General features: G+C 41.0%; 15 protein-coding genes and 1 pseudogene across 45 annotated transcripts; 6 read left to right on the top strand and 10 right to left on the bottom strand.

Annotated features, from left to right (window-relative positions):
• Positions 1-488: 488 nt before the first annotated feature.
• ppfibp2b (PPFIA binding protein 2b) lies at positions 489-68049 on the top strand. 20 transcript variants are annotated; one of them, XM_088297767.1, is made up of 32 exons: positions 489-688; positions 13078-13177; positions 13509-13717; positions 24862-24948; positions 26945-27058; positions 37331-37477; positions 43055-43282; positions 44120-44212; positions 45809-45937; positions 47514-47625; positions 47877-47909; positions 49098-49159; positions 49248-49323; positions 49408-49478; positions 50495-50562; positions 50637-50699; positions 50793-50853; positions 51020-51067; positions 53081-53243; positions 53485-53517; positions 54294-54326; positions 54774-54909; positions 55049-55156; positions 57837-57987; positions 58487-58598; positions 58677-58765; positions 58849-58971; positions 59172-59297; positions 59373-59561; positions 60988-61191; positions 65477-65542; positions 66786-68048. In XM_088297767.1, exons 2-32 carry the CDS (start codon positions 13096-13098, stop codon positions 66846-66848), a joined length of 3279 nt encoding a protein of 1092 aa, XP_088153893.1. In that variant the 5' UTR covers positions 489-688; positions 13078-13095; the 3' UTR covers positions 66849-68048. The 20 variants fall into 20 exon arrangements, with proteins under 20 accessions (XP_088153893.1, XP_088153895.1, XP_088153897.1 ...); XM_088297769.1 differs by having other exon boundaries at positions 45845-45937; positions 66786-68047; XM_088297771.1 differs by lacking the exon at positions 50637-50699.
• Positions 68050-68476: 427 nt separating this feature from the next.
• Positions 68477-74287, bottom strand: LOC148335545 (uncharacterized; annotated as a pseudogene).
• A 507-nt stretch (positions 74288-74794) lies between these two features.
• Positions 74795-79619, top strand: rep15 (RAB15 effector protein). The gene is made up of 3 exons (XM_088298811.1): positions 74795-75056; positions 75513-75831; positions 78924-79619. The coding sequence occupies exons 2-3, from the start codon at positions 75556-75558 to the stop codon at positions 79467-79469; spliced, it is 822 nt and encodes a 273-aa protein (XP_088154937.1). The 5' UTR covers positions 74795-75056; positions 75513-75555; the 3' UTR covers positions 79470-79619.
• A 2522-nt stretch (positions 79620-82141) lies between these two features.
• On the bottom strand, positions 82142-87796 carry poglut3 (protein O-glucosyltransferase 3). 3 transcript variants are annotated; one of them, XM_088299627.1, is made up of 7 exons: positions 87487-87796; positions 87155-87255; positions 87058-87076; positions 85870-86153; positions 85542-85752; positions 82806-83002; positions 82142-82730 (listed from the first exon to the last, which is right to left on the bottom strand). In XM_088299627.1, exons 1-7 carry the CDS (start codon positions 87719-87721, stop codon positions 82290-82292), a joined length of 1488 nt encoding a protein of 495 aa, XP_088155753.1. In that variant the 5' UTR covers positions 87722-87796; the 3' UTR covers positions 82142-82289. The 3 variants fall into 3 exon arrangements, with proteins under 3 accessions (XP_088155753.1, XP_088155752.1, XP_088155754.1); XM_088299626.1 differs by having other exon boundaries at positions 87058-87255; XM_088299628.1 differs by lacking the exons at positions 87058-87076; positions 87155-87255.
• Positions 87797-88898: 1102 nt separating this feature from the next.
• Positions 88899-94314, bottom strand: cyb5r2 (cytochrome b5 reductase 2). Its single transcript, XM_088298656.1, has 9 exons — positions 94170-94314; positions 93853-93996; positions 93692-93764; positions 93491-93597; positions 92762-92891; positions 91343-91426; positions 91069-91154; positions 90880-90979; positions 88899-89152 (listed from the first exon to the last, which is right to left on the bottom strand). The coding sequence occupies exons 1-9, from the start codon at positions 94182-94184 to the stop codon at positions 88980-88982; spliced, it is 912 nt and encodes a 303-aa protein (XP_088154782.1). The 5' UTR covers positions 94185-94314; the 3' UTR covers positions 88899-88979.
• A 9785-nt stretch (positions 94315-104099) lies between these two features.
• far1 (fatty acyl CoA reductase 1) lies at positions 104100-130802 on the bottom strand. Its single transcript, XM_088299440.1, has 13 exons — positions 130647-130802; positions 126097-126209; positions 121122-121238; positions 119927-120102; positions 119263-119442; positions 117629-117806; positions 117464-117508; positions 116994-117121; positions 115767-115834; positions 114530-114701; positions 110277-110406; positions 105965-106092; positions 104100-105707 (listed from the first exon to the last, which is right to left on the bottom strand). Exons 2-13 carry the CDS (start codon positions 126196-126198, stop codon positions 105548-105550), a joined length of 1584 nt encoding a protein of 527 aa, XP_088155566.1. The 5' UTR covers positions 126199-126209; positions 130647-130802; the 3' UTR covers positions 104100-105547.
• Positions 130803-132534: 1732 nt separating this feature from the next.
• Positions 132535-137448, bottom strand: dkk3b (dickkopf WNT signaling pathway inhibitor 3b). Its single transcript, XM_088299157.1, has 7 exons — positions 137168-137448; positions 136636-136734; positions 136462-136542; positions 134053-134145; positions 133454-133598; positions 132887-133037; positions 132535-132746 (listed from the first exon to the last, which is right to left on the bottom strand). Exons 1-7 carry the CDS (start codon positions 137360-137362, stop codon positions 132710-132712), a joined length of 801 nt encoding a protein of 266 aa, XP_088155283.1. The 5' UTR covers positions 137363-137448; the 3' UTR covers positions 132535-132709.
• An 11567-nt stretch (positions 137449-149015) lies between these two features.
• On the bottom strand, positions 149016-202153 carry cmip (c-Maf inducing protein). 3 transcript variants are annotated; one of them, XM_088298680.1, is made up of 22 exons: positions 201667-202153; positions 201204-201507; positions 172773-172898; positions 172240-172290; positions 170380-170541; positions 168013-168054; positions 167223-167285; positions 166985-167065; positions 166761-166864; positions 166450-166554; positions 164465-164908; positions 163036-163101; positions 159338-159364; positions 159219-159267; positions 159034-159141; positions 158825-158941; positions 158387-158527; positions 155554-155601; positions 155309-155455; positions 153662-153767; positions 153500-153570; positions 149016-151765 (listed from the first exon to the last, which is right to left on the bottom strand). In XM_088298680.1, exons 2-22 carry the CDS (start codon positions 201432-201434, stop codon positions 151712-151714), a joined length of 2343 nt encoding a protein of 780 aa, XP_088154806.1. In that variant the 5' UTR covers positions 201435-201507; positions 201667-202153; the 3' UTR covers positions 149016-151711. The 3 variants fall into 3 exon arrangements, with proteins under 3 accessions (XP_088154806.1, XP_088154805.1, XP_088154807.1); XM_088298679.1 differs by having other exon boundaries at positions 201204-201609; positions 201671-202153; XM_088298681.1 differs by having other exon boundaries at positions 201671-202153.
• A 6856-nt stretch (positions 202154-209009) lies between these two features.
• On the bottom strand, positions 209010-224395 carry gan (gigaxonin). The gene is made up of 13 exons (XM_088297683.1): positions 224270-224395; positions 222894-223124; positions 222646-222760; positions 222216-222566; positions 220269-220337; positions 219968-220119; positions 219244-219365; positions 218652-218764; positions 216731-216880; positions 213939-214075; positions 212168-212302; positions 210588-210697; positions 209010-210499 (listed from the first exon to the last, which is right to left on the bottom strand). Exons 2-13 carry the CDS (start codon positions 223076-223078, stop codon positions 210327-210329), a joined length of 1812 nt encoding a protein of 603 aa, XP_088153809.1. The 5' UTR covers positions 223079-223124; positions 224270-224395; the 3' UTR covers positions 209010-210326.
• A 368-nt stretch (positions 224396-224763) lies between these two features.
• On the top strand, positions 224764-226976 carry acd (ACD shelterin complex subunit and telomerase recruitment factor). 2 transcript variants are annotated; one of them, XM_088297684.1, is made up of 2 exons: positions 224764-225019; positions 225105-226976. In XM_088297684.1, exon 2 carries the CDS (start codon positions 225172-225174, stop codon positions 226831-226833), a length of 1662 nt encoding a protein of 553 aa, XP_088153810.1. In that variant the 5' UTR covers positions 224764-225019; positions 225105-225171; the 3' UTR covers positions 226834-226976. The 2 variants fall into 2 exon arrangements, with proteins under 2 accessions (XP_088153810.1, XP_088153811.1); XM_088297685.1 differs by having other exon boundaries at positions 224835-224893.
• On the bottom strand, positions 225273-266922 carry kiaa0513 (KIAA0513 ortholog). Of its 4 annotated transcripts, XM_088297686.1 has the most exons (13): positions 266789-266922; positions 262367-262903; positions 261848-261947; positions 261546-261619; positions 258386-258456; positions 257992-258199; positions 257859-257899; positions 257658-257730; positions 256563-256640; positions 256306-256335; positions 251150-251230; positions 249068-249162; positions 246614-248975 (listed from the first exon to the last, which is right to left on the bottom strand). In XM_088297686.1, exons 2-13 carry the CDS (start codon positions 262738-262740, stop codon positions 248926-248928), a joined length of 1275 nt encoding a protein of 424 aa, XP_088153812.1. In that variant the 5' UTR covers positions 262741-262903; positions 266789-266922; the 3' UTR covers positions 246614-248925. The 4 variants fall into 4 exon arrangements, with proteins under 4 accessions (XP_088153815.1, XP_088153816.1, XP_088153812.1 ...); XM_088297689.1 differs by lacking the exons at positions 246614-248975; positions 249068-249162 and adding an exon at positions 225273-225411; XM_088297688.1 differs by lacking the exon at positions 256306-256335.
• On the top strand, positions 231843-233157 carry foxl1 (forkhead box L1). The gene has a single exon (XM_088298808.1). The coding sequence runs from the start codon at positions 231947-231949 to the stop codon at positions 232916-232918; it is 972 nt and encodes a 323-aa protein (XP_088154934.1). The 5' UTR covers positions 231843-231946; the 3' UTR covers positions 232919-233157.
• Positions 266923-268553: 1631 nt separating the features above from the next.
• ces3 (carboxylesterase 3) lies at positions 268554-279388 on the bottom strand. Its single transcript, XM_088298723.1, has 13 exons — positions 279256-279388; positions 277029-277230; positions 276799-276937; positions 275984-276117; positions 275210-275363; positions 274884-274988; positions 273422-273523; positions 273205-273345; positions 273020-273100; positions 271831-271972; positions 270207-270356; positions 269646-269718; positions 268554-268995 (listed from the first exon to the last, which is right to left on the bottom strand). Exons 1-13 carry the CDS (start codon positions 279320-279322, stop codon positions 268812-268814), a joined length of 1674 nt encoding a protein of 557 aa, XP_088154849.1. The 5' UTR covers positions 279323-279388; the 3' UTR covers positions 268554-268811.
• A 4096-nt stretch (positions 279389-283484) lies between these two features.
• On the top strand, positions 283485-378047 carry zfpm1 (zinc finger protein, FOG family member 1). Its single transcript, XM_088299477.1, has 9 exons — positions 283485-283932; positions 326022-326168; positions 333149-333286; positions 353112-353245; positions 368670-368772; positions 368981-369220; positions 369642-369875; positions 369952-370194; positions 372182-378047. Exons 1-9 carry the CDS (start codon positions 283893-283895, stop codon positions 374791-374793), a joined length of 3891 nt encoding a protein of 1296 aa, XP_088155603.1. The 5' UTR covers positions 283485-283892; the 3' UTR covers positions 374794-378047.
• A 40605-nt stretch (positions 378048-418652) lies between these two features.
• trhr2 (thyrotropin releasing hormone receptor 2) lies at positions 418653-436995 on the bottom strand. The gene is made up of 6 exons (XM_088299312.1): positions 436828-436995; positions 433056-433751; positions 430796-430928; positions 430271-430422; positions 427927-428050; positions 418653-420721 (listed from the first exon to the last, which is right to left on the bottom strand). Exons 2-6 carry the CDS (start codon positions 433499-433501, stop codon positions 420146-420148), a joined length of 1431 nt encoding a protein of 476 aa, XP_088155438.1. The 5' UTR covers positions 433502-433751; positions 436828-436995; the 3' UTR covers positions 418653-420145.
• A 4482-nt stretch (positions 436996-441477) lies between these two features.
• Positions 441478-473159, top strand: zc3h18 (zinc finger CCCH-type containing 18). Of its 4 annotated transcripts, none has more exons than XM_088298590.1 (20): positions 441478-441696; positions 442552-443504; positions 443759-443843; positions 446921-447069; positions 451057-451152; positions 452042-452184; positions 453041-453070; positions 453225-453339; positions 454051-454316; positions 458550-458735; positions 458934-459059; positions 461222-461314; positions 461631-461936; positions 462784-462900; positions 467184-467192; positions 467400-467608; positions 467702-467916; positions 468403-468499; positions 470474-470570; positions 472040-473159. In XM_088298590.1, exons 2-20 carry the CDS (start codon positions 442566-442568, stop codon positions 472245-472247), a joined length of 3486 nt encoding a protein of 1161 aa, XP_088154716.1. In that variant the 5' UTR covers positions 441478-441696; positions 442552-442565; the 3' UTR covers positions 472248-473159. The 4 variants fall into 4 exon arrangements, with proteins under 4 accessions (XP_088154716.1, XP_088154714.1, XP_088154717.1 ...); XM_088298588.1 differs by having other exon boundaries at positions 468400-468499; XM_088298589.1 differs by having other exon boundaries at positions 441479-441696; positions 468400-468499; positions 472043-473159.
• Positions 473160-473943: the final 784 nt, after the last annotated feature.

Here is a 473943-nt window from a genome sequence, read left to right as displayed (position 1 = left end):
GATGCCAGGTATTCATTTGTTCGATCGGAGATGAAAAAGAAACATAACCTATGTGTTATGAGTTGCCAAAGAAGTTACTACCACTAGATGACAGCATTGACTCGGAAAAATCCAAATGAGTCGTTTTTGTCATTGAACCTGAAAGTGTATGCTGTATATCACAGCTACTAACAAAAGAGACAACTATAAACTGTACAATACATAGGTATAACATCTGTTATTGATCACACGAGGTGGCTATTTTCAAGCACGTACACGCGTATTACTTAAATAACTATAAAAAGATGACTCCAAACAAATAACAAATAACAGCATTGACGTATGAAAATACATTTTGTCAAATCTAAAAATTTACATTTTTAAGAGTTTTGATGATAATTCCCAGTCAATTGCATGTATTTCCGTGTAGCATGCGAAGTGGCGACGTTTATACAAATTTCGAGGTGTTCTTGAATGCACCATGGCTGTCACATGGCAGGTGGAGTTGATGGAGCTCGCGCTACAGTTGAGCGACTCGTCTGCGGGCACGATAAGCCAAGTGTACTCTTCGGCTCACCTTGCATGCGAAACCCTGTTGTGTCACTTAGGGAATGTTTGTGTTTCCGGGTGCACTCTTTTCATTGGGTGGTCTCTTCAAAAGAAAACATTTATGGATTTAGTTATAGAACCGCCAAGAAGTGACGCCTATGTAAGTAAAACGACGCTATCCCTTAGTAACGTTTGCCTTATTTTTGTCTATTTGTTGTGGGATCATGTTGTGAAGCTGATGTAGAATTCCATGAAAATGATCGAGTGCAACCGTCTCCGTAGTAAAAACAAGCCTGTCCTCGGTGAACGCTTTAAAAGTACAAAATGATAACAATGAGTGTTGCAAAAAGGGAAGATAGTTCCTAGAAATAGAAGATAATATTGCAACTTCAGGTGACTTATAGGATGTTGACTTATAGGAGTAAGTGTCCAATGCATTACCGTACTGACTGATGAGTTGTTTGTACAGTAAACCTTCTGTTATATTCAGTGTAGTTCACTTTATTCTCGCATATAATTTGGACATTGCGCTATATTTGGAATACATCCGCTCTAAATAATTTCTTTCCAACACTGTAACTTCATCCTTCAGCGAGATAGGCATCTTTATTTTTCAGGGTACATTGAAATACTCTGTTTATTTCTATTCCCAAATTCTTTTTGTCAGTGTTGGACTTCATAGCAACTACACTTCCACTCTTCAAGTTTCAAAGACACTGTCCTTTGTGACACGTGGTTTCAGACGTAAATATACTTTGTAATTACAACCACTTAATGACACAAACTTTTTTTTTCAAAGTAGAAAACGAAAGCATGTATTAAAATTGGAACAATTATTGAAGTGGTGATTATTTGGGGGTACGACCATCCTTTAGAGTGTAGGCCACTTATGTGAATGAAATATGTTATATTACATTATAAGTCTCTGATTAAAAATCTCACAGCATGCCATTTAGCAAAACAATCCAAAAAAGTGGATACACTGGTTAATTATGTCATCTAGTTGTAGTGCATGTGATTGTTGGCATAGACCAAAAACCAGTCTTTTTTAATCGAAAATGAATACATTTTTGTGAAAATAATTGTCAAAGGATATTTTCCAGCGGCAAATCTGATGAGCTCCCACAGTACACTGTTTGTGAATCACTGCTCAGGAATACACATATAATCCATCCATTATTTGAGCCGCTTCTCCTCGGGGAGGGTCGCGGGGGTGCTGGAGCCTATCCCAGCTGTCTTCAGCAGTAGGCGGGGTACAGCCTGAATGGGTTTCCAGCCAATCGCAGGGCACACAGACAACCATCGGCGCTCACACTCATACCTAGGGGCAATTTAGAGTGTCCAATCAACCTGCCGTGCATGTTTTTGGAATGTGGGAGGAAACCGGAGTCAGGAATACACAAAATACGTAATATATTTTGTTGCATTGTCCTGTTTATTTTTATGTGTTGTACGCTAGTTCGTGTTTGCAACCATTTGGATAAAGAATTAAAAAAAAAAAAATCTTTATTGTAATAAATGCTTATCCCAGTTTGCTCTTTAATGCACTGTCAGCCTTGCGATTATAAATAATGTGTCGTTGCCCTGACTCATGCTGTGTAATTGCACATCAGTTTCTGACAGAGAAAGCCTTTACACTTTGGGGAATAATAGGAGGTAGTGCAGATCAAAACCAATGAGTGGCTCCCCTCAGCTGAAGCATCTGCTACATTTAACACTGGATGCATACACACCACAACATCGAGGACTTGAGAGGACATCTCTTCTGTCGCAAAGCTCATTTAAAAGCAAACAAGTTGAAAGGCATCACAAGCTCAGTGAATTGATTACAGCTCCATCAGCATTTAAAAACAGCAGATGATAAAATGGCTCTTCACATTTAGTGGTACAAGATAAAAGCCTAAAAGTTCAATGCAGTGTACCGAATAACTGTTATAAAATATGTTTTCTTCTTTCAATAGAGAATAGATGAAAGGATGGCTGGATTGATATTTATCACCTGTTGTCTTCAGCATATGATGTGCATGACACTGTAGCCATGCGGACATGTAAAGTGGACTAGGGGATTATGGGAAGCTCACTGCGGTCAAAGCAGTCCATGTGATACCAACAGCAGTGTTGTTGCTGCAGATAGGGAGGAGAAAGAGGAATGGTGAAAAGGGGAGTTGGGTTGTTGCTACCATGAAAACAAAGTCTTGGTGCTAATCTGCACAAAATAATCCTCTGCTGACTGCAGGGATGGCGGGTAAAAAGTGAAAGAGAGAGAAGAAGCAGCAAAATATGAAATGACTGCAGTTTCTTAGCGGTTATCTGCTCTGCTGTCAGCAGAGGGGAAAGTGGGAAGCAAATGTGAAAATGGGGAAAGCGAGGCTGAGGGGGAAAAAAGTTGAGGATAGGGGAAACTGCAAGACCTGAAAAACATTAGTGATATCACCACTTATACTTGCCTGGAACAAAATCTGCTCCCACAAGCTGCTCAACCTCCAATATGTCCATATTCCGTTCCGTGTTTCCCATAATAGATAATGGCATCAGAAAGCAGTAGAAATAGAAATGTCTGAAATCTCTTTCAGGGTCAAAATGTGCCAACATAAAAGTGCAGACAGGCAGGTTTATAACATAACATTTGACTTGATTAGCATTATGTACTCGTCATCTAGAAAAGTGTGACCTGTTTTAGGCTTATTTTCGAGAAAAGCTTGCTTTTCTAATTGTACAAGCTCAGGGGCAGTCGCATTTTGATATCCCGCTGTACTTTGTTTGGTCCGGCTCTCTGCTGTATTGCAGCATGTTTGAGAGCTTTCTTCATGCAGATTTCTTTTATCATTATAAGCTGTTTGTAAGCGCTATCAGTTTCATGATGTTAAGTTGGGGGCGATCTTGGGAAATGGGTTCTTGAAAATCAATTGCACAAGGAATGGAGATAACGCTAACACAATTATTTACCTTAATTCCTTGTTTTACTGTTTATTTTCTCAATCTTGTTTTTATAGTTGCAAAGAAATTGAAGAGAACAAAAAACTGCAACTATTTGAAAGTCTGTCTAGCGAACGTCCCGGTTCGTAGGTCGGAGCCGGAGTGCGATGAAGGTCCGCCAGGCGCTTATTCTTTTGAGCAGACCGAGCGAGGGCTGCCTTGACCTCCTTCCATACTCCCCTGACCTGCCGGAGGTGTGCCTTCACAGATGGCACCGCTACGGCATGCTCCTGGTCTGCAAAAAGTGGGGGTTGGTAGCCAAGACAAGCCATAAATGGCGACATACCTGTTGCTGAACGAGAGAGTGAGTTGTGGGCGTACTCGATCCAGGGAAGGACTGAACTCCAGGACACAGGGTTACGAGACACCACACAGCGGAGAGCGGCCTCGAGATCTTGATTAGCCCGCTCTGTCTGGCCATTCGTTTGGGGATGGTAACCGGAGGATAGACTGGAAGCTGCGCCCACCGCCTTACAGAACTCCTTCCAGACTTGAGATGTGAACCGGGGGCCTCTGTCGGATACTATATCTACAGGGATGCCATGGAGTCTAAACACGTGGTTCACTAAGAGATTGGCCGTTTCCAGAGCCGAGGGTAATTTGGGAAGGGGCGCGTAGTGAACGCATGTAGAAAAACGATCCACCATGGTGAGTATGACCGTGTTACCATCAGAGGGAGGAAGTCCTGTGATTAAATCCACGGCGATGTGGGACCAGGGGCGGCTAGGGATGGGAAGAGGACGCAGTAGCCCAGCCGCGGTGATGTGAGAGGCTTTTCCCCAGGCACAAACAGAGCAGGCTAACACAAATTCCCTCGTATCCCGGGGGGCCATGTTGGACCACCAAAAATGATCTTGGATGAATCGCAGGGTCCGAGACACGCCGGGGTGACAGGCAAGTTTGGAGGAATGCCCCCACTGAAGGACTTGGAACTGTGCTGTGTCGGGGACGTAGAGGCGGTTAGGAGGTCCGGTCAGGGGGCCGGCTGGGCCTCATTCACCACCCGCTCTATCTCCCATGAGGCAGCACCAACAAGACATGAGGCAGGCAGTATGGGTTCTGGGGTGTCAGAGCTATCAGAAGGAGAATGGAGTCGGGAAGAGCATCCGGTTTGGTGTTGCGAGATCCGGGCCGGTAGGAGAGTGTGAAGTTAAAGCGACCGAGGAAGAAAATTAACCATGAATGCCATTTTAGCTCGGTCGGAGGGGTAGCTGGTTGGTTGTAGATGGAAAACCAGGGAACAATTTAATATAGACTACAGGAGCCGAGATCCCCGACAAATGGCTCAGGAGTAGGAACAAAAGGTTCCTTGCTTCCGTAAACTGGCAACCCAGAGGCAGAGGGCACTGGGGAAGTGTTTATGGGGGGGGGGGGTCTGGAGAGCAGGAGAGGGAATCCGGGAGGAGAGCGCGCGAGCTGCTGGTGTAAACTCTGTGCGCTCTCCATAAGTTCATGAAGTATCTGTTCATGGCGACCGAGCTGCCTACCTTGAAGGGATAGCGCTTCTCTGAGGGGATCCGGAGTTGCTGGGTCCATTGTGGCCAGATTATTCTGTTACGGCTGTGTTGAAGCCGTGGAGGTGAAAAGTGGACCCAAGAGCAACGGAGTCAGCAGTGGCAAAGAATAGGGATTCATTGTGGAGAAGGTCGGCACAGGCGGGTGGTCCAGTGGAAAGCAGGCCCGGTGAGAGGACGATGCAGCTTCAGGAGGTTCCAGGTGTTAGCGCGGGACGTGGGCAGACGGGCTGGAGGCACTGTAGAAGACAGAAACAGGAAATTGAGTCAGTTGGCAGAAGTTCACTTGAGCAGGGTTGCATAAACGCAGGTGGGAGCCTGAGTACCGCAGTTGACGCAGGATAATCTGGCACCTGACTCCTGGCTGCACTGAGCTTTTATCTGCTAGATGATTGTCAGTGATGAGCTGCAGGTGCGCCGGATCAGGAGGGCGATGAGAGGGATCCGCCCAAGCCCTGTAGGGAAACACAGAGGCTCCAAAAAGCAGGACACCACACAAAAAACGGACATTTTTGAGAAGGATGGTACCAGAGCACAAGCTGTGCGTGTAGGCAAGCTCAACTATAAAGAGTCGCAACTTGCAGGCCTCACACATCAACTTGGGCTCCTTCCTTGCCAGAGATGTGACATTCCATGTCCCGAGAGCCAGCATCTGTAGGAAGAGATTGAAATGCCAAGGCCCCTGCCTTTGGCCACCGCCCACCTCACACCGCATTTGACCCCTTTGGCCCCTCCCACAGATGCTGACCCCATCGGAAAGTTATGCAGTTATTTCGTTGCTGTTGTTGCAAGTTCTATTTTACAGTTGATGGTCTTAAAATCAGTTTAAAAAAACAGCAGATATTGCCTTTCCAAATATTTAAAATGAGGACTATTATCTTTGATTTTTCCCCCATGAACAATAGATACAAAGGTTGAATAAAGATAGCATTTTTCATGGAAAGCATTTGGTCATTTCACCTCAAACATATAATTTTCAGAATGTCATGATTTTCAAAGTGGTCAACATGCAATCGTGTGAGGTGTTGGAGCTTAAATGGCGTCAGTAACTGAAGCCAGGGATGAACATGGTATTTCTAACCATTAAATTAAATCGCACAATCACAGACAGAGTATGAATTTTCTTAGTTCTGTAAAAAAGTTAAATAAAGTGAGTTCAAGTACAACATGGGCTGAGTTGATACATTTACAAAGATGTTTTTGTTTTCCAAGCCTATAACGTAATAAGCAGCCAGGAATTTAACAAGTTATTACGTTATTGGACAAACGTTATTCCATTGACATTTTACTTTTTTTTAATTATTGTGTTATGCATAAATTGGTATGCCCAGCCCACATGTGCTTGCAAGAAACCAAACAACCAGGATGACCCGGCACCAGGACTGAAAACACAGAAAACAACAACAACAGTAACAGAAATTGATGTCAACAACTTTAGCTTTTGATACAAAATTTGCAATTGTGAAAACATCAAACTCAAAAAGCCATTTATTTTTTTTCCTCATCAGGCTTATGTGATACCCTAACCCAATGACCATACACTCTCTTAGTTCATCAAAAAGTAGGGATGTAACGATTTTGATTTTCCGTGCCCGATATGGATTAGATTTTTTTTTTTAAATTGCTGCACTACGCTGAGTTGCACTAATTCTGTGAAACTAACTATAAATCAAAACATATTTCCCTTTACTTGGACACCAATCCATTTTTTAAATGTTGACTGGATTGAAATCATATGAAGGTTTAGGGAAATGGACTGTGTGAAATAAAAAAATAAACACTTGAATTGTTTTTTTAATTTTCATTTTATATAACCTCAATATAAGATGTTTTGTTTTACTACACTTATATGCAAAATATTAACTACGCATACAGATAACAGAGAAAACCTAACCCCTTACCAATATATATATTTTTAACAGTGTACTTTAGTATATTCTAATGACCTAGGTAGGTTGTTATAGGCATTGCCATTATTGGCTAGTGGCAAATTGGTTGTCATGTTGTGTCCCGTCAGTCACTGATGGTGTAGTGGTTCATCCGGCTGACTTGTGTGCGGGCACCGTGGGATCGGTTCCCACTCGGTGACGGTGTCTGTCTGCCCTGTGACTGGCTGGCGACCTGGTCAGGTTGTGGTGCGCCTTTCGCCCGTAGTTAGCTGGGAGACGCTCTAGGATAATCGGTGTGGATAATGACATGACATGTTGTGCCCCTTTACGTGCTGAGATTTTTGAGTTAATAAATGCATTACGTGGTACGTGGTCGCCAAGTACCCGTAATCGCATCATAGAACATCTGCTATTGCTATTCGATGAACACGGGTATACAAAAACTGTGTTTTGGTTTTAATAAATGTGAGTTCGCTTACTAATGCCGCCGTAATCCACAGTTGACACTACAAAACCCAAATACAAACATTTAGATTGTTATTGAAAAAAAAAATGGACCATCCCGGTTATATGATCCCTTTAACTTAAACCAGTCATTGCAGAACCAGAACCAGCAACCTTGTTTGTCTAAGTTGAGTAGACCGGACTGTCAAAGTTAAAAAAAATGTTGGGGTCAGAGGACTCCTTCCACAAAAACCGAATAAGTGAATTAATTGTTAATTTAAAAAATGCAAACATGTTTTTTAATGTTTGGTGAACGATTCCAAACTGTTAATAAAGTCTGTTACGTATAACGTTCGAGGAGAATTGATTGTTTTTTGATATTTTAAAATCCACTTTTTAATACAAGGTCTTCATCTCAATTGACATCATAAGTCTGCAATAACTCCATCAAAATAGCATAGGTATTTTGTTTTGTTTGGTAAGTAAGGATGGGACTGCTGAGAAAAACTGCATCGTCACCTCTTTTTTGCATAACATGTTAACCATGTTTAGCCACCTGTCAAACATCAACAGTGATTTGGTAAAAGGGAGCCAATCACCTTTGAGATTTCAGTTTCACCAGATCCTTCACAAAGGGCAATTTGTGAGTTTCAGGATAATCAGTATGCGTGTGACCCTGTGTGATGGACAGGAACTGTTAAATATTACCACCAAACAGTCACATCTACACACAAGGAGTATATGTGTGAGCCATTCCTCCTCATTTGACGTAGCCTGTTTGGATTAGTGTCACCAGCTACAGGCCAAACCTAAGCCTCAGGCCCAAAATACAACAGTGTGTGTGTCTGTGCGTAGTCGAGCCAACAGGAGACACCAGATTCTTTATCAGTTAACATCAACACGACAGCACCTCTGACATTTAATATTTTTATGTTCTCTTATATCCTTGAGTTCAACTCAAAATCATCTCTTTTGCCATAAGCCACTGAGTGGCAAAAATTTGCGAGTGTTTGCAAATGTAGTGCATGTTTCGTTCTCGTCAGGGTTCGTTCAAGGGCCTAGACATTCGGCAGACATTCACCTGTGCCTTTTTTGGAACATGAACATTTGGCGGACGTTTTGCGAAAATTAGCGACTTTGAGCGAACGTTGACAAACCTATCAAGTCAAAAATTGAAGAACTGATGACTGAAAATAAATGTAAAAATGGAGATATTGCAGAATTTTAGTTATTGCTATCAAACTTCTCGAACAACTCAATTTTGAAATGAGAAGCTTGGAAGAAAGATCTCAAATTCAATTTAACAATGGAAGAATGGGAATTAGTTTGTAAAAAAGCCCATAAGCAGACTATTAACTCTCAGCTAAGGTTGTTACCGTATAAATGGATTATGCATGTTTATATTGCACCAGTAAAGCAAAACCAGGATAATTCAAACTTCCCCGACGTTTGTATAAAATGTGGGGAAGGAAAGGGGTACTCTCTTCCAGTGTAGCTGGGAATGTAGGGAAATCAAGCATTTTTGGATGGTTGTGAAACATGCTGTACAAGTTGTTATTTCGAAAGATTTACCACTGGAACCTTCATTCATGATTTTGGGACTATATCCTGAGTGCCCAAGATTTAGAAAGAGTGAACGAATTATCATTGATATGTGTTTATTACAATAAAACAAGACTGATTGCGATGCATTGGAAAAACGTAAGGAGACCAACCTTCGTACAATGGACTAAACAAATGTTGGTGACACTTCCATTGGAGTGTATCACTTATCTGCTCAAAGGGAAAACGGACCTGTTTGAAAGAATATGGAGACTATTCATGTTGTGTTCAGGAGATTGACTTGACTGATAATGAAGAGGTGAATGCCTATGAACATTTTTTTTTCTTTTTCTCTTTTCTCTATTTTTATATTTGAGAATTTGATCTCTTTGAAGGGGGTGGTAAAGCCTCTGTGTAATAGTGTGTCATTATTTGTTTTGCTAATACTATACTATGTGTCTGAGAGGTTGTTTTATTCTGTTAAATGTTTGTGTGTAAGTTTTGAATTCTAACGTAAAATAGATAAATATAATGGTGGAAAATGAAAAAAAAGATACTGACCCAGTGACGTCATGCGCGCACTGCGTCAAACTAGCCGGGCGACCAGTGGGCGTTTCTGGCTCACAAAACTTTTTCATCGCATTTTTACCAAAGTAATCGTTGGAATTGTGTCATTTGGACTTGTAATCTCTTGAAAAAAGCTTTTAGGCTAACTTCTGTTTCCTGTCCCTGAGACTTTAATTAATATTATGTACAACAAAGTGCTACATACAGTATAGTGCGGGGTAATGTGGGGTTAGGGAATAAGAGTGGACATTTGGCCGCAGCCATTATATAGGTTATGCAATATGGCAGACAACAGAAATGAATGTTGCTCACAGCAGTTTGTCCTGTCAGCTCAGTTTTCACCAGGGAGTCATGTATCAGCACAAACACGTTTGGTTAGTCAGAAGAAGCAAACACACGCATAATTGTTTGAAAGACACCATTTTCTTTTTTTACATTTATTGCAGTGACACTATCCTATGCACACACAAAGATAACCCATGAGCAGCTGTTATCATTAGTGGACTTGACAACAAAAATGATGGATTCACGCTTTTCATAGCACGTGACTGTACATTGACTGTGTGCAGATTGTCAGTGTGAACTGTTATAGTAAATTGTCGCTAATGTTGATGAGCATTAGGATGATCCGTAGGGGGCTTGATTTCCCCAATGCAAGATTACATCACATCCTCCCCCTTGGGTCCTTCATGGTCATGTATTTCTAAGTTGACATGACAGTATGACAGAATGGTAAGCCTTAAAGGAGGAGATGGAAAAAAATGGCAGGGCAAAGACAGTGAAGGAAAATGGCTTAATAGTGTATGGAAACAAAGCCAATAGCCGCGTTTACATGTAGACTTCTTTCCTTTTTTGTGACTGAAATTATTCCGAATGATGACATCTAGATGATTTCAACCATTCTGAACATGCAAAATGCATAAATTCTTAAAGTTTTATATTGTCTCGGTATATTGAAGCTTTATAGATCGCTTCTATATATGTGTGTAAGAGGGAAAAGGCGTGCATTTTTGACTGAGCACTTTCCCCATCGACTTAAAGGGACAGTGCATCGAATATAGTGCCTTTTAGTGGTCAACTAATAGAATGCAATGACCTGAGTTCGAAGTGTTACGATGCCTGAGAGAGACCGTACTTCGCAGGCCTACCACCAATTTGTAGAGGTGAATGCAAAATGTTACATAACATACAAACAACTTCTAATATTTCCTCAAGAGACAAAGTAAGTGCATTGCATTTGTTACACATGCGGTAGTCATTGATTCAGCAAATTTCTGGTTGGGTGATCGGTTCTTCGTAGCAGAAAGATGGCGGCAAGACATGTCAGCATCCTGTACAGCGCCACCCATGTATTATTATTAGCGATTACTCGACCTATGATTATATTAAAAAAAATGTATGTTGATTTGAAAGAACATTTTTTTTTGCATATTAATGAAACTAATAGTTAGAAAAAAACATTCTACACACTGGCACTTTAAAGGGACGCTTTATTGACGTTAACGTTGGCACTCATATAATAGGTTTGCATGTAAAATTACATCAATGCTGAAAGATACCCCCCCACACACAAAAAAAAAAGAGTCTGTTGAGATTTAAGTTATCTTTGTGATGAGATTTACGACAAATAGGCACGCCTCCTTTGGGTGCTCGGCCTGTTCTTTTTTTCCGGGCTCTGTGACTACATCACAGCAGTGAGGCAAACGTGGTAATATTGCTTGCTTTGTCAATTCTGTTGTCTAAAACGGCGACCGATCGCCACCAAAATGCAAATGCACATTAATACTCTTGGTCACTCAAAAATACCGTGCGATCGCTTCTCCACTTACACACGCAGAAGCAGACAAGAGCAAAAATGTGCACACAAACTCCAACTGATTATATTTCGGACATTTTGCTAAGCTAATCTTTTTTTAAGTGTGTGGAGGCAGACAGCCATCGATGTTTACACCTCCCACACACCACAGGTAACAACAGCTTTTGGTCACTAAATAGTCAACTTTAGCTCTACAAAATTTTGTTATTTCCGGTGATTTGGTGCCGGAAATGCCTGGCTGTTGCCACTCATGCCCGTTGACGTCCACCACCGCTTGCAGCCAATTCATGTCAGTGTCGCGGCGTGAGATGGCGTCGATTTTGGATAAACTCCTCATCAATGAACCCTGGATGTGGTGTTCTTGAACAGTGCACATCGCTGGGCTGCTTTCGGAGCGTCAATGTTCAGCGAACAAAAAGTTCCAGCGAGGACGCCGACTCCACAGCTGAGTGTGGCCGTTTTGGAACGTTACATTGAGTGGTGTGCGCGCAGCCCAGAGCACTTGTGTTCCAAAGAATAAGAAGGCGTGTTGTAGTTGAGTTGCCTCAGTCGAAAAACTGGAACCAGTCCTCATCCAAATAAATGTGCATGTCTACTCATTCCCACTTCATTCTCTGTAAATATCCCGACTCATGCTTTTATGTCATGCATCCTCAGCATGATCAGCAAAGAAGCATTGTGCGAGTGTCAAAACACCACAATCTATGTACCACTGCTCACATCCACAGTTCCTCATTCTCATATAAATCGAGAAGGTTAATCCTTTTGGTATGTTGAAGTGGTCATAGGTAGGGATGTCTACATGAATTTTGGTGCCAATTGTACATTGTTTTTGGATGTTATAAGCAATGAAAGTGCAATGATTTCCAATGGAGAATTTGTATTTGGCCCCTGACTCTTGCAGTAACATGGAGAGAGCAGAGGGGGGTGCGGCCATAATCTAAAAAAGGTATCATTTTTCAAGTCGTTACTTATTTCCTAATTCCTCCAAAAAGAATAGATAACGAAACAAAATGGTAACTAATTTATGTTTCCAGGTAAAAATGATATAAATTGAGCTTATTAGTGAAAAATGGGCCATCTTGGGTTTTGTTCTCCTTTAAGTGTCATTCATGCGGGTTTTGTCCTCCTTTAAGTGTCATTCATGCACCTTCGTGCCAAGTACACTCTCTGGGTGGAGCAACCCTAGAAAGAAATACTGTGTCAAATCTGGCTTTTGGAGTATTCATCCATCAACATCAGTACTTTTCCCTCTTGTGTGCTTCAGAGGCTTTTGGAAGTTAATCGCCAGGAAGATGCAACATGCTATTGCACTCGAAATTTGGACGCAGTTAAATTAACACTGTAAAAGAGACTTCCAGAAAGTTACAAAACATAACTTATTTAAGATGGCCAAAAAAATCATTACTGTATCACACTGTTATTGATTGAAATGGTTAGGGTACATCATCAGCCAACCCGTCTGCACTCATGCTAAGTTCCTTACCATACAAAAAGCCTTTTCTACTTCACAAATGCAAACAACTTTGTTGCATCATCTCAAACTTTTTTTCCCTTCCCAAATGTCTCAGAGCCATGGGCGATGCAATAAATAAAACAATGGTGTGACTGCGACCAACCCTTGAATTAACCAGATAATGATCTGCTACTTATGTGGCTCACAGGCTTATTTTTTTCAGTTTCTGGATTTAATTTTCTTTGTTAAAGAGTGAAATGACTAAACAGCAACCATATTACAGTGTACCAAAATCTTGTGGAAAGCAATTTTCACAAATAACTGTAAATCTTGTCTCTCCTGCAGATGCAAATCTGAATTCTCATGCTACCCACCATTACAATGGAAACTGAGGCTAGTCACATGCTCGAAGCAGCTCTGGAGAAGATGGATGACATCATCGCAGGTCTGGAAATACCTAGTCTTCTTTTTGTTTAGTGTTTGTGGAAAATCCAGATCATAAAATATTTTTTACTCTAACATTGAGCCATGCCGCTCCCCTAAAAATATTGTTCAATTTCGAATTAGCGGCGCAAAAAAGAAAGACTTCAGCTTCCACTTTATTGTATGTCGCTACCAGTGCTAACCATGCTATCCCCGCTTGCTGCGCGAGCAAGGCTAGCAGCGCTCAAGTTAATAGACTGAAATGACTCTGCACACTTTGATGACTTTTATTTCTGTTGTACCTTTGTGTTAATTTTTTTTCTCCTCTTGTTCTCTACCGCTTACACCTTCAGGTTCAAAAGCAGCAGCGCTGGAACTCACTAATGGCGTTTATGACCTTGGTTCCGTGGTCAACTCCAGCCCTCTGCAGGTCATTCAGTTAGCTGTAGACCTCAAAAATGCTTTGGAGCTTCAACCTAACCAGGAAGACAGAGAACGCCTTAGAGCGCGGTTGCCCAAAGAAACAGCAGAGGCTCTCAATAACTGGCTGCAGAGTGGAGATGTGAGTACTTGAATATCTCATCCTTTTCAATTATCATTATTCCGTATGGGGAGTGCAGAGGGTGGGGTCACAGCAGTTCCTTTCAAAACACTCAAAAAAAAAAAAAGAAAATTAGGAAAGGAACAGCGTGCATGCAGTTATTCTCATGCCACATTTGCTTTCTCCAAAATATGAACACAATGCATTCCAAGAGGTGGTTCGAAAATTGAATTGTTCATAGGTCATTTTAAATGAAATTCCAATCTAGAAGGGTTAGCTTGATTTATAGTCCACTTGTAGGGGGTACGCCAGGGACCACGTCTCCCAAAATGAGGCGCCCTACACAGCCACACTCAGCTCCTTGCTGGATGTGTGGTGTTCCGAATTTTCCAGTCTATCCATTTTCTGCAAGCATATCTTCAGGAGGGTTTCACGCGGAAGTGCTGGATTTGAAGTCCAAATGTGAAACTTCGTCAAGCCATCCTTCGAGCCTTGTCGAGCAGCTCCATATTTGAATTTTACGCACTCAAACGGGCTACTTTCACCACAATGCAGAGTTGCTTCTCTGACCGGACAGAATCGTGTCTGCAACACGTGCCGCACACATGACAGAAATTGTTGCTGATCTTAGAATGACATGTGCATCATCCCTTGTGATTGGTCCATTCAGTCAAGACTGCTATTCAAAAGTATCAGCGCGTTAAGTGCTCTGGGTCACTTTTTATTTATGCAATTTCATATTTATTATCTATTTAATTATTTAATCTTTAATTAATCTAATTAATATATTTAATTTAATTATTATTGTATTGCACTGGAGAGGACAGCACTCTAATCTCGTTGCACACTGAGTGCAATGACAACAAAGGGCTTTCTAATTATGATTCTGATTAAAATGTGACACGGTTTATTTCTGAATTTTTACTGACACGCTTCAAGTCATCAATAGATTGACCCAAAGTCATCTCACATCTGACCAGTGAAATGACCAAAAGTGTCAGAGTGGACCAATGAGTGAATATTCATCAGCCATTTGCAGTTAGCATGCACACGCGGGCTGCCTGAAATGTGGAGCTCTGTGTTTAGCACTACGCGGCTGTGTCAGAGCAACTACAGAGGATATAGTAGTCAAAATAAGCAACTCGAGTTGAGTTTAATGTGCATAGGGAACAAGTGCCATAAAGACAGCCATCTCTGCAGTGGGAAATTATGATCTATCCTTTTTGAGCAAATACTCAAAAATATTGAACATTAAATAAGGAAATCTTTGATAAATTAAAAAATAAAAATTGCATCCCCGTAAATATTATATATTTGGTACAAAGGTATTGAGAGTCAATAATACCTTTCTGATCTTGTGAACTTCACATGACCAAATTCAGAAAACAGGTGAGCTGTGATTGGTCATGACCTGAGCCCTGAGCAACTGTGATGTCAAGTTCATTCGACAGCAGACAAAATGGCCGATCCATGAGATGGATAAGAAAGGGTACATTTTACTCCTTGACTCATTCCATAAACGCAACATTAATCAGAATGCTGTGTTTAACCTTATTGAACATATTGCAAAGGAAATTTGGGGCTTGACTTCACATTTAAGATTCTAATATTACGTCTACCCTTAATGTGTGTATAATAAGGAAAAATAGATGAATTCTTTTGTGTCTCAATTTTGTGTTTAAGCCGAAGGACAAAAATGGCTATTGTACAAAGCACCTATACAGTTACCTGATCATCTGCAGGCATGTTAGGTAGCCTACTTGTTTTTCCACATTTGGGTAGCAAACTTGTTTGGATGTCTCTTTGAATAAGAGATTTGTTCAGTTTCACATGGGAAAAGCTGACTTGTCTAGTGACGCATGACTTAGATAAGTATTTAATCTGGATGTTTTTTAGAGAGATGATCTTTGAGAAATGAACCCAGCTGTTGTTAACAAGTAAATGGATAAAAGCTCTTTTATACTCTTGACAAATCTGATCATTCATGCTTTACTTGTGTATTTATTTGTACTTTTACATACATTTACTTTTTGTGATAAAAGTGTAGTTGGAAATAAAAGTTCTGAGTCAAGGAACAAGCCATGTGGATTATCTAGAAATCAATCATTTAGTGTTTTCACAGTCCAAAGTCAGTCAGTTGCAGTCCGGTTAGACAGGGTCACCTGGAAGGTCAGAGGGAGGTGAGGAATGTTGCTACTGTCCTACAGAAAGACAATTTCTTTTTAGGACTATGCATGCTTTTTGTTCCTGATCAATGTGCTATTTTTTATTTTGGCAATAAATCTTGGGGCAAGTGGTTGGCAAATCCGCCTCACAGTTCTGAGGTTGGGGGTTCAAATCTGAACTCTGGCCTTTCAGTGTGGCATTTGCATGTTCTCCCCAACTTCCTCCTATATTCAGAAAACCTGGATTTTAGGTTTACTTGACTAGTCTAAAATGTCCAAAGTTCATGAATGTGAGTGCAAATGCAAGGTTTGAAATAACCTGGTCAATCACAGCGACCTGAAGCAAGGCTTTTGTTCAACAATAAAAATATATAATGTGGGGCTGTAGGTATCGAATCAAGTAGCTTACTGAAAATTCCATAGAATAATCTCGAAACTGGATAAACTATATAGTATTTTAAGGAAATTCTTTTCATCTAATAACAAACAACTAATTGTTTACCTTTTTAATAAATGCAACATTTTGTAGTTCTTAAATTCACATTGTGCATAACAGCAAACTGTATTTGATTGACTAGAAAGGAGGAGACGTGGTATAGATAATGGATGGCTATTCAAAACATTCACAACAAGTTACAGGCGTAACACGTTAGCGTTCAGTAACATTTGGCAGCTTTACATTTTGCCATAAAACGTCATTCGCAGTTTTCCATTGTGTTCCAAAGTGTTTGATGGAAAGAATTTTAACTCTAAAACTAAAACTTTGCATCAGCTGAGAGTCGTAGATGAGTTGAGGAATAAAATTCTTTCTAAACTTTTTGGAGAAACGTTTAAGCATTTTGGAACCAGGATTGTGCTGTGTCGGGCAGATTTTGTGGACGGTGGCATCCTAAATGATAGCTTTCACATGCTACAATTACATTTGAAAGTTTTAAGCAACCCACATACACTGTCACACACACATTGATCAGTCCCCTCTGCCGGCTGCAATGTGGCACAGTGTCATTATGCATGTCAAGTAGGTAAATTTATCAAAAATAAAAATTGTGCATGACAGTCATAATGAAGAATGCAAACAAAGATTTATGTAAATGCATGTATAATATACATTGAGACCCGCTCAATCATTTGCATCACGAAGTCCCCCTCACTGTGCCTGCAATGCGGGCGTGAGGTCGTTAAGCATCACCAAGGACGTGGAAGAAATTTCCTCCAGCAGGATTGGGCTGTCTCCCTGCTGTGGCCTCCTCACGGTGCATTTTTTCCCAATAAAAGTCGGCAGACGGCTCGCTGAATTTCATCAAAGCCGACTCAATAAAGAAACAATTTCCAAACCAAATTATCTTGCAAACCCAATGAAAGGATATCAAAGATTATGAAAAATTAATACCAAAAGGTGACCTTTAATTCTAATTTCAATGGATGTTTGTAAGCACCAACAATTTATTTCCTCAACAATATCTACTGTTGCAATTGTAAATATTGTAAAAGACCAGCTCTTGCCATGTCCCCATTGTATTCTTTTGAATTTGGGGTTTCCTGAACTTTCATTTGTTTTTTGTCTGCTCGAGTTTTGCGTTGTCCTGCAGAGGCTGCTGTTGTCTTCCTCGAAAGCAGCTTGACAAGATGTTTAAGATATGTGTGTTAACTGAAAAGGATCTTGAAACCAGTTTAGCAGCTTTTAAAGTTCTGCATTGTTTCAAACAGGAGTCGTCTTAAAGAGTGCGCAACGCACACCCCACCCCGCTGTCTTTGGTTTCCAGGTTTGTGTTTTGACACAAATGAGAATGAATTCATGATACAGTGGACTATCCCCTCACTTTTTGTGGCGGATAGCTCCCGGGCCGGGGTAAGCTGAGGGTGGTGGGTGTGGTAGGTATTATTTATCCCAAAACATTTTTCAACAAAATAATAATAAACCCCCTCTATGCTTTTCCAATTAGAGTTGGAAAAAAAAAAAAAATATTGGAAGAAAAATCTACAAATAGGTGAATTCATTGTTGTTAACCTCTGAGTATGCGGCGGTCTACTGTATATTAGTACAGCGGTAACGAAATGCATCATCTTTGGAATTTTGATATTAATTTTTAATATACAGTAATTTGTATTTTTGGAATACATTTCAACATTTCCAGCAGACTTAACCTGTCAATTTTTGCACTAGTGATGTCATTTCACTTTGAATTAGTTCAATAGAAAAAAGTTAAAAGCCTAAAATATGAATAATTTAGTTTTAACTAGAGCGTTTTTCATATTTAATATTTTTTGTAGCACTACTATTGTAGCACTATCTAAGCAACAAAAAATCTAAAAACAGAAAGGGACGCTGGTTCTCCAACAAGAGCGGGGATCCCCATCACTGTTTTGCACTTTATTGCCACTTATCCTGCAGCCAATAAAATTCCTATGTAGCTCTTTAACTCCCACCACTGTAATGCCCAACATAAGAAATTAAAATACAGTATTGGAGTGTTCATATAAAATGAGACATGTTTATGTACTTCGATAGTGAGTCTTTTGCATACCACGAGAGGGAGATCGCATACCACTCGTGATGCTGAATCCACACTTTGCGAATCATGCTCTCTCCTTTTACTTGTTGATATTTCAACAATGTAACCAGCACATTTAGCTTGCCACAAATATTTCACACCTTCTTGTCAGTATGCATGGTGGATCACTATATTTCACGTAATATTCTGGGCTTTGAAAGCTTTGCAGCTTGACACGGTATGAGGAAATGAAAACCTTGCTGAGTTCCCAAAACTTATGTGTGGTGTATGAATTACAATTTAGCATCTTTGTGGCGTTATAAAAAGTCCAGCACAAAGTTGTACTGCAGTTGCCACCCTTTTTCCTCTGACTGATGTTACCAAACATACGAGGTACAGTTTCAGTATTCAGCATGAGCTTATTTACAGTGGATAGCCTACACAACCTGTTCAAATGGCATGTTTTTGTGATCCCCCTCCCCCACCATTAATGTGACCTTTAACCTGAATAGTTGAATTGGGGAAATTGTTCAGGAGGGGAAGTTAAAATAAACAAGCTTCCAAAGTGTGCCGCGTGCTCTCCAAAAACTGAGGATGTGAATCTTTTCAGAAGCTCTGGCTGTTATTTTCTACGCAATTAACTTAGAACTATAAGTTATAGGTCACAACAGTGGAGGAAAAGGTTCTAAAATAATTTATTATGGTTCTTTTTATTTTTTATATTGCATTAATTTTTGAACAGTGTGTGTGTTTACTTTTTATATCCAGTATACAATATGTTTTAGTATTCCCTAAAATCTTTGTACTGGTACTTAATTTGTCCACTTCCTTTTCCTTCTGGCTAGACTAGTGGAACAGGCTTAAAGATGTGAGTACTCTACAATTAGTTTGACCCCTGAGGGCTTCTGTCCGCTGGATACTCCATGGTGAAGCACAAAAACATCTAAAGACCGGAAGTGTATTCGCAGGAATGTGTGACGGCTGCTGCTTGTACAGTAATTGCTCAGAGCATCACAGGCGCTTCAGCCTTAAAATCTAAGTTTGTGCGCAAAACAAAACTTGTCTTTCAGCAATGTTATAATTGCCATTGTATTGACAAGTCCCATAAGTTAACTCACACCTCTGCCAAGGTTGAGCTGGGAAAAAATAGTCCAGCACCATATTTCTGTTTTGTCTTTCCAATAGTTAAATACAACTTACTGGTTTACAGAGGATTCCGATCAGTGGCACCGATATGATTCCGATGATAAGTCCTTTCATCACCTCAGCGTAAAGTTTATTGCAGAGAGATTTTTAGGTATTTTCTTAAGATCCAGCTCAATGCAACTTTACGACTAGTTACTGGTTTGTACAGCGAAATGCTGTTGCAAAAATGTTCATTAAAACAACAAAGCTACTGCACTCATTTTTTGTCACATCATGAACAATTCATTGCCAAAGTGTGGCTGGCCTGGTCCTTATTCCCCCAGAATTGCTGGTGCTCGCCGTGTGGAATTGTCTTCATTTTTACACATTTTTTTGCAGAATAAAACTAATTCTTTTGTTGTTTTACCATACTTTTGTGTAGCACCACAATATATTAAATACTTTACACGTCATAGAAATGCCTATCATTGGGTCCTCGACTGTACAATTAAGATTTGAAAGCGAAATATTAGTATTACCTTCATCAAATATTATTAAGTGTAATACAGCAGTTTCATTTAACATACAGTGCCAAGGTTTTTGTAAGATCTTGACATGGATGTTAAGGAAGAAAACATGTGTTTCTCCACATAATCTTTTATGGGCGGAATTTATGAATGCAGGTCTCCTCCCTTGTTGATGTCATGAGATGAATAGCTGACAGTTACTCCATAGGACAAGCGCAGAATGGAAACCAAATGATGTCATGCAGAGACAAGAGAATTGCAGGATCGAAAAAATGAAACATTGTTCTCACGCTTACACTCAGCTCAACTTTATTCATGCTGCACTTTCACGATAGCTGCACACAAAGTGCTTTACGTGACGTCAAAATCAGACTTAAAAACATCCATTAATTTTTCCGAAACAAAAACTATTAAAAAAATACATTTATAACGTAGAGAAAATAAATACAATTTATGCCTCGTCTCATCCTTGGTCAAAAGACAAAGAACAAACTTGTTGATGAATACACACGATACTAAATTAAAATAGCCTTTTATTAACATGTTCGGACAGACTGACTTTGGGCTAAGATGGACACAAACAGATGACAAAACAGGCAAATTTTTTGGACCACCCCCTTTTTCTGGGCTTGGCCATTTGGCTGCAAGACAGACAACTGCAGCGGGGGAACAAGAGGGCTGAGAAAATAGAGCATGAAAGGAGAGAAAGCAAGCAAGGAAGGTCGATTTGTTGATAAAAGGCTTCAAATCAAACACAAACAGGGGTGATATATTGCAGACAATAAGACATTAGTTGTACGAAAAGCAAATAAGCAATGCGAGCAACAGTTGGAAGGGGCAAAACACTGGGAGGGAGTTTTCTGCTCAGACAGCCAGAGATCGTAAAAAAAAAAATACAGCTGTGAACGATTGAAGTCACGGATTTTCACACTTGACAGTACTTTCTGCAAACTCAAGACTAACTTGATGTGGGCTTGGTCTAAATACACACAGAGGGAGGGTGTGTGACACACACAGCCTCCCATTCTGAGCAGCGGAGATAAAATCCTCGAGGAAATAGTCAGGGCAGAAATGGGCTGGGAGCATGGAGACTGCCATTGATGTCTACAAGCACTTCTCGTGGCTCAAAAAGGTAAGACTATTTCAAGTGATGCTGTAATTTCCTTTTAACTTAGAGGAGTTGTCAGGGCATTTTGCAAGGATGCATCACCAGGGCCGTGCTATCAGGTTAGGCAAATTATCCATCAGCTGATTCCTGTTGACAAAGCGGCATCTGATACTGCTAGATTCAATCGCTGAGAGACAGAAGCAACATCTGTGTCCTCGTAGCTTGAGAGTCACATTTTTATTTTTATTTCTTTACAGCACAACAATGTCTGGTAACTGCATTTCGGGCTTTATTGTTCAAGTTGAACACAATTCATTGTTCATTGTTTTTGTCATTTTACATCCAATCTTAGTATTTTAGCAAGTATTTGGTGACCCTTTGAACTGATGCAGCAAGTAAGTAGAAATTAATGATGGTCATTGATGGTGTATGTTATGTGCCTGAAATAGACAAGCACAGTTAAAGATAAATCCGAGGGATATGACTAAGAAACTCGTGATAATTCAGTATTGAATATGCAAAATGCAATCTGCAATTTAATGAGGTTTCAAGGGTCTGTGCCTGGAAAGTTTGGGGTTGGTGTTAGAATCGTTTTAGAAGAATTTGCAGCATGTATCATCATTCATGACACGAGTCTTCAGATTAGCATGCACCCAAGTATCAATTTTCTTTTGCTTGGGCTGCTTATGGCTTTTTAACAACACAAGGAAAAAGTTGTGCTGCCGCTACCATGACGGATGACGTCTACGTTAGGCTATATTCACATTGCAGGGTAAGCACAAAACTCCACGTCATGTGACACCATGTTTACGGAAATAACGATTGCAACTCATATAGGTCTCATTCATAACGTTTTTGTGGCAATTTCAAGAATGTTGTGCTTTTACAGAAAGCTCCCCCCATATGTTTATCAATACAATACAATACAACTTTACTTGTATAGCACATTTCATAGCAGTTGCAGCTGTAACAAAGCACTTTACACCGAACACAAAGTAACAATAATTCAATAATAAAGACAGTGAAAGCAGCAACTAAGGTGCACTTGAGCCAGGACGTTCACCCAAAAAATAATTCAATGTTTTTTTTCTCCTTTTTTAGAGAAAGCAATGTTGGAGATGATCGGATCATTATGTTTGATATTTGTAATCACTCGCTATCTGCAGTACATCCAACCATCCATTTGTTATCCAAATTATCCGCTTGAACTCACGAGAGTTATGGCCGTGCTGGAACTCATTTTAGCTGTCTTTGTGCTGTAGGTGGCGTACACTCTTAACTGGTTGCCTGCCAATCGCACGGCGATCTACAGTATACTGTATGTAAAGGTTTGGACTGTACTTTAAGTGAATTGAAATGTACTGTAGAGTCACTGGGACTGTAAGTTCATCAAGCTGTGCAGACATTAAATTCAATTGAATTAAAATTCCTCACGGAGTCTACTCAAAACAAACAACGGTGGTCGCATTGCAGAGATGGCTGTATTTATGGCACTCGTTTCCTATGCACATTAAAGTGAACTCAAGATGCCTATTTTTGCTCAACTATATACTATATCCGCTATATTCGCTCCAACACCTATGTACATTTACACAACCACAACACCTCCGTAATTGCCCACTCCAACCACAAATGGCTGACAAATATTCAGTACGAGGGCGGACTCAGTGTCTTTGGTCCACTGTGACGTGTTTGGTAAGTTCATTGGATAAATGTGTCACCACAATGCGTGAATTTATCAAAGACTTGAAGTAAAAATTCTTAAATAAACCACATCACAATAAAGGCTTCAGGCGTCAAAAAGTGGGAAATAGGTAGTGGTTCATAGTCCGGAAAATACAAAATACATTCAAATGAATTGATAATTATTTTTAGTAATCAATTAGTCATTTACATAACTATTTTAATTTGAAATTATACAAATGCAATGAATTTCCCCTTCTAAACAGTACATCTTATTTGATTTCTGTAGTCCTCCATGAAGGCAGACTGACTCAAAATAAAACAATTTATTAGCTTTATTTTGGAAAACCATGAGCAACACAATGATTTTCTGACATTTTACAGAATAAACCAGCAAGTGGATCATATCTGTTAGGCCAACCGAGAAGGCCTTGACCGTCCACCACTGCCTATGATGACAACAAATCCAAAATATTGCTTTTATACTTTGACAGGTTGAAGTGGACAAGAGTAGTAATGTACATGTTACGGCTGTGTTGAAGCCGTGGAGGTGAAAAGTGGACCCAAGAGCAAACGGAGTCAGAAGCGGCATGAATCAGGGGTTTATTGTGGAGAAGGTAGTTAAAGCTGGGGGTCCAGCGGAAGGCAGGTCAGGTGAGAGGACATGGCGAGGTCGATGCAGCTTCAGGGGGTCCGAGGTGATGACGCGGGGCTTGGGCAGACAGGCAGGAAGCACTCTAGACAGCACACGAGAGAAACAAGGAATTAAGTCAGTTGGCAGAAGTTCAACTTGAGCAAGATCACTTAAACCCAGGTGGGAGCCTGCGTACCACGATTGATGCAGGATAATCTGGCGCATGACTCCCGGCTGCACGGAGCTTTTATTTGGTGGTTGATTGCGAGTGACGAGCTGCAGGTGCGCCGGATCAGGAGGGTGACGAGAGGGATCCGCCCAAGACCTGTAGGGAGAAGCAGAGGCTCCAAAAAGCAACCCATAAACAGGACACCACAGTGCATTTGGATTTTGGTGGCTATTGGTCGATGTTTTAGACAAAGCAAGGAATTTTACAATTCTCGCCTCCCTGCTGTGACGCAGACAGCTGAGACGATTCTTATAGGGCCGTGAATTTTACTACTGGTGTAATTTTTTACAGGCATACCTATTATATAAGTACCAATGTTGAGTTGGATCAAGCTTCCCTTTAAGTGTCAAACATATAGGTATGTGACAAAACAGTGAAACGACTCACTGAATGCCATTTGCTAGCAGATTGTAGACATTATTTACTCAGAAAAAAGACTGAAATATGTTGCTCCTTTTTTAATTCAAACATTTTTCACCTGTTCTGCTAATCCTCCATTCTCGCTATATACTTTGCTCAATTCCCTTTAAACTACATTTGTAGTTGCGACATGAACTATATAGCTACTATTTTTCTATTTTTCCGAAATTTTGGGATGAGCCAAACGCATACTGGTTGAAGCTTGGCACTACAGGTTTTTGAGATTATGTGCTCTCAATCTGTACCGATATTCATCAAATTGAATAACTATAATGTTTCTGGTTATACAACAACAATTCCTGTGTATGCGGCCGTATGACACGCTATTTCTGAATGAAAAGTACCTCATAATATGTTTCATAACTCAGTATCAGTGCTTTTACGTGAGTAAACCTTGCAGCTTGTCCTCAGAAGCATCTTGCACTCTAGACACATTGGTGGCTTTGACATTAAAACAAAAATAAACTATGCACCTTGTGACCCAGATGCATCCAATTTGCCCTTGTGGTAGCGCATTCTTTCTTTCAAGTCTAAAATGCCAAACATTAAACAAAAAAAGGCACCGCTCTGTATATACCTCCATCCCCATTGGAATGGTTTACACGTTGAACCTGAAACTCATTCAGAGACATTTTTCCATACGGCTAAAATTAATGGGTAATAAATGATTGAATTATTGTAATACATTTTTGATTTATTTTTTTAAACATTTCAACAGAGGTGATGGCGCAATCATCCAGCTCTCAACTGACAAATTGAAAAGTATATTTTTGCTTGTCCAGGTGAACCTGTGTCCTCCTGCCAATAATGAAACCTACCAAGAGAGACTGCTCCGCCTAGAAGGTGACAAGGAATCCTTGGTTTTACAGGTGAACCATTTGCGTGTACGTGTGTGTGCATGCGTGCATGCACAAATTTCCTCGTAATTGTAAGTAACTCTAAAAACAAGAGTTCAGTTTTGTTTGTGTTGATGTCATCAATGTAAGCGTAAATGAGATTAGTCTGGAAGCGTTGGTGCCGCACTTGATAAGCATCTCAGTTGCTGGTTCTAAAGATAATCCAAATAAAACATGCCTGAACATCTTTGACCCATTCAAGTATGTACGGTACTTGCATTCACTGGCAACGGTTGCTGTAACAGCACAAGATGATCTCATCTACAGGCTCTTTCTACTTCACCTTAATACCTACTTCATGAAACTGACAATTACTATGTTCCCCCCTAAATTTACGTGTCTGCACTTCTCCTAAGGGTCTTTAATCCTGTGTCAGTGAGTTTGTTTTGCTCCCCCTGTGAATGAATCATCTTGGCTTACACTGGAGGCATTTGGATTTTTTGCGAAATTCGATCTTTTTATGTACTCGTTCAATTACATAAACAAGGGTGATTTCTAATGTGAATGTAACGTGCCCGTAATTCGACACTCATGGATATAAAGCCCGATATTGAGTGGCATACCCCCCCCCCCCAAAAAAAAAAACAACGTCATGTGGAAGTAAATATTGCGCCGCGTGCAGAGGCTCATTTTGTCATTCCATATCGCCAGAGTAGCGAGGAGGTAGAAATATTTTGAAGATAATGAGGCAACGCTCCCCAATCACCTCATATAATGGAAACGTCTTCTAAAGATGACGTCACGTCATTGTCACGCATCATACATTGAACCATTTGCAGGGCTGAATTAGTACTCATGCAAATGTTCAGTTTATGCTTCATGTTGCAAGTGTGATTAATTTCGAATCAAATGTAAAAACAACAACAGTAACGCAAGACAACTTGGCAGATTCACGGATGACGTCAGTAGTCTCCTGCCTGGAGGGAATGCAGATACTGAATTTTGATGTCCTGTAGGTCAAATCAGTACAGATGAGCGCTCATACTGCAGACGCATCACTTAAATATCTGATTCATATCCTAATTACAAAAAAATCACGGCTCAGATTTGAAAAAGTTGGAATTGTACTGTTCACGCTGCAAGAAAGAAATCTGAAATATGTCCCATTTGGACATAAAAATATGAATTGAGCTGCAGTGTGAAACTATCCATAGTTCATTTACTGTCTGTGCACTAACCATTCACAAAAGTGAAACTAAAAAATGGAATTGTTTTGTTGTGTTTACGGTTGCTGGTACCCAAGGTTAACAGAGAGAGGAGTTTCCAGAGAGGAAATTGTCTGTATCCAATTTGGCCCTTTGACTGTTCTCAGTTCAGCTTTCACCTGCCTCTTTTTCATCCCTATTTGTTTGTGTTTGTGCAATTGTGTTGGCACTTCTAAACACAAAGTTCTCACTAAAGGACTTTCCTGTCTCTTAGAGGGCAAAATTTCTCTTAATTTCTGCTGTCTCCTTCACTTTTCTTTGTTATGTTTAGCACTAACAATGTTTCATTTCTGACATTGGCAGCAAATTGTTTTAAAGAAAAAAAACAAAAAAGTGAGATTTTACATGTACTGTACATGGAGCTTCGCTTTAACGAGAGTGCTTTAGGTTCGAAAATGGCTGCGGGGGTGAACATAATGGGAGTTGAAGTGATGCTGAATCAGCTACTGTCAGAGAAATTCTCCATAATTTTGTTGGAAAGAGTGTGTTTCTGTCTGAGTATATGTCTGTACTTTGTAGGGTTGGCAGGAGGTGAGTGTCATGTCAAGAGGATTATTGTAAATGTCTAGCCCAGATTCCTGGCTGACAGACTTGCTGAGTAATTGAACGGTGTTGTTAAGTTGAGGAATGTCATGTGTGATGTTTGCTTATTTGTTGACTGATGAAACACAAGGAGTGAATTCTGTTGCGTTGGCTGTATGAAGACATGATCTGTTCATTCACTAACCGTGTGTGCATGTAGTAATGAGTGTGTCAACCACTAGGTAAGTGTTCTGACTGACCAAGTGGAGGCCCAAGGGGAGAAGATCAGAGATCTAGAAAGCTCCCTTGAGGAACACAGACGGAAACTAGCCTCCACTGAGGAGATGCTGAAACAGGTAACACTCACACTGGAAATCTGCTACATCTGAAAACTTTTTTGGGTGGATACAAAGCTATGAATGACTATATTTACAATTGCAGAATAAGATCCTTTAAGATTTTAATAAATTATTGAGGAGTCATTAAGCCATAATAAATATCGGCCTAACATTCATAAACAATAAATTGTCAAATTATTTGTAATTTATTGGCAGTTTCAATAATAGAAGAGTTCAAGATTTTTGATTTGTTCCATTTTGTCTTTCCATGGATACAAATGTTATTTTTGACCTCAGCATTGAGGCAGACTTTTGAGCACAGCCAACCTACGCTCAACAATACCACAACTGAGTGTACCAGTGAATGTATTCTCTGTCCAAACGTCTCAACAGACCCTTTGTCTTCTGTATTGTCTACAGTAAAAGCAAAACCCCACAGCTGGATAAATATTCCACTGAAGCATGTTTATGATCTGTATTTAGCAAGTTGTTATAACCCACATAATTAAACATAAAAAAGATTAAGCGATACCACTCCGACAGTTTCTTTTTTCTATTCGATTCACTTCAGATGAAGGGAAAAGTTTTTTCCTTCATAACACAATCTAGAGTTTTATTCAAGAGTACCTTGTTGTTGGAAATTCATGGTTTTATTGAACGACTTTGATGGCACCTCCAGTATGTATGACCGGCCACAGCATTATGAGTGCATACACCCTCTAATGATAACTAATGCAAGATGATCAGTATCTAAAGATATCGAAGTAAGTGTGTGCAACTGTTCGGCATCATAATGACGGCCAGGCAAAAATTTGCGACTCTCATGCAACTTTAGAGGTAATCCAAATATTAGACACAGCAGAGATCTCATTGTACTACTCATTATAATGTTTTGACATACATAATATATCGAGTAGGGATGTTCGCCGGTCTTAACTAAGAGGGAAAGAGACAGCATCGGGCGTGGGTTCAATCCCGGCTCCGGCCGTCCTGGGTGGAGTTTGCCTGTTCTCCCCGTGCCTGCGTGGGTTTCCTCCGGGTACTCCGGTATCCTCCCACATTCCAAAAACATGCATGGCAGGCCGATTGAACACTCTAAATTAAAGATAAAGATAAAGATAAAGATGTCCTTTATTAGTCCCACAATGGGGAAATTTGAAGTGTTACAGCAGCAAAGATATAGATCACACAGAGTCGGCGGCGTAATGTAGCCGTTAATGTGTAACATTAGCAGCAGACATTCATAAAAAGCATGCAAATATACACAGTATAAACGTATCTAGTGTAAGGAAACACTCCTAATGCCTGTCCATTATACAGAGGGGGAAACACTGTAATGATAAAATCTACTGAATGATTGAAAATACTGCAATGATAAAGATATTACACTGATAAAAGTACTGTAATGGTGAGAGTACTGAAATGACAGGAAAGTACTGCAATGATAGAAAATACTGCAATGATAAAAGTACTGTAATGGTAAAAGTACTGCAATGATAAAATATACTGCAATGATAAAAGTACTATAATGGTAGAAGTACTGCAACGATGGAAAAATACTGCAATGATGAATTATTGTAATAGTAAAAGTACCGCAATGATAGGAAATACCGTAATTATAAAAGTACTGCAATGATAAAAGTACTGTAATAGTGAACATCCTGCAGTGGTAGAAATACTACAGTGATAGAAGTATTGTAATAAGAATACTGTAATGGTAAACAAAATACATCATTGGTAGATGTTTAAGTACACCCTTGGCTGAAAGTAAAGTAGTAGTGTATATTGCATTCTAGGACTGCACAATTGCACTAATGCCCTCCCGTTTGTAGGCCTGACCCAATGTTCTTGTTAAAAAGTCTGACAGCAGTCGGCAGGAAGGCGCGGCGAAATCTCTCTTTGGTACAGCGAGGGTGTAAAAGTCTGTCACTGAAGGAGCTGTAAAGTGTTCTCAGAGTGTCATTGAATGGGTGGGCTGGTTTGTCCAGCATTGATGACAGTTTTGCCGTCATCCTTCTGCCCCCCACTGAGTCCACAGAGTCCAGGGAGCAGCCCAGGACAGAGCTGGCCCTCCTCACTAGTTTGTTCAGTCTCTTTTTGTCCCGGCCCGAGATGCCTCCTGCCCAGGAGACCACTCCATAGAAGATGACCGGTGAAAACCACCGAGTCATAGAAGTTCCTGAGGAGTGTTCCCCGAACGCCAAAGGACCTCAGCCGCCTGAGTAGGAAGAGTCTGCTCTGACCCTTCCTATAGAGAGCGTCTGTGTTGTCGCTCCAGTCCAGTTTATTGTTCAGATGAACACCCAGGTACTTGTAAGTTGAGACCCTCTCAACGTCTGTTCCCTGGATATTCACTGGTGCAGGTGGAGAGTGCCGACGCTTGCGGAAATCCACCACCAGCTCTTTGGATTTCCCAGCGTTGATTTGGAGGCGGTTCTGCTGACACCAGTCCACGAACCCCTGCGTAACCCCTCTGTACTCCCGATCGTCATCGTCAGTGATGAGGCCGACAATCGCAGAGTCATCAGCGAACTTCTGCAGGTGACAGGTTGTGGAATTGTATTTGTAGTCCGAGGTGTAGAGGGTGAACAGGAAGGGAGCCAGCACAGTTCCCTGCGGCGCTCCCGTGCTGCAGAGGAGCACGTCAGACACACAGTCCTGTGTTCTCACGTACTGTGGCCGGTTTGTGAGGTAGTTGTGAATCCATGTGATGAGGTGGTGGGCCACTCCCGCCTGCTCCAGCTTGTCTCCCAATAAGGCGGGCTGGATGGTGTTGAAAGCACTTGAGAAATCAAAGAACATGATCCTCACCGTGCCCCCCGCCTTCTCCAGGTGGAAGAGTGAAGTGTGGAGCAGGTAGATGATGGCATCATCCACACTGATGCCAGGCTGGTATGCAAACTGGAGTGGGTCCATTGAGGAGCTGACCAGGGGGCGCAGATGGACGAGGACCAGTCTCTCCAGGGTCTTCATCAGATGAGACGTCAGCGCCACTGGTCTGAAGTTGTTGAGCTCCTTCGGATGGGGTGTCTTTGGAACCGGAACCAGGCAGGATGTTTTCCACAGCTGGGGGACTCTGCCCAGCTTCAAGCTCAGGTTGAACATGTGCTGGACGATTCCACACAGCTGGTCTGCGCAGGATTTGAGGAGCTGGGAGCTGATCCCATCTGGGCCTGCCGCCTTCCTCGCCTTCATCTTCCTCAGCTGGTTCTTCACCTGAGATGTTGTGAGGAACAAGGCTGAGCAGGAGGAAGTGGTGGTTGTCTGATGAGGCTGGGAACTGGAGCCTGTGGAGAGAGAGAGGGGCGAGAGAGGGGGAGAGAGGGTCTTGTTCGCAGTGGCAGGAGGGGTGGGTGGGGGCTGCATCAGGGAAGCCTGAGCGGGGTCAGACATTTGATCAAACCTATTGAAAAATAGGTTCAACTCATTTGCCCACTGAAGCCCCCCCTAGGTTTGAGTTGTTCGTCTCTGTGTCCCCCGCCTCCTGCCTGAAGATAGCCGGGATAGGCTCCAGCCGGGATAGGCTCCAGCACCTCGCGACCCTAGTGAGGAGAGCGGTACAGAAAATGGATGGATGGATGGATGGATATATATATATATTGTTGGTTGGCTGGAACACACCAAATACTATAAAGAGCTGGTCCCCAACACCCCAAAACTAACTAAATAAACACATTTGACAAATGGTTGCCCGTCTGCAAAATATTAGTCCAGAAACCGGTCGCAGGTGGAAATAAGGCTGGGCGCCATTGCTATAGAGCGTGCACGGTCAAAAATGTGCACGTAGTATATTAATAATAATAATAGTAATCGTGAAAGTGCCTAATAATCTAATAATTCCTCTAACTAAGCATTATTTTTATGAAATTAAATGTGGCAATATTTTCTCCAAAAATGAACTCTTTTCTCTTTAACTTTTGTTTTGTTTTCATTTTTTCAAACCACAAATCCTAAAACTCACCCACCAGCAAATTTTAATCAAACAAGCCTATGTGTCCCTATGCATATATTTGATGTTGATTTCAGAGAGGTTTTTGAGGTCTTTTCATTTTTTGTTTTTAAGTTTGACCTATAAAAAAAGCTTGCACAATGAGTATTTTACCACGTGTTGCAATTTAATTTATAGCTATGACATTTGATTTATTCCTCTTATTATTATTAGCAGTATTAGTAGTAGTAGTAGTAGTAGCCACCGGCAATGTCAAACCACACATTTCAAACAATATAGCTCCACCTGCCACTACCAGAGCACTCCGAAACAATCTTCCACGAGTTGTGTTTGTTGAGTTTAGAGGTTTCATTGGATTTAGTTGCATTAAGCCACAGCTGTTGTCCTGCTTAGCTGTGCTGTTGGGGAGTAACATATTTGTATTTGACAGATAATGAGTGCTGATATAATACTGACCAACTAATGTGAGCTGTTTTCAAAGTGAAATGAAGGAAATATTCTTTTGTCATTCTGTGTCATCATTTTTTCGAGTGAATGCTCAAATCAATGGATGCTGTGATCTTTTATGTTTAAGAACTTGTGAACAAATATTTTTTTGGGCTGGATCTATAAATGCTTGTTGCATGGTTGTCCTCGTTGCGGCATAGCGAATATCTGGCAGCCATGACCACAGCTATCTTATAAATGATCTCTTAAGACTGCTGCTCATCCTGCTGTAATTGAGACTGGTGTTAAATTGCAAACTAACAGCCAGCTGTCATTACTACGAAAATACTATGTGTATGTTCGTGCGTGTGTGCGTGTTGCTCAGGCGCTGTGATAAAATGCAGCTGCTGTGTTTCATGTAGACATCTGCATGAATTTGAAATTTGGTTAGCACGATGGCCTCGCAGTTCAGCGGTGCAGGGCTTGATTCCTGTTCCAGCCTTCCTGTGTGGAGTTTGCATGTTCTCCCTGCGCCTGCGTGGGTATTCTCCAAGCGCGGATGGTTGTTTGTCTTTGTGTGCCCTGCGAGTGGCTGGCAACCAGTTTAGGGTGTATGTACCCCACCTACTGCTCGAAGACAGCTGGAATAGGCTCTAGCACCCCCCGCGACCTTAGTGAGGACAAGCGGTTCCGGTAATGCATAGCTAGACAGAGAACGTTTGTTTTGCGCTCCCATTAAGGTTAGGTAAGCCATGAGTGAGATGGAGTGGTAAGGTAACATGTGGCCAAGAATGGCACAGTCGGAAACACATTTTGGCATTCACGCTGCATGCAAATGTGACCCAGATCAGAAATTTGCCGTTATGCGACCTGTATCTTTTTCTAATTTATTTTTTATTATTATTGTCTGAACGGCTCAATTATGATTGTTTTTTTTTTGTTTTTTTTTTTTTTGTGACCTGGGTCATTTTCATATGTAATCTTAGATCAGATACTTATCCGATTTTTTGGAAAAATGCAACCTCTGTCTGAAGGGCCAGGTCGGATACATTATCCCACCTATACATCATCCAAAGCCCAAAATTGCGCTCCTCGCGGTCGGGAGACAGTGCTTTGGGGAAGTTATTTTGAGTAACAGCATTGACTTTTATTTGACTTTGATTTAATTCCACTGAAGCATAAAGTGGACATTTATGGTGATCGTAGTATTCAGCCACACAGATGGTTGGTTCTTTTATTACGCGCAGCAATGGAGTGACGTTATCTTTTGTAGCCGTCTGCGGAGATGGAAAAGCCTCGCCTTATTACTCCAAAATGTTTACAACCTCCTCTCACATTGCTCCTCTGCAGATCATGAAATGCTAAAAGGATGAGCCCCGTTCGTTGACTTCGTCTCTTGCGGGTCACTTTGGGGATGCAGTTGGTTCACAAATCAAAAGAACTGAGGTCGCATTTAACACATAATGTGAATGCTAACACACAAAAGAAAATCAGATTTCAACTATAAATCTTAAGTGACTGTTAAGACCTGCAGCGTGAACATAGCCTCTGTATCTAGTCTCGTATTCGCCAAAACAGCGCAAAATATTATGTACAGATTCAAACGTATATTAGGTCAATTCTGGAAATTACTGCCAATGATTGTTTTTTTTAACTCGTTCTTGAGACATCCATACGCTTTGCATTCTATCATGATAGCTTTTTCATAGACCAGAATCCTGTGCAATCAGTCACTGCCTGCGGCAGCCAATGGCGGTCCACGCTCGCCTTTCGACGACGCTCCGTCACGGCTCTGCTCCCAGAAGCCAAGAAAGAGCAAATATGTCTGCGCGCGTTAGCATCTTGGACAGAAAGGTCCTGCGAGTTATTATAAGCTAGCTTTAATACAAGCAGTATAACCAAAACACATTTGGATTCTTTTTTTCTTGATAAAACATATACTTTATTTATTTATTTATTTAAATATATTTCCTTTTGACCACCACAGATACACACTGACTACCTCATTTGAGCCAACCAAGCTTAAATGTCCCTCTTACCCTTTCATCTGAAATGTTCCTTTGTTCGTTTGCGCTGTCAGTCTTTCAATAAAACAGCTATTTACAAAGATCTCTGCAAAGCATGCTGGTAAGTGTTCAGTTTCACCATTGCTACAGTATAAATGTTTTTCTGATGATATGGTTGCCTCCAAGTGTCAGCTCTGGTATTAGTGATGTATCCATGGTGTACCGCTCCTGTTTCTGCTGTGGTAAGCTCCTTATGCTTGCACCGCTGCACTGGTTAAGTTCTTTGATAGCTTGTTATAATCAGAAGTGTAGCGAGAAAGTCTGGGAGATTGTTCCATAGAAAAAAAAATTCCCTCTCCTCCCACTGGGCAAATTGTATTACTGATTTTCATTGTGGGAAAGCCCCTGGCAGTCAAGGCCTGTCTGCTCTTTTAATGCAAAATGTAAGTAAAGAAGAGTTTAAAATTCTTGAAGACCTGCTACAAGTATCTGGACAAGGGAAAGGGGAGGAAACCGCTAGTAAATATCTCAGGTGGCGCTTGAGTTATTGTAATTTTACTACATAATATATGCTGAAATGAACTTATTAACTTCTGACTGTGTTACTTTAATTCAAGCAGCTATTAAGTATTTTTCTCAAGATAAATGTTGAATGGGGCGGCACGGTGGCCGACTGGTTAGCACGATGGCCTCAGAGTGAGAGACAGCATCGGTCGTGGGTTCAATCCCGGCTCCGGCCATCCTGTGTGGAGTTTGCATGTTCTCCCCGTGCCTTCGTGGGTTTCCTCCGGGTGCGCCAGTTTCCTCCCACATTCCAAAAACATGCATGGCATGCCGATTGAACACTCTAAATTGCCCCTAGGTATGAGTGTGAGCGCGGATGGTTGTTCGTCTCTGTGTGCCCTGCAATTGGCTGGCAACCAGTTCAGGGTGTCCCCCGCCTACTGCCCGAATATTGCTGGGGTAGGCTCCAGCACCCCCGCGACCCTAGTGAGGAGAAGCGGTACAGATGATGGATGGATGGATAAATATTGAATGTTACAAAGCTTAAAAACAAACCACAACATAGTATATTTCCAATGCTATTAGATGATGATCAATGTTTCATGTCGGAGTCAAACAGCGTTACTGTATCCTGATGAACAATGAATGTGAAGTTCCTGTTCTGGCCATTTTTAATCACAATTCGGTACACGTTAAAACACATTTCCCATGGGAAATACATGTCATTTAGATTTATAGGCTTTACAGGCAGTCTTTTGATTAAAATGTTATCATTCAATTCATAGTGCTCAAAAATGTTAACTGCTGTGAGTAATAAGACAGTAGACCTATCATACTCATTGTGCATTGTACTTTGTGCATTATTGTTTTGAAACCATACAATTTATTTCTGAAAGAATTGGAAAATTAAGGCCAATTCCTTAAAGTCAACATGCATTTAAATCTGCACCTGCCACACAATTTGGAGTGTAGCATAGCATGGATTGGAAAACAGCAGCAAATCTTTTGTTGTCATGATGCTTGTCGTTGTAAATTTTGCTGGTCCGTCATTCACCAGCGACTGGGCCACCTGTCCATTATCTTCAATCAGTCCTTATTTCCCGCTCGTCATTCAGTCAGTTATTTTGACCGAACTTCATTCGTCGCTAAATTTCAGTTCATTACCACTACTTTAGCACAGTCAGATCTTCCTCTTATTCTTCTTGTTCTTCTTCAGTAGTCGATACATCAAAGATAATAAAAGTCCATTACGTGACGTGATGTGCTCTTTTTTTTTTAATCCACGCAAATAAGAGTGGCAACCGAACTCACGTTGGCCGCACACAAGTCAGGAGGATGTACCACAACACCATCAGTTTCACAATTATTTATAATTTTCAGAGCCCTTATGTTACTAGAGTCATATATTCACCCCCGCAAACAAACACGAGACACACGGCGCATGTTTCTTACAGTCATCAGTGAAATGGGAGTTTGTTAGTGACTGACTGAGAAGGTACATCGGTACCAATCTGGTTTGTGACAATGTCAGTGACGGACAAAAACTTGTTTTTGTTGGTGCCTAGGCCATCAGGTTTTCCATCATTCGTCAGCAATACAGATGTCCGTCACTGACGGATTGATGGACCTTCCATCAGACCTACGCAATGGCTCCAATTCAGGGGTGCACAAGTGCAGTACTCGAAAGCCCCTCTCCAGCCTGTTTTGGTGTGTCCCTCCTGCAAACTGGTCATCGTTATCAGGCTTCCGCAGCGCGTGCTGATGAGCTGAACATTTGAATTAGGCGTTTTGGAGGAGGGAAACATCTAAAACAGGCTGGGTAGGTGCTCTCGAGGATCGGACTTGGGCACTCCTGGTCTCATTGATTTTGCATCTCATCTCAACTTCACAATTTCTAGTTTTTCTCAAAAACAGCTCTCTGATTTTTACGTTGATTACACCCGTTAACAAGTAGGAATGGAGTTTTCACGGGCGTAACCGAAATCTGAAATAGAGCATAGCCATTAAGGTCAGTGTTTCGATCATCAATGCAATGGGAAACAAAACAGTCAGTCACATGTGGCTTTTCACTTCTATGGCACTTTTTTACTTCTCATTCACCTACTGTTGACGCAGCATCAAGAGCAACTGAAAGTTCACTCAGTATGGCAAAAGGACAGAGAGCCAAACCCACGACCTTTGTGTTGGGAGACGGCCTCTCTTCCAGCTGAGCCATGCCCCAAAACGTTTGCTCAAATGACAAACAGGTGGTTTATAACAAAATGTTGATAATCTTCTCGGTGCATCAAATCCTGATGTTTTGTCAATACTTGGAAATAAACGCTTAAATGATGTATGTAAATCTCTTGTCTCATAATGTACTATTCGGTCCATCCTGAGGTGCCTGGACAATTGTGCAAAAGAGAGGTAGCATATCAGAGGTCAGTTATGCCTGGCAACCTGTGCTGGGGTCTGATTTAACGGGCAGTTGCCTAAGCATTTTATTGTAAACTTTGTCAGACTTGCCACGTAAGCAAGTCAGTCCTGCCCACAGCAGTAGGACTATTCAATGACAGAAAATGTTACAGCGCGCGCGCGCATGCCCACCCACCTACATTTCTGTTTATAAAAAACATTTTTCTCCTCTCATCTGTTTCGTTTTGATAATGGTTGTTCTTTTAATGCTCTTGTATATGTGGCAGTACAAAACCCAGTCTCATTTCACCCAATCTCCAAGGCAGTGCCGCGTGGTCTGTTGCCTCAACTGTGAGCAGGATTTCACACTGCTTAGGTTTTGGCTGGCATCATCATAATATGCTGTTTCCGCCGTGTTGTTTTCGTCACGACAGTCTTTCAGACTGAAACTGACAATGCGCTTTTGGACCATTTTTGGCTCGAAATCTTGGGTAGCCAAATTCTTGTAACCAATAGTAAAAAGCTTTGTTAGACTCGTGAGAAAACAGTGGCTGGAATTTTTCGTTTGTCTAAAATACTTCCTTCTCAAGCAGCTGGAGCCGAGTCTTGAACAAAATCATCCTTGGCCATTTAAATTTGATTTTAAAAAGAGGAATTAGTACTTGTTTGGAAGAGGAAATGAAAGCAGCACTCGTGGTTAGCAAGTGTGAAGAGAAGACAAACCATCATCAATTTTAGTTTTTACGCACTTTTGGTTTTTTTTCTGCCATACCACAGAGGCATTGAGTTTTATTAATAGAGCCCTTGACTTGCCTGTGTGTGAGAGTGTGTATATTTAGCTTCATTGGGTCTGCGTCCCCAGTCTAGCCTGATCTGTCAGCGTGGGAAGAACACTGAACCCGGGAAAGGACACTAAATTCTCTTCGATGTGGTATATTGTGTTTGGACATTTACTCTTTTCGCTTTTCTTTTACGGTTATCTTATTGATTCCATGTTTTTGTTTTTCTCAGGAGTTAGTGAGCAGGACATCTCTGGAAACTCAGAAGTTAGAGCTGATGGATGAGGTTTCATATCTGAAACTAAAGTTGGTTAGCATTGAGGAAACACAAAGCACACATCTACAAGAACCAATGGACACGAACCAGAATAAAGCAGAGGTAGGGAAAATTCCCAAGATTTGTTTGTGTGTAGGTGTGTGTGTGTGGGGCGGGGGGTGTGCGGGGGTGTGTGTGTGCGTGTGAGTGTGTTTTCTCCACTTAAATCAAATATGCCATATCATGTTGCTGTAAATGTAACAAAATAATCTGAATATTATACGATGAAGCGGTACAAGATAATGGCATTGAATGTAAGTCACAGCATTTCGATCCTGCTTAGGGTAACTTGCGTTCCAACTTAATGCTCCATACTGTATTTATATACACGTTCATATCATTCCTGTTTTTTTCCATTTTCGGAGTGAACCCGCTGTTTTTATTCTGCGGTGGACTAAAAACTTTCTGCAGCACACCAGAAGTCTTAATGGGCGCCATATGGCTTTGATCTATTAGAGCGCTTGCCACAAATTCCGCTTAACTCATGTTTCCTTGGAGTCAACTGTTGTATGATGACAGATAAACCCTGTTGCTAATTTGGCGTAAAAAAAAACCATGTTAATCTCCGCCCTAAAAAAAATGCTCATGAAATGTCCTCAGCCTTTTTATCTTTAGAATGCACTTCCTGAAAATCCCCAAAGTATGGTTGTACCAATCTGAAACATAATGCCCCTCATCTCATTTGCATAATGTTCTCCCTTAGTCATGGTTGGCGTTAGCCTCCATTCACCTGATGAATGGTTGTCCCAAACACACATTTATAGGAAGCCAAATGCGTCAGCCAAATTCTGAACGCACAAGCAGTGAGCCGGTGGCCCCCACCCTGCTGTACTCCCCCATTCATAGGCCCTGTCATCACAGTCAAAGGTAACAATAAAAGGTCTGTGGACGCATGGTTTAGTGTTGGCGCTCTGAAACCAGCTCAATCAACCAGCTTCTACAGACATTCAGCTGTACTCTTCAGCAATGTTTGGCCCTAGTCATCAATCCTACATTTTTTTTAACTCAAGATTGTTCACAGGTAATTAAAGATTTGAAATATTTTTGGAGCAGAATACAGTTAACTGGACATAATCTAATCTACTGTACTACCCCAATAAGAGGTTTGCATTGGTGGGAAGTCAAGGCCTTCAAAGCCTTTTCTGCTGGCCTAACATAATCAAGAAATCATAATCATATTCTCCACATTGATGTCATATTATATCCTAGTGTTGAATTTTTAGGTTAGAGGTTATCCAATCAGAATTCAGCTAGCTCGTGTTGCCAGGCAGATTTCATCATTCTGTGTGCGGGCGTTTATTCTGTGTGAGCTTTTACAGTTGAAAGACAGTTGCGATAGCCAATCAGATCACGTGTTTGTGACCAAAGGCCTTCTCGCTGGCCTTACGTTGTAGTTGATGAACGCGTCTTGTGATTGGATACTCACTCGTGAGGTGGCAGCGCTATGCAGAATCAACACACCGAAAGTCGGAACTGGCAAGCATTTGAAAATCTAAAATACATTTTTGCTTTTTTTTAAACCACGATGGCCAAAGGAGGGAAAAGTGTAGATTTAATTGCAGATACACTTGAGAGGCCATTTTCAAAATGAACCTTTCAAGAGAAGCTCGGTAGTCCAACACGCAGTAATGTGTAAGTGTCTTTCTCTATATAATTTCTCCAGCTGTGTGTCATAAATGATGGTAATATGAGGGGGATTTATTCAAGTCAGACGAAGTAGAACTTTACTGAAGGCCTCGGTGTCAAATGCACGGCCCACCACTAGACGTTTGTGATGTCACTTTCTAAGGAAACACTACTGTCATGGGCATCAGCTGCTTATCCTCCCAGGTTTTAGCTGAAACTTTTGAATACTGTTTATCTTTTAAAATATACCAGTGACAATAGCAGTGCAGAGACATCCGCTGCTGTAAATCTTAAGAAGCATAAATTCTAGCGTAGTGTCCTTGTATGCCCTTTGTTTTTTTTTTGTTTTTCAGGAAATCTTGCACACCCTACACTTACAACCAATATGCAGGTCCCCTGTTGTCCCAAACGACTGTTTTCAAATTTGTGTGTTTTAGGCACCAAATTGTGAAGGCCAAAATGATCAGTTTTCAGTTTTTTAATGGCATTTTTCATTGTTCAAACTATTTCAAAGGATTTCAAACCAAAATTGTTCCAAAGTCAAGTTTCTTTGGAGTGAGCTACTCACGTCTAAATTTCTTACCGTCTTAAAAACCTTTCAACACCGACAATGTTGAGCAGGCGTGCTGGAGCCTATCCCAGCCCAGCTATCTTTGGGCAGTAGGCGGTGTATGTTGGTAAGAAGTTTTAAAATGTCAAATGCGCCTAATCCATGTAATTTGTATCGGAATCGATCTGATTGGAATACCACCAGTTGTTACGTTTGTATAATTTCTATAATACACCCCATTAGACAATAATATAATAAAGTCAGCTAATGGGTGTGATGGGAAAATCTGAAAAAGTTATTCCAGGTGAGCTAATAGTGTGCATACCACTGGATTGCCTGAAGCAATGGTCACTTGCACAAGAATGAATTTTGTGAACGATGACTTTGGTGGAGGTTTCCCATGCCCATCGATGCAGCGATCATATAGAGAATCACGCTTTTATGCTACACGTTTACCCTAGATTTTTCTCTAGATATGACACTCAATAAAAATTGATTTGACTTTTTGAAATCGTTGGTTCTTTTATCACAGACAGATTAGGTTGTCATTTACCTGATATGTTTCAGCGTCAGTCTTTGTCCTTCTTCAAAGTGTCACATGATGGTGTCTTGTGACTTGTCTTATACAAACATGCTCTCTATGACCTGGAGTAGCATCCTGAAGGGGACAAACACACAACGGAGGCCGTTCTGACTGGTGGGTCACGCCTTCATTGAACATCAACTGATAGACAAGTCACAAGACAGCATCATGTGACACTCTCAAGGCGAAAGACTGTCGCCAAAACATGTCAGGTAAATGGCAATCTGACTTCAAGCTGAATGTGCGTGAGATTGCGTGTGCGTCATGAGAAAAAGATTGACGCTCTAAATGGTCATGCTTTTTGTGTCAACTGTCTTTGATCGTCCAATTCTGTTGAGTCGTGACAAGAATTAAATAATGATTCAAATTAAATTATAGGTATAATATGGGTCTAGCGAGGGATGCATTTATAAAAGGTCATTTTTAATAAAACATGGTTCTTCACACCGGCAGTTTTAATATGCCATCTGTATATGACAAAAAGTGTTAATGTTTTTAAACTGCAAACTTCACCTTTTAAAAGCCACCACTCCATTAAAAACTAAAATGAATTTAGCTAAATGTATGTAAAAGTAAATTGTCTCTAATCCAGATGGAACTTGTTGCACTTCAATTGTCATTATAAAAAGAGTACATTTGATTGTATTAGCTACGGCCAATTAGAAAATGATAGTAGAGGTGGCCGACTGGTCCGCACGTCTGCTTCACAGTACAGAGTTGCAGTGTTTGATACCAACTTGTTTTATGCGTTATGTAACACACAAATTCTGACTAACATGTGCCTTAACCAATACTGTTTAGCTGTTTCGCTTGTCATGTGTGGTGTTTCCTCATCATGACAACCAGCTGCTTTTCCACTCTGCCACAAAGCCCCACTTGTAGTGTGGATGTGTGTGAAACGTTAAAACATCACATGGCATCCAGAGCCATTGCCAGAGGATTTGTCAAATTTGCGTTGCCGACTACGTGGCCACCAAATAATGAAGTGGTGAACAATATGGGGGTTGTGCAGTATTATTAAACATCCCTTGAATGTGTGTACTTATTTATATCTATAGCATAAGTTTCACTTTGACGCCCACCTGTTTGATCATTCTGCAAAATGAAACAATTGCTCATCATACACTCATTCGGGAATTGCAAACATATAAACTTAACTCTGATCGCAACTATCAGTTTGTACTTGAACATTTTGGCTTTTTGCACATTCGATATTACGTTGACTTAATCTATTGATACATTTTCTAATTGAACAATGAACATACTGGTCACCAGCGACGGGCTGTGAATTTCTCACCTAGGGTTTCAGAGAAGTCCTACTTAGTCCGACTTGAATAAATACCCCTCATAATACTATCATTTATGACAGCACGGCTGGACAAATAATATAGAGACAGACACTAAACTTGGACCACTCGTGAAAGAGCTTCTGTTGAAAGGTAAATCCACACTTTTCCCTCATTTGTCCAATGTGGGTTAAAAAAGCAAGAATATATTTTAGATTTCCGAACAGTCGCCAGTTACGACTTTCTGGTGTGTTGATTCCACATAGCGCTCTCCCTCACAAGTGAGTACCCAATCTCCTGACGCGTTCATCACGTTCAACATAAGGCCTGCAAGCAGGCTCACTGGAACCAACTCGAAATCTGATTGGCTATCGCAATTGTCTATCAACTGTGAGCCCCTTCACTGACACAGCACAGACACCCATACAGTTGTATCTGAAGGCCCAAGACGAATTGTCTGTGCCCCTACTACGATGAAATCTGCCTGGCAACAAGCTTGCTGAATTCTGATTGTGAGTGTGTGATTGGTCACATTCACACATTCACTAAAAGGCAGCTGCTATTCTTTCACTGAGTAAACTGGTTACATGCTTTCTAAGCTTAGAGGTTCCAAACGCAGAAATAAGTAGCATGTAACAATGCTAATGAAGCCTTTCTGACATGCATTTGACATTTGAAAAAGCATGCTTCACGTGTCAATAGAAAAAGAAACAAGAGGGCATTGGAGATGGTGTCGCAGCTTCATTTTCTGTCCTGCAATTGTCTCGCGCAATAGATTCTCTTGGTATTATATAAGGATTCTATTTGTGATTTTGAACACATCATTGAAGCATCCTTAAATGACTTATTGAAACAACATTATCCAGAAGTTGAAGTTTTCTTACATTCTCTTGCATTTTATGTTTGTGGAACGTACCCTATACCATGCACCACTTTATTACTTTTTCCTCTTGAAACTAATCTTTGAAATTATTATTTCTCAGCTATGGTTTCCAGGTAATGCCCTCACTCACAGTCTAGCATATCAAACATAAAATCACACTATTGGAGAAATACTTGATAATTCCAAAGTTGCTTCTGTAACTTCGGTCCTTGAATCCCCAATGACCGCCAGGGCATCTGTCACACGGAATCAATGTGTTCATGCGAGAAGATTCCGTAGGAAACAAACCTCTGGTGACACCAGAATTTATCCCCGTCGAGGGTCATTCTGGGGTCACAATTGACTAATTTAGTAAGGTCATTATTCTGCCACTATTCAGTGCTTTAAGCACCGCCCATGGCAGTCAGAAGAAATGAAATTGAACTTGTTTTCGCACTTCAAAGAAACTTGTATAGCATTCAGTTATGCAACAAACCTGTTACAATTTTTATGATACATTGTCACAGTGTTGTTTTTACATCTCGAAGTTTGTTTTTCTTGTCTTTCTTGACACATTTCCATGGTTTGCTCGGGTAGCAAAAAAATCCAATATTCACGTTTTATGGCCGTGCGACTGACTGCTTCATTTGTATTTTTCCTCATCGCGACAATTTCCTGCTCTACCACCACACTTAACTTGTCTGCCACGGTTCATGTGCTGCCCCCCTCCCAGTGTGTGGTAAATCTCATCAGTGAGCTCCAGGAACAGATGTGCAGGTTTCAGGAGGAAATCAGCACTCGCATTCAGGAGAAGCGAGCCCTGGAAGATGGCGACGGCCAGTGTGGAGAGCCACGTGCCGACCAAGCTCGGGGTCACAGCCCTGTGGTCATGCTAAGCGGCACAAACCTGAGCCTATGCTGCTCCGATGCTTGCAAGCACAACGGAGGACTGACTGCAAATGTAGGGAGACTTCATGGATGACTGTGTCTTAGCCCCAGCTGCACCCTGCAAATCTCCTTCCATCTTCGCCTCTCCCCCTTTAACCAGTCCACACCGCACCTGGTATTTAAACATGTCCAGAAAATCAAACTAACAACTTTAGTCAGTATGTGTGCAGTGTTCATTTGTGTAGTATTTTTGGGGTTGAGATGTGCTCTGGTTCTTGCAGCAATTCCACATGTTTCCATTCCATTCTTTGAGGTGATGGCAAATGGCCATAGCAACTCCAAATTGTATCACTAACTAATCACGTATTATACGCATTTGTGTTTCAGGTCACCATCCCATATAAAATATCAACATATATTGATACCTTAATTTTTTTATGTATTAGTTGCATGACAGAATTTTCATATTAACCAGGTTCATTGGGAAGGTGCTTGTCCAACACAAAGATTGCCAAATTAATATATTTTGATCTATAAATAGCATGGTCGACGCGTAAATTAGACATTGCCCTTGGTGTTTAAGCTGTGCAGCATCTTCATCTTCATACCTGTGACCACTTGTAGGGTTCAAACTTCCCCCTCTTCCTGATAACTGCACGTGTTGGTGGCTCTTTCCGGGAGATCACGGTTCCTATATTAACCACTGTTTCTGGCTGGGGAGACCTCCACAATTGCATTGAGTGTAAACCTGCTGTTCGGTTTCCCTACCATCTTGGCATGTGAACCATTTGGCAAGAAATTTACCCATCTAATTTGACTGTTTTTTACCCCTCTTGCAATCATTTTGTAGGTGAAAGGCCCTATTACATTTTTTTACTAAAAGTGTTTACTTTCTATGTTTTCACTGCAGGATCTATTGCAAGAAGTAAAGCAGCTTAAGAATAAAGTGGAGGAGCTGGAGGGGGAGAAGGGACAGTACGAGAGGCAACTTCGAGTCACCAAGGTACAGTACTAAAGACTGTATCAATGCTTTAATTGTGTTTGAAACTACAACGCAACCAGTTATTAAAGGAGAATTCAAGTCAAAAGTGTTCTTTACAATAATATGTTCCGTGCTCCCCCACTATCAAAACACAATATTTTGATTAAAGTTGCGCTTGTGAAATATTTTTTCATTTTTTAAACCCCAAAATGTTTTACATGTTCTTTGTACATCAACGTAAACATATATGTGAATAAAAAATAAGCTAAATTGATTACATTTAGAATTATGAGACCTATTTATTTTTTATTATTGTTTCATTTTCATTTTTTATGATTGAACTTCAAATGTACAAAACATTGGCGTTGTACATTGTTAACGTAAGACAAAAGGTAACAGGCAAGCCTCTCAACTATAACAAAACTATACAAAAGATAAATAAAATAAATTCATATGAATAACCATAAAAAAACGTACAAAATTAAATGAAAGAAGAAAAAAGGGGGCTCACTTGGGGCTTTCTCTACTAATCTATGTAATTTCACAGAATTTTATGTTGAGACCTATTATTGTGTAGATCTCAAAACTATACTTTGTTCTGCAAAATAGAGCAAATAACATCTAAATAACGTAACACGCAAATAATATCGAAGCCTTTTACTTGTCCTCGTCTTAGAGCACCTGTTAAATAAAATTTAAGAAAAGAGCATCTGCTCAAGTGCTAATGTAGCTGTCATCTTATTTTATATGTAGATTACTATTGATTGAAATACATTTCTGTTCATAGCTTTCATGGTTCTGGTCAAACTTTTGTTATGGCTCTCCACCCTAACGTGGTTCTAGACAAACGTTTGTCAAAAGTCAAGAGTACATCAAAGCACTTATGTTGGGTCTTTGACGACTCTGCATTTCGCTTTAGCAACTAGCCCCTCCTTGTTCTTCTCTGTGAAAACACTACTTGTAAGTGGGTTTGTTTATTTTTCACCACAGAGGAGAAAATATGCATCACATAGCTTGTTGCTGCTTCTGTGCACAGACTTACGTATAGTACAAATAAAGTCCACGCTGCTGTGGCGCAAGATAGCTTGTCGTCTAGCATTAAAGTAGCCACAAATACTTCCGGGAGTACAGGTGGCAGCCTTTTTTAGCTTGCGCGGCGCTCGTTAGTGTGACTGGTTTACTGTAATATGCCGCTGATTCGTGAGCGTGGGAGGAGCCTTTGAAAAGACCGCAGCTTTGACGATCTAAAAATCGCATCGTCTGAGTGGGATTAAAGAATGCATGGGCGGGTCATTCGGCGCATTCGTATTGCATCTATGATCATCATCTTTTGTAATGAGCTTTTAGAATTATAAGTTACGCCAACAAAAGTTAACTGCATGTGCAATCAGCCCCCTCCCACTTAACAAATGTTTTGAGTGCCGTTGCATCCTCTGTGCTCACATTGCTTCCTTCTCCCCCTTCTCTCTTCTTCCCTATCTACTATCTTTTCTATAAACCCCTCCATGCTGCCTGCTGTCACATTTTCTGCTCCACTATTCTCTCCATCTTGAAATCTCCCCCATCATTACCCTCTTCCTGTGTGTGTGTGTGGGCGCGTCTCTCTCTCCCTTCTAGCTCTCTATCTCTTACTCTCTCCATGTGTGTTACCAGTCGCTCATGACTCAGCTCTCCAGTCTCAAGCTGACTGTGGGGCACACACAGCTGGAGAAGCAACAGTGGGAAGAGCGATGGCGCAGCGCACAGGTGCCTCCTCTTCCTCTTTTTCCAGCTTTCGCTTTCCTGGCTCTTTGTCTCTCTTCTCATTTCGACCACACCCTTTGCTCTCGTATGCGCTTTTTCTAATCAATAAAAGGTTATCTTTGTTTATCGCTTTACCACATAAATCTTTTCAAACTGCTTTTTCATCGAGCTGTGGTAAGTAATTTTTATCGGTGGTACTTGGTGTACCAATTTTAAGAAACATTCCATGTTACGCAACCTTTTCTAACGTGATTGCCACGGGACAGGGACTTTCTGCGAAAAGAAGTGTAACCAGCATACAAATGGCATGGTTGTTCGAGCAAACCTGTTACACATGCTTGCTCATGAAGTAACACAGCAAACCCACAAGAGTACATTGTAAAGCCCACATACTCAGATATGAAGTGCTACATGTCCTGTGTGAAGGAAACATCCCACAATGTTCATTTAAAGATAGAGAGGAATGCAGAAGTTTTGGAGAGTGAGTTACAGAACCAGCGCGACTCTGCATCATTATACCAAATGTTTGCTGTGCAACAATAAGACGGAGGAGCTAGAGACTCTTTTATATGAAGCCAGAAAGTAGCTTCTATGTTTGATTGAGACGTGGCTTATGGGAAACGTCCTCGACTGCCTGACAATTCATGCGCAGCAGGACACCGCTGGGAGTGGAAAGCAGAGGGGAGGGCGCTTGATGCTCCTTGTCAACAACAAATGGTGTAACCCTAAGCACGGAATCATCAAAGAGCAAATTTACTTTTAGTGGTGTGCATAACATCATATTTCCTGCCAAGGGAGTTCATTGTGGTGACTTTAGAGACAGTTTAAGGTCAGACAAATACTGAGGTAATTGAAGCTAGAGATGAGGGAGGGTAAAAAAAATGAATCGTGCCTGAAATTAAATATTAAAATATTATGCAACATCAATTGATTAAAGTCCTTACGACTTGCATATCCATGGCTCTCAGTAGGGCTGGACGATAATTATATATCAATTTAATCATGTATCGCGATAGACACGTGATATCATTAGAAAATGTCTTGTTCAATCCAAAAAATTCAGAAAGCAAATCCGACCACGACATTGTGCGCACACACAGAAGAAGCTAAACCAACGATTTGACGTGGCATAGTGACGTGGAACAAGAGTGGCGAAACTTCAACCAAAGAAATGACCAGTCGACTCTTATATTAAATTTTTTTTACAAATTACAAAAGAATTTAAAACATTACAAAAGGAAAGCATTCATCATGAAACTTAAAAAAGACCTGAAATGTGGACTAGCATGTTCAACAACAACTGCAAGATCCATTTAGAAACGCTCAAATAAAATCTAACAAGCTACTTTCTATTGGCACATTTTCCTGATTGGAGGTCTCATTGTCTGCAGTGGACATGGCACCACAGCCTCTATTTTTTTCTTTTTGTTTTTAATTTTTTTGTCCGCACAGAGCAGATGATATGAGTTATTTTCTTTCTGCAATGAAAGCGTTCTAACAATTTTGCCAATGTGTGTATCCAAAGATGTGGAAGAGTGACTGACTTGATGAATTTGTTTCTGCTCATCTGCTCCCACAGGCCGAAATCTCAGACCTGCAGCAGCTCCTTGCCTCCAAAGATGCTGAGATTGAATGCCTGCAGACCCAACTTCTGGCCAGAGGCAGCACAGCCAATGACAACGCCGAGAGAGGTACATGCTGATGTCAGCCTGACTGTCATATCAGATCTACAGTGGAGGGAGAATGTTGTGAATGCGAATGTGTGTGTGTGTGTGCGTGGGTGGGGGTGGTGTGCGGGTGTGTGTGTGTGTGTGTGTGTGTGTATATGCACATCTGTCAACTTGAATTACTTGTGTTTCAACTAACTGAACATCTTAACAATTTTTCCCTCCACTGCTGTGTGTTTGACTTGCTCTTGACTGTATGCTGCCCTCTGGTGTAGAGGAGGTGTATATCAAACACCTGATAAACAAATGTAAGGCACAAGGAGTCCTTTTGTCGTTGATCTCATTTCCATTCTGCTCATCTGCCTGCTAGACCAACAGAATGTCTGTGTTTCCTGTTGTTGATTCTGAATGTTACTCTGCCACTGTAAACTGTTTCACTGACTGTTTCGCACTACTTGAGTCTCGATTTCTGAATGACTCATTCTCCCTGAAACCTCATCGTAATTATCAACTAAAGTCACAGTTCCATGATTATGATACCAGAATATTAGTTACGTAAGTGGGTGTTGGGTTGATATTAGGTCTCAGCAAAATTTCTTGTCAGTAGTCATAAACTTGTCAATAACAAAACCTGTGTTCGCTGTGAGAAATGTTGCTCCTTTTATTGCAAGGATTATGCTCAGTCTTAAAAGACTCTGTAAGAGAAGTGTTACTTCAACAATATATTTCCAGTGTTGTAATACTTAACTATGCTGTACTGCATCATAATGAGAGCCGTGTCCAGTATTTTTGCTAAACTCAATTAGCTTCAGTTGAGGGTAAAAAAAAGTTTAGGAACAGCTCTCCGTATGATGCAGTACAATTTTACCCCATTTCACGCTACCTCCTCAATAATGAACACCTCCCTGACAACATTATTTACTTGTTTAGAGGTATAATATTTCATACAGCTTTTTTGTAGGACATATGATACAGGGTTGGGCAACTTACATTTTGCATGTGTGCACATATTTGATACATATTTTGAATGTCATTTTTCTCATGCATTTGCTTTAATGTGCCCCGCCGCCAACAGTAGCACTGATGAAAAATTGGGGGTGCCATCCAGCATATAACTTTCCCATCCCTGATATAGTGGTCATGATGCTGTGGCTGGTCATTAGCGGTCAATATATTAAAACCATTAGTTGATTCCCATCTCCACCCTTTATCGCTTGCATGACACCATATAACACAGTTGACTTGTGTGTTTTTTTTTCTCGTAAGCACGTGAGCGCCGCCCTCGTCATGAAAGTAATTTCACAGTTCATTTTTGTCTCAGATGACAGGTAGTTGTGCTTCCTGTCAGCATGCACTTGTTTTGCTTGTTGCATCATATTAGCGTGGTTGTCATGTCTGCCACAAACATCATCCATGCAGGCACTCATCAGACGCTTTAAATGAACATGACACGACCTTGGATGTACGAAATAAAGTTGCACGGCTTATATTTTCAGATCAGGAATACCAGAGACTGAAGGTGGGGATGGAATCGCTTTTAGCTTCAAATGATGAAAAGGTAATAAAACATGTTCACGGTTTGAGAGATGAATGACAGTAACTATTGGCATATTTTGAGATTTCAAAATCGCACCTGCTTTGAACAGACGCGCCGTATAGAAGAGCTGACAATTCTGCTTGGCCAGTATCGAAAGATTAGTGAGCTTATGGCGCTCACGCATGGTAAGAAGGTCACCCATCAAATTGCTGAATACAACATACTGTACATAACTTACCATCTTCTCTCTTCATTTTTCTGCCATCTAGGAAGTAGTGAAGAGGAGCTGAGTGGCAGTTTGAAAGTGAGAGCCATCACACACAAAGCCCACTGGTCAGAGGTAAGGTCACCCAGCATCCATTAGAACCTCGAAAAAAAAAGGTTTATATTGCTTTTGTATTTCATTATACAGAATATTTTTTTTTTATACAATGATGTTTTTCGAGGGGGACAATGTTGTTTAAGTGGACATGGTTGCGCGTGTAATTGTTCATATAGCTGGCTTTAGTGCAGCAGTTCCTACTTGAATGCCCTTTTCCTAATCGCGCCCGAATTGACTGAAAACTGGTACACAGCAGGGCTGACTCGCTGGACGCTATGGGCGCCAGGGGGCGCTAAAACAGGTATGGGCGAAATAAATCACCTTGAATATTGATTACATGAATTTCTATCCAGTCTTAAAATGAAGCGATAGAGAAAATAAAAATTGGCCTAATGTACTCTTTTATTATTTGTTGTTTACGTCTGACCGGCTGATGTTCTTTTTTCCTGCTATTAATCATCTGATGCAATTTACATTTTCGGGTTTCTAATCCTAGTTGGATGATGTGCTTGATAAAATAGTCAATAGCATGTTAATTGCGATAAACTTGCATCACATGTTGCTATGAATTAGTATGATCATCAGAGACATGCTGGGACCAAAATTCTACCCAGGAATATTCTGCGATTAATATTCATTGAAAAGTATTTGACGTTAACGTTGACAGGTTGCGACGGACAACAGCTGGCAGCAGCGATGGCCATTTTAATTAGCTGATCAATATTCAAGTGTCCAATCTAATATGTACTTGAAAAATATAAAAATGTATGTTAGTGAATATTGTGCGTGCATAACAGACAATATTCATCAACTTTTTTTTATCTATTTATTTTCTGTGTGTGTATAATCACAGACAGAGGGGGGTGACATAGAAGAATCTTTTACCTTGGACGCCACAGGTGCACAGTGTTGCTCTTTCGCCTTTAGTCAGCTGGGGAAGACTCCGGTTCCGGTTGTAACTCTGTCGAAGAAAGTGGCTTAGAAATTGAATGGCTGTTTTAGGAATAGTGACAAATTATTTTGTTTTTCCATAGATGTCATCAAGAGGATCTTCGCCGCTTATGTTATCCTCATCACCTTACCAGAGAGAGCTGGATTCATGGTATACTATTAACGTATAACACATTCATTGGGATTCTGCGTAACCTCTCGTATGTTGTGTGCAATTTATTTTAGTTTTCAGAACTCTATGGACGTATCACTTTCTACTGGCGATACGAGCTTCTTTAGTGGATTATGGTGAAGATTCACGACTTGCCTTTCATTGATGGCATGTACAAAAAAAGAAAAGAGTGATAAGGTTGAATGGCTAATACTTACCTTTTTCTTCAGGCATCAGCGCAGGTTGCAGTCAAGCAGTCTTGAGGAATTGCAGAGCAGATCTTTACAAAAGGTTCTCCTAATTTATTTCTGCTTCTGTTTGACTGCCATTCTGCTATTAATCTAATGACACTAATCAATACAAAGCATTGATAGTGTGCTTATAGATGTGCTTCTCTTTAACATGCTAACTGAATTTGTCCTTTATGCTTGCATGTGTGCATTTGCGTTGGCGATAGCCTGTAGAGATCCTGCCAGATGAAAGTGAATCAGACGTAGGGGGAGAGGTACTGGTCTACTGCATGGCATAACACAATCTAACATGCTGCTTTATAAAAATGTAATGTACATTTGTTGATGACGTAAATCATAAAGCTCTATTTGCAGTGTTTTGGTTTCCTTAAAATAAATAAAACATAAAAACAGACACACTCCTCAGTGATCTGTGAGGGAAGGCAACTAATGCCTGCATTTGTGGTGCAAGAATGCTCCGGGACACACATATAAGGTCACTTAGGTTTCACATTTGTATTTCTTGAGCTTGTGGTCCAGAATGTAATGTTTGATTATTATGGTATATTTTTGCTACCGAAAGAAATGTTAGGACACAATTGCAACGTCTCATGCAAGAATTTGTTAGCACTGCTTACTAACTGACTGCTGCAGTTGCAAATAAAATGCTCAAGTACCAATATAAATATTATATAACTAGATGCCCAGTGGCCTTCTTTTCCCCAGTCACAGTTTCTGAAAAATAACACTGGTCAACTGCAAATTTTAATCAGAGATGGCTTCATGTGCGCCTTTCGACGCACATGAAAAAAAAATAAATAAATAAATATATATATATATATATATATATATATATATATATATATATACACATTTTCCTGCCATATCAGGTTTTTGTTTTTAAGTCAGGGTGGAACGGTAGGCGACGGGTTGGCACGATGGCTTCACAGTGCAGATCGATTCCGGCATTCCTGTGTGGAATTGGCATCTTCTCCAAAATTCCTGTATGGGTTTCCTCCAGATACTCCGGTTTCCTCTCATATCCAAGACATGCGAGTTGGGTTGATTGGACATTCTAAATTGTCCCCATGTGTTATTTTGAGTGTGAATGGTTGTTTGGCTCTGTGTGGCCTGCGATTGGCTGGCAACCAGTTCAGGATGTACCCCGCCTACTTCCGCAAGCCAGCTGGGATAGGCTCCAAGCTCACTGGCGACCCTCTTAAAGATAAAGCGGCTGGGATAATGGATGCATGGATGGTGTTTAAGTTTGCGCTATAAAAAAGCTTGCACAATACGTCTTTCGCCATGCGTTATCATTTATAGCTCTGATGTTTAAGAAAAAAAATCCCACCTGTTGCCAAACCCAACCAAAATCTAACCCTTAAATCATGAATACTACTAAATATATGCCGTATTAAATTATTATATCATCATCATTGTTATCATTACAAAAACCTGATGTGCTGGAGAAAAAAAAAACAAGGGCAAATCCCGAAAAGTTTACTCGCATCTCTGATTGAAAAAAACGGTTCACATTTATTGACCAGTGTTATAATACTATGTGACTAACTAGGACAAAAAGTATTACAACAGCTAGAAATGACACCTCCAGGAGGTTCTTCCACACCAGACTCAACTAATCATCTTACCATTAAACCTTGTGTGCTATGAAAAGGTTGTTCTGCCATGTTTGAAAGCAAATCGGTGAATACAATTTGGTTAAGAATTAGGCTGAACTAATGGAGCTTTCTCATTCCTTGACTAAGCAATTATTTACACCCTTCTTATGTACTGCATTAATGTATATTTTAAGTATTTTTTTTTCAAATTTAACACACCATGGGGTGTGAATCGCCTTTACATAATGATACAGTGTATGATCTTGTTTATGATGTATGTTCTCACACACACACACACACACACCGTGACGGGTTCCACATGAAGTAGCTGTCACAAGTGTTTAACTTCATGGCTGCCTCGCAGCTCTTTTTTTCTGTTGGCCTTTCTCCTGTTATTTCCTCATAGCCCCCAATGACTTTGATGCAGCACCCCACATGCACCCTCCTGTTATGCAACCGGACGACTTCAAATTGTCGTCACGATCAAATGGGATGTGTTGCGCTGACCAAAGGCAAACACTTGACATATATTTGCAGCCGTCACAATTAGCATCGGAGCATGTTAACCCTAAATTAGCATCTATAAAACAATATAGATTGAATATTGATTGACAAAATGTTGAGCCTCCCATACCCCCAAAAACTCCCAAAAACATTTGTCTTTGACAGAATGCTCACATGGATCTGAACAAGTACCAGACGCTGCCCGGGAAGCTGTGTCGAAAAGGTGAGCGAAGGACCAAGCTGAATGGTGACAGAGAAAGAGAAGAAGAGTATTTATCTCCTGTAAGGCTCTCACCTGTCCATAGCCACGACACCGACTACAGTCTAAGTGAGTTTCTACATCTTTGGTGTTAAGATTCTGTCTTGAGCTGCTTTCAACATTTACATTTTACAACCAAGGTGTATGTCAATTCCTATTTATTGACTATATCTTCTGACTTCATGTAACATCTGACTGAGCATTTTTTTCACGTAGATGTGGCTTCAACTCTTTTCCTCTTGTGCTCTTTCTCACCCTCCTGCCTGCTTTGCTGTTGGATTTTTCCATTTTCTTGTTTATCTGGCTACAGTTCGCTTCAGGAGTGCCAGTGCTCCAGTTTTAGGTACTGTACGCTCAATTCGCAATACCAGAAAGCTGACTTCATAAAAAGGAAATTCCATACAGACATTTCATAAGCAAAATCTAGTTTGCACTGTATCTACTATTTGTGGGTGATGCATTCATAGCTCAGCACCAGAGCTTTTTATTAATGTCATTCCCCTGCAAGGCAGCGTCTTCCAATGCCAAAGCAACACTCTCAGATGGTTCATTACACAAAATATCAGAATTTCCTCTAAGAAGGCTGAGCTCAGAGCTGGCGGGGATGAGGGCTCCGTATTTTTTTCTGCGTACTCTCATGTCGTGTGCACTTCATTTGAGGTTAAGTATCTGAAGTCAACAAACAAGCATGCGAGCTGACATCACACTTGCTCTGTGGCGCTCTGTCATATGGTATGATCAATGTAGGGCAGGATCATGTTGAAGAATAAAAAGCAACACAAACACCATGCCAACATGTACACACAAGTTAGGAGCTCGTAAGACAATTGAAGCTGCTGGAATTTGTTTGTGCACCCGCCTTGTTAAACTCCTGTTTTCAACCGTGAAGAAAATGAAGCAGACAAATTAAGGACAAACATTGCATGGTTGTTGCAGGTGTTAATTAGTGTCTGCTATATCAACATGGATAACAAACATTATGAGTTTATCAAGGTAGCAACATTCCACCAGCCGGAGGCTCATTGATTTTGCTTGTTTCCACAATCGACATATGAGGTCTTTTGGGGTGTGACTAATACCTGTTTTCTTTTCTTTTCACCTTTTACTAACCTGGCTCAGGATCTCCGGGAAAGTATGATCTTTATTATACTGGTAGGTATTGCATAATCCATATAGGCCCTGCAATTACGCAAGTAAACCCTTGCTTTTCTTTTCATCATCAACTCGCAATTGTGTACTTTTATATCCATCAGTAGTGCATGTTGTCAATATGATTCCAAAAAGAGTCCATAGAATTTCAGATATTCATGCAGCCAACATGAGACCTATTCTTGCCCAATGACTATAGTGGTGCCTGCCGTGCATGGGAAATTCTTGTCTGTTGCAATGTGCCCTGCGATTCAATGGTAAGAAGTCCAGAGTGCAGGCTGCCTTCCGCCCGTGGTCATCTGGGTAATTCTCCAGCTACCCTGAACAAAATATGTGGTAGAAATGATATGATGGCAATGGAGAAAGCACTCAGAGGAGTCACTGTGCAGGTGATATGCCGTAACACATGCGGCCTAATTAATGGTCTTCTTGTACGTTCTTGTCTTATAGAATGTTCAGAGCAACTAGATGAGCGTATCATGTCAGACCAGTCCCCTCTGTCCTCGGGACTGGAGTCTGGACAGCACTCTCCTATGTCGCCTGAAAACAGGAAAAGTCAAAGAGGCATAAAGAAGCTCTGGGGCTTGTAAGTAATCACAATCAAATTAGCATTTGCACAATTGTGCCTCATTTTTTTCTACATGGCTTTGACTGCTTTCAGTCCTACCTTGCTCATCATGTGAACATCATTTTTCAAGTTTTTTGCGTGGTTATGCTTTTTGCAGGATTCGCCGTAGTCAGTCAGGTAGTCCAGTTCAGATACATGACTCAGAGCTCTGCGATGTCAAGAGGGGAGGCCCCAGAACAAGACTGGCACGTTCAGGGAACATACGGTACGAAAGACATTCACTTACTTTGATTTGAAGGGATGTATACTGACACACGCGCATATTTAGACTTTACCCAATCCATTTTCTTGGAGTCGAAAGTCCTGCCGGAAGTCCTGGTGCCCACAGTCTGCAATGATTAATTCATCCTACCTTGTTTGTCCATTTTTACAGAGCATGTATGCTGTACAGCAGGGGTCTTCAATCCTGTTCTTCGAGGGCCGGTGTCCTGCCCGTTTTCCACCTCTCCCTGGTGTAACACACCTGAGCAATCGTTATCTAGCTTCTGCAGACCTTGCTGATTATCTGATCATTTGAATCAGCTGTGTTGTAGCATGGAGAGATGGAAAACCTGCAGGACACCGGCCCTCGAGGAACAGGATTGAGGAGCCCTGCTGTACAGACTCTGCCCTATCTGCACAAACTGGGTGTCAATTCAGATTTCCAAAAGCAATTTGATTCACAAGGGCCCAATTCAGTTCGTTTTATGATTGAATTGGATTTTTGAGTCATTGAAAGAATTATTTCACGCAGCACCGATTTTATGTTCATACGGAAGACATTCGCCAAACAAGTAATGCTGCAATTAGTATAAACTTCTTGCTCTAACTGCGTGCATTAGTAAAAATGTGAATATTTATATAAAGAATTTAACCCATGTATGTTATAGTTTACATGACCTGATCAAAACAAATAATTTAAATCAACTGCATCCACAGGCCAGGCCATTTAAATAAAGTTATAGAGACAGACATAGTGTTCCGTCTATGTTAAGTTTAAATTTAGGTATGAAATGTCCATCCACCCATTTTCTAAGCCACTTCTCCTCATGAGGGTCGCAAGGGGTGCTGGTGCCTATCCCAGCCGTCTTTGGGCACTAGGCGGGGTACACACTGAACTGGTTGCCAGCCAATCACAGGGCACACATAAACGAACAACCATCCGCACTCACAATCACACCTAGGGACAATTTAGAGTTTTCAATCAACCTATCATGGATGTTTTTGGAATGTGCGGAAACCTGGAGAAAACCAACGCAGGCACGGGAAGAACATGCAAACCCCACACAGGAACACCGGAGCTGGAATAGATCCCATGGCATATGAAATATTTCTAGTACATCTAAAAATGAAAACCAGTTCAGTTATTAAGTGGAAATGTGGTTTTTAATTATTTTTTTTTTTTATCCAAATACCCTATTATTCAATTGAATTTTTATTAGGATAGCAGCAGACCTAAGCGATTACAGTGAACCCTCGCTACTTCGCGGTTCACCTTTCGCGGGTTCAGTGCTTCGCGGGTCTAAAAAATATTCGGGGGCATTGTAGTTTCGGCGAGCGGCACGACGGGGCGCTGGAGCGGTTAGACGGCCGGCGTGCGCCGAAGAAGAGCGTGGGCGAAGAGGAGAGTGGACGAAGAAGAGCACGTTCCCCCTGGCACGATCGGGGGCAACGTTTCGCGCGGTTCGGACCGTACCAGAGCTCCAGAGGAGGCCGGCCGGCGTGCGTGGCAGTTAAACCGAATAGGAGCACCTTCCCCGGGCACGGGCGGTGCCAAGCGGCCCCTAAGTTTAACCGAATGGAAGCTCCGGGGGAGGAGGGCGGGCGTGTGTCACAGTTAGAATTAAAATTAGAATTAGAAATCCCTTTATTGTCATTGTACTCAAGTGTGCAACGAGATTAGAGGGCTCCCCTACCCGTATATATATATATATATATATATATATATATATATATATATATACATATATATATATATATTTTTTTTAAGCATTTTTGAAGGTGCGCCGCTACTTGGCGGATTTTCAGTTTTCGCGGGTGGTCTCGGTCCCCATTAACCGCGATAACCGAGGGTTCACTGTATTGCGCTTGTCTTTCCGCTTTACGTTGTTGAAACAACAATAAAAGCCCAAAATGCACCACAAAGCTCGCACTATATGATGACATGATCACACTTGATTACGACGTGCCCATTTTATACAAAAATTGCAATTGTTCTCTGAACTGGCTATCATGACCTTGCACATTGGAAACAGTCAACAGTGGTCCTTCTGGTCCTTTAGTTAGTTCTGATGCATGTTCCAAAGTTATTCTGCTCTGCCAAACAACTGAAAAAGATGCCATAGCTGTTTGTGTTTTGTAGATTACATGTTTCACAATGAGAAATTAACAAAAGATCTCCAATCACAAAAATGTATTGCTTTCTTTCCAATTCTCGATCTTTGTGAGAATTGTCGTGCCTGACTGAGGAAATGCTTCCTCCCCCCGTTCCGTGTAGCTTTTTAACCCTGAGAGGGTAACGCAAATACTGCATTTGTCAACTCTTGTACTATCAACATCTTGCACACTGATCACCGTGCACCTTCTGACATTCAGACTGCAATGGAATTACGACTTTGCCGTTTATTACCGGTGTTGCATTTTTCATATCTTGAATACTTTTTGCGATTTGAAATGCCTGTTTTGCCTTGTGTTGTTTTCATTAGAGAGACAACTGCAACCTTGAGTTTTTTCCCATTTATTCATGAATGTGACAGTGAATAAAGTATGAATTTTCAGTGTCTTTCTAAAGGTCTGTTTATTGTAGCTATCTCTTGTCGCAGATTCTTTAAGAGCCTGTAAATAATTCAATAGCCCCCATGGTAGCCTATCCAAATCAAATCAATTTTCTTCAATTTGAATCTTAGAGACCTGAAGATGCCTTTTTCTAAGTGGAGCACAGAGCAGGTGTGTGAATGGCTGGAGGACATTGGACTCGGCCAGTATGCGGCCATGGCTCACCAGTGGGTCGGCAGTGGTCAAACTCTGCTGTCTGCCACCGCACAAGACCTAGAAAAGGTACACGAGCACACACATGTGCACACACAGCTAAAGGACAAAATGAGTTGGCCTGTGACATGATGTCTGGAGAAAGTCCCCTTCAAACTACAGACAGAACTGTGAATTTTTCATTCATTCACAGTGAGGTGCCAGCAATTCTTTTGTCCACGTTTACGCACAGCAACAACAATCTCCAGTCTTCTGAATCATCTGCTCATGTGGCTGTCAGGCTTATCTTCTGCACAGCATGTTAATTGTTCTTTGTCGTCCCCGTCTCTTCGCTGTTGCTGTTTGTCTGTTGACTTGACAGTTAGTAACACCTGTCTCTGATTTTCAGCCTGCACTTTAGTTCCGCCTTCACCAATGTCACGTCATCTTCCTCACACCTTATGCTTCATCTATTCTGTCTCTTTCCTCAAAATGTTCCGGCGTTTTTATCTTTTGCAGGTGCATTTTCATATGTTGACTGTCAAACAAAATGTGACAAAAAATGAATTGCACTTTTTCTTATCTCCAGGAAATGGGAATGAAAAATCCCTTGCATAGGAAGAAACTCCATTTAGCCATCAAGACGTTTAATAGCAAGCAGCATGAGAAGTGTGCCGAGCTGGATTACCTCTGGGTCACTCGTACGTACAAAACACCAGAAGTGTATTTATTGTAACAACAAAAATAGATTCAACTTAACATGACCCGATGTTCCGAAGGCTGGCTAGATGACATCGGCCTTCCTCAGTATAAAGACCAATTTAATGAAGGAAGAGTAGATGGGCAGATGTTGCAGTACCTGACTGTGGTAAGTTCTATGCAAGGCTAAACGGCATTAAAAGCAAAATAACATTGTTGTAAAACCACCGATGTTTCCATCTCTCTCCTCAGAATGACTTGTTGGTGCTAAAAGTGACCAGCCAGCTGCATCATCTCAGCATCAAGTGTGCTATTCATGTTCTACATGTTAACAAGTTCAACCCTTACTGCCTCAAGCGTCGGCCTGGCACTGAGGTCAGTAACAAATATGTGCACAACCAATCATGGATGACATGCAATGTCCACTTTACTCTTCTGCATATTCTTATTGCATGGTTTGTCTTTCTCAAGGGCACCTCGACAGTGCTCAAAAAGCAGACTTGTGTCCCTCAAATAAACTGCAGAACTGCGTGATGACAAAATACAGTATCCACGTATGTTTGTGTGTGCTTCAGAACCAGTTTTCTCCCAGCGAGGTGGTCCAGTGGTCCAATCATCGAGTCATGGAGTGGCTGAGATCCGTGGACCTGGCAGAGTACGCCCCAAACTTGAGAGGCAGTGGAGTTCACGGGGGACTAATAGTGCGTATGCTCACGCGTGGTGCTGTGACACAAGTTGGACGAATGAACTGAAACGTCTCGGGCCTTTTGTCATAGATGCTGGAGCCTCGGTTTAATTCCGACTCGCTGGCCATGCTACTTAACATCCCTCCTCAGAAAACGTTGCTGCGGCGCCACTTAACAACCAATTTCAGCAACCTGGTGGGAGCACAAGCACAGCAGGAAAAGAGAGAGTACACTGAAGCAGTGAGCTACACGCCGCTCAGCATCACCGCCAAAGTCAAGGTGAGACTGTTAGCTAGCACTAGCACAACTGTTACAGAATTGGGGGGGGGGGCAAAATAGTTATGTAAGAGGAACCCACTCCTTGCTCCTGTTACGTGGGGGAGAAAGCACCTTCATCTGCGTGAGTCCTCTTTGTGTCAGCTCAGTTTAAGCTCCACAGTGTGATGATAAAGCGAGGCGGGAACGTCTCTGCTCCTCCTCACAGCTTCAAGGCTCAGCCACAATCCTCTGCGCTGTTCCTCCAAGAAACAGGCACACGCAACTGGAACTTGTGCTTGTCCCTTACATGACTTTGAACACTTTGTTCCTAACCTTTAATGCTGCGTTTATAAAAACATCTATTTGAATAGACTACCCCATAGTTTTAATTTGCATTACAACAAGCAGGACTTCAGATTCTTCAAAAAAGTGCACTCAAGCTGGTTAATGCTACTACCAGGAGAAGTTTACTGTCAAACCTAACTTAAATTAGAATTAGAAATCCCTTTATTGTCATTGTACTCAAGTGTGCAACGAGATTAGAGGGCTCCCCTCTCCAGTGCAAAACAACAATAATACAGACAAATATATAAATTAGATAAATAAATAAGAGAGTGCAAAGGAATTCAGTACTGAATAGGGTATATAAAAACACATCACAATGCTGTTCTGCAAGGTAAGGGTGTTCTCGTGTGTGTGTGAGAGTTCAGAATGGAGATGGCTCTCGGAAAGAAACTGTTTCTCAGTCTATTGGTCCTCGATTTGATGCATCTGTAGCGCCTGCCAGAGGGCAACAGGTCGAACAGGTGTGAGTTTGGGTGGGTATTGTCTTTGACGATGTTGAGAGCCCTTCTGAGGCACCGGGCGGTGTAGATGTCCGACAGTGGGGGGAGAGGGCAGCCAATAATCCTTTGCGCTGTTTTGACTGTCCTCTGGAGCCTCACTCTGTCCGCCTCAGTGCAGCCGCTGTACCAGGTGGAGACACAGCAAAGAGAATTGCACATGGTGGATAAATAACTACCATAAATCCAAATGATAGCATTTCTGTGACAGTGTTATTACAGTTAAAGCAACAGATGTTGAAACTTAAAGGGTGCAGCAACACACATGGAAAGACAATATGACAATAGTCACGGGCGCGTGTTCTTTATCCTCAGGGTAAAATGACTAAGACTGCAGTTTCTGATTCTCTTATATTAATAGTAAAAGTCTCCTTCGATTTTACAATTTTATAAATTATAATTATAATAAATATATATAAATGTTTTGTTGTTGTTTTTTGTGAGGGAGGCTGCAGCAGAATAATAGCATACCCATTTATTTCTATGGGGAAGAGAGGTTTTGCGTTACAAAAGTGTTCTAATGGAACGGATGAAACTCTTTATCTTCAGGTATCCCTAGATCACGATATTAATCTGCCTCACTGTCTTTTGTCTTTTTGTTGCAGCCCAAAAAGTTGGGCTTCCCTCACTTGACGCATTTGCGGAGGAGACGGCCAGATGAATCCACAGACTACGTGTGCCCCGTTGAGTCAGCCGGGCCTCCTGAGGGACATTCAAGTGTGAACGGCACCCAATTGCATCACTACAACAACAACTTCAGAGGCCTGAGCCCCATCGGGGACAGAAAGCCCGAGCACTCCAGCCACCAAGTAGGCCCCAACGGCACACCTTGACACTTGTTGACATGACATTACACGTGTCTAAAAGGCAGCACTTGTCATGATTATCCATCAGCCAATCAGTACCTCTGTTCCTTCCTTTGCTTGCAGCCCTCAATACCTCAGCACGCATCCCACCCCCATCCCGCGCTCCTCAACCCAGCCCATCAGTGTGACCCAGTGCCTTGACAAGTGAAGGGATCTCTGTGATGTTCCGATAAAACTGCCTGATGGCTCAACAATCACAGCAGCCTGTCATGATGGATTTAGTCCGCTTCATCTTATTGTTGGTCAGGTGCTTATTAACAAACCCAACCTCAACCTCTTTTCCCCGGTGACAGTGTAAAGGCACTATTCAGAGTATTACGCACTTCTTCTAACCGTTGTGCACCAACAAGTGATGATTTTATATTTGTGTGAATTCACTCGGGCACAATTTGTACTTCTTATTTTCCAGCTTGAGTGCAGTTCTACCACATGCTTGAAATAAACTTGTGACATATTGCTTTTATTCTTGGGGAATTGTATTTATTATTTATGTAATTGCAGAGCCAAACATGAAACAGAGGTGTAGTTTTGGAAACAGAGGAGTTGATTTTGTACAATGTTCTAACTTTACACTTAGTAGTATATGACTTTTTCTACTCAGTTGATTCATTTTTCTTTGAACGCTACATCTCATGTAATTAAATTGAAAATGGCCTCACGGTGCAGGGTTCAATTCTGGCTCTGGCCTTCCTTTGTGGAGTTTGGATGTTCTCCCCGTGCCTGCGCGGTTTTCCTCCCGCTTTCCAGAAACATACTCAGTAGGTTGATTGGACACCCTGAATTGACTCTAGGTGCGAGTGTGAGTATGGATGGTTGTTTTGTGTGGGTGGGTGTGGGCGTGTGTGTGTGGGGGGTGTGTGTGTGTGTGTGTGCGCCCTGTGATTGGCTGGCAACAAGTTCAGGGTGTACCCCCAAGACAGCTGGGATAGGCTCCAGCACCCCTGCAACCCTTGTGAGGAAAATCGGTTCAGATCCAATATCATCTCTGCATGTGTGTGCGTGTTACATTTTATCCCGTTGTTAGAATTGTAACTATTTCAGCTTTAGGCTCCAAAATAACATTGTAGGACTTTTTTTTAAGTCAGAATGCTTTCTAAATGTCAATTACACTCATTAAAATACTTCCAATACCTATGGTTTTATGATTCGGTTTTATTGGAAATTATTCTGTCCCTTATTTATATTTGAAATCGTTGGTTCTTTTATCTCAGAGTATTAGGTTGTCATTTACCTGACATGTTTTGGCGATTTCACATATTTATTGGAAATTATTTTACAATGTATATCTATAAACAATATACTGTAAATGAACACATTAGTCAAAAGTCCATTCTTAATGTTTCCTCAACAGTACCATACTGTACACACCAGACCCACTCACTGGGTCGGGTTGCTGTTGATTAAGGTACTTCAAAATAAACCAATTTTTTTTGACCCAGCAAATTGGGTTGAGGATTGGATTTGGTTGAGATGAGCCTTTTTTTTTTCTTTTTTTGACTAAATTTAAGTACATTTTAAGTAGGAAACATTGATGGAGGCTGGAGAGCTTAGTGACCAAATCCGGTCCTTCGGGGGTCCGGCATGTTTTAAATATTTCCCTCGTCCACCATCTGATTCAAGCGAGCTCTGCAGAAGCCTGATAACAATCCTCATTATTTGAATCATGTTTGTTGAAGGTGGGAGACATCGTTAACATCTAAATTGTGCCAGACAGTGGCCCTCAAGGACTGGATTTGGACCTCCCTGGCTTAGTGGATAACACCACTAACCCTGGACACAGCGTTCTGGTTTCAAATCTTCGTCGGAGCTGACGGCCCGCCCTTTGAAGATGGCTGGATTGTGTCAGGAAGGGCATCCGGTAACATGACATGTGATGACCCCTCACAGGGAAAGTTGCTGCTTGTTCTTAAAAAATGTTGGTAGTAAAATTTCATTTATTTATCCGCAGCTGTGCTGAAACCTTGGCTGGGTAGTTTTTTAATCTTGACCCAATGTGCTTTTTGGTAGTGCATTTCATTTGCTCTGCTGATGACTTGCAATTTTATATGCGGGGAAGGCTCTGCTGTTGACAAACTCACATCTTGTTTTGCTGCCGTGAGGGTTATGGCTGCCTGGCTATCGTCTAATTAACTACTTGGAAATTATTGCTGTTGACCCGTTAAAACAGAGTTTTACCATGTTTATTGGTGACTGTAGGATTGATTGCAAGTATAAGGTGACAAAATCTTTGGGTTTTATTTGATCAGACTATCTCATTTGCAGTCCATAAAAACGAGGTAATGCATGGCTTGTTTTCACATTAAGAAAATCGCATAAATCATGCTTTTGTGACTAGATTGGACTACTGCAATGCTCTATTATCTAGATTACAAAAAAGCCAGTTTTTCCAAAATGCATCATTTGTCATTCTTATTTTTTTTTTTATCTGTTTTTGTTATTTTTTTTATAGTGGTTGGTACAGGTCTTTGAAAGTGACCTATCAAAAATTTTTGCATTTTTATTTTGATAAACGTGAAATGAATCTTCAATCTGTGACAAAGAGCAATTTTAGTGGAGTCCAACCTTCACTCAAAATGAATCTGACTAAAATCTGGCAATGCGAACCAAACTCTGGCATCAGCGGTACAGGGACCGAACAACCTGTATCAGGGGACTTGTTACCTCATTCTCCATTAACAGCCCTCACGGAACCCCCTGAGGGACATGGTTGTGAACACCTTCTCCAAGTCCACAGCACGCGTGGACTGCATAGGGGGAACTCCCAGACACTTTTGAGGACCCTGCTGAGGATGTAGAGCTGGTCCAATGATCCACAGCTGGGGCGTAAGCCTCACTGCTCCTCCTGAATCTGAGATTGGATTTTGAGATGGATCCTTCCTTCCAGCATCCAGGAATATACCTTATCAGGGCGGCTGATTATTGTGATCCCTCATGAGTTGAAACACCTTAAAAAGAAGGACCACCACCCCGGTCTGACAAATCCAGAGGCACTGACCCCGATGTGATGTTGTGGAGGCGACAACATGACAGAAAACAAACAGGACAGCCCCACAACATTCGAAGCCTTTAGAGCGGATCTCATCCAACGGCTCACAATGTTGCGAGTCGAGGTCAGCAGTCTCCCAGTGTTTATGGTGCACTGCTTCCCCCTCCTGAGACAATTGATGATAGACTAAAATTTCCAGATGTAAGATTTAAATTGCCTTCTGACAATGGATGTTCTGAGCAGTCTTCCACAATACTTTTGGGCTTGCCATGTCTTACAGGCTAATGATACCCACAATTGGAGCCACCATACCACAAATTGGTGATCAGTTGACAGCTTCGCACCTCGTTTCACCCGAATGTCCAAAACATGTGACCTGATGTTAAATGACACGACCACATCCTTGATCATTGAACTGTATTTTCTTCTTTGTATTAATGTGTTTCACTGTTAGTTTTATTATATATTTTTCAAAATTGTGACTATTATTCCAATTATATCATACCACATATCATACCCTGCCACGTCGTTCCCTGGCCTTCACCCCATCACCTACATTGATTGCTATGTACCGGACCGAAACCCCTCACGCCCACCCACACACACACATTCACACATTTATGTTGGTTTATTTGTCAGTCTCACTTTAGCTAATCTGTTATTGTTTCACAGAAAATTCAAAACAACTATGGATTGACAAGACTATTCCGCTAAAAAAATATTATAATAATAATAATAAAGTTTTAACTGTATTAGCAATACCAACAATTATGACTTCAATATGTGAATAGAACATGCAGAGCTGCAACTTTGTTTTTTTTAGAATTTCTTTTTATTGGTTTTTAACAAGGACATAACCAAGTAGACAAAATCAACTTGATTACAATACAATCATATGTCATATACCCTAGTATCCTTCTTCCCTCCTCAACCCAACTTTGTTAATATAGCATAAAATGAATGCACTTTCATATTGGAAGAGGGATATGTAAACCTGAGCTTTTCAAAAATATATTTCCGTCAGTAAAAATACATCAATCAATATTGCATTAAATCATTGATGTGGAGCTCAGCCACTCGCATCATCCCTTAATCCTCCATTCTAAATCAGCCTCTACATCATATAAACTGACCAGGCTGCTTATTTAGACACAATTTGAAAAGCTGAAAAAAAAATCCAATACAATCACAATTGATCGTAATTCACCACTGTTCGTGCACGCGTGTGCGTGTGTGTTGCAGATGGGGACCACAAGGGGCACTATGTTGCAAATCGAAGCGCTTTCTCAAAGAATCAACAACATGACAGTAAGTTTGTGTACAGCGAAATTGCCAAACACACACTAAGGAGAAAAAAAAATCTGCACTTAATGTCAAGTAAGTCTTGTACAGAACAGTCATGCATGCTGCTGTCACGTGCAACCTCAGTTTATCAAACTAGAGCTCAGTTTAGTGGACATCAATGGAATTGGCTTTTGTTTGCTTTGGACTGAGCTCTTGGTAAGTGAATGTGAGAAGAGAAGAATACGTATGCGACTGAAATTATATTACTTAGCATATTCACATTCAAAGTGTTTTATATATATATATATATATATATATATATATAGAGAGAGAGAGAGAGAGAGAGATTTGAAAGTGATCATCTACAAGTGGTGGTGGTGTAAGTGGTCAACTTTACATGTGTGACAATTGACCACCTTCACCTTTGTTGTTTTGCATCACAGGTTAGACAAAGTTTGATATTGTTATGTTTCATTGTACTTTTTTCAAAATTCTATTTCCATTATTTGCTTATGTCAATAAATATGAAGTCAACCAGTGTTTCAGAATGAATTGTGCCAAACCCCATAGATTAGATTGGATGAGGATTGCATGAGACAGCCATATTTACCCTTGTTTTATTTTTATTTTTGTTTGCCGTGGAATCTATCACCTAGAGCAGGTGTTGGCCAACTACAGCCCGGGGGTCACATGCGGCCCATTAAACGTTTTAATCCGGCCGCCGAACTTGAAAAAAATTAAATAAATAAGCGTTGTTAATGTTTTATTTTCTAAATACTGTGGTTTTTCAAAGACATATATATAGTTGTAATGCTTTTGTTCACTTTCATTTAAAATTAAATATATTTTTTTTCTCTGATGAGGTGAGGTTACCAAAACACTCCAACCATCTGCTCCTGGTCCGGCCCCTCTGTCAAATTTTAGAACCCATTTTGGCCCGCCAATCAAAAAGTTTCCCCACCCCTGCCCTAGAGTAAGAGCTATGGAAAGTTGTGGTGATTTACATAAGCATCTTCGTGTTAGGTATTAATGTAAACACACATCCCACATCGGTGTGTTTCTTTTAGAAGTTTCTCCACAACTTGAGCCTCAACCCACCCTCAAATTGTTAATACTAACATCAAATCTCATTTCACTTGTTTGAAGATGAATAACTAGTTTTCAAATTGACAGCACACAAGTAAGAATCAAAATTGGTCATTTCTTCTTTCAATATGGGCCAACTTTTGAGATCTCTGAACCATCTCCCACCTTGCTTTGCCTCCAGTACCTGCTCAGCCGAGATGAGGCGCAGAAGGAGCTGAGGCAGTCTCAGACGGCGCTGGTTTGAAGCAACTTCATGTGACGCGGAATACAGCTCTGGCCTAACAACCGCTTCGACTTCAACAAGATCCTGCAGTCAACGGAAAGAGCAGTACTACAACGTGGCTCGAAAAAAACAAAAAAAACGACTGAACCATCAATGTGGTCCCAGTTTTTCACTGTACAATAAGATTGGCCAGTGAACATGATTAGACATCGAATGGAAAATAAGTTGGAGCCATCATATATTTTGTGGAATGACAAAGTGACCCTACTTGAGTTCCGGAATGGTGCCAATCGTTTGTGCTACGTTTTTGCTGGCAAAATTTTCGTTTGGACTGCAGCGGTTTGATTGATATTCCAATTTTTAATTTTGAAACCTCACAAGTCCAAATTTGGTCATTTTCTTATCATATAGCACCTTTTCACCTATTATGGCCTTCAAAGCGCTTCACACTGCTGTGGCATCTACCTACTAATGACATAAAATCGAGTTCAGCATCTTGGTCAAGGATGCTTCGCCGTGGTCACAAAACGACCACTCTACCACTGAGGTAGTTCAGTCTCCTCTTGGATATATTATTTTTTTTAAACATTGACCAATCAAAGTGTTGGAATTGACTTGCTTTATTTGCCGATGCAATGATAACGTTTTGGGGGGGTTTCCTGAAAAGTGATGATCTTGACACCAGCAATATGGTGAATACATTTTGTGAGAGTTAAATATGTGTTGCGGGTAGAATATTTGGTTTAAAATTGTATAGCAATAACTTACCACTGGCTAGACACATCAGTCTTATTGTGTGTTTAATGTAATGTGAGTGTGTAGGTTTGGATCTAATGCGGTTAAAAAAAAAAAAAAGAAAAACAAGCAATAAAATACATGAATACCTCATTTGTTTTAACAGAATAACATGTGAGATATATATCATGGAAACATTTCTGATCTCCTTTTAATTCAATTCACACCCTATCTCATGTATTTTTTAACCACTTCTTATTTGCCAGACCACACAGGGAGTGCAGGCGCCCAACACTTTGCCACTCTCCAGTTGAGCCAGCAAAGATGAATCAGCAATTAAGGATGTGAAAACTGCCAAACAAGTCATGATGATGGGAGGTGTGGTGCTGAAAGGCAACTACATTTTGTGCTGGCCCCACCCGTGCTGCCCTACAACAGCAGCATTGTGTACTGTGGACAGACAGTGAAAAGTACTTCACAAAATGATCTCTTTCTATTACAACGATGGATGCTTTCTGTAAAACAATTCTTTTAGGGTTTACTGACCCATTTGTCTAACGTGTTGCAAGGTTTCTGTTAACCGAAATTCATTTGCAAATGTTTAGTCAATTTTTGTCTGTTTTCTTAAGGTGGACTCGGTTTTAATTTTTAACACTTTCTTGTCAATTCTATCCAGAAAAAAAACCCAAGATATCACAATTACTTTAAAAAGTCACAGTGGCTATTTACCCGTGTCAACATCCTGTTTAAGTGCTACACATTTGACAAAAAGCTTTTTTTTTAATATGCATTATGCTCTTCAATTCTTTCACATTCATTGGGCATCTTAATAATAATAATACATTTTATTAGTGGGCGCCTTTCTGAGCACTCAAGGACACCTTACAACATGCAGTTAAAAATATAAATACAATGTTAAAAACAACATCAAAATAAAACAAGATAAAATAAAAAAAAATGGAAAATTAATTTATGTTCAGAGTGAATAAGCTTGTTTAAACAGATGTGTTTTGAGGTTGGATTTGAAATGTGTTAATGAGTCTGAGTTACGGAGGTCAGCTGGGAGTGTGTTCCAGAGCTGGGGAGCAGAGCGACTGAAGGCTCTGCTTCCCATGGTGACGAGGCGAGCAGGGGGGACAGTGAGGAGGATAGAGGAGGAAGAACGGAGAGAACGGACAGGTGTCGGAATATGGATGAGGTCAGCTAGGTATGGAGGGGCAAGGTTATAGATAGCTTTGAAAGTGAGGAGCAGGATTTTATATTGAATACGGTGTGTAATGGAGGACAGGTGTAATATGGTTTCTGTATGGAGTGAGCGTGATAATGCGAGCGGCTGAATTTTGGACCAGCTGAAGCTTATGGAGGGTTTTTTTGAGGGAGACCAAGCAGGAGGGAGTTACAGTAGTCAAGTCGGAAGGTGACGGGGGTATGAATGAGTATAGCAGCGGAGTGAGGGGTGAGAGAGGAGCGAAGCCGGTGGATGTTTCTGATATGATAATATGCAGAGCGAGTGATGTGGTTGATGTGTGAGGTGAAGGAGAGAGTGCTATCAAGGATGACACCCAGACTCTTGACCTGAGGGGAGGGGGAGATGGATGAGCTGTCAAAGGGAATAGAGAAATTGTTTATTTTGTTTCGGGTGCATTTGGTGCCAATGAGGAGGAGTTCAGTTTTATTGCTGTTCAGTTTGAGGAAGTTTGCGGTGAACCATGATTTTAATTCCTGCAGACAGTTGGTTAGGGAGGATGGTGGACGTGTGGTGTTTGGTTTGGTAGAGATGTAGAGCTGGATGTCATCCACGTAGCAGTGAAAATGGATGTGATGTTTGATATTACCAAGAGGGAGAAGATAGATGATAAACAGCAAGGGGCCAAGTACAGAACCCTGAGGAATACCTGAAGTGAGGGGAAAGGGGTGGGATCTAAAACATTTGAGCTGGATAAACTGGGTGCGGTCAGAAAGATAGGAGCGGAACCAGGAGAGGGGGGTGCTGGTGATACTGATGGAAGAAAGTCTGTCAAGGAGAATGGAGTGAGAAATGGTATCAAAGGCTGCACTGAGGTCAAGCAGAAGGAGAATGGCGATTGAACCGGAGTCAGCAGAGAGGAGAAGGTCATTGGATATTTTGAGGAGGGCAGTTTTAGTACTATGAATGGAACGAAAGCCAGACTGAAATTGTTCATAGAGATTATTGGAGGAGAGATGGGTGTGAAGTTGAGCAGCCACTGTTTTTTCTAGAAGTTTGGAAATGAAGGGGAGATTCGATATGGGACGAAAGTTGTTCAGGTCGGAGGGGTCAGAAACAGGTTTCTTAAGTATGGGAGTGACAACAGCAGTTTTGAGATGGGAGGGTAAATTGCCAGTCGAGAGAGAAGTTTGAATAATGTTCGTGATGAGACGGGAGAGGGCTGGGATAGAGACTTTGATGAGGACAGTTGGGAGAGGGTCGAGTTGACAAGTAGATGTCTTGGACTTCTGAATTAAGTGGGAAATTTGGTGGACAGATGGGGAGGTGAATGTAGAAAACAGGTGGGAAGGAGCCAGGGAGAATGGAGAAGGAAGGTTAGGGGCAGAAGGCTGGGTGAGTTGCTGGTGGATAAGTTGGACTTTGGATGTAAAGAATGAGGCCAGAGTATTACAGAAATCGGTGGAATAGAGATGTGATAGAAGAGTGTCAGCAGGTTTAGTGAATTTAGAAATGAGAGAAAATAGTGTTTTGGGGTTACCTTCATTGGAACTGATTAGACTGGAGTAATAGATAGATTTGGCTTTGGAAATTGAGTCCTTGTAATGGAGGAAGTGGGTAGTGTACATTTCTTTATGAATAGTGAGTCCAGTTTTTCTGTAAAGTCTTTCGAGTTGACGGCCTTTTGATTTAAGTTGTCTGAGGGTGGGGGTAAACCAGGGTGCTGTTTGGTTGAAGGAGACAGTTCGGGTTTTGAGTGGGGCCAGGGTATTGAGAATGTTATGGAGGTTTGAGTTGCAGTGTGTCAAAAACTCATCTGTTGTAGAAAGACAATCAGTGCTGGGCATGTTGTTGATAAGTGATACTAAATTGTCCAGGTTAATGTCCTTGATTTTACGGAAATGTATAATGCGTTGTGGGTTGAATTAGAAAAAGAACAGATTAACACTGAATGAAAGCAATAGATGATCTGTGTATGGCAGAAGATCGGTTTTACAGTTTGTTGGTGATAATCCTAAACAGCAAATTAAATCCAGAATGTGTCCATTACTGTGTGTGGGAAAGTTGACAAACTGTTGAAAACCAAAACTGTCCAGAGAGGAGGTAAAGTCTTTGGTGAGTGAGTTATTGATATTCTCCATGTGGATATTAAAAAAAGAGAATCACATTAGGGGATAGTGTATAAAGATGAGTGAGGAATGCAGTGATGTCAGTGATAAACTCCTTGTTTGGTTTTGGTGGTCGGTAAATAGTGGCAATCAATGTGGGAGTTGATCCAGATAGCTGTATAACTGTAGCTTCAAACGATAAAAAGGTTGGCACATTTACGGGCGCAAATTTAAAATCCTCGTGCAGAATCATCGCGAGGCCACCTCCTCTCCCGGTAATGCGAGGTACAGCATGATAAACAAAGCCCGGTGGGGTAGCTTCGTTGAGAGTACCATAATCATTCGGTTGCTGCCATGTCTCAGTTAGACATAAAATGTCAAACTCACGGTCTGTCAGGAGGTCGTGAACAAAATGGCCCTTACGCGTAAGGGAGCGGATGTTCAGCAGGCCAATGTTGACAGCAGTGCAGTTGCTCGCGGCCGCGATGCTTTCCGATCTCGAGACGCAGGTCAGCACAGAGGGATCCGCACGGCGTCCGGTGTTCTTCCGTGGGCGGCGAGTGTTGGACCAGAACGACCTGATGGAGCTGGAGTTGTCGTATTGGTAGTTTCGGCGTGAGCCCTAGTGAGTGCATCTTCGCCGGGGCACGTAAAGGATGTCCGGGTGTTGAAGCAGAGCAGGCGGTGGTAAACCGTGTGGACGGCAGAAAGCAAGCCAATCACAGCTGATCCACATAGCTGGGCTGGGTAGTGAAGCCGGGAAGCAGCAACCGGTAGCAGGTAAGCTAGCCGCTAGCCGCGTTTTCTTGCTGGATTTTCTGGTTCGGGGTTTGCTGGCACGGACGACCTTCAGAGCGTTTTGCTGATATCTGTCTTGCGAGGCCGACGAGTGGACGCTGTGGAGCGGCACCCTGCCCGTCGTCCGGCGGCTCCACGCGTTGACTTTGGGTGGCGGAGCCTCGACGACTTTCTTAGCAGTCGCGTCGGCGTCGAGGCTCGGCTCGCAGTCGCCTTCACGCGAGTAGGTGTTTTTCTCGCTCGTTGACGATGTTCGTGATGAGACGGGAGAGGGCTGGGATAGATGCGCTCTGTCCTCTCGCTCCTCTTCTCGCTCGCTCTCCTCAGCATCACTGACCGACCCACTGACGCACTGCTTCCCTACTGTTCAATCTTAATGATGATAGTTTCACATACCCCGAAGATGTGCATATACAATATATCAGGGGAGTCCAAATGAACATCTTAATAACAAGTTAACATAAAGGCAACAGCACTTTTTAATGCACGCCTCTTATACGGAAAGCCCTGGATTTGGGGAATTTCAGTCACCATACAGCAGACACGTGTGTGTGAATAACTAGAATTTCACTTCAATGCACTGCACTAAACAATGATTAAAGAGGAGAAGCTACATTGGAGGAACTATTTGGACTTGAAACACCACCACATCTTCCCTGTTTCAAGAGGGGAACATTCTTGGTAGATTTCTGACATTTTATAGCAGTTAGCAGCAAGCTGGTGGCTACAGCACTCCAAGGAAGCAGCATATGCACTCCTAGACCCCTTTGAGAGCCAATAGCCGAGTGGATGCCCAAGTCACTTTTTCTTTAGACCCGAGGCACTTGCTGTAATTTTCATTATAAAAATGGGCAGGAGTCCACGAGTTGCTTCATGTTCTAATTAACTTACTCTTAATTTGAAAAGAAAAATGTACTGTTACTGTCATTAACGTCCAACATGAGACACTATGCCACCTAGTGGCGGAAAAATTACCAGAGCACAAAACTATGACTCCATGTTTTGCACCCCTTTAAACTGTAGTCACTTTAAATTCAAAGAACTTAATGAATTACTCGCACATTATTTGGGCGGCCAAATTTTGACTCCAGTTCACCGTCTCCTCATTACACAGAGGTGTACAGAAATATCATTAATAATTTTGGACTTATTGTATATCTTAGGCTGATCACTGCAAGTATGTCTGGACTAGTAACCGAAATCCACAATCTTTTTTTGTTTACCTTTTAACCAAGTTTGAATGGGTTAGTAATTGTACTTTTGCAGAAAAACATGTTATCGTCCAAAAAAACCCAAAACAATTTTATCATATTCAATGAAGTGCATTTTTATAGTGCTTTATCTACAGTGCGCCATATGTCGTCCAGAGCGCTTTAAAAAATAAAAATAAAAAAAGATTCCACCACACTAACCACAATGCAGCACAAACCTGTCATTTGTTTTATTTCAACACAGCATCCACTCAGCGTGAAGGCTCTATACATCAATATCAATATTCCATTTGTTGTTGGCATTTGAACAAACAAACCAAAAAAAGATGTCAACTTGCAGGTGTTACATTTCTTTGAGGGATTCGTAAGAAGCGTGACGGCCATCTTGGGCGCGCCAAGCGTGCACAGACTCACAACGACCATTCGGGAATGCTCAAATTTGTCGTTTGGTTATACAAAGTACAAAAATTCCAGTGCACGCTCAAGGTGCTCCAACTAAAGAAATAGTGTGCCAGTGCTGAAAAAGAACGGAGCGCACTCCATTGCTCCAAAAATAACAAATCTCATCAGAGTAGTGCTCAAGCTTCAGAGTAAATTTCCGAATTTTGCCCCTCGTCTCTTGATCTTATGGGCTGTCAAGTGACTAATACATTGTCAATCCCCGTGCAGTTCCAAGAAACATTATAGCCAAGTACTGCGATATTAGTTTAGTTTACGATAATTATTTCAAATGTCCAGCTGTCAACAGACCTCTCCAAAGACCTGGGCCTCAAAGTTCCATCCCTGGTCCCTGTGCAGCTCCTCTGGTGCATCAAACCGACTGAAACTCTTCTGAGACTGGGAAAAGGAATAAGATGTCAACTGAAAAAATGATGCCTCCGTGGGTAACCCTAACTGGTATTGCGGTAAGTGGGCATGGTAGTGCCAGATTGGTCCTTTTTGGGAAGTGCAGAGGTCACAACAGCGGACAAAGATCTCAACGTCTTGACGACAGCAAGGGCAGTAGAACGGGGAGTGGAACAACTGAAGGGTCTTGACTGCACCAAAGTGTCCAGCTCCTACTTAAACAGGGACCATAAGAAACACCCGTGGCCTCAGCTTGCGAAGGATGAGGAGTTTGAAGGCAGCCCGTTTTCCCACCAGGTTCCTCCAGTAGCGATGGAGAAGATTTCCTGGGGTGATAAGGCTGGATCATTGGGAATACAGGGACTTTGTCACCAAGCCCTGCATGGAGTCAGATGACCTTGTGGGATGTCGGCCATCTTCTATCCATTGTTGGATATGGCAGAGGATGGTGATGACGTCCTCCATGCTTGGGTAACACGGTTGGGCTGTCAGCAGTTCATGCTCTCTGTGGCTGGGAGCATCCAGAGGGCTGATATAATTGGCATCCATGGTTTTCTCCTTTCCAGACATCTGCATTGTCTACAATCTTTGCAAATCCACCATTTAAAACTAAATTGGAGATTTATTTGCGTTAGCGCTGTCAGTTATTTCCATTAGTTGGATAATCATTAATATTAAAGTGGGTAAACAATGAAAAATACTTTTTGCAACTATGTATCTAAGTAGGTATTTGTATATCTATCTACATGGTGTTTTACATGAGAAGCGGGAGTCGCCGGCTTTCCGCTGCACGGTTTATGAAGAATATTTCCTGTTTTTAAAAAATTAAGAAAAAGAAGGGGAATAAATGAGGCAATGGATAGTGTTTTAATTAAATAATGTATTCTATCCCTTCTGCCAGTTTGGATGTTCACTTTCCCAAGCTTTGAAAATCCCCATCTCCTGTTTATCGCTCTTACTTTTGCTCCACTTTTTAAAACCTTCCTCATTCGAGCCTCCCTTGAAAAACAGAGAAAGGAAACTTGTTTACTTGTCAAACCCTTCAGGACAAGCACAGTCCACAAAATGCTTCTTTGAGTTTAGAACTGGTAAGATAGCTTTTTATTGACTTAAGTAAAATGGGTTAAATGGAAGAAAAAAAAACCCACCCATGCTAAAACTGTTACCTCCCATTTGAAGCTGGGATGGAAAGTCCTGAGCTGTAGAGAAGGTGCTGTACCTGCCCAAAAAACTGAACACACACATGCACACGCACGCACATCTTGTGTACATGAGCAGGTCAGTGAAGAGGAGCAGAGGGTAGGAACTGGACTTGGAACTGCAAAAACCATCCAGGCCCATCCTGGTGAGTACTGCGCATACATTTTTTTTTTGGAGTTGGGGGGGAGCATATATTTGTTACAATGACTGTAATTAAAGTAGCAGAACCATCACGCCATATGGGAGTTCAGTTAAATATGGTGAATCCACCATTCAAAAACATATCTCCATTTGTTGTTTACATTCATTTTTTCTTTTATTTCTTTAATTTTTTCTTTGTTACAGCTCCAGTTGTTGTGAAATGCGCTATATAAGTAAAGTTGTATTGTATTGTCTTCAAAGATATTTATTTAGTAGGAACCACCGTTAGGAAAAAGAAAAGAACACATGCTCAAATGCAAAACATACTGTTATTATTTTTAAAAAAAATAAAAAAAGCACCTCGATGGCATTTAAGTCGAGGCCTTCATAGGGCAGGGTACTCTTGGATGTTGTTACTGGTAGCAGCTTTCCCTCAACTCAGTCCTGCTCTTCTCCCCAGTGTATTGGTGAGCCAATCTTCTGATCTCCACTGTCTGCATAGCATGGGAGAGAACATGAGTAAACCTTCAGCAAAGCCCTTTCAGGATGTCACCATCTTCACCTCTTTCAAGCCCTACAACCCTCCCGCCAGCAATAACCACACACCCCCTCGACCAAGCATCTTCTCCACGCTGAGACGGCCCCCGGTCGCCAAGCCCAATGATTTCATCCCTCTCTTCAATGACTGCATCACTGCCGCCTCATCCCGAACTCAGGAGTATCTGCTCTTCAAGGACCCCGAGGACAAGTTCCATCCCAGTCCAGATGCACTCACTCAGGTAATATGCAGGGATGGCACTACACTGTGGCTAGGGGGGAGGGGGCGGAAATCTGTTTAGCTCTGATAAAGCTCCTCCAGCAATGTAGTTTATGTTTGGAAATATTTGTTAATAATTTAATCAAGTTGAAAAACATTAAGTTCACACGTATCCATTCTTTTCCAATTCAATCCCCGCTTCTGGCTTTGTGCAGCACAAGTACACTGTTTGTGTTTGGCAGGAGAGGGTGAGTTTACGTGTGCGTTTGGTTAGTTTGCCAGTAGTCACTTGCATATTTTATTTTTATTGAGGATTTTTTGGCTAGGCGGCACGTTGAATGACTGGTTTGCAGGATGGCCTCACAGTGCAGAGGTCATGGGTTCGATTCCAGCTCCGGCGTTCCTGTGTGGAGTTTGCATGTTGTCCCCGTGCCTGCGTGGGTTTCCTCCGGGTACTCCGGTTTCCTCCCCAAATACCAAAAACATGCTTGGCAGGTTGATTGGACACTCTAAATTGTCCCTAAGCGTGCGTGTGTGCACGAATGGTTGTCAGTCAAAGTGTGCCCTGCGATTGGCTGGCAACCAGTTCCGGGTGTCCCCCGCCTATTCCCCAAAGACCGCTGGGATGGGCTCCAGCACCCCCCCAACCCTAGTGAGGAGAAATGGCTCAGATAATGGATGGATGGTTCTTTGCCCAAACTCCTTTTATATTGTAGATGCTCGTGGAATGTATCTTTTTTTGACTGAAAAGACAATAATGGGTTTACAAAGTGAAGTGATGAAAATTTATTATTTTCTTAGCTCCCTCACATATTGGTCAAGCCCCTCCTAAGGCCCAGGAGAGAAAAAAATACCGTCACCATTCCTGGTGATATGCACCTTGATTACATCCAGAGGTGGCAAAAGTACTCACATTGTGTAGAAAAGTAGAAGTACTCATTTAACTACTTGTGAAAAAGTAAAACAGTAGAGACACTAAAATAACAGACCATGTACGGTGAAATCAGAGATTTTTTTCTACATATGTGATACTGTTCATGAAACCCTGAAAAGCCTGAAAATGATGAAATACTCACTTCTGGAGAGAAAACCACTTAAATTTTCCAGATTTTTGTGGGGCGTAAAAAAAAAAAAAAACACCGCCAAGCATTTTGGAATCCAGCATGAGTCACCAATATCAGAGATGGGCATTCTGTCCCTGGGACAGATTGCTAGCCCATTTTGGGGACTGAGTGGCAAGGTTTTAGAAACAGGAGGGACCAAGCAAGGGCGAAAGTGGATTTTCGTCCGACCCTATAATGCGCGTGGGCAACGTTATTTGTGTGTTTTTGACGTTGAAACGAGGCGGCCAAAAGCTCATTTCAACCTACTCAGCGAAATTATCTTAGGACAAAATTTGTCTTTGAACCTTTCGATTGCGCCACTGCAACGGCGCGTACTGCATCAGAAACACGCCGCTGGGAATGTTTGGTCGGCACGAAGAAGAGAAGAAGAAAAAATAGAAAAAGGAGGAAAAGAAGGAAAAAGAAGAAGGCCAAATTGGCAAAGAGACAGTGTGTGTTGGTCAACGATGATGATCATCTTTTTTTTTTGGGGTCCGGGTCGGGGCTCGAAATATAAGGACGGAGTCGCATTAAAGCGAAATAAACGGACGGGGGTGCAGGATAATTACTTTATGAATAAGGACAAAAGTGTAAGGGCGGAAGGGTGCCCACGTGGAGGGTGGGGGCTGGAGGACGGACCAGCAAAATGGGATAAAGTGTCCATCTATGCCCAATATACTTCATTCGAATCAGCGGTTATCTGGCTTAATTGTGATGTTCAGTTACTTTGGTATGGGTACATCCCCAAAAATGCATCTCCCTTTCAGATTGCATGCAGGTATGGCTGCTTTGGAGTGGCTTGTTTTCGGCCTCACACATCACAGAGAGGAAGCACAAGAGTGATTTAAAAAAAACAAAAAACTGAGAGGCAGGTGCTTTGCGACGGCATAGTCTAGCTTTACTTTTTCCACATTTTATGTTACAGACTTATTCAAAAGTCAAATACATTAGTTTTCCCCTTTCAAAATTCAAAACACAACACCACATAATAACAAGAAAAGTTGGTTTGGAAATTTTGCGAATTTATTTAAAAAAAATAAAATAAGATAGTGCTCAGGGTGTCAGACTATGCGAAAGGTTTACCTTCCAACAGGACAACGACCCAAAGCACACAGCCAAAACATCCAACGAGTGTCTTCAGAACAACTCTTTTAATGCCCTTCTCTAGGCCAGCCAGTGCCCAGACTGAATCCAATCAAAAATCTGTGCAGAGAAGCAAAATGGCTTTGCAACGACACGCCAGATCCAACCTGATGGAAATTGAGAAGGGCTGCAAAGCAGAATGGGTTATTTTTATTTCATTTATTTTGGGAAAATTAGCAAAATTATGGAGTGATGTACAAAGAATTTTGAAGGGGAAGAACATAATTTATTCCATTTTGGCATGAGGCTGTAACGTGACAAAATATATAAAAAAATGAAACACTATGAATACTTTTGGATGCACTGCTGTTAGGTAAAGGCATAAGAAAGGTCTTTTACAAAGTAGCTTCCAATTTTTCCATGTCATAAAAGTGGCTTTTGATTGACGGCTGAGCAAGGTGTGGCTTCAGCATTTTTGGTGGTCCCCAGCATTTCAGAGAGAAGAGAAAGGCTTGATTTTTCACAAATCTGAAGCCTCATGTACATCTAATTTGGCTGGTTTAGAAACATTTCTTTTTGGTGTGTGAAATTTCTGAGACTTAATTTCACTTTTTACTTTCACTTGAAGTACCACAGTAAGTAATGATTACAAAAGATTGGATAAGATACTTGCCAATGTTAATTGAATCAGTCTTTTATGCTAACAAAAACAAAACAGGTTCCTATAGCTTTGCTAACAGAGTGAACAAACTAATATCCACGAGCTGGGCACTTGACCCTTTTTTTTTTTTTTTTAATGCCAGAAAATTGTGGTTTTTCGGCTGGCACAATTCAATGCCTTTGCCACACATCATTCACAGGCCCACGGTTTGACTTTACCCCTCATTTCCATCTTTTTCATGTCAAGTTGACTGTGTGTCTCTTGCAGATCTTCCTAATGACCTACATCACCCAGAGCGTAAACCTCAATTTGACCAACGTCTTTAACTGCACGGCCATGACCCCCGAGCAACGCATCCTGCTGGGGGCTGACTGGGTGTGGGCTGTGTTGGAGAAGTCCACCAAGAACCCCCGCATCCAAATTGCTGTGCAAGTTCTCCACCTGTCCGACAAGGAGGGCGGCGAGGAGGACGCCGTTCGATCAGAGTCGTGCAGCGAAAGCGTCCAAATGGCCCAAAGGGAGTCCAGCGACAGGAACATGTACGAGAAGATGGTGGACTTCTGCAGCTCCGTCGGCAAGGACTGCTACGCTCTGTTCTTGCTCTTCGGCAGGAAAAGCGACAAGAGCAATATCTACGGAGTTCTCAGCAACAACTTTGAGGCGGCCATCGGCAAGTGCAACAAAATCGACAGAGCTCTTCTCGAGAACTTCTTCAAGGGCTCGCGGTACCTGCACACACCCTCCGGAATGATGCAGTCCGTCGTCACTCGGAACGAGGGAGAGCCGCTCACCCTCATGATTAAATTCAGCTGATACCAAGATTTAGAGTTGAACATAATCACATTATAATATATAAGCAACTGTTTAAACATTTCAATGACACATAAATGAATATCATTAATTATTAATAATAATTTACAGCCAAATACTGTAACATAAATAAAGGTCATTTGGGCAAATGTGTTATTTCAGAAGTGTGAATAATCAGTACCCAAGAAGTAGTTCTCGTTCTCAAAAAGGTTGGTGACAAGAAATAGATATGTCCATGCAATGGCCGACAGCACGACATTCTCGGTCGGTATCCCCTTTGGTCACTGGATGTTACGTTTAAAAAAACTATATTAAAATATGTTTGACATTTGTACAGACCCGACCTCACAGTAAAACAAACGTTAATATTACGCAGGCAACGATAACCAAAGTTATTGTGACTAAAGTTAAAAGCTTTAACAGTCATTTGATAATTTGCTGAATTCAAAAGAAATGACAGTTATAACTGTTGAAATTTGTTGATTTTCGCAGAAACGAAGTGTCACTTAACGTTCTTGCAAGACATAGCAAAAACTCAGTTTCATTGAACATTTTTAACGCCTTGCTCCAAAATAGGAGAAGGGCTGGGGGTGCTCGGACTCATTACAAATTTATGGGGGGCACGTCCCCACCATCTCCAGTCCTACCTCCATCCATGGCTATCATGCTGTTCTTAAGAGTTGAGACTGATATTGATATGCGGCTAATTTGCATAAGAGACCAAATCTATTGGTCTGCCTTTTTTGTTAGTTGTACTTGAGCAGCCAAGCCACAGATTCATACTTTACACTAGTTTCCGACACAATGTGTCAATTTCCAGTTCTCTTCCTTGCTGCCACTTGTGCCATTATGTGGTCTAATAGAAACAAAAAATAAAATAAATGACATCAGGGTCATATGAAGTTGTGCAAGACATTCAACAATGTTTCTTTAAGCATCCATGCAACTTTAGAGACAAATTTAGTTAAAGATTCATATTTTAAAAAATCCCACTGTTATGTATGACATTTTGCAAAAAATAATGTGTTATTTGAGTTACCAATTAGCCATATATATATAAATATATATATATATATATACATATTAATGCTGTCAAGTGATTAATTTTTTTAGCTAATTAATCACAAAAATTCCATGATTAATCAAGATTAATCACATTTTTCAACTACTATTTTTTGCGAAGCTCATATTTACTAATATCTTGGAATTGATGCAAAATCACCAAATATGAAGTATATTTAATTCAAAGACTGTTCTCATAGCTTTCTTGGATTCTTGAATACGATCTAAATGGAGACATCTTTGCAGACATTTATTTTCGAAACATTTCTCAAAACTGCCCACAAGCGCCACACTCCAGCAGTGTTGGTTTGCAAGGCCCAGTTGTAACTTAAACACAGAGTTTTTTTTCTGAGACATGCTGAAGACATCTAATATCGCACAATATTTGCAAAGTATGCAAATTATAATTTAAGTAAATCAAACTGAGTTAAAGGTTTTGGGATTAATCACCTGAGTTAATGCTTGACAGCCCTAATATATATATATATATATATATGTAGGATTTAAGGCTGAAGACCTTAATTTCCGAATAAAATCCCAAATGTTTTAAAGTAATCGTTTCTTCCAATTCCTCCGCATTCTTTATTAACTATCGACACATTTTCTATGAAATCAGACCCATTAATGTGGTGTTTAATTGTATATAACTTGTCATAATCTTCTGTTATTTGAATTGACTAGAATTCACTAAAAGTTTGATTAAGTCCTCAGTGGTACACATTTCAAACATAAGCAACTGAAAAGCGACCGTGAGTTTGATTGCAACTCCTGTATAAGTAAATAGCTTGACAAGGGCTGCAGTTTAGTTGTCATTGCATAGAGGTGTCGAGACTACCTTTGAGTTCAATTGGGAACATATTAAAAACAATTTTGCAATGTATCATCACCCGACACAAGGCAGAAAAGTGAGAAAATGTTTACTTAGTTCGAGCATATACTAATGAAAGTAAAGGGTGTGACCAAAGCATTGCTAATATTTGCACTGTGAGACGGAACCTAAAAGCATGTGACAAGCAATGAACAGTTTAGTTTTAGTAGTGAGCTTATTTTAGGCTTCACTCTAAAATTGTGGTTGAATATTTTTATCTCATAAAGGCCTTTTTTCTTCACACTGTTTTTAGACAGCATACAAGTACATGGCCATCCTTGTGTCTGGAATTTGATGTTAGTTTTAATTTTTTTCATTTTGTATCATATTTAAAAAAAAATAATTTCCAGTAGCCTATGAATCTTGGGAAACATTTTGAGCAAAGTTTAACAAAAGTTCAGAGGGAATTTCATCTGAAAACATGGGGAGTAGTGAGCTAAAAATAATCAGTAACGGTAATAAAATGAAGCACAGTAAATTCTACATTGTCTTATTTTTATTTTATCCATTTCACAGAACGGTTTCATTGAGTTCTGAATTTTATAAAAGTGTTCAGCATGTTGACAATGAGGTAGAGTTACTTTAAACACATTGTATCCAAAATGTGATCAATTTAACAGCAAACAAGTATGACTTCAAATATAAGAAAAATATGATTTATTTAAAAATCAATTGCTTAAAAATGACACAAAATGCAGGACTTCAGTCAAACAAATGCAAACACAAAGTTACAAAACATTAAAAAAAATATATGTAGATACTGGATATAAGTTGTCTGGAAAAGTGTCATACTTTTCAAAGTTGATCTGTCCTAATTATGCAATGTTAGTATATAAACATTTTTCTCAACCTTCCTGATATACGGTTGCGGAACTGTCACTGATGAATGTGTGTCATAGTTCATCTTTGGAACTCTTTTCTTCTGTCTGGCTCTCACGGTGACACTTACACAAATTTGTGTGTTCATCCGACTGAGGCACCAGCTCCATGTCAGCGTGGCGGCTCGGCCGGCCCGACTGCCGCCGAGCGTACGTCAGCAGCACTCGGTAGTAGTAACAGTAGAGTCTGCTGGGCTGCAGCAGCTCGCGGGCCGCAACCTGGCCAGCCTTGGCGATACTTTGGGCCTCGGCATCATTCTCTTTCGCCCATTTGATTTTTTCCAACAGGTCTGACAGGTTTCTTTTGAAGGGGACATAGTGGGTGCCAGCTTTCAGACTACTATAAAAGTGTTCATAGTAGTGTGAGTCCTGCTTCAGAACCAAACTGTTACCAAGCATGAGGTAGGGGAAACGATACGCCGCCACTGTGCCATCCACACTCACCTGATACTTGTACTGAAGAGAATAAAACAGGATAAATAAAAAAAATTCACATGCTTTCGCACTTGGCTCGAATGAACGAACCCTCACCTTAAAGAAATCGAAGAATCCAACAAGCGGTGCTTTGCCAACATGTTTCTCTCGGTCTCTGAAAAAGAACCATCCTGTGATGCCGGCATCCACAAGCTCTGGATGTTGCTTGGACAGAGATACCAGCTGGAGACGTTCCTCTCTGCTATCACGGCCACGGAAAAATGCCAGATTGCTTTTGTTTGCCCATGAGGGACCTGAAAGAGATTGTCCAGAGTCTCAGCTTTTAACACATATGTAAATATGCATAAATAAATCAATAAAATGCTTTGTGTGAATACTCAAGAACAGTGGCAGTCTTGATTCGATATAAAGGACATAGGCAGTGAAACACCAATTCATTTTCTTTTCTTGACATATATACAAGTAACAATACTTTTGTTGTTTTTATGCCGAGAGCCATTTATCAATGTAATTTAGTTACATTTAGTGATTTTAATAAATGAATTATATGATTATATGTTATATAAATTACCATCATCTCAAACAGTAAACTTGTCATGATAAATACTTTTCCAAGTAATCATATTCGCAGAGTCAGAGAGGGAGACGGACGGACATGCAGAGAGCATTGGAATAGAGCCGCGACAAAAGTCTAATCACAACATATACATGACAGCACTTGACACAATCGTGAGTACTAAATTGCACAGATGTATAAGACATCATCATCCTTATTTGTAGGCATATTTAGTCTGCATCACTGGATGTTATGAAGAGGCAATAAAAATGCTTAAATAATAAATATTTACATCAATTTTAATTGTTGCCTTTGAAATCAATCAGTGGAAATATCCTATTTATTTTTTGACACCAAGAAGATGCAAACATTCATCTTTTTTGACTGCATAGCTACTTTAGATCCCTCTGTATATTTACAGTGGCTCTATTCCAATAATATCAAGAAAAAGAAAATGTCATGGGGTATGCTGAACAGGTATGTTGATTATATTGCTAGTGCTGGGCTGATTTGCTCAGAAAATGTAGACGCTACAAAAGAAAAAGAACAAAGCTGGTTCAACCAGTGTTATATGATCTCACGTATGCATTGGAAATAAATGGCTCACGGAATCCTACTGCACTGCTAACAGATTCCTTAATGGTACAGACACCGGCCCAGAATGAAATATTGACAAATCATTATCAGATTTTATCATTGGAATCTCATTATTTGTAACTTTTTCCCAATGTCCCTTATACTTCAAAAGACTGCAAATGAAAGTGTTCAGTAAGTTCTCAGCACTAACCTCAGTAAATGAGTCAACCGATTTTCACATGAATTTATGCTTCTCTGCTTTTATTTTAACACAAGCCTAGATATTAAGCGCTTTGTTACAGCTGCAGATGTTGTGAAATGCGCTATACAAATAAAGTATTGTATTGTACAGGGTCAGGCAAAAATGATCGGACACGTTTGTAGGTTAAATAAAAGGCAAATAAAGTAAAGAAACAAAAAAGGGGTTTTATTTTCGAAAAGTACATATAATGCCATTTTGCGTCGTTTCTTTCTAATGCCATTGTTTTTCGTTTCTTTTTCAGTTGCTGCCACGAATTGGACTGGTGAACATGGTGCTTTCAATGTGAAAATGTTTACAAAAAGAAACAAAATGTGTGACTGCTACACAATGAGCGTTCCGTTTGCACTTCAATTTTGGTAGACGCGATCCTGTACCAGCACGTAACATGATCTTGTTATGAGTTGTCAACTTCAGAGGAACTGGGTCGGCATTGAGTGTGTGGACAATAATGGATCCCATTTGACTGCTTTAACTTCTAAAACAAAATGAAACTGAATGGCATTATATGTACTTTTTGAAAATAAAAACACTTTTTTGTGTCTTTACTTTATTTGCCTTTTATTGAACCAACAAACGCGTCAGATCATTTTGCCTGACCCTGTACAATACCAAAACATTTCATTATAAATCTGCTACTTTGTTGTAACATCAATTAATCTCCTGCTGGGGTTAGTCGGTACATGTGGGAAATCGAAATATAATCACATTAAATGGCAATACACAAGAAAAACAAAAGCTCAAAATTAGATTGTTTTTCAAAATCAGTCTTACCCGTGAGTATAGTTTATATTATTCTAAACCACGCCACTTATAAACCAAGAAACTTAAACAAACCAAAAAAAAAGTGAGTTAAAGAAACGGAGCGGCAAACCACTTAAGAACAAATACAAATGTATTTTGATATCTACACTTTGCAAAGCAGGAAGACATTTGGAACAACAAGAGAAAAAGCATCGTGACGTTCTACAAAACACGAACACTGCATGAACTCAACACGTCTCCGTTATCCAAGCTGAACTTTGGCGTGACTCGGCAGCACAGAGGTTATTAGGGAGATTTATTCTGCACAGCAAGTCTGCTTTGGAGTTGTGACAAATTTCATGTCCAATTTCATTGGTGGAATAATGTCAAAAACACTTTCAATATGTGTTCAGTCAGGCGTAGTAATAAATCTCATAAAACGTCTGCCTTTTTATTTTCCTCCTGATCTTTAATGATGTGGACACATGAATTCCGATCTGATGACTCAGACTGGCAGCAAATGGCCTGTGTCAAATGCAATACAAAATGTGAAAATGGACCAAATTCAAATAAAGAAGTCAAATTAATTTCATTTCAACTGGACACAGGCAGTGCTAAGCCGAAAATCAAAATTCCAAACTATAAGGCAGACGGTCATATTCTCATCAAATCTACCTGAGACTCACAAAGGTGTTACCTGTGTTGCCTTGAATGGAGAGCAGGTCATTGGTGACGCCTCTCATGCTCTCCAGAGTGGAATGAGTGACTTCGTAGGTGGGGAGGACGATATCCCGTGAGTCTGTAGAACCACACCAGGACAAGACTGGGACAGGACCCGCATCAGCCGGCCTCGTCTCCAACGGCCAGTCGCCAACATTGATGTAAAACTCGACATCAGGTACCCTTACCTTCACAGGTGTAGATTAATGAACGAGTCATTTTTTCAAGCAATTGTCATTCGATTCCAATCAAAAGATGCTCAAACATTATCTTGAATGATGCTTAAAAGATTTTGAAACCCTTACCTTCCTTGTCAGGGACAGAAGCATTTCATCCGAAAACATCTTGAAGTCGGTGTATTTTCCCAACGTTCGGCGGAACAGACGATTGTTGATAATGGCGTAGTGAATGATACCTCCCCTGTTTGCAAATCTTTGAGGACCCCGCTCCCTGAGATGCTGCAGGTTGATCGTCGGGAATGATTTAAAGTCCGCTTCGATCTGAGGCTCGTCAAGTGGACACTGCATGATGCTCTGCCAGGTGGAGGCGTCAGGTTCAGGACAGTCACAGTATTCATGATAGACTGGACCTACACATTGAAAATAGATATATGTTTAGACATTTGAAGTGGTTACCTTTTTGTGTTACATGTAAGAACTTTTAAAAATGACTTGAGGTGCATCTCCAATACAATCATATTTGCAACACGCTAATATTCTTCAAAGTTAAGACTTATGTGTCTTATTGTCTTTACCGCTTATAATTAATAATAATGTTTAATTTCCAAGTTAAGTTCCTCAAAGCATTGTAGCGTGAAATGTAGTAAGGTAACTGTTCAGAACATATGGCAAGGAATATTACAGGGGAACCTTCGTCATGTGAAGAACAGAATTTGGACCCAGAAGCAGGCAGGACATAGAAGCGGAAAAACAGCTAAACTTGGAAAAGCAACAAAAGAGAGCAGGGCTGGATGTAGAAGGCATGGAAGAAAGCATGACGTTCTGACAATGTCTCACTGGATAAGCTTAAATACTGAGAGACATGAGGCAATGCCCATCGACAAAAAAAGGACCATAACAACGGACAACTTGAAGGATAGAACCCAAAACATAGACACAACAGTATCCTCCCCTCTCAAGGGGAAGCACCCAGTGCCCTACATGAAATGTGAAGTGACTACCGGTAGAAGTCCCGTGTGGAGGGAAGGATCGAGGGTGAAGGACCCAGAAATGTTCCTTGAGTGAGACGTAAGAATATCAAGCTTTTCTTCAAAAGCCACCAAAAGTCCACACCTGATAGTGGGGCACAGCTAATTAATACTAGGATAAAAGTGGTCTGGTGACGCCACTGGTGGGTGGCAACGTATGATGGCCGCCAGCGAGTAAGGTGGCATTAGCAGTCCAGGTTATCATAAAAATTCGTGCTGAAATAATAACAGCAGTACGACTGACGTGACCATCACTTTGCGTTTACGTTGAGCATGCCACACAAACCTTGGACGATGTAGGGTGACTTGGCAACAGCAGTTTCATGATGGAAGATGTCAACCTTGAAGCCCGTTGGTGCTGTATTGTACAATCGGTACCTCACCATAAAGGATCCATCTCCTCTGTCCAAAGGTGGGGGGACGTGGATGCGGACGTGCTCCTTCTTCTGAAGCGACGTTATCTTTACTTTAAACGTGTCTTTGCCTATACAAAACAGTGAATGTGATCCTTCACTTTCGAGAAAAGGGTTAGTATTTTTTAAATAAAAATGAGACGTCAATAACTAAATGAAGAAGCTATTTTTTTCATTAAAAAAAAAAGAGTTTATGTATTAATGAGACCTGGATGAAAGGCAGAGTAGCCAATATTGTCCGTTCAAGCAGCATATCAGTGATAGCGCGCTAACATTTCCATTGAACATTAATAAAGTTGTACCTGGAGATGAACTCAGATTTTCTCCTTTGAAATTGACTGCCTGAATGAAGAAGTGACGGACAGGTAAAACTACATCAGAGTGAAGTCCTGGACCCCAGATGAGACAACTCCCAGGGTCGATACTTTCGCAGTCAACAACTGTGATTTGTAAGCTGATAAAAAAAGCGATGACCAAATGAACACACGATAACGCATGATGAAAAGACTTGAGTGAGTCTACGTTATGTTTAAACATCGTATTGCGTGGTAGCCAGAGAGCTAAAAGATTGATAGACAACTTTTACTTCTCAGGCGACATGTTGGCTCAGATGGACACGCCCATTAAGCGGCGATGCATTCAAGTTACGTCGAACATTTCATAATCCAATTGGAAAACGTTACATGACCAAACTTCTACCGTTTTACTTTTTGACGAGTTTGATCTTCAAAAGCAAATCCAGATTTATTTCTCGTGGTGTACATTGGCCGACTAATTGCAATTCTATATTACAACATGTCGCTCTAACAACACAACAGCAACAACAAACAAATTACAATAAGATTTCTATTTGCTAGTCTTCACTGCTTCAGGTGATGGCTGGTCGTCAAAGGTAAGCAGTTATGTATTAAGTATTGTAGCTACAAAAGTGTATAAGCAAAGTTACGGTAGTGTATGTGGCACTAAGCATTAAGAAGGATTGTTAGAAGTTAGTATCAATATATAGATACTGTACGGTCTACACAGCATAGGTGTTAAACTCAGGCACCTCATTTTATATGGCCTGCGAAGGGCAAATCATCTATGTCAACTTTCTGTTTCTAGCACATTTTCTTCACTTTTAACATTATTGGGATAAGAGATATTTCCATTTATTTGTTACCAATCCTCCCCTTATAAAATCTACCCATCCATTATCGATACCGCTTCTCCTCACAAGGGTCGCGGGGGTGCTGGAGCCTATCCCAGCTGTCTTCGGGCAGTAGGCGGGTTACACCCTGAACTGGTTGCCAGCCAATTGCAGGGCACACATAGACAAACAACCATCTGCGCTCACACTCATACCTAAGGGCAATTTAGAGTGTCCAATCAACCTGCCATGCATGTTTTTGGAATGTGGGAGGAAACACACGCAGGCATGGGGAGAACATGCAAACTCCACACAGGAAGGCCGGAGCTGAAATCAACCCACAACCGCTGCACTGTGAGGCCATCATGCTAACCAGTCGGCCACCGCGTCGCCCAAGGTTGTAAATAATGAATTGAAAAATTGTTGAACAAACAATTGGCTTCTGATTTCAAAAGTGGTTTCAATTTGTTGTGAGGGTTCACACTCATAACAGCCCTCTGAGGGAAACCATAACTGCGATGTGGCCCGATCACAAAAAATAAGTTTGACACCCCGGCCTACAGTATAACTGACTACACATTCAAATTTTAGAACATGGAGGAAAAAAACTTTATTGTGTTTTGAAAGTGTTAAACAACAACCAGCACTAACTTGCTAATCTCTACACTAGTATGCAAAAATATGATCAGTTTTGTATCCCAGTTTGTCCAGATTTGGCAGACACGCGTACTGGATCATTGGTGGAGGACCGCACAGAACAATAAGAACATCTGATGACGGAGGAGGGAGGTGAGCCTTGATCATAGTCGAGGTCACAAACCCGGAACTGTACTTCCAACCTAGAGAATGGACAGAGGGTGAGGAGTGGTATGTTAGATTTTGGGGAGGTTGCAGATATTGACACAAAACATTGAAAGGGCAAGAAACACAAGATTTTACACTTGTCAGATCAATGCAGACTTAAAGCCGATCGAGCATGCAATTTTCCAGATCAAGAGAAGACTGGAGAGAATAACCCCCCAAAACAAACAACTGAGATAAATTGTGATGAAAGGAAAAAGACAAATGAAGAATACCAATATCTGCTGATGTCTGTGGTTTAGGTGAAGTGCAGTTATTTCAAACAATATTCAGAATTTTATGACAATCCAAATGGCTGAAGTCCACAGAAAAAAATGAACAAATTAGACTCACTGTTCCAATAGTAGGAGGGCCGTGCACTCCCCTTAACAGTGGAACAGCACTTACTGTTCCTGTTTGTCACCAATAGTGTTTACTTTCGGTGTAATGCATGTAAATGTATTCATCGTGGCAATAAGAGTCACAATTTTATAATTTAAAATGGAAAACAGCTGTTGTGAGAATCTTAGATGGTAGTCCAGTGCAAAAGCATTTAAAATGTGTGAGTGATGGTTGAAGACAGTGATTGATGCTCTTAGTCTCTCTCAATCGCTCTAAAAAAACAACAATCTGGACAAATATGGTCTGAATAAATAAAGAAAATTGTTACATTTGCAAGTAATCAGACTCTGCTGTGAAATTAGGAACAATTAAGCTTTTGCCGACATCCATGGCAACCAAGCATACACACCAAAGCGTGAGAGCAATACGACATAATGATCACGGGTCTGTTGAACAAATAAAGAGGCAGAGTAGGAACATCTTTCAAGGATTTTTACAACATAGCTTATGTAAAATATTTTTCTCATTATTTTCTTCTCGCTTTAAGGATTATGCAAATGAACGTTTTTCCGAGCTACTTTAACACTGTCATAACTAGAGCTCCCTGCTTGCACTGCTGGGATTTTCCCTCAGCAGACAAGTCTTTGTTAGCTTCTTCACTTGAAAAATTCAACATGGCAACCAAAGGACTTAAGCTTAGAGACTTTCAGCAATACTCTTTTTGCCCATGTCTTGTATCGATATATGATCTAACTTTTGAATAGAAGTGTTTCCAGCATATCATTAATGTATCAGAATTCAGGGTTTCCAAGTACTTTCATGTTTTACTCTATAATTTGTTTCGGCTGTATTCTGCTTAGTATTGCAAAGCTTGACTCAGTGTGTGGTGAAAATCTGTGTGAAAGCAGAAGCTACGTACTGCTCACCAAATGTAAGTTCGGGTTGTATTGCATTTTCAATTCCATTCATGATAAAATGCTGTAGTAATGAATCAATTTAAATACTGTGAAAGTCAAAAACCCCCAAAGTTGGAGATATAAAGGTCAAACTCAATTTTCAGGAAAATTCCGTCAAAATCGCAAAACCTTACTTCAGTGCTATGTCAGGCATCACCCAATGAGTGAGTCGTTCAACCTTTGGTTTAGTTTTTTCTTATAATCCATAAATTGTCTTATTTTTGTACATACATTACAGTTATTACGGTTTACATTCCCTATAAATAAAGTTGTATTGTATTGTATGATAACAATGGAAATGTGTTTTGAAACGTAAAGAAATAAGAGCACCACAGAACTGTATTATATATTTCCAGCGGCAAAGATACTCAGTCATAGTCAGTCAGCATTTTTGAGACATCGAGAGTTGAGGGAAAAAATGTCATTACCTTCACTAGGTTTGTCCAGTGTAAACCAGAGCTTCAGTTTATCAGGATGGCTTTTCTCTACCTCGTGAAGCTCCTCCCTGAGTAGAATGTCTTTCTCTGTCTGGAGTACAACAAATCGAGAGACACATAAAAATAAATAAATAAAATATTTTTTAACTGTATAAAGAACAACACTGTACACAAGCTGACCTGGTTGGCAAAAATGAGATGGCACGTCGTGTTGTCATTGGGGTCAGCTGTGATTGTCCGAATTAACTGCAACATTGGTGTGATACCTGCAATGGTAAAAGACTTCATTCGTTTTATTTATTCATGACCCTTGTTTTGAAAATAATGGGAAGGATAATGTAATCTTCACACACACACACACACGCACGCACACACCCACGCACACGCCCACGTTTATTTATCCACAGCAAACAAGTACAACTCATTAACAAACATTAATATAACCTAAACAAACCTGTTCCTCCAGCGATCATGCCAATGTGTTGGAACTTCAAATTTCTTGGTTCCGACTTCTTGTCTGGTCGGATGGAAAACTGACCTGATCAGAGAAAAGGAAAGCCTGTATTTTATATTACCTTGTACAACAGTGACACCTGCTGTTGGAATCATGCACATACAGCACACTGCAAGTAGGTTAACCCAAAGTACCATCTGTATTGTATCCCGGATGTACTCACAGAGCTTCACTTTTTACACGTCTCGCTGTTACGGCCTCATTCCAAGATAAAAACGTTTTTATTGCCTCAAGATTTTACACATAAAGTAAAACCGAGTGAGGAATTGTCTGAAGACCTCTAAATTGAATTGTCTCGAGGCACAAATCAAGAGAAACCTACAGAAAAATATTCTGTTGCTTTGAATGTTCCACTGAACACGTGCCCTCCATCATCCGTAAATTTAAAAAGGTCCGAACCACCAGGACTCTTCCTAAAGCTGACCACCTGTCGAAATTGAACAATCCGGGGTGAAGGGCCTTCGTTAGTCTGGTGACCAAGAAGCTGATGCTCGCTCTGTCGGAGCTCCAGCAGTGCTCTGTTGAGAGAGGAGACCCTGCCAGAAAGGACAACCATCTCTGCAGCACTGCTCCAATCAGAACTGTATGTTAGCGTGGCCAGACAGAAGCCACGCCTGCATAAAAGACAGCTTCCCTGGAGTTTGCCAAAACGTACTTGAAGGACTCTCAGACCATGAAAAAGAAACCTTTCTGGTCTGATGAAGTCTTTGGTGTGACTGCCAGGCATCATGTTTGGAGGAAACCAAGCACTGCTCATCCCTACAGTGAAGCATTATAGTGGCAGCATCGTGCTGTGGGGATGTTTTTCAGTTGTAGGAACTGGGAGATTCTTCAGGATTGACGAAATGATGAATGTAACAATGTACAGAGACATCCCGGATGAAAATCTGCTCCAGGGTGCTCAGGTCCTCAGACTATGGCAAAGGGTTTGTTTACCTTCCAATAACCCAAAAGCACACAGCCAAGACAATGTAGGAGTGGCTTTAGGACTGCTCTGTGAATGTTCTTGAGTGGCCCAGCCAGAGCCCAGACTTGAATCGGATCGGAAATTTCTAGAGAGATCGGGAAAAAAATGGCTGTGCACTGACACTCCCCATTCAACCTGATGGATATGGAGCCCTGCTACCAAATTTATGACATCATATCCAAAAAGGCTTGAGGTTGTAATTACTGCCAAAGGTGCGGCAACAAAGTATTGCACATAGAGCAAAGGACTTATGTACCATTGGGTGTTGTGTGTAGAATTCTTGAGGGGAAACAAAAAACTATCTTTCAATTTAGGGATGAGGCTGTAACATAACAAAATATGAAAAAAGTGAAACGATGTGATTACTTTTCAAATGTAGTGTACAAACATACCCTTGCCCTTATACACCAGTAGTCCACTCGGTCCCCTGAAGTCAATCGCGTCTCCAATAGCCATGTTGTCCAAGTACTGTGACATTTTCCCTCCCTCTGGGAATGAGGTGTGAGTGTTCTTATAATACACCTGGCAACAAGAAAGGTTGTCTTAAAGAATTTAAATCAAGGACATTGTGGACTCAAATGTGGGCTTAAGCTTTTGGTTTGGGGCATTTCATGTCCAATCAATATTTAGTAGAGTCAGCCCCACAGGCAAAAAACAAATTCAGTCAATCAAGATACTCACCAGAAATAGTTTAACTTGCACTCCGGCCTCATCAATTACATAGTGTCCATTAAAGGATGTCACATCTGCTTCTCAAATTTTCATTAAATGTTGATTGTACTTATGGGAGGAGCCATTATCTCGCCATGCCGTTTCTCACAAAAGTGAGTATTCCAATTACATTTTTGTAACTATTCTATATCTTTACATGGGACAAAACTCTGCTACAATGAAAAGTAGTCAGTGTAAAGCTTGAAACTGAAAATTTACTGCCCCCATAAAATAACGCAACACCTACACATTAGTGTTGCATAATGGTTCTTTTGTGTCAGATTAAAACATTATCTTTTCTATATTAAAGGTTTTGAATCAACTTCTGAAGAACAGCTTTCTTGAGGGCCACAAAAAAAAAGATCATCAGGAGCATATGTTCTCATGTAATACAACAAGTTGTTAAATACTTTGATAACGAGGTCGACATATCCTTGCTGGTCATCGCTGGAGACTGGCGTGTAGGCTCTGACCACCAGGTTGCCGTTCACCTTGCCTGAGAGATACACGTGCTGACCTGGTGAAAAGAACGCCGCCAGAGGATTGAATACACCAAGTATAAATGTACTAATGCGCTCATAGATGAGAAGGACAGATGGGAGTTTTAGTACCTACTGGCAGTCCAAGGATATGATCTGAAGAGGCAAGGCCAAACCGAAATTTCTTTGTGTCATGACTAATTTCCTGCAAGGGGACAAAGCCAAAAAGATAAACGCGAGGCTTATTCAAAAATTGCTTTGATTGCTTGACTGTGTGTTTGCATTCAGCATACCTTTTTGTCGATGAGCTTTAGAGGATATTTAACCGTAGGATCAAGCAGGGTGACGGGCAGTTTCTTCTTGTTTGCAGAGCCGCTCATTAAGAAATACAGCACACTTCCAATCACTACGCACACAGGCACCACCGCAGACAGGAGCTGCAACGTACATGCTATGTTGCAGTACATTATGCAGCTTCAGTTACACGCATTAGCAGATTTGTAGCTGTGGCATGCACCTTACTGCAGTCAATTAATCATTTTACATGTGTTAGGATTTTCAGTGCAACAAAATCTGAATTAGCAAACTGGGAAATGAAGATAATTCTCACCATATTTGGATCCATAGCTCTGACAAGTTATACAGAGTTGGAAAGTTGTTCTTCCTTGTTGTTCATGCAGTCCGAAAGACCAGAGTCCACGCAGTCATAGTGCCTTTCACTTCCAACACATGCGCTGGGGGGGAGTTGCCCATTCTGGAACTAGAACGTTAACTGCTGGAAGCACCAATTGGAAGACGGATTTCAGCATGACACTACATAGCATGACATCACACTTCGACAGAGAAAGGAAAGGGATTCAACAAAGAGAGAAGAAAGAGTGGTTGGCAGTAGAAATATTTCACTTAATCATTTAGAAAGTATTTACAGCATAAACCTGGGTCTAAATGCACAAAATACATTATCATGACATGATTTTATTTCTCAACAGTCATAAACAACAACCATAAATATTACTAAAGTTGGATTTGTGGACTTATTATACAAGTTGAATTACAGTCATAAAAATATAAGTATGTATGATAAAGCAAGTCACGTCTTTTATCCATATTAAAGCACAAACAGAAACAACCTTCAGTTGGACAACACTAGAATAATGGTTAATGGGAGATTGAAACTAATAAACCGTTACAGTTGATACATTAAATGTTACTCTTACCTAAATTAAATGTCACAGCCAGCCCACCCAGTCCACATTCATCTACATCTACTTGCACCATCTTGAGCAGTGAATGAGTTTGCCCTCAACAACAACACAACACAACCTTCAACTCAGTGAGATTCCGATTCGATTCGATATGGTACGACTCAGTTCAAGAGGGTATGATTTGTTGTATCATTTCAATCAAGTTGTCAGTTCTGTAATCATGTCATTTCCTTCGACGCTAGACAATTAAAGATCATTTGATGCATATCTCGATACATTTCATAATAGAACGATTTGACGTGGTTCGATTCAATGCACTTGCATCTTTTAATTAGAAAATGATTTTTCCAATTTTCGTTACGTCCCTAATTCAGTTACTTCTCTCTCCCTGATGATTTTCATCATCAAGCTTCTCTCCTTCACATCTTGTATGGCGGGGATTCCTTTTTATGGCGGCGCGTATAGACGCAGCGGTTAACGGCTCTCCCCCATCGAGAGCCTGCTGACGTACTGTGTCTCCACCTGGTACAGCGGCTGCACTGAGGCGGACAGAGTGAGGCTCCAGAGGACGGTCAAAACAGCGCAGAGGATTATTGGCTGCTCTCTCCCCTCCCTGTCGGACATCTACACCGCCCGGTGCCTCAAAACGGCTCTCAACATCGTCAAAGACAATACCCACCCAAACTCCCACCTGTTCGACCTGATGCCCTCTGGCAGGCGCTACAGGTGCATCAAATCAAGGACCAATAGACTGAAAAACAGTTTCTTTCCAAGAGCCATCTCCATTCTAAACTCTCCCACACACACACGACCACCCTTACCTTGCAGAACAGCAACGTGATGTGTTTTTATATATCCTATTCAGTATTATTTTCCATTGCACTAACTATTCTCTTATTTATCTAATTTATATATTTGTCTGTATTATTGTTGTATTGCACTGGAGAGGGGAGCTCTCTAATCTCGTTGCACACTTGAGTACAATGACAATAAAGGGATTTCTGATTCTGATCAAAGTTTTCTAACAATAAGGATAAAAGAGAGTGGTTAGTCACGGCGGCATGTTGATCAACTGGTTAGCACGTCCGCCTCACAGTGCAGAGGTCATGGGTTTGAATCCGGCTCTGCCCTTCCTGTGTGGAGTTTTCTCTGGGTACTCTGGTTTCCCTCCACATTCCAAAAACATGCATTGCAGGTTGATTGAACCATCTAAATGGTCCCTTGGTATGGTTGTGAGTGTAATTGTTTGTTTGTCCTTGTCTTCCCTGTGATTGGCTGGCAACCAGTTCGGGGTGTACCCCACCTACTTCCAAAAGACAGCTGGGATAGGCTCCAGCATGCCTGCGACCCTCGTGAGGAGAAGCGGTACAGATAATGGATGGTTAGACACTACACGTTAATTAGAATTAGAATTAGAATTAGAATTAGAAATCCCTTTATTGTCATTGTACTCAAGTGTGCAACGAGATTAGAGGGCTCCCCTCTCCAGTGCAATACAACAATAATACAGACAAATATATAAATTAGATAAATAAATAAGAGAGTGCAATGGAATTTAGTACTGAATAGTGTATATAAAAACACATCACAATGCTGTTCTGCAAGCTAAGGGTGGTCGTGTGTGTGTGGGAGAGTAAGAATGGAGATGGCTCTTGGAAAGAAACTGTTTTTCAGTCTATTGGTCCTCGATTTGATGCATCTGTAGCGCCTGCCAGAGGGCATCAGGTCGAACAGGTGTGAGTTTGGGTGGGTATTGTCTTTGACGATGTTGAGAGCCCTTCTGAGGCACCGGGCGGTGTAGATGTCCGACAGTGAGGGGAGAGGGCAGCCAATAATCCTTTGCGCTGTTTTGACTGTCCTCTGGAGCCTCACTCTGTCCGCCTCAGTGCAGCCGCTGTACCAGGTGGAGACACAGTACGTCAGCAGGCTCTCGATGGACGAGTGGTAGAAGGCTAGCAGCAGCTTCCTGTCCAGGTTGAATTTCCTGAGGACTCTCAGGAAGTGCAGACGCTGGCGGACCTTCTTTACCACTGCTGTGGTGTTGTGAGTCCAAGAAAGGTCGTCGGAGATCTGTACTCCCAGGAACTTGAACGTGTGGACCCTCTCCACACACACGCCTTCGATGCAGAGGGGGGGCGGCACCGTCTTGTTCCTCCTGAAGTCGACGACAATCTCCTTTGTTTTTGCAGTGTTAAGGTGCAGTCTGTTGTCCTTGCACCAAGCTGTCAGTCTCTTTACCTCCTCTCTGTAGGCTGTCTCGTCACCTTCAGAGATCAGACCGACCACTGTCGTGTCGTCAGCAAACTTGACGATGGTGTTGTTGCCGTGGGCCGGGCTGCAGTCGTAGGTGTAGAGGGCGTACAGGAGAGGGCTCAGCACGCATCCTTGAGGGGAACCGGTGCTCAGCATGCGGGTGCAGGACGTGTAGGGGCCGAGCAACACAGTCTGGGGTCTGTTGGTCAGAAAGTCCCTAATCCAGATGCGTGTGAGGGCAGGGAGGCCGAGAATGTCCAGTTTGGCGACGAGGATGTCTGGGATGATCGTGTTGAATGCCGAGCTGTAGTCCACAAAGAGCATCCTTGCATAGCTCTGCTGTCGTTCCAGGTGGCCCAGCACAACATGCAGAGCAGTGTCGATGGCGTCATCAGTGGATCTGTTAGCCCGGTATGCAAACTGGTAGGGGTCCAGAGTGGGAGGAAGGCAGTCCCTGATGTGCTGGAGAACCAGCCTCTCGAAGCACTTCATGATGACTGGTGTGAGAGCAACATTTTTTCAGTAAATAAATTCATACTATTTGACAAAACAATAGAAACATCTGGGTAAGAACAGCATCCTGTGATGTTTTATATCTCATATACACCCCACCCCATTTTATGTACAGTATAAAAAAAAAGTATTTACCTTTGTCATACTGAAATGATTGCTATGGAGACATATGTTCATAACCAACATTCAGAAAAGATCATCACATTTCTGAGCAGAGCAAATGTGCCTTTGAGCACACTAAACGAAATCACTCCAACCACATTGGAACAGGTTTTTCTCATGTGTACCTGTATATTTACTGCATGCTCTACAAAATAGGATACCTCCACAAATGTGTGTACACATATGTTCGCCACTCCATTTGTGTAATGTAGAAATGTAATGTAGAAGAAAGAAAAACGTCCGCATTACATTACTTACAACCATTATTTGAGGCGACCAGGGGCGAGAATTTTCTTACAGCATCTCTTCTTACATATGCAGTAGGAGTAATTGTGTGCATGTATGCATATATTGCGGCATATGGAGAGCACTTTATTACAGCTCCAGCTGTTGTGAAATGCGCTACATAAATACAACTGTACTGTATGGTATTGTAGCAAACGCATTCCTTGCAGAGCAGTGGATGTGGAAGATGAGGCCGCTGCAACCATTGTGGAAGATGTCTCTGGTCTGACAGTAGTGTCAGTGCAGCCCCTGGGTTCTCCAGTAATGTTGGAGTGGCCTCTGTGTGCAGACCTGGTACGGCCCATCGGTGCTGCAGAACAGTTACTGAGGTCTCTGGATGCTCCAGCAGAAATTGACCTTGACCATGATCTCTAAACTGTGAGGCCATCATGCTAACCAGTCGGCCACCATTGACTTTTATTATTATTATTATTGTAATTTGTAGTAGTATTAATATTATTATTATATTAGAATTTATGTATTAATTATAAATTTTTACTTTGAGGGCATTTACACCTCTATTACCCCCCTCCCATTCCGAGTCAATTTGTCAATAAAATTGTATTGTATTAGCTCTTTCAAACAACGCATCTTTAAATTGATCTTTTTTTTGGGGAATATTTTGGAGAAACACAGGAAGCACTTAAGTAGCAAAAGATGAACACAAAGTGCCGAGGAATACTGTATTCTTTACCTACTGCACTAATTTATTAATTTACTTTCTGAAATCAAAATCCTTTCTTTATCACTGATCTTTTTGTCATGTCATGTTGAGTTTGGTTTAATATTTAGTTTCATGTTATTCCTTGTGTTCCTTTGGTGTGTCTTTCGTTAAAGTTGATTGTGTCCACTTGAGCTTGTAGTCAGGTTCCCGAGTGTTAGCCAATCAGCTCCCACTACCCCTTTGCGTCTTGTCCAAGCGTTCCATGTTGTCTTGTCAATTTGTATGCATTTAGTTCCTTGGTTACTTTCAGTCTCGTCGGTCTATTGTTGGTGAGATGTAATGACGTGTCCTCTGTGTCGAGACTCCGATGCGTGTACTGACTAAACTGGGAGCGAATATTTGAAGCGCGCACCGAAAAAAAAAATGCTCGAGTGACGTAGGTGATGACGCACGAAGCCTACGAACCGGCCGTACCACGTGACCAGTTCAGGAAGCGCATCAAGCGGCTCATTTTTTTAAACAACACTCACTGTTGTGAAAAAAAATATATACTCTATATATTTTTTGCAACTGTTTTGTGGTTCCGTCTGTTGCTTTTTGTTTCATATCCACCCATACATACCTGTCTGGTATGGTAGGGAGAACTGTAGGGTTAAAGCCAACAAAAAGTTTACTGAACGTCTTGTCCTCTGCAATAGAGAAGGGCAGGGAATCCGAGATGTCAACCAAAGCAGTAACTACACAGCTCCATGTAATAATTATGTGTTGGAAAAATACACATTGCTTATTACATACTAGCTCCTGTGCGACTCAAACCCACAACTCTGTGGACGGCTAACAAAGCCCTACATCACTGTACCACCACTAGCAAGATACGCACAAGTGTAATGTTGATTCCTTGTTGTAATTGGACAGAATATAATTTTAAGACGGGGTCCGCGCTGGCTTTTATTGAAGCAGATGTAACTGGCAGTGCAACATTTGATATTACAAAAATGAACGAGACAAAACTTTTTGTGAGTGCATTTTTTATCCACAACAATAAAAACTCAATTGCTGCATTTTCCTTCACCCTTTCCGTGTCAATTTTATGTCATGAGTGCAATTCTAATCAAAACTATGCACGGGATTCTTGTATTTCAAGTTTTCTGACAAGATTGTGCACTTGTGTTATTTAAAATAAAAGATTTCTGGACTGTGTGATGATCTTGGTGTTTTTGGGCTGTGAGGCCCCCTAAGGTGACTAGAAACACCCCTGCACATACACACAAAATACGCACTATCCTGACGACCACACTTGGGGCTGAGGTGGCCGTGCTGCTGGACACTGAGATGAGAGGGAGTTTCTCTCCCTGACTGGTGACGAGCACGTAAGAGCTCCACTTGCTGGATGTTCATACAACGGTCAAGCAGCACCAGTAAATCAACCTGAGAGTCTCTAAATTTAAAGTGCAACATTGCTAATTAGTTCTATCAACTATTTTAATAGCCACAAGCGCCGTGTGAAAGGACATCACAACATGTTCCGACGTGTGATTTGAGCAAAACTACACAGAGGCATGTGAACGTGAGTATATTTTCTGCATCACAGGTCCCATTCTAAGCCATGTAAGCTCCTGGTTCCTGTTTATGCAGCACAGTTGGCCAGCCCAGGTCCCAGTGGGAGATCGACCGTTTACTGGGACCTGCTTTCCAGGCAGCAGTCGATTGGTGCTGCATAAATGAGCACAGAATGCATGTCATGTTTTCTTTCATGTACTAAATACGACAAACCAAATTAACTGTGCTTTGGCCCACACACAACCTAAACAAAATTGTCTAGTAAGCAGTTAATGTCTCTTTTTTTATGGTCCTAATAAGTACCTAAATGAACAAATGGTGAACAAAATGTCTTGCCTTGCAATGATCTTTTGTCAACATGTATGGAGCCAGAGGCTAATAAAACAGGCTTGTCAAATTCTAAAACAATCAAGGTGCAATTCTATATCCAGCACCCTGCACCTATTTTGGGGCAAAATAAGGAAGACTAAATTAACCCGACACAAAGAAAGAAAACATATTTAAATTATCCACAATAAAATCTGGACCATTAGTATAATAGTAGTTGACATATCGCACTAACACGAAGGAATGAGTTTGACAGATGTGAAGCGTTTTTAAATTGTAGCCAAATCATTTCCCCCCCACCCATGTGGATCATTACCTGGCTTTATATGCATGTAAAAGTAACACGTTACGTCGAGTTGAGTGTTTGACATACAGCCCTTAAACGCTCATGTGATTTAACCCACGCAATCTATTGCTCAGATATTAAACACACTGCATGCAATACAAGGGTATTCACAGAGTAGAGGAATTTAATCCCGCTGACAGCATAAAATCTTAATGTGGTTGCTCAAGAGCCTGTCTAAATCTGACCTCTGCAAAGTGCACAAGTAAAAGTGGAGGAATGATCTCTAGCGCACTGACGGGAATAGGTCATTGATGTACAGATGGAGATTTATGGTTTAATGCTATCGTGCTATCGCTTTATCCTTGACTAAAACTATGGAGTTGCAAATTACACACATGAATGCACGAATGTCAGCATATCAAACAACCTTTATTTCTTATTTTTTGGTTCTCAAACCAAGGAAAACAAAACAGGCACCAATTGATGTATTCTGTTTTAAAGTGAATACACAAATACAGTAGCTGTGACTGAGTTAAGAGCGACAAATCGATCGGTCAGCTTTCAACAAAAATGACATATGAAATACGAACCATCTTTTCATCCTGCTTAACGTTTAAAATTCTGAGAAACAGCATATACATTCTGTGTTTGCCACATCAGTAGAAGGAATGTCGAAAACTAAACACCACACACAGCGGTTGGATGTACCAGACCAAGATGGAACAGAGCATAAGGAACTCAAAGTTGCTGAAAAACCCAGTGGCTCTTAGCATTTGATTAGCCAGAGGATACATAACTAAGACAACATTATTCAAAAGAAATGGTGTGAAAAGGTCCTGAAACTGATGTGAATGGTCAGGTCAGTTGAGATCAAAATAAGACCACGTGTGTAGTCTCTGGATCACACGGGATTCACCAACACTTGGCAATCAATCCAATATCTTCAGGATGCAAACTCCCAAATTAAAATGTTGATTTCTGAATGTGGATGTATTTCTTTGAATTTGAGCAAAACAGTTCCTAAAACATGATTGATGGCTGTCCAAAGTTCTTAAATGTTGGACCTATGCTATGATCATCTCATCAGATTTGGATCATAACATATCCCAAAAAGTTCAGATGAGGCTTTGGTGACTTGCATTGCCATTTAACGAACATTTTTGGCATGATTCAATAAATCTGTCTCACCAAGTACAACACCAAACAAAAAAGCCAGAGGAGAAATGCAAATTCTGATTTCCTCAGGAAAAAAAAAAAAAAATCATACAAAACTGGCCTACTCACACATTTACATTAAGAACGCTCCTCAATAGGATTTATTAGACATTTCTCCCAAATTCCATGTGGTTAGATTAGACTCAACTAAAAATGAGACTGTTAGGAGCAGACAGGAGGCTAGGCTATCATATTCAATTACATTCATATGAAAGAAAAACAAAGATATTATAGTCAAATACAAATCAACAGGAGGTACAAATGCAAAACGGTTCACCACTTAAAGCAGATAATGATAGTTGAGTAGGCTTTGGGGAGTTCGAAGACTCACAAGAAATTACAAAAATATGTCTTCATTTGAAATCTACCTAAACAGAGCTACCATCCTCAAAAAGTTTGAAAACATAGCTCACCTCTGTTTTCTAATTGTTCCAACTGTTTAGGCACTGACCACTAAAGTGTGGAAGTTACAAAGCCAACTAATTACGTTTTTTTTTTTTACTCCAAGATATTCATAGGACAAGACATGAACACATGTGAAGTTGTCACCTAAGCCATGGAGAAGACAAGAACAAACCTCAGCAAGGTCACACCCAGATTATTCAAACATTGTAGTGTTCTTAAGAAAACAAGACGGACACGGACACACACGCGCACACACACACTGAGATACTACTTCTGAAAGGTCAAGTGTTCAGTAAAACCGAATGAAGTCAACAGGTGGTATACAAAAGTTTAGTGTGACAGTGCCTTATTGGAGCCAAATGCATCCTTAAAATGATTGACAAAGAGCTTTATGTTTTAAAACGTCAACAAAAAAAATGCGACACAAGCACTTATTGAAATTACAAAATGGGTTTGGCAAAAAACAACAACAACAAAAAAAACAACCCTCCCAAAAAACGAACAATAAAAACAAAATTTGTCACAAATGACCAACATCGAAAATGAGTTTAATTAGCAAGCAATAGGCTCTGGTAACTACTGTACATTGTACATGATCTAACTTGCATTGCAACTAGCAATAAACAGCAAAGGGATGACCTTTGGCCAAGAAGGGATCAAAATGGAAAGTTTTATTCAAGGACAGCTCTAATTTGCAGCAGTTGTATATTTGTGGTCAATGTGAACCACATGGCTTTAGTTTTGACAGGTTTGATGGAGGCTGTGGCCTGACCAAACACTGGCTCTGAAAATGACTACATTCACATTGAAATGTGCAACTTCAGCTACCTTGTACACAGGTAGACTTTTTCTGCTTTTATGGGCTAACTGTTAAGGCATCTCAAGTCAATATGTATACACACATATATGGAAAATGTGTATAAACACATGTTTACAATATACATATGTATGTTGTATACAAAGCTATATTTACAGTATACAAATATAGAGGACCACCGCTACTACTCGCGCAAATCTGAATAATTGAAACGGAATGGATATTATCATATATATTATATATATATATATATATATATATATATATGCATGTATGTATGCATGTATGTATGCATGTATGTATGCATGTATGCATGCATGTATGTATGTATGCATGTATGCATGCATGTATGTATGCATGCATGTATGCATGCATGTATGCATGCATGTATGCATGCATGTATGCATGCATGTATGCATGCATGTATGCATGCATGTATGCATGCATGTATGCATGCATGTATGTATGCATGTATGTATGCATGTATGTATGCATGTATGTATGCATATATGTATGCATATATGTATGCATATATGTATGCATATATGTATGCATATATGTATGCATATATGTATGCATATATGTATGCATATATATATATATATATATATATATATATATATATATATATATACACACACATGTATATATATATATATATTTATATATATATATATATACATACATATATACATGTATATATATATACATACATATATACATACATGCATACATATATATATATATATATATATATATATATATATATATATATATATATATATATATATATATATATATATATATATATATATATATATATATATATATATATATAGTATAGAAGTATGTGGTTTTGTAATGCCGATTACAATACCGATCATCCATGGTGAGCTCGGCTGATACAGATTCTGATAGCGATCACATGGATAAGCTGCATATTTTTCAATTTAAGAGCTGCTCACTAACAATTATTCTAATAATTGGTTACTGGTAATTTGTCTATTTTTTTCAGTTAATTGGTGACTCATATTTTAAGAAAAGACATTCCAAGCAAATTTCCATCCCTCTATTATTTCTTTTTAATTTATTTAACACATTTATCGTTTATTAACAGGAGGACAAATTGATGGTGCAGAAAATGCATAAACAAAGTCAACCCCAAAAAATCTCAACAAGAATAGGTTCTATGCAGGCCACTAGTTCAGACACAACATTCTGATTAATATTGTATTTGTGCAATATCAGCAATTAAGTAGTAAAATCCACCCATTTTTGTACAGCTCCGCAGTCGGCCAGTTTGTCTCTTGCTGTCCACTGAAAATAACATCACAGTTGCTCAGGGCTCAGCTAACGACTAATCCTAGCTCAGCTTCAGAAACCAGGTGAGCTGCGTTTAGCCTTTGTGATGTAATTTTCAGTGGACAGCAAGAGACAAAATGAATGAGATTACTAAAAAGAAATGAATTTTGCTGCCTAACTCTTATTCCATAACCGATATTAATCAGAAAGATTAGGCATGTTTAGGCTAGTGAAGGCACATATAATTTATTATCGCGAAGAATTTTTGGGTGGTTAACTTCCCCTTTAAGGTTCAGTTACTGGTCAGGTCAATCACGTGCAGTGTTAAGGAGGCTACAATGCACACATGCGTTTCTCCAGTTGCTGTATAGGCTGCGGGTGATCAGATTTTGAGATGGACAACGAAAGGCATTGGTCGACATGACGATCATGTGCTTTGCTACAGAAATTGGCTGATCACGAAAGGTGGATGATCTATTGGGGCACCATTTGTATACAATATACATAGCAAATGTATACTTATACACTTACACATACACATTGCGCGCACACACAATGCTTAGGTAAAAAAAAAAAAGATAGTATAGTAGGTCTGACTGAGTGTGTTTCTTTGTTGGTTTGCAGTCTGGCAAGTACACAGAAACATGAAGGGAGCGGTTGCCAAAGAAAAAATAAAAACTCAAAAAAATGAGGTCCTTTTAATCCAGGTTCTTTCTTAAAGCTAATATCTAATGGGAATTGAAGAGACTAACAGATATCAGAATATAAAAATCAAAGATTTGCAACTTTGAAATTGGGGTTTCCACACGCTACTTGTGCATCACCTTGACCATTGAGTATAACTGCTTTGAAGGCTTCACTCTTTTTCCTAGTGCCTATGGCACACATGAAACCAATGGAATAGATTTGCATGTCTCTTGAAACACACAGAGCCAGGATATTTTTCATTTCTGTGTTTTTCCACCTTGCCTTCCTCTACCGGGTCTCTGGATCATTATTTCATGGTGGAAGAAGCTCGGAAGTAGGAAAGAAACTTAAAGCAGAGGCTCACTACAAAGTACCAGATGTTTCTAGCCATTTGAGACCGGGCAATGAAAATGCGCCAGATGAACACCATTAGGATGGTGTTGAAGGTGTAGCGAATATTCCTCAGTCTAGAAAAGAAGACAAATAGTTCAGTTTTAGTATGCGTGTCAAGAAAAAAGAAAGAAATAATCATTTGATATCCCAATGCTGTTAGAAGTTGCTTGCGTAAGCTACTGAAATATATTTTCCAGAAGACGCACACACTTGTTGAGTAGGTTTCAATAAACTCTAAATGTAAATGCACCAACAAGTAAAGCCAGCGTACTCATCAGTCATCCATTTTCTGTTTGTTGGCAGAAATGCATGTTTAATACAAAACACTTACTTGTTGAGGTGCTTGCGTGCAGCAGGCAGGCCTGACAGCTCTTCATTCAGGACATATTTCTTAGTGCCCATGCAGTAATTTTCCATGTATTCTGCCCAGTTCAGCTGACGCACGTCGAAATTGAACAACTGAAGCAACATATGGAGAAAAATAGTTGGCAACTGTACTGTATATGTATTATCTCAGTAGAAGAAGCAACATTGAAAAATGTGAGGTCAACTTGGCTAACCGAAAATATAGTCTTCTCAAGCGGTCATTTTCTCAGATATGGATATGTGGGCTGTGTTGCAGTTTTAAGCAAAGATTTATCATAGGACATTCATCTCTGCCTGCTGCAACACACCTGAATCAAATGATCAGATAATCAGCAAGGTCTGCAGAAGCTAGAGAACAATCCAGATCATTTGAAACGGGTGGGTTGCAGCACGGAGAGATAGAAAACTGACAGGACAGCTGACCTCGAGGGACAGGATTGAAGACCCCCGTCCGACGAGAAGCATTATCTACTTATTGTCAAATTCACAGGACCAAGTGAGTCTACATAGTTACTTTAGTTCTTTCAAAAAGACTCCATTGACTCGATGTAGTGGCTTTCACATCAAATTATCTGCAATGCTGAATATGTATGACAAGTAAGATTGCCAACTGATTCAGGGAGTAACTTCTGACAGGAGTAACTCTTCATTTCTGAAAGTCCCTGTAAAGTAAAAATTAATCTTTTACTTGGTTAACCAAAATTAATTATTGCCAGCCCATTTAACAAGGATGTAAAATGAGGCTTCAAATTTATGGGGGAAAAAAAAAAAAAAAAAAATCAAGCCATTGTCACCACTCTCAAATGATGTGGGTGTTTCCACTGAAGCTGATGCTACTTCATCTCGCAACTTTATGCTTACATTTCACTACCGTTTGAGCTACAAAATTAAATCCGCTTAAAGTTGCCCAAGGCTCGAAATAACCGGTCTTGCATCGCTGTTTGCGATGTAATTTGTGTATTCAATCACAACCATGGAGAAGTTGGAACGAGGGGTCACGGGGTACATGAAAAAATGGCTCAGAGTTCCATGATGCCTTACCACCATAGGTCTCTACGGAGACGGTGTCCTCTAGCCCATCACCAGTCTCATAGAGGAGTTCAAGTGTGCAAAAACAAGACTCCAAATGACACTGAAGGAATATAAAGACTTAGGAGTAAGCAACAATGCACCAACTTTGGCAAGAGGGCGCAAATGGAGACCAGCCAAAGGCCACAGTACCCGAACGGAGGAAGAAGAATGTGAGGAAGCTGCAAGATGGGCCAAGGCAGTCTCTCTGGGCAAACGGGGTCAGTGGAGGAGATGGGATGGCGTGGAGAGGAGGAAGATCAGCTGGAAGGACATGTGGGCCATGGAAGCAAGACAGTTGGGCTTTGTTATCAGAGCCACAGACGACGTCCTTCCAACACCAGTTAATCTTCACCAGTGGTTCGGTGAAGATCCAGTGTGTGCCCTTTGCCCCATGCCAGCCACCCTCAGACACATTCTCACAGGGTGCAAAACAAGTCTCACCCAAGGGCGTTATATGTGGCATCACAACCAAGTCCTAAAGACCCTTGCGTCCACCCTGGAGGACAAACCAGCAGCCACTGACTCCCTACCACCACCAGGAGGCAATTACCTTTGTCCATGAAGGTCTAAGCTAAGGTAGCCAAGAGCAGCTCTCTACCGACTGAGCAAGGCCAGCTACGCTTCACCCGCAACTCGAGGATACTGGCTGATCTTGTGTTTCCTCTAGAGATCGCCATAACTGCCCCGAAACCGGACTTGGTGCTCTGGTCCCCTTCACAGTAAAATGTATTCATCATTGAACTCCAGTACCTTGGGAGAACTCAGTGCACGAGGCTTACGAGCGAAAATACCTATGCTACGCCGAGATTGCAGCTGAAGCTCAACATCGTGGCTAGAACATTGAGGTCTGCCCAGTGGAGGTGGGCTGCAGAGGCTTTGTGGCGCGATCTACCACCAAATTGCTGGTAGACCTGGGAGTCCGAGGCCAAAGACTGCGCAGAGCTATCAAAGCTGCATCGGAGCGAGCTGAAAGAGACAGCCAGTGGCTGTTCATGAGTAGGAAAGACCCCTGCTGGGGCCCCAAGTAGCAAACCGGGAAGTATGAAGTCACCTTGGGCTTGACCCCAGGAAAAGGACGGCCCTGTGTGCTGCCCAAAACCAAGCAACTCTCATGACTAATTACATCTCTCTTTACTTTGGAATGAAAGATACTCCTGAGATTACTCCGTCTACGGTGGGAGGCATTCACAGCCTAGATTAGAGTTACTTTGATCTTGTTTGAAGAATCAAAGTAAAAAAAGAGACGTGGCTATATTAAAGGATTTGGAAGAACAAATTAAAGTAGTGGATAATGAAAACGTTCAATCCCCATCTATAGCTGCAGCTAGACTAGCAACACAAGTGTGCGAATAAAATGAAATTATGTCAGAGAAAATAGGCAAAGCATTCTTGTATACCAAAAATAAGTTCTTTGAATTCAGTGATATTTCACAAACTGCTGGCACGGAAACTTTGAAATATGTAAAATAATAGAACAAGAAATAGAATAACCCACCTGAAACAGTAGATAATGGATGGATGAATAGAATTCAAATGACTCAAATTAGACTAATAATAGAAGAACAATAGCTGCTAAAAAGCTTCTTTGAGGTAGGGCTGAACACGTTTGAAAAAAATCTAATTGACATTTAAGTTGCCTCTATATTACAATGTATTATTCAATTATTGTAGGTCCCCTTCCAAATGTATTTTTCAACAAACACAAGCAATAAATGAATATGTATTACAATAACCAATATTGGCTACGGCAGCACAATATTGGAAAAACATGCCAGATGGAGATTGGCTGGCAACCAGTTCAGGGTGTCCCCCGCCTACTGCCCGAAGATAGCTGGGAAAGGCTCCAGCACCCCCTGCGACCCTATTGAAAATGGATGGATGGATGCCAGATGGATGTTAACTATAGCAACATTAATATTAATGCAATATTTAATACGTACCAAAAGAAAAGCCATCTAATGAAAGAAGTACTGTACATTTTGCTCAGGCACAAAATAAGCAAACTTAATGTGTTTTTCGCTAATTAACTAACGCACCTACATAATGTCCAGCTATTGGGTTTGCATCCGACTGGTCAAATTCAAGTGAAACCATACAAGAAAATGATTGCATGTCTTTGCAATATTGCATTATTGCCATATCAATACTTTTTTGGTATATTGTGCAGCTAAAATAAAGGCCAATTCACCATGAATTGATTTGAAAGATCTACTTTGATTAGAGTTGTTTACCAACTAAATACTCGGGGCAGGGTGGGGCTAGAATTTTTTATCAGTGGGGTGCGCAGTGACATAGCATCTCACTGAGTGGTGGCCATAAGGGCGCACACATTCACATTTTCCATATAGTGATTGACGGCACATTCATTCAAATCATATCTAAGGGACAGTGACAAAAAAATTAAATAAAATCTCTTAATTCTTCACAATTATAAACTCAGCTTTTAACCCAAGTTCCTTTATAGAGCACTTTAATACAACCATTGTTGCATACAAAGTGTCGAGTCAAAAGCCATCGAATAAAAATGTCTTTTAAGACGGGTTTTAAAAATGGAAAGAGCGGGTGCTTGCCTAACATTAAACAGAAGGTCATTCCAAAGACCCGATCCCCTCCGAGGCTCCGGTCAGTCCTCCGTACCTACAGGAGACCTGAACACCGGACAGGTGCGTCGAGATGGAGGAACTCAGAAAGGTAAGATGGGGCGAGAGCAATTAAAGATTTAAAAAGTTTTACTTTGGTTTCTTCCCATTTGTCTTATGAATGTTTTAAGCAACACTGGTTTCTGCGTGCATTTCATGAAACCATGACTGACTGGTATAATAAACAATGACTTGTCAGCCATGTTTGCTTGCTATACTGTGAAAGCAATTATTTGGATTGGTAAATTCAAATAAATTGCGGACTTTGCGATTTGAAAATTGCATTCTATTACATTGCGATGTCAATTTAAATTTGATTAATTCTTCTGCCCTAAATTGAGGGCATCAAGTATGCATCCAAGAAATTAAGATTCCAACATAATTTCTCTTCAAGAACAGATTCTCTACAACTGGGAAGCCGTTATAAATGATTAACTCAACTGTACCTGACCTACGACAACACATTAACACACTGAAGTTAACTGTCTGCCGAGCATACTTTGTTCCCAGACTGGTGTTCGCACATGTGTGACAATGGGAGGGCATCTAACTATGCGACTGTCTTACCTTTTTATCCTCAGGGGTCATGTGGGCCATCAACATGGTAACGTTGTCTGTGCTCCACACCCAGGAGTGACTCGTAAAATATTCCAGCACCATCATGGCTTTATGAAGACGGGTGATCGTCTTCATCATCCTTTGATAAGGTAAAAAAGTGTGGTAAGGCAGACAGAATGAAGATTAAAAAGGATTATGGGATTGAGCCAGAGCATACTGTAGACGTAATTCAGTTAGAGGTCGCAGAGGCAAAGCGAAGCAAAGTGAACATCGGCAGCATGCTGTGCAATAAGGCGTTGTGAGTGTCAACAAAAGTGTGATCATGACAAAAGGAACATGACGGGATGCCAGGTGTTGCCAGTGACAAGCAGAAAAGTGTTTTAGTAGGATTGCTGTCATTTATACCTGAGATCTAGTTGACCGATTGAGGGTCATGTGTACATATTACATCATTTACTTGGCATACAAAGGCAATTATTTCCAGAATGTAATAAATGATTTGTTTTTAAAGAAGGCAAATTTAGCTAGACAGTGGTATGCATGTGCACGCCCCAAATGGCCTCAAGCTACTTTGCATAGACACCTTAGAATTCTCCCCAATCCTGTTTGATACCTCATACAACCCAATTGGTTCATTGCTAAAAGCTTGCCTGACAAATTAGAACATAGTTGCAAATAAATGCAGTTTAAGAAGTTAGTCATTTTGAACCTGTCATGACATTCCGGGCATAGTTTTTATGTATACCACTTGCTAATTAACTTAAGTTATATAAAGTAAAATGTTTTAAATAACGATGGTCAAATGTTCTCTTACTGAAGTTGAATAACATATAAATACAGATGTGCATATTTTCCAGGTCTAGACAATGTCATCCATGAAGACAATCCAGTTCATGTAAAAGATATTTGATAAGGTGATATGGTGTGTTTGTGTAGTTTAGTTTTATTTTATTATTTTTCTTTTTAAGTATTAATGTTTCAATAAATCACAATGTTTAAAATGTAACAGCAAAACTTCTTGTGGGAAAAGATTTAATGATCTTCAAATCACTTTGGAAGAAATTACGGTTCAAAATTAGCATTAAAATAACTCAGATTCCATCTGGCAAAGCAAAGAGGGTCAAATAAAATGAGCTGTTTGCATTTTCAAGCAGCACACAGAGGCAAAGGTTGCTGCTGACAAGCCTCAACCTGCAACATTTTAACCAGATTTGTTCTGTGCAGCTCAACCCAATGTAATAGTTTGCCAAAAACACACTTATAATAATAGCAAAATACACACCACATTTTGGATTATTCATGTTCTGTTGCAAGCTTACATCAAAATAATCTGTGTGACGATCAGCAATAGTGACAAAAGTCGGAAGAGGCTTGGTGAGATAATTAACCAAGAAGTCACAGTGAGATGCTCTGTTGAGATTGGAGAAAGGTCCAGAACCAGATTGGGCAAGTGGAGCTTGCGTCTACTGTGTTACACCGTCGAAGTGAGGCTAAAGAGTGTTAGGTGGCTCGGACACGAAGCCCCGGTAGGTTAACGGTTGCACTCTTTGCTGGTCCTTCGGAAACTTTCATTTTCATCAACCAGCCTCTAACTCCCCTACATGCTCAATTTGTCTAGCTGGCTCACGCAAAACTGTGAGTCTCTGTTATTCCATACTTCGTTTATAATTAGAAGCCACTGTTTACTTGGGATAATTTGTGCTTTTTTTTTTATTTTTTTTTTTTTTAAGTTTGGTCATTAGTTATTAGTCAATGGGTTCTTTTGAAGTCATTATTACTCTGATATGCTTTGTTAGCTCTGGTGCCTGATTAGGTTAGGCATTTTTTGCCTTTTTAACACCAATGTTTATTGCAAGGGACACAGATATTTTCCCATCCTTAATCCCCGAGTAGCAGGCGGTGAATATGCGTCTCCTACCACCATCGCATTGTTATAACCAATCTTTAATGAAATGAAAAAATACATAGAAAAGATTATATGATATTAATACAATTTGTTATTATTTTTAATGTAATAAACTAGCATTCTCTCACTTATGTACCTAATTATAGTACGCTTCCCTGAAAGAAAAAAAACATGGTCTGACAAACTGACTAGTAAAACTGAGCAAACTGCATTATGTCGGCTGCATTTTTCAATGTCTCAGATCATTTCGTAGATAGTTTAATGGAATTTACAAACATAATACAACACATTAGTTTTGCCTGTATTATTTAGGGTCGTGATTTTGTGGGAGGACATGTGACCTGCGGCAAAGACCACACTTGCTGACACTGGGCCACACAATTCACTCCACAGTGCAAAAACTGTTTCAGAAAAGCAGTCGCAAGACGACAACCTCCTGTTTCATCGCTTTTTTTCTTTGTATGCTTCATTTGTGCATCTGTTAACATGATGCAACAAGCCAATATGTTTTGATTCAACCGTTCAAGGCACACACACCTACAAGATGAGGCTTTTCATCGTGTTTTACCAACTTACGGTTTCAAATTTGTTCCTTGACCATATGTTTTTTGTTTAGTTTTTTTTAGGGGGGGAGGGAAGAGGCCTCCAATTTTGGATTTACTTTACAAGTGAATAATGCTTCAATTCATTTCGGAGTATATTCTCCCATGTGCTTAAGTCAGAAAGGGAGTGTTAGACTGAAGCATCTTTTGTCTTCCGCGCTTAAGAGGCTGTACGAAGGTCGAGTGCCTCCCGTCATAGTTTCGTTTTGAGTCAATTCACAGACGCTGACAGTGATGACTGTTACCGGCTGACTTGAGCCGATGTGCCAAAGGGCCTCACATACGCTCACCGACTGCGCAGCGGCTATATAGGTGTCTCTAATACTTTACAATGACAGCCCAGCATGGAGATTATATCATATTAGTCGGCATATACTGACGGGACTTGGAGTTGAAGTGACAATCACAAACAATATACTAGTCATTGTGTTCAGTTATGAGCACGGTATTCAGATGAAATTGCCCATATTAGATTTATTAAGACGTGACTGCAAAAACACATGCCCCAAAGTAGCATGTAGATGAGCCACACACGTCACTGGCAATCATTTCACAACTAAAAGTGTGAGATGTGTTCGCAATGGATCACTATGGGATTCATATGTCTCATGAAATCACCACAATCTGAAAATTTGGGCCATCCCAGGCGTTACTGAATCATGCCTATTCGGTGACTGCGCAAACACATTTCCGGTTTGCGCACGGTGGGTGTGTCAGAAGTCCGGACCATTTTCAATAACTCATCTTGTACTCCAAATAAAAGGAATTATTTTAGCGTAAGCTTGCAACATAACAAATGTTTAAAAAAAGTTAAGATGACTTGAATACATACTCTCTGAAAACACTGTATGGGTATTGGCCAAGGGACAAACTGCACCAAGACTATCTGACAAAATGTGAGGCACGCTTTGTGTGCAAAAACTGGGCCAGACTATCAGGGAGAAGAAAAAGTGGACACACACCCTTACCGAGGCTTTTGGCCTTTCAGCCCGAGATAGAAGTCATAGAGGAGAGCTGGCAGCGTGTGGCTGACAATTGTCCAGTACTGATTAGTAAAGGGGTTGGAGCGGAGATTGACATTGGGCCTTCTGAAGGCTTGCTCTAAAGGATTGGTCTTGAAGGTCATGTTTATACAGTTCTCTGTAGGAGAAAGACATGACAAACAAGGAGGAGAAAAATAGGAGGCAATTTATAATCTGCAATGCCTCCTCTTGTGGTTATTTAAGGATACACCTATTGCGTCATGCTATTAGCAGTGTTAGCTTGATAATAGCATCATGCAGTGAATATCTGAAGATCTCTAAAACAAATAAAGTGGGTGAACTCAATGCCCTAAAGTCATTGTTAAAAATTCAGCGGCAAGGCAAAGCAGTTTAAAAAGCATCAAAACCTCGGTTGGGTTTCCAAAGACATTTTCACATTGAGGCCCGCTTTCATTCAGTCTGTTAGGCTGAACTGTGATGACCTACGTAGGTGTCCATTTGAATCGGAAACCCAACCGGGACTCAACCATTGCTAGTGGCAGAATGTAAAGCGTGCATAAACCAATGATGCACAGGACCATCTGGTTTATACATTCTTTCACCGACAAGCATTGCATTATACATGAGCAGCACAGCTTTAAGACGTTACTACACCGACAAAGAAGTGGCAGGAGTTAAGCAGCAGAAAAGTCTGTGTGTGGGGGGGATTTTGTGCATTTTGGAAAATGGGAGTGGGCCAGGAAGGCCGATACGGCGACAGTATGAGGTTACCTGGGTTCTCGTCCAATCAGCCTGAGGTACACATCATACAAGAAGGCTGGAGCCTTGTGGCTCACAGCGATCCAGTACTGATTGATTAGGTGATTGGTAGTGAGATTAACATTGGGCCGACGGAAAGCCTGCTCGAGAGGGTTCCTCTTGAAAGTAGATATTACATGGTATTCTAAAAAACAAAAGTAATCGACAAGGAGTATAAGATGTGCATTATTTTTAGAGTTTTGTCTGGAGATGTGCCATACATTGTGTTAATGCATTTTCAACTTTTCCTTTCAATTATAAAATGTCTTAAACACTAAGCTGTGTTAACATTTGACCTTTTTTCATTAACGAGTTGTATCATCAATGGCTAGATGGTTTTGTTACAATTATCATTTCAAGTCCAGGTGTTCTCATGTGATCCCCTCTAGTTTAAATGGGAACAGTACTTTTAAAAATAATGTGCATGTACAGCGCTAAAACCACATGGCCCTTTAAATACGATTTTCCAAACCCCTTCATGCTTTGCTGACTGACATGATCATCAAAATCATCACACTAACAGGTGCAGCTAAGATTCCACACTGCATTTGCAAGGCCAAGCATTTCAGTACTTTGTGTTTTATTCCAGTTTCAATTTAAATATTCCCGTTTCAGTTGTGGATTCCACTGTTATTTAAAATCAACAAGTGGCAGCTTGGTCAAAATATAATGTGACACATTGTTACTACCGCACGGACCTGATTTTGCCACAGGGCAACTTTTCCTTAACAATATAGCATTTTGAGTAGTTTCAATGAAACTCAAGCATGTATTCCTACTTTGAATAATTGCTTTTACTGTTAGGAAGCTTCATCGAATAATTTGTACAAATTCTTCATTAAGACTAAATAGACTAAATAAAACACTGCATACACTCAGGTGTGTAGTGCGTAATTCATGCATCCAGATGGGGCAGGACAGTTTAAAGACACCATTAACTGCTTCGTGTAAAATACAACAATTTTAGTGTAATATTTAAAGTGAAACATGTGACACTCTTGAGACTGAGATAACATTTAACAATGACCAGTTAATAGAGAGAATCCACAGGAAACAGGCAAACAAATGTTCCCAGGTTGGATGTGGTAGGTGGATGAGACGTTGTGCACAATTTGTAATTAGATGACAGGTTTCACTTGAGGTTTAGAACTGCAACTCCGCTGTCCGAGGCAGTTTTAGGTTGAGTTTAAATAACACTAGAGAGACATACCAACTTCTCCCCAGCGAAATGGGTTGATGCCACCAGTCGTGCAGTTGTAAACCAGGATGGATTTGGGCCTACAATGAGATTAAAATCACTGTATGAACAACATTTTTTTGTACACCTTTATAAAGATCTGAATATATGAGCAGGATCACAAAGGGCGTGATTTACTACAATCCCAAGTACAGTAGTGAGTACAAAATTGTGTATTCATTTCAACAGACTGCATGTGCTATCGGTGCACATGTTGCGCGTGCTTTATTAAGATAGCATTCTTTTGCAAAGACCCGATGCAGTGAGAGTTAAATAGCTTTAAAAATGCATTTTAAGTAGCTCTGATGATTTTCACAATGGGCATTTGGGAGAGCACAGCAAGTGGAAAATTAACTTTGAAGTAATGGAATCAGAAGTGATAGTGGAAGGGGCAAAAAAAAACAAACAAAACCAAACCAAGATACACGCCCCAAAAAAAAGAAAAAAGAAAAAAAGCAATATTTTATTTGATTAAACTAGCCCTGTGTCTTGAAAACACTAGAAAAAAAGTTCATCAAGTGGAGAGGCCAGCACCAATCCACTACACACAGAACTTGGGCTAGACGATGACTTGAACTTTGAACTTTAAAACGATAATACTCGCAGAAAGATTATTAGTATATATTATACAAAGTTTTGAAATAAATGAATAATCATTTTAATAGTAGGTCTTTTAATCCCAATCAAAACAATTGTGATTATTAATTTGTTTTTTCCCATAATCGTCCAACCCTGCACGGAAAATCAAGTCATCCAACACGGAAAACGTGATCTTTGGCTTGCTTTTTATGCCGACATAACCAGCAAGAAATGGCTTGACAACATGATCGTTTGAAGCCGACATGGCTAACCACCCCAGCCCAACAAATATTCATGACTGGTGTCTCTGCCATGTTTCATTTACTTATACAAATATGATTCATGTAAAGACGAACGAAGCCTAAACATCGGCCATTGTCATTTCATCTCAGGCCTGATAAATCACATTGTGTGTGCCTAATTAATCAAAACATACAAAATAATTAATCAAAGCATACAAAATGAACACAGCAGCAATTTTACTTGTTTGGCAAACTCATTTGTTGACACGCCCGGTAAGTGCATTTGCTACCACAACTGATCGGGAGAGCAATCAAGTTTACTGCTGTTTTTGCCCACGCAATCCTTTAGTAAACCAAGCCTAATAGTTGAGTTTCCAACCTGTTCTTTTGTTGTGATCCGGAATACCAAGCTGCAGCCAGTGTCGCATTGATGACTACATCTACAGGCACCAAGTCAGCTACTGCGTCATTCGATGCTCTCATTGTACGGAGGATCCCTTTACCTGCCTAAACAGCGATAAAACCTGATGTTAATTATGTAGCTGAAAATTCAAATACATAAAGCTCTCAAATGTTCTCTCAACTGCCAAAGCATTTAGTTTCAAAATACAAAGTAAGTAAACACCAGTAGTAGGTGCTATGAATAGTACCTTTTTTTCCTCCTAATTCTTGTGACAAATGATTTCATAATCAATTTTAACATCTCACAATTTTCCATTTTATAAAAGATGAAACCCCAGTACAGTCTTTGTTACCATTTAAAGCACATTATCCAAAATATGCAATGTTTGTTTTGCTGCTGGCAGTTTGATTAATGACAAAGCGTTGAACAAATTTCCCTTTACTTACTGCAATAAATATTCCACTAGGTCCATTGAAATTATCAATCCAACCCTGAAACAGCACATGGAAGTAAAACATTATTATTCATAGTAATACTAAATTACAGGTGTACACATAAGTGTATTGAGTATTCTAATTTGGGTCGGCGGGGATACTGAAGCAGAAACTCACGGGAAAAGGTTCTTTCCAGCTGGCACCAACTATGGAGGGTCGTACAATAGCAACGTTGAGGTCACCGGCCTCCTGCTGCACCAGATACTCAGCTAATGCTTTTGTGTAAGTGTAAGTGTTGGGTCGTTGACCAATCAGCTTGGGAGTCAGTGCAGACACCAGCTCGTCGTCCATCCACCTGGGGACAAAATTAAGACATGATTGGATTTACAGGTACCATCAGAGGTTAACATGGCCACGAATAGCATAACTTTGGCTTGTAATGTCTTAATTGAACTTTTTTTTTTCTTGTGTTGAATGACTACAAAGTAAACACTGTCATTAAGTTTAGAATCAAATTTTAAAATACAGGTTCAAACGCATACATACACCACATGGGATGGGCACTTTAAAAGTTACTTGTGGATATCCCCGACCTAGATAAGTTTAGCTGCACTTTGCAATAAAGGAATCTGTTTGAGTTTCCAACTTTGTGCAAGCCAAACTCAACACGCCGGAAGTTCAAACATTAAAACAGTACACACAGAAAGCAAGTGTACATGACTCAATTAGTGTGTTGCACATGATCAAACAATATAGTGTTCCCTCATTTTCCGCGGTTGACATGTTCATGAGATATGTGAATTTTCCATTTCGTAGAGGTTGACTATCTTTTTTTCCCGTCTTTTATGGCATTACTATAACTGTATGGCCGCATCTCCTCACTGTTTTCCGCAGTTTTTTATTGCACACAACTTGAGGCCTCTGCCACCGCACAGAGTAGAATGCTTCTGAACCAGACTTGGACTGGACTGTCGCAAAAAATAACAGATGGCCACTCACTCCCGCACAGGTAAGGCGATGTGTAGACTCCCTGCGATGTGAAATGTGCCAACCTGTATTGCGTTTTGAGGCTCCCTTACAATATTTTGCAATGCATCACATTTTTTTAATCCACAAGATAGTGTCAGTAAGGGAACACACGTTGCTACAGAAATAGGACGTGGGTGATAATAAGAAGAAAAGAGACATTTTGAATGGGCCTGGCGAGGCGTGCACCGCTCACACATTTTTACAAGAAGCTTCGCTAATTTAGTCACTTTCATATGAAGTTATAAATGTACTGTTTAGACTGCATTTCTATGACATGACGGCTCAAAGCCGTCTCTCACTTGCTTATATGCCAGAAATGGATTTCTCACGTGTGTGCTGTGTATCTACGTTTCTGTATGTGTGTACGCCTCCCTCCCTCCGTCCATCCGTATGATCATTGTCATTGGCTGGTTTTAGCTGTCACTCATCAGTAAACTGGAAAGAAGGTTGGTTGGCATGTGCGGTACATTATGAAATACGATTCACTACAATCTTATTTACAGTGAGTGTTATTTCACGCTAATCTCACCTGTTACTTAGAAACACTTGCCAAACACTTCAAAAGCCTTTTCACCCAGCTGCTGACACTGGCAGCCTCTACAATGCACACCACGAGAGCCACCATTTAGCAACTATTTGACGCAAAATAAATAAAATCACTCGAAACCCTACTTGTTGGGCGGTTTAATCAGGTGCCTCAGCAATCAAAAAACATACAAGTCATCGGATAACCTTATGGAGATGGTTGCTACTGTATTTGGTAGAAGTCAAAATGAACTTACTCCAGAGCGTCAATGAGTTTGACGTACTCTACTGGGGGAGGATAGACCATTTCCTCGATGAGCTCTCGATCACAGTTGGCGTAGGCTGTGGATACATGAATGAAGATTTCTAGATGCTCCATCTTATGGGCCAGAGCGAGCATCTTCTGAGTAGCCAAGACATTTAACTGCATTGCATCTCTAAGAGGAAAGTTTTAGAATGATAAAAAAAGACTATTAGAACAAGTTCACAGCAGCTCAGAACAAAACTTTTACAATGAAATTGACTACTGCTTAAAGGCATGCAGCATAATTCAAAGTGATATTAGTAATCAAAAGTCACTGTCCCACTTTGTCCAGGAGAAATGCAGGGGGGAAAAAAAACTACTATTCGTGAGGCAAGTGAGTAAGGTGTCAAATATCTCTGTGTACTGTAAACAACTTTGGCGCATACCGACATGCCTTGCTTAATGACAAATTGAGCAAACATCCATAATATTTATGCATTCACAAGCTGTACAATCATTCTACTTTTTATCGAAATAGCGCTTTTTAAAATACTCAATAGACAATCATTCATTTGATTGAAACGGTTTTACAAGCGTATTTAATACTCATGGGTCAGTCCCTCCAAGTTAGAAAGCTCCACCAAGAAAGAAATGCTGTTTGCAATGAAAATACTCACTTCAGTGGCTCATTGAAGCGGATGGTGGCGGCACAGTGGAAGACAATGTTGATGGTTTCAGCTAGTAAAGTCTGATTATCCTTACTCAGATCCAGTTCTGGCTTTGTGAGGTCACTGCTCACTGCAATGATCTTCTCTGCAAAGCATGGCTGTTCGGCTTGTAACCTTTCAAACAACTAAAAACATGAGACATTTTAATTCAAATTAAAACTAATCACAAATTATCTTTGAGGTGAGACATTCTGAGTAAGTGGCATTAAAGAAGGACATTGCTCCAAATTAACTTTTTGGACAGGTTGCACTGGTGCGCCCAACTTTTTTTCTTAGTTGCACCAACATTTCTGACCGCATTACATTGACAGAGCTGCCAACCAAAAGAAAATCTGAATTGTCAGATTTTTTAAATTCTGTCAGGAACATTACATTGGTTCTGCATGTGAGAATGTGTTTACCGCACATGTTTAAATTAATGTTTCAAAGAATAAATCACAAAATTATTGACTGAGCAGTTTTTCCAACTATGCACACACACATAGACGTGCCCACACATTTTTAAAGAAGGTAGGACCCCAAACGTTTTCATGTGGAGACATTTTCAAGGACCAAAATAAAAACTAATGATTAAATAAATCACTCACTGTAGCTACATTTCACACAGTCATCGCCGTTTGGAATCCAACACGTATTAATTACTATTATAACAATAGGACAAAGTGAAGTGCCGAAGCATTTATTATCCATCCATCTATTTTCGGAATCACCCACAAAAGGTCACGAGGGTGCAATAAAGCAGTTGTTAGTTGCTGTCAGCGCATTATTGGACATAATAATCTGACAATGAAACTTCCGTTTGTGCCGTTGTCTGTTTCTCGTTGCTCAGAAGTGTGGGGAAACTGTGAGTGTAGCCCGGTTTCCGTGATTAATAAAACGCAAAAGTACCAAACACAGCGATTTTCCGCAAGTTTTATTATACCCAGATTAGCTAACACGCAAAGAAACCAGACCCTGGATTGAAACCCTCAACCTCAAACTCAAACCCTGCACCCTCTGCACTGAGAGGCCATCATGACATAACCAGACGTCCAACGTGGCGCCCGAATAATCCATCAGTTTTTCAATCCATTTGTTTTTCCTCCTATGCTCCCATAATAGCACACTCCTGTCCCCCCAAAGTAATTGATGGTATCACTCTTACCTTGCTGCTGATCATGTCAGTAATTCGGGCCTGAGGGCTCTGGCCAGCTTTTGGCCTGACCATCACATAGACAGCATTAACTGCTGGGCACGACCTTAGCAGCTTCTCCAGCATTACCTGCAAAAGCCATAGGGCAAGAGATAGAAATGTTTTGTTCTTAACGCTACATCAGTCAATAATGCAGACAATAAAATAGAACAAGAAGCTGATCGGACAATAGATGGGTGGATACGTTTCTTGTCTCGGCATTGGGAGAGTTTATTATTTTGGGAGCACTAAATTCCTAGATTATTTAAAAATCACTTATCACTTACTAACTTAGAGAAACAATTTACTACTTACTGCTACTTAAAATATGTACTTTATTTCACTTTGATTTAATCTGACTTGTTGGTCTTTTTCTTATGTTTGAGATAAAGAATTCCATCAATCAAGCTACCACAATATTTGTTAACATTTTTGACAACATAAAATTAAATAAAAAACCAAAGTAAAATGCATCTGTCATACAAATTCAAAAATGATCGACTCTTATCTATCAAGAAGATGCATAGGGGTTGAGTGCAGGAACACCTGCCCTTGATGCTCAAGAAGCGCTTTTGCTGATGCTGTTTTTTTTTTGTTTGTTTTTTTGTGCGTGCATGTGAAAGCCTTTCTGTGGCTTTTCAAAAATGGAACATAACCAACAAATAATAATTTATAAATGGGTAAACTGACATCGCTACCCTTGTCCACATAGACGTGGCCTGACATCATGCTCAGTGGCTTGGTGCTGCACCTACCTAGGATTTGTTGGTTAAACGCTCACTCTATTTTATCACAATGCATATTGTACAATTCAAGTAGTCTTACAGTGCACAAAAACTAACCATGAACTGTAGTAATGTTTAACGCAGAAATTTATACAAATCTTCCATTGTAATTTGATCACGCTTGAAGACATATCACCGATTGTGTTAAAATGCAAACTAGCTTAAATTAAAAATGTATTGCAAGGATGTGTTTTGAACAACCTTTTGTTTTATCTATCTTGAGTGTTGCCTTCAGGGACAGTTTGAAAACAGCCAATGTTTCGCAAGGCCTTCAATCCATCCATCCCTACATGCATTCATGCAGCATGGAGCCCAATTTGTTTGCACATGGGTGTCCAAAGTCCAGCCTGGGCGCCATTTGTGACCCGCAACATGTATTTCATTGGCCCACTGCATATTCAAATAATTCATCAAAACATGGCCCCCATTAGAAGGTTAAATGGAAAAAAAGTTACAATGTAATAATGATTAAGATAATCATTTTTATTTATTTATTTTTTAATTCCCACCTATCTCTGTCAATAGGCGGGGAACACCCTCAACTGGTTGCCTGCCAATCGCAGGGCACACACACTGTAGACAACCATTCGCTCTCACGCTCACATCTCGGGGCATTTTAGATTGTTCAATTAACTGACTCTGCATGTCTTTGAAATTTGGGAGGAAACCAGAACATGAAACTTCACACAGGAAGGCGGGAGCCAGGAATGGAACACATGACCTACGCACTGTGACACGGACGCGCTAATCCGTCAACCACCGTGCCGCCATGTTACAACAGATCACACCATTATAAATAAAAAAAATAAATAAAAAATAAAAAGAAAGAAAAGGACCTGTCACAATTGTTCAATTGGAAAATTACGCCCTATTTTTAATTTTTAGGAACGCGCAATACCATTTTTTTCATTAACAGTCCTAGTGGTCACTCTTAACTCAGCGATATGTCCTATGAAATCAAATGTTTCATATCACAGAATAACGAAAAATTGTGAACAAAACCTCTCTTTCTGACAACATGTCAAACTGCCGCAGTATAGTGCCAACTACTACCAAGGAGGACCTACTCAATGTCAGATTTTTGGGTTCGCTAGTCTCTACCTCCTTTAAAGGAACTGGCCAGCCAAGATGGCCTATTTTACACTAACAAGCTCAGTTATATATTTTTTTTAAATTAGCTAATTTCTTTTTTATCTGTTCATTTTGGAGAAAATTAGGAATTAGGGGACGACTTGACAAACTTTTAATGAGGAATATGGAACCCACCGCTCTCTCCATAGTTCGGAGAATGTCAGTAAAGGGACCGAATTCAAACTCCCCATTGGATATCATTGTACTTTCACGGCTTAAAACGTACAAAAACAGTGATCAATTGGCACCAAAATTCATGTGGATCCTCCAACATGCAAAAAAAAAAGACCATGGCTACTTTAATCTGGTGACGAGTGATTGTGTTATTATTTTGACTAATGCCAAAGGCTATCTTGATTGACAGTTCAACAGGTGTAAGCCATTCAACGCACTGACCATTATCCAACCTTTTTTGCTTTTTCCCGGCAGGTATTGAATTGGCATTGGTATTGGATGCCGGCTGTGTCGCTTAACTTGTGCCGATCCGGTTCCACATTGAAACATTGGAAATATGCGACCAGAAAACCTCACCTTAGGTTGGCTCTAATTGCCGTCTACTAACATTAAGCTGTTAGACACAAAAGCAGGAACTAGTTGCTCTGGAATGACAAAAACATATGCCTACTGGTGATTAGATGAGGGTGAGAATAAAAATGGCGGCATGGTGGTCAACATGTCAATTGCACAGGCAGACGTCGTGGGTATAAATCTGGCCCCGGCCTTCCTCTGCAGAGTTTGGATGTTCTCCCCATGCCCGCATTGGTTTTCTTCCTCCCACATTCAAAAAACATAGATGGTAGGTTAATTAAACATTCTAAATTGTCTCTAGTTATGAATGCAAGTGGCTGGCAACCAATTTATGGCGTACCCTGCCTAAGGCCCGAAGAGAGCTGGATAGGCTCCAGCATGCCCACGAACCTCGTGAGGCGAAGTGGTTTGGACAATGGCTGGATGAGAATGTTACCGAAGAAATGACCGCAAGGTAAATAGGAAGGAATTTACGGACCTCAATAACATTTTAACATTGGAAACTACCACCAGAAATAGCTCGCATTATAAGACTAAATTTCCCATAATTCGTACACAGAAGCAGGAAGTAGTCCCAGTTCTGGTCGGACAAAAAACAAGTATCTCATTTTATCTGGATAAATAAAGTTTAGCTATAGGACTTGTTGTTATAATCCCAAAAAAATCAGCACTTTCCTGGTGTTTAGAGTGGGGAAGAAGAAGCAACTCAATTTGACCTGCATGAGGACCAGAGGCTTCACTGGGGTCATCAGGTGGGTGCCCTCCTTCATCGATGTTTCGTTGATAAACCCACAACACCTCAGGATGGGTTCAACAGCGACACCTGTGCGCCTCAGGTGTGCCCCCCTCTGCCTCTGCTCCTTCTGCCTGTTGTCAAAAATGGAAGGGAGAAGAGTCCTTTACTTGGTCTTTGAAGTCTCCTGTGGTTCTTTGAGGGTGTTCCTCCTCCACTTTTCCTCACATTTGACATCTAACAGCCCAAGTGGGGTCCTTCCTCTTCATCCAGAGCCAATTGCTGCCTCTCTCCGCAGCCTCCGACAGCAATTTCACAGCTTGTCGTTGGGCCTGGCCTCGGATCCCCATGCTTCTCAGGAGCCTTGTTGTTGATGTGGCTACAAATCCTCTACAACCGACCTCCACAGGGAGCACCTGTGTACGCCAGCCACGCTGCTCCGCCTCTGCTGCGATGTCCATGTATTTCAGGCTTTTGCGATTATAGGCTTCATCCACTGCAGACTCCCATTGGACTGTTAGTTCCACGATGTACAGGAGTTTCTGTGAGGTTGACCACAAGATCAGGTCTGGCCTGAGATTAGTGGTAATGATCTCCGGTGGAAAGATGAGTTTCTGATCCAGGTCAACTTTCATTTTCCAGTATTGGGCTGTGTCCAGGAGGGTTGTTTCCACTCTTACAGATGGTCTCCCTGGAAGTTGTCCTGCTTTCACAAAGGCGATTGTGCTTGGGAGTCCAGGCACGTGGGGAGGGAGGGCATTGTTGGTAGTTCTCCTTTCCTCTAGTATGATCGCCAGTTGCCGTAGGACCTGATTGTGCCTCCAGGTGTATCGGCCCTGAGACAAGCTGGTTTTGCAGCCAGTGAGGATGTGTCTCAATGATGCTGGAGTTTGGCAGAGGGCACATGAGGGATCTTCTCCAATCCATTGGTTGAGGTTCGTGGGTGTAGGAAGAACATCGTAGGTGGCTCTGATGATGAAGCTGATTCGGCTTCCTTCCATCCCCCACAGATCCCTCCATGTGAGTTTGCGATGCTCCAGATTCTCCCAGGTGGTCCACTGACCCTGTTTGGCCTGTGAGACTGCCTTTGCGCATCGGTCTGCTTCCTCCTGCTGGCGGACCTCATCAACCACCAGTCTTCTTCTCTGATTGGGTGTTGCTTTGTGCCATGCTGGTCTACTTGTCCCAAGTCCAAACCCGCCTCTCCCCTGCTGAACCTGCCCTACTATGTCTCGATGCCTGAGAGCGGATTTAGCCTAAATAATTGTTACATATTTATCAGTTTAACACAATGTATTTAAATTTACCACAGTGGGCGCAAGAGCAATAAGTAAGGAGCATAGTGAACAAGAAAAATAACATTCGGGATTCTTTGCTTCTACGCTAACATTCAATTGCACAAACTGTATTCGGTAACTTAAATGGTTGCAGAGGCAATAGAACAAAGTCAGAATGATTATTAAGATTTCTGCTTCATATTTAACAAAATGATATTAAAATATATATATGATATTTTCATATGGACACACCTACAGGGGAGAAAACATTTGTGTATTTTAACTTTTTAATCAAGTGACCGCTGTGTGTGCAACTAGTTCTGAATGACGTCATGTAATTCCCCCCCCCAAAATATCACTTATTTAAAAAGGAAGAAAAGCATTTCATAAAGTATACAATAATACCACGCTGACACGGAAATCAGCTTATGCTTGATGCACACGTTGGTTGAGTCAGACCTATTAACTCCCTGCCAACTTGATTACTATTGTACCTTTCCCATGAAGCCAGTTGCTCCAGTGATCAGCACATTTTTGCCGGCATAGTATTCTGGTATGTTCATCGTGTCTGCAAATGTGTTTGCTGAACTCCTCATCACCACTCCTCCTGTTCAAAAAGAACAAAAATGTATTAGAGATAAGAAAAGGTCTCTAGAAACTTTGCTCGTGTGAAGAAGTTACAGTGTAGATGGCCTTCCGTTTTAGCACTACCAGACTCATCAGCACTTTGAAACATACGTTTGTCTCGTTCCCCGTCGAAACTTGGCACATGCAGTATAGCCAGAGGGTAGCCTGACTGCCAGCAGTTGGGTTAATAAAGTTCATGTCCTCAACACAAGTGCTAATTAGCATTTGTTTGGTTATGAAGGATAACTTTCAAAAGGGATAGAATACATTAGGTTTTTGCAGGGTAATTCTTATCAGTGAAATGATGTTGGATTATCAAAAAGACAGACACTGACCAGCTGATAAGAGGCCATTTAGATACCTTAAATCAATATTGACACAGCGTTCTCTTTTCTGCACGAATCTCTTCATATTCACTACTGAAAGGATGTAGACAAACGTGAGTGCTATTAATACATAATCACTTTTAAATTAAAAAAATAAAAAATAAATTATATCATCCATATCATATCAAATTTTATTGTAACCAGTTTAAAACAGGGAACCATACTTTATACTGCACTTAACGTTGAGTCAAAATGGACACCATACGGTCAATAAATGTTCCAGCAAAAGTATATGTCATTATTTATATTTAAACACAATGAAATACAATGTAAAGTGAACAAAAACCCAATTTTGAATTTTGTGTGTACTTTAATTTTATTTTGAAATGGTTAACTGGTTGGTTAAATATCTGTTCACATTAGACGTTACATAAGGAATATAATATATTCAATATGCATATTATTATAATTATTATTATTACAATTATTCTTATTATTAGCTCTGCAGGGGCACCCAGGGATATAAATATATTGCCAAAGGTCTGGTACATTTTTAGTCGTGACACCATACTGCAAGGCAATTTTAAAGGATAGTCCAGTATGACAGTTCACATTATAATCACACAAATTTCTCTGTATTTCACACTGGACCGAGTCGGTCTTTATTCAAAATGTATTTGTAGAAATCGGTTGTTATTGCGAAAGGCAATCTGCGTGGATATGAAAAAGGGGAAGGCACGTTTTAAGTTCCGTTTGTATGTTAGTGAGAGCTGAGACAAGAGAGTGGTGCATGTAACAGTACAAACATATTCAACAAAACACAACATTACAATCACTGTCATCATTGCTTTTTTTGCAGTATAAATGAAACACGGCTTTACAGTCATTTGATTAACTATAGTAGCTCATCTTTGGCTGTGCAGGCTCGCTGTCCCGTGTGGGAGTCATTAACATTTCTGTGACAACTAACGACGGGTTGACATGAGGCAGATAGTAAACGTGACCTTTGCGGATCCCAGCAAGGCTGGAGCCAAGGAAACATTTAAATACTATCTACAACTAAAGGGAACAGCAATGTTGCCAATTGGAATGAGAAAAGTAATCTGAATTATACCACAAGATTTTAGGTGAATTAAAAAAAAAAAATTACAACAATTGCTGTGATACGCTGCATTATTTGTGCAATCTGAAAAGAAATTCTGTAAACGTGAGTTTAACGGCACCAGCAGGCGCCCTTCGTTATTCAGCACATAATAGACTTTCACAAGGAAACTGTCAGTTATGATAAAAAAAAAAAAAGAAAAATTGTCCACCGAAGACCAAGTCATGTCTAGCTAGTGTACAGGCTAAAAACAAACCAGAGGTGTCATCAAAAGCAGGGTAATCTTAGGTCTGAACTACTGTGACCTTTAATGGGGTGTCTATTCTCGAGCTGATGTATCTTACGGTTAGACAGACAGGCAGCAAGCTGATCCTTGATGCCACATTCACACAATCAATAATTCAACGCTTCGATTATATATTCATCTATCCAGGCGTAACGGCACAGATCACAGACAGAGGAAAGTTTTGGTCTCAGAGGCACATTGCTGTGCTTGGGTGAGAACAAGAAGGCTCAAGTTTCATTGGGGTGTTTATGCGCTTACAAATCAGCTCACTTATTTAAGTCTGCCATGGCGAAAACTATGAAGACAACACTCAAGAGTTGGCTCAATATATTCGAGAAATGCAACGGTGCCAGAGCGTACATTCTCATGAAGTGCAAACTCAATATCCCACTCAGGGCACAAGTCCATCACAATGTGTCTATTTAGATACGGTATTGTCACAAGGCTCAAATTGCACGTGGCTTGTCCAGACTTGTGTTATATGTCAAATTAGCTTGTCTAGTTTAACAAAGACAAGCAGCAAGAAATTAAAGTCCACTTCTCAGTCATAAAAGAGACCACTTACAGTATGTGGATACTGTAGTAAAATATGTGCTGATAACGTGCAAACATTACCATTTGAACCATTTTGAAAAATAATTCATCTGTGAATCCTCAATACAGGGATCATGACTTTTGAATAATTTTCTCATTTTTTTTAACAAACAAACAATCTGTATTCCAGTAAACAATATGAGAGTTATATATAAATGTTTTGGTCTTATAGCAGGAGCTACGTTAATCATTTTTGGGTGGTTGTTGATACAATATTACAAGTTTCGATGACTTCTGCATATTAAGCATCTTTACACCGCTTTATTTAAGCCTTTATGAAAATATTGCTTTGTGTACTTTTTTGCATGCATTTTATTTTTGCTCTATAAAATAAAATCAAAGTAAGTATTTAACATTTGACATTTTCTAGGCTTTATATCTTGCTCAAGTCAGACTTATGGAAGGATTTAACCTGACACACAAAAAAAGGTGTGCAGCAGGGTAAAAAACATCAATGATGATTGATCATTCTAAGTGGATAAAAGTCAAAATAGTAAATATTAAAAATTGTAATAACATCATGATTTCAAATATTTATTCATTAAATTTGTAGCGGCACAATCGGGCCAGCATCCGTTAACTTTGGGTGGCCAGACACAGTCGCGTAGTGGCCACAGGCTACCCAATAATGTAGGTTATGCTTACGCTAAAATTAAGGCAAATGAACCATGAATTCAAAAGAATGACGGTTTATCTCCATTTACTTCAATTAGAGTTGTTAAGTTACTAAACACTTAGCCTAACAATCTATAAAGTGGACACTATGAAAACTTAACAATATTCTACCAGACAAATGTGACATAAGCATAAATCAGTAAAACGTTAATCAGATTACAGATTAATCCAAACAAATCTGTGGATTTATCACTTTATCACCTGGCTCTACAACTTTTTATTGCTATATATATAGAAATATATATATATATATATATATATATATATATATATATATATATAAGTAGTTTGCACTTCTTCAGGTCTGAAATCATCTAGACACAAATAAATATATCGAATATATATATAAGATTGCTGACTGAACAAAATGAAGCAGAGATTACGTTCTACTACATCGCGATGTCGATTTGAATTCGATTATGTCACAGGTGTAAAAATTTGAGGCCCGGGGGCCGGATCCGGTCTGCCAGATCATTTTGTGTGGCCCATGATGGCAAACCATGTGTGGACTGCATGTTTCTTGCTATACTGCCCAAACTGCTAATTGACTGTACTTGTAATAAAAGAGGTATTCAAGCATGTTTTGTTATCAACACACTTTTATTTTAATAAATTGAACAATAGTTTAACAAACTATTTTCACTGGCTTCAGTTGCGTTTGTTTGCTAATATGACGGCAATCATATATTTATTTGGGTTGACGGTCATCATGGCACCCAGAGGGAAACCACAACTACCTGTCCAATATGGCCCACGAAAAAATATATAATTCATTGTTCATTCCTAACAAACACGTTTCTTTGTGCATTACTTTGAGGTCACGGGAACGATCGTTGAGTTTTTTTTACACCCATATAGAAAGACGAAACACCAAAACAGACAGCATTTGCAATGCATGCGTTAGCAGTGAAAATGCAGACCCCAGCAGGCAAAAGTGAAGCCGCTGGATCCCGTGATTCCATTTCCTCACTGATGTCTCGCTCGCATCATTAACACACCACCACCATTAAGGTTGTGGAGTTCCACTTTCACAACAGGCATATTTGCAAGCATTCCCACCAAGACCCAAAGATAAACGCGCTTCCCACAAACGCTTCATGTATTTACTGCCTTCCCGGAGAAAGTTCAATAGCTGGCTGGCCACCAAGAAGAATCCAAATTACTGCTGAACACAACGAGCCCGGCGGCGGTGGCTGAGAGAAAGTGGCTTGGAGATTGCTAATGACATTTAGGTCTCGGTGTTCGGCAAGGGAAGCGAACGCGAAAGAGAGGGAGAGAGTAGAGAGGAGGGGGAGAAAAAGAAAAAAAATGGTTAACGCGTTTTTAAGCATCCCGAGCCGCATGACGCACAAGTTGTCGCTCGGAAAGCCACCGTCGAAAAGGAACCCTTGAGAAAATATCGTTTCACGGATTTTGTGCGACGGTTCTACGTACCAAAACGGGGACGTTTCCGGGCTTCCGAACTTGTTAGCCTGTTGCACAGGGTCCTGATAACAGGGAAGCGATCGGTTGATAGGTTTCACCAAATTCAACAGAGTGGCCACTCGCTCACGAGGAAGCTGGTCGTGGGGCGGATAATGTGACGTCACGACCGTCATAGGAACGGGAGCAAAGGAAAAAAAAGAAGTCCTTTTTGCCCACGAAAAACTCATTCGCGTCAACACGTTGACTCATTTTAATATATAATACAAATGCTCACATGTACAAAATCACCTCGTGAGATTTATTCCGCCCCCCAATGGGTGTTTTTGATAGCCTGTCAACTATAAACAGCAATAAGCAGGCATCGCCGAGAGAGATAATTTTCTACACAAAGTGCATTTGAGAACATTTTGTTGCATGTTTTTGTTAGACACAGGTGAAAACAATTATTGTCAGTCCATACTAGATGCACACCAATGTACAAACAATAAATAGATAATACTAAACAGTAATGGGATCGGATCAACATCGTTAATAGTTAAAAGTTTGAAACTTGTCCAAATTTACCTCAAAAAGTGTAGCTCAGTGTTCATTTCTTAGCTAAATGCGTTGCATACAGATAAAATGTACTTTGGAAGTGGGCCCCCTAGTGTTCAGTTGTTTCTTGACAATTTCAGAGGAAAAAAAACAAGAATCTAAATACAATCTAAATCTACATACACCATGAAATGTTTGGTTAAAATTGTAATTAATTGTGACATTCATCAATTAATTAAACATGGAAATAAATCAATGTGTCATTAATTAATTAAATCACTAATGATTATATGGATGGCATGGTGGGCGACAAATTAGCACGATGGCCTCACAGTGAGACACAGCAGAGGTCGTGCGTTCGAATCCGGGTCCGGCCTTCCTGTGTCGAGTTTGCATGTTCTCCCCGTGCCTGCGTGGGTTTCCTCCCACATTCCCAAGACATGCATGGCAGGCTGAATGGACCATCTAAATTACCCCAAGGTATGAGTGTGATCGCGAATGATTGTTTGTCTTTGCATGCCTTGCGTTTGGCAGGTAACCAGATCAGGGTGTCCCCCGCCTATTGCCCGAAGATAGCTGGGATAGGCTCCAGCACCCCCCGCGACGTTAGTGAGGAGATGTGGTATATATATATTATTTCTGTACTTAATTAATTATTTCATGGCACCGCGTTGCAGTGTTTCATGAATTCATTTTATCTGTCAAACTCACGCATCAAGTTTGGATGACAGTTCCAACCACATGATTGGTTGCGATGCTTATCAAGTCAAGGCAAATCAATTCTAGAATAATGGATTAAGGCCAATAGAGGGTCTAGTGAAACTATTCATACGACGCTATTCAATTCTACATTGGTTTGAACACTCAAGCAAAACAACTAAATACAAGCCTCGATCGCTCAATCAAGGTAGCTCATGAAGGTCCTACATGAACGTTGCCGCCATGCTTCCAACCACTTCAGGTCAAAGCAATGGTTTAGACAAGATTCGAGTTTGTCCGCGTTTAGCCACGCCCACTAACTTTGACGTGCGAGTTTGACAGATAAAATATATGAATGAAACCCTACAACACACGCCACCATGAAATGATTAATTAAATACAAAAAGAGTTATATATATGTACTTTTTTAATATAATCATTGGTATTTGAATTAATTAATGACACATCGATTTATTTAACTAATAAATATAATCAATAATAATCTATGACACTTTTATTTAAATATTTAATGGTGCATTTGTTTATTTATCTGATTTATTTAATTCCAAATTTTATGAATGAATTAAACAATTAGTTAATTGATGGCAATTTTAGCTAACCATTTCATGGTGTGTTTATTTCTTTAATTTTGACACTTCCAGTCCGCCATACTTATCAGGAGTCATTGCATTTTTTTTATTGAAAATAATACATTCATTAAGAAACAGTGCAACTCTTTCCAATTTTGAATAGCTGACAGTTGCAGCAGGTCAACCATCAATCACGACTTAAAAGTAGCTTCAGGCAAACTCGTGTATTTTAGTTTCTGCACTCAGCTCCTATTTCTGGTCCCACAGCCCACAAACAGATCCACGTCTGTAACAGAAAAAATTATAAGTAATGCAGTAAAGAAGGGAGTTAAGTAATAGCAACTGCTTGCTGCGCCTCCCAAAAACTGCAAGCATAATTTAGGACATCTATCATCATATTTATTGTGTACTAATGTTTGCTCTGACCCTTGAGCTTGGCACTGAAGGTCATTGGCACAGGGGCAGTAGTCGCGAGGACCCTCCTGGTCCCAGGCGAGCATGTCCATCAAGAGATTGGGTTGGTTCAGACAGGCCTCCCCCTCTCCCGGTTTGGGGTTGCACACAGGAAATAAAAGCTCTGGAGAGAATAAAGGAGAGGGCAGCTTTAATAGAGTCAGGCTCGACAAGCACATGGATTTCAAAACACTTATTGTAATAAAAGCAGCACATCCAGAAAGCACGCCTGCCTTACAGTCAAAGGTTGTCTTTGACTCTGTGAGGAGTTTGTATGCGCTCCTTGTGTATGAACTTTTCTCCGTTCAATCCGAAAACATGTAGGCTAGATTGTTGGAAAGCTCTAAACTGCCCAGAGCTTTGAATATGAGTATGAATGGTTGTCTTTCTGTGGCGCACCCGCCTCTTGCCCAGTGTCAGCTGGGAAAAGTTCCAGCACACCCGTGACCCCGAACAAAATATGTGGAAGAAAGTGTACAAATACAACCGGTTGAATCCTTCATGATGGTCTTGGAGTAAGTCTTACAGAAAAGAGGTTACCTCGTTGGAAGGCACAGCAGAGGTCCAGGTTGCAGTCATTCTGCCCCTGACAGATTGTTCCCTCTGTTCCCTCAGTGGCATTGAGCGTACACTGGCCCCAAACACACAACTGACTTGAGCAGCACTCCTCATTCTTTGTGCAGGGCTAAGAAGGGAAACACATTCAGATTTGCAAAGTGTAATGCAAGTAAGTATTTTACAGAGCCCAACTCAGTACAAATAATAGCCACAGACAGATTTTACTGATAACGCAAAGAATTGACAAAGTGCAGGCAATTGCGTTTTGAAAGTACAAACGGAGTAAAGATAAACAAAATTGGACTTTTACAGACTAATTTTCCAAGATGGCCGGGAAAATGTAATTAATTTGAAGTTCTGACATTACAAGTTCATCTCGCTGTAACCAGACTTTTCTTTTTTGATTTGATCCCGTGTAAATATGTGCACATTAAAATCAAAATGCTTTTGATTCTTATTTTTGTCAGTATAAAGCACAGCATTCACTACACCAGCAGTCATTTGTTTCATTGGTCACATAAAAATAGACTTGTTTAACAGAACAAAGAAATAGGATAACGAAAACAACACGGACTTCGCACCATATCTGTTGGTATGCAGGGGAGGCACTTGGAGCTGTCAATCCGATACAGGCAATACTTGAGTTCACCACAGTCCTCGTCCACCAGGCACTCCTGTGGTGTGAGATACACGTGACGGATAATCATTGATGGGGCAAAGAAATTGAGCATGAATGTTGCAAAACTAGACTGACTGTCTCAATAAAGATTTTTATGGGTCTCAAATCTGCTGCCGTCTCCTCTTCTTCTTCCCTTTTTTGTACTCCCGCCTTTCCTTTTGTGTCTGTCTGGTCTACTGTTGTTGTTTATGCTTCAGGGTCTCCCTTTAAAAACTTAAAATTTCCAAATTGTTCTGATGATAGTTTATATTTTCCTTCTAAATTTCATAACCCAAAACTACACCATTCCTGGGGCAACGTACTTGCGGTGAGAGTCCAAGCAATCTGCCAGAAGTTCAAAACTGAAGGGGCTTCTTTCTTTAATATTTTAGGTTGTCATTTTATTATTATTTTCTTTTATTAGAAACTCAAACTTCATTGGTTACTTCATTTTCTGACATCATGTTTTGTGCCCCCTTCTCACCACACAAGATAAGCAGTGTGCTGTAATTCACCATTTCATCACATGCATCTGATTTTGTAGTGACATATCCACCGACACTTGTACATAAAACACATTGGCAGCTGACAGCGCCACTTCCGAATTACTGGATAATACAGTGAACAATTCTGCGTCGTAAAAAAACACTTCTGAACCCTGCTCTGGCTTTTGGGGTAAAAATTACTAATATCTGTACACCATCATATACTGTAAAAACATTAAAAAAAATTGCAACTAGTTATTGTATAATTTATTTACAGGTATTTAGAGGCAACAAGTTGCCAGGTAAGTATGTACTGTAATTTATTAGTTGATCAGAAAAAGATAACAATAAATTGCTGCCCCCCCCCAAAAAATACAGTAACATCTAAAACATCTATGTTGTAATAGATTTTTACAGAAATTAAATTTGTGTTTTTGAACAATTTTTGCTGGCAACATTTTTGCCTGTAATTTACTGGAAATTCTATTGTGATTTTTTGTTTAAGGTGAATGAAACAACTGATAATTGTGTGCTGTGTATTACACAACTGTAAATGTGCAGTAAATAAAGCTCACTTGAATAAACCCCTATATTTTTGCACAAAACAGTACTAGTTCATGACGCTCTAGTGTTATCTTTTCTCATCCCGTACATGTACTGAGTGTGCTTGCAGTGTAAATCTAACTAAACAAAATTAAAACAATCTCTACTGTCATGTCATTTGGGAAGTATAAAATGCGGGAGTCTGGACCTAAAGATCACCAGAGAACATTAAACCTCCCATGTAAAATGATAGACGAGCCCAACAGTGGACTGGCCAAATGGAGCTCATGAGTTTGGTCATTCCAGAAGATTATTTTCTTGAAAAAATAAATCCACATTTGGCCCACCGCAAATTTTGCACCAATTGAAAAATCAACCAAAAAAAGTGTGGTGTTAAAACAGGACCTCACACTCTCTTGGTAACTGTCAGCAGGGGGCACACAAAAGTAGATAATTATCTGCTCTCAATAGACCAGGTCAGTTTTCAAGAATCAGCCAATCCACTCTTCATATCCTGACAGAGTTTCTCTGGGATTTTTTTTTCTGCAGTCTTTGCAATGAGGTCTTCTTGAAGTAATAAAAAAAAAAACACTGGAAACTATAAGTTGGGGCCAGACAACCCCGTAATTACCTCAATAGGGTCCAGAAAAATACTGCTGCAGTTAGTCATATGCCCAGTAGCACTTATCAGTCTAGTCTCGTAAATATTGCCCAAAAAGGACTTTCTGATAACTCATTATAAGTGAATAAGACAAACAAAGAGCTCAGCTCAGCATAATCATCACCGCTCTCTTTGCCACAATATATACCCCAAGTGTGTCACTCTTGCATTCCTGCATGTGTGTGATCTTGTTCTCTATAAGGAGTGCTACATCAAATATGCAGCAGTGTGTGAGTTCAATTTGCCCTGGGGGGATTTTATTGCATGTAATGAAAAACAGACAGTCAACACCTGGCCTCAACCATGCTTGCTGCCTGATGACAAATGATGAGAAATGAAAAACATACGGTGCGTTAGCTGCATGCTGCAACTGTATGTAAAAACAAGTCTTTAGGATGAGTTTGTAAACCATGAAACCCTCCCAGGAGATGACATTTTGGATTTTTAAATTATCATTAAAAAAACAAAGTTTCTAGTGTTTGCTCTAAAGGCTGTGTCTTTCAGAACAAAAAAAAACGGGATTCCTGACCACTTAGTCAGAGACCATTAGCTGTACTCCATTGCACTGCTATCTCACTATTCCTTATGCTTTTGTTTCTTGACTACATTTCTGAGATAGAGGACAGGAAAGCTGAACACTTACATGATACACATTGTTCCACTCGCCTGAAATCTCCACATGAACATGTGATGATTCTGTCTCTCCTGATGTGCTGTTAATCATCTTTAAAAGACAAAAAACAAAAAGGGTGGGAAAAAAAATGTTTTCCAAAGGACGCAGCTATTTATTGCTTTTAATATGTAAGCATGTAAGTACCTTGTCAGTTTGAATGGTCACCCCTCCATCTTTCACAGTCTTGGTGCCACTGTGGTGATGATGGTGATTTTCCAGTGACTTGGCACTCTCGGTTGTTATCTGAGAGTTAGAATTCACTTGAAAATTGCATATAACAAAAGGGCCAGACAAAGTTTAGGGTTGCAACAATGATAGCAAAAGGAGGGGCCCAGGGACATCCTTCACTTGATTTATTGTCTCACAAGGCTGTACATTTAACAGTGTGTTTATTATTCTTGGAATTCATTTTCATTGTTGGAATAATTTCTATGCGATCATACTAAATAATTGGTTTAGTCCCTTTAATAATGGAACAAATAGGAAATGTCTCTGAATTATATTTCACAACGTGCACAAATACAACAAGAAAAAAAGTTGATAACTAATGAAACTGCCAGTCCTGAACAAAAGTTGCTCAGCATTAATGTTCAGGTTTGTTCTTTACTCATTGCACAATAATCACATCGAGATTGGTCTAAAGTAAAGAATAGTGGCAATCATTATGAAATCCGACCTGGTCAACGGCATCCTCGAGTAGGCTTTGTGTATCTTCCATCAACTCTTCCACTTCACGGAACATGTCGTTTAAGGTGACAAAGCCTTGCTCCTGGCTGTCCACAATGATCATTGCCCGGCTCGGCACGACTCCGACAGCTGCCCACAACAAACAGAGATTGAAAGAAAGAGAGAATAGCGCATGAGCAGACATTTCTGCCTCTGCTCTTCCTTTGTCGTGTGTCCACGGAGTGCTCAGCGACGGATGACGCACAGAGCACCACAGCACACAGCTGGATCGGTTTTATTTGGAAAGTTTGAGGAGTACAAATTTGCTTTAATGACGATGGAACTCTTTTTTTTCCATGGAAGAGCTGCGCACACGGCTACTTTGAGACTACTATGTATATTTACACAAAGAGTGAAGTTTACAGTGAGTAGAATGAACGGATGATCCGCAAAATATTCATTTAGTTATCCCACACATTTTGTGCTCACATACGTAATTGCTTATGTTACATTTCCAGTGGATGCATTGGAGACACATCTCTATGATATCCAGCAGATGGCGCTGACTAATTCCCTTTCTTTTATAAATATCCCAGCATGCTTTGCAGTGGTCTTTTTAAATAGTTGTTACTCTTTCTTTACGTTGTTCTGAGTGCACATGTGGTCTTGATGTAATTTAAATTTTTCACAGATAAACGGACAAATGACAACAAAGGACGGTATTTAATTTGAATTCATGGACCGTAGTGGGAGCCGACATACTGATTTCTATTTGGCGATGGACAAACCTTGGGACTAGACCCTTTTTTGCCGGTCAGTCCCCCGTCCTACAGCTGCAATCTCTGTACCGTTGTATCTGTTGTATCTGTACTGACCTCAACCCTGCAAGCATTAGTCATAAAAATTGTCGGCCCCTGAGCCGGTTACGCCACAAAAAAATAGCGTTCGTGCATGAGGCCGCCGCAGGACAGTTGCTCATGGCAGAGGTATATTTAAACATCATTCGCTGGGTAATTTACTATTGAAATCCGCTTATTATGGTCTTGTTAGTCTCCTCCATTTTTCTTCTTCTCCATGAACGTGCCCAATGCAAGTAAGTACGCACTGTTTGTCTGATAGGGATTGTGGTATTGCCCCCCTCTTGCAATGGTACACCCCAGTAGCAGATAGGAGGCGTGGGTTACATGATGTCAGAGTAAGGAAATGTAGGCACAACATGCACTGCTGTCTCACATCTCGTCATACACAAACAGTTGGTAGTGGCGCTTTTCAGAGGCCGGACTATAATCACTCTCCGACCTTTGTTAATCAAACCCTCTTTTAACATTTGTCACCTTCGGCCCCATGCCCCAGAAATGGGCGTCCGGTCGGGCAGCAGGGCCGTACAGTTCTGCACCCGGCACGGACTGCCCTGCTCTGTTGACGGCATAGATGGATGCCGACATGCGGTCGACCGGCCTGGAAATTGACTCACCGTTCGGGAAACTCCTGAAACTCCAAATGGCCACCACGACCATGCTTTTGTTCCCACTTACAGGATATAACTTTCCATTCTTGTTTCTTTATTTTATTTTCAATTTAAGAAATAAGACAAGCGGTACGGATAATGGATGGATGGATGTTAAGGACACTGTAGGTCGATGACATAAACATCCTGCTATACTATATAGTTACTACTCACTTACACGCATGGACAATTTTGTTGGAAAACAACTTTTAATGATCGAAGAATATACAATGATCTCTGAAATAACTTGAAATTCACAATGGCTGGGAAGCGGTCCTGACAGAATAATCCGACCATGGATTCCGCTGACTCAGAGAAGGTATTTAAGGCCTTGGCCAGTCAAGGACGCATGGTAGGCCAGCAGGCGTCCGAACTCGCGACGCTCCGCGATGCGGTCGGCCAGCTGGCGCACAAACTAACGAGCCTCGATGCTCATTTGAGCACCTTGGCGGCCCCTGTCGCTCCGGCCCCCCACCCCGTCGCAGCCCCGACCGGGCAACCGGTTGTGGGCTACCCATTCAAAGAACCCAGTTTGCCCCATCCCAACCGCCACGGCGGCCCCTTTATCCACCACTGCCGGCTGATCTTCGATCAGCAACCCCTGACCTATGCTCACGATAGTGCTATGGTAGCGTTCATGATGAGCCTCCTGACTGGTCAAGCAAGTGCATGGGCACCGTCACGGACTTAGACCGGTCCGAAAAGCTGTGCGATCTCGACGGTCACCTACTAGCCGACATCCGCCGCTTAACCGAGCCCCTGACGTTGAAACTCTCCGGTAACCACATCGAAAAACGCTCCTTTTTCGTAATGCCGTCTAGAGCAGCCCCGGTCGTCCTGGGGATTCCGTGGCTGAAAGCGCATAACCCGGATATCGACTGGGGGCGACTAGCGATCCAGAGCTGGAGCCCCTTCTGTTACGCTCACTGCTTACGTTCCGTCGAAGAGGGTCGGCAGGTCAGTGTAGTCCCGGTGAGAGACGTAAACCTCAATAACGTCCCGGCTATTTACCACGACCTCCGCGCCGTGTTTAGCAAGGAGCGCGCCAAGTCCTTGCCCCCACACCGTCCGTACGACTGCGCGATCGACCTGCTGCCAAATCCGGTGCTCCCGTCAGTCCGCCTCTACAAGGTCTCGCTGCCCGAGCAAGGTGCCATGAAGGACTACATCACCGAGTCGCTGGCCGCGGGCCTGATTCGCCCCTCCACGTCCCCGGTCGGGGCGGGCTTGTTCTTCGTCGAGAAGAAGGATAAGAGCTTGCGCCCGTGCGTAGATTACAAGGAGCTAAACGCGATAACAATAAACAACCGATACCCACTGCCGTTGCTGGACTCCGCATTCGCGCCGTTACAATCCGCGACTATCTTCTCCAAGTTGGACCTGCGAAGTGCTTACCACTTGGTCCGGATCAGGGAGGGCGACGAGTGGAAGACAGCGTTTAAAACCCCCCTCTGGCATTTCGAGTACCTAGTCATGCCTTTCGGCTTATCCAACGCGCCGGCCGTGTTCCAAGCTCTCATAAACGACGTACTGAGGGACATGTTGAACGTCTGCTGTTTTGTCGATCTGGATTACATTTTTATATTCTCCCGCACCGTTGGCGAACACCAGCGGCACATTCGCGCCATTTTGCAGCGGCTTCTCGAAAACAAACTTTTTGTCAAAGCCGAAAAATGCGAGTTTCATAAAACCTCAGTGCCCTTCCTAGGGTTCATAGTCGAAAATGGACAACTCAAGGCCGACCCGGCCAAGACCCGCGCGGTGGTGGATTGGCAGGTGCCAACCACCCGCAAACAGCTCCAACGCTTCCTAGGCTTCGCGAACTTTTATAGGAGGTTCATTAAGGACTATAGCCGCCGGGCCCTGCCACTCACCCGCCTCACGTCCACAAAGACTCGCTTCGTTTGGGACAGCAACGCCGAAGCAGCATTCACGAGCCTGAAAGGGGCTTTCACGAACCCGCCTGTGCTTCACCACCCTAACTCTGATCTTCCCTTTGTTGTAGAGGTGGACGCCTCTGATTCGGGAGTGGGGGCCGTCCTTTCCCAGCGGTCTCCGGTCGACCAGCGACTCCACCCCTGCGCCTTCTTCTCCCGCCGACTCACGCCAGCAGAAGCCAACTACGACGTGGGAAACCGGGAACTCTTGGCTTTGGTCCTGGCTCTTCAGGAGTGGCGGCACTGGCTGGAGGGCACCAAGGAACCGTTCACCATCTTCACTGATCACAAGAACTTGTCATATATCCGGTTCATGAAAAGACTCAACCCCCGACTAGCGTGCTGGGCGCTACTCCTCAGCCGCTTCAACTATACCATGACTTACCGCCCCGGCGCCCGAAACACCAAACCCGACGCGCTGTCCCGCATCCACGACCCCTGGGAGGAAGAGGAAGGACCTCCGAGCGTGGTGCCGGGTCACCGATTGGTGGGGGGCGTGCAGTGGGAGATGGAGCAGAGGATCCGGGAGGCGCAGGAGAACGACGGCGCCCCAGCAGGATGCCCGCCGGGGCGACTGTACGTGCCCACGCAGCACCGGGCGGAGGTGATCGAGTGGGGACACGCCTCCAAGCTGGCCTGCCATCCGGGCGTCCGTCGCACCCTAGGCCTGATCGGGCAGCGTTTCTGGTGGCCGTCCCTCAAGACCGACGTCACCAAATACATCCAGGCTTGTCCCGCGTGCGCTGCCAGCAAGGCGTCTCACCAGCCCCCAGCGGGACTGCTCCAGCCGCTCCCCGTTCCGGCGCGCCCATGGTCTAACATCGCGCTGGATTTCGTCACGGGACTGCCCGTCTCCAAGGGTCACACAGTCATCCTCACAGTGGTGGACCGCTTTTCCAAGGCAGCCCACTTCATCGCCCTGCCCAAGCTCCCGTCCGCCCTGGAGACGGCTCACCTCCTGGTCCAGCACGTGGTTCGCCTACACGGGATTCCGGACGATCTGGTGTCCGACCGCGGGCCGCAGTTCATTTCCCGTGTCTGGAAGCGCTTCTGCCAGTCCCTGGGGGCCACACCGAGCCTGTCCTCTGGCTACCACCCGCAAACCAACGGCCAGTCAGAATGGGCAAACCAAGACCTGGAGTCAGCCCTCCGGTGCGTGTGCCTCAATCAGCCGGCATCCTGGGTCAACCACCTTCCCTGGATCGAGTACGCCCACAACACCTTGGTGTCGTCAGCCACGGGTAGGTCACCGTTCATGACCGCATACGGTTACCAACCCCCACTATTCCCGACGCAGGCCGGCACTGAAGAGGTCCCCTCGGTCCAGCGCCACCTCAAGCGGGCCCACCAGGTCTGGAAGGAGGCTCGGGCGGCCCTGTCCCGCACGGCGGAGCGGAACCAACGGATCGCAGATCGCCGCCGGCGCCCGGCCCCGACATACCAGGTCGGTGACCAAGTGTGGCTGTCCACCCGCGATCTGAACCTGGCAGGGGCGTCTCGCAAGCTGGGTCCGCGCTTCGTGGGACCTTTCGAGGTCGACAAGGTCATCAACCCAGTCTCCGTCCAGCTGAGGCTGCCTCCCACCATGAGGATACACCCGGTGTTCCACGTCTCGCTCATCAAACCTGCACCTACCTGCCCTCTTGTGCCGCCCTCCGCCCCGCCACCACCTCCAAGGATCATCGACAGCGACTCGGTCTACACGGTTCGAGAGATCTTGGACTCCAGGCGCAGGGGTAGGGGAGTCCAGTACCTGGTTGACTGGGAAGGCTACCGTCCAGAAGAGCGGCAGTGGATCCCCCGCTCCTGGATCATGTGTCCATCTCTGCTCCGCGACTACCACAACGCCAACCCGTCAAAACCAGGTGGTCCGCCAAGGGGCGTCCTTTGAGGGGGGGGTACTGTCACGATCCGTCTGTTGTGGTTTCAGAGAGTGGGCGTGGCCCGGCGGCTCCGCTCCGGGAAGCGGCCACGAGCGGGACGCGCTCACGATCGCCACAGCTGCGTCTCATCAGGACACTGATTAATGACTATTTAAGCAGCCGACGCGGACAGACCCGCGTCGGATTATTATCCTGCGTTGCTCATGTTTGCGCTTGCTCATGTTCACAGCTTTGTTCTTGTCGCAATTGATCCCGTGTGTTGTTCCTGCGTACCTTGTGTTTATTGTTTGTTCTCAGCAACTTTTCGGCTCGCTTTAAGTTTTTCGTCGTATTTGGATTTTCCTTCACCCTTTGTGGTAAGCATTACTTGTTTTTCGGTTCCTTGCGTTGCAAGCATTTTTTGTTACCTCGTTATTTATTTCCTGGTGAGACTCGGTCCTACAGCGTTTTTCGTTTCGCCCTCCCGGCGTTTGTAATTATAGAACCCTTGCGGTTAACAAATTGATAAGAGAATATCCCATAGTGATTATTGTATGCTGCTTGACGGTCTAAAATAAATACCTTGTCTACACCACCTCCTGAGTCTGCGCTTAAGAGTCCACCTTACACCGCTTTCCAGCCCCGGCTGGGAAGCGGTCCTGACAGACTGGCTCAATACACTTTCTATATTGAGCTCTGCCAGAGTTGTCTTGGAATGACGTCACACTGGTTTTTCGCGCGGCAGAATCTCACTTTGGGAAAACCATTATTTTGTCAAATCTACCAAATAAAAAATATTTTTTCATCCTTTATTATTTGTATTATGTCGAATTACTATACTTGTGACACACAAAAATGTGACGGTTTCTGAACTTACTTAACACTTTAAAGAGCACTTTTCATGCCAACTATATACCAAATGGCTGCTTCTCATGCACACAGTATGCTGTGTGACATATTATGTAGCCAGAAGAGTACAGTATATTTTTGTTCTCAAGTTGCTGTTCTGAACTGTCTCTGAACCTTGTGTTTTCATATTTAAAGTGGTCTACAGGATGGAGAGGTTTGGCAACATCCCCAAGAGGAGCAAATAAATAACACTGGTGTTTTTTTTCCTTCCATGCCAATGTTATGAAAGTTGTTGTTTCTCAGCTGAAGAACGATCTCCTCTATCTCCATGGCATTCGGAGCTCTGCACGGCTTTTGAACCACATCCACATGTGGTTTTGGACCCACCTTGCAGAAATCGGATTTCATATGATTTTTGTTGTTCAAAATCAAGACATCTATAAGCTGGATATAATTTCAGTAGAACTAAAGAAAAGTGTTTCTGGTCTGAAAACATGTGCAAATGTTAAAGGTGGTATGCAGCAGTCTGCATGCAGCCGTCAACCCATCAAGCAACTCGTTTACATCTTGGGAACGTGAAGTAGACAGCTTTTCAAGTCCTTCTTTTACCGCTTGGCGGTTAAATAACCGACCAACAAACTATAATAGGCTCCTTTAGAAGAGTCTTTGTATGTCCCCACGAGCCTTTGCAGTGTGCATGACCAAATGATTAATGCATCCCTCGCTCCTTCCTTCGGACCCTGATTGGCTCGTTGTAGTCACACCATGATAAGTTCATGAAATAATATTCTTCTGTCACATTTTACAGATAGTTTGAACAAATGACAAAATGACTTCTTTATTCCTTCGTAATGCCTGCAAACTCTGCCTTGAAGTACAGTAAAATATTTGGTTTCTATCATTGGGTATATGAAGACCTGATGTCAGCAGAACTCAAAGCACATCTGGCTGACCTCGTGAGGAGAAATGATGTCATTTTTACATTTCCCCAGTAGCAACAGCTGTCAAACAATGGAAAGTTTTGAGGTTCAGAGGTGGTGAGGAAGAAGGAATATCTTACATACATATTGTGTCAGGAATATACTGACTGAAAAGACATTTATGGAAAATGGTAGCGAGAATGTTGAATAGGGTGAGAAGGAGTCGCAAAAGACGCACAATTCTTTACGAGTGTGACATGCTGCGGAGCTCGGGCCATACAAGGACTTTTCAGTAATAAAAATTTCTGGTGAAATTTGTAACATTCTTGTCCAAATGAACTTTGAATCTTCTTGCACATTGAGAATTTCTTTCTGCTCTTGTGGATTATATACAAGCCATTACTCTCCATGGTGAGCAGAGAAAGCTTTTCAATGAGAGTACTGCAATCTCTTTAAAGACAGTTGCTTTTCCATTTCCAATTCAGAACACAAGCCCAGAAATATTTTCGCAATGAGATTGGTCATGTTGGCACTGAAAGTGTGCTTTATCTTGAATGACAAAACTCCTGCTGGTCTTCATTGTAAAATAAACTGAATGTACGACAAAAGAAAACTATTTCACTTGGAAACATGCTCAAGCAGGCGTGGGCAAACTACAGCTCAGGGGCCACATGCAGCCCGTTAAACGTTTTAATATGGCCCGCCGAACTTGAAAAAAATTTAATGAATACACTTTTTAATTAAAATTATTAAATGAATCAATTAATATTTTATTTTCTAAATACTGTGGTTTTTCAAAGACATGTATATTGTTGTCATGCTTTTTTTCACTTTCATTTGAAATTAAATGTATTTTCTTTTCTGGTGAGGTTACCAAAACACTCCACCCATCTGCTCCTCGTCTGGCCCCTTTGTTAAATTTTAGAATCTGTTGTGGCCCGCCAATCAAAAAGTTTGCCCACCCCTGTGCTAAAGCAATGAAACCTGCAAACCCTCTCTGTGACAAAATTGGTAGCTTCACATCCAGCTTTAGAACTTGCCTTTATTTACTACCAGATGGATCCAGAATCTTATCATTCTAACGTTTCCACAACTGGTTTTGCTTTCGTGGCCAATGCTTTTATTGCCACACTGACTCAATGTACATCATTGTCATATACACGAAAACACTTTTATTTTATTACATCAATTTCAGACAACTCATAAAAACAGCACAATGTCTGCTATTTCCTTATTTTCGTGGGATAACTGCCCCCCAAGACAATAGTAAGATCAGGTCAGACTCACCAGTCACAGTGAACAAATCCTCCTCAAATGTAATTGTATTCAGGTAATCATTAAAACCCAGAGTAACATTTCTGGTCAAAAGAAATGCCTTATCGTCAGGATGATGTTAATTTTTCTGGAAGAAAGACTGGTCATCACATTCTGTATTTCACAAGACCCTTACACCTGAAATGGATTGTTGTGCGTCTCTGTGCGTGAACATTGCCTCCATTTTGACAACTGGCTGATTGGTCAAACATTTCATCATGGAGATGCATTCCTCAGCTGATGGCTCTTCAGACGTTGAGTAGTCTTGGAGAGTCTTTGGGCCACTTTCAACATCACATGGCAGCAAAACGGACAGAAGACTACGGACACAAAACAATTAACATGACATCCTCAAGTCCATTTCCCGTAGGCCTCCATGGACCAATGAGAACAACCTCGTTATATTTAAGCACATCAATGCAATCAAATTCCTTAAAGGACTCCTGGCGTTTTATATGATCTCATTTATATGTTACATTTTGGAGAAGTGGCATGTTGTTTGTCAAGCAGCTGACAAATGGCGCTCATTAGACTGAATGGAGTCAGCTGCGCTACTCACCAGTCCAAAAAAAGTCACGCGCAGCTTGCCACTCTAGCTGCTACACCTGCTTCAACCAAAGAATTTTAAATACCATGTTCATGGTGGCCCATGTGACGTGGTGTCACATGAAACTATAGACCAAACTGTTTTAAAAAATATGAACAAAAAACTCAAGTGTAAACGTATGCATCAAGCAATTTTTTTTTTTTTTTTATCAAATCCCATCATGTATCATACAACTTCATACCAAAGTTTTGCCTCCCTTAGGGACGTTTGCGTCGCTGCAGGCCAGCACGAAAATGATTCTAATGAAAATTGTCTTAACTGTAGTCAACTTCAATCATTATGCTTTTAAATTTCAAAGAGAAAGTTTTAGAAACCAATCAGGGTTGAATTGGGGTGACACCCCATTTTAAGAATGTACCAATTCTCCATCCTAAAATACACGGGCAATTTTATTCCTAAATGCTGAAAATGCAACTGTTTTGAACATTGTCCCTGAACCTTTGACACTGGCCTGTGTGCAGTGTAATAAATACTAATAAGTAGAAAGATGAAGTGCTTTATATTCTCCTTTAAAACTTTTGCTGGAGGCCAAATAATATCAATGGATAAATGTGGTAATCTGCTGGATCCTGTCAGTCAGTACATTGCAAAAATGAACACCATATGATGTTGACTAAACACCAGCAGATTTGCAGGGTAACCTAACAAGTATTGGTGGGTCAACAGCACAATTTCACTTGACAGAAAGAGGTGGGCCATGTTTGAGTGGTGTGGGGGAACGGGGTCGAGAACAAAGACCACGACAGTAATGGCAAAGAATCTTCAATGAGATTAGAGCAATGGTTGTAGATTACGGTATGTCACCTATCATGGCATGACAATGATTGAGGAAGTGAGAATGAAACAATCAAGATCAATCGTGGCCTCAATCATGAGAAGTCTGCAATGAGAACTGAATGTGCTACAGTAAACATTACAGTATTGTCGGCTACTATGACTTTCACACTGCATGCCTATGTGCAGCACAATCGAGAGTTACATTATCTGACTATGAAAATGTGTTCTACAGTTTGATGACCGTTGTGTCAACCCCTACACAATTGAGACTAGTCCCAGCAGTGGAGGCGGGGACAGACTCCTCATTGAGGAACAGGAACAGACTGTGGAAAAACAAATTGACATTCGGCTTTGAGAAATCAGGCAAAACATCGTGGAAGCTCTCTTCGGGAATCTCAAAGCCATAAGCTTGACGATCATTGTGCACATTCTGAAAGGGAACCAGGTGTCCCTCAAACTGTTGCCCCGTGTGCCTTTTTAAAGAAATGCCGACAGTGACGCAACTGAGGATTGAGCATGGTCAGTTTCATGATGATTGTTTGCGGAAAAGTCCATCATCATCAATATTGCGCAGAAATCATCTTTCCATCATGTCTTCGTGAACGTATTGGCCGTGAGCCCTGGATTCAGATGAAAATCATCACAAATTTGTTTTTGTAGATGAGGCAGACTTCTTACTGTGCAGTAGACATGTGAGGAACATCATTCAACAATCGTTGCTTATATTCAACCTATGTCGTTATTTTGTTTATATCCGTCAATAAATTCCAGCTTTGTTCAATAATTCCACTGTCTGTGGTATTCTCTCAACTAATCCTTTTACAGTGACATTGTTTGCAGCACAGGATCATGGTTGCACAAACACTGAAATAATGAAACTACGTGTATGTTGTGTGAGGGTGATCCAAAGAAATGTCTCAATGGTATTTCATGATAAATAAGTTTTTTGAATCAATGATTCTCCGAGTGCAAGCCTTTCTTTAAAGATATATGTACACAATGTAATGGTTCGAACACTGAACAGCCAGATACAAGGGGTGACCGTTTTGGATCCACAGTTGTGAAATATGACATCAAGGTTCTGAAACCAGTGTCAAATTCATTGACAAGACTGCAATTGTTTACTGCAAAAATGAAAATTTCTTATATGTTGCTTTATAGTCATCCAGTAACCATCTTGAAGGATGACAGACATGATGTGGGAACAGCAAATGCTGCAGTGTTGCTTCCCTTCCTTCTCCTGTGGATTCATCTGAGAATTATGTCCCCGAAATTGGACACAGGTTCATCAACAGGATTTGTCTTATCATGGCGGTTTAATAAGTTACATTCACCTTTTATATATCTATGTAATAAAATGTTATGTGCATGTCCATGTTCTTTCTGTGAAAAGCCAATCATTACGAGGAAATTGACTTCTGTATGCAATAGAAAAACATCTCCAACTTAAACATACTCACAGACAATTTATTTTTGTTTAAAATTATTTTACATCATGTTAAAGATCTTTTGTTTTATTACAGCCACTGAACAGTAGCAGCAATAATAATGATAAGAATGATAATAATAACAATAATAGCAAGAACAACAACCCAATAGAAGCAGATTGATGCTGAGAAAGACTAAAAAATTAAAAATAAGATGGGCACCCTTTCCAGCTGCTCCCTCCCCCAAAATACAAGCAATTATGCAAAATCAAATTCTTGAGTGTTCAGTCAGATTTGCCTAATGTCTTGACTGCAGAGGATTTAAAAATAGTAGAAACTTGCCATTAGTTGGGAATTAAAAAAAAAAAAAAGACATCTGTAAGGAACAAACTTCGAGGTGAACATTTAACAAAACGAGGGCAGCCTCACATTTATTTACAAACAGGACAAAAAAATAGTAGCCTCTATTTAGCCACGGAGAATGTGCTGTTTGATGTCTTTCGGAGGAAGAGAGGGTCATTTAATGCAAGGCGGCAGTCTGAAATACAAGTAGCTTGATATAATTCAAATAAACAGCACTTGTAAAATTCAGTGATTATCATAAAAACAAATTCTAATTAAAACAATAAATAAAACTGACAGAATAGTAGGGACCACCGTGATTTTGGCTGTACTTTATTCATTCATCACACAACCAGTAGATGTATCCACAGCAGTATGTTTTCAAACGCGAGAGTGGTTATCTAATGCTTTGCAATCAAAAAAGCAATCGAGAGATTTAAAAAAAAATAAATAAAAAATTTAGATATTAACTGCAATATTGGCCAATGTGGTGCTCCTGAAATGGTCAGGTCATGAGGTTACAGTAATCTTTGGGAGAATTCTTATTTTTTAAATTGTATTTATTTATTATTGAAGTGGTTGTTGAGTTTTGTAAATTGTTATCTTGGGACATTTATACACCAATAACGGTACTGTATTAGAAGGTTTTGTAAATAATAATGACAACAATAATTAGAGTATATGACAAAATCTGCTGAAGAAAGGATGAAGTAAAAAATAAAACTGATTGCGCTAGTTCAGCACTTAACCTCAGATAGTGATCAAACCCTTTATCACAATTTCAAACCTTATATAAAACAACTAAGAGAAAATATCCGATGATGTAGAGACACGTACATGCATAACAACAAGACCAACAAAACATCAGATCATCAAATCAGTAAAGGTTGAAACTAAAAAATATGGTGCAATGAAAACAATGATTTTGATTACAGTGCACTTTGTGTCAAACAACAAAACAACCACTCAAGATTGTTAAATGAAGGCAACACCAGCCCACCGGAAAAGGAAGGCCAAGATTAATGCAGAAAAGAAGAAAAATGAGAAGGGTTTAAAAACGATTCCAATACAAGAAAGAAAGACTATATACAATTGTATGTACATTATACAGGATATGAAAGTCAATTAATTAGCAAGGATGCGGATGGCCCAAAATCTACTGACTAAACCGAAAACTGCATTTCAGCAAATAAATAGTAAAGAAAAGAACTCGCAGTGGACGGCATCCTATTCTCGGCTGTAACTTTTGATGTTTAATCAACAGCCTGGAGCAATCGGCAGGTGGCACATAGAAAGAAAATATATGCATTTGGAGCAAAACGGCCCGAAAAAAAAAGTCAAAATGTCTTATTTTGTCTCAATGTGTAGCCACGTGCACGAGACAAAACTGGCTGACTTGCAGTGAGGCAGGGCAATTACCACATACTGGCTAATGTAATGTTGCCACAATACACAGGCAACACCTTTAAGGGAATGTTGAGGGACAATTGTGGCCAAAAGTTGTCTTCACCCCCCCCCCCCCAAAAAAAAGACTTTACAGTCCAAATCGAGACTATATACACATGATTTGTGTCTCAACATATTGTTGACAAATAAACTTAAGAATACCACCACTTGAAATACAGCAGAAAAGAAGAATCTGCAGTGTGACCTTGGCAAGGGAGGTCAGACTGCACTTTTGCACAGGTAGCTCACCACAAAATCTGCTCCACCAGCCTGGTGGAAGAAGCTCGCGTTGGCTTGATGCAACAAGACAAAAACTAATTTGTTTGGCAAGTGTCCTTTTCGCCATGTCCAATAGTCAATAACGGGGGCCAAAAGACAGAGCATTATGAAAATACGCAAACTCTTAGCTGGTGATGGGTCTCGTGTACAGGTGAACATTAACAGATCTATATGACCCCCATGGCATAGTACAGAGAGATCCATGTACGGGTACGCTCTCGGTTGGCTTCCTGGATTATGTGCCAATAACAAGCACTCAAACAACTAAAAAGAACAGAGTTTGTGTACATCTAAACTGCCAGGATCAAATCCCAGAGAGTAAAAGAGGCTTATAAATAACAGGCAATCCCAGACCGCCCGGCTACTGCTACACAAAAGTCCTATTAAATAGTCATGAGAATTGATCAGTACACTGACGAATTAAAAAGGGACATAATTTTGCTAGCAGTGTTAAATTCTCCTAAAGAGACTCCAAACTGTTTCTCAAATATCACTCTTGACATTCATCTCCATATAAACACACAGTATATGAAATTGCAGATGCCTGGAAAAATATGTCTATTTAAAACCATTTTGTCTTGCCTTTGTGTACGTTTGTAAATATGGAGCAGGCACAGTCTTACAACTCACCGAGACAGCTCCGTTCGCAACCATAGTCTTGGAAAACAGGGACCCGGAAATCAATCTGGACAATGCAAAGGGAGGACGGAGGTGATTATGAGTCATATAAATCCGTTTGAAGAGCTACATCGTGGATTAGGGCAGAGAAGAGCGGGAATGTAAGCACTTCATCATATGAGCTAGAGGAGCGATTCAAAATAAAAAGAGTGGAAGGTTCATAGTGGGCATCACTCTTTCCCACAAAACATAAGTGCTGGACCGGTTGAGAAACAGATGACAGATCTGACAACATATTACAAGGATAGAGGGAGAAAAATAATTATCCGTTTTGTTTCAGTATAGCAGGTCCTTGAAGATCCTCTGATCACATTTGCAAAAAAGGGTCCACTAAACATTGACAGCAGTAGCAAGGAGAGCAACAAGGTCCATAAAGCTTTCTTTGTTGGAGAAAATTGAAACTTTCCTTCCTGGTCATGGCATTGTTGTATCCTCTCCTCACACGCACGTTAAAGTACGACGATCCTGATGACTGCCATCTGACATCCTGGTCTAATGATGGAAATATCAGATGATGCAACTAAAAACTTGTTTGTGAAGTGTTTTCCGAGTGGCTATGCTTTCTTCTGGCAGTCTGGCTCCCCGTACAGATTGCGTGAGCACAGCCCATCACCAGGCTTCTGTGTACCGAACATCCACATCTTTCAGGTTGGGCAGTTTGGCCTGGATGGAAAATAGCACAAAAGATGTTACAATTACGGCAGCGGCGCGTCTAAGTTTCAATTAACAAGTAAATGAAAGATTTTAGGTTTGAATAAGAAAGTTGCAAAACCGACATTAAAATCATCTTAAGTGGGAACTCCACTCAGGGAGCACCAACACAGTGATGAGCAAGCAACAGTTCGATCCTGATCCTCGAGGGCCGCTGTGGTGCCTGTCGCGGCTACAACACACCTGATTCAAATGATCAGACAATCAGCAAGGTCTGCAGAAGCTAGATAACGATGCTGATCATTCGACTCAGGTGTGTTGCAGCAGGGAGAGGATGAAAATAACTAGGGATACCGGCCCTCAGGATTAAAGACGCCTTTTATAAAGTAAAGTGTTGAAAAAAAACCTTGACAACGAATCCAATCTAACAATCTCTTGGACTATTTAACACGTCTTGTAAAACACTGCGTCTTCATGGGAGCCGTGCAGCATTGCCTCAGGATAGGATATTTTTGGACAATAATGAGTGAAAGTTGTTTGGTAAGATATTGCAGTAAGCCTGTTGTGTGAAAAATGGATAGATGTAAAGATTTGGTGCGGAAGGAAGCACGTCAGCAAAGTGCGTACAAATTCATTTCCGCCTATTACAATGCAGAGTCATCTTATGGTTTCATTTATTGCATCACTCATGTCGCTAAGACTGTTGAAAATTAGTTTGGGAGGATGATGCAACCACAATCGTTTGCTTTTCAGATGTATCTGAGACATTTTGTCAGTGTTTAATTGTTTGAACCAGTTACAATAAACCGTTTAGCTTATTTTTGTAAGTCAGTTAAAACAAATTAAATGTAAAATAAAGTTGTTTTTTAATACCAATAGTTTGACAGGATTATTTTTCTTATTTCAAACCAACAAGCATTTTCTTGTAACGATCAAACATATCAGTCAATATAAACTGACAAAAAGTGAATTATTTTGTCTAGAATTAAATTGATAACAGAATTATTTTCCATGCACATCTAATGATTATAAAAACATTTTTTAAATAATATAGCTGGCTGCTATATAAATTAAACACCATGATGTAACCCAGGACGCACAGATCCACCCTCTGCAAAGTAAAATCTCCCGCCTGTGGCTTGTAAAAATTACTCGGCACAGCATTGTTTTTTATTTTTAATGCCGCCTGTGTGGTGCGTCCCCCTTCCAACTCCAAACAACTCATCCTCGCTGAAAGGTTCACTGCACACGGGCGTGTGCCTGCCTCTCTTTGTGCACACCGGGGGCTTGACAAAACTTGCACATGTATACTTTTTGTAACAATCGTGTAATAACATGCCAGTGTGCACCTTGTTTGCTGTCTCGGTGTATGTGTGTCTGTTCCTTGCAAATTATTGCGATGCATTGCAGCATTGTTTTTCTTTGTGTCCGCATCCTTAACCAATATGTATCTATTGTCCAGCAGTAAACTGTACGCGTTACATCTCGTTGGACCCAACATGGATCTGTATCCGTGTGTTGAAAATGTTGCCTAAAAAGTAAAATATATCAACATAGTGGTGGAGTTCTCAGCTCTTGTGTGTTTTTCCAATTTCAGCTAATTAATGAATACCAATCATGCCACACATGCAAAACTAATTAAACCTTCCTTTAAGTTTTTCTCATGCCAAATGACCAAAAATGCACGTAATTAAAGCATTTAAACCAGAATGACACGCTAAGTCAAACTTTTTGTCGTTTATTTACCTTGAGGTCCTCATATGTGTCAGCTGTAAGCTTGGTGCTGTTCATGTTCAGACTACACAAGCTCTTCATGGCTGAAACAATCATACGGACACAATTTGGTGAATGCTTATATAAACACACACGCACATTCTCATTGACTTCTTGAGACATGCGTTTTCTTACAGCTCAGAGCCAGTAGTCCAGCATCAGTGACGGGAGTCTCACACAGATTCAACACCTGAAGGCAGGCCAGGTGCTCCGACAACAACCGCAGTCCTGCATCCCCAAACTGTAAAAAGATATTAAATACATACATATTGTTGAATCTCAATTCTATTCTCAGCAAAAACACTAACATAACTTAATTACCTTGACCCATGCTTACTGTGAAAAAAAAGTCTGTAATAATTAGGATGTGCAGTAAATATGTGAAGTGCATTTGGCAGCGTAAAAAAAAGTTTCAATAGCTCCACCGAGGGAGGAGTCAGAGAATATTAAGTCGGGTGGCCAGTGTAAGTCCAGAAGTTTGAGGTGGCACAATGCTCAACGTACATAAAATAGTCAACTATAAAATAAGGGAATAATTAATCATTAACTCTATGTTGTTTACTATAAAGGCTGTAGTGCAAATATTAAATCGACATTCAATGTAACTTTGGTCTAATGTGGAGCTCGTTGGTGAGCACTCAGCCCCGAAAGGAGAACGTGGATACCCCTTCCCATGGGCTCACCACCTGTGGGCGGGGCCAAAGCGGCTGGGTGCTCTGTGATATGAGCGGCAGCCAAAGGTGGGGGACCTTAGCGGATTGATTAGCAGCTACTGAAGCTAGTTCTTGGGACATGGAACGTCACCTCTCTGGTAGGGAAGGACCCCGAGTTGGTGTACGAGGCACAGATGTTCTGACTAGACGTAGTCGGATTCGTCTGGCAGTGTTTGGTCAACATTGCTGGCAGTAAGTCTGATTTATTTCCAGTGTCGTGAGGGAGGGATCAATTTATTTTCTATAAGTAATTAAGATGCTTGTTTGTCTTCCTCTACATTACAGTACAACTTCATGTTTTCAATTTGTTATTGCTATAATCAAAGATATGCTGTGACTCGGCAGCATGTTGCAGCATCTGTGTTCATTTATACTCCTCCAAATACGTGTCCTGCTTCCCATGTTTGTCTCTTTGTGAAGTTGTGAGATTCTAAGGCTGTGTGTACGTGCGTGTGTTTGTGTGTGGACCAAGGTTATTTTAGTTAACGAAAACTAACAAAATAACTAAAACTAAAATTGAAATAATATTTTTTTTTAAAAAATAAAAACGAAAAATATTTTAAAAAAAAAAGAAAGTAAACTAACTAAAAGTAAAATTTATGAAAACTTCTCAGGATGAATTCAAGCCCACAAATCCACTTTAGAAGTTGGCAACTTGGCAAACAAGGCATTAAAATCTAGGCCTTCATTAAAATGAGGTTGCATGCATGCATGCCTGCATCTAACTTTAGAAAAGGTATGGACTGCACTCATTGTATATTCAAAGTCTGTGGATTGTCAAAACTGTAAACTGCACACTGTATTATCAAAATTTTTAAAATATTTTTTTGGGTTGAATTAGTACTACACAATACTTGCCATGTTCTTTTTTTAATATTTCACACAAGTTAAGTTTTTTTCTAAAACAAAACGAATACTAAAACAAAATGTTTGTGAAAAAAAACTAAAAGTTATAAAAACTAACAAAGTGGCCCTTGAAAACTAATTAAAATTAAAAAAACAGAACTCAAAACTAAATAATAACTAACTGTAAATAAAATTCTGAAACTATAAGAACGCTGGTCTGTACCTGAGTGGACCACAGGTTAAGTTGTTTGAGCGATGGCAGCTTGATGAGCTGCTCGGCACAGGCACTGGTGACATTGGTGAAGGCCAGGCTGAGATTCTCCAAGTTCCCAAAAGAACCTGAACTCAACAGGCGAGCCAAGTCTGCATCCTAAAACATAACAAAAGACATATTAATTGAGCTTTCAGCATATATAAGGACAGAGCGGTGAAGAAGAAAGACACCGGAGTTCATCACTGTTTTCTCACCGTGGACTTGGAGGGAAGAGTCAGGCGGGTGGGGCCTCCTTTTCTTTGCTGTGATGACAAGAAAAGAATAAGATGGCGTCAGATCACATGACCTTGCTGGAACTTTTAAATACAGCAGATGGCATGTGTGAGTAGCTTTATCCATCCAATACGGAAGTAATGAATTTGAGACTTTTGAGTAACGGGGTGTATTTTTCTCAAAAGTGGTGGTGCTAAATCACGGCTCTTTTAGCAATCAGTCACAAACATGCAAAGTATAGCCAATGTTTGAAACATTTGTCATTACTGTAACTGCTTCAAAAGACAGTCAGCAATAGTATGAATGCTTATCAGTGTCTTTGACTCACATGCGTAAGCCTAAGTGACCTGAACTTGCAGCCATGCACATTCAGCCAATCGCCGATGCAACCAGCAGGCAGGCATGTTGTTTGAAAATAGCTCCATTGTTGAAAAGACACGCAAAATATTTGCTAAAAAAAAGCATCTAAGATATACTACGGTACGCCGAATGAGAGTTGAGCTATTCTTGAGATGCAATTACATATGAAGTCAATACAGTTGGCGTAGATAGGGCTGAATCTGTACAGCTACACCAGAGAAGAATGGCTTGAATAATGTGCTTACTACGTCATGTACACGTCAAGCAAAAAGTGGACAAACAATATAGGACAAAAGAATCATTGCAGTCTGTGGGCACAAAACAGCCAGCTTCCAATATGAGCCAAAAAGGAGCAGACGCAGGCTACCAAGTGAGCCAAAGTTTGAGCACGAGCATCTAAAAAGGAGGCAAGTTGGAGCGAATGTCTGATTACATTTCAAGAAGAGGGGCAGTGTTTTATGTAAAGTTATAACAGTGAATAGAAAATTTGTAGCTACTGAGGATGGCGCAGGTAGATGCTGGGAGGGGGGCATATTATATACATGTTTTTTAAGATGATGCTGAACGATGATGATTAGAATCCATTCAAATGATTTCTACAAAAATTCTGTGGGATTATTCCCATGCTGGTGTCATATTTGTGACTGAAATACCATGTCAGCCATGCACATCCACGAAGCGTCGAATTAGTCTGCCTGCGCCTCAATAAAATACACCAAAGTAGCGCTAGACCATCGCCGTTACAAAATAGACCTCCTTTTAGCCCGTCTAAAATTTTGGCGACTCTTTCTAACGAAATTTGCCGATTCCGAAGGAGCGAGGCAGGAATGCTCGGTGAGGTGAAGTGCATCTCCCAAATTCACAAACACACGCTGAACTAGATCATTGCTCAGGCACGAGAATTCCAATGCAGCCGTTTTTACGCAGAGTGCAGACTACTTTCTTTTACCAAATTGTCAGATGACTTTGTGTGCCCAGGTGGGCGCAACACGGCCCCAAACATGCTGGATTACACTTGCGATGGGGCAAAAATTAAGTTACGCACGTCGACTAAATGTTCATTTCAATCTTCTTCTATATTCACTCATCTGTTTGACTGTCTTCAGCATATTGAACAATGATCCATGCCTGAGAAGAGTGAAATATTTAAGTATTCCTTTTTGTATTTAGAGATAGTCACACAGTATTCAGAAGCCAATTTTTCATTGTGCATCGATTTTAGTTCCCTTTAAAAATCCACTAATCATGTACAGCTGAAACTGTTTAGGCCAGAGTCAACTGAACTTGCACCATGATTTACAAACATGTCAGGAATGCTAGTACAAGCTGCAAAGTTTAATCAAAGTTGAATGTAGCAACATCTTGTCTTTATTTGTAGTTTGTAAATATCTTGAAGAACTCAAGCTGTAATCAGCTCAACCCTCAACTCAACTATATTTATAAAGCACTTTAAGACAACCACCGCTTTATGCAAAGTGCTGTAGATAGCGCCAAAGTAAGTCACACAGCAACAAACAATAAGACATATTAATAATGAACACAGTAAAAAGTAAAAAAAAATACATAAACCAATCTCATGCAGATTCAAATGCCCAAAAAATATAAATGAGTTTTTAGATGAGTTTTAAAGTTGGGAAGCGAGGGGGCTTGCCTAACATTTAGCGGGAGGTCATTCTAAAGAGTGGGGCCGACAACGGAAAAGGCTTGAACCCATCTGAGCCTCGCTTAGTCCTTGGTACCTCTAATAGCGTCTGGTCCGCAGTAATGGAGGAGAAGCTCAGAGAGGTGAGGTGGGGCAAGACCATTTAAAGATTCGAAAGCAAATAATAGAATCTTAAAAAGAACTTTATAATGTACAGGGAGCCAGTGACGGCAGAGTAGCAGTTATGTGCTCCTCTTATCAATACCAGTCAAGCAGCAGCATTTTGGACCAACTGGAGATGCTTTATGGAGTATTGACTGACTCCAAAATAAAGTGCATTACAGTAATCCAGCCGCGATGTGATGAACATTAATTACTGTTTCAAAGTGCTGTTCAGAAAAGAGATGTATGCCTACCAAACTTTTGTTTTTACCAATTCCGGCAATGGATGAAAATCTCATCACAGGCATGTGCCTTGTTTTGACCTGTTATCGCGATGATGGATCAGATGGCATCCTTTTTTAAATATGCGGATAAATTATGTTTTTGAAACAAGCCAAATGTCAACCGAGAAAAGTTTTCATTAACCCCAAATACACAGTTGCGTTGTGATTGCTCAGAGCAAGTCAGCGGGCTCCGGACAAGATGGATTCTCAGGCCTTGGTTCTCATTTCTATAAAACTTTACTTGAAATCCAGCAGCTAAGATTTCAGCTCAGAAATTGATGCTGTAAGTTTAGCATTGCGCCAAAAGTGTTACTTGAGAACACTGAAGTACCTTATATGACCTGTGCATGAGTAAAAGAAACTCACCAGTTCTTTGAGTTCCCGCTGTCGGTCGCAGAGCTGTTCGTACATGCGCAGGCCCACCTGGGTGCTCTCGAGGGTGGAGATGATCTGTAGCTGGGTGTCCTTGTTCTCGATAATGTTGTACTCCAACATCAGACACAAAATCTGGCCACGCACAATCAAACGTTAAACTAAATGACGCTCACGAGTGCAGACTAGAAGAGTGTAGAGTGGAACTGTTATTGGAAGTGAAAATATTGTCAAAGTACTCTAGTTGTGTTTGTTCCCCAGGCAAAACGATCCTAAACAGATTTCTGGCGTGTATTGAAACAAGCAGTTTGGTGCAGTAATTCAAGAGTGACTTAGCATTAAAAAGTGTCAATTAAATATTTATCTGCACGTTTGCACCTTGTGAATATAGACTTGGAGAAATGCATTTGAATTGAATACAAAATGTCATACCTCAACCATCGTCTGGTTCCCACGCAAGGCCAATAGCATGCAGGGGCCGAGCTTGTTCTCAGCCAAAGAGAAGAGGAACTTCTTAGTCTTATAACAGGAACCCATCAAGATGTGGACCTGATATTGAAGAAGAGCAAGAGAGATGGGACAGTTAATGCAATTCACAACTAATTCAAGTTAAGGGTGTTATTGAGAGTAGGCCGACCCACCATACTGGCAAAAAGTTCGCCATCATCATCACAGGCCACCCCTCCTGGACTATAGAGCTGAAACCAGCCATCTTTTCCGGAACGCACACTGAGTAGGCAGGAATGGACCTAAGGTACAAAGGAGGCGTTCAGAAGTGTTCTCTAGAGCCTCGAGCGGGTTGACACTGGTTTTATCAAAGACTCACCTCTTGCCTTGGATCCTCTGCAAACCTCTGGATAACATATTTCAGTTCCCTATGCAGACGAAACCATACTGTTGGTAAACTAAAATCAATATTTTGAAAAACAGTCATGTGATACTTACTTTGTGAATTTGGCATGTGCAAGGGCCCTGCAGAAGAGAACAAATTACATGTCACTGTCTTAATGCAAACATTGTTGAACATTTGCAATTGTTTAGAGTATGTCCATACATCATTTGGTCACTATTTGGTTTGAGCTGAACAGAACTGCTGATGACACAGCTCTTCTTTGTTATTTTATCTCGAAGGAACCAGTCAACACAATGTCAGACGATGTGTTCTACTGGTTATGACCATGTGTTACCCTGTGAACAAATGTTCATCCTTCTTTATTTACATTACTTATTAGTGTGCAAAGCAAACTTTCTTCTTGTTTACATCACGGTGACCAATAAGAACAAAAACAACGCCATAAGGTACGGTGATTGGAGATGAAGCAATTTGGGCAGACTTTTACTGTGTGAACACAAAATGAACGAGCAGGGTAGAAACAATGGGCCTCATTCACTAATTGTGCGTAGGCACACAATGTGTGACTCATCAATATCTCCAATTTGTGTGTATTCTGTGAACAGGTTTGCAATATTCTCAGACCGTGCGTCCGCACAAATGATGCCAAACACATTGCAGTGGTTTGTAAAATCAAGAATAATCATCACTTCAAGGCTAACTTAAATCTCTCATTTACTCATGAGTGTGTCTCACACACATATGGCGGCCTCCAAGTGCCAACTTTACAGCAGAGATCTGTGATCATCCCTAAGTGGAGATCTTTTTGCCGTTCCTTATAATTGTAGTGTACGTTCATGCTCCTCTTCTGCGCTGAATTTGAAGAGAATGAAAAAAGCCACTTCCATTGGCCGTGAAGCAAGTCGGCTGTGTTCACGTAAACAACGCCACAAAGACCCATTTGTAATCGCGCTGTGCCCAGATCTGCAAAAATACCAAAATAAAGAAAACTCCACCCATGGGCACGATTAGACCATGCTTTGTGCTAGACCTTTGCTGGGCACGAAAATAGTGACTCAGATGTGAAAGCACCCACAGTCCATATTGACAAAGCAAACGCGAAACACAAGTTGTGTCCTTACGGAGCATGCTGACACGCACACTTATTTCGGCAATAGCTTTAAAATAGCACAGGATGAAGGTATTGCTCAACTAAAACGTCCTGCCTGTTTTACTTTGTTAGAAAAGCGATTTGATTCTGAATACCTTGAATATGTTTGAAGTGTTGAAAACATGCGCAAAGACTGAGAACAATTATCTGCTGAATTGTTCAGTGATAGTGTTTAGCTCTTTTTCCCCTTTTCAGTTGTCCAAATTTTCCCAGCGGGACTAAAACATAGCCCGAGAGCGTAGCTGTGCTTGGTTCCCCTTTCTGATCCGAGTCAACCATCACACTAAATAAGTACTGAGGGCCATCAATCCATCAGTGGCTGTCTGGTGCCAGTATCTTTTTAATAATAAGAAGAAAAATGATAATAACCCATTTCTATCATTGCAGAATGAAGTTAGCAAGTGAGCCATGCCTTAGGTTGTAAGATGAAAAATGAAGAGCTTGGTGTTTTGATTCAAATTCCCAAAAGTTATATCTTCTGTCAGTTAAAAAGCTAAAGCCTAAATAAAGTGTGCCGCTGTTTAATAAATGGCTACTGTTCCCTTAATTGTATCCGTTATGTGAATTCACAAACTGACATAACACCAAGTTTAAAACGACTCGGACATGGGTACCCATAGTTCGGAAGATGGTTAGCCTGTTAGCTAGCTAGCGGCTAATGTAGCAGTGTTTGCAAGCATTTGATTGAAAGGCCAAGGGGGCATGATTTTGGAGCCCGATTTCTTAAAGTATACCATTTTTAAAATCATTCAAATTTGGCAGACATGTTAGACACACTCTGCATTCATTTTAGTTTCCTTTTAAAATGCTTTAAAATGTTACACTTATTACACTTATTGAGTTTATGAAGCGACAAGATCTGATTAAATCACTTAACAAATCCCATGTGGCATATGGGAAACGTTGTTTTGAGATTAAAACAAAGTGGCATTCTGAATATTTATTGTATTTGACTTACGATCCACTGTCCTTGCTCGTTTTCAGAAATGTTGTTTATCGCAATAATGTCAGCGTGTGCGTTGATGTGACTAATTGCATCCTGAGATACAGGTTACTGGGGAGTGTTTTTTTTCTTTCCTAATGACGCCTTTAAGTCACCAACGAGGCAACAATAGTGCAGAGGAGTTACAGGTGAGTTTGAGTGTTGCAGACATCACAGTTTAATGAACCTGTCAATCTGACACCTCATGAGCTACTTCCAGAAATGGCTTGGGGCAGCTTCAAGCACATTATAACAGGCTCTCTTGGCAACAAGGCATGAACTCTCCAGTTCACAACCCCTGGGACAGGAGGCTGTCGTTGAGGGACTTCAACCCACGTCAGCATTCAACTACCCAAAGGAACCAACGGTCTCACCTTCCCAAGGTATAGCGACAAAGTAATATACAGCAGCTCTGTGTTGTCGGTTAGAGTCTGTAATTATGTTACTGGACTGGAACCAAAGGGGCTTATTTTACAAAGAAGAATGTTAAATTGTTAAACATTGAAAATGTTAGTTTTATTAATTATTATGACAACAGGGCTATTTTCCAAAGTTGTGCACTTATTTTCCCATTTATTTCTGTGGAAGTTGATGAAACAAATCTTGCTGAAAAAAAATTGTGTTATAGGTTGAGATCAGAGTTCAATTTGTTCCATGACCATACTCGGGACTCAAAATATTCACATCTGAATTCATATTTTCCCATGAAACAAATGGTAATGCCATTATTCCCCCACCCCAAAAAACCCACAAAATTTTTGTAATATGTTTTTAACAAATAAAATATAATTCTTTAATATTGTCGGACCCCTTCATAAAAGCAGAGTGAGAACATAGAATGTGAAGAATTAGTTTGTATCATGATTGAATACGATAATTGTGGCACTCCTTCTGCTTTGGCCACCAGGGGGCAGTATAATAATGATTGACGTTTTCCATTATGTGTTCTTAAACTGACAAAGGCATTCTTAAGGGAACATTGTTTGGTTGTTTTAAATACACAACACATAATTTTCTTTGTTTTATGTTCAGTTTGACGGTAAATTTCAAACGGGAGTGACAAACACCGTGAAGACTCATTTTTAAAGAATTGCTTACCGTCAGCAAGACCGCTGCTTAATGTGAAGAGAGTAATTTTTGAATCATCTCTAAGGGATATTAAATTAAAGAAATTAATGAATTAATCTATTGTTATTTCTTTTTAAATATGATAAGGTGGCCATGACGTCTGCGTGTTCCCCTTGTGCATGGGGTTTTGTCTGCATTTCTGCCACATTTAAAAAACAAGCATATTAGGTTAATTAAAGATTGTAAATCGCCCTTAAGTGTGAATGCAAGTGTGAATGGTTGCCTGTTGAGATAAGCCCTGTGATTGACTTCCATCCACTCCAGGGTGTACGCTGCAAATCACCTGGGATAGGCTCCAGCTCACCATCTCACCATAAATACTGATTACCATGAAGCAGCACACTCCATTTTTGCCTCAGTTTGTACAACATGCAATTCACAGCATGGTCAGAATTCTCAATGATCAGCTAATAAAGTTATGTATTAATTGTGGCACATCAATAACTGTAAAAATGAACTTTAGTACTTGGCTAAATTCATTATCACAACAATCTGATGACGTGTCAGTTTGAATGTGGATGACGACTCACTCTTTTGGAAAAGGGATGGGCTGCAACAGGCTGGCCAACGCAGGTCTCCAGTCGTCATAATCCGACCTAACACACGTACACACACACATATACACACAAACGGGACACACACAGACAGTCATTAGAGGAACAAAGATAAAATGAGTTCCGTGGGTTGGACGCTGAATAAGTAAGGCTCCAGGACAAAAGGTGCGGTTGAACATGAACCGCTGAGATGACGCAAACTGACAGTGCTGACTTAACAGAAGGTGTATCACATTACTGGGAGTGAAGTAACACCAGAATCTTTTAGTGAACAAATTATAAAGGCGAGTTTAAGGCCAACCTCTTCAAGACACTCCCAATCCGTTAGTCCAACATAGTTATTTTGACTGTACTTTCTTCTTTGCTAAATTACAGTTCATCAAGGTTATTTTAGGGCTGTCAGTCAGTCCGTCATTGTTAATTTAACAACAATTCCGGCATTGATAAATTTTGTATTTATTTTTTAAAATGCTTTATTAAATAAATTCTTACAGTTCGTCATCACAATTTTAGGACTGTCGGATCATTGTCTGCCGCTTCAGGAACATACATACAGCGTCACGCGCATGTGGGACAATATTATTGTAGTCTGTGGCACCAAGAGGTATACAACACAGACAGCTTCCTTCAACGGCAAGGACGAGAAAAAAACAGGAGCAGGCTTGGAGAATGGGGAGAGAGAAAAGTCGATGTACCATTGGTGCTCGCTAATTTTCGCAGTTAGCGCCCTTGCTTGAGCACACACAGTGAGGCACAGGTCTATGACCATCTGCTCTGTATGTCAGTGCGATCGACCGACAACCCCTTTGCGAGTTACTGATCGTTTGCATTCGACGCAATTCAGTCTCTGATGTGTGGGTTGACTTGTTTATAACTGTTGAGCTGTCAACCAAAATTTAGAACATTTAGCAGCCAACACAATCACCAGTCACCAGATTGACTAGTGAAGGTAAAATGTTTTTTTTTTTTCGTTCTAAGCAACCCGCTTAGTGATGATTTTTTAAGTCTCCCGTCATTTTCAAGCAGATCAAGCATCTGACGGATTGAGGGACCTTCCTTCCGTACACCTCTGCTGATAACCTAATAGAGCCGTTGACAGTCACGGAGCAGAGGGGCGCCTATCAGTGACGTGCCTCTATTAGTATTAGTGATTACATCAAACCATAGCCATAAACAAACAGCTGTTTAATACATAAAATGTCCACTCAAAAATGATTTTCCTCTCATTGCTTTGGTGCCCCCTTTAGTGTGGCGCTACTATGCGCCGCATACATACTTTTTGCGCCACTGGTCATCCATCGAGAACCTACTGTGACAACTTATGATAGCATTGGACTTTGTGATAATTGATTAACGAATCAGTGAGACCAATCATGTGGTTTTCAACTTTCAGTGTATGACTCACAGCATCTTTAGGATGAGAGCAAAGCACCCAAGCACACGGTCCGCCTGAGCTGGCAGCTGGATGGACAGAGTGTTGACGGCTGGGCTGACCAGTAGACAGTCAATGAGGTTGGGTTCACTGTCATGCTCGGACTTCCGCTTTGTGTTGGTGCAGTTGTTGTTGCGCTCTAACTCAACCAGGATCTCACTGGAGTTGACAACAGACGGAGGAGGAGAGAGGGGCAGGCTAGGTGTTGGGGTGCATATGGGGATTGACGGTGGAGGGTTTGGAGGAGCAGTAGACGCTGGCTGAGGAGGACTGAGGTTGGAGGAGAGGGGGAGCAGGGTGGCGGAAGGTGGCGTTGGAGGCTCTGGGCGCAGCAGGCGGAGAGGCATCGGAGGCTTGCGGTCATTCTGCTGCTGGCAACCATTTCTGATCTCCTTCAGACTTGGAGAGTTGTCTCGACTAGAAGGTAGGATGGCACCGTTAAAAATTAAAGGCACCAGCGATGAACAGATGCGCATAAACTGTATTAACATAATAGATGAGACCATTGAGCCTGGAGACTGGGTGTCATAAGCACTGTAACCTTGGAGAGTTGGTGTTACGGGAAAAAAAAAAAGAAGAAATCAACAAAGATGTGTTCTCTGGGGTGAATGATGCTGACGACGGCCAGGCCACTGATTGATGATGTATATTTTAGTGAACACAATTCCTCATGGAACATACTCGAGTGACACCATTTGGGGCCTGGTTACTAAGGGTATATAGTACATGTGTAATAGCACAGGATTAGGATTTTCCATTTTGCACTACATGTTGAGGGGGAAGTTCAATTTTCAAATAGTTTAATTTAGCATGCTTAAAGTAATGCAAGCAAAATGACAATGAAAATGACAAAACAAACTAATACTACTGGGACAGATTGGATATTCGGCAATACAATTTTGAAGCTTCCGGCTGGGCTAGGGGCTGACTAAATAAACCAATGAGTTTTAAGTAAAGAACATTTAATTCTTACAGTCAACGTCAAGCAAAATCATTACTTTCACTCCATAGCTAGCCACAGTCATAGTTTCATGAAATAAAGGTATACCAATTTTGCCCAGTAAACTCAGAACGCAAGCGGCGACAAAACATAGTAAAAAGCAACATTTACAATTGTGTAGTAAGACATTTTTGTGTCATTATGCTTTTTAGATATCATTTGAATGAATGAACCATTGATGGCAGTATGCAAAATGGCATTGGCCGACGGTGACAATTGATCACTGTGATTAGCTGTTAGCAAGTGAAACGGTGCATGTGATCGAAGCAACGCAACAACACAAGAACATTGCATTATCTAGTAAATAAAGCCCAGCAAAATATTTTTTTTTTTACTAAAAACTTGTTTTTAGTCAATTATAACTGTAATAGGTATTGTCCTGGATGTGTATGAATTTTACTTCACGACACCCGGACTGCGGATGGTATGATAAAGAATGACTTATTGTGTCACCCTCACCACTCCCCTGAATAATTTCTGGCTATTATTGTTATATTATTATGATGAACACCTGCTGTGATAGAGAAAAAACTAGGGCAGATTTGGAATCTGAAAAAAGAAAAAAATTAAGAGTTAAGTTGACTAGCGTCTTTGATTAAAAAATATTGGTAAAAAATTGTGGATGAGCGTTTATTAAAAAATAAATATGCAAACTAAACTAAAACTAAAACTAAAAAGTAATTCTAGTCTAAATTATTACAAGTCAATCATGTAAATATGTACGATGAGAAAATATTTTTTAATTTCCACAGGTTGTTGTGCTGACTTGATGGGCGAAATAAAGGTGCTCAAAAGTATGAACTGTAGGCTATTGATCTTTTATGATGCTGATGTTCAGAATCAACATATCTGAACAGCTCAAAAGACAGACCCATAAAATGAGTGAAGGAAGCGAGGCAATTAACCATGCAGAGCAGAACTGCTAAAAACTGACAGTGTGTGTGCACGTGTTTCTAACCTGTTGATGAATTCCTCATAACACGAGTAAATGGCAGCAAGACATACTGCAACCAGATTTGGCAGGACACGTGGGTGAGGGCACTGCCCTGTTGGCCCGTGCATGCTGCAACAACGTGTAGGTTAGACACATGGTCATTATCTACTCAAAGTTCAGGTGAATCAGATGAAGACACTGGAACCTCTAAAATTTAAAAATAAATTAAAAATTTAAAACATTTTTGAACAATCAGGGGCGGTGGAAATTGTCCGCCCTCTAAATTATATTACGGTTTCATGTAGATTGTTGTATTAGGATCTCATATTTCTCACCTGTGAACAAACTTCTTGACAACTTCCATTCCTGCATTCAGTTCATTCAGTGCAAGAATGTACTCCTGAGTGAAGAGGCGCAGTCGAGGGCACTTTCCAAAATCCTGCGAAACACACAGAACAGAAAAATTGGGTAATCCGATTGAACAGCACTCACCTGGTCAGTGAGGGATGAGAAATTCATCACTGTCATTCCAGCAGTTTGTGAGGGGTTCGTTTCTCACCATGTTGTGTTTGAGGATTCTCTGGACCACAGGAGTGAACACTTCTATAACAACCATGGATCGCGGTCGCTCACGACAATGCTGCGAAAAGTCAAGTCCATTTGAATTCATATAGCGCCAAATGGTAACAGAGATTATCCCAACTGGGATTACAAATGACACATCAGAATGGACATTCATGTCTTTAATAAAACCAATACGGTATGTCGAGTTCACCGGGGTAAATTCATCACCTCACCTTACAGAAGAATTCACAAAGATCTGGCGGTGGGTGGTTGTTTTCCAGAAGAGGTGCAATTGCCTGGAGAGATACAAACAATGAGATATAGGCACAAGTAAATACAATATTCTATGTCAGGCCATGCACCATAGTATTTTACAAGATGTTAGGCAAAGAAAACTTTTCTTGCGGATGTGCATGAGAACTTGTGGCCTAATCCACAAGACAAGGTTGATGGGGATGACGAGTGCTGATTAGGGTTTTTCAAAATCCTTTGTTTAGCTTTTTTTGTTCTTTCTGCACAGTGGCCAGGTGAGGAACACTAGTTTTGCAGAGGTTTTCTGATATTACTAGGCATGTAAAGATTCATTGAAAATCCATGTAATATCGATATAAACGTCTTAAAATATGCATTAGTGGTAATCCGGGTCATCAGTGATGTAAAACAGAAGAACCTAACAATACGATACAATTGACAATTCAATGCAATTTTGTTTGTAGTAATTTAGGTGCATACCGCATTTTGCAAAAACTAAATTAAAAATAAATGTAATTGCTTATTTTAGTTTAGTTTCTTGAGCACAATACATTTGCATACATTTATTCATGTGATTTCAGTCTCGTGTACAATAAAAAAAAATGGTGAATATCTATATATATATATATATATATATGTATATATATATATATAAAATATTCAACACTCATACTGCATAGTGCATGTTTTTCCAATATCAAGCAGCTCTAATTTTCACTGAAGCAAAATAAAAAGTTAAATCAAGCAAAAATGTGTGACCTTCATTCTTACCACAATGATGTTCTCGTGATCCTGTGTGCTGAGATTAGAGTTCTGAGGGCAAAAAGATCACAAGATATAAATGAATGATAAAAATTAAGGAAGAGAGAAAGATAGCATGAAAGAAAAAGACAGAAAAAGTCAAATAAAAGCAAGAAGGAAAGAGAAAGAAAGACAGAACGAAAGAAAGAAAGAAAAAAAAATTGTGGTGACTGTGCCGAGGCTTAAATAGTCCGCCTCAGAGGAAATGACAACTAGACAGACAGACCAATATGAAGAAAATTGGAAACATTCAAATTACACAATAAGAGACACATCATATATAGTTTTGATAAAGGCTAAGTAATTTTGAGGAAATTATGATTTTAATCAGTAATACTTGAAATAACATTTACACATTGTCTACAATGGAAAAATTGGATAAAAAGAAACAATATTTGTACACAGTAGGGTGGCCTAATCTTCTCTCTCTCTAACCTTCGTCCAACTTCTTCTTGGGGATGCTGGGGCATCCCTAATCCAGCTGGGAGACATAGTCTCTCCAGGGTGTACTGGGATGCCCTACTCACAGTGGGACGGCCCGGAGTCCAGGTGGCATACGAACAAGATGCCCAAGCCACCTCATTTGGCTCCTCTCTATGCGGAGGAGCAGCGGCTTGACTCTGAGCCCCTCGCAGATGACCGAGCTTCTCACCCTATCTCTAAGGGGAGAGAACAGACATCCTGCGCTTGAAACTCATTTTGGCTGCTTGTATCTGGGGGTCTTATTCTTTCAGTCACAGCCCACAGCTCATGACCACAGGTGAGGGTAGGAACGTCCGATAAATCGAAAGCAGAGTTGAAATGAGCCCCTTCTTCACCATGACAGACCAATAAACAGTCCGCATCATCGCAGATGTTGCACCTATCTAGCTGTCGAATTACCGCTCCACCCTCCTACACTCGTGAACAAGACTCCAAGCCTTGCTGAACATTTAATGGAAGGTCATTCCAGAGTCCAGGACCAGGAACCGAAAATGCTCGATCCCCTCTGAGGATCCGCTTAGTCCTCTGTACCTCCAGTAGCGTCTGGTCTGCAGACCTGAGGCTCTAGGCAGGTGTGTCGGGGTGGAGAAGCTCAAAGAGACACGCTGGGGTGCAGCTATTTAATGGTTTTAAGACAAACAGAAGTATTTTAATATGAACTCTAAAATGCACTGGGAGCCACTGAAAATAGGTCAAAATTGTAGCGCATGCCAATAATCTATCTGAGATGTAGCAAAGGCATTGATTATTGTTTCTAAGTGCTGTTGAAGATAAAGAAGCTGCATCTAACAATGGCACTGATTTGCCGGTCCAATTTAAAAACACTGTCTACTTTAAAACCCAAGTTCAAGACTGTTGGCTGTAGATAAGATGCCAGGGGTCAAGGTCAACGGGGTTGAAAGTAGAAGGGCTGCTGGGCCCGAACACTGGGCAACAAGAAGAGCAGTCTTGCGAATCAATTACTTTACTTAATTTATGAAGCGACTTTTTTACTTTGTGCAACTATTTTTCTTGCTTAAATTCACATAGTGTAGAGCAGGAAATATTTTTTGCCTAGAAGCGAAGCAAATTGAAGACTCGAAAAAGAAAAAAAAGAAGCTCTGCTCTAAATGTAATTTATTATGCAAACCTCAAAAGTCCGAGTCAAAATTCGCGATTATTGTGAAAGCAAACAAATAACATTACTGATAAATTATGAGCATTTTATACTCTCCTCACCATCTTGGAGACCTCATCCCCAGAGATAAGCGATCCCATCTCAAAGACCCCAGACTGTGCTTCCTCATGGTAAGGCATGTGGGTGGAATTGAGCAAGTCCCAAGTGCCGCATCCCGACTATAAACAGTGCTTTGCTCCCTCCACCTGAGACGCTGGATGGTCGACGGGAATTTCTTTAACCGCCTCAACAATGGAGGCATGGAACATAGACCACTGTGTCAGTTTGGCTAGAGGACTGGTCCCTGAGCCCAAGCCATGCGTCGAGGTGAGCCCGACGATATTTAGTCGGAACTTCTCAACCTCACCCACCAGCTTGGTGTCCTTCCTGGGCAGAGAGGTGACATTTCACGTCTCTAGAGTGAGCTTCTGTAGCCAGGGATTGGACCGCTAAGGTACCACCTTCGGACAGTACTAAGCTCTCCTGACCCCTCCTATAGGTGGTGAGGCCTTTAGGCACTTACAAAATAAGAATATCAAAATGTTGTTTAAAAATATCATCACTCTACCCTGAAACAGTGTTTAACCTGTGGTGGCTGTTTCGTCTTCCAAAATGATTTAAAATAAAGAGGAAAGAGGGAAAATGTAGATGAAGAGGAAGCCCCTGAGAATTTACACATGATGTTTTGTTTGTGTTACCTCAGCCAGCAAAGTAGAGATGATATGTAGAGGGGCCTGATGGATGGACTCGTCCTGCAGCGGTGAGGTTAAAGCCATGTCCACCAGCGCTCTGATCTCCTTCAGCACGACATCCCAGCGGCTTGGATTGTTCAACACCTTACGGTATTTGTAGATCTTTTTCTATGTGGAAAGTAAGTCATGAAAGAAAACATTTTGGTTTGTATCATACAGAACACCACCAGCTATAAGGTTTATGTCAAAAGTTGCATTGGTGAAGACCAAAATTGTTATTTTGGGGTTTTTAAATATACAAATATGTAGAGTACGGGTATGTTGATTGTGATTGATCGGTCTATCACCAAGTGAGGGTCGGTAAAAAAAAGGAGACGTCAGAGTATCATCATCATCTATTAGGAAATTTGTCACTTGATTAGGGCTGCCATGATATTTCAGAATCATATTGCAGGGTATTGCAAAACCATTTTCACTGATATCATTTATTTGCTATAGTTTAGTGACTAAAAAAAACAACAACTGAACAACTAAGCAATATCACGCGAGAGGGACTGATATTGTACTCAATTTTTTTAAACTGATTCAGTTCCTGGTTCAGTCATTTCTGTCCAAAGTAAAAGCAACAGGTTGCAAATCTATCTTTTTGATTAAACACACATGAAAATCAGTTAGCTTTCAAGAAAGACTATGGAAATCAGTGAATAATTACTCTTGACGCTGAAATTAGAGGATTTGGACAATTTTAAGTAAAGCAATGGCTTACGCAACAACATTGTTTCTTGATTATTAAAAGTGTTGTTGATTAATATGATAATCAGATTTTTATTAATCTAACAAATGAATTGCTGAGTGCATCTGGGAGAGGATGGGCTGCGCCACAGTGGGAGTGGTTATCAGAATCAGAATCATTTTTATTGGCCATGTAAACAACACAAGGAATTTGTCTACGGCAGTATGAACTACCCTAGTATAGGAAATCTTTCCGTAATGTAGGCGTCCCCATTGCAGTAGTTGCACCCAATGACAACTGCGCAACAATTTGGACAGTCTAAAGCGCAGAAATAAGTGATCAGTGGTGCAATTCTTAGAATACTACAACAGATAATTGTTGCCGCATCAATCATGGCCAATCAAAGCAGCTCCATTTATTCCCTTTAAATAGAACTAGTTAGAACAAGACGGAATCACATCGGCACTGTGAAGTGGGAACTTTGAGACCGCTCCCCCACCTTGATCATTCGTTTGGCAGGGGTACACCTCAAAAAATTAATTATCCACTAGCATCCATTCCTTAAATTGACATTTGCTGGAGATATGTTCTGAACTGGACACATAAAGTCTCAAGGACCCAAACCTCAACTTGAACAAAGTCAGCCAGGTTAAGACGGTGAACAAATCTTTTGAACAATACTTTTTGATGAACTGATCCTAATGATTCAGTTGACTTAAAATAACCAACATGCCCAGCACTAATCGGTCTTACATAAGAAACACCACAAATCATCGAAACATACAATTCATCGAAAACCGTCTACATTTACAATTTTAGTAGTTACTAGATATTCCATTTGGTTTATCTGGCAAGACTGCCAATGGCAAATTGTGGTGATGCAATTTAGCTGATTTGTTATCAATTTTCATTTTTATCCGTTTGAATTTGAAGGAATAAGTATATAGAGAGAAACAACCCTGAACTCCTTCAAGCACACTTCCCAGTCAAGCTACTTCAAGCACAACATCGCACCGTCACGTGTACAGTATGAGAATCTGCAGTGGGAATTTGATCTCACATTACAGTCCAATGTCAGGTGGCTTTAGCAGGATGTTTTAGCGTCATCAATGAAACAAAAAGCAGATGCTTACCTTCCATTGTAAGGAGTGAAACCACTGGTCCCTTAAGTAGCTGTTAGCAGCCTGCAGGATCACACACATAGCAAAGACAAAGATAAGACGAGGGCAAAGCAAACCAATAGACTAGTAGGTTTTCGGCGGGTAATCGTGGAATGTATGTTAGATTCATAAAAGAAGTTCATATCATTCCTTCATTCTACTTTTACATCATTCTTTATTCTTTACATATAAAAGTAAGCAAGGACTGAGAACTCTATTTCCAGAAACAATTTGATGTGCATTATAAAAATAGCTGTTATAGCCTGTAATCAAGTTACTTCCTTGAAATCATGATTTTCAAATATCACATTTTTACCATGGCTGTTTAATGTGTTCGGTGTTTATGTGTGTATACGGTGGACCACATTCTGGCAATTAGAGCAAATTGTGGTTAACTTCTATTTGTTCTTCAAAGCGCCACGTAATCAATAATTCTGGCATGAATATGAATAACCAACCTTGCGAATGATGCCACAACCCACACACATTCCAAAGACAAGTTTTACCTGCAGCAGGACCGTGCCACCAGGGAAGCTGAGCTGGACACAGTATTTTGGTGCATTGTCCCATGAAAGCAGCTGCAAGTCCTCTATGGAGCTGTAGGACAACGAAGTCTCCATGTAACCCGTGGGCTGTGGACAAGAGTAAAATGGACACTTTATAACAATTTTAGAGCTGGATGACAATGCAGGATTTATTTTTACTGGCTTTCATCTGGAAGGAAAACAACAAATATACCCATGAGCTTACTTGCTCTGACTAGACACAAACAAAACATCACAATGCGGTTTTGTCTTCGTCAGCCGTGATGACGTAAAACGTAATGAGTAATTAAACGCTGAAATATCTCACGCAGGAAGAAATGTAGCAAGACAGTTCGTCCCACAAATACGCTAACATTATTATGAAGCCTTTGTTCGTGTTGCTTTGTAGTCCAACCAGCTGTAAGCGGTGGCTGTTTACCACTGGAGTTTCCAAATTCTTACAGAGACAGCGAGAAATTCTCGCAAGTTTCCTAACTCTGAACCGGAGGACTCGTTACAGAGCAGGCGTGGGTGAGGAAAATCTGATTCCAATAAATACTCTACAGACAGAGAGACACTACATTAGAAAATGAGCTTGTTCATCTTGTGAGCCTAAAGAGAGGTTTGAAGAAAAATGTTGAATGCCACAGAGGCTCTATAATAAGGCATGTGTCTCTCGGAGATGCAGAAAACGCAATACATGAATCATTTGATTTCCCAGACGTGAGCGTCACTGTGTGAAGGGAGAATTACTGTACGGTCACAAGAATGGGGCCTGCAAACGTCATTGGCACTCTAATTAACTACCAGTGCAGAACATTATGGCATTTATAAAATATTTTTTTCCCCCCAAAAAAGTGAAACAATAGAGAATGCATGTCACTAAATGATAAATTACAAAATGACGCACCACTTAAAATTGCCCAGGAAGAATTCAATTACCAGAATATAATTTGATACAGTGGATCAAAATCCGATAACAGATTCGGTTCAGCAGTTGACGCCAGAGCCAAGCCGTCTTGATTTAATCCCATTTGACTATTGTGAAATCTGTTTAAACTAAGTCACAGTAAATAATCAACAGCTCACTTCAGTCAGGCGAGCTTCCAAAACCTCAGAAAGTAGCCGCTGTCAAGCCCCTTCTAAAAAAGAGAATGCTGGATGACTCCTTAGCAAATTATAGACCCGTCTCAAACCTTCCCTTTTTAACCACGATTGTTGAAAAAGCGGTTTTAAATCAACTCAGCAAATTCTTGAAGTCAAACAGACATTTTAAAAAAAAAAGTCTCCAAACTCATCACAGTAGAGAAACTGCCCTTAAAAAAGTACTAAGTGACGTAAGCTTGAACACTGATGGAGGGAATGTGTCGGTGCTAGTCTTATTGGATCTCAGTGCAGCATTTGATACAATTGTTCATAACATACTGTTGAACAGGTTGGAAACTTTGGTGCGATTCAACTGAAAACTAAAATGTTTCAGATTCTATTTGCACGAAAGCAGTTATTTGTTACCATTGGAAGTTTTGATGTCTGGCCATAAAATGCGGGGTCCCTCAAGGGTCAATCATTGGACCCTTTTGTTCAGTCTGTATATGTTAACTTTGGGACGAATGCTTGAGAACGCCAATGTTGGCAATCATGGTTATGCAGATGACACACAGCTATATCAATCGATGGCCCCAAATGACAACAGTCCAAAATCCTGGCATGCTGATAGACTCAGAACTAACCATATCGAATTAATGACAGAAACAGCCTTTTACAGCTGAAAAACATATCCAGACTTAAGGACTGCATGCTCCAAGCTTACCAGGAGAAACTTCGCCATGCTTTTATCTCCTGTGGATTTGATTATTCTCACATTCTTTGTACCGGACTCTTTCAAAAGCGCATCAAACATGTAACTGATTTTTATCAGGTTTGCAAGAGAAAAAAAAATGTAAGAGAAAGAATTAGACGGCTCGGTTTCTCATTAATATTCAATACATTACTTGGCTTTGCTCTGATTGGATAGCTGTTCTCCTCAATTTGAATATGGAGAATGACCGAAAGAGTGTGTGAGTGTGCGTGCATGCACGCGGGAGTACTGTGTGTACTATTGTTAGCAATGGTCAAGGTGTAGTGTAGGCCACAACTGAGCAGTAAACTAGTAGCACTTCCCAGATGAACCAATTTCAGGTAAGCTCACCATTCCAGGCTGGCTCTCGAGAAGCTATCGAAAAGTTCCCAGTGCTCACAATCAGCGACGATCATTTCTCCACCATTGCGGTCGTATTTTGTGGAGACACAGAATATTATCGATGCCAATTGATTGTCGCGATGCAGCGTTACATGTATTTGATTTTAGTGGCTGGGTAAATTAATACTGATTTTCCAAACTACGGCATAATGATGCCGAACTCTGACTTGCCCGTTTTTACCAACATTTGCCTTTCAAAGGCTATTGTATGCAAATAACAAGCCACATAGTTGTCAAAACACATCACAGACTCATTTTGACCAAATGTATGTTGTGAATAAAACAGTAGCAACATATTTATTTTGATGGCACCGGACCTTTAAACATTGTGTGACATGAAATATGACCAAGAAAGAAGAAAAGCTAAATCATCAAGCACAATCCGATCCGGAGAAGAATAACTTTAAGCATGATCCTGGTGAATAAATGTAACACATGGATACAATAATTATGCACTCTGATAACTTGAATGAACATAACTATAGTCATTTTTTAAGTTAGACAGACCTCAATGGGTTGTTTTGGTATCACTCTACTACCTCCATGTTTCTTCTCTAAACAAGACTGTCTTTGACCTCCTTCCGCGCACATACACATGCATGCACGCAAGCACATGCATACAAAAAGCCAAAGCTCCAATCAACACAGGCCCATTTGGAAGAAGCAGCTAGTGCCTTTTTGTTGGCCTGCCACACTACTGGCGTGTCAGGCAGACAGGTGGTTCTCTTCATTTGCACCAGTCTTACTTTCTATGGCGAAAATACACACAAGTCAAGCACAAGCAGCTTTTCCTTCACGCAATGTCTGCAAAAAGTCAGCACACGGCCACACACATTCAAACAAAAACTTCCACAAGTGCAACTGCATAGAACATCAGTTATAAGCAACTATTGAATACTCAAGAACGGTAAACAAATTTCTTTGTATGTATGTACAGCAAAAAACTATATTATTCACTTTTCTTTGAAAAATTCAAATTTAATGCTCATGCTTTTGAAAACATTAAAAAATACATTTAGTATTTTTTTTTTGCCACTTTAGAACAATTGAACATGAAAAACTTACATTTGCTACACACGACTAATACTTATAATCTATATGCAGGACTTTCCAAAAGTGTTAGGGGACCAAAACATTTGTTGTTTATTATTTGAGCCTTTGGGGAGTATAAAATATCATTGGATATTTAATGTTTGACATCCCAACTACTACAATGAATGATGGAAGCACTGATTGCAATTCAGTAAAATAGTGAAGTGATTTGACCCCATCATTTTTATTGATATCGGCATATCTCAACTTTTATAGAATAATAAAAAGGCTACGTTTAGATATGTTTGAAATGTCCGACTGTATTTGAATGCACCGCGCTTCTCAACACACGCGAGAGATGTCCTTAAAAACAGACAGACACACATTGGAGCGCCATTGCTGAATTAACCCCGCATTAAAGCGTGCATGACATATTTCCAGCTCATACTAAAAAGTTGGCAACATTTGGTACGAGCATAATGGTCGCAGTGTCGAATCCTAACTGGATAATCTCCGTGCCGTCTGCTTCTGTGAATTATTTTTTTTAATTCTGTCCCGTCCCAATCATGCGATAAAAGGCAAATCAATCCCGCGGGATTCCTGAAAAAAAAAAGTCTTTAGCACAAAGAAGATAATATTAGGCTAATCTCGATTCAGACTATAAAACATTTGGAGAATCTTTATGATGATTAAAGATTATTATTAATGGAAAATATAGCAAATTCCATGTCATCGTTGCTTATTATTTTCGATTTATTTAGATTGAGTGAGGTTTCAGGATTACTGTAATCAGCAAAAATCAACATTGCTTCCACTGCCATTAAATAAAACAGGGAGCAGTTTTCCCATTTCAGTCACTAATGAAAAGTTCCTACCCACGTTAATTTAGTAAATTCCATTTGTCAGGGAACATGGAACATAATGAAAAAAATTTACTTCCGCTTCAATGCTTTGTTCTTCTCTTCGCATTACTTTTGCTTTCATAATTGTAAGTATTTGAAAAAGCATTACTTTTTTTCCAAAAAGCTAAGTAAACAGCTTGAGTTGATACTTTCTTTTTAAATCCCAATAGCCATACTTCTACTTAAATATCCATTAGGGCGGAATGATTTTAGGGAAAAAATGGTATTGCGATTTTTCTGATCGATATTGCAATTTTGATTTAATTTTTGATTTTCTTCGGAATGTAGAGTGACATTAACCAATATTGACAAAAATGCTATGATGGAAAACAATAAAAGTAATTACTCTAATAATGCAGAGACACTTAAGAGGTTTTCTCAAGCTTTTAAAAAACACTTTCTCCATCCAACCAATATTTATTTTTTATTTTGGATTCATGCGTATTTGTGTATATAATTATGTCAATAAAAGCTATAGCTAAATTGATTAAAATATATGATTTTGAGACATATTATGGCGTAGCGCTCAAAACTCAATACTCTCTGGTGCAAAATAGTGCAAATATTATTTATGAGATGATAAATATTTAATACACATTTGACATCGTCAGCTGTTTACGTGCTCCGGTCAGTGAGCGTCCGCTAAATTGCTATAGTAGCCATTGTCTCTTTATATCGAGATACGTTTTGATTGAATTACAATATTTATGATCCCAGCTGTTGGCAATCCACCCTAACGCGGTTCGAGCCAGACTTCAGTTAAAAGTCGACTGTACACCTAAGCACTTATTTTGCGTCCTTCCTGACGTGTTCAGCTCCAGCTGTTGTGAAATGCTCTATAAGAATACAGTTGTATTGTATTGTATTGGATTAGATTTCACTTCAGCTATTAGCACATTTAGCGACCCCTCGTTTAAAACACTGCTTGTTCGTGGGGTCGTTTATTTGTCGTCACGCAGTTGGTTGCTGCTGCTGTGTACGGACATGCATATAGAACAAATAAAGTCCATACTGCAGCGCCGCAAGATAGCTTGGCTCCAAGCACTCAAGCAGCAGCGAAATAAATTACTTTCGGGACCACGGGCGACAGCGTTCCACTACCCCCCCTCAATCAGTACGCCGTGACCTGCTTCATGAACGTGGGGCACAAACCAAAGCTTTGACGATCCCGGAATCGCATCGTCCGAGATCACGATTTCTGTCCCAAAACGATAAATCATTCAGTCCTAATATGCATCCATCCATTCTCAAAACCGCTTCTCCTAACAAAGGTTGCGGGGGTGCTGGAGCCCATCCCAGCTGTCTTCGGGCAACTGGGTACCAGCCAATCATAGGCTACTTGAGAATGTGAATACTTTTGAGCCCTTATCGTGAACTGAAATACGATATTCAAATATCAAGGAAATGGAATGTTTAATTGTAAACTAAAGTTAGCGTGGAATCAGAAAACTGCTGGGGTTTCAATTTTCTAATAATCAGTGGCGGTTACCATAGATACCCCATGTTGCGCAAGAACAAGTGGCGATTGTCTGCCTATATTTCCTCCTCTAAGTCTCTAGATTTCAACCTTTACAATGTACTTCCTTCCCCCTTTTTCTTCAAGAAACAGCTTTTGTTTTTCATCCATTTCTCAAAATATTGTTGGCTTTCCATCAAAGAAGAGGCAACATAATCTTACTGCCTGCTCCTCTCACTGATGTGTTTCCATAGAAACAAGATGGAGATGTGTGTATGTTTTTTTTTTGTTTCCAGGGAGAAAATCAGTCAAGATGGAAAATGAAAAAAGAAAAACACACACATGAGCAGAGAAGCGCTGATGTGATAAAGGAAGAATACTAGATTTCCAGACCAGTGTGTTCATGTCACTTTAGAAAGGCCTTGGATTGTCTAGCACTCATTTGAGACATTTTTTAAAGAGGTCAACTAAAACAATGGCTGTTACTTGACTGTATTAGTGGATTTGGAGACGTCATTACAAAACAAAGATATGCAATTAATCTCAATTAACTGCATTTTAATTGCATTTCAACTCATAAGATCGACAAATAGACATGCACAAACTTGAAAACCATGAAAATCTATCAACAATGTTTATTTGCCAGCAGGCTACCAAAGAGTGTTTACAAATGAAGTGCAATTATAGTAATGGGATTGCTGAGGTTACAATAATCACGCAATTTCAACTGTTAAATTCAAATTCACAATAGTCGATGTATTGTTTAGTACATTCTCCAACAGCTGCCAATATGTGGACCAAATGTGCATCATCAAGGCGTTTGGCCACGCCTTCATCTATAGCATAACAAATTATCAGTATAAATTCATTTATATCCACATTTCCTTTTATTTCTTACCATTTGCTTTGGTTGGCGTTTAGAATACAAGACAGATAATATTAACTATGTACGTTCTGATAAACTGAGAAGACAAAGCAAGTGAGAATACAAAAATCAAAGCGGAACAGGGTTTGATAGAGGAAGCCTGATAAGAGAGGCAGCTGAAGGAGGGTTTAAGAGACTCTTGGGAGCTGGGACTATGTTGCTTCTGTTCTGTGCCATGAAAATGGATCATATTAGTATGTTGACGTGGATGGCGATAAATAAACGGTCAATTTCTAATAACTAAATTAAAAAAAAAAGATTTTTAAATCAAAACCTTTTTATAGTTATACAAAACTATCGGGAACAAGAATGCCAAGATTAACCAAGGACAGAAACGAGTGCTGGTCACTCACGGTTCTAATAGTTAAGTCATCGCAGCATTGTTGTCAGTGTTGGGCAAGTTTCATCCAAAATGTAATATATTACATATTACAAGTTATTTGCAAGTGAAAGTAATGCTTATTAACAATCTTACAGTCTTTGTGGAGTAATGAGTGATTCAAGTTTGCTACTTTTAAATTAATTTTTTCTGATTGGGATTCAATTTATTCAGTAATGATTTTGACACTAAAAGGAAAAATTTGCAACCATATCGTAGCTGGTAAAGTTAACTTCTAATGATGATATTTAAATATATAATGTGGGCTATAATATTAAATGTTTCGACTTTATGATAGATATCACTACCTTTGAACCATATTTGTATCAACATCATTTTATTTTATGAAAACAAGACAGATATTGGTGTCACAAACAATGACTTTGCAGCCATGAAAATTACTGATGAGCATTGAAAAAAGAATGAAAGGCTTGGAAGACCAACAAACTTGGCAATTTATTCAACTATGCGCAGTTATGTTCCCCAAAAGAATTCTGCTTGTGGTGATTGGCTTAACGTGTAAGTGAAGTAATAGACTGCTTTCCAGTTTGAATAATGTAATTAAATGTGTGTTGTGTTTGCGAATTTGTACCGCATTACGAGACTCAGTAACTGTATTAACGTAACAAAGATAGTGTCATGATCCGCGTCAGGCATGACAAGGGTTTTGTATTGTTTTCGTGTCATGCGGTTTTGTTATTGTTTTCGTCACCTCCCTGCCATGTGCACTTTGTTTTTGTTTTGGTCAGCTGTGATAGCGCCTCCCCTCAGCACTCGTCCTCACCAGCCACGCACCTGTTCCCCGTTACCCTCATCACGCACCTGTTTCCCATCTGCTCCCCTGATCACTCGGACTATTTAAGCTTCCCATACCGACAACGCAGTGTCGGGTCATTGCCGATTGCCGCACTTTCCGGACTTCCACGACCACGTCTGTTCCTGTCAAGTTCATGCTCTTGTTCACGTCCTCGTTCCCGTTACGTCCCTCAGCGTTTTGCCCCGGCTTCTGTTTCTCGTCCTCCTTTTCTGTTAGTCACGTTTTGGTTGCCCTTGTTCCCTAGCCCCATGCCACGTTGTTTGTCCTTGTTTGTTTCAGTTAATAAATTCCCTTCACGTTACTCACCTCTCTGCCTCCTCGCCTTTTGGGTCCACCTCCTCCTCGCCGTAAGGCGAACCGTGACAGAATGACCCGACCGAGAAAGAAGGACCCAGCGAGGGGCTCGCGGCGGCGTCATGGACACCACCGCACGGACAACCTCCCTCAACCTGCCGATCACCTCAGCGCCACGTCTACTACACTCCCCTCGTCGCCAGGTTACGTCATCGATGGTTTACCCGTCATTCCACCCCATCTGATCATCGACTCGGATCACGAGGACGATCTCGAGTATTTCTACCGTCTTCCAGACGCCCAGCGCAACCCGGACTCAATCAGTGACCAGATTTCTGAACTTCAGGCCCACCTTGCTAAACTGGAAGCTCGCATGGCCCAGAAAGAGGAGGAGCTGCTGACTGTACTGGCAAGGAGGGAGGAGGAGAACCTCGCCCAGAAGAGGACCCGGGAACTGGAAGCTCAGATCTCGGAGCTGCAGGAGGATCTGGAAGCGGAGAGACAGGCTCGCAACAAGGCAGATGAGGGGCGCAGAGACCTTGGAGAGGAGCTGGAATCTCTCAAGACTGAGTTGGAGGACGCTTTAGACTGCAGCACAGCGAGAGCTACAGGTCAAATTTGGAGAGAGCGAACAGCAGAGGCGGGAGATGGCTGACAAGTTGGCCAAGATGCAGTCGGAGCTGGACAATACCAACAGTCTGCTGACTGAAGCCGAGGGCAGAAACATCAAAGTCAGCCAAGACCTGTCTTCAATGGAGTCGCAGCTGCAGGATGCATAGGAATTGCTCCAAGAGGAGACCCGCCAAAAGCTGAGCCTCTCCACTCGCTTGCGGCAGCAGGAGGATGAGCGGAACGCTCTGCGGAAGATGCTGGCTGAGGCAGAGGAGGGCAAGAGGAACGCGGAGAAGCAGGTCTCCTCACTTCAAGCCCAGCTGATCGACATGAAGAGGGCTGACGCTGATCAGGTCCCCCGTCGCGGCTGCGCCCGGCCCGAATGCTGCACCCGGCCCGCAATCACCTCCACGTCAGCTGCGCAGACCATGCCGCCTCCACGTCAGCTGCAGCAATCTACGCCGCTTCCTCGTCGGCTGCAGCCTCCAGTGCCGGTTCCTCACCAGCTGCAACCTCCAGAGTCCTGTACCGGTTCCTCACCAGCGGCCGAGCCCCCTTCCGGCGCCTCGGCCGCGTCCCAAGTTCACGTCCCGGCGGAGCACGTCCTGCGTCCGCCTCAAGCTCATGTCCCGGCGGAGCACGTCCTGCGTCCGTCTCAAGGTCAAGTCCACGTTCAGGCGGAGCACGTCCTGCGTCCGTCTCAAGGTCAAGTCCACGTTCAGGCGGAGCACGTCCTGCGTCCGTCTCAAGGTCAAGTCCACGTTCAGGCGGAGCACTCCCTGCGTCCGTCCCAAGTTCACGTCCCGGCGGAGCACGTCCTGCGTCCGCCTCAAGCTCATGTCCCGGCGGAGCACGTCCTGCGTCCGTCTCAAGGTCAAGTCCACGTTCAGGCGGAGCACGTCCTGCGTCCGTCTCAAGGTCAAGTCCACGTTCAGGCGGAGCACTCACTGCTTCCGTCCCAAGTTCACGTCCCGGCGGAGCACGTCCTGCGTCCGCCTCAAGCTCATGTCCAGGCGGAGCACGTCCTGCGTCCGCCTCAAGCTCATGTCCCGGCGGAGCACGTCCTGCGTCCGCCTCAAGCTCATGTCCCGGCGGAGCACGTCCTGCGTCCGCCTCAAGCTCATGTCCCGGCGGAGCACGTCCTGCGTCCGCCTCAAGCTCATGTCCCGGCGGAGCACGTCCTGCGTCCGCCTCAAGCTCATGTCCCGGCGGAGCACGTCCTGCGTCCGCCTCAAGTCCACGTTCAGGCGGAGCACGAATTGCGTCCGTCCCAAGTCCACGTTCAGGCGGAGCACGAATTGCGTCCGTCCCAAGTCCACGTTCAGGCGGAGCACGAATTGCGTCCGTCCCAAGTCCTTGTTCAGGCGGAGCACGAATTGCGTCCGTCCCAAGTCCTTGTTCAGGCGGAGCACGAATTGCGTCCGTCCCAAGTCCTTGTTCTGGCGGAGCACGAATTGCGTCCGTCCCAAGTCCTTGTTCTGGCGGAGCACGTCCCGCAACCACCTCAGGGTTTCGATCCGACGGCGCTCATCAGGCACCCGTCGCAAGTTCCCGCCTCGACGGCGGCCGACAATTCCCCGCCGTCCCAAGTCACGTTCGCGACAGCGTCTGACGAACCGCCGCCGTTTCCCGCCTCCGTCTCGGCGGTCCTCGACGACGCACCGGCGCCCTTCGTCTCTGCCTCGGCGGCATCTGAACTGTCGCCGCCTCTCGCCTCTGCCCCGGCGGTGGCAGATGAACCGCCGCCACTCCTCGCCTCTGTCTCGGCGAATGATCCGCCACTGCTTTCGGTTCCTGCCTCGGCGGTGGACGATGACCAGCCGCCGCCTGTCGTATCTGCCTCAGCGGCGCCCGACGAAGCGCCGCCGCTCCCGGTTCCGGTGCCCGCGATGGACGACGGTCCGCCGCCGCGTCACGCCTCAGCCTCGGCGACACACGACGACCCACCATCACGCCCCGCTCTGGCCTCGGCAGCATCCGACGACCCGTCGCCACTGCTCGCCTTGATTCCGGCCGCGCTCGACGACCCACGGTCGCTCCTGGTTCCTGCCTCGGCGGTGGACGACGACCCACCGTCGCTCCACGTTCCGGTCTCATCGACGCTCGACGACCAGCCGCCGATCCACGTTCCGGTCTCATCGACGCTCGACAACCAGCCGCCGCTCCACGTTTCTGTCTCGGCAACGCTCGACGACCTGCCGCCGATCCACGTTCCTGTCTCGTCGACGCTCGACGACCTGCCGCCGATCCATGTTCCTGTCTCGTCGACGCTCGACGACCAGCCGCCAATCCACGTTCCGGTCTCATCGACGCTCGACGACCAGCCGCCAATCCACGTTCCGGTCTCATCGACGCTCGACGACCAGCCGCCGATCCACGTTCCGGTCTCATCGACGCTCGACAACCAGCCGCCGCTCCACGTTCCTGACTCGGCGGGGCTGGACGACCAGCCGTCGCTCCAAGTTCCTGTCTCGGCTGCGCCCGGCCCGCCACCGCTCCAAGCCTCTGCCTCGGCTGAGCCCCTCGACCCGCCGCCGCTTCTCGTCTCAGCCTCGGCGGCGCACTCGATGTGGCGATCTGGGCCTCCCGGACGCCCGCCTGAATGGCCACAGTCGGACTCCCTGGTTTGGCCTCCCGGACGCCCGCCCGAATGGCCACGACTGGACTTGCGGGTTCGGCCACCCGGACGGCCGCCTGAATGGCCACGAAAGGACTCGCTGGTCTGGCCTCCCGGACATCCGCCAGACCGGCTTCGATCACGGGTCGTTGACCCACCGCCCGACCCCTTCCGCCCACCCTCGTTTTTGGACATGGTTTTTCTTTTTGTTCTTTTTGTGGGACGTCTGGAATCCGTCCCTTGAGGGGGGGGTACTGTCATGATCCGCGTCAGGCATGACAAGGGTTTTGTATTGTTTTCGTGTCATGCGGTTTTGTTATTGTTTTCGTCACCTCCCTGCCATGTGCACTTTGTTTTTGTTTTGGTCAGCTGTGATAGCGCCTCCCCTCAGCACTCGTCCTCACCAGCCACGCACCTGTTCCCCGTTACCCTCATCACACACCTGTTTCCCATCTGCTCCCCTGATCACTCGGACTATTTAAGCTTCCCATACCGACAACGCAGTGTCGGGTCATTGCCGCACTTTCCGGACTTCCACGACCACGTCTGTTCCTGTCAAGTTCATGCTCTTGTTCACGTCCTCGTCCTCGTTCCCGTTGCGTCCCTCAGCGTTTTGCCCCGGCTTCTGTTCCTCGTCCTCCTTTTCTGTTGGTCACGTTTTGGTTGCCCTTGTCCCTAGCCCCATGCCACGTTGTTTGTCCTTGTTTGTTTCAGTTAATAAATTCCCTTCACGTTACTCACCTCTCTGCCTCCTCGCCTTTTGGGTCCACCTCCTCCTCGCCGTAAGGCGAACCATGACAGATAGAGTGACTCGTTATATTAGGTGAGATTTACTAAATGTAATACATGACTGTACCGCAATAATTTTGTTAAGCGTTACTCCCAACTCTGATCATTGTACTATTTGAGAAATTAAGGCTAGTAATGACAATGAATGCAGCGGTTCCATTTTCATGCTGGCTTCATTCTTCGGTCGAATCAAATTAGTCTCCATACTGTCACAGCCACGTACTGAAGTAAACAAAGAAGACCTTCAATGACCTCCGTTTTTGTTGGTGGTGTGTCTTGCGCTAAATCATGCATTCAAGGTCATTTATTTTTTTAAGTAACCCCTGGAACTCCAAACTGAGCAAGTGGCTTTTATGGGAGTTTTACAGTTTATTTTATAATGTCACAGATCATAAACAAAATTAGACAAGCTAATTTGCAGCTGGGGTTTCGCATTATGGATAAAATTAATTTTACGGCCAAAGTTGAATCTCTTCATGGTAAAGGTATACTGTATATCGCTATATCAACTTGTTAAATAGTATTAAAAAAAGTATTTCTGAATTGGTGATAAAGCCCCTTCCTAAGGCTAAACTGATTTCAAAAAATCTTCAAATATATTGTAATTTTTACAACTTTTATTGTGCAGCTCTTAAAACTCAAAAAATTAAAACTCAACAAAATAACGTAAAGGAAAACAAATAACACTGCTGATATTATAAACATTTACCATACAAATATACTTTTGACCTTATAGGTGACATATGCCGCAACGTTCATTTACAATTTTCGGAGAATGCGTACTTACAGTGTCGCTGTTGTCGTTTTCCCGCTAGCCAATTTTTTTTTACCGTTTGTTAATTTACCTTTCGGTTAATTTTTTTGTTCATAGTTGGTCCAGACAGACTATTGTCAAAAGTATAGTAGACCCCTACTACAACATAAGCAAGCGTGCATGCCAGCGTATATTTTTAAAATGGCACATCAACTTCAGAGTCAAACCAAAACTATCACCCAACATCAACTGAACAGCATATAGAAAAACAATGCAACAACCAAAACAAGGAACAAACACATACAATTAATACGACAAACACGTACATACGTGTAACTGGTCCGTTGTCAACTGACATCTCAAACTGTCACCAACAGAGCATGGTAACAGTTTAATACAATAGTCGTGAAAATACGGCACGCATCGTTTTGATGGACTGTCATAGAACATTTTCCGTCGGTCTTACTTACATTTTAAAATGATGATCTCATCCCTTTAAACCCAGATTTAATGTATGCTGAGGGATATGTTGCAAACGAGGACATTTCTTTGTTAGATGCTAGCAAGCTAAGCGCTGGCTTGAAAGGCTTTGACAACATAAATCGATGCGAAGGTTATCCAGACAAAGGCTTGACGCCATTAAAGTAGTGATTGACAAACTGTGTCAACCAAAATCAACATACCTTTTCGGTCATGCGACAAAGATCGAAATTGACATTATTTGATCATATGATTTTGGAAGTACAAATGGATCTTATACGCATAAACGAAGCATTGTGTGGAAATTTACGTCAGAAAAAAGGGTTTATGCCAACACGCAGTGGTGTCGCCAGACACCTTTTACTGGGGCACATGTTAATTAGATCTGACGCTTGAGTAAAATCTGCGATTGGCTGGGAACCCGTCGAGGGTGTCCCCGCCTACTGCCCGAAGACAGCTTGCATCGGCTCCAGGATCCCTGCAACCCTTGCGAGGAGAAACTGATCAGTTAATGGATGGATGGAATTTGAAGAAAATATATCGGAAACTACTGTGGAAAGATCATTGTGCTATTATTGCAACAATTTGTGTATGTGATTCTTGTGTTGCATCCCTGCTGGGAGCTGCACACGTCTCTACTGTGAAATTATCCAACATGGTTTATTTATTTGTTAAATGGTACAAAAAACAAAGTAAGATGTTTATTTTCAGCATTGTTACATTCGATTGTTTAGACACAGTTTGAATCATTAGCTCATTGCGATTCATGCTTGACGGAGCCAATGGAAACAGAAATGGAATTCAGACCAACTGGAGTCGAGTGAGAGCTCAGGATTTCATGACACTATGCACTGGCGCTCATGAGAAATGGGGTCAACTTCAGGCACAACACTACCGCTTTTGTCTAAATGGCCGCCATAACCGAACTAGGCCTGCCAAGATTCGTCAACTAATGACGACAACGTCAACGATCCAAATCCTTGACAATTAATTTAAGTAGCCGTCGAGTCGTCTATATTTATTTATTTGCCTTACTGCTTTCCTCTTGAAAAAGCCTCGTCTCGCGCCTTTCCCGCTGGCTAGCATTCCTGTCTAGATCGCACATGCACTGTAATGTTAATCAGGGAGATCCGCGACGTGAAAATAAGCATTGTGGGTAAGGAGTGTCATAGGTACCTGGTGTTACCAACAGAGTCCTAAAATTACAACACATTTCAGCCTCAGCCTCAGCCTCTTTCATGGCACCACGACGGGAGTCACGATAAAGCACGTTGTGGCTGATGCCTGATTTCAGTTCTGACAGGTAGCCTACAGTTGTGTCGGGAAGCTTGCTGGAGTTAGGACACACCGGTTATGGTGTGTTTGATGTAACTTTGGAACACTAACACAACGTCCTTTACGGGACGCTAACATATTGTAGCGTCTACTATGGATTAAGGAGGCATTAGTCAGAGAAGTCACGTTTATTAACAACCAAAACAGTGTGTGTTTGTCCATATTTGACATCGAAGGAGAAAGAGTTCACACGCTCTCTCTCACAAACAGTGTTGCGTTTATGAACGGGGGAACACCATTACTCAAAGTGACAACATATTTGCCACAAGCCCTCATTTGCCTCACATAAAAATAAAACGCATGATTAAGGTTGTTGCAATATACTACGTTATGCTGCTAAAAAAAAAAAGTATGTTCCTCCTAATTATATTCACATAAGGATTTTTTTTGTACAATGTGCATTGATTTTTTTAAAATCAATTAACTGCTATTAAATTATACATACTCGATCAGGAAAGCAAAACATTTTGGATAAAGGTTGAATGAAAACAAAATTAAAAACCAATGGAAGTGTTTATTTTAATTTTCTTTAGCGCAGTGCATTTTCCTAAATTTCAAGTGAACACTGATTTTACAAAATCTTAGATTAGAAAAAAGGCTTGGTACCCAAGAAGAGGGAACTTTGTTTTCAAGTATTTAATTTTGTATTCTTAGAAAAGTTTCACAGTATTGGTGGAACTCTTCATAGTGTATAGTTTTGGTTTGGTTGGTTTTAAAATGCACTAGAAAAAGATTATTATATACACAGTAATGCCTTCTGATTATACTGCATCATTTCTAAACATCTCAGAAATATTTAATCAAAGTTTGGGCGTCCATCCAGGATGGACAGAGGGGAGCTTTCTGTCCCAGGGGCGAAATGCCCATCTCTGGTATATATGTCGCTCAAGTATATTTTTACCACAAAATTGGCCATTTCATCTACCGGTACATAGGAAATTATAAACAGGGGTCGCATAAACGGTGTACATGAAGACGTGAAACTGAATTTATGCAATTGAATATATCGCTCCAGTTCAAGTCTGTCATTGCGCTTTTGTGCACTAAGCATATTAGAGCTCTGTCAGTCAGCTGGACTGCAGTCAGGCCAGCCTCAATTCAAAAAACAAGTCAGCCGCCACAACCATTGCTTCTGGGTAGTGCTGGGTTTAAAATAACCCAATGAATCCGATTAGCCCGATATAGATGCATCAAACCAGAAATTCATCATTTGAATGCGTAGTTTTCCCATAAATTAATGTGACTTCTCACATCACGCGAGATCGCATCACGGGGCCAGAGGAGCATATCAAAACAACATGGCGGAAGCACAGAAATCAGCGCAGACAAGCTTGAAAGCAGAAAAAAAATGAAGACAGCAATGAACTGAAACAGTTACAGGAATGTGAATGTCATGAGTTTACAGTATGTTTTTGCCACTTTATTTACACAGCCTGCCCTTTGGTTGGAATTTATTTGAATTATTATTTATTGTTTTGATCAGATCATGTTGACTAAAACACGATTAATGCATTGGGTTCAATTTATAATGTAAATATTCATATTTTACTAATGCTACTAGTTGCAGTATTGCTCCATCTGAGAATGTCTTAACATAAAGTAAAATTGCAGCACAAATTCATTAACTAAATCCAAAATCAATCAAACTGAATCGTGAACCGTAAATCGAATCAATGTAAATGGATACATTTTCTCCCTAGTCCTTATAACACTCATCTCACTTTAACATTGTTTTAACCTGTGTTCTACTCTATTTATATACTTCTTTGTTTTCTTTGGGCAAAGGTTACATATGTCACATGTATTGACACATAAAACACACAAGCGGGTCTGCAGCCACTTTGTTTGCAACACACACAAACACATACACACAAAGAAAACCACGAACCTTCTAATGGGTAAAGTTCTTCCTGTTCCTGTTCTCAGGCAAGTGTTATGATTCCACACCTTGGCTGCCTTATTTTCATATTTTCAAATAATCACAAGAGCAACGCGCTCAACTCAATAGCATGGTCTTGACTTGTTAAAACACTCATTGTGACACATGTTGAGCAGACTTCATCCTGACGTTATATTAAGATATTGGAGATATGTTTAAGGACGTGATCAAACATTGATAAATGTGCGTGGCTGCTGAACTCCTTAGGATGACGTCCATGTGGCATTTAAGTGTCACTTCCCTGAATGATACTTCTGCATTGGATGAGGAACTAAATTGGAACTAAACTACTGCTCATGAACGAGAAAGAAAACACGCCGGTGACCTACAATAGCCAAACACAAGAAAACAGTTTCTGAGCTGCGAGTTTGTGGAATGTGGTCTGAGATTTTGTGACGCTTGCGTCTGTCAAGAAAGCTCCAAGCCAACAATGTTCAGTTCTTGAGTAATTCACGTCAAAGTGTTTCCAATATCCACATTCAAAGCCATAAAGTCATTTTAAACACTTGACCAGATGAAAAAAAGTAATAAAACAAGAACAGTAAGAGTACTTCTGAAAATGTCACTCCCAAGTTTTTAGTTTTTCATGCATCATGTCACATTCCCGCATTTAGACGCTTACCAGTGTAAACGGTGTGATCCAATAGCTCCTTCAATTCAAATTATTTTTAAAAAACATGCAATTTTAGAAATAACAACAACGGAAAAAAAAACAAAAACCAAAAATGGGCCAGCAGTAATAATCCGCTCCCGGAAACTCAGTTTACTTGTGTAAGTGCTTGAAAATGTGATTAAAACATGATTGTTTCACATACTTAAGATGACAAATTAAACTTTACCGGATATCCACTAAGATTTGTTTTCTTTCATCAGAAATTAGATCTGATCGGTCGTGAGTCAGTGATTCTTTGAGCTTGGCTGGATGTTGCGCCATCGATTGTACTGGTCCTTACTACTACGTCACACGGAATAACTTCCGACTCAAAGATGAATGCTGCATAGTTGACGTAAATGCATTTTGTTATGTATAAACTGTGGATTTGTAAATGTTTATTAATCAAAGTTTCAAGAAAGATTCTGCAAAAAAAAATACAAATGTTCATTTTTAGTTTGTGTTATAATTGTTTATTTCTTTTTGTGATTTTGGATTTGATGTTTTGTTTGATTTTGCCTATATTTGTCTAATTATTTGGCTTTGTAATTTGCGCTTCAGAACCACCAAATGTACGTAAGAATGGATGGATTATTGTCAAGCTGGCAGCATCAGTCACACCTTCCAGCCATCCATTTTCTTTCCCTCATCACAGTCCCAGCTGAGCTGAAGTCTATGCCGGCTGACTTTGGGCACGAGGCAGGGTACACCTTTCACCGGTCACAAGCCATCACATGGCATATACTGTATGGACAAATATGCTGCCCTTTTAAGTCACTTAAACCTGCAAAGTGTTATCATATCTGATAAAAGAATTGAATCTCAAAATACATGTTCATTCATTCACTCCTGGATTTCAAGTGATTTGTTTTTTTTTTTATTGTTGCCAAAAAGCCCAAATTTGAGGCATTTGCAGCTTTGTGATAAAGGTCCAATGTTTTTGTGCAGACTTTTTTTTTTATCTGTAGTTAACTACATCATGAACACACATTGAGTTACATGGCACAACCACGACAAAGGCTGCAGATTGCCTGAAAAAATAAGGCTGAAATGTGATCGAAAGCAATTGTTTTTTTGGTTTGTTTTTTCATTTTGTTTAAACTGGCAAAACATTGACAAAAATGTCCGTGATGACTGTGAAAGACCAAAGTAACGTTCCCACAACGAGCCCCTTAAGCAGATGGCGCACCCTGTTTCCTTTCATTTCATACCTTATGCGAGCCACTTGCAACACAGGAAGTGTGTGCTCGCTCTATCACTCTGACGCAAATGTGATGCAGGTTTGGTTTTTGATGGCGGACTTGACAAGCTTTTCACATGCACAACTTTCACTGCGTTTGGTTTGGTGACTAGCTAGAGGTGGAAGGCTGAAAACTTTAGATGATCTGAAAGCTTCTTTGATTTTAGATGACTGTTGCTATGACTTGAGATGCAAATTTGTAAACTCACCTTGCTTGGAATATAGAGTGCAACCTCCAACCAACCAAGACAACACAGCAAATAGGTCAGCATTGTTTTTCTGCACACATTAACTTCGCTCAAGAAACGCACATTCATTGCGTCTCAATTCGACTCAACACAATAAATACAATCATCTGACACAGAACGCAGCCTTTGCTGACCCAAGAATATGTGACGCCGCTAACGCAAAGGCACATGGTCACTGTGTGCAGACTAGTTGACGCAAAATACACACACAAAGAAACATGCGAGTAAATAGCACACAGACAAACACACACCCACACGCACGCACACACACACACACACACAGGAATTTTAGGTTAAATGCTCGTGACCCAATCAAAATAAGCAAATCAATACAGCAATTCAATGCACCAAAACGATATTCAGCATTGTAAAAGCTGAAACTCAACATTGGACTACTAGTACTTAACATAATAAATCCACATGAATTTGAATATCAACTTAACCTGGAAATGTGCGGGTACAGTTTTCATGTGAAACGTGCAAACATTTCAGGCTTGAGTTAGTTGCGTGTAAAAGCTGTGTGTTCAATTACTAAAACTACGTGCGAGGAAGAGGCGACACAAGACATTTCCAACCACTGGATGTTGACCCTGTCGAGGATCAATTAAAACAAGAATACAGATTAAAAAAAAACAAAAAAAAACGACAATAAGCAGCACATTTGCAGACAATTTCATTTTGAAGGATGTCCACTTTCACCTGCGCTTGCTTCCTGTACGTCCCTTGCTTCTGTTTTTTTATGCCCCAGTCAGTCAAAAATATTCCGCTAAAATACAAAAAGTTTTGGATAGACTGGTTGTATTAAAGCAAGCTTATCATAGCTCACGGGACCTTTCCATCAAAGATCCATTGCAGCTCTTTCTTGGCTCCTAGAAACGAAGCCGTGACGTTGTGTCGTTTGAAGGACAGTCTGGATCGCTATTGGCTGCCGCAGGCAACACCTGTTCGCACAGGATTCTAGTCTATGAAAAAGCAATTAAAAATAAGATGTCTGTTAAAAACAAATTCCGAATGAGTATTCCCAGATTGGAGTCACATCACGCGCACACAGAACACGTCTCATGTCTATGTATGACGTATCTAAGTGGGAGAAGCGAATGCTTCTTATGATACCCCAGTGCACTCAGGAACAGAACTGAAGCGTTGGCGAGCATTAAATTCAACCGTTAAGCAGTCGTTGAAGCCCAGCGAGAACGCTTATCAATGCCTTTGTCTTCGTTCATTGCCTCACGCTGTCACAGTCCAAATGAATAAACGTTTCAGAAAATGAATGAATGGATGTTTGGAAGGACCTTGTGGGTTTTGCCCTTCGACACGTTACGGCGGGGAATCCTGGTGGTCGAAATAAGTAACTGATTGATTCTGCGTTGCTGATACCACGTATGTAGACTCCGTATGCTTTGGACAACATACGTTGTAGATTCGTGGTTCTCAACCTTTTTTCAGTAATGTCCCCCTTGTGAAATTATTTTTCAGCTAAGTAACCCTTAACCAGCGCTAAGCATTTTGGTGTAAAAAACAAACAAAACAAAAACAAAAGAAAAACAAGACTTAAAACAAGCAATCAGTGTCTGATTTATTTAACTTTCAAACTAAATTTGTATTGGTCCACAAAGAATAATCATCATAAAGTGTCTTCTTTACATCACAGAAGAGGTCGGCCACATGTGGGCATAGCTTTACCATACAACCGAAATTTTGCCGACTCTGGTTCAGCCTATATCTGCATTTTTTTTTTCATAGGACCTACGCTTCAACCAGGAATCCATTTTTTGCGTCTTCAAGTGATTTGCAGGTAACGAGAGATGGCATGTGACAAGTTGGGTCGAAGCATTCTCGTATGGGTTTTTAAAATAATTAAATTGAACATACAACAACAAACATACTGAATAAAAAATGTATTTTATGAACTTCTATTGTCCCAAAACATTCAATTATTTCAAGAACTATTTTTAGAGGGTTTTTGCCTGTTGGTTTGTTTTATTTAATATCGTGCGTACCCCCTCGCGTTCCTTCAGGTAACCCCAAGGGTACGCGTACCCCCATTTGAGAACCACTGTTGTAGATAAAGCACTATAAATGTGCATTTCATTAACCATCATGATAAAAAATTAGCTAAAAATGATATTTTTTAGACTTTCTCTATGACGTTCTTCCATTAAAGCACAATTGTAATCCAATCACATAGTGGTTAAATGGCTCTCGAGCAGCCAACGCGGATTTGAGATACAAGTCCAGCCAAGAAGCACTTCAGTCTCCATGTGATATCCACAATATATATGACAACAAAAACTATCAGGCATGTCCCTCAATAACAACTGATAGGTGGAAGGCAAAGCCCAGTCAACAACTTGACGTCACATCTGTTTCCAACATGGAGCCTTTCATTAGATTAACGAGAGGAATTGCAGGCGCGCCGATTTGGCAAATACGTGACTAGACAGGAAGATGGAGACACCAGATAGTTGTCAAACTTTACATTTTTACTGTTTCCCCATAAGTACCTTGAGATGGGCCGTGGGAGATTCCCTTTAATTTCACTTTTTTTTTTTGTTGTTTTTTAAAAAAAAGTTTTTTAACATGATTTTAGGCTGTGTGTAAAATATTGACATCCAGGTCAATTACTCGTTTCCATCTGCAATGCTTTGAGCATTGCTGGTGTAAGTTATATAATACAGTATACAGATAAACGCACATATTGCATTATTGACAGTGTCATTCTATTTAAAAGAAATGAAAGTATGATGAAAATGTATCTGTAATAGAATATGACATCTTTGTTAATTGTAAAACAAGCACATAATGTTTATGATGGGCGGGGCTAGTGAAAGGTATGGATGCAAGTGCTTTAAAAGCACAATGACAAATGGGAATGGGGGATGGTTATTTTTTAGGAATTAAGACAGAGGGACGATGACGGAGGGGTGGCCAGGTTGCGGACGGAGGACGGACCGGCAACATAGTGTAAAGCCCCCATCTCTGGGCATAAATTGAATCCTTTCACAGTAATGATGAGTGTAAAAATCATAATTTTACTCATTTGCTGCCATTGACGGCTATAGACGCCAAAAATTATATTCATTTTACCTGGGCTGGCAGTGAATGCATTAATGTATTTCTGAATGGGTTATTTAAATGTGAAAAATAAATGCAATATGTCTTGTTAAAAGGTCAGAACATGTCATTCTTCTCCCAGATTTTTTTTTATTATTCAAATTTTACATACATCAATTTAACAAATAAAATGCATAAACTCCATAGAATAAAGCTAAATTCATTGATTAAAACATACAGAATAATTGTGAGACCTGTTATCGTGTCGATCAGGCCCCTGGCACCAAAATTGAGCAAATAAAAACAAAAGAACAGTCCTGATATTATAAATATTTCATATGCTTTGGACCTTATAAAGTCCTCGTTATAGCATAACGCCAGCTATAACCGATTAATTTCCGGTTTTCAAGCATGCTTACGACATTGCCGTTATTGTCTACCTACATGGAAATAGTAATACTAATTTGCTCTTCATAGATGGTTGCTCTCCATCCCAACCAAGCGCAGTTTCAGCCAGACTTCTGTGACAAGTGGACTGTACACGTAAGCACTTATTCTAGTCTTTTTCGACTCTGCATTTCATGGTAGTTTAGCGGTTAGCATTAGCCTCTACATGTACACATGCTCTCTTGTTGCTCGGTGTGTTTGCACGCTGAGCTATTCGTACGCCTTTAGTGATAGCACGGATGTCACGATATCCAAATGTTATGATACAATATTGTCACGACATGAACTTCACAATATAATATTTATCACAATACAGGGGGGAGGTTGTTGATATTAATGAGAAAAAAAGCTCACTGTGCTCTAATAAAAATTATGATATTGTGAAATAAAAAAAAAAAAAGCCCATACAAAAAAATAAGTAAAGAAATTGCAATATTGTGTTTTTGTACATAATAACAGCAGTGACAAAGGAATAGGATTGCCCAGTCATTTTAATGCTGTGTTCTCCAATTGGGTCAGCCGGACAAAGAATCATTTTCTATGAAGTTCAGAATGCTGTAATTGGATGTAGCTGCTATTGGTGGGCAGATTGACTAGTAGCTGCTGCCAATAATGGTGCAAAGCATGCTAGCTTTGCGTCTAGCGTGCATGAGCAGACGGGCAAGCGGAGACAGGATGTCTCATGCTATTTTCAACCAGCTCAGAGCTGATTGGTTAATGTGACCTGTCCACTAGTAGCATGCTACTTCTGATTGGGTAGCTTGGGGGACAAGAGCGCTTCATAAAAAATAAAAAAATAAATAGTTTTGACGATCATGAAATCATGTTGCCCATGATCACGATGTTGATCCCGAAGCGATAAATTGTTCAGCCTTGAGTGAGGCTGCACTCACCATTTTTTTTAAACTGAAGGCTACTTCATGGGTACTAATTCATGCCAGGGGTCAATGTTCCCTTTAATTTTCCATGCATCGGGAGAATCACACAAACTCTCTGAACATTTCTTGAACCATGATGAGAAAAATCAGACATTTACAAGGGCAGCCAAACCAGTATCACACGTGTCTAAAGCCTTGCCATCACAAGTTACATGATGTAGTAATGATACAATCAAATTCAAACCACCTATATATCAAATCATTGAATAGAGATTTGTGACACAAATAAAACCAATCCTAGTTTGTTAGCTTTATTGTTTAATGTTATGCATCAATGCATACACAATCATTGTCATGTGCGGGGGCGAGTTGTTGAGTGGCTTGGTTTTTCCAAGCCACACAACAGATCCATCCATTTTCTGTACCGCTTAGCCTCACCAGGGTTGTGCCTGGACAAATCGGTGCAGAATACCACACACATTGATGCAGTTAACAAGAGGTGGGCACTTGACCCTTTTTTTGCCAGTCAGTACCCAGCTCTTCGCCCGCCAGCTTGGTACCGTTCTGGCCTCGACCCTCCGGCCTTACTCATAAAAAATGTCGTCCCCCAACCCCGCGCCGCACCCCCACTACCCCCCAAAAAATAAATACAATTAAAATAAAAAAGCAAAAAATATCTGTGCATGATGCCGCCACGAGAGAGATGATTACAGGAGAGGTTTACTTAAACATAATTTTATATTCAAATCTCTTTACCTTATCATGGGATTATTATGGTCTTATTTGTCTCCTTCTTCTTCTTCATGGACGTGCCAAATGCAAGTAAGTGGCACTGTAGTTCTTATAGGGATTGTTGTATTACCCCCCTCTTGTAATGGTATGCCCCGGGTAGCGGGTGGGGGGCGCGGGTTACACAAATACAGGCACGCTTGAACACACACTGCTCTCACGTCTCTTCATACACAAACACTTGGTAGTGGCGCTTTTGATGCATTTTGAGACAATTTTTGTCGTATGCCCATTTCGCGAGTAGGTTCATCGCACGCACAAGGGCTGATTCGTGGGCCGCACTATAATCACCTTCTGGCCTTCTTTATTTGAACCCTTTTTTAAAATATGACACCACCTGCCCCCCAACCCAAAAATGGGCGTCCGCCTACAACACTGTTCTCTTGTCATAGCATCATATGGTTATTTATCAGACCCTCCAGTATTTTGCGGACATTTTTTTGCTCAAAACCGCATTTATTTGCAAAATATATGCTTTCATGAAAATTCTCAGTGGATTTTTGTAAAAGAGCTGATTGTAAAAGGAACAGCTACTTACAAATATACATATTCTTTATTAAATATCGCTCAACAAAGCATAACTTAACACATGTTCACCTTTTAGTGTAAACTATTTTTAGTTTATAAACTGATGAGCTCCTCATTGAACAACAAGTTGACACGGCTGGTATGGAATCCAACTTTTGAAACTGCACCATAGCCTGGTACACTCTGGAGTGGTTGCCTTGCTAAAGAAATAAACTGTGTTCATAAACTAGAATCTTCCCAGATTCATCATTCTGAAGACGTTCAATACAGTCGTTTAGCGCACATCTCCCCTCAACATCTGGACTTTCAACTAATATGACAGCAAAAGCCTTTTTCTCAATCTCATGGCAGCTTTTTCTTTCTGGTAGACCGCATTTTCACATGTTTCGCACTCATGAATGCTTGTCTTGACTTTCTTTTCTATTCAATTATGACAGTGCTTTTGAAACAAAATAATTTATCCGGGTTTCATGAAGAACGTCCAGATATTGCTTTGCATGGTCCTTTGCCGTGAATTTAGTTGGTAGCTATTGTCTAAAAGTGGATGTGACGTAGGGTTTCTTCTTCGTGAGTTTGATTGCCACTCCTATTTCCAGTAGAGCTCTGGTGGAGCCATTTCAGACAAAATAACATAAAAACAGATGAGAAACATGCATTTTTAAATGCTGTCGCAGTGTTTGGACAGAGATGTGATTAAGTGCGATTGTGGAATTGTCTTGATTTTGCATTAAAAGTTGCGCAGCTTTGCTAAATCCTGGAGGGACTGATTTATTATTAAAGCACAGTTGCAGTACAATGTAAATTTCATTCATTTTAATTTATTGCTGACTCTCTCAATGATGATGACTGTAAGTTCTAATAAAAAAAAAACTTATCTAGACATATCCTTTTGAATTGAAATTTAGTTTTTCCTTTTAAATTGTATATATATATATATATATATATATATATATATATATATATATATATATATATATATATATATATATATATATATATATATATATATTCCTTTGATGGATGTAACATTCTTTCAGGACGACGTTGTGTTGTTGACATTGATGGCAAACGTTTGTAACAGCCCAAACGCAGTCTAAAAAATGAGTCAAGTCAGCTACTACACCGTGGCACACTACTGGGAACGTCTTTAAAATAAAAGTTCACCAGGGCTTTGATGCTCATCTATTATATGGTATGGTTTATTTTGAAGTTGGCGTCTAACTGTCACATGTAGCACAAACTATTGTTGCTGCGGTTAGGTTAAGTTGGCTACTACTTCCAGACTGTACACACAGGAAAAAAATGCCTCCAGCATTATTATGAATCGAGGCACCCAAATTACTTGAGGATTCGTTTCAGACCTTGTTCAATGTTTCTGAATATAAATAAGCATGTTTACAACTTTCATAATCTTTGAAGAGGATCGAATCCAGGAAACTGACGGGAAGAGCAAGGCCCTATCACAAGCGCCAGCTGAACATATGTGTGTATGCAACACGCAAACAAAGATACAATGACTACACACAAGCTGTAATAGAAAATAAACACAAGTGCTAATGCTACATGAATACTTCCACACTCAGTTTTCTTTTCCCACGCACAGTGTGACTCTCTATATCGCTTATTAATTTGAAGCTCCCAACAAACGCTGACAACATTCACAAAGCGGCGTTGAATGGACCAAATGACGTGAGCAGCACAAACCAAGGCCGCGTTCGTCATCGGTCACTTGATTTTCTTGGAAACGACGTGCTCCGAATAGGGACTTAATTTGACACGCCCACTCTTGCTTGTGCACATTTGATAACATCACTAACTAGTTCACGGTCTTGGTAATGTCAAATCCATACGGGCCAAGTCAACTCTTTTTGCTTATGTTTGCATTTTTGTTTTTTTTAATGTCGTAGTGTTTTGTTTTTTTTTTGTTTTCGTTTTTTTGCCCTCCCTTCATCGCAACATTTGTGTCCTCAGCCCCGCACAAAGCTCCGATCAAGACTGGGCTCAGCGAGAAGCACACGGTGTGTTTATTGCACGTCGCTGATCTGCCTGCTTCTGTCCTTAGCGTGTCGATCACACCGAGCCTCATGTAACCTCTCTCATCCTTTACTCCATGTCCCTTTCACCTGTGTCCACGAGTCGTCCGAGTTTGACAACTTCCTCGACAATTTTACCTCCCAATGTTTTCTTCGATTCAGATTTTTCAAATATGGCCCGGGTCGAACTAACCTTTTTTCCCCAATTATTCAGATTTTAACAGATTTTGAGTTTCCCCAGTTGTGCTTCTATTGATTCTATTTTTGTTGCATTTTTCTTTTGATGAGCCACGAGTCTACACACAGATTTTTTCCAGTTGAACTTTACTTGGGTACTCATTTGGCCATCCATTTATGCACCAGTAATCGTCAAGTTTTGACACTTTGGAGACACACGTATACGTTTCTGTAGATATGTTTGTACGAAATACACAAGCAGAGGTAAACAAACATGGCAAAACTCAGACGCAGCACAGGACCACACTTTTGGAACGAGGATGTGAGTTACATGAATGTAATGTGTGTTATTGACAGTCGAAAGTAACCAGCAGAAATAACGTGTACTTGCGTCATGAAGTTATCTGTACGTCACGCTTTCCATCGTGATATTCCACTTGAATGCAATTACCATGTACAATACAAAACTGGATTTTTTTACCTTAAACCTGAATATTGACTGAATCTAGTCAGTGCCCATTTATATTTTGCAAAAGAGGCCATTAATTGGCATATGGACAATTTAAGTTGGATTTTTTTTTTGGGGGGGGTTATTTTAAGGCCAGCCTTAATAGGTGCCCAGCGATTGACCGGCGACCATTCCAGGGTGTACCACCACCCCAAAGTTGACTGAAATAGGCTTCAGCCTGCCTGCAACACTTACGAGGACAAGTGTTTTAAATCAGTGATTCTCAGTGTGTTATTAGTACCACCTGTGATGCACTAGTAGTACTCGAAAGAATCACAGCCAAAGTACAGTTCAGCTATATTTAACTTTTTAATACATTTTTCCAATATTTAGGCACAGTGTTGATGTAATAATATCATTTTCATGGACATTTAGACCCAGAACTGTATTTTAATGTTGGTCATAATGGTTACTCATCTTTGGGCCATTGATTTCCCTGAACAGGACATGCGGTATGAAAATGAATTACACAGCAGAATGACTGCATTCACATAGAATTTATATCTTGTCACAAAATGCCACAGTGCATCACAACATCCAGTATAGGTATTAATAAAACTCCACTCTGTCAGAAGTAAAATAACTGCTTTAAATGAGTTAAGTTATTTCGTATGTAGGAACCATCAAGCCATATTCCGAACTGCTTGTCCTCATTAGGGCGGCAGGGGGCAGGGGAGCTGGAGTTCCCAGTTGACTTTAGCCCTGACCTGGGCAACAGCCAACTGCAGACTGTGTACAGAAAGACACCTACGGACAATTTACAAGTCTTCAATTTACCCAACATCATGTGCCGGCGTCTGCAAAGAAAACTCCCAAACAGACAAAATCCACACAAGAAGGGCACCATTTCGAACCCTGATTTGACCCCACCTTCCAACCTTCAGGACTCTGAGTGTGACAACCACTCACCTACCCCGCAGACCATAAAGGAAATGCTAGCAAGTGAATAGAGGAAGAACACGTGTTAAAATCTTGTTGACACAACTGAAGGCCCCATTGCCCTGTGTACCCTGGTACGAAAATCTTAATACCTGTGAGCTATGGGCAAGGTATGTTTTAACTCAGAAGGTGGACTGCCGAAGACGCCCGTCAGACACAATGTCACTGTTATCAACATGCTGACACACAGCTTTCTCGCCAACTGCGTCAAACAGATTGTGCATAATCTTGACGCTCGTCTGCTGCGTCCAGACAAGAAAAGACAAACACCAACGCTGCCTGTGGAATGCGAGACGCAGCATATTATAATGACACACGCACACGCAGGGAACAAAAATGAAGGTTCTCACGGTGGCCGAGGTCAGGCTGCTGTCCGTGAGCGTGAGGTGATGCGGCTCCCATCTGCGCAGGAACTTGGAGGTGAGGATCTTGCTGAGGAAGGTGCGAGGGTGTTTGACCACGCACACCTGGATGTCTCCCTCGTGGAGCAGCTTGTAGCGCATCCCGCTGCTGCTGCAGTGTTGCAGGCTCCTCTTACACGGCCCCGCGGCAACTTTGGCGTTATTATTCCCCTCCGACATGTCCCCCAGTAAAGGCTTGCTCTCCTCGCACTGATAAAACTGGTTGTTGTGCAGCTCGTTGCCTCCGCCGGCGCTGTTGAAATCCATAATCCAGTAATCCAACAGATTTTTTTTCCCCCCGAAATGAGGTGAGGAGCGTGATTGCTTGACACAAGACACCCACACAGCCAGACACCTACATGTATATGAAAAATGAGCAGTGTCTGATCGAGCTGGGGGAGGGGGTACCTACCTACCTAGTGGTGCTCGAACACGACTAATTGCTGGAGAGAGAAGAGGCCAAAACGGGCGCCGAAGGAGCCTTTGAGTACTTCTATGGCAAGATATCCACACGGGGGAAGGTTTTGTTGATACACTGTACACAATCCACCATTTTCCTCGCCGCACAATGCTCCATGAAATGTGTCCGCGGTGCGCGTCGCGTCTCGCCTCCTCTCCGCTGCCAATGAGCGATTCAATATGTTAGGGCCATGGCCTTATCCATTTGGTCCGCCGCCGAGCCAAAGCGAATAATCCAGCGGCGCAAAGGCGCGGAGAGAAGGGCGAAATGGAAAGAAAGCTCCAATTGCGGTGGGTCTCGCTTCCTTGCTGGGATTTTGTGCTCATTGGAGGCTCACTGGCTCGGTTTCCTTTTATTCCGATTTTCCCCCTATCTTGCTGTAAATGAGCCAGCTCTCTCCAGCAGCGCCGCGCTGATTGGTCACCGCGGGTTCATGTGATACTGGGATGACGTCAATGGGGAGGCGAGCGGATGAGCCTTCTTCTTGTGTCTTTTGCGTTTGACTGTCTGCTGAAGGCTGATTACCCCTCCTCCTCTTTCGCTTTTGCCTGTATCCACTACATTTTTGGAAATTGGTTTATTTTATTATTTAAATTTGAATAAAACAACAGCGGCGTTTAAATACAAAAATATGGGAAGATTACATAGCCATCGTAAAAAAATGTATAATCACAACCGGAAAAAATATGTACAGTGGAACCTCGGTTCTCGACCATAAACCGTTCCAGAAGCCTGTTCGAAAAGCGAATTGTTCGAACACCGAGACCATTCCTTTGCTGCTTGCACTGACTTTCTTTGGAGGCATGATTAGGGGCTAAAACACTTCGTACACCTATATAAAACGCGAGAGCAAAACGCAGCACGTCCGCACGCGACAACAGTTGGTCACAAAGAGAGCAAGAGAGCGATCTACACCCGTACGCCGCTCAGCATCGCACCCTCGCGTACGCACTCACGCGTCATACCGGCGTTCGGACTCCGATTTGTTCGACCTCAAAGTCGTTCGAGAACCGAGGTTCCACTGTATTAATATTATTATGTAATAATACAAACGTAAGTATGCGACTTTTTAACGACGTTCTGTATTCACTTTTCTGGTCACGTCGTTTGTTAGATCTGTGGTTTGTTGCTAGGCAGAATTTATGGACCTTACCGACAAAAAAAGCCAACCATAATCAACGAGATACTTAAAAGCCACTCCGCCAAGGGCATGAAAAGGGTGGCGCATCCACCTCAGGGTAAAGGGAGTCCATCTACCGCCCTGCAAAGGGCACTGGCATAAAAAATATCATTCAATGATGGCACAAAACTCCTCAACAGCAAACCAAAATTATGTGCAAGAACTCATTTTGTGTTTTCACAAACTTTGCCTCACTATACTACCGTATTTCTGGACTGCATTTAATTCATAAACCCCAAATAAATAGGCTGCCTAACTCACCTGTGTGAGCACATTGCAGTATAGGGCAGTAAACTTCGTCCTGATGCGTCACCCAGTCTGCATCGTGGGCGTGCCATCTGTCACAGCGATCACTTGTCCAATTAAGGTGCCATACGCGTTATGTAACACTATTGAAAATTGAAAATATCCATGTTCTTGGAGGAAACAAACTGTCAATGGTTGTTTTGTGTGCGTGTGTGTGTGTGTGTGCGGGGATTCTATTTGTGTAGTTGTGAAATCGGTGTTGTAGTGGTGACTTAAGTTCAAATCTTTCATGGCTGATAGCATCTCTAAGGATACTAGGTCGGTACATTTGAGTTCAGCTTCTTATTTTACCTGAAAACATACATTTTCTTGACTTAATGTGGTCAATTTACGCTTTTTTGATGCAGAAGTAGAGTCTTGGTCTGAGGTGTCTTGAGCGATGTATGCCATCTAGCGGGTAACACTGTTATTACAACTTGAAACTGCATAACTACAGAACACATTTTCATTTTCATAAATTAAACAAGGACCACTTCATGTGAGATCGTGGGCCGGCAGTTACCCATTCATGAACATTGGGACTATGTCAGAGCTACTAGCTGCCAAGAACTGGAAATCACGCCCAAACCAAAGAAAGTGATACCGTGACTTACGAGTGTCACAATGTATTAGTTTTTGAGTCACAAGCGAATAATGCGTGACACATTTTCAATGGAAGGCAGGTCTAGCCTCCTGACAGCACAGTTGAGTATTCAGCCTCTTTTACCACGAAGCCACGCTGTTGTATCACATGCAGAATGGGGCTTGGCATTCTCTTGATAGAATAAGGAGGGCCGTGCATGAAAAAGCCATTGCTTGACTGTCAGCATATGTTGCTCCAAAACCTGTAAGCACCTTTTGCATTAATGCTTTTTTTAAAAAGCTGCGCTAAAAGTTAACCATGCCATGAGCACGAGCACACCCCATCCCATCACAGATGCTGGCTTTTGAACTTTGCACTGAATTTATAATGTGCGGCGGCACGGTAGATGACTGGTGAACAAGAAGGACCTCACAGTGCAGAGGTCGTGGGATCAATTCCGGGTCCGGCCTTCCTGTGTGAAGTTTGCATGTTCTGCCCGTGCCTGCGTGGGTTTCCTCCGGGTACTCCGGTTTCCACCCACATTTTAAAAACATGCATGCAGGTTCATTAAGCACTCTAAATTGCCCCTAGGTATGAGTGTGAGCGCGAATGGTTGTTCGTCTCTGTGTGCCCTGCAATTGGCTGGCAACCAGTTCAGGATGTCCCCCGCCTACTGCCCGAAGATAGCTGGGATAGGCTCCAGCAGGCCTGTGACGGTCGTAAGGAGAAGCAGACTGATGGATGGTTGGGTTTTCTGAAATGTTCATGATCCCATATAACAATGATCTTTTTTTGAAAAGATGCCACTTTTTAATGTAGTCCTGGCTGTGGTATTAAAGGTCACAGGCATGCAATGTTGACTATGTGCAGCGATTACTCAAGATTGTCTGTGACCAATTGTGTGTTGAAAAACGTTGTTCTTTAACTGTCGGACAATATGTTCATGCAGCTGTTCACAAAGTGGTGAACCACACATCAACCTTGCTTGTGAACAACTGAGCCTTTGGGGAAGCTCCTCTTGTACAAAATTATTACACTCCGTGGAATGTTCCGAACAGAGATAACATATACAAAAAAGAAAAAAAAAGTTTGAACAGGGTTAGGGTTAAATGTCTTGTTTTTGTATTGTATTCTCTGGAACATTGTATGATCACATGCACATCATTTTATTGTGTACAATCACAGTGAACTCCGCACCTGGCTGCACCTGATGATTTCATTGTGGATTCTTGTGTCTCAACTCACAGTAGCAACAAGTACCTTGATTTTTTTCATGTAATTCCTCTCTTAAATCCTCCAGAAAGCTACTTTTAATATTCCTTCTGAGTCACATCAGATTATGTTTCTCCTGAAATGCTGGCTGTACATGGAGCAGTATTGCGTACAATAAGTATGAGTCACAATTCATTAAACTAGTTTTTAAAAAGGACCCCTCGCTGTGGTGACAAGGAAGAGAAAAACATTCCTAACACGTTTGAGATGAGGTTAATTTTCATTCCGCTGTCTTTCAGTAGCTACCTCCCCCCCAGTCTATCACACCATCCTCCTGCAGAAAAGGCTTCCCCGCTCCATAAGATCATTATCATCAGCCACAAGAATTCTGTTAGAAGAATTTGGGGAGTTGTCATGGGTTGTTCATTTGAACTGAATTCTTCCCATCGTTCTTTGGTAATCCTGTTGCACTAATCCTTTGTCTAGACTTCTACCAGATGTGTGTGGAGAATAAATCTTCAACTTGTTATACTTGATTGTCATGTCTTGAAGCTTTGTCTTTTCATTTTCTACACAGGACCAAATCTGCACACCAAAAATAATTTGATTTTGACTGTGTATAACATTTTTTTTTGTGAAAGCACTACATCAGTATGTAGAACCCTGCATGTAATAAAAATGATAAAATACTCTTAATAAACCACTCACATACACTACTAAAGTGAATCAAATTTATTTGATATGACCTACCTTGCTCTGTTTTAAATACCCTTTCAAAAGTTTTCCAACAAATGACAATATGATGACTACATTGGGGTTGGAAAGACTTTTTTCGTATATGCAGATAGTACTTATATTAGTTACCGGTATTCCTCATGGAGCTAAAGTCGTCATCAGAATGACAATATGATTTTTTTTGTTTGTTGTGTTCAAATCGTGGCTCGTTCTCCCCATGCTTGCATGTTTTTCCCCCCCTTGGCTTCCTCTCACATTCAAACCCATTCATATTAGATCTAATGAAGACTCTAGAGCATAGATGTCATACTCCGGTCCCGAAGGGGCCGCTTTCCTGCATGTTTTCCATCTCTCCATGCTGAAATACACCTCATTCAAATGATCAGTTCATCAGTCAGCTCCAGTGGCGGGCCGTGCTTTTCAAACGTAGGCCTTCAGTGAAGTCCTACATAGTCCGACTTGAATAAATCCCCCTCATATTGCCGTTATTTATGACACCACGGCTGGAGAAATAATATACAAAAAGACACTTGTGCATGACTGAGTGAGTGTTGGATGGCCTGGCTTCTCTTGAAAGGTCCGTCTTGAAAATTGCCTTGAAAGTGTATCTGCAATTAAATCCGCAGTTTTCCCTCCTTCGGCCATTGGGGATTACAAAAGCAAAAATATATCTTACATTTTCGAACGGTCGTCAGTTACGACTTCCATGTGTGTTGATCCTGCATAGCGTTGCCCCCTCACAAGTGAATATCCAAGCATTCATCACCTAATAACAAGGGGATATATTCAAGTCGGACCAAATAGGACTTCATTGAAGGCCTATCTTTGAAATGCACGGCCTGCCACTGATGTATGCAATGTTATCTACACATAATCATCTTACCAAATACATAAAAAAACATTTATTGATGCATGTCAATCAATTACTCAAATAAAACTCTTTTTGTAACGTTCATTGAGTCTTTTGCAACTCTCAGCAGGTGTTTTGGCCTACTCGTCAGAAGCAAACTGCTCCAGTTGGCTCACATTTGAAGGGATCTTTCTCCAGATGGCAATGTTCAGTACCGTCCACAGATGTTCAATACTTTTAAGATCAGGGCTACCTTCAGGGCCCATGAGTCGACCACTTCAGAATGGTCAAAGTTTGCTCTTGACACTTCTTGGGTGTTTTTAGATGTGTTTTGGCTCATTATCCGTTTGCAAGACCTATTACTTGAAGACCTAAAACCTAACTCAGTCTATACAAGGCATGTACAGGAAACCTTAAGAGTCCAAAAACACAATCATGACAGAGAGAGTATAGTGAAATCATAGTTCAATGTATCTGTTTTTGATCGCAATGGACACATGAGTTGAGAAAACCTGAGAGATGATGAACACTCATCTGTCCATAGGTCATCTCCCAGAACATTTGTAGCTTGTCAATATGCAGTTCAGCACTTCTTCTGAAATTATTTATTTTCAACATTGGTGTTCTCCTTTGTCATCTGCCATGAGTCCACTTTGGTTCAAACAACGTTGGACGGTTACTTTGACATTGGAGTTCACCCTTAAATCCTTTGGAGATTTTTCTGGTTGCTTTTGTTACCTTTCATATTGTTCTCTTCCATTTGTAATCAATTTTCCTGCTATGGCCACATACAGGGAGGATGGCTACACTCCTTTGGATCTCAAATTTCTGAATCTATGTTTGTATATATATATATATATATATATAGTTGCAGGAACATCCAAGTTGCTTAGCCCTATAGCCTTTACCTTTCGGGCTTGTCTATATATTTTTCTAATCTTCTGCAACAACCGATTCTGTCACTTCCTCCGTGGGGTCCATTTTTAGTGTTGTACATAGCATGTCACCAAACAGACTACTAGATACTCTTTAAATAGGTCGACTGACTGATTATAATTTTCAAGACACCTGTGACGCTAATTAGAGGACTCGCCTTGGTTTCTATCACCCTCGGGGTACCGTCACTAAAGGCTAACATTTGTGAAAACAACTCACCATCACCCTGTTGGGTCTGCATGTTAAAACACTGAATAACATCATCTGACGGGAATGCATCTGAGAAGTAGCATAAGGCAAATAATGTTCCACAGATCCAAAGTCATCAAAATAAGACTCAACTATAGGAAGTATTCCAAGTGTTAATCATTTTGGTGCTTTAATTCTATTGACATAAACCGCCAGCCATTTCTTACAGAACATACCAGTTCATATATGTTAAACAGTCAGACTTCCCAATTCCATAAAACAACTCAGATTAACAAAAAAAGATCAAATTAGACTTCCACTATTGTGCAGCATAATTATGTGCCAGAATAGGAGAACAGTACAGTAAGTCACTGTGGTTACAGCAGGTGAGAAAGGACATTAACTGGCCACTGCCAGTGTCCCCTATTCACCAGTCATAATTCTAACTCACGTCATGCCGTTTACAACATTAATAGAGGAAATGAATCATTAACAGAAGTAACCATCAACATTGAAGTGTATTAGAGGATTTGCTGACAGCTTTACTGGAAGTGCACACATGACAGAATGAAAATAAGAACACCAACTGCTATGTAGCACTAAAAATTTATTTGGAAATTCTTTTTTTACTGTGTTCTCAAGAGTGTACACTGCAGATGTAGAAAAGGCATTATGATGTCGCCAATGGGAGTTAACTGCTTCAAATTATGGCACTGGAGTAAGCTGTAGTCTGGAATTAATTACTGGTAGTTTAAAGCACAACTTTCACAGTAGTGATAATCCAAATTGTGTATATATATATATATATATATATATATATATATATATATACGTGTGTGTGTGTGTGTTTGTGAGTTAAGGAATCAGGAGTGCAAATCTGGCAATAAACAGGAATTTGTGTTTTTTAAAGTGTACAAGTGACAGCAAAGAGGACATATGATGAATACAATATAAAGCAGTACAATACTGCTAACGTAATGTTCACCAGTAAGTTAGCTACGTCTGATACTGCCAACTGACGTCTCTCTGAACTTTCCCCCCTCTGCATTTTCATAATAGATTGAAAAGGTTTTAAATGAATTGACCTCTGTAATAATAAATGTCTCTCGGAGCGTAAGTTATAATGTGCTCCTTTCGAAGATGTCACTTTGCATAGCAGCGTGAACTCTCACTTAGAGTGATTCTACTTTTACACGTGTGACACTGAGTTGAGGTCGGCTAGTAAAAGCTGGAAGTCACACAAAACAAACTTGTTGCAAAATTGGAAAGGCGTGTAAGCGGTCACCAAGGCAACAAAACATTCATCCATTCCCAACAACTTAATATGTACTTTTGGACCCATCAGATCCAAGAGATTTATTCTTTGCCAAAATCTTGTGTATATACATTCAGTCGCAATCTGCATACGATAAAAAGTAGAAGACAGCAGTGAAAGTGGTCTGCATACTCATTTTACATTTGTTCGTGATGCTACTATGCTGCTATTTCATGTGAGCACAACCTTTCCCATCCTTCCATTTTCTATACTTCCAGATCTCAATTGTGTTGCTGGCAAATTTAGACAACTATCCACACTCACGTTCATACCTATGGACACTTCTTCAATGAACCATCTAAGCATGTTTTGGCACTGGAGGACAAAGCTACTCACGTAAAAACGCACGGGCATAAAGGGATTTCTAATTCTAATTCTAATAATGATCTGAAAACTTTGCCAAGGAAGGTCAGAGAAATGATTCAAACACAGGACCTTTTAACTGTGAGGAAGACATGGCAACAAACAGCCCTCTGTGGTACCCAGAGCAAGCGTTCTCTAATTTCTTTTTCTAATGAAGTATGACATTATGCCAGTTGGTGGATCAGAAATCATATAAAAGATTCTTTTTTGCTCACAGTCAACGAGTCGCATGTATTTCCAAATTTGCTACTGGTGCCAAGTCACAAGATTTGACCAAACAAAAAGCAGTTGAGATCACAGGAAACACAAGTTCTGACAAAAATGTTTGGCTTTTAACGATGCAATGTTTTTAAAATGCTGGTTAGTCACATACTGGATGAAAAACATTGTTAGTTTAATCAGGAATTCCAGCATATTGACAAACTTGCTTAATGTCTTAGCAAGCTATTTTATCTTTTCTCCAGTCTTCCATATGTCGGTTTCCAAATAATTAAATCAATGCTACTTTAGAGCAGTAAAAAATAATAATAGTAATAATTAAAAAAATAAAATATCCATCTTTCTCCCGCAAGTATCCCATACTGCAATTTATTCCACGGTTGTCCATTTAGCAATAGACTACACATAAAAACAAAAAAAAACAAAAACAAAACAAAAAAAAAGATAATATACAGGCTGTTAAAAAAGTGAAAATTATTTGATCGAATCATAAAATCAAATACTTCATTGAAGCCTAAAAAAGTAAATAATTCTTTTATAATTCCTCCGCACCAATTAACAGCATATACCGTGTACAGCAAAAACCAAGTCTCCCTAAAACAGCGCAACAAGCATATTGAGCCACTTAAATACTTCACTGTTTATAAATTCCCTCAACCCAGACACGTTATATGTGGGTGGACATTAGAAGTGTGCAAACGTCAAAGAGAGATGTACAGCAGCAGCTGGTTTGTCCTTCCTCAATTCAGACTCTGATTCGAAACATGCCTTGGCTCAACTGAAGGCGGAACAGACGACAGTTGGCGATCCGAAGTGCGGCACAGGTCGTTTTGGAGAGGTCGCTGGCTAGCATGGGCTTGGTACGATGCCAAGTCCCCGTGCTTCGGCGGAACTCGCGGATGTAGTCGAAACTGGTCCCTGTGTGCCCACAACAGGAAGCGCACTTTGATGAGAACTATTAATGTTGCTTGGAACATGTTGTGCATCGTAGTAGTGTTCCACTGACCCGTGTCCAAGTCTCCAACCACATAGATGCTGCCTCCGATGGGAACAGCACCATAGACGAATGATGAGCTCGTCTGGATACAAAGGTTTTGGTCATCCAGAAACATCCACCTGCACAAAACCACATTATCACAAAAAGTACAGAAGCAGTGACGTAACAGCAAGGGAGCAGAGTATGTCGCTAGTAGAGGAACACAGCTGCTTCTTTGTTCGCTTTGACAAACCACAGGTACCACCCACAAACCTAATGAGGAATACTGGTTTATAAAAATGCATGGATGAACGGGTGGATCTATTATTTAGTTTACATTTTACATGATCATGCTATGCATCTTTTTACTCTAATCTCGTTGCACACTTGAGTACAATGACAATAAAGGGATTTCTATTTCTATTTCTATCTGACAGCTGCAAACTAAATTATGTTACGCAGTACATATAAGTAGATTATGGGGACAATGTTTTTTTTGTTTTTTTTTTTTGCTAACAAGTAGTTCAACAAGTAATTGACTCTTATATTATCTCATCTATTATTGCATAGCATCATTGTATGTGCCAAATGTTGCCCAGTTGGCATCCATTGCAGCCTGGTCATCCTGGAAGGGGGATTCCCCCATCTGTGGTCCCTTCTCAAGGTTTCTCACTTTTCCCCTAATGAGGTTTTGTGAGTTTTTCCTTGCCCTCCTGGGGGTTAAGATCGGGGATGTCGATTGTGGCTATGTAAAGCCCTTTGAGACTGTCTGTGATTAAGGGCTATACAAATAAAATTGACTTGACTTGACTTGACTTTGCTGCTCAAGAGTGCTGGAGCTTCTTTGATATCATTTATTAAGAAGAAAGTAGTTTCCAAAATGTTATCCAGCCATCCATTGTCCGACCCGCTTAATGTAAAATGCACGATTTAAAGCTAGTGCTTTGCTCATAATATAATAATTGATGAAAAAAATATATAGCTTAATGTTGCATGAGTATTTTAGTAAAAATTTAAATCACAAATTTGTTTGCAGTACAAAACTAAAAAATCTAAAAAGGGAAACAATATTACGACAAATCAAATGTATTTTCTCTTAAAATAAAAAAAAAAGTGCAAACGTATAAATTTGAGTATGGTTTCTTTGTCTCAACAAACAGTTCATTGGAGTTTACTTGCAAAACACTTAAATTGCCGTCAAACTGGTGTAACATCTAAATAAACAATTTCAATACAACACCCAAACTTTGAACTCAAGTCCCCCAACTCACTACAGTATTAGATATTGTAAAATGTTTTAGAGATATATATTTTTTGATTATGCCAATTTTGTAATCGTTGAGTGTAATCATCATAATTGAAATTGAATTTCAATTAATTGCACAGCCTTATTACAACCCATCAATGAACAAATATTCAAATAGCCAAGACTTCAGGTCAAGCCTTATAGACTCACAGAAAATATTATAAAACAACAGATTGCTTTTACTGCAAGTTGAAATGAATTAAAATACACTTCTTGACTTGAGTAGCATTCCCCCTCAGAAAACGAATCACTAATTTAACTAATACTGCTCACGAATGTCGAAGAAACGTCCGCAGATACAAACCTCCTCATTTCATCATGGTAGAATTCAGACTTGCAGGTCATCATATGACGTTGCTCAGGGTTGTCGCTCTCTTGACTTCTTACTCCACCAAACACGTAGAGCTCCTTACCGATGCCACAGGCCACAGATCCAAACCTAATCGGAAAGATTCTATTTTAAATTTCAAATGGGTTGACTCAGAGCCATCATCAAATGTATGATTTAGAAGAGAGATCTCTCGCTCTAGGAGAGGAAATGCTTTGCTTGTGAGTCAAAATCCAATCATATCAAATTGTGATGGGTGATCAATTCATGAAAACACTGTGCAGAAGGGTAAGTCTTTGTTGAGTTTTGTGTGAAGTTATCGACATGGGGGAATTGTTTGGGGGGGACACTTATGTTTGACGATCTGTCGGCATGACATACACAATCCACACCATATTTGACAAAAGTCATTTGGCAGCTTGCTGCTGCCTCCACACGGTAAAATATCTTGTGGGGGGCTGTGTGTGCTTCGCAGTTCACACTTGCTTTTTTTAGATTTGGAGTTCTAAATACAGCCACATCTAGTTATGCCCCTCATTTTCATCCATACTCGCTACTGGCCCAGAAGTATGTGGGGCGGGTTGAGAGCTGGCTACTTTGCATTCGAAAGGGCTTCTAAAAAGTGAAGATTTCAGAGCATTTGACATAATCATGTGACCAAAATATCCTTAGGACAAAAATGCATGTCTCCTTTGGATGAAAATAATGCTAGCAAAAACAAAAATAAAAAACAAACAAAAAAGATAATTTAATCTGTGGTGTTGCTAATGCAACACATTTATTTGTCAAGGGATTCTGCAGTTCTGGAATCAAGTAGACGTTGTGACTAAAACACTGAAATAACTACGTTTCTTCCACATCCTGTGCAACATTCTGAAATGATAATGCAGATCTTGAAAACTAGTCAAATTGAAATTAAAACTGAAACTGTAGGTGCCGTGAAAATGACCACAAAGCTGTGTTTCATTTCTTGTCGTGCAATACGGGAACACATGATGTCAGACAGCATAAAACAAGAGTGTATTCTTTCAAAATTAAAAACACTTGAAATAAATCAAGACAAATCAATGTATGACGACAAAAACAATAAAGGTAAGGTGAAATATTCTCAAATGAAAGCGCTTGTGTCAGTAAATGTAATGAAAAAGCCCCCTTCATTAATCAAACTCCTCGCCATAATTTCTGGGGGGGGTATGCAGACACATAAAAAGACACATTTTACTTAGAGCTTTTTAGCTAACTTCAATATTTGCAAGCCTGTTGTGGCTCTTTTTATGCTGACACATCACAACTTACCTACTGTCTTTTAACTAAGAAAAGCTGCTTTTCATGCATGCATAATTTTTCTCCCTCTCCCTCTTTTTCTTTTCTGAGTCCCTGATCACTTTCTATTTTGCTTCTCCATCTTTAGCATCATCAGACGTTGAAATTGTAAACACTCACCGCTCGCAAACTCGAGGGCGCGCACACTAGACTGTCAGTGTCTGGTGTGCGTGCGGTACGCAGGAGCGGGGGGTGGGGGTGGGGAGGTTGTGGCAGTCACGGAGCAGAGCAGACGTGCCTCTATTCGGGATTAGTGATTATCCCATGAACAAACAGCTGTTTAATACATAATATGGCCACTCAAAAATTATTTTCCTCCCATCGCTTGGGTACCCCCTCTAGCATGGCGCCCCTTTGCGCCATATATGCCGCATATATACTTTTTGCGCCACTGCTCCTCACAAACCCAAAATGACATGTTTACCTTCTCTCCTTGAGCGGACAGAGGCCTGTCCACTGCTGTGTTTTCGGGTCAAAGCATTCAACTGAGTCAAAAAGTTTCCCATAGGAGCCGCCACCCATGGCATAGATCTTCTTATTCATGGAGGCGTAGCAACCCACCTGGGAGGGAGATAAGATTTACATTATACATAATCATTATTTGGTCACAGGTCTGTCAGGTTGCTGGTGCAATCCATCTTCTGTACTGCTTCTTCTCACTAGGGTCGCAGGAGGGGGTGCTGGAGCCTATCCCAGCTATCTTCGGGCAGTAGGCGGGGGACACCCTGAACTGGTTGCCAGCCAATTGCAGGGCACGCAGAGACCAACAACCATCCGCGCTCACACTCATACCTAGGGGCAATTTAGAGTGTTTATTCGACCTGCCATGCATGTTTTTGGAATGTGGGAGGAAACTGGAGTACCTGGAGGAACCCACGCAAGCACGGGGAGAACATGCAAACTCCACACAGGATGGCCGGAGCCGGGATCGAACCCACGCCCGATGCTGTCTCTCACTGTGAGGCCATCGTGCTAACCAGTCGTCCACCGTGCCGCCAATCATTATTTGGTGCAATATCGGAGCAAAAACAAAATTATGAGGTCTAAGAAACTACCTGAAGGGAAAACCATTTCAGCACAGCACATAGGGCCATATTCTCATGTTTGCGTTTTTTTTTTTTTTTTTAGCGCACATGCCTTTAACACCTTACATCTCGTACAGACTTCTAACACATCCATGTGTAACCTGGTTATTTGGAGCAATCACCAAAGCGGAATAACTCATTAAAATCTCACGCTGGCGGTTTGAATCCTGGGAATCAGTCAAAGTGCAATGAATGGCTTTTCATTTGGAGCGCAAAGTATAGCAAAGATTAGTAGTCGGGTAGTCGCAAACAGTTTCAGAGTTTTTTTTTCTTGCTGCAAGGAAATTTTGAGCATGTTAAAAATTGCCTTGCAACAAGAAAAGTACAGGTGAACTAACGACCATTAGGCGAATATTTGCAACCTTGATCGAACCCTGACGAGAGCGTAACATCTGCGACCTTCGCAAACAGCGGCAATTGTGCGCCGTTCAGAGGGATAGGGGCTTTACTTGGGTGAGAAAAATAAAGGTATAAAAAAATGGAAAACAAAAAATGGAAACACTGGGCAGCAGAACAGTTCTATGCAATTTGATTGGTAGTGAGCGTCACATGGTGCTGTGCCGACTAGAAGCAGAGACGTAGACGAAAAGCACTCCAGCTCAGTGTTGCCCATTGAAGGCAGATAATAACAGACCCAAAGTGGAGCCAAGATGCTCAGCTCAGATTTCAAAATTGACAAACAGATCAGCACACATGTTTATGCTTCTCATCAATTTGAACAAATAAAGGTTCACACATGAGACTTTTTATAAACGAGTAGTGCATTTTTCGAATCACTTCTTTGAATTAAAATTGATTTTAATAGTATTTGCACTGATATAACAAACATCTACACGACTGTTACGATAGTTGTAAAAAGCATTCCTGGTGCATCTGAGATATGCAACCTGTGCTTTTCATCAAAGTGAGATGTGACAGAATATTGACTAATTTTAACCACTGCTCGCCATTGGAAATCTTCACCAGACAACAGCCAGTACAGACCTGTCAGCTTTGCTGTGTAGACAAATACACGCGGGGATCAGTCACGTGACGTCCGGATTCAATTGTAAGGGTGTGTGATATGATTGACTGCCAAATAAAAATATGGCAGAATAATGTGGAAATTAATGCCCTGTAATTGGCGCTTTGGCATTAAATATGGGCCCCGTTGAGTGGGCTTCTTTGTGAACCATTGCAGTGACAAAGCGACTGACAGACAGAAGACATAAGGAACATTTGAATTAGATTTTCTCCATGCTATTATGGACGAAGACATTTTCAGTCAGGAACTTTTTCCCTTTTTCCTTCCTTCGGTAAGGGAATGGAAATTTATGTGTTTTATTTCCTTATAATAGTGTGTTTTTTCACTTGTTTCGATATTGCATTATATATATTTAACCATGCACATTCAGAAAAAGAAAAAAGATTAACTTAATTTTGGGGCCAGAATGGATTAATTGCATTTCTGTTCAATTCAATGGGAAAAAATTCCTCAATTTGTAAAGGTTTCAAGTTACAAATGAGCTCACCAATTACCAATTAATTCTGTAACTAGAGGTCAATTTAACCCGTTCTTGCATTCACCCACAAAGCAGGGACGAGCAGAGGGAGGAAAAATTTGTTTCCAGAACAACTCGAGCTTTTCCGGGGCTTTTAATTTTTACTTTTTTTTCTCCATGAAAATTCCACTTGAGTAAAATTCCAGCCTTTGGAATAGTTGTGGCAGCATAGACATTTTGTAAAAAAAGTTTTGGAGTTGTAGCGGATGTTCATAGAACCGATGCATAAACAAGCAATAAAATAATCCTAAAAGCACACTGAAGAGGTTTTGCCGCTAGCATTAGAGCTACTTGGCTGCCATTAGTGCTACTGTACACTGATAGTCCTCATTAGTAAACGAAAACAAAAGTTGCATGAGCCTCTGAATTGAAGGGACATAACTAAACTGAAACAATTAAACTAAGACTTAAACAGTTAAACCAGTGTGTATGTGTGACAAGTCACCCAGTGGTCAGAAAGGGAACGAATCAGTGCGACCGCCTGCTGATGATGCAGGTAAACCAATATGCATGTAAATGACCATAAATCAAGTCAATCAACATTTACCCACTTATTCATGTTCCACTTAAGTGTTTGTAAGATGTCTTACCTTGCGGATCATCGTCATACTGGTCTGCATCTTCCAGGTATTGACGTGAGGGTCAAACACTTCTACAGTGGTCAGTTCACATTCTGCATTTTCCCCTCCAAGAATATATATTAGACCATCCAGCTCCACCACGCCAAAGTTCTGGCGAGTCTGCACAAATTAGAATCATGACATATTTAAGTGCTCTTCTGCGATGCTTGAAGAGTGTGAGAATCCAAAATAATTAACTCATCCAGTTAACAAAAAGTGGAAATAAACTTAAACTTATGAGGCTGTAAAAAATGCCTTGAACAAATAATTACTAAATGTATCTAAAAGTAAACAAATGCACAAGCGCTCATCCAAATGTATGCTATCATATTTAGAAAAAAAAATAGATAACACAAAGTGGCTGCTATTTATTTTTCCATCTTTTGTGCTAAGTTGTCACCATTCAAAAAGGTGGTCCTGAATGCATCGACTTTAGCAGGAATTGCTACAGAGGTGGCGCTGGGCACTGTGGCAGGTGTTTATATGTCTGTCTAGTGACAGATATTGTCACCAGAGCAACATCATAAATCGCACACAAGCTGGAGCCACAACACTTTACAGGTGTGTAATTGAGAAGAAAGTGAAGAGCGAGTTCAATGTGTGCTCTTCAACCCCTGAGCCCTGGCAAGTGGTGACAATCATAAAAATCTCAAAATGTCGCCATGCCAACTAGTGGAGAGACAGTTGTGATTCCATCAGATAACGTGTTATATAAACAAATTCTGCGTAGTGATAAAACCTGAAAACATTTCAATGTCATTTTCTTTTTTTCTATCTCTTTCTAAACCACCTATATTGATTTCAATTAGTTATTATTCAACGTTATTTTATCATACACAATCAAATAGTGCAACAACGTTAGCAATAGCATTGGCTGCTAACATAGCAAATGGAAGTGTTAGTTAATGATATGATTGCATCACACTCAAAGGTGGGTCTTATCGGGAAAAAAAGGGTCAAGTGCCCAGCTATGATAACTACCAGGTGCACCCTAAAATGCCACATTTTGTTTTGTTTGTTTTTCATGTTTCAAACTAAATATTCATTACTTGTTTCATGGAAAGGACTTTAATTGAATCAAATTCAATGTTCACCGATTGTCACCAGTGGACAGACTTGCTTCTAACAACATGGCCATGGAACAGCTAGTGTTGCCAAATTAGCAAACTGTTTGCTATATTCAACTTTTCCAACCATTTCACAACTTTTTTTTCCTACATTAAAAACAGCAACTAGTGAGTTCTTATGAAGAAACAGACAATAAGAACGTAATCATTTTCACACTGTTTTCTGTTTGAAGAGAAGTGAGCCAAATGGAAGGCAATCAAAGTGAACATTGCGAGAGACGTGGTATGCGCACTGAATGTATATTGAAAAGAGAGTCAGTCATTTGTCATGTTGGAACATTTGACATGGGGTATGTCCGTCCAAGATTTACGTGCAAAGTCACATTCATACCAGAGCTATTCATTTTAAGTAGGAGGAGTAATTTGTTACGTTTGTTTGATTATTTTTTATCATACATACACAGTCCTCATATCTCATTATGGATTATTTTAATTATTTTTTGTTGGGAACAAATGACAGTCAGTCACTTACCACTGGTTCGTTTGAACAGCCAATCTACTTTCTGTTTCCATTTGGTTATGTAACATTGTCTATTGTGACGCATCTAAAATAAAAACGTTTCCGATGCTTGAGGTACAGCCACGCACTCTACGTTTTCCTTTTGTTTAAATTTCTTTTAGCAAAATTGTGATTATACAGATAACAGTGATCATATCGTTCATTATAATCCTGACATGAAATGGTTGTACCTTTTGATCTCTAATTAAGCAAAATGAAAAGACGTGAGCAATTTGAAAAGAAATACAGGAATTGTCGAGGCTACCTGTAACATTGAGGGTATGGGGCTCCACGTATTGGAGTCTGGGTCGTACTTCTCACCAGTGTCCAAGACCATCTCGTTCTCGTCTGTCCCACCCACAACAAATAAAAATCCCTCTACAACACAGGAAAAAAAAACATGATTCAAAAGGTATTACAGTACTTATTTGTACAATGTAGAACAATAATTCTCAACTGTTGTCACCCTGGAACCAGCATCATTCTATTATCTCAATATTGAGACCGGGAGTACAAAGAAGTTTTTTTTTTTTTTATACCCTTCAAAAAAAGCCTTTAAATACTGCTAGCTATGACGTTCGCTAGCCAGCGGCAGGGCTGCATTGTATTTTTTCACAACGTCGCTAGTGACCAGATTGCAAGTAACATTACCTAACACTTATAAAATATTGTAAATCCTATGTGGAAACCTGAAACGACTCTGTTCAGAAAAACTTTTAGGCCCAGAGCCACCAGTTGAGAATCCCCGATTTAGACTATTAATTCAACATATTATTGTAAACCTTCATTAATGGATGTACAAGAGTGGAAAAGATTATTTCTGCATCATAGTCATGCACTGCCACCTTGTGACATACCAGCAGCGACCACCCCATGACCTATACGGGCGATGCTCATCGGCTGCAGCTCAATCCAGGCTTGTCGGTTGGTGTCATAGAGTGGACACATGCAGCGAGTCAGAGCTGTTGGTTTCCTGGTCCTGTCCGGAACAAACAAATTTTGGACTCCACTACAGTAACTTTTTCTTTTACACACTCATTTTTAACATTAAGAGCACTAAGATAAGGTTTGCAGACTCAGGTCAAATAGTGGAGCCCAGAGTTCAAAGCAAACGTGGTGAGGCAGCATTCCGCTGCTATGCTGCAAACCCAAATGTTTTTATGTCAAGATTAAAAAAGATGGCATGTTTGTTTTGTAATCATGTTTGTGATTTATTTCCCCCTGCTATTCACAACCAACAATTAGCCATCTTTCTTGAGTAAATGCAGACATTATCTGTCACATTAGCGTCTTATAGACAGTAGGTCTAGGTCTCGGATATTAATCAGGGATTTTTCGCCGAACGACTTGACCAAGAGAGTCTTCATTGCAAGGCAACTCTCTGTAACACCGTATTGCGTGATGTCGAAAACAGCTGAAGCAAGTTGCTGATTATTTTTTACAAAATAAAGGGCTCACTACCCGCAAGTTAGGCTATATACTATCAGAGATGGGAATATTAATTATTTCAGCACAACGGTTGATCCGATTAAATTTTGTGATCACTCTGGATTTAAGATTGAACCCATTTCCACATCTTACCTACGATCCTCTCCACCGACGACAACAATGCATTCAGAATAACCTCGAGGCTTGAAAGCAGCTAGAGCTGCTTCCCCTTGTAGCTGACTCTCTCCTAGCACTGGGTGACAGTGCTCTCTAATCACCTCTCTCATCAGCGGCTCCCCCAAGGCCTAAAGGGATATAATGACACATGCACGCAAGTTAAAACCTGACCTGGCAAGAAATATATGTTGGGCATGAAAACCTAAACCGACAATGAACTGAATGTGCAGACTGCACATAATACAATTCAACGCATAAGAACGGGCAGTTTCAGGACCTGTTCTCTCAGGTAACTTGCATCCAAGCCTTGCAACCACACTGAAGACATCACTTCCTTCATGTGTACCTGTAATTAGACAAAGCGATTATGTTAAATGTTGAAAAAAATAAATCAATACAGTGCAATTTTTTTATACAGTACAGTAGCTGGTAACAGCCATGCGATTACTCACTGCACCTACAGGAAGTGAAAACTTTGCTGTAACAGCTTTATTTCATTATTCTGGTCAGATGTTCTACAAGATTTTGTTTTTCATTCAAATGAGCATTTGTGAGGTCAGCTGTCATGTTGTGGGGCTTAGCACAACCTCCCTTCAATGTGCTTCATTGGGCTTGAAAAATGTCTTCCACCAACTGTTCTCACAAAGTTGAAATCTTCCAATTGTCCAGAAGGTATTCAGGGGGGACTAAGGGGAAATAAATCCAATCAAATCAATCTTGATTAATTGATCAAGAAGTATGTAAACAACTAATGTTTTGTATTTATACTGTAAATCAGCATGCAGATATTGAATGTAATTTCTTTTGCATCATTGAGTTAATATTTCAGATTTTTTTTCTTCCTCTCAAATGGCACAATTTGGTTAGGCTACTATCATGTGACCATAAAATGTGAAAATGGCCATATCGGTAAATCACTCAAGGCATCACATCCGCATCAGCACTCTTTCAAATGTGGAAGAAAATGCAAGTTTGACATCAAAATAAACACATTGCCGTCTGCCTAAATTATGCAAATGAACACAATAAAAATAATAATAAACCTGAGGATAATACAATTTTTTTGTTGACTATTCCTTGACAGTTGATTTTTTTTTCATACTTCAAGTAGAGTACATTTTTTAAGTACAGTTCATTTGTATTTCACTTAAGTACAGTTAATGCCTATTTTAAGACTAAACCCTCAATGTCTGTAATTTTTTTAAAAATATATTATAATTTGGGACATTATGGCGAGCTAAAGACTTTGCGTAAAGTACAGTATTTGAGAAACCCTGCACTAAATTAATCTATATTAGAAGGGTTCTGATCATTAAATAAGTAAAATAGGGACAGCCACTGGAGTAATGTTCGGGTTACCATTATTTAAATCGATAGGGAGAACAGTCAGTAAAAATTGTTATTGTTTGGAGTTTACATTTTCTCCTTGGGAATGCATTCTATCGGCACTCCGGCTTTCACCCACATTCAAAAAATATTCACGTTAGGTTAATTGTTAACTCTAAATTGTTCAGAAATGGAAAGTTTTTGGCAATATTGTACGAAAAAGAAACTTCCCCATAAAGACACTAGAAAGACTTTTGAGCATGTGACCGAGCCCAGTCAGGATGTACCCGAGAAGAAATTTGCCAACGGTTTAGCTCACTAGCTCACCCACAATACTAATGAGGTCTAGAACGGTATAATAATAACAATAATAATAATAATAATAAAAATAATAATAATGAAAATAAAATAACATTTTATTCAATTTGGGAGTTTGTGCAAATGGGTGCATGTGTTCCGTAAAAGTGAACCTAGCCAAATAAGATAAGTCATTGCATGCGCATGAAAAATCCCACCGATGTACTGTTTAAACCTGAAAAAAGAAGAGAGAGGATGTCTGAATTGAATGAAAAAAAAAACAAAAAAAAAACAACCAAGTCTAAGAAGATATTACTCAATTAATTAATTATTAATTAAATAACATGAGCTGGACTAGACCCCCTAATTCTGCCTGAATCCTAATTCTATACAAATACATTACGGTCAATTGTATGCCTTAAAATATGTGGGAACCGTTTGAAGATAACATTATTCTGTACCACCATGACTCCATGACTGTGCTGAGATCCATTTGGAGTGGACCAATTTGCACAAAAGCCTGAAATCAAGCCCATCAAAAGTGTTATGGATGAGCTCAAAAAGAGATGGTGAGCCAGGTCCAACATCGGTGAGCACATACCCTGCGAGCATCTGGATCGTGGGTTAACCATCGCACCACAGCCTCCAGCACATGCTTTTCATTACCGATGTTAAGCTTCTCCTCAGCCAGCACCTCGCAGAGTCGGCCGTGAGGCAACTCCCTGAACTCCTCTGTGAGCGCCACGTCACGGAAATGTGTGTGCAAATACTCTGTGGCGGCGTAGTGGACATGGTGGAGGCAGTAATGGAGGGAGAAAAGACGGATGCCGATACAGTTCTCTGCTGTGATGCAGCTTTCAAGGAACTGGCAACACAGCAACTTGAGCTCAGTCATGAGGAGCAGGTCAGATGCTTGCACCATGTCCTGGATGGTCCCTTCACTCAAAGTGATCTGTATGGAAAGGTCAGCCACACGTTAAAACACATACAAGTACATAAACGATAGACATAGTGACAATAGACGGACTTACTTCACCACTGAAGATGTAGTCCAGAATTTGTTTCATAATGGGCATGGAGACCCCCTGCAGCTCAATCCTGTACATTGACCCATCTTCTTTTGGAGGATTATAGTTCAATTTGGTCCTAGAATAGAATCATAAACACGAGCGACCCCTAGGCCCTGAAACCGGTACTTTATAGACGCACATTTGAATAGTTACAATGAGAGCTACCATTAGTGGAATGATGCTTAAATGCCTCAGTCATATTGGCCTACCTAATATAAGGGCTGGCTGCAGCCAGGATGTTTTTCTGGACGGGAAGCTCCTCACCGTCCACCACCAGCAATGCATCATGGAAGCTTTGCTCTTGCCAGAATGTGCGAAGAACTCTGAGAAGGTTCTGGGAATGTTGAGGGTCAAATACCCTGGAGCCAGGATCACTTGATGCAGAATCTGGCATGTCTGGATTTGGGGAAGTCTGGTTGTGTGCTCTTAAATACTGATGACTAATCACAGTTTGCAGATTAGTGATCAGCAGAGTCGATCAATGACAAGAAAACAAAAACAGATAGGAATTGATAAGATTAAATGCACTGAATATAAATCAAAACTCCACCCATTAAGTGAGAAGTTAAAAGAGTAAGACATCCCATATTATGTGCCCAATTATAAAAATGTTTCTGCGAGTGAAATGTCGTTTGCCCCACTGTTGTAAGTGTGACCACATCCACTATTTCTCAGCCTGGTAGCTAGTTTCCAGAGTGAAAAGAGGCATGTTCAAATAGAAGCCAAAGTACTATCATTTCAAAGCCAAATGGTAAGCAGAAATGCAGTGGGAGTGTTAACAAAGATAAGCATTATTCTAAAGCATGACCCTTGGTTGATTTCAGCAGGACAAGAAATATGGTGTGGAAAATTTGATGCAATTATTGATCCTTGGGGTATTTTAACAAATGCATGTCACAGACATGTCATATGAAAAGCTCCTTAAAGTAGCACTAATGGATAAGAGACCTGCAGGAGGTTTGAGTATTTGTTGCCTAACTGCTATGACCATTTAATTAAATGTTGGTTATTTTAACAAAGCGTGTAGCCAAGCAAAAAAGACAAACAAAGGGACATTATCGTCGCTTTAAAAACAACAACAACAAAAAACAACAACACCCGTCTTTACAACAACACACTCCAGGGGGAAGTAGTGAGCACGTTATCCCATCTGTCCTATGTAGGAAAACCAATATGACTCACAAAAACCGGTTTAATATCCAGCGCTTATTGTATAACAAGAATACAGTAATCAGAATCAAGATCGCGAGTTAGTAGAATATGTCAACAACAAATACGAATGTCATATGTTCTTATCAAAGGGGACCGCGTAAAGTACGAGGTGCCTAAATGGAGTTTAGCCTATTTGCTTGTCAAAGACTCGATGAGCGCGCGGGTTATTTTATCGTACTCATTCCCAAAAACGATACATTGCAGTTCGCAATATAGTTCTCACGTAAGTGATATTATCTCAGAAGAGTCAATAATGGTGTGTTTAAAATGGAATGTACTGTATTCCGCCGTGCAGCACGTTTACAGTCGTCCAAAACTTGCCATGTCATTTTTTAAAGAATCAAAATTCAAGTGAAACAGAGATATGCCTTACCTTGAGATAAAAAAAAAACACGTCACTCTTTCCAATGGGTGCAGTCTGTGCGTATTACCCAACTACATTTTATTCCGGACAGAGCACATATCACACTGTTTTGCGAAAACCCAATACATGTATTGTGTTGCATTTCCCGACCATGGGAAATTTTAAAATTTCCCAATAATGTACAAAAACATAACGTAAGTGGGTTTTATTTGACAGTGAAAATATTTGTTTCATACATGTACTATGAGAATTGTTGCAAACGATTGCTGAACAGCTTAAACAGGTTGGTGTTTGTAATTTGAAAATATTATTGAACGTGGAGTTTTTGCTGTACCTGAACACACCATCCGTGTGGCGGAAATACGTAGCTGAGTAGCGTTCAAATATGTTGTTCATAGTTTTTGTTTGTCATTTGTATTCTAAATTCGTACTTTTGGGACATATAAAAGTATGTTTACATAAAGCGTTATTATGTTTATATTCCAAAGTGTGTATCAAAAGGACGATGTTAAGCAAAGTGGAACAGAATCATATTGTAAGCGTCACGTGATCGTGACAAATACTTCCGGTTTGTGTTCGATTACGATTTTACAGAACTTGCAGTATCTTGTGAAATTGGGAGAAGTAAACAAAGTAATGCAACCTTATTAATTTCCATCTATTACAATAAATTAATGAGCGATATTAAGGTTAAGGTGGGTGGTGATTAGCCTCTTACATGATCGCAATTCAAATGTTTTTTTTTCAGATGAAACTATAGTGAGTGATTATTACATGTCCATGTACTGTTCAGTGTTTTAATAAGCTAGGCTAATGGTGTGTGTTATTGTATTTGTTCCCTTAGGTAATGTGGTGGAATTTTTTAAATGATTGCCTAACGGAACACCAGAAGAAAAAACGAATCTTTAGACATGCCGCGTGTTAAGCGGGGTCCAGTGTCTTCGTGGATTGAGAGTCTCATCCAAAGTTATGGCAGTGAGGAGGGCAGCAGTAAAAGAAGACCACTGAAGGCTCATGTTACCTGTGTGGATGATCTGTCTCAGTCAGAGGTCCATCACACTGACGGCCCCCCAGAGCTGCTCTATCTATCTGATGGTGTAGTGCAGATCCCCACCATTCTGACCTCAGCTGCGTGGGAGCGTCTTCAGGATCTGGAAGAACGGGAAGATTTCAATAATATGGTCAGTGCCAACGTTTCCATTAGAGACTACCAACTGAAGTTTCACATGGCCGTAGAACCGACCAGATGCAAGTTCTTCTTGTTAGTTGGAGGGATTTATACAATTTCAGTTGACCCATTTAAAAAGATCAGCCCCTGCTGCACCACTTTACCCTCTGTCACAAAAAAAATCTATACGATATGGAGGATGCTTTCTGCCCAGGATACGCCAAACTCTCAAACAAACCTCAATGACTTTAATCTGTCTGAGCTGCTGGTCGCGTGGCAGTTTGAGAGTTTGCAAATTGTGCATGCTGATGTGCGGGAAAGACTGATGATTGTAAGGAGTGCAAGTATGCAGCCTTCCACATCGGCTGGCTTCCCTTTAGTGACTCCACCGGGCATGTTCGCTCCCACCAGCTGGGACATTGAACGGGTTGCAGATAACGGCACAGGAGTTTTCAGCATTCCGATCGAGTATCTCCTCATCCCAGAAGGACATGCTATCCACAGACAGAAAGAAAATGCTGATATATTGACAACTGATGGGGACACAGTGTTGGATTCGCGACCTTCGGAGAGCATCCAATCGTCAGTTAATCCTGTTGACTGTAAAAGAGCGAAGTATACGGAGGGAGAGGGAGAAATCCAAAACTCTGCAGATAACATCACTCATCAAGATCTACACTTAAGTGTAGAGTTGACTAATAAGGACATCACACCATTAGAGAAACCATGGGAAATGTATCCTCCACCTAATGGGTCTTCTTTCTCAGATATGTCCCTGGAAGCCATTCCAACACAGTCTATACAGTCCCACGAACAAAATTGTCAGGTTACCAAAATCAGTTCCCAACTTCCCACAGGGAACACAGAAGCTGAGGATTTACAACACAGCAAAGGGGACCATGGCTCCTTACCACCGTATCAAATACCGCCACTCTCATCTGGAAGTAGTAACACATCAACACCAAATAGTCACATTGCTCTCAAAGGAAAACAGACCATTATTGAGAATGTGGATGTGCAACAAGAGAGTGTCGAGAGACGATATAGAAAATCAAAGAGAAAACGGGATCTGGAGTGTGTGCAAGAAGTGCCAACGACAGTTGCAGTGGAGGAAGATGAGGATCAGACAATTAGGAGCCCCCCATCGTGGCTGTGTGACTCAGTGATGGCTTCTGGCACTGTTGACGGCAGCATTTACGTTCATACTTTGGGTGCTGAAAAAAGAAAAATTCTTACTGTTCATGCTGATGGAGAGCCGTTCTCTTACACTTACACGGTGTCTGGGCAGAATCTTCTGGACTTTAGCAAATTTCACGTAGCAAAATCGCTGCTGACGTGGGCCGTCAAATATCTTGTTCCAAAACAGACTGTTGGAATTTCTCCAACTGGACCGGATCAGAGTTGATTTAAATGCCATTTAGTTTTTCTTAATTTCTATTTTCACTTGAAATCAGGTTACTAAGAAAGTAAAATATTACAATGAACAATGATTTTTTTGTCCAAATTCCATCCTGCATAATTATCTAATAAAAGTATTGTGGTGTTTTTAACTGTTAAAATGTGGGGATCGAAGTTTTTTGATTATTATTTATTTATTTATGAGAAAATTCAAATGGTTTCCTGGAATACGGTTAGTTAATATTGCTTAATTTAAAAAAATAAGTGTTTAAAACATGCCTATATTTATCAACTTGCTCATTTGCAAACTTCCAAACAAGGCAGAATATTGCACACCTGGCTGGCATGTGGCCAAATGTTTAGTTGGCACATCCGCCTCACCAACTGGCCTCTCTTTGTGGAGTTTGCATGCCTCTCTTGGTCAGCTTGCCACATGACCACATCATCATATAACCAAACCCAGAAAACAGGTGAGCTGTGATTTGTTGTTACCTGAGCTCATTTTCAGTCAAAATGGCCACCCCCTTGAGATGGATATGAAAAGTGGAATTTTCTGCTTAATTCATAGTCCATAAATGCAATATTAATTAGAATGCAGTGTTTGGACTAGCGAGGGTGACTAGAACATATTGTAAAAACATGTATTACTTGACTTCTGCTTTAAGGGTGTACCCTGCCCGTTGCCCCAAAACAGCTGGGTTAGCATGCATGTGATTTGGTGAATTAATGATATATATATATATATATATTTTTTTTTTTGCACACCTACATGATGCACACTGTGAACGCTCAATGATCAGCACATACAGATTCACAACCAAAAAAACAATTTAAAGCAAATGCATAATGACAATTTTAACATGGTTGAATCTGTTAGAACACTAAATAAAAGGAAAGGATGTTCAGTAGGTCAACCTTTGTCAACTTAGTTGTAGTTAAAAAACAAACGTGTGGATAAAATTGTTGGTGCCCCCTGATAATTAATGAAAAACCCACAATGGTCACAGAAATTACTTGTAAAGTAGGCAATCAAAAAACATGTTTTTTTCTTTATTAAATAGGGTTGACATGAACTTGTGGAGGTTGTCAAAAAAAATTCAGTGGTATGATGGACTACCAGGATTATTCTTAAACATGTCCAGCAGATGTCGCCGATGTTCCGATTTACTCCACATCAGAACGTCAGGGAGTCAACGCATTTATACATAGATTTAGGACCGGCTGCCAGTCATTTGCAGAGCACATATAGCCTCAAAACCATTCAGATTCACATAACTTGTATATATGATATATTATGGAATTTATATTTGTCTATACCGAGGCTAGGCTGGATGAAAGGCAGGGCATTTCTAAACCCTGGGGGTTTACTTATCACCGTGGCACACCTAATGGAATATTCTGAGACGTCACACTACAGCCCATTGATGCAAAATCACCAAATATGAAGTAGTATATATAAATCAAAGACTCTTATTATAGCTTTCTTTGATTCTTGAATATGATCTAAATGGAGACGTCTTTACAGGCATTTTTCTTCGAAACATTTCTCAAAACTGCCCACAAGCGCCACACTCCAGCAGTGTTGATTTGCAAGGTCCGGTGGTAACTTGGTGATAACACAATGTTTTGTTCTGAACGTGCTAAAGAAGTACAGCTAATATGGCACAATATTTGCAAAGTATACAAATTATTATGAATAGAATCAAACTAAGCAGTGTGATGGTTCTACATCCCATGTCTTGTGTACGTGCATGTTAGTTTTATTTTCTTTCCTACAGTGAATTACTGTCTTCTGAGACACAAACAGAGAAAAGACCGAGTTTGTAGGTTTATTCGCTGAGATCTTCCAACCGCTAATGTAAGCAGAATCCAGCTGTGAGCACTTGTAAAGTTGTTATAATAATCCTTCAACCTATAAACAGGAAAATACATATTATAAGGCTTTATACAAACATCTACCAAAAAAAAATTACATTTTCTCATTGTCCTTGTAAGGCAATTGAGCCTTTAGTATCTGAATATAGGCCATTAATAAAAAGAAAAAACATCACACACCTTTAGTAAAAGCAGTCAAGATGCAGAGAGGCTTTTACGTATTTTGATGTTACTTTACTGTATAATTGTTGTGTTTGTAGCTCCATTCTGTATTTCTCCAGTCAGATATTACATCAAACTCCAATGCAATTAGAATAAGGTTAAAGGCATGACAAGTATTGGAACTGCAGCGTCGCAAAATCAAAAGGATGGGCACTCTTTGCAACACTTGTAAATCTTCAACTCGAAACCCCGAAAATGATAGTAGAATATTGCCAAACTTAAAAGAAAAAAGTAGCTACATTTCTGTTAATAATGTATAATTACTTTTCCATTTGTCCTCCCATGTTCTACACTGCTTCTTCTCGCTGAGTCACGGTTGAGCTGGAGACTATCCCTTCAACAATTTAAGCTGGTCATCGGCCAGTAGCAGGGCACATATCAACAATCAAATATTGACACACACATTCATACCAACTGTTTGTCCAACTTGTCTGAAGATTCACAATTTCAAAATGCAGGAGGAAGTCAGAATATGAAGAGATCATGCAAACTCTACTCAAACCCAAAGCGCAGAACTTTGTGCTTAACATGTTTCCCACTACTCCCTCACATTGCTCCAACTTTTACATCATTTCTTTTTTTTTTTTATTTGAGCCTTTTTGTGAGTAGCTATCTTCACTAGTAGCCTGTGTGAAATAACGATTATGTCCACTGTCTCCACTTTAAAATAATAATAATAATAATTTAATTTTTTATTTCATTTTATCTAATATTTACTTTCGTCACATTGTTGTCACTTTCCTAATCAAGTAGGGGTCTCAGGTGGGTTTGGACCAGTCAATTACAGGTCTGACAGATGACAATTCCCATGCACATGCATCTACAGGCAATTTAAAGTAGCTGATTCAGATGTATGTTTGTGGTTTGTGGGTGAAAACGTGAGCAGCCTGAAGAAAGAAATGTAGTCAAAGCAAAGAGGAACATGAAAGGTCTACTCAGAAAAGCACAGCTGGACAGCACATTCACACCCAGCGTAAAAGCAGTAACCATCACGCTCTGTAGATTGCTGGACAAAATTTAATTTGCCATTGTTCTGAACTTGTGTTTGTTACAAAGGACTACTGTCTCTGGATAGTAAAAAGGGGCTCAGGTCGTACTTCACTGCACACAAACTACGACTTGATGCAAAGGAGAGACAGGTGGCACTGGTGCAGGGTTTGATTCCGGCTCCGGTCTTTTGTGGAGTTTGCATGTTCTCCCTCTGCCTGCACGGGTTTTCTCTGGGTACTCCGGTTTCCTCCCACTTTCCTAAAACCTGCATGGTAGGATTGTTGGATGAGCTAAATTGTCCCGACATGTGATTTTGAGCACAAGTGGTTGTTTGTCTTTGTGTGCCCTGTGATTGTCTTGCGACCAGTTCAGGGTGTATCCCTCCTAGAAAGCTGGGATAGGCTCCAGGACCCTTTGTGAAGCACTTGGAGGGTCTTAATAGGTGGAAAGGCGCAATACAAGTGAAAGACCTTTTTACCATTTGCCCTTTTTTTCATATATGCCAATTTTAAATCAGCATCAGAAAGCAAATGGACAACAAGGAACACCTGGCCAAAACACAAAGGGTTGGAGGGAGCTGATTGGGTGACAAGCGCAGGTGTACACAATAAACTAACAAGACCCAAAGAAACATAAAGAAAACCTAAAACTATATCCATCCATCCATTATCTGGAACCGCTTCTCCTCACTAGGGTCGCGGGGGGTGATGAAGCCTATCCCAGCTATCTTCGGGCAGTAGGCGGGGGACACCCTGAATTGTCTGCCAGCCAATCACTGGGCACACAGAGACGAACAACCATCCACGCGCTCACACTCACACCTAGGGGCAATTTAGAGCAGGCATCACCAAATGGCGGACCGTGGTCCGGATCCGGACCGACAGATGGTTCGGACCGGACCCATGACCAATCTATGATGAATTTTTTCGGGGTGCATTCGCAAACGGTGGCGCTGCAAGTCTAGTTAATACGGAAAAGGCGTCACTGATTTGAGCCAATCAGTATTTTTAAAAAAACACAAAGCCCAGATGTGTGAAATAATCTACCAAATCCCAATGGCCCTGACTCCGTTCCAACCCAGATTTAAGTCACTGGCAGGGCAGTCACAAACTAATTTTTCTCATTAAGAGAAGTTAACAAAATATTCAAAGAAAAGGTGGTGTCAAAGCTCATTTTGAATTAGCTTTTCATGAGGACAGCCATTTTTATTGATTGTGTACTGAACATGTTGACCTTGTCAGATACAATGGGGGGGGGGCTGAGAATATAGACTATGAACTAAAATGCAGGACGTGCTTAACTGGGGGGTACACACATATCTGACGGGGTTATAGCATCCCCTAGCCCTGCCAGAGATCCAACTAAAGTACAATTTGATTTGATAGGCAATCTGGTAAATATGTCCGACGTCATCAAAGTTATTAAGACATTTTCCCCCTTTCCACGTCATCAGAACAAATCATGACTTTTGCAAATGTTACGACGGAATTTTCCCAATAGATAGATGGATATCGAAAGAGTATGTGCAATGTTTTTAGTCCAATTTTCGCCCTTTAAACAAACCCACAGTAAGTCCCAGCAATGGAGTCTGCGGTGTTTGCTTGTTCTTTCTGTGCGAGCAAGTCTCAGCGTCAGTGGTGGACGTGATCTTTCAAACAGCACATCAGTGCGTTTATGTATTGGGTGGCCGGAAATTTTTCCAAATAAACACAGCTTGATTCAACTTGGGTGGGCAGACTTATCAAGCAGCTAATTCTATAAACAGATGAGGGAATAAAGCGGCACCTGATTGGTCGTGCGTGGAACCGAGAACAGGAACAAGGGTGGGGGGGGCAGAGGGCGTTCGGCGCAATGAAATTTTAATTAATGTGGGTGGGCTGAAACGGCAATTTATTTCCCGGCGCAAAATCCACATAAACGAAGCAAAAGTACTACAGCGATCAACATTTATTTAGTGGAGCACATGAAGTGAGAGAATCAGAGAAAAGAGCTTCTCCCCCAGCGCTCATTCCCAAGTGCCCGATCCCTGCGTCATGACGCTCTACCCCGGATGTGTGGCGACATTCGGCGTGCCATCCTCCGCTCTGAACTTCTCTGGACCTCCGCTCATCTACTTGTACGGAGGAGACAGTGGTGGCGTGGTTCCTGCCGCTTTGAGCCTCGTGTCGTCCCGCCAGGACCCCCCGCAGAAGCCCCCTTACAGTTACATCGCGCTCATCGCCATGGCCATCAAGAGCACGCCCGAGCAGCGCGCCACGCTGAGCGGCATCTACCAGTTCATCATGGACCGCTTCCCCTTTTACCACGACAACAAGCAGGGCTGGCAGAACTCCATCCGCCACAACCTCTCCCTGAACGACTGCTTCATCAAAGTGCCCAGGGAGAAGGGCCGACCCGGCAAAGGCAGTTACTGGACGCTGGACACCAAGTGTACCAACATGTTTGAGAATGGCAACTACCGGCGGAGGAAGAGGAAGGCAAAGTGTAGACAGGAGCGCGCCAAAGGGTCATCATCAGCCTCCGGAAGGGACCATCCAAGCTCTTCTTCCTTGGTAGTGGAGATGACGCTGAGACAAGACACGCAGAGAGTGGAAACGCAACCGGACTCGAAATCAGTGCAACAGCAAACCCCTTCCACACACAGACAGAAAGTGTGTCACGCCGTGAAGCCCACCAGGAGGAAGCAGAACAAAAGGCACATGTCACCGCGGGCGCATGACGTACCCATACTCAGCTTGAAAATTCCCACGGACGACAATTCCACTTCTCTTGTTGCTCACTTGGGTCCGAAAGCAGGTGTTCCGAGCAGGGACAAATGCACGGCTTTCAGCATTGAGAGCATCCTCGCAAAACGTGAAGGCGACCTGGGCCCGCAGCACCAAAGTACAGGTGTCGGGCCAAACGTGCTTTCGGACACTAGACAGCATCACTTATATCAAATGGGATTTCCGTTTTGCTCTTATTTGTCACTCCCTTGTCGAGATAAAATTCTTCATTATTCATAATGATTCACAGATTGCCATTCTTTTCCTTTCAAACAGTGTTTGTCCAACTTTGATTTGGGGTAGGCACATACTTTTGCATTACAAAAAAAAGGGGAAAGAAAGATTTATTATGTACATTCTGCCATCTAGTGGAAGAGCATTTAATTTGTCATGTGTGTCACTTAATGTCACTGGCGCAGATGCATTAAGATGCATATCAAATAATCTCTGTACCAATGAAGTAAAATTGAATAATTTTCCACGGTGCATCTGAAGATCTTTTGTGGCACGCCGCCACAACACACTAGCTGGGAAGTCACTGCATTAAAGTGTACAAATGCACAGCTAATTGTTTTCAAATGCTGAAATGTTCTTCTATATCACTCAGTTAAATGTTGGCTCTCATATATAGTTTCCTCTTAAATAAAATAACATGTTACAAACAATAAGGCACTAGATAATGTACATAGCTATTTCCAACATTTTGTGTATTGCCTTTTATAATCAGACAAATAAGATTTATACCCATGCTTGACCTTGTCTTTCCATTCGCTGTGAATTTCATGTACAAAATAAACAAAATTTAGTTTGGTAATAAGTGAACGTTTGTCTGAGTAGACAATTTTCAAAACAACAGACAAAATGTGTAAATGCAGCAATCAGAGAGCGAAGAGGATCGAGGGCTTCCACTGTCCTTGCCAAAACTCCCAAACTTCCACAATCACTGGAAATGAAACTGACGTTGGGAGTTCAGCTATTTTTAATTTTAAACACACATGTGGTCCATATAGAATGACATTTTTCGTCATAAACAATACTTTTCCATGGTAGTTTGGGGGCCCTTCAAATAGAATGCGACTTGTATTATTAAAAAAAAAATACAGAACAAGGACTCGATTAGTAATGAATTGGTTTATTAAGGTGGATGAACGATAACTATGGAATCCACTGGCATGTTTCTCCTAAAATACGTGATTTAATTATTTGCTGATTGCTATAACAGTGCGTTTGCTCACCTGTTGGTTACAGTCACACTATTTAAAAAAAAAATATGTATAATGCAACATGAGAAAGAGAGACCATTTCAGTAAGCTAACAAAAAACAGAACACTGCGTGTGGCTTGAACCTGGGGAGGGAATTCTTTGGACCATGGGGCAAACCTCAGTTTTGAGTGACTCTCCAACAACGTATTGAAATTTATTGAAATTTCAGAGCAGGTCACAAATATGCATTAACTCCCTTTATATTTATGACACATGCATGAACTCAGTGCAGCCAGCTGACAGCATCATTGCAAACAGGCAGTCGCCATGTCTAAATATAGTTTTACAGCTCGGACACCCACTAGCCTGAGAACGCTTGGCCCCGCAGGGCTGTGCAAATCAGGAATGTTTGTTGAAATAAATAAATCGCCGCTCATTTGAAGATGGAACTCACAATTACACACATTTCCTGTGTAGAGCACTTCTTCTCTTTTTTTGGTGGGGGCAGGCATGGGGGTGGTTGGTTTAAATAAAACATACAAAAATGTCAGAGGGGAAAGAAAAACGAAAACACCGATGAGGCGTAGAAAAATGAGATTGGATCACAAGTTGTGTCTACTGATCAACACAACAAATCATTCATCCGGCTGCATTCTTGTCTTCTTTGACAGCTTTGTATCAAGAAATGGATTGATGAATGCAAATGATATCTTTATCTGATTGTGAGTGTTTTTAGTGTAAATGATCCTCATGGGAAACAGCCCTGACAAAAAAATAAATAAATAAATTGAGATTACGAGCTGCAAACGAGAAAAGATTCCCAATGGGTTAACTTTAGCTACACTTTTAATTGATTTGCATTCTTCTATATGTTTAGAGGTTATGCTTTTGAAAATAAATTTTTGGTAAATGTTAATTAAGTCATGCAGTCTCAAGAGCTTCAGAGTTAATTTTTAAAATTTCTTTCACAAATGGTCCTTCTTTTGCTACTCAAGCTGTCTTTACTTGGACTTCAAAACAATAAATCTTCCATAGGACATTAAAAGACTCATTCATTGTTCAATGGTAATTCTTAACATACATGTCACATTATATCCCATTGTTATATTTTTAGGTGAGAGTTTTTATCCAATTAAAATTCAACCAGACAGTCTAACTCGGCAACCGTTCGAATATCTAAAGTATATTGTCAAATTTTTTTTATCCCACAATGGCAGAAGGCAGGAAAAGTCTGTCTTTGATTGCAGTTATACTTGTGAGGCCATTTTCAAGACGGACCTTTCAAGAGAAGTTCACTCTTGTGAGCTGAGGTTTTCCAACACCCACTAGTGTGCAAGTGTGTATGTATGTATATTCTATGTATATTATTTCTCCAGCCGTGGTGTCATAAATGATGGCTTTATGAGGGGTAATTATTCGAGTCGGAATAAGTGGGACTTCACTGAAGGCCTACGTGTGAAATGCACGGCCCGCCACCGAGCAATTGATTGAATATTGATTGCTTTTTCTTTATCTACTATCTATCTTTATTTGCCTGTCTGGTCAACAAATTGCTCTTGTGGGAGTGGGAGCATGTTGAATGGATAATTTATTGAGCACTTGGAAAACAACCACAGCAAGATACACAGTGCTGTACATAAAGTAAAAATCAGACAGAAATACAAATAGAGTTATGCCAATAAATGAATAACATAAAAAACAGTAAAGACAATAAAAGACTGTAACAATGCAGAGTCTCATGCTGAGTCAAAATATATCCATTGCAGCCTGGTCATCCTGGAAGGGGGATTCCCCCATCTGTGGTCCCTTCTCAAGGTTTCTCACTTTTCCCCTAATGTGGTTTTGTGAGTTTTTCCTTGCCCTCCTGGGGGTTAAGATCGGGGATGTCGATTGTGGCTATGTAAAGCCCTTTGAGACTGTCTGTGATTAAGGGCTATACAAATAAAATTGACTTGACTTGACTTGACTCAAAAGCCAAACAATAAAAGTGTGTTTAAAGATGAATTTTAAAGATGGTCAGTGAGCTTGCCTAACATTTAGCAAAAGGCCATTCCAAAGTGGGGATAAAGCCCAATCCCCTCCGAGGCTTGTCTTAGTCCTCTTTGGTACCTGCAGTAGTATCTGGTCCACTAACCCGTGGCACCACACAGGTACATAGAGTTGGAGGAGGTCAGAAAAGTGAGGTGGGTCGAGACCATTTAAAGATTTAAAAACATATAAAAGAATCTTAAAAGGAACTCTAAAACGTACAAGGAGACAGTGAAGGGAGGCCAGAATTTGAGTTATGTGCTGCCTCCTACGAGCTGAAGTTAGGAGGCGAGCAGCAGCATTTTGGACCAACTGGAGACGCTTGAGGGCCGATTAGCTGACTCCAGAATATATAATGCGTTACAGTAATCCAGACGAAATGTAATGAAGGCGTGCATTACTGTTTGTGCTGTTGTGAAAGGAGAGTCTCTACTTTAGCCAGCAGCATTAGATTTGAAAAAAGGCCATACAGTAGCTCTGACTGTCATCCGCACAGTCGTGAAAGGAATTAGCATGCAAACTGAACTCTCTAACACCAAACGACATTGGGGCACACAAAGCAAACAAGGCGAACACAAAAAGTCCTGTAAGCCAAATAGGATCTAAAAACCAGTCTAGAGTGCTTCCGCAAATGTCCACCTGGTGCTGCAAATGCGCCAATAGAATGCTGAGCTCCATCATATCAAACGCTGCAGGTAGAAAACGCCAAAACAAGACACACATACAGGCTCCACTGTCATTAGCCAGGAGAAGAAAAAAAAAAAAAAAAACATGTGAAGTGGCTGACTCTGTGCTATAGAGACTCTTAAAAAGGCAGGTTGGACACGGCTCTAAAATTTGATCGCACACCTTGATCGAGGCCAGGTTTCTTGAGCAGGGGTCGCACCACAGAATGTTTGTGTTGGGGGACTTCAGACTGCTGTTGACAATGGCCAAAACTGATATGAATACTCCTGAGGACTTCAAGAAATGAGGATGAACAGATTCATGAGGGGAACCGGATGGCTTAGTTTGGCAAAGCACATCCTCTAAAAACTTCAAAAGATTTGAACACCGTCAGTCAAGGGACATGGACAGAGGGGTCAAATGTGGTGTTTGAAGTGAGAGCCCAAACTGTAACAACCTTATCAATGAACAAGTGCAGAGAAATCAGACAATGCAGCCATCTAATAAGAAGCCTGTTGACATTGAAATATTTTAGTAATAAGGCTGTAATTGTTTACACTGGTCAATTGGATTGGCTTAATAAAGCCAGTTTTCAAATCCAAACAGTGGTCTTATTGCTAACATGAAATCCACATCCTCATTAAGAATATTTATTTATCCTGAAATGTGAAAATATTTAATTTTGGTGTAGAAAGTTTACCCCGATAAATGTTTAACAAATACTGATGTTTGTGTATGTGAGTGTGTGTTTTTGTATAACATCACTAAAGGGACTTGTACACAGCAGCAGGATTACCATCACACGACTGGGACCACCCTGACGCTTAATCCAACGATAAGGCGGAGCCTCATGACTTAGGGCCGCCACCCCCTCTGAACACACACGCGTAAACATGCACACGACCTCGCTGCATCTTGAGCGCTAAGCTAAAACAAACTAGTTCAGATTTATACCATACAGCTGCTCTTGTCCAAATCGAACATGTTTGCTGAACGTGTTATTGTTAGAGGGACACCGAATGCATTAGTTTTGTTTAAAAAGTACAGCGGCTGTGTCGCAGTGTCACTGTGTACTGAAACACAAATGAATGAGCCTTCAAGAAAATGGTGTGGGATTGAATATATTCTTGTTTTTTGTTTGCCTCAACAATGACAATAACAGATATGCTACAAATTAATCCAATTCTGGGACAACTGGTTTGATTAATGTTAAATTATCAGCCATGGAAAGACACCTGATGACCTCCTCGATTTCCATGGAGAAAATCTGTGTCGATGTCATTGTTGAGCAAGGCACTTCCATCTCTCCACCAATACTCCACTAAAACATTGCGATTGTATACAACTTGATGTATATTTGAATACCTAATGCATGATTCATTTTTTTAAACATCAACACTTTTACTAGAGTAGGCCTAGTCCTTCACTACGTAAATATCAACTCCCTTGGTGGTCGTTTTTGGGGGCAAAAACATCATCTAACGCAAGGCAAGTTTATTTGTAGAGGACAAAGCACAGGCAATTCAAAACGTTTTGCATTCAGGAAAGGTGTGTCATCTGCAACACCGCTTATCCTATATATGGTCGCTGGAAGGAATTATCAAAAATTTGTTGAAGGAAAGAACATTAAAGAGACACCGAGGAATTCAAACGCAAGATTGAAATTGCAATAAAAGTGCATTTAAGAAACAAAAGGCAATTAAGAGACAAGAATAAAATATTGAAAGGGGAGCTAATAAAAATGTATTAAGTAGAGTGAAGAGATTATTAAAGCAGCAATTGGTGAGAATGCGGCTGTAAATAATAATGTTTCCAACCCAGATTTAAATGAACTGACATTCTGAGGAGAGCTCAAATATTCATGAAGTTTGGAACGATCGATGCCATTTCATTTTGTTACGTTCCATTTTGGGGAGGAAGCAAGTGCTGATATTTGAGGGTGGGTATGAAATGCGTCTGGTTTAGCGGCGTTTGTAAGGACTCCGGTGGTTGCATTCTGGATCGTCTGCAACTGCCTAATTGATTTATTTTTTGTTGTTGCTGTTAAAACTAATCAACATGAATCCACCCTTTTGAAAAAATTAAACATGTTTTTCGCTGTCTTCTTAAAACAGATCTCTATTAATTAAGCTTTCAGGTGGGAATAAGAAGCTTGAGTAAAAGCGTGGGCCTGATTGTTGAAAACCAAATCTAGGTCAATAATTGTGGCAAGGTTTATTGATTACTTTGCAGTTTTCTATGACATTGAGTCAATGTGAGCACTGATTTTTGACGTTTCATTAAAAAAAAAAAAATCACTTCGGTCTCCACATCCATTGATTGATTCAATGAATATTCATGGTAAATGAAAGTATGGGATTGTAGTCATTGTGATAATGCTGAAATGTAAGGTTGCATGCCATAAACATGATGATGTTCAATAATCTGATTAAGGGTAACTATCAACGTGTTCCAAGAATGGAACCGACATGTCATCTTTGTTCACTCAGTCGCACAACTACCATCTGAGACAAAGTCCTCCCTATCTCTTGAGTAAGATTAGAGACAACCAAAACAAACCAAACCATGCCCTTCCCTGAAAAAAAAAACAACACTTTTCTGTATGATGAGATTACTGTCTGCAGTTGTCACAATGAGGTGTGAAAACCGGGAGCAACTTTTAACGCCATCTGTGTCACCACATCTGCAGCACACGCACACTCCACGCTCGAGTTTTTACACTTTGCACAAGATTACGTCACATTAAATGATGGTTCTGTTGATGCACTGGCCTTCTATGGCAGTTTCATTAACAGAAACTGTTGTTTTTGGAGAGTACTTTTCATCTCTCTTAATGGTGGCTGCTTCCTGTGGGAAAGTCCCGGAAGAAGTTGTCGTGGACTTTGGTAAAATGCAGATCCACATTCCATCTTTTACAGACTGCCACGCTCATGCGGCACATGATTGTGAAACAAAAGTCACCCACTATTTGTGGAGACAAGTTTGAAGTTAGCCAATGGCAGAGGCATGAATTGCGGTAAAACAATTGCACACGTCATCCATGAGAATTTTTGATATAGTGCAGTTTCAGTCAGTCTAAATCAGGGGTGGGCAAACTTTCTGATTGGCGGGCCACAATGGGTTCTAAAATTTGACAGAGGACCAGGAGCAGATGGATGGAGTGTTTTGATAACCTCACCTCATCGGAGAAAAAAATACATTTGATTTGAAATAAAAGCATTACGACAATATATATATATGTCTTTGAAAAACCACAGGAGTTAGAAAATAAAATATTAACAAGGTTTATTCATTTAATTTTTTTCAAGTTCGGCGTGCCGGATTAAAACGTTTAACGGACCGCATGTGGCCATAGTTTGCCCACACCTGGTCTAAATGGTGTTAACATGCACCTTTAAAGTTCTTTTAGTTGTCAAACAAGTCAGTAATTTCATTTTCTGTAATATACAGAGTGGCACACCAAGCAAATTCAAGCACTTTGCAAATCTATATCCTCCATTTATATTATACGGTTAATTTAATTCCGACATCCATTTGGATGAGAGGGAATATGTCGATAAATGAATACATTTCACATGGTTGTCCCTTGTGCCAAAGTCTGTTATCAATTAGATGGCGGGTGTTCATGCTGTGACATTGCAAACTGGCCTTTCAGAGCTTGTTACAGGATGGCCAATCAGAGTGCCGTCAGTGTGACTGCTGTTTATTTATACGCTGCACTGAGTGCAGCCAGCTCCAAGTACAAGGCAAACACTTGAACACTCCGGCGCATTGTACAGCTAGAGAGGGTCCTAATCAACACCTCACTTCTATTGACACGACCATATACAAGCGCTCGCAGTCACACACACACTCGGAGGAACGCTTTGGTGTGCAGTATTTTTTTTTTTTTTAAGCAGGTTCTCTTTTGCTCAGCCAGACGTGGTTTTAATTTTTCTCTTAAGCACACAACTCTCATTTAGTCTCCCGGCTTCGTTTCAATGTCTCTCAACACATAAACCATTGAGGTTATTGTAACTCATAAAGCAATCCACAACTGAAGTAAAAGATACTAAGACAACTCAGGATGGACGCAGTTCAGTGAGTGACGACGGCCTCCGCTTTTCTGTCTGCTTCCCGTTAGCATATTTCTTATGAGACACTCAATCGTCTGACAACTATACATATTCCAAAGACGCTCATTTGGATTCAGGGATGGGAATAGGCGAGCCAGTCAACAGGATCTATTCCTTCCCAATACACCAACACCTGGCACAACTAACTTCTGTCTGTCTGTGTCATAAAGTAGATAAGGACGGCAAAACCAAAGCACAATTTTTGGTTTCAAACTGAAGATGGATATCCCACATGTGTGAGATTTCTTGGCAATGCAACATACATTTAACAGAACCAATGGAATGGATAAGGTTAGCTTTAACTTGTCAAACAGATCATTTGTAAATAAGCACACAGTAAATTTTGTAGAGTACATTTTAGTCTAAAAGGCTAGATTTGGTCCCACATTCAGAGTAAAATCTACAATTTTACAAAATAACTGAATATTCTTTTTAGTAGTGCTGCCCAGCGATAAAAAATTTTAAACTAATAATCGCAAAAATATTCCGTAATTAATTGCTATTAATCAAATTTTTTTGGACTACTATTTTTTTGTTAAGCTTTTAACAGGTATTCACTTGAATAATATCTTGTAATCAATGTAAACGAACCAAATATGAAGTGTATTTTAAATCAAAGACTGTTGTAATAGATTTGATCCTTGAAGACAACTTAAATGGAGTCTTCCTTACAGGAATTTTTCTGAGAAACAATTCTCAAACCGTATGCAGTACATTTAGTTGTAAGCACCACACTCCAGTGTTGGTTTGCAAGGCCCTGTGGTAACTTTCGCAGGGTGTTTTGTTCTGAGATCATGTGCTAAATATGTACAGTTTATATGGTACAGGGTTTGAATTTGGCTTAGCAAGATATGCAAATTAATTTCTAAAGTAAGTAAAACTGAGTTAAAAAAGAAAATGTTTTTAATCATGTGTATTTGAAAACAAAATAATCTTGAGTTAATGCTGTAATTTTCACAGCTCTATTTTTTCGAGTACAATGTACTCGAAGAAACCTATCGTGTACGTTTTCTGAAAGTCATTACAGTTAGTGTCCATCCATTATCTACTGCTGATCTGCGGTCGTGTCGCGGTGGCAGCAGCTTCAGCAGAGAAGCCCAGACTTCCCTCTACCCAGCCACTTCTTGCTATTCCGGAGGGATCCCCCTGGCATTCCCCGCGGCCTGCTGCCGGTGGGCCATGCCCATAACACTCCAAGCGTCCATCGTTATCAGATGCCTGAGCCACCTCATCTGGCTCCTCTCAACAGAGTTAGACCCTATTCATCGTCAAGTTCCTAAAGGTAATTGGGCGAACACTAGTTATTTACACTACACGGTAATACTGGTTGAGTTACTTTTAAGGAGTCAATTTATTTCCTTCGAATTGAGTTGTATTTAAAGATGTTTCAACTACAATTGCCTTCCTGGCCACTAGAATGGGAGTAAATCTTCAGAAGGAATGAAATATATATATATATATATATATATATATATATATATATATATATATATATATTAGAAATCCCTTTTATTGTCATTGTACTCAAGTGTGCAACGAGATTAGAGGGCTCCCCTCTCCAGTGCAATACAACAATAATACAGACAAATATATAAATTAGATAAATAAATAAGAGAGTGCAATAGAATTTAGTACTGAATAGGGTATATAAAAACACATCACGATGCTGTTCTGCAAGGTAAGGGTGTTCTCGTGTGTGTGTGAGAGTTCAGAATGGAGATGGCTCTCGGAAAGAAACTGTTTCTCAGTCTATTGGTCCTCGATTTGATGCATCTGTAGCGCCTGCCAGAGGGCATCAGGTCGAACAGGTGTGAGTTTGGGTGGGTATTGTCTTTGACGATGTTGAGAGCCCTTCTGAGGCACCGGGCGGTGTAGATGTCCGACAGTGAGGGGAGAGGGCAGCCAATAATCCTTTGCGCTGTTTTGACTGTCCTCTGGAGCCTCACTCTGTCCGCCTCAGTGCAGCCGCTGTACCAGGTGGAGACACAGTACGTCAGCAGGCTCTCGATGGACGAGTGGTAGAATGCCAGCAGCAGCTTCCTGTCCAGGTTGAATTTCCTGAGGACTCTCAGGAAGTGCAGACGCTGGCGGACCTTCTTTACCACTGCTGTGGTGTTGTGAGTCCAAGAAAGGTCGTCGGAGATCTGTACTCCCAGGAACTTGAACGTGTGGACCCTCTCCACACACACGCCTTCGATGCAGAGGGGGGGCGGCACCGTCTTGTTCCTCCTGAAGTCGACGACAATCTCCTTTGTTTTTGCAGTGTTAAGGTGCAGTCTGTTGTCCTTGCACCAAGCCGTCAGCCTCTTTACCTCCTCTCTGTAGGCTGTCTCGTCACCTTCCGAGATCAGACCGACCACTGTCGTGTCGTCAGCAAACTTGACGACGGTGTTGTTGCCGTGGGCCGGGCTGCAGTCGTAGGTGTAGAGGGCGTACAGGAGAGGGCTCAGCACGCATCCTTGAGGGGAACCGGTGCTCAGCATGCGGGTGGAGGACGTGTAGGGGCCGAGCAACACAGTCTGGGGTCTGTTGGTCAGAAAGTCCTTAATCCAGATGCGTGTGAGGGCAGGGAGGCCGATAATGTCCAGTTTGGCGACGAGGATGTCTGGGATGATCGTGTTGAATGCCGAGCTGTAGTCCACAAAGAGCATCCTTGCATAGCTCCGCCGTCGTTCCAGGTGGCCCAGCACAACACGCAGAGCTGTGTCGATGACGTCCTCAGTGGATCTGTTAGCCCGGTATGCAAACTGGTAGAGGTCCAGAGTGCGAGGAAGGCAGTCCCTGATGTGCTGGAGAACCAGCCTCTCAAAGCACTTCAAGATGACTGGCGTGAGAGCAACAGGACGGTAGTCGTTCAGGTGGATTGTGGGTGACTTTTTGGGGACAGGAATAATGGTGGATGTTTTCAAGCAGGAGGGGATGACTGCTTGAGCCAGGGAGCGGTCGAAGACCCTGCAGAAAACATGTGACAGTTGGTGGGCACATGCTCTGAGGACCTTGCCTGATATTCCGTCTGGTCCAGTAGCTTTCCTGGGGTTTATAGCCAGGAGCGCGCGCCTCACATCGTGTTCCTCTACGGTGAGTGGGGGGGAGTTGAGGCATGAAGTGCGGGGGTGTGACGGTTGGGGCGAGTCAAAGCGAGCGAAGAAGCAGTTAACCTCCTCTGCCAGCGATGCACTCGGGTCTACAGAGGTCGTGCTGCTGCCTCGGAAGTTGGTGATGCTCCACAGACCCTGCCACACCTCCCGTGGTCTGTTGCTGGCAAGGTGGGCCTCCAGCCTCCTCTTGTAGTTTGCCTTGGCTAGCTTGATGCCTTTGCTCAGGTCAGCACGGGCCACCCTGTACTGGGCTTTGTCGCCTGACCTGAAGGCAGCGTCACGGGCCTTGAGGAGAGAGCGAACCCTGCTGGACATCCAGGGCTTCGCATTTGGGAAGGTCCGTATAGTCCTGTGTAGGGACACAGTTTCCATGCAGAACTTGATGTAGTCCAGTACACAATGTGTGTAGACATCAAGGTCCTGATGATCAAAGAGGACCCAGTTTGTGTCTTGAAAGCAGTCCTGTAATTCACTCATGGCGTCGTCACGCCAGGTTTTCACAGTCTTTGTGGTGGGCCTGAATCTGCGTCTGAGAGGGGTGTACGCAGGTGCGAGCTGCAAGGACAGGTGGTCTGACTGGCCGAGGGGGGCGAGTGGGAGGGCCCTGTATGCGTGCTTGATGTTCGACTACACATGGTCGAGAGTGTTGTCTCCCCTCGTTGGGCACTTGACATGCTGGTGAAACTCTGGGAGTACAGTCTTTAAATTGGCCTTATTAAAGTCTCCCGCTACTACGTGAACGCCATCAGGGTGGGCCCGCTGATGTTTATTGATGACGCACGCGAGTAGCGAGAGCGCCGTGCTAGTGCTAGCGTCGGGAGGGATGTAAACAGCTGTGATAATCACGACCGTTAGCTCCCTCGGGAGAAAATAAGGCCGGCATTTAACGGACATGAACTCGATGTCGGGGGAAGAGTGCTTCTCGACGATCGTGCTATCGCCGCACCAGTTCTCATGCACGTAAACACAGAGCCCCCCGCCCCTTCTCTTACCGGTGTCCCTCGTCCGATCCGCGCGATGTAGCGAGCGCCCGGCCAGCTGGATGCTAGCGTCGGGGACGTCTGCGTGCAGCCAGGATTCCGTGACGACGATCACACTGCTATCTCGCACATAGCGGTTTCCCAGGATTTGTAATCCCAGATCGTCGATTTTGTGGACCACGGATCTGGCGTTGGTGAGGTAGAGACTCGGCAGTGGTTGCCTGTGGGGCTGCCGTCGCAGCCGTAGCAAGACACCGGACCTGCAGCCCCGCTTCTGCTTCCTCTCTCTGCGTCGCCTGCGCCGCCTCCCGGTCCCGATGACAAGCCACGGTGAACCGGGCAGCCTCGCCAGTTCGTCCGGAATTTTGCGATCATAGCAAAATTCCTCTGTGATGGTTATTTCGCATCGATATCCAATGTCCACGATGTCCTGGCGGGTATATCGATGTTGTGCCTCAGTTGGTGCCAATAAGAGCACGCAAACACTAATAAAAAGTAATAAGGAGCACTGGGAGGGAGAGCTGTTAGCCGCTGCGTCTATGCGCGCCGCCATCTTGGGAAAAAAAAAAAATATATATATATTATATTTTTTGTATCAGGAAATCTAAATAAGTTCTTTTCTTTTTTATCAAATAATTTTGGAGAAATTAAGAAATAAGTGACGACTTGAAAAACACCTACTTGTAATGAGGAATATGGCCACGCCCCCCTCCGCTCTCCCCATGTCTCAGTGGGAATCACAAAAGGGACCGATTACGCATTCACCTTTGAAAATCATTGCACTTTCATTGCATATAATGTCCAAAAAGAGTGATCAATTGGCATCAAAATTCATGTAGACGTCCCAACCTATGACCACTTCAACATATAAAAAGGATTAACCTCTCAATGGCTGATTTATATGAGAATGAGGAAATGCATCGGCAGAGCTACATAGATCATGCTGTTCGGACGCTGCGCACTGCTTTTCCCCTGATCACGGTGAGAACGCACGGCATACATTTTTATATACATACATACATAATCGCTGAAATCGGGTGGAATTCCCGTACCATCAAAATCGTCACTTTTCAGGTGACCTCCAAAACACTTTAGTAAATGGCAAAGTAAAATTCTCTGAGTTCAGCTCACGAAAAAACTACTGATGCATTTATATATTTTTTTGGTATATGTATTAGATTTTTTTCAAGGACTTGAATTGATAATAAACACACTGACCAAAACCTCAGCATAAAAATACATTTATTACAGCATGTTCATTTAACATTGACTTGTCCATGCATAAAAACAAATCAGCAACCAAACAATATACACATCTGAACACATTTCTAAGAATCTAGGAGCTGCAACTGTCAGTCAGTTGAAGTATTAACCTCGTGTTCTTTGCTATGAGTGCTATAATCATGAATTGCTACTAGTTGAATTAAAACCGTAACGACTTACTTACTTGGATATCTTAATTATAATCTCTCCGACCTCAAAGCATTATGCAGTGCGACGAGTGGCACCACCACAGTTGAAATAGCCCAGAACATGCTTACTTTATTTATCGTACACATACGTGCACTGCTATGAGCAGAACAAAGGCATTATTATTCAGGGGGAACTGGCTTGATACCTTAAGCAGGTATCAAAAAGTAAAGGGAGAATATTATGTACTGTACAGATAAACATTACAGTATACAGATAAATGCTTCAAACACATTATCAACATGTGTATTGTGATCAACAGCAAATAGGTGTTGTAAAAACAAATCCTGAAGCTGCCACATAGTGAGGTCAACCTCACCCCAGGAAATGAAACAACAACACAAACACAAACAAACAACAGGTATCTTAATTAAGTGACGGTTGAAAATAATATAAAACAGTGCAATCTGGCAAGAAGCTGACGGATCTTCTGGATGGATGTGCAACATCTCGTAAAGACGGATTTACTTATTAATACACAAACATTTGAAATGAGCACGTATAACAGCGGTGGGTTGTTTTCGGAACAACTACACGGACGTAGACATGAATACAAGTATTCCTCGTGGATCACAAGCAGTACATTTATGCGTCTACACGTACAAATATTGACAAATAATTCACAGAATGTAGGACTTGATAAAACCTGACAATATGTATAAAATGCCCACGATCCGCTGAATAACTGCATTTGAATGACATGAAATGATTTGCAACACTCAAGCATTTCTTCCCGAACCAACACTCGTTTGACGAACTTAAGGCATGAATTTAAAAAAATACATGAAGAAATACTCAATTAGATAGATGAGAATATTTAAGATAAAGAAAATCTTTCAGTGGTAATTTTTGGTGATGGAATTGTGGCGTTAGATAAGATTAATAACACTTTTTGTGAGACCGTAGGTTTTATTTAGCATAAAGACTGGAACGAAAGAGACACTTCAGATAGCACTGAACTGCACTATATTTCATGTCTTAAGAAAAGAGTATTAGGCTCACACTAAAAAAAAAAAAAAAAAACATAACATAATAGATAATAAAGTGTAAGATTTTAGAATGTGTTTTCCGAGAATACTGTTGTAATTATGAGTGTGTACACATGATCAAAGCGATCCAACACACAAGCTGCCCAAATCTTTTTACCGAGATTAGAAACGTCAAAATTAACAGATTAATCTACAACATACATATCATAAAAATCAATTGACTATTAACTATTTTGATCATCAAGTAATTGTTTAGAGCCATTGTTTAACTTAAACTAGTCCAAATCTTCTGAGTTCAGCCTCTAACTGGTAAATATTCTCTGATTTCTGTTCTCACTCCATGAAAGCAGAACAATAATCTTGTGTGTTAAATTAAAAATAAAAAAAAATCTGCTTTTACTTTGGAAAGGCATTGAATAATCAGAGTGGCGCGTACATCAACCCGTCTCGTGTGATAAAGTGTTGTTTGTTGCGTTACCACTAAACAATACCAAATAAACAAGAACAATTGGTTAATAAGAACTAATATGGGGGTTGCAATATATTTAAATACAAAATAAAATTTTGTCCAATTAATTGCCGGAATAATCACGAGAATAATCAAATAAACCTCCACACCTAAAACTCCTTAAACACGACGATGATCTAAAATGGCAGTGCAGTTTTATTCGGTCAGTAACTGAAACCTGAAATGATGTAACAGTCAGATCTCAATTACGTGGCACACATGTAGTCAGACATTATGTAACAACTGGACGATGGAACTGAACAATCTTTTTGCTATATGATAAATTGACAGTCTTCTAGCCATAGATCCATTTCCACTTTGTCATCTAATAAAATTATTCATTACAATGTGTTCTATGCGGCCCCGCTGGTCGAAACAATGCTTTCTGATTAATGTTGTGATTGTGGAATAAGAAATGAGCAGCAAAATCCACCCGTCTTAATCCATTTCATGGGTGGCCATTTTGTCACTTGCTGTCGACTGACAAAGACAAGTTGAAAATTGTTCAGGGTTCAGGTAATGATCAATCACAGCGTAGCTTGCGAATATCACATGACCAAACCAAGAAATCAAGTGAGTCATGATTGGTTGTGACCAGAGATTGTTGCGAAATTCATATTCCACAACCACAACGCCATGTTTAGACGAGATATGTGAAGAACATTTTTGACGTGACTACCCCTTGATGTTAATTTTCAACTTAGCGTCAATCCTAAATGTTGCTATTTTTATGGTGCCGTTTCATGGGATGGTTTTCATAGCAAACTTTCTCTTATTTTAAATGCTACTCTATTTTTTTGTCCATGCAGACTCTGGCGATGTACATTGTTACGGAGCGCTCATGAGAGGAAAAAGATACTCAGTCATTGGTAGTAACAGATGAAAATAGTTCCAAGCGGTTTTTACAAAACCTTTGGTGAGTGGTTATAGTTGCAGCACAGAGGGAAAATGGAGGTACAAGCGCCACAAATAGTTGTTACACTGTTAATATTGAACAGCTGATGATGTTGTATTATTGCTGATGTCGAATGTGCTAAGAACGGCACACCCAAATTGGACGGACAGGCTTTGCGACAACTATGATGCAGTTCACAACAATAATGCGTTTTCCATTCCACTTGACAGTGTTAGGCATGGCTCATGCGGAGAAAAGAGCGGAAACTTTGAAATTCAGCATGTCGTCCTGACCCTCACTCCGTTGCCATTTTCTCAATATGATCACTTAGCAACCGGTACTGTTCTGTAAAGATTGAAATGATGTCACTTTGGAATTCTTGAAAACAATTCAACAGGGCAAGCTTATATGTACGGATTTTTTTTAGAATGGATTACCTTTATTCAGGTTTCCAATGACTGACTGCTTTTTCAGAAATTCGTTGCACAGTGTTTTACTGAGCCCAAATGCCAACATGTTGTGAGTAAATGTCCTGAAAAACAAATACGCAAAAGCAAACATCGCATAAATCATCGTTTTAGACAACAAAAAACCTTTTAACTCAAATTTGAGAATACGACATTTCACGAGAGAAGGGACAGCAATGCTGAAGTATTTCAACTTCGAGTTCTGCACGACACAAAATTGTGGCCATGTGCCGTTTCATTGATATGATTATGAACACCTTAATCATAAGAACTATTTTGTCTTAAAAGACATATTTATTCTTTGGCTTTCAACTCAACATTGTTTTAGTCTTTTATTTTGTTGACTGTTTTCCAATCATTAATGCATTTATTTTTAACTGTCTTGTTTTTATGTCTGACGTCCGGCACGTTACATGCAACTGTGGTTGTTTTTAAAATGCTTCATAAATAAAGTTGAATTGAGTTGAGTAAAGTTTGCCGTGTTGTTGTTTTTTTCTGCCCAACGCGTTCTCAACGTTGATGAGGAAAAGGGTTTGCCCGCCAGATTGAATTAAAGATTTGACTCTTTTGACTGAATTCCTCAATCTATTTTTTTTCCATTCGCAGGATAAAGCTTCAGACCACAAAACGTGGTGGAGGTGCGAGGCTTGTGCTGAGAAAGAACTCCAAATATTTGGGTGCTCATGCAAGTAGCAATGAATACTCATGAAGTACTCATTTGTTTGGTGCATTCATAAAAATTCTCACTATCATTACTACAATGACCACTTTATTTATCTTATGTAAAAAAATTGGGTTAAGTTGTGGCTATAAACCAAGAACTCTGCATTTTACCCATGATGACAGAAATAGAAGGCGCAAGTGTCCAACATGGCAGGTTTGTCCGAGACACTCAGAAGTATTTTCTCCAAACAGAAAATAGTGCATATGAAACTCACAAAGAGCCTCCGACAAAAGCTGGTCCATCCCAAGGACAAAATCCTGAGAAGCAAATCCATCAATGTTGTTTATGCAGTGCCACGTAGTGAGGAGCGCAACCACCTCGACATTGGGGGGGCCAGGACCGCGTTACTAAAGCAAGCACGGCACAATCGTGGCTTGCTGTCCAGTGTCGGTAGTTTAGTTGCATCACCTAAAGAAGGCACATTTCCTTGAGGCTAAAAACAAATTCATTTGGGATCGGGAAGACCACTGGTTTGAAAGAGGGCTCAAAAAGCCATCGACTCGATGTCAATCAAGTAAAGCCATCCTTAATCGAGCAAAGGTAAAATCACAATTAACTAGTCACAACTATGTCATTGAGTTTGATTAGTTATTGTTGTGTTTTATTATTTGCCATCATGTTTAGTTATACTTTGTTGTGTTTTTTTTATTTACTATTTTGTTTAGTTTTGGATGTGCTTTTAATTTGATGTCTGGTTATTTGTTGCTGTTTTTTTCATATTTTTTATTGTTTTTGTGTTTCATTATTTATTGCTGTGTTTTTTTTTTAATTCTATTAATTTGCTGTTGTGTTTGCAATTCTTGGCTACCAAAGGTTCTCATTCGGAAACTGTATGCCGTTTCTGGGGGAAAACAGATATCGAGGGCCCAGTTATCATTGTTGGCGCAGGGTGGGAAAATTTACTGAAATGAGAATTTATTCACTCGTGCTCAATACAAGTTCATTACGTTTTTTAAAAATATATATGCCCTCGTCTTCTCATTTCATGAGATCGCTTCTCTCAGCATAGAGACTAAAACTCATTTGAGTAGCTTCAGTTGTCGTGGCAGGATTTTCATTTTTATGTACATTTTTAAGATGCCTCACATCCCCTGCAATTTTCTTGCATACCTGATACTAAGAAAACTTTTAGCACGCACAATTTCAAACAGAGGGAGACAGAACTCAAGCTCACTTCCTGCGCACCCTTGTGATCAAAACACAAACATTACAGAGGCATTTTCGAACTGACGTTTGAAAGTGGCCCGGTTGGGGCCCATATAAAGAAAGTAAAGCAAAGATCTGTAAACGAAACAGATCTTTTCATACTGGATGATAAGCTTGCTTACCCCAGCTGGCCAAAGGCAATGTTCTCATCCATTTTGGAGGTGTCGTCTCTTTCCTCCTGGGTCATGTGACACCACTTCTCCCTGTTGACAGAAAATGTTTGCCTTCATTTCTCAAAAAGAACATCTTTCAAAAGGATTCTGTTCTAATACAGCTTCCATATGATCAGTTGTAACGAGATTAAAAGTAAAATGAGTGAGGAATGAGTAAGGTGTTTGAGGGGGAAGTCAACCCCAAAGGCTTAGTTGACTCATTTATACTATACATATGCAACTGATAAATGATGTACTAATTCCATATGTACACTTGAAGAGAGATTTCTCAGCGCGATTTAAGGAATGTCGCCAGTTTCCTGCTATTTTGCTTAAAAACGCAGTTAATTGTGGGTAATCTGCCTATGAATTAAGAGGACATGGACGCGGGCTGAGTGGAAGTGTGAAACTCGGGCGCAAAAGGGGCGGAGCACTTCTCAAAACTGGGACACCCTACACCTTCGCAGCTGCAGCGCAATCGAGGGGCACACAGGGTGCAAGCGTGGTTATTGGGATTGGGCCTTAGCCATCTCAGGGGTCGGCCATTTTGTCACTTTTGTGGACTGAAAATGACATCGCAGTTGCTCAAGGCACAGCTAACGCCCAATTATGACTCAGCTTTAGACAACAGGTGAGCCATGATCGGTCGTTACCTGAGCAACTGTGATGCCATTTTCAGTCGACAGAAGTGACAAAATGGCCGCCCCCTGACATGGCTAAAAACAGGTGGATTTTATTGCTTATCTCATATTTCACAAATGCAATAGTAACCAGAATGCTGGGTTTAGATAGTGGGCCTATATAGAACAGAATCTTGTGAAGAACATTTTTAGGTTGACTTCCCCTTTTAGTGAAAAAAATTCCTTTTATAATGATGATTCATAACTTCTTACTTTAAGAAAATACATTGGCAAGCCGAGTTGATCAGATGTCAGGAATGCCTAGAACGATGATTTAACAGGCTTCAACTCACATCAACAATGTTAATCGGGGTGAACGTAACATTTTAAAGATATGACTGATAAAATGTAAACTTCCTGTGAACTGAGTCTGATAATTGTGTGCAGATTAAAATACAGTTAAGATCCCGTTTCCATTACACGACATTTATGTGAAGTATTACTTGGGTGATGTGGCATTTGTGACATTTTACCCTGCCACACTAAGAAGCTAAGGTGGATATCAACCACTAAAAACTATTGATTCATCATTGAGACACATTATTACATTTCCACATACACTACTGTGCTTATTGTGAATTAAAAGGGGAAAAAAGCAGTTTGAGAAGTGTCACAATAGTGAGGTCTCTCTTCTGGTGCCATGGCTGAAACAGCCCTTGACGACTCATGATGAAAAAACTTTCAGTCTTCGGTTTCTTGCGGCGTCCCAGATAGCTCGCGAGTTTCTGAGCCCGGTGTAGTCCTTGATCTGATTTAGGTACATGAGCCTCTGTCCGCCTCTAGCTCTTTTCCCAGGTACTTTTCCGGCTAGGCATCGTTCTTCAATTTCGCCTTTACGGATGATGTGAGGTATTGCTGATCAATTGCTAGGCGTTGTTGTGGTCTCATGAAGTCAAAATGTGACCAGCATGATGAAGAGGACTGTTTCAAGAGCAATTCTAAGTGAACCAAGAGACTTATTGGTCAGTCATTGATCAAACACCATGAATGACAACTCGAACAGGATGACTTTGCCATTGACACCACAGGTGAAGTCGAATATGTCTGCGTCAACATCTCAGAACATTAAACACGTACAAGAAGACACATTTAAATCTTTTTAGTTCTTCTTCTGTTTTTGTGAAATGCATTGCTGTAAAATGTCAAACTAGCATCAGAATGTGTTTTTCTTTTGCAAAAAAACAAACAAACAAACGAGCATACAGGAAAGGAGAAAATGATGATGCATTGAGCTTTGAAATGGAAGTGAACAGTGAGCAAGCAGTGGATTTGAAATACAGAAAATATATTTCCAGACAATGTCTCAGCAGCACATTCATGATATCAATTGCTGCTTAGGGAAACGTCAGTTGGAAAAATAGACGGGAAGCGCGAGGTTAAATAAACAGCATTATAATAACATGCATTTTATATCACAATACGACGATTAGACAAACAACAATGACATGCCAAAAGATGCCAAATAAAGAGAGAAGATTATTGGTGGAGTATAAATTCCAACAAAACAAATTTAATGAAGAAAAAAAAGAAGAATGGAATTAAATTAAAATATACGTTGAGTCTGAATCACAACAAGGATTCTATTCCCTTTCGAGATTAATGTTATTCTTATACTAGAAAGGGATGTGAAATAAGTCATAATAACTTGCAGATTTACAACACTCCGAATCAGCAGCATTAATCAATACTTTTCCAAAGCCACAGCCAATTTAGTTTACCTCTTAAATATAGTGTCATTTATGAATTACACTCATGGCCAAAAGTTTTGTCACGGACTAAAATTGTGTTTTTCGCTAACTTCGCTGCTTCACTTTTCATGTTTATGATGCACATTGCTTTCAAACTGTTAAGCAGAACAGTTGGAATTATTAGTCAAAGTTCCCCCAAATTGTTTGAAGTGATCAGCAGAAGAAAGGGCAGCATGTTCATTCAAATAAAACGGTTTATATTTAAACTGTGAGAAATCTTACTAACTTACCTTTTTAAAAAATTTGCAAGGCTCAAAATATTGTTTTTTGTTTTGCTTTGTTTTTTCTGAGCGGAGCAAGTTTCCTTCGGGTACTCCATTTCCTCCCACAATCCCAAAACATACATGGCAGGTTGATTGGACACTCTAAATTGCCCCTAGGTATGAGTGTAAGCGCGGATGGTTGTTTGTATCGGCGTGCCCTGCGATTGGCTGGCAACCAGTTCACAGGTTGTACCCCGCCTACTGCCCGAAGACAGCTGGGATAGTCTCCAGCACCCCCACGACCCTCTTGAGGAGAAGCGGGTCAGATAATGGACAGAGTGGTAACACCCAATCTAACACAGCTTCTCCATATTCATATTCGCAGTTAATGTAGTAGTAGTTTCGTGTGGTTTTCACACCTCCTGTCTCATCCCTGAAAGCCATGCCTTGAATTCATCTCCACACTGGAATACCGTATCATACCCTCCCTCTATCGATGTATAAGGGCAGTCTATAATCAGATGGTCCATATTTTGACACTCATGGTTACACCAGGGGCATGCTTGCGTAGCCACTGTCCCCCATCTTTGCAAATTTTGGGCTGTACGTCCTTGTTTGCAAAGGATCCTGTTGTAGGATGTCCACTCTCTCCTGCTGGTTCCATTGTAGCATGGGAGCTTCTCAGTGGGGTCTCCAATTCTCTCGCCTCCAACAGGTACATTTCCTCTCCATAGGTCGCGCCACCTATCTGCTGACGTGTGCTCTGATTCCCGTTCTCGGCTGAAGGGTCTTCTGGATCTCAGGCGGTGCCCTCCTGGGTTGTGTGCTAGGGCCCGACACAGGGGAGCCTCCTCCGGGAGTGCCAATAGATTTTGTTGCATGATCTGTGTTGCCTGCTCTCTTCTAACTGCTGGAGGTTCAATGTTGCACATTGTTGGAAGCCAGTTTATAGGAGTAGAACGTATGGCGCCCGATATCAGTCTCATTGCTTCATTCAGCTGGACATCAACTTTGGATGCATGTGCACACCGGCCCCATACTGGGCTGCAATATTCAGCCACGCTGTAGCACAGTGCCATGACTGACGTCCGTAGAACGTTTTGGTTGGCACCCCAACCTGTTCCCGTAAGTTTACGGATTAGTGCCACTCTTGATTTCAGCTTCTGGGCTGTATTTTCTAGGTGTTTCCTGTAGGTGAGAGTTCTGTCTAGAGTTACCCCTAGATATTTTGGTTCACAATCCACCGGCAGGTTTTCCCCCTCTATTTCCACCCTTAGCTTGTAATTAGCTTGCTGGTTGGTTAGATGGAATGTTGTTACCACTGTCTTGGTTCTGTTCATTCTTAGGTACCATCTTTCGCAGTTAATACGTTGTAACAACAATGAGTCACATGCGAAAATGGCTGGCTGGGTCTGATTTTTGACATTTTTACTTAGGAGTGTACTCACTTTTGTTGCTTGTGGTTTCGACATTAATGGCTGTATGTTGTGTTATTTTGAGGGAACAGTAACTTTACACTGTTATCCAAGCTTAAACTGACAACTAGTTTACATTGTAACAAGATGTTGTTAAATATTTGCAAAAATATGAGGGGTGTACTGTAGTGAATGCAGTATTTCTTGATCGATTGTCAAATTATAATTAATTACTTGCTGCACAGAAAAAAAAAAAAACAGTGAATGATATGATTGTTTCATTTTTGTCTAGTTTCTGAAGCCCACCAGGTGAATTTGGTTTGAAATTCATAATTTCAGTTTGAAAGCTACTTAAATTCCTATACTAGTCCTATACATAGCACTTAATGACACTGCGTGGTTTCTTAGTGACTGCTGGTCCTATACAAACAGACAACTATATGAACTGAAACTTTCTTTAAAACATTGAACTGCCTTTCAAATTCACACCGATGCACAATCACGAGTAGAAGGCTGTCTGTCTCCAAGTTCTCACTGCAACGGCCAATTTGACATTATCTGCAAGCTGGTATCATCCTGCACTTCCTTAGAAATCTACTTTGTGTGTACCAATCTACTACATGGACTCCAGCGAGTGGACCCATTTTGCTTCCACAATGCAGACTGCAAACACCACCTGTGCTGAATTTAAAGGGAATGAAAGGAGCAGCTTAGATTGTCCGGGAATCAAGTCGGCTGTGTTCACTCCCACAATGGCACAAATGCTCATTTTTAACTGCGCTTGTCTACAAAAATACTAAAAGTAAGAAAACTCCTCCCATGCGCAGTGAGATTGCACTTTGCACGAGACTTGCGTTGGGCCCCAGACCTCAAAAGTACAGAACTAAAAACACAAATCAGCGTATAACATAACCAAAAAATTATTCCATTACAAGGAACCTCAGGAATCACATGAAGCCATGCGCATAAAACAGGACAGCCACAATAGCGTCAGATTTTTCTGGTAAATTTCAGGCCTTGCTTTTCTTTTTTTTTTTTTGATTAGCCTTTTTGAGAGCAGCAGACAAAAGGAAGACAGACCTCTTATGTTTATCTCCATCTCGCGTTCCCCTGCTCGGCAGCAAGGCACAAGAAAACAGGGGTTAAATCCACATGCGGAAAGAGGGCGTATAGAAGAAAGAGAAGCAAACTTTGCCCAGACACACAGAAATACACGGATGAAAGAACATTTTCTAATATTTGAACAACCAATTCAGGATCACGCTTTATAATCTAGGAAAAAGCAGTTCGAAATCAAATGAATTCTTCATCTCATCTCATATGACTTTAAGACTCACCTTGTTGTTGGCGACCTCTTTTTCCTCTCACAATGAACTGCATCAAAGAACGCAGCATTCCAAAATCGCAATGTTTGCCTGACATGGAACAAACAACACCATATGAAAAAAAGATTGAGCTGGGTTTTTGTTACGTTCAAAGAAATTCTTATCATATTCAAATCTGCTCTTTATGATTTTGTATTACGAGTTGAAAGAGAACATGAATCATTTTTACACATTTTTCAGGTTCAGGGTGCAAATCTCCTACATTGTGGCGTTTACATGTTTCTCCAGGTACGTACTCCACATTCCAAAAACGCGCTTGTTAGGTTAATTGAAGCTTCCAAATTATGCATAATGGAGGTGAAAAACTTTGCTTTTGTCCCATACCTTTGATTAAGGCCTTTTAATATTTTTTTATTTTGGCAAGGTTAGAAACATTTTCTTTACTTGACTTTTAAAAGGTTTTAAGTGTTTTTTTTAAAGTTTTCTGTTAATGTACTTAAATGTTGTCAATGTATAGTCACTTTTGTTTTCTCTGCTTTTTGTCGCAATGCCGTGTACTGTTCTGTTTGTAAATGCTTTCAAGGGGAATTCAACGCCATGTGTCTCCACTAGTCTAAACACGTCATTCTGATTAAAATTGCGTTTGTGCAATATGACTGACCAGTCACGGCTCTGCATCAGAAAACAAGTGAGCCGTGATTGGTCATTACTCGAGCCCTGAGCAACGGTGATGTTATTTTCAGTCGACAGAAGTGACAAAACGGCCGCCCCGAGATGTACAAAAACAGGTGGATTTTTAATCAGAATGTCATGTTCCCAAGAGTGGGGCTGCACAGCATATTCTTGTTAAGAACTATTTTGGGTTGACTTCCCCTTTAAGGTTTTGTTCTTTTGGTTGTGTGAAGCCCATTGAAATGTCCTATATAAATAAAGCTGCCTTGTCTTGCCGTAAGTGTGAAAGTGAGTATGACTTATTTGCCTGTCTATATGTGCTCTGTGGATGATAGACCATCTGTCTTGTTTGTTGAGTATGTTCTGGCGTTATTCGCTATTATATGCCGGTGCAGCAACACTGTTGCAAGTGGACAAAATGGACAAGACAAATACCAGATGGGTTGCTGCTTCAGGTGGGTGTACAGGTAAACCTTTTCTCCCTTCTTTTCCTCTGGAGCCTGTGATACTAAGAGTGGAAATAAAGTGTTAAATGTTGTCAAATGTCATCAGATTAAAATCAATGCAACAGGACATTTTAATAAAAAAAACCCAAACAAATACAAAAACACACATTATAGGTTTAAGGACCTTTACCTGTTGATTTGGGTTTTGTCTCAACTGGATTTTCACCATTCCTGCATTGAATGGAAGACGAAAGGGTGCGTTAAATGGGAAACACATGTTATGTTTTTGAGAATATCCAAAGGAACAAGGTATATTTGCTTACTCTGTCTTTGGATTTATTGAGCTTCTCAGTTTACTTTCTAAGCCTCCAAAAAAGCCTTTGACATCAGTCTTCGATGAATTCTTAAGGAGGCGCTCGGCAGCATCTTTCTTAACAGAGAGCCAGGAGTTGGCCTTGTTTAAATATGAGTCCAGAGCAGCTGGATGACCACCTCGATCAAGGAGCTCGGCAGGAGACGGCTGGAACTTTCCTTTAAAGGAAAAAAAAAATTAATAGAACATCAATTCGATCCAATTGCTGGGTCACTTAACATCGATGTATACATGACAAATCATAAAATAACCCATGTGATTTTATACTTCTAAATAGTAGAAGTCTGTTCAACCAGACTGGTTACAAACATTGAAATTTTTGTGTGAAAGAAGAATGAATTTACCATTATAGTAATACGTAAAGCACATAGTCATGAGGTTTTTGGCTGGGCTGTAGTCATCCATTTGGTAACATCTGCAAAAACACAAAATATATTATGATAAGACTTGGAGTCCTGGATTTCATTCCATTATCTACTGTAAAATGCTAAAAAAAATGTACTAATAGCTAGGAATGCACGATAACTAGCGGAATGATAATTATCGGACCGATATTGGGGGAAAAAAATCTGTCATATTCATTGGACAAAAAAAATTACTGCTAAAAAGAGCGGTTTGAAATTCACTAACATTGGTCAGGTTACTGTCACTTTACGAGTCCTAGCCTCTGCTGCATGACGTCGGCAGTATTATGGCGCCGCTGCACACGACTTCAGAAGTAAAAGCAAGCTATTTGTTAAGGAGACTGAGGTTTTTCCACAGTGATTTATAGTAATCAGGCCTGTAGGCTGTGTGCAATTTGTGCTGTGCCTTTTCCTTTTTAACTGTATTTTTATTTTCATTGCTGGTTACTATAATCGAGTGGACTTACAGTACAAACTGACGAGTTCTAGTGACTTTTCACCGCACTCTCAATATCCCGGACGAGATAGCCGGACCTTTGTGGATTGTTGTCGGGTCTGGCAAGCGTCGTAGAGAAGGTAAAGAAAAGCAAGGAGCTAAGCCGCGCTATGCCTAAGTTAATGGCTAGCCACTCAAGTCTCTGCTGACAAGCCTCACAACTTCTCTAACGCCAGATCCATAACACGCAAAACAGATGATCTGGAACTAAACCTAGCAGGGAATGGCGACGGTAGGGACCGTTGTATTTTATTAATCACAGAAACCTGGCTACACGCCCATATTCCCGACGCTTTAGCGCAACGAGAAACAAAGGCAGCGGTTAACTTTTACTGCCGTATTATTATGACCAATATGTGCAGACAGCTTGCAATCGTAGTGAGGATAAGTGGTTCAGAAAATGGATGGATTGCAAATGCCCTAACGCTGCACTGTGTCCTACAGTATACAAACGACCAGGGCTTACTGTTTACGGCTTACTACAGCTATGGTGAGTCATACTTTGAAGCAATTGTTTTTTTGGTCTTCACATGAAAATTTTTGGGGTCCTGCATTTATTGAAAGTTAGGAGTGTGTGTGTGTGCGTGTGTGTGTGTGCATGTATGAGTATGCAACGTGCATTGTCATGCGTATAGAAATAATAATTTTGGGAGTAATTTATTTTTTAAAGCATTACTTTGAAATCTATACATAAAACAGTAATAGAGGGCGATAACAAAATGCAACCTACTTGATTTATAGGGTCTGATAGGCCTTAAACCTTTTGAAATTGCTCATTGTGTCACAGTCTAAAATGACAAGAGTTAAAAATTGGCAAAACATACGACTGCACATTGTGACTGGCCACTTTATATGTCATCCTGAGACGCCCGCTACATTCGCAGGAAGCGGAATTGAAATGTTGTATTATTTTAAGCTGAAACAACAGACAAGGCCAGGTCTAGACAGGCATGTATGAGGCGGCAGCCACAAATCTTGAGGCGGCATTATTGCATTGTATATGTATATATATCTCACACACACACGAGAGCACCCTTACCTTGCAGAACAGCATCGTGATGTGTTTTTATATACCCTATTCAGTATTATTTTCCATTGCACTCTCTTATTTATCTAATTTATATATTTGTCTGTATTATTGTTGTATTGCACTGGAGAGGGGAGCTCTCTAATCTCGTTGCACACTTGAGTACAATGACAATAAAGGGATTTCTAATTCTAATTCTAACCTCAGAATGACTAGCAGAGTTGAATGCAAGTAATCTTTATACTAGTGTTCCATTTGATTGTCACTTGTTTACAAGGTTGAGTCCCTGAGGAGAATGAGAAACACGAGGTTGGGAAAAGTCATCTGAAGGTTTTGCAGGAGTGGAAAATTGAAGATGCGATAGTAAGATGTCTGACAAATTGCAGAAGTTGGATGGGGGCGGTGCTTTCTTTACAGAGCTGGACAGTCCGTCCCAGGGGTGGAAGAGTCTAGCCCTCCAGATGCCCATTTTAGGGGTGGTGGGTGACAAATTTCAAAAAAAGGGCTTGATTAACAAAGGTTGATTTTAGTCCGGCCCACAAATCAGCCCTCGTGCGTGTGATGAAACTACTCACGAAATGGACAAATGACAAAAATTGCCTCAGAACACGTCAAAAGCGCCACTACCAAATGTTTGTGTATGAAGAGACATAGAGACAGCAGTGTGCGTTCAAGCGTGACTGTATTTCCTTATTCTGACATCACGTAACCCGCGCCTCCCACCTGCTACTGGCGCATACCATTACAAGAATGGAGGGGCGATACTGCGATCCCTATAAGAGCAACTGTGCGTACTTAGTTGCATTGGGCATATTTGTGAGGAAGAAGAGAGAAGAAAAAGGAGAAGGACGAGACGAATAGGCCCATAATTAGGAAAGCGGATTTGAATAGTAAATTAGCCAGCTAATGATGTTTATATAAACCTCTGAATCCTAAACATCTCTCCCACGGCGGCGTCATGCACAGATGCTTATTTCATTATTATTATTTTTTTTTTTTTTTGGAACAGGGTCAGGGCCGACAATTTTTATGAATAAGGCCGGAGTGTCCAGGCCGCAACCGAGATCGCGCCCGGAAGGTCGGGGACTGACAGGCAAAAAAGGGTCAAGTGCCCAGCTCTGTTGCTTTATCGGTCTGAACGCACAGATAATTTGTGCTCAGTCTGTGGCAGGGACTGTGCAGTGACACATGACAGGCCAGTGGGCGCACACACCCTGTTCTAGGAAAATAGGCTACACTATAGCTCCGAGAGGAATTTGGTTGTACGGTTTTGGTTGTTATAATTGACTGAACAAATAAAGATTTTCATGAAAAATATAAACTGTTGTTTTTATTATGTTATTTGCAATTAAGTATCTCACTTGCATGAAACACTATGCATGAGTTTAATAAAGCTCATTTGCTTCGCCTGACAAAAGATATATTTGTAGTGCAAAAAAAGTAAGCGGGTATCTGTATCTCTCTGGAGAAGCAGGAAGTTATTGTTTGTCATATTGGTGGAAAAAAACGTTATCGTGCATACCTACTTGTAGCCATAAATGATTGGCTTTTCAAAGGACAGTAACAAACTGACTTACTCAAATAGCACGACTGCAAATGACTGCACAAGTCGATAGAAGGTAGCTTCACTCACACATTTGGAGTGGCAGCGCTGAGTGGGGAGGAGAAATCATGAAATGAAAAAGTTGTTTTGCATTTCTTATACAATTTGCAAGTAGTATTATTTTCAATAGAGAGGAATGATTAGTCATTCAAGAATGCACAATAAATTATTACAATGAGGAAAAAAAAAGTCAAACTTGTCATTCTGTATCTATAGTAAATATAGCCTAGCAAAACTAAACTAGATCAAGGTTCAAAATTTCTTGTTCCTGTTCACCTGCGCGCTGACGTATTTAGCAAACCATTCTCTGCCTTTGCCATTCTCGCCAGTGCATAGCTCTCCAAAACGAGCCTTCTCTTCTTGGTCCAAGTCGTGCCTGAGAAAAGATTGTACACAAAAAAAGTAAATGATATTATATCATTTTAATAACATGTCAAATGATTGCTAATGGCTATATAAAAATGCCAGGACTCAAGAGACACAAAATGTCCAATACAGTGGGGTACAAATCTACAAAAAACGTACAACCAAGGTTCCTCAAACTATACAGTCAGAGCTCCATCTGCTGGATCTAGAAGTCACTGCCCCCCACTTGGCTCAATCGAGATATGGTGTCACAATAAACTAAGTAAGTTGCTCTCAGCACTTCAGCACAACAATTCATTGTTCTTTGTTGCACTCCAAATGGGTTGGGTATGTTTTGTGTAATTCCGCAAACAAACAAACTTAAGTATCTACCAAACTAACCTTGCATGCATGATTAACACTTGGCAGAGGTAATGACACATGCCTTACCTTCCATGAAACACTTTCTCCACATAAATCTTCATGAACTCCCTTCTCTCTAAGGCCTCAGCATCAATGTCTTCACAACTGTGAACAGATGAGGATGAAGCCCGTCTCAATTCCCACATAGTTAAGGGATGATCCATGTCATTCTCACTGTCTGCAGACTCAGTTGCGTCACTTTCGCTTTCCTCTTCATGTTCATGATGGTGGTGTGGACTGGACTTGGTGGGTGAAATTGGCTCAGATAATGAGGGTTGATGAGGATATCTGGAGGAGGGATGCTCTGCGGAGAGGAAGTCTGAATGGCTCTGAAGGTTGTCCCTTGCCACATTCAGAGTTGTAGCCTCAGATGGGAGATTGAAGTCTATGAGGTTGTCCATTGCAATTGACTACGCTGGCTCCTTTCTTCTTAGATTTCAGATTGAGCCACTAAGTGCTCCACAGGAATAAAACTGGCAGCGAGTGAGGCTGCATGAGGTTTCATTTGTCTTGATTGTGTTGATTTGAAAGTCCTCTAATACGGAGATGACAAGCTCTCGGCATCTGTAAACAAAAGAAAAAAAAAAGTACGACTATATTAGATGGTAGTGCTTTGCTTTAAACTAAATGCTTGTTTTGGGACGCTAATCTCTTCACTACTTTTTTTAGCAGATGTAAGGAGTGTCCTGATCTGATGTGTATTGGATCGGATTCTGATATCATCCAAAAAAACGGTTTTGGATTTGATCGGACTACATCCAAAATGTCCCATATTAGCACTCATAGACAAGCAGTCCATTCGATAATCCGCGTCGGTTCTTGTATCCAGCAGGGTAGAGAGCCATCGTGCATGGCCCACGTGAACAAAACAATCACTCCTGTAAAGGAGCTAGTGAAGACGATCTGAAAGTCACCATATTTATAAAAAAATACATTATATAATAAATGTTACCTCGCTTACCTCCCTACTGTGATGTAGACGCTGAAACCGTGAAAAAGAAAAAATAAATAACAAGCCCAGCTCCAAAAGGGGTGTGCCAATTTGTCATATATCTCATCACAAAAAAACTTAAATCACTACAGAGTCTTTTGGTGGGTAGCATTTTAGTACTGATGTCGTTTTTACATGTAAACCTATTCTATAAGTGCCAATGTTAACGTCAATCGGGCATCCCTTTAATTTGGGATTAAAGTGAATTTGCATACAAGCCCTTTACCGTTATTCAAAACAACTCTCCAGATTCACGGACAATCAAATAAATAAGTTTTGTTCGACCAATTATCAATTTTACATCCTCCATCACTATTTTTTTGTATGTAAAGTAATTTGAGTATGTTGACAATTTCATTCATGGTTTATATTATGAGATTATTTATTTACTGGACCAATAACAGTCACTATTTTTACGAATAAACAAATCTTATTGGCAAATATTGAATGAAGGTAGTGATTTCCCATCGTGGAGTCGAAAGATTAAATATACCCACACTACATAATTCAATATCCTCAAGTTAACGTTACCAGCTACAGTATGGCAGCAAGTTTAGCATTTTACTATCAAAGTGTTGATATCCTTATTAAATAAATTAGTCCCGGATTTAAAATATAAAAACAAAAAACTTAATTACAAAGACAGTAATGTAAAGAACTGCATTACTTTCACATGCAAGTAATATGTAATATATTACATTTTGGAAGTAACTTGCCCAACACCGCTTTTAAGTGGCAGCATTAATTGGAATTTGACAAGAATAGTGGCTCCAATTTTTCTTCCACATACAGTGGAACCTCAATTCCTGCAGTCACATTACGTGCTTTAAATCGACTAGGACATCTAAATAAAATTTAAAAAAATAAAATAAATAAATCAGATGACTTGCATTGTTCCAGTCATGCATAGGATGGGAATCAAATGACTTAAGTATGTCTTTTGTAGTTATACTTCCAAATTTGATTTAAGGTTGATTTCTAGTGGTTGTATTAATAAGCTGAAGTTGAAACAAAGAATAATCGTGTTTATTATGATTTAAATATCAACCAAAAATAAGAATGACTATTTTTCCACTATCGACTAGCACTATTGTACATCACACCACGATAAAATCAACAAAACAACTGTGTACATTACCTAAAAACTTGTTGTACTGACAAATGATATCAATGGTATTATTTTAACAGATATGTTTTATTGAATCTGTATGTCTTTTACTATTTTTTTATTGTATTAGTTTCATGAATAAATAGAGAAAAGATGAGAGTAAATTTCATGTCATTTTAAGGAAGAATACAATATCGGAATATGCAGTGTATTTGTAGTCAACGAAAAAAAAAAGTGATCGGAATTGGTGCGAAGACGGAAGTCATCGGTACCGGCGGAAACACACAATCACGATTGATAAAACATACCTGCAGTAAGAGTAGCTCTGCAATCCATCAAATAAGCACTACAATCAGACTGGGTGACAACTGAACAGCATCACATGCTGCAATAAATATATGACAAGCAGAAGTAGCTGACAGAAGATTTGGGAGGTGAACATGAGATCGGTCAATGAGTACCAACACAGACCAATAGAGAGAGAACAATATTTTACTGGAGGTGTCAGTTCATGTACTTAATGTCAGTCTTATTTACAAAAAGATTGCAAACATACACTAAAAGGTCACATGCAAACTATTATGCACCCCATCAGGTGGAAATGTGTGTTGGTATGACAATGAAAACTCTGTGATTACTTGAAAACTCAACTTTAAAAATCTAAGTTGAAAGAACAAACCGAAAATAAATTTGAATGAGAATATATGAAAATAACAGCAATGAAAAACATGCTGCACATGTATTGGCCTTTTTGGTGCAGTGTAGTGCTGTGCGTGCATAGATATAAGAGTAGAAGAACGTTGCTATTGAGTTCTAACTCGTTTTTAACAAATTGGAAAGAACATGTGCCTTTGATGTTGTTATATTGCCAGCATGTTTGACTTTCTACAGTGGTTGTCGGTTTGTATTAGTATTCATTGTTGGAAGGAATATCATTGGAAGTGGATACTGTTAGAATGTCAATGGGATTTTAGATTGAAGTTTGCATTGCTACTTATGACTGTCTTGTATTTAAATATAGGTACAGTTATGGCACGTTTCTGCTGTTTGAGGGCAGTCCAAGTCTCTCATGGTTTGGGTGTGGGGGGGTCTCGGTCTCTCTCTCTCTCTCTCTCTCTCTCTCTCTATCTCTCTCTCTCCCCCTCCCTCCCTCCCCCCCTTCCTCATTTTGCTTGTTGAGTATTCTAAACAATGTAGAGGTGAATAGCATCACCCAGTGTATCGGACTATATTATTTTCACTAGACACTTGGTATATATCCATGATTCTGGAAATGATTTGCCTTGACTTGATGAGCAGCCCCACCAATCAGGTGGTAGGACCTGCCCACCAACCTTTGATGGCCGAGTTTGACATAAAATTAATTTATGATACATTGCAACACGCGACCATAAAATAATCAATTAAATATAGAAATAATTATACTTGTTATTACGCTGATATTAGAATTAGAAATCCCTTTATTGTCATTGTACTCAAGTGTGCAACGAGATTAGAGGTATATATATTAATTGAGATATAATAGAGATATAATTAATTGATAGAATTAAATAATAACACATTTAATTATTTAATTGCACATTTAATTAATAAATTAAACATTTAATTTATTACACTTATTTAACAGTGCATTTTTTTTATTCATCTGATTTATTTAATTCCAAATATAATAAATGAATGAAACAATTAATTAATTAACGACCATTTTAATTAAACAGTTCATGGTGTATTTATTTATTTTTTTGTCACTTTCAGCCCTCCATAGTGGAAGGGGTTTTAATTCCAAATCTAATAGGACGACAGTATGGATGCACGTACTGAAATAAGAAGCACGAACGTATTCCATAAACGAGAATAAAATTTTATTCACCCAAAGACTCTAAAGTCTACGTTTTCAAGTGTGCATTAGTGGGCAAGGTTTAAAAAGTATTATTCTTTTTCATCAACTCAGACCAAACCCGAGAAGCTCAAGCGTATGCAGAGTTCTTGATAAAGGAAGCAACACTGAATAAACACGGCAATAATCTGACTGACGTTTCCTGGAAGGTTGCACGCTGCAATGTGATAAGCGTCACTGCGTAGCCATTTTTCACGGAAAACGGGGATAACTTGGTTTCGTTGGCAGGCCAAACACTTGCTGAACAATTCTAGTAAAACCTCTATAACGGTTTCCCCAACAAAACAACAACAAGCCCTGACAGACAGCACAGGACGGGACGGAGAATTCTGACACCATTCAAATAACCAAACAAGCGTTTGAAAATTAGTTCAAAATTGGACGCTGACCAAGCCTGAGGCATTTCCAGTAAATGTATACATGTTACGAAACTGAAAGTAGAAGTGTACGTACAAGAGGGGAGCTTTGCTGACAGGAAAAGGGGGCTGCTTGCTCTTCTCAACAGTCCGATGGTTTCGTCTTTGCTGCTGGTGGCTCAGCTCTTGCCTTGTGGAGGTGAGCATGCGCAAAAATGGAATGACGGAAAGAGAACCCACGTGACGTCAGAGGCCATGCAGCCAATCAACAGCGCCGTATGGAATTAAGGTTGGAACTCCCAAAAGTGAACGCTCGAGTTCAGTTTCTAGTGTTTTTAAATGGTCATTATTGCTAATAATTTACATTTACATTTATTATAGTACGGCATGAAAAGGAAAAAAGATGGCGAAGATATTGCTAGATAAATCAGAACTGGCATTCATGTAAACGCCCTTCCAGGTCTGTTTGGTCATTGTAGCGTCATTCTAGCAGACTGAATTTGGGACACAAATCAGAAATTGCTCTCACAATTATTACCGAACCAGTCGCACATGCGCTTGACTTGCATGCGGGCTGCGTAGTATCCCACTCGGTGACAGTGTCTATGTCTGCCCTGTGACTGGCTGACGACCTGTTCTGAGTGTAGTGCGGGACAGGCTGGGACAGGCTACAGCAACCTCCCGCGACTCTGTATAGGATAAGCGGTGTGGAAAATGATATGACATTATTACCGAACATGAGCTCATACACTCTAGTGAAATTGTTGTTGCACATCCACACGACGGAAACGCGCTCGTACACATAAGTGAAATGCTTTCATGCACACACCCACACTGTTGCAAATGCTGTCACAAACACTATAAGATTGCTTACAAATCCAACAAAAAAATTGTCAACATATTATACATGGGGGTGGCACGGTGGTTAGAATTCGACTGGTTAGCACGATGGCCCCACAGCATAGAGGTGCAGGGTTCGATTCTGGTACCCAGCCTGCTGCCCAAAGATAGCCAAGATAAGCACCAGGGCCGGTTTCCTCCCACATTCCAAAAATGTGAATGGTAGTTTCATAGAACACTCTAAATTGTCCCAAGGTGTGAATGTAACAATGGATGGTTGTTGGTCTTTGTGTGACTTGCGATTGGCTGGCAACCAGTTTAGGGTGTCTTCCGCCTACTGCCGGAAGACAGCTGGGATAGGCTCCAGCACCCCCCCAGAGCAATGTGAGGAGAAGCGGCTCAGATAAGGGATGGATGGATGGAATTACGCCTTATTTATACATCATCCGTGATGCTAGTAGATGCACATCAAACATACAATAGCAAAGAAAATGTTTGCTTTGAGTTCCAGCTTAGAGCCTTTATGCGTCACTGTGTTCCGATGTGGCCACACCCAAAAAGTCAGGAAAAGTCCAGTGAAAGCAGTTTAACGATATAGCTCCACAATTTAATACTACACAGTTCTCAGTCAGTTGCACGTTTTCAGAAATTCTTTTTACCTATACATGATGTACATGTAAAATCTCTACGGTCACTTCCCAGATGTCATCACTAGTTTTTGTCCTGGAGAGGCCATTCAATGCAACGCTAAGTATAACTCACAAAGACATATAAGCCTACACACACACCGTACGCCAGGGCTGCTCAATCCTGTCACTCGAGGGCCGGTGTCGTGCCTTTTTTCCATCTCTCCCCACTGCAACACACCTGATTCAAATGATAGGATCATCAGCAAGGTCTGCAGAAGCCAGATGTCAATCCTGATCATTTGAATCGGCTGTTTTGCAGCTTGCAGAGATGAAAAACAGACTGGACACCAAACCTCAAGGAACAGAAGAAGACTCATGCTGTACGCCTTCAAATGTGTCATAGGCTCAAGCAGATGTATTTATTAGCAGAGACCGATTCCCATTAATTACATCATGAAATATAAATCAGGTGAACCAACATGTCATTTTTTTGTATGATTGATGACAGTGAAAACAATTAAATGTACTATAGTCCTGTAATTATTACTCAAAGGTCACAAAGGGTCATGCCATTTATTTTCAGCACAAAAGTACACAACAATCTCATCATTGAAGTAGTTGTAATGGACACAAAGCAACCATTTTTAGATTTCAGTTTTCAGCGATGGCTGCTGCCGCTAAAGTTTCCACTTTCTGAAGGAGAGTGACAGTTGCAAAATGGACTCTGTCCTTCTTCAGTTTCTGTCTTACAGTTTGTGTTACATCAAGCTCCATGTACTCCTGCTTCTGCCTGTCATACAGAGGCCAAGCGACCAGGCCTGGGCCATTGGGTGAGCTGAGGAGAAGCATAAAAAAGACCGTCATTGCAATACTTACCGGTACTTATTATTTATTTAATAAATAATTTCAGGGGTGGTGATCAATAGTAGCCTCATTCTCTGGCCACAAGGGAAAGATTTTGATACATGTGACTTTACAGAGACTTTCCACACTTTTGGACCCAAACACCTTCTATGTCTATGTAATGAAATGCCTCTGCCGGGTGCAGTCATTGAAAATGTGTTTTGATTTATGATCTTTCCAGAAAATGAGCCAAAGGCAATACATTTCAGATTTTAAATTTGCTTTTGATAAAAAAATAAAAAGGGTCCCACAGACCCAAACACCATACACAGATTGAGAGATATTAGTGTTATTTTGCCCTTTAGATATGATTGGATTGAACAAACCATCAATCGCAGAATGCAAAATGGTGTCTGTCGTCAATGACAACTGATCACTCTAATTGGCTTTTAGTTAACAAATCAGTGCATGGAATAGACGTAATGAGGCAGTACACAAAATTAAAGCAATGACAAAGAAAATTGTATTGTGTGTGGTCATAGATACACTCTCCCAAAAAATGTTACCATGAGAATAATGGTAGCTAGGTAAAAAAATGGACGGGTGGAAAGTTATTTACTAGTTTATCTCATTCTTACTCACCCAGCTCGGACAAAATTGGCCCAGTATTTCATTATAGTTAAACATTGTCGTTCATCCTCTTTGGTAATGTTGCCTGAAAAGATATCAAGGGGAAGCAGATAAGTCAAATGGACAACGATCCAATGAGCCAAAAAAAATATCAACCTCTCACATCCAACCCTGTGCAAAATTCTCACACTCACCCCAAAAACCTGCCACACACACACACCAAAATAACCCTCACTCACAAAAACAAACAAAAAACTCACATACAGCCAAAACAAACTCATCTTCACATATTCACTAATAAAAAAACTCACAAACCAACACGCACATGCACACACACACGCACACGCACGCACCCCCCCCCCCCCCCCACACACACACACATACTAAAAAGGTAAGAGACTGGGAGATGTTTTTGAGTGTATATGAGAGGTAAATATTATTTTTGGCCTCTTCTGCACCACATAATAATCACTTCATTCATTCATGACAACAAAAGGCCCTCGCATTACAGTTTCATCACTTAGCCTGGATCGTATTTTTTTAATTTAAGGAAGTATATAAGATGCAACATACCAAGAAATGGTACAATTCCACTCCAAAAACAGCCACCGAACACAAAGCCGACATCATCGCCATGATCTGCCTTCACAAAAGTGGGCCTGGAGTTTTTGAGCATCTCAGCACGAAAGCCGAATTCATACATGTAAACTGGATTGCCCGCATCTAAACATAAAAGACAAATTAAACACGATTGATGGGTGGACAAGGTCAATTAAAGGTTGCAGCTAAACAAATTCATTATTGCCATCTCATTACGGTACATATGACTGAAAATCGTTATCTTAACTTTCATCGTACTGTATGAGTTTTAAAACAGATTAACGCAACGCTGTGTCATAATTTTAATAATAAGCAACTTGTGGCGGTCCGGGTTTGGGAGGAGGGCCGGGCGGTTCTGATTGCTTGCAGGTTCGCGACCTTCCCAGCCAGGCACTCCTCCGGAGAAAGTGGGCGTCGGCTCCTGCGCACCTGCGGCTCGTCAGCAGCAATCAAGGGCTGCATAAAATCCAGCCACGCCAGGAGCCAGACGCCGGATTATCTCGTCAACTCATGTGGTACTGGCCCATGTCCCGTCACGCTGCTCGCTCGCCTGATCCTGTGTCCCCTCGTGCCTGTCTGACCTCCGTGCTCTCGTGTTTCCCTTCCAGTCGTCCCGAGCTTGTCCGGACCCGAGCTTCCCGCACCCGCTCCCGAGTTCCTGACCGGCGATCGTCCCGCCAACGCTCTCCGCCACCCGCCGCGCCCCGGCCTCTTCCGAGCCGCGCCCGCCGCGCCTCCGCCAGCCCGCCAGCGTCTCCCGGCGTTCACCGCTCGACCGCCTGCCCGACCACCCACGCTCCCGCAGCCGCACTCTTGGCTCGACCCGTCGCGCCTCCTCAACCCTTAATAAACCCTGATTCCACCATCTCAGTCGCTCTTGGGTCCTCTTTCCCTCACACTCGGTTCAGTGAACCGCGACACAACTTGCCGATCTTGGGCTGTGCAGTGCATTAAGGGTCAGGACGATTTTTTGGGCTACCAATTAGTATTCAAAAATAGCGGAAAGCAACAAAGAAAGGTGTGACTTGGACTGTTTTTTATTGAATTTATTTCAAACATGCATAGCCTGTCTCATGAAATATGCACTCCAATGACCAGTAGGAAGCGTTCTTCAGTGAGGCGTCCGCCACCAAGCTTACCGTACTTAGCCTCTGTCTGTTCCCTCCGTTTAAACATAGTGACAAAATGAATGTGTTCGAGGAATTTCCAAGTTTAGTCCATTTTTTACATTTGTTTGCATCTTTCTTTTCTGTCTGGAATTTGTGACGAATGAACAGACAAACGCATTTCTTCCTTCCGTCTTTGGGTGAACTTGTTGGAGCTTTGCAATGGTGTTTTTTTCTGCCAAAATTCAAGCCTAAGAATTCCATTAGAGCAGTTAAACATGTCACAAAGTGCACCTGTCGTTTGGTCGTTTAAGGCGCATAACCTTTTCAATAATATCTTAACATGTACAGTTATGCATACACTTTTGTACTAACGTCCTAAATTTCACTGACCGCTTGTTTGTTTTAGTAGCAACACAACTTGACTCTCATGTACACGCAATTGAGATCCACCAGCCACTAAATGACATTTAAATAAATACATTTCTGACCTGTAAGGTAGTCTGCCACTTTGACAACAGGTAGCGTCATCAAGACGTCTCCCATGAGTTCAGTGAATCCGTCTCTAATGGCTTGTGGAGTTTTGGCAGTTTTCAGGTATTCGTCCACCATGAGCCCATTGGCTAAAGCGGCCTAAACCAGAAATAATGGATGGACCTTAGAATTTTTACTTATGTTTTTAATTTAGAACATGAGACATGAAGGTTGCTTAATATTTATGCCAAGTATTGGCAATTCAAATAAAACAAAGTAAAAACAAATAGTTGTGTGCGACCTCCATTCGCTTGGTGGTGGTCGTGTGCGGAAGAGAAGAGGGAGAAGGAGAAAAAGAAAACCTGTGTCATTATGAAGAAAAAAACATGTGAGTTAAGAAAAGAAGTAAATACCGGATGCTTGAGTTTGCATCCCCTAACCTGTTGGCAGGTGGTGGGGATGTTAGAGGGATTGGATTGGGGTGTGTGAGTGTGTGTGTTGCAGGTGGGCGTTGACGGACATTTTTCCGATATACGATATAAACATTCTACATCAAAATGGCAAATGTCTTTCACTTATACAGTATAGCACTTTTCCACCTATTAAGGCAAAAAATTAAAGTGTTAACTATGGAGATTAACTCAGTTAGTTCAGTTTGATTTACTTCAAACATAATTTGCATATCTTGGAAATATTGTACCACATTAGCTGCACATCTGTAGCAAATCATCTCAGAACAAAACACTGTGTTCAAGTTACGACTGATCCTTGCAAACCAACACTGCTGGAGTGTGGTGCTTGTGGGCAGTTTTGAGAAATGTTTCTAAGAAAAATGCCTGTGTAGGTGTCTCCGATTAGATCATATTCAAGAATTAAAGAAAGCTATTAGAACAGTCTTTGAATTAAATATACTTCATATTTGGTGATTTTGCATTAATTCCAAGATATTATTCAAGTAAATATTGGCTACAAGCTTTAAAAAATAGTAGTTGAAAAATGTGATTAATCTCAATCATGGAATTATTTCACTTGACGGCACTAATTAGATAGATAGATAGATAGATAACTTTGGCATACAACAGTCAAAAATGCTCAAGAAGTTTATTTTGTGGTGGTCTTAATAGGGAATTAAAGTGTAGTGTTAATTAAGAACTATTCACTAACTATTTACTTCATAATTTTCATCACAAATTTCATAGAACTCACCCCGTCAGGATTGAACATGTTCACCATAGCCAGCACCGACTCTCTGGTCATGCCATTCTCCCAGCCAGGCAGAGCAAAACTCTGAAAACCACATTGTGAAGTGATTTGTCTGACATCAGGATTAAGTTAAGTGCACTTATAATTGAGGACAAACAGATGTTAATATTTGGAATTAAATCTCTTACCTGGGGTAGAATCCACCCAAACTCATGGTTGGTTATTCCCATCAGAACCGGAACTGGCATGGCCTCTTTTCTCTTTAGAATCTCCTCTGCAGTACCAGTCAGAAAGACACCATCTACCACACCTCCCAGGTAAATTTTCATCTAAACACATTATTAAAACGAAGAAGTAAATTCAAATAAAACTGTTGCTTTTACATATTAAATGTATTCCATTTACCTTTTTAGTTGCATCAACTAACTCTTCTTTTGTCTTTCTTCTCAAACACTGAACGAGTTCCTGTGACGTACTGTCTTCACAACCAGTCAGGTTTGCTACAATCTGATAGAAAGGAAACAGTGAATTTATAGACAGTATTAAAAATAAAACAAAATGTAACCCAGAGCACACTCAACATGCACATACTATTTTTATTTCTAAAGTAAGTTGTAAGTTGTATTTGATCATTTTCGTTTTCATTAATTATTTACTGCATATATTACTTCTTTTTTTTCATGTAGTTTATCTATTTATATTTAACATGTTTCATACATTTTCAGTGAGGAATTCCTCACTACACCCTACTATGTAATTTCACAAGTATCAAATACACTAAGGCTGGATTTTCACTGTGCATTTCTTATATATATTTTTTGCTTTCAAGTGGCACAATTTGTATATATTTTATGCATTCCGGCAGGGTAAAGAGAAAAACAAGGCATACAATCCGATATCGCACTTCCATAAGTGGGATAAAATTCTGACATGGACAGATCGGATATACTTCATGGATGAGACCTTGACATCATTGACTGGAATACTGTATACCAAATGCTGATTATTTAATGAAGAGGATAATTGTGGAGGTTATCATCATTTAAGAATCAGCAGTTGAACAGAACGGCACAAAACCTTTTAAATTTGCATTTATTATAGTTTACGTTGGGCGGCACGGTGGTGGACTGGTTTGTGTGTGGAGTGTAGAGTTTGCATGTTCTCCCCATCCCGGTATGTTTTTTTCCAGGTACTCTTGTTTTCTTATGGTAGCTTAATTGAAGACTTTAAATTGTCTGTATGTGCAAATGTGAGAGGGAGTGGTTGTTTGTCTCTATGTTAGCCAGCTCAGCAATATCTATGCCTCCAAGTTCCTTTCCTTAATACCAAGTGCAAGTTTCAGCCTCACCGATTCCTCACCAGTTTGTATGTCCCAAAGGCCTGCATTCAAATTTAAATGTGCATGTCAATACGTTGACTGTTAAGCACGTCTGCTTTACAGTGCAAAGGTCGAGGGTTTGAATCTGGCTGCGGCCTTCCTCTGTGGAGTTTGCATGTGTTTACTCCGGGTACGCCAGTTTCCTCCCACTTTCCAAAAACATGCATGGTAGGGCTATTCAAAATTGTCCTTAGGTGGGATTAACAAAGCGGAAGGTTGTTCATCTTTGTGTGCCCTGCGAGAACCAGTCCAGGGTGTACCCCACCTTCTCCAGCACGCCGGTAGTGGGCATGTAGGCAAGAGGTGTCTAAGTGATCATACTGATCAACAGTGTCACTCTGAGCAATATTGTGACTTAAGCAAGCCATAATAATGCTCATATTTTTGGTCTGGAACATGATTAAAATGTTCAACCCAACTCTAATCAAACCAAAATCTAGTAACTGACACTGTGGTAAAAAGTTAATATGAATGATTTTGGTCACATACCTTGACATGACCTGATGGATGGCTGCTAATGTACGTTCCAACTGTTGCAACACCACTTTGAAAAATTGCCTGGCGGAACAATCCTTTAGCTTGCGGAGACAGAGTCTGAGGAAATACAACATATTGGATTAATTCAGCAAACTCTACATAAAAAACATACATGTGCATACATCATACATGCAGCATATTTACAAAGAATTAATAGTAGCGCTAAAATTAGAATTGGTTGATGGTTTATGGACATATATGAGAATCAATAATCATATATATGTATATATATATATATATATATAAATGTTACATATGTTACATATTTATTTCTTTACCAGGATAGATGCACTGATGCCACCTGCAGATTCTCCAGCGATAGTAACAGCTCGAGGATCACCACCAAAGGCCTCAATGTTTTCCTGCATCCACTTCAGAGCAGCCACTTGATCCAAGAAACCCCAGTTTCCCCGAAGATGTTCATCTCCAGTGCTGTTAGAATGCAGTGCTGCCTTTATTCAGGTAATTTCACCACAAAAAAAAAACTCTTGGAAACAACAACCCAAAATAACAATGTTCTGTTCTAACATGGCTTTGTCATTTTACATTATGTCTTACACATACCGTATTTTCCCGACTATAAGCCGCTACGTTTTTTGTAGATTTTGAACCATACGGCTAATACAGTGGTGCGGCTTTTCTGTGGATTTTTCTTTCACCGGTAGGGGTGCTCTATAGTTCAGAAAATCTCGATTTTTTTTCCCTCTTGGGTCTGTTCTGTTTTAATTAGCAAAGTTGTTGCCGTGTTAAAAGACACTGTTTTAACAATCTTTTTATGTCCCTTTATGTACATTCACAGAGCAAAATCGTTCTGTACATGCAGTAAATAAAAAAAAAATTTCAACATAGAAAACTGCGGCTCATAGCCTGGTGGAGCTTGTATCTTGTATCTGGTTTTTTGTTGTTTTTTTGGGGGGGTTTTTTCCCCAAAAAAGTTGCTGCGGAAAATACGGTAATGACAGAAAAATGCAGGTGAAATGTGTACCACTGAACATGGCATAGTTATTATTAAGTGTCTTTGATCACAGGCAGAGAACAGTCTGGTGTCTTACCCCAGGAATCCCAGAATCCCGAGGCGATACTGAACGATGACAACCACTATATTTTCATACGCAGCTAATGCCGCGCCGTCATACTGAGAGGCGGCGCCCATTACCAGACCTCCTCCATGGAGCCACACCATTACCTGACAATCGCAGAACACAGTTCATTCATTCGTTCATTCATTGATTTCCATATAGCAAGTATAGTTATAATTTTATGGAATGTCTAAAGATGACTGTCCCTTGGGCATACAAAAATTTAATCCAATAACAATACGCCACACTTCTAAAGTTGCACAAAAAATGTAATCATTCTCAAGTGTGATCTCCGCATAGCCTCAGCTCAAATGCAGGCATCATGTAGCTGTTTTATGTGGATCTTTCATTTAGCGTTGCCATCACTTTGGTCATAGTCAATCTTTGATTTATGTGTCCATATAACTTTCTCAGAGAATTTGTGATCATTATCGCTGTACTTTTCGGCACATTTGAGCTTGAGATTCCGATTGTTCTGTTAAAGTGATACGTTACATTTTCTTTTATAGCTTAAGCACTGTTGCTTTCCACCAAGTAATGGGTTGACTCTGGTTCTTCAATAATGTTTGGCTCTGTGTGTTTTTCAACCTCTGATCTCTGGTTTTTATGTTGGTTACACCTTTAACTTGTGCAGTGCCAACATAAATAAGTACACCCCAACAGGTTTGGAAGAACACTTTAAGTTTTTCCTTCAGAATCAAAATTTTCTGTGGGATACTACACGCCAAAATACTTCCACAAATGTAGGCCATTGAATGCAAACAAGATGTGCAGTGTCTTAAACCTACCGGCAGTTTTTCTCCTTTTTTTGCCTCAGCTTGAATGTATACATTCAGATACAAACAGTCCTCTGAAATTTCTGGTGGAGTGTATTCTACTGACATCATTCTGTAAAAATTCACAACTACATCAGAGTCCTGAATACACCTGAAGAAAAAAGAAGAGAAAGTCAGATGAAAGCTGTAATGTCTCTTCGTGCTCTTTGGCCATTCATGATTCAGTGGTCAGTCAATCTTACATAGGGGGCTGGCGTGTGGCATCTCTGAATCCCTCCCAATGCTCTGCATCTTCGGGAGCAGCCAGTCGGAGGTGCCCCACTGGAGGGCGGGCAAAAGGTATTCCCAGGAACTGCTTCACTTTTATCTCTGTCCCTTTTACAGATACAATTTCTCCTCTGATTTGGCCATTTGTCAGTGAGACCATAGGGTCATCGCTCCTCCCTAAAGATGTAAAGGTCAGTTCATATTCAGTAGTTTTAAATGCGTATATTACTAGCTGTCTGTCTGCCCATCCATCAATCTATCATGCAGTACTTTGATGGTGCACAATTCTGGCCCACATGAACATGGTAATGTGCTTTTCCTTTGTAATTCAACCCCAAGGGCATCAGAAGGGGAAAAGGGTGATGTTGACTCCAAGGGCCCGTGACTGACATATGCACTAGAAAATGATGCTTTAATTTACAGAAATGAAGTGGTCCGGCTTGAAGTGATAGTTTTTTTTCCCCACGGGATGGATGATTGACTTTGTCATCATATCATCAGACTTCAGAGAGGGGGGGCTGAGCTGGAAGCAGATCAATATCGGCTGTGTGATTTGCTCTTTGGATGTGGCAAAGTGAAGCAACTTGTAAAGATAAAGCCTTGATTACTTGCTCCTTGAGGTATCATCAAGCAAGAAGTCACTGGATTAATTCCAATCGCTTTTTATCGCATAATGCCATTCGAATTAAAACTTAATTTTACTAATATTATTCACTGATTTGATGGCAACAACAAAAGCCACATACAATATGGCGGATTGCACTGACATCGTTTTGACCGGGCCACCCGTTTCAGCAAGTGTTTGCCACAGAATTTAAAAGAAAAAGGAAAAGAATATATATCTCCATTTTAGATGTCCAAAGGATTTGTGGCTCTTATGGAATCTTTTATAAAGTGGTTCAAATGGCTCTCTTGTTGCCGACACGAATATAATGCGTCCTTCCTCACAACAGTTTATACGTGCCATGTAGGAAACTAAACATCGCCTAATATGCAAAAACTACAACCAGTAGTCACCAAATCCATCTATACTGATGCTCACACCAACCTCTGAATAATATACACGGATTTTAGAGCATTTTCCTCTTCGTAGAGACACTCACTACAAAGCTTGTCACTATGAGACAGATGCGTTGTCCATAAATTACTACTGTAATTAAATGTTTCAGATGATGTGGCCATAAGTAGAGATGTCCACATACATTTTGGTGACAAGTGATTGCAGTTTTCTGACATATTAACCAATGTAAGCTTTTATTTATCTTTTTGACATAACTGCTGACTTAAGTGCCAGTCTAACTCAAGTCCCCTTGGCTCTTGTTAGTTAAAATATGTACATTTTTTACAGACAGGTCTTGCCATATTACACAATGCCACACTTTTAAAAATGTGCTGGACTCTTGCACGCCAACATTGACGAATTTGTCGTGATACGCCTGACTTGTTTTTAGTAAGGCTGTGATTGACTGTTGCAGATAAGACTGGCCAATAATCAAACAAAAATATCAGCACTGTTTCGTTATATTTGTAATGTTTTAGTGATAAGCAACTCAACAATAGTATTTCACGACACAAAATAGCTACTATGATAAAACAAAATAATGATAATAATAATTATAAAATTATTTTGAGAAATCTGTGCCTCAAATCGGGGGCACAAGCATCTTGTGCGGTGGGTTGTATTTTATTAATTTTGAAAAAAAAAAGGAAAGGAAAAAAAAAGAGAGTTGAAAATGCAAGCTAATATTATTTTTCTGATTAAAAAAATACGTAACGAGTGCTAGTTGTTGAAAAATGGACCATCTCGGCTGGATGATCCCTTTAAACTGAAATTCAACTGAAAGTTCACTGAGCCTATCCTATACAATAATCTAACTTGCAATAAACGGCTATCGACTTCATTGGGACAAAAGTACTTCCAGGGCTGTTCTTTGCGATGTTGTAATGTGTATTGTTTCTAGCATATATTCTTGCCTCCAAAGTACAAGAGGATTCACACATTTACTGAATCTTTACATGCACAACAATTGTAAAGTCCCCTGTCACACACAATGTGCAAGATTTGCCGTTTACGCTCATTCTAAACACCACAGGCTTTTGTGCTCCATGTTAAGTCTGATTTTTTTTCATTTATAGTTTTAGGAAATTTACCAATGACCATGCGCAACATTCAGGTCATGAAATAAAATATAATTACCTCACCTTGTGTTTCCTGTGCTTTCACTGCTACAGGACAAAGCAGATAAGATATTAGCAGTATGATTTTCATCCCGAATGTACCCCAAACCAGGCCCTTTGAAAATGATTGTCCTGTTTTTGTCCTGGTCCTCTTGTATCCCCCTTACACTGGCACACACACAAACACACACACACATGCACTTATAAACAGAGACACACATTCACACACACTCATGCACACACACTCACTCCCACACGCACACAATTTTGTCAATCATTAGAGTCACAACCGCTGCCCATCTTAAATTCTCCATTGATTTGACCCCCAATGAACAAACAGGACTCTGACCTAAGTCAAATGACAGAACCTGTTCTTTAACCAATCCAAAAACTGCAGTTAAAATCTGGTATGACAACTAAGCAAGAGAAATTCAATACTCACACGATGCTTGCTCAATTTACGTTAAACTTTTCTGTGACCGATGCAGGGGCGAAATTATCTTTATACGTGTGCGCAACCACGGAAGTTGAATTCCCATTAGAATTTGAACATCATTTTCTGGAGAAATACAGGCTGTTAATTAACATAAAATGTAAGTGTTTGAGTCACATGAGATAAATGCTTAGGCAAGGCAAGTTTATTTGCATAGTACAAGGAGCTGGGCAGTCAGTACTGGGGGTGGAACGGTCCGGCCCTCCGTACGCCCATTTTTGGAGCGGGGGGGGGGGAGGCAGATGACAATTTTTAAAAAAGGGTTCGATTAACAAAGGCCGGAGGGTAGATTTTACTCTGTCCCATGAATCATACTTCGTGTGTTTGATGAACGTACTGGCAAAATGGGCAAAATAATTTCATTAAAATTCTTTGAACCAAGCATCAGTCTATATTAAGTAAACGATAATGTGCAAATGGGGATTCTAACAAAAGAATAAACAATAGATTCACAAGAGTACTGCTGTAAAGAAAAATGTTTTCAGCGCTAATTTAAATGAACTGACAATTTGAGCAGACCTCAGGTATTCAGAGAGTTTGCACCACTTGTGAGGAACGTCAAAACGATATGTTGATTCACTTTGTTTGGTTCTGGTTCTGGGAACACACAAGAGATCTGCTCCAAATGACCTGAGAGGTTCGGGTGCCGCTTAGGGTACGAGTACATCTTTCATGCATTTTGGTCCAAGACCATTGAGAGATTTATAGACCAGCAGCATCCATCCATCCATTATCTATACCGCTTGTCCTCACAAGGGTCGCTGGGGGTGCTGGAGCCTATACCAGCTTTCTTCGGGCAATAGGCGGGGGACACCCTGAAATGGTTGCCAGCCAATCGCAGGGCACATGTAGAAAAACAACCATCCATGATCACACTCATACCTGGGGCAAAGTAAGAGTGTTCAATCAACCTGCCATGCATGTTTTTGGAATGTGGGAGGAAACTGGAGTAACCAGAGCAAACCGACGGAGGCACGGAGCCGGAATCAAACCTATGACCTCCGCATTGCGAGGCCATCGGGCTAACCAGTTGTTCCACCGTGCCGCCCTAGACCAGCAGCGAGATTTTAAAATCGAGTCATTGACTCACAGGAAGCCAGTAACGATTTGAGGGCAAGTGTGATGTTCAATTTCCTCATGCTTGTAAGGACTCTGGCACCAGCTGCCTGATTGATTTATTTTTTTTTTAAACCCATGAAGACACCTTTACACTAATCTCATCTACTGAAAATAAAATCATAGACATGCTTTTCTGTGTCTTGTTGATACAGAAAACCCTTAATTGGAGCTATGTTTTTCAGGTTCTAATGGGCAGATTGTCACATCCCATCAGTTATGTTAAATTGTAATTTTTTCCCCCTATTTTTCATGTTGACTGCTTTCATTTTGCTGTGATTTTTATTGTTACCATTTTTGTTTCTAGATTTTACCATCTTTGCTGAATTTACAAGTTGTTACATCCTTTGTTATGGTATGGAATGTACGATAAATTGATGTAAATAGGAAATTTGGAAGTCAATGAGCTTTAAGTAATGTTTGTGAATTATAAAAGCGCTGTCGTTTGCCTGTCCAACATGTACTCGCCATCATGCACCTCCTCCAGGCCTGCCTCCAGAGGCGAAACATACATTCCCCTTCATTTTGCTGCGTGGGAAAAGCACAGGCTGATAATTCCTAACTCGGCATATACAGCTCTTATTTACCAATTTTCCAGGAACTTTGTGTGAAAGGGGAAAATATTTGTGGCCACCAGAACTATTTTATTTTTGATTCTTTGGATTCCTTGGTGCGTGGGTAGCAAGAATTGCATGTAATATAAATAAGAGCAAACTTGTATAAATCATTTATGTGTATGTTTGCGCTGGAGCATCAGACAACCTTGGCATCAGCAATGCCAGACTCTCACCAATTTTTGCAATTAAGAATATTTGTATTCTAGGGTTCCAGAACAAAAGCAACCACAACCCAAGTTAGCTAACCAGTATCCAGTGTCCATCATAAAATTGTCATGGACCCAAGCCCAAAATGTGACCAGCAAGTTGACATTATTTGAAACAATAATTTTGGGCAAATTACGTGTCTTGTACCTTGTAAACCTTCCACTAGAGAAATTGACGAAAATCAAATCCAATTAGAAACTGCAGTCCTAGATAAACAGTGATTATTGTTCTTGAAAAACCTTTTCACCTTGTCAAAGTTCATGATGATAATTTTGAGAGATTTGCTGATTCTAAAAGTCCTCGAATTGTTCAAAATATTTATCTGTTGGAAGATTTTGTATTCTATTTTATTTGTCATTTTCACATTGTGTTACACATGCAGCCTAATCATTTCACCAATCCATTTTAATGCTTTATTCAGCAGCAGTATGACTTCTGCAACACATGTATTGAAGCAAAACCCCATTTTATTTATTTATTAAAAGCAGACTCCAATCCATTTTGTTTGTTTATTTATTAACAAAAAAATAATGTATCTTTTACCATGGCTGGGATAGGCTCCAGCCGCCCCCGCGACCTTTGTGAGGAGAAGCGGTAAAGATTATGGATGGAATGTATCTTTTTAAATGATAAAATGACAAAAGTTTTATCATTTACACCGTCAATAACCAGAACGACTTTCTACCACTAGATGGCAGGCTGGATTGGTGATGGAAAAGAACTTCTCTGAAACAGCCATTTTGGTTAGATTAAGATTTTATTCTCGTCACATGCTGATGTCAAGAGAAGTCTCTCAAAAAAGTTTGTCCCCCACACCTCCTTTCTCTCAGGCATTCCCTTCTTATAGGGAATGTCCACACAGGACATGAATATCTCATTTTCCCTTGTTTCATATGCATTCTTAACACCTTCATCTTTTGGTCTCCCCCACCAGCCTGGATGTGCTGCAGCTCACTCCGATCCGAGTGAGTATAAGTACTACAGAAAATGGATAGATGGACGTGTAAAGTGTTAAAGAATGTATATTTTCTCCCCCGAGCACATTCTGCACTCAGGCATCCATTTGCAGCATCTGCCAGCTAATGGATAAACAATACAGACGTGATAGGTAGTGATTGCGTTGATAGAGGTTTAAATTAACCCAATAGATCGCACGTAACGATTCATAGAGGCGCTATTAAAAAGTTCATTCGTATTTGCAAGTTGCTTGAAAGTAACCAGTACTTGTCGCCTATAGGGGGAGACAACGAGAAGAAAAAATATACTCACTTAACGTTCACGTAGTCCAAAGGTTGACCACTAGATGACAGCATTGAATCTCCTACGCAAAAATAAACGTTGACCAAACTATTAGTTAATAAAGAACTGTTCGTCAGCTACATCGTGGTTAGCTATACCGAGAGGGAACGTGTAAGATATTATTACACTGATCTGACAAATATTTTGCTATTCATATACATATTTGAGGGGCAGTTAGTGTTTGCACGTAAAAATAAGGACCATATCCCATGATACAATAAAGTCGAATCTTAAACGTTGGCAAATACCCCCCCATTCATGTTCAATGTGATGAAACAATGAAATGTGTATTGTTTAAACACATGAAATCAGATGAGGCAAAACCCAATGAATTTGTATTAAATTAAAGACAGGATATACAACATAAATAATTTATTATTTCCCATTTGAGTTCCCAAATTAAATGGATTGTCACAGGCATTGGGTTTGAACCAATAGAAGAAGAGTGCGACATCTGACGTCACAAATAAGGGGCAGTCAGTAGTACGCAGACTTGACTGTGTGGTTTGTTGGATATTGGTACTGTAAACCGCCCGAGAGACGCTGCAGACCGACCGATGAACAGACAGTCTAACAGAAGACAACATTAGACGATCTTCCACATAAGTGTTTGTATCTAAACCCAAACAACATTCGGCATCGCTGCCTGGCGAGGCGCGGAATAACAACGTGGACTAACGTTCACGTCAAAGCCCTGAGAAGGCAAGGTGGGTGTTGTTGTGGACACGTTTGGAAGGAGGACAGAAAGGGGAAAAGAGCCACAGGTAGAAGATCTCAAAGTACACTTGGGTCATGTAGATTTTAGTCTCTGACCCGAGCGGCGAGTCGCAGCAGCGAAACCCAAGCAGAAGCGAGAAGATTGAACAGTGAACACGCTGCTCCGCCTCTCAGTCCGTCCGACTGGGCTCCTGGTGCCAGGAAGAGCCACAATGTCCAGGAGAAAGCAGAGCAAGCCCCGGCAGATAAAGCGTAAGTCACTTGTTGTTGAGTCATTCGAGGTCCGTGCTCGGAGTCAAACTTGTCGGTCCTACTGAAGAACGTCACTTGTGACGCTCGAGCGGGGCCGCTCCATCTTAAAAGTTAATAACGAAGTAGGACAAAGTCCAACTATAACGCGTGACTTTTTCTACAGTAGCAGAGTTTTATTGTACTTTTTTATGGGAGACAATCTCGTGCTGTTTGTGTATTTGAAAATGTGCCTCGCAGTGTAAATGACAGACGTTCTCCTTGTTATTTTTTTGAAGTGTCACGATAAGTTATTCTTGCAACCCAGGCAGAAAGTAAAATACATAACAATGTTCTCATCAAAGTTTGCATTCGTAGCCCAAACTGTAGTCGAGACTTCCTGTTTAATTCCGTTGTGAAAACGTCAGTGTTGCTTGAGAAAGCCGATGTGAACATAGATAAAGCTGCGATCTGATGTGAGCGCCGATAAAGATTAAAATTGGACCTTTTTTATTATTTGTTTTCTGTCTGAGGCAGCGCCAAGGCCGCTGGTGCATTTCCCTCTAGGCGTTCCACTTTTTCTTTTTCCCAGAGATGGGGCACCAGATAGACTGCTAATCTTTCCTCCCGATTTCTGCTTACAAATATAAATTTTTACACATTTTTCCTTTTATGTGAATAATTATTATTTTGGCTCAGATGTGCTTTTGGGGCTTTGGTGTTTTAATCATTCATAGTTCATTAAAAAGGGCACTTTGCATTATTCCGCAAAATAAATGTGTACTTTGAATGTGTTGGGAAAAATAATTTGCAATCCATTCAGCCTGTTAAAAAAAGACGAAACGAGAAATCGACCATCGTAGCATAAGCCTCCACTTTTCATTAAAACATTAATTCAAACTTTAGAACTGCATGGCATCACTGGACAAACATAAGTTTCAGGAGCCCTCATAACTACCCTAGACATATTGTCAGTGTGCTGTATGCAGTAGTTGACTAGTCCCATGCTTTGGATTTGCCATTATATATAACTGATTTACAGACGATGGGACAATATTAATCTATTGGGCTGTTGATAAAAAGAAAATCAGTTGCTATTAGGTTCTGTGAAAACCCTCACTGATAAGTAAATTGTTTAAGGTGATTTGAACAAGAAGAGCAGCAAGAGTGTAGTTGTTTATGAAGGAAGCCATTATAACTTATATTTGCTGAACGTTAAAAAAGCATTTTATTACATGAATATATGAAAGTTAGATAGCAGCAGCTCTTTAGACTGAGAGTTTGTGAACTGACCTAACCCAAGACCTGGAGTCTCCAAATTTGTAAAACCAAGTGCTGACATAATTGTCATCAATGTATGCAAGCTACACTACTTTCAAACAATCGCGGGTTTAAGTTTCCAGTGGCTTTTACATCCTGCTTTCCTTTAACAAGGCAACATTGTTAAATTTATAGTCTAACACATAAGAATTTTCCTGACATGCTTACTTTAAATTAAACTTTTGTGCAATTTAGCAAACTCAAGCAAGTATTTTGTTTGTTTAGCCATAGATTGAAAGAATAAGTCAATTGTAAAAAAAAAAAAAAAAAATTATGTGCTGTAGTTCACTTTCCCAAGATGTATTTTGGGTAAATAATTATATATGTTCAATATCTGGCTCCAAATAAACAAAAAACAAATGATAAATGTAATTGAATGTGGTCGGTAGTTTGTGACTTAAACCTGAGTGACGCAAGAGGCGCAATACCTGCCAACTAAGCTAATGGAATTGTCAATGATTGTAAAGTCCCAGCGGGATGCTTTTTATAAGTCTGAAGAAGTGAATATGACCAGAGAAAAGGAGAATGTCTCGTCACCTTAAGGTCAAAATGCATTACCAATCACATTACAGTGGTATTAACAGGCAAATTATTTCCGAAATTTCTCCATGCCATGCATCACATTTTTGCGCTGCATCAAAAAATGGTGGCATTGATTGTCAAGTACCCAATATCATCAATACATTTCTTTTCATCAGAATTAAGTATAACCGCTGCAAATGTCCAGCAGGCACCGACAGGAAACGGTGCGCCGTGGAATTGTAGCCCAGAGCAAGCAGCTGCTAAACCCCAGGTCGGCTTTGTGTGTATGAGTGACAACAAGAGACACAGAAAGCGCGTACTGTACTGTATGTGTGCGTCTCAGGGGTGTCATGGCCGTCTTTATCAGTGCTTCTGGTCCCTCACACTTCCCAGTGCAGCAGGCCGGGCTGTAGTCGAGGCCAGCCAGCTCTCAGCCCCGTGACTCTCTTGTGATTTGGCAGACATTTTGATAGGAAAGAGTGAGGAGTGATAAGGACTTTGTTGATCTGAGTTATGAGGTGGTCTAGCAGAGGTGTGGGCCTGTGCTGTTACAACTACGTAAGCACTATTAAAGCAGTGGGTCCACCATGTTGTTTTGAGTCCGATACTTATTTAGTCACTGACGTGCGATATTGGCAAGGTAAGGTATGGTACCACAAGGCAGCTTAACACTAAACACACCTCTATCTTGCTGTCCTTCTTCAGAACAATGCAGCATTTCTGCTGTTATTTAAACTGCGGTGATAATGCTTAAATATAATTAGGATTGGTTTCTTCATTTCTATTGTCATCAACATATTGCGGGTGCATGTAATTAAAATAATTAGAGAGGAGTATTTTTCAATATCAATTCTATTTATTTATTTATTTTTATTTATACAGATGTAATGTATTATTTTGTATTTAACTTGGCTTTTCTTGGTAGGAGCTGGATGGGGAACTGCATTTGATTACTGTGTGTTGTATCCACCGATGAATAAAGTCAGTGCAACAAAATCATTTACAATGAAGACATATTGTTTGAAAGCTTTAAAACGCATGGCAGGTTTTTAATAGGAAAAGCTTTGTGGGAGCGCAAAAGGTTGTGTCACCTCCCATATTTGGGAGAACATAATGGATTGGGGGTGTATGCATCCCTGTTTTCCACTTAAACATGTAGGTATTACTCATCATTAAGTGAACCACGGCCTCAAAAATTACACTATGGAAAAAAGTTGACCAAGTAGATCAGAAAAATGTTCGATGCAATTTCTTTTGCCCAGAGTCATTGCCAGTATCATTGTACGCCATCCACACCGACATTTCCTGGCCTCTTTCAAACTACGTCGTCTATGAGCACTGCAGTCTGCGACATTCACCATGTTTGCAACATATCGCGTCAGGTGTCAACGCAGTAGTTAAAGGAGTCACTAAGCGTGCTCATAGCTAGAGCTGTGAATGAGTTGCCGTCATTAAAGATAAGTCTTTCTATGTCTGAATAGTGGTCAGTGGCTGTGGCAGTTAAGAATTAAAAAAAAATCCTTACCTGCCTGTACTCGTAGGTTTTATGATGCTGTTCAATACAATACAACTTTATTTATTTGGCACATTTCACAACATCTGGAGCTGTAACAAAGCGCTTCCCATATGATGTAATATAAATTAGCGGGAAATTACAACACAAATTAAAACACATAACCAATAGATACCAGAAGAACAGCAGAACAGCGACAGTCTCATATTGAGTTGAAAGCTAGATAATAAAAATATGTCTTCAAATGAGTTTAACTGGCAGCACCTTTTGTGTTCGCCTTGGTTGCTCTGAGTCCCACTCTTCCCCTTTGTCGTATGGCGTTCCACAAGGTTCTGTTTTGGGGCCCTTGATGTATTTGTTGAGGTTCCATCTTACGAAAAGATGAAATTTGCTTCCATTGCTATGCGAATGACAGTCAAATCTATGTCCCGCTGAGCAAAAAAGACCTTGAGACCACTTTTGTCCTCTCTTAAAATATGGATGTCACTTAATTTCTTGAATTTTAAATGAAAAAAGACAGATGTGATGGTGTTCTGTGGATGGAAACAACTTGATACATTTGTAACATATTGACTTAGGTTCATTATTTCCTTTTGGAAATTAGTTTTGAAATCTGCAAAAATTGACAGTCAACCAGTATCCTCGAGTGTATTGTTTTAGTCTTTTAGTTTTTAGCTTTGCTTCAGAGCAACGTACTGTAGCATATTTGTCAGTTTCCGATCAAGACTGCTCTGTTTGCATTGCTCAAGATTCAACATGTGATGAACTTTTTTATTCACACTTTTCTCAAAACCACCCAAAAGACAAACCACGTCTACAGTCCCATTACAATGGGGTCGTAGATGAGGACCACATTGCACTTTCCCCCAACAACGGTACATTAGGTTTCAGGCTTTCTTGTGGCCAATAGAAGAAGAGGATGTTTGTGAAGCAGATAGATATTTGTCTGTGCTTTTTTGTGCGTCATCCTCCCCTGCAGTTGGAGATCTTTGAGCCTGATAAGGCTCTTCTCCTTGATGGAGAGATAGGAGTGAGCTAGGGAGGGGATTCGGAAGGCAGGCAGGCAGGAAGGCAGCCCACTGAGGCTGGATCCCGGGGTTTATATTTTGGCAGTTGAGATGGGAGACATGATAAAAGACGGCGATGATCACTGCTGATGATAACAGAAAGCAGAAGAGAGAGGAAGAGATGAGAGGTAGGGCAGATGGAAAGAAAGATCCAGATTGGAGGGCACATTTTAATTACGTTTGGCTGTTGCATGCCATTCTTCCAGCATTGTCGCGCTGTTGTCATTAGTTTTGTTTGCGATTGGCTGGGGGTGGATCTCGAGATAAGTAAAGAGGAGAAAGGCAGAGCGGGGTGATAAAAGAGACGAGATGCAGAGGAGTGGACATAGTTGGGTGGTGGGGGTAGGTAGTGAGAAAGTGAAAAAGCGCGCAGAATATATAGCTGTTAGATGAATGTGTTGTGGTGTGTTTTTAATGGCAGTGCAGCCTGCTCTGCTGCTCCCCCACCCTTCTGTGGAAGATGTTTGATGCTGATAAGAAGGCCTGCTGATGATAGATAGATAACAGCAAGCAGATCCAGAATGCTGATTGTGTGCGTGTGTATCTGTGTGAGAAAGCTCGGTTTCTATGACAGCGAAGCTGGAGCTTCTGAGGTCAGCATGAATAATAGCCGCCTCCTACAGTTTAAAGCAAACCTGGAAGCCTGCAGATCCCTGACAAGGAAATCACTAAGCCAACCTCTTCTTCTTTTGTGTACTCCTATTTCCCTGGTAACTTCACCAAAGTTTACAAATAACCTTCCACTTTGTCAGATGACAGTTATTCCACCAACAACCTCTTCTATAAGTGTGGTTTGCTTTGTGAATGTGCTGTGGTATCGCTCATCGATGCTCGGGTCACGTACCGGTAATTATTTCATGAATGCACAATTGAGAAATTAATTCTTTTTAAGAAAAACTCAAATGTAATGCTTACGCATATCTAAAGCTCTCTCTCTCTCACTCTCTCTCTCTTTCTCGCTCTCTCTGAAACACGCACACACAATAAAACACACACGCACTCACATTGTGCCTTGGTGGCGTTCCCTTGTTTTTTCTTCTTTGTTCTGCTTTTAGCTTGATGTGAACTTGCGATAAGCCGCAGGGCCTGATCTCCGGTGCAGATAGAGATTGCCAAGCATGATTAAAGTTGTTATCTGGCCAGAGCAGGCAGGAGCCGAGGCTCCACCGCAATAACAACAGGCCTTGGTAGGAGCAGCCAGGGTCTGGACCCTGGCAATCAGTTCCAGTCGTAATGGGATTAATGTTGTTGTATAATTAGATGATAGGTGTGAATGTGCCTCTTTCCTCCCTCAGTCTTTTCTCATTCATTCGAACCATATCTGTCTCCTCCTTCTTCCTCGCCTCCCCTATCTCTTTCTTTGCACCTCTTAACAAGCATTGTCATTGATTAATTAAATTAAAATTAATAACATGTATTACTCATTCCGATTAAGTGTAAGATAGAGTTGACATGTTGGGAAATTTTTATGTTTGCGGATGCTTATCGCACCGTTTTTCCTTTGAAATCCTCTTTTCTCTGTAAAGTCATAAGCGCGCAGTCTGTGCAAAGGGAGAAAAAGAAGAGTAAAGTTGCTGAATCAGCAAGATGACTCCCACTCGGTTTGATTCTACTGGCCGATATTAAACAAGCTAGATGGTGTCTGATTTGGTTTTGGAACCTAAGAATTCTCATGCTCATGATCAGATAGCTCTTGCTTGAGAGCTGCATAGAACTGTAACTGTAGTTCGTTGAAACCAATGATGTGCTTGCACATTCTGTGTGCTCTGTGATGTTTGGAAAAATACCACAATCGCACTTACAAAATAAGATTTAAGACCCCGCAAGGCGACCTTGTGGACATATTTTCTTTTGTCTCAACCATCTTATATGTTTGGATACTTTGCTCATAAAAGGTGTCATTTTAACACCTGGAGTACTGTTTTACTCTGGTAATGCACAAATATGTATATGTTTGCTTTGCGTTTATCTGAGCACAGTCAGCAAAGTGCAAGTGTATGGATGCATGTGGAGACATATGGTCAAATACACTAAAGGAGGAAGTTGGCCGGGTTACAGAGGAAACACCATTTGTGCTCAGTGTGCAGATGAGTTATTACCCTTTCCTGCTATTTACCTAGGGAAAGGCGTGTTGAATTGGGCTCGGGCACCCGTCAGCACGACATCATCATCCACCATTCTGGAGGCTGCAGCTAATTTAAACAACGGCTTACGTTAGGCCAATGACTAGGGAGTGTATTGGTTGCATTTGTTTGTAAGTAAAAAACAAGTTAAAATGCAAGAAACTGGTGGAATTCTAAAAGTGCAAGCTAGTGTGCGAAGCTAGAGACAGGGTACCCTGCAAAAATACACATCGCTATAAAATGCCAAATACAATGTGGAGCAGCGATCTGTGACACGTTATACATTTTAGCCTCTCGTGTGTAGTTTATCAATGAGTGAATGCAGGACGACCTGATGAGGCAGCTGGCGAACTGACAGGGTCGCTGTCCGGCCGAGGCCGGAAGCGAAGAGTGAACTCCACAAACGCAGCATTTCTTATAAAATTAACTAAAATTTTCAAATAAATAAATAGTACCCTGAAAGTTCAAACAGGTTTTAAATTGATCGCTTATCAGATATCGGATTTCCAAATAAAAAGTCAGATTCCAATATTTGTCGAAATGCCAAATATCATCACAGATAATTGGCCTGGCCGACAATTGATCCATCTCTAATATTTGCTTTTCCAACTTTAACTGATTCTTGTTTGTAAAACATATTTAAATAAGTTTAGTAAAACGGCAACAACAAGTGACAAGAACAAAATGTCTCTTACTTACATATAAAAATGCATAGATAGGACAGTGGCATTATTCTGAAAATGTAAGGCTGCAATGGCTCTTGCCATTGATAGAAGGTTGTCAAATCGCTTTGTGATACCTGAAAAAGGCTTCCTTTTCTCAGTCTTCCGCCAACAAGGAATCCTGTTAACTAGTCCGTTGCCAACTTTCTTTCCCTTTACGATTGTGTAACACAGCAACGGTTCACCATGTTTTGATACACCCTCTGACAGCTCCACATATGATGCAAGAAAGAAAACATTGCCTTGACGAACAGTAGCCTAATCTATGTCCAACCTATTTGCTCAAGTGGTAATTACCACGCTGCCATCTCTTCCCTGGGAGCTTGGTGAGGACTTAGATCACAGATGATACTGTATGTAAGACACTGTGGCTGTTTGACCTGAGCAACCCAGAAATCTCACCCGTCTTTGCACCACACAGCATATATTTGCTTTCAGATCCCGGCATGAGCACACATTCTCACGTGTCCACCTGCAAGGTTTTAATGTCATCAGTCTTGGGTCTTTTTGCTTAAGTCCATCATGTTTTAGAGGATGTTTGTTTAGGCGACAGCTGTGGTCAGAATGCTGCTGGACACTTGAAGGTGTGTGGATAAGAGAGATGTACACACACAGCAATTGTTATGACAAGGCCCCCCCAGTGGCATTGATAAGACAGACCATTCTCTCCTACTGTTCGGATTGCTGAGCTCCAGTGCAGCACAGCCTGCTTTTACAGCTGCACTTCTGCTAGCATGTCTTGATAATATACTCTCAAACAAGTTGGCCATTATCAAAACCATTGTGGAGAAAAGCACAATACATTTCATGAAATAACAGCCGCATCCAGATGTTGACACAGGTTGACATATGAACATTGTGCACTTACATTGCTTTTTTTCCCCCTCAGTGTTATTACTTTTGAAATAGTCTCTCTCCATTTTCACAAATGTAAACTTTGTAAAATGATGGGGGATATTGATGTGCGGCCGACTTTCGATGTGCTTGCGGCGGCCGTGATGGCGAGAATCGGCCCAGAAAAACACCGGCTGATTTGGAAAATTTACACATTTTCCCAAAATTCCTGTCCCATTCCGTCCCAGTGAAAACAACTCTCATCCCGTCCTCCTCCCGGTCAGAATGACTCCCACTTCCGTAGCACTGGCATTTTGCAGGTCAGCTATATAGATCGTAGGGCTGCCGCAAAAGATTATTTTGCAAGTCGACTAATCACAAACAGTATTTACGGTAAGTCGACTTATAGGACCATATGCAAATTGTGGCATATCACTCCAGCAAGATGGTGCTCTCATATAACCATCAATAGCTTGCAGCCTGAATTTTTTAATGTATGTATAAATTAATAATAACCACAATTAATATGATAGTCCATTAAACTTTATTTAATATTTGTAGCTTGTACCAGCATTCCTAACATGCTAATAAAAAATGGGGCAATTTAAATTGAAGGCCATACTGTTGCCCTAAAATTCTTTAGCTGTAAATGTTAAATGCAATTTAAAATGGAACTAAAAACTATTATCTCCGAATTGCATGAATACTATGAAACTCTAAATACAAAAAGAAATACTTGTAAATACATTTCACTTTTGTTGGGCGCCGCACTTTTTTTTAATGCAGAAAGTCGTAAAATCACGTGTGAAATTAGGCAAAGGCACAATGCTAACGACAACTAGAATAAACAGTACTATTGATTATAATTTAGATTTTAATTTATAATTCATCAAAAAAGTTTTATTTTCCTTCACTAGAATTATGCATGATTTAAGTAGTAAATTGCTCGACACAATTAAAATATGCTATGTAGCGGAAAGGCAAAAAAAAAAAAAAGATTGGGAGGATATACATTTTTTATCACTTTTAATTAGTATATGTTAACTAGGTTATGTGTTTTATTGTTATATGTTGCCATTGAGTGCTTGTGGCAAAATATGTCATGTTGTGTTTGTTACCTTTAGTGTTACTATGTATGTATAAACACCACACTCTGTGGGTGGTCGCAAGTGGAGAGAGACCATGAGCTAGCATGTGTGCAGTGCTCTTCCTGTTCAATGTCAACCACAGGCCACAAGCTGTTAATAACCTTCAGATCACTGAATAATGCAATTAAATATGTCGTTACCTGAGCCCTGAGCAACTGTGACGTCATTTTCTGTCACCAGCAAATGGCAAAATGGCCGACCCGCTGTGGTGGATAAATACGGTTGGATTTTGCTGCTTAATTCCTACTTCACAAATGCAATAATTATCAGAATACCGTTTATAGAATAGTGAGGCCGCATGGAACATATTATTTTAAGGGATATATCAGGAATTTAGCGTCTGCAAAATATTTTTTATAGCCATATGGGCTATACTTTTATGATGGCACTCAAGATGAAATTATATAATTAAAATTGCAACTACTGTACTGAACTGTGTTGTCATTTTTTTGAGAGACGCTCGGCTGCCTACTGACCAGGGCTGGATCTACACCGGCTCTATGGTGGACTGTAGTCCCATTAGAAATGTGTGTTGCCCCAGTAAATCCCCAGCATTGTGTTTGGTTTTCTAAAACACATATATAAATTATTTTTTCTATGTATCGGACAAGCTCCCCTTTAACCCAAGGAAAGAAAAAATCCTGGAGACTTCCCTGCTATTGACTACTGTTGAGGTGCTTTTAAACCAAGGCGTTGAACCCCTCTCCCTGTTCACATCACGAACAGTCACCCCATCACATCGACATCCCTTTGCTGGCATGCAAGTGTGGTCTGCTTCTCTCTCGGGTGTGCAAAGAAATATATGACAGCCTATTAATTGAATTTCCCTTGTATTCATGTAAATTAAAAAAAAGTGACAAAAAATGAGAATAATACGTTATGATCGTGTGCAGGTGAACAAGGCAAGAGAAAAAGAGCGGACGTGTTTAAAGGAGGAAATTGGGAGGTTGAGAGGCAATGGGGTGATAAGGGTGACTCAGCAACATAGACAATGCGACTAGAAAGACGAGATGCCGTATGATCCTCATGGGATCCACCTTAACAGAGGAGCTGAGACTAGTGGCACCTTGTTATCTGTCTCTAGAAACATCTAGCAATAAATCAATAGCAAATGAATATGGGGTAAAAAATAACTAACGTTTTCTTCAAATACATTCCATTTTAAAAGAGACCGTTGTCTGCTCGTTTGTGTGCTTCCCTCTCTGTTTTATCAGCTGCAGACAAGACCTCCGGAAGCCCAGTCAGTTGTTGCAGTTACATCTGGCTGCCAACAGAGGATGATAAAAGCCATAAATAACGTCTCCTTTTTTTAAATGCAATATTTATATCCCTGATTTCATTTGTTAAACTAACAAAGAACATTAGAAGTAACTACCCCACCCTAGTGTCAGTTTGTAAATGATGAGAATGTCCTCTAGATCACTTTTGGACGTGTGTGTGTTGTGTGTGTTTTTTTCCTGCATTACCATTTTGAACAAATGGCACAGATACAGAATGTCGGGGTAAAGTTGACCTTTCACCAATGCCACCTGTGTCTAGGAAAATGAAAAATAGGCAACAGTGAACCACTTCTCCGACCCATTTGTGTTGAAAGTTGTTTCTGTCCAACAAGCATTTTGTAGTACAGTAGCTCATGTCACTTTGTGGATTTGCATACTGTTGCGTAAATATCCAAAGGTGGGAGTAAGACGCAAATGTGAAAGGCACGACCAAGTTTCAAGTCATAATGTTTAAGTCTCAAGCTTATTTCAAGTTATTGTGGGCTAAAAAAAAATCAAGCGAGTCAAGTTAAGGCATGTCATTAGGTAGGTAGTTTAAGCAAGTTCCATGTCAAGTCATACAATCTTGCTCAGTCAGAATATATGTCGGAGTGATAAAATATTTATTTCACTTTTCTTAACACAAAAAAGTACATTTACATCTCTAAAAATTAAACAATTTAATAGTATGAAATTAATCCATGTATACTTATATTATTGCATATTTTTGCTAATGTTGGCATGAGTGCTAATGTATCTCACACTGTTATTGTGACGATAAATATTAATATGCACTGCATATGAACCATCAGAGATAGAAAATACATACATACATCTTGGTGCCAATCTGTCTTTGTTTGGAATTAACTTTGTGGACTGTGTAGGTTGCTATACTAAGTTCAGTCAAGTTGGCATGTATTAGTTGACAAGTCACTGACACATGGAATGTGGCCGACACGGTGACGTCCAGAAAAGTCGCTCAAAGAAAAAAACTCTTTGTACGCATTTCCATTCTTAAACAGCGATCATTTTCTTTAATGGGAGCTTTTCAAGGTATCAATTTCTGTAATATCTACTCTATTACTTTATTGTCATCTCACTTAAATGTACAACTGACTTTAGATTTAATTTATTTTTAATCAGCTATTGGTAAGCTTAAACTGTCGAGTTAACCTCGCAGTGTTTCACAGTTCACACAGCTAGCCAAGCTGCCTCCGACAGCGACCAATGAAGGTAAACGTTGTACTTGTTTCTGACCTTTCAATAGCAATCCTTGAGTGTTACTTTTGTATTTTTCCTTGTTTCATCAAAACCTTGAATCCAATTGTATTCATCTTTTAGTTGCATTCCGCGATGCTAGCTTAACGTGGCAGTCTTATTTTGTAGCCTACTTGTGGCTTGGTATATAGCGCTCACGACACACACACAAAAGAAATAACTCCAAAAACAAAAGGCGCACTATAAAGTGCTGTGAAAAAGTATTTGCCCCTTTGCTGATTTCTGTGTTTTTTGCATATTTATCTCTCACAATGGTCTCATTTCATCAAACCAATTTTAATATCACACTGAGACAACCCAAGGAACAATAAAATGCAGTTTCTAAGTGATTATTTTGTTTACCAACTGGATAATTGGCCCCTCAAAATAATAGTGAGTTCTGCCAGCTTTCGGCAATCAATAATTGGTGATGAGTCTTTCACGCCGCTCTGGAGGGATTTTGGACCACTATGTTGTTTCAGTGTGATATTGAAATTGGTTTGATGAAATGAAACATTTGTGAGTGATAAATATGCAAAAAATACAAAGAGATATAAAATGTAGTTTCTAAATGATGATTTTATTTACCAAGGCCGGAAACCAATTTTGCTATCCCGTTGTTAAATCACTAAGCAACTGTGACTCACTGCAGTTTTGGGAAAGCTGAGTTTAATTTCACAGACAAGATCCAACCACCAACCTTGTTGAATCGAGAAATCACTTCAATAGAATCTGTTCGACAAAGTGAAGAAGGCTACAAAATCTCAACAACAAATGCATCATGCCACAATCCAAAGAAATTCCAGGAAAAAAATGACAGAAAGTCAGTCGGGAAAAGGTCACAAAGCCATTTCTAAGGTTGCGGGGCTCCAGCGAACCACTGTCAGAGCCATTAGTCACAAATGGCGAAAACTGGGAAGTGTGGCAAAACTTACCAGGAGTGGTCGACCAATGGAGATTACTTCAAGAGTGGGACGACGACTCATCCAGGAGGTCACACAACCTAACCTAGAAAAACATCTAAAGAACTGCAAGGCCTCGATGGCCTCAGTTAAGGTCAGTGTTCACGACTCCACTACAAGAAAGACATTTTTCAAAAATGGCATCAAGACATTTGGAGAAATAGTGTGTGGACTGTTGAATCAAAAATGTAACTTTTAGGCAGGTGCACTACCCATTATATCTTTCATAAAAATAGCATTGCATCTGAGGAAAAAGAAAATGGTGCCAACAGCAAAGCCCGGTGGTGGTAGTGTGATGGCCTGGGGCTGCTTGCTTCCTCAGGACTAGGACAACTTGCTGTTTGTCTGAAAAATTTATTCCTGAAAGACAACGTCAGGCCATCAGTTTGTGCCCTCAAACTCAAGCGCTCGTGGATCATGCAGCAGGACAACGATCTGAAACAGCCAACAAGTCCACCGATGAAGGGATAAAAAAAAATAAATAAATAAATAAAATAAATTTTTTAAAATCCGGCTTGAAATCCAGTTGAGATGCTGTAGTGTAATATTCAACGGGCAGTTCATGCTAGAAAAACCTCTAATATGGTAGGTTGAAACTATTCTGCAAAAAAGTATAGTTCAAAATCCCTCCACACCGGTGTCAAAGACTCAACACTAATTATTTCAAACGTTTGATTTTAGTTATCGCTGCCAAAGGTGGCAGAACTTGCTATTATAGTGAGGGGGCAATTACTTTTTCACATAGGGCCAGATATGTTTGTATTGTTTCCCCACCATGGTAAATAAAATCATCATTTAGAAACTGTTTTTTAAATCCTGTTAGCAAATATTTCACAGCACTGTAAAACCCCAAAAATATTATTAAATGCAAAGTCACTGAGGTTAAGTCGAGTCTCGTGATTGCAAAGTCAGTCAAGTAAGTCTTTCAGACGTTTTTCCACTATGAACCAGCAACTATATCACTAGCATAAAACTGGGAAGGCAGGCAGTTGAGTCAATGCCATGCGATCGACTGACACCCCCTTCGCAGGCTCATGGTAGCTCAAATTGGACGCAGTGGGCACCCCCTGGTACAATGCAATACAATATTAGCGCATTTCATAACAGTTGCCGTTGTAACAAAGCACTTTACACAGAGTAAAACCAAAAATAACAATAATTAAATAACAAAGGCAGCGAAAGCAGTAAGTTATAATACAAATGAGACTAACACATAAAGGGTCGACACCAGAAAACAGCAGAACAGTGAACACTCTCAAGTTGCGTCGAAAGCCTAGGACTAAAAATTTGTCTCAAAAAGAGTTTTTAATAACGGACAGCGAGGTTGGGCTTGCCCAACATTTATTGGAAGGTCATTCTAAAGGAAAGGACCGGCAACAGAAAATGCTCCATCAACTCCGAGGCTCCGCTTCGTCCTCGGCACCTCCACAGACTTGAGGCACTGGGCAGGTGCGTAGGGTTGGAGGAGGTCAGAGAGGTAGGGGTGGGGCGAGGCCATTTAAAGATCTTAGAATGAACTCTAAAATGCACTGGGAACCAGTAAAGAGAGGCCAAAATTGCGGTTATATGCTCCCTCTTCCGAGCTCCAGTACGAAGGTGAATTGTGTATATAATCCGGTCGATTTTGATCCCCATTCCTCCTTTCCGAACAAAGATAGCAATGGCCTGATTATCTGACGTCTGTAAAGTGGATCCTGCTTTATTTTACTGTGTGTGAGGAGTGTTTTTTTTTTTTTGTTTCCCCCCCGATCTGCTCTAAAATGGGTTGGGTCAAACAATCATGGATTTTAAACAGTTTGAAAAAAACTACAAACTACAGTACATTAATGTTGAGTGTTTCTATAATGTGTGCACCAAATCATTCACCAAAATTAAAAGTTCACCAGAAGAAATGTCAAGAAATGATCACCTCCATTTAGTCATCGATAAACTAACATCTTTCCAAGGGTCTTTTATAACTCCCTCTACATTCATATATTTAGTGACTTTAATATGAAGTAAAAGTGTAGTCCAGATTTTACCTCACCTCTCGCGCATTCAGTTGGGATCAGCTCCAGCTTATCCAAAACCTAAATGAAGACAAGCGATATAGAAAATGAATGGGCGGATAACATAATACAATGCATTTTTGTAATATTCCATTAAAATTCTTCACCCTTTTTATTCACCCGATGACCAAGATTAAACTAATTTGTACTTTTCAAGCTTATTAAAGCCATAGTGTGATATCATCTCTTTGGGTGTGTTGATCTAATATAACTTAAGAGGCCATAGAGGCAGGATGTTTGACTGTAAACACAACCCAGGCTTGTAGACACAACAGCCGACTGTGACTCAACAACACTGGTTAACATTAAATAACAAGTGCCTGTAATGTGTTTGTTTGCGCCATGCTAGTTTCTTAATCCTATCGCATCACCTCTGCCCTCGCGGTATCCCATCATTTTATCATTTCTCCAATTTTCTCCTCCTTTTTCCAAACAATCTTCCCACTCAATCCTGATTTTTAAACTCTCTCTATCGCTCCCCTTGCACCTCAACTTCTCTATCACCTTTTCTTTCATTCCATCTATCTACTCCCCGCTTCCACCCCCTTTCTCTGTCTCCAGCCAGACCCCTAGCCTTGGCGAACCAGGTCTTGGCGGTATGATAATGTGGAAAGTTGAACTGGCCCCATTACAGCGAGGCTGATGGTAGGTCCGATAAGGGCGTTGATAATGGGTGCAGATAGCGCTGACACAGCGGTCCAATAGCCTCACCCTGCCCCCCCACCCCCTCCCCATTATCATTCCTGCCCACCGATGGGCTCCCAGAACGCTATCTCCTCTCCATTTCCACTCCTGCGACAGATAAGGATGGAAATACTGACTTCATAGCTGACTGATTAAAGTGTCTGCCTTTCTTGATAATACACAGATAAATTATGTTTCTCTCCTTTCTGTTCTTCTCTCACTCTCTATTGAGAAAGGGGTGGGTGTACCGGGAAGAAAAACCTCTACTATTTTCATTTCTCTTTTCAATTGTTTTTTTTTTTTTTTTGGGGAGGCAGAAGATGAAGTGTAGAGAGAATGTGGAAGGAGGAATGGCATGTTCTGTAATGGCCATCTGAATGGAGAAACCGTGTTGATGTGTCAAGCTGTATATTATTAGCACATCCTGCACTGTGTAAACGTGGCATGCGACTAGGACAAGAAAGTCAACTTGGATTCCTGTCATTTGCTGTCATAATAAAGGCAACAAGAAGATGTATTAAGACATAGAGATGGACAGAATGATTGGCAGGGGGGGGGCACACTGCTCTGTTTGTAGCCCAGTGAACTGCAGCTTGAGCCATTTCCAGGTCAACCTTTTCTGTTAGTCACTGATTGTGCCACTTTGATATCAAGAGAGATCACTGATGGATATGCTCCCTGCATCCAAATCCTCAAACCCATTTGCGTTATATCCCCCAACTCCCTCCCAGTAGTATTCGTTTTACAATGTCTAATACTATAGAGTGAGCAGACTTGAGTTCTAAATTTGCATTTGAGAGCTCTATTGAATTTTTTTATTTAAATGTTATAACAGTTCTATGGAAATTAAGCAAGGAAACTCCAATGCATTGTGTGTTTATTTATACAAGGAAACATACTTGAATTTACACATGTGCCCTCTTGTTTTTATATAACAAATGTCATAAAACGGTTTGCAACTTAAATAATTATAGTGTTTCAAAGAATAGGATTTGTCATAATATTTTTTTTATTTTAAACCATTTTCTGTATTGTATCAAAAAAAGATCATTCGAATACTTGTGATTTCATTGAAAACCTAAATTAATTTGATCAATATTTTTTCATAATCGTGCAGCACTAGCTTTATGATTTACTGTTGAACAGTGATACAATTTTTAGGGTTATTATCACAGTTTTAAATTTCAATTGTCTTTATGACTGTTTTTCGCATCTGAAAAAAGTATTTGTCTTATCTTTCGGTCGCATCCGGTGCTTGCCGCGACTGCAGATGAAATATTATCTCGCCATCATTCCAACCATTTTCTATGCAGGTTGTCCTCATTTAGGGTCACAATTGAGATAAAGCCGATCCAACTGAGTTGAGCAGCGGGTGGACTGATCAGCAGCAAACTGCACATGTGGACAAACAATCTACCATTTAAACTCACTTTTCCATCTTTGGGCAATTTAAAATGTTCAGTTTTCTTCATGTGTATTTTTGGGGAATGTAGGAGGAAGCAAGAGCATCTGGCAAAAGCCCACTCGAGTACTATGCTGCCATTTGGCAATCTCAATGCTCAATAAATCTAGAAGCCGATCCAAAACTGGGTTAATATTCAATAAAGGCAGGTCTCTCCATGAAACAAGCCAGCTGGCGGGTATTGCTGTGAAGTGACACCTGCTTTCCAAATTGTTCACTGTCTGGAGATAGGAATTTTATTGACAAAGTTGCAGGTGTTCCGCTTCTCCCATTTTGTGTTGATGTCTGTTACCACAGATCAGCTGTTCCTTTGTAGCTGACTATGACCCAGACTCTCTTTGCTATTGGGCGTAAAATGATTCTCAATGATCTTCTGAAGGAAGTTTCACGTCAAAGGGATCCCAATGAAATCTGAAGCCATGATAAATTATTTGTTTGTGTTTGAAAAGTGGGCAATTTCGTGTGACAATATGGTAAACATTCTCAAACGTGTTGCTACATAAATAAGCATAAGCTTTAAATCAATGTTGTTGCTTTAGAATACTTTCTACAGATTATAGTGACCAATAATGCTCTCATCCTCCGCACCTCACCACAAGGCATGAATTTACACTACAACCAACTCTTGCTATAACACAAATAATGTGACGCATTTTAGAGATTGGTATAAGAATTGAATGATCATCTTTAAGAATTTGGTAGATTGTGTGGAATTTATGATTTAATGGAATCTTGGAGCAACTGAGACAAAAATTGAGTACTCTGCTAAGGGGCTGTTGATTCAGTATCAACAAGTTTAGGGTCTGAACTTGACAAAAAATCAAATGTTTGATTGAGAATATTGTGTACAATGTGCTCAATACAACACTGACATTGGAACAGGACTCAAGTTTGTTTCAGGCTGATTGTTACATTAATATTACATCAAAAACAAATAATTAATTTTATGTTAATTTATTGCAAAGTCCAGGATGAATCTGTAGTCCAATGATCATTCTTAGTACCCCCTTGGTTTCCATTGAAATAAATACACATTAATGAGTCAAAGCAAATGTTTTTGTCATTTTAATGAAGTGTTCTTGCTAAATCCAGTAATCACAAGCATTAAAAAATGTGAAGATGCTTTCATACAGTTTTTGCGATACAACTGCGTTCATCACATGCGGCCATGGTGCTTCACTAGCCTGCTGTCACATGTTTTCAAGAACTATATACAGTGGAACATCAAGTTATGAGCTTAATTGGTTCCATGAGCCGTTTGTAATCTGAAACGTTCATGAATCAAGGTAATGCTTCCCATTGAAATGAATGCTAAAGCAATTATTCTGTTACAGTCCCAAAACTAAGCTATACGTTTACTTTTACTACTTTTCTACTTTTTTCTTTAAACCGGTGTGTGGGTCAATATAAATCCAATACGAATAAGCATTAGGTGAATACACACTATTATGAAGGAATGAGACAATTTTTATTGCTCATGAACTAAAACTAAGGATTCGATAAAGAGTATGTGAACTACAGCTCCTCCATTGAAAAAGCCTGTTCTTCCATCATAACATTGGGAAATTCTGAGTAAAGAATTTTTTTTTTTTTTTTATGTCTGTTTATTTTTTAATTCAGCAGTCAGGAAGTCAAAAATTAATTAAGTTTGATTTCACATTTTCATTTAACAGATTAATTCCCAACAGATTTCTTTTGGTCATTTTTCACATTTTATTTTTTTATTGTTTCGTTCATGCTATCACTAGCGAGGTGATTGGGTGAATACATTTTACGTCTAACAATTTCATGTGATTACACCGATATTAACAATTCGTTGTCTTAATTAAAGATGCACTATTATTCAATAAGTAACATACTGTACGTAGTGTAAATAATATTTTATGAAGGAAAATATGATCAGACTTCTATTAGTCTATCTCGTGGTTGTGATAGAGGAGGCGGAACTTTTACCTACAAGTGAAAGAAGGATTTTCGATTAGCGTACCAAAAATAGTACGTCAATAGAGGTCAGCATTATAGAAAAATGTGGTGGAATAACATGAATTGTTGCAAACATGGCCGTCCGTTACTTGAGCTTCCACTGTGCATGTACTGTAGTTCTATTATTATTGGTTTTTACTTATTCTTAGTTTACTGTACTTATTCTTAATATGAGACTAACATCATTTATCATCATAGAAGTTTTCTGTTATGAGAGAACTTCCTCCGTGTTACCACATAGTATAATTACACTTGGTGACCCTGTCAAGTAAGTCATCCCATCATCGAGCAAGTCAAATGTTGTGTTCTCCTACCGGGAGCGCTGGAATGGAACAACATGCTGTTGGCCCAGGACACACTAGCTGACCTTGATAGATTAGAGTCAGCGAGAGCCTTTTCTGTTCAACACATAGCAATGATAAGCCTGTGTAAGTGAAATAGTTTTCCTCTCTCTCAGAATGATGATTTCAGTCCGGGACTGGACAAGGTTGTTGGTGTGTGCGCACGTCTGCGTCTTGTGAGAAATCTTTCCATTTCTGGCCCAAGTTGGCGTCTTCTGTTCCACCTTACTAGATTAGCTGTTTTCTTCTCTTACACAGAATCTCCGCTGCCCATATGCAAACGTCTGTCTGCAACTGATCCCTGAACATTACCTCAACACATGTAAAGAGAATCGGAATCAAGTTACTTTTGATACAAAAACACGTCTTACGTTTGTGTCCCATGAGGCTACAAAGGACAGGGAGTAGACGGTTGAAAAAGAAAGAAAATAGAAAGCACAAAAAAATGAAAAATGATAAAAAAGTGCAGATAAGCGAGGGACTGTGTTGTGTAGGAGTTGATATCAATGTTATCTATCTGTCTTTTTTCACTCAGCAAGCCCTTCTGTTGTTTTTAGCCCTTATCTCATTGCACCAAAATGCCAAGAACAAAAAGAGTAGAAAGGAAAAAAAATGCTGTGTGGATTATTCATGAGGTTAAGAAATTAGGAACAACACAGAGAGGTATTTGTCATTGCTTTGGCAAGTTTTCTAATATTTATAATTATTAATTATAAAGATTGTTTGTTTTTTTAATGTACAGTCTGTTATTGTTTTCTATTAATTGAACACACATACACACACACACACACACTCTGTTGGATGCAGATAAGCTCCGTGCCTAATCTATTGCTAATAGAGACGCAAGAACCAGTGATGGACAGGTTTTAGTTTCCCCAATGAAGGGCCGTAACGTCACCGATGCATGAATGAGACACTTTGATTGCCCCGCTTTGTAGCACATAGACATCTGATGGCGTCTCAACTGAAGACAAGACGACAGGCAGGTCAACAACTTGACCTCACTTTACATCTGAATCGCTAATTGTGCCTGTGCTTAACACAATACCTCCGGAGCTCCAGATGACTGGCAATGTGTTCGCTCATTCATGTACAATGTTCAGTTGACCAGCCGGAAGTAAACACTTCCCCTCATTCAAGATAGTAGTAAGGAAGTGCAAAACAAATCCCCCCCCTGCCCTCAAACTGAAAATCTATGTATGTATTTTAAAACACTATCTATATATGTTGTCTCATTCATAATTTAGAAGTCTTATTTGTCATAACGGGCGTTAACGCTGACGTCATTCGCAATAGGCACGGGGCGCTTGGCCCATTTAAAACAGAAAAGTACTCCATCAATGCATGCAAAACGTTAAAAATCTACACAATGGGGGCTTTTTATCAAACTATAAAAGCGGACATATATCAACAAGAATGATGGGGGTGAAATCACATTTCTATTACAATCAATGGTCCTTCTGGTCGCTTAGGTGACAATACCTAATCAAATCACTCGGCTTCCCACCATTCTAGTGGTGGTTTGTCAAACATTAAATATTCATTTTATACTGCCTGAGGCTTAAATAATGAACGGCAAATCTTTTGGTGCCCGAAGAGTTTAAGGCAATTAATTTTTCTTTAGTTGTTTTAAAGTGTTTAAAAATGTTCAACATGTATTTTCACCCAAAAAGTATTAGGCTTTTAGTAATTGTTTGAATTAATAAAGATCAAAATAATATGATATTTATTTATTGATTGAATTATTTATTATGTGTGAGCTCTAGATCCACTCTTCTTTTTTTTACTGATGTTTTTGCCCTTGTATCGTTTCAGTACCGGCATCGAGGTACTTTACACAGGTATCGTATGAAAGTCAAAATGTTGGTTTCCCGACAACACTAATTTGCAAAGTTCACTTTTTTTGAATACACAAAGATGAATGATGATGATATGAATCACATTATATGACCCTCGGCAAAAATAGACGTATTTGCATACTATCCTCAAATGCTGGAGGTGTCCCAATTTCATTTAGCTATCGCTGCCATTTGGACCTGTCCCGAAGCTATTTACAAAAAGTCATTTCTCATTTGCATGGGCATTTATGGATATTTTATGCAACCGTGTTTGGCATGCACCTGTATGAATAGTCTTTAAAAAGACTGTAGCAGAGAGCATAACTGAAAAGATTAATGATATTGAATACAGCTACATTTTTTTTTATATTATCTTGTGGTTTATTCTGTTTGTATGTCAAATTTCCCTCTGAGTTACAGTATGCAGAACTTTGCATTATGTATTTATTAGACCACCACCCAATTTATGGCTGCTGACTTAACACTGTTGGTAATGTTCCAAATCATTTGGAATGGATTTTATTTAGAAGCTCTTTACACAAAATGATATTTTCAAAAACATATTGACCATCAGCTGTTAGTTCCCCCTTTTGCTTTTTCACATCAGCGTTCCTCTTTAGGCCCGACTGCTCCATTCACCTCTCCTTCTTTCACCACACTATTGTCTGTGTATTAGTATTAGCAGCAGCAGTGTTCCCTGAAGTTAAACAATCTGCTGTAATCTATCAGTTTATTATCATCCCTATCTGAGAGCTAAGAAAGCTGGGGCCGGGGCTGTGGCGCCACTCTCCGGAGCTGATAAAATTTCAGAGTTCAGCGATGATGAATGTTAAGAAACTACACCCTTGTTGCCGATTACGTGAGCTTGGCAAAGTGGAGAAGAAAGAAGGGGGTGGTCGGAGGAGAAAAATTGGACGACAGAAGAGAAGAGTCACATTGATGAGAGGAAGAAAGCAGAAATCAGTCAGTGGTCACAAGTTATCAACATGATTTGATTGTTATTTTAATGATGACTCAAACATTTAGGATCGGATTTTGGTAGACTGGTGCTCGTGCATTTGGTGTAGAAATTGTTGGTGCCAGTGCAAGTCTAGTCTACCATGTTTGAGGATGTGTGCCTCTCTGGGTGTTCCGGAATTTTGTTGCCCCTGACTCATCCAACAATTTGGAAACAGAAAGTAGTCCACGCTCTGCGTAAAAACATGCACATTGTCATCGGCGTGCCGGGGCAATGGTCTAGTTTGTGAATTTGATATACGCGCTACGCCTCACTGGGCGTTCTTGCCGTGCCTTCTGGCGCATCTGCAAATTTGTGCGTTTTGGAATATGATATATATAACATGTCAGTATTATTTTAAGAAAATTGTTGAAAAAAAATCTTCATTGCAAAATAAACCCCGCAATTGAATGGTTAAAATCCCATCCCATCCATAATGATGACGACTTAAACTGCAGTAATGCTATTGAATCTGGTGCGATTGATTGCTTTTACGCGCTTACACCCTTCATCTCCTCTGGCTGGCCTGAACTGCTTTAAGCTGAAGGTTGTCATCGGTCGCCTACTCCGGGGTCTGCCTGTCCACATCAACACTCTGACAGCCTCTATTCTGCGGCTAATTGGACTTGTAAGGCCTCAAAGTCCCACAATTATGATGCAGGTGATAAGAGTGGTTGCTCAAAAAAGCAATAGGACAAATGATAAAACATTCAATAGTGGAATAATCATGAATTAGCCATTCAATACTGGCCCTTATTCTTTCTGACATTCTATTCATAGGAGCATGTGAGGAGTATGTTCTATGTTGGGGGTCACAACAATGCTTAACAGCTGGTCACAAGAGCAAAGTTGTGCCAGTAAATAAATGGCCAATGTTCAGCTTTTTAAAGTTGTCAGACATTTCTAGTTCAACAGGCCATAATAGATCATTGTTGTGGAAGGTGTTTGTTAAACCGGTATATAACTGGTAATATGGCACACATAGGGTAAGCATATTGTAATCACTTGAAGTAATCTGGTAAATAAAAGATGCAGCCCTGGGCATTTGTTTGACATTTCAGATTGCTGATAAGGTGGATATTGTTCTCATTATATCTACTGCATGTCTCACCACTTTCGGTTTTTTCTTAACCATTGCGTGGTCCTCAGAATGGAGCCAAGTCAGTCCTACTAACTAAAGAAATTGTTTAAATCAAATCAGAACTTTAGGTTCGATAATGAAGATGTTAGGACCATTTTAACTAGTGTGCAGAACAGAGCACGCCTCCCACACACACTCTGTGCTTCCGGCTTCATCCACCATGACGGCCATATTGTTGCGTGAGAGGACGCATTTTCACATACGCACAGTGAATGCGCAAATGACGTGCATATGCTCGATTGTCAGGTGCATCGCTCCCACTCTTCACGGAGGGCACCAAATTCACTCGAGGAAGGAGAGAGGAAATACTTGCTGCAATGACAGCACTCGACATGGGTTGCGCTGGCCGCCACTTGCAGACCAAAGAGTTAGTTGTCATGTTGTCCGAAAGACACCATGGGTTGCGAGTGAGACGGAAAAAGAAAGCATAACAAGAGAAAGCTCGAGATTCACTGGAAAATGCATGTTGATGAAATAAAATCTCTAAAAGCACCAAACGCACAACCGTATACACACATGCATACACATCCCGCCACCCTTAGCAACCCTGATGACCATTTATAAGTATGTTGTTTAACACCCTATGTATTCATTAGATTAAAAAGTGAGTGGTAAAAAGATGAAAAGGATGGTGTTTTTTATAAAAACTTGAGCCAATGTATTGGGTAACGTAAGTATTTCAATTAGTCTATCAATTTAGATCCAAAATGCAGACATTTTTCTCTGTAAAAGACTCATCAATTATTTATTTGAGTTAAAAGTTGTTTTTATTTTATATATTATGTATAGGTATTTATTTAATTCAAGGTGAATTCATTTTATTTTGCAACCTCTATTAACTGTTTAATGTTCAGAAAGGTTGTTAAATGGCATATTTTGATGGGGCGAGATGGTGGAGTAGGGTCCTCTAAATTAAATTTTGCTTTAGGCCCCAATTTAGTCAGGTGCGGCCCTGGTGCAGACGGTTGTGTAATGAATACAGTTCTGTAAAGCTAATACTGAAAGTTACAATGAAGGTTTTTTTTCCTTCTTGGTAACTCTTAAGCTGCTAAATACATGAAACAAACTCAAGCATGTCTTCTCTAAAAAAAAAAAAAAAGTAATCAGTGATATCATTTTGTTATTGTCATCTTTGCTGTATGCACAGCAACTGTCCAGTACAAGTCTTGAATCCACACTTGCATGCACATACAAACACACACGCACACCCAAATTGACGCTGTTGTTAAATGGACAAAAGCAGACAAAAATGTTTTAAAAAAAAAAAAAAAGGAAGCGAAAATGAATTCATGAGCATATAATAGCAGTTAATGCGTGGCAGGGCACGGGCAGCTTTGTTCGCCAAAGTGCCAAGCTCTTAATAGAATCTGATAGATGCCTGTCTCCTCAGGCCTGTTTTAGGGTGGTGTCTGTGGGTGGGGGTGTGTGTGTGTGTGTGTGTGTTGTGGGGGGTGGCCCTTATTATACCAATAGTCACTCTCCCCCTTTGCTCCCACCATTCCTTGTCTTACTGTCATTCTATGAAGGAACAATTTGTCAATAATTGGCCGTGTCATTCTCGTCAAGACTGTTTGATAACGTGTCAGTTCTTTTGAGTCGGGGCCATAGAGTATCTCCCAAAAACGGGGAAGCGAGGAAAAGGCAGCATGTGGCAGCAGATCTGTGGCAGCGATAGGGCCATTAAGCGCTTTAGAAGTATTTTAGCTGAACCCACACAAAGCAGAAATAGATAAATAAATAATTAAAGCAGAAAAAGTGGAGCGTCAACTGCCAGAGAAGTGATATAGACTTTAAGAAATCATTTGGGAGGGGGAAAGATAAAAGATTATCCCTCTTTTCTGCAAACATATTGCCTCCTCAGCCATTGCTGAAGCCAATTCGCTTACTCAAGCATTCATGCAGACAGTGTGGATGTGTGACTGTGTGTGTATCCTACACAATGTGCTCTGAAGGAGTGCTCTCGTCACACACAGTATATAAACATGTATTCGGTATGGGGGTGTGTGTGCGTGTGTGTATGTGTGTGTGTGTTGGTGGGGTGTATATTGCTTGCGTGAATCTGATCTTGCCTCACTCTACATCAGTCAGCATTGTATTGCATCCATTATCAGCTTCTGGGGATTTTCCAGAAATATTCCAGAATGTTCATGATGTCAAAAATCTCAAACTGGCACTCGTCAGATCTGGCTTGAATCCTCCTCACCAAGCACAAACCTTAGACCCTTCCGACCCAAAGGGTGCAGTTTTTGGAGATTCATCTTTTTGCTGGTTTGCTGCTGTAAGCTTGCGTCCATCAGCAAAAAATTGTGGTCAGCACAAGTTCATCAACTTGACCTGAAAGATGAGAGAGGGTAAATCCACCTGTTAAGATAGAAAGTACGTCCTTCATCTTGATTTCATTCATTTGCAGGATGTCACCGATAACATCTGGGAGGCCTCAGGTTTGCACCCTTATTGAGCAAACCAACCTACACTGACCTTTTAGTCAACTGTTCATACTTTGCATACCTACTTGTGATACCATACATGTTACCTGGGAGTGACAAAGTACCTGTTGTTAACACTATACATACGGGTGTATAAAGGAAGAAGAAATAAGCCAAAGCTTTTCGGGTCAGACAATGCAAAGATTGGGCTAATTAGTCAGAGTGACTGAACAAAGTGGATAGAATATTTAAGAAGGACCACTACGTCCAAATTCACGACTCCATGAGGTATTCTAATAGGGTCACTGGTTTTGAAATGGATCAAGCATACTAAAAAACATCTGAAATGGCCTTCCCAGTGCCTCAAACTTAATCCTATGAAATGTTTTTTAGTCTAATGTTAAACGCCAGATTTGTGCTCAGAAGTGCGAATGTTGAATCCTGATTTGCTATTCGTGTTGACAGTGACAAATTACTTCTTAATGTGATTCAATGGTTATTCCTTGAATTTTTCTGAAATAAAGATCTCATTGTCCACCAAATAACATGGCAATGACAACTCCAATTGGATCAAAATGGTAAATGGAGGGCACCTAGTGTATATAGATAGCGCTTTATCTGCACTAGCGGTGTCGAAATTAACTTTGATTAATCGACATGCAAACAATTAATTAATGAATTTTCATCCTATTTCTATTTATGCGTCATCTTCAACACTTCCTATCCTGTATGGTGCCGCCGGAGGGCTCTGGAGCATTTCCCAGCTGATTTAGGGCAAACGGCAGGCTACACCCTGAACTGGTCGCCAGCCAGTCGCAGGCAACGTCCGCACACAAGTCAGGCGAGTGGACGACAGCAACCCCCCCCCCCCGTTTTTTTTTTTTAATTATTCCTCTTATTTTTTTCTTTTATTATTTTTCTTTTCAGAAAATTACCAACAATTTTGTCCATGTGTACATGGACAAACTTTACAAACCTGCTCTGGATATATTACACTCCCAATGTGTGTTCAATAATCATCTTTTACACTTGAATATATCTCACACAATCTCTACAAAGACTGTGAAATTTTCCAAGAAAGGCCACTTAATCACTGACATTCAACACAGATTGCACTTTGTATCTCATTTTAGGTTCTTTTAATAAAAAAAAAAATGGGCTTCCTACCGGCACCCGAAAACCACAAAAGGGCTGTGTGAAGTGAAGTCGAGGGTATCCCTGGCATCTTGCATTCATTATTCATGGATGTATGTATAGCTCTGATATGGTTGGAAAAGATGTTGGATTCCTCCTGAATGAGCATTATTCACCTCAAAAAGCCAAGCCATGCCAGTCTCAAGACTGATTGACACTGATTGCCCCCTCCTTTCCTCATTGAACAGGTATGTGCACACACACAACTGTAAAGAACCCCGTGGAGGAGAATTCTTAATGATGCCATCGACTCCTCACATCTGTGGCATGAGTTGCAGGTTAATCAGAAAAATAATACAAAGGGAGTGCATTTGTGCTTGGGTGGGGGTGTTTCAGGTTACCATGGTGACGAATGGAAAAGGTCAGGCGTAGTTTATCTTATCAGTGATAGCGAATGGTTACTAATTACAGATAGGTCCTACCAGCACTCGTTCCACTGGGCCTTGCCTTAAAACTTTATCAGCAATCCACACCAGTGAGATATTAAAATAATCTCTTCTGTCATCCTCTCTCTCGCACACAAACGCCTACACGAACACACTCGCACAAACACACACACACTCAGCAAGTCCAGGCCCTATGGCCTCAAAAGACATAAGACCCGACAGGGTCCTGCAAAGACTTGATGCTATCACAGATGCTGAGATACTGAGGTTACCATGAGTTAATCTAGTCAACAGAGAGACATTTTTAAAGAGGTTGAAATTCAGAGGTGGCAAAAGTGACATAGAAACAAACAATGACCCAGCTCTGGTGGTCTGCCAGAGCTCACCTTCAGTTGTTAAGATGTTTGAAATGACTGGAGCATTTAAGCATTGTGAGCATTCGTGGTTCAGTTTCATCACCATTTTCAAATATTTGTGGAAGTGAAAAAGAAAAAGAAAACTATTACAACCTTAGTGTAAAACATGTTTTTCCAAGATGCAGAGCTTTGTTTGCATTCTGAGTCACCAATAAGCAATTATTTTGTGAACAAGGGGCCAAAGCGACTTCATTAGTTTGTTTCTGTGTCCATGTGACCATTGAAAATCTAATTTACACTTATTACTTTCCTATAATTTATCAAAATTGATTTATCAGCTCAAATCTCTTGCTGTCATCTTAGTGACCTTTAACATGGAAGGACCCGTTGTAACCTCTTGTGTGTTTCTTCTACGCAAAAATGAGGAAGAGGAGTATTTCCCTGTGTCTGCCTGCCTGTGCTGTGCGAGTGATCTTGTCTCTGCACCCTTCCATTTATCATATTTGACATTTGGCTGTACTCCCCCCTATCTAACCATCATCTGAGGAAAGCACATTTTTCCCATCAAAAATCCTGTTGTGACTTTTGGCGTTTTGAGAGAGGGCTGCTGATACTTCCTTTGGCAAGGCAGAAAGATACGTAGATGTAAGTGAGCGCATCTTTTCTTGGCTCTGCTCCCTCTTTGTGTGTGTTTTCTTTGTCCATGTATTTAAGTAATCCTTCATGACTTTGCTTTCGTAGTTGTGTGTTACGTCTGCATTTTCCATCTGCAGAGTAATTATGGATGGCTTTTGCTTACACACACACACACACACGCACACACACTTAACGTGGATGTTATCAGGGCAACGAGGGCGCCACTGATGCCCTGCCTCTTGAAAATGCCTCCTTTCTTTGCTGCTGCCAGCCATGCAATAGGTTATATTTAACCAGTTATCTCCTTTACATCCCCTCTTCATGCTCCACGGGGCTATCACCCCAACACTGCTGCCACCATCTCACTTTATTTTTATTTTTATTTTAAGCCTTGTGACAGGAGGCGGAGATAACGGATGCAAAGCTAAGTTGTGACTGTTGCGCACCCCCCCTCCAGCCCATCTCATCTCATCTCTCTCTCTTTTGCTCTCCCTCCTTGCTTTTTTTTTTAGTCTTCTTTTCTCTGTCTTTGGCATTATCATTTCAGAGAATCATCTTTATATTTGCAGGAGGCCACTTACGGGGCTGTAGATGTTAAGTGCTGGAACTCATTTATAGTGCACCATGGACATTAACCAATACGCACAATAAAAGCAGGTAGTCTTTACGGTGTAATTATTGAATAATAAGAGAAGGTAATTAGGCACTAGCTCTTGACTGTCCTAACATTTTTGGACGTGGTTATAATTGTTTCCTTTCCAACGAAGACATGATAGCACTCATATCGCTCTCAATAGAGTCTTTCTAATCTCAAGTAACGGATCAAAACAAAGCTGGTTCATGGTCAATAATTTGGATCGTTGTCCCACCAAATTGAATTTTGAAAGATAGTTTTTGAGCTTACACATTCACAATGTAGAGTGAGTAGGAGTGAAAGTTAATAAAAATCCGGGGTGTCCAAACTTGGTCCTCAAGGTCTGCTGTTGTGCATTTTATCCATCTCAACCGGCTGCAACACACCTGATTCAAGTGTTCTGGATGATGATCAAGCTTCTTCAGAGCTTGATGATGAGCTGATCAGCGGCCCTCGGTGACCGGAGCTGGACATGCCTGGCCTAAATTAAAACATTATTCTTTGAATAAATATAAAGATGGAAAGTTCCATTTGAAGTGCTTGAGAAATAAAATCTCCTCAATCTCACCACATCACCAAAGTGAAACCACCCTCAGGGAAGATCTCGTTCCACTTTCCATGAATGTTTTTGTCTCTTTCTGTAGGTGCTGTTGTTCCTTCCTCCCTCGGAATTGTTTAGTCTCCAAAGCAGCAGAAACGTGTGTGTTTGATCTGCCTGTGTAGCTTTCCGGTAAAAAGTGATCATGAAGGCCGCAGTAGTTTAGAGGATGAGCGGAAGGGGGTTACTTTGTAGAACAACCAGGGAGAGTGATGAATAACTGAATAAAAGATGTGGAGAGATAAGATGTTGGGATACTCCAACTTATCAGTGTTACTTTCAGGCACTATATGTCATTTGTCCTTCACAATTTAAATGTGAGTCTGTCACCATGAACCCCCAAGTTGAAGTAATTGCATTCTGGTTAAGACGTGGTTAAGATTGCATAAGCGGATTTTAGACAAATGTGAAACGTCATTGGAATACGAGTGCTCAGGCCTGCAATCCTGTTTTGCTGGCTGCAGATACTTGAATCATAGCATAATGGACACACTGTAGACCGCCGACTCGTAATAATAGACTATAATTAGTAGACAATCTGCACATCTAAGGGTAACCTTATTCATGCGTCTTAGGGAAATAATAAACCCTCACCTTAAGGCCCCCTTGTGCTTTACAATTAGGTGGATATCTTACTACCGTTGGTTCATGTACTCTAAACGAGACATAGTGCTCATAATCATGCCGTTGAATTGATAAACCAGCTGTTCCAGGATAAACTTGACATGATGATGTGTTTGCATAGGCAGGCTGTTCCACTAATATTATATTCATGACGAGAAAGTATCGCTTTTATCTATCAGAATACCTGCGCAATAATGGGTTAGCCAAATATCAAAGCCCACGTCAAGGACTCTGCGGCTCGGGCCCAGCTGTGCTGCATACAGGGATGAGCTTATTTCATCACATGGTGTGAAAATTCTCACCATCTTCCTCAAGGCCAAGTATTTTTGTCGACGCAGGGACAGACTGAATGAGTGAGGTGAATAACGCAGGTCATGGTGGTTTCTGATAAAGGTAATTCAGAATCGCATGCAAATCAACCTTGTATCCTTTTATTATGTTTTGGCCTTGTTGGTGTGTTTCTGGAAGTAACTTGGTGAGGCTGGTGTGCGTGTGCGTGTGGCTGTGTGTGTGTGGGGGTGTGCGTGCGTGTGTGTGTGTATATGGGGGGGTTAGACAGGAAGAGGGATTCAATAAGTAAGTAGACGCAACCCCTCCTTCTCCCATGGATCTTAGGATGGTGGGAAAGTTCAAATCTGCTGCTATTTTCCATCTTATATCAGCGCGGCTTATCAGCTGGCTTTCTCGTCTGCATGCCTGGCTTCAATAGTCCAGGGTCTTAGCTCAGGCTACATGGTAACTGTTCTTTATCACTCTTTTTCAAAACTCCAGCCCGCTTTTTAGATTTGGATTTTTAACTAACACCTGTCTTTAACCTCCATTCTCATCAACATTTACCATCACTGCTGCGTCCTAAATGCACAAAGTATTGATGTGATTATTTAATTAATCAGTCACAACAACTGCACAGTCTTATGACATTCTACCTGAATTGGTGTTTCGATCAAAATACATCATTGCTTTAAATTTTATGCTTACTCGGGACTGTGACTAGAGGTTTCCCAGTTTCTAGCCTCTCAGCATTTCCACTACAGCCACAATTTAGTTGTCTGATAATATAGGACCACAGCATTTGGTAAAACAGGTCCAAACATTTGTTTCTGGTTCAGGTGACTGGCGGTGCCCTCTGGCAGGAGGCCGACAAAACAAAGCCATTGTAGAAATAATAAACATCTGTGCTGTTTTTTTGTCTTCTTCAAGTGTTACTAAAGATAGTCTTTGTGTTAACATGTTTTACATCATGAATAAATAAATGATAGACATGTATTTAAGTTTTCTCCAAAGACACCAGCCATAAAGGAAACTAAATTTTAGTAAGTTCAGGTTAAAAAAATCACATCATCAGCCAGTAGTTATGATAGTTATTGCACATACAAGAAGTCAGCTACAAGTTTGGTCAAGTGACATTCCCCATTAAGCAGGTCATATTAAATTTGATAAAAGATCACTCTTGCATGTAAAAATGTACTTGCAACTTTTTTAAATTGACATAAATGACCCTTGTTGTGCACACTGTAATCAAGAATATTGAATTTGATTGGTTGATAATTTGTTAAAATAACAGACCCATGTGGAGACTGATGTATAATCTGCATATTCATTTGTGTAAAAAAAAAAGTGTTAGGAGAGTGTCGGAGATTTCTGCGATATTGTAACTCACATTAATGTCGGCCTCTCAATTATCTAAGTAGAAACCTATTTATTTGTTAAACCCCCAAATTCTTTGGTCTGAGCACGGCGATTAATGTAAAACCTGTGCTGTTTAAAGTACAAAAAGTTATTCAGATAAGCTGCTTGTGTTTTGAAGGCATTAACAAATTATTTTCGCTATGTTCACATTTCACCAACACGCACTGCTCATTTTCCATTTCAACTGATGCATATTAGCGTATGAGGGGTGGGGTGTCCTTGAGGAAATTGAAACTTCTTTTGGGAGGGGAGTCTGTCTGAAGTGGTGCCAGAAACCTTGAAACTGTATACAATGCCAGAGAAAAGACTTGATCCAACAAAAGCAAACATATCTCTGCTATTGAACTTCATCGATACATAAGAACACAAAGTAGAATACTTGTATCAATCCCACATTACAATAAGTTGCAAGCGTTCTATAGTTCCTTTATCGTCAGCTCCAAAATGCAGCCTGAAGGCCGTTGCTTTACTATATGGTAATTGTTTACGAAATGCACCAAACTCAATGAGCGCCAGTATTTGAAAACAACAATGGAAAGAAGAGATAATCTGAGGAGCAGAGAGGTGACTTTGTAGGAGCTACATAAGTCTAATTAAATCTCGGTCAGCGGTGATGAAATACACTTTGTATGACATGCACCATCTCAAACATATCAATAACATGTTAGTCTTTATTTAGCCTCACTAAATGTTGAGACCATTTCTGCAGGATGATTTACATGGCAGTTTTAGAGATGTTGAACTTACTGTTTATGTATATGTTATCAAACAAAACAAATACTTTTGTGTTTTGTGGCAGTGTAGTTGAGATGATTGATTTGCCTATCGAGTACAACCTCCGCTACGAGGTTAACAGTCAAGATCTGTGAATATGCAATAATACATTCTTAGTGTCCACACTAGTAAGATTTATGTAAAGAAATCCACCGATTTTAATCCATCTCAGGCGGCTGAAATGAGATGTACAGGTGATGGTGTACAGTGAAACCCCGGTTATCGCGGTTAATGGGGACCGAGACCACCCGCGAAAACTGAAAATCCGCGAAGTAGCGGCGCCCCTTCAAAAATGCTTCAAAAAACCTATACAGGTATACAGTATACCCCCTGTATACAGTACACCATATAGAATACGGGTAGGGAGAGAGAGAGAGTGAAATTCATGTTATAACAAAAAAAAAAAAATTATTATTAAAACTTATTATTTTTTTATTCCCCAGCCATTATTTTTGTATTTATTCAATTACTTGTTTTTATATTTATTTAATTACTTCGACTTTTACCTGCTGGTACGCCGTCCGGTGTGCCCTGTGAAAGGTGGCATTCTTCATTTATTTATTTATTCATTCATAACTGACAGCCTCGCGCTCAGCTCGTGCCCGGGCGGAAGAGGTGCTCCTCTTCGGCTTAATTGTCACGCACGCCGGACCTGCTCCCCCGAAGCGTGTCTCCGTTCGGTTGAACTCGGTTTCATTTCGCCCTGCTCGTGCCCCGGGCGGAAGGTGCTCCTCTTTGGCGTAATTGCCACGCACGCCGGCCGGCCTCCTCCGGAGCTCTCGTACGGTCCCGAACGGAGCGAAATGTCGCCCCGCTCGTGCCCGGGCGGAAGGTGCTCCTCTTCAGCTTAACTGCCACGCACGCCGGCCGGAGCTCTGGTACGGTCCGAACCGCGCGAAACGTCGCCCCCAATCGTGCCCGGGGGAACGTGCTCTTCTTCGGCCACTCTCCTCTTCGCCCACGCTCTTCTTCGGCGCACGCCGGCCGTCTAACCGCTCCAGCGCCCCGTCGAAACTACAATGCCCCCGCGGAGCGGAGCGAATGGAGAGCCCCGATCGTGCCCGGGCAAAAAAGTTTTTAATTTTTGAATATTTTTTAGACCCGCGAAGCACTGAACCCGCGAAAGGTGAACCGCGAATTAGCGGGGTTTCACTGTATAACGTAGTCATAGTCTTCTAATGATTTATAAGTCTTCACTTTATCTTTGGTGTAAACACTTTTTCCTATTAAGTATGTGTAAATGTCTTGCCATTGTGCAGTGGAAAAGTCCTGTTGAATCGTCCATCCAGTGAGTGAGGGCGTAGGGATCCGTCCCGTCAGTCAGAATCAACGTCTAAAGCAACAGTCGCGGACAGTGAGTTTACGTACATACTCACTCAAACGCTTGTTTTTTGCGTCCATTTTCTACGTAAACAATGCCGTTAAAATACGCTAACCGGCATTTTCAAACAAGCACTTCCAGCTAAGCCGTCACACTGTTTACAAACTGTGACTGCGTCTTATATAGGGCGGCAGATGGGGAACACAGCGATACTACGAATGGGAAGCAACGCGAGTTACACCGCAATTTGTGAATGGATTGTGGATGCTTGTTTTAACGTGTCTGCTTGCTTTGTTGTTTGAACTTTCACGAAGGCTGGCATCTTTTCTGAGGGGGCACATGGCAACGAGACTAACTATGACAATGACTAGCGGGAACTTGGCATGTTGAATACTTCAATAAAGTCCAACCAAATTAAATTTTGCTCCCGCTGCCTTTTTAAAAAGATGATAATGTATCTTTTAGCGTACATGCATGCTTACCGTCTGTTTTAAGCAAACGTATGTTTTACCATGCCTGTGCCCATTAATATGGTGCGCCATATGTATGTGTCAAATACAGGAATAGCACCCGTAACTGAGACTCCGCCTTTTAATATAGTGTGCCTTATGGTCGTGAAAATATCAAAATACCTTGTTTAGACTAGTGGGAGCCCAAATAGCATATTATTGAAAAGAAATTTTTTGCTTTGACTTCCACTTTCATCTTTCCATCAATCCATTCCCCTTTATTTAAACACACAGACAGTTGTCCTTTGTGTATTGCCCTTTTTATCTACCAGTAGTGACCAGAAACTGGTTTCAAACTAGAAATATGATTCAGTTGAACCCAAAAATAAATATTTTTTTTTAGTATCTATTGGGCGGCACGGTGGACGACTGGTTAGCACGATGGCCTTACAGCGCAGAGGTGGTGGGTTCGGTCCCAGCTCCGGCCTTCCCGTGTGGAGTTTGCATGTTCTCCCTCTGCCTGCGTGGGTTTCCTCCGGGTACTCTGGTTTTCTCCCACATTCCAAAAAACATGCACAGCAGGTTGATTGGACTCTCTAAATCAGGCGTGGGCAAACTACGGCCCAGGGGGCCACATGCGGCCCGTTAAACATTTTAATCCGGCCCGCCGAACTTCAAAAAAATTAAATGACTATGTTTTATTTTCTAAATACTGTGGCGTGTCAAAGACAGATATTTTGTTGTAATGCTTTTGTTCACTTTCATTTCAAATTGAAATTTTTTTCACTGCTGAGGTAAGGTTACCAAAACACTCCATCCATCTGCTTCTGGTCCGGCCCCTCTGTCAAATTTTAGAACCCATTGTGGACCACCAATCAAAAAGTTTGCCCACCCCTGCTCGAAATTGTCACTAGGTATGAGTGTGAGCGCAGATTGTGGTTCGTCTATGTGTTTCCTGCGATTGGCTGGCAAGCAGTTCAGGGTGTACCCCGCCTGCTGCCCGAAGATAGCTGGGATCGGCTCCAGCACCCCCCGCGACCCTTCAGGAGAAGCGGTAGAGATGATCGATGGATAGTAAAACAAAGACAAGATGCAGTGCATTTCATCTTCCACATCTGTGTTCTGTAAATGTTCAATGCCAGACTCGCTGGAGCTCTAACATGGCAGGACTGCTATCAGACTTGAAGCAACATAGTGTTCCAACATGGAACACAGCAGCGGGGAGATTTATTTCTTTGGGTTCATGGGCAGTTGATAGTCCTCGTGAGAGGCACCGGACTATCAGATACTGTAGGCCTGTGGTGGAGAAGCTGCTGATCCTCTTCTCCAGTCCTAGTTTTTCTCTCAGTGGGACATGAAAGATATACTCCACGACCGGACCATTCATCACGTCTGGTGCTAAGGCAATGCACGAAGGGTATGTGTGATGCTATAAGGCCGGTATCGCTATTATCTCACTACCTGCCCCCCTCTTACCTGCAGAAGCAAATGTCTCCTCAGAGGAGTAGGCGGCAAAACTAATTGTTCCTCTGCATGGTGTCAAGTCTCACTCATTCTGTTTCGATTACAAGCCATCCAGTGGCCAGCTCTATCACTTTCCATCTCCCCCGCACTGTCTCTCTCCCAAGTTCAGCCAGTGTCCCACTTCGCCGTCTCACCAGGACCTTTATCAGGGAGACAGCTCTGCTCATTAAGGAGTTAATTTTCTCCCTCCTATCTCTGATTAGTGCAGTCAACCTAAAGCACTGTGAATTCTTTAAATTTTCTTCCTTGTTATCAAAAGAGGGAGAAGCGGGAAAAAGATGAGAATGGGGGGTATTTAATCGTTTAAGTAGTCTTCCTGGGGAACCAGATTTCTTTTTTCCCCTCTTCCCAGCAATGCAAAGAAATCTCTCTGAAAGTCGGCCCATCTCAGTAATTCAGTTTTTAAAGTGTGTGGATGGAGGGAAGGGGAAGGGGGAACACGGTGGTGTTGGGGGGAGGTAGGGAAAAGCAGTGGCAGTGGTGATGGCGGGAGAGAGAGAGAGAGAGAGAGAGAGGGGGGAAAACGACTTGATGAAATTCCGCTATCAGCTCCGAACCAATATGCAAAATATCTCGCTGGAAATCAAATAGCTATTATGTTTTCATTTCCACGTCGGCGTATTTGCTTAATGAAGAGGAGACAGATCAGACCGGCAGAGAGAGTCTGCAGGAGCCGATAACCGCCAACGGCTCGCAGCTATCCGCATAGAGTGACGCTCCCAGTCACCACGTTTTTTTGCTGAAAAATAAGAGGAGGAGGAAGAGATGGAGGTGAAGGAAGGAGAGAGAGAACAGGAAGGTGATGCTATAAGGAATGGGGAGAGAGCAGAGGAGATATTAAAAGGGCCACAAAGAGGGATAAAGTCAAAGAGGAGATGAAAAAGATAAGGAGAGAAATGAGGAAGACGGCAGGTCAGAATGGAGATTGAGGGATGAAGACCGAGAGAATGTTCTTCATTTAGACATGGATGCAGTTGTGGTAAAGAGGCCTTGAATTCCTTTGAACTCAAGCTATTTAAGACTGCCGTGTAGGTATTTGGTCTAAAAAAAAAAAAAAAAGGAACATGTGGAACATCATAGTTTCAGAACTATTAAAAAATACAATTGTATTTATTATTTAAACACATAAAATGCACTTTAAATTTGAAGTGTAGTAAATATTATGCTCATTGGTTGGTTGGCTGAAATCGGAGAATATTTACTATTGAGAGGCTGAAATTCCGAGGATTTTAAATGAACTAAGATCTCTAAATGATTACTCGATTATCCAAATAATTTTTGATTCATTTAGTTTTCAATTCATTGTTGCACCTCCAGCTGAGCCTGCTGGGCTCTCGCTGTTTCGGTAAGCAAGCCCTGCTCGGTCCCTGCTGCAGTGCAGGAGAGAAAGAGAACTACAGTACCAGGCCACACCATTTCAAATCACAACACACAAATGCACTACTGTGTGTGACTTTCATCTTAATTCAAATGTATGAAAGCATGTGTTTTTCTATTTACATTTACAATGCAGTTCTATTTTCTAAAATACAAAACGTAATAAGAAATATTTTGTTTGCGGGGTGCTGCTTAAGTATTAATGGCATATCCATTTATTTCACTGGGGAAGGTTGATTTGATTTGGCTTAACAGCATGGCCACGGCAAGAATTAAACTTGTAAGTCAAGGCGCCTCGCGGCAATAAGATATATTTCAAGGAGTCTCTGATGATTTGGTTTGGTTTGGTTGGTGGCAGGGAGCGCATGGCCTGAGGGAGCTGTTCCAAATGAAAAGTTGAGTGAACAATTTTTCTCACGTCTTGCTCTTTACACTGATCAATAAGTGGCTCCTCTCCAGTCACGTTCGCCACGCTCCCATCCTCTCCCGTCTTTCTTTAAATATCTTTTCCTCGTGTTTTTTCTTTCTAAGTCTATGATTGTCTGATACAAGTACACCCCCACTCTCCTTTTCTTTTTCCCCGTGCGTTGGGTTATTAGCGTAAGAGCGGCGAAGCTTGCGTCTGTTTAATCAGGCTTGTTGAGCATACAGGTTTGATGTGTGTTGTCTCAGTGTTTAATCACCGAGCTGCCAGCCGCAGGTTTGATGTGGATGGAGAGTTAATAAAGCAGTATCTTGGGTGCCTTCATCAGCTGCATCACTTTGTTCTGCCTCTCCTCGTGCCTCTCTAAGACAGACAGCGACAGTCCCTGAGCAGCAGCTCAAGTATTCTCCTCTTCGACAAAATTCTTCTCGGTTTCATCTTGATGCCGCTCTGTGTCAGCAAGAACTTGGATTCATCACCACCCTTAAGTCCTCTTTTCAACTTTAACCTTGACATAGCTTCACAGCATCCTCATGTGTGTGTGTGTGTGCGGGGGTGGGGGGGTGCGCGTGGGTGTGTGTGTGTGTGTGTGTGTGCATTCGGGCTGTTCTTGTCCATCATTGAAGGCGGTGCGAAACGCGTACTGCATCCGCAATACAAACAAAGCTGCTTCCAATGGGAAATTCACCCCAGTTATATTTACCATCCTAGTTCAAAGGTCGTGGGTTCAAATACAGACTGCGGGATAGGTTTGTTCTCGTGCCGGCCTAGGTTTTCACCAGGTACTCCAGTTTCCCCTCACAAGTTAGCCGAATTGTAAACTAAATTGTCGGGACTATGCATGAATGCTTGTGTGCTTTATGTGCCCTGTGATTGGCTGGCGACCAGTTCCGGGTGTACCTGGGATAGGCACATACACGACTAGCAATACAGAGAGTGGATGGATGGATGCGTTCACAGCACGAGTCGTAAATCTGATATACATTACTGATTCACATTGCACGCTTGTATAAAAAAATAATAAATGTAGCTATATTTAGAAACGTTTTTCAGAACATGTGCTAGTTTTCAGTCTTTTTTTTTCAGTCGAATTTTTTCCGGCGCAATGACAACACGGACATGACGTGAAAGTCAACAAAGGATAAACCTTGAAATGTGCACGAAGCGTTGACCATGCAGCAGTTGTAGTTATTAGGTTTATTAATTATTTGATCCACTCACCTTGATCACGGGTTCAACATGTTTACCAAATGGTTTTAAAAAAACATATCAGTCAGGGCTCCAGACTCATTTTTTTTATACTAGGAACACTTGCCTGTAACCTGAACTATGAGTGTTAGAAGTAAAAAAAATGTACTTACAAAATAAATCTTCACAATATTTATACTGATTTTCACTGTATTACTAATAAATGCCCTGAAATATGGAGCAGATTTTTGTCCGCAACAAAAAGTATTCCTGGGCATTAATAAATAAAAAACACATTTTCATTCAGCAAAATGCCAGCAGTTTGCCCAGTGTGGAGACCTGCATGGACTTCTGAAATCATATCTCCTAAAAGGTTCATCACATATTTCTGACGCATAGCCACAATAATTTAATTGATTTCTAGGTTTATGGTGCAACTCCTTTGCGTCAAAAAAGCAACTGAAGAGTGAGTTCCTGTTCAAACAAAGTTATTTTGGTCCGGATGCAGTTTACAGTCTTGATTAACATAAAGATGAACAGACTCTTATTATAATGTAATTATATGACATGAAATAAACATCTCAATCTTATTGAACACTAAACATATAAGTTTTGAAACCTTTATTGAGCCAATGCACATTTTTCACATAAAAAAAAAAATCACACGGGTCACACCACTTAGCAAAAGAATTCACAAAAAGTGGATAGACAGGTTCCTTATGGCCCATGTGTCATCAAGTGAAAGAGCATTTGCTTGTTCTGCCTGGCATATTGAATGAACCCTAAATGAACAAAAACAAAATAAATAGAAAATAAATATTTTTTTCATGAAAACAATTGACATTTGATAATTTCCCGTGGCACACCTAATATTCTCTCACAGCACACTGATGTGCGCCATCGGTACATAAATAACCAAAACATTTGCATTATAAAATGTATCCATGTATATTAATAAATCTTGATTTTCTGAGAAACTAGGATTTACGAGCGTTTCATGGATTAAATTCATCTTTAGTGTGTTTATCTTAAGCAGCCTCTTCTTTCGCTAGATCTCCTTTCATCCTGTCAAGGATTTGGAAGATTTTCTTTTCATTATCTTAACTGGAAATATCTTTCACTATCATGTGCAATTTTTTAATTTAATTTTATTTTTTTTTAGTCACGTCGGTTTAGAGAACACCAGTGTACATGATTAGAAACTTTTATAAACTATTATCTCAAATAATTGAATATACTTGATTGTTATTTAATCCTTATAACCTTTAGTCTCACGGAGGTATTTAGCGATTTCAGTGTCTCCTCATCCTTTCATGTTTCAACACTTAAGTTTTATTTTCCTGTGATCATTTAGTTTGGGAATTGAGCAGCTCGAGGCTCTTTTTATGAGCAGTGGATTGTGCGTCATTACTTCAAAACTCAGAAAGTTCAGTGCTATTTGATGAGTTTAGTCCAACTGATAATACATACAATATGTGCCTTTTTTTTTTTTTTACTCTTTCTCCATCGCTTATAGTTCAGTCCAATTTTCCTGATGGATATATCACGGAATAACAATTAATATAGCTTTAACACTTCAACTGGCAAATGAAGCGGAAAATGCACCACTTAAATCTCACAGCCTGCCACTATCCTTTCCACCAACTCTCCAAGACACAAGAAGGAGAAGATATTTCTCCTTGGATAAAGAAGAAAGCTGAAACTTTTTTTCTGTACCATTCAATGTCCGAAAGCAGTGATGCAGTGATTGATTCATTAAAGCGGGGCTGTAATGAGGGAAGAAATCACAATTCAAACTTACATTTGAAACACAAAATGTAATTGGAATTTTATACGGAGAAGTCCCTTTGTACAATTATGATTAAAGCAAAATTAATTGTATGAAAATGTCCTCATAGATACTGAAAACGAGATAAAGCAACGCTTGGCCGGCACGGGCCTAATTCTAAAAATATTGTGTATGGCATCGATCTTTTTTTTTTTTTATTACACCCCCCACCTCCTCTTGACTATCTTTTTTTTCTCTTATGAAGGTCCAAATCTAGCTATGTTAATTTTATCTGAAATTAGAGTGAACCATGCAGGCGTGGAAGTTGAAATTAGCCTAAAGATGTTTCATTTACAAAGACAGAAACACTTTGTCAGGCAGCGATTGTTTCCAAGCATTATCTCTGCTTGCTTTTAATTGCTTTGCAAGTGAAATTAACAGAATTAGAAAAATTGCCTCTCCCTTTTTCTACAAGCTTCTTCATTCACAGGCATTGTTGTGTGCTTTGTATAGATTATAGACTCCATTGTTTCAGCATTGTAAATATGTACGCCCCAAGTCACGGCTTTAGTTCTGAAACAATCTCTCTATTGGTTTGACAAAACCAAATTAGAATTAATTTTCAACCTGTCTGGGCTGAGGCAGCATTGTGGGGACTCTGAAATCACGGCTTTCTCATTGGATTGCACCATTTCTTCTTTCTAGTATTTTGTCATCTGGTGTTCTCGCATGATATGGAGCGCACTATATTAACAGTTTCTGTCTTACTCAAGATCACGACTCCTCTTACATTAAACGATCACCTAGACTCACTTATTCTCCATCTCTCTGGAATTAAATGGTGACTACTATTTTCTTGCAATAAGACAGCAAACACAGAATCACAGCTGAGGCTTGAAATGCAGCAAACAAGAGATGGTTCTGAGCTCCCATTGCACTATTTTAAGAAGGCTGATATATTAATCTGAAAGAGGGGGCATTATTAATGAAGACACTTTTTTCCCCCCTTTTCATGGATGTAATCTTCAAACAGGCTAAAATAGATCAAAAGTACAGTATAATTACTATGGTCAGCAGGGATTGTGAAATTGTAATTGATATAGATCAGCCCTTCACTAATCACTCTTTTAGCTTCAATTTTAGGTATACTGCAATTTGGCTTTAGGTCCCCTTTGGCTTCTGCCATTAATCTTATGGATTAGATTGTTAAGCGGGTCCCTGTCTTGAAACCTTTTTTTTTTTTTTAACCATTGGTTCATTTGCATGTATTTGTCTGTTTTATGCTTTTACAATTTGTCTTTCTCTTCATTGCATTTCATTTGTGTTGAAACTAGTAAACTTCCTTAAGTCCTTCAAATGCCTCAAACTAAATACAGTGAATGGGTTTAGAATTTTTTTTATTTATTTTTTTACATTGTACTCTAACCAGTACTCTGTAGTGTGATCTCATAGGGTCACCAACAAGTGATTGCACTGAGTTTTATACGTAGTGTGTTCCATTTCCCTCCATATTTGAACTTGCAGGTTCCCTTGGTGAGCTTGATGGCAATGAGGAGAACACTCTTGACAACCCGAGCCTCTCAGGAGAGGAGGCCGAGGCCTCAGACCTAGAGGATTCACTAGAGGGTGACAGCAGTACTCCACCGCCCTCCACACCGCCATGCAATGAAGGTGAGATGCATGTGTATTTGCAGCACCTATAAAGCTAAAACGCAATCAGAATTCTGTTTCTGACATTTTGTCCTGATTGTTGTTAATTGTAAATATGAGAAATATGCTGGTGTGACATTTTTTGTCTGATCTGTCAAATAACAATTACATGTCATTAATCACAAGCAAGAAAGTTGAGGCGAGCAGCAATTTTTTTTGTCCTTGGAGAATCTTCACCCTATGAGCCACCAAGGTGCCAGGAATGAGACAAATAATATTAATTGATAATGTGTTTTCTGGATTGAGTAATATACCCCGAGTTTAGTAGTCTGCACTCTTGGCCGAATCCACAAAGAACAAACTGTGGCTGCTTGTAGCACCTTTTATTGCACTTCATTTGTTGCTGTATGGGATTTAGGGCGACATGTCTTTTAAATGTCCCGCACATCGGTGAGATGTCACAGGTTGTAATGCATCCCCTCAACAGAGACCTCCGCGGAGGAACGCCAAGTTTACATCAGCTTTCTATAGATGTTATGTGCATCACTCAAACTGCGTTTGAATTAGAATTAATCATTGAGGCTCATTTGCATAAAAATGGCCAAATAACTGCATCCTTAAATCATAACATAGCATCACATGATCAAAAAAAAAATCACTTAATGTCCATAATCGGAGATTGTCCTCATTTGGTTGGATAAAACTAAGTAACAATGATTGGCTTCCTTTTTACTGTGTTGTGTGCTTGTCTCCAGTACAAAGATATTTTTGGCAGCGAGTAGAAATTCTTGTTGAAACATAGCTTTTTAGGAGATCTTTTCATTGGTTGTTTTTCAGATTTCGCAATACATGCAGGAAGCCAGAGAATATTAAGTTAAAAAGTCAAAATCTTCATAATGCTGACAGAAGATTATTATCGAACAGCTACCATAAAGATAAGATAATAATAATAATTGTGTACAGCCAAGCCTTTTTTTATTATAGCTATTCTGATAGCCAAGTTTAGTGTATTGTTCCATGCATCATTAACATTGATTCACAATAGTCATAATAATGATTGACATTCTCCTCTGACCTTTTATCGTCAATGCTTGTTTTGTGCATATACTTTGTAACTGTGGCTCATTGGATAGTTTCTCTTTTCAGGACAGTGTCCTTAAACCCCATGAAATCTACGGGGGGTGTGAAACATATGGCTCCAGGGTCTAATCCGGGTCAAAACCTCGGCACCACAGTCATGAACTAGAATATTTTATATATATATATATATATATATATATATATATATATATATATAAATATATATATATATATAGATATAGATATAGATATAGATAGAGATAGAGATAGATAGATGGATTTTTTTTGCCGTCAAGTGATTACATTTTTTAACTAATGAATCACAAAAAATTTCCATCATTAATTGCGATTAATCACATTTTTCCAACTACTATTTTTTGTGAAGCTTTTAAAAGATATTTACTTGAAAAATACCTAAAAAATACCTATATTTAATTCAAAGACTGTTCTAATAGTTTTCTTTGATTCTTCAATACGATCTAAACAGAGACAATTTTCTTTTCCCACAAGCACCACATTTCAGCAGTGTTGGTTTGCAAGACCCATTGGTATCTTGCGCAAAGTGTTTTGTTCTGAGATGATGGGCAAAAGATGAACAATATTTGCCAAGTATGCAAATTATTTTTTTAAGTTAATCAAACTGAGGTACCTGAGTTAAAATATCTAACTGCGTTAAAATTTGGGGGATCAACGCTTTCATTTTGCTAACCCTACACAGTCACTTGAATGAATGTTACTTTAAATTCAAGTAATGTGCAAAGTAACTCAATTCCTCAGTAATTCAATTATCAATAATCACTAAATTAACTAAGTTACTTTTTCAAGGTGACCGTGGCAATATTACTGATAACCGTGATTATTTTGGTCACTACAAGAGGAGATGTGAAACATCACACCATTTTAAATTGCAAAGTAAATCTCTTCTATCCATTCTGAAGCTTACTTTGATATTCTGCAGATCATGTCTTATTTTTTTCATTTGTACCCAATAAACTGGCCCCTCATCATATTTGAAAAATATATTAATATCTTTTTAAAAAACTCCTCTAGCTCAATCTAGAGACCGGTAAATCTGTCCCCTCAATGCACCTCTTATCCCATACCTCCCGCTTGTACCGTCTGATAGCAGAGTGTTCAGTCATATTCTTTTGACTTATTCAAGATTTCTCTAGCTGTGTTTTTGTAATCTCAAAAATTCCTGCACTTGTGAAATTTTGGGGCTGGAAGTGATAAGCGTCTGTTGGTTCGGTTGGTTTGATAAAGCCATGGAAATTCTGTCAGGTGCTAATCGAGACAAGATTAGAGATTAAGAAAATGTGTGTGTGTGTGCGTGCGTGTAGGGGTGAGCCCGTGCGTGTGTGCATGCAATAAAAAGGTGAGTGGTAGGTTTTGGGTAAAATGGAATATAAAAGAAAAACATGTTCCAACTCTGTCATTTCTGAAGCTCCTTTGTTTCTTTTTTTTATTGCAGCTTTTTGTTCAGTTCCGCCCCCGACATGCACCCCATCCCGCCACACTGTTCATATACTACTCCCTTCATGAGGGTTCCTCGGTTTCCCAGCGCCGCCATTATCAGTTCTCTATAAATCAGCCATGTTTGACGAACCTGCTCTTTCAACCTGGGATCAATACCAGGTCTTTATCTGGCCAGTGCTGGCTAATAAGGCAAGGCCTCTTATCCACCATCTGGAAGAGAGAGAGAGAGAGAGAGAGAGAGAGAGAGCACGAGAGAGACAATTGCTGACACACACATGTAAACACACTCTCGCCCACTCCCTACCGTAATCTATCTCTCACACACACACACAGACACACGCGCACAGACACACACTCACACTTCTTCCCTTGTGTTCTTTTCATTCTCTGTTGTGGGTTTATTTTTCCCCCGTTCTTATTCCTCTCTCTTCTCAGAATTTCTCAACAGTTGCAAACACATGTTATTTTTTTTTTACAAAAAGCTTCAGCAATCGTACTTCTAGATCACAGGAAGCCTGGCCGAAAGCTTACTGATTAGTCTATGTGCGACCCAGTTTTGACCTCTGACTGTCATGTCCTTTTTGGAGACATCCGCATCCATTTTTGTTCATGTGTTCATATTTTAGGTAAGGCAGGACAACTTTATTTACATATCACATTTCATACACAAGACCACTCAATGTGCTTCACACACCTAAAAGCATTGACTAACAAACAGCGAAAGACATTCAAAGGCAAAGGTAATGTTGAGAGAACAAAAGTAGCTTACTGAAAATTATTAAAAAAACTCTAGATTGACAACAGTGAAACAAATCTACAAATGAAATATTTCAAGGCATTTAAAATAAATTAAAAAGTAGTTTTCTTACTGACAGTGAAATTGTTTTAGATTCTTAAAACACTTTAAACAAAGATATGGAAAATGCAATTTATTCAATTGTGTGCATCATAACATCCAAATGCTGCTTCACCATGTTTGCTTTGAATTCTGGGCTTCACTAGTTCCCTAAAGTCTACAGGTTTATATTCAGTTAGCATTTCTTGTCATTTATTTACTTGTAGCAAAATGTTCAAATCTATTCTACCGTTAAAGTTGATGTAATCCATCAATATTATTCATTTTTTGGTGGGCCGTTATCTATTGCATGAAATGTTTTGAGTGCATGTCAAAATAATGTGTTTCGTAGGGAATTTTCCGCTTTTTTTTCCTTTATGATTTTATTTATTTTTCATTTTTTCATTAGTTCATCTGTTTCCGACACGACTTAACATTTGTAGACTCATGGAGACGGCAGCGTCTAGTCTAGCTGACTTTTAGGGTGAGAGCCGAGACACCCTGGGCAGGTCACCATTCAACCACATTGCTGACTCTTTGACACAGATGACCATCCCCACTCACATTCACACCAAAAAGTAATTTAGAGTCTTTACTGACTGTTGTGAACCTAATGTGATTTTGGACTGTGAGAGAAAGCTTGACCACACACAAACTTGCAATTAGAACATGTAAACTGCACATGAAGACATGGGAGGGGTGGGGGGGGGGCTTTGTGCAAACCACTCACCCATTATCTGTGCTGTACACAAGTTTCTTTGTTTTGACTATTCGTTGGGAACCAGCAATAATTTAGAATAATAAAGACCTTTGTGTTTCATTTAAAAACATTTTTATGGCTTTATAGCCACCAGCGAGATGAGAGGGAAATTCATGATACGGTGCTTGGCTGGACTCCAACTGGGAATGTTTAGACTCATACATTCTTTCTCTTATGCTTTACCTTGGCCTCAAGAGACCGGATGCACAAGTCTCCTTTGTTTAAATGTGTGTGCACGGGCTAGATAGTTACCTCTTCTTTTTCCATATATGTCAGTGATTCGTCAGAAGCAAGTGGTATCCAGTTGTCTCTTATTTTTACACATACTGTGTATGAATGGCATTCTACCTACAAAAAGGAAACAGTAAATCCATCCAAATCATTGTTAAGCTTTGCTCCACTGAGGATAAAAACACTGTTACTTTCCAAACTTGTTTGTGAAATGTTTTCTTGTTTTTTGTTTTTTATTTTAATCTAAAAACGGTTTGCCCCAAATTGATAGGCTGAAAAAGGCAATAAGTGTCATAGTCAAAGTCGGCCTCAGGTCAATTATTTAAAAACCAGTGCCAAATTTATTTCGGGAATATCATGCATTGAACTTAAACTCCAAACTGCTAAAATCTTTCTTCCGAACATGGTTTAAATTCCCTTTGGCGGGTTGCTCAAGCACTTGAAAATTAATTTTAAGATTTAACAAAATATACAACAGTGCAGCACAGTAAGTGGTAATTTTGATGCGAATAAGTCGTAGTGTGCAGCCTCACTAATGCTTTTCCTCTTCTGTTATTCATGACTTTGATTGTTTATTGCATTGTGAGTTTGTGGTTGAATAGTACTGCTTCAGACGTTGATGCAGCTGCTGCAAAGACTTCACTACACAGCTCTTGCAAGGTCACGTCAACCTTCTGTCAGCCTCTATATAGCCACTACAGCACATGCAAGAAGGACGAAATACACAAAAGGGCAGAATGAACCCTCCACCCCCCCTAAAAAAAAAAAAAAACAAATATAGAAATGAGTTAGGAGGTGAGATTGTTGGATGACTTTGCCCTGCCAGTTTGACAGGGGAAGTTCAGCTTATCAGATTGATGGAGACTGTCTTGCTATGCGTGGGGAGGGCGGGCTTTGGCAGAGAAGTGTCTGTCGACTCCTCCTGATACCTGCCTCCCTGTCTGAGATGATATGGGAGATAATATTGATAATATTAAACGCAATAACTGTGTCTCCAGCTCCCCTCCCACGCTCCATCCCCTGCAGGATAAAATCAATGTGCCATTCAATGTGATTTATAGCTGAAAATAATGGCACTATTTAGACGGGTGGGGGTGGGGGTGGATGGAGTATTTGTGTGTGTGTTCTGGCGTGTGCTTATGTTTGGATGTGTTGGTACAGTATGCTGCAGCATAAAGTGATTGCATATAGAATAATTTCAAAGGTAGACGTCAGATGATTTGATGCGTGTGTATAAGTGTGAGAATGAGCGTTGCTGTGTAGATTCAATCTTTCAACGGTTCCATTATTAATGTTGCCACTGAAGGGTGTGTCTCGTGGTCGCCTGGCCTTTTATGGTGGGTATTGATTGGACGCTATTGCTCTTTATCAAAGTGGGAATGTAAGGGTAAACAATGCCTTTGTGCAGTATAAGTTAAAGCGTTGGAGCCTTGAAAAAAATATGCCAGCGGTTTGGAGTTAAAATGGCTAAATCTCAATTATATGTAGATGTAGTTACTCATCCTCATGTGTATTTTTTTTGGTCAGTTGATAGTACCAAGTCTTATTCATCCTTTCAACAAAGGCAGTCTTGGAATCTCACTTTAAGCATGTGAGTGATGTTAGTTGAGTATTTTGGCACAAAACAGCAATAGCTTAGCATGAAGTTGGATCATAGAATAAACATAATCGAGGCAAAGTAGATTCAGACCGGACATGCGATTGTAAAAATGTATTGACAAACAAATACATACAAATTGAGACATCCCAATTTCATACAATCCTTGTCCCGATTGTGATGCAAGACTTCTCGAACAAGAAAAGAGTGATCTTTACTCAGATAGTCTGAGGTGCTGTGATGTAACTATTGATCTCATCTTTACTAATCACGAGTTGTGCTAATAGGGAGGGACTCGGCCGTTTGATAAACAGACTGATAACAGCTGCACAGGCAAAGTTCACATATACACATGCATGGATAAAAGCTTTGTATTAACACACACGTGAAGACTTTCAGGACACATGCACACACTGGTCAGATCATGCGCTGAAGCACACAGGGATGTCTTTGATCACTGAGCATGGGGCTCTGTAATCAGCTTGATCAATGGCAGGTATATCAGTGTTGATTAGAAGAACACTGGCAGCCTCAGTCTTTGCTAAATGTGACAGGGGAAGAAGATAGCGATTAAAAAAAGCAAGCGTGGAACATCCCCCTCTCCCATTTAGTGGAGGGAACGAAAGAGAAGGGTGGTGGGCAAGAATAAAGACGAAAAAAAAAAAAAGAATCATCGGCAAAAGACAAGTAGAAATACAGTAGCCCCAAAAAGAGTGAGGTGAAAGCAGAAAGAGTGAAAGGATCATCTCTGATTCTCCGGAGTTGCAGACGGAATGAAAGGGCCCATCTCTGTGTGGCGAGGTGTTGCGTTACACAGCTCAGGTAGTCATTTCACAGCAGCCTTTGATCAGCAGACAGGAACAGCCACTGCCCAGACGCATTCACACACATCACACGGGCAAATATGCAGAGCTTGCAAACGCACACAATGAATGTCCAGATTTGAATGCCAGCTATTATGAATGGATTAGTCTGAAGCTCACAGGAATTGTCACTAACGAGTCTGTGTGTTTTGTATCTAGAGCCTAGGACGCGGGATATTCATGGAGACCCCGATGACGCTGATGAAGATGGGGGCGAGCAACGTTTGGCACGCAGTGGTGCTAAAGAAGACGATGAAGGGCAGGAAGAGGATGGGGTGTTGCAGTGGAGCGGCCCAGGTGAGCAATTACCCTTCAGAGCTCTTACGTTCGCATTTCATTTTAGTTTAGTATCACCCTCGAGGCTTTCACTGTTGTTCCGCTCATTCCTTTGAAGTCGACTCCAATAAAATGTGCAATATTGAAGTGTCCAGAATGGGAAGTCTAAAGTCAATTAAATGATCACAGTCAAATATGGTGTAAAGTGTGGTGTCAACCCAATGGTGGCGGCACTGTCCTTCCCGGAATCCTGACTTGTGCCCCATCAGGCTGCTGCATTAGTTCTCTGCTTATAAAACAATAAAAAGGATCATGTCTTCATGTGATCACCTTGCAGCTTGAGTTCTATGTTCAGGATTGGTCGGAATGTTTTACTAGTTAATACATAATATATTTACAGTATTTTAAACAAGTTTTGATTTATCAACTTTCAGAAAGCATGGAAGAAAATTCATACATCACGACTTCTTCAATATGTTCTTTGTTCAAAATTCCGTAAGCAATTTATTTGACAAAATGTTGAACCTTGTCTCAGCTGTTGCACCTCACCTTAAAGTTATCCATCTCAGATGTTTTTAGTTACATTCAGAACACTTGCCTTAAATACGTCTAAAATCCACGATAAAACTATATCTTCACTCGTCTTCATTGAGGCACTCAGGTAACAGAAACTTGAATCAGAACGTTCTCATGTGTATACAATGTATAATGTAGAATTTTTTTTCTCACAGACAGAAAAACAAGACTAAAATAGTCAGTCATACCATATCGGAGCATAGTAAGAGTCATCAGAAATAAATAAAAAAAAGATGAAGATTTTCCCACACTCATAGATCTTCTGTTGTGTCAGCGTCGTCCAATGTTTCTATGTTCCCTCCTGGAGGCGAGAATATGACAGGCAGGGGATGCAAATGTATTCAACTCCAAAACAACAACACGAAACAGACACACACAGCTCGAAGGAGATAACAAGAAAAATACCTTTCTTATCGAGCTTTGTTTATTTTTCAGTTTCTTTTGTCTTCAATGAGTTAAACAGTGCACAAAGATTAGCACAGCATCTCCCACTAGTTCCTTTTCAAGCTGTGGTCATTTTGTGTTTGCATGTTTGAGCATGTGTGTGTGTGCGTGTTTTAATTCTTCCAGTGGGGAGGAGAGGATGTGTTCATTATCGTCCTGTCCCAGCCTGTCCCTTTAACAGTAATTGGAGCGATATTAATTGCTGCGTGGTGGCTGGTTGATGGTAGCACCACGATGCTGTACTGATACGGCCCTTCGTGTTTTTTCCTTTCTTTTTTTTTTTAAACCACCCACCACCCCCACCCCACTCTTCCACACAAACTAACTGGCGGCTGAGCGAGGTGGTGGAGTGGGGGAGAGAAAGGGAGAGAGATAGCCCCTCTATCAGCTCCGGAGCAGGCGCTGTCTTTATCAGGAGCACGATTGGCAAAAAGGAAACTTTGACCAGTCTGAATTTTTCTCTTATCGTCAAGCCTCCCCTTCCTCCATCGCTCCCTTCCTCCATCCATCCACCTTCTCCTCCTCTGGTCTCTCCATCACAGGCCAGCTAGCCGCCTCCCAGCTCCTTCTCTCCTCTCCAACGGCATACAGTACATGGCGACCTCTTTTCTTTGCTGCTTCTTTTCTTCTCTTCCTCTCATCTGGCCCGTCATTGTTGACAAGTGCCAACAGCCAATGTACTCTTGTCCATCCAAAATGCACATCATGTATCAGACGCTTCCCATAAATGCATGGGAGAGAAAGTGTGTATTGGCTAGAATGGAAGTAAACAGGGTTTTATCTCTTTTGGGAGTGTTGGCATTCCACTCGTTTCTCACTGTTGTTGATTGTAGACACTGGCTTTAGGGACGACAAGTTCCTGGTGTTTAATCTTGCGGAGTTTTGCCGTTTACTTTGTGTCAAGTTGCTCAGGAGTGTCAGCGTTAGTAACCTTTAACACAATGTTTATAGCTGTGTTAACTTATTAATAACCACTAACATGAAAATGAGAGCGTTGACCCCACTCTCTTCTGGACTCTAATTGACCTTTGATGTGAGCTGAGACGTATTTTGAAAAATTATCCCATTAGAAATAATGGAAAATTGATTTACTGCCATATTTAAAAAAGCCTTTTAACATTTATAACATTCACGCAAGTGCAGCACATGATAACATGTGTTTTGAATCACAACTTTAATAGTGTTAACTGCAGAGAAACAAAAGAGGTGAGGGGAGGAGAATTCGCTTTTCAACACTCTTTTGCTGTCATATAAATGTAAAGAAAACCTCACAGCTGAGAACATTAAGTTGTTTAATTAATGATTTTGTACTCACCACCTGTGGTGAACCTCGCGAGAGAGTTAATTGCTTTTGCTTGTGAGCTGAGGCACCTCAAGACTAAAATGTAGCGTGATTACTGAATTCCGTAATAAATAATGTCATATTTCTCCAATTGTGTTGCCTAAATAAGAATTGTACAATTTTTGAAGCATCCCGCACTGGCATATAGGTAACCTTACTAAGGAGACCAACGTATGGAGAACAAATGTCCGATAACTCATTCATCAAATTTTCATTGGCTGAGCTATTGTTGATCAATTGACAGCTAACAAGAATTTTACTCTTGTTTTTCCTCATTTCCTTTTTTCACCCGTGTCCGTTATGTTCTCCTTTGCCAACACTGTCACACAGTCAATTATTCCATTTTCTTGCATCCACACCTTGTATTTTTGCCCGATGCCTTGGTACATTAATTCAGTTTACTTTGAACCTTTCCATTGCCACCCTATGACGTCTCTTAATTTATTTAAAAAAGAAATTGCGGCCATTACCAGCGTTCTGGTAAAATAAAACATTTACATTTGTTTACAATTAATTATGTTTTATTGTTACTTTGAGATACATTTAATCATTGGACATTTTTCATTCAATATATTTGACACTATTGTTTGTTATAGTCTGAACTGCATTAGATGGTAGTCAAGGTTTTTCTTTTCATTATTATTTGCGGCAGAGTGGGAAAGAAGAAATGTACTTTGTGGCCTCTGCCGATATAATAAAAGACTTAAATTAAAGTCGTGATAATTCCAAATGGATTAGTGTGTCCAGCATTTTTCAGTTGTCGGATGTGTGCTCAATTTTGAAACAATCAAGATGACATCTCCCTGCTGCAGTAGTGTGTGCGTGTGTGTGCCATTTTGATCGAGCAATGGCAGTAAGGTGCCTTAAGAAAGGTCTAGGTGGGAGCTGCTTCCTATCAGGAATGATATGATTTGCTAAAGCTTCCATTTTTAATCTACAGTTTGTCCATATTGCATGATATGCAAAATAAATTATGAAGTGAAGAGAAAAAAAAAACACGTATCTTTTGAATGACCTTGCAGGCTTGAAGGTTCGATATTTTCTCCCTCGCAGCTTTAACTTCTTGATATGCAAATGGTGTCACAGTAATCCCTTGTCATTTGCTAGCTGGCTGCCTGGCAGTCTCCCCACATTCTCGCCTTATAACTCCATTGTCACTGGCCAAAGAGAATCTCCATCTAAATTGTGAAAGTGCTTTATGTCCAATTGCAAGCTGATGGACAACACGGCATGAATACACTATGATGAATGATCAAATTCACAAGCTCTTTAATACAAAGAAGATAACCTTGATGTCTATAGTACAACCCTTGAGCTTAGGTCGGTATTCAGTGTGAGAGATTCTATGTTGAAATTACGGTAAAATACAAACGTAAATAAATGACCTTTCTTACGAGTTGGTGTGAACAATAGAGCCAACTATAGAACGTCATATCGACGTCCTTAGAAGGTTGCGGTTTAACGTCCAGGTCCGTCCTATTTGGGCGGTTACGTAGACATACAGAGATGGTCGTCTTCCAGGGGCACGCAGTGGGTGGAGCCAACGCGGTGGTATGCTTGTTTATACACCTGCGGGGTGCGGGAGACATGTCCCCTACCACCCCAGTCAACGAGAATTTTTCAGGGCATGTATGTCGTGCATCGTAGATGAAGAGTCATTGTGCTGTGACCGAACATTAAGCATAACTGCAGCCCACATTTTCACTATTTTTCCTTTCAGTGCATGAGGAGAGTAAATTAAGGAGCAATAAAAACGGAGGCTCTTTATTCTGCCCTATTTTGTCGTTTGTGAAATTTAATTTTTTTTTGTTATTATAAGATCCAATTTTCAATGGTATAGGTTTTTCCTGATATTTTCCTTTTACCAGAATTTACTGTTGATGTTTTTTTTAAAATAATAACAATAAATTGTGCCCAAACGTATAATCATTTTCAACATTCCAGTATTTTCTTTTAAATTTCATGCACATTAAAATTAACAGTTTATTTTTCAGTCCCTCAATTAACAGGTAGTCAATGTATTTAATAACATAAATTGTTTTGCGGTCCTTTACCATTGCTAATTGATGGTATTTTGTTCTATTTTTGCTGTTAATTTTGTGACAATGTTCCCAGCTTCCACTTGTAATTGTAGATTTGAATGTGAGAAGCTATTCATTGATGTCCTTGAAGGGATGTTACGAGAGAACTCATTTAACGTGAAAAGTATTGCAAGAAAGGGCCAAACTATCAGTTCATTCCACTTAACTAAAGAGCTTATATTTCTTTGGCATATGATTGGCTACATCTGCAAAATTTCACAAAATCCAACCGAAGAACTACAAGATTGAACTTATGTCTCAGATATGAAATGTGTTTATTAATTGGACTATATCTGTTATCCGTTGTAGTATGACAATACCTTAACACTCATTCCAGTTTTCCAACTTCATGATGTGTAGTCATAAGAAAAGCATCACAGGGCCTTTTGAAGCAAAACATCCTTCTCCACAAGCAAGTCAGCCAAGTAAGGCATATTTACTTGCTTGCCTTAGCACTGCTTGGGGCTTAGCCCTCCCAGCGCAGGTTTTTAAATTGCCTCCAATATAGCATTATAATGGTTGCTTTAATAAGAGTGAGTAATATTTACTAGGTCCTGTGGAAATTGGGTTATCATGCAGGAGTTAATTACTGTGTATGGGAGCATGAGGACATATTACACTTACAGTGCTGTAAATAATTCATAATGCATATACAAAATGCAGTTTTTAGAAGATTATTTTATTTACCGGGGGGGTGGGACATTACACGCCTATCTGCCCCTATGTGAAAAAGTAATTGCCCTCTCGTTGTTAAATCACTAAACAACTGTGACTCACGACAGTTTTGGGAAAGCTGAGTTCAATTTCACAGGCAACACCCAACCACCACCTTTGTTGAATCAAGAAATCACTTAAATAGAATCTGTTAGACAAAGTGAAGTCGGCTACAAAATCTCAACAACAAATTAATCATGCAACGATCCAATGAAATTCCATATTTTAATTTTTTATCTTTTTAAAGTGAATGAAATCAATCAGTCTGGAAAAAGTTACAATGCCATTTCCAAGGTTGTGTGGCTCCTGCAAACCACTGTCAGAGTCAATATTCATAAACGGAGGAAACTGGGAAGAGTGGCAAACCATCCCAGGAGTGGTCAACTAACTGAGATTACTTCAAGAGTGGGACGACGACTCATCCAGGAGGTCACATTGATTTCAGTTCTTGCTGCCAAAGGTGGCAGAACTCGCGATTATTTTGAGGGGCCAATCACTTTTTCGCATAGCGCCAGATAGGTCTTGTTTCCCCTGCTTGGTAAATAAAACCATCCTTTAGAAACAGTTTTTTATATATCCTTGGGTAGACTCAGTGAGATATTAAAATTGTTTTGATGAAATGCAACCATTGTGAGTGATTAATGTGCAAAAAACACAGAAATGAGCAAGTACAAATACTGAATCTAAAAAAGTGAAGGCCAACTGTGAAGTGCACTCGAGCCTGATAATTTATTTTGCTTCAGCAGCACTTCATCACCAGGCCATCGAATGAACTTAAAATTCGGAACGGATGTGCCCACAGACACATGTTAGGCAATACACTGCTCACAAAATATTTATTTTGTTGAATATTTTTATACTTGATGGGTGGGAAGGCACTCCCAGATGCTCATTTATTTATTTAAGGTACTGTACAAGCTATTGCCAAGTACAGTACATGTTCCATAGTAGTTCCCCATTAAAGGGACAGGTGAGATTAAGGTGAGGGAGCACGGGCCTTATAGAAACAGTGAGGAAGAAGGAATATTGAGTTGAGAGCACAGAGATAATGAGGGGTGAAAATGGGTGAGGGATTAAGGATCAATGAGAGGCACAGATGAGGGGTGAGAGATTTAAGAGGGCCAATTCAGATAGCGAAATTAGAGGTGAGCGATGGGAAGTGGCTCGGGTTAAGAGTTGAAGGGCTGAGGGAGATATCATTTGTCTTGTTGCTGCTGTTAAATGAAGTACTTTAAGTATCACGTTTCAGTTTGGCTGTCAATTTAATATTCCCTTTTATTATAGTCATCATTGCAACATTACATTTTTGTCTATATGTAGTTAGATCTTTGGATCTAACAAAATTCAATAATGTTTAATGTAAGCATCAAAGAGTCGAAATTTTTAGTTTGGGATACGGCAGTGGAATGCTGGACTAAATGCTAATCTGTGCAAAAAGTAATTCTTGAAGATGCGCAGATATCATATTTTCCGGAATATAAGATGCTACTTCTTTCCTCAATTTTGAACTGTGCAGCTAATACAATGGTGTGGCCTTTCTGTGGATTTTTTTTCCACCGGAAGGGGCACTCTATCGTTCAGAAAATTCCCCCCCCCCAAAAAAAACAGTTGCTGCGGCTTATATACAGGTGTGACTTATAGCCCGGAAAATACGACAATAGTTTTTGCTCCAAAGTGCCTGTGTGTATTTTCATTGACATTCTTTTGTGGGCTGTTTGGAAAGACAGAAACTCAAGTACTGGAAAATAGTTAGTGGAGTTACAGAGTAACCGTGAGCAGCATGAGCGTTGTGCTGACCCACATCCATCCATCTCTTGCAAACGTGGAGTTTACTGTGCTCCGACTCTGTCTCCTCGCACCGTATCTCCAACCAGCAGACTCCCTTGCATCTTAGGAGAAGGGTACCTCTCTGCTGGCTGTCAATTTGAGATGTCAGTCAAAATGGCAGCGGCTGCTGATTGGCTGTCGCACGGCCAGAGGGCTTGTCTTGTCAGTGTGGGTCATACTTGAAGGTTTGTCTTGGTTCCACACGGCGAGCCAAAATTGTCGATAAGCTTCGCCTAAAAGAGAGAAGCAGCCATAATGACTACAGAAGAGACTTGAAATTGAGTCAAATGAAATACAAAATACAAATCTACTGAAATTAACAACGTACCTGCCAACAGGTTCAGAAGTCTCGTTCAGTTAGCGGCCTAATTTGACTGCAGTGAATGCTTCAAAAGATTGCAGGAAATATTGAAAGTCGAATATCAATGCACGTATATTGATGATATACTTCCTTCTTAGTCCAAAATATTCTGTTCAAGGCTTAATTGGACAAACAATGTAGAATTCAAAGAGATGTCTCAAATAATAATTATGAAAGAGGGCGGCTGATATTGCTGACCCTTGAAACTTGTCTCAGCCACTAAAAGGAGCAATGGTATCCAAGACCCATTTGAAAACGGCAGTGTTCCTTTGGATGAAAAAAAGTCTCTCTTCTATCTTTTTTTGACTGAAGCCTTCTCATTTCTCGCATGCAGATGTTTTGTTAGAAAATTATTTGTTAAATGTGAAGCAAATTATGGATTAATGTTGATGTTTTGAGTTCTGTAAACCATAAAAAGGGAGGCTATTTTAGAGAAAATTATTTGCTTTGACTCTAATTTCCAAATTGATGGAAAATTAGTTTTGGAGAGAAAAGTCTATGGATAAAATTGTCAGATCTGTTCATGATACCGTGAGCGACGGTGGCTAAATAATGCAATCTGAAGAATTTAGAACTGCATCGTCTGGTTTGTTTAACACATTCATATAATTTCCACAGTTGGAAGAGACTAGAAGCCGCAAGTTAATCGAGGTACAACCACCAATGCGAGGTTCAAAATGGTAAAAAAGGTTTGAAAATAAAACAACCGACATATGGCTTTAATCCACTTGGGGAGTTTGATTACCCTTTACCATGGGATACGATATTTAAGTTCATTTAGAAAAACACTGGAGATGTATAAAACAGAGCTTTTCAAATTAAAGTTGTTTATAATGTTGTGCTCACAAAGAAACTGATAAATATTTGGAGGTTAGTTGAGTCTCATGTATGCTTTTTGTTTCTCACAGTCCGAGTCCTTGACACACTTGTTTTGACATTGTTATGTTGTGTCCTCCTTTTGGAGAGATGTTGAAAACATGTTGAAGGAAATGCATTTATGCCAAAAACTACATAGAGAGTCTGTAATGCTTGGGGACTTTATACTGCATTGATCCATCCATCCTTCCATCCATTATCTGTACCGCTTCACCTCACAACGGTCGCGGGGGGTGCTGGAGCCTATCCCAGCCGTATGCAGGCAACACCCTGAACTGGTTGCCAGCCAATCGCAGGGCACACAGAGACGAACTACCATCCGCGCTCACACTCATACCTTGGGGCAATTTAGAGTGTTCAATCGACCTGCCATGCATGTTTTTGGAATGTGGGAGGAAACCGGAGTACCCGGAGGAAACCCACGCAAGCACGGGGAGAACATGCAAACTCCACACAGGAAGGCCGGAGCCGGGATCGAACTCAGGACCTTTGCAATGTAATGTCATCGTGCTAACTAGTCACCCACCGTGCCGCCAACAAAGCGCTTTCCATATGGTGTGATATACATTAGCGTAATTAGCGCACAAAAGACAAACAATAGATACCAGAAGAACAGCAGACTAGTCTCATGTTGAGTCGGAAAGCTAAAGAATAAAAATGTGACTTCAAACACAAGAAAATCCAGAACCCGTCTAATACAAAACCAAAACGATGATTATGAAAAATGAAAAAGTAACTAACATGAACAAGGCTAAAATACGTGAAACAAGAATACGGAAGGAAAAACAGAAAGTCTAAAAAATTTAACATTTGGGAGACAGCGTTGCGAGCAAGGCGAATAAGCTGACAGTGAGTGCGCCGCTGAAGACAACGCCCACCACTCCGGCTGAGAACTGAATACAAAAACAAACAGAACCATGACAATTCTTTATGCAAGCGTTTTACTGGACGTACCAAATATTGAATATTAAAAAGGCAAAAACGTGTTGGTTTCATCGCAATGTCACTGTCAGCCCAGCGTAAGTGACTTTCGGTCGCCTGAGAAATCACGTAGTGGCCCCAACCCACTGTGAATGTAGAACCCTGCCATGAGACTCTGTGGTCAAAGACCAGTTCTACTCATTACTACTATTAAACCATGCTGTCGATTATCTGAAATGAACACTTTGAGAAGCACTGGGCTGCAGCGTTTGTCTTCCCTGGCCTTTCCTGATATGACTGACAAATGGTCCTCTCTCCGGCCTGTTTGGGAGGTGTCACTCACCTCGTCCTTTCCTGAAAGACAATGTGCTCATCATCTCTATTATGGCTGGCATCTACATAACATGAGGGCAATTGCGGCCAGACAGCACATTAGCCGGCTGATTAGCAGTCCATCACATTTGTGGCATGAGCTGCAGCTTCTCTGGAAAAAAAAAATCTGTTACATACCTACTGTATATCACCACGGCACTCAGTTGCGGCCCTTAACCTTTTCAGGTAAAGATGCTCTTTGTATACGGTCTAAAAACATTCAATATCTACAAGGGGTGTAGAGGATACAAAATGTTGCAAACTGCTGCTCTATATGAATCGATTTGACCAAAGATAGGTGGGTTGATGCCTTGAAAGAATAATTGCAATAATCAGCCAAACTCTCAAATCTTCTCCACTTCAAAATCCAAACTTCTGAGTTACCATTAAAGCAGGAGAGGCTTTTGTCCACAGTATCGGCAGCACACACTTTCTAGATACGGACACTTTAAAGGTCGCTCTCATGTTGTCTTCGTTTGTTCTCTCTTCCCTTTCTGTTTAATTGGTGAACCTCTAAATGACCCTCAGCATGTCGGGCGAGTCTGTCACTCTTTAACTTTTCCATGTTTCCCTTCCTGACCACTGGTTTGATTGAAACATCCTTTTTCATTGAGTGCCGGAAGGAGTTTTTAAAGAAGACATGAATTAATTATCAGAGTCACATACCATACAATTAATTTTGTGGCTTTGCCTCAATCTTTTTCCCCCCTCAATCTGTCTGTGCTTGGAGAATGTCAAGTAACATTTTCTAATTAATTTATGTGATTATCAGGGATAGTTTCTGGAAGGTCTTCACTTTCAATTTATGACAGGCTACAGCTGAACAAAAAGGGAGGGCTGATGAAAATGGAGGCCAGGGTGTGATTTAGCGACTTGCTGAGCTCCTAAAACACATGCTCGGATGGACTTACATTGTCTTGATTGCTCTGATTCAAAGTTTCACAGCTGATTTACTTTTCACTCAAGTAACAAGATTTGCGCTACTCGAAACATCCTATTAGCATTCCTGACCCTGTAACAATGAGTGACCCAATATAAATGGATTTGAAGAGAAAAGCTTCAAAGACAACATCAATGACTCAAAGGTAGCAACTCGGAAAAGTGGGCTGTAAAACTGGGCATTCATGCTGCAAATTACGAGCATCCATTATAAGCTAGCGAGCTGATGCCGTCGAGTCCGGTGAGAGGCGGGTTACACCCTGCCGCCAGTCAATTGCACGCCAGAGAGCAAAACCTACTCATCTACGGACAATTTAGATTTTTCACTTAACCTTAGAAGCATGATTTTGTGAAGTGGGCAGTAGTAGTAGTTTCGTGTGGTTTTCACACCTCCTGTCTTTTTTCTCCGATTCCATTTCCAATTTTGAGGTGTGTAGTCGAGAGCAAGTTTTAACGCTTGGTTCGGCCACCAGGGTGAGATTCCTCTTAGTCAGGCCCCCAGAGTGCTGGCTGCACTCCAGTGAGCCGCTCAAGCCTCCACACGACGGCAACGTGGGAATCTCGGTCGTGGAGGAAGTGGGCAGTACAGTACCTAGAGAAAACGCACACAAGCTCGGGATAACATCAAAACTCCACACAGAGAGTTTCCAACATGTTTTGAATCCCAACAATTTTCAATGTGAGACAGACGCGGTAGATGTTTTTAGTACAATTGCGAGATTGTGGACGTAATTTCCTCAGTGTAAATGCAATGCTGTGATTCGGAGTGCAATGGTAGTGTGTGTGTGTGTTAAAATGTGTCGTACCTGAAGGGGGAATCAAGTAAAAAATATTCTGAACAATAATGTGTTCGAGACTCCCCCACTGGTCTTAAGACGGCATTGTGATTAATGTTGCGTTTGTGGACAATGAATTAAGCAGAAAAATGCACCTTTTTATCCATCGACGGAGGGGGCCAGTTTGACACTTGCTGTGGAATGAAAATGGCATCACAGTGCCTAAGACAGGGGTGTCAAACTAATTTTTCTCGTGGCTGCATCATAGTTTTGGTTTCTCTCAGTGGGGTGATTCCATATAAATCATCATCATCATCATATTTTCATTACATATACACCACAAACTGATGGATAAGTAGTTTTTAAAATCGATTCCAGGAAAATGTTGTTTAATTACCATTCAATTCATTTTAAAAGTGTGAATGGTAACAAAGAAAAAATGCTTGCAATATTTTAACGTTTTGAAAATTGACGACAATTTGCAATTTTGGTATTTTAACAAGAAACATGAAATCGTGCATGATTTGCCTTCCCCGGCGGGCCGGATCTGCCACCCGGGCCTTGAGTTTGTCATCTGTGGCCTAAGAGCTCAGGTAACGACAAATCACGGCTCATCTGTTTTCTGGGTTTGGCCATGCAACGTTTGCAAGCTGAACCATTAGGTAGTGTGTTGTCATTTTCGGTCCATGGCAAGTGGCAAAATGGCACCCCTGAGATGGACTTAAAAAAAAAAAAAAAAAAAAAAAAAAGGTCCATTTTTCACCTAAATTTCTATTCCACATATGTAATGATGTCATGTTCTAAATGAAATAAAGTAGACGACTGGGGTGCATAGAACATATTTCATCCAATTTAATTAGCTATTTTAAGAAGTCAGAAGTGAATCAACCATAAACATTCCACCACTGAAACATTTTGTTCAGGAATGCAAGTTTGTTAATAATTGTACTGTACATTTGAAAAAGTATTTATTATATTTTAGCAATCATCAGGACTGCACGTGGGAGTGATTCAGCCTTGTCTTGGTGCCTCAAAGTTCTGAAATTTCTGAGGTTTCAAATCTCTGCTCCAACCACATGTGTAGAGTTTGCATGTTCTCCCCCTGCTTGCATGGGTGTTCAATGTGTACGCCAGCTTCCACTCTGCTTCCAAAAAGCAGCTGTTCTTTTAAGTGAAGACTCTTTCGGTCTGAACGTGAACAGGAATGATCTAGAATGGCAACCAGTCCTCTGTGTACCCCGCCTTGCTCCCAAAGTCTGCTGGGATAGTGTCCAGCTTAACCGAGACCCTTTAGAAAACTGGTGAATGGACACTGGACAGTACTGTTGACGGACACCTGTTGCACAAGATTCACATTTTGGGGCGGCATTAACAACAACATTTGTAGCATTGTCAGTCAACAGGTTTAAAATGTGACATTATGGTAGATAATATTCCCATGTGATCCAATGGCCCACACAACAAGGTCAAAGAATAGTTGTTTTTTCATCAGCAAACAAAATAACAGCTCACAATCAGCTGGTTTGAACACAAACATTTTCTTTTTCTGGTGAATGTCAGTGTTTGTTTGTTGGGAAAAACTGTTGTCATCTCATCTTTACCTTTGTCTTCACTTCCTTCCTCTTCTAAATAAAAATGCTTTCTGTCCCCCCCCCTTTCATTTTATCTTTCTTTGCATATTTGTACATTTGCATGTTTGCTTCTTGCTCTTTTCTGGTAGTGTATGTATTTTGTAGATAAAAGTTCAGCAGTGCAGTTAAGAGAAATTAGTTGGTTAAACAGTGGTAAATGTCAATGATAAAGTTCTGTTGAAGCTCATCTGATTAGCGAGGCAACGCAGGTGTCTTATCTTGACTGTGCAACAGAGTGTAAAATGGAAATGATTGCGTGGTCCTGAGCAGTCGATGCCTATCCGAGGAATACGTATCTGCCACGGAGCTCATCCTGCTGGACTCTCGGGCGCGTCGTCGAACATCATTGTGAGAGAGTAACAAGGAGAAAACGGAAAGCAATCACAACTCTCGTTGTTCGGATGAGGCCCTTAAGAGAACAAAATTGCCACCAGAGTTGTCACTAATGGGAACATTGTTTCTTTGATTACATTTTTAGACTTTAAAAGTCTATCACACAATCAAGCGAATTTATTTGATAGCGCACAGACCGATGTCGAGGGCCAACTGTGAAAAGTGAAAAACGGGTCAAGTGCCATCTTTGCTTCTTCGTCTGTTAGTTAGTTGGCTAATTCCTGGCTGAAAGAGGATGTTAGGATGAATTAGTCCTCAAAAATAGACAGGTGTTGCCATTTTGATTGGGATTCACGATACCTCGAAATTGTATACATTGTTCCTTGGCTCTTTCACATTGTGCCATTTTTGCTTTGCTTTTTATGTCTCTTGTCAAAGTAACTTCTTGTTAAACACTGAAAGTGCAACTGATGGATATTCTTTGTTGGTAAAAATATAAATCATGTTTCAATCAGAATTTTGAAATTGCTGCATTATGTGCACTTGCTGACATTTTTGCTACTTGATTTTGTGTGAGGTCACCCAGGGCAAAAAGTTCCACAACAGGCACGGTGCCGGGATTTTTTTCTCCCACAGGGTGAAAAAAATGCTTTTGATGACTTCACTACATGAGAGGTTCTCGTTTCTTTTTTAAGAAAATTATTACACACACTAGAGGTGCGCGGTAGAGACATGTATTCAATATAAAGTATGAATTTTCCCGAACACCGAGATTTGGACCACACCGTGCAATTGCGGTAATTGATTATGTCTGTGTATCCCCTCAAATGTGCAGTGCTCAGTGAGATAGAAATGCCCTAGTTGTACCCCCCACATCACCTCGCTGTTTATATTGGGGAATGCTGGGCTGTTGCGCACTATTTTGAAGCCTCCGCACTTACGCACTGCCCCTTTTTCGCAATGAGCTGAAAGAAGTTGGAAACCTTGGCTCTGTATGAAATGTCACCCTCCTGGGAAGGAAGGATCCTGAGTTGCCGTGTGCGGTCGAGATTTCGGCCAGATAAGCGAGTGTGGGCTTGTACAAAGTTTGTATTCTTATACATATTGGTAACTATGTTCTCATTTATCGAACTTGAATTCCTCTCTATTGTGAGTGGACTGTTTAGTACAGTACAAATTGACATTGCTGGTACATTGAAAATGTTTTTTTTTTTTTAAAAACGACCTTTTTACAACATCACTTTCTTTTCAGAATGAGTGTAAGAAAAATAAAGAGTATGAGAGCGAGAAGGACCGGTTTAAATTTGTCCGTGAAAATCAACATAGTCTAACCCCAAACTATTAGTGTGAGGTCAGAGTAGTACCTCGATAAAGATTTCCTGTTGTACCGTGTCAAAAAATCAATAGCGCTGCTGTGATCTTCTCATTTGATCTCAACAATAGTCCTTTTTAATCAATTAGGTGGAATTGAGAAGAGTATCAGTGTGAGGTTACTCGTTACGCAGTAAGCTGTCATTTAGTAAAGACACTTTTTGGTTGGCTTTGTGACACATACAAAGCCTTTGCAGCTTATTGCATTTTTGTTCATCAAGACACGGTCAAAGCCTGTTGGATAATGCTCAATTAAAAAGATGAAATAAATGTAAATCCAATTCCAAGACGAGTCCCAATTTACTTTTTCTGTAACTTGCTTTCTAACTAAACAAATTGTTCATTAACAGGCCTCTTAAGGAGAAATGGTTTTAGTCGTTTATGTAGTTTTAGTAATACCGATAGATACCGTTCTACTGTTGGATGGCAATGTGATTTTAAGGTTGCGATTGATTGGTCAAAGTTAGATTAAAGCATACAATTTGATCACATTTTATTGCACTTGTTTTGCATTCTGCACTGCATGTGCCATTATCACAATGACAATATTTTTTCGATATATTATATTGTGTAGCACTAATTAAAATTATGCCTCGTGTATGGATAGAAAATACCCCCTCCAAAGAAAAAAACTATAGTATCTCTCTTTTACTCAATAGTGCCGCTACTGTAGAATATCCAGCTTTTACAAAATATTTTGACTGTATTTTCAGTTTAATAAAGTAAATAATAAAATAGTATTATTCATTTAACCAAGAAAAAAAATCAGTCTTTAGATTTCCTCCTCATCAAATTTTTTTTCTTGTCCATCCTGTGTTTTGTGAAATGACAAAATCCGCTTAATTTTGTTCACTGTTCTCCAACATGAATGTCCTAAACCTTTAAGGCGTTAAAAATACATAGAGATATAATTTAATAATTTAACAACTTATTATATATATATATATATATATATATATATATATATATATATATATATATATATATATATATATATGTAAAATAGATTTTTTTCCCTTTAAAATATTTATATGATAACCAGACTGTCTGGAAAGTCAGAGAAATGCTCACCATGTCAGTTTCAGCATGTCACAGGTGCATGCGCCCTGTGTCCCAAGCCTCAGACGCAGGCCACTCAGTTTGGACAAGCGCTGGAATCATTCATTCCTTTTAATTATTAAAAAAAAAGAAAAAAAAAAAAGAAAAAATTACAGTACATATCCACCCTTGTTTGTTCAGCTGGAATAAACTAATTAACATTAGAATCGTGACAAAAATATGGCAAAGCAAAGATGCTGCTCAATAAGTTAACTCAAAATTCCACCATCCTCTCTTCCAGGATTTCCGTCACACATTGTCAGTGTCTCGAGCTCGCTTTCCACCCCCAAATCATGGCTAATTGCGTTACTCTTTTAAATTAACAGCCGGCTGATTGTTTTATTGTATTGCCTCATCACAGAGCCTTGGATGCTACAGTGGCTGCTGAAGCATCCATATTGATAACGCATGTGTGTGTATGCGTGTGTCCGTCTGCCCATGTGCATGTGCATGACCGCGTTTATGTGTGTGTGTGGGTGTGTGTGTGTCATGACTATGGCAGTGTGGTTTACATTGTACCAGTGCTGGTTTGTATTGATAACAAGCCCATGCTGGCTTGTGCTTTTTTTAAAAAAAATTCTTTTTTTTCTTTTTTTTTAGAATGGGTCATCAAGCAATGACAGAGAAATAGTACATGAGATGCACACACACACACTCCGAGTTTGTGTGCCATTTATAGGGATAGTATTACAGTGCAGTGAGGGTTGCATGCAGTCATATTGATAAGGACAGTCAGGTTATTGCTCAGGTCTTTGGCGAGCAAGGGGGGTAATTAAAAGGGATTAAGATTGTTGTAGGCCTCATTGTAACCCAGCGAGCACAGTAAACCTGTTGGGATTAGCAAGAGGTTGTCATTAGTGGAGGTGTTCAAACCATCGGAAAAATTGTATTTTATAAAGCAAACCTCCTTGACAGAGACTTAATCTACATTTTATTATGCTGCTTTAATTAACCTGATTGGTTCCATCATTTGTCTATACACACAAAGTACATTGCCTTATGTTTCAATCCGATGAACAATGACAATGATTATTAATATGAAATATAGAAAAGGTTTTTCTAATTATTCTGCAAGATTGCAGTCTTTTTTGGAATTTGTTGTAGCTACAATCAAATAGAAATTTCGACTGGCACTGTTTGATTTAGAATCTACCGGTCATGTTGCATTTATGAAATTGTGATGGTGTTCATTATTTTCTATTTGACTCTTCTCACCTCTCAAAATGTTAATTTTGAAAGCAACAGGGGTGCATGGTTCAATTAATATATTTTCTTGTGTTTTTAGATTGTTGAAATTATCCATAAATACAAAAACACATTTACTGGTCCGTGAGACAGTAATAATTAATATTTGCTTATAAGGTTGGTGAAATGTTAACATGCACACATTTTTTTTTACATTTGTTTTTAAGTGTTTTTGTCAGCCACATATTCAAACATTGTTTCATTTATCAACTGTCAGATGACAAATTTTCAAGAATTGAATGGCCTTCAAAGCTGCGTATTTTCCTTCTCCTCTGATTGGTCAGGAATGTCTGGGGGTCTGTGGGGCTGGGGACAGGGTTGGTCAGGGGGGGGCGGAGACTCCCCCATGAAGCTCTGCTTTCTAAGAAAACCAAATTTAGTATTTTAACTTATAACATAACAAATGGTATTGTCTCGTCCTGTATTTCATATCAATACTGTATATTATAAAAACACAATATTGCCCACCTCTTAATATATATTTCATTTTCATGATCCTTGTTAAAACATTTTTGGTTAACAAATTCTTCCTTTAAAAGTCAAACACAAATAGTTGACTTCCAGTTTGTTAATTCCAAAACCCTTATCCCATTAGAATTAATATTAAGGGAATTATTTTGTGCCAGATGCCAACTTTCGGGTCATAAAGCCTTTTTTCAATTGTGCCGGTAATTATCAACATTTTAGTGCAAAAGGATGTTAACCATCTTTGATCACGTGTGACAGACTTTGATGGTGTTTGCATTACAATAGTGTTGGCGAGTTTTATTTTAACGACTTTGCTGGCCTAATTAAGTCTTGTCTGTCTGTCACTAGTCATCGTTTAAATGCTTCTCAAGTTGTGTAGTTGCTTCTTCACTGTGCACATTAAATTCTGAAATTCTTTTTTTTTAAATTTTGACAAACATCTCTGGTCATGTACTAGCCAAAAGCCATTATGATTTCAGCTAAATGCTATTTTAAAGCAGACTAGTAGTAAAATACATAGTGTTGACATCACTCATGATATGGCACAAGATTTAGCTTTTGAGGCATGTATTCCAAGAAATTTTGGGTTGTACTCCAAAATGTAAACTTTTGAGTTGCTCCACTTTCAAGATTCCCTTTTGCTCATGATAATGTCTGAAGTTTGATTGCAGTATATCTCCACATTTTAGTCCTGCATCTGTGTATCAAGAGAAAGTAATGTTTATTAACGTTGGCCTTTTCAATACCCCAAAACTATTGGCTACTTTGATTCATCTGTGTGGTGACACATGGACTTATGGTTCCGCGGGCCTTGGAAGCAATGTGATCATGTGTATTCAGTCTTAATAGGTGACAAGCTAACGCTGTTGTCATGGTCGTTTATAAATTGATATCTGTGTTGGCTCACTGAGGTCAAAGGGTCAATGGAGCTGGTCACGTTGATAAGACTCCCATGTGGTGAGGATCAGCCAATAAAACAAATGTAAGCTGGGCACTGATGGAGTTCTGCGATAAGGAGGGTCACAGTGGCCAAAGAGGGGTCCATAGAAATATGGGACAGAGGCTGGACGGACATTGGACTTCAGACACTGATGCCAGCAGGTTAGACTGACGACGGAATCGTTTTGGGTGGGTTCTTGACCTGGAGCACATACCTGATACTGACATTACTCAAATTTGGCTCCAAATTGTTTTCTCTTGAAGGCAGACAAACTAAACTTCTTGCCAGCACAAATGCCTGCCAGCATCTAAGTGTCATGTTGCGATGTGCAGCAGGGTGACCGAATAAAAAGTAGAACTGCTCACAGTCCTGACCCTGACTGGTACATTGGGTGAGAGGGGAACATGGAGATAGCTTTACATTTTCAGGCACTTGCTTTCCATAATACATATTGTTGTACTGTCAATGAGTAGTTTTAAGTGTCAGTTTCAGAGAAATGAATGTTGTCTTTCGCTTTAACCACTGTAGCGTGTAATTAGCGTAACATTTGATACATTACAAAATAACTTTCCTTCTCAAACCATGCTTCTGCACCTCCTCATAAATCTGCCCCCCTCCCTCCTTTCCCTGCACCAACACCTCCACCTCCACCCCCACCAACTGTGGGAAAGACATTTTATCAGCGTCTGTCCGTTGTTCTCTGGTGGGGATAGATAGAGAAGATAGATGAGTGTTTTGACATGGAGAGTGTTAGACAAACACTCTTATCAGGCCCAACACTTTAGACCGACCCCCTGAAACAGTCTCCTAAACCATGGATGAAAACGGTGGAACAAGAAGAGGAGGTTTTGCTGAATTAGGATATGTTTTCATCAGGGTGACATGAATGATTATAATGACGGAGATTTTCTACTGAAAGGATCCTGAGGCTCAGCATTGGACATCCAGTCTAACCATCCGCGGTTCGTGACTGGCTGTTCTCAAATCCTCGACTCTGCTAAAACTTCTTGAAAGTGCAGACCACTCCCACAGCCCCACTATCTGTCTGGGATGCACTAGGCTCCGACCACAGCTGTCATTGCCATCCTTCTACAGTTATCATGAAGCGGAAATACACAAAAAGAAGCTGCTGAACTGAGCCAGAAGTGAAACTGCTCAGCTCATATCAAACGCCCCCTGGTGATGAGGCACAGACTGTTTGATCAGTGTGCTGCTGCTGTGACTGCTGCAAGGGTTCGGGTCAAGTTCAAGTCTGACAAAGTATTTGTTTCCCCTATACCCATCACATGCTTCTGAGTTAATGTGATGAGGATGTTTCCATCAATTTAGCAACTCACGAATAAATATTCAAAGTCCAATGTTAATTTCACAATAAATGTGATCATTAAAACGTCCACACCCATATACTGACTGTTTCAAAAGCTTTGCTCAACATAAGACTATTCTACATGAAAGTACAGCATAAGGCTCATGTTACTAAATGCCTTTAAATATGGTTGTAATGTGACTTAAAACCTTTATTCCTTGACAGATGATCTGGAGCTCAGTGAAGAAGGCAGCAGCAGAAAGGTCGTCGCTCGTAGGGACCTCCGTATAGACACCGTTTGGGGACCCTACCCAGGAAGGCTCCAGCCAGACGCCAGCGCAGATGATGAGGCATCAGAGGTGAGGACTTGAACCATGAAGGTACTTTGTTAATATAGGATTGATGTGCAACTAAAATAGGCAAGGGATTAGCTCCACGGACCCTGTCATGTAGCGACGTTGAGGAGGACTCAAACGCAGGAAAGCATTCCAAAACAAAATGCATTTCATTTCCAAATGAACAAAGCAACTCAAGTAAATTTGATTCTCAAAAATCATTGAATTGTTAGGAGAAACTTAAAAAAAGACTTGGGGCTCGACTAAGCAAGGCCAGGGTTGGGATTTAGTGCGGCCTACGAATCAGGCGTTGTGCGTGTGATGTGGTCGCGAGGCGGCCAAAAGTTCATCTCAACCTACTTGGCAAATTGGGCAAATGGCAAAAATTGCCTCAGAAGGCGTCAAAAGCGCCACTACCAACTGTGGGTACTTACTTACTATCGACTATTTTTATGAATAAGGCCGGATGGTCGAGGCTGGAATGGTGGGGGACTGACCGGCAAAAAATGGTCAATTACCAAGCTCTGTACTATAAGCAACATTTGTCTCTAAAAAAAAACTGTCAATAATAACCTTGTCGAAAGCTACAGTATAATTGTCTTTATGGAGCAATGCAAATTATTTGATACCTTGCTGCTTTTTGATTTGGGCTATGGACTCATATTTAACTTTTGGACCACATTTTTCGGTTGGATTTTGATGTTGTTCCAGACGGGTTTAATGTTCTACTTGGCTTACCATTTAATTATTGACATTGCTAGTATTAATGATTAATTTAGTCATAGTCTTGAAAGTAAACATATTTAGGCAAGTTGCATACATCTGAAAAAAAGTGTGATTAATTAAGGATTTTTTTTTAGGATCTCGCCATATAACAATACCGTCCAAGTTGGTGTTACATTTAAAACACGTTTGAGGCTCTGCTGTTTTCCTCTCAGCCCGTTCCTTATGCTCCGAACATGAGATCTGCCGTTGGGTCAGAATTGTAATGTGGTTGATTTCTGAAACTCACGCTCCCTTCTTGGTGTAGACTGATATTAACGTGAAGAAGGAGAGTGATTTTCATTTGAAAAGTGAAAGGTCAGGGGTCAGATGCCAGGACACGAAGAGAGATTTTACTGCATTAGTTGTTTTACCGGGTGGAAATGAAAACAGATGATTGGAGGCGTGCGTGCGTGCGTGCGTGTGTGTGTGTGTGGGACCGGATGGAGCCCTATCAGAGTCTGTTATTTTGCATCATGTGCAAGTCCATCTAATCATTCGGTGCTGATGCTGGGTGAGTCTTCCTGGTACGGAGTGCTAACCATTTCACATACTCAAGAGGATCATACCAACTGGTCAGTCCGGCTGTGCCTGGTTCATTTTTTTGACTGAGGCTTCCTCTCGTTGATGCCGGTCATTTACCTCTCCTCCCTTCCTTCCCCAGACATCCGCCTGTCTTTTATCTCGGTGTGGCGCCATCCTCCGGGATAGCAAACCCCAGTGATTGATTTCTGTTTGATAGTCTCTCATTTCTAAGATTTTCTTTATTATCAGGGAGCATACAGATAAAATGTGTGCGTGCACGCAGACAAGCGCATTCGGCTATGCAGGCGAGCACTTGATCAGCCATCACCTTTTGTTCTTCTGCCTTCCTTTGTCCGTTCTGTCCTGTTTGTCCTGAAGTCTGTCCTTGAAGGCTTGTATTTCCATGATAAGTATTTAATACTCATCCTTAATACTCATGCTCTTTCCTCTACCTCCTTTTTACTCCTCTTGTATCCTCATCTCCTTTCGTACTACCTAGTAGACTCAAGGAGTGAGGTGTTGGCCCTTCAGTTTCCATTGGCGATAAACCGTTGTAATCTCAAATTCCTCCTGTTTCTCCCCTTCTCTTTGTATCCTCCCTCTCCTCTGACTATCCCTTCATCCGTCTTGAGTCAGCAGGGGTCAACGCTATCCTGAGAAAGAGAGACGCGCCCATAAAAAGCAACCGGAGAAATTTCTATTTTTATTTTCTCATCATATTACAATACGAAATGTTTTTATTTTGTTTTTTTTTGTTTTTTTTTTAAGTATCTAGTCTTGAATTAGTTTTTTCACAATGCAAGATTTTTTACATGGCTCAAGTAATCATATTTCTGTTTGGGAATTGCCTTCAGAATACCTTCTCAAATTTTAATATGAAACATTTTGTTCAGTCTCTTCACTTCATGATATTTATTCTATTCCACCCTACCTTCCTTACTCGTCAGTTAAACCTCCAGGCCTTGCCCCCCATTTCTAAAAGAGATTGGTACAGCCCAGCCCATGATGCCCCTTCTGGCATTGCCCCTCCTCTCTCAACTTATCCCTCAACAAATTTGCTTCGTATTTGGCCCAGCAAGATAACCTATCAGTTTAGTAGGAGGTCTACTTAGCAACACTACCCGGACGGAAAGAATTTTGTGTGCGCAGCAATATGTTTAAGTTCAAGTAAAGATTCTGTGCACAGATACATATGACTTATTTCTTATCTAAATAAATAAGTGTAAACGTGGTATATGGATTTGCTGCTGTTCGTGGGTGTTGGTGTGTGCAACGGCTATATGTGCTTGTTATCATGTGGGTTGCAGTGTGCTTGTCAGTGGTGAGAAACAGATCTCCTTCATTAGATTAGCAGCGTGTTAACTGGCCTGTGTCATATGGAAACCCTCCCATTTGCATCTCTCGAGAAAAAGGCGTAAAACCATTTATCTATTTAAACATATTCTCGTTGATATGGCCGGCGGAGTTTAGAACAGGGCTATGATAATGTTTACTGATCGACTGATGACATGGCTGCTGATTCCTCCCGTTTTTGGTTGAGTGAACAACCAGGTCCTCCTCGACAAGACTCCCATGGCAACCCCATGGTGAGCTCATCACAGCCACTCATCTGATTGGATCATATATAACAAATCTGATATTAAATCGTCTCTTATTTGATTGGATCCTGCTTCAATTAACTGATAGTACATATGCGTGTCATTGGACCAAAGTTTCGGCTTTGTTTTGAATTTGTATCACAGATGAATAATGTGGAGATGATGCAGGAATCCGAGTATCTGTGTCCGTTCATTCTTCAGATGTCAAACGTTGAAAGCAAAGTCTAGAAAACACCCATGTACAACATCATTCCTATTGTTCCTTCTCCTTCAGCGCTTCCCAGAGGCTCACGCCACCCCAATCCTGTCTTTCTTGGAAAGGGAGCCTCAAGGCACGATCCTAGAAGGAGCAGAGTAGTGGAGTTCAAAACGTTATCACGCGCAAACGTCTTTTCATCATGTTTTAGAAACAAGCGTTTGCACTAATCCCCCAATAATCTCTCCAGGAGAACTCGGGCGATAAGGCGCGCCACCCACGGCTTTTCAAACACTTTTGGGGTAGTCTCTTCCCACTTTCTATCTCTGCTTCCCTCTACCTCCTCCACTTTCCTCATCTCTCCACTTCTTCATCATCACTTCCTCTTCTGGAAGGACGAGTGAAGGTGATCACCTCCTTATCCTCCCAAGAGCGCTCTTCTATCTTTCTCTTTTTTTCATCTGAGCCAATTTGTTTATGTCCTGATTTCCATCTTTGTATTTATCTGGACTTATCAGCAGTTTTTCCTCTCTAGCCGTCTGTCTCCTCCGCCCATCAAATTAGAATGTTAATTAAAATGATGCTCCTTCATAAGATGACAAATAGATGTTTATGGTGAGACACCTTCTCTGATGCCCCCCAGAAAAGTTAAATTCTTTGAAGGAACAAAACAACGAGAAACAGCCACGTAAAGTATTAATCACACATTATTATATAATTTAGTCCTTGCCTCTTTCATTTCCAGAGTGTTCTGTTTGCCTTTTGACTTGTGGGTAAAAAATACTCAGAGAGTTATAGTAAAGGATGTGTTACTTTTCCCAAGGAGAAACCCCCCATCGTTGCCTTCTGATTTTAACTCATTCACTACCAGCCGAGTAAAAAATAAATAAATAAAATCTTCTAAGATCTTTGACGTCTTCAGCCGTCAATGGCAGTATATGAGTTAAATGTATTGTAACCTCTGGACAACCCTAACCCTATTCCAGTACCTAACCTCTACTTTCCATTCAAATACATTCAAAGAAAATGTAACCACTCTGACTGACAGCAGTCAGCCAGCCACACCAAGGAGAATCCAAAGAAAATGAAGAGAAAGCAAGGAAAGTTCTGTCCCCTGGAACAAAATCGGCAAGAGGTACAGTGAAGGAAGGAATGTTGGGAGGAATGTGATGTAAATGTAAAAGAGGAAGATTAAACCGATTGGTGTAATGACTGACTGCTATCTCCATCACACTGTCGTCTGCGTCGTCTCCTGCCTGGTGGAGGAGGAAGGCAAGTGCTGCAAGAGTTAAGACTGCCTCCTCCGTTTTCTATCTCTGAGCCTCATCTTTGGCTGTTCGGGAGCTCGCTCTCCAAGAGGGCCTCATTTTCCAATCTCTTGTCAAAGTCCCTATTTAAGTATCACGCATTTATATTTTTACATGTCATTTGCATGCAGCCCATCAAACTTGACTCTGATTTTTTTTTTTTCCTCATTGAGGTATGCGTTTATGTCCCTGTAAGAGTATGATTGTAACGCTTCTCTGTTAAGAAAATTGTGACATACTGTGAAAGAAAATTAATAATAACTTGTATGTTGCTTGCATTTTGTGCTGTGAGCAAGAATAAGCGAGCAAGTGTGTATGTGTATGGGAGAAACGGTAGTAGGTTTCAGATTTTTATCTGCCTTCCTTCTCTTCTTTGTATTTTTGGAGGATTCACACAGTGACCTCTTTGTTTGGGACAGTGAGTACACCCCTGTAACCTCCTGGATTGGGAAAGAGACTATTTCCTGTTGCAAGAAATGGAAAAGAAAAAAAGAGATAGAGGAGAGAGTGCTCTGATGGAGATGAAGAGGCTGGTGGACAGACAGAGCAAGAGAATAGGGGGGAAAAAGCGTGTGTACATGGAAGAAGGCTTCATAGGAGGGACGGTGAAACAGGAGATGGGAGGAAGTGGGCAAGTCGGATGAGTGAGTGATTGGTTTTGTGAAGGGGTGAATGAATGAACAATGGTTGAAAAGGTCACTATGGGAGTAGGATTCCCAGCAAGAGGAGCACAAAATGATGACTGTAAATAAATTAAGCAAAATAGTACTACCATCACCTGCAAGAGGAAATTCATTGAAAGAGTAAATGGCACAATCACCAAAGTAAAAGTTACCTTTGCCAAAGGCATTGACATGTCCCCAAACCGGGAGTCGTGACTCATGTATTCATCTGGACTTTGTGATGCTTGTCCAAATTGTTTTGTCTTTGGTCCAGACTATGAGGCATCCTGAAATCTAGATGCCTCTGCCTCCTGGGAATGGACAACCCTTCTAGACACAGCAAAAGCTTTGTGTTCATTACATATCACATTACACGTCACTATTTGAAAACAATCTTGATCAAAATATATCAAAAATATATCTTCATATCTATTAAAAAATCCAACTTGCATTCCATTTGTGCAGTTCCAGCACCTTCTGGTGGTTAGTTTATTAAAGCCATGTTTTGGCCACCAACAATATTTTTAACACCTACGCTAATATTCTGATAAAGGGGGATGTAACACGTTCGGTTCCTCCACAAATTGACCCGTTTCCCAATGTGTGCGAACGCGATAAAAAAATGGGGAGTGATATTGACTTAAAAAAATAGTTATTTTTTTCACTCAGACATTCTAAGTAAATATTACATGTAATTTTTGAGTAGATTTTACTCGTTCATTGAATTTAAAAAAGGCACTGAAGGGAAGGCAGTGTTGACATAACACATTTCATAAACAAGGTAGCTCAGTGTGGTTGAGGTTCAAACCGCGCAACCTCCAGGTGAGGAGGCGACCACTTTACATCTGAGCGATGGCTCTCCTAATGTGTGTGAGTAATATTGCTGGTGTCTTCAAAAGGAGACCAAAAATATTCTGTCGCTTTGAAGGTGGGATTCCGAGGTTTCCACCTGGCACCAGTAATGTATTCACAAACCGCAGCAGTGGCATGTCTAGAGTGACCGTCTCCCACCCTGGAGGTTTTGATCCTCCACCACACTGAGTTGCCTTGTGTAGGAAATTTGCTGTGTAAAAACAAACAAAAAAAAAAAAAAAACATGGCTTCAATCCTGAAGTTTTTTTTGTTTTTTTTTAACGTGTAAAATTTACTCAAAATCTCTTCTTACTCTTATTATTTCCAAAAGAAGAAGCACTGTCGCCGGAAGTAATCATGGCTTGACTTTCAATTTGCACAATAACATCAACAAGGACCTTTGGCTAACTGCACCGTGGGATTCTAGTTAAGGTCAGCCAATTTTAGGATAAAATGAAAACTTTTACGTAGTTATTAGTCGTTCCAGCAGCGGACGATTACAACAGAACGTTGGCTTGTAGATATCTGCTCACAGCCTGCAGCTTGGTATTTCTTGTTCAATTTGCATTTTTAAAGTTACGTTTGATGTATAACAACTATTTAGAAGGTTGGGAACCATGTCTCACAATGGTGTAATAGAGGTGTAAATCCCCCCAAAATAGAAATTAAAAATATATTTTTTAAAGTCAACCTCTAATATTTATATTTTATAATATTTCAATTTGTGTAAAATGAGCGATTACTGTATATGTATTATAAGGACCACAGTTAATTAACATTATATATTTACATGTAACTGCTTATTTGTATTTGTAATTTGTTTTCTACAGAAAATACACCCTCAAAGCAAATTAAACAGTCCAAAGAGAAAACCTGGTCTGATTACTGCTCACATGACTAAAGCTATCTTTTTAAAAAATTGTGATAAAGACTTGTTCATATTCAGAATTGCAGAGGGTCTGTAGCGTAACTCTTCAAACCTGTGGGTCCTGATTTTCTAAGATTCCAAATACCAGTGCTAAATTACACGTTTGCTCCAACAGATCGTTTGTGCTGTTTCCAACAGGTGCAAAAAAGTGATGGCGACGGCCTGGATTTAAAAGAGGGTTTTGTGCTTTGGGTACGTTTAATGGTTTTCAACATGCAAGGTCAGGGAGAGCACCACAGGTGCAAAATGAAGTTTGAAACAATGGATTTGGAGTTGTCAGTGTCAAATGCAAATCATCATATGACTGAGTTCCAGAAAATAAATCAATCATTCCAGTCAAAAAAGTCACATATTGTCAATACCGCCCTTTTCGAGAGAAATTGAGCTCAGCGACGTGGAACATCCCAGTGTGAAAAGTAGAAGCCTGTTCGGTTTAGTTCAAGGAAAGTTCTCATCCCCATTTCCATCATCTTTCAGTTTGGTGCAGATTGAGCAAGGAAGGGATAGAGAGCAAGGAGGCATTCTGATAGTGAACAAGAGAATGGAGGAAGAAAATGAAGAAATGAAATCAGCCTGGCATCATTTGCATTCAAGTTTTATCAGCGAAGGAGGAGGGTGTTTTGGGGCCTGATAAGGAGAGAGTGTCGTAGGCTGTGCTGGAGGTGGCGGGGGTTGGTGGAGAGACGTGCGAGCTTGAGTGTGCTTACAAATGTGATGCATGAATTGACTTTAGTAAGAGAAGGTGGCTTAGAGTTCAGTCGGTGTGTTTACGCCGGCATACACATTTGAATGTTAGAGTCGCAACAGCAAAGACATGCTGTTGGAGGGTGAGCATGTTGTGTGTGCGTGTGCATGTGGTGGGGCTGTGGGAGCGGGGGGTTAATATCAGACCAAATAATTAGATTCGCTATCGTCTCAGCAGCAGCAGTGCGAGGATCAGGCAGATTAAAGCCAGGCTCAAGGCTAGTTAATATTCATGAGGGGACCAGGGTCCGGGCTTAGACTGCGGCTCAAAGACGCTCCTCCGGCTGATGGGGCTTAAGGCAACGCTCTCCACCAAGAGATGGAGCTGTCGCGGAGAGGCCTGACTGATAGGTGGAGGGCTGCATTGACAGTGAAATGACAGCCAAGAAAATGTCTTGCAGTTGAATAAATCTTCATCTCTGTGGATTTAAACGTCATTTTCTAATGAACTCATAACGTTATTAAGAAAATATATATCGTCCAGTATCAAGTCTTCAACCATTTTGTGTTTCAGCTATCTGTATAGACTAGTATAGCCCATCAATGGGGAACTGTTCAGGACTATTGACCAAAGTCAATAATGTTGTCGAGTCTCAGATTTCCTGTCGTTAAACGTGTCACAAGTGACTCATCATTCCATATTGGTTTGTAATTGTTACATTCTCCTGTGATGTTACAAGACCACAAGATCAAGACTGACTGCTGTTGATGTCTTGCATCCTTTAATAGAGTTCTTCAAGGCAGATCTCAGCAAACTCTTTTCAAAAGATTGTGTTGTGTTGTATATTTCTGTTTTTGTTGTGTGGGTGAAATGGTGGTCGAGTGGCTAGCACATCTGCCTCCTAATTCAATTCCGGGCAATGGCCGCAGATTCCTAAAAAAAATAAAATAAATAAATAAAATTGCATGGTGGGTTAATTGAACACGCTAAATTGTCCCAAGGCGTATTGTGAGTGTGAATGGTTGTCGTTTGTCTTCGCGTGTCCCACGATTGGCTGACAACTGGTTCAGGGTGTACACCGACTGCTGCTCATTGACAGCTGGCATAGGCTCCCGCACGCCCTCATACCCTTGTGAGGAGAAGCAGCATGGCAAATGGATGGATGGATGGATATTTTTATTGTGGTTGTGTTTGAGTTATTTTTTTGTGATCATTTAAAACATAGTGAGGAAAAGATTGACATGTGATATAACCATGAACGGTTGCGTTGAATTTGCTCAGGTTTCAAAGTTTTTATTTGAGAATTTCCAGCACAAAACAGCGATTCCTGAAGTTCATTCACAGTTTTTCTATTTTAATTAATGCAATCATAGAAAAATGTGCATACAATACTTCGGTAAAATACAAACAAATTAAGGTCTGTACCTTTATAACTTGGCTTGTCATTTGGGTTCTTTTAAAACTACTGTTTCTGTATCGGGACGTCCCCATCGCATTTTTTTGCACCCGAGTCCAAGTCCCTTGATTTTTGTGCATCTGCCCATAGGCCTGCTAAAGTGATATCATTTGCTCATGCTAATAATGTCAATGCATGCAAAAATCCTTTATAAGTGGTCACTTCTCTTTTCAAGAGTTTGCAAGAATAGGCAAACTAACTCAGGAGAATCGCTTTGATGTGTTAATGTGAGGGTCAGTGCAAAGATTTTCAATGCTGCGTCAACTCTGTACTAGCTAATGCAGCACAATGTATCTCGAGATAGCTGGCAAACGGACACTCAAACAAGTAGCCACAACCTTCACAGCTGTTCTACAAGAATTTGTTTTATGTGATTGATTTTTCTTATTGGCTTTAGAAATTTTGAAAAAAAATACTTTGGCAAACAATTTTCAATTTCAAATGTTTACTTGCTTTTTCATTTAAAAATAGGGAATCAATAATTAAATTCGCTATTCCAACAAGTTAGCATGTAAACACTGAACATTACGGTGGCCTCTCCATTCTCTTGATTGCACACATGCTCACAAAGTAGGATCTGACCCTGCACCTCTAATTCTCGTTATCTTGCTGCGACGCCATGTCAGTGTCTGTAGTTCTCCGTGTCACGTGTTGATCTTGTTATAAATTTCTTACAGTGGGTCTGTCTTACAGTTAACCCGGTGTCATAATTTATTGACATAACATGCTTACCGTCTGTTTAGTTTGTTACTGTTATATTTGATCACAAATGAAATCATCAAATCAATCTGCTGAAGCATGGTCAAAGTTCCACTTGGCAAAGACGGGGATGCTCCATGTACAATGCTAAACGGTATCACTCAATCAACGTCAAGATAACTAGTCATCACTTGGAGATTTTAACATGTAGATTTAGAAGACTATTTTGTTGTTTTCTATGCGTCTGCATGGATATGTGTTTGTGTTTTCAGCTGGCGCACTCCTGAGATCTCCCAATTGCCCTATCATTGTCATGACCCGTGTCTGCCACGTCAGTGTTTTTGTTGTTATTTTCTTCCCTCCTTCCTGCCATGTGCCTTTTGTTATTGTTTTCATCACCTCCCTGCCATGTGCCTTTGTTATTGTTTTCGTTCTCACCAGCTACGCACCTGTTCCTAGTCATCATCACGCACCTGCTTCCCATCTGCTCCCCTAAGTACCCGGACTATTTAAACCTTCCAGACCGACAACGCAGTGTCGGGTCATTACCCTGTTTGCATCCTGTTGCCACGTCACCTCGGACTCTCACGACTTGCGCTTCGCTCCCGTTGTTGCACTTGTCTTCGTTCCCTGTCCGCCTGGCTCGTTCCCGTCTCGTGTTTGGTCCTTGTCATCGTCCAGTTAGTCTCGTTCAGTTGCCTGTGTTGTTTCTTTGCCCACGCCCCGTTGTTCGTCCCCACCAAGCTCCACAATAAATCTCCTTAAAGCTTCACCTACCCCTGCTTCCTCGCTTCTTGGGTCCACCTCCTCATCGCCGCAAGGCGACTCCTGACAGAATGACCCGACCACGAAAGAAGGACCCAGCGAGGGGCTCGCGGCGGCGTCATGGACACCGCCGCACGGACCCCCCCCACCAACCCGCCGATCAGCTCAGCGCCACGTCTGCCACGCTCCCCGCTTCCCCAGATTACGAGGACTTGTTCGAAAAGACCGCCTACCTTTTGGACTCCCGCCGCGCTGAGCTGGGGGCACGACTGGCCCAGATAGCGGAGCAGGTGGCCTCGATCGCGGAGAAGGGCGCCGCCGCGGTACCACCCCGGGAGGCTATCATGGAGCTGACAGCTCAGATGGCGGAGCTGGAGGTCAAGATGGTGGAGAGCATGAGGCTGGCACAGCTGGCCGACCGACAGCTGGCTGAAAGGGGTCCCGCCTCCACGTCATCTGCCGCAACCCACGTCGCCTCCACGCCAGCTGCAGCAACCCACGTCGCCTCCACGCCAGCTGCAGCAACCCACGTCGCCTCCACGCCAGCTGCAGCAACCCACGTCGCCTCCACGTCAGAAGCAGCAACCCACGTCGCCTCCACGTCAGCTGCAGCAACCCATGCAGCCCCCACGTCAGCTGCACCGACCGTGCAGCCTCCGGTGCCTGCCCCTCACCAGCCTGCCGACCAGCCCCGTACCTCGTCTTCGTTTCACGGTAACGCCCTCGACTTCCCTCCCAACCTTCCTCCCCACTGTACCATTGATTCCGATTCCGACGACAATTTTGATCACCAGGCCAATTCACCCACTCACGCTTTAGTTGATAATGATTTAGCAGAAGTTTTTGAGCACTACGCCCCGCACGTTTTTGTCGACTCGGATCACGAGTACGATGCCGACTACATTTACGCCTTGTTAGACGCTCAGCGCACCCCGGACACAGTTAGTACCAGTCACCTTCTTCCCCCCGAACCATTCCTGACACCCTTTTCGTTCGAGTCTTTCAAGACCACCTCCCACTCCACCTCGCGCGCTTCACGTCCAAAATCTCGGAAGTCACGGTCACGTCGCACACCTCGTTCACCATCGGTTTTAGCACCTGCTCACGTTCCCCTGGCACCCCCTAGCTCACGTTCACCAGCCCCAGTAACCTCGGTCCCTCGTGTTCCCCATTCCCCTGATTCCCTATGGCGGCAGGCTGATAGGGATCAGGGCCCCCGGTTCGGCTGTGCCCGGTCCGACTGCTGCGCCCGGCCCTCTGTCGCCCCCCCGCCAGCTGCTGAGCCCTGCCCCGGCTCCTCTCCAGCCGCAGCGTCCCATCCCGGCTCCTTGCCAGCTGCTGAACCCTGTTCCGGCTCCCCCCCAGCGGTCGAGTCCCGTCCGGGCCCCCCGTCAGCTGCTGAGCCCCGTCTCAGCTCCCCGCTAGCTGCTGAGCCCCGCTCCGGCTCCTCCCCAGCTGCCGAGCCCCTTCCCGGCTCCCCGCCAGCTGCCGAGCCCCGTCCCGGCTCTCTGCCAGCTGCTGAGCCCCGTCCCGGCTCCCCGCCAGCTGCCGAGCCCCTTCCCGGCTCCCCGCCAGCTGCCGAGCCCCGTCCCGGCTCTCTGCCAGCTGCTGAACCCTGTTCCGGCTCCCCCCCAGCGGTGGAGTCCCGTCCGGACTTCCTGCCAGCTGCTGAACCCCGTTCCGGCTCCCCGCCAGTTGATACGCCCTGTCCCGGTTCACCCCGAGCTGCGGGGGCCCGTTCTGGCCTCCCGAGAGCTGCTGACCCCCGCTCCGGCGCCTCGCCAGCGTTTCAAATCCCTGGTCCGGCGGACCCAGCCCTGCGTCCGCCACCAGTCCCTGTTCCGGCGGAGCACGCCCTGCGTCCGCCACCAGTCCCTGTTCCGGCGGAGCACGCCCTGCGTCCGCCACCAGTCCCTGTTCCGGCGGAGCACGCCCTGCGTCCGCCACCAGTCCCTGTTCCGGCGGAGCACTCCATGCGTCCGCCCCAAGTCCCTGTTCCGGCGGAGCACGCCATGCCTCCGCCACAAGTCCCTGTTCCGGCGGAGCACGCCATGCCTCTGCCACCAGTCCCTGTTCTGGCGGAGCACATCCTGCGTCCGCCACCAGTCCCTGTTCCGGCGGAGCACGCCATGCGTCCGCCACAAGTCTCTATCCCGGCGGAGCACGTTCTGCGTCCGCCCCCAGTCCCTGTTCCGGCGGAGCAGGCCCCGCGTCCGCCACAAGTCCCAGTTCTGGCGGAGCACGCCCTGCGTCCGTCACAAGTCCCTGTTGCAGCGGGGCACGCCCTGCGTCCGCTACCAGTCCCGGTCCCCGCTGCGCCCGGCCCGCCGCAGCTCCAAATCCCTGCTTCGGCGGTGCCAGACGGCCCGCCGCCAACCCAATTCCCTGTCCCGGCGGCGCCCGAGGACACGCCATTGCTTCCCGTCACTGCCTCGGCGGTGCTCGACGATCCGCCGTCGCCCCAAGCTCCTTTTTCGGCGGAACTCGACGATTCGCCGGCGCTCCAGTTTCCTGCCTGGGCGGTGGACGACGACCCGCCGTCGCTTCTCGTCTCTGTCACAGCGGCTCCCGACGAAGCGCCGCCGCTCCACGTTCCTGTCTCAGCGGGGTTGGAGGACCAGCCGCCGTGCCACGTTCCGGTCTCGGCGGGGTTCGAGGACCAGCCGCCGCTCCACGTTCCTGTCTCGGCGGGGTTCGAGGACCAGCCGCCGCTCCACGTTCCTGTCCCGGCGGGGTTCGATGACCTGCCGCCACTCCACGTTCCTGTCTCGGCGGGGTTGGAGGACCAGCCGCCGTGCCACGTTCCGGTCTCGGCGGGGTTCGAGGACCAGCCGCCGCTCCACGTTCCTGTCTCGGCGGGGTTCGAGGACCAGCCGCCGCTCCACGTTCCTGTCTCGGCGGGGTTCGAGGACCAGCCGCCGCTCCACGTTCCTGTCCCGCGGGCACTCGACGATCATCCGCCGCTCCAAGTTCCCGTCCCGCCGGCGTTCGACGACCAGCCGCCGCTCCAAGTTCCCGTCCCGCCGGCGTTCGACGACCAGCCACAGCTCCACGTTCCTGCTTCGGCGGGGCTCGACGACCTGCCGCCGCTCCACGTTCCTGTCTCGGCGGGGTTCGACGACCAGCCGCCGCTCCACGTTCCTGACTCGGCGGGGCTGGACGACCAGCCGCCGCTCCACGTTCCGGTCTCGGGTGCGCCCGGACGTCCGCCTGAGTGTTCACGGGTGGACTTGTTGATCGGGCCTCCCGGACGCCCGCCTGAATGGCCCCGTCGGGACTCGCTGGTCTGGCCCCCTGGACATCCGCCAGACTGGCCTAGTTCGCGGGCCTTGGTCCCGCCTCCCGGACGTCCGCCCGAATGGCCCCGTCGGGACTCGCTGGTCTGACCCCCTGGACATCCGCCAGACCAGCCTAGTTCGCGGGCCTTGGTCCCGCCTCCCGGACGTCCGCCCGAATGGCCCCGTCGGGGCTCGCTGGTCTGGCCCCCTGGACATCCGCCAGACCGGCCTAGTTTGCGGGCCTTGGTCCCACCTACCGGCCCCCTTCCGCCCACCCTCGTTCTTGGACTTGGTTTCATTTTTGACTGTTTTCGTTTGGGACGTCTGGAAGCCGTCCCTTGAGGGGGGGGTACTGTCATGACCCGTGTCTGCCACGTCAGTGTTTTTGTTGTTATTTTCTTCCCTCCTTCCTGCCATGTGCCTTTTGTTATTGTTTTCATCACCTCCCTGCCATGTGCCTTTGTTATTGTTTTCGTTCTCACCAGCTACGCACCTGTTCCTAGTCATCATCACGCACCTGCTTCCCATCTGCTCCCCTAAGTACCCGGACTATTTAAACCTTCCAGACCGACAACGCAGTGTCGGGTCATTACCCTGTTTGCCTCCTGTTGCCACGTCACCTCGGACTCTCACGACTTGCGCTTCGCTCCCGTTGTTGCACTTGTCTTCGTTCCCTGTCCGCCTGGCTCGTTCCCGTCTCGTGTTTGGTCCTTGTCATCGTCCAGTTAGTCTCGTTCAGTTGCCTGTGTTGTTTCTTTGCCCACGCCCCGTTGTTCGTCCCCACCAAGCTCCACAATAAATCTCCTTAAAGCTTCACCTACCCCTGCTTCCTCGCTTCTTGGGTCCACCTCCTCATCGCCGCAAGGCGACTCCTGACAATCATGGTGAATTCCAAAGTCGTGGCCATGATGAATTAGTGTGAAACAAATTAGAAGTACTTACGACTCAGACGGCTCCAGCATTGGGTTACAAATTAAAACAAAAGCAGTCGTATCGTCCCATCAGCTTCAATTCCCCGTGAAATACAATACGCTCCCACTCCATCTCTACTGGAGAACACAATGAGAAGCTTCTTCCTCTCTTCCCACTCTTCTTTCCATCCCAAACAATCCCACGCATAATTTCCGTCTTTGTCAGGTGTCGCAGTTCTCCAACGTCACTTGTTTTGTTTTTTTTGTTTGTTTTTTTGGTTTTTTTTTGTTTTCATAAGTCACATCACAACATGAACAGGAGACTTTCATATCAGGACTTAAGCATAAATTGAGTAAATTAACATCTTCCTTCATATTACAAATGCAGCATTGTACTGATGTCATCTATCTAATAAATACAACATAAGTAGTAGTGGTGTATTATTTACACACCGGGAAAACTAATTTAAAATGTTGCCTTACCAAATGAGTGATTCTACAATTTAGTTGACATCGTTTATGCAAGAATTTCTCTGACTTCATTTCCCTGACTTTTTCTGCGACGTAACATTGAAGCAATGCTACCTCCAACTGGCTATTAAATGTCACTGCATCTGCCACCATAAATGCTCTTGAATGAATGGATGCCCTGGCCACCTTCATTGATGAAGAAAAATGCATTATTGCACTATTATGAATCACGAAGGAGCTATCTCTCAGCATTTTTCATTCATTTCCGAGTCTCTCGTCATTTTTTTTTTAATCTTCATTTCCTCAAGTCAAGATGCTTAATTTTCACTCTACGATATCCTGTTTTTATGTAGAATCCCAGTTGGACCTTGGTGTGTGACGATCCAGATTGTTGGATAACCTGTCTTGCTTTGACCACAAATTTATCAGAGGCCAACTGTACTATCTACAGCCAAGGTGAGATTGACAAGACAGATATTACTGTCCCCCATTCACAAAAAGTTGTTCTTTCCTCAAGACCTCCACTGTATGTCATATATTAAAGGAAAAATGATATGAGGTTCATCCATACGTAGATGCAATTTATAATCGCTTAAAATGGGTTAAAAATTGTTAAAGGCGTTACAGTACTTAAATCTTCTGTGTTGACATTGTATGTTTTCAGGCAAAGAGTTATTCTGTAAGGTGACAAGAGACATTCTTGGAGCAGAAAGACTCCTGGCCACGCTTCCTCCAAAATCCTCCTCACCTGTCACCAGGGGTTCTCCTCTTCTCAACATTGTCACCCCAAAAACATCTGCGGTCACAGAGGAGCCCGTGTATCCTGCAGCCCTCCACACCGACATCCAGCTCCTCCCACAGCAAGCGGGCATGGCTGCAATCTTGGCTACTGCTGTTGTCAATAGTAAGTGTTGTTTTCAAGCCATTCATAGAATGAGGGCTTGCAATCAGTGACGCTCCATCCTTTTCAGAATGTTCATTATCTTACACATTCTGCAATGGGAGCATTTTAGGATGATTTTTTTTCAAAGTATCTGTAGTGATATTCACTTTAGCCACATGATGGCAATGTTTGTCTTCAGCAGCAAGTTTCAGCTCAGGCAATTGCTAAGTTGACTGTTAAGTTTGACATCAGCATTGTCAATGTCTGATGCATTCTGTATTTGCATCAAAACTTAAACTTTGTCAAAATGAACTTAGATGATGACACATCCGGCAAACTGTTGCAAATAATGAGGCATTGCAAAGGGCTTAGATTGTCTTCATTTGTGTTTGTGTATTTTGAATGAACTCAACGGTATATATGTTGTGCTGTCTGTGATCAGAGGACATTTTCCCATGCAAAGACTGCGGGATTTGGTACAGAAGTGAAAGGAACCTGCAAGCCCACCTCATGTACTACTGTGCCAGCCGACAGAAACAGCCAGCTGCGGCTTCATCCCCACCACAAGACAGACCCAAGGAGTCCTATCCCAATGAACGCATCTGCCCCTTTCCTCAGTGTAACAAGAGCTGCCCCAGTGCAAGTTCACTGGAGATTCACATGCGCACACATAGCGGTGAGAAGAATACCACTTTGACCTCAGCGAGACATCTGTTTCCTTGACTCATTTCACTTTGCTGTTCTTCCCACAGGTGAGCGTCCTTTTGTGTGTCTCATCTGTCTGTCTGCCTTCACCACTAAAGCCAACTGTGAGCGCCACTTGAAGGTCCACACTGACACACTGAACGGGGTGTGCCATGGCTGCGGCTTCGTCTCGACCACGAGGGACATTCTCTACAGCCATTTGGTTACGAGCCACATGGTTTGCCAGCCCGGATCTCACAGTGAGGTCTACTCCCCGGGGCCAGGCCTTCCGAAGTTGCCCTTGTCCTCTGGTGAGTCACATGATCATTGGAAAATTGCACTTACCTCATGGAATGGAATGTCCAAGGATTTATTGATTCCCGTATGACTAAAGTGGTCATATGAAGAAATTTAAACTATTGTCTGAATCAAGCATTGTTCTATTTTCTGTTAAGTGAAAAGCATAGTAAACTCGCATTGTGTCCAAATAAATGCAGCACTTGCAGAGTTGGTTTAGCAATAGCGATTTGCAACATCTTTGTTTATAATGACTAGCCCAACATATATCTTGGGAACTTCAATGAAAACATTTTTATTTTATTTGGTGACTGGTATCGTTTAGCTGGAAATGATGAGAAATTGGGCAAAAGGTCCCCAAAATATTATGCTTGAGAGTTCCCTTTTTTGTACATTTACCAAATAATTACAGGAATATTCAATGCTCTATATTTATCATTAATATAGTGAAATATAATGCCTTCGATCAGGGGTTACGTTGGTGCCCGGGACTTTAGGTACGCCCAAGGACCTAATGAGACCATGGGTCTGTTCTAATAGAAATAAATCACCGGGATGGAGAATTATTTCCTGGAAATCATTTGAAAATATAAATATATAATATTATAAAATGTTCCACATGATATCTCTATGTTTCCCAATTACTGTGAGAAATCATTTACATGAACGGTGTCAACAATAGCATGTGAAATAATAACAGCAAATATGGCTTTATGGGACCCTAAACAGACTTTTGATGCTGATTTCAAAAATAAAGATAATTTTTTCCATTGTTTTGTTTTTGACCAAAGTCAAAGGCGCAATACAGATTTTACCATGCATTGTTATTCATTGCTATGATGCTTCAGAAAAGTCCTTAATTTATAAATATTATAAAGTACTGTATTATATATTATATTACTTTTTTAAATTAATCTAGAAAAGTTTTTCATCTCTGATTAAAAAAAAAAAAGTTTTTAATTTTGTTGATCGTTGTAATTGGGGGCTGCATGGCTCGTGTGGTAGAGTGGTCGTCTCCTGAGCCGAAGGTTGTGGGTGCGAGCCTTAGCCCTTGTCACCATTTTGAGGTGTCCTTGAGCAAATTACTGAAGCCCCAGTTGCTCCTGATGCTGCGTCATCCGGAGGTGAATGAGGACACAGTGTTGACGCACTTTGAGGACCTTGAAAGTAGAAAAAGCACTAGACAACTGAAACACTATTCAACAACATGATTAAAGGTCATTTTTTCTTATTGATATCTTAATGGAAACTATGTGATATTAGTACGTGTTAAAATATTTTGCTAATTCTTTTTCTAGAAGATAGTCATTAAATTTGGCAAGGATATGAATCATTTTGGCCACACTAAAGTGGAAAAGCACAGTGGGTAAACGGGTGGTAGATTTCTGGGGGGAGCGGGGAATCATGAAAAACCGCTAACAGCTAAACTTTCGAAGGGCAGAGCAATGGGGTCTTTGAGGAGGACTAACAGGGAAGTGTTTCTCTTATGTCCAGCAAAGCCTCAGGTTCAGTTTTATGCTTCATGTTGTTTATGCAAGGCAGCTTGAATTAAAAAAAAAGTTTATTACCAGCAGAGGCACTCTCCTCTTGTGTACATTCTTGACGAGAGCAACATCACATCAACTGTGACAAGTGCATCCATAGCATTCTTCCATAATCTGCTCAATGCAGTAATGCCATCAATGCAGGAGGTCAGAACAATCAGAGAAAAATGTCCGGCTAATTTTCTCCACCGTCCGATGAAGGAAATTTAAGCCCACCCCTTATTGATACGTAATAATTCATAAAGGGAATTATGAATAGTCATAGCTTGTGTGTTTACTTGCTAGCTTTTGCTATTTGTTGCAGGCAATTACCTTGAACAGTATGAGTTGGACTTTAAAACGAGTTTGTGTTTTTGTTTTTGTAGGCATCAATTGAAATAAAATCAATTCAATACTTAAAAATCACATGTTATTGCCAGATAGGGGTGACCACCTTAACATATTTTCTCTTTGTCAGTTCTTAGCCCAGGAGACTCTGGTGTGGTGCTGAAGTGTCAAGTCTGCGGCCACAACTCTGACTCCCCTTCCCAGTTGCAGCAGCATGTACGAACCCACCTAGAAGTAAGAGTACCCGCTGAAAGGAGTCCTACCCCTCGTCAAAGTACCCCATCATCTGTCGACCAGCTTCAGCCGTCTACTCCACAGGGTGAGCCCCTAGGATGTGTCCCAAAGTCAGATTCCTCCAGCCCGGGGGCTAACGGGGGCTCCGCCACTCCACGTGGCTGCAGTCCTCCCGATGCCCAAACAACCACTCTAAGAATCAAAGAAGAGCCTCATTCAGAATCTGAGACAGAAGAACATCAGATGGACTTTAAGGAGGATGGCGAGGAGGCTGACCAGAAAGCAGAGAAGACAAAGGAGAGGCAAACTACCAACCCCATTTGTCAGACATCAAATTCTCCAAAGAGTCCTGCCTCCACAGCAGTAAAAGCAGAACCAACGAGTCCCACTCCTGGTTGTAGCCCAAGTCATATAGGAAGCGCGAGCTCAGTTTTCCCTGGCGGATCAATGTTTTTGCCTCAGTACATGTTTAACCCGGAAACAGCCATTTTGCCTCAGGCCTCCGAGATCCTGGCTAAAATGTCTGAGATGGTCCACAGCCGTCTGAAGCAGGGCCAGACGATTCCTCAGAGTAACGCAGCCACCTTCTTCCCTTCTGCACCAAATGTTCCGACAGCCACAGCAACCCCCCCTCTAAAAGGAGCCACCTGCTTTGAGTGTGATATTACATTCAACAATATAAACAATTTCTATGCACACAAGAGGCTTTACTGCTCTAGCAGGCACCATGGAGACGGTGCAACCTCAGCTTCAGGCCCGGCATCAGCGAGAGATACTTCCCCAGCCACTGTGCCGTCCAGCAAAGCACAAGATTCATCAGCATCTCCTTATGATGGCGCAATGAGCAGAGCAGCCTCAGCCTCTCCCTCTGAATCCGAGCCTGCTGCAGATTGTGCAGCAGCAGAAACCAAGAGCGTGTTGGTGAAGACTGAAACTCCAACAGGCCGGGAAGGAATATCCTCCTCTTCAGAAGGTGAGGGTGTAGGCAGTAGAGGAGGGCGAGCAAGTGAAGGCAGCCAGAGCCCCGCCAGCGGCTCTGCCGAAGACCTGGATGATGATCCCAACAAAACCTTTTGTGAGGCCTGCAACATCCGTTTCAGCCGCCACGAAAACTACACCGTTCACAAGCGCTTCTACTGTGCATCGCGCCATGACCCATCCAACCAGCGAGCCATGCACATGACAAAGGCAACCACCACAGCAGCCTTTCATCCTCAGCCCATTCGCACACGCAAAAGGAAGAAGATGTATGAGATTCATTTGGCGCGAACAGAAGCTTTAGCGGCGGCGGCCGCCGCTGCCACGGTCGCTGCTGCCACGGTCGCTGCTGCCGCTTCTGCTCCATCTCCTTCTGTACTTGGCTTGGCATTGAAGCAGGAGGGTTCTCCTAGTGGTGCAGGCAGCTCTAGTCCCGAAGGCGATGGTCCGATTGATCTGAGCAAGAGGCCCCGTCTCAAAGAAATTCCTCATCATGGTACCAGCAGTATTCTTCCTGCCTTGCCCCTCACCGATTACCATAAGTGCACCGCCTGCAGTATCAGCTTCAATAGCATTGAGAATTACTTGGCTCATAAAACCTACTATTGCCCTGCCACCACCCTCCAACAGCATTCCTTACAGCTTCACAGGCTCAAAAGATCCGCTTCTACCTCTCCAAAAAGCAAGTCTCACCAGGAGCGCCAAGATCTTCTTCATCCCATTGAAGCTAAAGCGCTTCCAGCCGATTGGTTGACACAGGCACGAGGCTCATCAAGGAGTCCTCACAACTCAGCCTTAACTGCCGTTGATGCCACATCTCCTCCTGATGCCACAAGCCCACGTGCGGCCACCCCAGGAGCAGGCGCCAAAGGCGTTAGCGCAGCTTCTTGCCAGATGCTTTGTCCATATTGTCCTAACAAGCCCATCACATGTGACCTAATGGAGCACTTCAAGACTGTCCATGGCCTGGTTGTATCTATTCAGTCACCCCAAGAGGCTCCACCCCAGCCAGGCAGCATAGTAAGTCCCAGTCCCAGCCCGAGCCTTAGTCCGAGAGATGGAGTCACAGCCACCACCTCCAGTAGCCCAAGTGGCCCGTCAAAATTGGTCCCTCGCATTCACAGAGATAGTATTAATGGGCAGGCAAGGAGCGACAACGCCGCACCCTCCTCCCCTCTGATAAATGGCAACTCGTCGTGTGAGGGTGCATCACCATCAGCGAGTTCACCTCAAGACGTTTCCCCCTCAAGGGCTCCCCCTCTGACTGTGTCACCTGTGCCTGACCACCGAAGCGAAACAGTGGGGACATCCCTCCCTCCGGACAAGACTTCACCAACTGTTGCCTCCCATCCCCTCACCGCGCCCTTGCCTGCCCCCATCCCGAATCCCAAAACCCCAGTCATCTCCCCGGTCCAGAACGGTAACTCTCGCTACTGTAGGCTGTGCAATATTAAGTTCAGCAGCCTCTCCACATTCATCGCTCATAAAAAATACTACTGTTCCTCCCACAGTGCTGAACATGTCAAATGAGCTGAGCAATTCACACCATCCTCTCTCTCCTCCTCTCCGCTAATCTGACCGAGAAGATGCGACTTCTCACTCAGCTCCAAGAAGCTCCCATGCACCCTTTTCTGTTGTCAGTCCTCGCAGGCAGGTGCCAAAGTTGCAAAGTCGCAATGGCTGTTACTCATCAGCAGGGCCTGATGTCCATTTGCTCGTGAGCACAATTTGCCAGTGATGTTACTCGCTGATTATTCCTCTCCGATGTGTCAGCAAAAGTGTGAACTAAGTGGGATCCTACACGTGTCTACCTGCACACTAAAGTGTGTCTCGTCCCCTAGGTCACTTTCTTGTCCCAAATTAAACACACAACGGATTCTCAATATTTTGCATTGTGGGACGTTAAAAATTTCTCTGTGAACAACCTCATTCGTGTGCAAGCAGTAATTACTTTCTGACCGTTGGCCGATGGGGGAAGAGTAACGATGACGGTGATTTTTGCAAATCTCCAGTCTTTTCATGTTGGTCCAGACCGAAACGGAGGAAGAACCTCTTGTATGGAAAAGACTTGATCATGTAATGTTTTTATTATCTGTGCATATGTCTATGATGTCTAAAAAAAGAATTATATAATACATTTGGTTTCAACACTGGCTCTTTTATGCTTTCTAGAAGAAGCTAAGGCATTTTTTTTCATTAAGAAAAAAAAACTGAAAAAACATGTGGTATGAAATGTTACTAATTAGAGAAGAATATTTCAAAATGACCATTTTTCCTTTCATGCAAGCATTTTTTTTTATTTTCTCTTCAAATGCAAGGGAGAGACAAATGTGAACTATTTATCTTCTAGTCCTCACTGATTTCATGTCAACAGAAAACTACCTACATATTGTGTAAGAGTATTTTTATTTGTTATATGCTTTATTTTCATGCTGTTAGAAGGAACTGTGTGGCTCTCGGTGTGTTGAAGTGTTTTTGTGTACAGATGTCTTCTCCCTGGGACTACACTGAATTTTCTTATCATGTACGCATTTTCCCCTCCTTTTATTAGGCTATATGATGGTGACATAAAGATTTAATTCAATTAAGCAACTTGTGGTGGTGGCATGGTTCAGTATTGGAGTAGTCGTCACTCAGCTCAGAGGTTGGGGGTTCAAACCCCGACCAGTGTGCCCATGCCAAAGTCTCCTTTGAGCAAGATACTGAACTCCGAGTTGCTTCCATCAGAGCAGGTAGATGAGCTAACAGTGTCAAGTGCTTTTGGTACCCAAGGTAGAAAAAAGCGCTATGTAACCAACAGCCCATTTATCTTTTGTGGATTAGCGCCACAACTGGATCCAATCGTCACTCATCGCTTCAGAAAGGATATTTTGGACACAGCTGCTTATATACTGTGATAGCAATGAAGTCACCTTTCCACACTTTAAGCTAAACAACATCTATAATTTCATTCTGCATTTATTTGCCTGCATCTTTTGACCTCAAAGAGCTCACACTCTTACATTTGTCTTTTTTGTCCTCTAAAGGCTTCTTTATAATCCCGCGGGCGACGTCGGAAGGCACGTCACTGGGTCAATGTCGTGCACAGTTTGCTTTCACCCTCTCGCATAACCACTCGTGTTAGTTTGAAAATGTGCAACAGTTTCACTCCAACGGGGTGTCGTTATGGCTGATACTGGCTCAGACACCACAAGTTGAATTTTCCGCGACAACCATCCATTATCTGCTCCGCTTCTCCCCACAAGGATCGCGGGGGTGCTGGAGCCTAACCCAGCCGTCTTCGGGCACTAGCGGGGGACACCCTGAACTGGTTGCCAGCCAATCGCAGGGCACACAAAGACGAACAACCATCTCCTCTCACACTCACACCTAGGGCCAATTTAGAGTGTCCGATCAACCTGCCATGCATGTTCTTGGACTGTGGGAGGAAACCGGAGTACCCAGAGAAACCCCACACAGGCACGGGTAGAACATGCAAACTCCACAAAGGAAGGCCGTAGAATCAAACCCATGACCTCTGCACCGTGAGGCCATCATGCGGCCTTGTTTCATCTACATTGAATGGCCAATTCCGATTTTTCGTCGTTTTTTACTTTACTAAAGTGATGCGGCTGTTGTCGCCCACGCCTATGCGGGAGTAGAAAGAAGCCTTCAGAGAAATATGAATTGATAGACAACTCATGCCATTCAAAATACATTCTGAAATCTTTTCCATTATGGTGATGTTTCTCTTGGGCAAAGGAATTATCCAGTCTCATTACAGCACCTTCTAAAGAAACATCATTACATAATAATTTGTGGGGTGAGAGTCCATGTGACACTTTGTCATACGTGCACGCAGCACCGTCACATGCTACTTTTGCCGTTGCAGTGCCGATATAGAAGACCTTTTTTGATTTGATCTCATCAGCTCCAAGATATAATTTGAATTGAATTTGCCAGTGGTGTTGAATTTGATTCATCTCGCAAGCATTTTTGACCAACGTGACTTGAAGTTGTATTCGAGGTGTTGGTCCAGTTGTCATATTAAAAAAAATGATTAAATAACAAATATTAACTAAAAGACTAATCAGACATTCCGGTTGGTTGCCACTCACTTAAATAAGCATAACAGCCTCATAGAAAACAAAAATTCACTTGGTTCATTGGAACGCAAGTATGATGATTTTGCCACTTTCAGGTATTTTTCAGGTGCTGTGCGTTTTCTTAATTGTATGAACTCAAACTCGCATTTGGATTACACAACGTTTTTGTCTGTAGGTCATATGCAATGTTGATCTGAGAGCAAAACTCAAGCCCACTTGTAATCTTTCTGATTTGCTGCATTTCATTCGACACATTTTATTTAAGTCTTCAATATTTTTACAAAACCCAACAAAACCTATAATTGGTTTTTGCCATCTTTTTACCTTAATACATTATCTACGGGAATATAGTTTACAGTTACAGAGAGAGCGCCCAGACGGGGTTAGAATCTGGTCAGATTGTGGAGTGCTGTAATTTTGTTTTATTTTATTGGTCTTCTTTATTTTATTGCACTGTGTTGTTAAAATTTTATTTTAGGGATTTTCCTGTAACTGTATTTATTTTATACAGCACTTTTCCCTATCAAAAATGATTAATTACTGTTGTATTATGAAGGAACCAACCCACTTTTTATTTCTTCAAATGTAGAAAACCACAATGAATGTCAAAACCTCTATTTTTTAATTTTCATATATTTCATTTCCACTACAAGCTTGTCCAAACTATGCATGGGAAATAAAAAAAAAAGTTTTGCGACACATTATGGGAATGTACTTTGTTGTGATGTCACTCCGATACGCACTTTTCATTATGAGCCTGAGTGGGAGATCTCAAGTTTGGTGAAACATACGTCAGCTTATTCACAGGTAAATAGCTTCCTTTTAAAAGAAATTGTCATCTTGTGAAGAGACCTTGAATGACTCATTAGCCTTCCTTTTAAAATCATGTCTATGGATGATAGTCTCTCAGAGCATTGGCTGTAAGATGTTTCTTGCTTTTAAATCAGCACACCGTCAAAAAACAGCTTTAGCATTCATAAATATTGCACATATTTACAAATGACTTGCTGTCATTGTGTATTAGATGTGCTTTTTAACCTTTTAATCCGTACTGTACACATGGGGGCAGAGATGCATCAATTTGTTGAGATAAGGTGTAATAGCATGTATATAAATATTTAAGTAATTGCCGTAACTGAAACATCACAGTAAAACGAATCTGGCAAGGCTTGAATGTTCTGCTTGTCTTTGATTTGTTGTTTAAAAAGATTAACAGTAAAACAAACTGAAATGCAATATGCCATGAAACAACTAATCAATACTTGTTAAATATACATGATTCCTGGCAGTATGGTGGCTCGCATCTCTGCAGTTTGAATGCCTTCTATGTGCTAGTGATGGTTTTCTCTGTGTACTGCGGTTCCCCGCCACATTCATAAAATATGTTTAGTAGGTCATTTGAAGACTCAAAGTTATCCATATTTGTTTGTGCCGTGGGTTGGATTGGCTCCAGTTAACCGCAACCCTAACCGAGACAAGTGGCGCAATAAAAGAAGGATGGAAGCATTATTCCCCATATTTGAGCCTCCTTGTAGATACGTTTACAAGAGATTAAAGATTTAGTTTGGTTGGTTCTCACAAAATCAATTTCTCTTTTAGGTTTAGGACAGTTAACTTTGAAAATTTTATGCAGTGGGTCACACACGTGTCTAAATCTGTGATCTGAAGCTTCTATCCTAAAAAAAAACACAAGGAAACCAAAAGAGAAGAAATAATTTAGAATAGTTGTTTCTACATTAAGAATTGAACCTATTCAAGTTACATTGATCATGTATGTATTTTTGAATATGACCCGATAAAAACAATAAATAATAAGTAGAGATCAGTTCCAACCACAGGGCAGGCTGTGTAAATAAAGTGGCAAAACCACACTGTAAACCAGCCATGGGCAAACTACGGCCCAGGGGCCACATGTGGCCCGTTAAATGTTTTAATCCGGCCCGCCACACTTGAAAAAAATTAAATGAATAAACCGTGTTAATGCTTTATTTTCTGAATACTGTGGTCCGTCAAAGACATATGTTTTGTTGTAATGCTTTTCTTCACTTTCATTTAAAATTGAATGTATTTATTTCTCTGATGAGGTGAGGTTACCAAAACACTCCATCCATCTGCTCCTGCTCCGGCCCCTCTATCAAATTTTCGAACCCATTGTGGCCCACCAATCAAAAAGTTTGCCCACCCCTGCTGTAAACGATGACCAGGTGCGTGGTAACCATTGGGAATTTTCCCAAAACACCCGTGCTGAATCATTGCTGGTCAAAACGCGTGACGGCTGCCCCCCCCCCGGTCGACGATTAACTTTCTGAGCATGACGTCAGCACCCCGTCTCTATCGTTGATTAACAATCATAGCGTCACGTCCACCATCACAAACCTCACCCCCAGCCCCTCGAAGATTACATTTCACCACGTGATGACATCCTTCGTTAGCTGATTTTTGGGCTTCCGCTGTGTTTTTTTATACGCTACCTTCGCGTGATGATGAGATCCCACGTGACATGAGTTCACATGTATTCATGTGAAAAATCCATTTAATGGTATTATTAATTGATATTGAGTGATCAAAAGGAAAATCGATTTGATTTGATATATTGATTTTTTTTTTTTTAAACCCAGCCCTTGTACTCTACATGTACAGTAGCTCTCGCTTTGCTCCACCACACAGCCGTCTCCATTTCTTTTAGCATCATGTCCTCGGCTAAAAAACATGTTAGTCTAAGTAATATTTCCATGGGGCTCTGATTTTTTCTCATGGTTGGAGGCCTCAGCACAGATGTGATCTTCTCTCGCATTCACCCCCACCTGATGGATGACAAAGGTCTTTACAGTCAAGCAGGATTGTGAAAACACACTCACAAACATGTCCTCTGGAAACGTGAAAAATGTGTATTTATGTCTTTGTCAAGATGGGTTAGAAGAGCTCAAGGATGTCAACCTGCGCCAGATTTTAATCAAAGGCTTTGGAGTCTCGACTTACTTTCTCATGTAAAGGGTCAGTTAGCACGGACAGTATTGTCTGCACTATGTAACCCAAGATTCAGAATGGAGCAAAAGGTCAAAAGGAGGCAGATTGCAACTTTCAAAACTCAATGTTCACAAACAGAAATAAGGAATCCCTCATTCATTCCGTTCACACACTACCACCCCCGACACAAATACACTTACACTTACTCACAGCACCCAACAGCAAGCTGCCATTTAATTTGGGCCGATGATTGTCCATGACAAAAGTGGTCAAGTGTGACAAGCCAATACCAGCTGTCCACATGATCACTGAGGCATTGCTGGATAGTGCATCGATCAGATACTGTAGTTCTAATGTGAAACATGACAGGATGTGTGTTTGCGTGTGTATGTGTGTGTACATACAAACACACACCATGCTGCAAAATGCAACAGGTGACATTACAACAGTAAATAACTTGGCTAATAAGATGCACCTACATAATTGTGAGATAACCATGTATTAGAAGCACAGAATAAACCTTGCTTTAATCAGTCTGTAGTTCAAAATAAATACCATACACGTACAATAAAGAAATAAGGGAAAACACACTTCATCTACAAATAACATGTATCTGTTGTGTCGGAATTACTCTCAGACTACGACGTGATGATCAACTCGTTTTATTTCCATCACCGACCACAACAACGCCACGTCACCACAAAACACACCCACTTCCGGGGTCCACTGTACCCAACCCTCTTCACGGGCTGTCCCCGCATATGCCCGTACATAACATTTACCCCCCCCTTTTGAAAAACCCTTGAGGAGCGTATGTATCAAAAGAATCGAACCCAAACGAACCGGATGAAGTCAATGCTGGCTCCCATAACAACGCATGCAATATACTGTCACCAACCGGCGATACTGGAAACGGACATTACTCCAAAACATAGTCTCTCAAATGCCTCGGCTTCATCCGCACACGAGTTGGGCGGGCCTCTGGGCCAAGGCAAGCCTCCAGCTGTTCAGGTGGGTGGCCGGCTGCATCCTGCCGCTGTTCATCAGGGAAGGTGCAGTCCTCAAACATGGATGCTGTGTCCTCCAAACCTGCGTCGGCGCTCGAGGGCGGTGCCACCTTCCGAAGGCGACTGGCATGCCACCGTGACCCGTCAGTGAGCTTGAAAGTGGCCGGCCCGAGTTGGATGGCGATCTGCATTGGTGCGGACCAGAATGTGAGCAGTTTGTGGTCTCGGTTAGGCCGGCGAATCCGGACCCAGTCCCCCGTTGTGAGTGCAGGTGTCCTCACCCTCCGTCTCCTGTCGAATCGCCGTTTCATCTGACGCTGCATCTCCGTGACTCTGGCGCTGCAGCCGGGCGTCGCCCCTGGTGTGGTGACCGTTGGGGCCCGCAGCCGGTTCAGAGGGAGCTGAAGTTCCCGGCCTATCATCAGGAGCGCTGGGGAACTGCCAGTAGTCGAGTGTGGCGTTGCTCGGTAGTGGAGGAGGGTGCGGAGCAGCGCAGCTGAAAACTGCAGTCCATCTGCTAGGTGAGTCCTGATACCGTTCTTTAAGGACTGGTTCAGACGCTCGACCCCTCCGTTTGCTTCCGGATGGTAAAAAGATGTGCGGATGTGTCTGATCCCTTTCTCCTCCAGGAAGGCGGCAAACTCCGCCGAAGCGAATTGTGGGCCGTTATCCGTGGTGATAGCGTTCGGATGGCCCCACCGAGAAAACACAGATGAGAGAAAGTCTATGACCACCCGAGTTGTGACAGACACTGTGGCAACCACCTCCGGCCACTTCGAATGGAGGTCATATGCCACTAGGAGGAATCGTTGATGGTGCGGGACACCGTGAAGCTCGCCGCAGATGTCCAGCTGAATGTGTTCCCATGGTGCGGCTGGCCACTGCAAGGGCTGCAGGGGTGGCGTGGGCGGTGGTCCCGTCTTCCCACTAACCAGGCAGGCTGTGTAGTCCTTTACCATTGTTTCTAGATCGCGATCTATGCCAGGCCACCACACCAGGTCCCTGCAGCGGCACTTCACCTTGACAATCCCCAGATGGCCCTCGTGTGCCATGGCCAGAACACGTAGCCTGAGGTCACTGGGAATGACTGTGCGCAACCCCCGAGCCACGCAGACGCCGTTCCAACAGGTCAACTCATCCCGGACCCTGTGAAAGGGTGCCAACTGCTCCGGGACCTTGGCAGGCCACCCTTCCCGGATGTAAGTATGGAGCTGGCAAAGTGCAGGGTCCTTCTCTGACGCCATCTGTAGGTCCTCCAAGGAGACAGAGGCCTGGAGTGGGCCGTGGAGCATGAGGATGAGTTCGGACTCCATCGCGTCCCGGCTTGAGTCGGACTTTGGGTCAGGGTTTGGGTAATCGAGTGCTGGGACAGGGTTGGCGCGAGAGAGCAGGTCCGCCACGACGTTTTCCTTGCCATGAGTGAACAGAGTGGTGAAGTCGTATGGCTGGAGCCTCTCCGACCAGCGGTAGATCCTCAGCGGCTTGCGACCCGATCCCGATGTGGCGAGCAGGGCAGTGAGAGCCTGGTGGTCGGTTCTCAGAGTGAAATGGCGTCCGTATAAATATATATGCCATCGCTCACATGCCTAGACGCAGGCCAGCGCTTCGCGCTTGCCCACTGAGTACTTCTGTTCGGCCGTGTTGAGTGACCTAGAAGCAAACGCCACCGGGCGCTCCGTGCCTCCTTGGATCTGGGAGAGCACCGCCCCGACTGCTGTGTTAGACGCATCGCATGTGACGAATGTCGGACTCTCCAGGTCGAAGAATGCCAGCACCGGTGGTGAGGTGAGCTGGGTCTTGAGTTGGCGGACGGCTGCGGAGCAGGCCGGAGTCCACTGCCAGACCGCGTCCTGTTTCAGGAGCTCGCGCAGCGGCGATGTAGTCTCAGAGTACCGGGAAAGGAAACGCAAGGGGGGTGGATACGACGGCTCTGCCAGGCGCAGGACGGCCTCCACATTGGACTGTAGCGGGCTGAGGCCCGCGGCGGACAACCGGAACCCAACAAACTCGATGACAGGGCTGCAAACGTGCACTTATCTTCGTTCAGAGTGAGGCCGTGGCTGCTGAGGACATCCGAAACCCTCGCCAGTCGCCCGTCATGGATGGCTGGTGTCGCCCCATGGACCACAATGTCATCCAAGAAGACCACCACGCCCGGGATGCCAGCGAAAATCGTTGACATAATTTTTTGAAAACAGCTCGGGGCTGAGCTGAGGCCGAAGGGCATCCTGGTGTAGCGGAACACCCCATCGTGTGTCACGAAAGCTGTCAGGTTGCGGCTGTCTGGGTGTAAAGGGACCTGCAGGTAGCCTTGGCGGAGATCCAGCTTCGTGAAGACGGACGAGTTGTAGAACTGTGCTGCTAATTCCTCCACCGTGGGTAGCGGGTAGCGGTCCGGGACTACTGCCTTATTCACCGCTCTGAGGTCAACACACGGACGCAGGCCCCCAGACTTCCTCTTCGCCACCACCAGGTTTGAGATCCAGGGAGAGGCATCAATGCGCTCTATGATGCCCGCATCGGAGAGTTTCTGCAGCTCGGCAGTTACTTGGTCGCGCAGGGCGAGGGGCAGTCGGCGCAGGGGCTGAATCACCGGGCGCACCCCCGGTCGGAGGAGAGGCTGATGGTTGAAGGCGGTGAGGCAGCCCACCCCGCTGAACAGATCTGGCCTGTTCTGGCGCCACGGTGAGATGACAGAAAGGATGGTGCCTCCCACACTGTCCAAGATAGCGAAACCCAGCTCGCTAAACAAATCCCAACCCATGAGATTGGCCCCCTGTCGAGACACTTGAAAGGTGAATGCGGGAAGAGTCTTCGTCCCGTAACGAACAGCCACCGTGATCGTGCCAGCCATCTTAATCTTTGAGTGTCCATAGCCATACAGATCCTCGGCGCTACCAGTGCGCGTCCAGTGTGGGAAGAGACGACGGACTGTTGTAGCGTTCAACAGTGACCTGGAAGCCCCCGTATCCACCAGCAGTGGGAGGCAGGCCCCATCCAGCTCCACTGTACACCATTTAGCTGATCGGGTTTCGGTGGCTACTGTATGGATGATCGTTGGCGCTGGCCTCCCCAGTACATGTTGTGTAGCTTGGCTGCCTGACGCAGGGGAAGAGCGACAGACGCGGGCGAAATGATTCTGCTTCCCACAGCGTTGACACTTCTGTCCCTTAGCGGGGCAGTTCGGGGCCCCCCTCTGATGTGATGGTGAGCCACAGTTACTACAGGCTTTGTGTGCTGTAGCACCGTGGCGTGCTGTAAAGTTCACTTCCAGGTTGTCATCAGCATAGTCAGAGTCTGGAGTGTCCGTATGTGGTGCCACTGTTTGAGCTAATTGCATTGGTCTGGGGAAAAGGGAATTAGAGGCGGGCGTCAGCTGAGCTGTCAGCGCTGCTACTGACTCCAGGTGAAACGCTAAATCCACTGCTTTGGACAGAGTAAGGTCATCTGGCATCGTCAGCAGCTTCTCCCTGAGCTTCGGGTTATTAGTGTGTTCCGCTAGCTGATCGCGTATCAGCTCGTCCTCCAGCACACCAAATTTACACAGGCTGGCTAGCCCTTTTAGATCAGCCACGTAGTGATGAACGGATTCGCCTGCCTGCTGCTTCCGTTGGCGGAAAACAATTCGCCGTAGCATGACATTCTGAGGGGCCGAAAAATGGTCCTTTAGCAGCCTGACACAGTTGTCGTATGTAGGCGCGGCACTGAGAGTCCGAAAAATCCGCTGCCCTTCGCTACCGAGCGAGTGAATCATAAGGGCTTTCCTCCGAGCGTCGCTAGCGTCTGCCAGCCCGGCGGCCGTTATGAACGTTTCAAAAGACTCCAGCCAACGTACCCATGGAATTGGCGGGTCTCCCGGGAGGGCGAGGAACGGGGAAAGAGGTGCTAGAAGGGAATCCATTATCCTCGTCGCCAATGTTGTGTCGGAATTACTCTCAGACTACGACGTGATGATCAACTCGTCACGTCACCACAAAACACACCCACTTCCGGGGTCCACTGTACCCAACCCTCTTCACGGGCTGTCCCCGCATATGCCCGTACATAACAGTATCCTCAAGCAAATCCCCGTGCAATGTCATTGCCTTTTCACACACCTTCCTATCTTCCAGGATGCGGACTTACTGTATGTGGTCGCCACGGGTGGCCATTGCCACCCTTGTCACTCTCTGATCACTCCCACACCTAGTGGTACATTTTCGCATGGATGCACAATACTTGGTCCCCTTGATATTCTGCCACAAGTTATTTATATGAACTGCATTTTTAAAGATTAAATATGCAATTGATCTGAATGCAAACCCAAAAACAATCTGGCCTAAGTTAAGAATATTCAACTTTTACAGTCTATCAAAATATACACGCTGGAGAGATTATGTCTCCCAGCTGGTTTGGGCACACCTTGGGATCCCCCAAGAGGAACTGGGCAATGTGGAGAAGGAAGTCTGGGCTTCCCAGTCAAATCTGCTGCCCCCGTGACCCAACCTCGCAGAATTGAAAGTAAATGGATAGCTGGAAAACACGGTTAAGAAGTCCATCAGTAGGCGAGGGACACCCTGAACTGGTGAACACAGAGACGAACAACCATTCACACACACACTCATACCTAGGGGTGATTTAGCGTGTTCAATCGACCTGCCATGCATGTTTTTGAAATGTGAGAGGAAACCAGAGTACCCGGAAAAACCCCACGCAGGCACGGGGAGAACATGCAAACTCCACACAGGAAGTCCGGAGCCGGGATCGAACCCACGGCTGCTGCTGTCGCTCACTGTGAAGCCATCGTGCTAACCAGTCGTCCACCGTGCCAGGGTGTCCTAGCTCTCCCTTTTCGGTAAGGTGAGGATCTCGGTCATTTGGGAGGGACTCAGAGTCGGGCTGCTGCGCCTCCACATTGATTAAGGTTCAGAACTCATTGTTTGTTATATCATCCACTGTCATGGTTTCATGTACCCGTTTTGTACACACACTCTTAATTCAAGCAGAAGAAACCAACGTAAAAAGCGACATTTAGAATTGATAATGTTAGTTTTATGTTATTTTGCTTTTTAGATACGTTTTAAATGAGTGACCCATTGATTGCAAAATGCAAAATTGCATTGGACGTCTGTGACAGTTGATCACTCAGATAAGATGTTAGCTAGTGAATCTGTGAATGAGATAGGAGACCATGAGATAGTACACAAAAGTAAAGCAGTGGCAGAGAAAATTGCATTATCTAGTAAATGATGCTCAAAAGTAAATGACTCCAAATGAAACTCACTATTTCCACAATTCCTATGACAGCAGTTGTTGAGAGCTGCGCTTTCAGACTAACACAAACACCAAGTCACCAGCACGAGTCAACAGCCGCCCGGTCACGTGGCCGTCACTCGCGCAGCCTGCGGATGCAGTTAATTGAATCAAAACGTGCACTATGATGTTTCACCTTCAAGAAGCTTTAATCCTGAAGACAGCCTGCTGAGCATGCGAGAGGGAAAAGGCTTAAGTCTCAGGGGAAATGCTTGAACAGATTGGTCAGAGAAAGCCCTCATTTCAGGGTCGCTCCACCGACAGTGTACATTTGATCAAGTCAGTCAGTGCAGAAGTCCAGTTTTCTGTTTCACAATCAGCCCTGTTTATGTGAAATTTGAAGTAAGGCTTCATTAATTTGATTTGTGGCTTGATTGATAGTAATTAATTACTTTGGCTTAGAAAAATGCACAGGCGTTAAAAAAAAAATACACCTTCTTGATATTTCATTTTTATGGCAACATCCATGTCGGGTCCAACAAGACATAAAGAGTACAATTTACTGTTGGACAATAAAGAAAGAAAGAAAGAAAATGAATAAATAAAATAAACAAAGAAGAAGAAATGCCATAACACAAGTAGCATACATTTGCAAGGGGGAAACCAAAACAGCAAAATAGGTGAACACTGGCATATTACACCACAATTTTACCCCAAAAAATCCGATATCAAAATCCTCAAAAGAATTGCGAGTTTCGTTCTAGAATTGCGAGTTTCGTTCTAATAGTTCCAGACTATGCTTCTTGTGTTATCTCCTCATAAAGTCTCCACATAAAGTTTTTTGTCATGGTTTGGGGACTTTGAGGGCTTTTATAAAAACCCTTAGTAACTTGTAATGTCTCTCTCTCTCTCGCTCTCTCAGTGATCCTAGGAGCTAAGTTCTCTGGAGCTTTATGACCCTGGCAGTGTCACCCATGGCAAAAAGGTCCAAGGTGTGGGGCCAGACAAAGCATGGCTCACAACCCCTTATGATGAGTAAAAATATTGGACGACGTGATCCCTTGTCCGGATGGTGCCAGGCCTGGATGTGGGGCTCCAAAGCGAGCGTCTCGTGGCTGGGCCTGAACCAATTGGGCAGGGCTGGGCTCCGCCCAAAAAGGCAAAGTGGGCTTCCCATAGATCCATTTTATACTGATAGTACTGAGACCACACGTTTTCGTGGATTGGTTTTCCTATGTTTTGTCATTGGTAAGGTTTAAGGAAGGGGTGGGCTAACTTTTTGATTGGCGGGCCACAAAGGGTTCTAAAATTTGAAAGAGGGGCCGGACCAGGAGCAGATGGATGAAGTGTTTTGGTAACCTCACCTTATCGGAGAAAACAAAATAGATTCAATTTGGAATGAAAGTGAACAAAACCATTACAACAATATATTTGTCTTTGAAAAAACACAGAATTGAGAAAATAAAACATTAACAAGGTTTATTCATTAAATTTCTTTTTAAATTCGGCGCGACAGATTAAAACGTTTAACGGGCCGCATGTGGCCCCCAGGCCGTAGTTTGTCCACGCCTGGTTTAAGGTATATACACACTTGCTGTTCAACTCTACTGAACCCATTCACTACCAGCCAAGTAGAAAAAAATGGATCTTTGACGTCTTCAGTCGTCAATAGAAGTAAATTAATTAACACCCGCCCGCTGTTCTCCTCGGCTCCTTTCACACCCACTCATTAGCCGTCAGTCACACACAGTCACAATACTCGCAACACACCACACGTTTTTCAAAAGGGATTGTAATCACACCTACCTTTTTGCGAAGCTTTTATAAGAATCAAAACAGTTGAGAAAACAGGTACAATCTTCGAAGTGCTTATGGCAAAAAAACACTCATCAACACTGGCTTGAAATTCCTTTTTTTTTGGCTGAAGAAAAGTGGTCCATTTACATGCGCTATTTAAATTTATTTTTTTTGACTCAGAAGCTTCCCAGAATGCAAACAATGCATCGCCACACAGCACTGAGGCATTTCGCTGAATAACACAAGAACAATGTCAGTTGAGCAGTTCACCGGACAATAAGCAATGCATTATAATGGCGACTGACAACTCATCGGTCTGTGAATCACGTCATTCTCGAAGAATACTGGAGATTGCCGAACAAAAACATTTTCGTTGTTAGGGCGTGGCTATGGTTGTAACTATGAATCTTGGACGTTTGCGTTAAAAAACTAACGTGAGTATTCTTAAAATAGATTTACTACTCAAAATATGATGGGTCATACTTCAAACTTTCTCTTTAACCATTTCAACTCCAGCAACTTGGCTTTCACACACAATCTCTGTGAAAAATGTAATGGTGGAGATGTGGCAGAAGGACTGGGATTAGGTGAGTGTAAGAAAATGGGCAACTGCTGCAACAATAAACTCAATGTGTACTGTTTAAAACATCAATCATGAATATGTCGGTTAATTGCATGGACTAAGATGTTTTCATAACAATTGGATTCATGGAGGGCTTAAATGCCGCAGCCCCAAAACGTGGATTATAGGAAAATGAATTGGAATTCAAAGAAATGGTTGCTAATTACATTGTACCTTTTAGAGTACGGCCTTGGGTGCCACGGTGGTAAAGCACAAAAGTACTAATCCAATCACTTTTCATGTCATGTTTTGACGAGGGCAGCTCTCAATAAAGGTTTTCATTTTCATTGAAGGCTATCACTTCTTACTTTCTAACTTGAAAGCTTCCTGCTAAATGGGGATTTCTTTTTTTTTTACTTGAAAAGTGGATGTTAAGAGTACATCACAGACACAAACAAAGGACAATAAAACGGAAGAAGATTCTGAAGGACACAAAGGAACGTGCAGCCTGGAAATGTCAATGGAAAAGTTGACTGAAATTAATAATAATAATAATAATAATAATATTCCCTTTATTAGTCCCACAATGGGGAAATTCGAGATTCGAACCCAGGCCTCCTGGGGAGACTGGGTCCTGAACGCGGCGCCTTAGACCACTCGGCCATCCTGGCAGCCAAGTATTGACAAACCAACTACATTTTGAAACAATCAGGACAAACAAAAAAGAAGGAAGCACCGACCGTCTCAATCGACAAAAACAAAACTGGCAAATACAGGCATCACGTTCCTTTATTGTTACACTGGGTTGAATACTGGAACTCGCGTTGTTCAGTGCTCTTATAACATGAGAAAATGTTGTTTCCCTGCAGTAAATAATCTTTTACAGGCTCTCTCACAGTGTAAGAGAGATTAGACATGACTCGGCTGAATAACAAACCGCAGCTGACATTCAGCAAGAAAGAGCAAATGCCTGGCTGACTGATTTAAATATGAGAATATCACTCTGTGTTCCGAAATAATATGTGTGTGTGTCGGTGTGTGTGTTTGAGTAAATGGTTTGCTGTGCAATTACTTTAAAAAAGTAATTATTTAAAAGATATTTATCGTTACAAATCAAATAATGTGCCATTGAAAGATGTTTCATGAGATTCAAGTTACTACGTGTGATCCTTGTTAGTGAATTATTACAATAAATGACAAACACAAACAGTGTAGACAAATTAGTGCAGGCAATGTTTTACAAATTTTCATCACGATTATTTGCATGATTTCCAGAGTTAACTTTCTTGTACCGTAGTCTGTTGTAAATGTACAATACATACATGTATACAAATAAATACATTTACCTTATTCAAATATTGTAGATTTTAATTCACTGATAAAGTAAGTTTTCTTAAAGGGACAGCATGCTTCAGGAAGGTTTCTTGCATCCATATTATTGCGAAACAAGTCTCTTTTCACTCTGAGAGCATCTCTTGTTTTGTGTTGTATAAAGTCAGTTAATCTAAGAAACGACGCTTCCGTGTTTGTGCAGTGGGGTGTCAGACGGCGCATGGGCTTCTCCCACAATAATACGTCACAACGTATGTAAAACATATGTATATTCGGTATATTCGTGTGTGTGTGTGTGTGGGTGTGTTTAATGTGATGAATCTGAAAATACTCTTTTTGGCGTTTGTTTGTAATGGCCAATTTCAGATTGTTTATTCAGCGACATGCCTTAGTACCCTTTCATGAATGCAACCTGGCATGATCTCAACCAGCTGAGGTCATTCTGAGCAAGGAGATCACCAGTATTTTATTTTTCCTTCTTTTTTTCCCCTTTTGGTTTTAATCTTGTTTTATACTTTCATCAACTTGCTCCTTTAGTGCTTCAGAAATTCATTGCGACTCTTCATCATCATCATCATCATGTGCAAAGTGAGACCTATTTTTATAATAAGTGAACCTCTGCAATATATTAGGCTTAAGGTTGGTGCATATCTTTTTGGTAGCGTAAGCTGAGCCTTGTACACTCCACACCTCAATGACCAGGGTGACAATGTGGCCCTTGCTGTGTGTGGGGGTATCATATTGCGTAAAATTAATCCAGTAAATGAGAAGTTGCTAAGAGGAAAGAGGGATTGTCAATGTGGATGTGCAGATATTTTTAGGGGACAGAGAGTGAGTAGATCATGAAACTCTGTGATGACGGTTGGGTGTGGTTTGGCAGATCTGTAAATACTCATATCATGTTGAGTTACATATGATTCCTAGACATTCAGCATCATGTAATACTTTATTCTGTGAAATCCTTAGGCAAGAGCCAACTAATACTACTACGACCAGCATTAATGAAGATTTACTTTCTTGAAAATTGTCCATCCCTCAAGAACCCCAGCCAACATTTCCATTTGGGCCCCATGTGGGTTTTAACATGGGCGTATGGGCATGGGTTTTGCTCCTGGGTTCCGCTAGGGGCACATTTGTGTTAGCCCACGTGGGCTTACATGGGTTTTTGACTGAGCCCCAGATGGGTTCCAAGTGGGCAATTTTATGTGGGGCCCAGGTGTGTTCCACCTGTGTTTGCTAATACGGGCTTGAACTGGGATCCGATTGGGCCTTAAGTGGGTTCCAGCTGGGTGAAAAATATGAGACCCATGTCGGCCAAACTTGTGTTTACCCTTTTAGAGTTCCATCTGGTTTTGCTCCTGGGTTCCACCAAGGGCACATCCGTGTTTGCCCACATGAGGTTACATGGGTTTTTTGACTGGGCCTTGGGTAGGTTCCAAATGGGCAATTTCATGTCTGAACCATGTGTGCCCCATGTGTATTTGCCTATATGGGCAAGAACTGGGGATTTGAATCGTCGCTATGTGGGTTCTAGCAGGGCAAATTATATGCAACCCATGTAGGCCAAAGTTGTGTTTGCCCATGTCGGGCAAGTGATTTTGGTGAGTCACAGGTATCACAAGTAGAAAGTAAAAGTACACCTATTTTACAAACTACTAACTATAAACTGTCTACATGATGTGAAACATTTTTGGTAAAACATATTTATGCATTGTCCACACATCCAAATATTTTACCCTTTTTTTAATTTATTGTTTTTGCCAAAGATTGTGTAATAGTCAAGATCTCAACGTAAAGTTTAATATAATTTCAAGAAGTTAAAGGGTCACACACTTTTACAAATCTTAATTTAACCAGGGTAAATAAAAAAAACAATATCACATGGTTTATCTCTTGACAAAGTTTATTACACGTTAAACTCTAGTGGCTTTGAGATTCAAACTGTAAAATAAATTGTACACACTTTGTGTATTTTATGCTGTCACTATCGGTGTAACAAGAATAAAAATGAATCTAAGTTTAACATGAACAACAAAAATATTGTCCCTTGACAGAGGGCGCATAAAGTGGCACGAGCTGCAACATCGGTAAAAATCCCATAAATCCCCACCACAACCATCACCACCACAGCCCACCCCTAAACCAAAGTGTCGTCATCACGCATAATTGAAAAGTATGTGTCTGTAATATACAGAGGCAGATGTAAATGACACTCTGCCTTCTGTGCCTCATTGTCCTGTGTGTTGCCTTGAGATCTCCGAGCTCTAACTACCCTATTCCCACCTCGATCACGAGCTCCCGTGAACCACTTGGACAGGGACTGTGTCTTTCTCGTTGATGTCCTTTGTGGCTCCATTCCTTTTCAGTGCTCCTAAAACAAAAAAGACAAGAAGCCAACTTAGTAAAGCTATTTTATGATTGTGAAACCTTATGGGACATGCTGAAATGTCTTCACCACACTGCCTTCAAAAAAATAAATAAATTACCGTAAAGAACATCAGAAAAAGGCAGGTCTCGGCGCTTGTTCTTGCTACGATGTCCAAAGAGATTGTACTTCAGAGACAGATGATTTGTCATGATGAACGCCATCATTGTTCTGACACTATCGTCCAATGACGTTCCACCAATACCTGCAACTAGGGCTGGGCGATAAACCGAAAATTTACCGTTACCGAAATTTATTACAATGACCGACATAATTTTGCCCATGTCGGTAAATTCGGTGTCTAAAAAAAGAAAAAGAAGTCTTTTCCGTCTGCGGCGATGTTCATGCCCCTTTAAGACGGCTACAGCGCGTGTCGTCACGTGACTCCACCCTTCTGAGCAAGAATGTAAACAAGACGCGTTCGTGGCTGGCGATTCAAATTTAGAAGCGGCTGACACGGCTGAAGACGAAGTAACGTTAGTTGAAATTGTTCCTGTCGCGCTTGTCCCGAAAAGAAATTCGACATCTGTCTTTTGGAAATGTTTTGGGTTCCATAAAGACGATGTTTGCGCAAAAGAACATGAACTACAAAGTGCGTCGTAAGCACCAAAACAGCGCGTCCAACCTTTTCTTTTTCACCACCCACAACACAACCATGCTGTTGACTTGGAGCTTGTGCTAAAAGTTCAAAGTGAGAAGCAAGGTTGGACAAGTGACAACAGCCCATAACGGAGGCGACACCATACTAGAGAGCGTCTCAGAGGTGGACGCGATAGCCGAGAGATAGCTCCTCTAGTTACAGTGGCGCGCACAGGATTTAAACGCCTCATGAAAGTAGCCGACAAGAGGTACGAAAATATTTGTCGCAAACCGTACTTCCCGATATGGACAACATCGAAGACATGTCAAGCATTTTGCATCCACATCCGACTTGTGGTCGAGTCGCAACATGGATCCCTGTTTGAACCTGAATGTGCATTACATAGACGACAAGTGGCGACTGCGCACCAGAGTACTCGAGACGGCACATTTTCCTGATGAAGCACACTTGTTTATTTGGCACTGGCATTCCATTGACATTTTTTTCATTTTATTTAGCATTTTGTTTCCAGACGACTAGCTCCTTTGCACATGGCATTATTTGTCTTGTTTACAAGATACCTTTACACAAATCTAGGCCTTTGCAAATGGCATTACAGCATTTCGGCACAGGCTATTTGCAGAAAAAGATTTTGTGAGCGGTACCCTTTTCTCCTATTCTTTGTGACATTGCTTAAGTCATGTAAAGTAAGATATTTGGAATGCTTATACAAATGATTTTTGTACTTTTATTTTCCATTTAAAGCAATGTGTACCAGTTGGTCAATAAAAAAAAGCACTTAATATGCATTTCCTGCATTTATTTTGATTTTGGTCCTCAGGGGAAATTTATCGTGCATTTATCGTTATCGAGGTAAAATTGCCCAATTTACAGTGATATTGATTTTAGGTCATATCGCCCAGCCCTACCTGCAACCATTATAACACGGGTGTCACTCGATCCAGATAATCATCACACACTTTAAAATATTTTGGCAGTTAAACTGGGTATGATAAACGTCACAGGAAAGAAATTGTCGATTAAGTGAACAGCTTCGGTAACGCCATATACACTCAAAGGGCAAGAGCCCATCATTCTACCAAAATGATTGTGATTAGGGAGGTAACGATTCACTCAAGCCCCAATTCGATTTTTGATTTTCAGTTCCCGATTTTATTTTAATTTTTTAAAGTTGCTGCCACTTTTGTCTCTGTGCGCTCGTGTGATGCTGCAGAGAGCCACAAACAAAATATGTCTATATGTTTTGTGCATTTTGAATGGAACCAGAAAACAATACACAATGCCAAATTGTACTATTATTACGAAACTGCCTATGAGTAGTAAAAGAAATACTTGTAAAAATATTTCACATTTCTAGAGCCCCAATACATTTTTTTAAATATAGAAGGGACTGAAATCATATGAAAATTGAGTCTTTTTCTCAGTTTCCGACTTGGGGTGAACACATTCGGCTTATCACAGTTGCAGTTGGCCATCTTGAACTCTGAAGTCTTTCAACTCGGCCTTCCGAATCAGGGTTTTAGAGGTGGGGCTATTTAGGGATACAGTAGGATGGTTTGATCTCCCTCGCTCCAGAATCAGGAATGCACTGGGACTGGGGTTCCTACTTGGATTTAGGGTACCTAATTTTATATTTCAAGAAATTAAATAATTATTTATAATTTTGAAGATAATACATTAAAATTCCATCATTTTCATACCTGCATTAGATCCTGCAGTAGACTCACAGACTCAACACGTTGGACGTACTCAAGGACCTTCTGCAGCTCCTCTGTCTCTTGGTTAGGAAGCTGTTTCTCTGGGACAGTTCATGGGGAGGTGTAGATGGTACTTCGTCATCACAGGCTTTCGACTCGTCACTTGAGAAAACATCCCTGCTCTAAAGCATCAAGCCTATATGACCAAACAAAAGAATGATAGCAAGCAACATCAAGTCACAACATATACACTATTTCCAAAATTAACATAAATCTTGAGAGCCATGTTTTTGGTCAAAATGGCATTTTTTGTTTTGTTTTCAAATGCTATCTAATGTAAGATATATGACAAAACCCTGATGCTTGATTCTCGGTATTGTCAGTTACATCCAAATACAGTATTTATTTTTTTACTGCTTTTGAAGTAAGACCGATTAAACTAAGATTCCACAAGTTCAGTCTGCTGACCTTCGATATTGCTCAGTGAAGCAAATATAGTTCAGTTAGTCAGTGACCTTGTTTGATTCCTGTCTATGAAAAGAATGTTGCCTCAGCCTTTCCAAACTCCCATGCACATTAATCTTGTTGCCTTGGAGATTTTATATGTACAGTACATATCCAGCGATTTAATTTTAAAGCCTCTGACGTGCATCTCCCAGTTCTGTCACTTAGTGTATTTTTAACAGTGTTAACAAACATCATATAGCAGCCATGACGTCACAGATAGATGATGTTTTGACCCCCACCCACTGGCAGCCTTGCATGATTTTCGGTGTCACTGCAATTGCTTCGCTGATACTTCCAAATGTCAAAGCCATCTGTTCCCGCATCCCATGTTGTCTTATACAGTAAGTACAGAAGGTGAAGGCATTTACTGTACTCTCAGCAGGAATTTTGATACCAATCGTGATCTTACATTTATTATTTATCTGGGGACAAAGTTATAAAGGAGAACAATAAAGGTGATCCATAGTTGCCTCTTGATGTGTTAACGTATATATTTGCAATTGATGACACATGTTTCTGTTGCAGTCGAGAAAACACCTCTATTGGGATAATTATTTCCTTTAGTAGGGCTGACTTTTTACAAGTAAAACTTTTTGTTGTGATTTTGAATGATGCCCCACTTCATCAACGATTAACATACACTTAGAAAAGAAGTCAAATAACAACACATGATTTAAATTATAAAATGAAACATTTTCTTAATTTCATGACTGTTTCATTTACATTTTATTTTCACACTAAATAGTTAATTTATTTATTATGTATTTTTGCCATTTATATATATAAATTTTTACTTATCAATCGTGCAATCATTTTATTTTCATAGCCCTTTAAGGGCTATGACTGCCCTCATAGATTTAGAAATATACAGCAACTAAGGTGGTCACTCAAAAGTTAATTCAATGGAGGTGATGCGCTGTGTGTAAGTCGCCGCTCTGCCTAGGCAGGATCGTTGATTTATAAATGATTTTCTTCGGTCCTCTTTACTTTGTTAATTGTTTGAAATAATTTCAGTTAAGTCCTCTTTTCTTTTGACTTGAAATTAAGAATTCTAATTTGTTTAAATCTCTAAATGGGTCAGAGGTGTGATCGTGAGTATGATTGGTTGTTTGTCTATGTATGCCCTGCGATTGGCCGACAACCAATTCAGGGTGTACCTCACATAATGGACGGATGGATGGATCATTATATTGAAGGTGAGTTTTGCAGCTCTCTACAGTACACAGCGTCCTTAGTATCTGCCTCTCTTGTCTAATGGGCAGGTCGGCCCAGGTTTTGTCACTTTGTGGAATTATTTTCACTAACCTGAAAATATCAATTTTGAAGGATATTTACTTCCCACAGATAATTATATAATCATAATGTAAAACCAAACAATTACCTGTTAGGTTTTATACCCTTCATCAAGGTTGGCCCAGAGTTCCTGCTCAATTAACCTCCTCTAACCCTGCATAGTAAAGTTACTGCTGTTATAAATTGAGCCTTTGTGCGCGTGTGCGTGTGTGTGTGTGTGTTCATAAAGTCACTTTGCTCTTCCAAAGTAATTTCCTGCGAAACAGTTCTTTAACACCGAGCAGAAAATGTTAACCTTATCTCACTCAGCATGTGAGGACGATCCCAGAAAAAGTTATGCTGCGATTTGATTTGCAAAAAAAGTTTCGAGGGGACAAATGCTTCCATATCTGTATTTTATTGGAATCATGCCGGGCAATAGTTTATTCATGCTCTAAAATGGACACTTACAATGTACAATGCACTGTAAATACAGTATTTATGTATTTAATAAACTCAAACTCAATCACTGATTGCCGTCCAAGGAGCACATTCCTAACCCTTGTGGAAATCTTTTACAGCTGCAAAGTGTGGACCAATGTCTTATGGATCAAGAATCGGATGTTGTGACCCAGAACTGGCCAGCCTGAGCAAATGTGGCACCCTCTGCAAGATTTTCTATGGTGCCCCCGTTCGTCCGTGATTACTCATACATACTAGTGTTGTCACGATGCCAAAACGTTTACTTTGATACTATACCGACATAAAGTTCCCCAATACTGTTACTGAAACCATTCCATGTCAAAAAATGTAAAGCCTCAATAAAAACCAGTGAAATAGTAGCTGACAGCTTAATTGTATTTGTATTATCTGTCAGTTATCCCACTCTTGACTGAAAATGACATCACAGTTGCTCAGTGCTCAGGTAACAACCAATACCAGCTCAGCTTGCGAACGTCCAAATGACCAAAGTCAGAAAACGTGGGGTGCCCTGCAGTAGTGGCAACAATAGACATTTCAATACAATACAACTTTATTTATATACCTATTCAATAATAGCCAACACTTAGTCTGGACAGTGTGGCACCTTTCTGTAAGTGAACATTACCTTCCTTTTGACACTTTGACAACTGCGGATGTGCCAAATGTTTCATGATGGACATTCATTCATCAGCCAATGGCTGTTCAGTTATTGTGTGATCATGCAGAGTCTTTGGGATACCTTCAAAATCACATGGCATCAACTCGGAAACAATTTACATTCCATATTCTTTTTCATTTCCTGTAGGCCTTCATGGCCAATTTCACACATGCACGGGATTTAATATGAATGAATTCAAGCATAGTAAAAAGGAAAGTCACAGAAATAAGTTTGAATAAATGCAGCTCGTCACTTTCGTAGCTTAGACCTGCTTGAACCAAGACATGTCAAAAACTGTGCTAATGCAGCCGATTGGCCGTTTGATGCATTGTGTTACCCTAGTAGCTCTGACACTGCTCCATTGCCATACGGTGTTCCACAGGGTTAAATTCTGGGGCCTTTGCAAAAATGACACTTTCTCATTGACGCCTCTTTTGTCCTGTCTGGAGGAACTCAAGACCTGGATGGCACTCAATTTCTTGAATTTCAATTTAAATTGGATTGGACCAACAAATTGGTACTGTTGTTAAATTCAGCTTTTTTCATCTTTGGTAGATGGCTAAGGTAAAGTATCTTCTTTCTCAACAACACTTTGAAACAGTAATTCATGCCATGGATTACTGAAATGCACTTTATTTTGGAGTCAGCCAATCCTGCGTCAAGCGTCTCCAGTTGGTCCATAATGCTGCTGCTTACCTCTTGACTGGTACTCGTAAGAGAAAGCGCATAACTTCTACTCCTGGCTCCCTGGACATATTTATTTTTATTTTTTAAGAATCTATTAATTGTTTTAAAATCTTTAAATGGTCTCAGCCCATCTTACCTCCTGATCTCCTCCAACACTACACTACACACCTGTCTGATGCCTCAGGTCTTCGCACCAGGCGCTATTCAAGGTACCGAGGAATTAGCGACGTTTCAGAGGGGATCGATTTACTGTAGCCGGTCCTTTAATTTGGAATTACCTCCCACTAAACTTCGCATCTATAAAACTCGTCATAAAACAAATTTTATTCTTTGGCCTTTGACTCAGCAAGAGACTTGGTTTTTGGTTTTACACTTTTTTACTGTCTTCATTATTAATTGGTTTTATTGTTTGTTGTTGAATGACTTACTTTTGTTCCTTGTACAGCCCTTTGTTTTGTTGTTTTAGCAATGTCAAACAGAAAATCTAAGTGGGAACCAAGTTACATTTTTCTTCAAATACTTTCATGTTTGATTCCATCTTGCAAGCAAGGAAGAAAGTGATGCTGAAGAAAATAGTCTTGACACTAACCAGGCAAAATGGACACCAATCAGGATCAAATTCAGGTGACAGTGACACCCCTTTTCAACAATGTATCAGTGAGATGGAGACATACGTTATTTTATTATTGAGTGTTATTGATTGTTTGACACAGTTGTCATATTTATGAATGAAATATGAAATTGTCAGATGCGCCAGGCCCACGCCCAGCAACGCACAATGAGGCCTCAGCACAATAAACTAGACGTCCCCTTTACATTGGTTCATTACATTTAATACATCCACAAGAGTGATGAAAAATACATCACCTCACCTCCCCTGCTACAAATCGCCTTCCATTTATTTTCTCCTTGTGAAGTCATCTATGAGATCATCAATTCCCTGGATACCACATTATTTATTCTTATTATTGAAAGTTCAGAGAGGTGAGTTTGCATCATTTTAGATCTCAGGTATGTTTAAATGAGTTCAAGCTCAGAAAACCTTCTTTCAGCAGCCGTCTCTGTGACAGAGAGTGTTGCGAAGAAAGATAGGTCTTAGAACCACACACATGTTGGGATACGTTTCTTCGTCTGCAGCAAAGTCAACAGACTCAACTGATCATATTTTGCGAAGGCAGCAAAGTAAAATTGTCCATTTCCATTGCAAGTTTTTTTTTTATTGTTTTTTTTTTTAATTCAAGCCGCTTATCCTCACGCAAGTCGAGGGGTTGCTGGAGCCTATCCCAGCTGTTTTTAGGCAGTAGGCGGGGGACACCCGGACTGGTTACCAGCCTATCGCAGGGCATGTTTTGCAAGTTCTGTGCCATCAATGTTGTTTGACTCTCATGGGTCAGTGCAGTGTTTTCTTTCATGTGAGGGAAGTTGAGGAGCTCTCCAAATGTGTCTTTAACCTATACAAAGTTCTGAACTCTCTCATCAAGAGTGGTGATACTCTCAATGATATTATCTTGAGACTCATGGCCAAAATACTTTTTTCCAGTTCTCAGCCGCTTTCGTTTGAGCTCCGCTTCTGTATTCCTTTCAATACACGCCTTTGCCGTTGCAGATAAGCCTGTGTTTCTGTTGGACATGAGAACATCTCTGGCTTTCTACAGCAAATCAACTGCTACATCAAGCTGGAAGTAGACTAACAGCGTGAGTTTACTCTGTATCTTGGTCAAAACTTGATACCAAATAGCAGATGTAAATGCTCACAACAAATAATATAGATCATGTCATTATCCACACCGCTTATCCTGTACAGGGTCGTGGGAGAGTGCTGGAGCCCATCCCAGCTGACTTCGGCGAAAGGCGCGCCACCCAAGTCAGGCAAACGTGCCACTACACCATCAGTGACTAATAATATAAGTGTAGGGCAATATTATGTCGACATCATATTAATTTCTACAAATTATAAGAACCTCTTTGTGGCCCAGCTACATAAAAATAAAACATTCCATTCACAGATGAGCGTATCATGATGAAACTAATCCGAGGCAAATTGTTCTGAGGCAATTTTTCAGTTGAACAGTATGCCTGTACTCCAGGGGTCTCAAACTCCGTTCCTGGAGGTCCGCCTTCCTGCATGTTTTCCATCTCTCCATGCTGCAACGATCAGCTCATCAGGAAGCCCTGGTCATGCTCTACTAAGCGCAGCCTCAGGGGAGATTGCACCTCTTCTGTTGTCGGTCCTTCCCTATGGAATGACCTCCCATTAAATGTTAGGCAAGTCCCCTCTCTGTCCAGTGTCCACTTTTAAAACCGGTTTGAAGAGACGTTTTTTATTCTTTAGCTTTCAACTCAACCTGAGACTGTAGCTGTTCTGCTGTTCTCCTGGTATCTATTGTTTGTATGTTTACGTGCTCTAATTTCCTGCTAATTTATATTACACCACGAAAATAAATTGCGAACAGGGAGACACTAAACTAAATCACTAGCATAACATGGGGGTCTACACTTTCACCCCCGAATCGCGAATGCCCTAGTGTACTGAACAAATTAACTGACAAGGGAATGACCCAAAGATCCTAAACATAAATGAATCGTGGCTAGATGAATGAATGGATGAGTGTTATGGCGAAGAACTAAAATGTGCACTACATGAAAGACAGCGGTACGAAAAGCACACATAAAAAGGAATAGGGACTAACTGACAGGACAACTCATGACACGACACCACTAGCCAGCCAGCCAGCCCTGAAGGGGACAGCGTCCTTTTATTTTAAACTGTCGCTGGAGGCACACCAGAAAGCAATCATTCCTTCTCTCCCACCCTGATTGGCCGGCTGAGTTGCAGACAGGGCGACCAATCAGGAAAGAGTTGGGGGAGAGGTCCTGCGCACACACGCACACACCCCCACACACACCCCTACACACACACACACACAAACACACACAAAAACAAAACTTAACGGCAATGAAACATCGTGGGCCGTAATGAATGCAAATATGTTGGTTAGTGTGTACTGAACTGAAATTGTTGAGCTATTCCGGGACTGTGCTTTTTTAATCACCCTTGATGTGGGTGTAACCTGATTCTTGTGTGATTCGTGTTGTCCTGGTGTGCATGTGATGCTGCCGAATTGCAGGACCGATTGAGTGTCCATGACAAATTTAATAAAGTATATAAAAGGAATTGATTAAATTTTGTGCATTTTAACTGGAGGTACAATTGATGATGACTTTTTAATTGGGCTCCACATTTGTGGTACCACATACTATAATGATTCTGTCATTAAAACTGGCACAAGAGTGACGTAAAATAATGATGGCTATCAAAGCTGAGCCCTAAGTCTTGACCCCTCCTCTTCCTCACACACTTCTCTCCTACTCCCTTCAGTCACTAGTGCTCATTAAATTTCCCAGCTGCACCCATGAGCATGCCAAAGTATGAATGAAGGCAAACACACAAGAAACCAATAGATCTTTTATTAGACACGTTAATTCTTTTTTCCTGCCATTTACTGTTGATCGGTTACCGGATACAATCCATCCCTTGTCAGTTGGGATAAGATACAGCACACCTGTGACCCTTGTGATGATAAGAGATTGGCTGAAGGGAATAGATGGGTGGATTATTTATGCCATCTTTATTCATATCTTTCAAATATATTTTCTTTCTTTCTCTCTTTTTTTTTACTTGTATGGCCTCATTAGGGTAGTGGGCGGACTGGAGCCTAACCTACCTTGCTTATGTTATGCCCCTAACTTACACAAGCACATGGACAACATGTTGACTCTACAATGGAATGTCCCACAAAGACAAAAAAAAAAAAATAATAAAATAAAGTACATTAGTGCATTTAGATATAGGTTTAATTTGTTCCGTCACCACACTTGTAAAACCAGAAAATAAACATGTTTGTCATGATTTGTATTTGTTATTTTTGGTTTAGTATTTGGTTTCATGTTTTGGCCTTGTTCATGTGTCTTGTCTCGTCTTGTCTATTGTGTCCACCTGTGCTCGTTTACCCAAGCCCTAGTGTTAACCAATCCGGTCCTTCCAACCCTCCATGTCTTGTCCAGGTGCTCCTCGTTGTCTCGTCAATTTGTGTGTATTTAGTTCCCTGGTTGCTTTCAGTTCTTGTTGGTTCATTGTCATTTTCACTGTCGCTTGTCCCTGTCGCTTGTCCCTGTCGCTTGTCCCTGTCGCTTGTCCCTGTCGCTTGTCCCTGTCGCCTGTCCCTGTTGCCTGTTCCTGTTGCCTGTCCCGATCATTAGTTTCCTGTCGTTGTCTAGTTTTTCCAATTTCCCTGTTTGCCTTACTTTTCTGTTAATTAAATGCCCTTTAAGTTACCCCTGCCTTGCTTCCTTGCGTTTGGGTCCTCACCTTCCTCAACTCTGACAATGTTGTAGTTCACTTGCCAATGTCATGCATGGAACACAATTAGTTTTTCAAGTTTTTCAATTTATGTTTCAGCAATTTCAAGCACGGCGTACTCGTGCACACTGCACCTGCGACCGCCCTCATTTTGATGCAAGACCCCTGGTTTAGAGTTTTCAATTAACCTATAATGCATGTCTTAGGAATGTGTGAGTTGGACAAAAAGGCACGGGGAGAACTTGAAAACTCCAAACAAGAAGGCCACAGCCCGGATTTGAAACCACAACCTCCACACTGTGAGGTGGACGTGCCAACCCCAACCCCAATGCCTTTAATTCATCAATGAGCTCAAACGAACAATTTACAGACAACCGCAGATACACCTTGTGCTTCCAGCACAGGTGAAATCTCCAAATGTGATTCCGGCCAATTGAAGCAGTTCCCCTCATTCCCTTCAAATTCAGTGCAGGAGAGGCGCACACAGTCATTGACATGTGGGAAGCATAACAGACTCGTTTGAATCTGTGCAGGAGATCGGTTAGCACCAAGTACTTTTGTAAGAAACTGCAAGATCTCCACTCGTGGATGATGTAAAGATGGCAGGTGCGGAGTGGGCACATGGAGACCACCTTCAAACACCGATCATGCGTGCGTGTGCGTGTGTGTGTGTGTGTGTGTGTGTGAGACAAACCCCTACCTCTTCAACACACACACGTGCACACCAGTTGTGTTGCGGTACGCGGGTGCTTTCAAAAATATATTGAAGATGATCTGAATAATAATATTGCATTCAATTAATTGGTTTCTACAATGTTTCAGAGGGTTCAATGCCTGCTATCATCATATTTCTGAATGAAACTTGATGACACCCATCACACATATCACAGAAGCATACAATCTGTCCACCTACGAATGCCAGAACTGCCAGATCACCAAGCGATGCCAGCACAAAAATAAAAATGTGCCGTTTTTTTACGCCAAGTGCCTTTGCATTGTCTACGAAAATAGGGTCCAATACCTTGAAATATTGTTTACAATTGTTGAAACAAATTACTACAAACATTATTGTAGTCTACTGTGTTCAACATTATGTTAACCGCTGCTTTATTTTTGATGACATCACTGAATTTTGTCGACATTAAATGCACTGTAAGTCCACAGAGTATAAGCATGCAGTGACCTATTCAGAGAAAACTGGAGGTGTAATGTTTGATCTCATCCTTTAGGTGTCCTATAAAAAAAAATATATTTGATAATAATAAAACATCATATGCCGCTAAACAGAGACCACCTGTGTATACAGGTATTTCAAACAACCTTGAAGCATGCACTTTGCGTTTCAACAAGAGCCATGTGACAAACTCAATATAGACACAAGTGGTACGCAACTCAGTCACTGCACAGGAGAAAATGAAGAAAAATATTTTGCCGGCATCGACTTAACAGTGATGGCAGCTTCATCCCAAAGGAGTTTCATGACCTTGAGGTCGTAGTTCTTTGCATGTTCTTCCACACCAAATCTCTCCAAGCATGCCTTCAGGGAGCTTCCTTTATGCACAGTGGCACACTCGCGCTGGAACAGAAAAGTGTCCAAAAGGTCTTCATAAGAAGACAAATGAAGTTTTTAAGTGGAATTAATCCGTGCAAAAACTCCTGACTGATTAAAAAATGTGTATGGATTGTTGTGTCTCTATAAGTAAGGTCTTTACTGTCACTAAGAAATGAAAACTGTGTGACCTAAAAAGATTAGAGTAACTCCAAAATGTGTTTTGCTTGGACTCAGTCCACCACTGAAGGGTACCAGTGAGGGGGAAAAACAAGTGTAATAGTACCATTAAAAGGGAACGACATGCAATTTACGTAAAAAAATTTCACACGCAATAATTTTGAGTATCAATTTCTTAAACAGCGTTTACAAAGTAAAAACTGTCCTCTGGTGCTGCCTGCCAACAGACAGATAACATGGCTTCGAGCAATACACCAATCACCCACATGCAAACTTTCAGATGTATTTCTTTTTTTTACCCTTGTGCCCTTTGTTAAAACCATTTGGATAAAATGCATCCAAAGAAACAAACTACTATAAAATTATCATACACAGAAATGGCAACACATCATCACCTCACGGGAACATAGAAAATATTTTGCAGGAACAGTTGTGAATATTTTCAAACTTCGGAAAATCTGAAGATTTTTCCATTTATTACTTTTTGGGGATTACTTCAGACCTGCTCAAAAATACCATTTGTCATTACCAATTAAATATTTGTTAGGCTGTTAACCCTTAAAACACAAGATTTATTATTATTATTATTATTATCATTATTATTATTATTATTATTATTATCAATTGAGTTGTTTAAATAAAAAAAAAAATTAAACCAAGAAAAACAACAACCATTCACTCTTACAATCACACTTAGGGACAATTTACAGTGTTCAATTATCCTGCCCCCCGCAACCCTTGTGAGGACAAGTGGTACAGATAATGGATGGATGAATTATCCTGCCATGCATGTTTCTGTATTGTGGGAGGAAACCCACGCAGGCACAGGGAGGACATGCAAACTCCACACAGGAAGGCCAGAGTCCGGATTCAACCGTGCACCTCTGCACTGTGAGGCGGATGTGCTAACCAGCTGTCCAGCATGCTATCCCGAAAAATATATACTGTAAACATATATTTTTAGCCAAAAATAACCAAAAGCGTGACAGGTCACTGGTAATTTGTGGAGTCTTTGATATCGCAATGATCAGCAACAAAACTGATTTGTCTACATTAAGTTTTTCAAAATAACTGGACACCTTCAATATTGAATGTGTGCAAATCTGTGGTTAATACATCAATATTTTATTCTGCTTATTTTGCTTTGTTCAAAACTGCTAAACAATATATTATTTGCTGGACATTAACCTTTAAACACCAGTTTTATTATTTAAATTTTCATAGCAATCCCCCACACCAAAGTGAATTAGCTTTCATGTGATGAGTCAGTCTTTCTCCATCAAGTTGTTTTTATTATTCCCATCTAAGTAATTTATTTTTAAAAAATAATGCATATTAAAACATTGCTGTCTTAAAAACCTTTTTCTGTGCTTATTGGGTTTTTTTTTTGGGGGGGGGGGAATATGAAGGTGTCATAGCGTACAAAATGTGTCAAAATTGTATAAAACTGAGGTTCTCAAATGGGGGTACGCGCACCTCTGGGGTTATGGGAAGGCAATTCAGGAGGTATGTAAGATTTTAAAATATTCACAAATTAGCATCCATGCAAGAAAAGAGCTTGCCTCCCTGCCACCAAGAATGACAACAACCATGAGTAAAGCACAAGCCCAAGTGTCTCACTAAAACTCCATTCTGTGCAACAATGCAATATTCAGTATGGACAGTCAGTTATGTTGTCAGTCTTCTTTATAATTAATAAATACATATTTTAAGATTACATTTTCATATCAGTTTCTGTTTTTATTTAAAATTAACAGAATTAATTATTTCTGTTCCCAAAAGTGGATACTTTGGGTTGAGGGTTTTTATGTGCTCAAATATTTATTTACAATTATTTATGATTATTATTTATTTATTTGTTATATTGTTTTATCTCTAAATGGTTCTAGAGAAACCCCCACAGATGAAGTTGTGTAAGATAAGCTGAAGACCACATTAACCTCAAGTAACTTTATGTAATCAGTTTGTGTATTTCTAATCATGTTTTTATACACTACTTGTATTAATAATTGCACACGCACACATACCTACATTTTTGCTCTAGAGTTAAGTTTCGTTTTGAGTCTGTCTAATCTAACCTTCGTTGTGAGTTAAGTTTCTGTTTCCTGAAGTTTCATTATGAGTCTGCTACAAGCTTTAATAAAAGCGGAGGCGGCGGGACGGAAGGTCAGAGGGTGCGCGGAGCTGAACTGAGCGAGTCACCTGTATGCTCTCGGCCTCTCTCCCTGCCGCGGCCGGTTACACAATCAACCTTGCCTGGTTTCTTCTGGCCTTGGTCATTTCAGTAAGCTCTCCCAAATGGCGTCAGGGCATTTAAACCTGACAAGTTGCAAAGTTAAAACCTCAAACTGATGAGACAGCACTCTTGTTTGTTTTATTCATCCAAAATGCTTTACGCTGGTTAGGTGGTATTTGGCTGAACAAATATTTCATAGGAGGTACATCATTGAAAAAAGGTTGCAAACCACTGATATTAAACATATGTAAGAGTAAAACATTGACACGGGAATTGAAAAATGTCACAAAAAGGAGTCATTTTTCCTGCAAAATATGAGATTGCCATTTTAGACATTCCTAAACATTCATGACATTAACTTGAACACAATCTTTAAAAATGTTAATAGTCTGATCTATGAAACCAACTTGTTTTTCTGCAATTCTGTGGGCATAGTGCGACATCACGCCGCACACCATCAAAAAAAAAAAAGGAGTCTTGTTTCATGTTTAAGTGGTTCACTTACATCCATGCATTTTCTAAAGCACTTATCGTCATAATTAAGGTCAGGTCACAGCTGAGCAGCCGCATATCCCAACTGACTTTAAGTGAGTGGAAGTATACACCTTGGACTGATTTTCAGGCAAATCACAGGACACACAGTACATTTTACACCTATGATTTTGGAAAGTAAGAGGAAGTCAGAATTGCAGGAGAAAAAAACACAACCAACTGCAATCACACCTGTCCCCACGGACGGGCCATTTGGGGCAATGCCCGCCCACCAAAGTGCTTGTTCGCCCCTTTTGAGAATCACTCGTCACCAAAATGTTATGTGGACACCTCTACTTATGCGCTCAAACAGTATCGCCCCATTATTTTGTATTTTATAGATGAAGTTTTCCTGATTAAATAGCATAATCTTTGTGTGAGTGCCTCTATAGTAAGGAAAATGCCATCGCCTGTCGTAGATGTTGATGTGAAAATAAAAAGTAGAGATGTTGACATAAATTGGTGCTATTAATCACAGTTTTCGGACATTAGGTAATGTTTATTTTCCGATATTACGCATTAAGTCGAAAAGTGAGGAGGGGCCAATGATACTCGTGAAACTCAATTTCTTTTCCTTTTTGTTCTAGTTTCTGCTGTAGACGACCATTGAACAAGGTGGTCCATTCGAAGAGTTATAACAGCGCATCCGCCATCTTTGATGTGACCTTTGTATTCGCCATAAAATCGGCAAATAATAAACATGAAATTGAATAAGAATGACATCTTGCAAATCAAAAGAAATGGTACGGTATTAATCCCACAAATTCTGGCTTGATGATGCATCTTGAAGGAGCAAGTGACTAAGGCATCTACTGGCGTCTATTTATATGTTGCCAGCTGTGGTTGCAAGGGGCAAAATATATGGAGCAAAGTAAATGCTGTCTGTTGGGGATTAATACTAATTGGGACGCCCCCCAAATTGCATTTTATCTTGCCCCCCATAAGGCTGGCCGATGCAGACGTCTTAACCAAGAGATAATTGAAAATTAGCAGATGATCTTCCTTTCGACACAGTAATACTGAAAACTTGAAGATTAATTGATCATTTTTACTCGTAGCCCACTAACAAGAAAAATAGCGGCTATGTAAGAATGGGAACTCACTGCTTTGTATTTTATCACTTGGGCAAGATGGCATTTATTGAGATGAGTGTGAATTCAGTGTAAACGCACTATGTGTCATCGCCCAGATAATGTGCAATTTGTCAGTCCTTTCACTGTTGTCACAGTTTTCTTTGACTGTTTTGTGTTAAAATTGCAGTCTTACGCTCATGTGACATTTAAATAATGCCAGCTATGAGCTAACTCTGCTCCATTGGTCTTTATCTGCTCCATTACATCTGTTTCCTCAAACAATGAGCTGTCTCCTTTCAACATTCCACCCAAAGCTTGGTTTTTGTGTTCAGGTCTTGATACATCAATGTTTTTTCCGTTGTTCAATCAAGTCTTAATGACACTTCTGAATAAAAATGTTTTTTGCTATTTAGAATATCAGAATGTATAAAATAATAGTGAACTGTACAAGACAAGACTGGCACAACGCATTAGTTGCCTCACGGCATGTTCTTCTATCAACTCCCTCATCTGCATGATCAGAGAGACAGAGCGCAGCGCATGGGGGAATTTTAAAAAGAAGAGTTGGAGGAAAACTGATTGTCTGTCATAAGGCAGACTTGGACTGACAATTGTGTCCCTCTAGTCCACAGGTGTCAAACTCAAGGCCCGGGGGCCAGATCCAGCCCACCACATCATTTTATGTGGCTCACAAAAGCAAACCAGGTGGGTTTAATGTGGAATACATAATAAAGTTGAGTTTTTCCATTATTCTTTTTACAGCAATTTGAAAGACAGTAACTTGAACAACAAAATGTTATTGACTTCTGATTTAAAAACTAGTAAGCCATCAATTCTTTGTGCATAACTACAAAGTGTGACAAAAAATGAGTTTGATATACCACTTGTCCATATAGTTTGACCACAGATAACATTTTGATCAGACACAGTTAGGTGTAGAGGTTTTTGGATAGTACTTGGTTAAACACCCACATTGGATTTGAATTGAAACAGTAAAAATTTGATTTTACACTGGCACACCCATTTCAGGTCATTTGGACTATTTTGCCCTATCCCTTTGTGGGAACGCAGAGAAGGTCATTCCAAACTGAAGACTTTTAGCCAATACTCTCGTATGTTATGTAAATTGGACCATCACTGGTGCACTCCAGCTGAGCCAGTTGAACTTGTTGCTTCGTCACAAAAGTGATTTGTTTTTTTGATCTAAAAACATAATACAAAATTGTACAAAAAAAAAAAAACAAGTAATAAAACATTTCACATAAACTGAATCTCTCTCATTCCACATTGCTTTGTGATCACAGATGCTTTTGTCATCATATAGAAAAACTGAAAATAGAATAAACGGGCAATGACCATAACTGTAGATTTACATCAAAGCTGGTCTTTCATGTCGTTACTCTGTAACGTTGTAAACAGGATGTCCAATCAGAAAAAAAAAATGTGTGCCATGAACACAGTATTTGTATCCATTTAAAAAAGACATCCTTTCCCAAGAAATGTCTCAAATCTTTTTTTTTTTTTAATCAGGGTCATTATTTCTTTAGTCACCAAAAGTTTGACTATTTCACTGTGTGTGGAGACGGAAGAAAAAGGGGCTTGCTCCTATTTGAAGGAAGCCAGAGGGGAGGGATAGCAGGTGGGTGGGCAGGAATGCGGGCTACGAGTAGTCCTCACTCAGTCGTGCACTTACCTGGTTTTGCTCGGTTCACAGTGAAGAGAGATTGTTGGGCTTTTCCAATTTCTATAGGCGTTTCATATAAAATTACAGTAGTGAGGTGGAATCCTAATCCATCAATCCATCCATCCATCCATTTTCTGTACCGCTTCTCCTCACAAGGGTCGCGAGGGTGCTGGAGCCTATCCCAGCTATCTTCGGGCAGTAGGCTGGGGACACCCTGAACTGGTTGCCAGCCAATTGCAGGGCACACAGAGACGAACAACCATCCACGCTCACACTCACACCTAGGGGCAATTTAGAGTGTTCAATCGACCTGCCATGCATGTTTTTGGAATGTGGGAGGAAACCAGAGTACCCAGAGAAAACCCACGCAGGCACGGGGAGGAACATGCAAACTCCACGCAGGAAGGCCGGAAACCCAAACCCAAGACCTCCGTATTGTGAGGCCATCGTGCTAACCAGTCTGGCCACCGTGCCGCCGAATCCTAACCCAGATCTCCAATTATCCTTTTTTATTTAATTTTTTTGGATAAGGTTCCCTTTACATATTCTACAGTCTCCAAAGATTTTTTCGAAGCCGCTAAGTCCTCACTAGTCATAGCCTGAAAATATTAGAACTTATTTTGTTTGATATTAACGTTCAAGTACTGACGTCCAAAATATTGTGATCGTTCTAATATTTTCAGGCTCTGGTTAGTGTATTATTATCTATTTCCACAAATCGGCCAAGGTTTGAGAACGTAGCGGCTTGTAGAAAAATCTGGGGATGTCGAAATTTCAAGGTGATTATCCTCTAAAATATTGCGAGCTTCTTGCTAATATTTTCAGACTATGATTAGAACGTAGGTGTACAGCTCTGCAAATTTGTTGATGAGTATTGGCCAAGTTTTGTGGGTGCAGCAGCTTTTATAACTCTTAGGAGGCGTACAATGTCAAATCAGCCTGACTCACTCACGTATGCACAGGCGTCAGAGCGAATTTCCAAATGGTCCCTATGTTTACTTGCAAATTAAATTTTAATGATCAATCTTCTAGCGGTGCTTCGCTGTAATGCCGTTTTCCACTAAAGAGCTTGGTGCTGATTTCTATTTAAGTTTTTCGAATGAAGAACAATAGTTATGCGTAGTTGTTGGTGCTGTGTTTTACCTAAGGGTGAGAGAATTCTTTCAAAGAGTCATACCATCCTTGATTATATTTGAGAACAGGTCCATTAGCAAATCAGAATGCATAACACCATGACGTTCATATCACACTGTATATTAAATTTAAAAATAAAAAAAAACTGACGGAAGCGCTGATGGAAGCAGGGTGAAAATAACATGATTTCCATTATTATCACTTACGCATGCAACCAAGTAGTATGCATGTATCATATAACAGACTGTACTTTTTTTGTACTTATGCTTTCATAATTTTTGTTTTCATCATTTTTGTTTAAACATTATACCCTGTCCCTTTTTTATATCATACACTCATCTATGAAGTGGCACTGAACATCAACACTATCTACGTAGTGTACATCACACATCTTTGACTAGTCACATCTTAAGTGCAGATTTGCAAAATCCGACCTTCTATGTAGCTTCCAAAATACACTCTGATTCTGCTTCAATAGTGGCATTTAAGATTTTTTTCATGAGTCACATCCTGTCAGGATGCGCACGGCAACCAATGCTATCGTTCTCTTTGGATCTGTGAAAGCGCCAGCTGTCATCCTCATCCTAAGTATTGACATACATGATGATCTCAAAGCAAAAATATCACACAACACCAAGACAACATTTTCCAGCATTATGCGGTGAGTGAGTAATGTGACGTGTGTAGTGTGTGGGTGCGTGTGGGTGCGTGCGTTGTACGTATTTGGCTGCTATCCACCTGGCAGCGCTTAATCTTGTTGGTTCTTTGAGTCCTCGGCACCAAACAAACAATTAGTCTTAGAGTGGTCACATTATATGGAAAGTGCCTTGGGGTAACTAATTTTGAGTAGTCATTAATTCCAATTTGTTGAACTGATTTGAGTAAGAAAGTGCGCCGCCAGAGCAGGGTCAGAAGGCAATGGCAGGACGTGCACCGGTTTAACAAGAAAGTGTCGCTGGCGTGACTCTTGGTGCCACTAAACTGGTACTGGGTCCTCAAACTATAAAGGAGCCCAAAATGGGTTCCTTGAACTGAGCCTGATCTGCTTTCTTCCATGGAGGTTTGGGAACAACTGAAACAAGGGATGGATACATGAGAGAAGGTAAGCAAGGTGACTACAAAATCAACGTGAAACGATATGATGCTGAAACTGGGTCACCAGAGCAACTATGACTCTATTGGCAACCACATTATTGTCCTATATAAATGGCAAAGGGGCTAAAGGTCAGAGGTCACACAAATCAGAAAAAGGAGCGCACAATGGGCAATGAGAGCGCCACTGCCAACTTCTGGAGTGGATGTGCAATTACACTTTATTGTAGTACGGCAGAAAAACAACATGTTCCCCAGGGTCACACGCGCCTTCAGCATCGCACCGCGCCCCCCAGTGGGGCTCGCCCCATTATCTAAAAAGCACTGTCTTAAAAAAAGGCCAGTATTCGCCCGATACGTTATTAGTATTTGTCAATCTCTACATAAGTGTGTCCAGAGTAAGTGCAATTTGTATGTCTTCTGTCACTGTCATCTGGCAGCAGACTCAGCAGGGCACCGTTAATTCATCGTGGGAAAGCAGCAAGCAGGCAGAGCTCATTCGCTCCAACTGAAAAGAGAAAGTGTTTCAGTATGATTATGTGGCTTTATGCATGATGAATGATTCCAACCAATTTCTCTATTAAAATACTCCACCCAATTTCTCGAGAGCGTTAACAACCCCAGCTCTTACAAAGTGCTGTACATAAAACACAACAATAATAATAATTATATCATTTTCTTTTCTAATCAAAATATACAACAGCTCCCTTCACGTGATCATGTCCCATACAGGAGTTTTATTCCCTCTTTTTGCACAGTCTACATGTGTGAAGATGTTTGTCCATGAGAGAGAGGAACATGATCCAGGTCTCCGCTGAAAATATTACGAATATTCACGTTACAAAAGGGTCATTGATTGCATGTAAACATTTTTAAAAAGTGCAAAAGTGGAAAGACAAAAGTCCATGACGTAGCGTTTACAGACGTGAAACCTCTGGTTTCATTGGTCAACTTTCTTTGCTCCAACTGAACCACGTTTTGTGTCATAAAAATGATTTTGAATTTCAACTCACTCACAGTTCCCTTGGAATCACTTAGTGTATCTGAAGAAATTACCAATGTCACTAAGATAATTGCCGGTGCAAAATGACCAGCTATAGCGCAAACTGTTTTATAGATTTTTGCTGGATCCAATAAGGCATGGCTGTCTCTCCCACTTACTTTGAAAGGGCCATCCAGAGTAGTTCAAAGGGAACCCATTATCCTGGAAAGCCTAATCACACCACTTGGAAATCAATCAATTTGGCATTTGGCTTCAAAGACAGTTTCCTCAAACAACACCTTTAGTCCCTCTGTGTGTTCAGACTCAGAAAAGAAGCTTCATTTGATGCAAAGGTGTTTACAAAAATGAAATCAGACATTGTTATTGGTGGGCCTTGACCCTATTGAGAATTTTGTCTCAGCAAATTTATGTACCGCAGGGATAACCATCTATCCATCCATTATCTGCTGCTTATCCAGGGTCGGGTCGCGGAGGCAGCAGCTTCAGCAGAGAAGCCCAGACTTCCCTTTCCCCAGCCACTTCTTCCAGCTCTTCTGGAGAAATCGCCAGTCGTTCTCAGGCCAGCCGGAAGACGTAATCCCTCCAGCATGTCCTGGGTCGTCCTCGGGGCCTCCTGCCAGTGGAACACCTCACCAGGGAAGAGTTTAGCTGATGTTGATGTACTGGATTTGGTCCTGAAGTTGGTTATTTTATTGAGTTTGGTTCGCTTCATACTTGTACTGGAATGATTCCTTCCACAATCGCGCTTCATGAAATAAAAAGTGCACGTATACCAATCTTGCCCAACACACTCATAAATGCTGAAACAAATCTAAAAGCAATGTTTAGAATTGTGAAGAATTGCAAGTTGTTGTTTTTTTTTGGGGGGGGGATTGGTTGCTATGCTTTTTATATATAATTTGAATGAATTAGCCATTGATTACAGTATGCAAAAGGTTTGGGCCAGCTGTGACAAATCATTGGTTGTCAACTTGTGAATTAGTGCATGAGATAGAAGTAGACCATGAGTACACAAAAGCAAAGCAACCGCACTGAAAATTATCCAGTAAATCAAGAGCAGTAAGACATTGTATTTATTTATTTTTTTTTTAACTTTGAGTTGTTCCTTCTTGTATTATCAGTATGTAACGCACAGTTCTATTTTATTTCATGAAACTCTGACTGAGATGGTTTGATAAAACATCACTTCTCTTTTACAGAGGTGGTTACAAGAATGTGAATAATGGTGATTGTATGGCCACCCCTCACTGAGGTGTTGTGTCATGCTGGCCACCCCGCTGGAAGAAATCTGGCTATCCATGTTGCTGAACAAACCAGCCCCATTTACTCTGAGATGAACAAGTCAAGGAAATAAGTGGGGCTGCAAATTGAAATTGAATATACGATGGCAACACCGTTAAATGTAAGCTTAATCAAACTGACTAACAATCCATTTAACATTACGCAAGTCTCTGGGCACCTGAGAATAATAATTATCAGTTATTTCACTGTAATTTACACACGGCAAGAAAATAAATTCAAACCTGTTAGATGTATGAGAAGAATATTCAGGAATATTTGAGATAAAACTGATGCAATGGGTTACACATAAGGTTGAGTAATCTTTGACAAATAACAATTACCCTCTTGCCACGGTAACTTGGAAATGTAATGGCTATTACTTCCAAGGGTTTCATACCCCCAGAATGATTGCTTTTCATCAACATAAAACTAACATGAGTTGATACAACAATAGAATGGTTTAGAATGGGCTTCTAATAAGGAATAGATTATATTTAGGTTGACATGTTGAGTGTGTATGTGTGTGTGTGTGTGTGTGTGCCACCGCCTTGTGTGTGTGGGTCAGTAGGGGACATTTGTTATTATTAGGCCCAGTCTAACTCATCTGTTGCTATCTTCCCATTTACTTGTCACAGACACAATCTCATTGCTCCAGCCTGCAGTTAAAGCTGAGACACCAGTTTCAGAAAACAACACTTGGTTTGAGATTGAATATTTTGATTCACAAGGAACAGACCTGACTCCAGGTTCATCTGCATGTGGTTGTGGAACTAAAATGGCTTACAGGAATGATAGTCAATTGTTTCAAGGCTTCCCTACAAGAGTGCATGGTTTTCACATTGAGAATTATGAGTAAATCTTTGAGTTTCATATAGTATTTGCATCCATACAGCAAGACCACATATGCAGTCAAAGGTCAACGTTATGACAGACATGAATAGTGTTAAATGACTAGAGATTAAACAGATTGTTTACACATCCGTGCCTTGGGAAGAAACGCATACATTTTACTTGCATTGAAATAACAGCTCTAAATGACAAAATCGCAGGACTGTGTTGAGGAATAACTCACAGTTGTATCAACAGAGCAAGCGGTATCTTAACTCATGCATAATTTATTTGACTTATATTTGGTACATGTGTATGAATATTGCATGCTGACATGTGTGGCAATGTTCAAGGAAGGTAGAGTGTTATTACAGCCGATAATTGCTGAGAGATATAAGGTGCATCTGCAGCGTTCGCCAACATGGTGCCCATGAACACGAGGTCGCCCAAAGGACCGCATGAATACTGGGAGCTTGGAGGTCTGCTCTAAAAATAGCTCACCAGGGATGGGATATTGTGATTTCCAGAGGTGGGCATTCCGTCTCTACCGAGGGGAGTTCCGTCAGTCTGTCACTGATGGACTCACATTTTGCTTGAGGACTGACGACTGTCAGAAACTTTGAAACACCTAAACGTAGACGAGGGGTGTCCCGGTAAAACTTTTTCACTTCCGAGACGATACTGACATTGCAGCCGACAGTACTGTCCGATACCAATATTAATCCGATATAATAGCAGAAGGAATGAAAAAGAAGTGTTTTGGTTTTTTTTTGTTTTCAGTTCAAGCTGGAGTGGAAGGTCATCCCTTCAGCAGCACATCTATCTCGCATCAGGCTCATCAGGAGTGGAGGGTGTTCCCTCCAGCAGCACACCTGTCTTGACTTTCGATTTGCATTGTATAAAAGAACTGCCAAGCCGATAACCAGTGTAGGATTATTGCTCTGATCGTGACTTTTGCGCAGGTGTTGAATCTTCCAGATGACCCTGCCTTTTCTCATGCTTTTTTATGCTTTTTCTTTTTTTCTCACATATTGCGTTGTAATTACTTTTGTTGGTAAAATTATTCTCTGGTATTTTTGGTTTCTTCTATGTATTTGGCCAATCACTTTGTTTTTTTTAACTTGTGCAATTCACCCGCTTAGTCAAGCGGAATAAAGTATCGATTAGGGGTGGGACAATACGGGTAACTCACGATTCAATACTGTGACAATATGTGGCCCACGATAACGATATCACAATACACAATGTCTGCGATATTCAATATATTGTTAGAAATTTCTTCAACGATATATCACGAGATATGTGACTGAAAAAGAAAAAAATGCCCATTAAAATGAAAACATCTGTAATTCTGCATTTATTCAATGCCAATACGTGTCTTAACACTGTAGCTACGGCTGGACAAATTAAAGTGCATGGACATTTATAACAGTTACCTGTACATCTGAACACATTAAAGTGCACAAACATTAATAACATGTTTTATGTAAACCAAGACACTGTACTGCTTTCTGAACCTAAAATGTCAGTAGCAACTGTCAATAAAGTGCTTTACGTTAAACCGCACAGTGGACACGTCAAGGCATATTCTAACACTAACTGATCAACATGCACAGACGTAAGAGCACACCAAAGGGGAACTTTGCTTTAAAATCAGTAGTGATTGTCCGCTGTCTTGGTTCACCTTTTTTATCACCTGCGAGTCGTTCATTGTGATAGTGAACGAGGTGGCTTTGCAGATTCGTAGTGTTGATGTTATATTTTACCTTTGCAAAGCAGTTCTTGCAGATTGCATACTCTTTATCTCGTGTTCGCCCGTCACCTGTCTCGTAAAAAGCCGAAGCGTCTCGACATTTTCGAGTGGAAACTCGCTGGTGGGTCTCTGATTTGTTTTTCTGGATTTTCCGCCATTCTTGCATTAGTTCTTCTTCTATGGTAAATTCTTCACACTCTTCACCGGCTGCTGATCCCGGCACGTTTAGAACCGTTAGCGGCATTAGCGCCCCCACAGACAGGACAGGAGAGATTAAATACGGACAGTGACGACGAGGTAAATCCATTATGTGTGTTGTTGTAAAATATCGATTATTTATTGCGACAGAGTTAGCAACAATTTATTGCAATATCGATTTTTTTCCCACCCCTAGTATCGATATACCTTTTCATGGGTCTCATTGTCACTATCACCATTGGTATTATGATGTGTATTTGCAGTATTGTAAAATGAAGTTGGGTAGGACAGAGTGAAAAGATCAAGAAAAAAAACAAGACAATAGCGACAAAAAATAAATAAATAAATGAATAAAGAAGACTTCATCAACGTTAGAGGTGAGTAAAGTGTCCCGGAGTTGCTGTGCAGCCCCAAAAGTGAAGGGCATGCCTGTGCGGCCGAACAGGCTGGGTACCATTTAGGTCCGAGGACACAAGGTGGTCGTAAGCCCCATGGGAGCTAACTGACCAGCCACCAGGAGGAGACAGCAGGGACATATCGCCACCTCCTCAGCCAACCACCACCCCACCAGCCAGCAGAGTCTGTCGCAGTGCTACAAATACATTTCAAGGTTTTGAAACACACCTACACTTTACAGGAGGACTAGGCCGTACAATTCTACCAACAGCCAGCTAAATTTTAAGTGGTGGGATACAGTGGCCACAGATCAGCAATAAACCAATCAGAGGGCCACTATTTTCTGTTTTAAATAAAGGAGAGCTGAGACCTAATTGGAGCAAAGCTTATTTACTTGTTGAATTTTCTTGAGAAAACTGATTGTAAAAAAATATAAAAATCTGTTATTTCTGACCAACGAAAACACCTTACATTGCTAACCTGATAAAGGTATTTCAAAGATTAGAATATTAGAATATTAGAAATCCCTTTATTGTCATTGTACTCAAGTGTGCAACGTGCAATGTGGGGGGAGAACTGACAAATGGGCACCATTAAATGAAAAGTCCACAACCAGGGGTTTGTGTAAATAAATAAATAAATAAAATGATGTGCGAACAGGAGAATATGGCTCAAACTGAACAACTTCGAAGAGCTGCAGAGATAATGTCATGGGGAAATGAGCTGCTGCCAAGAGATACTCTGCAAACTGATTTATTCACATTGAGTTAATGAAAAAAATGCTAACTTTGCATGCACAAATTATACAGCAATAAAAGAACAGATCAACAAGTACAATATAAAGAAAATGTTTTATGATGTAAGTTCATTTAAAACCTCAAATATTTAAATATATCACTGGCGTCACAGAAAATCCTCATACTTCCAAAATCGTTACTTTTAAGGAGACCCCCCAAACATGGTTTGTTCAACCATTGTTAAAGCGTGCAAGCCATCATCATCATTTCGACAAGTAAGATAAGCCAGTAATTACAACACACTGAAGATACTATACCACAAAAGCAGCTTTCCAGGGCTGAATAAACACAGACAATAAATTGGTAAAACCCAGACTTTAAAATGTCAATAAAGCAATCCTATTTTTTATCACACACCAGGTAATTACGTGTAACATTTTGTTACACATCCAGTATATTGCAATTATCTTCATCAATCATTTTAGACTATACTTCACATTTTTTTCCCTTCAAAATAAATTGCCAGAGAAGGGAAGGAGCTGATTGAAATACAATCTGAGAGTCAGTCAAAACTTACAGTGTACTGTAGAAGGGGACATTTTACAAGGCAGTTTTATTTATTAAGTGAACAAAATGATCAGTGGGAAAGAACAGCAGCTCGACAAAATTAGCAACAAGAGGCTCAAAATATGTGATTGAATTTGACTGTCAGTGGCATTATAAATTGGTAGATTTGGGTATTACTTCACTCCACATCTGCTTGCTATACAAACAATATAACCACACATTTGTTTTAGGCACCCCCAAAAACTAATTTTGGGGGTGCATAGGAAAAAGTTCATCATAAGTAGCTGATCACATGACATTCACAGGACTAAACCTTACAAATACAGGATCAAGAAGTAACACCATTATGCTATACCGTATATTCATTTTCTTGGCAGTGTTCTTGATTGTGACAGTGTTCAGAAAAGCTCTCTTTAAATTACTTCTTTTCCGAAGGAATTAATTCCATAGCCTCATTATGAATATTTATTCAAACAGAAACTGTGAAAATATCATATGGAATAAGCATCATGCAAAAATATATTCTTCATTTAGGATTATTTTCACAACACTGTACAGCGAAGTCAATAAACTATGGTTGTTCTGATTTTGGTCAGTTTTTTTTTTTTCACCTGTGAATGTCACAAAAATAAACCCAGAAAATAGGAGAGCCGTTTGCAATACGAGAAGGACAATTTGTCGTCAGTTTCAGTCGGCAGCAGGTGGCAGTACTCCATAAAATGTCAGTCTCTTAGAATGGCTGCAAATGGATTGCAAATGGGTTACTCGTCCGAATTTTTATTCCACAAAAATCCCAAAAATATTAATCAGAATATTGACGAGACCAGTGTGGGCACATCAAACATAATTGGACTTCTGGTAGTTAATACTTTTTTTTTTTTTTTTGTCATTTACTGGGAAAACATATTTTGACATCATTCACTAGATGGGTATTTCCAATTTGTAGTAATCATTACCTTTGTATATATTCACGTCACATCCGCTTGATTTGTTGTTGTATGTGTGTCAGGTAAATGAACTGTGTCATCATTTGATGGAGACTCCTTCGCGTCATTCAGCAGGGACGTGTCAATGGAACTGACATCTAAACAATTAGATGCTGATCTGATAAAATTGTCTGCTTTTTTGCCATTGATCACCTTTGTCTCTTGATGACCAGTTCCAACTGGTTTTGTGTTTAGATCTGTCGGAGTACTTATAATAGCTCTTCTGGCTTCTTCATTTGGTCCACTTATATTGGACAACGACGTACGTGGGTCACGGACCGTACTGAAGCCTGCAGGAATGACTGACAATCTCCTCTGCTTTCCGTCTTGCTGCTTGCAGTGGTACAGCCCACGAAATGCTGAGCGGAACTTCTGGGACATTGCATTGTATATCACAGGGTTGATTGCGCTGTTGGAATAAATGCACGTCCGACAAAATAATAGGAACCAGGCATCCAAATAGGGTGTGGACACAAAAGAGTTGATCAAAACTAGTGTTCGATAGGGCATCCACAGCAGAGCGAATATGATCACCACTACGGCTAACATCTTTGTCACCTGGAGAAAGGAAGTAGAGAGGGGAGGCTGCATTAAATGCAATTAAAAGTGATTTAGTTGACACAGAATGACAAGATTAATGGGTTGTTTCTCATGCAATAAATTGGAAAAAATCAAGAATCGATTCTCAAATAACAAATTTCAATAGGAAACCTATTTTTCTGACATTGTATACGACCGTTAGATGTTTGTGCACCGCATGAGCGATCAGTAGTGAGCACTGGGCATCACGGTTTTTGCTTTGTTTTTAATCTTTGGAGGCTTTTTATAAAATGTATTCCAAAAGATGACCAGCCTCAAACACTCGTATCAAAACATACACAGAGTGTTGAAGGCGTTTTGGACAATTCAGACACAATGAATGAGTGTTGATAAAATGCTAAAGTTAAAATGTTAAAATGGAAAATGGAACTTAAATGAAATACCACCTGTATAGATAATAAATGTCAAACACACCTAATTCATATGATCAGCGATTTTGATCATTTGAATCAGGTGTGTTGGAGGAGAGAAACATCTCCAGGACCGGACTTGGGCACCCCGATATGGAGCAAAGAGGTCATAACAGTCGAGTTCCTCTTAAGTATTGTTTTAAAGGTTTAAGGGCTATTTTAAGAGTGGGTAACGAACAATTTGTTTTTAATTCAATTTGTTCAATTGCAGTGCTGCACTGTACAAAAAACAAATAAACACATTTTACCCATTAAGGTTTTAAATTTACACAGAACACAGTTTGTTGCACTACCTCAAGCAAAATGTTAAGGAGTTTTACTGACAACGGAACAATTATTTTGCAGGTATTTGGGAACCCAGTTTAAAATGATTTTAAAAGTGAGCAGCATTTCTATGTTTGGAAAGTTGGGCGTTTCTCTACCCGTAACCAGTTAGGTTTTTTTAAAGGGCTCAGAATGAGTGAACTTGACTAACTTTTACAACAAACTGCAGTTTGTCTGGAGTTTATATTTTACACTCCGTGAAAGACCGGTATGCCAAGAGGTGACAATGAAGAGAAAAATCTATGCAAGGTTGGTCAGACAGAGAGAGATGTGCAGGTTAGGGTGATTAAGGACAGACATGGAGATGAGTGACAGGAGCCAGTGATATGCTGGATAGATGGAAAGACTATTTGAAGGATGTGATACATTGTGAAAATTTGAGAGAAGGCAGGGTAAAAGATGTAACGGTCCTCAGAACATTTTAAACTGTTTGTAGAGTTTTTGGCCTAATTGTTCAAAAACAATTCTAGGAGGTGAGAAGAGGCTTGAGAAATTAAGGAAATGATATGCTATAGCGAATGATATTGTGAAGAACAGGGAGATTTGCAGAGTTGTGGGAACTATAACGAAATGCAATGCAATTTAGGAATTACGTTGATGAGCCACCCATTCATCCATTATCTGTACTGCTTCTCCTCACGAGGGTGCTGGAGCCTATCCCAGCTGTCATCGGGCAGTAGGCAGGGCACACATAGACAAACCATCATCCGCGCTCACACTCATACCTAGGGGCAATTTAGAGTGTTAACTCAACCTGCCACGCATGTTTTTGGAATGTGGGAGGAAACCGGAGTACCCATGGAAACCCACGTGGGCACGGGGAGAACATGCAAACGCCACACAGGAAGGCTCAACAGTGACCATGATGAGAAGGCATGCACAAAAGATTAGCTGAAGTACGATGGAATATAGTATATTTTGTCCATATATATTAAATCCATGTGGATGAATGAGAGGAGTGGAGAGGGAAGAGTGAGGTTACAGAAAGAAGATATTTTGAGGGTGGAGGACTGCAAATACTTGAAGCCAACAATCCGCAACAATGGTAAGTGATGAAAGAAGGTTGAGGGAAAAAAAGCAAGCAAGCAGATTGAAAGGTGGAGAATAGAGTCAGGTGTGTTGTGTCATAGAATCGTCTCTGGTTGGATGAAGGGAAAGCTTTATAAGTCAGTGGTGAGGCCAGCCATGATGTAGTGGCTTAGAGGCAGTGACACTGAAGAGGCGACAGAGGATCGTGAAAATCAAGATGTTGAGGTTCTCCTTAGGAGTCACCAGGTTGGATCAGATTAGAAATTGGCTCATAGAGTTACAGCCAAAGTTCGATGTTTTGAACACAAAGTTACAGAGACAAATCTTTTGACACATTCACAAGGTATTTGTAATTACCAAAAGGGCGATGAGGATGGAGCTTCCAGGAAAGAGAGCAAGAGGACTTAAGCGAAGAAAGGGTGACAAGTGGTGGCAGCACATAAAAAAACATTGAAAAAAACAAAAACAAAAAGGATAAAACGCTCATAAATGCGTAATGCACTACAGTAGTTAGTTACAACAAGAGATAAGCGTGTTTGTTAGCCTGTCATTCTGAAGATCAGATCCCGCAAGTTGGAAATCTGACAAAAGGTAATAACTTCTATAATTAACTTAATGTCAAAAGGCTTTGTGTGTGCCAGTGTACATCATCTGTTGGCTTACCCCTCCCTACACTAACTCACTACCACACAGTGACCATGGCAACAGCTCAGACATTTCTGAACATCACAGAGCCAAAGGGGGGCTGCGGATAGGCAGGGCGTGTGGGGTTGGGGGGATAAAGTCAGTCTGTAAGCCTCTAGTGATTAGTGTTATCAGTCTCTAATAATATTGCCCACCTTTAACCTCCTACTCATATTAGCCTTAGTGCTCTAGCTGTCATTTTTTTTGTTGGATTAGCCTTCACACTACATTTGTTGTGCCGTGTCTTTTTAACTCATGAAGCGGTCTGCATTTTCACCACGAAGAAAGAACAATGGGGGAACCAAGCAGCCTGCCTCTCACTATTTTTGCTGAGAGGAGGTATGACATAAGTGTGTTTTGAGATAAAGTTCCAAGTCCAAGCTGCGTGGTAAGCCAGCTGCAGCTACCTCAGCAGGTAGATAAAGACAAAATGTGTATGCAAAGCAAAAAGTTTGGTTTTAAAAAGTAGAGGGGGAGATTTCTAATTATGTCATGATGAGCAGACCAGCATTGGGTAATATTGAATATGGAGATTAATAATGTGGTTCCAGGCAGCTTGAGTCCAAAATATGAAGATAAGAGATTTTCCACACCAGGAATTGAAGAATCACTCTGCCTACTGAATCGAGAAAGAAAATATATTTAGCTCACTGTGTTGTCAAAATGCCACAAGCAACAACGGCCGCATATCTTCTTCCTCAAGATGCACATCAGAAGATCATAGCTATGGGGAATCATATCCGATTAAAACTGTCTAGAAATCTGATGACACTGCTCCATTCATAAAAGTGTCATTTTTCCGCGTGCAAAAGTTTATCAATATCCTATCAGACTAAGTTGGCCTATCAAGTGACGAATGAAAGCGTGTGAAGTATCTGTTCAAGAACTGAGAGGGCAAAATCATCAGCGGTATTAAGAACGCTTCTTTGTAAATCCAAAATCTCATTATGTGAATCTTCTGCTCTTAGATGGAGGCCCTTAACTGCCGGAGATAGTGATCTTTTAAAACTCAGACTTCTCACATGGTCGAATACAGTGACTCAGAATGCAAGCAGGATAAAAAGTCATTTGCTTGGGAAGGTCAAGATCTCAAACATGAACTCCTGTATTATCGGGGAGTGTGTCGCTTGGATCAAACTAAGTCTTAAGGATGTATTGTTATTGCACCGAAATCACAATCTCAGACAACGCAATTTTGAGATCATCAAAGTTGCATTTTTTTTAAAGGTCTCTTATCCCTCACTCTTACCAAAAGGTGGCGTGTTACTGTGGGGACAGGTCACACTAACCAGCTTTGACATTGGTTTAAAAAAAAAGGAATACAAAAAACACCATAACACGCATGACAAAGAATTTGGGAACCGACCTCTCTACCACAGAGCCACGCCTCCCCCACTGCTTCCCTCACAAAACATATTTAGTGACATTGCATTATTAGTGTAGTATTGTTTCCGATGAAATGATCTACATTGCTTTCATATTTGTAAATGTTACTGCACATTGTGATTATTTCACTCAAGATTGATTTCAAGAAAATCACAAACTGAATCAAAATTGCAATTTTTTCCTTAAATTGTTCTGCTCTAGATCAAACTTCTGTGTACATCTTGGCATGTGATCGAAGTCAGTTTCAAACAGTTAAACGTGGACACTATTAAAGAAAAAAAACCTCAGAATGTTCACTATAATTATTTGAAGCTGACAAAAGCAATAAGCAAAACTAATGAACATCATCATTGCTTTATTTTTGTCGTTCAAAGACTGTTTGCAATTTTTATTCATGTATTCATAGAATTACATTTATTTATTTGTAATTTTAAAATGAAACTGACCTAGAAAAAAAGGATGGTACCCTTAACGTAATGGTATTTTCCACAACTTTTTGAGGCGATTTCTACCATAATATTATTTTAGTAACTTTCAATGATACTTAGACACAGGTGACGGGTATTTTGGCTGACTCCTGGTGAGGAAATTGCAGCAGGTGCCTTCTTCTGATGGCATATTTCAGCTCCTTGTCAAATGCTCACTAGGATTTTATATTGGAATAGTCCAGTGCTTCTTAATTATATTCTGTTACACTCACGAGGGAGAAGAAAACATTTCGCACTCTTCCAACTCTCTGGAGCAACTTTAAATACTAAATATTGTCAATTATCTATAAAATTGTTAAAACACCTCTGCATAACATTGTATCCTTATCAACATGAAAGAAGACAAAAAAGGAAAAAAAATAGAAGATTTAAAACAAAGAATAATGTTATTAATATGTTTTGGGGGTTTTTAGCCAGATTTGAAATATATCAATTTGCCTGCTGCGGAACCATCTGTTTTCCAGTTATTTTAGTGACTGTTGTGAATGTTTCTTACTTTAACAAAATGGTATCCATTCCATTAATTGCTTGCCTGTATCATGTGTGCAAGAGGAAAGGACACTGGACCTTCCGTGAGGCATGGAACAGGCAGAACATTTCAGATAAAGTGATTTCTGACTAAGGCTGGCGGGTTGCATAATGTCCAGCAAACGTTCATATTTTCAGCATCATCCACCTTCAGCTAGTACCGATGTTTTATCAGTAAGCGCATGCAACGCCTGTTCTGTTCACAGGGCGATTAAAGGTTTATTTGAAAGGTTTATTTACTTGAGGAGACATGGAAAAAAAAGTCAAGAGGTGGCAGACCAACAGACTGTTGTATGACACCAGCACATCGCTCATTTCTTAATTACTTAGAAGTAAAAATACATTAAATAAGCCACGGATTACAAGCGGTGTTGAATTGAGCAGAACACTGCTGACACAAATGTATGATCAGAGCAGAGTTGCATGACAGGAACAATGAGGGCATGCTTTGACATGGCTGGACTAAAGGACAACACCTGCAGGAAAACAATGAAGCAGTTGTTTCCAGCGTGAGAAATCGTTGTTCTGTATATAGTCATAAAACAATAACTTATTACTTGTTGTTTGCACTAAATCTGTATATGATCAAACACATAATTTCATCAAATTAAGAAAATCGATTCACACGTGTGCAGGCAACGCACAGACATGCTGCAGTAAAATAAAGGAAGCATCCATTCAGCCATTATCTGAACTGATTGTCTTCACAAGGGTCGCGTGCTTGCGGAAGCCATGATTATTGTACTTAACACGTTTTCCATATTTTTGGCACTCCTGCTTTCTGGCTACATTCAAAAGTATATTCTTCTTGTCTCTTGGGGGGATATTAATATAGGCAGTGTTTACAGTGTAGCGGTGTCCTGAGTTACAAATTGAATTTGTTCATTAATTATTAATCTGTTATAGCCTTCCAAAAAATCCTCAAAACAAGTTACCTCATGTGTTTATTTGGAAAAATAGCAATCTATAATATTGTAATTTATTAATACAGCGGCCTTGCAGTAATGACATTATTAAATAGCTTGTAGCTAATTGTCTAACAGTCACTTTGGGCTGAAACAGCATGCTTGTTAACCCTGTTGCCGCGCAACTTGTATATCTTCATATATTTTGATTTTGTTTTACATTCTTTTTCTAGATGCTCCACCATCATCAATCCTGAGAGGGGAACCAAAGTTAGCAATGACAGAACACAAAGCCAGAAGACCGACAAGATGGTTAAAAAAAAGAAGCCTGCATCGGTTAATTCACGTCTCAACGCAGATCAAGATTGGTGAATTTAAGTGGGACTTCATGTGATGCTTCTCCTTCACGCACGCACACGTATTTACAGTGTGGTTCTTGATTATTTCTTACTGGTAACAGGAAAAGTGCTATGCATGTTGCCCCATTTTTTTTCCTTGAAACATTGGCCCTGTATGGCCCTGTCATTGAATTTATAACAAGAGAAGTTGGAAAAGAACTCATACATTGTCTTTTGTCTTTATTGTCAGTGATAGTAATGATGGTGGTGTTGATCATGATAATGAGAACAAAATTCAAGAGAAATTTTTAAATGGTCCTGTTGAGTCTTGCAAGTCCAAAAGCAGTATTTGTGAAGGGTTTATTGTGAAATTGGAAGGATTGCTAGAATGACTTGGTTTGAAGCCTGAATGGCTGGCGGTTTCAAGCGGTCAAAAAAATGTGGAAATTAAAGGAGAAAAAATACCATTTTAAATTTTGGCTTATATGTTGAGAAAACCTTTGCTGTAGGGATATCATAAAGTTGAACAGTTTAAAGTTGGAATGGTGGGAATTGTTAAAAAAAATATAGAGAAAAAAAAATTAAGAAAATGAAAGTGTTATTTTGAAATGTGAATATTGAGGCAGGTATAAGTTAACAGGTCAAAGTTGTAATGGTTTTAATCAGTCGGAAAATGTAGAAATTAGCTTTCATTTTGAAATTTTGAAAAGAAAAAAAACGAGGTAGTGATAAAATGAACAAAGTTGGAGTGGTGCGAATCAGTCAAAAAAAACAGAAATTAGAGAGGGAAAAATACATTTTGGCTTTTATTTAGAAAATTTGGAAGAAAATTGCAGTAGCGATAAGATCAAAAGTTTGAAGTTATAACGTTTTGAATCGGTCAACAAATGTGGAAATCAGAGAGAGAAAAACTAATGAATTAAAATTGTAGCTTTTATTTATTTAGATTTTGTAAGTGGGAGCCTGGATACAGCAAACATTTTAAGAATAAAAAGGGTCTTTTGACATACAGTACGCTGAACCAGAAGGTGTTGCTTGGGCAAACAGTAAATATGCAAGTGACTCACAGACCTGTTTCCTGGAAGAGAGTGCACTCTTCAGGCGGCGTGGGCGACTTCGCTTCCCTATTTCTGTGACCTCGCGACAGCTTTGGCGCAATGTAGTCGCACTGGTTTCAGGTTGGTTTGGCAGAGGTCTGGAGGGACACATGAACACAAACTTGGTCAAATTCCAAACAGTCCCTCCTCAACAATTCCACTATTGTTTCATTGTTTTTTTATTTGAATTTAATTGTTTATAATACAAGTGCAAATTGTCGAGTAACTTACGAGACAATATTGATTTTGCCAACCAGGGTTATCAACAATAATAATCTTTTGTAGGTAGATATATTGTGAAAATGTTACTTATGATTGCTCTTTTGCAAATAGCTAGATCGCTGAATGAAAGCACATAATCAAATAAATCAATAAATAAATGTGTCTGCAAGTGCGCCATTCTGAAAGACGAGAGTATCCAGTACATGCACGGCTGAACAAACATTTCTGGGGCAAAGGTGTGGTGTGTTACGTGCTTCCTGTCTTTGATTGTTTCAAGCTAGTGGAAAGCCCTCTGGAGGGAAAATTTCAAAATAACCTCATTATTTCTATGCTGATGTGGGTTTGTGGAATAGCCATATTCAATAGTTCACAGCTGGTGCTGTGAAAGGTGGAAAGTTTGTGACTTTTTAAAGACGAAGGGATCGCTCGTCCAGCCATCTCTGTGAGGATATCGGCCATAGGGTTCAGTGATTCAACCTAGCTTTTTATGTGAACACGTCCACTAGTGAGCCGGAACAGATTGGAAGTTTATGTATTTGGCAAGACAATTTTACTATGGCAAAAATGAATCGGCAATGACTGTCTGTCCATCTCGCTCTCTCTCTCCATATCTTGCACTCACATCACCAAGCTGCACTCTTTCTATCTCGCTCAGTCCCTGTTCTGCACCTGGTTAGTGAGGCGATAAGGGTGGCCTCTCCGTCACAATGCTGAAGACACGGGAATCGAGAAACTCTCGAGCCATGGGAACATTTATCCTCATCCTGCCGTTGGAAGTATATGATTGTCTATATTATTTTATTATTGGCTCTCTTTTATGTTTTGAAAACCTGCATTTTGCGGCATCTTCACTATATAATGTGACAATAAAGGCTCTTTATTCCATTGTATTCACCCTTACAGTGGTTGTTTTGTGCCGTATAAACAAAGTAGAGTTGAGTATGTCCACAGAAACGGTGCAAGTCTCTGTACACACGGACCTCTATGTACTGTGAAACAAATGGCTCATTAAAATAGATACGGTGCTTTGATCACTAAGTCGACACTTGGATGACTGGCGCAATTACAAAGGTAATGCGTCATTTATGGTAATGTGATGTCATTCCAGGAGAAAGCGAGTATACAATAAAGAGTTGGATGCGATCAATGTTATTGCTATGTGTTAGACTAGCGGCCGGAAGTTAGCACATACCACCTGCAAACCGATTTTCTTCGCCCATGACTTGACAACTATGCTAGGCTAAGATTCAATATTTTTAAGCGGCGGCAGCACTGCCATGTAAATATCAAAAGGTAAGCAGTGTAATCAGTGTTAGCTACTGCTAACTGGCACATCCTAAAATGCAAAGCGAAGTTATTGTCAATACAATACAACTTTATTTATGTATCGCATTTCAGATGAAGGAAACTGGGCATTTGGGTTTGTGTCAGCTGCCTGCATCACATTTGGATCTGCACTCTAATTATAGACAAGTGTAATTCATCAGTGTGTTGATGAAGTGCTGCCTTCACAAGTGAAAATGTAAATTAGGATTTTACTTTGACCAATAGACTGAGAAACAGTTTCTTTCCGAGAGCCATCTCCATACTGAACTCTCACACACACACGAGACCACCCTAACCTCGCAAAACAGCATTGTGATGTGTTTCTATATGCCCAATTCAGTACTGAATTCCATTGCACTGTCTTCTTTATTTATCTAATTTATATATTTGTCTGTATTATTGTTGTATTGCACTGGAGAGGGGAGCCCTCTAATCTCGTTGCACACTTGAGTACAATGACAATAAAGGGATTTCTATTCTATTTCTATTCTATCTATTCTATTTTCTATTCAGAAAAGGAGCCACTTGCTTAGTCGCCACAAAAATTTTGTATTGGCCACAGAGTATAAGAGTGTATGGTGAGCAGTTGCTCATTTGCATGAGACAGATGAATATGGATGATAAATATGCTTTGATTATTTATCCATTGCGTAATTTGATTAAAGAATGTGAGTGACATATAGGAACTGTTTAAAATTGTGAAATAAATGAATGCAATGTCTAATATCATAGTAGTTCACTGGTATTGGTAATAATGAAACTGTAATTACCCGAGGTAGAGAATCCGTGCTATCAGTCCGTAGAGCACGATAGCGAGAAGTAATGGGCCGACGTAGAAACATGCAAAGTCGATGAGGTAGATGGGCAGGTAGAGCTCCCGCTTCACCTTGTACCCACACTGAACATGTCCATCCAGGCTCACCTGATCACACATTTATTGGAGAAATACAGTAGACTGAACATTGGAATCATCATTTACATTTTGCATCAACACAATGATTATGGTGCACTCAAAATGGCTTTTGACATCCACTTATTGTTCAGCAAGCTTTTGTACAAAAGAGGATCGCTTTAACATTTTAAGCCCGGTAAAGGTTACCACTATTGATTGGAGGACTGCTAAGTATGTTCAATGTGGAACACATTTTCAAAACATAATGTAACCTTACTGCTCTATTATGTTGTAGTGTTTCAAGCACAAACACTTGTCCTTTACACATTTCAGATTCCACTTTGTTTTAAAGGTTGCTTGTCAATATATTGGCAACTTTTGTTGTAAAATGCATTCCTCTTACCTGAATATCCACAAGGAAAAACCATAATATGCAGTAAATACAGGTGAAGATCCAAACCCCTGCAATTATCCTCTTGGCCCTGGACACTGTGCATACAGTTTGAGCCTTCATTGGATGGCAGATAGCAATGTACCTGCACATGTGACAAAACAAGTTTGGCACACCATATTAATACACAGGTCACTTGAAGTTCTTGTTTTGTATCTAGTTTTACCCTCCCCAAATCTGCTGCTGATTTTTAGTTTATACTTTGAATTACTCAGTGCTGGGCCGCCCGTCTCGGGGGCGGAACGGTTTGAGTCTCAGCCCTGACTGGACATCTATTTTTGGGGCAGGGGACAGGGGGGTGAGAAATGGTTTGATTGATCAGGTTTGATTGATCTCGACTGGAGGTGGATTTTAGTCCGCGCCACCAATTGGCCCTCAGACAAACAACAAAAATTGCCTCAGAACCCGTCAACAGCGCCACTACCAATTGTGCGTACTTACTTGCATTGGGTAATATTCTTTGAGTATATGTTTTCCGTGTGGTCCCTGAAGTGCGCACGAATGTGATTGGCTCATATTACAAGGTGAATGAAATGCTACATTGTACTATGTGAGATGCGGAGTAGTTGTGACAGAGAAGTTGAATAAAGCAGTACAGTTGGCAGCACAACATGTGTGTGAGATTGGCTGACTTTATCAACAAAATAAGACACATTGGGCACATTTGTGTTGAAGAAGAAAGAAGAATTAGATGAAGAAGAAGGAGACAAAGAAGACCACAATAAGCACATTTTAAGGTAAATGGATTTGAATGGTAAATTATCCAGCTAATGATCTTTAAATAAACCGTTGCCATTAGCATCTCGCATCTCTCCCGCGACAATGTCATGCATGCATGGAAGCTTTTTTTTTTTTTTTTGGTCGGGGGCCGGAAAGGGATCGGGGGGCCGACAATTTTTATGAATAAGGCTGGAGGGTCGAGGCGGGAAGGCTAACCAGATCGCGGCCTAAAGTCTGTGTAGCGCTGATTTTTGTATTTTAGTTTTCCCCAGAGTGTGGACGGACGGAGGACTGCCCACACGTGACCACTATGACATATGTATGAGGTAAAGTAACTTGCACAAACATCTGTTAGGCTGTGTTCAGACTGCAGCCATATCTGATTCCAACCAGATTCCTCCTAAAATCCGATTTGTAGGGCTGACTGTCCACACGGTTTTTAGCAAGTGTCCAATGGGATTAGGCCCAGTGCAGACTGGACCACTTTAATGACCCATGTGACAGCAACAACGTCGGAACGGAGGCATCGTCCGCGCTTTTTGATGTCCACTGTACAATACAATCCAAAACAACTTTATTTATATAGCGCATTTCACAACAGCTGGAGCTGTAACAAAGCGCTTGCCATATGGAGTAATATAAATTAGCGGGAAATTAGCACACAAATTAAAAGACAAACAAATACCAGAAGTACAGCAGAACAGTCACAGTCTCATGTTGAGTTGAAAACTAAAGAATAGAAACGTGTCTTGAAATGAGTTTTAAACGAGAACAGAGAGGGGCCTTGCCTAACATTTAACGGGAGCTCATTCCATAGGGAAGGACCGGCAACAGAAAAGGCGCGAGCCCCCCTCAGGCTGTGCTTAGTCCTCGGTACCTCCAGCAGCATTTCGTCCGCAGACCTGAGGCACCGGGCAGGTGTGTAGGGGGGGAGGAGGTCGGAGAGGTACGCTGGGGCGAGGCCATTCAAAGCTTTGAAGACGAACAAAAGTATCTTAAAGCGAACTCTACATATATACTGTATAGGGGCAAACCTTTTGACTTGCCAGCCACAATGGATTCTAAGATTTGACAGAGGGGCCGGGCCAGGAACATTTGTATCGAGTGTTTGGGCCAGATATACTAAAGTGTTGTGTGTCGTTTGCAAACCTCATTGCACAGTAAGCACACGCAAATAAATGAACAACTTAATTTATTAGCAGCATGCACTGAGGAATGGGGCCTTCCTGACAGTTTTTATGAATAAGGCCGGAGGGTTGAGGCCGGAACAGTATCGAGATAGCAGCAGTAGGGCGGGGGAAAAAGGGTCAAGTGCCCAGCTATAAGACAATAAGAAAGAGTTGGGATCAAGAAATGAAAGCAATTAAACAGTAACTACAATTGATGAATTTACTATTCTATTTGATAGAAATAGTTCCAGACACCTAAAACTGTAAAAAAGTAAAAAAAAGTGTTTGATATGATTTCTAAAAATGTTAATGGTCGTACTCACCTTTCCACAGTGAAGGCAGTGATAGAGCAGGATGACACATTGATGCCCAAGTACTGCAGGTAGGTGATTCCCAAGCAGCCAGCGTGCCCAAACAACCAGGTTCCCGTGAGACTGTCTGAGATGTTAGGAAGTCCCGCCGCTACTAATACGGTTAGGTCAGCTATGGCCAGGCTCACCAGGTAGCAATTTGTTGGTGTCCTCATGTGTCGGGTGGTGAAGACAACAAGGACCACCATTACATTTCCCACAATGCCAACACCACACACAAGCAGGACCAAGAAGACAGACACCGTCTTGTACTCCAGGGACTGGGAAATGGAAGTGCTGGGACTCAGGGAGATGTTGGTAGGCGTGTCAACTCTGGAGCTCACATTGTCAGTCATGTCTACTTGAAAAGCAGTGCTGTTTTTCCTCTTCAAGTGTGAGCCAATGAAGGCTAGAATCATTTAATTAAAAGAAATTGATGTGGGACATGCTCCTTCGCCCGTATTGAGAGCTGACTCTCATTTTATGCTGTTTGATTTAAAATGAAAGGAATGCCATTTATTAAAATGAACTTGCTTTACTTTGTAAATGATTTCATCATCAGGTCTTCATGTCCAAGTAATGTAGATGCAAATACATGAATTGACCAATATGACATTGAAGGGGATTGTCTCTCGATTTCTGAACAGCACCAGGCCCATAATCAATCACCTAAGAAAGGAATGAAAACAGAAGATAGAGATGAGAAGGATCAATTGGTATCAATTATTTATCTTTCTTTGCATGTTTGGAGGTAGCACGTCACCAGAGGGAATTGGGTTAATGGAATTGATCATTCTCACAGCGTATGTTGAGCAAAGCGATGCGTGCATACCACAAAGTGCAATTTTTTTTCTTTAGAAATGTGCAGAGAAAAAAGGAAATGTCTACAAAATGTATGCCTGAGTGACACTTAAATAAGAGGGTTGTATTCAAAATACATATCCTTGAGATGTCATCCATCAGAGGACTTGTGATTGACGTAAATTGTGAGAGCTGACTTTGAGGTAAGTTTCATTTATTGAACCTCTGAAAACCAAGGTAAATTTTAAGGGCGTCTTCATCCCGATAAAAAATTAAGTAACCGGTGTAAAACACGTGTGTACGTGAAGGAGGCATATGTTGCTCTCCTCGCTCATCTTCTAGCCAAAGCACAAGCGCATATTGGACTTTCTCTCCAGAGGACTGCCTCTAATAAATTGAGGTGGACATGAAATAAAAAAGGCAATTTCGCTACACTATTTTGCCATTAATCAAAATGTATCGACCTCATATTTGAGCACGCGCATGTTTTAACTGAACTTTTGCATCTCCTTGAAATGATGTTCCCATACATTGCATTTGCATACTCATAAAAATTGCAGCTGATGCATTTTCTTCAATAGTTATCCTTACTGCCATTATCTCAGGGACGAAGCAATTACCCGGGGGCTCAGGCCAAGGGCCAGGATACACCCTTGACTGATCACCCATCAGTTACAGGGGCTGATAAATAGACAGCAAAAAACATTTATCAAATAATTGAGTCCATGCACTTGAAGGTCATCGGGTGTAAAACCTGTGAATGAAGCCAAACAACAACAACCTGAATCTACGTAATGAAGCGCCACACAAATTCTGTTTCGTCGACTAATCAACCTTGCTTTCCTACAGAGCCCCTTAGGGGACACGGAAGAGAAAAAAACAACTTTGCGTTCCCTCACAAAATCTTTGCGTTCCCTTGCAAAGATTGCATTCCCTCGCAAAGTTTGCGTTCCCTCGCAAAGTTTGCGAGGGAACGCAAAGTTGTTCTTTTTTTTCGAGTGAATGTTTATTTTTTTTAATGCGCGTTTATGTACTTCCGGGTCATCTTCCGTGTAAACAAACGCAGCAAAGATGGAGTGTGTTCACCCGTGGGCGAGTTTAATTGAATTTTACTTTGAAATTGTCTTGAAATACAAAGAAATAAAATCAGTTCTGCATATTAAGCACGGTTTTCAAATAAGTGAAAGACAGTTCCAAGCCCTCCTCCATGATTAGTGCCGCCTCCAACGTACTGTCGTCTCTTGAACAGCAGCGCATTCGAGGCAAGGGTAGTCAATCTGACCCGGAAGTACATAAACGCGCATTAAAAAAATAAATAAATAAACATTCACTCGAAAAAAAACAACTTTGCAAGGGAACGCAATCTTTGCAAGGGAACGCAAAGATTTTGTGAGGGAACGCAAATGATTTTTTTTTCTCTTCCATGTCCCCTAAGGGGCTCCGTACTTTCCACTCTACTCTCCTCATTTGTTTGTTGACAAAAACATGTTGTAAGGAAAATCAAGACTGACACTTCACTTTGGTAACAAGATTTATCCAAAAAGGGTTTTAGTGTGTCCAACAATTGAGAAGTGCTTCAACAGCATAATCAGTGACACATTGTGCTTTCAACAAATACACCACAAAACAGACTTATACTGAATCTAATCAATAAAATGGGTGACTTTGCACTTTTTAAACACAGAAAAGGTCCAATGGGTCATTAGGTTTATGAAAATTATGTCTGTGTACTCACAGATAAAGTACAATCTCAACTTTGCAAATATGTATGGCGGAAAATTGACAAGTGATGGTTTGACATTACATGAATTCAGCCCTACGGCTCCAGGATTTTTTCTCCTGGGGCTTAACCGATACATATAAAAAGAAAATTGTTTACAAATAGATTTTGGAATATCAAATAAAATTCTGGAAGGGCTCAATTGGTGCTGCACAGATTTCTGATTTCTTCCCATAGCCCGGGTATAGCGCCATACCAGACAACGGTTTCGTCTTATATGCAGTCTCGTTGACATGGAGACTCTACATTGCAAGGTGTGGATGTGACTGTAAATGTTTGTCTGTGTCTCCAGCCTGATTGGTGCGCAAAGAGACTTCAAGTTGACACGATCAGAGATCGGCAATGCATATTACAAGCCAGGAAAGTCTTGTCCAAATGTTTCCGTTTCTGACCAAAAACAGTTCTCCTGGATGAATGGACAACAATTTCCCAAATTCAGAGAAACTCCCAAAATATGTGATCAACACCATATTTCCATATATTTTCAGCCTAAACAAGTATAATGATAAGCCCCAGTCATTTGTCCACTCTTTAGTTAAAAAAAATAAATAAATAAGTATAGTGGTAAATAAGTAAGATGCGTATTTGGCATGCTTAACTTAATTTAATATACAAAAATGTCTACCTACATTGAAAAGCTGCCAAACTGCGGCAGTTATTATAAGCATTTGAATGCTGATTGTATGCAGATGACACACATGAAATATCATAATTATGTAACCAACCTACCTTTTTAATGTCTAAAAACGCCCAGTTAACTGGGCTCCAAAAATCCTTTATGTACTCATGCATGCAACATGTATAGTAGAAGGGACCCAAGATTGGCAGAAAAAAAATAGAAGTGTAATATGAGTAATCAAGCTGTCCAAGCTTAACTTGCTATGTAAAAAAGCAGATGTTGGACAGACAGTGAACATGTTCAAAGGCTGCATGGTTGGGTTAAGATAATGAAATGTCAGACATTTCATCTTGCAATGTGATGTATTAAACCTGATCTTCTGGGTCAATTGCTTCCGTCGGGTTACTCGTTTTTTGTGTCAAACCCTTGTTGAATGCAAAACAATGGAATGAATGCATCCAGGTGACATAATACAGTTGCACATATGTTGACTCTAAACTTGTGATTTTTTTAATCTAATTGTAGGGAAGAGGAAAGTTTCTTACCTTATGTCTCTCTGCAACATGTTATCTTCATCCTGAGTCCTTGCAAAGAGTTCGTCTTTCGTTACATAATCAAAACTATTACTCTTTCTCCACGTGTCTGTTGCTCTGAAGCAATTTAATGTGACACTGTCAGTGGTCGACCTGCTGTAACGCAGCTTCGCAAGATAAGTCACCAGTCACCACTCAGTCCAATTTGGGAAGCAGTGTGTCTGTGACTTCAAAATAAAAGCGTAAAAACCGTCACAATCACTAATCTCACATTGCATGCAATTTACTTTATCGTTAATTGATGAATCACTCCTATCCACGTTTTTATAAAATAAAAATATTTTCAGTCATCAAGATAGGCAACAGAAAAGAACGATCGAATTCAACCATTTTAAAGTACATATAAGAATGATTTAATTCACTTACATTACGATTCAAATTTATCATTGCATATTTTTATTACTATAGATAACGATTTTATTTTACAATAAATAAATAAATAAATGAAAAACTACATCTTGCCGTGTTCGTCGATGTGCAAAGTAGATTTCCTACTGATATATTACAGGTTTGTATTCAGTGCACATGTGTTCTTTAGTTCTGAATGATTACAACTATAACATACGAACTAATAACAAATCGTGCACCCTTTGCAGTTACCCGTGAGTCACCTTCTCAAAGGCTATGACTTGAATTTATTGAATTATGAGACATCCAGCTTTATAGTACACTCAAACTTTATTGAAATTCGATACAAAGTGTGCCCCTATCAGAGACGGCAAAAGTAGTCACGCTGTGTACTTCAGATCGACAGATACTTAAATAAAAATGACTCTGCAGGATTTATTGGGAGATCCGACATATGGAAGGAGAAAAAAAGAAACATTGGTTCCTCCGCAAAATACTTTGCGTTTCCTCGCAAACTTTGCTTGAAAAGGCAAAGCTTTTGTGCGCATAAGTGTCGTTCCGGGTAAATTCAGTATTTTCTGAAGCAATCATATATATATATATTTATTCTACAGAATGCAGTGAAGAAATTCTCCCACTGCTGTTCGATTTGAGCAAAAGCCCTTCATTCATTCATTATAGGACCAAATGACGTCATATGTAGTAATGACAATTAAATGAGTGCAGGATCAATCCTGTGTCTGAACATATTGTGAGACTGACGGATAAATAAACACACATGACATTTATACATTGATTTGCGTTTATCCTGGTTAATGAATCCCGTGGTAACAGTCTTGTATGAGAATGGTGACCCCAAGTGGACAACAATGATACCTGCACCTTGCAACTGTATCAATGAACGACAGAATTGGAGAGGATGTATTTCACCATCACCAACTGTTGTTTCTTTCCGTGTCACTTCAGGTGCTCATAGATTAAATTTTTTCACTTCACCAAAACGAACCTGAAAACGACTTTTTACTGTCTAGTAAATACATTTTGATAACTTTACAGAATAAATCGATTGCCTGTTTGATTAACCTGCATAAGGCTCGTAATGGGTTGGTGGGAGGGGTTCACTGTTCTGCTGCAAGCTAAATTCTGACAGGATAAACCGGACTGAAATGGTTGCTTGAGCAACTGGATTCATCTCAACACCTTCATGTCTCCAAAGTAGCTGATAGCAACTTAAAGAATACGGCTTGGATTTCTTCAGATTTTATGGGTAATTTTTATGACATGAATTCTGAGTTTTCAGGTCAGAATGAGATCCACCGCCTTCCCCACAAATCATCCCTGGAGCCAACTATATATATATATATATATATATATATATATATATATATATATAAAAGTCTCTTATTGTAATGGACGGAGGATGTTTACATAGATAATTGTATTTATTAAGGTGGGAAAACTAGACAGACTGCAGTTCTTTGAATGGTTTTCTCTGTTGTATTGTGCCCTCATGGATGAGTCGTCGTCCCAGTCTTGAAGTAATCTCTGTGTGTCGACCACTCCTGGGAAGGTTTGCAACAGTTCAGTTTTCTCCACTTGTAAAAAATGGCTCTGACAATGATTCGCTGGAGCGCCACAGCCTAGGAAATGGCGTTCTAACCTTTTTCAGACTATCCTTCCATACATTTTCCATTTTCTCCTCACTAGGGTCGCGGGGGGTGCTGGAGCCTATCCCAGCTATCTTCTGGCAGTAGGCGGGAGACACCCTGAACTGGTTGAAAGCCAATTGCAGGGCACACAGAGACGAACAACCATCCACGCTCACACTCACACCTAGGGGCAATTTAGAGTGTTCAATCGACCTGCCATGCATGTTTTTGGAATGTGGGAGGAAACCGGAGTACCCGGAGGAAACCCACGCAGGCACGGGGAGAACATGCAAACTCCACACAGGATGGAGCCGGGATTGAACCCTCGACCGATGCTGTCTCTCACTGTGAGCCCATCGTGTTAACCAGTCGGGCCACCGTACCGCCCCTTTTTCAGACTAATTGATTTCAATTTTTCAACCAGTCTTTTTCGTTCTTCTTTTTATTTAAATTGTTCAAACAATATAACACAACTTTCATATTGCGCGTTTTACAACAGCTGGAGCTGTAACAAAGCACTTTCCTACATATTAAAGACATCTTGCTCAAAAGTAACATTGCTTTAAAAGAGGGATTAGAGCGAACATCGGATTAAGAAAATAACTGATGTGCTATATATTCTAGAGCTACTAATCTCTGCTACTGAATGTTATGTTCTTTCCGTCTATCAGAGCAGAAGGACCAACCAAAAAATGATGCACTTTCCCTTTTTCTTGTTTTCCCCACCAAGAGGCAGCGTTTCTCTTTAACTGCTGGATCATCCTGGGAAAGTGCCATTGTGAGACATGTGTTCTCTCTCAGAAGTGCAGCCCTAGGCTCTCTTCCAAACAGCACCACAGGTGCAGCATATGGGTGCCCTCCTTTCTCTTCAGCCCGTTCCTGAAAATAGTCCTTAAATCCTGCTTTCATTAATATTCACCTCTTCTTTCACTCTGTTATTTCAGTCAAGCATCTCGAAGGCCGGGTACCTCCATTTTCTCCATCCATTTTCTGTACCGCTTCTCCTCACTGGGGTCGCAGGGGGTGCTGGAGCCTATCCCAGCTACCTCGTCGCCAGCCAATCGCAGGGCACACAGAGACGAACAACCATCCGCACTCACACTCATACCTAGGGGCAATTTAGAGTGTTCAATCGACCTGCCATGCATGTTTTTGGAATGTGGGAGGAAACCGGAGTACCCGGAGGAAACCCACGCAAGCACAGGGAGAACATGCAATCTCCACACAGGAAGGCCGGAGCCGGGATTGAACCCACGACCGATGCTGTCTCTCACCGTGAGGCCATCGTGCTAACCAGTCGTCCACCGTGCCGCCAGGCCGGGTACAGAATTAAGTATTTTTTAAGCTCTTTTTTTTTAACCTTTGACAGACCCCACAGATAAGGATAAAAAAATCAGGCATTTAAGTTTTGATCGTATTGTATAATCTCAACACAGCTCCGCACACATCTGATATAAAGATTCTCTTCAACCACTAGTCTAGAATCCAGTTTTCCGTGGGAAATCACATGATCTCATGTGAGTTCACAAACACAAAGCCGAACAGGCTCTTCCAGAATTACGCCAATGGTTGCCGAGTGTTTCCAAAAAGGACCAGAGATTATGGCAAAGTGAGCAAGGAAATACTGACTTTGTAGAATAGTTCCTGCCGTCTGGGGAAACCAAGTTTCACAAAATGAGACTGGGTCGGCTGCCTACCACCCGAAGACAGCTGGGATAGTCGCCAGCACCCTCACGACCCGAGCAAGGGACCCCTGCATCCCTGTATAAGGGCCCTAACTCTAATGATCCATATCGACGATGTAACTGGAAATGCATGTGTTAATAATTATGTATATCATACATGTAATAAAATATATCCTTGAAAATCCATCCTTTTTTTCCTTTTGTCCTTCTTGCAGCCCACTTCATCTAGAATCGTCCTTGGCTGGAGCGCTTGTTTTCAGTAACTCTTAGCATATGGTTTTCTTTTTTCAGTTGTTCAATTTCCAGTTTCGTCTGTTTCAGAATGTCTTTGTGGCAATTAACATCCACGCCAAGCTTCTCGACTGTCGAAGTTAACCTTTCAATGCGCCGAGATGTTGAACTTGTTTCCATCATGAGTTCAATAGTTGAAATCTTCTGGGAGGTCTCGTGTTTATTAGAGAGCTCTTGGGTTGCTGACAAGAAATCGGAGCTGACGTTGGAGCTGTCACTGTTGGCTTTGGAGTCCCTTTTCTTTCGTTTGTTGGAAGACGTCGGGGTTGCGCTGTTGGCTTGGACTTTAGAGATGTCCACTGCACCCTTGGCTGAAGTTCCTTTGTGTTCCACACTTCGTGAATACATTTCTGTTGAGTTTTTGGCGTCACTCACTTTAAAGTCAGCGTTCAGCTTCTGTTCAAACCGCGAACGGTTATCACCTCGGCTTTTTAAAAACATTTTTTCCATATTGATGGATTATAATTCCGGTTCGAAAATATTCAACTATCACAGTCACTTCTTTTCTCAGATCTAGAAAATTACGACGTACTGTTGCTGGTCCGACCCTCGCGGTTTTTAACGGAGAACATTTTGAGTGGACTTTTATTTCCACACCACCACCAATATCTAAACCCCTCCCAAGCCGCAAGTCTCCCTGGCGCGGCGTTATTGCGTGTATTTGTCGTGTCTTTATGACGTCAACGAACGGCAACCCTCGCCGTGTCGAGTGGGGTGTTTCATTTTCTCCATCCTATCGGTTAAATTATATCGTATATGAGTAATTATAGACTTCATACACCCGTATCAGTGCGGAAGGATAGTTCTTAACGCAACAGTGACGCGTTTAAGGAGTTCCGACCGGCAAGGTGAATTACAGCGCGGGTTTGTCAATAGTTAGCATAGTTGCGTTACGTTTATAGCTTACCACCCGGGCAGGCGCTCATTGTTAGTAAATTGTTGGTACATGCACAAGTGTACCGTTGTCGCATAAGCAATTCTGGACGTATAGCTAACCATAACTTAAAGCTAACATGTTTGTTCAAGAATTTGTTTAAGATAATTCGTTGTCGTTTTTCGATGGTGAGCCTATTATCGATGCTTCTTCGCGTTATGGGCCTTGTTACCGACTAGCACGACCCGGCTATTAGCATGCTTACTAGTCAATGACCCCGTAAAATTCTTGTTTTACATACTCGGGACCGTTATCTAATACTATAGGCACTAGTAGGTGATACTACTGTACTGTGCGTTGTATTTCTGATGCACTATACCCATACTACCAACTAGCTAATTTGCTAATGCTAAGTGGAGGTTTTACTTGAAACGTCAAATGCGTCTTTCGATAACAACCGAACATGTACATTTAACTATAACATGCAATAATTGGCTCTTGTTAGACCGCTGGCACCTTTATTTACACACTTTTTGGAATTATGGCGGCCTTATTTATTTCACCCTAATTGTTGAACTGTCTGTGTGCCACATTTCATTCTGCTTTACTTCAAATATCTTTACAAACAATAAAACATTACAATTGCCAGAAGGCTTGAACAACCAGATAATGTTAACCTGATCACATACAATTAGTATATGATAAGAACGTTTTTTTTTTTTATTAAAATCTACTATGGTAGCTAACTTTTATTTTAAAAAATTCAGTGTTGTGTTTTGATGCTGTATAACCTTATCCTGTCCTTTTTTTTCCTTTTTTTTGCCGACAGTAAAATATTGTCAAATGGATACTCCTGAAAGCCCTACCCAATCATTGCAGTCTCCTGTGGATGAAAAGGACCTTTCTGACAGTGAACTACTGGATTCTCCTGATGAGGAAGAGGATCGGGTCATCTCAGATAGTGAGTTACTCTATGAAGAGAATGGAGATCTTGCAGAGGAGGATGAAGAGGAGGATACAGTTGAAATCAGAGGAGGAGGTCTGGCATCACACGTGGTGGGAGGAGAAGAGGATGAGGTTGTACCTGACTTTGTTTCTGAGCCAGAGGATGAGGAGCCTGTAGGAGATACTGGTGGCCTGGGACAAGTAAATGAGGCCATTTTGCTAATGGAAGGGGATGAGGATGATGATAATGACGATGGTCAACAGGAGGGTGAGTTGGATGCAGAGGATGAGGTAGAAGATGTAGATGATCAAATATTTGACCATCCTCAGTCCCCTGAATCAGAACCAGATATAGGCAAGAACTTTGTCACGGAAAACAACAGAGATTTATCAGAAGCATATGGAGACTACAGAAGGCATACAGCAGACATTGGTGCTGATGAGGAGGAAGAGGAAGGAGTGAAAAGCCTTGCAGAAGAGCCAAATGATATTTTGCGTGCTCGAGAGGGGAGAGCTCCTCTGGCAAGAGAGATTAAGGAAGACTCGCCCTCCGTTTCCAGGGAGCTGGATGAACATGAGCTGGATTATGATGAGGAGGTCCCGGAGGAGCCCAACATCTCCACACATGACGATGAGGAAGAAGAGGATGCAAAATTAGCCTTGGAAGAGGCGAGCGAAGACGCGACTTTAAAGAAGCGAGAGAAGAAACCTATCCTACCCCCGTCCCCCAAAGATGGGGAATCCAGAAAGACGGATGACTCCAGAATCCGCAGAGATTCCTTCAAAGACAAGAAGAAAGATGAGGATGATGGAGAAATTGATGAAGGAGAGATTGATGTAAGTAGACAGGGTTTTTCTGATAACTGCATGGGGCTTGACTACGGTACATGTTAGCGGTAAAAGACAGAGTATCGGAAATGTTTCGCTACAAATGTGAATGTGTTTCACTATTATTTGGAGGCTCTGGTTGGCAGTGTTTGTTGAATGGGCTAGTTCATACCTTGGAAGAGTTATTTGGTTTGTTTGGTAATCATATACTTTGAAGAATGTTCTGTCAAATTTAAAGCTGTGTTTTTGTGTCTCATGTGCAGGACGATGATTTAGAGGAGGGGGAGGTAAAAGATCCTTCGGATCGGAAGATCAGACCACGTCCTATCTGTAGGTTCTTCATCAAAGGTGAGTTATGTTAGAACATATAGTGCGCTCTCTCTAGCTTCTTTTGCACAGAGAACCTGTAGAATTGATGCTTACCGTAAATTATGAAACTAGCTGATTAAATGCCTCAATTAACTTAACCCCCCCCCAGCACAAAACAAATCACTTGGGCCAAACGTAAGATATACATTTTTTTTTTTTAATTATTGATAATACTTTCCAATGATGTATAGATTGCTGAAATTGGGTAAAGTTTGGTGAAGATATGTCAATTTAAATTCAATAAATACATTTCTGGAGAACTTTGATACAAATTGGTAATATCCTTTTATGATCTTGTATTAGATCTTTTTTAAGCTTCTAATTTGTTTTTTGTCTGAATCGTATGGGACCCAAATAAAAAAAAAAGGAAAATCCAACCTTTAATTCAAGTGCATTATTCTGTGTCTGTGTGTGTGTGCTTTGGTATGGGGGGCCCAAATTAAGATTTAGCCATCAATTATCCAATCCGTTTTTCACAAGAGTTGCAGGCGTGCTGTGGCTTATCCCAGCTGTCTTTGGGCACATTTTTATTTTACATTAGGTTCAATTTAATATTGTATATTGTTCTTTTGTCATTTTTAGTATTTGGAATGATTGCTCCCCCTATGTGTTGTTAATTGCATGACAGGCTCACAGGTTGTTCACTCATTGACGTGCACGTATCAGGTGTGTTTAAATGGATGTCAAAAAGCAAAGTCAGTGTTTTTTGTATTATTTTTTTTGCTATGCACTTAGACGCGGTGATCCTATAGTTTTTCAAACACTTACGGCCACACTTACAGCCACAGTTATAATGCTCATTTCACTTGGACACCGGACAGTCATTGCTCAAGCGTATCCATTAGGAATTGTGAATCCTTTTTTTGGAATTTGTTTGGATCACAATAAATAGCCATTGGAATTTCCTACCAATGACTGATTAATGCAATGTGCGTCTGAAAACCTTTTTAATCCCAAATTTACTGTCTTGTGTTTGGACATTGAAAGCCGGCACATATTTATATAGAATACGTTGAGCCTTCTTATTTTGCTGCACGTAAAATGTATTTCTTTCATTTAATAATGAAAATTTAATTTCTTTAGGTACATATTAAAGATTGCAATATTCAACACCCATATCAGATATTGCATGTTTATCGTATTGCAATATCGTGCAGCCTTAATTTTCAGTTTGAGAGTATTCCATCGATTATTTTATCAACTGCTCAAGTAATCCCCCCAACACACACACTGCTGGCTCGTTCACTGTTTTTGTTTTTTTTTTGTTTTTTTTAATTTTTGATGCTTTCGTTTATACTACCAGCCGAGTAAAAAAAAAATGGATCTTTGACGTGTTTAGCCATCAATGGTAGTGAATGAGTTAATGTGCAGAAAAAAGGGGGAAATGTATATTTCTTGACTTAAGACAATTTGAATGCACTCTTTTTTCCCCCCTCTCTCTCTCTACTTGATACATTGCCGAGGTCTCGGATCGGCTGATCCCCAAGATCAGGTGACTCGGTCACAACTGGAATTTTTTTTTATTGAGACGTCCTTAATTTAAAGCTATGTTGTTTTTACCTCTGGCAGCAGTGTTCTACCGAGCAGCCGCCAAAGCAGCTGCCAACTCGTCATCATGCGGGTCGCATTTCTGTGTTTTGTCTCCAATCTCCGCCAACTCCACTTTACCACAAAACCAAGGCATCATCTTATTCTCGGCTGCAAAAGTCAGCAATAAACATCAGTGCGGAAACATGAGAGTGGCCAATTATTGGTCTCAGCTGCCACAATTATGTTTTGTAAAAATATTAAAACAGTTTCAAGGAATGCGTTTACAACCGACTTAGTCGACTTTTTTTTTTTTTTTACCCAGTCCTACTTTTACACATCTTAACTAACCATGGCTGACAATAATTACGGGGGGTCCTGTATATGTAAATGTGTGTATATTGTAATAAATGTATAAGGAACTATTGATCTTATTGGTCTAATATATTGATCAAATTTGGGGTTAAAGCATTTGGTGGGCCTCAGGATGTCCAGATTTCAAATTGGGTCCTGGGACTATAAATTTGGGAATGACCAAGTTAGGATTTGATTGGAAACATGTCAGAAAATAGGAAAATATCTTACTCAGTTTCTGAGCAGTCCAAGATATTGATGGCCATTAATGTCTTATTCGAAACGCAAGCGATAATTTGCCTGTTTTCATGGAGAACTAAGGAAATTAGAGGTAATAACATTTGAGATTCCACAATTAAAGGAGTTGAATTTAAAGAAATTGTTTTCACATGATTTAATACTTTTCACTTTCCATTTTGCAAACATGATGACAAGAACGCTTTTCTGATTTTGAGGAAAAAAAAATGATCTATTTCCTCAGTGTTGCTATTGCAATTTAGCTATAAGGTTACATATGCTCAACTGTCATTGTCAGTTTGGTAATTAAGTTCTTTGGCTACCAGTGAGAGGAGCAGTGTCATGAATGTCACAGTCACAATATGAGAATTTAAGAGAATTTGTTCCTTTTTTTTAACCAGTCTGTATTTTGTAATCTTACGCAGCAGGGGGTTCCCTTTCAAATGATAAATATGTTTGGATGTAGAAATTGAAGTCCCATCCAACTGCACTATGGGAAATGCGTTATACTGTATTATTGACACTCGGAGGACAATCAGAGTCGATCCTAGTCTTGTAGTGCTCCAACCCAACACTCTCCCCATAACTGTGTGTTGGAGTAACATGGTAAACATTTCTTTAAGTACAGACAATTTTATTACAACATTGTTTTGTCATTTTACTATAAAATTATATCTGTTACTTACATTCATTATTTCTTTCTCGACAATAAATGGTTTTGATCCGATATGTACTTCCCCGCCCTCCTCCACACTTGCAGTTCATTGATTGATAATATCGTATTTTCAATCTGTGTTGTACAAAGAGCTCAAAAGTGTGTATTAATTGCAGGTGATGAATCACTCCTGACACTAATCTAATTTTTGCAATAATCTCTTGTAACAAACTGGTATGTGGTCATTTCTTATGAAATCTGAAGCACTATTTTGTTCCACCAGGAAATTGTACTTGGGGTATGAACTGTCGGTTTATTCACCCTGGTGTCAATGACAAAGGTAACTATTCCCTCATCACCAAGCCAGACCTCTTCTCACCAAATGGAGCACAGCCTGGAGGACCCCTACCGCTTATACCCAACAACTCCTGGGTAAGTGTCTTTTAAGGCTGTGGCGATAATTCAATATCGATATGTATCGCGATAGTTGGGTGATTGATATCAATAGAAAATGGTGTTGATAAATTATCGATTAAAAAAACCCACAACGGAGCAGATTCGACCTATCACTGCCCAACTCGTCACAAACTCCCTCCCATTGAGGAAATAGGACCTGAGGCTTACGCATGCGGCGCTGAGCTAGTGTGACTCAAAACAAACAAAAAAAAAAACGGGTGGCAAAAGGTGGACATACCGGCCGACTTGAGGAAACGTCCCTCAGTTCCATCACACGAGTACTCCGGAGAAGCAGGCGGGCGTACGTAACAGTTAAGCCGCTAACAAGCACCCTCAGCGGACAAAACAGCCCGTAGTTCCGTTGCAAGGGAAGCCGGCGTGCATTTTACTTTTTTGTAGTTCATTTTGAAGGTTAAATGTTACATTTTAAAATAAAACAAATCAGAATTCAACCCTTTTCCCTTTATTTTCAATAGCAAAAAAAGAAATAGAATTAATAATAATAATTCATTACATAACGACCGATGACATACATGCGTCACAATATAGTTTTCAGCCATATCGCCCAGCCCGAGTCTCTTTCTCTCATTCAAGTGGCTATTAGTAGTATTTATTACATGTAGGGGGCCAGAAGATGTCTGTCATAAAACACTGGCTCCACACCAAAATTATTGCTGTATTTTCACACAAGTCACACCGCTTAAAAAATCCAAATGTATACGTTGCTCTGTGGTATCAGTCGCATTTTTTTGGGGAAATGTATTTGACAAAAAACTATACCAAGATCAGAAACCTCGGACTCGCACCCAAAATTCCCGTTCCCTAATTACGGGTGAGTTGAGTGTGCACTGCTTCACGACGAGCATTCAGAAACTCAGTGTTGTTCATATGAGTGTGCATCCAGCCGTACACATGGCCAGCATGAGCTACAGATTGGTTTACAACAGAGGCTCTTTCTGGAAATTATTGAGAAGTGAGCATGCTCTGCCTCTCCTGTTTTCTCAGTGAAATGTTTTCGACTGGGTATTTCGTAGCGAAGCTCTAGAGTGCGCATCATGTAGCGAAAACCATAATTCTCAACTATGCTATACGGGCGGAGACCCTTGATAATATACGCAGAGATGCTGTGCGTGATAGGCGTTGCCCTGGCAGAATTAAGAGAGTTTTGCTTGCAGCAGAGAACCCACACTGGTCTGGCCGGGAGGCAAACTGCCAAGGGCGGCTTTTTGGCTTGCGACGAGCGCTGCGTGGTGTTGCTGCAAGTGGCTGTGCATATTCGTCGTGTTTCCAGTGTACCTTACCTTTGTGAAACAGTTCTTTGCACAGCAAAGTCCTTCGCCAGCTTAGCTTTATCCGCACTACTGTAAAATCCAAAATGCAGCCATGGCTTTGACTTGTGTGATGCCGGCGCATTATTTAACTTTTCTTTTTTTTAACTCGCTCCAATTGTCTTCTTCGCCTGGAAACTTTAGCCCGCATCCCCGCCGCTCCTCTGAGGCACGCCCCTAGTGGACCACCAAGTAATGGCTCAATAAACAATGAAGGAGCGTTTATAGGAATCTTTATATTCTTTTAAAATAGCGATACGTGGCGTAGGCTTATCGATAATCGATCGGAAGACAAAATATCGTGATGTATCATCATATCGAGATATTGTCACACTCCTAATAGGCGGTGTACACCCTGAACTGGTTGCGAGCCAATCGCAGGGCACCCAAAGACAAATGCGCTCACAATCACACCTGTGGAATTTAGTACTGATGCCATTTTTACATGCAAACCTGTTATATAACTGTCAATGTTGAGCTCATCCAAGTGGCCTTTTAATACAGCACATAGAAAGTACATCACTGGTGTTGAGCCAAATCCGCTGATGTCCACATTTGGTTAACATTTTTTCTTCTACATTTCAATGCAAAGATATTTGCACTTAACAAGGATGCACACTTTATTTCAGCTCTAACTTCATCAGTATATCTGCCATTTAAAAAAAAAAACAACAAAGACCAAATGATGCCATTGTTTGTGATAGTTTTGGGGTAAATGTGTCATCTGCAAAAATGTCTTATCGCGGCAGGCCTACCAATAAATGATTTGAATGCAAAATGGACCCCTCGAATGATTTAGTAATCTGATTGAATTTTTTTATTCATCATTAGTCTGCAAGAACTTTCATGCATCTTGTTTTTTAAGCAGGGGACCTTTGCTCCTTCAAAGTATTTTGGTATACTTGGGAGGTGTTCTTGAGCGTTATGGGATACAAGCAGATGAGGGCAAATATTAATCCCATCAAAAGAATGCATGCTTTGGTTTAGTATCCAAACCCTGTCAGTACTTAGTTACCCCCTGTCACCAGACACTTCTGCTGCGTCCTCCACAGCCTGCTAGATCACAAGCACCTGAAACAAACGCATGAAGATCTGTTTCTGTAAGTCTCGTGTGAGGGTGGTCCTCCAATGTTTTGCTTCATCTTGTCAGTCAGTTGTTTGAGCAATCCTGCAAACAGCAGTTGACGCCATTGAAAAGGCACAAAGTTTCATAATTGTTGCACCTACTTTTTCCATGCTGTAACTGAACAGAGAGGGAATGAAAGGGGAGGAAACTGTAGGAGTCAGTTAACAACAGACCTGGCAATACTGGAGAAGCTCTTCTTGCCTTTTCCCAATGTACTTGGTGAAGCAATAGAGATAATTACATTTTTACATTGACATAACAAACGCTCAAGATTTCATCAAATAGTATTGTGCATGGCAAAGCAGCAGTTGTATACAAAGTATCTCAGTTTAAGTTACCTTAAATCACAAATAGCACGTAAAAAAATAAAATATATACTCTCCACTTTTGAAACGTAAGTTGTAAAAGACAGTTTGTGCGCACCCATCATGTTTCAACATGAACATGCTCTATAAGGACATGGTTGTTATTGTTGTACTGATTTCAACAGATAACAAAGTTTAAGTAAATAAATGACGGTTTCTGTGTAGGAGGAGAAATTAAAATTCCTCATAGGAGTATGACTGGATAAGTAATGTCCGATGGTGGCGCGCATAGACGCAGCGGCTGACGGCTCTCCCTCCCAGTGCTCCTTATTGCTTTTTATTTGTGTTTGCTTGGTCTTATTGGCACCAACTGAGGCACAGCATCGATATACCCGCCAGGACATCGTGGACATTGGATATCGATGCAAAATAACCATCTTTTTCCTCTAATCTCGTTGCACGCTTGTGTACAATGACAATAAAGGGATTTCTGATTCCTTTGTATAAGCAGCGTGTCATCTGGTAAAAAGCTCCTTGTCTAGTGGCGCGCTCATGAAAGTTACACCAAATTTACAGATTTTGGAACTCTGTACACAAATGAGGCGCTCCGCCACGTTATAAGGCACCTCGTCCATTTTGGTGAAAATGTAAGGTGTGCCTCATGGTCGTAAAAATACGCTCTATCTAAAATTAGAAACAGTATTATTGTACACCCCTGTATAATGAGAAGATGGTGATATTGTGTCAAAATTTGAATATCGACCAATCCTAGTTTAGATGGATTTTTTTTCCTACATGGAGAGGGTGACAATATTTTATATTTTTATTTTTTTTTAAAGCCTGTCTAGATGAGGCTGAACACACGGAGGGAGTGAGAGGGGCAGAGAGATTAACCTGGGGTGTGAATTGATTCTTTTTTTTTTTTTTAAATCAATGCATATTTTAAGCAGTTTTTATTGATCATTTTTACACCATAAAAGTAATATTTTCTTAAAGGTTTAAATAATACAATACAATGACGCTAAATGTGAAATGATGATTGAAATGGTGGCCGACTGGTTAGCACGATGGCCTCACAGTGCAGAGGTTGTGGGTTCGATTCCAGTTCCGGCCTTCCTGTGAGGAGTTTGCATGTTCTCCCCGTGCCTGCGTGGTTTCCTCCAGGTTTTCACTCAAGAGCATACTTTAATTTGTTGCCTTTCAGGCTGCACCTGCAGTTGAGGAGCTCCCTCCTCCTCCGCCTCCCGTCGAACCTCCTGTGGAAAGTGCCTGGGAGAGGGGCCTCAGGCATGCCAAAGAGGTAATTATCACCATGTGTCAAAACTGGATAAATCACTTACATGGTTTGGATGGGCAGCACCACCGTTGTGTGATTTGCAAGTCTCATGTAGGCAACTGAAATAGCAGATCACCATTTTTAAAATAAATTCAATTAGAAAAGATGGGCGGTTGAAGATGGGCAATGGTAATTCCCAACTGGCCTGGAGAACATGATGTAAATAATTAATATTCATTCACTATGCCAAGCAATGCTGACCTGTTTTGCAGACTTTCATTAGTGCAGCATTTAGCCAAAGCTGTTGGTTATTTTACCTGCTACATCTAGTTTGATTCTTTAATTTTGAGGTCCAGGGTCAGTCCTCTGCATATAATGCAAAAAATGTTGCGGTCCAGGATCAGTCTACTGCATACAATGTGGAAAAAAAATTAATATTAAAATAATAGATATAATAATAAAACTAATAAGTTAAATGACTAAAACAAATAAATACCAGAAATCATTTGCTTTTCTACTCAAATGTATCAGTATTCTTAATTACTTAAAGAGAGTGACATCTCAAAACAATGACAGTCATGTCTGTGTTGTGTAGTCCATTGACTATAGTTTGAAAGAATTATCAGTTTCAAATAAGCGTTTGTAGTTGACAGACACAATTGACCAAAATTTAGGATTAGCATTTTGCCTCAGATGGATATTATCTCAAGGTCAAGACACCACCACTATCATTTCTGATGATTTTATGTTTGTTAAATTCAGAAGTGAGTAGAATATTTGGTAATAATGCTCGCTCCATGACATCTTGACACCTGACGTTGGGCAAGTGTGCTTTGGGAACCACCACCATGTGCTTAGACATGGCTATGCTCATGTTTTAAACAAATTGTGCTTACTTGTTTGTGTCCTGTAGATGTTGAAGAAAGCCACCATCCGAAAGGAACAGGAGCCCGACTTTGAGGAGAAACGTTTCAATGTGACTATTGGAGAAGATGAGAGAGAATTTGACAAGGAGAACGACTTCTTCAGGGAACGTAGCTACCGCATAATCAGAGAGTATGATATACCAGCATTTAATGCACTAATTCCTCATTTAAAATGAGTCCTTTAAATGTAACCACTTTAAATGTTCACCGGGGTGTTCTGAGATGGGAACCTGACTAAAGTTCAACCCCCTAAAACTGGTTTAAGGTCTTTTTTGGGATGGGGTTTGCAACAATTTTGGAGCTTGGGTGTCTGCAGGGAGGCAAGCCTTCTAATATTTCTTGGTTTGTCGGTTCTGTTGTCTGTAATGGTGACCAATCCCCACCTAAATTCAAATGCACATTATTACTCTTGTCCCCATCAACCTGTGAAAATATAATCTTGTTCTGCACCATATTTTGAATCAAATGTGCAAAAATCATGATCACCTCCACGAAATAAATAACACCATGCCAGTGCCTTCATCACTTAGACAGGCTGACATGGACAAGAGCATGAATACGCACACAAACCCTGGTGGTTGTAGTTTTTGGACATTTAGCTATGCTCAAGTTTTGTTAAGTCTCAGGAGTTGGCCGACACCCAGGCGTGGATGGTAGAATGACGCATATAATATACATATTCATATATGACAAAAGCATGAAAGTACATTTTGATATTTACATTTCTATATTTTTTGATAATTTTGAAGTGTGTTCTTTTTTTTTCGTAACGCTTCGCCGAGCTTTGGGCAGATACTTGGAACCAAAGATTCACACTGTGCAAAAAAGTGTTTGATCGGGACACCCCTACAAATAACACAAGTTTCTCCAATGATGAGTTTTTCTGAATACTACTTAAAAACTTGTTTTGGGGGGGTTGTGTGTGTGTTTTAAACATTATGCCAATGGGATAATTTTCTTCATTAACATTTGATTTGCACTTCTAGAGAAATGGACGTCAGAGAGCCAATATATGGGTAGGTATGGACTATTGCTTCTTGAAAGTTTGCTTTATCCTCCCAGTTGTTACAGTTAATTACTTGTTGTTGCACCGTTAATCAGCCTTTAACTCAAATGTGAATGTAGCAATACTTTTATTGAGTCTATTACATTTCTGTAATGTGTTTGCAGTGAGCAATATGCTGATCCATACTATGATTATGAAATGGAGGCCCTATGGCGAGGTGGGCAGTATGAAAACTTCAGAGTGCAGTATACGGAAGCTCCTCTTCCTTACCACTATAATGTAAGTACCCTCCTTTCGTGCAGTGATTTATGCAAGCTGCTAATCTGTTTTGAGCTCACATAGTGTGGTCAGCATTCCATGCTAGTCTAATCAGAGGACAGAAAGCCAAATTTGCATGCACTACATTGTTGAACCTGAAGATGACGCCACATAGAAGGGTTTTGCCCCAAATTCAAGATTTAAACAAATATGCACTAAAATTTCATAAAAATGTCCATGACATGTCTTGTTATACTGTTTAACAGCAAAAAAAAGTTGATTTGGGGGTGATTACCCTTTGAAGGACTGATGTTTGCAAAGTAACATGACTGCAGGCAAGAATAACCCAGATGAGAGAAGGGTGATCACACCAAAAGTGTGTTGCTACAGAACTCATTCAGTTAGTGAGCCCTTCAAGACAGCTGCTTTACTGTGAGTTTATTTGACCACACATCAGGCTACTTATAATCTTAAATTCAAGCATCCCGAGAGAATGTACACAAGCAAAGGAAGAACATGTAAATTCCTCCCAGGGCCTGAACAAAACCCTTTTGGTCTGCATAACATTGCACCTCAGTTGTGTAATCCTGACTAGATACAAAAATGACCCATTCTCGAACATCTTTTTGGCCTAGCATGACAGCAGATGTCAATCCCATGTTGATCTAATCCTGTACATTTAAAAAAAAAACAAAAAAAACATTTCTCTTAAATACTTTGTCATCATTCTAGGAGCGTGAAAGGGAACGGGACCCTCGGGAGAGGCACAGAGATCGAGAGCGGGAGAGGGATCACCGAGAGAGGGAGCGCAGGCAGAGGGAACGAGAGCGGGAGAAAGAGCGGGAGAAGGAGCGAATGAGACGGAAAGAGGAATGGGAGAGGGACAGGATAAAGAGAGATGAGAAGGAGAGACCAAAGATGCGTCCTCCTCGAGACATGCGGGAGAAAAAAGATGACAACAAACTCAAACCTCAGTCACCTTTAATTATGCCACCCAAGTAAGTAAAAATTCAACATGGTCAACCTATCAACAATAACAAAGAAACGTGATGGTGACTTGTGGAACTGTGACTTGGGCTGGAGTCGACTTGAGTCTATGTTTTGATAAATTGTGACTGGACAGGACAGAAACTAAAACTGACTTGAGACTGTCTTGAAAGACTTGATTGGTATTAATGTTTGTTTTAATCATTTAAATTATAAAATATCAAATCAATGGGTTATGACCGTAGTTGTAAAAATTACTAGGGGAGTAACAAAAAACTATTTTAATCAGAAAGTCTGTTTTGATTTAAGCGATGCGATTCTATAGATTTTAACAGAATCGTATCATTCAACTATAATGTGTAGAGATACGTATTGAATTGTCTTTTATTGTGACGATTTATTTGAAGGAGTACTGATAAGTTCATTCATATGTAAACAAATGACAAAAAACTCATTGCATCATAACCTCTTGAAGGAGGCCTTGCCATTTCGAGGCAAATCGAAATCCCACTGAATCAAACAAAGTCAAATTAGCCCACTTTAAAATCAAACCATCCTTGAGCAGTATCACATATACCATTTCTTGAAATATGTATCAGTTGCCTTTTATTGGAATTATGCACAGTGTACACCCAAGTACCACAAAAATATGTAGCCCTCCAAGTAAACCAACTTAGGTTAAAATACAGTGGTATTAGGCCCAAGTGTTAATTTAAATGAGGCAGAGGAATTTGAATCCCGGTAACATTATATAGTTTTTATTACAACTCGTATGCCAAGGCAGGAACAGCCAGTATAAATGCGCTATATAAATAAAGTTGTTTTGTATTTATTTATTATCAATGCTATCATTTTAATGCCATAATGTTATTATTTTACATTGGTACTAATTCATTTTCTGGTTGTTATTTGTAGTCATATTTAAAGTTGAGTTTTGGTAGGTGAAACAATAAAAAGTTTTGAAGTCAATGACTAATCATGTTCATTCATCATGATGTCATTATCTGTCAAAATAATCGTCATTATAATTTTTTTCATAATTGCCCAACCCAAATGGGGGAAATACTATGTTAACTTTGTAAAAATCCAATCCAATTTGGGACGTTGTCAAACATTATAAAAACAGGAAGCAACGATTTGCAAATCATGTTCAATCCCCCCGACAATGTCAAAGAATAAAATGTTTAAAATCAAATTAATGACTGATAGAATGATTTAATTTGATGATCAGTTGTGTTGCATTGTACTTTTGGAGCGTTATCGACATGTCTCAGATTGGGGATACTCATGGTCAGACAAAAAGGTTTGAGGCCACACAGGTCCAACAAAGTTTCTGAACAACTGCTTAATGTTATAGTCGATACAATATTTCATGTTGTTTTTTTGAAAAGGACCTTGAAAAAAATAATCACACTTCGGTTTCGAGGACAGAGAGAAAAGAAATTGTTTTAAAAAGATTTGTTCTAGTCAAAATAGAAACAAACTTTTTTTTCCCAAGTTTGTATTTTTATTTAGTTTGAGAAGTACATTGTTTTAAATAATATAGTATTATCTCGTGGCCAGCTTGACCTAAATAAATGGACCTTTCACTCATCCAAAAAATTGCTCTCACAGATTGTATTTTCCTGATTTTTATTTGAGTACTGTTTTTCCCCCCAAACTTTGAACCCAGCGTCTTGAAATATACAACTCCCCCGCCTTTTTTGCCTCTGCAATATTTGTTCTCAAAGCTATGTATTGGTGTTGCCTCATTTATAATAGTGTATTATTGGGTAAAGTTTAATTACACTCATCTTAGCTTTTTCACACAAATGTAATGCAATATTTATTTAACTATAAAGTGTTCACTTCAGACTGGATTTTTTTCCTGAAGCCTCATGAAGTAATTTCATTACTTTGACAAGTTGTGAAAACATCATTTCATTTACATTGTTTACTTGCTAAAAAAAAAACAACAACATTGATTTATTGAGCCTTAAGCAAAGTAAATGATTTACCCAATGAACAGATCCTAAAAATAGCTTGAGTTTCTATTTTTAGGTTTAGTGTTGACTGGTGAGTCATCTGTTTGCTCTTGCCTCACACTTGTGGAATCTATCGTTTACCGCTAGTCATTTACTTACTATGCAAAGACAATGTGGCAGCACATCTGTGCCGGATGACATAATTACTACATCTCAAGATGATGTTTATCTAGTTTAATTTTCAGTTCTTCCTGGTGTAGTGTAGTGCTAAGTTTAAATGGGCTGACTTGTAGCAATCAACCAAGACATGCAAAAATGCTTTTGCTTTACTTTGGTTACACTGGTTAAAGCTTTTGAGACACAAGCGGTGGAAATCACAGGAATATTTTAATTTCCTCCAATCAATATTTAGATTGATGCTACCTCATCGTTTAGCGCCAGAAGATCAGGGTTGACAGCTTAACACATGATTGTAAGCTACAGCCGTGAGGCTATGGTAGCTATGTTTGTTTTTAATATACAGGTGCATGCAAACAAATAAATAAATACAGTACGTATTCCCACCTACGGACCTCTGTCAAACGGAAATTTCCTCACCCGGAAAAAAAACGTATGCATTAAATTTTCTACTAATACATTACATTAACAATCGATTCCTCACAACGGAAATTCCGATATCCGGAACCCGGAAGCCATAGCAAAGCCCGCAGTAGGGCAAACTCAAACAGTTCCCGCTCTGTACAACGAAACAACTTTGACCGCTCCACCATGATATATATTAGTTATTATATTAGTTCATGACAGACAGAATGAAATATTTAAAGACTTACATCACTGTCACTTCTACACCTTTTCCGGCCACTTTTTCCACTTCCTCTTAACCCGCTGTTCATGTATTTTGGGATGCTTTTTTGGGAGATCTTTTCACTTAATGATGGTTTTCTGAACAACCGTCAAGTCAGCAGTCTTCCTCCCAATTCTGAAGCCTGCTAAACCAGACTGAGGCCATGTAAAGTCTGAGGAAAACCTCTGTGGTTGTTTTGCATTAACTAGCTGACAAGATTGGGAAGATTGGAGCCTACAATGTTGAATTTTTTTAAAACACTGGATTTTATATTTTTGTGTCCTTCTGCGATAATAATCAAAATTGAAACAATAAGGCTTGAAATATTTTACTTTAAGTGAACTAATATAACGTAAGTTTTTTTAAACAAGTGATTGAAATAAATGGAATTTCCCTCGATATTCAATTTTTTTTGGCATGCACCTGTGGCTCATGATCCATATTTATTTAGTGTTCTGTTTTATTCACAAACATTTCTTTCCTTGGATTCCTGGTATACCAACCGGGGTCAAATGTAGATTAAATGCTGGCGTCAGGCGTCATACATCAGCGCAAGTGAAATATCAGCGACAAAAAAAAACAAAACAATCTAAAAACGTTTTAAAACCATAATTTTCATATTTACAATTGCATTTAGAAAACCAACAAACTACTGGAGTTTGATTTTAGATGAAGTACCGTACTTTCGCAACGCACCTAATAGTATGGACGGGTGCCTTATAATCCGATGGTGTGTATCGAGTTCCAAAATATGTAAAGGTGTGACATTCATGAGCGCTCCACTGGACTGACTGGGAGCACTTTCTGATGACACGCTGCTTACATAGAGGAAAGGAGCGCGCCGTCCGTTTATTTATTTGGTACTCATTATTGTCCAAAATCACAGGGCTGCAGCACAAGGATGAAATAGCATCATGTGGCTCTGGAGCCTTGGGTTGGAGACCCCTGCTCCAAAATCATTAGTTATCAGGAGACCCCAAAAAAATGCCGCGTTGGCTCAGCCATCAACATTGCATCCATCAAAGAGAACAAGCCACTTTTACCACTTTAGGTTGGTCAATATAAAAAAATATCATCCACACTCTGAACTGGAAAATAATATAGATTTATGAGAATAATGCGAAATTTTCCAAATTGTAACATCGACCCGGCGCCAGTGCATGTAGGATGTCGGTCACTGATTGTTATTAAACAAACAAAACAGTAGCTATTTTATGGCGACTATCTGTGAAGCCAATATCATTATGTATATACCATTTAGCTTTTAAACAATCTTTGAATTTGTCGAACTGGCTTAAAAGTAATTCATTTGTTCAGAAACTGTTGAAACATAAGAAAATCATTTACATGCTATCTTATTAGTCTGTAGCATTTCAAGAAATATTTATACAAACTTGCACCTTTTCAGACATTTCTTATGTTTTCCATCTTCTCAGCCGACCAATGGAGCCTCCTCCCACAAAGAAAGAGCTTGTGCCAGCAATGAGACAACCAGATGAATGGAAGGATCCGTGGCGTCGGTCAAAATCCCCCAGAAGAAGATCTAGTCTGGGCTCCCCTCCCCGAGGTCGGCGAAGAAATCGTCATTCGGGTTCTTCTGTTTCTCCGTCAAACTCTTCCCGGTATGAGCTCCTACAAGTCAGCATACTCATTAACATGATGAAACCTCATTGAATATTTTTTTTTCTTTATTGCATCCATCAAATGATGAGATTCTTTGACAGCTATCAAGCGTTTCAGGCAATCTCCCATGTAGCTTTCAGTTTGTCTGTTTCTTTGTTCTTTAATTTAGGCAATATTACACTGTTTGTCTGCTGCAGGTCTTCGTCTCGCTCTTCGTCCTACACAGGCTCTGGGTCGTCTCGCTCCCGCAGCCGCTCCACCTCATTCAGTTCCTATACCAGCCACTCCTCCCGTCGCAGCTCATTCAGTGGTAGCCGCTCTAGGTTTGTTTGCCTCACTGAGCCTTTGAATAATTTTGTACATCGTCTGTGCCACTTTATTTCATGTAACTGCTCACAAAACTACATAAATAATACAACACACAAAAACGCAACACAAAAGCGAAGGAAGTAATGCATTACAAATAAAATTGCAGTTAACAACACACACCCACACAACAAATTGAGGACTGCTGTGTTTGCAAACAGAAAAAAAGTTAGTATCATATTCGATAGAGATGTCCCGATCTAATCATGTGATCAGAAATCGGGGCAGATTATGTGAATTTCAGCTGATCCGGTATTAGGTGAGAAAGACAGGTTTTTCGTATTTTATTTTATTTATTTTAAGTTCACAAAGCTACAAAATAATCCAAATGTACTAATATCTTTCTAATTAGAACAGTCGTGGCTTATACAATAAATTACATTATTTAAATTAGGAGTGTCCCAATACAACTTTTTCTACTTCTGAGCCGATTCTGTTATTGCGGCCCGGAGTAATGTCCAATACGATATCATCCAACACGATATCAGCAGGAAGGATATGCGTTTATTTTTGTGTGTGGGGGTGTCTGCGGGGGTGTGTGTGTGTGTGTGTGGGTGAGAATTGTTAGAAGCGACTTGATCAAGCTATCCTATTAAAATTAATAAAAAATAGTAAGCAACGGTATGTATGAGAAAGTATGAGTCATTTATTCCAAAAATTTGGGTTACATGAATTCAACCCCAAACATGAGAATGTACTGCACTCAAATAAAATAATCGAAAAATAAATTAAAGCAGCGCTCTAATTTTGGACTGGTTGTAAACTGGCGTGCCCAACTTCTTTTTTTCTTGGTCCCACCAGTGCTAAAGTTAGAAAAAATTATGTCTGAATCAAATTCACTGGGCTGGCAATTGACATAAATTCACTTCCTGAACATCCATCCATCCATTATGTGTTCCGCCTTTCCTCACGAGGGTTGCGAGAGTGCTGGAGCCTATCCCGGCTGTCTTCGGCAGTAGGCGGGGTTCACCGGGTACACTGCCAGCCAATCGCAGGGCACAATAAGACAAATGACCATCTGCACTCACACTCACTCCAAGGGACAATTTAGAGTGTCCAATCAACCTGTCGTGCATGTTTTTGGAATGTGGGAGGAACTGGAAGAAACCCACGCAGGCACGGGGAGAACATGCACACAACACACGCAGTAAGGCCGGAGCCAGAATCTATCCCACGACCTCTGCACTGTTAGGCCATCGTGCTAACGAGTCGTCCACCATGGGGCCCACTTTCTGAACAATTTATGTTAATTTTCCTAATTTAAAATTATGTCAGGAACATTACAGCAGGACTGCGCATAGGATTGTTTACTCTATATTTAATATTTAATGCTTCAAATAATAAATCACTCAGAAAATTATTTACTTAACAATGACATTTCAACAATGCACATTACACATACCTTTGCATACGGCCACAGCTCTGGTCAGCCGCCACAACAACGGAGGCGCGGAACATGGTCCACTCTGACTCAATGTCCCCTGCCTCCGCCGGGACGTGGGCAAAGTTCAGCCGGAGGCAGGAGTTGAAACTCTTTTTGACAGGGGATTCTGCCAGACGTTCCCAGAAAACCCTCACAATACATTATACAATACAGCCAACACTCCACCAGGCGGTGATCAGTTGACAGCTCCACCTCTCTCTTCAACCGAGTGTCCAAAACATGTGGGCGCTTGTCTGGCGATATGACTACAAATTCGATCAAACTTGTGCCAAGTGCACATATAGACACCCTTATGTTTGAACATGGTGTTCGTTATGGACAAACTGTGACAAGCACAGAAGTCCAGTAACAGAACGCCGCTCGGGTTCTGATCGGTGGGTCGGGGGCGTTCCTCCCAATCCCGCCCCTCCAGGTCACACTGTCAGCCAGCACAGCGATGGAGTCCCCAGTAGGAGCACGCCACGTTCAAGTCATAAATATAATGCAACAGCCACTAACACAGCGATTTCACACTAGTTTGTGTTTTAAATCACGCGCAGAGACTTGGAATAGGCAGCTTGCGTAGCTAGCTACGCTCCGTCTTGCCGGTTTTGTTTGCATGACCTCTGCTGTGTAAAGAGTCACAAATGTGTGTACTACATTAAATTTGTTCCTTTTGACTGTTCATTGATTCAGGTCAAGATCATTCTCCACGTCTCCCTCACCAGCTCCAGCTGTACCGAGGAATGCCAAAAATAAACCAGACCTTCCGCCAGTGCTTGCTAAGGGGTGAATCAGAGTGCATGTTACTTCTTAGCTATAATGATTGATTGATTTATTGATTGAATCAAATGTTTCAGGTCAGACATCAAAGTTGTTTATTTCACAAAACCATGTTTTTTAATTTTCACAGTTTAGAGCTCCTCAGCTGCTCTTTCCCACACTCTTATGTACTGATATAAATATATAAAATGAGTATTAATTCAAATACACTTTCTCTCTTAACTGTAGACATTTATATATAAAACAGGGCTGTATTATTTTGAGTATGTTGACACCCTTTACTGTGTGAATGTTTCAAAATGTCCATTCCTCCTCTCCATAGCATGCCATTAAAGCAGGGTGCTACGCCCACTCCACGCCGGGATAAACCTCCCTTGAAGAAAGCTCAGACTCCACCACCACCTCTACCTAGTGGACCAACAAGCAGGCCTTTCAAACCCCTGCCCGAGGGAGGAAAGCCTTCCACTAATCTTCGGGAGCCCGGTGGCGTGATTGTTGGAGCCAGTGGTGATGTTAGTGCGAGTGGTGCTGGTGTAATGGTTAGACAGCTACCTTCCCGGGAACCTGGGAAGCCTCCCAACCAGAGAGAAGGAAGGCAGAAAGAACGGCAGCAGCATCCTCCTCGTAGGTAGGTAATAATCACATGTCAAAAGGACTGTCAATTTATTATACACGAATGGGGCAGCAAATATTGTAACCATGGTCTCGAGCATTGGTGAATCTTCAACAAATTATAATATGACAGTTTACAAATGCTTACGGCTGTTTTGCACATACTTGCCACTGTTAATTAAACAATGCATTTGTATTGAAATTTTCAATTTGTTCAAAATATGCAAGCAACAAGAAAGTGTTTGCAACTAGTAAAACTGTTTGCAGAACTGTGATGATGCCCAAAATTTGCGACTTTCACAAGCTTTTGCGGCCCAGTGAGATACAGGTCGAACACGCGAAGAAAACATTTGTTACACCAACAATAACCAGAAAAAAGTCTTTTGCCATTTTTTTCCTCGAGTCAAATGTCAATATCACTTGGACAAACTTCATTGTTGGTTTAAAGTGGATGTTTATTTCTCTGAGAGAGATTCGTGAGTGAGCTTGATGATGGTACGTTTTGAGGTTACAAACGCCACAAAATTAAGTAGCTTGTACAGCGATTTAAAAATACTCCCTCAAGTGGTGCACAAGATGGCTTGCTTAGTTAGTTTTGTTGTTGTTGTTGTTGTTGTTGTTGTTGTTTTTTGTTTTTTTTTATGATGGCCCCGTGTGTGTATGTGATTGCAAAAGGCAGAAGGCATCATACTTTGGAACTTCCAGTGGAGTTACAAATTATTCAGACAGTCCAAAAACTATTGATCAAAATATTTCGATGTGCCCTGTTGATGTTTGATCATTGGTCTTTTATTCTTTTTAAAGCACGCTTGTATGCGCAATGTTGTCGGTTCTTTGCTTTACGGTCACTTCTCCTCTTTTAGGCGCACTGTAAGTGGGAGTGTCAGTGGAAGTGGCAGTAGTTACTCTGGTTCAAGCTCTAGGTCCAGATCCTCTTCAAACTCCCTGTTGCGTTCACATTCCGGATCCAGAAAATCCAAGTACGTCGAAACTTGTCAACAACCATTTTTCTGCATGTGTATCCTGATTAATTGTCCTCAAAAAGGGATTGTCTTTTATTTTATTATTGTTACTAGTAGCAGTGGTATTTATGACTAGGTGCTCAATTTAACTTAGTTAAGAAAGCAATACAACATTAATTCATTCAAGCTTTAAATTTATGCTGCTTGGTTTACAACTCAAATTCGAATGACTTTGGGATATTGTTAAACATGAATAAAAACAGAATTCATTGATTTGCAAATAATGTTTCACCTATATTTACTTGAATAGACTACAAAGACAAGATATGGCAATGTACATTTCCATCCGATGCGCCTTTTATACGGATTAATTTTGGTTAATCGTGGCAACCATAGCCATTGGGCGTCACTGATGTGACAGCAATAAGGAAGAGAGAGTAAATCCTATCAAGTCCCACACTATTTTTATGTTTAAAGCCCCCAAAATTGCCCCTTGCAAGAGACACGCATTCAACGCATAGGCCAAACTCAGGGGTATGTCACGCAGTTGAACATGGAAATAGAGCAGCGGCGGGTGAATTCAACTGCAACGAATCAATGGTGCGGAAGTGGAGGAAGCAACAAGACTACCTGCGGCAGGCAAAGAGGACTAAACAGCGCGAAATGGCCACAGTTGGAGGACAAACTCCAACAGTGGGTTGTTGAACATAGAGTAGCAATTAGAAGTCTTTTTTGTCTCTATTCGATTGAAGGCAACATCTCTAGCAAACAAACTTCAATTAATTTAGAGGCGTTCCTTCTTGTTGCTTTCGGTTTATGAAACGATGTAATCTCACCATTCACACACGAACTAGTGTTTCGCAGCAGGACTACAGAGACAAGCTGGCCACTTTCCGCTGATACTGCAAAAACATCGTTGAAAAAAAGATCCGGCCAGAGCACATCATCAACATGGACGAGGTTCCACTCCCCTTTGATATTCCTGTGAACCGCACTGTGGGAAAAACGGGAGCACTTACGGTGAATGTTCGCACCACAGGGAATAAGAAGGCTTTCTTCACCATAATTCTTGCCTGCTAGTCTGATGGCCAGAAGCATCCACCCATGGTTATTTTCAAGAGGAAGACTATGCCAAAAGAAATCGTTCCATCCGATGTTGTCATTAAAGCTCAAACTCAAAGGTATGGAAGAATGAAGAAAAGATGACTTTGGTGTCTTAGAGAAATTTTCGTCGAGAGACTGGGTGGCTTTTTCATGCTATTGATCGGGGACTACATGCGCTCCCATATCGCTGATGCCGAAAAAAAAGCACACCAATTCAGTCCTGGTCATCATTCCGGGTGAATTGACAGAAGAACTCTAGCCGCAAGATATTGGTGTCAACAGGGATTTTAAAGGTAGACTGCGAACTGCGTAGAGCAGTGGATGACAAAAGGCTAACATGCATTGATCAAGATGGAGAGACGGCGTAGAGTGATATATGTCACTTATATGCCAGTGGATTGTAAATACCTGGGTTGATATATCAGTCTCAACCCTCGTCCGAGCTTTCAGGACGGCAAAAATTGTCACTGAACTGCCAGACAACAGCAGCCACAGCGACTGATCATGATGACTTTGACGAGACGGAGCCGGGCATGTTGGATGCCGTATTGGCTCAAGTTCAATTCGGACACTAAAGAAGAAGAATTCAAGAGATTCCTGGATGAGGAATGCACTGATAAAGTTAGCTATACGCGTTTCTTTTGTGTATTTACAATGGAACAAGGCTGGTCATAGTGTGAATATAGACATTAACGTTTTAACGTTGAGTTATGTTGTTATTGCTTTTTGTATTGTGTTTGCACTAACATTTGATTTGCCTTAACCATATCAGACTGTTTGTTTTTGGTGTTTACTGAATTGCGCAAACATTCCCCTCCACTACGGGATAAAAATGTTGCACTACCAGTTATAACTACTGTTAAAACCTATGTCGTGAAAACGCTATGTCACTGACATTAAGTCAAGCTCAGAAAATAAATTAAACAGCTGTTTATTAGTTTGGGGAGTGAACAGAGCTGGGTTATATTCTATTAATAACATTTGACTGACATCTGATTTTGTCGACATTCTCTACGCTGCTTCATCTAGTGCAGTCGTTCCCAATTATTTTCTGTCCCGGGCAACCATCAACCCAAAACAAATTTTTGTGTTTTGCTCAGTCAATCACAGGCAAAGATGGGGCAACGTTCACCTCTTGGAGAGCAACTGTGTGAGAAAATAAAACACTTTAAGGACAATGTAGCTCAATGTACAATTTTCTACAGTCCATAATACAATTCAAAAAGTTCAGAGAATCCGGAGAAAGCACTGTTGCTGCTTACATGCAGTGATTTCTCCGGCTGACAACCAATATTGAATGCCCGTGTCCTTCGATCCCTCAGGTGGGACTATTTCAAAAAATGTGTCAAGGAATGGAGACCCCGGACTGTTGAACAGCTGAAGCTGTAAATTGAGCAAGAATGGGAAAGAATGTCTCCTACAAAGCTTCAACAATTAGTATCCTAAGTTCCCAAACTTCTATTGAATATTAAAAGAAAAGGTGATGAAACACAGTGGCAAACATGACCCTGTCCCAACTTTTTGGGAATGATAAAGATAAAGATTGACTTTATTAATCCCACAGTGGGGAGATTCAGCGTTTCAACAGCAAAGATATAGGTCACACAGAGACGGCGGCCATTAATGTACAACATTAACAGCAAACAAGGAACGTATGGCCCTTCAGCACAAAGACAGACCCCGAGCTCAGTAGATTCTACACATGCCCCCTGTGGAACAGATACAATGTCTGAAGAAATGACATCCCCAAACGATAAGACACAGGAAACACATAAATATTAGTAATATTTGTGTTCCGTAGTAGTGGCTCGTGGTTTTATCAGATGTTCTACACTTAACTACAATGACCTAACCACAATGCTAGAAGTACTGTTGCTTCTAAATGGTGTGACAAATTGATTTTCAGTCCAATAACACTCGAGATTTAATTAGTTATTTGCAGCTTATTATAATTAACCGTGTTCTCGAAGTTGTTGCTTAACACTTGCTTGCACACAGTCGGGGAGAATAGCATAGAGGCTAGGCCTCTTCTGAATAGTTTCACACCTGTTTTTCATTGTTTTATTGTGTAATCATTAATGTAATGTAGATATTGGGAAGTAATGTCACGTCTGCTTACGACACAACCTGCACTCGGCTCACAGTGATGACGTAGCGGATTGCATGTGTTCCCATTTCCTGGGGGATTGTTTTTCCAACCCTTTATCTCCCTCCTCCCCAAACAAGGTGAAGGAGGAGCGGGAAGACAAAGATAAAGGCTTATGGGGAATTTATGGGATTGGTCCTTAAACTCATTACGGTTCGGAGAGATGGATACCCTTAATTACCAATATGACTCGCAAGAAGAGCATCATGGGAAGTTAAACCGCATGTGCTTACGTGCGTGCGTATACACTGTTCCGATTGTACTGCTACTACCGGGGTTGTTTTTTGGTATTTGTCGCAGAGAGGAAAAAACTTGAATTTTGACATTCTCAGGTCAGATGCCAGAGCTGTCCACGCCACAATCATGTCCGTTTTTTTGTTTTTTTAATCGTCTGCAACAAATGATTTAAATTAATAAAAAAATGGATATATCGCCCATGCCTAGTTGAACAGGATTTGCAAATCATTGTATTCTGGTTTTATTTTGACAACGTGCAAACTTCATTGGAATTGGGGCCGTGCGAACAATGAGATCCACATTAAAAAAACGTTGGTATCATTTGAGCTGGGTGGCAAGACGCATCAGAAAATGATTTCATTGTGTGAGGACATGAGGAGAAATCATTTTGAGGAAAACTTTCACACTTAAACAGTGTACAGTTGTTTTGAGTCAGCCAAATTGCACAGCCACCTAGTAGAGCCGTGCTTTGTTATTTCACGGTGTCGCAAAATGAGCTTGTCTACTTAATCGGAGGTGTAATTGAGACTGTTTTCAGTGTATGGTGGAACCTTTAACAATGAACATAATCCATTGTCGTCAACTTTTTCTCCATGCGACGAGAAAAGACAAATCTGTTCAAGGGGACAAACTTTTTATGATGACTATTTACAAGAATATTGTTCATCAAATTTTTAGCTTAGCTGAAAATTCAAGTGCACAATAAATGGTTCAGCTCCTGGATTTTTGTTTAACTAGGAGCACTGTTTTTATGAGTAACATTAATTGAGTAATCTCTCTTTTCCCACATGCTTGATCTTGGGAAACCTTCCAGAAAGTCCAGGTATGTTTAGGATTTATTGTGTGTTGTTCAAGCAAGTGCCTTTGTGTGTGCCTGCAAAGTCAGTGTCTTCTATCAAGTAATGAATGTGCATTTTCGTGTCTCGGCATGCTGACTGGCATATTGCGCACTGTGTGAATGCATGACATTTCCTCATAACTTGTGCAATTGCTCGTGAGGCTTTTGGAAAATTACTTTCTCCTGCCACAGGTCTTTGAGTGTGAGCAGTGTGTCATCGGTATCCTCTGGTTCATCGGGCAGTAGTTCCGTGCGTAGTGCAGACTCAGATGACATGTATGCTGACCTGGCTAGCCCCGTGTCTTCAGCCAGCACTCGCTCACCTACGCCAGGGCACCCACGGAAAGAGCGAGCAGCCCCCCCACGGGAAAGACCTCCACAGAACAGAGACAGGAATAGGGGTTAGTGTTGATGAAACTCGTATTGCGACTGTGGGCAATTAGGTGCAAAATAAACCTGTACAGAAGTTTTACACATGGGGTCTGTTTTCATAGAGAGGCTGGTGAAAAAAGATGAACTTTTAAGGGTGGATCGTAGGAGGATGAACCCATCTGGCGGCCCACCAAGAGGAGGCAACCCCATGCCTAGACCAGTCCCTGGAAACAGAGGTGGTCACCCTGCACACCACCCTGCTGGGAATATGCCCCCACCAGGAAACTATGGCGGCCCCAGTTCACATAAAGACATCAAACTCACCCTTCTCAACAAGGTAATTGCCTATCTACTTTGGCACAATGTCCGTCCCAGTGAGTGCTACAGTGGGAAGCAACAGACTTTCACAATGTAAAGAAATTGTATGAATGGCATTGATGTCATAAAATGATTGTCAGCATTCATAAACTTTGGAAATAGCGCGTAAAATTGCCCAGCCCTAATGTCTATAATTTTTCTTTTTTCTCATTCTGATCGAAATTAAGTCTCGATCTTGATCCTTGTGTCCAATAACGCCTAAGGAGTGCTGCAATTACTTCTCCACTTTGAATGATTTATTGAACAGCCTGTCTAATACACAAATACAAAATGAAAGGAAGGAGCCATTTTATCTGACACCAGCCTCCTGACATCGCTCCTTAGGTTGTGTATTTGTAAAAAGGCACACAATTGGACTAATTAAATTAAATACGCAAGTCAAGGTACACCGGCTTTTTTTTTTTCATTATCGTTTTTAAACGTAATTTTATGCTTTTTCCAGCAGCAGGGTGATAAGGGAAACAGAAAGCGCTATCTGCCTTCTGACAAAGACCGACCTGGTTCCCCCCTCAGCAAGAGAATGGCCATGTCTCCTGACAGAGGTGAGAAACCTCCTAATGCGCATTTCCCCAAAACACCAACATAACTGAATTTGAATGAATGGATCTGAATTTTACCACATTGTTGCCCCTTTTAAGTGACACAAAGAGTGCTACGGTATTTGGAAGTGTAGAGGCAGACTGCAAAGGGAACATAACAGAAGATGTTGTTTTCATGATAACTAGGTTTTCTTGTTGTTGTTTTTTTTGTTTTGTTTTGTTTTTTTAGTATACATACATAAAGGACCGGAACGCTGGCACTAAAACAATAGCATGGTAAAAACTAAAAGCAGTGGTACAATAGATCACACCGAAACAACTTCAAATTCTTTTTATTTAGATTATTTTTATAATTGCTCTAATTGATTAATTGTTGTTTATGTTGTTGTATAATAGTAGTAACACTTGCAGCATGGAGGACCAGGTTTTTTTTTTTTTTTTTTGGGGTCACATAAGTGACCAGAAGAACCATGCATCCCATCATTGGCATGCTGGAGCCTATGCCAGCTGTCGTTGGGCGAGAGGCAGGGTACACCCTTAACTGGTCGCCTGGTTTTTTATTTATTATTTATTGTTTTTTGTTTTAAGGTCCGTATGCAAGTAATCCCACAATCCTCCATGCGGCCAGTGTCACACATTAGAACAGCGGTTTTCAAACTGGGGTGTGCATCCCCCCTACAGGGGGCCAGGCATGTTGACAAGGGGGACGTAGGGCTTCCATGAACACCAGTGATAGAACGATGATTTTTTTTCCCTGGGCCGATACAGATTATTAGTGGTTATGGAGGCCGATAACCCATATTTAAGGCCGATAGTCATTTCCAATAAAAACATTTTTGCATCATAATTCAAACCTCAACACAAATTAATTTGAATGCCCAAAAGGCAAATGCTTATTATACAGCAACTATTCAGATTTACATGTTCTTTCTTTTTTTCTTCATCTTTATTTTTAAATTTGGACCAAAAAGTGCAGGGAGATAGTCACCTCATCCTCAGATTTCTGCTTCATCCGTGCCGTTCCATACAAGTCGGGGTGTTGAATCCTATGATAGGATCACAAGTTTGATGTATTTTTGTTTATCGCCGTTGTCGCTCCCATACTGACACTTTCATTGCATGTATTACTCACTGCCTTCCTGAATGTTGGTTGAGTGTAATAATTCAATACTGCACTTTTCAAATTTTTGTTCATACATCTGCTATAGAAAGAGGGGAAAAATGTTCGAAACAGTGTCATATGCTGACCTGCAGTATGCTCAATTCTTCATGCTTAATTTGTTACAGCATTTGGGATGTTTGTAGTTGATTTTATCTATATTAAAAGGTTATATTTTTAACATGTGATAACGGGGACCCTACCATTAAAAACTCAGATTACTCAATTACTCTGGCTAAATGAATAAATAATAGTACAATAGCCATAGGAGAAACTATTCGTCCCTGTCACCATGTAGTTCATGTAGACCTTATCTTCATTATTATTAATATTGGCTTATGATGATGTTAAGTCAAGAACAGTAATATCCTGCTCCTCTTAACAAGAAACTCAATGACACTACATGTCTTTTTTGACTGCTTAGGATCTCTTATTCAACACAGAAAAAGCTAGCGTAATATAACTCCTTAGTTAGAAAGACATTGACTACTGTCAGCTTCTCCACATTCTAATATATATAGTCAATGCAGTTTGCGTGGTCAGGCGCTGTTGCGTGACTGGTGGCACATTTGAAGCGTTCGCAGCAGGAAATTTGCGCGTAAGACGAAAGTGAACTTTTGGACACAATTCAGACACTTTTTTCAAGCCAAGCTTTGTCTAACTCAAGCCCTGTCAAAACTGACCAAAGCCCCCTCAAATTCTGGATGGTCTTCCATTGTCCATCCTCTGCCTATGATTAATGCAGCAGTGGGATTGTGTGATGAGGGTCACAATAGTTGTGGAGTTGATGCACATATTCTCTTGTCAACTTTTTTCAGCTCGTGATAGGAGGATACCTGGCCGACCCCCACTCTCCCCTCGAATGGATCGTTCCAGAGGCCAAGGTTCCCGGCCGGTACCGCCCCAGGGAGACAGGTTTGTGGTCATGTTATACTACATCCAAGGTGTCAAACTCATTTTAACTAAGGTGCCATAGGGAGGAAAATCTATTACCAAATGGGCCAGACCAATAAAATCAAAAGCAAAAGCAATCGCCATCAGTATAATGCAGATTAGCGCTATTTGCATGCTGTCCTGGTCTCTATTGCCCACGAATAGCGGAGATCAACTGTAAATATATTGTTATATTTTAAAGAAGTCTATAAACAAACACATATATTTGAAATGTTTTAATAACAAACCTTTTGTGTAGAACACAGAATAATATGAACTAAAAATAAATCAATAGATAAATACAATGAAAGTATGTGATTGGGCAAGTTGAAATGCAAAGGAGTGAATTGGATACAGCAAGGCTCTATGTAACATTTTGGAATACCTTCCATTTACCAGTTTAGTCTTGCCAACACAAGTTTGTCATCTTGTGCTTTAGCGAACATTTCATTCAACTCTGATGACTCAGTCTAAACACTGGGTGGCACCAAAGTAATGACGTACTGCGTTTTCGGCTAAATGCCTCTGCGCTGTGTGGTGATGCATTGTTCGTATTCTGGGAAGCATCTGAGTGGCCAAGTAAATGGACCAATTACCCTTTGGCAAAGAGGAGGGAAATTCAAGCCACTGCCGAGTGTTTTTTGCCCCAAGCGCTTCAAAGATATCTGCTTTCTCAACCGTTTTGTTTATGATAAATGACTGCTTGTGAAAACGTGCATTGACCAGCGACGTTGCAACGTCATTGCTCCGTCCCTGTCCAGTCATAAACACTCAAACCAAGAACAACCAGTTTTACGTGAGTTGCAATGAGTGTAAATCAACGGAAGCGTGGAACTGCCAATGTGGAGTAAAAAATTTACCTATTTGCAGGCATTTTTTAACATATTCGCAAATACATTCGAATATACGTTTTCCCCCATAATGCCACGGGGGATCGACTTGTGCATCATGGACTTTGCTCAAGTAAAAAAAAAAAAATTTAAACAGTATTTTATGGTTTTATCATGTCAGCCTTGCATAATACTGCAATGCATTTTCCCCACCTAATTCTATGAGGGATTGACTTGTTCATGCATATACCCTTAAGTCATTATCGGAAAAAATGTTGAAATCATGTACTGCACACAATAAAACCCAAAATTACGAATAAACAATGTTTACATTTTTCAACGTATTGCTATGATTTAGGCCTTTCCATATGAAAGTAAAATTGTAACTGCATGAAATAATTCCAAAAGTGAATCAAAATGAATTGTGAATTTGATCAAAGTGAGCCTGTATCAATTGAATCAAATCAAATTTGAAAATGTCAATCAATTGCCGCCACTAGCAGCCACCATTATACAAATACCACTCCTACACATCAAAATAACATAATAAAAGCTATAAGGGTTAGACTTTCCAGATATCATACTGTCATGAAGAATGTAATCATTTCTTGTCTGCTTTAGCAGAAAGCGTCCACTGTCACCACCCCCGAAATCATCTGGAAAAGGCCCCGGAGTCCAGTCTGGCAAGCTCGCCGCGTCCGCCCCTGCTCCAGCTGCCGCATCCAGTAAACCCAGCAACACATTGTCTCGTCGTGAGGAGCTGCTCAAACAACTGAAGGCAGTGGAAGATGCCATTGCTCGGAAAAGAGCCAAGATCCCCGGCAAATAAGCGAGAGTGCATTCCCCGCTCCTACTGGCTGGCTGGCTGGCTGGCTGGCAGTCCACGCCAGCACACAGCACAGAGAGGCAAGGCCACTCGCAGGTTGGATCAATTCCCAGTCAACCCTGCTTTACTCTTCTGCCTCCAGTGGACATGTACAAATGCTGTATGGCTCTTGTGTAAGTGAACAAGTGGCCTCCACAAGAAAGTTTTGTCTTGGAGCATCTTTCACTCCCATATGCCTACTTTCAGCTTGTATTTGACAAGCAGGAGGGAACATAGGCATGCTGGGGTAGTAAGTCTAATTTGTCTACTGACCAACAGAAAAGTGTCACTCTGATCTTTCAGTGAAAAAACAAAGTCCACTATTTGTGCGCCTGACAAATAATAGGATTCTCTGGAATCTGCTCTCGCTGTTGTCTGGACTCTTTGATTTTTCTCCCATCAGTTTTTTCCCCCTGCTGTTTGTTTTCTCTATGAAGTGTAAGTTCAGTGTAGTAGGACACAGAATCCTCAAAGCATCTCAATCATTTGTAAAAAAAAAAAAAAAAAAAAAAAAATGCTATTTGTTGCGAGTCTCTAGTGTCCCCTTGAAAGTGACAACATTGCTCATAGGCCCACCTTAAACCAAATGTCTGTCTGGAGTTTTGTTGTGACACCATGTCTGTCACATCTTGTACCATGACAGCAAGTCATCAGGGGCTCAAGAAAATTAGACACAGCAGTGGTGATGTATGCCTTTTTAACACACAAAAAAAAAAGTGTTTTATTTTCTTCATAGCTCTTCTCAGAAGTTATACACCAATGTTTTATTTGTCATATTTGTAGTTAGGGAGAGAAAGTTTGCAAATGGGACATTTGAGACAAGGTATGTCTTGCTTTTGTGACAAAAGCCTAAATAAACTATTTTGATAAAGAGCACTGTTGACTTTCTTTTTTTTTTGGCACTATGGTGGGAACCGGACCACCTCTCAACATTTTCATCCAAATGAGTATTTTTTTTTCCCAAGAGTGCTTGCCAAACTAGTAGATGTCCACATTAATTATTACCCAAAAAGTAGCTTTCAATTTGAAAAAGATTTGTGATAAAGTGGCCTTAAGCAACACAAGCTTGCTAGTCAGTGATTAATTTGTTGTACTTTATGCCTGTGAATATTCTCATTCATCCAAGTCATAGCATTCTTGGGGCATGAATCGATCGCAACTGGACTATTCCAGTTGTCTTGGATGACGTTTCGCTTCATCAGTCCATGCACATAGCCTGGATAGCACTGCAAGACACTGTAGGTATTTGGTCAATGTGTGGCTTTTCTGGAAACCCCATTATGGAGACCCTTGTTGTGTCCAATGTAGACATCAAAGTCCAAAAACGAAAACTTGCTTGTCTTTGACATCCTTGTGTCCCAAGTTGATGTTTTTCTCCACTGAGCTAATATACACGGTGAAGGTTTACTCTTCTCTGCTTCTCATTTGAACCCACATAATCCACATCTGTACTAAGAACTTGGAAATGCTTCCAATTAAAGGTCTTCTATGTGAAGTTTGGCAGCAACGAGGATAACTGAATTCTCACATGCTTTTCTCTGTAAAATATTCTCATGCGTTGAAATAGTGTTAAGACAAAGAGCATATTGCATTATCTGTTGCGGGTTTAGAGTGGATCTTTTGAGGGATCTGTGATTATTCCGTTAACCATTGCCTTACC

Source organism: Idiotropiscis lumnitzeri, chromosome 6, assembly GCF_059441095.1.
Source record: "Idiotropiscis lumnitzeri isolate Australia: NSW breed Sydney's pygmy pipehorse chromosome 6, RoL_Ilum_1.0, whole genome shotgun sequence".
Classification (NCBI taxonomy): domain Eukaryota; kingdom Metazoa; phylum Chordata; class Actinopteri; order Syngnathiformes; family Syngnathidae; genus Idiotropiscis; species Idiotropiscis lumnitzeri.
Note: the sequence above shows the minus strand (reverse complement) of the source record. Positions and strands in the feature narration are given on the sequence as shown.

Bases quoted from the DNA above. Each gene is read 5' to 3' on its own strand.
- ppfibp2b (XM_088297767.1), top strand. From the start codon at position 13,096: ATGCTACCCACCATTACAATGGAAACTGAGGCTAGTCACATGCTCGAA. The intron at 53,244-53,484 runs GTGAGTTTCTAC...ATCTGGCTACAG, and splicing joins CGACACCGACTACAGTCTAA to TTCGCTTCAGGAGTGCCAGT. The intron at 54,910-55,048 runs GTAAGTAATCAC...TGCTTTTTGCAG, and splicing joins ATAAAGAAGCTCTGGGGCTT to GATTCGCCGTAGTCAGTCAG.
- rep15 (XM_088298811.1), top strand. From the start codon at position 75,556: ATGGGAGAGAACATGAGTAAACCTTCAGCAAAGCCCTTTCAGGATGTC. The intron at 75,832-78,923 runs GTAATATGCAGG...TGTCTCTTGCAG, and splicing joins GTCCAGATGCACTCACTCAG to ATCTTCCTAATGACCTACAT.
- poglut3 (XM_088299626.1), bottom strand. From the start codon at position 87,721: ATGTTTAAACATAACGTAGACTCACTCAAGTCTTTTCATCATGCGTTA. The intron at 86,154-87,057 runs GTTTGTGTGGCA...TTCAATGTGTAG, and splicing joins GTCACCCTACATCGTCCAAG to GTCCAGTCTATCATGAATAC. The intron at 83,003-85,541 runs GTAACACCTTTG...AATCTCTTTCAG, and splicing joins CTCCATTCAAGGCAACACAG to GTCCCTCATGGGCAAACAAA.
- cyb5r2 (XM_088298656.1), bottom strand. The intron at 91,155-91,342 runs GTTTGTTTAGGT...TTACCATTGCAG, and splicing joins CATGATCGCTGGAGGAACAG to GTATCACACCAATGTTGCAG. The intron at 90,980-91,068 runs GTCAGCTTGTGT...GTTGTACTCCAG, and splicing joins ATCTCATTTTTGCCAACCAG to ACAGAGAAAGACATTCTACT.
- far1 (XM_088299440.1), bottom strand. From the start codon at position 126,198: ATGAGGAGTTCAGCAAACACATTTGCAGACACGATGAACATACCAGAA. The intron at 117,807-119,262 runs GTAAGTTCATTT...TTTTGTCCCCAG, and splicing joins AAACTCATTGACGCTCTGGA to GTGGATGGACGACGAGCTGG. The intron at 105,708-105,964 runs GTAAGTGTTTTG...CTTCTTTTCTAG, and splicing joins GCACGCAAGCACCTCAACAA to ACTGAGGAATATTCGCTACA.
- dkk3b (XM_088299157.1), bottom strand. From the start codon at position 137,362: ATGTCTGCTCATGCGCTATTCTCTCTTTCTTTCAATCTCTGTTTGTTG. The intron at 136,543-136,635 runs GTACTTACATGC...TGTCTTTTAAAG, and splicing joins TGACCATTCAAACTGACAAG to ATGATTAACAGCACATCAGG. The intron at 133,599-134,052 runs GTGCGAAGTCCG...TTCCCTTCTTAG, and splicing joins CCTGCATACCAACAGATATG to CCCTGCACAAAGAATGAGGA.
- cmip (XM_088298679.1), bottom strand. From the start codon at position 201,521: ATGGATTTCAACAGCGCCGGCGGAGGCAACGAGCTGCACAACAACCAG. The intron at 163,102-164,464 runs GTGAGTCATACA...TACGTGTGTTAG, and splicing joins GCTCTCATCCTAAAGATGCT to GTCGGATTATGACGACTGGA. The intron at 159,365-163,035 runs GTGAGTCGTCAT...TCTCTTCTGCAG, and splicing joins CCCATCCCTTTTCCAAAAGA to GGCCCTTGCACATGCCAAAT.
- gan (XM_088297683.1), bottom strand. From the start codon at position 223,078: ATGCCAGATTCTGCATCAAGTGATCCTGGCTCCAGGGTATTTGACCCT. The intron at 220,120-220,268 runs GTCCTGAAACTG...ATATCCCTTTAG, and splicing joins CAAGTTACCTGAGAGAACAG to GCCTTGGGGGAGCCGCTGAT. The intron at 216,881-218,651 runs GTAGCCTCGACA...TAATTTGTGCAG, and splicing joins CCATACCCTCAATGTTACAG to ACTCGCCAGAACTTTGGCGT.
- acd (XM_088297684.1), top strand. From the start codon at position 225,172: ATGCCGCGTGTTAAGCGGGGTCCAGTGTCTTCGTGGATTGAGAGTCTC.
- foxl1 (XM_088298808.1), top strand. From the start codon at position 231,947: ATGACGCTCTACCCCGGATGTGTGGCGACATTCGGCGTGCCATCCTCC.
- kiaa0513 (XM_088297686.1), bottom strand. From the start codon at position 262,740: ATGGACAACCTCATAGACTTCAATCTCCCATCTGAGGCTACAACTCTG. The intron at 261,620-261,847 runs GTGAACAGGAAC...CTCCCCACTCAG, and splicing joins CTAAATACGTCAGCGCGCAG to CGCTGCCACTCCAAATGTGT. The intron at 248,976-249,067 runs GTAATCCATTCT...CAATCTTTACAG, and splicing joins CATTGGAAACCTGAATAAAG to AACAGTACCGGTTGCTAAGT.
- ces3 (XM_088298723.1), bottom strand. From the start codon at position 279,322: ATGAAAATCATACTGCTAATATCTTATCTGCTTTGTCCTGTAGCAGTG. The intron at 277,231-279,255 runs GTGAGGTAATTA...TTACATCTTTAG, and splicing joins GAAAGCACAGGAAACACAAG to GGAGGAGCGATGACCCTATG. The intron at 276,118-276,798 runs GTAGGTTTAAGA...TGCGATTGTCAG, and splicing joins AAAAAGGAGAAAAACTGCCG to GTAATGGTGTGGCTCCATGG.
- zfpm1 (XM_088299477.1), top strand. From the start codon at position 283,893: ATGTCCAGGAGAAAGCAGAGCAAGCCCCGGCAGATAAAGC. The intron at 369,221-369,641 runs GTAAGTGTTGTT...GTCTGTGATCAG, and splicing joins GGCTACTGCTGTTGTCAATA to AGGACATTTTCCCATGCAAA. The intron at 369,876-369,951 runs GTGAGAAGAATA...TTCTTCCCACAG, and splicing joins TCACATGCGCACACATAGCG to GTGAGCGTCCTTTTGTGTGT.
- trhr2 (XM_088299312.1), bottom strand. From the start codon at position 433,501: ATGATTCTAGCCTTCATTGGCTCACACTTGAAGAGGAAAAACAGCACT. The intron at 430,929-433,055 runs GTGAGTACGACC...TCACATGTGCAG, and splicing joins ACTGCCTTCACTGTGGAAAG to GTACATTGCTATCTGCCATC. The intron at 430,423-430,795 runs GTAAGAGGAATG...ATGTGTGATCAG, and splicing joins TTTTCCTTGTGGATATTCAG to GTGAGCCTGGATGGACATGT.
- zc3h18 (XM_088298588.1), top strand. From the start codon at position 442,566: ATGGATACTCCTGAAAGCCCTACCCAATCATTGCAGTCTCCTGTGGAT. The intron at 443,505-443,758 runs GTAAGTAGACAG...TCTCATGTGCAG, and splicing joins TTGATGAAGGAGAGATTGAT to GACGATGATTTAGAGGAGGG. The intron at 470,571-472,039 runs GTTTGTGGTCAT...TGTCTGCTTTAG, and splicing joins GTACCGCCCCAGGGAGACAG to CAGAAAGCGTCCACTGTCAC.